The sequence below is a fragment of the Neoarius graeffei genome, chromosome 1, assembly GCF_027579695.1.
Source record: "Neoarius graeffei isolate fNeoGra1 chromosome 1, fNeoGra1.pri, whole genome shotgun sequence".
NCBI classification, from domain to species: Eukaryota; Metazoa; Chordata; class Actinopteri; order Siluriformes; family Ariidae; genus Neoarius; species Neoarius graeffei.
Window position 1 is genome coordinate 86,783,945 of NC_083569.1, and position 576,716 is coordinate 87,360,660.

The 576,716-nt window shown below is 42.2% G+C and overlaps 5 protein-coding genes, 9 long non-coding RNA genes and 2 pseudogenes across 26 annotated transcripts in view; 5 read left to right on the forward strand and 11 right to left on the reverse strand.

The window, feature by feature from the left end:
* Window positions 1-280, forward strand: part of LOC132866029 (uncharacterized) — a 1,466-nt gene extending 1,186 nt beyond the window's left edge. The window contains exon 2 of the long non-coding RNA XR_009650544.1: window positions 126-280. This is a non-coding gene — a long non-coding RNA (uncharacterized LOC132866029). The remainder of the gene's footprint in view (window positions 1-125) is intronic.
* Window positions 281-42,703: 42,423 nt separating this feature from the next.
* On the reverse strand, window positions 42,704-135,037 carry LOC132885414 (splicing factor 3B subunit 2-like). The gene is made up of 18 exons (XM_060920072.1): window positions 134,966-135,037; window positions 134,680-134,706; window positions 134,407-134,528; window positions 132,901-132,916; window positions 97,845-97,907; window positions 97,568-97,697; window positions 84,003-84,103; window positions 83,649-83,757; window positions 83,467-83,563; window positions 78,814-79,000; window positions 78,551-78,661; window positions 78,385-78,465; window positions 75,577-75,804; window positions 71,332-71,481; window positions 68,959-69,048; window positions 58,368-58,475; window positions 42,902-43,027; window positions 42,704-42,797 (listed from the first exon to the last, which is right to left on the reverse strand). Exons 1-17 carry the CDS (start codon window positions 135,035-135,037, stop codon window positions 42,983-42,985), a joined length of 1,737 nt encoding a protein of 578 aa, XP_060776055.1. The 3' UTR covers window positions 42,704-42,797; window positions 42,902-42,982.
* Window positions 48,230-48,384, reverse strand: LOC132896978 (U1 spliceosomal RNA; annotated as a pseudogene).
* Window positions 127,222-128,696, forward strand: LOC132865982 (uncharacterized). The gene is made up of 5 exons (XR_009650535.1): window positions 127,222-127,385; window positions 127,491-127,794; window positions 127,886-127,939; window positions 128,220-128,272; window positions 128,627-128,696. It is a non-coding gene; the product is annotated as an uncharacterized LOC132865982 (long non-coding RNA).
* Window positions 135,038-160,177: 25,140 nt separating the features above from the next.
* On the reverse strand, window positions 160,178-216,390 carry LOC132885420 (butyrophilin subfamily 1 member A1-like). The gene is made up of 8 exons (XM_060920085.1): window positions 216,304-216,390; window positions 210,476-210,529; window positions 179,287-179,637; window positions 171,883-172,161; window positions 171,532-171,633; window positions 167,751-167,777; window positions 163,869-164,109; window positions 160,178-160,214 (listed from the first exon to the last, which is right to left on the reverse strand). Exons 1-8 carry the CDS (start codon window positions 216,305-216,307, stop codon window positions 160,178-160,180), a joined length of 1,095 nt encoding a protein of 364 aa, XP_060776068.1. The 5' UTR covers window positions 216,308-216,390.
* Window positions 168,366-169,167, forward strand: LOC132865940 (uncharacterized). The gene is made up of 3 exons (XR_009650532.1): window positions 168,366-168,729; window positions 168,844-168,971; window positions 169,097-169,167. It is a non-coding gene; the product is annotated as an uncharacterized LOC132865940 (long non-coding RNA).
* Window positions 216,391-246,193: 29,803 nt separating the features above from the next.
* LOC132866966 (uncharacterized) lies at window positions 246,194-247,803 on the reverse strand. The gene is made up of 2 exons (XR_009650666.1): window positions 247,162-247,803; window positions 246,194-247,051 (listed from the first exon to the last, which is right to left on the reverse strand). It is a non-coding gene; the product is annotated as an uncharacterized LOC132866966 (long non-coding RNA).
* An 8-nt stretch (window positions 247,804-247,811) lies between these two features.
* LOC132866213 (splicing factor 3B subunit 2-like) lies at window positions 247,812-324,944 on the reverse strand. Of its 8 annotated transcripts, XR_009650558.1 has the most exons (21): window positions 324,520-324,939; window positions 324,029-324,075; window positions 316,148-316,207; window positions 315,785-315,973; window positions 314,481-314,543; window positions 314,205-314,334; window positions 296,658-296,758; window positions 296,304-296,412; window positions 296,127-296,218; window positions 293,259-293,327; window positions 289,720-289,917; window positions 289,457-289,567; window positions 289,291-289,371; window positions 288,950-289,195; window positions 283,617-283,766; window positions 281,114-281,203; window positions 273,110-273,216; window positions 250,632-250,759; window positions 249,322-249,383; window positions 249,119-249,239; window positions 247,815-249,039 (listed from the first exon to the last, which is right to left on the reverse strand). XR_009650558.1 is itself a non-coding variant. In XM_060898974.1 (18 exons), the coding sequence occupies exons 1-18, from the start codon at window positions 324,623-324,625 to the stop codon at window positions 259,943-259,945; spliced, it is 1,992 nt and encodes a 663-aa protein (XP_060754957.1). In that variant the 5' UTR covers window positions 324,626-324,939; the 3' UTR covers window positions 259,928-259,942. The 8 variants fall into 8 exon arrangements, 5 of the variants coding, with proteins under 5 accessions (XP_060754957.1, XP_060754878.1, XP_060755116.1 ...); XR_009650581.1 differs by lacking the exon at window positions 273,110-273,216 and having other exon boundaries at window positions 247,812-249,039; window positions 324,520-324,944; XR_009650559.1 differs by lacking the exon at window positions 249,322-249,383.
* LOC132896988 (U1 spliceosomal RNA) lies at window positions 258,706-258,860 on the reverse strand (annotated as a pseudogene).
* LOC132866829 (zinc finger BED domain-containing protein 4-like) lies at window positions 305,823-312,010 on the reverse strand. The gene is made up of 3 exons (XM_060899636.1): window positions 310,813-312,010; window positions 308,895-310,405; window positions 305,823-308,685 (listed from the first exon to the last, which is right to left on the reverse strand). The coding sequence occupies exons 2-3, from the start codon at window positions 309,027-309,029 to the stop codon at window positions 308,248-308,250; spliced, it is 573 nt and encodes a 190-aa protein (XP_060755619.1). The 5' UTR covers window positions 309,030-310,405; window positions 310,813-312,010; the 3' UTR covers window positions 305,823-308,247.
* A 12,203-nt stretch (window positions 324,945-337,147) lies between the features above and the next one.
* On the reverse strand, window positions 337,148-501,638 carry LOC132866538 (butyrophilin subfamily 1 member A1-like). Of its 4 annotated transcripts, XM_060899387.1 has the most exons (12): window positions 501,517-501,638; window positions 501,360-501,413; window positions 444,634-444,687; window positions 399,000-399,350; window positions 390,396-390,746; window positions 384,588-384,866; window positions 384,237-384,338; window positions 375,595-375,627; window positions 366,068-366,100; window positions 363,798-363,824; window positions 362,007-362,033; window positions 337,148-338,001 (listed from the first exon to the last, which is right to left on the reverse strand). In XM_060899387.1, the coding sequence occupies exons 1-12, from the start codon at window positions 501,518-501,520 to the stop codon at window positions 337,442-337,444; spliced, it is 1,875 nt and encodes a 624-aa protein (XP_060755370.1). In that variant the 5' UTR covers window positions 501,521-501,638; the 3' UTR covers window positions 337,148-337,441. The 4 variants fall into 4 exon arrangements, with proteins under 4 accessions (XP_060755370.1, XP_060755467.1, XP_060755407.1 ...); XM_060899484.1 differs by lacking the exon at window positions 444,634-444,687; XM_060899424.1 differs by lacking the exon at window positions 375,595-375,627.
* LOC132867020 (uncharacterized) lies at window positions 343,275-350,470 on the forward strand. Its single transcript, XR_009650670.1, has 3 exons — window positions 343,275-343,581; window positions 343,667-343,927; window positions 350,291-350,470. It is a non-coding gene; the product is annotated as an uncharacterized LOC132867020 (long non-coding RNA).
* Window positions 476,217-477,060, reverse strand: LOC132867068 (uncharacterized). The gene is made up of 2 exons (XR_009650683.1): window positions 476,728-477,060; window positions 476,217-476,273 (listed from the first exon to the last, which is right to left on the reverse strand). It is a non-coding gene; the product is annotated as an uncharacterized LOC132867068 (long non-coding RNA).
* Window positions 501,639-501,769: 131 nt separating the features above from the next.
* Window positions 501,770-502,858, forward strand: LOC132867118 (uncharacterized). Its single transcript, XR_009650688.1, has 3 exons — window positions 501,770-501,847; window positions 502,403-502,461; window positions 502,539-502,858. It is a non-coding gene; the product is annotated as an uncharacterized LOC132867118 (long non-coding RNA).
* Window positions 502,859-568,336: 65,478 nt separating this feature from the next.
* LOC132867265 (uncharacterized) lies at window positions 568,337-569,438 on the reverse strand. The gene is made up of 2 exons (XR_009650731.1): window positions 568,802-569,438; window positions 568,337-568,693 (listed from the first exon to the last, which is right to left on the reverse strand). It is a non-coding gene; the product is annotated as an uncharacterized LOC132867265 (long non-coding RNA).
* A 4-nt stretch (window positions 569,439-569,442) lies between these two features.
* LOC132867167 (uncharacterized) lies at window positions 569,443-575,458 on the reverse strand. 3 transcript variants are annotated; one of them, XR_009650701.1, is made up of 5 exons: window positions 574,895-575,458; window positions 572,271-574,782; window positions 570,956-571,017; window positions 570,753-570,873; window positions 569,443-570,673 (listed from the first exon to the last, which is right to left on the reverse strand). It is a non-coding gene; the product is annotated as an uncharacterized LOC132867167 (long non-coding RNA). The 3 variants fall into 3 exon arrangements; XR_009650691.1 differs by having other exon boundaries at window positions 569,445-570,673; window positions 572,271-575,445; XR_009650694.1 differs by lacking the exon at window positions 570,956-571,017 and having other exon boundaries at window positions 569,445-570,673; window positions 572,271-575,437.
* Between the last annotated feature and the right edge of the window lie 1,258 nt (window positions 575,459-576,716).

The following is a 576,716-nucleotide window of genomic DNA, read 5'->3' on the forward strand; positions in this document are numbered from 1 at the left end:
CTCGACATACAATACCTATACTTTTAGATCATGAAAATCTCAGAATTACATTTCTATTATCTTTTAATAATCAACTTTTTAGACACGTGCTTGTAAGTCTCCGTTTTATTGAAAATGTGCACCAGGATTGTAAGTTATCTAAACAGGGGACAAAGTACTTCAGAGTGATGTTTCCCAAATCTAAACCTGGAGAGGAAGTGGTTCGAGAAGTGCCTGTACCACCTATTTATAGTAAGAATCAACTTGTTATCCAATAAACAGATGTGTGTTCAGTAGTAAATCTGTGTAAACATATCACTTATGGTTTGATTTGAACCTGTTGCCAACTCTTGTAATAATCTTTCTGTTCTTGTACAGATTTCATTGGACAAATTAAATACTAGAGGTTAAAAATTATGTGTTTAGACTATGTGGATTGCATAAAGACAACTTTTTAGTCCAGAACAAGCAGAGCTGGAAATGGTGGATCAGAAATATGATCAGATCACACCCCAGCCACTGAACACTCAGTTCCCAGAATGAGTCACAAAGAATGCTGCTGTTCAGAGTGACATGGAGAGATGCCAAAGAAACAATGACAGCAGCTTTCACAACAAGTACGATTACTGCAGAACCTGTTTCACAGGCTGTTACTTTGAACTACTGTGTGGTGCAATTAGTTCCCTTTGTGCAGTCCATGTCATACTTCAACTTCTTTCTCCAACCACAATTCCAAAAAAGTTGGGACACTGTGTAAACTGTAAATAAAAACAGAATCCAATAATTTGCAAATCATGGAAACCTGATACTTCATTGAAAATGGTACAAAGACAACATATCAAATATTGAAACTGAGAAATTTTATTGTTTTTTGAAAACTATATGCTCCTTTTGAATTTGATGTCAGCAACATGTTTCAAAAGAGTTGGGACAGGGGCATGTTTACCACTGTGCAGCATCACTTCTACGTTTAATAACACTCTGTAAACATTTGGGAACTGAGGAGACCGACTGCTTCACAGTAGGGCTGCATGGAAAACAAAAACATGAGTGATAAAAACTGTCAGAGGAAAGAAGCTTTTTCAGACGTTTTCCAAAGACATTTCATGCGAAACTCCTCAATTCAGAGCCCTTCATCCACATCAGGTTTTACTGCAGTGATGACTTTGGTGATTCAGGTCCCTTTTCCATGGAAAGCTGTGAAAGTGAGAGCAAACACTGTTCTGTTATTTATATTCACACTGGAGTAATATCTGGAGGCTTGACACAGGATGTTTGACATCCTCTTGTCGGTTTATTCCATACTTTATTATGCTCCTCCGTGCAACACAATACAAGTCCACAAGGTTCCTACCCAGGTATTTTACCGAATACTACATTCCCCTTTCTAAATACAGGATCTTCCCTGGGAAGATGCATGAGTAGGCCTTAGTAAACAGTATGAAAACTGTAAATGGAGAAATATTCACTTTACAGATGTAACATATATGACAGTGTTTTAACTCAAGTATTAACCGGATCAATATTAATAAGAACACTTATGGCTTACCCTGCCTTTTACCATAATGTTTAGCTGTGAAACACTATTGCTAAGTCAACAACAAAACACTTTTCAGCCTGTGCTGATGTAAACATTTTAACTCCTTTCAGCATAAGTGCTTGGTAAGCAATGAAACATGTTTCAGTGTATACTTCAGTAAACACATCTAGCGTTTCTTTATAGGAGGTTCTTATTATAACAACAAAATAATGAAATAGTCTTTAAAAGGAGTCTTTTCAGCAATCAACTGTTCTTCTCCTATCTACGAGGGATGGGGTGGACGACCCAAACCCTCCACTTGAGTGTGGGAATTATTCTGTCCCATCGCTAACTCAGATTCTAAATCTATGAACAAACAAAGTCTTTCAGGTACACTGGAGACGCCCTGATTCTGGTAGGAAAGCATTGCTCACACACTGGAGTCTGCTGACTGCCATCTTGCTGGACCTCAGGTGTGACATGAGTAGTCACTGCATCAGGGGCAGTATTTTCAGGTGTTGTCTCAGGTAAGTTAGTCAGTGTTTCAGGCCCTCCAGGGGTTGGCGAGAGGTGGTATCTGTTTCTACACAAGGTGCCTCTAGGTGTCTCAATGAAGTAGGACCTTGGAGTGCCTGCTGTAGACAAAACTGTGCCTATTTCGAGCATATCTTTGACCCACACCTGATCTCCAGGTCGCAGGTGCGGCATGTCATGTGCTCGCTGTCTGCAATCTCAGTTTTGTTGCTGTTTTTGTCTGTATCTCTGTTCTGTTGTTTTCAGTTTTCCATGTCTGCACATCTTGGGTTGAGCTAGGATGGAATGACAGGAATAGTTGTTCTTATTCTCCTCCCCATGAGGAGTTCTGTGGGACTATATCCATTCGCCAGAGGTGCAGCACGGTAGGCCATAAGGCCGAGGTAAGGATCGCTGGATTTCTTGAGAAGACTTTTAATTGTCCTTAAAAGCGTGCTCTGCCTCCCCATTGCTCTATGGGAAATGGGGACTGGATGTCATATGTCTGAAGCTCCAATCCTGAGCAAACTTTCTGAAGGGCTCAGAAGCAAACTGTGGCCCGTTGTCCGAGCACACTTCTGGTATCCCGTGATGTGCAAAGATAGACTTGAAGCACTTGATCACTGCTTCTGACATCATGGATGTTAGTCTGGCCACTTCAAAGTATCTTGAGAAATAGTCTACAATGATGCTTGTTTCCTGTCTGAAACAGATCTGCTCCTACAGTGGACCACAGCCTTGATGGGAACTCTGTAGGTAGCATCGTTTCTCTGAGATTTGTTCTCTCGCAGGCACATGTCACAATTCTTGATCATTTTTGTCAGCTCTCTGCTGAGGCCCAGTCACCACACCAAGTGCTTAGTTCTCTCCCTGCATTTGGTTATTCCCAGGTGACCCTCGTGCAGCTTGGACAGCACGTCTGCTCTGAGTCATGCTGGGATTACTATCCTGCTGTCATAGAGTAGCAGACCGTTATGGGCTGTGAGCTCACCTGAGAATGGCAGATAGAGCTGGAACACTCATTCAATAGAGAACTTATCTGGCCATCCCTCCACACAGAACTTCTTTAGTTGCTGGAGAATGGTGTCGTTGTCCTGATGTGTCTGTATTTCTCTGAGTCTCTCTTCTGTCACTGGCAGGCTTGCAATGACAGAATCAACATACAGGTTGAGTTCTTCCTCTTGCAGACGTCGGCCATGTTGCTGACAGGAGCTCTGGATAGCACATCTGCAGTTGCGATGTTTTTGCCAGCCACATGTGAGATGGTATAGGAGAACCTCATTAGTCTCATGCGCAGATGCTGTATGCATGATGGGAGTTCATCTAAGCTCTTGGAGTCCAGCAGGGGAACTAGAGGTTTGTGGTCAGTCTCAATATGGAAGCTTTTCCCTATAAGGAACTCACCAAACCTCTCACAGGCCCATGTTGAGGTGAGTACCTCCTTCTCGATCTGGGCGTATTGCTGTTCGGTGCTGCTGAGGGCTCTCGAAGAATATGCCACTGGTTTCCATCCTGTGTCTACTGCTGGAGAAGTACGGTGCCCAACCCAAATGAGGATGAATCGGCAGAGACGAGTGTTTCAGCATTCGGGTAATACAGTGTCAGCCCTGTAGGTGACGTCAGTTCTGCTTTGATGTGATCAAAAGCCTGCTGCTGCTGTGGCCCCCAGGCCCACATGTTGGACTTTTTCAGTAGGTCTCTGAGGGGACATGTTTTCTCCACCAAGTGAAACAGGAACTTCCCAAGATGGTTTGTCATCCCCAGAAAGCATCTCACCTTGCTGATGTTGTTTGGCTCCTTCATGGCTCTGACAGTGTTCACCTCATCAGAGTCTGCGCTGACCCCGATGCCTTAATGACCTGCCCCAGGAACTTTATCCTGCTCTTTGAGTACTCACTTGCCTTTTAGTGTGACTAAAAAGCCAGACAGACTAAAAAGCTTTGGAAACTCCTTTTTTACAGTCTCTTTAGAGCCCAGGCTGATGTTCTCCACTCTAGCGACCAGCTGCAATGCTGTGGCAGCTATTTGGCCTAGCAGTGGCATGCTCAGCCCTTTCACAACATAGATGTCCTCTGTGGTGCTCTTACTGTTCTTCCTGAGAGTGGCTGTGAACATGTCTTTTACCTTGAGATGCGTGCCTCCTGGCCCCTGCAGAATTTTTGTAGGCTTCACCAGCCTGCTGAATTGGCCCTGGATGGACAGTTTCTGGAACTGCTGTGACATCTGCTCCAGGGTAGATTTTAAACACTGCATTGTGGTTGTCCACCTTTCTGTCTGTCATACATGGACTGGCCTTTGCCTCAGCTGACAGTAAGCCCAGGAATGTGACTTCATCATCATCATCCTCCTCAGTCTCAGTAGCAACACTCACTTCATACAGTTTTTTTTTTGTTCTGCACACTCTCGGGTAATGTCCCTTTTTTCTGCAGCGATTACACACTGCTTCTCTTGCTGGGCATTGTTGCCAGCTGTGCCCTTTTGTAGCTCCACATCTTTTGCATCATGTCTGTCTGTCCTGCAGTGCTTTCTTGCCTGTCTGTCTGTATCGTGGCTTGGTTTGTTTTGGCTGCACATCTCCACATTAGCACACGTGCACATGGTCAAGCTGTGTGTTGGAGATTTCTGCTTTAACTCTTTACCCCTTAAAGCAGTTGCTACAGCCACCCTTGTATATCTTTCTACTGTTCCCCCTTAGAACATAATCCAGCCACTGGGGATGCATAAGCGTACGCTTGGTGCCGGTACCAAGCCAGGATAAATTGGAGAGGGTTGCGTCAGGAAGGGCATCCGGCGTAAAACTGTGCCAAATCTAACATGCAGATTGAAAACAGAAATGCCATACTGGATCGGTCGGGGCCCGGGTTAACAACGACCACCTCTGGTACTGTTGGTCAACAGGGTGCCGGTGGAAAGTGTGCTACTGTTGCCCCAAAACAGAGAAGGAGAAAGAGAGGGGGGAGGCGTGTTAGGAAAGAGCATGAAAGATGGAAGGGAAGGAGCTTAGAATTGAGGGTAGGAACACTGCATGTGGGAACATTGACTGGCAGAGTGAGAGTGTTAGTAGGTATGATGGAAAGAAGGAAGTTGGACGTTTTGTGTGTGCAGGAGATGAGGTGGAAAGGAAGCAAGGTCAAGAACATTGGAGGTGGATGCAAGTTGTTTTATTCTGGAGTTGATGGAAAGAGAAATGGTGTTGGTATTGTTTTGAGGGGGGAGTTGGTCAACAGTGTGATTGATGTGAAGAGGGTGTCAGAGTGATAGGCATGAAGTTGGAGATTCAAGGAGTGTTAGTCAATGTTGTGTGTGCGTACGCCCCACAGGTTAGATGTGAGAATGAAGAGAAAGAGTTGTGGGTGCAATCAGTTAATTATTGAAATTAAGTGATCAATCTCGTTAAATCAGTCTCATTAAATTTGAAGGTTATAATTAAAATGAATCAATCCCATTGAATCGTCTACTTTGACTCATTTGAATTGAATCATACCATAGAATCAGTCTCAATCAGTGAATCGTTCAATGAATCATTTAGTGAATCATTTAGTGAATCGTTCAATGACTCATTTAGTGAATCATACCATTAATCCTGGATAAATTACCAAAAAGCTAGATTATGGTATATTTCCAAATTATTACGATCACTTACCATATTACATAACTTATATGCACCTTTTTGAATTCTTTGAGAAGATTGGGGACTTCAGATATTGTTCACACAAATAAACACAGTTTGTTTAATAAATGAATTTATTATACAAAGATAAAAATAATAAATCAATATATACAAGCAGTGAGGTGTGTGTGTGTGTGTGTGTGTATGGCCTAGCTTGTTGCTAGCTAAAACAAAGGAATGTTATCCAAGTAGAACAAAGGATTAGCTCTGTTGCTAATGTGTGCTTGTGTGTGTGTGTGTGTGTGTGTGTGAAGGACTTGACCATGTGTTTAGCCTCGTGTAGCTAACTACACGTGGTGGAGGCCTAGATTAGCCTTGTGTTGCTAGTGTGTTTGTGAAAGGCCCTATGGCCTAGCTAAAGTGTGTTTGTTAGGCCTGGTGAGGCCTACTGAGCACGTGTTGCTAAAGACAAAGGGAAGCTGTCTAAAGTGTATCAGGCCTGGTCAGGCCTGTTGAGCACGTGTTTTCTCAGTAACAAAAAGATTCCACACTCATAACATTACCAAACTCACTGAAACCTTGATAAGGTCAAAATGTAGGATAAGGAAATTAAAGTGTTAGTCAGAGAGGAATAAGGGAAAGAGAGAAGCATGTACAGCCTATCTATTAAACAATTGAGAGAACATAGAACCAAAATAAATCAACACGCTGCGTGTCTAACAGTGTAACAGATAAACCTGGGTTTAAATTCACACTATTTCAATAAAAGCAAATTCCTAAGACTATCTTAATTATGCCCAAATGCCAAAATCTTACTTAATCCTGCCTTTAGCAAGATATGAAGAACTATTCGCCGGTGTAGTTTCGGGCCTCGCCGTGGGAGCACATGAGCCGCTCATGATGGAGGTGTAGAAAACTTTCGGGTCCAGCAGAGCACTTGGGTGGTTCCCGTGGAAAGCAGAGGATTCTTGGTCCGAACCTCAGCATTCGTGAGGAAAAGTCTCTGATCAGAATGAGATGCACAGCGCTTTTGAGTTAAAAAGGATTCAATCGCTTCTTAACTTTTAACTGCCTGGGCTGCAGTCGTGACGTCACTTCTAATACAAGTAAACTGGTTGTAACTCAGGTTGAGTTTAAAGATCGCGCTATTCTGGACTTTTGCCTTGGCCAGTGGTTAGGCACAGAACGCGCTGGATGGTGAATCTTGCAAGATAGAAGTGTTTTCGGGTTGGAGAGCATCTCTTTATGCGTCTAGATTCATCGGAAGCAAGACGCGAGAGACAAAGATGGAAGCATTGTCCCATTGTTTTATGTGCGCATGGCGGACTGACGTAGATGATCCCGCTCACGTGTGACGTAGGTCACACGGAAGTTGCCTGGGAATTGTAGTTCTGACACAAGATGGCGGCATGATACCTACAGAGTCTTTCTGGGAAAAGATGGATGAAGTTGTAGAAAGTATACCGAGGGAGGAGCGCGTGTTGATAGGAGCAGATTTCAACAGACATGTTGGTGATGGAAACAGAGGAGATGAGGACATGATGGGCAGATATGGTGTAAGAGAGAGAAATTTAGAAGGGCAAATGGTGGTTGATTTTTCAAAGAGGATGAATTTGGCAATAGTCAATACATACTTTGAGAAGAAAGAGCAGCACAGGGTGATGTTTAAGAGTGGAGGAAGATCTACACAGGTGGACTACATACTCTGCAGAAGGGGTAACCTGAAGGAGATTAGAGACTGTAAAGTGATGGCAGGGGAGAGTGTAGCTAGACAACGTTAAGCGGTCGTGTGCAGGATGAGCTTGAAAGTGAAAAAGAGGAAGCGTGAAATAGTGGAGCCAAAGATTGAGTGGTGAAAACTAAGGGGTTGAACATCAGAAGGAGTTTAGGGAAGAAACGAGACAAGCATTGAGTGGTCATGGAATCTGCCAGAAGATTGGAATACTACTGCTGTACTAGTGAGAGAGGCAGCAAGGAAGGTGCTAGGGTGGTCATCGGGAAGGAGGAAGGAAGACAAGGAGACATGGTGGTGGAACAAAGAAGTGCAGGAAATTATAAAAGAAAAGAGGCTAGGAAAGAAGAATTGGGATGATCAGAGAGATGAGGAAAGCAGGCAGTTATACAGAGAGACAAGACAGAAGGCGAATAGAGCAGTAGTGAAGGAGAAAGCAGATGCATACCAGGAGTTGTACGAAAGACTGAAGACCAAAGAAGGAGAGAAAGACCTGTACAGACTAGCTTGGCAGAGAAACAGGGAAGCGAGGTGTAAAGGACCACACTAGTCCTTGTAAGTGTTTTGTTGTTTTCTTGAGTGAAGCTTACATAAATGTGTTTTCATTTGTATTTTATGTTGTTTACGAATGTGAGATTTGATTGAATTTCTGTTGTGCTTTCGGGTGGTTGGGTTGTGAGGTTGAGTGGGTGGTGGGTGTGTGTGTGTGTATTTGTGTGGACTTGGGGTGCTGTTTGTCCTTTAAGTGACACTGTAGCTCCACAAGAGGGAGATTTATAAAGGTAGTAACCAGGTGTGATCAATTAAGAAGCTGCTTTGTTTGAGCTTGAGCTAAGAAGGCTTGACATCCATGCTTCACCACTCAAGCTTCACTGCAAAAGAAAAGGATATTTTGACGCCTGTTTTACAACAGAAGAGAAATGATTATATGTTGCATCCTTGGTGAGCGCAGTGAGGTATGTTTTGTTTGAAGTTTTTGTAACTTTGTATCAAGTGTTGGAACCAAATGTGAATGCCTTTGTTTTAATATTGATGTCTCAATTAAGAAATGTTGTACCTGTGAGAACGGTATGGTGATTTGTTGTTTGTTTGCTGTTTTGTATACCATGATGTAGTTTTCACGGTGCTATGGGTGATGTTGGACTGACTTTGCTGCAAGTAAAATAAAATACACCTTGAGCATCAGTTGAGACTCTCTTTGGGATCCAAGGGTTGCTACAGTGAAAACTCAACGCTACATCTGGGTCGTCTGCTGGGTCGTTCCTGCCGGTTTCGTGGCGGAAGACAAGGCCTCTTGTGTTACCATCTTAAACAGAGACTGCAGATGTGGTGAGAGAACTTTATGAAGAGAGAATTCCAGATGAACTGAACCTTCTTGGCACAGTCCTTCACCCATGGGTACAGTGACTTTGGTTATGAATGAAGTTTTGAGTTAAATGCTTGAGAAGATATGGCTATCTAGAATGCTTAAAATGGAAGAGTAAAGTGAATGTTTAATGGTTTTATTTGAATGTTTTAAGTTTTATTTGAGTGTTTCAAATTACATGGTAAAGAGAAGCCTTGTTTATATTCTGAGGTTAATACAAGCAAGCTCAGGCCCATATTGAATGCAGTTTAAGTAGTAGCCTAATGATTTGTGTTGGGCTTATTGTCTTTTTTCTCTAATGTTTAAAAGGGATTGGTGTAATAGAACACAAATTAATAAGTCCATTTCAGTTTTATCACATAAAAAGATAACTGCAATCACACAGTTTTAAGTTCAGAATGTCAGTGATTGAAGAAAAGGGTAAATCCACTGGTGAGAGAGACCTCTCCGAAGAACCTCCAGCAGGAGAAGAAAATTCAGCTCGCACACAAGTAGTCGTCTCTGGTACTCGTGAAAGGCAACTCACTGATAGAGGCAAACAGATGCGTGAAGATCAAGCTAAAAAGCATGTAAGGGCATTCTTAAAATCTTATGAATCCTGGAAAGGGATAGCAAAAGAATGTAGGAAAAGCCTAAAGCAATTCTGTTCAAAGGAGGATCTTGATAAAATAAATGAGTACATTCAAAGTGGATATGATCGTGTACATCAGAATTATGAGCCACTGCAGCGCAATTCAACTAACACTCAAGACATTGTGCGGAAAATGGATGCTTGTAATACACTGACCACAGAAATATGTGATATAGTGAGTAAACGAATGGAAATGGGCGTTGCCCGTGATACCTTTAAAGCAGAGGTTGAAAAGCAAAGAGTGAGAATGATTTTAAACAGAAATGAATGTAAATCTATCTTTGGTGGAACAAACACTGAAAGTGTCATCTTAGAAGGGACTGAAGGATTGGATGACATGTCTGTAGCCAATTCTAAGGCTTCCAGTAAGCGAGCAGATGCAGAAGCAGATCTTGCAGCCAAATTGGAGCAAGCAAAGTCTATGCAGGAGATACAAGCTCAACAGAGTAAACTCATTAAGTTGGAAAGTGATTGGAAACTTCATGAGTCACAGGTGATGGCACAAATGAGGCAAAAGCAAGCTGAAGTTGAGTTGAAACTAGAGGAGGAGAAATCAAGGCTGAAAATTATGCAAGCAGATATGGATGTCAAGATGGCTGCAGCTCGGGCTCGGATATATGATAAATTTGAAGGTGGAGTGGAAAATGAAGTGAGGGAGTGCCATGAATTAGGCCCTGCTAAAACCACTACACTTATGAATTCAAATCGACACCTGAGTGTAGGAGCCACAGTGTTGCACACACCATCTCATAGTTTAACAACCACATTGGCTGACGCAATTGCAAGTTCATTAAGTTTAAATCGCCTTCCTGTTCCTGAACCAGCTGTCTTCTCTGGTGATCCTCTGAAGTTTGTTGACTTTAAAATGTCTTTTCTAACCTTAATTGGTAGAAAACCTATTCCTGCCAGTGAAAAGATTCTTTACTTAAAAGGCTACCTGACAGGAGATGCACGTAAAGCAGTAGAAGGGTTCTTCTACCAGAGTTCTGAAGATGCATATGAGGGTGCCTGGGCAGTTTTAGAGGAACGCTATGGAAATCCATTTGTTGTACAGAAAGCATTCAGAGACAAACTTATGAAATGGCCTAAGATTAATTCAAATGATTCTTCTGCGTTAAGAGAGTTTGCAGATTTCTTAAAAAGTTGTGTAGAAGCAATGCCCCATGTTAAAGGACTGGCCATTCTGAATGACTGTGAGGAAAATCATAAACTTCTGAAAAAACTGCCAGATTGGATTGTGTGCAAATGGAGCAGAATTACTGTAGAAGAGCTTGATACATCAGGGGAATATCCAGCTTTCAATCACTTCACAGAGTTTGTGTTAAAAGAGGCACGAATAGCCTGTAATCCCACAGCCTCTCCCTTCTTTCTGAATTCTAGAACCCCAGAAGAGAAGCCATCTAAAAGAGCAAAGGCTCTTGGCACAAGTGCCCAATCAAAAGATTATACAAAGGTCTCAGAACGTGTATCATTTTCAAGACCCAGGTTGCCTTGCTTCATCTGCAAAGAAGAATCACATGGCGTAGCCAAGTGTCCAGTCTTTGCTGCAAAGTCCATGGCAGATAAACAGACATTTGTACATCAGAATCATCTTTGCTTTGGATGTTTGCGTAAAGGTCATATCATAAAAGACTGCAGGACAAGACATATCTGTGGGGTGTGTGGCCGCTGCCATCCAACCTGTTTGCATGATGAGAGAAGGAGAAAACCTGGAGAAACTACGGTGAAAGATTCCACTTCAACAGAGGGGCAAGTAACTCAGGATATCCATAAAGTTAACTCCCATGCCGTCATTAGAGAGGCATCTGCTACTTCAAGTATGGTTCCTGTTTACCTGTCATCTGTGAATGAACCTAAAAAAGAAATTCTCACATATGCTCTTCTTGATACACAGAGTGATTCAACCTTTGTCCTGGAAGATCTTGCCAGAGAGCTGAATGTAGTCACTCAACCGTTGCAATTGAAACTCAGCACAATGACTGCTGTAAATACAGTTATTCCCAGTCAAAGTGTGGTTGGCCTGCAAGTTAGAAGCTTCCACAATGACAATCATATTCTGTTACAGCGAGCATATACATGTGACTTTATTCCTGTTGACAAATCTTGTATACCAACTAAATTTACAGCATTGCAATGGTCTCATCTTAAACATCTGGCACACGAGTTGCCATCACTTCAAGACTGTGATGTGGGCCTGTTGATAGGCTATGATTGTCCTTTGGCTCTGGCGCCTTTAGAGGTCATCATTGGGCATGAAAATGAGCCATTCGCGCAGAAGACTGAGCTGGGGTGGAGCATTATAGGTGCAGCAAATCCACATCTGGACAGACAAGGAAGCCAGAGGTTCATGTACAGAGTTCTAGTGAGGGAGATTGCTGTGCCATCTCCTGCAGATATTCTGAGAGTTCTGGAGTTGGACTTCAGTGACAGAAATTCTGAAAGCAAACTTGTTTTACAAGATGATGTGCACTTCATTCAGCACCTTAGTAAAACAATACGACAGAGACCAGATGGTCATTTAGAGATGCCTCTTCTGTTTAAAGGCCAAAGCCCTCCTCTACTGCCAAATAATAAAAAACTGGCCATAATTCGTCTTCAGCATTTGAAAAGGAAATTAAAAGCCAATCAGCAATTCCATGATCATTACAAAGTCTTTATGGAGGAAGTGATTAGCAATGGCGATGCAGAGCCGGTTCCAGAGGCAGTAGTTGAAGAGGTCTGTTGGTTTATACCTCATCATGGGGTATACCATCCTAAGAAACCTGGCAAGCTAAGGGTGGTCTTCGATTGCTCAGCTAAATTTCATGGCATTTCCCTCAATGACACCTTACTGACTGGCCCAGATCTCATTAACTCCTTGGTGGGAGTTCTCTGCCGCTTCAGAAAGGAAGCTGTCGCCATCATCTGCGACATTGAAAGGATGTTCCACCAATTCTTTGTTACACCTGAGAACCGTAGTTATTTGAGGTTTCTATGGTGGGAGCATGGAGACCTTGAACATGAGCCCAAAGAATACCAGATGGCTGTCCATATTTTTGGCGCTGCGTCTTCCCCAGGCTGCGCCAACTTCGGCTTGAAGTATTTGGCGCAACAGTATGAGTCTGACTATCCTTCTGCAGCTGCCTTTGTCACAAATAGTTTTTATGTTGATGATGGGCTGTTGAGTGTTCCCTCAATCAAGGAGGCCTCTGAATTGATCATTGAAGCCCAGCAGTTATGCAAAAAAGGGGGTTTAAGGCTCCACAAATTCAATTCAAATGAGAGAGAAGTTCTCAGCTGTGTGGATCCATCCGAGAGGGCAGCAGGTGTTGAATGCCTGGATCTCAGTCAAGATTCTGCCTTGCTGGAACACGCTTTGGGCCTTCAGTGGTCAGTCCAAAGTGACCACTTCACTTTCAATGTAAATATGAAGGATAAGCCTGACACCCGTCGTGGCATTCTGTCAGTAGCTGCCTCTTTGTATGACCCTATGGGGTTTGTGGCCCCATTTATTCTGAGTGGAAAGTGTATTCTTCAGGAGCTGTGTCGCAGGAGTGTCCAATGGGATGATCCACTTCCTGATGATTTGCGCCCACGGTGGGAGGAATGGAAAACTGGCCTCGAAAGGCTGAGAGAAGTTTCAATCTCTAGATGTTACTATCCACCACACTTTGGTAAGATCGTGAGTGTTGAACTGCACCACTTTTCAGATGCTAGTACTGTGGGATATGGTGCATGCTCTTACCTTTGATATAAAAATGACCACAACAAAGTCCACTGCAGCCTCGTCATGGCCAAGGCTAGGGTTGCTCCTTCAAAGGTCATCAGTATTCTTCGTCTGGAACTTTCAGCTGCCGTGCTTGCAGCTCGACTGAGTGTCTTGCTGAAATCAGAATTGAATATGAACATTGAGTTCTTCTGGACAGATTCTAAAGTCACTTTAGCATATATCAACAATGAGGCATGGAGATTTCATGTGTTTGTTGCAAATCGTGTCCAGTCTATAAGGCAGAATACTAACCCAAACCAATGGCATTATGCTGATACTGCAGAGAACCCAGCGGATCACGCCTCTAGGGGGCTTAGAGCATCGGAGATTCCATTAAATAACTGGCTATCTGGCCCTGAGTTCTTGTGGAAAGAAGAGTTTCAATTTGAACCCTGTGCATCAAACAATCTCATGGTTGGCGACCCAGAGGTGAAGGCTGTCCAAGTGTTTACATTAAAGATGAGCAAGTGCACAGACATGCTCGAGCGCCTGTCTAGAATTTCATCCTGGACAACACTCCTAAAGGTAGTGGGAAGAATTAAAAGACTTACCTCTGTACAAAAGTGTCTCTCAGATGTGGTGACTGTTAAAGAACGTGAAAGTGCAGTCAAAATCTTGATTAGCCTTGTCCAACAGCAGTCATTCAGCCAAGAGATTAAAGCACTTGAAATGGGGCACAGTCTCCCAAGTTCCAGTCCTCTCTTTAGGCTCGACCCAATCTTGAAGGAGGGCATACTCCGTGTTGGCGGGAGACTGAAACATGCAGCTCTCAGTGAAGAGTTTAGTCACCCAATCATCTTGCCCAATAAGGGTCACATTACACAGCTCATTCTGTCACATCACTCTAAAGTATGCCATCAGGGCAGAAATCAAACTCAAATGGAGCTCAGAGCAAATGGATTCTGGATCCTTGGCTGCAGTAAGTTGGTCTCTAAGCTCATTCACAAGTGTGTGCTGTGCAGGAAGCTGAGGCGTCCTGTTGAGGAACAGCGGATGGCTGAGCTGCCCAAAGAACGTGTTGAAAAATCTGCTCCATTTACAAATTGTGGTATGGACTGTTTTGGCCCATTTATCATTAAAATAAGTCGCAAGGAGCATAAGAGGTATGGCTTGATACTTACCTGTCTTTATTCCCGAGCTGTGCACATAGAGATGTTGGAAGACCTGTCCACGGATTCATTCATCAATGCTCTTCGGTGTTTTCATCAGTCTAAGAGGAGCTGTGCGCCAACTCCACAGTGATCAGGGCAGAAATTTCATAGGTGCCAAGAATGAATTAAGAGAATCATTCAAACAGTGCAACAACCAGGCCCTGGAAAATTTCCTGGCTGAGAAGCAGTGTGAATTTGTGTTCAACGCTCCCTCAGCAAGCCATGCTGGTGGGGTTTGGGAGCGTCAAATACGCACCATTTGAAATGTCCTGAATGCTACATTGGCCCAAAGTGCAGGTAGGCTTGATGATGCCTCTCTGAGAACATTGTTCTATGAGGCCATGGCTATTGTCAACAGCCGCCCTCTGAGCACAGATGGAATAAATGACCCTAACTCTCTTGAGCCTTTAACACCTAACCATCTTATTTTAATGAAATCAAAGTTGGCTCTTCCACCTCCTGGGAAATTTGTAAAAGAGGATGTATATGACACCAAAAGATGGCGCAGGATTCAGTATCTGATTGAGCAGTTCTGGAGCCGATGGAAAAGGGAGTACCTGTCTAATATCTCCATAAGGCAGAAGTGGCATGTCCCCCGACGCAATCTGAAAGTGAATGATGTGGTCATTGTCAAAGAGGAAACCCTTCCAAGGAACCAGTGGCAGTTAGGACGAGTGGTGGAAACGACTGTTGATAGTGATGGCTTGGTGCGAAGAGTCAAAGTGCAACTAGGGGCCCAGAGGTCAATTAAAACTAGTTCTCCATCTAGACCCTCCATCATAGAAAGACCAATAAAAAAAAAAAAAAGATTTTACACTTCCTCTTCCTGTTTACGCACTTCCTGTTTCCTGAGTTGTTCGCGCCGAGTCCTTTTTCCCGCGAGTGCCGGCGTTAATTACTAATCCTTTTTTAACTTTTTTTCTATAAATAAATTTCATTTTTGTACTTTTCGCTTTCCTTTTTCCGTTTTTTTTTCCGTTTTTTTCTCTTTCTTTTTTCGGAAGAACGCCGAGACCGGAAGCTTTCTTTTTCTCTCCTCCTGTGTAAAGTCCACAAGCGGAGGCCATCTGATCTGCTTTAATATCAACAGATCTTCATTTAAGGTACGTGAATCTTTTCATCATGGCACACCTTCAGCCTGTTCAGTGTGCTGAGTGCAGGATGTTTAGTCATTCTTCCTCCGTCACTAGCGATAGCTCTATTAGCTTTACTTGTGATAAGTGCAGATTAGTTAGCTCTCTGACGGAGAAGATTACAGTGCTAGAAGCGCGTGTCCAGGCTTTAGAGCAGGTTAGTGAGCGTGAGAACAGTGTAGTTTCTGTTAGGGAAAGTCTGGACGCCCTAGGTGGAGTTAGCAATCCCCCAACTCCGGCATTAGAGCCCTTACAGCGGGGCGAATGGGTGACGGCTCGGCGGCATAAGCGTAGAGCCAAAGCTACCGCTGAGGCTCGCCCACGGGAGCACCACTCCTCTCCGCGTCACGTGTCGAACAGGTTTGCTCTCCTTAGTGATGCACCCACTGAGAAACCTGAAAGAGCTCTGGTTATAGGGGACTCTATCATACGGCACGTGAAATTAGCTCAGCCTTTAGGGGCACCAGCAGCTTTAGTCAGGTGTATACCGGGAGCCAGGGCGCCGGACATAGCAGGTAATCTTAGGGTCCTAGGCAAGCACAGGTTCTCAAAGATAGTTATCCATGCAGGAGCTAATGATATACGCCTTCGTCAGTCTGAGGTTACTAAGAGTAACTTTGTAGAGGTGTTTAAATTGGCGAAGGCGATGTCCGATGCTGTAGTATGCTCTGGCCCCATCCCAATGTGGCGTGGCGATGTAGCTTACAGCAGGTTATGGTCGCTGAACTGCTGGCTGTCCAGGTGGTGCTCTGAAAACAGTGTGGGCTTTATAGATAATTGGGCTAATTTTGAGGGCACTGCTGGCCTGTTAGGGCGGGACGGTATCCATCCCACTCGGGAAGGTGCTGCTCTCATTTCCTGCAGCATAGGTCATAGTCTCAGAACAGGCCTAGTTAATTTCTGACAATCCAGAGCCAAGGCCAGGGAGCAGACGAACAGGCTAAACCGACTGTCTGCTAGCTGCACAGAGTCGTCACTCAGGGCCCACTACATCGAGACTGTGTCTGTTCTCCGAGCTCAACAAAAAGGTAGAAATTTTCAGAGAGTTTGTTCCAGTAACCTAATCAATATAAAATTAGATCAGACTGACTGTACTGCTGCTGCCAGCACCTTTGATCTAAAGGTGGGGCTATTAAATATTAGATCTCTTACATCTAAAGCGCTAATGGTTAATGAACTCATTACTGATCAGGAGTTTAATGTACTGTGTTTAACAGAAACATGGATTAAGCCAAATGAATATATAGCATTAAATGAAGCGAGTCCTCCTGGATACAGTTATATACACCAGCCTCGTCTAACTGGCAGAGGAGGAGGCGTCGCGGTTATTTATAACGATTATCTAGGTGTAACACACAAACCTGGTTATAAATTTAATACATTTGAAGTTCTTCATACTCATATGTATGTAGCCTTGAAAAATAAGTCTACCCAGTTAATTCCATTGCTTATTATTTACAGGCCCCCGGGGCCATATTCTGAGTTTCTTTCTGAATTTGCAGATTTTATCTCAGATTTGGTTATTTCCTTAGACAAAGCTTTAGTTGTTGGAGATTTTAATATTCACTTTGATAACCCAGAAGACCCTTTAAAAACAGCGTTTGTGTCCATCTTAGATTCAGTCGGGATTAAGCAGAATGTCATAGGACCGACCCATAATGGTGGTCACACCCTTGATCTAATACTAACATTCAGATTAAACGTAGACAATATAGTCATACTTCCACAGTCTGAAGTTATCTCAGATCATTGTCTCATCTCATTCAAAATATGTCTGAGTAATAATATATGCACCTCACCACGCTACTGTATTAAACGTACTTTCACGTCAACTACTGCACAGAGCTTTATAAATGATCTCCCAGAGCTGTCAACTTTGATTGGGTCACTGTCAGCCCCTGCAGAACTCGATCAGGCAACTGAATGCTTAGAGTCAACATTCCGCCATACTTTAGATAATGTAGCTCCTCTAAAAAGGAAAATGGTCAGAGACAAAAAATTAGCACCCTGGTATAATGATGACACTCGCACATTAAAACAGACCACTCGAAAATTGGAACGTAAATGGCGTCAAACAAAATTGGTAGTGTTCAAATTGGCGTGGAAGGAGAGCTTCCTGAAGTATAGAAAAGCTCTTAGTGCTGCGAGATCAACATATCTCTCCTCCCTAATAGAAGATAACAAAAATAATCCTAGATTCCTATTTAATACTGTAGCAAAATTAACCAGGAATAAGTCCACTATCAACACATGCACACCTGCAGTATGTAGTAGCAACGACTTCATGAATTTTTTTAATGACAAAATTGAGAATATCCGACAAAAAATTCAAACTACTAATTTAAGGTTGGACAATGAAAGTGACCTTGTAGTTAACAATATAACTGTATCAGATCATCAGTTAGAATGTTTTACTCCCCTAAAAGAAACTGAATTACTTTCATTAATCTCTACATCAAAAGCCTCAACTTGCGTACTAGATCCCTTACCGACACATCTATTCAAACAGATAATGCCTGGAGTAATTGAACCGCTTCTAAAAATAATAAATTCTTCTCTTATGATTGGCTATGTACCCAAATCCTTTAAACTAGCAGTTATCAAACCCCTGATTAAAAAACCTGACCTTGATCCCTGTCAGCTGTCCAATTATCGGCCAATATCAAACCTCCCCTTTATCTCCAAGATCCTTGAAAAAGCTGTGGCACAGCAGTTATGCTCATATTTACATAGGAATAACATCCATGAAATGTATCAGTCAGGATTTAGACCTCATCATAGCACAGAGACAGCACTGGTTAAAGTAGTAAACGACCTACTGTTGGCGTCTGATCAGGGCTGTGTCTCGCTACTTGTGTTGCTTGACCTTAGTGCAGCATTTGATACCATTGATCATTCCATTCTTCTGGATAGACTAGAAAATGTTGTGGGAGTTAAGGGAATGGCCCTCTCCTGGCTCAGGTCTTATCTAACTGATCGTTATCAGTATGTTGATATAAATGGTGATATTTCTAGACGTACCGAGGTAAAGTTTGGTGTTCCACAAGGTTCTGTCTTGGGTCCACTGCTTTTTTCTCTATATATGTTACCTCTGGGCGATATTATTCGTAAACATTGTATTAGTTTCCACTGTTATGCTGATGACACACAGTTGTATGTCTCTGCAAAACCTGATGAGACACACCAGCTTAATAGAATTGAGGAATGTGTTAAGGACATTAGACACTGGATGCTTATAAATTTCCTTCTGCTTAACTCTGACAAGACTGAAGTACTTGTGCTAGGACCACATACAGCTAGAAGTAAGTTTTCTGATTACACAGTAACTCTGGATGGCCTTTCTGTTTCTTCACGTGCAGCAGTAAAAGACCTCGGAGTGATTATTGACCCCAGTCTTTCATTCGAAACTCACATTGATAACATCACCCGGATAGCTTTCTTTCATCTCAGAAATATTGCAAAGATAAGAAATTTAATGTCATTGCATGATGCAGAAAAACTAGTCCATGCTTTCGTTACCTCCAGGTTGGATTATTGTAATGCCTTACTGTCTGGATGTTCCAATAAGTGCATAAACAAGCTCCAGTTAGTTCAAAATGCCGCAGCAAGAGTCCTTACTAGAACTAGAAAATATGACCACATCACGCCTGTCTTATCCACACTGCATTGGCTCCCAATCAAATTTTGTATTGATTATAAAATACTACTATTGACCTTTAAAGCACTAAATGGTCTCGCACCACAGTACCTGAGTGAACTTCTGCTCCTCTATGACCCGCCACGCCTACTTAGATCAAAAGGTGCAGGCTATCTGCTGGTACCTCGTATAGTGAAGGCTACATCAGGGGGCAGAGCCTTTTCTTACAAAGCCCCACTGTTATGGAACAGCCTTCCAAGTAATGTTCGGGAATCAGACACAGTCTCAGCATTTAAGTCTAGGCTGAAAACATATCTGTTTAGTCAAGCCTTTTGTTAATGGTGTTTATGAGGTAAAGGAGTAGGTCTGGAGGGTCCTCAGACATAGTGTTTTGGTAAACTGGGATGTATGGATGCTGTCAGTCCCCACTCGCTTGCTCACTCGAGTTTGTTGACGGTGTAGTGGCTGGCTGCTTTATGTCCCGGGGCTCCCTCATGCCTGTGTTACCTTCTGGCTCTCTCCTTTTAGTTATGCTGTCATAGTTAGTTGCCGGAGTCCCTGCTTGTACTCGGTGCAATATGTATACTGTTCCTACTTATTCAGGTGACATTGGGCATACCTAACCACCTGTGTTTTCTTTCTCTCCCCCCCCCCCCCCACTCCAAATCTGTCCCTCTGAGTTACATGGAGTCAACAGGAAATCTTTTGGTGGAGACGGTGGGGACCTCGACTGGCTATCGTAGCCTGCAGGGAATCGGCCGTCAGACATTCTGTCGCATGTCCCAGACCCGGTGAAATGTAACTGAATTGTCTTGGCCAGGCCTAAGGGTCCCATCTGCATCTCATCATTGCTGAGGAGTGTGCTCCCATCACCCAATCTAGCATCCAGCCAGAGCAGGTCATGATATATTTTTTTACCATATTAACATGCCATTGTGTGTCATGCCTGATGTAAAGACTCTTGTCTCTGCGAGCCTACCACACAGATTTAATACTTGTCATTTTTAGGGCATACCTAACAACATGTTCTCTTTCTCTCTTCCCCCCCCCCCAATCTGTCCCTCTGAGTTACATGTTGATCCTGGGATTGAGATGCTGGCCTCTTCTGCCCCTCGGACCTGCTTGATCCATCCTGGTGCCCTGTGTCTGGTCGGAGTTTTATCGCCCCACTCCTGTGAAGGACGGCCCCATGAGGACAGTTGAGGGTTATACCTGTTAAAACTGTTAATATTATAGTCAGGCTGTCTGTTGTTGCCCAAATGAGGTTGGGTTCCCTTTTGAGTCTGGTTCCTCTCGAGGTTTCTTCCTCATGTCGTCTGAGGGAGTTTTTCCTTGCCACCGTCGCCACAGGCTTGCTCATTGGGGATAGATTAGGGATAAAATTAGCTCATGTTTTAAGTCGTTCAAATTCTGTAAAGCTGCTTTGCGACAATGTTTATTGTTAAAAGCGCTGTACAAATAAACTTGATTGATTGAATACAAAAGCTGGTTCTGTTACTTGAGAATGAATAGTTACAAAGAGTGTACACACATACACATACACAAACATATACCACACAAACGGTTGGAATATACATAGCTTACTGTATTTTGTGAACATGTTTTATACTTATTTGTACATATTGGTGTGGTGATTGGTCCTTTGGAATTTGAGAATCATGTGTGATTTGTGGCAACATGACATGATTGGTGGGAGTGTAAAGGACCACACTAGTCCTTGTAAGTGTTTTGTTTTCTTGAGTGAAGCTTACATAAATGTGTTTTCATTTGTATTTTATGTTGTTTACGAATGTGAGATTTGATTGAATTTCTGTTTGTGCTTTGGGGTGGTTGGGCTGTGAGGTTGAGTGGGTGGTGTGTGTGTGTGGGGGGGGATTTGTGTGGACTTGGGGTGCTGTTTGTCCTTTAAGTGACACCGTAGCTCCACAAGAGGGAGATTTATAAAGGTAGTAACCAGGTGTGATCAATTAAGAAGCTGCTTTGTTTGAGCTTGAGCTAAGAAGGCTTGACGTCCATGCTTCACCACTCAAGCTTCACTGCAAAAGAAAAGGATATTTTGACGCCTGTTTTACAACAGAAGAGAAATGATTATATGTTGCATCCTTGGTGAGCGCAGTGAGGTATGTTTTGTTTGAAGTTTTTGTAACTTTGTATCAAGTGTTGGAACCAAATGTGAATGCCTTTGTTTTAATTTTGATGTCTCAATTAAGAAATGTTGTACCTGTGAGAACGGTATGGTGATTTGTTGTTTGTTTGCTGTTTTGTATACCATGATGTAGTTTTCACGGTGCTATGGGTGATGCTGGACTGACTTTGCTGCAAGTAAAATAAAATACACCTTGAGCATCAGTTGAGACTCTCTTTGGGATCCAAGGGTTGCTACACGAGGGATATACAGCAGGTAAGAGTGATGAAAGATGCAAATGGAAATGTGCTGACAAACAAAGAGAGTGTATTAAGAAGGTGGAAAGAGTACTTTGAGGATTTATTAAATGAGGAGAATCCAAGAGAGGAAAGGTCAGATTCATTGGAGACAGCAAATCAGGAAGCAGAGTTGGTTAGTAAGGATGAGGTGAGGGCAGCCATGAAAAGAATGAAGACTGGGAAAGCAGTCGGACCAGATGGTATCCCGATTGAGACTTGGAGATGTTTGGGTGAGACGGCTGTGGAGTTCCTAACGAGATTGTTTAATAAGATCCTAGAGAATGAGAAAATGTCAAATGAATGGAGAGTGTGCTAGTCCCAATATACAAAAATAAGGGAGATGTACAGAGCTGCAGTAAATACAAAGGAATAAAATCGATGGGCCAAACTATGAAGCTATGGGAAAGGGTATTGGAGGTGAGATTGAGAAGAGAGGTAGCAATCTGTGAACAGCAGTACGGGTTTATGCCAAGGAAGAGCACGTTGGATGCAATTTTTGCTTTAAGAATGTTAATGGAGAAGTACAGAGAAGGCCAGAGAAAGCTACATTGTGTGTTTGTAGTCCTGGAGAAGGCATATGATAGAGTGCCGAGAGATGAGTTATGGTATTGTATGAGAGAGTGGTGTGAATGAGAAGTATATTAGAGTGGTGCAAAACATGTACAACCCCGATTCCAAAAAAGTTGGGACAAAGTACAAATTGTAAGTAAAAACAGAATGCAATAAATTTACAAATCTCAAAAACTGATATTGTATTCACAATAAAACATAGACAACATATCAAATGTCAAAAGTGAGACTTTGAAATTTCATGCCAAATACTGGCTCATTTGAAATTTCATGACAGCAACACATATCAAAAAAGTTGGGTCAGGGGCAATAAGAGGCTGGAAAAGTTAAAGGTACAAAAAAGGAACAGCTGGAGGACCAAATTGCAACTCATTAGGTCAATTGGCAATAGGTCATTAACATGACTGGGTATAAAAAGAGCATCTTGGAGTGGCAGTGGCTCTCAGAAATAAAGATGGGAAGAGGATCACCAATCCCCCTAATTCTGCGCTTACAAATAGTGGAGCAATATCAGAAAGGAGTTCGACAGTGTAAAATTGCAAAGAGCTTGAACATATCATCATCTACAGTGCATAATATCATCAAAAGATTCAGAGAATCTGGAAGAATCTCTGTGTGTAAGGGTCAAGGCCGGAAAACCATACTGGGTGCCCGTGATCTTCGGGCCCTTAGACGGCACTGCATCACATCAAGGGAGTAACTTTGATTTTGACATTGGTGGGGACACAAAAGTGATCCAAGGCAGAGCTTCCGGAAGGTGGTTTTTTTTTCCATTAGCAATCATAATTTCATGTCATGCAGATCTTATAGGTTAACGAGGGCAGCTGTGGCCTAATAGTTAGGGAGTTGGTCTTTGGATCCCAGGGTTGCAGGTTCAAATCCCACCCTTACCTCTCCCTACATCTCCATCCATGGCTGAAGTGCCCTTGAGCAAGGCACCTAACCCAACATTGCTGCAGGGACTGTAACCAATACCCAGTACCAAAATAGTAACATTAAGTCGCTTTGGATAAAAGCGTCAGCTAAATATAATGTCATGTAATGAAAGTCAAAGAGGCAACTTCAGAGTTCTCAGCTTTACTCATGCAGGATGTTAAGGGGTGCAAAAGTGCAACACTGTCAATTAACATACATCAAGAACATTGAAACACATAACTACAACATGTAAGTAAATTTGTTGGTTACTGATACTCAAACATGAAGCTCTAATTTTAAAGCCACATGGGTGAAGCATTGTTATTCAGATCAACATCACACTAACAAACATTTGCCACAGTGGGGCTGAATCTCATGACTGACATATCCATCATTAACCTCACCTGTGAATTTCCAACCTCTCTTTCCACTTCTCCATCTCCTCCAGCTGTGGATTCCCCTCCTCTACATCCTCCCCTTCAGCCTCTGCTCCTCTTTCTCTTCCTGCCTCTCTTCCTCTACCTTCTCTGCAGTCTTTAATCTCCTCCAGCCTCTCTGCTGTCTGTCACCTTACAAAAATGTTGATGCATGACATATGAACAGATTAGGGATAGACTGACTGTAGAGTTTCATGGTAAGGTTGTAGCCTCAGCAAAAAGGGCTAGCCAAAAAGGACAAAATTATTACATAGACTATAATTTATTCCCCACAAAAACATGGATGCATAATATCACATGATCATCTAGAATCTGATGATTTATTACTTTTACACCACACAATTCCTAATTTGTGTTTAAGCAGTCGTTCTGTCTGTTCCACAGAAATACATGAAAATAAGACTTAAAAACTTTAAGCATTTTTAGCATTAAATATTGTTTTTTTTTTTAAATTCAATATCTGTCTTGTTTGACATGGGGGGGGTCTCAAAATTCACTGACTGCCTTATTGAGACACTCATAGGTGCTACTGGTGGCATTTTCTATTCTGTAATTAAGCTCAAATTTAGTTAAAATGATACGTGGATATATAATTTAGTGATTGCCTATTATAGCATGATTATGATTACATTATTATTGCATTTGTAGTATACCCCCCCATTTTTTTCTTTTTGTTGCCCCTCCATTTTCCATATTATGTCTTTTTGTTGCCTGTTTCTGTGTTCGTAACGTGTTATGATTTTCACTGCAGATGTGCTTGTGACTTATGTTCATGCTGCAGTTACCAATATTCGTCTGTAGGTGGCAGTAAAGGACCATGGATTTGTTGTATCTAGACTCGTAGTAGTAGAAAGATGTCTCTGTAAAACGGTGAACGCAGCAGACTCAGCAGCAGACTCAGCAGCTGTCACGCTGTTGATTCTGAAATGCAAGTCGCACGTCTGCATGGCCATGCAGTAGCCTACATCTGACTACTTACATTCTGTAAAACCATTAGATCTATAAATTTAACATTCATTCATCGAGGATATTATCTAACACCAAGTTAAATTGCTCCAGCATTCCTTTTCTCTGCAGCTATGCAGTGGCCTAGCTCTGATGCGTCCTGTCACGTTGCTAAACCTGCCTAAGGAGCCGCAGCAATACTTTTATGAAGGGTTTCCATACATCAAAAGGATTTTGTTGAGTTTTTAAAGCTCGACGGAAACCCTGCACTTACATTCTTGACTTTGAAGAAGAATGAACGAATGTCTCGTTTCTTGGGAGGGGGGCCATCATCCATGATACTCAAGTCAGCATGCGAGTCGTAGGGCAAGCATGCATGGACATCAAAGTCCAGCTCAATTTGTAGGCTGATGGAGAGTGGGGGGTGCGTGGGGTAGGTCAGGTGTGTACATGTGAGATACGGGAGGTTGATGGGCGGGTAGTCACGGCTGCTGTGGGAAGTGTGCTGCTTTTACAGTAGATGGAGTGACAGCTGGGATAGGCAACCATGTAAGTTAGCAAGAAACAGGTAGCTAATCAGAGAATGTATATCTATGTTAGAGGGGGGATTATTAGCAGTGTCATACATTTAACACTTTGTGTGCCATATAATCATTGCTCAGGTTAGGACATCGGTTTTATTGATCGTGATTACACAGTAGCGGCTGAATATTGGTAGGGACACGTCCCTACCCAAAATTACGCCCTAGCATCACATACTACAGGCATGCTTCTGTATTGGAAATCACAAAATGGGTTCAGTAATATTTCCAGAGAACATTATCTGTGAACACAATTCACCGTGCCATCCGCCGTTGCCAGCTAAAACTCTATAGTTCAAAGAAGAAGCCGTATCTAAACATGATCCAGAAGCGCAGACGACTTCTCTGGGCCAAGGCTCATTTAAAATGGACTGTGGCAAAGTGGAAAACTGTTCTGTGGTCAGACGAATCAAAATTTGAAGTTCTTTATGGAAATCAGGGACGCCGTGTCATTCGGACTAAAGAGGAGAAGGACGACCCAAGTTGTTATCAGTGCTCAGTTCAGAAGCCTGCATCTCTGATGGTATGGGGTTGCATTAGTGCGTATGGCATGGGCAGCTTACACATCTGGAAAGACACCATCAGTGGTGAAAGGTATATCCAGGTTCTAGAGCAACATGTGCTCACATCCAGATGACGTCTCTTACAGGGAAGACCTTGCATTTTCCAACATGACAATGCCAAACCACATACTGCATCAATTACAGCATCATGGCTGTGTAGAAGAAGGGTCCGGGTACTGAACTGGCCAGCCTGTAGTCCAGATCTTTCACCCATAGAAAACATTTGGCGCATCATAAAACAGAAGATACGACAAAAAAGACCTAAGACAGTTGAGCAACTAGAATCCTACATTAGACAAGAATGGGTTAACATTCCTATCCCTAAACTTGAGCAACTTGTCTCCTGAGATGTGTTGTCATGAGATTTAAAATCACCTAATTTTTCTCTTTAAATGATACATTTTCTCAGTTTAAACATTTGATATGTCATCTATGTTCTATTCTGAATAAAATATGGAATTTTGAAACTTCCACATCATTGCATTCTGTTTTTATTTACAATTTGTACTTTGTCCCAACTTTTTTGGAATCGGGGTTGTATGAGAACAGTGATACAGCAGTGAGGTGTGCAGTTGGAACAACTGAATGGTTCAAGGTGAAGGTGGGACTCCATCAAGGATCTGCTTTGAGCCCTTTTTTTTGCCATAGTGATGGATAGCTTAACGGATGAAGTGAGGCAAGAGTCACCATGGAATATGATGTTTGCAGATGATATTGTGATATGTGGTGAAAGTAGAAAGGAGGTTGAGTTGGGTTTGGAGAGATGGAGGGATGCATTGGAACAAAGAGGAATGAAGGTCAGCAGTAGCAAAACAGAATGCATGTGCATCAATGAGAATGGGGATGAGAGTGTAGTGAAGATGCAAGGAGTAGACGTAAAGAAAGTTGGTGAATTCAAGTACCTGGGGTCAACTGTGCAGGAAAATGGGGGCTGTGATAGTGAGGTGAGAAAGAGAGTGCAGGCAGGGTGGAGCAGATGGAGAAGGATTTCGGGAGTCATTTGTGATAGGAAAGTCCCAGCAAAAGTAAAAGGTAAGATGTATGAGACAGTAATGAGACCAGCTGTGATGTATAGATTGGAGACCGTACCCTTAATGAAGAGACAGGAGGCAAAGTTGGAAGTGGCGGAGTTGAGGATGTTAAGGTTTGCGATGGGAGTGACAAGGTTGGCCAGGATAAGGAACAAGAACATCAGAGGGACAGCACATGTGGAGAGCTTGGGAATTAAGCTAAGAGAGATGAGACTGAGATGGTATGGGCACATCCTGAGAAGAGATGCAGAGCATGTTGGAAGGAGAATGTTGAGGATGGAGCTGCCAGGCAAATGAAAACTAGGAAGGCCAAAGAGGAGACACATGGATGTGGTGAGAGAGGACATGAAAGTGGCAGGTGTGGTAGAGAAGGATGCGGAAGACAGGGAGCAATGGAGACGAAAGATCCGCTGTGGCGACCCCTAATCGGGAGCAGCCAAAAGAAGAAGACTGCACTCTTTTTGTTACTGTCTGTTCCTGACTCTTTTCTATCTGTGAGCTGCTGGAACATGTCAATTTCCCCACCGAGGGATGGATAAATCTTAAGTTTTGAGACTCTCCACGACACTGTAAGATGAACTTTCTTATCAACACTCCTAAATAACATGAGAGTAAAATGAGTGAATAGTTTTCGGGCCAAGGTCACTCACAGGCGGACCGCGGATCGATAACCGATCAATTAGCTATTGAGAATTATTACATTTTGACGGAGAGTTTTTATTTTAACTGCTGCAGCTTTTCTCGCCTTTACAGCACTGGTTTAGTTGCCCAGGAAACTCATAAACCAATTACATATGTTGATAAATCATCTCACGTGATGCGATTCAGCCAATCAAATCTGTGCAGTTCTCGGGTCAAGGCTGCGAGTCAGTGGCTGAATTCCAAACCGCTATGTGTTGAGCACAAAGTGCACTACATAGGGCATACAAACCTGATCTTCGGAGTGCACTTATCTAGGGAGCATGAAGAAAAAAAGAACCACGGCTCTACTCCTACCCCAATTAAAAAAAAAAAACCTCAACTTTCCAAAAGCATCTCAGGGAACAATATAGATGGGTTACATGTGCTGTATGCACACTAAAAGAGGCGCGTGAAAAAACAAATTCAGTGTTGTTTACATCCGGGTTGTTGAAGTTATTGTTCTGTTGGTGTTTATCATTTATTTTGCCAGACGAGAAGTAAAACTAGAGCAGTCTGAGTAATCTATCAAATCCCTGCAGGATCGCATCCTTTTCAGCAAAACCGGTACCGACTTTGGCTCCGTGCAATAAACCGGGAAAACTGGACCGAGACACAAATTAAAAATGGCCGTGTTTGCAGTATTTTATATCCGGTGAAGTTTTCAGTGTAGTTTAATACAGATCTAATAAGCAACAGTGAAGTTGTTGTGAATGTAGCGATGCCTCAGCTTTCAGTAAGAGAGAGAAATTCCGCCGAACCCCATCTGTTATTACAGCATTAATACAGACCTAAACCTGTGTAGGTGATATTAGAGGAATATTACAGGACCCTGGCTGTTAAAATGCTAAATTCCCTTGACTCCTGCTGGAACACTTCACAGACTGAACATGTCCATAAAGGACATAATTATATGCGTCCAAAGACTGAAGCTTTCTTTAGTAAAAGCGCTGGGTTTGTCAGTGAGCTGTGTGTATATTTGGCCACTTGCTAATATCACTAGAACACTTGGCATTAGCAGCTGTGTGCGGATCTGAAGCTGCTCACCTCAACTTAATGTCTTTAAATAAGCCGCAGTGTCCTCAGGTGAAAGCCTGTTTAAGGACTTTAAACTATTTAAGGTAGGATTCATTTTATTTACTCTTGCGTGAAAAATCAATGCAATGTCCGGTAAGTGCACAAGTAAACATGTCAAAACCGGAAGCTTCTTTTGCCTCCATGCTGCGCGCGCAACTGCGTGATTAAGGCAATGGGAGGCAACTGGTCTTTCCTCAAGAGCAGAAAAAGGAACAGAACGGACAAGGAGGATAACAGGAGCAAACGCAAGAACATTGTCATTCCCTACATTTCTGGTCTATCTGAGAAACTCAGGAGGATCTTCTACAAACACAACATTCCGGTACATTTCAGACCCAGTAACACCCTGAAGCAGAAACTGGTCCACCCTAAGGACAGAATAGCCAGACACAAACAGGACAGCGTAGTGTACGCCATTCAGTGCAGTGAGGAATGCACGGACTCGTATATTGGGGAAACAAAACAACCGCTATACAGGCGCTTGGCTCAACACAGGAGAGCCAGTTCCTCAGGCCAGGACTCTGCTGTCTACCTTCATCTTAACAACAAAGGACACTCATTTCAGGATTGCAACGTATGCATTTTAGCCAGAGAGGATCGTTAGTATGAGCAAGGAGTTAAAGAAGCCATTTTTGTCAACCTGGAACGGCCATCACCGAACAGAGGTGGGGGTCTAAGACATCATTTATCAGCCACCTACAATGCAGTCCTTGGCACACTTCCCAGACAACTGAATGCACACCAAAACCCAGCTGTTTTCAGTGACTCACAGGAGGACAGAGAGAATCAGCATTCCATTGATCACCATAACGAGACTCAAGGCCGTTCACAACCGCAAAACCCTGTGACCCACACCAACAGGATGACTCAATGACACCTTAGATGAGCTTTTCATCCATGAGAGGATAAATACCTGATGCTCCCTACCAGTCAGACAGAACTGAAGCCTTTCGATTGAGAGGTGAAACGTCTTCAAGAATCTTCAAGCAAGTCCAGTTGCTCTCTTTTACCACCCACAGTTTTCAATGGGAGAGTTCGCCAAACTAGAGCGTGACGTAATATTGCGCATGTGCATAAAATTAGTTGGCAAGAACCATTCACAATGGCCGACAAAATTGCATCATCACCTAGTTTTCTTAGCGGTTTATCGCAGTATGCAAGTTCGTTGCCAACTGATGCTAAGCAGAGATATGCAGCAAAGCTTCTGTACAACAGTGGCACCAAAGTTTTGCCTGATCCTTACGCAGTTACGGACAAATGGGACCCAAATCCAAGCACCTGGCCTGACCTTCGGCGATATCTACTGTATGTGATTGACACGCCTTCAATATACACAAAAGAATCAATGAAAGCCTGAAAGTCTCTTGATGCATACAATTGTTAATTATTCAGTTGTTTTATTGAAATACTCATTTATATTTGCTTTTTGTGCCTAATAATAAAAAGACAAAGATTAAATAGGCACAATATAATCTTTGAAACATAAATGTTGTTGCTTCACACGTGCACACCAAAGATATACAGTACAGTACTAAACTTCAGCAAGTTCTACATTTAGAATGCACAAGCAGTGTTTTAAATCCAGGCTACGCTATTTATCTTCAAATACATATCATGAAAAGTTCGACCAATCTTCTAATGTCAAATATTTATACTGCAAAAAGTACATACATTTGCCGCGAGTGCGTTTGCATAAATGGTACTCATGTGTGCTGCATACAAATCAGCTTTTGGTTGATATCTAAGCAATATCATAGCACAACAAATTATTTCTGATGAGGAAATTTTTATCTAATATAATATTAAACTGCAAAACAAAATAATAAAAAATCATGTGTCTTACCAGGTATAAAGTGTCGAAAGCAAACATGATCATTGTCAGTAGGTTCCCACTTGTCACGCTTAATTGCTGCGATCCAAAGCTTTCAGCGAGCTTCAGGTTTCTTTGGTATGCGGTAAAAGTTCTTGGGATCATTCTTATCAAATATGTATATACAGCCAATAACACGACACTACCATAATTAATTAATGACCCAATAACTCCGATCGGCCATTAATAAATAGCTTCTTGCCAACCGAAATGTCACGTGACCATTTGATGTCACGCCGAACTCTCCTATATTTATTAACATTAAAACCGGTCTATAAATTAGTATAAACACGCAGGTGATTATAGAAAATCACATGCACTGATTATCGACAAATTCGGACTATTTCTCGATAATCACCTCGAGCGACTTGGCAAAATGGCGGCCAATCACTTCATCACTGTAAGTGGGGAAGAATTACAAATAATGAAAGAAAATGCTGTTCCTAAAAGCACTAAAGATGCTCCGAATTTGATCTAAAACTATTCAAAGGTAAGGTGGAGTTGTGATTTATCGATTCAAAACAAAGTATTTTATGTGAGTCGGCGTAGATAAGTGACACAAGTCTGCGCTGTGACTTTATTACATTTGCGTAACACTTTTGAAGATTGAAAGAAATTATTTTTAATATGATTTATTTTTTAGAATAATCACCTGTGTATTGATACTAAAACAATTATCTGTCTCAGGTTCAGTGGATATCGTGATTATTATACATATGGGCCACTTTTTCCACAGAATAAAAACATATATTCTATTCCCGTCTAGTGGGTTTATTGATGGCATGCAATATTATCATATCGCTTATCCTCCATGTATTACGCCACTCTACCCAATGGAGAATGAGTGCGTAATATTGTTATAATATTGCACGCTGTCAAGACAACATGATGTCACACATCAGAGCTCATGTGAAGATCCAATTACAAAACTTTCCTGCTGCGCATGCGCACAATCATTTCTTTGTCAGCCGTGAAAAAGACGGGGTTAATTCAGTGCTCGGATTAAGCACTAAATAAATAACGTGAAACTAAAGAACACCTGAGAGGCAACCAAAACTTCATTATATATTTTTTATGCATATTTACAAGAGAAAAACAGACCAACGGACATCAAAAAACTGGGAGAGAGAGCAATAGCGGAAATATTGTCAAAGTCCTACTTGGAGGTGAGGAAAAGTGACGGAGACTTTTTGCAAGAGGACTTCACTCGTGGACTTCACTCAGCAAAGCCCTTTTGTTTTGAACAACTGCAATGTAACAATTAACTACGACCAAAAGTAACTGTGAACTTGAACCGTCAAGCTGTATATTGCTTATATATAAGTTGGGTTGTTGTTTAGGCTTTTTGGACTTGCACCATTTTTATTGTTACAGTAGAACTTTGACTTTGTACAATACATTGGATTGAAAGAATATTGAATTACATTCGATCAGACTCAGCACTCAATATTGGTAAGTTCCCCACCGGTTCTTAACTTTTTGTAAAATCTATAATTGTTCCATCAAATGTGTATGTAGTATAATAATAATAATAATAATAATAATAATAATAATAATATTGGCTGGCTTTTTTCATGGTATGTCAGATATATTCCATTCAGCTACTCATCTTCAACTCGTTCAATATCATGCTAGCTGAATGGAATATATCTGATATACCACGAAAAAGCCAGCCAGTACTATTTAAATGATAACCTCGACTTCATCTTGTTATTATTCACCTCCCCTTCGGTGAGTAATTGTTAAATAATTGAAAGAGAGTGTGTGTCCTTTCACTACATACTGTACATGTCAACCTATACGGAATGTCCGTATTTTATACCGATTTGATTCAATAAACATAGTATACAGGTGTATAAATAAAGTTATACGGATTCTTTAAAAAAACTTAAATATTTATTTAGAGCTTTAATCAATTCCCACGATGATAAAAGAATTCATAACATTTACAAACGTACTGTACACCACAGGCAGCCAGTAAAGAGTCTTATGAAATCGCGCGTTATCTGGTAGCAGCACACCGCATTGCAAGAATCCCGCCAACTGTGAAGTCATTGACATATAAACATAGACGCCGCATTCTGCGTAGAATCATACGTCATCCTCGCCGCCATATTGGATGTGGCAAAGTGGAGATTCTTCAACCGTCTCTGGTATAGCGTCCAGACAGTAGCTGAGAATAAAGATGCCTCATTCATGTGCTGCGTTTAACTGTACCAACAGGTTTACCGTCCAAACGAGATCACATGGGATTACCTTTCACAGGTGAGACTGGAAAAATACTTTTCATTGTATTTGGTCATTATAACGTAATATTACGAACAGATTTTTCTGACTTTGTGGCTAATATGAAGTCTCGCGCATAATAGCCGCTCGGTGAAACCTGTCTCCAAACAACAAAGTATTTCCTTCGTAACTACGCTGATAACACTTTGTGTTTTTGTCAAACATTGGAGCTTTGTATTCATTCTGAAGGTTTATTGTTATTAATATTGAATAAAAAGTAACTGGGATATCTCATCTCATCTCATTATCTCTAGCCGCTTTATCCTTCTACAGGGTCGCAGGCAAGCTGGAGCCTATCCCAGCTGACTACGGGCGAAAGGCGGGGTACACCCTGGAAAAGTAGCCAGGTCATCACAGGGCTGTAACTGGGATATATCATTGTTAATTATCAAATATATTACGTTCATTATGTCTTCTTCTTTAAATCAAAATAATTAGTTTTCTTTTGTTTCAGACATGTAAAAGCTTTTCACCTTTACCTGACATGTTTCGACGGTGTAACTTCCGTCTTCATCAGAGGGTCACCCGGATGTTGGTGTGTGACGTGCCTTTATAATTAGCTGATGTTACGGAGGTGTGACCTCCCTGTCAATATTGACAGGTCGGTCACACCTCCCACTGTCCGTGTTGCCCCCTCAGGACGGTGCTCCAGGTGTGGGAGAGCATGTATGCCCCCTCATCTCTGTTTATTGTTCTTGGGCTACGCTTTCTGATTTCTATTGACTCCTTGATCCAACGGTGGTATTTGTTGTTCTCTTGCTGTATGATCTGAGCATTGTCCCAATCCATTATATGATTTTCCCTTCTGCAGTGGTCCGTAATTGCTGATTTCAGGTTCTCTTGCATAGCTTTTTCTTTTATTGCTCTTGTTTGTCTCTGTTCTGTTCCTTTTTCCATGTACTAAAACTCCTTCCTGTCTCCCCAGTGTAGGTTTTATTGCATGACAGGCATGGTATTTCATATATGACATTACATTTATTGTGTTGGTTGATTTTGTCCTTAGGGTGAACTAGTAGCTGTCGTAGTTTGGTGTGTGGTTTCACGGGTGTTTGTATGTTGTGTTTTTTCCATGGCTCTTTGGATTTGTTCTGTGACTCCTCTGACATACGGTAGAGTCACTACTGCTTTACTTTCTTGTTTTTGGGTTGTCTGTTTTCTTCCTTTTTTCTGTGTCTTTTCTTTTGTTTTCACTTGTTGTGCGCCTTTGTGTATGGCCCATGGTGGATATTGACATGTGATCAGAGCTTGCCGTATGTGTTGTTCTTCTGTTGCGCGTTCTGTGGGGTCGGTTATGATTGATGCACGTTCGTAGAGAGTTCTGACAACTGACAGTTTGTGTGCGATGGGGTGTTCGGACGTCCAGAGCAGATATTGATCAGTGTGTGTCGGTTTTCTGTAGATTGTTATTTTGATGTCTCCGTCGTCTGTATGATGAATTTTTATGTCCAAAAACGCTATTGATTTTTCTGTTTCCTCTTCGTGCGTGAATTTTATGTTGCCGGTGTCGTCTATAGAGTTGAGGTGATCTGTCAATTGTTGGGTGCGTCCGACTTTCACTTTCTCCAGGATGTCATCTACATACGTCCTCCATAATGTGGGCCTGCATTCTTCTGGGGCAGATGTAATAGCCTCTCTTTCAAGGTGTTCCATGAAGAAGCCGCACATTATGGCAGAGAGTGGGTCCCCCATCGCAAACCCCTCCTTCTGCCTGTATATTGTTCCGCGGAACTGGAAGTATGTGGATGTGGCAATGAAATTGAGCAGTTGACTGATGTCTTCTACTGATAACTGTGTGCGTTTCTTGAGAGTCTTGAGGCACTGTCGTACGATTCTCAGTGTAGCTTCCACCGGTGTTTTTGTGAATAGGGAGACGTCATGTGATATTAATATTTAATCCTTTTCCACTTTTATTTTACTGAGTTTTTCTGCTAGTTGTTTTGAATTTTTGCAATGTTGTTCTGTTTGGCCCAGTAGTGGTTTGATTATCTCCGCAAGCGCTTTAGACAGGTTGTAAGTGACTGATCCGATGCTGTCCACAATCGGACGTAACGGTGCTTCTGGTTTATGTATTTTTGGTGTGCCATAGATCTGGGGGGTTATGCTGGCTGTGGGTATTAAATTGTTGTATGTCTGTTTTTCAATTTTGTTGGCTTCCAATAAAGGCTTCGGTAAATCTTTTAGTTTTTTCTTCTTGTCCTCTGTGGGGTCTTTTTTGAGGATCTCATATGTGGTGGTGTCTGCCAACATACTGTTCATTTGGTTTTCATATTGTGCTGTATCCATTATGACTATTGTTCTGCCTTTGTCTGCGGGTAATATCATGATGTTTATATTCTTGGCCAAACTTCTTATTGCTCTTTCTTCTTGCTTTGATATGTTGCTTGGTGGTAGTTTTGCGGATTTCAGTATTCCTGCTATTTTACTGTGTAATTCTGCTTTGTGTCCCTGATCCTGTATTCTTTCGCATGCCAGCTCCTGTCACACAAACTATCAGTTGTCAGAACACTCTACGAACGTGCATCAATCATAACCGATCCCACAGAACGCGCCTGGAGCGCTGTCCTTAGGGGGCAACACGGACAGCGGGAGGTGTGACCGACCTGTCAATATTGACAGGGAGGTCACACCTCCGTAACATCAGCTGATTATAAAGGCACGTCACACACCAACATCCGGGTGACCCTCTGATGAAGACGGAAGTTACACCGTCGAAACATGTCAGGTAAAGGTGAAAAGCTTTTACATGTCTGAAACGAAAGAAAAACTAATTATTTTGATTAATTACCATTCAAATTTTAGGTAAATTATTTTAATTTGCATCTTATATGGATTTTATAAGGGAAATACGGATTTTGGAGGTTGGTTATACAGGTTTGATTGACCAAAGGTTGACATGTATGTCACTAACAAACTAAACCTGTTAAATTCTTAGTGAGCAACCCAACACCACTGGTATGATAGTCAGCTCCTTAGCCAAGATTAGACATAAATCATATTTAGGCTCCTGAGACAACAAAACACAATGTCAAAACAAAAATTCCACACACAACTTAGTGGTGGCGGCACGGTGGTGTAGTGGTTAGCGCTGTCGCCTCACAGCAAGAAGGTCCTGGGTTCGAGCCCCGGGGCCGGCGAGGGCCTTTCTGTGTGGAGTTTGCATGTTCTCCCCGTGTCCGCGTGGGTTTCCTCCGGGTGCTCCGGTTTCCCCCACAGTCCAAAGACATGCAGGTTAGGTTAACTGGTGACTCTAAATTGACCGTAGGTGTGAATGTGAGTGTGAATGGTTGTCTGTGTCTGTGTCAGCCCTGTGATGACCTGGCGACTTGTCCAGGGTGTACCCCGCCTTTCGCCTGTAGTCAGCTGGGATAGGCTCCAGCTTGCATGCGACCCTGTAGAAGGATAAAGCGGCTAGAGATAATGAGATGAGATGAGACAACTTAGTGGTCATTTCTAACAAATTTAAGTCCATAATAAATCTTTAATATTCAGTAGTTTATTTGCCATTTTCTCTGTAATAAATGTTAATGATTTGCAGTATAGTGATCAGTGATGGCTAACTGAGGCTCTGAAGTGTGTATGGAGTATAAAGGGGCGTGGCAGATGAAGATTCATGACTTGAAATCTCACTCGAGTTCACTAGCGATACCTACTGCTCAGAGACGTGTACAGCATGTTTCAATATCTACATCACAGCAGTGTTCTGACATGTCACATTATTTACATGGACTTTACACAATGTTCTGTTTGAAAATAACTTATTACACAAGTGTTTTATGTGCCTTTTATTTGGTCTCTATGCTTTTTATTCTCTCCCTGTCTCACACACACTTTTTGTATGAATTTATGCTCAGTATAATTGTATCTGCACAATAAAAAGGTGTCCATAAATATAAAGAGAGTAATGTTTGTGTTTATTGTGTGTGTGATGGACTGTGAGTGCTCCATGCAGGATACATAGTCATATTTAGGGGAACCTTTATTGATTATGTTCTTTTAAAAAAAAATAATAATAAATAAATAAAAGTAATTGTTTTACTGTATTTGGATTGAGGCGGTTCATTTCTTAGAAATTCCCTCCCCAGCCTCGGAGAACACCCTTTCACATGGTACTGAGGATGCTGGTGAACATAAAAACTGAAGTGCCGGTTGGTAGTGGTGGGGGTAAACATGTTTTTGTGGACTCCAATATACAAGTGGATCTACAATTTTTGGAAGGTTGGCCTCGTCCAAGTAACGTTCCCCTTCTATTGTTGCATCAGCAGTGGCATTTGAGCTTCTTCTGCTCTGATTCACTGTGGGGTCCAGCAGATGCTACAAGACAACTAAGGAAAATTTTATATAAACATTTGAGTGGTTAAAATACTTCATTACATTTTAAAATATCTTTAGCAGAATAATAACACAAATCAACAGAACCATTTTATACTTACTACAGCTGTTTGCATCCCAGCTGTTTCAGAGGAGGCTGGCTGCTGGATAAAGGGCTCACTCGATCTAGCAGATTCAGCAATTGTAATTCTATTGGCCCACTCTACTGTCAGTTGCTTTACTGCTTCATGCATCTTATTTTGGCATAGGAACCCAGTGGCTTTAAACCTCGGGTCGAGCATGGTTGTCGTCGTCATTGCACTAAGTGACTCCATTGTAGACAGGTATTTGAAGCAGATACCCTTTTCTCCTCAGATAGTTCTACAGTAGCCTGATGGATTGGAGCCAGAATATGTAAAGTATCTCCAACAGCCTCATGTTCATGAGCATTAACTGGGGAGATGTTGGTCTTTAAAGATGCCAGGGCTGCTCCCACTGGTTCGGTCTCATTATAAAGGAGTTCCAGCATGTGGAAAGTGCTGTTCCAGCGTGTATCTACCTCTATTCAGAGTCTGCCTCCCCCATTTGCTTCTGTACCTGGCACAGTCTCTCTTTTGCTGTAGGACTTGTCCAGAAAAACAGAGAAGATTTTTCTGGCTTTGGGATGCATATCATTAAAGGTGGGGTACGAGATTTTGGAATAACAGTTCCTGCAAGCCACATTTTGAAAAGAAACACGCCCGCCCTCGCCATGCTCCCCCCCGTGTCTCCACCCCTCTTCCCCCTTACAGCAGAGTGTAGAGAGCTTGGAAAAATAGCTCAAACTTTCTCATTTAAACTGTGTTTTCAGCCCCAATTTTCACTCCACACACAATTTTCTCAAAAGTAGTAGCCACACTTGTCCTGATTCACACAATGTGTCTACCTACACGATAGGACTTGCAGTTTTTGAATGAGAAGCCTGAAAGTGAGGAGAGCACAGCCACCCAGCTCATAGACTTCCATTATAAAACTTGCCAGAAAAGTCACTCGTTTTTAACTCGCTCTAGTGACCTCATTTTTTACACTACAGACAAAGAAATTACATCAGTGTGTTCAGGAAAGCCTTGTGGCGCTCACTGTGAAAGAATTTTGTGAATATCTCCTTCCGTTTTCATGTAAATCCCCGTTGTTTGGAGGAAGCGCACTGAGAGAATCCTGTGCTTTCTGTGTGACACTGCTCGCTGTCTCTCTCTCTCACTCACACACAGAAGGGCCGGGCTGCTCGGGCTTCAGTCTGATTGACGTGTCAGTATCCAATCATTTTGAGGTGGTACCTCGATATGATTGGATGGCATTTTTCCTTTATTTTACACTGTAGACTGGATTAAAATATTTCGTTTTTGGGTCAAACCTTCTATTGTACTGCTTGCAACATGGGTGTGAGGAGCTTTTCAAGCAATATGGTAAAAAATACTCCTGAAAAAACTCTCATACTCCACCTTTAAGGGCTGGGACATGGTCAAATGACTTTTGCACTATTAAATTAAGTGTGTGTGATGCAAACAGCATGTCTCACAGGCAATGCCTTGGCACAAGCTTATCATATTTGGTGCAGCATCAGTGATGAGACACTTCACCTTTTCTTTTATGTCCCACTCCTCCATCAATTTTGCTTTTGCCAGAGCCATATTTTCTGCTGTGTGACGACTTGGAAAATGTTCTGCTCCAAGCAAAATCGTTCCAAGTCTGTCATTGTCATCAATGAAGTGGCAGGTTACTGGAAGGTAAGTCTCCATATTCATGGATGTCCAGATATCAGAGGTGAGGCTGACTGTCACTACATTCTGACATCTTCCTAGTAGGGAGAAGATCAGTGGGTTCCAGTATGTGCATGAGCTCCATCAAACCCACATCTTCCACCACTGACAATGGCTGGGTGTCTGGAATTATCATATTAACCAAGGCCTCATCCATCATTTGTTTTTCTGGAATCTATGACACAAAGATGATATATTTAAGTTAAACATAGTTTGATTTTGATGACACAACTGAAACAGAAAAAGATTCTTACTGTCGCTTGTGTCTGGTCTGTTGGCAGGCTGCTGATTCTCATGAAAAGCTCTATAATGCCTCAGCACTGATGATATATTCTTGTTCTACACTCGCTCCTTCTGGCACAGCAAGCACTTCACCTTAAACCATGAATATGCAATCTGAATATATTTGTGCATGATGGTGATATAATCACAATAATAATAATTTACAGTGACAAACCTCATTGGGAGGAACCATTTCAAAAATGTTCCACATGGGTGAATATTTCCTCTTGTGTGTAAGCTCCATTTTTTGAATAAAGACAAGAAAGGGGGGGGGGAGTGGATATTACCACTATTACAATCAGGAGATAAATATTATTTGACAACACAATCACTACTACTTAATAATACAGATTCCAAATGTTGGAATGATATAAAAACTTTGATCAAAAAAGTTGAGAGAGAGAGGGAGATTCTCTCCAACCAAACAACCCACAAAGTGTCAGCTGTTTTGCTGGCTTTTATCTGGGAATGAACACTCAGGATGAAATGCTGATGCGAACCAAACAAACCGAGGCCTCGCCTGTCATCGGCCACATTTTTTTTTTCTAAACGATACATGCCTCAAAGTGGGGCTTCATCAACCCTTATACTCAATACGCGCTTTGGAGTGTCGGCTTCCGACGGTCCATCACTATCTGTACTCAGGCATGGTGGCCAAGTGGGAAGGTGTCGGTTTCGCAAACCGAAGATCATAGGCTCAATCCACATTCATGCAGTGTAAAAAAAAAAATACAAGGGAGTGAATTGGTGGCAGATGCTGACCAAGATAACGATGTGAGGGCACGCTTTATCTGGAGCTGCACACCTGAGACGTTAGAGAACAAGTGAAACACTACTTTAACATCGTACAATTAGTAAGACAGTGCTATGAGCATTCTGAAGCAGTAACCTCACTTCAGTGGCAGCGTTACCTTTATACACCTGCACCTACCTGAGTGGACTGGCTGTGCTAATAGCATTAGCACTGTTAGCTATGCAGCATAGAGGCACGAAAGAACCCGCTTATGAACAACTTACACGACTACTGTTTGGTAGACCAATTTGTGCTGGTGGTTGTGGATTCAGAGCTTCCTCCCTCACCTGTGACACTGAGCAAAACTCTGGTATCAAAGAAAAGTCAGTCACAACACTCTTTGATATGGACAGCACAGACATTGTGCAGAAGCTCTCACTGGTGTTTAATTGTAGAATTGATACACTTGAGAATAACATAGAGGAGCTGATAAAAGACAAGAGAATGAAGGATTGAAGGACGAAAGAAAACAGTTGACTTTGCTTGAGCTGAGATCCGTGATGTGAAAGGGAAAGTGACACGTGTTGAAGAATGAACCCGCATAGTAGAGAAGAAACTACACCTGATGGAGCAATGGATAGCTGAGCTGGAGAGTTACTCACAGCGTGGGAACCTGTGACTCTATGAAGTAGCCAAACACATGGATCAAAATGTACTTCAAGAGGTGATGCAGATCTGCCAGACAGTCTTACCTGAGTACCAGGCCAAGTTTCCTGAGGTTATCAACACAGTACATCGGCTCGGTCAGCCAATGGAAAGACGACTCCAAACCTCGAGCGATTATCCTCCAGTTCACCTCACACAGCTACCAGGATGCAGTCTGGAAAACAGGAAAAAAAAAATCAACTCCCCTCCAAAACAACAAACTGTTTTGCTGAGGACCTGTCCCAGACTGCCAGAGAGAGAGACGATGGCAGCTCTGGCCCTTGGTGGCCAAGAGACACCAAGAAGGGAAACGGCATACTTCATTGGTGGTTGGGCCTTTGTCAACGGGACTGAACTGACTCCAGCTACCTGAGGCCTGATGAACATCTACCATGACTGTATAAGTTGCACTGACCATGATGCTTTAAATAGTTAATATACTGTTGAGTTTGTTTCTTTCATAGCATGGGTCACCACCCGGTAAGTCTGATCAGCACAAACTGCTCAGGTGAATTTATGTTGATAGAGCTGGAGGTTTTATTTTCTTTTTACACAAAGCCTCAGTTCAATGTCACTGACTTTGGTTAATTGTTTTGAGTGATTAATACCTGATGCAGGTTGGATTTGCAATAGAAAACTTAAGGACCTGTGGTTAATTTATGTTTAACTAAGACACTTCATAAAAATTTGAATGGTGCGGCCCTTGACAGTGGGTTCCCGTATTCTGTTTTCTTCTGAACTTATTCTGTTCTCATTTTATTATTGTTGTTGCTAATACGTTCTTGTCTGATATTACTCTCAATGCCAGGGAGTTAAGAAATATTGCAAAGCATAATGCAATTTTTTTTGTCTCAAAACAGCATAAAACTGACTTGTTTTATTCAAGTCACACTCAGTTTCCAGTGATGCAAGATTACGGAGGGCCCAGTGGGGTAACGATCTCTGGCTGGCTCATGGACCTGAACACACTGCTGGGGTTGACACGCTAAAATATACTTTCTCTGGTAGTATTCTACAGACTGTGACACAGCAGGACATTTTCTTTACCAGGTTATTCGCATTGAAAGGTTTACTTTTTTAATTGTGAATATTTTGGCTAAAACTCAAAATCTAAGAAGAATAAGTTGCTTGAAGTGTGAGAGACTCACACTGAATATACTCTGAATAAGTTTCCAAACACTGGTATCGTAATCAGAGGAGACTTTAACATGATTCTGGATCATAATAATGTATTTGCTCCAAACTGAGAGAGTGTATTTAACTTACAATTTCTGTTGTATGTTAGCTTATGGCAGTCAGAATCTTTCTTTAGTCAAATTCCTATAGAACAGGGAGGAAGTTCAGCCATTTCTAGATGTCTAAGAACAAACTCATTTATACTGATCTCAAATTGAAAGCAACTACAATTAAATTCCCTAGTCAACTATTCAAAATATCCAATCCTTGCAAAGAAACACATTCAGTTAATAACATTGGTAAATTTTCTCAGTGCTCTGTATTACAATGTATTTAATATAATCCAAGCAATATAATGTTATCTGAATGAGTATGCAGTTTACAGACTCTAAAACTATAAGATATGAGCCACCTGTTCTGGTATCAAAGGTCACCTATTGTGCTGTGTTGATATTGATAAGGCTGGCTGTTGACTGGTACACAATAGCTGGTCATTGATTGCTAATGTTACACAGTCTTAGATTAAAATCAATTTACAAATAATACTGAGCATTAATTGAAATTTTATTTAAAATTGAGGAAGAAACATGTCTCCTAACCTACTTGAGCCTTATTGAAGCATTTATTAACCCTCAAATATCAGTTATATGAAAAAATATAAAAAATTCGAATTTGCCTGTATCTCTGAAACCGTTGGAGATAGGAAGCTCAAATTTTGGGGATTAACTTCTTTTAATAGTATCTCTGAGCCCTCCAAATTTCATTGAAATCTGAGATGGTCGAGCATAACCTCTTGTTGATTTGGCATGGAATGACCCTGCTGTGAAGAAAACTTTCATTCAAGCTGTTGAATATAGAAGGTTTTAAGACATGCGAAAATGCCATTCACAAGGTTACATCACATGCTACATCATTGTACTTTTGGATTTCGCTGAGAACTACTCTTTCTTGGTACAGGATGCAGCGCAGGGGTACCACTGGAACAACAGCCAGTGCACCCTTCATCCATTTGCTGTTTACATGAAGAAGAGCAGAGATGATGGGACATATGAAACAACATTCATATCTACGTGTCATAAGTGACTGCCTGAAGCATGATACTATAGTCATTCACACATTCTTAAAAGCAGTGATTCCATACATTCAACAACTCAGTCCCCAAATTTCTAAACTTGTATACTTTAGTGATGGATCAGCTGCCCAGTACAAAAACCACAAAAACTGTACAAATCTGTTGCATCACCAGGAAGACTTGGGTATGACAGCTGAATGGCACTTTTTTGCTACTCCCTATGGAAAATCACCTTGTGACAGGATAGGTGGCACCGTGAAGCGTTCTGCAGCTAGAGCCAGCTTACAGGCAGTTACTTCACAACACATACTGACACCACGAGATCTCTGTGTGGGCAGAAAAAACATCCATTTCATTTGGATTGAAAAGGGGGAAGTAACAAGCAATGGAAAAGTTCTTCAGAAGAGACTTTCAAAGTCCTCAACAATACCAGGAACAAGGGACAACCACTCATTTGTTCCCATCTCAGAGAGCCAGTTGCAGATCAGCAGAGTGTCTGGTGGACCAAGCTTCATTGTGGACATGAGTGGCACTCATCCCCAGGTTGTAGATGATGCTGTGAAAGAAGGTTACACCCTGTCAGACATGATCCCAGGAAAATATGTTGCATGTTTGTATGACCAGCAATGGTGGATTGGTAATATCTGTGCAATATCGGAGGAGGAACAGGTGGGCAAGTATAATTTATGCACCCTCATGGTCCTGCAAAGTCTTACAGTTGGCCCAGAAGAGAAGATATCTGTTGGGTTCCACTGATACACATCATAAAGATCATAGATGCACCAATCACATCAACTGGTAGACAATATGTAGTTCCGTCTGGTGTGGTGAAAGAAATTGACCAGTTATTCAAACGCTTCAAATAGACATGCTAAGTCTACATACATAGAATTAAATTTGTGTAATTGACTTTTGTGAGATTTGTAAATCATTTGTCATATTTACAAATATACTACATATATGTATAGTCAAGAGAATTTGAATTAATAATGATGTAGCATGTGATGTAACCTTGTGAATGGCATTTTCGCATGTCTTAAAACCTAGATTCAACAGCTTGAATGAAATAGTTTTCTTCACAGCACCAACTTCATATTTGGTACATATATCAATTAGACCTTGCTCTTTTGACTGATCCAATTTGTTTTCTGGTAGACCTTGTCAGATTTTTGCTATAAGCATTCAAATTACAGACGCGACAAGCTTTTTTCCATTTTTAGGGGCCTATATATGAGACAAATATAATTTGTCACAGATATAACATGTTTTCCTGATAATACTATAACATGTCTCATATATTAAAAAGAATCAGACATCTGGTGTCATTAAAACTGGAGATACAGAGCCAAAAGTGCTACCATGGACAAATGTGCATTCCAGGAAGCCATATTTGGCACGCCATAAATCTGCAAATATGTCACATACAAAGCTCTCCTTCTGTGTACAGAGCTTTATTATATCAAAGAATCATGTGTGCAAATTTGAGCCATTTAGTGTGAACAGTTCAAAAGTTATTAGCCATCAAACTATGGATGTTTGATTGTAACACTTGTCTCGTCTCGATCTGTTTATCTGGGGCCGGGTCGCGGAGGCAGCAGTCTGAGCATGGAAGCTCAAACGTCCCTTTCCCCAGACACCTCAGCCGGCTCCTCGGGAAGAACACCGAGGCGTTCCCAGGCCAGCCGAGAGACATAGTCCCTCCAGCGTGTCCTGGGTCTTCCCCGGGGCCTCCTCCCGGGGGGACATGCCTGGAACACCTCCCCAGGGAGGCGTTCACCAAAACCCTTATGGAGAATCAATCAAGGACTGTGACGTCGCCCGGTATGGCGCAGCCGGGGCCCCACCCTGGAGCCAGGCCCGGGGTTGGGGCTTGTATGCGAGCGCTTGGGGCCCATGGGGCCCGGCCGGGCTCAGCCCGAAGCGGTGACGTGGGCCCGACCTTCTGTGGGTTCACCATCCACAGAGGTAGCAGTAGGGAGCCGGTGCAGTGTGGATTGGGCGGCAGTCGAAGGCAGGGGCCTCGACGACCTGATCCCTGGACACAGCGGCTAGCTGTAACACTTGTTTTTATGCTAAATATGGGGCCACGCCCCCTTTTTGAAGGCTTAATATCTCCGAAACTAGTGGAGATGTTGGCCTAAAATTTTGCACAGCAGTTATTAGTAACAAGGACATTAAAATAAAATAAAAAAAAAAATGAACAAATTCTGAGATGGTCAGTCGGGAACTTTCTCTAAAATTTGGTGATTTGGCACGGAATTACTCTCACGCGGAAATTAGAGTTTTAGTAGTTATGATCTGTACAAAATTCCTCGAAACAGTTGGAGTGACAATGTAGCTATATGGCCTAGTGTTACCTACATAGATGTTGGAATGTACATTCTCACTGCATTTTCTCTGTTTTAATTTTTTTTAAAAGGTCCCATGGCATGAAATTTTCACTTTGAGGTTTAACGTTAAAATGAGTTCCTCTGACCTTCTTAAGGTCACCCCAGTGGCTAGAAATTTCATAATGTGTAAACCAAACTATGCCCAATATTTGAGAATGGTGCGTCAAAACGGCACGTTGAGAAGCTCTTCCCTTGCTGACGTCAGCAAGGGAGATGATCCCCACGCCCCCCCGGATTCCCACCCACCGTATGGATTGCCCGCCCAGTTGTAGTGAGGAGACCATAGAGGACACAACAACATGGCACCACCTAAGCGAGCGAAACATGGAAGTTGTGCTGTACATGGATGTGACAACACAGAAAGGAGTCTGTTTTTACTGCCGACGGGAGAGCCCCTGAAGACGCAGTGGCTTAATTTTATTTACTTCAATAATACGCCGTTGAGTCTACCCAAGACGGTGCATGTTTGTCGGAAGCATTTTACTGATGAATGTTTCCACAACTTGGGACAGTACAGGGCAGGTTTTGCACATCAACTGTTACTGAAGCCTGGGTCTGTGCCAAGCATCCCTGCCGCATCAGCCTCAAACACCGAACAAGTGTATAACTGGTCGTTTTGCAGTGTTTTAAAATCGGTGCCGCGTTAGCCTAGCAATGGCTACATTAGCTGTGCAGCTAACTGCTTCCTGCAGTTAGCCAGGTAATCTGCGCGACAAAACTAAAGAGCATGCAGCATCGCTCTGTTAAACTGAGTTTAGCAGGGGTGATAGCGTTCCGGCGCCACGCCGGATTTCCGGCGCGCCGTGGCTGGGGAAAAAAAAATAAAAAATCTAGTTCGCCCATTGTCCTGTGTCATTCTGAGATGCGCAGATAGACAGTAAAGGGAATTCGGAATTCCCTTTACTGTCTATCTACGCATCTCAGAATGACACAGGACAATGGGCGAACTAGATTTTTTTTTTTTTTCCCCAGCCACGGCGCGCCGGAAATCCGGCGCGGCGCCGGAACGCTATCACCCCTGGTTTAGTCTGGAAATTGACTAACTTATGAGCTTATGTTTGACTATTGCTCTGCAATGCATGTCTTCTGTTGGATAAGCGATATGTTGCTGTAGTTGCTGCTTCTATCCTCTTTGGTTATGGAGTGTGTGTTCAAGCCTAGGGTATTATACGTTTGTAAACTACCATTCCGAACACTCTCACTCTGTTCTCTGTGTCACGTTGAGTTTACGAAAGGAGTCCGAGGGAGAACGGGGTTTTGTCTTAGCAGCGTGGCTACAGGCGCTGATAGCAGTGAGTATGTGTGTGCACGCAAACACTATACTACTATACTACTAGTGTTGTACACACATTTTCCCACTCCCTTATTTAGACTTGTGAAGCAGTTTGTTCAACTGCTTGCGCTTCTGCTTCGGGGTAGGACTCCGGGTCAAAAGCAAAAGCTTGGACTGTTGCTTAACCTGCCATTGCTACTGTTCACACACAGGCCGCAGCTTGGTCAAGCCCCTCCCCCCATGGCCCGCCCCCACCCTCTACCCTTCCCCGCCTCCTGCTTCTCATTAGCAAAACGACGCACTGGGAAAAGCGCTGAAATGGGGCTTTCTCCCAGGAGGCTATATTAACGTGCCGAGGGTTCATTTCGAGAAAGGCTGCGGATATAACATCCGGAAGCCTCCACAAGCCCGTTTAAAGCATCAACAAACCACCATGCCATGGGACCTTTAAATTGTTGTTTGCTGGAAGAGAAGAGCAGGGACGATTGAGAATCAAGCGGCTGTGGTTTATTTACACTTGATATTAAAACTTGTAGCGTCCTAGCAACCACCACAAAGACACTTACAAAAAGCCCAGAAATTCCTCCTTACCCTGGCATAAACGATACAGGATTTATCTTGGTGTCCTGATCCCCAGATCTTTAACCCAGCCACATATAAAAAGTTGTTCTCCTCCATGCTCTTCCAGGTTTTCATCTATTTGTCCGTGTAGAACGATGTCTGCAGCACCAGGGTGTTTGAGATGTCGGGGAACTCAACGGATGGATAATTTTCCAATTCATAGGAAAAATCCTTCTTTACTAGCGAGTAAGGATCTATCCCATCACAAACAGCAACTTTCTGAAGGTATCCTGACTGTGTATTGGCCTCTAAACTGTGAAAATTGTCAGAGACGGTTTCACTTGCTCTTTACATGACAACAGCCAAAACAGTTTGCCTGAACACCACTTCATTCACTGGAAGTAAACTCACAAGCAAAAGTCATGTGACTGAATACAACCTATATTCTATTCCAGGTTAACCACTCGCAAAGAACGACTGAAAAATCTTCAACTCCGTGGACTGTCAGTGAAGAAATTGGCAGGATGGTGGCTGCACACTGACTGTATGGCAGGCCTCGGAGAGAGCTGTTCTCACACAGCATCGTTATTATGGACTTGAAGCTGGAGTGAAACAAAGGGATTCACTGACAGTGACATAAAAAGGCGGACTGGGTTCTTCCTACTGCTGTGAAAAAAAGTCTCCTACTCCCGGATCAGAGATATTTCCTTTCTAAAGAAATGCCCAAGTCAAGTTCCTCAGCCACAATCAGAAGTTCAAGACAAAGTTCTAGGGAAAGAAAAGAAAGCAAGCACAACTTTATTCATCACACACTTGTGAAATTTCCTCTCTGCATTTAACCCATCTGGGGCAATGAACACACACACACACACACACACGAGCAATGAGAGCACACACATACCCAGAGCAGTGGGCAGCCATGCTAACAGCACCCGGGGAGCAAGGTGCCCCGCTCAAGGCTGTCCCATATTAACCTAACCACATGTCTTTGGATTGTGGGGGAAACCAGAGCACCCAGAGGAAACCCACGCAGACACGGGGAGAACATGAAAACTCCAAACAGAAAGGCCCTTGCCGGCCGCTGGGTTCGAACCCAGAACCTTCTTGTTGTGAGGTGACCGTGCTCACCCCTACACCACCGTGCCGCCATTATGTGAAAGGGGACAGCGCAAACGCAGTCCCCCACTACCAGAAATTCTCTCATCTCATTATCTCTAGCCGCTTTATCCTGTTCTACGGGGTCGCAGGCAAGCTGGAGCCTATCCCAGCTGACTACGGGTGAAAGGCAGGGTACACCCTGGACAAGTCGCCAGGTCATCACAGGGCTGACACGTAGACACAGACAACCATTCACACACACATTCACACCTACAGTCAATTTAGAGTCACCAGTTAACCTAACCTGCATGTCTTTGGACTGTGGGGGAAACCGGAGCACCTGGAGGAAACCCACGCGGACACAGGGAGAACATGCAAACTCCATACAGAAAGGCCCTCGCCAGCCATGGGGCTTGAACCCGGACCTTCTTGGTGTGAGGTGACAGCGCTAACCACTACACCACCGTGCCATCACCAGAAATTATGCAGTTGAGAATTCACAAAGGTCAGCACAGCCTGAGTGCAATGGCTGGGCCTCACCTTGAGCAAACCACCTTCTTGATCATGGTGTTGCCCCTGCCAGGGAGACGGTAATACTGTTTATCTTTTTCTCTGTTTGAACGATTGGAACCACAAACAGCGCAAACATGAACCATATTTAAGACATTTCCTTGCTTACAGGAAAGACGATGTCTGGTTGTCCCCCAGTAGACGCTATCATGTGATGTGTGATGTCATGTGCAAGGAGTCTATAATATCAGCCAAATTCATCCAGATGACAGACAACTGTGTGATCAAAATATGACCATCGAAGAAGTCTCTTATGCAATTGACCATCTAAAGGTGAACAGATCTCCCAGTGCTGATGGTCCCTCTGCTGAATTTGAGGAGACCTTTCCAGAAGAGTTGGCCCCCTTTATAACTGAAGTCATATTAGAAAGTACTGAAGTAGACACTCTCCCCCCTTCAGTGACTCAGGGCTTGATTACTTTAATTCCCAAACCCAAAAACCATCTCATGTCTATTGATAACTGGCGACCTATTTTCATTCCTGAATAATGACAAGATTTCTGCCTCCATAAGTGCTAAACAAATTAAAAATGTATTAGATTCAGTTATTGATGAAGTTCAGTCAGGATTTTTAAGAAAAAAAATACATATTTCTAATAATATCAGGTTTGTCCTTGATTTGATTGATTATTCCTTCTTCTGTCCTGATGACCGCTACATCCTCTTTTTGGACTTCTATAAACAGGGATGTGATTGGCCAAGGACAAAAAAAAAAAAAAATCAGGAAAATATATAGACCCATAATGCGACATGGCAGCAGTGTGGTGTGGTATGGCATGGCGCGGCAAAGACGCGGTGCGGCAACAATGCAGCCACTACACACAGTAACTTCATTTTGATACTTTTAATGACAAGTGCAATACGCAAACATTTAGTGCCAATTTTCATCATTGGAAAACAATTATTTTGAGGGCAAACAACCTCAAACATCAAACAATAGGTGTAGATATTAGAACAGGTGATGAGCACACACACATTTTTTTCAAAATATGCACAATAACAATGTCAGTAAGTGTAGTATAAAGTCAAGAAGTGTAACAAAGTACAAAGTCAGGAAGTGTAACATGGACATAAGTGAAAAAACACTAAACTCCCTCATCAACAGCTTTAATGTCAGGGCTGTTCACTGCAAGTCTGGCCATAAGTCCAAAGTATGCTAGAAAAGATATAATAAAATAAATTGTACAATTATGACACAATCCCTGCATATTTTAGCCAATAAACACAAACTGCAGTACACATGAACTTGGTCTATCACCAGTATACTGACATTGTTATTATGCAGCATGTATGATAATGTGCTATGCAGCCAAGATGGACTATAATAATAGTTCAAGTTTTTCATCAGCATCAACGTTGATGTTATGTTGCCTACACTGTTATGTTATTATGAACCACACTGAACATTCTGTAATTAAGCAATATAACAAGGGTGGGAGTGTGGCTGTTCCTGGATATCCTCACAGGTGTGGTTTAGCTGCAGGTATGAAGTTCAGCTGAGAGTAATCAATGAGTATTGCTATCTTGGCAAGGCATTCCAATCATCTCTACCAACTCAACGACAGAACAGGGTATACTGTACAGCAATCCTTAAATTAAATAACTTTTTTTTTTTTACTACCTTTAGATTTTTACACCATCATGACAGAGTTGCAAGTGTTAATCAGCGACCTTTTGCAATGTGTACACAGATTAACATATATGCGATACATACTAGTGTTTCAAATGACAAACAACCAGTGAATTGCTATGACGTCGGCATCAAACTGTTGAGACCTCAGGTTTGAGACGACAATCTTGATAGGCTAAAGCCCACCATTTAAACGAACTGATGCGAATTGTAGCGGACAGAATTTCAATCAAATTAGGACACCTCATAGTCAAAAAAATAATACCTCTACAACCAAATTTAACACTTAATTGCCTTGTTCACTTAACGTTCACTTAACGCTAACATTCTAAGGCTACGTTTACACTAGACCGTATCTGTCTCGTTTTCTTCGCGGATGCACTGTCCGTTTACATTAACCCCCCTGAAAAAGCGGGGAAACGGGAATCCGCCAGCGTCCACGTATTCAATCTAGATCGTATCAGCTCCGGTGCTGTGTAAACATTGAGAATACGCGAATACGCTGTGCTGAGCTCTAGCTGGCGTCTCATTGGACAACGTCACTGTGACATCCACCTTCCTGATTTGCTGGCGTTGGTCATGTGACGCGACTGCTGAAAAACGGCGCAGACTTCCGCCTTGTATCACCTTTCATTAAAGAGTATAAAAGTATGAAAATACTGCAAATACTGATGCAAATACTGCCCATTGTGTAGTTATGATTGTCTTTAGGCTTGCCATCCTTCCACTTGCAAGTAATAAGTGATATGCGCTGGGATCTCACACACAGCGGCTCAGTCCCGAATCGTGGCTTGTTCACTTCACTCGCGCGCTCTGTGAGCTGCGCAGGGCCGGAGTGCGCACCCTCCAGAGGGCACTCGCTGTTCAGGGCGGAGTGATTTGGAGCGCAGGATGCCTGCGGAGCCGAGCGTATCCGCGTATTGGTGTTGCTGTGTGCACGGCTAACGGTTTTAGTGTAAACGCGAATCATTTTAAGAACATTAATCTGATGATCCGCTGATTCGACGTAATGTAAACGTAGCCTAAAACCTTAGTAACATTAGGAAGCCATCTCATGCGAACGGCTTGGCAATTACTAGGCAAACAATTTTGTTAGCTGTGGCAAATCATGTTGAATGCTGACATACGAAACTTCATCTCATCTCATTATCTCTAGCTGCTTTATCCTTCTACAGGGTCGCAGGCAAGCTGGAGCCTATCCCAGCTGACTACGGGCGAAAGGCGGGGTACACCCCGGACAAGTCGCCAGGTCATCACAGGGCTGACACATAGACACAGACAACCATTCACACTCACATTCACACCTACGGTCAATTTAGAGTCACCAGTTAACCTAACCTGCATGTCTTTGGACTGTGGGGGAAACTGGAGCACCCGGAGGAAACCCACGCGGACACGGGGAGAACATGCAAACTCCACACAGAAAGGCCCTCGTCGGCCCCAGGGCTCGAACCCAGGACCTTCTTGCTGTGAGGCGACAGCGCTAACCACTACACCACCGTGCCGCCCCATACGAAACTTTCCTTTCCTAAAAACAAAAAAAAAATGCCTTTTTCCAACTAGACAAGTAAATCATCTAAACACTTTCAAGAGGAGAAATGTTTACTCACTGATATCTGCCGTTTTCATTTTTTTCAACCTAGCCTGGTAGCTACACACTGACTAACCTGGCTAGTACCATAACTGGCTAACTAAGAAACATTTGACTAACGTTAGCATTAATACCACCGTGGCAAATCTTGGACATTGAGATCAGTGAAAAACTATTAGATAATAGACATGCAAACAAATACATGAAAATATTAGCATGCTACATCACACACGAGAGTAGGGTGACAGCTGCATCCATTCCAACAACAAACTGACTACTAACGCGCGTGCGTCTTACATTACTTGACTCGGGTCACAAAGGTTACTCTCGCGTTCTGCATAATGGACTTTTTTTTTATTATTATTGGCACCGCTTAACCTAGGGTAGGTTATTATGCGCACGCGTGGCTCATTGGAGTTGCCTATGGATAATGTGCTCCTACCCTAGCCTAATAAACTAGACCCACCCGCCTAGCGGCCAAAAATATTTTTGCCTACAAGTGGGTCTAGCCTCGGACCATATCAACAACACACCCCGGGCATCAAATCGTGCCCGCCAATCACAACGCAAGGTTTTTGCTTGGATTCTTTGGGCAGGCTTTTGCAGGAGTGACAAGGCTGCACGACGCTGGAGAAAGCGCTATTGAACAGCGCTCGTTTGACTCCACTTTGGAATCAGTTTTAGAAGAATTAGACTTGGAGTTTTCGTTGAAACATGAGCAGGAAGAGGCTCTCCGCTCATTCCATGATCGCTGAAGCTTCACCAAAACACTCGACCCTCCAATGGTGTCCCTCTCCACATGCTGTTTGTTTACCCCATAGACATATAAACATGGACGCCGCATTGAGCTGGTGGCCCGTTGCTGGGATACGTCAGAGTGTCCGCCGTATTGGATGTGGCAAATCTTCCCTGTAAACCAATGCAAGTAAATGGACTGAACTTCATAAAGCCCCTTTCTACAATAATGTTTACCTCGATGCCTTTTATTCACCCATTAAGACGCACACGTATATATTTGGGAAACAAACAGGCATCAAAACAACATATATAACTTTTAATGTGATGGTTATAAATAGTGTGCAAAATACCCGTCAATATTCTGAATGACCGCCAAACTGAGTTCGGCCAGGTTCTAACGTCATACCAAAACAAAATACATCACTGATTCCTTCACATTCAGAAAGGTTAAAAACATTCATCATACGTTCAAAAACGTTCATCATAGAGTGGCACTGTATTATCTAATTCTCACTGCTTATAACTATACACCTCCCCGGTGGAGATGAGCTGGGAAACTGAAGACTGAAGGAACAGTATTGAAAAGCATTTTTCCAGTCTCACCTGTGAAAGGTAATCCCATGTGATCTCGTTTGGACGGTAAACCTGTTGGTACAGTTAAACGCAGCACATGAATGAGGCATCTTTATTCTCAGCTACTGTCTCGACGCTATACCAGAGACAGTTGAAGAATCTCCACTTTGCCACATCCAATATGGCGGCGAGGATGACGTATGATTCTACGCAGAAGGCGGCGTCTATGTCTATGGTTTACCCTCCCCCACTGCTTTCTGTCGCTCTGACTACGTCACAGTCACTGTTGCGCTGATTGGTCAGAGCGTGGGCCTATACGCACAGAGACAGTTTGAAAGACAACGGGTTGTTCCTACCCACACCCTTCGGAAATGTCTACGACCGAGACCAGACTAAATATTCACATTTAGTCTGGCTTGCCAGGCTAGTCCTACCCCCCCCCCCCCCCCCCCAAAAAAAAACAATTTGCATGATTCACGAGGGTCGCATTTTTATGCCTGAAAATCCGGAATTCCGGAAAAATCCGGAAGAATCACATCCTCGAACAATACTGCATGCCATCAATAAACCCGCTAGAAGGGAATAGAATAGGAAAAAAAAAAAGTGTCCTGTATGCATAATATTTAAATAATATTGGCTGGCATCGAGTGGTCTATCAAATATATTCCATTCAGCGAGCATGACACTGAACGAGTCGAAGACAAGTAGCTGAATGGAACATAGCTGATAGATCATGAAAAAAGCCAGCCAATATTATTATTAATGCACATTCGATGGAACAATTATAGATTTTACAAAAAGTTAAGAACGGGGGCCTTTCAGGTGTTCAGTGCAGCTTTCGCTTTCAAAATTCTCTCAAAATCTTCTGCCTTTAACGAAGCAAACCTGGCAGCCATGTTTGTTTACAAACTGTCCCAGTTGCTCACTTGTGCTGAAGTTTTACACGTAATACGCATCTTATTGCATTTTCAATTCACTGCAACAGGTTACTGCGGGCGCCGCTGGCAGAACAGAGAAATGCCGATACACTTCTCATTGAATATTCGCATCATGTTGTCTTGACAACCATGCAATGTCGTAAACCATATTCAACGCTCATTCTCCATTGGGTAGAGTGACGTGATAGACGTAGGATAAGTGATACGCTAACAATATTGCATGCTATCAAACCAAATGAACGAAACCTGCTAGAAGGGAATAGAACACGTTTTTATTCCATTGAAAAAGTGTCCTGGAAGTAAAATAATTCCCGATATTTCACTCCGATGAGGTCACTCCCAGTGATTTCCTGTTGACTGGATGCATGTTTGTCAACATGGTGAACCGGTTCAAAATTACGATTCTTCTGATTAACTTGAGGATTTTTTTTTTTTTGTGTGTGTGGATGTATCAATATATTATAATCAGGGGTTCCCAAACTTTTCCATGCCAAGGCCCCCCGAACAGCATTAGCTTCTGGCCGGGGACCCCCTTTGCAAAACCACAGACAATGCTACAAAATATGTAAAGAAACATCAACTTTTAGAATCTTTTCTCTTACTTTTATTCTATAGAGATCTTGCAGTCACGTGACCGGAAAGTACACAGCCGCCATCTTGTCGGTCAACAGCACAGCTGAATACTGCTGCACTCGTGTACAGAATGGATCAATTTCAACCGACGGACTACACGTCTCATTTTTCTAATGAACAGATAACTAGATATATGTCTAAAATAAACGATCTACAGATTAGTGACCCTTATGGCTTTCCGGACGGAGTTTTCACGACCGTGTCAGTGGATATGGAACTGCCAGAGGTGGAATACCCAGACATGTATAATTACCTCATCAACTTTCCCTCGCTGTTCCAGTGGTGAAGCACTGCGTGCTTATAAATCTCTGGACAGTTTTCTTTACAGAAATTCAGGATTTGTCAGCGACTCAGATGTGGCATCTTGTAAACAAGAAAATGATCCTCACTGGATGGGTAAGTCACTTAAGTATTGAGTATAGCACTGACCAGCCGATTATAGAATAGAATAAGGTAATTCCAAATCGTCCGTGTTGTTTACCTGGCGTTGGAGTGGTAGAGGCTTGGCAGTGGAGGTTTGAGTAGCTGTTTTCTGAGCTTAGTCAACAGGCCGGCTCTGAAGCCTCGCTTTTGCTTCCGCTCCCGGCGCCGCCTCCTTCGCTTTGCTTCCAATAACAATCCACAGAGACCCCGCTGGTCTCGCTATCTCGTCCGGAATGTTTTTTTTTTTCTCGTCCGGAATGTTGTGCATGCGATGGAAATCGCTACAAACCATCATTTTCTGCTGGAAACCAATGTCCAATAAGTCCATACGGTTGTAGTGGATATTGAAGTCCGGTACAGACGAACAACACGCAAAAATACACACAAAAAACATAAATGTGCACAGGTAGGGAGAGCTTGTAGCCACAGCTGTTGTAGTAGAATTGTATATAGTAGCGTTTTCCAGAAGAAAAGGTAGAAGTAGAACCAGAAGTAGAAGGCGGAAATATGGCGTTTGACCGACAAGATGGCGTCTGTCACAATCTGGATCGACTATGACGTCACATGCAAGTGCTCCATAGTCAATAATTGTTATATTTGTTTAGCATAAGAATATTATTAACTAACATGTTTTCAACACAAATATTTTCACACTGAACAATAAATTGTATAACCTCCTGTAGTACCTGATTCAACTCGTTATCCATCCTTTTTGCGACCAGTGCCTCGCGATGGAGCATGCAGTGTGTGGCCACTACATGCGGGGCCTTCTGCTTAATGAGAGCGGTCACTCCACTGATCTTCCCGGTCATTGCCGCGGCTCCGTCCGAACACACCCCCACACAACGGGTCCAGTCCAATCCGTTAGACTCGATGTAATCGTCCAAAACCTGAAAAATGTCTTTCCCAGTAGTTCTTCTTTCAAGTGCTTTACAAAATAGTATTTCCTCCACAAATCTTTCCTGTGAAATAAATCTGATGTACACAAGCAGTTGGGCCTCATTGGATAAATCTGTGCTCTCATCCAGCTGAAGTGCGAAGTATTCGCTGGCTTTCACCTGCTCCAACAGCTGAGCAGATACGTCTTGAGCCATGTCACCAATCCGTCGGCTCATGGTGTTATCAGAGAGTGGGACAGCATCGATTTTTTTGGCAGCATCCTCACCAAGCAATTCTCGGACAATGTCTTTGGTGGCTGGTAAAATCAAATCTTCTCCAATTGAGTGAGGTTTAGCACGAGCAATGTGGTACGAGGCTAAAAATGATGCCTTCAGGGCCTGCTCAGGGACAGTACGGTAGCTTGCTGGGTGAATGCAGCAGATTGCCTGACCAAATGCTCTTCTTTGCATCTGAAGAAATCTACTGTTTTTTCGGCATCTGTCGGATGTTTTTGTACCAAGTGACGCTGAAGTTTCGAAGGTTTTAAGCACTCGTTTGACAGGGTCTCCAGACAGAGGACGCGTTTCGGGCAATCATGGCCATTTTTCTGTATGGCTGTAAAGTCATACTTAAAGGGATAGTTCGGGATTTTTGACATGAATCTATATGGTATCCCCATCAGCAGTGTTGTGCATCCACACTGACTTACCCCCGACAGTGTTCTGTGAGCCTAGATATTGTACAGTGTTGGTCAGTGCACAAGTAGTTCCGGCAGGTTTCCTGGGGTCTGCAAAGTAACACGTTTTTCTTCTCAAAACAGCTCGTGTTCGAATGAGTGATTTATTAGCATAACAAAACCCTTGTAGTCCAAAAAGTCACACCTTGTAATTGCTTGGGGCTACTTTCTCTCAATAGCGATCAGTGCGCGCTGTCACTGTTAACAGTTGTGTGCGAGCTAGCCAACAACTTTCATTAGTTGTTCGACAGTGTTTAGCAGCAGCAAATTGCTTTCCTCCTCAGTATACAAGTGCGCTTCCATGGCAGGGAAAAAGAAACTACCACTGCTGCCTATGTAGTGCCCTATTTATACAAATAGGAGTCATTCAGGATTCAGCCATGACACGAAGCAAAAACATGGCTGAATCCTGAATGACTCCTATTTGTATAAATAGGGCACTACATAGGCAGCAGTGGTAGTTTCTTTTTCCCTGCCATGGAAGCGCACTTGTATACTGAGGAGGAAAGCAATTTGCTGCTGCTAAACACTGTCGAACAACTAATGAAAGTTGTTGGCTAGCTCGCACACAACTGTTAACAGTGACAGCGCGCACTGATCGCTATTGAGAGAAAGTAGCCCCAAGCAATTACAAGGTGTGACTTTTTGGACTACAAGGGTTTTGTTATGCTAATAAATCACTCATTCGAACACGAGCTGTTTTGAGAAGAAAAACGTGTTACTTTGCAGACCCCAGGAAACCTGCCGGAACTACTTGTGCACTGACCAACACTGTACAATATCTAGGCTCACAGAACACTGTCGGGGGTAAGTCAGTGTGGATGCACGACACTGCTGACGGGGATACCATATAGATTCATGTCAAAAATCCCGAACTATCCCTTTAATGTATGCTGCGTCATATTTTCGGATTTTAGTTGGCCAGGACTTCTTAGTTTTTTTCGCAGCAGTGTCCTCCACAGCAGGGCTGTTGGTTTGTTCCTTCGGTCTCTTCAAAAACCTGTCCATGTTGTGCTAGCAATACGCTAGCTTGAGGAGCAAAGCAGCTTGATAAATGGCGCAAACCGCAACGTCACAGGCAATCGGAGAGATAAGCATGGCAAACAACATTTTGATATGATGTATTATTAATAATGATATTTTATAATAATGATTAAAAAACTAATTACAATATATTTAATAATATTTTTAAAAAGTATATTTTTTTCCGCAATTTGTTATAGTCCCTCCAACTTTCTGAGGCCCCCCTAGCGCCCCCTGGCGGCCCCCACTTTGAAAACCACTGATAAAGAACATTACACAGTGGCACAAAGATATGAAGTTTATCTTCTTGTGAATATGTTCACCACTCAAACGTCATATCTTCGTGCAACTGTATAATATCCTCTCTCTATTTTTTTTATACATTACATATAATTTATAATAAATGTTTTAAACACACTTTGAAGCCTTGTACTCAGATGGGTAAGCTTGACAATGTCTCAAAAGCATTTCCTTGTTCAACGGCCTTCATCTCTGGTTATTTCTGTCTCTAAATTCCCACAGCACTTGACTCAATTATGCATTTACACAAACCTAAAAAATATCTTGTCTACAGCGCAGGTTTCCGAGTCCTACAGTAGGCCATATCCTGCACATCCGAGTGTTAAAAATCACCCAAATCAAGTCAGAACTGGTTGTTGATTAGATAATTCATTTAAGTGTGTGTGTGTGTGTGTGTGTGTGTGGGGGGGGGGGGGGGGGGGTTAAATGTGCAAGTCAGGAAATATTCCATGACGAGGACTGAACCTGTGGTCTCCAGAAACCAGAGCATTTTTCTTTCATGGAGCTGGTGGTGTTTGGATGCATTTGCCACACACTAACCTCAGGAATAGGGGCGTTGAGGCCAGGAATCTTGAGATTGGGGTAGGACGGGGGAGGACCGTATCTCTGCATCGCAATAAGCCATGGAGGAGGAACCTTATGGGAGTTCTACAGAGAGAGAGATCGTTATTCACAACATAGCTGTGTCAGAAATGGAGATCATCAGGGGAATAAACGTATGACAAAAGTCTGCTCACGCATGCGCACGCAGTTTGAAAACAGCAGAACAAGCGGTTCTCCACATCTGCAGCACCCTCTGCTGGATAAAGTGCACCAAGTGTTGAAAAGGGTGGGTACAATGGAGAAAGGTACCATTTGTTTTTCTTCTCCGAACCAAATAACGGCACCAAAAACACAATGTTCAGTAGCGAGTTGGAGCATTTCATCTGAACAACTACACTCAGATTTAACTTAAACCCTTCACTGTCTGCTTAAAATATAAGCGGTTACCTAAAAATCAGGAAAAGCCTTGGTGTACAAAAACACACAAAGTCGTTATTATTGTTCCATTTATTTCCCCAAACAGTGGAAATGATCACGTCCCATCACCTCCACTTATGTGTGACCCTTCACTAGCAGACAACGATTTAAAAAAATAAGACACACAGAACCCAAACAGTGCTGAGAAAGTACAACTTCTTTATTAAAAAATAGGTTTAAAAATATAAAATTTTAATCTATAATATTCTCTTTTTATTATAAAAGCAACGCCAATAATTTGGTTGGCCAACACGAGACACATGCAACTTGGCTTAGAGTACAAGGATAAAGAAAATCACAAAGAAGGGTAGAAGTCTTCACTCACTGGTTACACCAGGGGTCACCAAACTACGGCCCGCGGGCCAGATCCGGCCCGCCACCCCCCTTTGACCGGCCCCCCAGCCCCTCTGCCCCCCATCACTTGAACCGGCCCTATGAGGCAATCCCCAAAAGTGGTCATGGCCTATTTTTTAAAATTGCTTTTTGGCAAATAATAACATGTCTGCATCTTGTATTTTGTTTATTTTATCAATTAAATTGATATTTAGTTATAAAATGAACTATTCATATTTTCCGAATTTTCGTCATATGCTCGCAATCAAGCAGTGACAGGCAGCGCATGCGCAGAGAATTGTCAGTGTTCAGGACAGCAAAATGGCGAGCGGTCAGCAAAAAGCTGACAGAGAGTGCAGAGTTTTTAAACAACAGTGGACCACCGAATATTTTTTCGTTCAGTGTAAGCAGGGTTCGAATTATAAATTTGACCCTATGGGGGTCTCTATTTAAAAAAAAAAAAAAGCAATGCATACTCGCTCTCCTGGACCAGCGCACTTTTGCGCACTGCAGTGCACAGCTTTCACACACAGGCGCGCGCATGCACGCACGCACACACAGTGTTGCGCATATATATATATATATATATATATATATATATATATATATATAGTTAAACAAATTATATATATAATTATATATATTGTTAAACAAAGGAAGATCGTTGTGAGATAGAGGACAAGTCTTCTTCGGACTTAACTTCACATTCGATTTCGCAGGCTGCAAATTTCAGTTTGCGCGCATAGTGGTGTGGTGGTGAAGTACAGCCGTACATGTTGCGGTTTAATAACACGTTCAATACAAAGTTATGGCTGCATGGTGATCGGAAATGAAATGAGTTTTATTTACATTTATATGGTGATATAGGCTATTCAAGCTTATTATGGTGATATATGACGTATTTGAGAGACTTCCACAGAAAATTAAGTTTGCTTCTTTCATGGGAGCCTGAGGGAATGGGAGCTCAGCTCCCACTGACTCCCACGTAATTCGAACTATGAGTGTAAGGACCGTGCAGTTTGTCTTGTATGTAAAGAAAGTGTGCCGGTTTTCAAAGAATATAATCTGCGTCGTCACTACGAAACCCGCCACAAAGAGTATGCTAGTTTGCGAGGGCAAACAAGAGAAGACAGGATTCGGAGGATGAAATGCGGACTGGCTGCACAACAGAATGTATTCCTTCCCCAAACCCAGATCAACCAGGCTGCTGTCCGAGCTAGCTATAAGGTAGCTCACCTACTAGCTACCCATGGAAAGCCGTTTACTGATGGGGACTTTGTTAAAGTATGCATGCTTGCTGTGGCCGAGGAGGTGTGTCCCGACAAGAAGGATGCGCTCGACGCGGTGAGTCTCTCTGCACCTACTATGACCAGGCGAACCGAAGATTTGGGGGACAACGTGTATGACCAGCTGAATGAGAAAGCGTCAGAATTTGAGTTTTTTGCTTTGGCCATGGATGAGAGCAATGATGTGCAGGACACAGCACAACTGCTGTGATCTATTGCTCATATTATTATAATTTCACTGTTTTTTAAAATTTATTTATTTTATAGGCCTATTTATTTGACCTTTATTAAGTGCTGCATACAATTATTATTTATATTATTAATAATATCAACAGGCCTACCTACAATTTATAATTTTCCACTCACCTTTGCCAGTGTCAATCACCTCAACTAGGCAGATGTTTCTTACCTTGACAGCTTTGATGTTATTTTTATTAGAAAACAAATAAATGGAATATCTGTGGTATTTCAAATTAAAACAAAGTGTGAAGACTCAATTACTACTTTTGCAAACCACTAGTAAAGATAAACAAATATGTGCCAGGAATCAAGTGTTGATATAGTAGTGGGGATATAGTAGTGGGGATATAGTAGTGGGGATATAGTAGTGTGGGTATAGTAGTGGGGATATAGTAGTGGGGATATAGTAGTGTGGGTATAGTAGTGGGGATATAGTAGTGGGGATATAGTAGTGGGGATATAGTAGTGGGGATATAGTAGTGGGGATATAGTAGTATGGATATAGTAGTGGGGATGGCCGTGCCAGGCTAGTAATCTCTACTACACAATGAGGCCTGCTGGTGGTCATATTTGTCTGGGTCATACAATTCTATGTGATATAGCTGACCCGACCCCGGCCCCCCATCACAGTCAGGAACGACAATGTGGCCCCCAGAGAAAAAAGTTTGGTGACCCCTGGGTTACACCCTTATTAAATTCACATCAGTCCATTAATTCACAGCAACATGACCCAAAGTCAGATAAAAAACACATACACACTTAAGAGGATTCAAAGCACTGCACACTATATATCACTCTTGTTAAAACACAACAAACCCAGTGAGGATTCTCCCAAAACAAACAAAAAAACAAAGCAAATTCTATGCTCCCTGACCCCAGGGTAGTATATATAGCAGTTACATATGCCAAGGCTAGATGAGCACTCAGTGAAATTCCTAACCAAGGAAACCCGCACTATCCAAAAAAACAACAAAATAATAAAAATATAAAACAAATGAAAGCAAAACAGTGACTATTAACATTCTGCCACCACTGTACACCGTCCTGCGCTATGGTGGCATCGCGCCAATTAGCTTACTCCAGCTCCCGGCCCAACTTCCCCGCTGGTACGGCTTGCATCTGACCACACAAACCACCGAGGGCACACCACATACGTCTTATTGGCTTCTCTCGGATACCAGCTATACCAACAACCATACACGTTGAAGGCTAGTAATTTCGCCTCACTGTTGGAGTAACATTTCGAAGCTTCAAAAGTTTCACTCGTAGTGTAACTACAGACTTCTAGACCTCACCAGCCAACTTTACGATGGTGCCCTGGCGAATGCTACAACTCATGTACTGCAACCCGCTAATGAGACCAAACAATACTTTGGGACCCAACGCGAGATTTCAAAGGCTCTCTGAGCGTCAAAGTAAAAGTCTCCCACTTACAGCTACTCCATTCTGCCGGTTACATATGTATTAATGTACCGTATTTTTTGGACTACAAGTCGCACTTTTTTCATGGTTCGGCTGGCCATGCGACTTGCACTCCGGTGCAATGTATATATGTTTTTTTTTCACCGCGAGAGGGCGCTATGTAGCTTTGCATGCAAGTATGTGCCGTGTTCTCTATTAATACCACTGAAAGAAAAAAAAATACCGTTACAACTATTGGTGGGACATGGCGATTCATTTCCGCCAGTTCGTTCATGTCGGTCAGTTCAGCAAAGAAATTCGTTCGTTCAGTTCCTTCACTCGTTCATTTTGATGACGTCACACCAAAGTGGCACAACAATGGCTGTCGTCCGAAGTTTAGTTCATCTTGAGTGAACGAGAGGCGGCAGAGGTGCCATCCACAATAGATTTTCATACATTACAATGTGCTTGAGAAAAAGATGGAAGAAAAACATTATCCTAGCATTATCTGAAAAAGACTACATAAACAAAGCTCTGAAAGTTAATTAAATGTAGATGAGAATAAAGCTGTTTTTATATTTATTATATTTATTTTAGTAGAGCCATGGTCTGCCGGCTATGCAGTTGTTCTCTCAAACCCATTAAGCAAAAAAAAAAATTGCTTATTGTAGGTATCATGCCGCCATCTTGTGTCAGAACTACAATTCCCAGGCAACTTCCGTGTGACCTACGTCACGCGTGGGCGGGATCACCTACGTCAGTCTGCCATGCACGCATAAATCCAAGCGGAACCTCCACCATCTTTGTCTCTCACGTCTGGCTTCCGATGAATCTGGACGTATAAAGAGGCGCTCTCCATCAAAAAGACGTCTTCTTTCTTGCAAGATCCATCACTCAGCACAATTTTCTTACTTACCCTTGGCAAAGGTAAACTCTAGAGTCGCGCGATCTTTAAACTCAACCTGAGTTACAATCGGTTTACTTGTATTAGAAGTGACGTCACGACTGCAGCCCAGGCAGTTAGAAGTTAAGAAGCGATTGAATCCTTTTTAACTCAAAAGCGCTGTGCATCTTATTCTGATCAGAGACTTTTCCTCACGAACGCTGAGGTTCGGACCAAGAATCCTCTGCTTTCCACGGGAACCACCCAAGTGCTCCGCTGGACCAGAAAGTTTTCTACGCCTCCATCTCGAGCGGCTCACGTGCTCCCACGGCGAGGCCCGAAACTACACCGGCGAATAGTTCTTCATATCTTGCTAAAGGCAGGATTAAGTAAGATTTTGACATTTGGGCATGATAGTCTTAGGAATTTGCTTTTATTGAAATAGTGTGAATTTAAACCCAGGTTTATCTGTTACACTGTTAGACACGCAGCGTGTTGATTTATTTTGTTCTATGTTCTCTCAATTGTTTTTTTTAATAGATAGGCTGTGCATGCTTTTCTTTACTACTAACATATAGTTCTCTTATTATACATCTTGATCTCAAGATTTCAGTGGATTCAGTATAGTTATGAGCTAGTGGGTTAGCTACAGCTTCCCTTTTGTCTGCTTAGCAACACAAAGCTAATCAAGGCCTACCATGTGCTCAGCAGGCCATCAGGCCTGATAAACCACACCTCAGCTAGAAATCCACAAGCTAGCTTTTAGTTAGCTACGGCTAATACCCTTGTCTTTAGCAACACGTGCTCAGTAGGCCTCACCAGGCCTAACAAACACACTTTAGCTAGGCCATAGGGCCTTTAGCAAACTCACACTAGCAACACAAGGCTAAACACCGAGCTAATCCTTTGTTCTGTTTAGATAACATTCTTTTGTTTAGCTACCAACAAGCTAGGCCTCCACCACGTGTAGTTAGCTACACGAGGCTAAACACATGGTCAAGTCCTACACCCACACACACCTCACTGCTTGTATATATTGATTTATTATTTTTATCTTTTTATCTTTATATAATAAATTCATTTATTAAACAAACTTTGTTTATTTGTGTGATCAACAATATCTGAAGTCCCCAATCTTCTCAAAGAATTCAAAAAGGGTGCATATGTTATGTAATATGGTAAGTGATCGTAATAATTTGGAAATGTACCATAATTTAGCTGTTTGGTAATTTATTATTAAGCACCAGGATTAATGGTATGATTCACTAAATGATTCATTGAACGATTCATTGAATGACTCACTTCAAATGAGACTGATTCTATGGTATGATTCAATTCAAACGAGTCAAATTAAACGATTCAATGGGATTGATTCATTTTAATTATTGACCTTCAAAATTTAATGAGACTGATTTAATGAGTGATCACTTAATATCAATAATTAACTGATTGCACCCACGTTATTTAACAGCAACACTCATTTCAGAGAATAAACAGGCTGGCTGTTCGTTCGTTTGCGAACTGCTGAGCTCGTTCGCTGTGAACTGAAATGTATTGCTGAGTGAGAGCTCTAAATTGTAAACTAAAGACCTGGCATGTGTCAATGCTCTGATAATAGGGCTCAGATAGCCCTTAAAGAAGTAAAGTGGCGCTGCTCTGCACAGATCAAAATGCAAGTTGGACGCCCTTCTGCTACTGAACAGATCCTGCTGATTCGCCAATGACCGAGATTCAGCGACCGCCCTGCTGCCAGCGAGCAGAGACTGCTGATTCGCGAACGACCAAGAACGAGAGGCAGCACGAACTAGTTCTAGTCGTTCACTTCGAAGACTTGTTCAAAAAGAACGGTTCGTTCGTGAACGACACACCACTAGTTACAACTGACAACAAAACAAATTAGCATTACAACAACGACTGAACAGAAATATGCCCCCAAAAAGAAAATCATATACTGCTGAATTCAAGCTGCAAGTAATTAAATATGCAGCCGAAAATGGTAATAGGGCAGCTGAACGAAAGTTTGGATGCAGTGAAAAACTTGGTAGGGACTGGAGAAAAGCGTTGGATAATTTGAAGAGAATGAAGAAAACAAAAAAAGCTAACCGAGGGCTAAAGGCTAGATGGCCACGTTTAGAAGAGGAGGTATACAAATGGGTCCTTGAACAATGCGCTGCCGGGAGAGGCCTGTAAACTGTGTAGTTACGGCTCCATGCTCAGGTAATTGCCAAGGCAATGGATATAGCGGACTTTGCAGGGGGTCCGTCTTGGTGTTACCGCTTTATGCAACATAACCGCCTCTCTATCTGAGCACGGACAACCGTGTGTCAAAAACCGCCGGCCGACTTCCAAGTCAAAATCGATAACTTCCGCGAGTTTCTGACAAATGAAGTAGCTGAGCACAACGTGACACCAGACCATATCATCAACATGGATGAAGTCCCCCTTACATTTGACATCCCCATGGGCCGAAGTGTCGCAGAAAAGGGGGTAAAGACTGTGAACATAGGGACAACGGGTCATGAGAAGTCACACTTCACAGTGGTGCTGGCATGCTGTGGAGACGGAACGAAGTTGCCTCCCATGGTCATCTTCAAACGCAAAACGATGCCGAAAATTGAATGCCCCCCCTCAGTTGTCCTGGCCATGAATGAGAAGGGGTGGATGGACCAGGACATGATGAACGTGTGGCTGACAAAGTGCTATGCCAAGCGTCCGGATGGGTTCTTCAAAACACCCAAGGCCCTGCTTGTGATGGACAGTATGCGGGCGCACATCACACCACAGTTTAAAGAAAAATTGAAGGCTTTCAACTCCATCCCTGCCATCATTCCTGGAGGCTTGACAAAAGTGCTCCAGCCACTGGACATCTCGGTGAACCGGAGCTTCAAGGCAGTTCTGCGACAACTGTGGGAGCAGTGGATGACTGATGGGGAACACAGCTTCACGGCAACCGGGAGGATGCGCCATGCAACTTTCCTTGATGTCATCGGGTGGATTGACAAAGCATGGGCTTCAGTGACAACGGAAACCATCCTGTCGGGGTTTCGAAAGGCTGGAATAACTGGAGCTGATGCCGAGTCTGACGACAGCCACGCAGAAGAGGAAACGGCACTTCGTCTGCCGCTGGAGTTGGCAGAGTTGTTCAGAAGCGACACCGAGGATGAGGAATTCAACGGATTTGCTGATTTGGAGTGAAATCGTCAGCTTGATAAACTTGATTGACCTGTGTTTTATTATTAATGATAGGCCTATAGTTATTTAAATAAGTTATGTAATGATTTTAGGCCTATAGGCTATTGAATAACTTGATGTTACGGTACATATTCAGCCAGTTTTTCTCTGGGCTATTGTAAATGATTTTGTTTTGCATTTTTAAAAATAACTCTCCTTCCAAGATGAACTTTATTCTTCGTCTCTGATGTTATGGTGTTAATGGTCTGAATAACGTTTAATGTTTTTATCTGATATGACGTTAACTGGCAGGCGCACTTTCTGCCTGTTTTTTTCTCTGAGCGGTTGTTTGTTTGTTTTTTTTCACTAGACGGTTGTTTTTACTACCGTACCTGTCTTTGGAGATGATATACCTATAGCTTACTTGGCCTCTGATTTGATGAAATAAAATTCGACAAAAATGAAGAATGACACTCCTCGATGATGACTACAGCTTTAATAACAGAGATGAAAGAGCCATGGGGCGATAATAAGCCCTACCGGTAAAAATATTCTAAAAGCAAACTGATTAATGAATCAGTAATAGGCTACTAATATTAGTTATAATAATAATATAGGCTATTAGTAATAACGATAGTGATAGTATTAAAGATAGTAGTAGATATTTAAAATAATCAGACGAGGCTACTTACAGGGCAAAGGGCGCGTTATCACTGCTCAGCTGTTCGTTTATTAAATAAACAATGCAGTCGCGCAGTAACCACGCGCCGCTTATCAGATAGAATCACAGATTCTATGGATAGAATAACCCTTCAAAAAAGTGTGACTTGTAGTCCAGTGCGACGTATGTGTGTTTTTTTTCGTCTTCATAATGCATTTTTTGGCTGATGCGACTTAAACTCCGGAGCGACGTATAGTCCGGAAAATACGGTAATTTAATTTCACAGTAAAGATATTGTTCTTTCAGGATTTACTTAAAGGAGAACTGAAGTCATTTTTAAACTTACTTTATTTCTTAATTAACGTGTTCAATTGTGTTTTCGGTTTTAGTAACCTTATATCGTGACTCGTATTGGCAACTAATTGCAATTAAATATTTATTATAATTTATTATAATTAAATATTTATATACTTATTGGCCTATTCGGTTTTTAGCCATGCTGAATTTAGTTCGTTTGGTCCACGGCAGGTGTCGCTTATCTTCACGAGACTTCAAAATGTGAAGTGTCAACCAGGTGTCAGTGCCGCCATTTTGAAAACTGTTTTCCCAAACGAAGTATTGCACAAAAACGAGTTTAAATGACGATTACTGCCTACTTTTTTCAAACTTTCCTGACTGCTATCAAAACAAACAAAACTTCCAGATTGATTACGTCAGCATTCGAAAGAGGGTGCGCACGTCTTGACAATGTTGGCAGATGTCGGTCACTTTGATTTCCGCTGTACGTTTTACTTCTGTGCTACGATGTCTCGCACAGGTCTCAACGAATCTCGTTTACGCCCATCGCTTGGACATATGGACTGATATTACAGAGCGCATTTCAAAACACCCATAACTTGCTATAGCAGTGACAGAATAGCGATCAGAAATGCATTCTGATATTTAATAAAATGGGAGAAATAGAATTTTGATGATAAAAAAATTTTTTTTTTTGCCTTCAGTTCTCCTTTGATATACACTGTTTGCTCTAGTTACCAGTAAATTTGACATTTGAAACAGCACAGTAATATTTCACAAATTATGAAATTTAGCTTTTTGGGACTGTGATAGTGGAGAGGCGGGGTCTCCTTCGACACCTGTGTGCAAACGGTGCCTCAAGTTGTGTGTGATGGGAGGAGGCAATATCTACCCTGATGAAACATTAGACGCACATACATCCCAATTTATACAGAGAATTCCAGGAACGGAAGCTGCGCATTATGATGGGTACTGAACTTCGTCCATGGTTGGCTTGTTCAGGAAATTTCCTGTCCTGAATCTAGCTAACAGTTTAGCTGCTCTAAAGTTACACAGGGCTAAGCCAGCCACTGTGATGATCGCGCATTAATACGCTTTAATTTTAAAACGCATCACGTTCACTACATTCACACGCAGCGTCTGCATCACTGCGGAGTTTTCAAGCTCCGAAAATGGAGACGGGGGGGGGATGCTCCTGGATATCATTTTAGTGTGGACGGGCAAAAACAGGACGTTTGGAAACAATGACGCAGAGACCCACGTTCGCTTCCTGATTGGGTCTCAGTTATGACACATCTTTCCCCAGATTCGTCAGCCATCACATGACCCTTTCCCAGAAGAAAACAAACGAGATCAGCTGTTTATCCCGGCATGCCCAGTGTACATGAATGGTCATGTGGTGTGCGCGCGTGTTTGTATCAACAGAGATCATTTCTGATACGGAGCTAAACACACTTATCTGGACAAAAACTCTATTTAAAACGCTGTTTTAAAACATTAACGCAGATGGATCCTTAGTCTATTTCGCAGTCTGCTCCTTCCTTAATTAATTCACGAATGAAAGAATAACGATGCTTTGGAAATAACCTTAGGTCAGATATTTGTAAAGTTAACCGACTTATAAATCCTTCTTTCTACACCTGTCACTCCTTTAATGCAGTGTATAAACAACACAAATTTTGAAGTTTATTAATTTATCAGTTTGTATGAATATTTATTACACTGGTAGCAAACTAGTACCGTTACCATTCTACCACGCCAGGTACCGAGCCAACACTAATATGCACATGGGGAACAAAACACACCACGCAAACGAGATCAACATGAAGAAGAACTCACAGGGCCAGTGGGCATGCCCAGAGCGATCCTCAGCTCATCAGACAGATCTCCAGGTTTCTTCTCCTTCAGCCGCGTCTCAAACTCCTTCCCCTGAGAGACGGAGCGCAAAGCAGAACCATGAGGAGGAGTCACACAAAAGGCACGAGAGAGACAGAGAGCATGAATATACGAAATCCTTTTTCTGAAAACACGTTCCAGAGAAAGGTCAGCGCTACTCAAACAGTCGGCATTTTTTCACTCAGGGTAAACATTTGCAGAAATAAGACGTTATGCAGGTGTATTTAAAAAAGAAAAAAAGTCATGTTTCTTGTATTAAACTTATGTTTACATTAGTGTCATCGGATCACCACAGAGAACAATTTTTAAATTTTGTTTCCATGTTGATTCATTTTTTATGCCTTTTTGGTCCATTTTGGCATGTTCTACTGTACACTGAACTATACATCATATAAAACCCCACATCTCTAGTGCATTTTGTGCTACAAGATTGATATGAAATGATAATGTAGCATCTCTGCTTCATTTAATATATGCATATAAAGGAGTCATTTATCACCCGGCAAAAATTTTGCAGTTCTTTAATAATGTGTCCGTCGTTATGCCAAATGACGTTTTTGGTCAGTGTTCTCAAAAAGGAACCCAAAAACTCAATCACGGATTCTTTTAATGCTATCCATTTTGGTAGTTTCAATCTCTATACATGTCGGAATAATGCACAGAAAAAATTGTTGACTGTAAGGCACCGACACCTTTCAGTGTTGATTGAAAAGGTTCACTGGGATAATGGAAAAAGCAACGTAGTCTCCGTAGCCCTCTCTAAACTCGGGGTTTAATCAGGGTTAAAGAATTTCCCGTAATGTTTTTATAATTACCATGAGAAGTAAAGGTATAAAAATGCCTTTAGTCATTACAGACTTGAAGTAATTGCACGGAGTAGTGGTTTAATTGAGAAATGTAGTCTCCGTAGCCTCCAATTCTTCGTTAGGCGTTTCTTCGTTAGAAAAGATATTTGATTCTTTATTCGTACAATTGTTCATTCAATAAAGAACTAGGTAAAATATCCAAATCACTTCTGTTAGCAGTATTTTTGTTTTATTGCATAATAAAATGTGAAAAAAAAATTGCTCTTAGCGATCAAAATTAAGGAGTGTCATTTCATAATATTTCCAATAAAATAAATGTTATTTCCCAGCTGGGAGGTCCACATGGTGAAATACGGTGACAGAGGTCTTGAAAGTACTGACTGAGGCCCTCTGGGCCGGGATCACGGTATTTCACCATACGGCCCGACCTTAAGCTGGTAAATAATATATTTATTTTCTTTACCAAATTCTAACAGAAAACGAGAGCGTCCGAAAGGGAAAACCGAGCCGAGCCGCCATTTTGAATCCTCATTCACGGCTGTAATGCAAATGGCTTCCTCCTCGGTATACAAGTGCACTTCCATGGTAGGAAAAAAACTACATTTTGCCGCCTATGTAGTGCCCTATTTATACAAATAGGAGTCATTCAGGATTCAGCCATGTTTTTGCTCGGCGTTAGCAACAGTTAGAGGTTTTTAGCTTTCTACTGAAATGTTTTCTTTTATTTCTTCTTCCTCAGGGTAGTAAAACTCGCTTTCGCTGTTAACACTGTCATTATCGCTATCCATGCTGTAAAATTAATGCTATTCTCCTGAGAAATGCTGGCAAACATTTATAAGATTTTTAATACTTATAAATAAATCTTATTAAAAAAAAAAATGTTTACAAAAAAAATGCTACCATGTTTGTTGTTGTGAACAAGCGAGTCGACAGAGGTCCGTAACCGGGGTCCGCTCGCCAGCCAATCAAAGCGCAGGATTTGGACCACGAAAAAAATAAATCTAGTTATACCTTTAAAATTTATATATTTATAATGGTCTTGATCAGGGGTGTCAAACCTGATCCATAAAGGGCCTTGTGGCTGCAGGTTTTCATTCCAGCCATGCAGCAGCACACCTGACTTGGCTCATTCAATCAACTGAACTGTCTTCACACAGTCAAATACTTGCAGCCACACCCACCCTTGATTAAAGGGTGGGTGTGTCAGTTGATTGAATAAGCCAAATCAGGGTGCTGCTGCATGGCTGGAATGAAAACCTGCAGCCACACGGCCCTTTATGGATCAGGTTTGACACCCCTGGTCTTGATCAACAGGCCATAGCTTCTGAATCAGATGAGGAGACCTCATGAAATTTTCACACTGTAATATTAAGATATGTGGAAACAAAATGCACCGACTAAAAATCTGAAAACCAAACTTTCAAAAAAAAAATTACCATTTTGGAACAGAAACGTGTACCCTGAGTGAAAAAAAATGCAGAGTTAAACATGAGAAAGGCCAGTGCATTACCTTGTAGTACAGGTCTCCATGGATGGTGAGCTTCGGCTTGATCTGCCACTTGAAGAAGGCGTCATGGAGCTTCTGGTAGTCGATGTCAATCTTTCCCATCTTTGGGCGAACTTTCTCTCGCATTTTGGTCTTCATAGTTTTTGCATCCTCCTGTTGAAAGGACAAACATTGAGCCGGTATAACCTTTCCTTTCCTCACATTTTATTCAAAAGCACAGGGGGAAGGTTACACTGGACTGCAACAGCATGGAATTCCAATGAAAGGAACGGCAAAGCTGATTACATGTGTGGAGCACAAACACCAACCGGTTTTCCTCTTCAGTTAGTGTTTGAATTTCAACAACCTCTCTTACAGCCTTTAAAACCGACAGAAAGATCCTTCAGGATTTTCTAGATCAGTAAATCATTTTGAACTGTTAAGCCAGTATCTCACTGGGCTGCGACAGCCTGCGACTAGCTGGAGACACAATTGCAATAAAATATGCGAATTTCCACTTGGAATCGCACCAAATTGATATTTGCATATTTTACCGCAAGTGTTGTGTCTCCAACTAGTCGCAGGCTGTCGCAGCCCGGCTTTCCCTCAGCAGGCAGGGAAGGAGAGGAAGCCTCATGGAAACTGACTTGAGAAGGGTTCGCGACGGCTTTGCGACACCGGCGACGCGTTTGCGGCTATTTTGAGAGAAATTTTGTCGCACGAATTTTTTGAACATGTTCAAAATTTCAGTGACGAAGGAGCGACACTTTGCGACTCATGCGAGGAAATTGAGAAGCTCTGCCAATGTTTCAAGACACTTTTGAAACTCTCTCGCAAATGACGTTCGCAATTTGTCGCAGCTGAGTGAGATACTAGCCTTAGGGCGTTCCATCTGAGATGAAGATCATGACGAGAGCAGAAAGCATGTAGCAGCTCCACACACACACGGTGAAACTGCAGTATATTTGCACTAACAGGTCACAGGGATTATGGTCTGGCACTAGTGACGAGATACATCAGGCCACAATGTTAACTTTTTGAGGCCATTTGAGGTGTCAAACGTTTTTACCCCCTTGAATTTCCTTTTGCCCTAAAATTTTGCGGTATTTCGGCAAGTTTTCAAGTACACGGTTCAAGGCAATACTGATATGTTTTCTAGCGGTAGAATTGAGTTATCTAGACAAAAGTACATGTTTAAAAACATTTTTTTAAAATTATTTTTAAGAACATTTATTTCTGCAACAGAACAAGACAAGCCCTGAAAACATGACACAATCAATATCATACTGTATGTACAGTACTACTATATAATACGTCTTTTTATATAGGAGTTTAGGACACAAACACACTGTTTTGCCGATAACAATGACGAGCAATCCTGCAAACATGAATTATAAAACAGGAGTCTGTCCTGCAGTGCTGATTTGCCATTGCATTTAGGAGGCAATTAAACCACCCGTCCTCCTCATTTACTGTAGAGGGTGTGGTTTACTATTTGAGACACAAAAGCACGTCTTTCCATTCATTGAATACTTACCACGAGCTTTTTACACACATGCACGACTATTTGCTCTTCAGCCTTTTAGCAGGATATACAGGTTAAAAAATAAACATCAAAATGTAGAATTGAAAACTATATGTTTCAACTGATCCTTCAGTTTCACAGAAACAGCAATAAAAAGATGACTTTTTTTGAGTAGCGATTGCAGAATTGCTTTATATTTATACTCAAGAATCATTCACGCACAGGACAGGCATTTTACAAGGAACTTTGGTATGTCGCAGCCGGGGCCTGAACCTGCGACCTCCTGCTCAGGGGGGCAAACGCTCTACCACTGAACCGCCGCGGAGTTTTAAGAACGGGGAAAATTCTTGCGAATCAACATCTTTAATGTAACTTCTTATTCACGTAACAGGGCTCGACATTAACGGTTGTCCGCGACAAGTGATCCTTTATGTCGGACAAGTTCATCGTCTCAGTTACTTGTCTGATCGGACAAGTGCCAAAATACGCTGATATTCGGGTTACATATCAAATTTATCAGTTTATTCACATGATTTCCGAAGCATCTCACTCGACATATTGTTTTGATGAATCGCCGGATGTTTCTCTTTGGAAAGAGCGATGTGCGCATGCGCAATATTCCACTTGCGAAACCGGCCAATACCGCTTTGTGTATCTGAGCTGAAAAGTAAACGGTCGTTTATCAGACCCTCCAGGATTTCGCGATGTTGCAATTTGCAACTTCAACGCAAATTCAACCAATCCCCGTGAATTCAGGGTGGTGTTGTGATTATATCCAATCACCGCAACTTTCCCACAAATTTGACCAATCGTTGGCGTCGTCTTGAGGTGACGTCGACAAACTACCTTCCGCCTTACTTCCGTGTTTCCGTTCAAGAGAAGCAGCATGTGCGAGTCAGTGTTTATGTAGGCTTAAATTCTGTTACTGAAAGTGTGTTATGTTTACAGTGAAGGACTGTGTGCACTTTACTTTTTTTTTTTTACTTAATACAAGAAGTTAATGGATGCCAACATTTTTGCCAAAATGGTATTTTATTTTCCATTGTTTAGGCAGCTTCAGCATCATACTGTGAGATTCTGTTCAAATTGGGTTTTTTTTTCTTCTATGAAGCCTGAGACATTTATTTTATTAGTTTATAATTATTGTTTAATTTAGTCTTCAGGAGAGACTGCCTGCACACAGTACTAATATTAATAATTTTTTTCTTACATGAAAGCTGAGGCATTTATATTATATTTTAAGGTAACTTCATGTTGTGCTGTGAGGTTCTATGCACTTTAGCTTTTGAACCAACAGGTGCATTTGGATAAGTAAAGCCTATTTTTCTGCATTTTTGTAGTCCTGGTAAAGTTGTTTATAGGACCATTTCTCAGTGTCTTTGTTTTTTTTAATCAATAGTTTTTCAGTAATAACTTAATATTTAACATACTCAATTTTAATCACAAAAAGAGAAAATCGCAACAATTTCTCGCAACTTTCACTTCCTCCCACAATGTAATCGCAACAAAAACCTAAAAAACACCGCAACTTTCATCGCAACCATTAAATACCATACAGGAGCCACACTGAATAATTAGACAACAATTAATCAGTGGAGGATATATATTCAAAGTTAATAATTTAAAAATGAAAATATACTGTATAATTTTAATTTTCTGGTTTTCAATTTCTCATAAATAAATTAATGATTGATGGAGTCCAATTTTTTTAATGCAGTGAATAGATTGTGTTAAAGTAATTCTGGTGAAATTAGTTTATTACAAATAGTTTTTGTGGGGTTTTTTTTCTCAAATTTTTCTTCGGACAAGTCAACTTCACGTTCGGACAAGTAAATTTCCTTTCAACTTGCCCGACAGGACAAGTGGTTTCAAAAGTTAATGTAAAGCCCTGCGTAACATCTACCCCTTTTCCACAAAATCAGTTCCAGGGCTGGTTCGGGGCCAGTGCTGGTGCTGGTTCACAACTCGTTTAACTTGCGAGTCAGCTGAGAACCAGTTTGCTTTTCCATAGCTCACGGTGCTAAGGGAAGCCACGTCATTACGTCGCTGTATACGTCAGTTACGTCGCTACGTTTGCAAAAACCTTGGCGCGAATATCGAAGCAAAAACACCACAGAAGAAGCAGCAGCAGCAACAATAAATGACTTCGCGTTTGTACAGCTGCTGCTTCTCGTCGCTTAAAAATGGCGATCTTTCGCGGTCTTATTGTTGTTGGTCTTAACTCCGCCCCCCGCTGACGTAAGCGGTTCTTTCCTCTGGCCCAGCAGAGAGTTGGTGCTAGCCTGGAACTGGTTTTTCTGGCCCAGAGCCAGTTCTTTGTCAGTGGAAACAGAAAACCCGGTTCCAAACTAAGCACTGGCCCCGAACCAGCCCTGGAACTGCTTTGGTGGAAAAGGGGCAATTGAGACCGACAGAACACTTCCACTCGAGTTTTTTTTTTTTTCAATGCTCAAAGCGAATAACTGAGCGGGTCCACATTAAAAACACAACTAAAGAGGAGGGGGAAAAGGGTTTGGAACATGATTATCCACAGCAATGCTTTTATCCTGGGTATAACTGGACGAGGTGGACATAATTGCTCTCAAAGCTGTTCATGAGTCACACATTAATAGAGAACATCATCTACATCTGAGGTCACTGGTCAAATAAAACATTTGCCCATAGTTTATCAGGACCAGAAGCTACACAATCCAAAGATGATTGTGAATATATAGTAAATGCATGCAAGTAACCAAGTGGTTCACCTTCTCCTGCAGGGCTTCTCTCATCTCCTGGATCCCGGTGCGTTTGATGAACTCAGGCAGCTCGAAGGGTGGTTTCTCGATACCCCTCTTCCCCTGCAGGTACTTCCTCCTGAAGCACCAGTGGCGTGGTACGGGTACAGTGTTCCTCGTGGCCTTCAGGTGCACCAGCAGCTTGGGCTCCTGCGCAGTCACATCATGCATCTCCACCACGTCTGGACGAGCCACCAGCTAGCGAACGAGAGGAAATGGTGATCAAAGATTACACATCGTGTATACATGGATAACTCAGGCTTTATATTTCTACATATACATCTTTGTGTGGGGCAGCACGGTGGTGTAGTGGTTAGCGCTGTCGCCTCACAGCAAGAAGGTCCTGGGTTCGAGCCCCGGGGCCGGCGATTTCTGTGCGGAGTTTGCATGTTCTCCCCGTGTCCGCGTGGGTTTCCTCCGGGTGCTCTGGTTTCCCCCACAGTCCAAAGACATGCAGGTTAGGTTAACTGGTGACTCTAAATCAGGGGTCACCAAACTACGGCCCGCGGGCCAGATCCGGCCCGCCACCCCCCCCTGACCGGCCCCCCAGCCCCTCTGCCCCCCATCACTTGAACCGGCCCTATGAGGCAATCCCCAAAAGTGGTCATGGCCTATTTTTTAAAATTGCTTTTTGGCAAATAATAACATGTCTGCATCTTGTATTTTGTTTATTTTATCAATTAAATTGATATTTAGTTATAAAATGAACTATTCATATTTTCCGAATTTTCGTCATATGCTCGCAATCAAGCAGTGACAGGCAGCGCATGCGCAGAGAATTGTCAGTGTTCAGGACAGCAAAATGGCGAGCGGTCAGCAAAAAGCTGACAGAGAGTGCAGAGTTTTTAAACAACAGTGGACCACCGAATATTTTTTCGTTCAGTGTAAGCAGGGTTCGAATTATAAATTTGACCCTATGGGGGTCTCTATTTAAAAAAAAAAAAAAGCAATGCATACTCGCTCTCCTGGACCAGCGCACTTTTGCGCACTGCAGTGCACAGCTTTCACACACAGGCGCGCGCATGCACGCACGCACACACAGTGTTGCGCATATATATATATATATATATATATATATATATATATATATATATATATATATATAGTTAAACAAATTATATATATAATTATATATATTGTTAAACAAAGGAAGATCGTTGTGAGATAGAGGACAAGTCTTCTTCGGACTTAACTTCACATTCGATTTCGCAGGCTGCAAATTTCAGTTTGCGCGCATAGTGGTGTGGTGGTGAAGTACAGCCGTACATGTTGCGGTTTAATAACACGTTCAATACAAAGTTATGGCTGCATGGTGATCGGAAATGAAATGAGTTTTATTTACATTTATATGGTGATATAGGCTATTCAAGCTTATTATGGTGATATATGACGTATTTGAGAGACTTCCACAGATAATTAAGTTTGCTTCTTTCATGGGAGCCTGAGGGAATGGGAGCTCAGCTCCCATTGGCTCCCACGTAATTCGAACTATGAGTGTAAGGACCGTGCAGTTTGTCTTGTATGTAAAGAAAGTGTGCCGGTTTTCAAAGAATATAATCTGCGTCGTCACTACGAAACCCGCCACAAAGAGTATGCTAGTTTGCGAGGGCAAACAAGAGAAGACAGGATTCGGAGGATGAAATGCGGACTGGCTGCACAACAGAATGTATTCCTTCCCCAAACCCAGATCAACCAGGCTGCTGTCCGAGCTAGCTATAAGGTAGCTCACCTACTAGCTACCCATGGAAAGCCGTTTACTGATGGGGACTTTGTTAAAGTATGCATGCTTGCTGTGGCCGAGGAGGTGTGTCCCGACAAGAAGGATGCGCTCGACGCGGTGAGTCTCTCTGCACCTACTATGACCAGGCGAACCGAAGATTTGGGGGACAACGTGTATGACCAGCTGAATGAGAAAGCGTCAGAATTTGAGTTTTTTGCTTTGGCCATGGATGAGAGCAATGATGTGCAGGACACAGCACAACTGCTGTGATCTATTGCTCATATTATTATAATTTCACTGTTTTTTAAAATTTATTTATTTTATAGGCCTATTTATTTGACCTTTATTAAGTGCTGCATACAATTATTATTTATATTATTAATAATATCAACAGGCCTACCTACAATTTATAATTTTCCACTCACCTTTGCCAGTGTCAATCACCTCAACTAGGCAGATGTTTCTTACCTTGACAGCTTTGATGTTATTTTTATTAGAAAACAAATAAATGGAATATCTGTGGTATTTCAAATTAAAACAAAGTGTGAAGACTCAATTACTACTTTTGCAAACCACTAGTAAAGATAAACAAATATGTGCCAGGAATCAAGTGTTGATATAGTAGTGCTGATATAGTAGTGGGGATATAGTAGTGGGGATATAGTAGTGGGGATATAGTAGTATGGATATAGTAGTGGGGATGGCCGTGCCAGGCTAGTAATCTCTGCTACACAATGAGGCCTGCTGGTGGTCATATTTGTCTGGGTCATACAATTCTATGTGATATAGCTGACCCGACCCTGGCCCCCCATCACAGTCAGGAACGACAATGAGGCCCCCAGAGAAAAAAGTTTGGTGACCCCTGCTCTAAATTGACCGTAGGTGTGAATGTGAGTGTGAATGGTTGTCTGTGTCTATGTGTCAGCCCTGTGATGACCTGGCGACTTGTCCAGGGTGTACCCCGCCTTTCGCCCGTAGTCAGCTGGGATAGGCTCCAGCTTGCCTGTGACCCTGTAGAAGGATAAAGCGGCTAGAGATGACATCTTTGTGTGAGAAACCTGTTTGAGCTCCGCTACAGTCAACCTGTTCATCCTCCTCAGCTTCTTCTTGGAGAGTTTCGGCACATCCTGTTTGGTTTCCTGTGAGAACAAGAAGAAGGGGAGATCTAGTTCAATACAGAACACACGAAATAGAACAGACCCAAACGTTCCAGGGACACGTCACCTTGTCACTGTCTTTCTTTTCCTCTAAAAATTTCTTCTTATATGAGGTGATTTCCTGCCTCTCAGTCTTCTCCGGCTCTTTCTCCTTCTCTTTCTTCACCTCATTGGTCAACTGGGGGACACCACAGAAACCCATAAAAACCACAATAATACGTCTTAGCAATCAGAGCGCTTCTGTGCTGAAACGTGAGAAGCGCGTAACACCCGACTCTTGGTTTTCAGCCTTAGTTTGCACTCTCGACTTGGCAGGACGTAAACGCTCACCTTAAACGCTTCAAAGATCCTCTTGAAGAAAATGTAGTTGGGGTCGTAGCTCTCCGGCTCCTCGGTGACGTACTCGATCTCCACTGCGTGATCTTTCTCTTTGTCCTTCTCAGCCTCGTTCTTTCTCGCCTCCACTTGATCATTCTTCTCCTGACTCCTCTTCTTCTTCCGGTTCCTGCGTCTGCGGCTTTTCTGGAGGTCACATTCAAGTTTTAATGGTCACCATCAATGAAGAAAGTGTTGCATTTTGCTGAACTAAAAGTCCTTAATGGCAGTAAAAGGCATGGGGATGCTGGGAGGTTTTTTTTTTTTTTTTGGGGGGGGGGGGGGGATCAGCATCTCTGCATTGGGACAGGCTGCATCGCTCATCCTGTAGTTAATCAAGTTAAACGAATGGCTGCTAAAAGAAATGTAAGCCGGCTGATTGAATTATTGCCACAAACAGACTTGCAAACTTACTTCGAGCATTAAAAAGAAGAGGAGCTGATTGGAGAAGTAAGGAATAAATCTGTGTTATATTTTCCAAAGAAAGGTTTTATCCTCCTCTCACTTTTTAAATAAACTTGTATCATGACTTTAACGATCAATTAGCAGCACACGTCAATTAGCTATGAACCAGAGATGGGACCAAGTCACACATGTGCAAGTCTCAAGTCTTAACCTTCAAGTCCCAAGTAAGTCCCAAGTCTTTTTTGTCTTGGGCAAGTCAAGTCAAGTCACAGGCTATGTCAAGTCAAGTCAAGTCAAGTCCTATAATAAGTCAAGCCCAAGTCAAGTCACCTTAGGCGTATTGGCGTAATTTTAGCAGCAGAATATGAATTTAATACATTGAAAAGGCAATACATAAGTAAATGTCAGTAAACATCCCTGGCACATGTGCCCAACCTGTTAAATATTTGCATTTTAAATACTCATGTTCTGTAAAATACATCATGGAATAAAACAAAACAGTAATAATGTCACAAAGTTATTTATTGATGGCAAAATTGATTGCAAGATTGAAAGCCAACTAAGTTTCTCACATTGTCATCAGCCAACAAGAAAAATAAACAGAGAATTGGCATTCTGTTATGTGCGTAGTTAAAAGAGGGTAGGACGACACCTTGGGTTAACAGGGGCATGAGCTCCTCCAATCTCTAATCACGTCAGATGAGATGATTATTATTAATAAGATACACGTGGAGAAACCTGAAGTGACTTCGATGCATGTTTGCGCCAGTAAAAAAAAAAAACCCAAAGGATAGAGAAATGTGTCAGACATAATTTAGGTCTCAAAAAGAAGACCTGTTCGCCCGTGCAAAAGTGACATCATCTTACCCCATAGGACAAGCTCCAGAGGTGTGTGCAAAAGCGCTCTCTCTCTCTCTCGCTCTCTCTCTCTCTCTCTCTCCGAGGCGCCTCAGCCTGTGCGGAGCGGGGACAGATAGAACCACTTTGGCGCGGGAGTCTTGGTTCCCGCTATAATAGATTGTTACGAAAATAAACGTTAAATGAAATATGCATCCCGCGCATTCCTTTCCACAGGAACTTTGCTCACAACGTTTCGGTCGTGGCTAACGCACTGTCCTCCTGACCACAAGCGCAACGTTTCGGGAACAATACGGAAAGGACAGCGCGCGGGATTCAGCTTTCCTTCAACAATTACCCAGAGACTTTTTAAATGACCTCACTGGGAAATATCCAATGCACCTGTTCAGTTACAGAGTTGCGCTCTCTAAATTGTAGTCATTCAAACCATTGTTCTGGCGGCCTGGTAGCCTGATATACTAAATGTAAATTCATGGTTTGGATGACTGCACAGTTTATTTTCCTAACACTGTGTTACAGCGGGAACCGAGACTCCCGCGCACAGTCAGCCTGTTTTGCGGAGTTTAGTATCGCTGCTAGCCTGTATTCAAACAGCGAGTGGCATGCCGGGGAATCCAAATCGTGGCGCTTTCTTCAATAGTGCATGATAGGCAGTGGGACGGAGTTTTCTTTTCTTTTTTGATCGGGTAGTGTGACGAAAAAAATGTGCAGGTTGCTGCACTGCTATTTCAAACGGCTATGATAAACTCCCTGCCTCTATGCCCTATGGACAGTCTGGCTAATGTACACGAACACGCTTACACCAATTTGTGCTGCTCATGAACGCGTACATGTTCACAAGCTGACCATCAGCTTAACCCTGAAACAGAACAACAGGGTAGGAAGCTGCTTATGTTATTCAGCATCACGACTGCAAAGTGCACAATCAACTTACTACTACTGATATACAATATCATTAAACTTGACGTAACTACATTGCTTACCAGCATTCACATAAGAATTTCACAATAATAAACTGAATCCCGAGCTCCATCTGCAACAGCTAAAATCCTCCTACCGCTCACTCTCGTGGCTAACATTGGCTAACGAGGAGTTTAGCTGCGATCACCAAATAACAACACATTAATAAACTTACTGGGCAGAATGGATCTTCAAATGCCGGACGAAATTGGAGGTCGTGGTCTGGCTGTCAGAAATCGTCACGTTGCAAATCTTGCACTGCGCCGTTCGTCGTTTACCTTCTCGGCAGTAGCCCTTGAAGCCGAAAGTGATGACTCTTGGGATGGCTGACATGATGATATGATGTGAAATCTGTGAACACATCGTGGCATGGGGCGTGCCGGTATATAGCCCACGCAGAGAGCGTGCCTGATGGACAGGGCGGTGACAACGCAACGGCAGTGCAATCAAAATTACTGAAGTATGTGCATATTACATTTTATTTTCACAATAAAAACACGATGGAAATAACACTCAAGTCACTCAAGTCATCGTGTGTCAAGTCAAGTCAAGTCCCGAGTCTTAAACTTCCAAGTCCGAGTCAAGTCTCAAGTATTTTCATGTTTTGTCAAGTCAAGTCACAAGTCATGAAAACAGTGACTCGAGTCCAAGTCCCCAAGTCTCAAGTCCCCACCTCTGCTATGAACACATACAGTTAGGTCCATAAATATTTGGACAGAGAACATTTTTCTAATTTTGGTTCTGTACATTACCACAATGGATTTTGAACAAAACAATTCAGATGCAGTTGAAGTTCAGACTTTCAGCTTTAATTCAGTGGGTTGAACAAAATGATTGCATAAAAATGTGCGGAACTAAAGCATTTTTTAAACACAATCCCTTCATTTCAGGGGCTCAAAAGTAATTGGACAAATTAAATAATTGTAAATAAAATGCTCATTTCTAATACTTGGTTGAAAACCCTTTGTTGGCAATGACTGCCTGAAGTCTTGAACTCATGGACATCACCAGACGCTGTGTTTCCTCCTTTTTAATGCTCTGCCAGGCCTTTACTGCAGCGGTTTTCAGTTGCTGTTTGTTTGTGGGCCTTTCTGTCTGAAGTTTAGTCTTTAACAAGTGAAATGCATGCTCAATTGGGTTGAGATCAGGTGACTGACTTGGCCATTCAAGAACATTCCACTTCTTTGCTTTAATAAACTCCTGGGTTGCTTTGGCTTTATGTTTTGGGTCATTGTCCATCTGTATTATGAAACACCGACCAATCAGTTTGGCTGGATTTGAGCACACAGTACGTCTCTGAATACCTCAGAATTCATCCGGCTGCTTCTGTCCTGTGTCACATCATCAATAAACACTAGTGACCCAGTGCCACTGGCAGCCATGCATGCCCAAGCCATCACACTGCCTCCGCCGTGTTTTACAGATGATGTCGTATGCTTTGGATCATGAGCTGTACCACGCCTTCGCCATACTTTTTTCTTTCCATCATTCTGGTAGAGGTTGAGCTTGGTTTCATCTGTCCAAAGAATGTTCTTCCAGAACTGTGCTGGCTTTTTTAGATGTTTTTTAGCAAAGTCCAATCTAGCCTTTTTATTCTTGAGGCTTATGAGTGGCTTGCACCGTGCAGTGAACCCTCTGTATTTACTTTCATGCAGTCTTCTCTTTATGGTAGATTTGGATATTGATACGCCTACCTCCTGGAGAGTGTTGTTCACTTGGTTGGCTATTGTGAAGGGGTTTCTCTTCACCATGGAAATTATTCTGCGATCATCCACCACTGTTGTCTTCTGTGGGCATCCAGGTCTTTTTGCATTGATGAGTTCACCAGTGCTTTCTTTCTTTCTCAGGATGTACCAAACTGTAGATTTTGCCACTCCTAATATTGTAGCAATTTCTCGGATGGGTTTTTTCTGTTTTCGCAGCTTAAGGATGGCTTGTTTCACCTGCATGAAGAGCTCCTTTGACCGCATGTTTTCTTCACAGCAAAATCTTCCAAATGCAAGCACCGCACCTCAAATCAACTCCAGGCCTTTTATCTGCTTAATTGAGAATGACATAACAAAGGAATTGCCCACACCTGCCCATGAAATAGCCTTTGAGTCAATTGTCCAATTACTTTTGGTCCCTTTAAAAACAGGGTGGCACATGTTAAGGAGCTGAAACTCCTAAACCCTTCATCCAATTTTAATGTGGATACCCTCAAATGAAAGCTGAAAGTCTGGACTTTAGGTCCATGTCCATTATATAACTATAACTTGAATAGGTTTCAGTAAACAGGTAAAAAAAAAAAAAAATTGTGTCAGTGTCCAAATATATACGGACCTAACTGTACAATAAACCTTTCTACTGACTACAGAGAATGAAACGAAAGACTGCTGGTAAAACTCACCTCTTTTTTTAGAGAGTGCGCTTTCTTCTTCATCATCCGAGTACGGACGAGAGCTGTTCATGTCCACATCGGCCGTGTCGTCGTCTTCCTCTTCTGAGAACACAACACACACGCAGTGTTAACCCTTCAGTTTCCTGGAGCAGTTTGCTCGGCTCAAGGGCGTTCACTGCGTTCTCACCGGTAGGAGCGGCGGTGAGCTGATCCTGTCGGATCTCCTTCAGCTGCAGAATCTTCTCCAGAGCCTGAGGGATCTTCGGCCTGACTCCCACATCATCACTCTGCCACGCCTGATCACGCAACATACAAGAGATAAAATATCTGGATCAGCAAAGAACAAAATAGTTATTTTTACATTAAGACCTGCGACTTTCATGTCATTTCCAAAAGTTAAGACCCAGAACACTCATAAAATCCCATCATGCACTGCACTGGCTCGTGTCAAGCTGCTGTAGTGTCATGCAAGCAGAACAGCCAGAACACACTGGTGCAGCGATGAAACCATTTTCGTGAAGCATAAAAGAGCAGGTCATACCTCTCTCGCATCTTCTCCAGGTGGAGGTGGTACTCTCTGCCTCTGACTGCTCTGCGGTACCATGGAAACGCCTGGAGGGGGTGGGCCACTGGTTATCAAGGCTACAAGAAGTGTTGAGATGGTGAGAGGTGAATGAAATTTATAGCTCAGCTCACTATTTCAAGCAAGTAGCTTTTTTTGTCCCGTTAGAAAAATTTACAAATTGAGAAGATTGTGTTTGCGCCCATACCTAATGTAAAAATAGCCTTTTGTTACTAGCTGTTTTTTGTTTTAATTAGGTAAAGGTGTAGATCTGGAGGGTCCTCAGGCATAGTGTTTTGGTAAACTGGGATGTATGGATGCTGTCACACCCCCCCCCGGCTATCACACATTCACTCGAGTTTGTTGATGGTGTAGTGGCTGCTGCTTTATGTCCTGGGGCTCCCTCATGTCTGTGTTACCTTCTGGCTCTCCCTTTTAGTTATACCGTCATAGTTGTTGGACGCTGTGGCCTGATGGTTAGAGAAGTAGCTTTGGGCCCAAAAGGTCACTGGTTCGATTCCCTGGACCAGCAGGACTGGCTGAAGTGCCCTTGAGTAAGGCACCTAATCCCCCCCCAAGTGCTCTGGCAAGAGTGCTGGCGTACCTCGTGTCCAATTAGCCAAAGAAAAGCTGATGATGTGATCATCAGCTCGGGTGGTTCCCGACTGTCATAATTAGCCTTGCTGGAGTCCTTGCTTACACTCAATGCAAAACGTATACTGTTTTTAACCATTCAGTGACACCGGGCATACCCAACAACTTGTGTTTTCACATCTCGATCTCCTGAGATGGAGATGCTGACCTCTTCGGCTCCTCGGACCTGCCTGATCCATCCTGATGCCCTACTTCTGGTTGGAGTCTCATCACATCGCTCCTGTGGAGGACGGCCCCGCATGGACAGTCGAAAGTCGCACTTGGAAGATGCTCTGGACACTTACAGTTTTGCTATGATGGCTGAGGACTACAACTGACATGAGAACTTTAGGACTGCAGTCGTACTCAAGTCTCCAACAGTTGATAACTTCAAAGAGACTTCATATTTAACACTGAGGCTGCGGTCCCCCCGGGGGGACTTTTTGGACTGTTCCAAACACACGTCTGAAGCTCCGCGGGTTTTTGTGCTAGAAACATTCAAGTAACACCACTAGAAACCTTGAATCTTCTAGTTTTCAAAAAAATTTTTTTTATATATCTCAACAGCCTCTTAACGACACACCCTTCAGCTATTCACATGTTAAGCGCATGGAACATCAGTGTCGTCATTCGCTCATTGTGTAGCAAGGGGAGATGAGAACACGCCCCATTTCACCGGTATAAACAAGCGCACATGTTCACTTGTTTCCATACCAACTGAGAAACTTTGAGGAATGGCCAATGCAAGGAAGATGTCTCACTAGCGGTTGTTGTCATGCTTTTTCGGTTAGCGTATAGGGAGAGCTACATTACATTTAGCAGACGCTTTTATCCAAAGCGACCTTACAATTGAGAAAAACAAAATCAAGCTACAGTAAAACACAGGAAATCAGAGTAAGAAGTGAGTGCATGTTTGATGGTTAGTGGGTTGTTAGGATAGGAGGTGCTCTTTGAAGAGAAAGAACTAGTTGATCGAAACGTGCCGTGTTATTTTCGTCAAGTTTTGAAAACATTTTTCTGTTGCCAAACTATGTTTCACTGATTTACAGTAATTAGTTACCTAAATCAACATGCCCTGCATAGACATAGTTTATCTTCATTGCTAACTTTAGATTTATTATAGTCCATGCATAAGATTATGAAATGCAGCTCTGGCTTTTAGGGATTCTTTTCTTTGCAGTAACTTTCCAAGCAGAGAGGTGTGGGAGGGGGCAGGGAGGTACAGGGGCCAGGGGCTTTGACAAATGGACTATTGACAGTGACGGGGGGGGGGGGGATTACTGGTGAATTACACCTACCTCATGAATATTCATTTGAAAGGCCAACTGGCTTTGAAGAAAACAAGCTGTGTTCACACTTATACCGGTACGAAAGTGGTATAACTGTATCGATACAAAGTATACCGGTACAGTTTAGTGCATCTGTCCACACTAGCGAGAGATATGTTTGCGGTTTTCTTTCACGGAAGTTGAAATGCGCGTGCGCGAAATGTTTCCGTGGTTACCGAGTAACTTCCTTCCGAGAATATGGCGGATGAAACAACGCGTGTGTGCTTTTTGTTGTCAATGTACAGTCTGTATTTCTGGTGGTCATTTATTCAGTCGAACCGTATAAAACGCGCGAGGCAGTTGAGAAAGAAACAAAGAAAACGAATCTCCCTTTCTCCCTCTTCTTCCTTTCTTCCTCCCTCCCTCCCCCCCTTCTCCCTCTTTCCTTCTCTTCCCCTCTTCTTCCTTTCTTCCTCCCTCTTTCCCCCTCCCTTTTCCCCCCTCCCCTCCCTTTTCCCCTCTTCTTCCTTTCTTCCTCCCTCTTTCTCCCTCCCTCCCCTGCTCCCTTTCTCTGCTCCATGTAGCTCCACGGTCGTTTTGTTTTCGCATGCGCATTATATTTGTATTGATACAGAGCCGCTTCATCTGTCCACACTGCAGCGAAGCACTACAGTACCGATACTGTACCGGTACGAAACCCATACATTTGTGGGTTTCGTACCGATACAGTTATACCGCTACAGTACCGGTATGGACCCTTTTCACGTGACGTCACGACAAACGCGGCCGCCATTTTGGACATGTACTACCAGTAGTTTACCACAGCCAACATTGAGGAACGACAGCAAAGAAAGTTTTTACTTTCAGCAAGACTTCCATCATGCCACTATATTGTTGTGCACCTGGATGTAGTAACCATCAACAAACAAGGCAAGGGTTATCGTTTTATCGGATCCCGGTAGATGCTGACTGACAGAGAAGATGGATAGCGGCATACCAACACTTGTGTAGTGACCACTTTGTTGGAGGTAAGACGAATAAAATTAGCCAGAAAAGGCATTACATTGCTGTTAACATTCCATTCTAGTTTACTGTAATTATGATCTGGCAGCTATTTACACCGGATCCAGTGTAAATACCTGCCGGAGCCAACATCCGAGCTAGCGAGCTAGCGCTGGCTCCGGCCGGGCGCGAGCTAGCGCTGGCTCCGGAACCTCGGACGTTGGCTCCGGCAGCTATTTACACTGTATCCGGTGTAAATAGCTGCCAGATCATAATTACAGTAAACTAGAACGTCCGAGCTAGCTCGCTAGCGCTGGCTCCGAGCCTCCGCGAGCCAGCGCTGGCTCGCAGCGGCTCGGAGCCAGCGCTGGCTCGCTAGCTCGGACGTTGGCTCCGGCAGCTATTTACACTGGATCCGGTGTAAATAGCTGCCAGATCATAATTACAGTAAACTAGTAAATACAGTTTTCTGCATCTCGCTCCTTTTTCTTTTATGTTTGTCGCCTTCCTCGCATTCAAACCGATTCGAGCAGAAGTCCACTACATGTCCAAAATGGCGGTCGCTGTTACGAAGGTCACGTGACTGAAAAGGGTCTATAGTTGCTAGTGTGGACAGGTGTTGCGGTACGAAAGTAGTATCGTATCAGTACAAAATCCCTAGTGTGGACAGGGTAATAGATAGTCTGAAGTTTATACAATTAGTATTGAAATTACAGAAAATTTCTGAATGCTGTTCTTACTTTTACGTAGCCAACACCTATGTTTACAAGGTTCAGACTTCAAAAGTCTTGCGTAGATATATATATTTATATAGTTTTTTTTTACAAGGTTTGAAGACTCTGAAAATAGTTTTTTGTAAGGTTGTGTTTGCACTTAATTGAAATAAAGACAAATTTCATTACATTCACTTACTCTCATATTGCTGAGGGCGTCCAGAATATAACCATGTGTGTCACTTTTGCATGGATGTTTTTAGTTGGATGAAACACTTAAAAATGTCAAGGTTTATCAGACTGCCACAGAGCGTCTGACAGGCCCAGGACCTCAGAGTGTTATACTATAATTCATTTCCTGGTTACATAGTAATACTTTGACTATATAGAACACCATTATAGAAGCTTTTTATTTATAAAATCGCACCAGCTTATCACCCAGATGAGGATGGGTTCCCTTTTGAGTCTGGGTCCTCTCGAGGTTTCTTCCTCGTGTCATCTGAGGGAGTTTTTCCTAGCCACCGTCGCCACAGGCTCGCTCATCAGGGATAAACAAATTTATTAGGGACAAAATTAGCTGAGGTGTTTAAAGCCTTTAAATTTTCTGCAAAGCTGTTTTGCGACAATATTGTTAAAAGCGCTATACAAAGAAACTTGTATCTCGCCTCGAGCAGTATGTTGGCATTCGTGGCACTGCTCTCCAATGGTTTAGGTCATACTTGGCAAACAGGAGCTTCGCTGTGATGATTGGCGACCTCTGTTCTTCATATGCATCCCTCTCTTGTGGGGTGCCACAGGGCTCTATTCTCGGCCCGATTCTGTTTTCTTTGTACATGTTACCTCTGGGATCAATTATAAAAAAAAAAAAACACAATCTGTCTTTTCATTTTTATGCTGATGATTTGCAGATATATTTGCCCATGAGACCCAATGAAAATACGGCGCTTACTAAGTTACTGGCTTGTATTACTGACGTAAAGCAGTGTCTGGCACGGAACTTTTTGCATTTGAACGACAGCAAAACAATGTATTTTATTTGGCACGTCACCCACGTCAAATGTTTTTACAACAAATTTTGGTACTCTGGCCCCCTTTTTTAAACAATTTGTACAAAATCTTGGGGCAACGTTTGACAGTGGGCTTAAATTTGAAAAACAGATTAGTTCTGTTGTTAGAACGAGCTTTTTTCAACTTCGTCTCTTGGCCAAAGCGAAGCCGTTTCTTAGTCGGCAGGATCTCGAGAAGGCAATTCATGCATTTATCAGTTCGAGACTGGACTATTGTAATGCCCTGTATGTTGGCCTCAGCCAGTCTTCAATTTTACATCTTCAACTTGTACAGAACGCTGCAGCCCGATTTTTAACAAGCACGCCTAGACGTGAACACATTACTCCTGTGTTGTCGTCACTCCATTGGCTTCCAGTCTGTTTTAGAATTGATTTTAAACTTCTGTTTGTTTTTAATGCCATCAATGGCCTGGCTCCCTCTTACCTGTCTGAGATTTTAACTATTCGTGATCGTGGTAGGGCCCTGCGTTCTTCGGGTCAGCTTCTGTTAGAAGCTCCAAGGTCGAGATATAAACAGTGGGGTGATCGTTCTTTTGCTGTCGCTGCTCCCAGACTGTGGAACAATCTGCCCCCGACATTCGCACCACTATTGATCCCGGCCTTTTTAAATCCAAGTTGAAGACCTACTTTTTTAGATTGGCATACAATCCTGACTAGGGGAGTCTTGTTTTTGAGGGGTGCTTCGTTTCGTCTGTTTTATTTCAAGTACTTCTGAAAGGCTTCTGGTAATCTGCAGCACGGTGGCACCTTCCGCAGTCAAAACCTGTGTGTTTTTATGCGTTTTGGTGTTGTGTTTTATGGCTTTGATGTAAAGCACTTTGGGTACCTTTTGGTTATTGTAAAGGGTTATATAAATAAAATTTGACTGATTGAAAGAAACTGAGTTGACAATTCAAACAGGAAAAATAATAATAATAAAAAAAAAAAAACCTATGCAGCCATCTACAATATAGCTACATTGATTTATGAACCTAGATCTGGTTTGAATTGAAAAGGAAAAGGTTGCTATTAAAGACAATCAGCATACACTCTACTACTTACCAGAGAAAGCAAGTGAGAAATCTGCAATTCATCCCTGAGTCTTAAGCTGAACATTGACAGTTAATAAAAGCTCATCAGGAAATGTCCACAAAAGCACTGCCATGTGCAAAATTTGAGACACTGCAATGAAATACACGCGCAGCACGAAACCTGGTTATGCTAGAAAGGTAGCAGGGGCTAATGCTAACTAAAGAAGAAACCCGTAATGCTCGCGCTTCTGCTCCACTCAGTGCTGTTAAACCCAACATTCAACTGAACTGAACCACATCAGATCAGGAGTGAATTCAAGTTTAGAGAATCATTACTTATTTATTGTTTTGTGGATCATATGTACTAAACATCAGATCACATCTGACATGCTACTGCACGGCTCGAAAGTCGCGGTGGTCCGGTCGCCTGAGGCGACTTAATTTGTCATTTGGCAGTTAATTCCTGTCACGAGCCAGCCCGGCTGGCTAGTTGAAAATAATTTAAAAAAATAAAAATAAAAAAAATAATAATAATAATATGAAGCGAAGATTCAGACACGCCGCCACATATTAAGCGCGTGCCGTGTCTGTGTTCATCGATGTGTTTATCGGCAGGACGGAAAATACCGAAGAATTCCGAATCATATCGTGTACGAGTCAGGCTGTCAGTTTTTTCACTACTGCGCATGCATATAATGCATCTCGTTGAATATCGCGGTAATGACGTTATCAAATTCAATAGATGTGGCCACATTATCGCCCATTTAAACACGCGTTTTTGTTGTTTCATCTACATCGCAATGAAGCTTTGGCAGATGTGGAATTTTCTGAAAGGTGTACAGAAACCGCCAGAGACGGGGACAAAGCGACCTCGGTCTGAAGAGGAGGAAAAGGCCACCGATAAAGCGTACGAGAAGGAGAAACGACAAAGGACTTATAAGCAAACATGGGAGCAGGGTAGGCCTTGGCTGCGATACGATTTTTATGGAATAATTAATTTTTTTCAAGTTGATTCCTAGTCAATATGAAGCTCCTAATGCTTTCTCTCTCAAATGGTTAAATACAGAAAGTAGGGGTGGGACGCGATTAAAAATTTTAATCTAATTAATTAGAGCCTTTGAAATTAATTAATCGAAATTAATCGCGTTTTAATCGCATAGAAATATCTGACTTGAGAACAGGTAGAAAGACATTTTTTCCACATGGATTTTGAATGACAATACATAAGCTTAAATCAACAAAATATTGTTTATTTTTTTTTTCAAAACCAAGATCAACAAGCCAGTGCAAATTCTGCCATAAAGTTCAGCATATTTAGGAAAGTTAATTTCAGAAATTCAGGTAGCTTTATAGGTATAGGTAGATCTTCTGTAAACTATAACTGTTTTTGGGGGGTAAAACGCAATACTTTCAAGTACATTCAGAACAAGGTAAACCCTGTTAGAAAACATCTCTGTTGCCTCTGAGGCTTTAACACACTTTGTTGATTTATCAACAGTTGAAATGATTACAAAAAAAATCAGAGAAATTAAATCAAACTCAGTCCAACTCTGAATAACATTGGCCAAGACAAACAGTTCAACATAAAGTGATCCATTAAAAAAGTGCCATAAAGTTCAGCATATTTAGGAAAGTTAATTTCAGAAATTCAGGTAGCTTTATAGGTATAGGTAGATCTTCTGTAAACTAAAACACTTTTTTTTTTGTAAAACGCAATTCTTTCAAGTACATTCAGAGCAATGTAAATAAACCCTGTTAGAAAACATCTCTCTGTTACCTCTGAGGCTTTAACACACTTGATTTATCAACGGTTGAAATGATTACAAAAAAGAGAAATTAAATGAAACTCAGTCCAACTCTGAATAACACTGGCCAAGACAAACAGTTCAACATAAAGTGATCCATTAAAAAGTGCCAGTGATTGACCTCAATCTCAAGTCTTCCAATATCCTTTTGAAAAATAACTGGCCAACTGGCCTCAGGATACATTTAACTGATTACTGCTCCTTCTCTTTCAGCCAGTTGCTGAGACAAACTAGCCTGTTGACATTTTCGGAGCTCAAGGCTGCCCTCTTCTTTTGAGCTATATTACCTGCCAGGGAGAATAATCTTTCGCAAGGGACAGAAGTGGCAGGGCTGCCCAGATACTTGCGGGCCAGGGCAGAGAGCTGTGGATGGGCTCCCTCATGAGTGGACCACCACTGCAGTGGGCAGTCTCTCTCACTGATGGTAGGCTCTGCCCTGTAACGGGTCAAGGCTCCTTTGGGCCAATCTTCATCCTCCGATTCAGAATCTGAATTATACAGCAGGAGGCTCCTCTTCCTTGCTGGCTCCTCTGTGCGTTCCGGAGTGGCTCTGCCTGGTTGTTTTTGCACCAGTGCCTCAATGCTGGTCCACACCTCTCCTCGCTCTCCTCTTGGTAGACACTTTAGGTCCTTAAAATCAGAGTAAGAATCAGAAACAGGTTTGTTGTCGGTTGTCAGTCAGTCATTTGTTGTCAGTCAGAGATTTACAGTGTAAAAGCTGGGTGAAATTCATTGTCATATATGGTTTCCATCATGTTATTAAATAGAAGGGGGGGGGGCAGAGGAAACGGGTTCATAAGCAAGAAAAGAGAAAAATAAACAAGACATTACAGGTTACCTTAAAACGAGGGTCGAGTGCTGTTGCCACTCTGAGCCATCCATGGTTGAGGGTAGAGGTCGACCGATTTAATCAGCCGATTTTTGCCATTTTTTAATGTATCGGCATCGGCTGATTTTCTTATTTGGTCGCGCCGATTTAAAGTCAGGCACGACAGCTACATAGAACGCGGCGTGCAAAAGACCCAAGCCAACAAATGTTTCAGGAGTCAGCAGAGATAGCCTACAGGTAAGGCTTCAATTCTTACATTTCAATGTCCTAAAGTCGTATATTTGCTCTCATGATAGCTGTAGTCTGTGATGTGTTGCTTCATTTAGCGAAAGGAAAAACGAATAGCATTTCAACTGCATCGGAGTTGTAGAATTCCTCTCGAAACGAAACGTTGCGATGCGTAGCCTTGTGGCCGCGAGTGCGTCGGGAATGCGTCGACTATGTAAGCCCCCTTAACGCTGGTGACCGCTATGTTCCGATCTAAACTGTAGTAACGGACAATCTAAGTGAAAAGTTAACAAAAAGAGGACGCAAAACTAACCTGTGAACGTATTATAACATTGCCATCCCATGTCCATTCGTTTTCGCGATGTATACATGTTTGATTTGATTGTGAACCAGAGACCGATGCTAGACCTCTGCAGTTCCTATTTCCGGTTTCCTGCACAGCATGCTGGGAGACGGAGTTTTATATTGTTGAAACAGAAACGTGTGAAAGTTCAAGGCATGGAAGTTCCACAGTGAAACTGTATAACTTGAACATGTATTTTGCCGTTTTGAAGTAACTATCTGAAGTTGTCACATCATGGAAGTCTTCTTGCACTCTGTTAGTCTATTGATTATTTTAATACGTTTAAGTCATTAATTTGTTAATTCTTATTGTTATGATGAGTACAGTCATTTTTATATAATAATATATAGTATAAATATTATGTATGTTATTTATAATGAAAATAAATGTTATGAATAATAAAATCTAAATGAAATTAATAATTTTTCATTAACATATAGTAACAGTAACATTGAAGGCACTATTAAATGCTAATTGTGTTAAGTTTATAAGTGTTGTGCGTCCTCTTACTAGTATGATATTTTAGCATGCCAATTAAGGACAACACGATAGCATATCGGCCCTAAAAACCGGCCCAAAAAAATTGGCAGCTCATATCGGCTGACTCTGACCTCTAAATATCAGTATTGCCATCGGCTTTAGAAAAACCCATATCGGTCGACCTCTAGTTGAGGGCATCCTCGCGTTGAGACAGTTCCTTTTCAAACGCAGCCTTGAACTTCACCACATAAGCTGGGTCATCATCTGAGGCCTCCATGGTGCGGGTCAGGTGGCGGAGAGCAGGTAACACAACTGAGCACGACACATAATTCTCACCCCCAAGGAGCTCTGTCACATCTCTGCAGAGGATAGTTAATCAATCAATCAAATCAATCAATCAATATTATGTAAATAGCACATCATACATAACTGTCATTCAATGTGCTAAAGAGTAGAGAAAGACAAGAAAGAAGGGTATTGCAATAGTCAACTCTACAGGTAATTAAAGCGTGGATTAATTTCTGCAAATCCTGTTTACATACAACATTTTTAATTTTAGCCATGTTCCTAAGGTGCCAAAAAGCTGATTACAGTGATTAATTATTTTGCCATTTAATAGTGGATTAAAAACAGTATCAACTTTATACTATAGTCATAGTGATATTAACATTCAGTACAATACATTTTGGAAGGGTAATTTAAGTTATACTGGACTCTCAGTCAAATCACAACGTTTTGAATCCCATTAATGAAAGTTGGTGAGTGTTTACCTGCATGGTGAAAGTAGGGTTTCGAGCCTCTGCAGTCTGTCCCACTCAGCAGTAGTCAACATGGTGAGCTTGTGCTTGGCGAGCGTAGCCTTCACAGCATCTTGGTTCTTCAGCAGACGAGAGACCATCAACAGGGTGGAATTCCATCTTGTGGAAACGTCCTGCATCAGTGGCTCGTTGTCTTGGCCTAGTTGTGTTTGCTCCTGGTGCAGTTCCTCTGTGTTTGAGGGGCTGTGTTTAAAATGCCCGACTATCTTACGACATCTCACCAGTGTGGCTGTGAACCCGCTGTCAGCAAGGCAAACTGTGATCGTCCTCTGTAACAGGTGAGCAACACATGGCATGTGCTGGAATGTGAGCTGTCTCATTGCAGCGGTCATGGCATGGGCACTGTCTGTTCCGATTGTGGTGACTTTCTGTGTGATTTCCCAGGCCTCTGCCACAGACTCAAAATCTTCTGCCGCGTTTTCAGCAAAGTGCCTTGTGGTGATCTTCTTGATGGTTAAGGCAAACGAGTGAAGACGCCACTTGTCAATAAAGTGTGCCGTCACACCGAGGTAATTTGCGTTGCTGACCGAGGTCCAGTGATCCCCAGTAATAGCGACGCATTCTGCTTTTTCCAACAAATTCTCTTTCTCTCCCTTTTCACTGTCGTAGAGCTGCTGGACCCTCTTTGTCACTGTTTTTCTGCATGGCAGCTCATACGTGGTGTCAGACAACGCAATCTGAAGTACCTTTTCCAGCCCCTTATCTTCTACCACTGCAATGGGTCTGCAGTCGAGAGCCGCCCAGTAAGCCAGCGCGTTGGTCATTTTCTCTGCCGTGGTCTTGCTGACCTTGCCCTTGAAACTCAGTTGATGTAGTGTGGGTTGGCTGTGTGTCGTCCATGTTGGGTTAGCTTGCGCGCCATCTGCCAAGCTTGCTGCTACATGTTTGGCATTGAGGTGGTATTTCAGGCTTGATGCACTGCGGTGATGCACGAACTCCTTGTTGCACAATTTACATACGACCACGCTCTTATCAACTCTCCCATCCTGTATTTTATAACAGAATTTCCCCTGCATGGGGCCAACTAAAACGTTCTCATCCGCTTCTTGTACTTCTTCCATCTCTCCTTCCAAAAACCAGCGTCCTTTGAAAACCGGCGTTCTTCTTCTCCTGTTCTTTTTCTGTTTCCGTCCGGCTGTATTCCGTCACGCATTAGTGCTGCCCCCACAGGTAAAATCCCAAACGACGACTTCTGAGTTTCCAGAAGGCTGTGTACACCATCAGACGTAATGCCACTCTCCACTGCTCTAATGCAGAAGGACGTGTCTGTTATAGTGTGCGATTAAAATACGTTGTTTTTTTTTAACGCGTTGATATTTGTGATTAATTAATCGAAATTAACGCGCTAATGTCCCAGCCCTAACAGAAAGCATGTTGGACATATTTTGGGTGCTATAGTCATAATAGTAAGTATATTTGTTTTCAATACTCATACACCAAGTTGCCAAGTTTTCCAATATATTATTATTTGTTGATATTCTATTATGGTGCTCTGTGTTGTTCTCATTTATGTATTTAACAACAGTATCAAAATACTCGGGTCTTGAAATAAATGCACATTAGTCATGAACAACGGTAACTACTCTCTTTTGCGTTATTTTTGACAGAAGTAAAATTCACACATGAACAAATTTTGGCGAGTTGATTTTCTGTTTCGCTAGTCACTTTGGAAGGTAACTAGTCCGGCTGGCTGGTGAAAAAAATATATGAATTTCTAGGCCTGTACTGGTACCGATACGCATAACGTTCAATTATTCAGTCGGTTTAAAGGCAATGTGAGGCTCCTGTTTGAAAGCTACAATACCGTTCAAAAGTTTGGGGTCACCCAGACAATTGTGTGTTTTCCATGAAAAGTCACACTTTTATTTACCACCATAAGTTGTAAAATGAATAGAAAATATAGTCAAGACATTTTTCTGGCCATTTTGAGCATTTAATCGACCCCACAAATGTGATGCTCCAGAAACTCAATCTGCTCAAAGGAAGGTCAGTTTTATAGCTTCTCTAAAGAGCTCAACTGTTTTCAGCTGTGCTAACATGATTGTACAAGGGTTTTCTAATCATCCATTAGCCTTCTGAGGCAATGAGCAAACACATTGTACCATTAGAACACTGGAGTGAGAGTTGCTGGAAATGGGCCTCTATACACCTATGGAGATATTGCACCAAAAACCAGACATTTGCAGCTAGAATAGTCATTTACCACATTAGCAATGTATAGATTGGATTTCTGATTAGTTTAAAGTGATCTTCATTGAAAAGAACAGTGCTTTTCTTTCAAAAATAAGGACATTTCAAAGTGACCCCAAACTTTTGAATGGTAGTGTACATCAGACAAATACATATAAACTACTTTGCATAATAAATTCTCTCTAACACACAGTTGAAGACTTGAATAAACACAGGATATGTCTGGCAGCCATCTTGGCTAGGTAATGTACAACAATGCAGTTAAAGGTGCTGACTGCAAAGTCATCTGAAATTTAAAAAAAAAAAAAATTTGGGCGTGACATTTTCCTGTCTCACATGTGGAGGAAACGATCATTTTGCTGTCCTGAGGGTCGCTTTCCTCTGTTCTGGGACTGAGCATCCTGCCTTGAGGTAAACAGTACGGCGCTACGGAAACAGCCGAACACGAGGAGCTTTAACTAATTAGCATAACTATGGAACTGAGTCACACCAAGATGGCAACGTGCGGAAAACATCGTGACTCTGCATCGACCTCGGAGAGTTTTCAGTCACAGGGATATAATTTATGGTTGACATTCGTGAACAAATTTGTGAAACAAAATATGACTCTCTCTTTTCTCTGTTCCTGCTTTTGTGTTCTCGTTTCTTTCTCTGTAAGACCAAAACATTAGGTGTATAACTCCATACTCGCTACTGTGGAGTCGAGCCCACGCATTCTCAGGCTAAGATCGCTAAGCGCTAGCTAGAATGATTTAGTTATCTGTCCAGAAAAATGAGGTCATCTAATCTTGCTCCATCTTGCAGCTGCACTCACTAGTCAGGTTTTCCTTTTCTTTTCCGCTGGAGGGAGAGTCGAGTCCGCCATGTTTGCCCACGCTGACTTGCTTTGGTTAACAGTAGGTCAGACGCCCCACGGTGGTCACATGATATTGTTGCTCACTTACTTCAGCAATCTCCGGAATCGTAAAACGCGGGACGCTTTTTATCTCGGCAAAACATTTACACACAGGATACACGGTGTGTGCAGCAGTGAAACATCTCCAAACTCCAACAGCAACAGAAATAAAACATTTTACCCAGAATTCAACTTTGCAGTCAGAAGCTTAAAAAGCAATTCTGACTCCGCTCTAACTGTGGAGTGGAGGAACAGACAGTCACCTCTGAGTGGAGGAATAGGGGGCAGCAGGTTGGGTGCAGGTCCTGCTTCTGGGGCCCGGGTGCCTGGTGGTCCCACCTGCTGCAGCTTAACCAGCTCCTGCTGCCTCTCGTGCTCCAGCAGCTGTGCAGCCTGGAGACAAACAGGAGAAGCTTAGTGGTGAAATGGAAACAAAACCCACTGAACACGTTCAAATTAATTCATTTTTTTTTTAGCCGAGTCTCAGAGTACCAAACTAAAACCTGTGTACATGAGTACAGTGGTTATAAATGTTCTTACTCTCTTCTGTTGCTCGAGAAGCTCCTGCTCCTTCAGCTGCTCCTCCATCACTCTGGAATCGCCCTGAAACACCACACACACACACACAAATCCATTTCACTTCCATCAGCAGGCACCCAAATTGTTGGTCATAAGAAGGAAACCATCTTAAAACAGACAATATCACATCGACATTGTGATACATTACGCCACTAACTGCATTTCAGAGAGACACAGTTTGTGCCCAACACTGTTCCTTGTAGCAAGCAGCAGCAGTTTAACGACCAGGGCTGTGAAATAGAAATGACAAAATCCGAGGAAACAATTTTAGCAGGGGGTCTGGGAGGAGCAGCCCCCCAGGAGCCAGGGGCCCCAGAAGCTGAACAGATTGTGTGTATATTGATGGATTTGAAGCATCTCCTGAAAGCAAATATTTTCTCAACCATGCCATTTAATTTGAACTGTTTATTATTATTATTATAAATTGAATATATAAAATGTGAACAAGATGGTCTACCTGGTAATCTATAGATCGACAGCTTCAATTTCACCAATTCCGCATGTTTTTTTCCTTTAACATGGTCAACCAAACGCGTTCTTCCACCAGAACCGTACTTCACATCCTGATGGCACAAGATGCAGTAAGCTTTCCCCGGTTCTTTTAACTTCTGTATGTGCTCATACACTACCGACTTTAAACTCCAGCCATCGCCAATTCCATGGATTTTTGATGCCGTTTTCCTTGTCAAATGTTTGACATCGTCGGTCTTCCCGTCCTCCCTCTGAACGATGTCCCTCCGTGACACGGACATACCGCGAAATTCTCCTTTTCAAAACTGTTGATATCGAAAGCGTGTTTAAAGAACACAAGATTCGTGCCATGGTTTGTAAGCATGGCGCAACCTGTAACTGTTACTGTTATAGTCATGTTGTCTGTTGTTGCCCAAATGAGGATGGGTTCCCTTTTGAGTCTGGTTCCTCTCGAGTAGGGCTGCGTACCGGTACTGTACCATGAAAATCGATTCGGTATAGGTCCAAAACACCGGATCATGAAGTACCAGTACTGTACCGAACAGATAAATTTACACCAAGTATCTGCTTATTTTGTGACTGAAGATGCGTAAATCCTACCACAAAGACAAAAATTTAGCACTGGGAAAGACGTAAAATGCCGCGCTGAAACTTGAAATCAGAGCCATCTTTGATTTGAGATCCTCTCGCCACAGTCTCACGAGACATTGCGAGAGCCTGGCTGATCCAGCGTTCTGATTGGTCAAAAAGACTCAAAATCAGGTCAGCCATTTTTCCTTTGCTGGCACTGGCAGTCTTTGCTGCTTTGTGTAATTTTGCCGCGTAAGTTAAAGGCCGCAGACTGCGCGGAGTCTATAGTACTCTAGTGTAGTCACTTCTCACTGTGAGACAACTTATGACTTTGTCCCAAGTTAACTATAGTGTGAGCAGCAGTCTCAAAAGTAGCCGGTTACCGGCGGCAAATCGCCGTCTGTGGCTTGTTATGCCGCTGGCTATTGTCAGTGGAGTCACAAAATTTAATATTCAATATTTCTGACGGCAAAAAAAAAGTTGTGAATGTAAATTACATCCACTATGTCATGTATGTCCGTTGCCACGTCAACTTTGTTTACATCCTCGACATGAGTGCAGCCATTACTACCCCTTGTGCCATATGTAAGCCGTACTCTGATTGGCTTAGAGTGTTCCATGGACTGTGAATGGTTCATACCATCATGTGACTCACAAATGGCGACGAAGAGAGTTGCAAGCGGCTCCATGCCGGATGCATGGCTAAAAAGGTCTAGAGGGAAAGGTAAGTACGTTTTGAACGCAAATTTATTCTGTCATTGTGTTGATATAGAAAAATAAATACGTCCTAGTCCACCGTTTCTCAGCCTTGCTTAAGACATTATAATCGCAGATCGTAAAGTTGACTCTGCGTTTGACAGCTGCTCGAAAAAACAAACTGCGTGCGTAACAACGCTAATCAAGCTTAAGCTAGACGACCCGCCTCAAATACCCGTCCCGGGTAAATGTTATCCCAATTTTAGATGACCTGTTCGTAGGCCCCTACATGTATATAAAAATATTTCTTGAATTTATATATCATATAATCTTACTTTCTTTGATTTATTTTGGTATGAATCTGGAGAAACTTGTCACCTTAGCTTAGTCAAAGTGCACATCAGACTTAAAATTATTATATCATCCATATGTGGATTTCAATCGGACTACTTATGTGTTTGTTTGCAAATATTTCTGAAATTTGATAAAATGACTGAGGTATGGTTTCATATTTCAAGTTTCCAAATAGTATTGATTACCCTTTATTTTCACTGTTAAAAGTTACCAGAGGCCACCATTTCTCAGAGCATTTCATAAAATTTTCCGTGCCAAAAAGGGGGGGGCACACCTCCCCCTTTGAAACCCCCCCCCGCAGGCTTTGCGTGCATTATGTCTGCCGTTGGCAGACATTTTACCATTTTGCACCCTGCTGTAAATTATTTGTACCCTGCTATTCTCCCAAACTTTGAAGCCCCTGTGTGAGACTGAGAGGGTGACTGAGAAGTGAGGTAGGAAACCTAGTTATGTTCGGTTTTCTTTGAATAAACATACTGACAAGTTGTCAACAGTTTATTAATGATTCTGTCATTATTAAAGAAGTTCAGAAGAATTTGTCAAATTGTTCAGGTACAGGTCCGGACCTGTACCGAAACCTCTGTACCGGTACCTGATGTTACGTTTAGGTACGCAGCCCTACTCTCGAGCTTTCTTCCTCATGTCGTCTGAGGGAGTTTTTCCTTGCCACCGTCACCACAGGCTGCTCATTGCGGATAGATTAGGGATAAAATTAGCTCATGTTTCAAAGGAACAGTCCACCGTACTTCCATAATGAAATATGCTCTTATCTGAATTGAGACGAGCTGCTCCGTACCTGTCCGAGCTTTGCGCGACCTCCCAGTCAGTCAGACGCGCTGTCACTCCTGTTAGCAATGTAGCTAGGCTCAGCATGGCCAATGGTATTTTTTGGGGCTGTAGTTAGATGCGACCAAACTCTTCCGCGTTTTTCCTGTTTACATAGGTTTATATGACCAGTGACATGAAACAAGTTCAGTTCCACAAATTGAAATGTAGCGATTTTCTATGCTATGGAAAGTCCGCACTATAATGACAGGCATACTAACACCTTCTGCGCGCATCGACAGCGCATTGATACGAGTAAGGTGGACTGTTCCTTTAAGAATCCATGTTGGAGTTGATGTAGCTTAAAAGAGATATGATCGATGATTTTGTTGTAAACACAGTGTTCCATTACCTTTGAGACAAGCGGTAGTAAGGAAATTGGCCTGTAGTTAGAGACTTCATTAGCTGGGCCATTCTTTAATATCGGGACGATGTTCGAAAGTTTCCATTCGGCTGGTAACTTGCCTAATGTTAGACATTTATTGAAGAGGGAACATAGTGATGTACATATCAGGGTTCTCCACAAGAGGTTTTAGAGGGGAGGGTCGCCCCCCTTTCTGTGATTCCCGCCCCCGTTTAATTTCTGCCGCCCCTTTACAAAAGGTAGAGACGTCCCTTTGTTTTCTTTGTGACAGATAGCCTTTCTCTGTTGGAGTACCGACAACGCGACAACACCCGAGTGTGAAACGCGTTTACCAGCAATTAGTTTAGTCAGTCTGACGATTATAGTCTAAGAAAAGCGTTTCACGCTTCGGCGTTTTTGACACATTGTTCTTGCGCTGGGAGATAACACGCTGTGGCAGCGGGGGCGTGGTCAAGCATCGGTCTGCTACAGGAGGGCGGAGTCAGGGAAGGTAAATGGCAGAATCACTACACCTGTCATTAATTAATGTGTTTGTGTGTCTTCCCAGTGACCGCGCCCTATTTAAGGAGAGAGAGCGAGAGCAGAGGGAGCTCTCTCCCCAACCAGACGGCTGATGTGTGTGCGTGTGTCTGAGCGTGTGAGAGAGTATATATGAACGCTGAAAAGCTGAATAAAAGAGAGTTTTGTGAACTCAGTTCTGGCCTGCCGTCCTTCTGTGCTCTCCCGGGTTTCAGCACCACTGTGACAGTTCATGTAGGTGGGTGGAGCACAGAAGGACGGCAGGCCAGAACTGAGTTCACAAAACTCTCTTTTATTCAGCTTTTCAGCGTTCATATATACTCTCGCACACACATCAGCCGTCTGGTTGGGGAGAGCGCTCCCTCTGCTCTCGCTCTCTCTCCTTAAATAGGGCGCGGTCACTGGGAAGACACACAAACACATTAATTAATGACAGGTGTAGTGATTCTGCCATTTACCTTCCCTGACTCCGCCCTCCTGTAGCAGACCGATGCTTGACCACGCCCCCGCTGCCACACACGCCTTTATAATAACGTGTGAATCGACACCAAGTTCGAGATAACTGATTGTTATTGTCGGCAGAGAAATAAAGGATAAAAACAAAAAGTTTAAAAGTTGGTGCGGAGCAGTGTAAATATAGTTAAAACAACGTCTTTTCAATGTACTTTACTCTCTAAAAAAAAATTATTTTTTTCCAGTGGTGCCTGCAATTACATTTCCATTTCAAACAATGTCAGCTTTTGTGGAGCAGTGTGAATATAGTTAATACAAAAACTTTTCTGTACTTTTTTTGTAGTTTGCTAAATAAAAAAATATTTTTCCAGTTCCATTTCAAACAATGTGTCTGAATATGATGTGTAAGTGTGTAATGTATGATGTGTTTTGTACCAGTCCAATTGATTCCTCTATTCTAAATGATTACTATTTGAGAGTATTTTATGCAAATACTATGCAAATTACATGTAAATTTATGCAAATATGTTTCAAGGTCATCCGATTGACCCCCACCCCCCTATATTTTCAATCCGTGGAGAACCCTGCATATGTATAGTGCACAACTCCTCAACAATCGAGCTGGTATCTTGTCAGGACCAGTAGCTTTTGTTACATTCAGCGATAGTAGCGCGTCTTTTACATCATTTGAAGAAAGTTGTAGATCATCTATAGTGTCAACCAAAGGAGTTTTTACAGCTTCAGATGGTGTATGGCTTTGATAATCTTCAGGATTCAGCGGAGGCTTGAGTGTAGAATAGAAGTAGTTGTTGAACAAATTAGCCACTTCGATAGGATTATTAGCAGCTTCTTTGATTGTTCCGTCGTCGCTTTTCAAGACCATTTTGCAAGGTACGCTTGACTGTTTAGATGTTGATTTAAAGATAGACCAGAACTTATTAGTGCTTGATTTTAACAGAGTTGGTAGAGTTTCAAAGAATTCCTTACGCTTAAGGGTGATAAGTGCCTTAGATTGTCGACGTAGTGTGCAAAATCTTTCACGTAGGTTAGTTGAAGGAGTTTTAGCTTTGGCTTTTCTCCTAGCAGTCTCTTTTTTTCTTTAATAGATGCTTGACTTCACTGTCGATCCACGGGGGAGAGCAGCACCTTTTGATCGTCTTCGATGGAATGTATTCTGAAGCAGCAGCTAAAAAGATATCACTCCAGCATTGCCAATCTGAGTCAATGTCGATATTAGATGTCGGTGATGGCGAAAGATCAGCGAATGTTAAAGAAGCAGAGAGACTGTCCCAGTCAACGTTTTTATAGTCAAAAACAGTTATTGAATCGTGTGAAGAAATAGTTGCGTGTGTTGTGAGGTCAAAGAACAATAGGGAATGATCAGTGAAGATACCCATTGTTCCAGGTTCAATGCATGTTATGTTTGAAACCATCTCTGGGGAGTTGACAAAAATGAGATCTAAAATGTTATCTTGTCTTGTTGGATGCATATTTAATTGCTGTAAAAAAAAGTCAAAAGTCAGTTCATGAAAATCCAAAGAACCAGAAGAGATATTCCTCCCAATAGATGTTGAAATAAAATCAGAGTTTCAAGTTAAGTCAGGAAAATTAAAGTCACCAGTAATCAGTATTTTATTGTACTTTGAAGTGAGTTCGAGTAGCAAAGCAAACAGTGACAGCCATTCATTAAGATCACAATTCGGAGGCCGGTAGCAAACGCAGAGAAGACAGTTTTTAGATTTAAATCATTCAAGTTCAATTGCAACGATCTCCAAATGGTTAGACCAGTCCCCTAAAACGATTCCATTGAAAATTAAGGTATCCTTTAGGGCTAAAAGTACACCTCCTCCTCGCTTATCAGCCGCGTGATCTTTTCGAATTATGTTCTATCCAGTTGGAATGATTTCAATGTCAGAGATACTGTCGTTAAGCCATGATTCAGTGATGGCAATGATGTCCAGCTCTTCTGCATAAACCAGATCTTGAAAGGCTTTCAGATTGCTGATTTGAGTCCCGTCAGATGACTTATTTAGGCTGCGAAGACTCTGAGCGTTAAATGACAAGCAGCGAAAATTTGATGCGACAATAACGTTCCTGGGTGTTGTATCTGAAGCTTGTCTTGGACATGAAACAAATTTGCTAGCCATAAGTAGGAAAATTACGTTAAAAACCATAAAAATATTAGAGACACAAAAGCACACAAACACATCCGGGACATGAATGTGTGCATAACCCGGCGAGGCTCTAGCTTTCTTAGCAGCAGCCTGGAAATTTGACAGAGAAGTTCAGAACATTTCTAGGGACACCATGAGGTGGTCCTTCTTCCATTTCCGCTTGGCTCTACGACAGACCTGCCTGAGGAGGTGGGTAGACTCATCAAGCCACTGTTGGGATTTAAAATTGGGATGTCTGAATTTAAGAGGAGCCACAGTGTCTAAGATGGCAACACAGGAGGTATTGAAAAGGAGCATTAACTCCTCTGGACTGGAGAGGTGCTGATGTGCAGTGGAAATAGAGGTGGTAATGTCATTTATTAAATAACATCGAGAGAACTTCTTTGCAGTGAAAGAGTTAATATGACGGGAGTAGTGACCAGAAGATCTGGTTGTAAACAGGTGGTGAAATAATTTTACGCTGAACACAATAGGCATATGATCGCAGATAGATGCATCCTCGATGCACATGGAATCAATGGAAAACCCACAGGATAAAATGAGATCCAAAGTGTGGCCATGAACATGGGTTGGCTGATTGATGTGTTGGATAAGGCCAAAAGAATCCAATAAGGAACAGAACTCACTAACCATCATTAGCACACTAACTGTGAAAAAAAGTCAAATACAAGTGTTTGCGTGTTAACTGTTCAACGCTGTCAAACCTTAGCATTAATGCTAATTTAAAAATGCTGTCTAAAATGAGCGTCAGCACGCTAACTTAACAAAAACTGTGAAAGACGAGCATTAGTGCGCTAACATTTAACAAAAACGCTCTCAAACTCTAGTGTTAGCACGCTAACTTAACAAAAACCCTGTGAAAAATAAGAGTTAGGATAGTAACTTTTAACAAAAACGCTTTCAAAAACGAGCATCAGCGTGTTAACAAAAATGCTGTCAAACTCTAGCATTAGCATGCTAGTTTAACAAACCTGTCAAAAATGAATGTTAGCACACTAACTTAACAAAAATGCTGTCAAACTCTAACATTAGTGCGCTGTTAACAAAAATGCTGTCAAACACTAGCATTAGTGCGCTAACATTTAACAAAAACGCTCTCAAACTCGTGTTAGCACGCTAACTGTTAACAAAAGCCCTGTGAAAAAAGCGTTAGGACGCTAACTTTCAACAAAAGCGCTTTCAAAAACGAGCATCAGCGTGTTAACAAAAATGCTGTCAAACTCTAGCATCAACGCAGTAACTGTTAAAAAAACGCTGTCAGAAACGAGCGTCAGCACACTAACTTAACAAAAACCACCAAACATGAACAAAAACCATTCACAAACTCTAACATTAGCATGGTAACTATTCATAAAAAACGCTTTCAAAAACGAGCATCAGCGGGCTTAACGTTAACAAAAACCATCAAACATTAGCATTAGTGCGCTAACATTGAACAAAAACATTCACAAACTCTGTTAACGCACTAACTTAACAAAATGCTGTCAAACTCCAGTGTTAGTGCGCTAACTTCACAAAAACACTTTCAAACTCTAGCCTTAGCATGCTAACTTAACAAACTCACTTTCAAAAATGAGCATCAGCGGGCTAACTGTTCACAAAAATGCTGCCAAGCACGAGTGTTAGCGTGCTATTAACAAAAACGCTTTCAAAAACAAGCATCAGCACGCTAACTGTAAATAAAAATGCTGTCAAACTTTAACGTTAATGCACAATCTTAACAAAAACACTGTCAAACTCTAGCGTTAGTCTGCTAAATGTTAAAAAAAAGTCAAATACAAGTGTCAGTGCACTAACTTAACAAAAACTGTCAAACAATAATATTAGTGCACTAATGTTTAACAAAAACGCTGTCAAACTTTAACATTAGAACGCTAACTGTTAAAACGCTGTCAAACTCGACCATTAGCATGCTAACGTTTAACAAAAACACTTTCAAACACTAGCATTAGTGTGCTAACCTAACAAAAATGTTGTCAAACTCTAGCATTAGCGTGCTAACTGTGAATAAAAACACTCAAAAAACGAGCATCAGCATGCTAACTGTAAACAAAAACGCTGTCAAACTAACGTTAGCACGCGGTGAACAAAAATGAGCATCAGTGCGCTAACTGAACAGAAATGAGCATCTTCACAAAAACACTATCAAACTCTCACGTTAGCATGCTTACTGAACAAAAATGTTGTCAATCTCTAGCATTAATGTGCTAGCTTAACAAAAACGCTTTCAAACACGAACATTAGTGCGCTAACTTAACAAAAACGGTTTCAAAAACAATTAGCGCTCTAACTGTGAACAAAAATGCTGTGAAACTTTAACGTGAGTGTGCTAACTTAACAAAAACACCGTCAAACATTATAGTGCGTTAACTGTTAACAAAATGCTGTCAAACTCTAGTGCGAGCACGCTAACTGTTAACAAAAACGCTTTCAAACACTAGCGTTAGCACACCGTTAGAAAAATGCTTTCAATCACTAGCGTTAGCATGCTAACTTAACAAAAACACCGTCAAACTAGTGTTAGCATGCTAACTTAACAAAAACACTGTCAAACATTAGCATGCTAACTGTTAACAGAAACGCTTTCAGACACTAGCATTAGCGTGCTAGCATTTAACAAAAACGGTCTTAAATGCTAATGTGAGTGCGCTAAGTGATCACAAAAATATTTATTCATGTAGTTTATTTATTTATGTAAAGAAGAGAATGCAGTGTGTGTAAATAAAAGCTGAAGTTGATGGTGTTTGTGTGTGATGAAGTGTGAAGGAGAAACACAGTGGTGTTGGGTTTTATCTACACAGACATCAGCAGCTGAACTTCATCCATTTTATTGATCAGATTCAATTCTGCAGTAAATCTCAGTGTGAACTGTAAATCAGCTTTATTCAGATTTGATTCGCAACGACAAACTTCCACAATCATAATGTGTAAAAAACAGACTGGAGGATTCAAATGATTTATTGATGAGAAAACAAACCCCAGGCATTAAAATAAACTGTACAGCACTTTAAAAGGGGAAATGTCTTTCTAACATTCACCAGAAAAAGTAAAATATTTCTTTTGATTCTCACCATTTAATAGATGATTAAATCTGTGAGGTGAAAATTCATTCAGGTTTAAATACAGGAGAGATGATCAGTGGGGCTGCGTTTTTACCTCCATAATTTCCAAAAGTATCGAAGAATGGATAGAGTTTCTGAGTGAAAGACTGAGCAGTGAAAGAGTAGATATGAGATCTGGACTTCACATCGTAAAAGGAGACCAGACCCTCATCATAATCCACAAACACCCCCACCGTCTCCACCTTCTCTCTCAGTGGAAGGGGGACACGGGGACCAGCATTAGCCCAGTACTGATTCTCATCCCTCAGTCCCACAGTCCAGAATCCATTCTGAGGTTCCAGTGTAATCCACCCCTTCCTGTTAATGTTCTCTCTCACAACTCCTAATGTCCACCATGTTTTCCCTCTGACCTGCACTTCATAATAAAATCTCCCTGAGAAACTCTGCTTTCCCACAACACAGCCATACTCAGTAAACCTCTGTGGTGTATCAGTGAGTTTCTGCCGCTCGTCTCCACATCTCGCTTGTTTTCCATCAGCAGACAGGATGAGATATGGATGAGCTGTATCAGGATCCAGAGTCACATCCACTGAGAGAAACACACAGTGTGTGATGTGAGTTTGCAGGTAAAAAAGATTAAATCATCATCCAGTGGCTCAGATTCATTCGGATTTATAAGAGGATTTGTAGAAGATTAAATAATTCAACATTTTTAAATGATCTCTTGTAAAAAGAGAAAACTTGTCCACACTGTTCCAAATGTCTGTCGTTTTCACAGCATTTTTACTGAATAATGAACAAATGCTGACTGTCGAACCTGTAGACAGCATGTTGCTGTAGATGTGAAAAGCATCATGGTCTAAACTCTCTGCTGGGTGAATTCCACACTCAATAGATTTTTCCTGTGAAATACAACACCGTCATTTTGAGAGGGATTTTTTTAGCCGGATCTTTTTCACCTGCTTTTCTCCAGACAGTTTTGTTGTCAGAGTTTACTGATAAGATTCCACAATTTCTTCAGCCTTTGACTTCAGTAAGGTCACTGAGCTCATTATTTTACTATTGTACGGTAATTGATCAGTTTTCAGGTTCCCTGTGTGTGTAAGTTTAAAAGCGCACTGGGAGAGAGAAGGAGAGAGACACACCTTCATTAGCTCGTAGGCGAGTGTGTATAATATTCCCAAAATAAACTATTTACACACAGCATTGTGAGAGATTTTATTATCTGGAGGCATTTAGCTGATGACGTCATCAGTTTGAGGTTCAAGTAACATTACTGGATAAAAGCTAAAGTGGAATCGTGTGTGTGTGTGTGTGTGTGTGTGCGCGCGCCACTGAGCTCTGTGTAAAATCTGGAGGGCTCAGAGCCCATCCCCTGCTGTAGAGACGAGTGAAGCCACCTGGCCGCCATCTTACCGCTCACATCGCGTGTATTTGGTTTATGTGTTAAAGCGTCGTATCCGATCAAATTTGCCCCAAGAAAAGTATCTCCTGACTTTTTCCTCTTTCATTCCCTCCTCTTATTTTCTCCACTTTATCCCCCCATTCCTTACAGATCTTTATCGCACTCCGCTTCACTGTTATTGGTTTTTCCCTTTTCCAGTTCAGTCTCTGATCTTTTTTTTGAACGGCTCTTTTACTCCTATAATTATTTTTATGGAGATTATTTCAGTTTCTCTTAGGCTGCTGGGCCATAGAAGGTTCACGCTGCATGTTGCACGCTGCACGCTACACGTTCACGTGAAGAACCGGACCCTGGGCCATTAAACTTCATGCTTGGATGTTCACGTGTTGCGTCTGTTCTACTTTGACCGAGTAACCAACAATATGGACTCTTCGGATGACGACGATTGCCTCATTCTGCTTTTACTGAGACAGAGGAAGAGAAAAAGGAACAGAATTTGGAGCCGAGAACACTTCCTTCTGAGAGAAACCCGTGGTGAATTTCACCGAACATTCTATAATCTGCTTGACAATCCCGATGAAGAACTATTTTTCAATTATACCATTCAATTATATTTTTTCTGAAGTTTTCCCCTGAAAGCATAGAGTTATCTCCCTAGACCCGTTCTGATTGGCTGGCGCGGCGGTGACCGCATGCATTGACTGGAATTTCCGTCTTCACGCCTAGAAAAAAGTGTGCATGTTCATTTCTCGCTTCACGCGTGAAGTGTGCAGCGTGCAACGTGAACGCCGTTCTATGGCCCAGAGCAAGTCATGCTACGTTTGTCCACTTTTCTTTACACGCGTGTAGCGTGCAGCGTGCAGCATGCAGCGTGCAGCGTGAACCTTCTATGGCCCAGCAGCCTTATACAGTCGATATTTCTCTTTCGTATATTTCTTCTTCCTTTCTATCTATCTAGAGCAGCAGCTACAATTATCGACAGTCCATAATTATCGACACCTTTTCAGATTTACCAATAAAAACAATTTTACAAAAGGTGAGTTTCAGTGATAACAGTTATTATTGGTTAATTAATCAACCGGAAGACCCGCCTCACCCTTTGATCATGTCGTCTGATGACACAGCTCGTTACCTGAGATGGAATTTTTTAGCACGATCAGCAATTTGAGGAAAACCCGGGCGTCATCATCGCAGGTAAGCATGGTGGAAAGATCATGGACATGTTTTTACTGATCAAATTCACCGATATTTCATGATCTCCTTGTCGAAACCTACTTTGTTTCTGACTCTTTCATTTGACAGTCGCCATTTTGTATCTAAACGCGTGTTTGAGAGTCACGTGAGGTGTCGATAATAGTGATCACTTTCGTTTAGTAGATATGTTACGTTCATTATGTCTTCTTATTAAATCAAATCATTAGTTTTCTTTTGTTTCAGACGTGTAAAAGTTTTTTCCTTTACCTGACATGTTTCGACGGTGTGACCTCCCTGTCAATATTGACCCTCTGATGAAGACGGAAGTTACACCGTCGAAACATGTCAGGTAAAGGAAAAAACTTTTACATGTCTGAAACAAAAGAAAACTAATGATTTGAATAGTGATCACTTTCACCGGTGTCCACCATTATCGACACCCTGTGGAATTAAGGGACATTTACAACTGTTATGGATCGATCTTTGTGTAACATTGTTGAAGTAGATGAAGGACTTAAAAATATATGAAAAAGTGCTGTGATTTGTAATAATTTTTTTCTGATTGATAACAGAATGGAATGTTTATCGAGTATTTGGAATCCAATTGCAAGAAATAGAATTAGAGCAGAATTAAATTCCTAACATATAAAAAATTACATGCTTGAAATATTCAGATTTTTCTATTCCATTCAGAATTTTTTTTTGCAGTTTGTTGTAAATATCGACCACATATTACAATATCAGGAGACATTTTATATTTTGGTTTGAGGAATGACATGCGACCTTTGACCCGGATGTCCATGTGGTTACAATGTCAGTTGCCTGTTGAGATTTATTGGTAAACGACAAAACTAGAAATTAATACAAACAACAATGAATGACGAACAAAATGTGATCGATGAGAATACTTAGAAAGTGGAACAAAAAGATTTTCTGACAGGTTCAACATTATCAGTTCATTTGTTTACAAACATTAGAATTACTTCCTCATTTACGTAAACACCCACATCCATATATTTATATAAAAGATATTTTGTACTAAATATAAAAGTCTATGTAAAACTAATTTGAAATAAAAACTGTTTTGTTAACTTAATACCACATACCGACTATTTTTTAATGTAAATAATCATCTGGATGTCGATAATTGTGGAACGGTGTCACGTGATCTGATACGCTCAGTAATCAGGAATCAACTCTTGTTTTTTTTTTCCCCAGTGGAAGTTTGAGTCATTATTCATGCACAATTTACATATTGAAAGTCTTTTATACTTTTGCAACGGCCAAAAGATCGTTAAAGTGCCGATAATTGTAGCCGCTGCTCTATCTATCTATCTATCTATCTATCTATCTATCTATCTATCTATCTATCTATTAATTATTATACAAACACAAAGGCTGTACAATATTTCCTTTCTATTTCGGACAGTTGCTGAAACAGGATTATTTTCTCGTGTTATTTGCCATTTTCACTTCATTCTCACAGTCATGTCTTAACAGTGTTTATTGGTCACATAATTCACCGTCATTTTAGACACAAACAACTCAATTTTGATGCTTTTTCTTTTTAAGACCGCACAGTGTTTAGTAAATGGTGTAACCTTTAATGTGTGAAACAAATGCAATGAGAAATAGAACTTGGCAAATGATGTGACAAACAAATGCGACTTTTATCCGCACAAACGGCGCTGTGCACACACGTGTAAAAATGATCACACTATCAACACTCGCAGGTGAAATGTCCGTCCACAACCTTTGACCTGACGGTTTGTACAGTTCACTGCTGCACATGCAGACGTTTTTCTTGTCATTTTTCTCACCAACTCCAGAAATAACTTGTCCAGTTTTTTCTCGTTGTCAAACCGGCCGAGTCGACAGATTTGTTGATTTTCGAAGGTAAATCTGCCATAATTTTCTGAATATTGTTGCTATTAACATCAGGTTTGAGAAAATCATTAAATGATGAAATCTAAAAGATATTGGTTAATAAGTTAGTTAATGAAATCTTATTTCTTTGACATCACCATTCACTAGTTACTGCTCACAGATTCACTGGGTAAGTCCTTTATCTTTCAAATGAATATGAACATGTATTTATATGGTCATGTGACCTTACTAATGAAGTGTTCATTCGTATTAAAACTATTCTATGATCAATAAAATCAATAAAGAAGCAGCATCAATATCTGCATATCTGTAATGTGTGTACAATGTGCTTAAATTATTCATTTAATCCCTATAATACGCCCTTTAATGTCCCTCGGCCCACATCATTTTAAATGTATAAAGTTATAAATGTGGTATTTTGGGATCATAATGTAGCCCCCTACTAATTTTAGTTCATCCTTTTGTATTTGTTTTGTTGTTATCTGCAATGTAGGGTTGCCCTGGTTTATAAAATATCACCTCATTTATTACTTATGTGATTTATTTTATGCATTAAAAGAGGAAACTGTGTATTTTTGTTAAAGTGTTCAAATACCCCACGTTTAGAGCAGATCTTGAACTTCTCATGTCTGTTTTCTGCGGGGGATAGACAGGTGTCAATCAAACAAGTTGGGATAGACTTTTGCGCTGTCGGATTTTGTGAGGGGCGGGACTTAGTTCAGACACGACGATACGGAGCGAGGAGAGAAAAAGAGGATAATACCTGTTTTAAAGTTCATTTTATTCTTTGGAAATACTTTTTTTTGGAAGAATTAAAAACCCAGTGGGATTGCGACTTTGTGTAATTCTAACCAGCGGAGTGTGGGCTGCGTTGCGAGACGTTTTAGTGCAGACCTGGGCATTTTACGGCCCGCGGGCCGCATCCAGCCCTTTGGTTCATTCTGACCGGCCCGCGTAAGGTTAATTAGAAATTACAAAATAAACGCATTTTCTAATTTTACCTCATGCATGGACTGAATGTGCATTGCTTTTATTTTGAAGGTGTGTTCAACAAAAACGCAATGCGCGCGACATGAACATGACATGAAATCCCACGAAACCTAATCCCGCGATAACTACTTCCGTAATTTGTCCAGACCAACCACAAACTTGTACGTCATCCTTCAAACGGTCCAGCCAATCACATAGTGTGACGTCACCAGCAGGCGCCGGAGCCCGAGCCGATCTGTAGATCTGATTCCTACTTTTTGGTGAATAATCTCATTATTTTTACAAAATATTACATACACAAGTGTCGACATGCCAAATCCCCCCTTCATGGCCTGCTCTTAAGAATGAACTGTCCTTGTTACAAAAATGTCTGAAATATATAAACAATCCCCATGCAGATATACTGCACACATTCAGAGCAGAAGTTATCCTTTCATAAACCCCTCGTTTTTTTCCATTTTACATATATTGTGTATATATATGTATTTGATAAGTTTTCTTTTTAGATTATATTTTCAGAGGAGGTGTGATTTTATGTTGTAATATAAAATAATTGTTTATGTTTAATTTAATAAAAAAAGATCTGATTCCTACACCGAATCGACTGATGATCATCTGCCAGCTGTGCTTCGCATCTCCACCTCAGACATTCAACCTGACTCTGACGCGCTCGTTAAAGACCAACAGAGACTAGATTTCTCTCACTGAACAAATAAAAAACTGAAAAACACCAAATGAGGTGATTAGACTACAAATGTGGGCATCATTATTATAATATGATGTATCTTGCTTGATATTTGGAGTAGAAAGACAATATTGTGATGTCTTTATTGTGTTTTGGGGTGAATGTGACTGAAAAAAATGGTACAAACGTTCACATTTTGTTAACCATTGTTTTGGGAAATTTGATTGAATAAATGACATTTTTTGTAAGGCAACCTCGTTTTTTCCATACTCTTACCAGTCTTAGCAGCTTGTAAAAACAATGTTATTTATTGCTTTATATAAAGAAATACAATTAATATTATGCAGAATTTAGTTCAGTCTTTTGGTCCGGCCCTCCACAAAATTTTCTGTTTCTCATGTGGCCCCATGGAAAAAATAATTGCCCAGCCCTGTTTTAGTGAGTATGGTGACTGAGCTAGTTCTTACCGTTAGTTGCTAAGCTACTACTGTTAGCATGTAAATGGAGTTAGCTGACTAGCGTGCGCCTTCACAGGAGCGAAGGAGACCTGCGTTGGGCTGCATGTAGGAAGCCTGGGATTATTTACAAGTTTGAGTGACTATAGGTATTGTGGATGCTAAAATTATGCACATGGTCGTTCATCAGCGTATTCATTTGAGATTTTGACTTTCAATGTAAGTGTGCTTCAGACATCGCCACTCATGCTGCTGCAATAGAGGTGCTCAGGACTTGCAGCTGCCAGGGACTTTCTGCACGTGGACCGAGTTTTTCTTCTTCCTCCTGCTCGCTGTGTGTGGAAGGTTTGAATGGACTGTTACTACCATCTTTCTGAGTTTCCAAGGGACTGAGAGTACTAACTCTTCTCCAGCTGAGGGTTACATATGAGCTCCAACAGCGCGCCAACGAACATGGTACCATAGACTGAGTTAGAAAATCCCGCGTAATATTATTATTTTCATTTGTTTTTTTTTTTTTTGTTGTTTTTTGGGGGGGGGGGGGGGGGGGGGTTTGAAATAAATACTGTGATATTTTTGCAATCAATGTGTGTGTATGAGAGTGATTCGTGTTAAATAGTGATGGAAGCCATTTCACTGCAAGATCTGATTTATGTGGAACATTAAAGGGCCATATCTGAGTAAGTACGAAGCATGGGAGTTAAAGCTCACACATACAGTATAGCTAAATTATAAGCTAACTGGGCCTCTTTGCACCTTGGTTTGAATCATGTTTTTTTTTTGTACAACCCCGATTCCAAAAAAGTTGGGACAAAGTACAAATTGTAAGTAAAAACGGAATGCAATGATGTGGAAGTTTCAAAATTCTATATTTTATTCAGAATAGAACATAGATGACATATCAAATGTTTAAACTGAGAAAATGTATCATTTAAAGAGAAATTAGGTGATTTTAAATTTCATGACAACAACACATCTCAAAAAAGTTGGGACAAGGCCATGTTTACCACTGTGAGACATCCCCTTTTCTCTTTACAACAGTCTGTAAACGTCTGGGGACTGAGGAGACAAGTTGCTCAAGTTTAGGGATAGGAATGTTAACCCATTCTTGTCTAATATAGGATTCGAGTTGCTCAACTGTCTTAGTTTTTTTTTTTTGTCGTATCTTCCGTTTTATGATGCGCCAAATGTTTTCTATGGGTGAAAGATCTGGACTGCAGGCTGGCCAGTTCAGTACCCGGACCCTTCTTCTACGCAGCCATGATGCTGTAATTGATGCAGTATGTGATTTGGCATTGTCATGTTGGAAAATGCAAGGTCTTCCCTGAAAGAGACGTCGTCTGGATGGGAGCATATGTTGTTCTAGAACCTGGATATACCTTTCAGCATTGATGGTGTCTTTCCAGATGTGCAAGCTGCCCATGCCACACGCACTAATGCAACCCCATACCATCAGAGATGCAGGCTTCTGAACTGAGCGCTGATAACAACTTGGGTCGTCCTTCTCCTCTTTAGTCCGAATGACACGGCGTCCCTGATTTCCATAAAGAACTTCACATTCTGATTTGTCTGACCACAGAATAGTTTTCCACTTTGCCACAGTCCATTTTAAATGAGCCTTGGCCCAGAGAAGACGTCTGCGCTTCTGGATCATGTTTAGATACGGCTTCTTCTTTGAACTATAGAGTTTTAGCTGGCAACGGCGGATGGCGCGGTGAATTGTGTTCACAGATAATGTTCTCTGGAAATATTCCAGAACCCATTTTGTGATTTCCGATACAGAAGCATGCCTGTATGTGATGCAGTGCCGTCTAAGGGCCCGAAGATCATGGGCACCCAGTATGTTTTTCCGGCCTTGACCCTTACGCACAGAGATTCTTCCAGATTCTCTGAATCTTTTGATGACATTATGCACTGTAGATGATATGTTCAAACTCTTTGCAATTTTACACTGTCGAACTCCTTTCTGATATTGCTCCACTATTTGTCGGGGCAGAATTAGGGGGATTGGTGATCCTCTTCCCATCTTTACTTCTGAGAGCCGCTGCCACTCCAAGATGCTCTTTTTATACCCAGTCATGTTAATGACCTATTGCCAATTGACCGAATGAGTTGCAATTTGGTCCTCCAGCTGTTCCTTTTTTTGTACCTTTAACTTTTCCAGCCTCTTATTGCCCCTGTCCCAACTTTTTTGAGATGTGTTGCTGTCATGAAATTTCAAATGAACCAATATTTGGCATGAAATTTCAAAATATCTCACTTTCGACATTTGATATGTTGTCTATGTTCTATTGTGAATACAATATCAGTTTTTGAGATTTGTAAATTATTGCATTCCGTTTTTAATTACAATTTGTACTTTGTCCCAACCTGTTTGCACCGTGGGTCAGAGAGGACTGAAATTTCATCTGTGCTGTATGTCGAGCATGTATAGCATATTTGACAATAAAGTTGACTTGACTCCTGACATTTATTTACTGTAGATCAGGATTTTAAAACATGAATCAGCCTCAGAGATGCGCAGAAACGTCAGCAGTGATTCCATAATATCCATGCAAATTTAAGCTCCAAGATTCATGTCGGGGAAATAATATGGTTTTAAAAAGCGATGACTGAGACAATTCTTTGTATATTTGAGAGGAAACATCAACTTCTTTGAGTGTTTGTGTCACTTGTTGATATTCCACGTGTGCCGGATCCGCCATGTTTCTATCGCAGAGTCGATGTCGGCAGTGAGGAGACTCGAGCTAATAAACTCACGAGGTGCAGGTTCACATCAGATTATTTGAGCTCACGCCAATATATATATATATAAATGCCGCTTTTCCACTACAAACGCGGCTGAGCCGTGCCGTGTCGAGCTGAGCGGGGCTGTTGGAGTTGCATTTCGACTACAACCGCGCTGAACCGTGCTGGCTGGAAGTGGGTGGACACATTGGGTGGAGTTAGCGAAAGTGGGTGGACGTCAGGTGATGTCGTTAAGCAGCGCAAACAGTGACATCAGTGACAGTGGCGGAACAAGTCAGAGCCGGGCCGGGGGCGGGGCAAATGACCGGGCCCTTTATTAAAGCTTATCATAACATCATTTTAGGCTACAAAATGTCCGCAACTGCGGTGTTTACCAATTTCAACACTACCGGGTGCAACTATGTTATTTAGTACATCAAGTCCTTCAAACGAACATGTAACTCAGAAACAAAAAACATTAGGATACTGTACATGGCTCATAATAAAACATCAATAGCGCACATTATTTGAAGGGCATGCGAATGAGCGCTCAGAGGTTGCAACGGTGACAGGAAGAGTCAGAAATAAAAGGAGGGCGGTGCAAACCTCACTGAATGCACTGTGTTTACCAATTTCAACACTCCGGGGTGCAACTATGTTATTTTGTACATTAAGTCCTTCAAACGAACATGTAACTCAGAAACAAAAAAACATTAGGCGACATACTGTACATGGCTCATAATAAAACATCAATAGCCTACTGCGCGCATTATTTGAAGGGCATACGACGAGCCTTGCGCTCCGCGAACTCGTCCACGATGCTCTGTATGTCACTGATTCAGTGAGCTTTTAAGCGGTAGTCTCACGACCCGAATAGTAAACAATAAACATGGAGGACATGGAGTCGTTAGTGTTGCTGGTCTTGGTGCTGTGGCTTGTTGTCACCTACAACGCCAACAGATACTGGCAAGAGCGTATAGATGAGGCGAGGCGCATAAGGCTTCAGAAATTCTCGTAATTCGTAATTATTCTTCTTCCGGGTTTGCGGTGTTTACAGATCCCAGCGCGCTCGCGGGGCGTGTGTGGGCATGTGAGGACACGCCTCCTCACCAATCAGTGCACAGGGGAGTGTCTGCTCACGCCCCCAACCTCAGTCGGCACGGTTTGGCTCGCTTCAGCCCCACTCCAAAACGGTGCGAGTTTTAGGGGCTAAGCAGGGCTGAAACGAGCTGAGTCGTGCTGGTTTTTGGTAGTCGAAACGCGAGCCGTGTCGGGCTGAAGTGAGCTGAAGCGAGCTGAAAAAGGGTAGTGGAAAAGGGCCAATAGAGAGAGAGAGAGAGAGAGAGAGAGAGACCATCTAAGCTTCTGTTTATGTAAAAATTGATGGATTTTACAATTATCGAGCCGTTTTGTAATCAGAACTAAAGGTTGAATTGAACAGTTAAACCACTTACAGTGGGGTGATAGGCTTAATTTTTATCTGAAAATGCGGCTGAAGAGACGATCGATTAGTCTGTCAGTGTTTAAACCTCTGTGGGAAACTGAGCGAGCCGTCAGAAAACAAAAGAAAAGAGGAATCTGTCTTTTCTCTGTTCCTGCTTTTGTGTTCTCGTTTCTTTCTCTGTAAGATCAAAACATTACGTGTATAACTCCATACTCACTACTGTGGAGTCGAGCCCATGCGTTCTCAGGCTAAGATCGCTAAGCGCCAGCTAGAACAATTTGAACAATCTGTCCAGAAAAATGATGTCATCTAATCCTGCTCTCTCTTCCAGCTGCACTCACTCGTCAGGTTTTCCTTTTCTTTTCCGCTGGAGGGAGAGTCGAGTCCGCCATGTTTGCCCACGCCGATGTGTTTTGGTTAAAAGTAGGTCAGACGCCCCACGGTGGTCACGTGATATTGTTGCTCACTTGCTTCAGCAATCTCCAGAATTGTAAAATGCGGGACGCTTTTTATCTCGGCAAAACATTTACACACAGGATACACGGTGTGCAGCAGCGAAACATCTCCAAACTCCAACAGCAACAGAAATAAAACATTTTACCCAGAATTCAACTTTGCAGTCAGAAGCTTTAACTGCATGATTATAAAACTCTTCGACTTCTTCGTCCAGCACAACAACAACATTCACCTCTGAAAGGGAAAGAGTTTTATACTCATCACTTTTCCACACACATGGTGGAACAAATCATTCTTTCAGAATAATCCGTTTTTTCCACACAGTGTTTTACTCACATTTATAATCTTTCATTTTTACAAGTGAAGCTGAATTCAATCAAATCATAAAGCTGAACAGTGAAGGCTAAAGAACAGTGGTTTCCTCAGAGTCTGGGGATTTGGACTCCACCCCTTCCAGTCTGATCTACCAGTGGATAAATAGTTTGTATGATCTATAACGATGTCCAAAGTTGATGCTAAGGCCATTATTAAAAAATGTTCTGTTTCCGGTCCACCGGCCGGGTGAGTGCCGTTTGTGCGGTTGAAAAAGTTTTTTTAATGCCAGTTTTTCGACATTTTTTTCAGGTTCATAAATCTAAAATCGAACTTGACATTTACACATTCCCAGGGCTTTCCACTAAGGTGGTGTTTACATTAGACCGTATCCATCTCGTTTTCATCGCGGATGCACTGTCCGTGCACGTTAAAACGCCGGGAAACGACTCCACAGGCGGAACAACTTGAATCCGCCAGGGCCCACGTATTCAACCCAGTTCGTATCTGATCCGGTGCTGTGTAAACATTGAGGAACGAGGAAACGCTGTGCTGAGCTCTAGCTGACGTCGTCATTGGACAACGTCACTGTGACATCCACCTTCCTGATTCGCTGGCGTTGGGATCACACACACAGCGGCTCAGTCCCGAATCACTGCTCGTGCGCTTCACTCGCGCGCTCTGTGAGCTGCGCAGGGCCGGAGTGCGCACCCTCCAGAGGGCACTCGCTGTTCAGGGCGGAGTGATTTGGAGCGCAGGAGGAAGCGCTGAGCCGCACTGAGGTTTATTTACACATTTCAACTTATTTACCTCCTTCAGGCGCTTCCGTGAGAACATGAACATCACAGCCAGGTGTGTTTATCTGCTGGAGAAGGTGTTCGCTTGCCATCCTTCCACTTGCAAGTGGTGAGTGACTTGCGCATGTCCGATATGCACTGGGATCATGTGACGTGCCGTCTAATTAGTCATGTGATTAGCGTATCCGTGTATTGGCGTTGCTGTGTGCACGCGAATCGTTTTAAAAACGTTAATCTGATGATCCGCTGATACGGTCTAATGTAAACACCACCTAAGGCTCATACTGGGGGGGGGAGTAAACACAAAATAAACTCCTGTGCACGCAGCTCCCAGGATTAAATGTATTTTCCACAGACCATTTATTTATTCACTTTACTCAAATACAAAGTGAAATGGCAGTAAATCTTCTTTCTTTTCTTGCGTATTGCATCATGAGGCGTTCCTGGCTTGTCAATCTCTTATTTTCGGTACATGACACATTCACGCAGCTGAGCATGCTATGAATTAACAACGACAACGGTCTGCAGTGGGGCTACACAATTACACACTCAGCGAACATTTCTCCATTTGTGTATGAAAATACACTCCAACCACTCAGTTTGGCTTCATTTACAACCAACGGTGTCTTTTGATGCCAGCACGTAATTGACCGAGAGAAGACTGGTTTACCGGAGACAAAATAAGCGTTATCTCTGCTTCTGTTCCCTCCGACGGCCCCGACACACTACTGCCTCCGCCGAGTGCACGCGCGCTCTGAACTGAATCAGCTCTGCGCATGCGCCGTGCGGCACAGAAAAATGTCAGCCACCATGAAGGAAGGAGATCCGGAGTTTTCAAACATTTGCTTAAGTGTGAAATCGCAAAATGGTATTCTAGCGAACAAGAAAATAGTAAAGATTCAGAAAAACAAATCATTCAGTGATCATTTTAATAGTGTAATTTCATCCGAACTAGGCCTAACGCTCGATTTAGAACTACAAAAAGTCCGTGTGTCGGACATTTTAAGTGCCTTTGTAAAAGTTTTGCAAATGTTGCAGTCAGCATTTAAAATGCTAACTTAAAGTTTTTGTACAAGTTTCAGTTGATTAAACTGTCATATTTTATTAAATGTGTCTGCTTTTGTAATAAAAAAGTATTGAAAGAAAAAGCAAACACAGCATTGCGATTTCTTATCCATCCATATAAAAAAAAAAAATCCCTCCCTCCTGACTGAAATTTTTTTTGCTCACCCGGTGGACAGGAAACGGATTTTTTTTTTAAGGATGGCCTAATCTGTGTTTCTCTCCTATGAATGAATGAAAAGTACAAACAGGTCTCAGGTGCTCCATTATAACTCACTAACTCCCCCACACTCCTGCTGCAGACTCCGGAGAAAGAAATAACCTGAGAGTTATAAAACACATTTCTTTATGGATCTGATTCAAATCCACGATGACCTTCACCGTGTTCTGTTGCTATAGTGATACAGGGGCGCGCTCGTGAGAGGGGAGACGTTTAATGGCAGGAGATGTGAAACGGTACGACACGCTCCAGACTCGATGGCCTTTGCCTCGCCCAGAGTAACCCGGATGTTCAACTGGAATATTTGTGGTGTTGAATTTTGCAGCCTGAATCTGACTGGTTGAATCCGACACTGAAATTAGCGACCTGAATCCAGATTTCTGAAGATCTGAAAACTCAGTTATTCTGTCTGAATTTGTGAACACTGAAAAAATATATTTGAAAAAAAACATACTTGATTTTTTTAATCTGAATTTTAAAACATGAATCTCTGAACACTGAAAAACGATAACTTGAATTTCAAGGGTGTTAATTCAAAATAAATAAATACAGACATGAGGTTTGCAACTGTATATATTTCACTCCTGGGTGTAAATTCGAGGGGGTTTGGGTTTTAACCCCCCAATAATCAAAAGCAGCCAATACAACGCCCCAAATAATCATATCGTCATGATGAATGAAAAATATCAACTGTTATAAAACATGATAAAGTGGTCGGTTTTCTTGATTCGATGTAATTAGGAAGTAAAGAATCACATTTCTTTCAGCCCCCCGTCCCTGTGTAAGACGTGTTTGTGGAACCCATCCTCCTCTCCCCGCGTCTTCTCACAAGCAGTAGCCGGTGCGAGCGGGAGCGAGCCGTCATACAAAATGAAAAGAGGAGCAACAAAAAACCAACCGACAGCTTTAACTTGTTGGTGTAAGAAAAAGAGAAAAGCGTCTTCCCAACAGGAGGTATGTTACTGTAATGGCGCTGACACTCATGAGTCAAAGAACTGAATGAAAGTCTGATTTTCTGCTGTGGTTTCACTGTGTGAGGTGAACTGTTAGCTAACTAGACTAGCCTTCAGAGAATCACACCGCTTTTATCAGAGATACTCGCTAACTGCGATTATCTCGATTATTTCGAAGATTTATCAAGTGGTTATTTTTAAATAATAATTTAGGAATTACCCGTTGCCAGGGTTTTAACAGCGATTAATGCTGCAATAATTATGAGGCAGGTAATGATTCACTCAATTGACAATTTGATTCACGATATACATTTTTAAAATAGCGAATGATTTCATGTCCATTATTTGCTCGGAAATCCCCTCAAATTATATCACTTCCCAGCCACAGACTGGCCTGTTTGTTTGTTAGTTTGTTTGAGATATTCCAGAAATAAACGTATCACAATCACCAAATTTCAGAGAGAACTAAATTTCACCAGTTTTATGAAATCGAAAGGCCGTCTCGCTTTAACAATGACTGTAACAGGTTGCCACTAAATTAACACTAACAGCAGCATTAACTGCAATGAAACTTTAAAACGAACAGATCATTGTAATGCATCACAGTAATAACAATTAAAAATCTCCTCCACGTTTTTATTCACAACTGCCTCGAGTAATCAAGATGGCACAACATGCACTGCTAAATGTGAACACAAACATTATCCTGGTTCAGTATTTTCAAGTATTTTCTGCACAGGTTACACTATTGTACAAGACTGCTCAGTGAGGTCATTATACAATTTTACATACATTTTTATAATTATAAAAAATTAAAAATACCCCCTTTACAAAATATTTTTAATGATCTTATGCCTGGCCCTTTCCCAGTGGATCTAGTTAGTCTACGTGCTGATTAAACATGTATATTATTAATGTCCTAGCAACGGCTAAAATGGCTAGGATACAAGGTCTGTAATTATTAACACCCCCCCAAACTAAAAACCCAAGGCCTCGCCCTTCCACTACCACAGTGATCAGTGCACACTCACTGACAAATGGCTTAATTTACATTAGGGGGGACCATTAAAATCCCAGGAATATTCTTAAATTAATATTAAATTAATTTAAATATCCCAGGAATGTTTCCTCGGGAATATTCTTTACTCTGCGAACGTCTTTTTTTTTTTCAAGTTTAACATGGAGCAGTATTTTAAATAGAGCAGCAGCTGCAATTATATGTAAATTGTGCCTAATTACTCAAACTTCCACTGGGAAAAAAATGTTGATTCCTGATTACTTAGAGCAGGGGTGTCAAACTCATTTTGGTTCAGGGGCCACATACAGCCCATCTGATCTCAAGTGGGCCGGACCAGTCAAATAATTGCAAAATAACCTTCGTCAACTCCAAATCTTTAGCATTGTTTTTTCAGTAGGCTATGCTTTATGCTTCAGCCTACATTTGTAGCCGACGATCACTGATCACAAGGGATCTAGATTATTACACATTTATTCACAGAGAGGCCAATGGATTTGAAATAAAATGCATTTCACTCTCAAACAACTGGTTTATTTTTATACAGTTGAGTGAATACATTTTTACATCTGACAACCTGAACCAAGGGGCGGCACGGTGGTGTAGTGGTTAGCACTGTCGCCTCACAGCAAGAAGGTCCTGGGTTCGAGCCCCGGGGCCGGCGAGGGCCTTTCTGTGCGGAGTTTGCATGTTCTCCCCGTGTCCGCGTGGGTTTCCTCCGGGTGCTCCGGTTTCCCCCACAGTCCAAAGACATGCAGGTTAGGTTAACTGGTGACTCTAAATTGACCGTAGGTGTGAATGTGAGTGTGAATGGTTGTCTGTGTCTATGTGTCAGCCCTGTGATGACCTGGCGACTTGTCCAGGGTGTACCCCGCCTTTCGCCCGTAGTCAGCTGGGATAGGCTCCAGCTTGCCTGCGACCCTGTAGAAGGATAAAGCGGCTAGAGATAATGTGATGTGTGATGTGAACCTGAACCAACTCCCCACACTAAACTCAAGTGGGAGCTATGAAGAAAGTAGCCTAAACATCCTGCCTAAACGTGCAAATTTATGAAAAATAAAATTAAATTAACAAAAATAAAAGTTATAGCAGTGCATGAGCAATACGATTAGGCTACATCAGATCAAACTATTTTGTAGGCTCGGCCTACTGAAGCTGAGAATGATACACTGCACAATATTCATTGTCTTTTAAAGTGAAACCAGAGTAATCTTATTTTCAAAGAACTGCATTCTTCAGACTGCAAACATTTGTGAACATTACAAGAATTAGGCCCAGGCCTTAATGCTGATTAACCTCCCTCCCCGCTTTCCCTCACCAAGTCTATCGGCTGCTGCTGGCTCCTGACACTTGGCATCTTTTAGCCTTCACGAGGGCATCAATATCAGGTTTCAAATCCTGAGTAGCAGCACATTTCACAATGTCATTCAAGTGTGCGTTTGATAACCTTGAGCGGTGCTTTGTTTTGTTGAGGTTCATAACACAGAACGCCTGTTCACAAAGAGAGGTAGTCCCAAACATGGATAAAACCTTTGCAGCCAGGGATGTTAATTTGGGGTGCCCTGGCAAGAGATATTGATAAAACGTGTCCTAAGCCCACCGACGCAAATTTCTGCTTCATATCAGAATCACACTGCAAGTCAATTATCTCGAGTTGGATGTCAGCGGGCATATCAGAAGCATTGAGCATTTCGGTTAATTCTTTAAAAATTCATAAGTCGTCACAGGAATGGGCTAGAGATTTACTTTTTTTTGACATCCTTAGAAATTTCTTCTCTACAAGTCTGGGGCCGGATTAAACCATCTAGCGGGCCGTATGTTTGACACCCCTGACTTAGAGTATCAGATCACGTGACACCGTTCCACAATTATCGACACCCAGATGATATTTTTTGAAATAAATAAACAACCGGTATGTGGTATTAAGTGAAAACAAAACAGTTTTTTATTCAAAATTAGTTTTACATAGACTTATATTTAGTACAAAATATCTTTTATATACAGTGGGGCAAAAAAGTATTTAGTCAGTCACCAATTGTGCAAGTTCTCCCACTTAAGATGAGAGAGGCCTGTAATTTTCATCATGGGTATACCTCAACTATGAGAGACAGAATGGGGGGAAAGAATCCAGGAAATCACATTGTAGGATTTTTAATGAATTAATTGGTAAATTCCTCGGTAAAATAAGTATTTGGTCACCTACAAACAAGCAAGATTTCTGGCTCTCACAGACCTGTAACTTCTTCTTTAAGAGGCTCCTCTGTCCTCCACTCGTTACCTGTATTAATGGCACCTGTTTGAACTCGTTATCAGTATAAAAGACACCTGTCCACAACCTCAAACAGTCACACTCCAAACTCCACTATGGCCAAGACCAAAGAGCTGTCAAAGGACACCAGAAACAAAATTGTAGACCTGCAGCAGGCTGGGAAGACTGAATCTGCAATAGGTAAGCAGCTTGGTGTGAAGAAATCAACTGTGGGAGCAATTATTAGAAAATGGAAGACATACAAGACCACTGATAATCTCCCTCGATCTGGGGCTCCACACAAGATCTCACCCCGTGGGGTCAAAATGATCACAAGAACGGTGAGCAAAAATCCCAGAACCACACGGGGGGACCTAGTGAATGACCTGCAGAGAGCTGGGCCCAAAGTAATAAAGGCTACCATCAGTAACACACTACGCCGCCAGGGACTCAAATCCTGCAGTGCCAGACGTGTCCCCCTGCTTAAGCCAGTACATGTCCAGGCCCGTCTGAAGTTTGCTAGAGCGCGTTTGGATGATCCAGAAGAGGACTGGGAGAATGTCATATGGTCAGATGAAACCAAAATAGAACTTTTTGGTAAAAACTCAACTTGTTGTGTTTGGAGGAGAAAGAATGCCGAGTTGCATCCAAAGAACACCATACCTACTGTGAAGCATGAGGGTGGAAACATCATGCTTTGGGGCTGTTTTTCTGCAAAGGGACCAGGACGACTGATCCATGTAAAGGAAAGAATGAATGGGGCCATGTATCGTGATTTTGAGTGAAAACCTCCTTCCATCAGCAAGGGCATTGAAGATCCATCCAAAGAACACCATACCTACTGTGAAGCATGAGGGTGGAAACATCATGCTTTGGGGCTGTTTTTCTGCAAAGGGACCAGGACGACTGATCCATGTAAAGGAAAGAATGAATGGGGCCATGTATCGTGATTTTGAGTGAAAACCTCCTTCCATCAGCAAGGGCATTGAAGGGCATTGAAAGACCCGTGGCTGGGTCTTTCAGCATGACAGTGATCCCAAACACACCGCCCGGGCAACGAAGGAGTGGCTTCGTAAGAAGCATTTCAAGGTCCTGGAGTGGCCTAGCCAGTCTCCAGATCTCAACCCCATAGAAAATCTTTGGAGGGAGTTGAAAGTCCGTGTTGCCCAGCGACAGCCCCAAAACATCACTGCTCTAGAGGAGATCTGCATGGAGGAATGGGCCAAAATACCAGCAACAGTGTGTGAAAACCTTGTGAAGACTTACAGAAAACGTTTGACCTCTGTCATTGCCAACAAAGGGTATATAAAGTATTGAGATGCACTTTTGTTATTGACCAAATACTTATTTTCCACCATAATTTGCAAATAAATTCTTTAAAAATCAGACAATGTGATTTTCTGGATTTTTTTTTCTCATTTTGTCTCTCATAGTTGAGGTATACCTATGATGAAAATTACAGGCCTCATCTTTTTAAGTGGGAGAACTTGCACAATTGGTGACTGACTAAATACTTTTTTGCCCCACTGTAAATATATCAATGTCGGTGCTTACGTAAATGAGGAAATAATTCTAATGTACGGTGGCCGGGAAGTGCAAAACAAAATTACAAACTGTAAAACACTTACATTTATTAAAACAAAATTACATTGCCAAAACACTTTTACCAAGGACAAAACAAATTTACATCTTAGAAAATAAACTGACAAAACATCTTAGAAAACATCTTACATCTTAGAAAACAAACTGACAAGATGTGAAACACTTTTACGAGCGCTGAGACAAATCTACAAGTGGCAGAACACTTTTACGAGTCCCGGAACAAATTTACAAACGAAAATCTTGACAGAAGGGTTACGTACCAAATGCCGCAAGCGACTTGGAAGCATGGTGGCCGGGAAGTGATGGAGTGAGCGGTCGATCTGTGTCGTCTTCTATGGAGTTTATGGTGAAAGAACTTCAACTGTGACTGAACGATGTTTTGCCCGTTTTGTGGAAAACACATGAACCACAAAATGGAACTCTGTCCATTCCAGCAGAATAACCGTGTCCATCATATAAACAGTTCCTGGAGTACAGAAGCTCAAAGACAGAAGAACGACAGTCCTGTAACTGTGGGCTGAAAGGAAGATATCGGCCAAAACAAGGAAGGAAACGTGTCCAGGTAAGCTGTATTGGCTGTTCTATACATAGCATTGCAAAACTGTATATCATATTTTATCAGTGCATGATATATGAAATTAATTACATCTTTCTATTATTTTACTAGATAAACATAAAATTGATGGTGCCACATGGAACTGATTTAAAAGCTCTAAGAGGGAAAACACTCCCGTTATTTACAGACCCGGAGGTAGCAGCACCTGATCTACTGAAACAAGCTGTCCAGAAAATGCGAAATTTCAACAAGGACATGCGAGATGGACTGTATATTCTTTTCTCTAGACTGCTCAGAGGTGATCCATGTGCCTGGGTCAGAAAGGCCATTCAAACTGGCAGAATATAAAAATGAAACAGGAAAAGCATATTCCAGGATTACTTTTTCATTTGCATAGAAAGACACTTTAAAGGAGGTTTGTGGAGCTCATGATTCAATATTTTTTACATAATTACTCTACTGTAGGATACATAATAATCTGTTGGATTTTTTTGTTTTTACAACAGTGGATGATACGTCAGACTCTGATTCTGAGATTGTCATCACATCAAGGAGCACAGGTAAATTCAATCGAGCTGACAGTGTGGTACATACATTTATTATGTATTTAATTTTTTAAAAATAAGTATGCATGTATTCATTCATTTGTTGGATCTATGTTTTAAGCATAAAACCTATGTTCTGGTCTATATTTTAGAAGAACAAGGCTTGTTTTGATTATTTTGCAGTTACTATCAGAAACACGGACAACCTTTCACCATCGATATATACTGTATGTGGGAAGGGAACAATAATGGAAGCTGTTAAAAATTGTTGATAATTGTATGCGTTTCCTCTCAGGTTTTTGAACCACAAAACCAAAGTACTCCCCAACACAAACCTGATGATGAAAGGTAAGTGCTCACTTTTATACAATCAGTAATTTATCTTTAAATTGCTGATGTGATTATCCCAGAGCATTTGCTTTGATGAACATGTAGCAGAAAACACTATACATGTAATGTGATTAATAATAAAAAATAATCTCTTATTTATAAATCTTACAGTTCCTCTGACTACTAAATGTTACTCAGAGCTCTACTGTAGCCTGTATCATGAACGTAGTAATTTTCTGAATTTTATCATGTTTCCGAGACGGACCGGGACATTCAGCCACAAATCAGCCTGGACAGGTATTAAGGCAGACTGTGGCAGCCTGATGTTTCTTGCTTTCAGTGTTGTTTCATACATTTTAAACTGTTTTTCAGATAGTAAGATCTGATACTGAGGATCTGGATCCACCTGAAACAAATCCAGACAAGACTTCTTGCTACAGGGAAGTAAAAAAAAAATAAGAACTCAATTTTAATTCATGGATTCCATGGGAAATAAATTTGTGTTTGTAAGATGTTTTAACATGAAAATGGTAATTTCCCAACAGCAAATACACAGACCAGTACGCACCAGATGTTGAGGAAGAGGAGCTGGCTGCAGTCAGTCAGTGTGAAAACATTTACAAAAAACACAGCAATGTAAAGTAACAGCTATTAACTGTAGCATTGCAGTTTTTCACTGTACAACGTACACCACTGTCCAGCTGTGGGTGACAGATTCAGATACTTAGACAGCGATGTTTCACTCCAAATCAGATGACGGGGCTCACCACGGTCTGGTTTCATAGTTTGTCAAGATGCATTTTCACTTTTCCCTGTGATGTTTCCAACTGATTCGGATACCTCTTCACCAAATGTTACATTAATAAACAACAAAAATTCAGATATCGCCTTTTAATCATTTCTGTGATAGACTGGTCATGAGATTTTCTCAATCCATTTTAAAACAACAAAAGTGCATTTTCAAATGTACATGATTCTCAGGCTAGAAAATTTTACTTATAGAGCACCAAATTACAACATGGTCGTCTCTTGGCATACATTTAAAAAAAAATGCAGGAAGAAAACCCAACAACATAACCATCAGCGTGCCACATGTAGTTCGGTTCCACAGAGTGGTAGGTTCTTCTTATAAGAACCTTCTGTGTGCTCTCCTCTCACACCCTCGAGGATTAAGGTCCCAGAGCAAATTCATCACATCTCTCTTCACTTGAAGATTGTACTTTTGGTCAAGTACCTGCCACATCGTGCGGCAGCCAAACAGTTGTCCAGGTCCACAAAGTTCCAATCTGATGGCGTTAATTATCGCGTTTGCAGAGGAATAATCCTTTCTGCGGTACAAACCGGCTTCCTTTACTACTTTTAAAAGTCCTCAAGCTGATGTTTACACTGTGTGAACTTGACATCATATCCATGATTACATCGTACGAGTGGCCCTCATTCAAATATTGTACATCATGGCAAGGCATATCTGGTCCTTCTGTCTGGTCCGTGTCCTTTTAAAACCTCTAGAGACCGTCCACACGAAAAGCAAAGCAGTGTTAAGTAGTTCGTGTGTTTTCCACAAAAGGGGCAAAACATCATTCAGTCATAGTTGAAGTTCTTTCAACATAAACGCCATAGAAGACGACACGAATTGACCGCTCACTCCATCGCTTCCCGGCCACCGTACTTCCAGGTCGCTTGCGGCATTTGGTACATTCCCCTTCCGTCAAGATTTTCGTTTGTAAATTTGTTCCGGGACTCGTAAAAGTGTTCTCCACTTGTAGATTTGTCTCAGCGCTCGTAAAAGTGTTTCGCATCTTGTCAGTTTGTTTTCTAAGATGTAAATTTGTTTTGTCCTTGGTAAAAGTGTTTTGGCAATGTAATTTTGTTTTAATAAATGTAAAAAAGTGTTTTACAGTTTGTAATTTTGTTTTGCACTTCCCGGCCACCGTACTAATGTTTGTAAACAAATGAACTGATAATGTTTAACCTGTCAGAAAATCTTTTTGCTCCACTTTCTAACTGTTTTTCGTAGATCACATTTTGTTAATCATTCATTGTTGTTTGTATTAATTTCTAGTTTTGTAGTTTACCAATAATTCAAACAATGCTCAGGTTGGTGAACCTTCAGTATTTTCAAGCAACTGATTTTTTTTTCATTGAAATTTTAAATTTACATCTAAAAATATAAAGTGTCTACTGATATTGTAATATGTGGTCAATATTTACAACAAACTGCAAAAAAAAAAAATTCTGAATGAAATAAAATCTGACGATTTCAAGCATGTAATTTTCTATATGTTAGGACTTCAATTCTGTTCTAATTCTATTTATTACAATTGGATTCCAAATACTCTATAAACATGCCACTCTGTTATGAATCAGGAAAAAAATGATTATAAATCATAGCACTTATATTTTTTTAAAAGTACTTCATGTACTTCAACAAATGTTACACAAAGATCGATCCATAACAGTTGTAAACGTCCCTTAATTCCACAGGGTGTCGATAATGGTGGACACCAGTGAAAGTGATCACAACACGCGTTTAGATACAAAATGGCGACTGTCAAATGAAAGAGTCAGAAACAAAGTAGGTTTCGACAAGGAGATCATGAAATATCGGTGAATTTGATCAGTAAAAACATGTCCATGATCTTTCCACCATGCTTACCTGCGATGATAACGCCCGGGTTTTCCTCAAATTGCTGATCGTGCTAAAAAAAATTCCATCTCAGGTAATGAGCTCATCATCAGACGACAAGATCAAAGGGCGAGGCGGGTCTTCCGGTTGATTAATTAACCAATAATAACTGTTGGAACTGAAACTCACCTTTGTAAAATTGTTTTTTTTTTTTTAAATTGGTAAATCTGAAAAGGTGTCAATAATTATGGACTGTTGATAATTGTAGCCGCCGCTCTATTTCTTCTTCCAACCACAACCCCGTAAATTTATTTTTTACAGAAGAATCCAACTCTTTAATCGCCCCAATATCACGAGCACCGATGACCGTCTCCATTTTTGTGCAGGCCGCGTAGTTGACAGAATATACATCGCGAACCGGGATTCATCAAAGATATCCCAACTGACCAAAAGTCAACACTTTAAACACTCTGAGCCGGGAACCGCTAAAAATCACAGCCAGTCTCAAAGCATACAGGACTGAACAGTAATACTGAGGACCGAATCGCAGACCTGAACCAACACCCCCAGCTTTTTTCATCGAATTTACACTGATCTCATGAATGACCCGTATAGATGTCTAAAAACCGGAAAAATCTGATGCCTGCAAAGCAATTTAATAAATTAAATAAAAGTAGTGAGAAGTGTGTAGTCTGATGTAATGGAGTATAAATACATTTTTAAATCATAAATGTACTTGAATAAGAGTCTTGATGGTGGCTGGTGGTAAATTATTTGTGGGCCACAGTAAATAACATACATCACTAATATATAATTAGAAAGTTTATATAAAAGCTTTTTTGTCTTTTGAATCTGAACTGTGTTTCATCTGAATAACAAACACGGTACACAGAAAAGTTTTCACCCTTTTGTTAAAAACAAACAAAAACTTACGGTTTTGTCATCTGTCCTTTTGTGTAATTTGTACTTTGTTTAGAAAATGTGTGCTCAGTCCATCAACTTTCAGTTTCTCCTCCAAACATCTTTGAAAGGAAAAATAATGATGGACTGAATAATCCACTTCATTCATGTTCAGGTCACCTGAGACTGAGTCTGGAACACGCCCACTGGTGACGTAATACGGAAACGTCACCAAAATGGGTTAGAATATATTCACCCATTGGAGCGCAAAACTCGGGGGGCGTGTCACACTGTAGTCACATGATGCGGTTGCCGCTGATTGGCTGCATGACCCTACAGCAGAGCGTCTCCCTGACTACAGCACTGGGCTCGTTACAGTTCCCCCACAGACTCGCGCTTTATATCATTCTGTGTGTTTTTCTGTCTGACTGCGAGTTTAAAAATATATATATATCACAAAACATCCATCCATCTTCTACCACTTATCTGGATCCGGGTCATGGGGGTAGCGGCAGAAGCAGAGCAGCCCAGACTTCCCTCTCCCCGGCCACCTCCACCAGCTCTTCCGGGGGAATACCGAGCCATTCCCGGGCCAGCCGAGAGCTGCAATCTCTCCAGAGATTTTACACAAATCTCTTATTGTTTTCTTATTTACACAAAACTATCATCATGATATTGTGTTCATATAAATCTATTATAGAGCTAAAGTGTGAAGCTGTAGTTCAGTATAACGGTGAGTTTAATCCTGTAGGATCAGACTTTACTTTCTCTTTCTTCTAACAGACTCCCAGTAAACTCCCAGTGTAGGGGATGGAAACCACAGCAACCCAATAACAATAACAACTATTGTTACTCCATGATTAATGAACTGTGGATTTAAACACAGGTTACACTGAAGTTTTCCAGACAGAGCATTAAAAATTTTGGAATTCAAAATTAATGTCTTTTTTCCCCTCAGCACTTTTGTTTCAAAACAAAATCATATCCTGTTATTTTCTTAAGGATCTCTCTCTCTCTCTCTCTCTCTCTCTCTCTCTCTCACACACACACACACACACACACACACAGTAGAGTTTGTGATTTAACTGTCCTGAAGATAAAAAGTTCAAATTGTTCTTACCTGCACACAACGATTTCTTTATAAACTCTGAAATACAAAACAATATTATTTTGTATTAATTTATCCAAATACAATTAGAGTCAACAAAAATAACAAAATTAATTAATATGTGAATAATATTTACACTACAGACCAAAAGTACAAAACAATGTACAAAAAAAAAAGTTTATTGCCATCAGTAGATTTTCTCTAAAAACACTGAATGTAAAGAAAGGAGAGAAATATAAATCTCAATCTGTTCCTCTTACTAAATATACACAGTTCCCTCCATAATGTTTGGGACAAAGGCAGATGTTTGATTTGCCCCTGAACTCCACAGTTTTAAATGTGGACTCAAACAATTCACATGTGGGCGGCACGGTGGTGTAGTGGTTAGCGCTGTCGCCTCACAGCAAGAAGGTCCTGGGTTGAGCCGGCCTTTCTGTGTGGAGTTTGCATGTTCTCCCCGTGTCCGCGTGGGTTTCCTCCGGGTGCTCAGGTTTCCCCCACAGTCCAAATCAATGCAGGTTAGGTTAACTGGTGACTCTAAATTGACTGTAGGTGTGAATGTGAGTGTGAATGGTTGTCTGTGTCTATGTGTCAGCCCTGTGATGACCTGGCGACTTGTCCAGGGTGTACCCCGCCTTTCGCCCGTAGTCAGCTGGGATAGGCTCCAGCTTGCCTGCGACCCTGTAGAACAGGATAAAGCGGCTAGAGATAATGAGATGAGATGAGACAATTCACATGTGGTTAAAGTGCACATCCTCAGATTTTAATAAAGCAAATGTTTATCCATTATAGTTTGACCATGTAGAAATTACAGCACTTTTTAATAATATTTGGGACACGGGGCTTCACAGGTGTGAGTGATTATTCAGGTGTGTTTAATTGCTTCATCAGTGCCGTCATCTTTAGAGTCGTCTTTTACTGTTTGTCAGCACGAGGAACAGAGTTGTGCCAGTGAAAGTCAAGGACACGTTAAAAGGTCGAGAGATGAAAATAAAACAGTGAGAGACATTGGCCAAACTTTAGGCTCAGCAAAACCAACTGTTTGGAACGTGATTAAGAAGAAAGAGAGAACGGGTGAGCTTAGTAACCATAAAGGGTCTGGTAGGCCAAGGAAGAGCTCCACAGCTGATAACAGAAGAATTCTCACCATAATGAAGGAAAATCCCCATAAACCTGTCTGACAGATCAGAAACACTCTTCAGGAGGTAGGTGTGGATTTGTCAGTGAAAAATGTCTGCAGAAGACGTCATGAACAGAAATACAGAGGCGACACTGCAAGATGCAAACCATGAGTTCGCCACAGAAACAGGAGGGTCAGGATAGTTTAGTAAAAAGTGATTAAAGGAGCCTGCAGCGTTCTGGAAAAAGGTCTTGTGGACAGATAAGAGCAAGATGAACTTGTATTAGAGTGATGGCAAGAGCAGAGTGTGGAGGTGAAAAGGGACTGTCCAAGATCCGAAGCACACCACCTCATCTGTTAAACATGGGCCTGTATGGCTGCCTCAGGTACTGGCTCACTCATCTTCACTGATGATGGAACTGCTGATGGCAGCAGCACAATGAATTCTGAGTGCTGTAATGTCCACATGGTAAAACTCAGGAGGATAAAAATACCCTTTATGAAAATCTGAGGATGTGCACTTTAACCGCATGACAATGGTTTGAGGACAAATTTAAAATTGTGGAATGCAGAGGCAAATAAAAACAATATGCTGTCCCAAATATTATGTATCTAATTTCTCTACTCACAATTTTTAACAAATTACTTTTCACAAAGTCAGATGTCCTTACCGTCTTCCACTCTCTGTCTCTGCAGCTCTAAAAAGAGAAAAAAGTTCAAATTAGAGATGAGACATACCTGTAGGATCCTGTTTAATACATTGTTATTGCTTCCCAGGGTGTTAGTTGTACGTGTTGAATAAAACCAGAGTCCACTTTACTTAACTTGAGATTTCTACTTCATGATTATACATTTTATAGAGAGTAAACATGTGGTGTTGAACACATGAATGTGTTCACAAGTAAAATATTATATACACTATATGGACAAAAGTATTCAGACACCTGACCATCACACCTCCTGTATATGAGCTTGTTGGACGTCCCATTCCAAAACCATGGGTGTTAATATGGGGTTGGCATTGCGCATAGTGATCTGAAGCCTGTGTGCAGCTGTTGGCCATGGAAACCTATTTCATGAAGCTCCTGATGCACATTTCTTGTGCTGATGTTGCTTCCAGAGGCAGTTTGGATCTCTGTAGTGAGTGATGCAGCAGAGGGTTTTTCTGCACTCCGTGCTTCAGCACTCAGCGGCCCTGCTCTGGGAGTTTGTGTGGACTGTCACTTCGTGGTCGAACTGTTGCTGCTCCTCAATGCTTCAAAATAATAGCACTAGCCCTATGTTCACATTAGCGTGTCACAAGTCACTCATGTCACTTGTAGTTTGTCTCTTGTGTGCATGGAGCGAGCACTCCTGTTGTCGCCGGTGGGTGTGTACCGTCCATTCAGCTCCAATGAAAAGGAGTCCTGAACAAAATGTAGACTACAACACACAATTTACTACAAGATATGATTTACTTGTCTTTAAAATATATTTTTTCAGTTGAAACATTGTATTGAAGTGGAAAAAATGAGGAAAATCTGGTTGTGTGTTGTATGTTACATAACATGCATATTTGTATTAGCTATTAGCAACACACGCTAACTGTAATACCTAGTTACCTCGCCCCCTAGTGGGATGGCAAGGTATTGTGATCACCCTGTGAGTCTGTCTGTGTGAGATTGTGTGTGTGTGTGTGTGTGTGTGTGTGTGTGTGTGTGTGTGTGTCCGTGTCCCCCACCCCAGATTTTCGCTCATAACTCAGCAACGACTGGACGGATTGACATGAAATTTGTTGGGCTGATGTATCATGATCATAGGAACCCATTCAATTAATTACATTGTGGTGCAAAGAAAAAAGAAAAGAAAAAGAGTACTTTCACATGTATATTTTCCAAACAATTCTGCTTTATGAGAAAAGAATGAACTATGATTTGTTTTGATCTGTTTAATAATACTAGCGCCGCACTGCCTGTCTTTAATGATGCCCTTGAAAATTGATAAAGCAATGTATTGTAACCCTACAAAAATTATATTCAACTGGAGAAATGGAAGAAACAAATAAGAAAAAAAAATAGTGCATGAATATAATCTGAATGACCCCCTTCTAGCCAAGAGGAAATCATCGTTATGCTGCGGGGGCGATGTCTGCTATCTCTGATTGCCTTGTTTTCTTTGTAATGTCTCAAAACAGGTTTAATGAGAAATCATATATGACGGTTAAAATTAAACCATTCACAATGGCCGCCAAAGTTGCATCATCACCTAGTTTTCGTAGCGGTTTATCGCAGTATGCAAGTTCGTTGCCAACTGATGCTAAGCAAAGACATGCAGCAAAGCTTCTGTACAACAGTGGCACCAAAGTTATGCCTGATCCTTACGCAGTTACGAACAAATGGGACCCAAATCCAAGCACCTGGCCTGACCTTCGGCGATATCTACTGTATGTGATTGACATGCCTTCAATATACACAAAAGAATCAATGAAAGCCTGAAAGTCTCTTGATGCATACAAGTGTTATTCAGTTGTTTTTATTGAAATACTCATTTATATTTGCTTTTTGTGCCTAATAATAAAAAGACAAAGATTAAACAGGCACAATATAATCTTTGAAATATAAGTTAATGTTGTTGCTTCACACGCGCACACCAAAGATGTACAGTACAGTACTAAACTTCAGCAAGTTCTACATTTAGAATGCACAAGCAGTGTTTTAAATCCAGGCTATGCTATTTATCTTCAAATACATATCATGAAAAGCTCGACCAATCTTCTCATGTCAAATATTTATACTGCAAAAAGTACATAAATGTGCCGCGAGTGCGTTTGCGGAAATGGTACTCATGTGTGCTGCATACAAATCAAATCAAATCAAGTTTATTTGTATAGCGCTTTTAACAATAAACATTGTCGCAAAGCAGCTTTACAGAATTTGAACGACTTAAAACATGAGCTAATTTTATCCCTAATCTATCCCCAATGAGCAAGCCTGCGGCGACAGTGGCAAGGAAAAACTCCCTCAGACGACATGAGGAAGAAACCTCGAGAGGAACCAGACTCAAAAGGGAACCCATCTTCATTTGGGCAACAACAGACAGCCTGACTATAATATTAACAGTTTTAACAGGTATAACCCTCAACTGTCCTCATGGGGCCGTCCTTCACAGGAGCGACCCTTACGAAAATTAACCATGGTTTTACTATGAAAACTAATCATGGTTTTACCATAGTTTATAGTTATTCATGGTTTTCATGGTTTTTTGGGTAACCATGAAAACCATGGTTCATGACTATTATTATTATTTTTTATTATTTCATGACTAGTATTTTTAGAGTGTATTATTATTGTTGTTGTTGTTGTTTAGGATGTACTATATGCGTTTTACCTCAATGTTCACTTACATTTTTAGGTTCTAAGTAATGGGCTGTTAATCGAGATCCTTCTCTATAGCATTGACTGTTGGACAAAAGCATGGTAATACTACAGTTAGTGCATCCTTTTAAAAACCATACTATCCCTTTTTAAACTAATTTCATAGTTACTATGATCTATTACACATACAACTATGATGCTACCACAGCTACTGCAGTACTATGGATAAACCACAGTAATGCTATGGTTGGTTCATAGTACTTAGAATCACCATGAAATACCATAGTAGATCCATGGTTACTACCATGGATGAACCATAGTAATACTATGGTTGGTTCATAGTACTTAGAATCACCATGAGATACCATGGTAGAATCATGGTTACTACATAAAAACCATGGTAAAACCATAGTAAATCATGGTAGATTTTCGTAAGGGGATGCGATAAAACTGCGAAAAATCAGCTGCTCGTGCGTTTTTACTCATCTTTTGGTTGATATCTAAGCAATGTCATAGCACAACAAATTATTTCTGATGAGGAAATTTTATCTAATATCACAATATTAAACTGTAAAACAAAATAATAAAAAATCATGTGTCTTGCCAGATATAAAGTGTCGAAAGCAAACACGGTCGTTGTCAGTAGGTTCCCACTTGTCACGCTTAATTGCTGTGATCCAAAGCTTTCGGTGAGCTGCAGGTTTCTTTGGTATGCGGTAAAAGCTCTTGGGATGATTCTTATCAAATCTGTATGTACAGCCGATAACACGACACTACCATAATTAATTAATGACCCAATAACTCCGATCGGCCATTTATAAATAGCTTCTTGCCAACCAAAACATCACGTGACCATTTCGTGACGTCACGGCGAACGCTCCCAGAGAACATGAATGGCTGCCTGTTGCTTTGTTGCTCGTGAGTGTGAACATATCTTTCCAGCTGACTGAGGCAAATCTAGCAGAGCAGAAATTTCACAAACTGGCTTGTGGTAAAAGCGGCATCCTCTGACAGAGCCGTGTTTAAAGTCACTGAGCTCTTTAGTCCGACCCATTCTACTGCCAGTGTTTGTCTGTGGAGATTGTACAGCTATGGGCTTGAGTTTATTCACCTGTTAGTAATGAGTGCGGCTGAAACAGCTGAATTAGGAGGGGTGTCCACATACTTTTGGCCATGTAGTGTACAGCAGAGCTAATGTATGTTAAAATGATAATTCACATCAGTAATTTGTGTATTTACTGAAATTCCTTTCAGACCACACACACACACACACACACACACACACACACACACACACCATTTCTTTTTATGTGTAGACCTTTTAGAGTGCTTTATTATCTTACAGTTGATTATTCACTATAATTTTAAAGCACAAAATTTATTCTCACCTGCGAATTCCTTCTCCTTTTGAAGCTCTGAGGCTGAAACAGAGAAAATAGTTGAGTATTCTGTGTAAATTCAGTATAAATAGATGAAGCAGTGTAATATAGTGATAATGTAAATGAACAACACATCAGATTGCGGTTATGAAATGTAAGTGTCCTCTGATGTTCTATATTTGTTAAATGATGACGCACACTTCACACAGTGGAACATGATGTTACAGGTCAGTTATGACTCCGTATATATAACAGGTCAGTTATATCAGCAGTTATGCTCATATTTACATCAGAATAATGTCCATGAAATGTATCAGTCAGGATTTAGACCTCATCATAGAACAGAGACAGCTCTGGTTAAAGTAGTTAACAACCTACTGTTGGCGTCTGATCAGGGCTGTGTCTCGCTGCTTGTGTTGCTTGACCTTAGTGCAGCATTTGATACCATTGATCATTCCATTCTTCTGAATAGACTAGAAAATGTTGTGGGAGTTAAGGGAACGGCCCTCTCCTGGCTCAGGTCTTATTTAACTGATCGCCATCAGTATGTTGATATAAATGGTGATATTTCTAGACGTACTGAGGTAAAGTTTGGTGTTCCACAAGGTTCTGTCTTGGGTCCACTGCTTTTTTCTTTATATATGTTACCTCTGGGTGATATGATTTGTAAACATTGTATTAGTGTCCACTGTTATGCTGATGACACACAGTTGTACAACCCCGATTCCAAAAAAGTTGGGACAAAGTACAAATTGTAAATAAAAACGGAATGCAATGATGTGGAAGTTTCAAAATTCCATATTTTATTCAGAATAGAACATCGATGACATATCAAATGTTTAAACTGAGAAAATGTATCATTTAAAGAGAAAAATTAGGTGATTTTAAATTTCATGACAACACCACATCTCAAAAAAGTTGGGACAAGGCCATGTTTCCCACTGTGAGACATTCCCTTTTCTCTTTACAACAGTCTGTAAACGTCTGGGGACTGAGGAGACAAGTTGCTCAAGTTTAGGGATAGGAATGTTAACCCATTCTTGTCTAACGTAGGATTCTAGTTGCTCGTGTCTTAGGTCTTTTTTGTCGTATCTTCCGTTTTATGATGCGCCAAATGTTTTCTATGGGAGAAAGATCTGGACTGCAGGCTGGCCAGTTCAGTACCCGGACCCTTCTTCTACACAGCCATGATGCTGTAATTGATGCAGTATGTGGTTTGGCATTGTCATGTTGGAAAATGCAAGGTCTTCCCTGAAAGAGACGTCGTCTGGATGGGAGCATATGTTGCTCTAGAACCTGGATATACCTTTCAGCATTGATGGTGTCTTTCCAGATGTGTAAGCTGCCCATGCCACACACACTAATGCAACCCCATACCATCAGAGATGCAGGCTTCTGAACTGAGCGCTGATAACAACTTGGGTTGTCCTTCTCCTCTTTAGTCCGAATGACACGGCGTCCCTGATTTCCATAAAGAACTTCAAATTTTGATTTGTCTGACCACAGAACAGTTTTCCACTTTGCCACAGTCCATTTTAAATGAGCCTTGGCCCAGAGAAGATGTCTGTGCTTCTGGATCATGTTTAGATACGGCTTCTTTGAACTATAGAGTTTTAGCTGGCAACGGCGGATGGCACGGTGAATTGTGTTCACAGAAAATGTTCTCTGGAAATATTCCTGAGCCCATTTTGTGATTTCCAATACAGAAGCATGCCTGTATGTGATGCAGTGCCGTCTAAGGGCCCGAAGATCACAGGCACCCAGTATGGTTTTCCGGCCTTGACCCTTACGCACAGAGATTCTTCCAGATTCTCTCAATCTTTTGATATTATTCACTGTAGATGATGATATGTTCAAACTCTTTGCAATTTTACACTGTTGAACTCCTTTCTGATATTGCTCCACTATTTGTCGACGCAGAATTAGGGGGATTGGTGATCCTCTTCCCATCTTTACTTCTGAGAGCCGCTGCCACTCCAAGATGCTCTTTTTATACCCAGTCATGTTAATGACCTATTGCCAATTGACCTAATGAGCTGCAATTTGGTCCTCCAGCTGTTCCTTTTTTGTACCTTTAACTTTTCCAGCCTCTTATTGCCCCTGTCCCAACTTTTTTGAGATGTGTTGCTGTCATGAAATTTCAAATGAGCCAATATTTGGCATGAAATTTCAAAATGGCTCACTTTCGACATTTGATATATTGTCTATGTTCTATTGTGAATACAATATCAGTTTTTGAGATTTGTAAATTATTGCATTCCGTTTTTATTTACAATTTGTACTTTGTCCCAACTTTTTTGGAATCGGGGTTGTATGTTTCTGTAAAATCTGATGAGAGACACCAGCTTCATAGAATTGAGTAATGTGTAAAGGACATTAGACACTGGATGCTTATTAATTTCCTTCTGCTTAACTCTGACAAGACTGAAGTACTTGTACTAGGACCACATGCAGCTAGAAGTAAGTTTTCTGATTACACAGTAACTCTGGATGGCCTTTTTGTTTCTTCATGTGCAGCAGTAAAAGACCTCGGAGTGATTATTGACCCCAGTCTTTCATTCGAAACTCACGTTGATAACATCACCCGGATAGCTTTCTTTCATCTCAGAAATACTGCTAAGATAAGAAATTTAATGTCACTACGTGACGTGGAAAAACTAGTTCATGCTTTTGTTACCTCCAGGTTGGATTACTGTAATGCCTTACTGTCTGGATGTTCCAATAAGTGCATAAACAAGCTCCAGTTAGTTCAAAATGCAGCAGCAAGAGTGTCCCCTGATTTCAAGTCAACACTGTTACTGACACAAAAACACCCCTGTAAAATAATGGCACATTCCAGCAGTGACATCATTCACAGGAAGTTACATCATTTACAAGAAGAGGATTAACAATCTTTGAAACACAAATAAGTTTCTCTCTTCTATAATGTAAAATTTTATTGTTTTATGAGATTGTTGGGGGTGAGGACATCATACAGCATCATTACTGTTACCAATTTTTTACATATTAAAATTATAATTTTCATATATTGATGTGGGGAGGCACGGTGGTGTAGTGGTTAGCGCTGTCGCCTCACAGCAAGAAGGTCCTGGGTTCGAGCTCCACTGCATAATATGATGCCCATATTATGCAGTGTGGCTGCTTATGAGCGCTTATTACAGTCTTGGTAACATTTGCTTGTAGTGCTTAATATTTAATGACTTACTGAGGTTGCTGTCTTATTTGCTAGCTAAAGATAATGTAATATTGTTGTTTTGATTATTTGTTTATATTTATGCTTCGATACACTTTTACAGATGCTATTAGTATGCCATTAAGTGCAGCAGAAAAGCAAAGGCGCTATCGCGCTCGCCGAGACCAAGATCCTGAGAGAAGGGCCAAGTACCTTGAGTGGGAGAGGAAGAAATGGAAGAGAGACAGAGAACAGGGAAAGAAGAAATCCATACATGAGTGCAGTCAGAGAGAGCAGAGGTTACAGCGGAGAAAATGGACACAAGCCCAGGCAAAGAGCAGAGCAGCAAAAAAGGCAGTTTCAGTTGCACTCAGTAGTGTAGCAACTCCTCCAGTGAGCCCAGAACAGGCAAATCAAGAAGAAGCTGGTCCTTCAAGGTCAGAACAATAAAAAAAATAAGTCACTATAAGCCAGGTGCACATGCAGGTATACATATACACAGATAAAGAGTGTTAGAAGCAGTGCAATTCTGCATGGAAGAATGCATTCAAGAACAGACACAGAACAAGTACATTATATATGTGTATTTCTAAAACTGATAGTTCCGGTCCTTGATTGTGATTGGTTGAATCACGTTCTATGCCATTGTAAAATCCACGATGGCTCCGACAGCATTTCATTCTATATTGCTGCACCATAGAAATTATCTATGAAAAATTTATTACATTTCTCTGAGCTCCATTTCTTATTAACATTATAGTATGGTTACATTCTCAGTTTTAAATCTCATTTTCCTATGGTGCTACCTCCCTCAATGGCAGGAAAGTTTTCATTTCTAATACTATGTTTGTACAGCTGTTAGTCTCTAAACTGCTACACAATACAGTTGCCATACATTCTCAGATTTTTATGCATTTACTTTCATTCTACCCTTAAAGTATATGTTTTCAGTTTTGATGTGAAGATGATACACTTTCATATGCGCTGATTGCTATTGCTGTTCTCAGTGTTTCACACATCTTCAATGAGGCATGTAACTTGTGATAAGTGTTAATGGTCTGGTGATGTTGCATGTTCACCATGTTAACCAATTTGGTGGAGTTTTTACCCGACTCAGTGTGAATTTTGATTTGATGGAGTTTTTACCCGACTCAATGTGAATTTTGATACTTCAGAGATTTGTGATGGGTGATCGGTCTTTATGGTCTGGTTTTACTGAAGATCAGTTTCAATTAAAGTAACATTCTTCTAAAACTCTTGTTAATGATGTGTAAATGCAATGACACACAGAACCTCACCCTCTATCTGTTAAAGAAAATGAAACCAAATATCAGCTAAAAGAACTTTGTCTCGAAGTCATAATTCCAACTACAAATCCCTCAAAACATTACATTTCTTAGAATTCAATGTGCTTCACTATTATAAATATTCAAATTCCATGCAAATACTATTTCAAAGATACTGTTACTTATAAAGCATAATAATAACAACAATAATACATGCAGTAATGTTTTTAAAAGATACAAATATGTACAATGTGCTGAAGATTGTGTCTCATCATCCGTGTTACTCTTGTCAGTCCTGTTACTTCATAGGTCAGTCCTGTTGTTGTCATTAATTTGATAAAAATGTAAAAATGACAATTAGAAGGGCCAGCCAGGTATTATCATTCCAATTAAGACTGTAAACCATTTTAGAAAATACATTTGATTCAATACCTCTCTCATAAAAATACTTATATACCTTAATTTATAGGTGGTCTACTTTTTCAATTTAGACTTTCTTGATCATTTGAAAGATAAAATATAATATTTATAATTATATTCATAATCTGCAATAATCCTAGTGAAAAGAGGGACTGATGTGCTGCTCATACACGTGTAAAATATTACACAATTCAAATTCTAAATATTTTATATAGTAACCATTTTGTCCATAACAGGGTTGACAGATAAATCTATCAGGAAGTACATAACATGTCATGAAATGAATAAAATAAATAGCCTGAGATGGCACCATATAATTTATTGTCACTTTAAGATATCTTCTTTCCATAGGTATTTTAAAAATTGAGAAAAAAGAGATTTTATATTTAAATTTTTCAAAGTGGGCGGCACGGTGGTGTAGTGGTTAACGCTGTCGCCTCACAGCAAGAAGGTCCTGGGTTCGAGCCCCGGGGCCGGCGAGGGCCTTTCTGTGTGGAGTTTGCATGTTCTCCCCGTGTCCGCGTGGGTTTCCTCCGGGTGCTCCGGTTTCCCCCACAGTCCAAAGACATGCAGGTTAGGTTAACTGGTGACTCTAAATTGACTGTAGGTGTGAATGTGAGTGCGAATGGTTGTCTGTGTCTATGTGTCAGCCCTGTGATGACCTGGCGACTTGTCCAGGGTGTACCCCGCCTTTCGCCCGTAGTCAGCTGGGATAGGCTCCAGCTTGCCTGCGACCCTGTAGAAGGATAAAGCGGCTAGAGATAATGAGATGAGATGAATTTTTCAAAGTTGAAAAGATACCGATTTTGTGGAATGACCCTTATTCTCACCTGCATTTTGCTTCTCCTTTTGAAGCTCTGAGGCTGAAACAGAGAAAATAGTTTTGAGTATTCTGTGTAAATTCTATATAAAAGTATAAATAGATGAAGGAGTGTAATATAGTGATAAAGTAAATGAACACCACATCAGATTGCGGTTATGAAATGTAAGTGTCCTCTGATGTTCTATATTTGTTAAACGATGAAGCACACTTCACACAGTGGAACATGATGTTACAGGTCAGTTATGACTCCGATAGAAAACAAGTCATTTAATGTATTGTGAGTGATGTGTTTGTGTCTCTGCTCTTCTTACAGAACCCTCGATGGAGTGAAATCAGAGTCAGTAGAAACTCAACCTGAATTTGTAATGCTTGAAAAGAAATGTGTAAATGTGATGATTGAAAACAGAGTGTGAATCTTAAGATATTTGAATATATTTGTCCTAAATTAAACCATCTGAAATTCTGACACTGAAAATTTAGGTTACGAAATTCAAGGTTTCAGAAATTCTGGTTTCAAGAATTCAGGTCGTAATAAAATGATGTCGTATAATATCGGGTTCTGCTAACGCTGATTTCACTCCATAAACCTCCTTCCTGTTTACGTACTTCCTGTTGTCAAAATCTGAATACATGACCTGAGCTGCCCATAATCTGGTAGCATTCATTTCACTAAACATGAAAAGGAGCTGTAATTTCTGCCCTCTGCCCCGATCTGCACCTTCACCATGTTAAACTGTGTCTCTATAAGTCCTGGGTACTGAGGGGAAGGGGTTGATAAAACTACTGAGTCAGTGTTAGTGCGAGTTCAGCACAATCACTACCACATTTAATAATCACACGGTGCCTTACTGCTGCACAATATGATAGAAAATCATCAAATACACTACCAGGACAAAAAAAGTCACAGTTTGGATTTAAATTAGTAAATGCTTAAGAGCCTTTGATTGGATAATTACTGAGGTCATTAATATGTTTCAGCTGGCAGCAATTATTTTCAACAAATACAATTAGATTCAATAACAAAATTGTGTGTAGTGCATCATGTGAATAATATTTACACTACAAACCAAAAGTTCAAATTTGAGACAAGACATACTTGTAGGATCCTGTTTAATACACTTATTATTTCCCCAAACTCTTGCGGTTACCAGAGGACTAGCCCCCCACTGTAACCCTAGCTATGTAACAGGCAAGAGGCCGAGGGTTACAGAAACGGAGATCGGCGCTGCCCTATGCGCCATATGGTGCGGGAAAGGACTTTAGCCTTTATTATTTCCCATGGTGTTAGTTGTACGTGTTGAATAAAACCAGATTTCACTTGACTGAACTTCCGATTTCTACTTCATGATTATACATTTTATAGAGTGTAAAAATGTGGTGTTGAACACATGAATGGGTTCATATGGATAATATTATATACACTATATGGACAAAAGTATGTGGACCCCTGACCATCACACCTCCTGTATCTGAGCTTGTTGGACGTCCCATTCCAAAACCATGGGTGTTAATATGAGGTTGGCATTGCGCATAGTGATCTGAAGCATGTGTGCAGCTGTTGGCCATGGAAACCTATTTCATGAAGCTCCTGATGCACATTTCTTGTGCTGATGTTGCTTCCAGAGGCAGTTTGGATCTCTGTAGTGAGTGATGCAGCAGAGGGTTTTTCTGCACTACGTGCTTCAGCACGGTGGTGTAGTGGTTAGCGCTGTCGCCTCACAGCAAGAAGGTCCTGGGTTCGAGCCCCGGGGCTGGCGAGGGCCTTTCTGTGTGGAGTTTGCATGTTCTCCCCGTGTCCGCGTGGGTTTCCTCCGGGTGCTCCGGTTTCCCCCACAGTCCAAAGACATGCAGGTTAGGTTAACTGGTGACTCTAAATTGACCGTAGGTGTGAATGTGAGTGTGAATGGTTGTCTGTGTCTATGTGTCAGCCCTGTGATGACCTGGCAACTTGTCCAGGGTGTACCCCGCCTTTCGCCCGTAGTCAGCTGGGATGGGCTCCGGCTTGCCTGCGACCCTGTAGAAGGATAAAGCGGCTAGAGATAATGAGATGAGATGAGACGTGCTTCAGCACTCAGCGGCCCTGCTCTGGGAGTTTGTGTGGACTGTCACTTCGTGCTTGAACTGCTGTTGCTCCTTGACGATTCACAATAATAGCACTAACCCTATGGCCCCTGATGTCACAAGTCCCCTCATGTCGCTTGTATTTTGTCTCTTGTGGGCGTGGAGCGAGCACTACTGTTGTCGCCGGTGGGTGTGTACCGTCCATTCAGCTCCAATGAGGAGGAGTCCTGAACAAAATGTCGCCTCCAGCACGCAAGTTACAACAAGATATGATTTACTTGTACTGAAAATATACTTTTAATTGTAACATTTTATCAAAGTGGAAAAAGTGAGAATTGTGTGTTTGTTGTATGCTGTATAACATGCAATTTTGTATTAGCGGAACAGAGCTCCATACTTAAGAGAATATGGGAATGCATCGACCTGATTTTTGATGGCTTTTGACTGTACAATGTCCATCTGTCTGTATGAACATCTCATGAACACTTGACCACCAGATAACGAGATTTGTATCTTTATTTACATAATACTGATTTTTCCTCCCAGTGCTTATTTTTAATTTGATTTTGAAAAAATAACTCTACAATCATATTTTACACTAATCGGGAGCACCGCTGTTGGGCAGTGCCATAAACAGTGTGTGTGTGTGTGTGTGTGTGTGTGTGTGTGTGTGTGTCTGTCTCGATACAGGTTTAATGAGAAATCCTAAAGGACAGGTTAAACTGAATCCACTGTGAAGAGGTCCCCCCCCCATTTTAGTTTAGTTAAGCAGTACATAGGAACTAATTGCAGGTTAGGGTTATAAAATAAAATAAAATGAGGCAGGAAAGAAAAAATATTGTACTACGTGTCCCAAACGATTAGTCTGAGGAATCGTTTGAGCCAGTTGGTTGGATTTACCACTTCATACCTAATTTGCATAACGTTGAGAAAATGTAAACTCGCATGTTGCTTGTCGCGTTGTCACTGTCGCTGAAATCGCAGCTCTGTGTCACGTGTGTATAGAGACATGAATGGCTGCCTGTTGCTTTGTTGCTCGTGAGTGTGAACATATCTTTCCAGCTGACTGAGGCAAATCTAGCAGAGCAGAAATTTCACAAACTGGCTTGTGGTAAAAGCGGCATCCTCTGACAGAGCCATGTTTAAAGTCACTGAGCTCTTTAGTCCAACCTATTCTACTGCCAGTGTTTGTCTGTGGAGATTGTACACCTATGGGCTTGAGTTTATTCACCTGTTAGTAATGAGTGCGGCTGAAACAGCTGAATTAGGAGGGGTGTCCACATACTTTTGGCCATGTAGTGTACAGCAGCGCTAATGTTGTATGTTAAAATGATCATTCATATCAGTAATTCGTGTATTTACTGAAATTCCTTTCAGCCCCCCCCCCCCCCCCCCACAGTTTATTCTCACCTGCATTTTGCTTCTCCTTTTGAAGCTCTGAGGCTGAAACAGAGAAAATAGTTTTGAGTATTCTGTATAAATTCAGTATAAATCGATGAAGCAGTGTAATATAATGATAATGTAAATGAACAACACATCAGATTGCGGTTATGAAATGTAAGTGTCCTCTGATGTTCTATATTTGTTAAATGATGAAGCACACTTCACACAGTGGAACATGATGTTACAGGTCAGTTATGACTCCGATAGAAAACAAGTCTGTGGCAGCGGGGGCGTGGTCTAGCATCGGTCTGTGACAGGAGGGCGGAGTCGGGGAAGTTAAGTGGCAGAATCACTCCACCTGTTGTTAATTAATGTGTTTGTGTGTCTTCCCAGTGACCGCGCCCTATTTAAGGAGAGAGAGCGAGAGCAGAGGGGGCTCTCTCTCCCCAACCAGATGACTTATGTGTGTGTGTGCGTGTGGCTGGGAGAGTGTGGTTTTGCGACTGAAAATTGCAAATAAAAAGAGTTTTTGGAACTCAGTTCTGTCCTGCCGTCCTTCTGTGCTCCACCCACCTACATGGACTGTTACAGTGGTGCCGAAACCCGGGACCCGAGCACAGAAGACAACAGCACCATGGAGTCCTCCACCTTCGCTGACCTGATCCACGCCCTCTCCACGGCCCAACAGAGCCAGCACCAGGCGCTGCTCGCCCTCCGAAAGGAGCAAGAACAACGGTTCGAGGCCCTGGTGCTGGCGCAACAGGAAGATCGTCGGGCATTCCGGCACCTCCTCGCGTCGGTGGGGTCCACCATCTCCACCGCCGCGGGCCCTTCCCCCTCACCCTCACGAAGATGGACCCGCAGGACAACCCCGAGGCATTCTTCACGCTCTTTGAGCAGGTAGCAGAGACCTCGGGGTGGCCGGTGGAACAGCGCGCGGCACGCCTCCTCCCCCTGCTAACGGGAGAGGCACAGCTGGCCGCGCTACAGCTCCCTGCCAACCGCCGGGTGGCCTACGCGGACCTTCGCCCTGCCGTCCTCCAGTGGGTGGGACGCACCCCGGAGCAACATCAGCATTTCCGTGCTCTGCGCTTGGAGGAAGTCGGCCGGCTGTTCGCGTTTGGCCAGCAACTCCGGGACGCCTGCTGGCAGTGGTTGAGGGCCAACAGTTGCGACGCCGAGGGACTCATCGACCAGGTGGTACTGGAACAGTTCGTCACGCGTTTACCAGCGGGAACTGCAGAGTGGGTCCAGTGCCACTGCCCGGCATCGCGGGATCAGGCAATCGAGCTGGCGGAGGATCATCTGGCGGCTGTCCCGGCGGCAGGACAGCAGATGGCATCTTCTCTTCTCTCCTCTTCTCTCTCTCTCCCCCTCCTCCTGTGTCCCATCCTCTCCCCGTTCCCCCACCATGGAGGCGGGGGCTGGCACCACCCCAGCCGGCCCGCCGCACCCGCGGTGCCCTCCCGTTTCTCCCTTCTGTGTCTGTCTCTCCCCCACCTCAGGTGAGTGAGCCCCAGATCACCGGTGCAGAGGGAAAGCCCAGGCCGGTTTGCTGGCGCTGCGGGGAGCCGGGCCACCTTCAACAGCAGTGCATGGCGATGGAGGTGGGTGCGGTGGTTCGGATCCCCGACGCGCCAGAGGCCGCCCTCGATCGGGCTGGAGCGTATCGCATACCGGTGAGTATCCAAGGGGCTACATATCAGGCGTTGGTGGATTCTGGTTGTAATCAGACCTCAATTCGCCAAAGCCTGGTTCAAGACGAGGCATTGGGGGGAGCACAAGGGGTGAAGGTGTTGTGTGTGCACGGGGATGTTCACCGCTACCCTTTGGTGTCAGTCCACATTATTTTCAGAGGGGAAAAATTTATAGTGAAGGCGGCGGTTAATCCTCGCCTTACCCACTCTTTAATTTTGGGGATTGATTGGCCGGGATTTCGGGGTTTAATGACACGCCTAATAGAGAGTGGGTCCTGCCATTTGACAGGGGGAGGTCCCGGTGTCGCTTTGGCGGGAGCAGCTGTCACAGAGCCGTCTACGTCATCTCTGCGTCAGAGTGAGGAGCCGCCGGCTCCTCCTCTCTCTATTGGGGAATCCCTCGTGGATTTCCCATGAGAGCAGTCACGAGACAAGACTCTGTGGCATGCATTTGACCAAGTGAGAGTAATCGATGGTCAAAGGCTCCAGCCGAACGCCACCCCGTCCTTCCCTTACTTCGCGATTATGAAGGATAGATTATACCGAGTGACGCAGGACACTCAAACTAAAGAGCGAGTCACGCAGCTTTTAATTCCGAAGAGCCACCGGGAATTGGTATTCCAGGCGGCTCACTTTAATCCCATGGCTGGACACTTGGGGCAGGATAAAACACTAGCCCGATGTGGCAGCGGGGGCGTGGTCTAGCGCCGGTCTGTGACAGGAGGGTGGAGTCAGGGAAGGTGAGTGGCAGATTCACTACACCTGAGAGCAATTAACCTGTATTTGTGTCTCCCCAGTGACCGCGCCCTACTTAAGGAGGGAGAGCAGGAGCAGAGGGGCGCTTGCTGAACGTGTGTGTGTCTGAAAAGTGCACATAATTATTAGGCTGAAAAGTGTGATAAAATGACCTGTCAAACCTGATCTCTGTCCTGCCGTCCTCTGTGCTCCACCCACGAACACTGAACCGCTACAGTGGTGCTGAAACCCGGGAACTGGAGCACAGCAGCCTCCCAGACCCATGGAGTCCTCCCCGTTCGCGGAATTGATCCACGCCCTCGCCACGGCCCAGCAAAGCCAGCACCAGGCGCTACTCACCCTCCGAAAGGAGCAAGAAGAGCGGTTCGAGGCCCTGGTGTTGGCCCAACAAGAAGATCGCCAGGCGTTCCGGCACCTCCTCGCGTCGGCGGGGCCCACCAGCGCCCCTACCGCGGGCCCGTCTCCCCTCACCATCACCAAGATGGGCCCGCAGGATGACCCCGAGGCGTTCATCACACTCTTTGAGCAAATCGCCGAAGCCTCGGGGTGGCCGATGGAGCAGCGCGTGGCGCGCCTCCTCCCCCTGCTCTCGGGAGAAGCACAGCTGGCCGCACTACAGCTCCCCGCCGACCGCCGGCTGGCCTACGCGGACCTCCGCCGGGCCGTCCTCCAGCGTGTGGGGCGCACTCCAGACCAGCAGCACCAGCGCTTCCGCGCGCTGCGCTTGGAGGAAGTCGGCCGGCTGTTCGCGTTTGGCCAGCAGCTCCGGGACGCCTGCTGGCGGTGGCTGAGGGCCAACAACCGCGACGCCGAAGGAATCCTCGACCAGGTGGCGTTGGAACAGTTCGTCGCGCGCTTGCCAGCAGGAACCGCGGAGTGGGTCCGGTGCCACCGCCCAGCGTCGCTGAATCAAGCAGTCGAGCTGGCGGAGGACCATTTGGCGGCTGTCGCGGCGGCAGGACAGCAGATGACGGCATCTCTTCTCTCCTCTTCTCTCTCTCTCCCCCCCTCCTCCTGTGTCCCGTCCTCGACCCATTCCCCCTCCGCGGAGGCGGGGGCCGGCACCACCCCAGCCGGCCCGCCGCACCCGCGGGGCCCTCCCATTTCTCCCTTCTATGTCTATGTCTGTCTCTCCCCCACCTCAGGTGAGTGAGCCCCAGATCACCGGTGCAGAGGGAAAGCCCGGGCCGGTTTGCTGGCGCTGCGGGGAGCCGGGCCACCTTCAACAGCAGTGCACGGCAATGGAAGTGGGCGCGGTGGTTCGGATCCCCGACGCGGCAGAGGCCGCCCTCGATCGGGCCGGAGCATATCGCATACGGGTGAGTATCCAAGGGGCTACATATCAGGCGTTGGTGGATTCTGGTTGTAATCAGACCTCAATTCGCCAAAGCCTGGTTCAAAACGAGGCATTGGGGGGAGCACAAGGGGTGAAGGTGTTGTGTGTGCACGGGGATGTTCACCGCTACCCTTTGGTGTCAGTCCACATTATTTTCAGAGGGGAAAAATTTATAGTGAAGGCGGCAGTTAATCCCCGCCTTACCCACTCTCTAATTTTGGGGACTGATTGGCCGGGATTTCGGGGTTTAATGACGCGCCTAATAAAGAGTGGGTCCTGCCATTTAACAGGGGGAGGTCCCGGTGCTGCTTTGGCGGGAGCAGCTGTCGCAGAGCCGTCTACATCATCTCCGCGTCAGAGTGAGGAACCGCCGGTTCCTCCTCTCTCTATTGGGGAATCCCTCGTGGATTTCCCATTAGAACAATCGCGAGACGAGACTCTGTGACATGCTTTTGACCAAGTGAGAGTAATCGATGGTCAAACGCTCCAGCCGAACGCCACCCCGTCCTTTCCCTAATTCGCAATTATGAAGGATAGGTTAGACCGAGTGACGCAGGACACTCAAACTAAAGAGCGTGTCACGCAGCTTTTAATTCCGAAGAGCCGCCGGGAATTGGTATTCCAGGCGGCTCACTTTAATCCCATGGCTGGACACTTAGGGCAGGATAAAACACTAGCCCGAATAATGGCCCGATTCTATTGGCTGGGGATTCGCGGCGATGTCCGTAGGTGGTGCACGGCATGCCGCGAATGCCAGTTAGTAAATCCAGCGGCCATTCCAAAAGCGCCTTTGCGCCCTCTTCCATTAATTGAGACCCCATTTGAAAGAATTGGGATGGATCTCGTCGGGCCATCAGATCGGTCAGCACGAGGGTACCGCTTTACATGAGTTCTGGTGGACTATGCAACACGATACCCGGAAGCAGTGCCTCTGCGCAATATCTCAGCATGCAGTATTGCGGAGGCGCTCTTCCGCGTCATCTCCCGAGCTGGAATCCCGAAAGAGATTCTGACTGATCAAGGCACCTCGTTCATGTCACGAACACTGAACGAACTGTATGGGTTATTAGGTTTTAAGCCGATCCGCACCAGCGTGTATCACCCACAAATGGACGGTTTAGTGGAACGGTTTAATTGCACCCTTAAAAACATAATTAAAAAATTTGTGAGGACGCGCGTAACTGGGATAAATGGCTCGAACCCTTGCTCTTTGCAGTGCGAGAGGTCCCCCAAGCCTCCACGGGATTCTGCCCGTTTGAATTATTATATGGGCGTAAGCCGCGCGGCATTTTAGACGTGCTGCGAGAAAATTGGGAGGAGGGACCTTCACCAAGCAAAAATGAAATTCAATACGTTATTGACCTGCGCGCAAAACTCCACACACTCACACACCTAACGCAGGAGAATTTGCGGCAGGCCCAAGAACGGCAAACCCGCCTGTACGACAAGGGTACGCGCCTTAGAGAGTTTGCACCGGGAGAGAAAGTACTCGTACTGTTGCCCACATCCAGCTCCAAATTAGTCGCCAAGTGGCAAGGACCCTTTGAGGTCACACAGCGAGTCGGGGACGTCGACTATGAGGTGAAGCGAACGGACAGGGGTGGGGCGCTACAGATTTACCACCTCAACCTACTCAAACTCTGGAACGAAGAGGTCCCCGTGGTGTTGGTGTCAGTGGTTCCGGAGAAGGCAGAGCTGGGGCCGGAGGTTCAAAAAGGAACATTAGCATCACGTCCCTCTCCGGTCCCCTGTGGAGACCACCTCTCCCCGACCCAACTCACGGAGGTTGCCCAGTTGCAGACCGAGTTTTCGGACGTGTTCTCGCCCCTGCCCGGCCGCACTAACCTCATAGAGCACGACATTGAGATGCCCCCGGGGGTGGTAGTGCGTAGCCGCCCTTACAGGTTACCCGAACACAAGAAAAAGGTGGTTCGGGAAGAACTCGAGGCCATGCTCGAAATGGGCATCATCGAGGAGTCCCACAGTGACTGGAGCAGCCCGGTGGTCTTGGTACCCAAGGCCGACGGGTCGGTCCGGTTCTGTGTGGACTATAGAAAAGTCAACGCGGTGTCTAAATTCGATGCGTACCCAATGCCTCGTATTGATGAGTTGCTCGATCGGCTAGGCACGGCTCGTTTTTACTCGACACTGGATTTAACAAAGGGTTATTGGCAGATCCCCTTGACTCCATTATCCCGGGAAAAAACGGCCTTTTCCACACCGTTCTGCTTACACCAATTTGTCACACTTCCTTTTGGGCTGTTTGGGGCGCCCGCTACGTTTCAGCGGCTGATGGACAGGGTCCTCCGCCCCCACGCCACCTATGCGGCCGCGTACTTAGACGATATCATTATTTATAGTAATGACTGGCCGCGGCACCTACAACACCTGAGGGCCTTCCTTAGGTCGCTGAGGCGGGCGGGTCTCACGGCCAACCCGAAGAAGTGTGCGATTGGGCGGGTGGAAGTACGGTATCTGGGCTTCCACTTGGGCAACGGGCAGGTGCGTCCCCAAATTAACAAGACTGCAGCGATTGCGGCCTGCCCGAGGCCCAAGACCAAAAAGGGGGTGAGACAGTTCCTGGGGCTGGCTGGCTATTATCGTAGGTTTATACCCAATTATTCGGACGTCACCAGCCCGCTGACTGATCTGACTAAAAAGGGGGCACCACATCCGGTCCAGTGGACGGAGCAATGCCAGCGGGCTTTTTCTAAGGTTAAGGCTACACTGTGTGGGGGGCCACTTTTACACTCCCCTGACTTTTCTCTCCCCTTTATGTTGCAGACGGCTGCGTCGGACAGAGGGCTGGGGGCCGTTTTGTCCCAGCAGGTGGAGGGGGAGGATCGCCCCGTCTTGTACATTAGTCGCAAGCTGTCGGTGCGTGAGGGGCGCTACAGTACCATCGAGAAGGAGTGCCTGGCGATCAAGTGGGCGGTCCTTGCCCTCCGGTACTACCTGCTGGGATGCCCTTCCACCCTCTGTTCGGACCACGCGCCCCTCCAGTGGCTCCACCGCATGAAGGATGCCAATGCGCGGATCACCCGTTGGCATGGGTGCCGCCAGGGGGGGAAAGGTTAGAACAATTCTAGGGGCCCAGCACTGCCATGGGGCCCTTTAAGGGGCTGATAATATGCTTTTAATGATTTTAATAAGACTTTTGAAATAACAATGCAATATTCCATCTGGTAAAATGAGCTAATTGAACAAGGTTGTCTATTTCTTGAGTTCTTCAACATATTGTCATTTAACCCTCCCCCTTTTGCGAAATGGTACAGTCCAGTTCTGGTAGAAGCGTGATGCGTTAAATCTGTGTGCTGATCAGTGCAACGCTACTTGCTGCTGTGTCGCGGTGCAGCAGCCAGCCAGCCAGCAGTGGAGTGCGTACAGTCTATGATCGCTAAATATGAAGAGTGGCTGTCAAAAACGTAAAGAAAGGCAGCTGAAAGCTGAGAGGGACTGGAGAGGTAGGCAACTGGTCACTCCGTTTTTCCCAAAGAAAGGTAGCTATCGCTCATGTGTGTTCAAAATATTAGCGAATGGTAAATGAACAGCATGAACGTGGTTGGATTAGCCTATCAAGAGAACACTTTTACAGTTTGTACAGTGACATTTTTTCCATTTTAATAACTGAACTGACTTGTATGATAAACAAGATGAAATATTACGTTATGCTGGTGCTAATAACTAGTGCTAATAACCAGTTTCATAACTAATGGGGTGCCCTAAATATGCACAGATTCAGCCTCAGGGGGACCTCCGCCCTACCAAACCACTGAACCCCCCTTTGGAGAAGGAGGTAAGCAGCAATACAACCCATAAATGCTTTAGGATTGAAGTTTTTAATGAGCGAGCACCATATACAGTTTGCTAGATTAAAGTGTTGCTAATAACGGACACCAGTCAAGTGTTTGACATGGTTATGTGTGTGGAATGTTCACACGTTCTAAACCATTGGTTTCAAATTGAGGAGCTGGAGAAAGCGCAGCACACATAAAAGAGGGATAGAGCAGTCACATCACACATTTCACTACCAATTGTCCTAGCACAAGAAGGCATGTGGCAAAATCTTGAATTTTCATTTGTGATTGTAAATGCACCAAAATTAGTCACTGACCAGTTTTCATCTAGTCCCTGGTAGGTTAATACATAAAATGTAATAACAAAGTCACAAACTCAAGGTCCATGGGCTATCAAAAGTCAAATAATGACAATAGTGCAATTGTGACGAGGGTGGGCAAAGTTGGGGGGCCCAAAATTCTAATCTTTCATGGGGCCCAAAATTTCTGGCGGCACCCCTGCCCGTTGGTATCTGGCACTCCAACCCTTTAACTTCAAGGTGATCCACAGGCCGGGGGCGCAGATGGTCGTGGCGGACTTCCTCTCCCGTCAAGGGGGGGGTCGGCTGCGGGCCGGACAGCTGCCCGGCCTGAGTCAGGCGGTGGGGGTATGTGGCAGCGGGGGTGTGGTCTAGCATCGGTCTGTGACAGGAGGGCGGAGTCGGGGAAGTTAAGTGGCAGAATCACTACACCTGTTGTTAATTAATGTGTTTGTGTGTCTTCCCAGTGACCGCGCCCTATTTAAGGAGAGAGAGCGAGAGCAGAGGGGGCTCTCTCTCCCCAACCAGATGACGTGTGTGTGTGTGTGTGTGTGTGTGTATGCGTGTGGCTGGGAGAGTGTGGTTTTGCGACTGAAAAGTGCAAATAAAAAGAGTTTTTGGAACTCCGTTCTGTCCTGCCGTCCTTCTGTGCTCCACCCACCTACATGGACTGTTACAAAGTCATTTAATGTATTGTGAGTGACGTGTTTGTGTCTCTGCTCTTCTTACAGAACCCTTGATGGAGTGAAATCAGAGTCAGTAGAAACTCAACCTGAATTTGTAATGCTTGAAAAGAAATGTGTAAATGTGATGATTGAAAACTGAGAGTGTGAATCTTAAGATATTTGAATATATTTGTCCTAAATTAAACCATCTGAAATTCTGACACTGAAAATTTAGGTTACGAAATTCAAGGTTTCAGAAATTCTGGTTTCAAGAATTCAGGTCGTAATAAAATGTAGTAGAATATCGGGTTCTGCTGACTCTGATTTCACTCCATAAACCTCCTTCCTGTTTGCTTCCTGTTTACTTCCTGTTGTCCAAATCTGGATAAATGACCTGAGCTGCCCATAATCTGGTAGCATTCATTTCATTAAACATGAGAAGCAGCTGTAATTTCTGCCCTCTGCCCCGATCTGCACCTTCTCATGAACCTTCACCATGTTAAACTGTGTCTCTATAAGTCCTGGGTACTGAGGGGAAGGGGTTGATAAAACACTACTGAGTCAGTGTTAGTGCGAGTTCAGCACAATCACTACCACATTTAATATCACACAGTGCCTTACTGCTGCACAATATGATAGAAAATCATCAAATACACTACCAGGACAAAAAAAAGTCACAGTTTGGATTTAAATTAGTAAATGCTTAAGAGCCTTTGATCGGATAATTACTGAGGTCATTAATATGTTTCAGCTGGCAGCAATTATTTTCAACAAATACAATTAGATTCAATAACAAAATTGTGTGTAGTGCACCATGTGAATAATATTTACACTACAAACCAAAAGTTCAAATTCGAGACAAGACATACTTGTCTTGTTTAATACACTGTTATTATTTCCCCAAACTCTCGCGGTTACCAGAGGACTAGCCCCCCACTGTAACCCTAGCTATGTAACAGGCAAGAGGCCGAGGGCTACAGAAACAGAGATCGGCGCCGCCCTATGCGCCATATGGTGCGGGAAAGGACTTTAGCCTTTATTATTTCCCATGGTGTTCATTGTACGTGTTGAATAAAACCAGATTTCACTTGACTGAACTTGAGATTTCTACTTCATGATTATACATTTTATAGAGAGTAAAAATGTGGTGTTGAACACATGAATGGGTTCATATGTATAATATTATATACACTATATGAACAAAAGTATGTGGACCCCTGACCATCACACCTCCTGTATCTGAGCTTGTTGGACGTCCCATACCAAAACCATGGGTGTTAATATGAGGTTGGCATTGCGCATAGTGATCTGAAGCATGTGTGCAGCTGTTGGCCATGGAAACCTATTTCATGAAGCTCCTGATGCACATTTCTTGTGCTGATGTTGCTTCCAGAGGCAGTTTGGATCTCTGTAGTGAGTGATGCAGCAGAGGGTTTTTCTGCACTACGGGCTTCAGCACTCAGCAGCCCTGCTCTGGGAGTTTGTGTGGACTGTCACTTCGTGCTTGAACTGTTGTTGCTCCTTGACGATTCACAGTAATAACACTAGCCCTATGGCCCCTGATGTCACAAGTCACTCATGTCACTTGTATTTTGTCTCTTGTGGGGATGGAGCAAGCACTACTGTTGTCGCCGGTGGGTGTGTACCGTCCATTCAGCTCCAATGAGGAGTCCTGAACAAAATGTCGCCTCCAGCACACAATTTACTCCAAGATATGATTTACTTGTATTGAAAATATACTTTTAATTGTAACATTTTATCAAAGTGGAAAAAAGTGAGAATTGTGCGAATTGTGTGTTTGTTGTATGCTGTATAACATGCATTTTTGTATTAGCGGAACAGAGCTCCATACTTAAGAGAATATGGGAATGCATCGACCTGATTTTTGATGGCTTTTGACTGTACAATGTCCATCTGTCCGTATGAAATAAATAAATATATATATATATGAGTGATTCCACGCTTATGGGTACTGAAATGGGGACATGAACTTATTTTTAAAAATTCACCTAAAACCATTTCTTTTTTTTACCATCAGGTCACAAAACATGTAATCTTTAATGAATGATATGTTAAAAGATAACTTTAATTTTCTGAGATGTAATAAAAACATATTTATATGCCAAAGTCAGAACGTAACAGAAGTGTTGTGGACATATATATTCTCAATTTTAACAATGTAGAATTACTTTTTGAAACATAGGAAGGTGATGTTTTAGCAAATATAATTAATAAACATGTGTAGTAGAATAAACATACACATTCTTTCAATAAGATTAACATGGTATATAGCTAGATTGTAATTAATTTGTAACAGACGCGAGATGGACAATTGTAACAGAAGTAATGTAACAGACATCATTTTGGAACTCATAGGCTTGACCTTGGCATATAAATATGTTTTTATGACATCTCAGAAAATTAAAGTTATCTTTTAACATTTCATTAAAGATTAAATGTTTTGTGACCTGATGGTAAAAAAAGAAATGGTTTTAGGTGAATAAGTTCATGTCCCCATTTCAGTACCCATAAGCGTGGAATCACTCATATATATATAGGGGCGGCACGGTGCTGTAGTGGTTAGCGCTGTCGCCTCACAGCAAGAAGGTCCTGGGTTCGAGCCCCGGGGCCGGCGAGGGCCTTTCTGTGTGGAGTTTGCATGTTCTCCCCGTGTCCACGTGGGTTTCCTCCGGGTGCTCCGGTTTCCCCCACAGTCCAAAGACATGCAGGTTAGGTTAACTGGTGACTCTAAATTGACCGTAGGTGTGAATGTGAGTGTGAATGGTTGTCTGTGTCTATGTGTCAGCCCTGTGATGACCTGGCGACTTGTCCAGGGTGTACCCCGCCTTTCACCCGTAGTCAGCTGGGATAGGCTCCAGCTTGCCTGCGACCCTGTAGAAGGATAAAGCGGCTAGAGATAATGAGATGATATATATATATATATATTTATATACACACACACACTAGCAACAGAAGCTAACTGTACCAGCTAGTTTTGTTTGTAATGTCTCGATACAGGTTTAATGAGAAATCCTAAAGGACAGGTTAAACTGAATCCACTGTGAAGAGGTCCCCCCCATTTTAGTTTAGTTAAGCAGTACATAGGAACTAATTGCAGGTCGGAAATAAAATGAGGCAGGAAAGAAAAAAAATATTGTACTACGTGTCCCAAACGATTAGTCTGAGGAATCGTTTGAGCCAGTTGTTTGGATTTACCACTGCATACCTAATTTGTATAAAGTTGAGAAAATGTAAACTCGCATGTTGCTTGTTGCATTGTCACTGTCGCTGAAATCGCAGCTCTGTCTCACGTGTGTATAGAGAACATGAATGGCTGCCTGTTGCTTTGTTGCTCGTGAGTGTGAACATATCTTTCCAGCTGACTGAGGCAAATCTAGCAGAGCAGAAATTTCACAAACTGGCTTGTGGTAAAAGCGGCATCCTCTGACAGAGCCGTGTTTAAAGTCACTGAGCTCTTTAGTCCAACCCATTCTACTGCCAGTGTTTGTCTGTGGAGATTGTACACCTATGGGCTTGAGTTTATTCACCTGTTAGTAATGAGTGCGGCTGAAACAGCTGAATTAGGAGGGGTGTCCACATACTTTTGGCCATGTAGTGTACAGCAGAGCTAATGTTCTATGTTAAAATGATCATTCATATCAGTAATTTGTGTATTTACTGAAATTCCTTTCCGGCCCCACACACACACACACACACACACACACACACAGACAGTTTATTCTCACCTGCATTTTGCTTCTCCTTTTGAAGCTCTGAGGCTGAAACAGAGAAAATAGTTTTGAGTATTCTGTATAAATTCAGTATAAATCGATGAAGCAGTGTAATATAATGATAAAGTAAATGAACAACACATCAGATTGCGGTTATGAAATGTAAGTATCCTCTGATGTTCTATATTTGTTAAATGATGAAGCACACTTCACACAGTGGAACATGATGTTACAGGTCAGTTATGACTCCGGTAGAAAACAAGTCATTTAATGTATTGTGAGTGATGTGTTTGTGTCTCTGCTCTTCTTACAGAACCCTCGATGGAGTGAAATCAGAGTCAGTAGAAACTCAACCTGAATTTGTAATGCTTGAAAAGAAATGTGTAAACGTGATGATTGAAAACTGAGTGTGAGAATCTTAAGATATTTGAATATATTTGTCCTAAATTAAACCATCTGAAATTCTGACACTGAAAATTTAGGTTACGAAATTCAAGGTTTCAAAAATTCTGGTTTCAAGAATTCAGGTCGTAATAAAATGTAGTATAATATCGGGTTCTGCTAACACTGATTTCACTCCATAAACCTCCTTCCTGTTTACTTCCTGTTGTCCAAATCTGGATACATGACCTGAGCTGCCCATAATCTGGTAGCATTCATTTCATTAATCATGAGAAGGAGCTGTAATTTCTGCCCTCTGCTCTGATCTGCACCTTCTCATGAACCTTCACCATGTTAAACTGTGTCTCTAAGTCAGAGGCCCAAACAGTGTAACAACCTCCCAGTTACCTTTGTGATTATATTTGATCAGGATAATGTGGTCTGTTCAAGGTTCTGACTACAAAGTTGAATTCTGGCTAAAATGTTTTATTTCTGCTGCTGTTGGAGTTTGGAGATGTTTTGCTGCTGCACACGCCGTGTATCCGGTATGTAAATGTTTTGCCGAGATAAAAATTGTCCCGCATTTTACGATTCCAGAGACTGCCAACACAAGTGAGCAACAATATCACATGACCACTGTGGGGTGTGTCTGACCTACTTTTAACCAAAACAAGTCAGTGTGGGCAAACATGGCGGACTCGACTCTCCCTCCAGCTAAAAGCCAGCGGAAAAGAAAAGGAAATTCTGCCTAGTGAGTGCAACTGCAAGATAGAGCAAGATTAGATGACATCATTTTTCTGGACAGATAACTAAATTATTCTAGCTAGCGCTTAGCGATCTTAGCCTTAGAATGAGTGGGCTCGACTCCATGGTAGCGAGTATGGAGTTATACACCTAATGTTTTGGTTTTACAGAGAAAGAAATGAGGAAAACAGTAACAGAGAAAAGAGAAATTCCTCTTTTGTTTCACGGATCTATAGGTTGCTTGCATCTGACATCACATCCGCCTCATTAGATATGCAAGACATGAAGTGGTGGTCAGCGAAGCTCACTGTTTACAAAGCGGTACTATCACTGGGGCACCTTGCTAGTCGTTAAAATGCCCGACACTTGCATTGTTTTGGGCTGCTCAAATCGAACAAACCATGCAACTGATAAATTTCTTCTGGGTTCCCCGTGAAGTGATAAAGGGTGAAAGAGCAAAGGATTTTATCAAAAGACGATGAGAGAGGTGGCTCTTTAATGTTTCATTGCAATCGATGGGAACAGAGTCGAAGAACACTCCAGTTTGCAGTGATCACTTTGGGAAAGGTTGGTAAATTCCTCTGATTTATTTTGCTTGGATTCGCAAATGACTCTTCTCACCATTTTCTGTTATTTCTTGGTGTTCTGAAGTTGAGGAGATGCTTCAGTCCTCAGGTGTGTTTTTGGTTACTGTTTGATCGTGGTCTCCATATTTTAAACTAATACATACAGTGGTGCTTGAAAGTTTGTGAACCCTTTAGAATTTTCTATATTTCTGCATAAAAATGACCTAAAACATCATCAGATTTTCACACAAGTCCTAAAAGTAGATAAAGAGAACCCAGTTAAACAAATGAGACAAAAATATTATACTTGGTAATTTATTTATTGAGGAAAATGATTCAATATTACATATCTGTGAGTGGCAAAAGTATGTGAACCTTTGCTTTCAGTATCTGGTGTGACCCCCTTGTGCAGCAATAACTGCAACTAAACGTTTCCGGTAACTGTTGATCAGTCCTGCACACCGGCTTGGAGGAATTTTAGCCCATTCCTCAATACAGAACAGCTTCAAATCTGGGATGTTGGTGGGTTTCCTCACATGAACTGCTCGCTTCAGGTCCTTCCACAACATTTCCATTGGATTAAGGTCAGGACTTTGACTTGGCCATTCCAAAACATTAACTGTATTCTTGTTTAATCATTCTTTGGTAGAACGACTTGTGTGCTTAGGGTCGTTGTCTTGCTGCATGACCCACCTTCTCTTGAGATTCAGTTCATGGACAGATGTCCTGACATTTTCCTTTAGAATTCACTGGTATAATTCAGAATTCATTGTTCCATCAATGATGGCAAGCCGTCCTGGCCCAGATGCAACAAAACAGGCCCAAACCATGATACTACCACCACCATGTTTCACAGATGAGATAAGGTTCTTATGCTGGAATGCAGTGTTTTCCTTTCTCCAAACATGAGGCTTCTCATTTCAACCAAAATGTCCTATTTTGGTCTCATCCTTCACAAAACATTTTTCCAATAGCTGTCTGGCTTGTCCACGTGATATTTTGCAAACTGCAGATGAGCAGCAATGTTCTTTTTGGAGAGCAGTGGCTTTCTCCTTGCAAGCCTGCCATGCACACCATTGTTGTTCAGAGTTCTCCTGATGGCGGACTCATGAACATTAATATTAACCAACGTGAGAGAGGCCTTCAGTTGCTTAGAAGTTACCCTGGGGTCCTTTGTGACCTCGCCGACTATTACATGCCTTGCTCTTGGAGTGATCTTTGTTGGTTGACAACTCCTGGGGAGGGTAACAATGTTCTTAAATTTCCTGCATTTGTACACAATCTGGCTGACTGTGGATGGGTGGAGTCCAAACTCTTTAGAGATTTTTTTGTAACCTTTTCCAGCCTGATGAGCATCAACAATGCTGTTTCTGAGGTCCTCAGAAATCTCCTTTGTTCGTACTATTATACACTTCCACAAACATGTGTTGTGAAGATCAGACTTTGATAGATCCCTGTTCTTTAAATAAAACAGGGTGCCCACTCACACCTGATTGTCATCCCATCGATTGAAATCACCTGACTGTAATTTCACCTTCAAATTAACTATTAATCCTAGAGGTTCACATACTTTTGCCACTCACAGATATGTAATATTGGATCATTTTCCTCAATAAATAAATGACCAAGTATAATATTTTTGTCTTATTTGTTTAACTGGGTTCTCTTTACCTACTTTTAGGACTTGTGTGACAATCTGATGATGTTTTAGGTCATATTTATGCAGAAATATAGAAAATTCTAAAGGGTTCACAAACTTTCAAGCACCACTGTATGTCTTCACTTTATTTATCAGGATGTCCTCACAATCTTGACAATATGCAGCATTTATTTATTCTCATTGCACTTTCTCTGTTTTAATAAAAAAAAAATGTATTGTTTGCTGTAAGAGAAGAGCAGGGAGAATTGAGAATCAAGTGGCTGTGGTTTATTTACACCCCATACTAAAACTTGTAGCGTCCTAGCAACCATCGCAAAGATGGGTACAAAAAGCCACAAAATTCCTCCTTACCCGGGCATAAATGATACAGGATTTATACTGTAGTGTCCTGATCCCCAGATCCTTAACCCAACAACATATAAAAAGTTGCTCTCCTCCATGCTCTTCCAGGTTTTCATCTGTTTTTCTGTGTAGAATGATGTCTGCAGCACCAGGGTGTTTGAGATGTTGGGGAACTCAATGGATGGATAATTTTCCAACTCAGAGGAAACCCAACCAATTTCACCACCAGCTGTCAGATGGTGATGGCACACTCAAAAATAGAAGAGATTGGAAGCATGTCAGACTGTGAAGCAATCACATGGAGCAATCCCATTGTAATATGGTTTAATTGAATTTTTTCCATATAGCACTGTATATTGCAAAAATTGTTTTTGGAGACATTTTATAGCCTATCTGCACGGCATTTAATGAAAGTGATGCGGGCACGGCACGGCTTCAGCAGCGTAAGCACAGCACATTATTCTACACGATCCCTGCTGAGCTCCAAAACATGCCTTGATGTGTAGATATCATTAGTAGCCTACGATAGTAGCAGCGGAATTAAAAAAAAAAAAGTTTCCGATAGCTTGATTCCGGTATAGGCCTGCTGCATGTTGAGGAAATTTAGGTCACACCTCCCACGGAATATTGACGGGTATTTCGCACACTATTTATAACCATCACATTAAAAGTTATATATGTTGTTTTGATGCCTGTTTGTTTCCCAAATATATACGTGTGTGTCTTAATGGGTGAATAAAAGGCATCGAGGTAAACATTATTATAGAAAGGGGCTTTATGAAGTTCAGTCCATTTACTTGCATTGGTTTACGGGGAAGATTTGCCACATCCAATATGGCGGACACTCTGACGTATCCCAGCAACGGGCCACCAGGCTCAATGCGGCGTCTGTGTTTATATGTCTATGACGCCGGGTAGAAGAAGGGGTTTATGCGCATGCGCCGTACTTCTTCTATTGTTCTGGTGTCTCCGATGGGACCGTCTTACAGCGCACGTAGAGGTGTGGCATGTGTATTGCATCGTTTTCAGCAAGCGTTGCGTTGCCATATGTACCTGATATTTTACTGATCCGTTGCCCATGTGGACGCAATATTTTTTTTAAATCTCGTTGCCATTATGTGGATGTAGCCTCAGTGTTTTCTGTGTGATCTTGGTGTGACGAAGTTCCATAGTTATGCTAATTAAACAGCTCCTCACATTCGTCTGTTTCCGTGGGGCCGTACTGTTTACCTCAAGAAGTAGGAAAACAGTTCCAAAATGGAGAAAAGTGACTCTTAGGCGCCGTTTACACATACCCGGGTATTTTTAAAAACGCAGACCTTTGCCTTCATTTGTGCCTTTCGTTTATACACAAACGGAGTTTTTTCCTCTGAAAACGATTCTTTCTAAAAACCCCGGCAAAAGTGGAGATTTTTTGAAAACTCCGTTTTGCGTTTGTGTGTAAAGAGACCAAAACGGAGTTTTAGGCAATCTTCGCGCCACAAAAGAGCGACCATTGTACATATGACAAGCATGGAAACACTCAGAGTAGCAGCATTTCTGTTATTAAGCGCTATATTCGCCTGTTTGCTTTTGAGAATAAAGCTCATTGACCAGCAGAGACGCATTAGGGCTCGGAGGGCAGCAATTGCGGAGCTTCTGGTGACCAAAAGAGCCCGACCATACCACCGCCAGCGTCTCACACACACACACCTCTCTCTCTCCCACACACTCACTCTCTCTCTCTCTCCCACACGCACACACACACTCACTCTCTCTCTCCCCCCCACACACTCTCTCTCCCCCCCCCACACTCTCTCTCTCCCCCCCACTCTCTCTCTCCCCCCACACACTCTCTCTCTCCCCCCCACACTCTCTCTCCCCCCCCACAATCTCTCTCCCCCCCCCACTCTCTCCCCCCCCACACTCTCTCCCCCCCACACTCTCTCCCCCCCCACTCTCTCTCTCCCCCCCACTCTCTCTCCCCCCCCACTCTCTCTTTCTCCCCCCCACTCTCTCTCTCTCCCCCACACACTCTCTCTCTCTCCCCCCCCCCACACTCTCTCTCTCTCTCTCCCACACGCGCGCGCGCACACACACGCTCTCTCTCTCTCTCACACACACACAGGGGCGCCGCTAGGGGGGGGAAGTTAGGACGATTCTAAGGGCCTGGCACTGACAGGGGGCCCTGTGAGGGATATTAATATTATTTTAATAGTATTGCCTTGTGTAAGTTTTTGAAATAAAATATTTCATTTCATCTGTTAAAATATGCAAATTATACATGGTTATGATTTGCTATAAAATTTTTCTTGAATTATTTATGATAGTCATTTCACCCCTCCACCCTTTTTACTAATGGTACAGTCTGATTCTGGGCGCGGGACGCGTGAAATGTGTAGCTCCGTGTGTGCGCAGCGCCGCTATTAGCGCAGCTTAGAGCAGCTGGCAGTTTTTCTACGTGTGCAACAGAGGTGTGCATTCTAGAAGTTGCTAAGCAGGAGCAGGTGTGATAAATTATGAAGTCCGGATATCACACTGTGTGAAAAAAAAATCACCTTTTTCCATAGGTATCTTTATTGTATAATTAACTCTAGGTGTTTTGCCATTGTTCATGTGTGGATTTGTTGATATTAAGTATTTAACTTTAATATTTTGCACATTAGCTGTGGTCATAGAGATCATTGCTATTGTTCATGCGTGGATTTATTGATACTGTTGCTAAGTATTTAACTTGAATATTTGAACATTTGCTGTGTTTTCTAATAAATGTGTGATGCCTAAAAGAAACCAAAAACACTTAGTGGATTTCTTGCAGTGCACTCTGTAATTGTATCAAAAAACTAGTGTAGTTATTCATCAAGGCGTACATTTGATCACATACAATAAGTCAATAAATGGAGGAAACAAAGGAATACATTTTGTAATCCTGATTATTGATGATGTTTGCTGGAGGGCTCTGGAGTATCCATAATGTGCATACAGAATGTTATAAATCCATACTGATACAGCGATGCATGCAATTTCTCTCAACACAAACATTTGGATTGAATGAACTCCATAGGCTACTGAGTGGCCTAATAATAGTTGCTCATAAAAGGAAAATATATATATCTTCCATATATATCATGGAATTTTCATTTTAAGGCAACAGTCTATTCAGTCTAATTCTGACAGTTCTGCATTTAAAATGTTCATATGCCAAATAATTGTATCACCTAAACTTGATAGGTAGCTGATCACATGCATAGTAAAGTAGAAGTGCCAGTCAAAAACAGACTTCAAATTCAGTTGCTTGAGCTTGAAAATTTTACCGGGGGGGGGGCCTACATTGTAATCTTTCATAGGGCCCAAGATTTCTAGCGGCGCCCCTGCTCACACACACACACCTCTCACACACACTTCTCTCACACACACACACACACCTCTCACACACACACACACTCACTCACTCTCTCTCTCTCTCTCTCTCTCTCTCTCTCTCCCACACACACACACACACACACACTCTCTCTCTCCCCCCCCCCCACACACACTCTCTCACTCACTCACTCACACACACACACACACACACTCGCGTAGTTTAACAGCTCTTGACAGCGTATTTATGCGGATCAATATAAACGTAATTTAAAAAAAAAAAACGCAGCTGTGTGCACGAAGTTATTTTGGAAAACGGAGTTTAGAAAATATGCGTTTTTAAAAATACCTGGGTATGTGTAAACAGCGCCTTAGCGCATCAGAATGATCACATCTCATCCACGTGATCTTGTTCTCGCAAGACACAGGAAAATGCCATGCACGATTAAAAAAAACCCTGAAAATTTCAGATGACTTTGAAGTCAACACCTTTAAGTTTCCTTCAATTAATTAATCAGTGTGATTTTAAAAGGACAAAAAGCTCATTCTTACCTGCTTTTTGCTTCTGCTTCTGAAGCTCTGAGGAGAAAACAGGTCCATTATTTTAACAAACAAAGAAACAAACATTCGTCAATTAATTCCAGAGTAAATAATATCATATACCGTGAGTGACCTGAAGCCTTGCTGAAATTCTCTGTGAATTCAGTTGTGGATTTACTGATAAATCATCTGTTCTACACTCTTAAAACACGTGTTGAAAATAACACAACTTGCGTTGTTTTTTAACACATCTCTATGTCCAGATTGGGACAACAGAACTTTTGTTCATTTTAACACATTATTTGTTATTTGTGCAATTTTGGTGTTAAACATTTCTGAAATATAACACAACTCTTGTTGAAATTAAACTTGCACAAAAGATGTCTTGATTTCCAACACATTCGTTTTAACCCAGATAGCAAATGATGTTATTTCAATGTTGATATTTGGTCAAGATGGTTGATTTACAGTTATAGTTGAACACTGATGGTGGATCAACCATTAATCAACCACTGATAAAATAAAAAGTTGAAAAAATGTGTTCGAATCAATGTAATGGTTGAAGGAAACATTTGATCAATGTTGAATATATGTTGATTTTGTTGTCATCATACACTGCACCACTGGACGGGAGCCTGGGGTGCACTCTGGGTGAGACCATTTTGTGGGAGGGGGGTTTCCTATATTTCATTGAATTTCATTTATTTAATTTAGAATTTTAATAGAGCACAAGGAACTATGAAGAATAGATTATTATTTATGGTTATGTGCAAATCTTGTGTGTGCAACATGTAAGGAAAAAACGAACAGAAAAACTTCTCCGTTTTCTACCGTACCGGCCGCTATTTGGAATGGTCCAAGTAACCGTCTCTCAGAAGAACTTTCAGAAGAGCTCGAGCTCCGTTGACGACGAGACTTGCGACCATAGACTGTCCGTGCTTGCGACTGAAGAAATTTGCTTCAACAACACTGGCCAGTTCTCCTCTTTGTGGTAAGTGTGGTTAAAAATAGTGGTTAAGTGTATACGCTTTGTAGTAGTGAAATGGTAGCTATAAAAGCCCTCTGTGACAATTAACCTGACCTGTATTATCATGATTTTCATAAGGTGAGGCAGGTCTGCTATGCTAGAAATGGCTAGGACCGGCGGCTTACCCAGCAGGCCTTCAGCGAATTGGTGAAAAATTGGCGTCGGTACGCCCCTTAGCGTGTCGGGGGAAAGAAAAGGAACTAGATGTAAGTGAACTTGATATTCCTAAATTGCTGTTTTGTAAAAGTAAGAGGTGATTTGTAGTATTTGTTGTCTGCAAAACGTTCTATCATGAGCACTGACATAAATGTTGCCTCTGCTTCTCCCACAGCCTCCACTTCAGGATTGAAGTCTTTTTTTTTTCTGTTGTTACTGACACAATAAAACAACAATAACAAACAATCCCTCTTCTGTTATTTCATTCAGTAATTGACAAATATGTATGTATGAATGTATGTGGTTGTATGCAGTGTTTGATCTGTCTGTGTAGGCTGATAGACACCCATGAAGTAACTCTGAATGAATAATAAAAGTAATTATACTCTATTAGCATATGTACCTTTTAGATAATGGTCAAACAGAGATCGATTCAGTGTCATGACATGTCGATTTCCATTTAGATGATGGTTGAATCACCATTGATTCAGTATATTATTTCAACATGAAATCAACAGAAATTTAAATGTAAGTTTCTATTTAGATGATGGTTGAATCACTATTGATTCAATGCTGATAGGGTTGAAAATTCAACGTTGATTCAACCCAAATTCAAGGGGACACTTTCAATATCATTTCAACATTATTTCAATGTTTTCTGCCAAACGCTATTTCAATGTTGATTCAACTGATTTTTGCTATCTGGGAAGAGTGTACTGTTTTGTGTTTATCCGTCAGTTTATGGTTTTTGAAAATCATATTCTCTTTAAATCCTGTTTTCTGGATTTCTCTGTCTGCAGCTCTTTAATAAGTCTGCAGTGCTGCGTCTATAATGCAGTCAGCCACAGAAGCACTGGGCAGCAACACTGTGACTGCTGTGCTGAGAAACTTCAGAGCTGCCCACTGTGGCAGTGGCTCGGCGATGTGGAGGATCAGCAGCAGTAGCATGCAGTGCTGACAGACACAGCAACATGCTCTCGACTTACAGTTCTTCCAGCTCCTACTGCTCCCCAGTGTTGAATTATCACTTTCAGAGTTAATTTGTGACCAGTTGGACATATATAAACACTCTGGGTGTTAATTCAACACTGGGGATTTTGCTGAATGTAAGCTGAAGTTCACTAGTACACTCGTATATTAGCTCATGGACAAACAGTGTGTGTTTGGTGACCCCTGTATATTTTTTTTTAAATCACTGCAGCCACTTTTGGTTGGACACACACACACACACACACACACAGAGTATATTTGACACACACACACACACACACACACACACACACCCCTTATCGGGGTTCCTGGCCTGCCTATATAGAAACTTGAGTTTGGTATTGGCCTTACGTATATTATCAGCTATACGGTTACCACTAAGAGACTGGTCTAAATCAACGCCTGAGTATTTAACACAGGATTTACTGGTAATTTTTTGACCATTACATGTGATGTCCAGAGATTCGTTACTATTAAGTCTATGTTTGGAGCCAAAAAGTACTGTATGGATTCTGTCTTGCCAAGGTGCAGAGACAACTTGTTGAGCCTGTGATCTGTGAGATAATTAATAAGTTGTGCAGATACAGCTTTTTCCAAAACCTTACTTACAATACTGAGGATTGAGACCGAACGATAGTTGCCAGCTTCAGTTTTGCTATGTTTCTTACAGATCGGGGAAATTTTAGCAGACTTAATGTCAGAAGGGATCTTACCAGTAGAAAGGGACAGATTTAGAAGATGAGTGAGTGGAGAGGTTATGAACTCAGCTCCATCTTTTAAAAGATGTGTGGGAATCTGATCCAGTCCAGTTATTTGGATTTAGATTGAGGAGAGTCTTTTGGATGAATTCCTCAGAGATTGGTTCAAATGAGAACTGAGAGCCAGAGAGACGCACCTGTTCATAGCACTTATACACATGATTAGGGCCATATTTTCCACATCCGGATGGTAACTGCAGTTGCAGAGATGATGCAGTGGTTGAAAAGAAGTTATTGAATTTCTCTGCTACCTTGGTCTTATCAAAACAGATCTGGTCATCAGAGAGTTTGAATTTACCTTAGAAGTGCCAAGGTTTTTTTTTTAAATTCACCAAAGTTCAGTTAAACAACACTGATGACATTTTAAATTAAGAGCTTTTGTTTTAACTTCAAACTTTAAGGTATAACTACATAACTTTTTCAAGTGAAATGTGCTGTAAACCTCCTTGTCCTTTTACTTTTCACTTTTGCAGAAAGGGTTTGTGGTAATTGAAGTGAATAGATAAAGAAATAGAGGTGAGAGTTTGAGACAGGACTGAATTAAATCATCCTCTTCACAGAGAGCACGGCCAACTGGACTCCTGTGGACTGCTGACTAAAGCACAGGTTCTTTACCCTGGTCCTGGAGAACCCACTGTCCGACACATATTAGTGTTCTCTGTGCTCTAACACACCTGATCCAGACGATCAGCTCATTAACAGCCCTTCCTGAGTTAAAGTGAGTGTGTTAGAGCAGGAAAAACACTGAAATGTGAAGGACAGGGGCTTCTCCAGGACCAGGGCTGGGAATCTGTGGACTAAAGCTCTGGGATAAACTGATTGAAGCTGGAGACATTACAATGGAAAATGATTGAAATATTACCTTTCTTGTAACAGATAACTGCAGTTACTATCGATCCGACAGCAATAAGACATGCTGAAACTGAAACACCGACAACCCACCTCCAAGCATCAAAGACTTTACCTAAAATGAGAGCAAGAATAGAGATATTTTTAAGAAACCGTGCAAGAATTTGTGAAGAATTTGATAACTACTAAACACACACTTACTGACAGAATTGTAACAAAATATCCAATAGATATACAGGAATAAAAATAATGCAAAAATCGTGTGTTCATCATGCTCATGCTTCATCTTTAATCACCTCATCTGTGATGATGACAGTAGAATCTTACAATATAAATATAAGAGCTTTTAATCATAGACACTTACGATTAATGATGACCTCTGTTTCCATCATGTGATGTTCTTGTAGAAGTCTGCAATAATATCTGTTGGAGTCGCTATAATCATAAACAGTGGTGCGGCTTTTCACACTGAAGCCCTCAGTGTCTCTGTGTCTCTGTGTATCTTCAGCAGGCAGAGCGGCTCCTCCTCTGTCCAGCCACACAACCTCAGGTTCAGGTTTCCAGCCTCTGGACTCGCACACTAGATTAATCCCTCCTGAGTGATCATAACTCTCCATCATGATCACTGGGTGGCTTCCCTGAGCTACAGGCAATCAACAAAGTATTGCTTTAAATATATTGAAATCATGTTCAACTGTTAACCCCCATAGAGGTGATTATTTTATGCTCATTTTCAGTTTAAAGACTGTTCTTAACACGGTCAAAGAGTGTGACACTAATGAAATGTGACACTAAATATAAAGCTTTACTAATTTCACGAATTTCCTCATCAAAATCACCAACTTGCGTACCAGATCCCATACCTACATGTTTTTCAAACCGATAATACCAGGAGCAGTCAAACCTCTTCTAAAAATAATCTGTTCTTCCTTCAGCACTGGCTATGTACTTAAATCCTTTCAACTAGCAGTTATCAAACCCCTGATTTAAAATCCTGACTCAACCCCTGTCTGCTCTTCAACTATATCAAACCTCTCAGTTATCTCCAAGATCCTAGAAAAGGCTGTGACACAGCAGTTATGCTCACAGGAATAAAATTCATGAAACGTATCAGTCAGGATTTAGACCTCATTATGAGGTCTAAGTAATGAGACACTAGTTAAAGTGGTAACTAGAAAATGTTGTTCAGGAAATGGCCCTCTCCTGGCTCAGGTCCTATTTGACTGATTGTTATCAGTTTGTAGATGTAAATGGAAACTTCTCTACACATACTAAGGTAAAATGTGATCTTCCACAAGGTTCTGTTTTAGGCCCAGACTTTTATTATGAAATTATTCATAAACATGGTATTAGTTTCCACTGTTATGCTGATGACACACAGGAAACTACACATGGGAAACTAATACCAAGTTTAACCAAAGCCAGATGAGAGACCCAGTGTTTTTTTCCCCAGAAAAAATTAAAGCCCTAAATTCTGGCATGATAATACACAGACAATTGAGCGCCAACGGCGCGAAATGAAACTAGGGGGGTTTGGGGGCATGCCCCCCGGAAAATATATATATTTTTTAAATAGATGCTCTCAGGTGCATTTTCAGGGTCTCTGACAGGTTTTAGATCCATGATTATAGGATAGATTTTACCAGTGTTTCAGTGATTACTGACCTAAATAGTATTAAATGTATACACATTTGAAATTTCACCTTAAAGTTCAACATGCAAGTTAAACTGTTTTGTTATAGATTACTTAGGTATACGATAGATTTGAAAATCTACGGGGATCCCTTGCACTTAATTATCTATGATCAAGTAGTATCGTAACAAAAATGTGCATGCAAATATGAACAGCGGTTTGCTCCATCTTATGCAATCCAATGAAGAGAATCGATCATCATGACCTCCTGTTGATCACAAAGGGATCTGAACCTAAGAAATGCCACCTTAAAATAAGTTGCTGTATTACTATAACTAATGATTTAGAATATTTCTGATGCAATTACCGTAATATATGTATACTGTAACTAAGATACACTGAAAAGAAAAGTAAGGCAACTGCATCTTATAAAGTTTAAATTTTGGCACTTTATTAAATGGACTAGATTAAGATTAAAACAAATTTAAAGGAAAATAAAACTTAATTCATATATTTAAGTTTGCAGAAAGATTATGTATTTATAAAAACATTCATGAAGAGATTGTGTTTATAAGTGTCAAATGTAGCATAATTTCAAATAATAATGATCAGCATATTTGGCAGTGTGATGTCACTGTGAGCCTTTAACAAAAGAATAATCCAGAGCCTTCTTTGGTTAAATGGATCCCAGTGACCTCACACTGCCAAAAATGCTTATGATGATTATTTGAAATGATGCTATATTTGACACATTTGGACAACTTCACTTCATGAGAGTGTTTATAAGTACATAATCTTTCTGCAAACCCAAACTAATGAATTAAGTTTTCTACTCCTTTAAAGCAGATTAATTCTCTTTGGCTTTTGCTTGGCCTAATGTTGGGCGACCCTCTCATAGTCCATCTCGCTGTCATCCATGCTGATGTGGATCAAATTGTCCAGCGAGTCTTCTCCTAGCTTATTAAAGTCAGTCGGCTTTGTCCGTCTGGTGGGGAAAAACATCGGCAGCCAATGAGATCGCTTATAATGAATTGGAAACTTCCGGGATGTCTGACGTTTTCTTTTGATATTTTTATTGGACGGTTTGAACACGTGATCTTGACGTAGCCAACAGATTACAGTTTGTTTACATCATACCACGCGGACATACTTTGACAGAATCAACACAAACATTGGGAAAAAAGACCGCTTGTTTAACACAAATATCAATCAGTATGTAAATGGATCTGTTATTTGCTCTCCTATGTATTGAGTTACTTGTGGGTAGGAAATTTTAACGTATCGGTATAAATCTAAGCGTATCAGATTTTAACTAAAGCGACTAAGCGTTATCGGTAGGCAGAGCAAGCGTATCAGGCCCGATATGCTAAAACGCTTTGGGGAAAACCATGGAGACCACAGCTTAATGAGGTTGAGGAATATGTAAAGGACATCAGACACTGGATGCTTATTAACTTCCCCGTACTTAAATCTGACAAGATAGAAGTCGTTGTTCTAGAACCACATGCAGCTAGAAGTACGCTTTCTGATTACATCATAACTCTGGATGGCCTTTCTGTTTCATCATGTGCAGCAGTAAAAGACCTTGTTGTGATTATTGACTCCAGACTCTCATTTGAAGCTCATGTAGATAATATTCCAAGGATAGCCTTCGTTCATCTCAGAAATATTGCTAAGATAATAAATACAATGTCCCTACATGATGCAGAAACACTAGTTCATGCTTTTGTTACCTTTAGATTGGATTATAGTAAAGCCTTACTGTCTGGATGTTCCAGTAGGTGCATAAACAAGGTCCAGTTAGTACAGAATGCAGCAGTGAGAGTCTTTACAAGACATGACCAAATCACCCCTGTCTTATCCACACTGCATTGTCTCACAATCAAATTTCTCAGTGATTATCAAATACTACTCTTGACCTACAAAGAACTAAACAGTCGTGCACCACAGTACCTGAGCTACTTCTGGTCTTTTATGTTCTGCCGTAACTACTTCGATCAAAAGGTGCAGGATGTTTGTTGCTGCCTCAAATCATGAAGGCTTCAGCAGGGGGAAGAGCCTCTTTATACAAAATCCCCACATTTATGGAAAAGCCTTCCAATGAGTGTTCAGGACCCAGACACAGTCTCTGTTTTGAAGTCTATGCTAAAAACATTTGTTTAGTCAAGTGTTTTGTTAATAGGTATTTATTAGGAGCAGATCTGGCGGGTTCATGGGCATAAAGTGTTTTGGTAAACTGGGATGGGATTTTGGTAAACTTTGGCTGCTGTCAACTTAATATACTCCTTCTTTTGGACCTTAGCTGTGCTTTGGCATTGTTCGTCATGAATTGCTTCTCTCTTATCTCTTTGCTTTTGGTATTTCTGGTTCTGCCTTTTCCTGGTTAAAATGCTTGTTGGTAAAATCCTGGTTAATTATCCGCTGTCATGGTTTGAATTTTCATTGCTATGCAGATTTACATCAGCTGTAGGCCTTCTACATCTGCCCTGCCCCCTCCCTTTCTGAACGCATCCATGACCTAAAGCTCATCTCATCTCATTATCTCTCGCCGCTTTATCCTTCTACAGGGTCGCAGGCAAGCTGGAGCCTATCCCAGCTGACTACGGGCGAAAGGTGGGGTACACCCTGGACAAGTCGCCAGGTCATCACAGGGCTGACACATAGACACAGACAACCATTCACACTCACATTCACACCTACGGTCAATTTAGAGTCACCAGTTAACCTAACCTGCATGTCTTTGGACTGTGGGGGAAACCGGAGCACCTGGAGGAAACCCACACGGACACGGGGAGAACATGCAAACTCCACACAGAAAGGCCCTCGCCGGCCCCGGGGCTCGAACCCAGGACCTTCTTGCTGTGAGGCGACAGCGCTAACCACTACACCACCGTGCCACCCCTGATCTAAAGCTTTTAAAACTTAATACTGGTAAAACTGATTATCTTTTGATTGGTTCCAAATCAGTAACCTTCTTCAACAGTAGTCTTAATCTGGTCATTGATAGCACTGTCATTAAACCTTCACCCCACTGTACATAACCTTGGTGTTATCTTTGATTATGCCCTCTCTTTTGAAAAATATATAAAGTCCCTGTCTAAAATGGCCTTTTTTCCACCTTCACAACATTGCACGTCTCTGTCCTGCACTTGGCACCAAGGATGCTGAAACACTCATCCGTGCTTTTAATGCACAGTAATGTAGTTGTGGTAATGCTCTGTTCATTGGTCTTCCAGCTAAATCCATTGCTCGGCTTCAATATACAGGTAGTCGTCGACTTACGACCTATGCGACTTACGACCTATGCAACTTACGACCGATCAACTTTATGACCGTCTGGTTATGACTGGCAAGTGTTTCCCAGCTGAGGTAGCTGAACGTACGACAGTTTCCGCCCCAGCTCCCGGCAGCGCCCAGCATCCAGCTTCTCACCGCGTACGACAGTTTCCGCCCCAGCTCCTGGTTTATGAAACGAGCAAATCCGCCCGCCAGCCCGAGCGCTGCAACAGCTGATGATGACATAGATGACCCACAGCCAAGCACCAGTGATGTCAGCAGTCACTAAGTTTTGTATTTTGCTATGTTTTACATTTGTATTTTGGTATGTTTCAAACTAAAATGTTTTCTATTTTTCACACCTGCATTTCATATTTTTTTGTTTTGCACATATTAAACGAATTGTACTGTACGCAGTGTAGTATGCAGTGTTTGACTTAAACCAAATAATGAGCCACGGTAATGAAATAGAAAATGTTGATAAAACAAGACTTTAAGATGATTACAATATCATTACACATCACGGCAGCATGGTGGTGTAGTGGTTAGCGCTGTCACCTCACAGCAAGAAGGTCCGGGTTCGAGCCCCGTGGCCGGCGAGGGCCTTTCTGTGTGGAGTTTGCATGTTCTCCCCGTGTCCACGTGGGTTTCCTCCGGGTGCTCCGGTTTCCCCCACAGTCCAAAGACATGCAGGTTAGGTTAACTGGTGACTCTAAATTGAGCGTAGGTGTGAATGTGAGTGTGCATGGTTGTCTGTGTCTATGTGTCAGCCCTGTGATGACCTGGCGACTCATCCAGGGTGTACCCCGCCTTTCGCCCGTAGTCAGCTGGGATAGGCTCCAGCTTGCCTGCGACCCTGTAGAACAGGATAAAGCGGCTACAGATGATATGAATATACTTATGTTCATTTAACATAGGCCGACTTACGACCAGATCGGTTTACGACTGGTCAGTCATAACCAAACGCAGTCGTAAGTCGACGACTACCTGTATTTAAAACTCTGCAGCCAGAATACACACACACATATACTAAACACTTGGCCCACATCACCCCATCCTCCAGAAGCTCCACTGGCTCTTCTATCTCACATTCAGTACAAAATTCTTCTGTTTACATTTAAATACTCCCTGGCCATGCTCCTCAATATCTTATGGAATTATTTCAACCCGACTCTCCTCTTCACAGTCTCAGGTCTTCATCTTCTGGTCTGTTGTCTGTCCCCTCATTTAAATTATCCACCATGGGTTCCAGGGCATTTAGGGTTGCAGCCCCCAAGCTGCGGAATTCTCTCCCTCAGTGTCTTTGGGATTGTACATCTCTTCCCAAATCTTCTCTCTCTGCTGTTCCTCCTCTCCCGAGCACTAACTGTTCTATCTTTTTCAATGCTTCGAACAAATCTGTTATCTTTATGCTCATGTAAATTGTCATTTTGTGTTTTCCTTTCCTGTGTCTCTTATCTATGTTTTCTTTTGGTTGATTTGTTTCTCTTTCTGTCGTGTCATTACTCTGTAAAGCATCCTTAGATGGGTGAAAGGTGCTATATCAATTAAACTGGTTGTTGTTGACTTTTAACCTGCTGATAGAGAATTACTCTCTGTTTAGACAGTACCACACTCACTCATTTAAACAAACTTGCACATCCTGATGAGGTGCTGCCTGTTTAGACAGTGAAGGAGCTTCCTGACATGTAAATTGAACATTTAAGATTTTACAGGAGGCTCAAGCATCTGGACATTTTCATGGACTTAAATGATCAGTCTTTGAGTGCTCAGAGCTTCACGCAATTCACTGCTTTTCCTGTTCTATAGATGCACCTTCCACAATCTGGGTCACAATCTGGGCCTAATAAAACCTCTGAGTATGAAATCAGTCAAAAGAATTCTGAGAGAGATTACATTTTGGTTCATTTCTTTAAAAGAAGTGATTACGATTCTTAATTCCTGATTGTGCTCAAATTCATGAGAGTTCAAGAAAAGTTCTAATGAGTCAGAAGTTGATAAAACAGCTGTAGTCAGACACAAAGCATGTATTTTTAGGAAAGGTTTCAAACGGCCAAACTGATCATGAGATAATTAAATGAAAATTGTCAAATTTTTGTGATGGAACTGATTTCTTCATCTTAAAAACAGAGAAGATGCAACACAGTGCTGGAGTGATGATTTCGACACATCAAGAGAGAATAAATAGAGAGCAGCGTGTCCAGCACGACCATCTGCAAGGACTTGAAGAGGGAAAGGAACAATACTGTCATCACTAAGAAAGCAGAGCAGAGGATGTACTTTCTCCCCCAGCTGAGGAAACAGGAATATTGAGAAAGTCGTCATAGGCTACTCTTTGATATTGAGATGTACCTCAGTGTATTCTCTGTCAATATTCCTTCTTCCTGTGGCCTGGTTGCTTTACTGTTTGCGAGGCCTGGGACCAAATGACGTGTGTGACGCATTTCCCTCCAGTTAAAAAGACAGATAGTGTGTTCAGACAATCAGTGACGATCCTTATCAATAACACGTCCCTACAATTTCTGGGAGAAGTTAATGTTGTTGTATTTTTGATTTTGCTGTTGTGTTTTGTTATTTGCCGTTGTGATTACCGATTTCTCAATGTGTTTTTTGATTTGTTGTTTTGATTCTTTATTTGTTGTTGTGATTTGCCCTTCAGGGCCACTGTGGTAAATGTGCACTGTAGGATCGTTATAAACTGACAACAAATTCTTTGCATGTTCAGGTTTGGACCCGTCCTGCATGTTTTAGTGTTTCCCCTTCAGCTAATTAACAGCCCTTCCTGAGTTAAATCAGGTGAGTTCGAACAGCAAAAACACATTTCACTGCATAAAGCTTCAGTGCAGAAATGGATCTTACCCTCGACAATGATGTGAACAATGATGTCATCATACCAGGATTTGTCCTCAATGAGACACTTATATTCTCCTTCATCAGAGACTCGGAGAGGTGAGAGTTTGAGTGAAGCGTTGCCTTTCTGTAGCTCCTCTTTAAATAGTGATGTTCTTCCTCTGTAGGGCTGAGCCTGATCTTCATTTCTGTCTTTATGATCCTTATAGAGATGCACTAATGAAGCCACTTCCTCTACTCTCATCCATTCCACTGTCATGTCCACAGCGCTGGTGCTGGGTTTGAGAAAACAGGGCAGAACCAGATCTTCACCAGCTACAGCAACAAGAGAAGCTTCTGGACCAACCATCTGGAATCCCTCTGTGTTAAAAAAACCCAAAAACAACAGTATATCAGTCTGTAGCACTTGCGATATGCAATGTGCTCAGGACCAGTGTGTAGGTTCGATAAGAGCAGTAATTAAGTATGTAATAAAGAGACCACAGACCGTGAGATAAGTTTTAACTGCCGGCATACTTTTATCGAGAAAATTGTATGAAATCGGTACACCAAGATATGTGATTATGCCATGAAATGCAAACATCAATTGCAGATAACATCAAAAATAAAATAAAACTTATCAAATATTTGATATTCTTGTTTTATATTCCCCCTTTTCCCTATAGGTTTTGTTCAAGTATTCAGGTTTCAGTTGTTAGTAATCAAACTAAAGGTTATTTTATCCTCTTTTAGGATTTAAGTTCTATTTTTCTAATTTTAGGCCTATTTTAGTTTAATCCCCCCCGTACTTTTGTCTTAATGATTCACTTTTTACCAGAATATATTCCAGTTAATCATTAAAAAAAAAGAAAAGGAAACTTTATCTTTCCACATTCACAATTCACCTGAGAAAATGAAATACAATTGTTATTAAATTTGTCCACTGCAATTCACAAATCACCATAAACAGTTCCTGCTTATCAGCCTTGAAATGTCCAGATAGCATGCAGGGCAGACCGCAGTGAAAAAATGACAAAATGAATGTCCAGGCTATAGACCAGGGGTGGGCAATTATTTTTTCCATGGGGCCACATGAGAAACAGAAAATTTTGTGGAGGGCCGGACCAAAAGGCTGAACTAAATTCTGCATAATATTAATTGTATTTCTTTATATAAAGCAGTAAATAACATTGTTTTTACAAGCTGCTAAGACTGGTAAGAGTATGGAAAAAAACGAGGTTGCCTTACAAAAAATGTCATTTATTCAATCAAATTTCCCAAAACAATGGTTAACAAAATGTGAACGTTTGTACCATTTTTTTTCAGTCACATTCACCCCAAAACACAATAAAGACATCACAATATTGTCTTTCTACTCCAAATATCAAGCAAGATACATCAGATTATAATAATGATGCCCACATTTGTAGTCTAATCACCTCATTTGGTGTTTTTTGGATCTGCTCTCCGCAAACTAAACACACGGCTTTATCTCTGACTTCAGTAAATAAATACTTAGCAGTCCATGTTTTGTTGAAAGCCCTACATTCGGCATCTACCTTTCTTCTTTTTGCGGACATTTTGGGGGCTAAAGTCTTCTTGAGACCTGCTCGCAACAACATAGATTCAGTGTAGGAATCAGATCTATTGACCCATCCCACGTGACGTCACGACAAATGCGGCTGCCATTTTGGACATGAACTACCAGTAGTCTACCACAGCCAACAACGAGGAACGACGGCGAAGCATCAAAAGGAATATAGCCATCAAAGAAAGGTTTTACTTTCAGCAAGACTTCCATCATGCCATTATATTGTGGTGCACCTGGATGTAGTAACCATCAACACACAAGGCAATATTTATATTTTATCGGATCCTGACAGATGCTGACCGATGGAGAAGATGGATGGTCTCTAAAATATTGGCAAAATGATGTTTATTGACATAGCAATCGTGTGTAACGGGAAGCATTCGCATATCCGAAGTGTTGTGTTTACATCAAAGATAAAATAAACCGATATGACAACGACTGCTGCTGCCAGGTCGGGAACACAAACTACTGTAGTAGAAAGGAAGTGTGCCAACAGTGCCAACAGACTTCCTTTGTGGTCGATTCTGCTTTAAGGTAAGATGCATTTAATTATTCGTCTGCTGTGGGTTTGGAATCGGTAGCCTGACCGATTCGTTCATGTTTGTGGTGCCATTTGTTTGTTGACGCGTGTTGAAATGGAAGATTGGTTGTTGACATGATTTCCAGTGATGCTTTGGTGCTGCTGTGGATCAGATGTGTTGAGTAGCCTGACTGTTTTTTTTTTTCTTGCGTGTGGTATCATTGTTGACGCGAGGTTGTTTTTTGAACATGCCAATGCGGACACGATTTCCCCTGATGAGTTATGACTTCAGATGCGATGCGTGTGTGGAGGTGTGGAGTCCGCGTGATATATGCGTAAGATAGGCTTCTCATGTGTTTGGAGATCCGCACTCTGAGACAAGTGCAAGCACCCCCCCAAGGGAAGAAAAGGGACCCCCCCGAAAATATCGGCATAGTTCAAACACTGGGTTGGAGAAAGTAATGGCAAATAGTGAGTGCACAAACCATAGAAGGTAAACTGTACACAGCGCCAGGGCAGTGTGATGGTATGTCTACTTTTAGATTGTGTTAGCTTATCAATGAACACACTCGTCACTCGACGAGTTTCACGTCTTTACGACGGATACTTAAATATGTGTTAGGTATTATTGTTGCAGTCTAAGCAGTCATTGTAGCAGCTAGATGAGCGAGGACCGAAAGGGTCTGTGCCATAAACCATTATTTCTTCATGTCCAAAATGGCGGTCACGTTTATGAAGGTCACGTGAGTGGGAAGGGTCAATAGATCGGCTCAGGCTCCGGCGCCTGCTGGTAACGTCACACTATGTGATTGGCTGGACCGTTTGAAGGATGACGTACAAGTTTGTGGTTGGTCTGGACAAATTACGGAAGTAGTTATCGTGGGATTAGGTTTCGTGGGATTTGAGCGGGGAGAAAAAGATGGCAAACTGAGCAGGTGTTTCCGTCTGAGCTCCTAAATAAAGTCCCGATGTATTAGTTTTTGTAGTTATATAATCCACTTTCCTGAACAGTAAAAAAGAAAAACTCAATCCAAACATGAAAAAAAACAACAGTACAAAACCTTCAGTGGCTAAAAGCCTCCCATTTACAACCCGTATGAATAGTGAGCATGACTATTCAACGCCGATGGAGACAGCTAATGCTAGCAGCAACAAACGGGACAGAGTGTCGACAACCCCTGCAGATACTCCAGAAAAATCACACATGGAGAAGAAAGCAAAAGGTACGACTCAGGAGAATGACTCTGATACGTCTACTGACACCATACTGAAAGCTATCGACACTCTTGGAAAACGTGTTGATGACCGCATGGCCGAAGTTAGAGAGCAGATGCAACAACACAGCACCATGCTGGCTGCTATCGCCAAATCAGTGCAGCTCAATTCAGAGGAGCTGAAAGAGTGTAAAACAAAAATAAAACACCTGGAGAAACAGATTGAATCACTCACAAAGGAAAATTATGACATTAAGGATCGGCTGTTGAATCAAGAAAGATACAAAAGGCGATGGTGCCTTCGCATTCAAGGAAAAAAGGAGAAGGTGAATGAAAACATTAGAGCAGAGGTGGTGGAGCTTCTGGGCAGAATTGCACCAGACCTGAAGATGAAGATGGACGAAGAGGTCGACGTTGTCCACAGAGTGGGACGAGTGATGGAGAGCAGGCATCGACAAATCATCATTCTGTTTGTGAGATGTACAGTGAGAGATGACATCTGGAGGAGAACAAGGGCTTCCCATGTGTGTAAAGAAGAAAGGATCCGCTTTGCTGAAGACCTGACCCAAGAGGACTGGAGATCCAGACAGGCAATGTGGCCAAAAATCGACCAGGCCAGGAAGGAAGGCAAGGCTGCAGGTTTCAGGGGCCCATTTGGTTTCATAGAAGGCAAGCACATTATGATTGAGACTCCAGGTATGGGTTGACATCTAAATGTGAAATAGATACACAGTGGAACATTCCGGTAATGGAACTTTTACCTCAAAGCTTTTCACTCCACCTCCCTAAACCTTTTCATAAACCTTGTTCATGTGTTCTGTGTTCCAGTTGAAAACTGACATTTCTTTTTTTTTCTTTTAATACAAGGGGACTCAAAGACTCTGTAAAACGCAAAGCTGTTTTTTTTTGTTCTGCAAGGGGCAACAAGCAAATTGCATCTTTCTCCAGGAAACTCATTCTGATGAGTCTGATGTTAAGTTTTGGTCACAACAATGGGGAGATAAAATCTTCTTAAGTCATGGTACAAACCGCTCGGCTGGAGTTGCCATTTGTTTTAACAGATGTCCTGGTAAGATTTTGTGTAACAAGGTGGATAAAGATGGACATTGGATTGCATGTGTTTTGAATATTGATAACATTCTTATCATCTTGATTAACATTTATGGGTATAACATTCATCTCATCTCATTATCTCTAGCCGCTTTATCCTTCTACAGGGTCGCAGGCAAGCTGGAGCCTATCTCAGCTGACTACAGGCGAAAGGTGGGGTACACCCTGGACAAGTCGCCAGGTCATCACAGGGCTGACACATAGACACAGACAACCATTCACACACTCATTCACACCTATGGTCAATTTAGAGTCACCAGTTAACCTAACCTGCATGTCTTTGGACTGTGGGGGAAACCGGAGCACCCGGAGGAAACCCACGCGGACACGGGGAGAACATGCAAACTCCACACAGAAAGGCCCTCGCCGGCCCCGGGGCTCGAAATGGGTATAACAATGATCAAAAAATAGGAATTTGTTGCATCAAATATCAACAGTTATAAGGGAACTTAATACAAAATTTCCCACTGATCATTTGATAGTTGGGGGTGATTTCAATGTAACGCCTGATGAGTGGATGGATAGATGGCCTTCAAAACTCTCAAGGGAACATAGAAACCCTATCATGGAAAGTTTCACTAACGATAACAAATTAATAGATATCTGGAGAACCTTAAACAAAGATGTCAAACAATTTACCTGGCACAAACCCAATGGTCAAATTAGATCTCGTATTGATTACTGGTTGGTCTCAAATTCAATTTCACAATATGTTACAGAGACAACAATCTCTAATTGTCCTTTGAGTGACCATTGTACTATTAATTTAAGACTAAAAAACAGAGTTCAATACAACAAATTTAAAGATTATTGGAAATTTAATGCCCAGCTGCTGAGAAACGTGGAGTACTGTGACTCAATTAAAACACTAATTGCGGACATCAAAAACAACGACTCTATTAGCACACCGATATCCAAATGGGAATATCTAAAATTTTGCATTAGAAAATTATCAATTGCACTTGGTAAAAAACTAAATAAACAAAGGAAAGAAGAAGAAACAATTGTGGCTAAAGAATTTATGAAGCTTTATAGCAAGTTGGATTGGACTGAGGAAGAGAAAGTAAGAATTAATAACCTGCAGTCCCAATTGGATGTGATATATGTGAATAAAGCCAAGGGTGCCTATGTGAGGTCCAGAGCCAGATGGATAGAAGGCGGAGAAAAAAATACAGCCTACTTTTGTAATTTAGAAAAACGCAGACAAGAATATAACTCAGTTTGTAGTCTAATAATCAATGGAGAGGAATGCACAGATCCTAAGTGTATTTCAAAGGAAGTCTTTCATTTCTATAGTAACCTTTATAAATCCTCATATTCAGAACAGAAGGTTACATCCTTCTTTGACAAAATTAATAATTTGATTCCGGTAATTGATGATGACTTTAAAGAAATATGTGACAAAGACTTAACTGTGGATGAATTTGATTATGCTATTAAAAATATGGCATCTGACCGCTCACCAGGGCCAGATGGAATAACAACAAATTTCTATAAACATTTTTGGGAAGATATTAAACTCCTATTGTTCCAAGCTTTAATTGAGTGTATAAGTCAAAAAGAACTCATGGAAACAATGAAACAGGGGGTAATAAAATTGATTCCAAAACCTGGAAAAGATAAGAAAATTTTAAGCAACCTAAGACCTATAACACTTTTAAATACGGACTACAACATTTTTACAAAAGTCTTGGCAACAAGATTAAAAACAGGTATCTCTAAAATAATTAGCCCAATACAATCAGGATTTTCTTAAAGGAAGGATGATCCATAACAATATTCGTTTGGTTCTGGATCTCATTGATTATAATCACCTAATTAAGGACGATGGTTTTATGTTGTTCCTGGACTTCCACAAAGCATTTGACTCAATTGAACATGCCTTCACTATTAACATCTTTAAACATTTTGGATTTGGTAATGCATTTCTTGATATGATTGCTATGTTATACACTGATATTAATAGTTGCGTTTCCCTCTCAGAAGGTACATGCTCCAGATTCAGGGTAGACAGAGGCATCAGGCAGGGCTGCAGTATTTCACCTCTTTTATTTATTGTAGCTACAGAATTACTAGCCATAACTGTTATAAACTCAGATATTAAAAGATTAGACATAAACAACCACAAATTAATTATAAGTCAGCTTGCTGATGATACAACAATTTTTCTAAAAAATAAAGAACAAATTCCTTTGGCCTTAGAAACAATAAGGTTTTTCTCTCAAGCTTCCGGTTTGCACCTGAATCTGGAAAAATGTGAACTCATGAGCATCCGTAGTTGTTCTGATTCTTTATTGTATGATATACCTATCAAAAATGAGATCAAATATCTAGGAATTTGGATAACTAAATGTGCAGACGTTAGTGAAAAAAGAATATTCAAAATACTTTTGATAAATGCAAAAAAAACTTTAAATAATTGGCTGCAAAGGGATTTAACACTGTTTGGTAGAACAATATTAACCAAGGTTGAATCATTATCTAAATTAATCTATCCAGCATACTCCCTAGCTATCCCACCAAGGATTGTAAAAGAAATGAATAGAACACATTTTAATTTCATATGGAAAAATAAACATCACTACATTAGAAATGGAGATTTGATAAAGGACTATGAGGATGGTGGCATAAAAGCAATTGACTTTGAAATGATGAATGGAATGTTAAAGATCAAATGGGTCCGTTCCTTCTTAAGAAATGATGATGAGATATGGTTCACATTGCCTTCTCTTATTTTCAACAAAGTTGGAGGTATTGAGTTTCTATTAGTATGTGATTTTGAAATATCCAAACTGCCCATAAACTTTCTCAATTTCACCAACAGGCTCTGTTATATTGGAAAATGATGTTCAAACATAATTTCAGCCCCCATAATGTGCCATTGTGGAATAATAGGGTGATATTGAGTCAGAGGAGGTCTATGTTTATGGAAGACTGGATGGCAAAACAAATTTGGTCTGTTATGCATATTTTGGATGGAAATGGAAACATACTTGAGCTAAATGATTTTCATGTTAAATATAGTATGAGTTGCTCCAGTGAGACCTATAGGAAAGTCACACAGAATATCCCAAGAGCTTTTATCCATTTCATTAAGAATAATATTTGGAACATACCAACTCCAAATTTACACAAAGTAAAGATAGATGATCTGGATTTAGTCAACGAAAAATGTAACAATAAATTTAAGGCAGTACACTTTATATCCAAGTATAACAAAAAGCTCACTCATTCTGAAAGATTATAACAATTCTGATATATTATCTATTCGAACAAGATACTTAAAATTCCCAATTTCCCCAAAATGTAAAGAAGTTCATTTTAAAACTATAAATAACATTTATCCCTCAAATGAATTTATAAAAAGATTTAAATTTGATGTAGCAAACTGTTATATTTGTAAAACAGATATGGAAATGACAGAGCACCTGTTTTACAAATGTGAAATTGTCCAAAGTCTGTGGAAATCTCTCCATGATTTAATATCATCCAGCTCCAGAAATATTGACTCCTGGTCCTTTCAAAATATTCAAATGGGAGTAATCCTTAAAGATAAGAAAACTGAGTTTTTGGTGAATAATCTCATTATTTTTACAAAATATTACATACACAAATGTCGATATGCTAAATCCCCCCCCTTCATGGCCTGCTCTTAAGAATGAACTGTCCTTGTTACAAAAATGTCTGAAATATATAAACAATCCCCATGCAAATATACTGTACACATTCATAGCAGAAGTTAACCTTTCATAAACACCTCTTTTTTTCCATTTTACATATATTGTATATATGTATTTGATAAGTTTTCTTTTCAGATTATATTTTCAGAGGAGGTGTGATTTTATGTTGTAATATAAAATAATTCTCTTTATGTTTGAATTTAATAAAAAAAAAGAGAGAGAAAAAAAAGTTAATCTAAACTAGTGATTACCTGCATGGTGTAGAATAATAATCAAAAGCAGCTTAAGTTGTTGGATAAACTGCTGTTAGCTTTGGCTAGTAGCACTAGCTGCTAGCTTGCTATGCAGCTAAAGTTTTATTAGATTTGCCCATTAGCTTGCTAGGCAAAACAAATGTGTTTGTGTTTTACAGGCGAGATGTCATTGGACTCCAGTAGTCCTGATTTTGTGCCATCTGTGTTCACATACACAAAACAAAGCCAGAACCCAGGTGGAAAGATGGACAGGTAGGATTAGAGTTGCTCTTCTCAGTCGTTTTTTGTTTTGTTTGTTTTCCTCTGTTGCATTAGCCAAACCTGTCAACCGGTAACGTCACGTTAGATCTAGCTTTGCTGCTCCACCTCGTTAAGTCGGTGCTACATTGTTTTGGTGTCTACGTCTGCTGTTTTGCATTTTTTGATAATGTCCTCATTCCAGTCCACACGTTTAATCGCCTGCAGCCGCTGTCTGTTGCTCTGAAATGGGTGCAATCCTTTAGGAATCCTATAAAACTTTAGTCCGCCGGTGGAATAGTGATTCATACAACCGTATACGCAACAACCAGACATGTTGATGCTGAGAACAGTATATATCCACATTTAAATGATTGATAAGTAGGCTAGTCTGTCCCAGATCAATTGGGAAGCTTACTGCTTCCGTTGCCAGGCTGCGTGCGCAACTGTTTGATCACGTGACGCTGAAAAAGGGTCTATTAAATATGTATATATATCCGGCCACTGAATATTTGGCCACTTTCTAACATCGTCAACCCACTCATTGATAGAACACGGATCCGGGAGTCTAACACCATTTGCCAAAGTTAACTTAAGGTAACTTTCACGGTCTTTTGTTGATAATCCCCTTGCATAGCTTGACAGGCTGTTTAACTCTGCCATACTTCCGCTGCCAAGCTGCGCGCGCAACCCTCTACGTGGCCTCTCGCGCTGAGATCCTGGGCAGTTGTTCCCTTAGAAGACCACGTGGTCGATCCTCATGGTCGGCTCGCCATCTTAGATTCTTCACAGTGGTATGAAAATACCATGCAACCAACCCAACAAAAAACCTGACCTGTTTATGCAACAGGTTATACATAAACATTAATTCACAACATAAAACTGTCAAATTCAGATACATTACAAACTGATAAGGCTGATCGGGTTTCATTACCTAACTGTTCACCATTAGGCCTACAGCTGCTGGAACACTGGTTCATTCTCGTATACAATACTCCAAATGAACAGAAAACAAGAAAATGAAATGACATGAACTGACCAAATCCGTTCAACAAGTTTTCCACGGCAAGTTCGGAAGGTTTGCACATGAAAGTGAGGATAATTGGCAAGATATCGGTTTAACCAGTCTAGCTTAAGTTTGTTTAATAATCTGTTTTTAATTCAAAGGTTTGTCTTATATTCATCCAAGTATTATAAATTTTAAAATTTTAAAACACGATTCGAGCGCCGAAGAACTTTCTTGCATCTCCTGTTTTTAGCTGCTTCATTCAATTGAAAGAAAAAAAACGGACTTCCGGTGTAGCGACTAATGGAGTAGGACGCGTTTCTCCGAGCTCCTGCAGCAAACTTTAAAAAAAACTATTTTAGGTACACCTTTTGTATCTTTTTTCGGTGTGTGTGTTCTCCACCATCATAATTTGAATTTAACGCCGTCTTTTTGCCGATCAAAATGCCTCCAAAGCCTAAAGTATCTGTACAACCACCGCTGCCTGCTTCGCACGTTGCATCCCCGCCTCGTAGTGACTCCCCTTCTGGCTTGGCCGAAGCCGCAGGCGGCGCTGCTTTCCACGATTTTAAGGCCGAGCTGCTCTCGTTACTCCGTGTTGAGATGTCGGCTATTTTTAAAGCTGAGCTTCAGGCTGCCTTGACCGAAAACTTGTCAAATATCAAGGCTGAGCTACAGGCAGTGAAGTCTGAATTATCTAGTAGCATTACAAACATCCAGTCTGATGTGTGCACTCTGAAGACCACCGTAGGTGAAATGGAGACATCGCTGTTCTCCTGCGCCGGCGACATTACTGCCTTACAGGCTAAAGTGGAGCATCTGACAACTGAACTGACGAGATTGGACAATAAATGCGAGGATTTGGAGGTGAGATCACGGCGCAATAACATACGGCTAGTGGGCATTCCCGAAGATTTTTCCACCTCTTTTACTGCTACAGCTGTTTCCTCTCTGCTCAAGGAGGCTTTTAAGCTTGAGAAGGAGCCTCTCGTGGACCGCGCTCATCGTACTCTCCAGCCGAAACCGAAGCCCGGAGAGCGCCCGCGCCCCATAATCGCTCGTCTGCACTACCATACAGACTGTGTGGACATACTGCACCGAGCCAGGGCTCAGCAACGGATCAAGATTGGAGACATGAGTTTTTCTGTCTTCCCCGACCACACTCCACCGTGCCCGAGCCTCCGTTAATGAGGTCCAACGCCGACTCCGCGAAATACCGGGGATTCGCTTTGGTTTGCTGTACCCGGCGCGCCTCCGGGTCGCTCATAACGGTGCAGAGAAGGAGTTTAAATCACCAGAAGAGGCCAGCGCATTCATCAGGTCGCTCAATAGTGAGAGAACCGAGAAATGATACACAACCTTGAGGAAGCAGTGTCAGTTAATATTGCAGGGTTCCCGCGGGGTCTAAAAAAGTCTAAAATTCAGAAAGTTAAATTTTAGGCCTTAAAATGTCTAAAAAACACACACATTTTCATCCCAGGTCTAAAATTTAATTTATCCAAGTCTAAAATTCTTACATCCGCTCAGTCCGTTCCTAGAAGTGCCTGCAAAACATTAATAAAAAATGTGCCGGTTGCGTTGTTGTCTGCCTGCTAAAAAACTTCAATCACCGATGATCGCGGCAAGTATGCAACGCTCCAGTTTGTCCACTCCGCCTACCGTAGTTCTACCTTCTAATAAAGTTCCCGCCGAGTTTATGCAGTCTGTGGCAGTCAGAGAAGGTTAGCGGTTGTGTTGGCAGTGCGATGAAGAGTGTGGATAGCGCGTCGAATAATAGTGAGTAAAGAGGTTCACATACTTTTGCCACTCACAGATATGTAATATTGGATCATTTTCCTCAAATAAATAACCAAGTATAATATTTTTGTCTCATTTGTTTAACTGGGTTCTCTTTATCTACTTTTAGGACTTATGTGAAAATCTGTTGTTTTAGGTCATATTTATGCAGAAATATAGAAAATTCTAAAGGGTTCACAAACTTTCAAGCACCGCTGTAGGTATGAAAAGCGAGAACGTTCTGCGAGCAATAGGCTGAAGCACACTATCGCTAAAAGGAGCTGTGTTGGGCTGGAACGGTGGGTTAAATAGCCGCTCACATTAGCGCGGAGAGCTTTCACACTGTCAGCGGTCTCAAAAGCAGCCGGTCACCGGCGGCAAATCGCCGTCTGTGGCTTGTTATGCCGCCGGCTGTTGTCAGTCGAGTCACAAAATTTAATATTAAATATTTCTGACGGCAAAAAAAGTTGTGAACGTAAATTACATCCACTATGTCATGCATGTCCGTTGCCGCATCAACTTTGTTTACATCCTCGACATGAGTGCAGCCATTAGCTGTGTTGCCAGATTGGGCGGTTTCCCACCCAATTGGGTGGTTTTAAGTGCATTTTGGCGGGTTTTGAACATATTTTGGGCTGTAAAACGTCAGCGGTATCTGGCAACATATATTTTTTTTACTTAATACAGGAAATTAATGGATGCCAACGTTTTTGCCAAAATGGTATTTTATTTTCCATTGTTTAGGCAGCTTCAGCATCATACTGTGAGATTCTGTTCAAATTGTTTTTTTCTTCTATGAAGCCTGAGCCATTTATTTTATTAGTTTATAATTATTGTTTAATTTAGTCTTCAGGAGAGACTGCCTGCACACAGTACTAGTATTAATAGGTTTTTTTTCTTACATGAAAGCTGAGGCATTTATATTATATTTTAAGGTAACTTCATGTTGTGCTGTGAGGTTCTCTGCACTTTAACTTTTGAACCAACAGGTGCATTTGGATAAGTAAAGCCTATTTTTCTGCATTTTTGTAGTCCTGGTAATCTTTTATATTGGTAAAGTTGTTTATAGAACCATTTCTCAGTGTCTTTGTTTTTTTTAATCAATAGTTTTTCAGTAATAACTTAATATTTAACATATCACTCAATTTTAAACGACCCCCCGATGGGCTGCCCCCATAGTCTCCAAAATTTCTGTGGGAAACACTGGCGTGCGTAACAACGCTAATCAAGCTTAAGCTAGACGACCCGCCTCAAATACCCGTCCCGGGTAAATGTTATTCCAATTTTAGATTACCTGTTCCAAACCATCCCGCCCCATGAAAAATTCGTACTTGCATCTCTCTCTCTCTCTTTTATTTATATATATATATATATATATATATATATATATATATATATATCCCTGCACGCTTTGCGTGCATTATGTATGCCGCTGGCAGACATTTTACCATTTTGCACCCTGCTGTAAATTATTTGTACCCTGCTATTCTCCCAAACTTTGAAGCCCCTGCACTGTAGACAATCTTCGTGCACATTACATGTCGTCAACGTTACCATGACAACATGGAGCGCATGAGTCCAGTCAGCGTATTCAGCTTTCTAACAGTGCTCTTTTTTTTTAAATATATTATTCTCTCCCCAATGGTGTGTCTTTCCTGGCTTTATTATTTAGTATTTATTAATTTTGCATTCATATTTTGCAATGATTTTACACCTCTGTCTCAAATGGCCCCTGTTTGCTCCGCTACTGCTTAAAAACCTGCTGTCTCCCTTGTATACCTCTCGCAAGGTATGACTTGATTTCATTGGTAAATCGCTGCCGCCTTGCGTGAGTTTGCTGTTTAACTGGAAGCAAGTGTGCTACGGGGCTACTACATATGTTTTAACTATTAGTTTTAAAAGATGTGTATGCATTTTTACTGTTAATGTGGTTGAAATGGTTGCTACAGCAAGTGGAGGTCTGCGATGCTGTGGTTTGCAGCATGGGGTTCACATGAGCAATCAAGAAAGTCATCATCTGACAACAGTGCATTATATAATAACGCTGTTTTATTACCAGAACACCACTAACCAAAAGTTTAAATGAGTCCTGTTGCAGTTAGGGGAAAAAACCAAACCCTTACAGACTGCATTTACTGCACAAATGCCCTTTATCACTCTATTGTCTTGTACTTTTGTTGCTATGTGACATAATGTACTAATGTTGTACTAATGTTGCCATATGACATAAATAAGCACACAATCAGTTTGTATCCCTGATAGTCAGTTTACCAATACAAATGACTTTGTTTTGAGAATTGAACTCGATTGTCTTTTTTTGGGAAGGGCGGGGGTAGGGCAGGTTGTAATGCTTCATGTTGATCTAAAAAAATTTTCATAATGGTCTTAAAAAGTCTAAAAAAGGTCTAAAATTTAACTTACTGAATCCTGCAAGAACCCTGTATTGACAGTTATTACTTTATTTCATTTGTTTCCTCTTTTCTTTACTATTCTCATATACGCACACTGTGGTTTTCAGTTTTCACTTCAACTTGGACTTGATTGGTTGTACCGTTCTGTCAAATGTTGCTAGGCCTGCAGGAGCTCAATCCGAAGCTCGATAGTCATGCTTAAAGCCGTAAGTTTTTGTTTTGGGGATCTGACTCCTTGTGGAGTTAGCACTGGGTTCTCCATCGTTTGGGGATGGGGTCGTTGTAAGTGCAATGGGGTGGGGTGGGGGGTTCAATCTGTAAGTGTGGTGGGTTTTTTTGCTTTTGTTTTTTTTGTGTTTTTTTGTGTTTTTCCCCCTCTTTTCCTTCCTTCCTTGGGGGTCCGCATTCACTCTATTTCTATCTCTAGGAACTTAACATATGTCCACCAATGCTAGTACTTCTGATATTCCACATATTGGGTCCTCTGTGAGATTTTTGAGCTGGAATATTAAAGGCATGGGGAGTCCAATTAAGAGATCAAGGATATTTGCTCATTTGAAACGTCTTAAAGCTGACCTAGTGTTTCTGCAGGAAACCCACATGCGTGTCAAAGATCAGTTCAGACTTGAATGTTCCTGGGTTTCCAAGGTGTTTCACTCTAATTTCAACTCTAAAGCCAGGGGGGTTGCTATTTTAATTGGTAAGTCAATTCAGTTTTCAGCTTCTAAGGTGATATCAGACAAAAACGGTAGATACTTAATTGTTACAGGCACGCTATTTCATACTCCCGTTTTATTAGTTAACATATATGCCCCCAATTTTGATGATCCACACTTTATGAATAAACTTTTTGAATGTCTTCCCTCATTGAACAACAGCCTTCTTATAATTGGAGGGGACATGAACTGTGTAATTGATCCCAACCTAGACCGCTCTAACCCACGAACTCTGACCCCTTCTTTAATGTCGAGGTCACTTTCATATTTTATGTCCAAGAACAGTTGCATTGATCCTTGGAGATTTTATAACCCTTGTACCAAGGAATATTCTTTTTTTTCTCAGATGCATCAGTCTTTCTCTCGGATTGATTATTATTTTATTGATGCTAAACTAATTCCCAAAGTACTGTCTGTCAATTACCACCCGATTGTTATTTCTGACCATGCTCCTCTTTCTTTAGATGTTCAGTTCTCTTCACAACCCCGCTACTCAACACCTTGGAGGTTCAATACATTACTTCTTTCAGATGATAAGTTCACCGAATTTATTGCAACTAAAATTGATGATTATATCTCTATAAATCAAAATGATGTGGAACCTGTTTCTTGTTCACTACTGTGGGAATCATTAAAAGCATACTTGCGGGGACAAATTATTTCCTACTCTGCCCACTTAAGTCCCGTAAAACCAAATTGCAAGAACTCTCTATCAATATCACCAAATTGGACCAACATCTCTCTACTTGCCCCTCTCCCAGTTTACTTAAACAACGTGTTGATTTACAGACTGAATTTGATCTCATCACCACTAGTGATGTAGAGCGACTTCTCTTACGATCACGCTCCACATATTATGAACATGGCGACAAGGCAAGTCGGCTCCTGGCTCATCAACTACGTCGCCAGGCAGCCTCACGTATGATCCCTCAGATAAAAGATTCATCTGGCTCATTGCATAAGGATCCCACTACCATTAATTCTGTTTTTCACTCATTTTACTCCTCTTTATATACATCTGAATCTCCACCTGACACCACTGAAGTGAATTCATTCCTAGATAGCCTCAGTTTTCCTGTGTTAAGCTTAGATGCTGCTAAAAAACTTGACTCACCATTAACGGTAGAATAAATCACTCTCGCTGTGAGTAGCATGCAAAATAACAAAGCTCCTGGCCCTGATGGATTCCCAGTTGAATTTTTTAAGAGATTTCAGGAAAAACTGTTCCCTTTACTGCATGCTGTTTATAAAGAATCACTGGAACATGGCACTCTCCCTCCCACTTTAAGGCAAGCCTCCATAAGTCTCCTCTTAAAAAACGATAGGGATCCAAATCTCTGCAGCTCATACAGACCTCTCTCATTGATAAATGTAGATGCTAAGATCCTTGCTAAAGCTTTGGCCTGTCACCTGGAAAACATTGTACCAACTATTGTCTCACATGAGCAAACTGGATTTGTTAAGGGGCGGCAGTTATTTTTTAATGTCCGCACACTCCTAAATATTATTTACTCTAAAACTACCACAACACCACCCGAAGTAGTAATCTCGGTTGATGCAGAAAAAGCATTCGACAGGGTTGAATGGGACTATTTATTTACTGTACTAAAGAAATTTGGACTGGGAAATGGGTTCATTTCATGGATACGTCTCCTTTATACATCTCCACAAGCAAGCATCTCCACTAATGGTATCCAATCCAGTTTTTTCACTCTAACCCGTGGTACCAGACAGGGGTGTCCCCCATCTCCTCTATTGTTCACACTAGCTATAGAGCCCTTGTCAATCTTTCTGAGGTCCTCCTCAACTTTTAGAGGGATCTCACAATTGGGCATAGAATTTGTCACTTTATGCTGATGATTTATTGTTGTATGTCTCAGATCCTGTCCTTTCCATTCCCACAATTTTATCTGCTTTCCAGAGATTTGGATCATTCTCAGGCTATAAAGTGAACATCTCTAAAAGTGAATGCTATCCTATTAATGCTTCAGCACCACAGCTTACACAGTCAGATGTCCATTTTAAGATGAACCTGTCTGGCTTTAGGTATCTTGGGATCAGCGTTACTAGAACGTTAAAGTCATTTTTTTTCTGCTAATTTTTTTTTTACCTTTAATGTCTAAAATTAAATCTAACTTCCAAAGATGGAGAAGCTTGCCTCTCTCGTTAATTGGAAGAATTCACGCAGTTAAAATGAACATCTTGCCCAAATTTCTATTTTTGTTCCATTGTCTCCCACTTTTCCTGCCAAAGCAGTTTTTTAAAACAATTGATCAAACTATTTCTGATTTCTTATGGTGTGGAAAGGCTCCCAGGATCCGTAAATCCATACTTCAGAGATGTAAATTCAATGGTGGATTGACACTTCCGAATTTCCAACTGTATTATTGGGCAGCACATATTCATATAATTTAATTTTGGTTCAAATCTACGAATCTGCCATGGTGCAACTTGGAGGCACAGTCATGTGTTTCATCCTCCTTACCTGCTTTACTTACCTCTTCTATTCCATCTAACCTCTCTGGCTTTACAAATAATCAAGTGGTTTACTCCACACTTAAAATTTGGTATCAGTTTAGGAAGCACTTCAAATTTAAGTCAGCATCTACATTAGCTCCTTTACTGAAGAATAATTTATTTCAACCTCCGCTTACAGATTCAGCCTTTCTCGCATGGCATAATAAAGGCCTGAAATGTTTTAAAGACCTTTACAAGGATGGTATTTTTCGCAGCTTTATAGATCTCTCAAGAGAATTTCATCTCCCACCTTCTCATCTCTTTCGATACTTTCAAATTAGACACTGAGCTAAAGCTTTGTTTCCAGTTTTTCCTTCCTCACCGAACAACTCTACACTGGGAGGTGTTTTTAAACCGCGATCCACTTCAAAAATCATTTATTTCTAAAGTTTATAACGAACTTCTTTCTTTTGATTGCTCACCAGTTACTAAAGTTAGGACTGCCTGGGAAGTAGTCTGGTTAACACCAGACCATATCACAAGTGAAATATGGTCTGGAATCCGCCTATTGAATTTCTCGTAGGGGAGGTGTGGTTTACGATTGTCAACGGCCGTTTATTGGACGTTGCGAATGTCTATCATTTGGCGTATACGTAGCCCATGGCCAATCATGGCAGTTGTACCCGGTGACGTAGTTAGAGCGACGAAGAAGAGAAGGAAAGAGAAAGAGAAGGCAAAACAAAAATAGGAAAACAATGGCACCGAACGATTACTGCCGTTTGTGCAAGACAAATATGAGAGAAGCTGGTTTGGTTAGTTTGGTTCGTATCGCTTGCCGCCATGTTAAATGTGATCCATAAACAGTCCCAAATAAACTACAAGCTTCCGTTTGTCGGGTAGTACGCGTCACCGTCTTTCCACCCCTCCCCACTCTCTGATTGGCTCCCTAACTCAGGCGAGCCTTTAGACCAGGGGTGTCCAAACTGATCCATAAAGGGCTGTGTGGCTGCAGGTTTTCATTCCAGCCATGCAGCAGCACACCTGATTTGGCTTATTCAATCAACTGACACACCCACCCTTTTATCAAGGGTGGGTGTGGCTGCAAGTATTTGACTGTGTGAAGACAGTTCAGTTGATTGAATGAGCCAAGTCAGGTGTGCTGCTGCATGGCTGGAATGAAAACCTGCAGCCACATGGCCCTTTATGGATCAGTTTGGACACCCCTGCTTTAGACCATAGTTTCCATGCTGTCTTTTCAGATCGGCACGATTGTGCAAAGCAGCATGGGATTTCCCAGGCTACCTGGGAAGATGAACTGGATCTAAACTTGGAGGATGACTGGTGGGACACTGCTCTTAAGAAAATTCACACAAGCTCATCCTGTGCTCGTCTCACACTTACACAGTTTAAAGTACTGTTTAGAGTCCATTTTTCCAAAGCTCGATTGTCTCAAATCTATCCCAGTATTGCCGACAAATGCGACAAATGTCATGCCTCATCCTGCAATTTAACCCATATGTTCTACTCTTGTCCGCTACTCTCTTGCTTCTGGTTGAATTATTTTGATACCATGTCTAAAGTACTTTCAGTGACCATAAAAGTCTCCCCCCATGTTGCCATATTCGGGCTCCCAGAGGACCATAACCGGTTTACCTCTCATCAATTAGATATTTTAGCTTTTACTTCCTTACTGGCAAGACGCCACCTTCTCCACTGGAAGTCGACTAAAGCTCCCTCGAGTAGTCAGTGGCTCAATGACGTCATGTCTTTTCAAAAGTTGGAAAAGATCAGATATTCAGTGAACGGTAACTCTGCTAAATTTTATAACAAGTGGCTTCCCTTTCTTACATTCTTCCACTCTCTCCAGTCTCTGCCCCCTAACTGACGGACCCTCTCTCTCCCTTTTTATTTATTTATTTATTTTAGGGGTGGGGTTTTTTTGCCTTTTGGTTTTATTTGTACGGTGCAGCTTTAATATTTAATTATTACATAATAGAACTTCGTTATTTATTTATTTTTATTTTCTTTGAATTGTGTAATGTCTTGTTCTTGTTTGTATGAAAAAAAATCCTAGGAGGTAGACTGTATGCCTTTCTCTTAATTCATCGAGATGCACAGTATTTCTGTGGTATTGGTAGGTGAATTTTGTAGATTGTTGTGCAGGGATGGTGTGGTACTTAATGTTGATTTGACATTGATTCCTGTTTTGATGTGCCTTGCCTCCTAATAAAAATATAAAGAAAAAAAACTGCATCTCGTTTGCCTTTCTTTCTCCGGCTTATTAAAGAGACAGTATACAATTTCAATACCAGTAATTACAATGAATTAAATCAAATTATGGATATAGTTCACAATGTGTTATATTTATAATAATGTATTATTGTATAGTTTTAATTAATTATAATATAATGCTAGTTTATATTTATTCATCCTGGTTTCATAAGGGAAATTGGAACCTGTGTTACAAATCTCTCTCTCTCTCTCTCTAATTTAATTAATTAGACACGAGTGATTTACTGGGAAATATGCCACTTGTATTTTTCATATGAACTACATTCGAGACCTGAGTAACATATTTTCCATATCCTGAGGATATCGATGAATTGTTTTGATTCACTTGGGTAGTTTTTATTTCGGAATGTGTCCATATAATAAGAAGAAAATTACACCTTGGTTTGAAGATATGAAGATTTTCTTCTTGGGAGCACAGTGGTGTAGTGGTTAGCACTGTCGCCTCACACAAGAAGGTTCTGGGTGCGAGCCTCGTGGCCGGCGAGGGCCTTTCTGTGTGGAGTTTGCATGTTATCCCCGTGTCTGTGTGGGTTTCCTCTGGGTGCTCCAGTTTCCCCCACAGTCCAAAGACATGCAGGTTAGGTTAACTGGTGACTCTAAATTGACCGTAGGTGTGAGTGTGAATGGTTGTGTCTCTGTGTTAGCCTTGTGATGATATGGTGACTTGTCCAGGGTGTACCCCACCTCTCGCCCATAGTCAGCTGGGATAGGTTCCAGCTTCCTCACGACCCTGCACAGGATAAGCGGTTGCAGATAATGGATGGATGGATTTTCTTCTCATGTTGGAAAAACTCATATTTTTCATCTGAAACACATCCTGGACCTGAGTGACATATTTTCCAATATCTTCACTCTGATGATGTCACTTCCAGTGTTTTCCTCCTGAGTTGACGCACATTGTCAAAATGGCAAACCAGTTAAAAATTAAAATACTTTTAAGTTGCTTTTTTTTGTGGATGTGTCTACAGTTAGGTCCATATATATTTGGACACTGACACAAATTTTCTTTTTTTTACCTGTTTACTGAAACATATTCAAGTTATAGTTATATAATGGACATGGACAAAGTCCAGACTTTCAGCTTTCATTTGAGGGTATCCACATTAAAATTGGATGAAGGGTTTAGGAGTTTCAACTCCTTAACATGTGCCACCCTGTTTTTAAAGAGACCAAAAGTAATTGGACAATTGACTCAAAGGCTATTTCGTGGGCACGTGTGGGCAATTCCTTCGTTATGTCATTCTCAATTAAGCAGATAAAAGGCCTGGAGTTGATTTGAGGTGCGGTGCTTGCATTTGGAAGATTTTGCTGTGAAGAAAACATGCAGTCAAAGGAGCTCTCCATGCAGGTGAAACAAGCCATCCCTAAGCTGCGAAAACAGAAAAACCCATCCGAGAAATTGCTACAATATTAGAAGTGGCAAAATCTACAGTTTGGTACATCCTGAGTTCACTGGTGAACTCATAAATGCAAAAAGACCTGGATGCCCACAGAAGACAACAGTGGTGGATGATCGCAGAATAATTTCCATGGTGAAGAGAAACCCCTTCACAACAGCCAACCAAGTGAAGAAAAAAGTATGGCAAAGGTGTGGTACAGCTCATGATCCAAAGCATACCACATCATCTGTAAAACATGGCGGAGGCAGCATGATAGCTTGGGCATGCATGGCTGCCAGTGGCACTGGGTCACTAGTGTTTAATGATGATGTGAGACAGGACAGAAGCAGCCGGATGAATTCTGAGGCATTCAGAGAGTATTTGTGTGCTCAAATCCAGCCAAATGCAGCCAAACTGATTGGTCGGTGTTTCATAATACAGATGGACAATGACCCAAAACATAAAGCCAAAGCAACCCAGGAGTTTATTAAAGCAAAGAAGTGGAATATTCTTGAATGGCCAAGTCAGTCACCTGATCTCAACCCAATTGAGCATGCATTTCACTTGTTAAAGACTAAACTTCAGACAGAAAGGCCCACAAACAAACAGCAACTGAAAGCCACTGCAGTAAAGGCCTAGCAGAGCATTAAAAAGGAGGAAACACAGCGTCTGGTGATGTCCATGGGTTCAAGACTTCAGGCAGTCATTGCCAACAAAGGGTTTTCAACCAAGTATTAGAAATGAACATTTTATTTACAATTATTTATCTCATCTCATCTCATTATCTCTAGCCGCTTTATCCTTCTACAGGGTCGCAGGCAAGCTGGAGCCTATCCCAGCTGACTACGGGCAAGAGGCGGGGTACACCCTGGACAAGTCGCCAGGTCATCACAGAGCTAACACATAGACACAGACAACCATTCACACTCACATTCACACCTACGGTCAATTTAGAGTCACCAGTTAACCTAACCTGCATGTCTTTGGACTGTGGGGGAAACCGGAGCACCCGGAGGAAACCCACGCGGACACGGGGAGAACATGCAAACTCCACACAGAAAGGCCCTCGCCGGCCACAGGGCTCGAACCCGGACCTTCTTGCTGTGAGACGACAGCGCTAACCACTACACCACCGTGCCGCCCGGACCTAACTGTATATAATAAAAAGAATATTACATGGTGATGTGATGATATGAAGTTTATCTTCTTGTGTTGAAAAATATTTCATTTGTTTGCTGTGCTTACTTGTGAAATATATTCAGCACTCGAAGATAAACTTCATATCTTCACTCTCTCTCATATCTTCTTCTTCCTCCTTGTCCAGCACAATTGCCAAGTCGGGGTCCATGTGGACCCTATTGATCCACATGTCAGATTAATTGGAGCACAGTTTTACACCAGATGTCCTTCCTAACACAACCCTCCAATTTCTGGACTTGGGGAACAACCATTCACACACACAGGCAATTTTGAGCCAGTTAACCTAACTGCATGTCTTTGGACTGTGGGAGGAAACCAGAGCACCTGGAGCAAACCCACACAGACATGGGGAGAACATGCAAACTCCACACAAAAAGGACCCTATCGGCCACTGGGCTCAAACCCACAACCTTCCACTGCACCACCGTGCCGCCTCTCTCTCTCTCACTCACACACACATACATACACACAAAAAAAAAACCCCAAAAAATGGCATTGAGCAGACACTCTTATCCAGAGCGATGTACAACATACCCAGAGCAGCCTTGGGAGCAGTTATGGGTTAGGGGCCTTGCTCAAGGGCACTTCAGCCATTCCTGCTGATCCAGGAAATTGAACCGGCAAACTTTTGGTCTCAGTGCTGCTTCTCTAACCATGAGGCATATGCATCCACACACTAGGGCATCTCAAAAAATTGGAACATTGTGGAAAAAGTTAATTTTTTAAATTCATAATTTAATTAAAAAGGGTAAACATTTTGAATTAAATTATGTAATGAATATTCTATATTCATTACATGTAAAGTGGAATATTTCAAGCCTTTTTTGTTTTAATTTTGATGATTATGGCTCAAAGCTCATGAAAATGAGAAATCCAGTATCTCAAATTATTCGAATACTTCATTTCAAGTTTCAGTAAAACAGTACCATGCATCTCTTGGTCTAGTTCACAACCACAATCATGGGGAAGACTGCTGACTTGACAGTTGTCCAGAAAACAATCATTGGCACCCTCCACAAGGAGGGTGAGCCACAGAAGATCATTGCTGAAAAGGCTGGCTGGAAAAGGTGCACAAGCAACAGGGATGACCGCAGCCTTGAGAGGATTGTCAACAAAAGTCGATTCAGGAACTTGGGAGAGCTTCACAAGGCGTGGACTGAGACTGGTGTCAGTGCATCAAGAGTCACCACACATAGATGTCTTCAAGAAAGGGGCTACAACTGTAACATTCCTGATATCGAGCCACTCCTGAGCCAGAGACAATGTCAGAAGCGTCTTACCTGGGCTAATGAGAGAAAGAACTGGACTGTTGCTCAGTGGTCCAAAGTCCACTTTTCAGATGAAGGTAAATTTTGCATTTCATTTGGAAAGCAAGGTCCTAGAGTCTGGAGGAAGAGTGGAGAGGCACAGAATCCAAGGTGTTTGAAGTCCAGTGTGAAGTGTCCACAGTCTGTGATGATTTGGGGTGCCATGCCATCTGCTAGTGTTGGTCCACTGTGTTTTATCAAGTCCAAAATCAACACAGCCATCTACCAGGAGATTTTAGAGCACTTCATGCTTCCATCTGCTGACAAGCTTTATGGAGATGCAGGTTTCCTTTTCCAGCAGGACTTAGCACCTGCCCACAGTGCCAAAACTACTACCCAGTGGTTTGCTGACCATGACATTACTGTGCTTGGTTGGCCAGCCAACTTGCCTGACCTGAACCTGATAGAGAATCTATGGGGTATTGTCAAGAGGAAGATGAGAAACACCCGACCCAAAAATACAGATGAGCTGAAGGCTGCTATCAAAGCAACCTGGGCTTCAGTAACACCTCAGCAGTGCCACAGACTGATCGCCTCCATGCCATGCCACACTGATGCAGTAATTTGTGGTAAAGGAGCCACAACCAAGTATTGAGTGAATAAATGATCAAACTTTTCAGAAGTTGGACATTTCTGTATTATAAATCCTTTTTTGATTGATCTTAGGAAATATTCTAATAATTTGAGATACTGGATTTCTAATTTTCATGAGCTATAAGCCATAATCATCAAAATTAAAACAAAAAATAGGCTTGAAATAGTTCAGTTTACATGTAATAAATATAGAAGATATGAAAGTTTACCTTTTTGTATTAAATTACAAAAAAAAACTTTTTCACAAGATTCAAATGTTTTGAGATGCACTAGTGTATATTGTTCTGTGTGTAACAAGACAGAGCTTCTTTAATTGTACTTTGTGGAAGCAAGGTCATTTTTTGTTTCTTGTCTTAATCCAACATTAGGTAGGAATAATACCTCAAAATATCTTTCAAAATCATTTTTGATGGAACATTGACATGTAATATGGAGAATGGCTTCTCTTCCATTCTGAGTCCACGCCTGGTTCGCCTATTATAGCGCTATGTAACTCAAAATAAAATGGCTGAACAGATTCTTGTAAGAATAAGCTTTAACAATATTCTCAGTGCAGACATCATGGCAGTCGAGGTGAAAAGACCAAAGATGATGCTGTTGGAGGAAACCAGAAAAAGAGAGAGTGACCGAGCCAGACAGGAGTAAATCTTTGAATGGAGTTTCCTCATTACTGAGAACAAAGAGAGATAAAAGGCTTCAAGACAGACACCAAGCTGGGTTTCTTTCTGTTGTCAAGTCAAAGTTGTCGACTCACTAGCTTTTGATCATGAGCCAAGTCAGTCCCTTTCCACAGAGGTTTAGCAGCTAGCTACATCTTGAGGTGATGTGAGCAAACTTGTGAGATAGCACTCAGCCATCGGTACAGTTAATAAGTGCTCTTGTGTTGGTTGCGGTCTAGCTTTGTTGGTGACCCAAGTTTGCATTATTTTGTGTCAGGGCATCCAAGATTTATCAGGTTAATTTAGTTGACTAACTGTTCTTTGTCTGGGAGCATCCTACAGCATTAGATATATCTCTCTGTGTGTGTGTGTGTGTGTGTGTGTGTGTGTGTTAGCATGGTTCTAGTTAGTGTCGGGAAATTTCACACCAAGGTTTCATGGCATGTGTTGAGCAGGAAGGGGCGTGTCACATGAAACCTCGTTTCAAGGCTTGTATTGTTTTACAGAAAACCATGTGACCGATGACAAATGAGGCCTCGGTTTGTGTGGTACACGTCAACGTGTCACTTTGAGTGTCGGTTCTGGGATAACAGCGCTTGAAACAGCTGGTACTTTGTGGTTTGTTAGATGGTGGTTTAGTTTGTGATGAAGTCAGTGTAGCAGAGCGGAGTATTGATGCCTTGTGGTTGTGAAACTTTTGAATAAAACTATATATTTGATGGTAAGATAATATAGTAGAAGCATAAAATAATAGTTAGTAGTGGTAGTTATTCTAGTAGTAGATTTATTATTTATCTCTAATGTATCCTTTCTTTTCTTTTATCCTTTTATTTTCCTTTCTTCTTCTTCTTCTTCTTCTTCTTCTTCTTCTTCAATTTCTTTCTGAAATTGAGTCTGAAAGGAACAGGAAATCTTCCCTGATATGGGAATATTTTCAAATTGTTATAACCAGTCAGGTTTGTAATGTGTTCAGTAGTATTTTATGTTTGTCATTTTGTCTGTTTAAAATAATCATCATAACACATCATGCACTTTTATGGAATTTTCATGTCGTTCAGGTGAAGTGTTTGCTGTTCCAGAAAGAGCTTGTGTACAGCAATAATACTTCATCAATGCTTCAGCATCACTGAGCTGTTCATGAGAAGGCAAGGCTTTCCAGAAGTCAAGACACAAGCCACCGTAATAAACTAGTAATACTGTAGTATTATCAAAATTTATCTTCAAAAAAAGTCAATAAAAATTTCCCTCCTTCCTCTGTGTGTGTGTGTGTGTGTGTGTGTGTGTGTTCAAGTTCAAAGTGTTTATTGTCATCTGCACAGTAAGGACGTCCTCTTGCACAATGAAATTCTTAGTTTGCTGTCCACCATGAATGCCAATTACAAATAAATAAATAGGCAAAAGAAGTAATACAAAATAAAGGCAATATTGTGCAAAAATAAAAGCAAAGAAAGCAACAACAACAACAACAAAAAAAACACCCAGTATAGTACAAAATAAAGGTAAGTGTAGTGCAAAATCTCATCTCATTATCTGTAGCCGCTTTATCCTGTTCTACAGGGTCACAGGCGAGCTGGAGCCTATCCCAGCTGACTACGGGCGAAAGGAGGGGTACACCCTGGACAAGTCGCCAGGTCATCACAGGGCTGACACATAGACACAGACAACCATTCACACTCACATTCACACCTACGGTCAATTTAGAGTCACCAGTTAACCTAACCTGCATGTCTTTGGACTGTGGGGGAAACCGGAGCACCCGGAGGAAACCCACGTGGGTACGGGGAGAACATGCAAACTCCGCACAGAAAGGCCCTCGCCGGCCACGGGGCTCGAACCTGGACCTTCTTGCTGTGAGGCGACAGCGCTAACCACGACACCACCGTGCCGCCATAGTGCAAAATAGGTAGTGTAATACAAAAATAAGGCAAATCATCAGACATAGCAGCAGAAGGGCAGTAATGTGCGAAAGTGCAAACAATGTAACCAGATGTAAACAGTCAAGGAACAGCTCTGGTCATTAATTTTTGCACCAGAGTATATGGGTGGCACAGTGGTGTAGTGGTTAGCACAGTCACCTCACAGCAAGAAGCTTCTGGGTTCAAGCCCAGTGGCCGGCAGGGGCCTTTCTGTGTGGAGTTTGCATGTTTTCCCTGTGTCTGTGTGGGTTTCCTCCAGGTGCTCCAGTTTCCCTCAAAGACATATGGGACGGCCTTGGGGTGAGGTACCTAACTCCCAACTGCTCTGTGGGCACTATTAGCATGGCTGCCCACTGCTCTGAGTATGTGTGTGTGTTCACTGCTTCAGATGGGTTAAATGTGGAGAGGAATTTCACAAGCATGTGATGAATAAAGTTGTTCTTCTTCTAACCAAGGGCTCATGGCCGTCACTTGATTTGGCTGCTATTCATAAAGTTTAGCAGTAGGTGTCACCAATGAGCACTGGGTTGAATGAAGTCTTGAGTTATGAATCTTTTGGTGAATCAGTGGGCTGGAAAGTCTCATTGCTTCATCAAGCCTCATTTGGTCTTCACTAATTCTGGTTATGATAGCTTAGCATGCTGCTGTTCTGAGTTGAAATACATGTATTTCAGCAAAAAAAAAAAGGTCTGATCATGTATGTTTACTTCAAGACATAAGTAATGATGTCTCACGGCTAACGGGGAAAATACTGACAATCAACAGCAGAGTCTCCATCCCTGTTAATAATATTTATGAAAGATGGTGATGTAGGCTGTAACCTTATCAGTGTTACCCCTGTCTGACACTGATTTGTAGTTTTTCAATGACAAAAGTCATCTAACCTCAGTCCTGTCTCAGGCCAGTATAGAAATAAATAAATCCATCTCACTCCAGAACACTGGGTCAGTCTTTGTCAATCTCACGCCTTGAGTGTTTGCAACTTTGAAAGCCTGTCTCAGCTTGTAATAAATTACAGTGCCCAGCGTAGATTACGTACAATATGGGTCTATGTCATGTCGATTACACACAAACTCCACATTCACCTAGTTAGCAAACAATGTATATGGCCTGAAAATACAGAGTATTTCAGCAAAACTAGAACTTTGTTATTCTTTTTGTTACATTATTATTCATATCTGATGTCACAATAAATAAAACTATGCAGTAATATTTGTGTAAAATTCTGTAATGTTACTCCATCTTGTCAGTCGATGTGTTTCTTTGGCTTCTGCTGTTTTCATATCCTTTAGTTTGTAAACAGATGCATGAGCACAGCTGTCCATGAGGGGAGCTCAAAACATCTCATTCATCTCATTATCTCTAGCCGCTTTATCCTGTTCTACAGGGTCGCAGGCAAGCTGGAGCCTATCCCAGCTGACTATGGGCAAAAGGCGGGGTACGCCCTGGACAAGTCTCCAGGTCATCACAGGGCTGACACATAGACAAAGACAACCATTCACACTCACATTCACACCTACGGTCAATTTAGAGCCACCAGTTAACCTAACCTGCATGTCTTTGGATTGTGGGGGAAACCGGAGCACCCGGAGGAAACCCATGCAGACACGGGGAGAACATGCAAACTCCGCACAGAAAGGCACTCGCCGGCCACGGGGCTCGAACCCAGACCTTCTTGCTGTGAGGCGACAGCGCTAACCACTACACCACCGTGCTGCCCAGCTCAAAACATCAGGGGCATAAAAGTGAATTACACCATGGAACTGTAGGGGGCGCCCAAGAGCATAATGGGGTTTTAATGAATAGATGCAATAGATACAGGGTCAAGACAGTAAGAATAAAACTCATCTCATCTCATCTCATTATCTCTAGCCGCTTTATCCTTCTACAGGGTCGCAGGCAAACTGGAGCCTATCCCAGCTGACTACGGGCGAAAGGCGGGGTACACCCTGGACAAGTCGCCAGGTCATCCCAGGGCTGACACATAGACACAGACAACCATTCACACTCACATTCACACCTACGGTCAATTCAGAGTCACCAGTTAGCCTAACCTGCATGTCTTTGGACTGTGGGGGAAACCGGAGCACCTGGAGGAAACCCATGCAGACACGGGGAGAACATGCCAACTCTGCACAGAAAGGCCCTCGCCGGCCACGGGGCTCGAACCCAGACCTTCTTGCTGTGAGGCGACAGCGCTAACCACTACACCACCGTGCTGCCCAGCTCAAAACATCAGGGGCATAAAAGTGAATTACACCATAGAACTGTAGGGGGCGCCCAAGAGCATAATGGGGTTTTAATGAATAGATGCAATAGATACAGGGTCAAGACAGTAAGAATAAAACTGTCTGAATTAATTTAAAAATTTTAATTTTAAAAACTTTACACTATATATGAACCAAGAAGATGGGGAGGAGCCGTCTAGTTCTTCACTGAATGGTTCATTGGAAAGAAGATGAGATGTGGGAAGAAAGTGCAAGTACCATTCCAGGATGCACAAAATAAAACTGGAGTCTCAATAGCTTTCCAAAGGAATTTAATATACAAAAAATGTGGATGCATTTTATTTTTGGGGTTAGTCCCTGAAAATTTCAGCCACATATTCGTGTTGTGCTCAGTGCATTTCACTGAAGACAATTTTAGCAACTTGGGGTCGGATCAGATGGGCTTTGTTATACAGCTTATATTGAAAGACAGAGCTGTTGGAGTTGACTGCGAGTCCGCAAACAGTAAATAAACCATTCAAAATAAAAAAATTAAATAAAATGTTAAATTCAGTATTAGATATTGTCATAGATTTCTCCTTTTGGAATGAAAATGATGCTAAATTTAGATAAAACACATTGTTTGACAATCATAATTTTCTCGGCTACATTATCTGAATTAACCATAATATTGGGGAAATAATAAACTCCCTCGCTTCAGACAGTTAGCTGTTGTTAGGTCAGTTAGCTTGGTCAGGTATCTTACCCAACTTTATGGATGTGATCGGGCACACAAGCTAAATAAATCCTACATGTATATAGTTTGGGGATATTTGTTTCAGATGTACACAAGCATCTGAATGTCATCATGAAAACAGCAACATGAAGACCGGAGCAAAACAATTCTGTATCAGTGTGATCGAGTGTGATCTTTTTGCTGAACGTTGAGAGGAGACTCCCAGATTAAAGACTTTTTTCTTTTGTGATGCATTTGCACTAAACTTTCAGTAAAGTAGCTGGAATTATAAAATTATCTTAAAAGGGACATGCATACACCTTTCAATTATTTTATATTATTCCCTGAAATTCTTTTGTAAAATTTGTGAGTTGTTTTCATTGGGAAAAAATGCCTTTGATCTTTTCTCATGCTGTTTTAGCATGGTATGAAACCCCAATCATGATGACGGGCTGATTTTGCGGCTGTGCCTTTAGATTTAAATATGTAAATAGCTTTTATCTGATTGGCTAACATCTTTTAATTGTCATCCACACACAGGTTCTGTTAGCCAATCAGAGGGATGTCGAACATGACAACAACAAGAGACACTGACTGCAGGCTGGAGTTCTGTTGACATGAGACATGTGACTTAGGGTTAAGGTGAGGCGGTCACGTGAAGGTCATGTGTTTCCTGTCTAGAGTGGAGCTCCAGTCTGCAGCCAGACCCTCCTCAGACAGCGAGGCATCAAGGACCGTTCAACACTGATCTCGAGAACTCTCGTTTTCGGTCTTCTAAGATGCCTTCAAACTGCTCCTGGTTGAAGGCAACGTTTAATTTAATTTTACCAACTTTATTGGACTGTTACAAAATAAACATAAAAAGAAATAAACATAATAAAGTAAGTCAGCCCAAAGGGGAGAACGCGAACGGGCGACCCATGCAAGGCGTTTCCCCGAAGGTATAAAAGAGAAAAATCATGCAACCACAGTCACGGTACACAGACCAAGTACATGAAAAGTCCGTATTATAGGTGGAGGTCAGTAATTCAAAGTACAGCTCTAACAGGGATGATTTGAAAACAGGGAGGCTACGGAATTTATCTGGGGAAAAATATTTACATACATAGTTCCATGGATGTATCCTCAATGCTCCCCATCACCTATAAATCTGTGCAGCAGCTCTCTCAAGGAGTGGAAAAAATAAAAAAGATGGCAGACCAAACTTAACAGAAAAGTGATTTTGTATACAAAAGTTTTGGGGCTTTTTTCACTTAGATTTTTGAAAAGTAAATGAGTTTAATATGATTTGTGAGGCATCTGTTAGCCAACTAACTAATTTGGTTTAGTTACATGCCGTGCTGATGTCACACGTTACCGTAAATTCTGTCCTAAAATGTCGTTCCAAACAAAAGTCCTGAGATGCCTTTAGTTGAAAGTCCTGCCTTATGAGACACCTGTCTATTACGGCCATGAGGCAACAAGGCAGCAACCTTCTGTTTCGAACGCAGATGATGGTTGACAGGAAAAGAAAGTTCGATCAGTGTCTAATGATCCTTGATTCCTCGCTGTCTTGTTAAACATCCTCCTGAGACAGCATTGTCCCATTTTTTCGAAAACACCTGATGCAAGTCTCGTGTGCTCAGTAAAAGTTCTTCATTAAAACTGTCAGTCTCTTCAGTTAATACACCAACATAATGGGTGTCTTTTCCTCCGTCCTTCACGTCTTTCCTTCAGCTCATGATGTTTTCCATCAAGGTTAACGAAAAGTGGTGAGGAAAGGACAGAGGACGGATTATTGGGATGCAGCCCAGGGTTCAGTTAAAGAGAGTCACACACCAAGAGGAGCTGAAATCAGTTCTCTCAAACAAAATTTATACGCCAATAAACTCCACTAAACTTACTGAATTCCACAAGCTTAGAGTTCACTAATGCACACAGAGAGAGAGAGAGAGAGAGAGAGAGAGTTTTTCCATACCTGATTGAGATTCCACAAAGCTGGAGAGAATCAGGAGAGTCACACAAATAACCCCTGAAAGAAAGGTTCTCATTATTGCTTCAGTCTGTTTCACAAGATAAATAACACTTTACACATTACACTTGTTTTTGTGCAATTTAACACGTCACTTCTCTCAAAAAAAATCTAAATACTCCAAAATACTCATTTTAAGATGAATATTTTCACAAGACACTAAAAGTAAACGCGCTTTGTTCCAAAGTTCATGCTTTCAGTTGGTGTACTTTTGTTTTTGTTCTTTTGAGAGACACCTTTTTTCTGAAGAAACATGAGAAGAGGTCAGGTGGTGTCTTTGAAGCAACTAGTTTAGGTTCAACTTGCACCAGGCCGAAGTTGTGTGATATAAAATTATAGTATGAGGCTGTATGTATGATAAAGTGTGAGTGATCTAGAAATATAAGTCCTCTACCGCCGAGGAGATTCTGTCTCAGGGATATCCGGGAGCAACAGTCACTGACACAGACTCAGCTGCTCAGAGATGTTTCTCAGTTTATTGAAGGATAAACATGAGGATATATCCACATTCAGGAGTGTGGTGGAGTGATATGATTGGAAAATGTAATCTCAGGAAGCAGAGTTGTCGGAGTGTGATGGGGAGCTTCAGTGGGTGATGGAAAATTACTGAGCAGGATCGCTTTATGACAAACAGAGAGCAGATGTGTGAGCAAAGATAAGTTTCAAGGATTGAACTGAAACTCACCAAAACAAGCTACAAGCACAAATCTCTCTATTAATGTATTCATACTAAAATACTCACTCGGGTTTTAAAGGAAAAATCCACCCTGAATGATTTGCATGTTAATCTTTATAATTATCAGCTGAGCTTCAGTGGAGTTCAAGATTTATTTTGGAATGAAATGCAAAGTTGATCTTTTCATCTGCACTCCCCAGCCACTTTATTAGGAACACCCATACTGTTTTACACACTTCTCGAATCAGCCAATCCCTCGACAGCAGCACAATGCATAAACTCATGCAGATACAAATCAAGAGCTTCAGTTTATGTTCACTTCAAACATCAGAATGGGAAAAATTGTGATCTCTGTGACTTTCACTGTGACATGGGTGTTGGTGCCAGATGGACTGGTTTGAGTGTTTCAGAAACTGCTGATCTCCTGGGGTTTTCACACACAACAGTCTCTGGAGTTTACACAGAATGGTGTGAGAAAAAAAACCATTAAGTAAGTGACAGTTCTGTGGGTGGAAATGTCTTGTTGATAAGAGAGGTCAGAGGAAAATGGACAGATTGGTGCGAGCTGCCAGAAAGAATATAGTAACTCATAGCAACTCTTTACAATCATGGTGAGCAGAAAAGCATCTCAGCATGCAACAGCAGAAGACCACACTGGTTTCCAGTCCTGCAGCCAAGAACAGGAATCTTAGAATCAAGAACAAGTTCCTATTAAAGTGGCCGGTGAATGTACATGTTGGTGATTTGAAATCGTATTAATCGTATCCTGCATTACCCACAATGCCATTCAACTGCCTGGTTATAGTGATGTCAGAAAGACTGTAACTCTCACTTAATCTCTGTGTAAATACTGATGCAGCAGAGCTTTAGTCCTTTAGTTTGTCCAGCTCTCTCACCTCCTCCTGTGTTCATGAAGCTCAAACTGAGTTCCTCTTAATCCCATTTTACACCAGACTGCTGTAACACCACATTCAACACGCTCACATGTTCACCAAGTGCACTTTACCCCAGACACTGACAGAGTACAGAGCAGCGATTTAAAATTAAATTAGGACATTTATTAGGAATTATGATATCTTAAAACACTACAAATTAAAATGTTTATGCTGATAATCTAAACAGCACAAGGGCAATATTTCAGTCTGTAGACGACTGTAACAGCGAGTGTTCTGGTATCAGGGAAAAGTTTTAAAACTGCCACAGAGCAAAGAACTGAAAATCTCACGCATTAACACACTTTATGTCAGCTAATCATATACAGTGGGGTAATGCATGTTTATAATATTTAAAGATATTTACAGATTATGTTTTCTTATCCACTGCATAAAAAAACCACAGGAATTAATGCTTTGTTTTAACACAGTGCAGGAAATCCTGCAGTTCCAGTAGGAGATTTTGAGCCATGCAGGTCGGCATGAGACATGACTTTTTTTGTGCTGATCTCAGTGGAGTCTCTCACACCACAAAGCTGAAATAATTAATCACATATAATTTTATATTTTATATTTTAAATGAAGCCATTAACCTGATTTAAAATAATTATATGTGATTAATTATTTCACATTTGTGGTGTGAGAGACTCCACTGAGAGTTAAGTTTTAAATCGAGTTAAGTGAAGCCATTAATCCAGCCACTGGGGGTGCATAAGTGTACTCTTGGTGCCGGTCCCAAACCCGGATAAATTGGAGAGGGTTGCGTCAGGAAGGGCATCCGGCGTAAAACTGTGCCAAATCTAACATGCGGAATGAAAAGAGAAATGCCATACCGGATCGGTCAGAGCCCGGGTTAACAACGACGGCCTCCGGTATTGTTGGTCAACAGGGTACCAGTGGAAAGTATGTTACTGTTGCACCAAAACGGAGAAGGAGAAAGAGAGGGGGGAGGTGTGTTAGTAAGTATGTTGGAAAGAAGGAAGTTGGACAGTTTGTGTGTGCAGGAGACGAGGTGGAAAGGAAGCAAGGCCAAGAACATTGGAGATGGATGCAAGTTGTTTTACTATGGAGTCGATGGAAAGAGAAATGGTGTTGGTATTGTTTTGAGGGGAGAGTTGGTCAACAGTGTGATTGATGTGAAGAGGGTGTCAGAGTGATAGGCATGAAGTTGAAGACTCAAGGAGTGTTAGTCAATGTTGTGTATGCGTACGCCCCACAGGTTGGATGTGAGAACGAAGAGAAAGAGTCTTTCTGGGAAAAGATGGATGAAGTTGTAGAAAGTATACCAAGGGCGGAGCGCGTGCTGATAAGAGCAGATTTCAATGGACATGTTGGCGAGGGAAACCGAGGAGATGAGGACGTGATGGGCAGATATGGTGTAAGAGAGAGAAATGTGGAAGGGCAAATGGTGGTTGATTTTTCAAAGAGGGTGAATTTGGCAATAGTCAATACATACTTCGAGAAGAAAGAGCAGCACAGGGTGACGTTTAAGAGTGGAGGAAGATCTACACAGGTGGACTACATACTCTGCAGAAGGGGTAACCTGAAGGAGTTTAGAGACTGTAAAGTGATGGCAGGGGAGAGTGTAGCTAGACAACATCAAGTGGTTGTGTGCAGGATGAGCTTGAAAGTGAAAAAGAGGAAACGTAAAATAGTGGAGCCGAAGATTAAGTGGTGGAAACTAAAAGAGGTTGAATATCAGAAGCAGTTTAGGGAAGAAATGAGACAAGCATTGAGTGGTCATGGAAGTCTGCCAGAAGATTGGAATACTACTGCTGTACTAGTAAGAGAGGCAGCAAGGAAGGAGCTAGGGTGGAAATCGGGAAGGAGGAAGGAAGACAAGAAGACATGGTGGTGGAACAAAGAAGTGCAGGAAATTATAAAAGAGAAGAGGCTAGCAAAGAAGAATTGGGATGATCAGAGAGACGAGAAAAGCAGGCGATTACACAGAGAGATGAGACAGAAGGCAAAAAGAGCAGTAGCGAAGGCAAAAACAGATGTATACCAGGAGTTGTACGAAAGACTGGAGACCAAAGAAGGAGAAAAAGACCTGTACAGACTAGCTAGGCAGAGAAACAGGGAAGCGAGAGATGTACAGTGGGTAAGAGTGATGAAAGATGTAAATGGAAATGTGCTGACAGAGTGTATTAAGAAGGTGGAAATAGTACTTTGAGGATTTATGAAATGAGGAGAATCCAAGAGAGAAAAGGTCAGATTCGTTGGAGACAGCAAATCAGGAAGCAGAGTTGGTTAGTAAGGATGAAGTGAGGGCAGCCATGAAAAGAATGAAGACTGGGAAAGCAGTCGGACCAGATGGTCTCCCGATTGAGGCTTGGAGATGTTTGGGTGATATGGCTGTGGAGTTCCGAACAAGATTGTTCAATAAGATCCTCAAGAATGAGAAAATGCAAAATGAATGGAGAAAGAGTGTGCTAGTCCCAATATACAAGAATAAGGGAGATGTACAGAGCTGCAGTAATTACAGAGGAATAAAATTGATGAGCCACACCATGAAGCTATGGGAAAAGGTATTGGAGGCGAGATTGAGAAGAGAGGTAGCAATCTGTGAACAGCAGTACGGGTTTATGCCAAGGAAGAGCACATCGGATGCAATTTTTGCTTCAAGAATGTTAATGGAGAAGTACAGAGAAGGCCATAGAAAGCTACATTGTGTGTTTGTAGACCTGGAGAAGGCATATGATAGAGTGCCGAGAGATGAGTTATGGTATTGTATGAGAAAGAGTGGAGTGAATGAGAAGTATATTAGAGTGGTACAAGACATGTATGAGAACAGTGAAACAGCAGTGAGGTGTGCAGTTGGAACGACTGAATGGTTCAAGGTGAAGGTGGGACTCCATCAAGGATCTGCTTTGAGTCCTTTTTTGTTTGACATAGTGATGGATAGCTTGACGGACGAAGTGAGGCAAGAGTCACCATGGAACGTGATGTTTGCGGATGATATTGTGATATGTGGTGAAAGTAGAAAGGAGGTTGAGTTGGGTTTGGAGAGATGGAGGTATGCATTGGAATGAAGAGGAATGAAGGTGAGCAGTAGCAAAACAGAATACATGTGCATCAATGAGAATGGGGATGAGAGTGTAGTAAAGATGCAAGGAGTAGATGTAAAGAAAGTTTGTGAATTCAAGTACCTGGGGTCAACTGTGCAGGAAAATGGGGGCTGCGATAGTGAGGTGAGAAAGAGAGCGCAGGCAGGGTGGAGCAGTTGGAGAAGGATTTCGGGAGTCATTTGTGATAGGAAAGTCACAGCAAAAGTGAAAGGTAAGATGTATAAGACAGTAGTGAGACCAGCTGTGATGTATGGATTGGAGACCGTACCCTTAAGGAAAAGACAGGAGGCAAAGTTGGAGGTGGCGGAGTTGAGGATGTTAAGGTTTGCGATGGGAGTGACAAGGTTGGACAGGATAAGGAACGAGCACATCAGAGGGACAGCACATGTGGAGAGCTTGGGAATTAAGCTAAGAGAGATGAGACTGAGATGGTATGGGCACATACTGAGAAGAGATGCAGAGCATGTGGGAAGGAGAATGTTGAGGATGGAGCTGCCAGGCAAACAAAAACGAGGAAGGCCAAAGAGGAGATACATGGATGTGGTGAGAGAGGACATGGAAGTGGCAGGTGTGGTAGAGAAGGATGCGGAAGACAGGGAGCAATGGAGATGAAAGATCCGCTGTGGCGACCCCTAATCGGGAGCAGCCAAAAGAAGAAGAAGAAGGTTAAGTGAAGCCATTGATTTGAGGTTGCTCACATTTACATTAAAACAGTTACGAGTTTTCATAAGTTTATATGCCCTTTACAATTCCAGAAACCAGTTTTCTCAAAAACAGCTTTTATAACTCAAATGTACACAACTCTGAGGGAAATAAACCCTGAAGTAGTAAAATGAGCTTAGAATTCACTGTATATAGCTAACACACACACACACACACACACACACACACACACACACGCACAGATATCTGATTGAGATTCCATAAAGCTGTAGAGAATCAGGAGAGTCACACAAAAACAGAATGAAAGACAGTTTATCATTATTACTTCAGTCTGTTTCACAAGCCATCAATAACATTTACAACATTTACAAGGAACAACTTTCACTCAGTGAACAATTTTACACATCAGTTCTGTCAAAAACTCAAAATACTCACTCATTTTTAAGGTTTATAAGAAGACGCTAAAAGATAAAGCCTCTTTGTCTCTGTGCACACTTCAGTTTGGTGTGCTTTCATTTCTGTAACCTGTTTTATTAAACACACCCTTTTTCTACAGAAGCACGCTAAGAATTCAGGTTGTATCTCTGAGGTCACTAACTTTGTTGAAAATTGTAATGGTCCAAATTTAAATATTTTTCATTTCTTACTTGTACAAATAAGTACAAAAAATGTCAAACAAGGTTTTACTGTGGCTGAGAAAACCTGTTGAAAAAGCTGTGTTACTGTCCGGAGTGGTTGCTTACATGTGTCTCATGTCAGTCATTTTATCGATGCTTCCCAAAACCCATTCACTTCGACCCCATCTCAGTTTGTACATAAAGGAAAAATGTGTTGAAACTCAAGGAGCACCCAGTTGGTCCACCTTTCATCCACCCCGACACCACGTGCACGTCCATGATGAATGATTTAAAGTGCAGCTTAAAACAGCGCGTTGGTGAAGTCAAAAGCTGAAGTCGTCAGTCAACCACAGCCTTTAATTTATCACAAAACAATTCCTATAAAACTCATTTATCATCATGTTGGGGAAGATATTAAGGTCAACTGAAAAACTACAGGACACTATTCCTGAGAATAATTTGTGGAGATGGAACTAAAAATGGAGGTTTGGCTCAGTCTCCTTTCACTAACATGGGAATGGGCGGGGTTAAAAACTGTACTGTAACCAGCGAACAGACCTCAGACACATTTGGGCTTCACTTTTGACCCCCTGTTGGGACGTTCACTCAAATATACACTCACTGGTCTGGACACTGTGAAAGTGAAAAGTGGTCATGAGTGAGCCATGTGTTGTGGTTTATAGTTGTTCAGTTGCAGAGCATTCTGGGAAGTGTAGTTCATTGGTTCAGTGGTGTTCAGTGGTGCTGAGAGCCTCCTGACTTTGAGTGAACAGCTTACATCATAGCTGCTGTTTATACAAGTTGTGTATTGAACAATCAATCACTGAGCACCATTTTCCCCAACAATCAATCACTGAGCACCACTGTTCCCAACACCGCCCTTATCCAGAGGAACTTTCCTCTCATTTATACAACTGGGGCTATTTCAGAAAGCATATTTAACAAACTCTGAGCCGAACCCTGAACTCTGAGTTGATGAACCCTGAGATGGGAAACTCCATGTTTTTGGTTCCAGAACAGCTGATCTGAGTTCGTTCAGTCAACTCTTGAGTATGTTCAAGTGCATGCATGATGAATATAAAAAGCCATCATCAATGGTGCTTGGATACTATGAGTCACCATGGCAAGTAGTGAGAAAGTTCTTCCTACTTCCAGGTTTCCCAAAGTGTGGTACAGGTACACCAGGGGGAGCACAGACTGCCTCGAGGGGGTGCGCAAGGCAAAAAATAGTAATGGCAGAAGTTCTCATTCTCATCTTCTCATCTCATTATGAGATGAGATGAGAATGGCAGAAGTTAAAAATAATAATTTTAAAAATCCAAAATAAACTTGTTAAAGTGTTTTGTTGTTGTTGTTTATTTTTTTTAGTTTGCAACCATTTATTAATATAAAATTTCAGTATACTGTAGTCTAATCATTCGCATTTGGATTAGCAGTCCAAATGTCTTAACCACTGAGCTCCCACTGCTCAACAACCAATCACTGGCCACCATTGAGCCCACTGACCAATGACTGATCACCATTGTTTTGGCTCTTTGCACACTTTTTTGTACTTCATTTTCAATCACAGGTTCTCAACCTTGTGGTCACCTGAGATGTGGATTGGGTCGCAGAAAACTAGGCGTGTCACCAAACCCTTATTATTAATAAATAATAAATTAGGGGATAAATTAGGGATAAAATTAGCTCATATTTAAAGTCTTTAATTTTCTGTAAAGATGCTTTGTGACAATCTCTGTTGTTAAAAGCACTAGACAAATAAACTTGACTTGACTGAATGTAGTTATACACATCAATTAGATTTTTGGAATATTTAAAAATAATAATTAAACTTTTCTTCATCATTTTCTTCTTCTTCTTCTTCTTCTTCTTCTTATTATTATTATTATTATTATTATTATTATATAGGGAAAACGCACCCTTAAACTGCAAATGAAGCAAAATGTTTGACGTATTTCAATAAAGATAGTATTGAATCATAAAATTGCAATGTTTGAGATGACAACAATAAAAACTGACGTTTATATGAGGCAAAGAAGTTTCATGGGTTTCCTAAAAAATTTTCTGTTCGTGTATCGCGGCCAAACATATTTTACAACACCGCCATAATGTCATGTTGGTTGTGAATTTACCATCACATATCGCATTTCACTATGGTGGACAGTAAACGCCAGAAAGGAGGAGGTCGATATTGTGTCCCTGCAGAGCCGGTTCAGACCTCCATGGGGCCCTAGGCAAAATTCTGCTAAGGGGCCCTCTTAACTGAACCCCAAAATGTTCAATAGTCGCACCTGATACCCAGTGCCTCCACTCATCCCCCCCTTTAAACATATTGCACTAGTGTCGCCACCTATTGGTCTAACTCCAAATAAATACAAACCAAATCAGACCAAATCAAATCGAACTAAATGTGTAACAAATTACTCACCATTAAAAATGTCCCTTTCTGCACTTTCTGGATGCAAAATCATCAATAATGTCATCATATGATATTTGCTTCCCCACATCATGGTTGATGCTCATGATGGCCAAACCACTCAGACGTTCCTGGGACATGGAAGATCTCAGATAGTTTTTGATCATTTTTAACTTGCTGAAGCTCCTCTCAGCTGAGGCAACTGTCACAGGCAGAGTGACAGCAATTCTCAGGGCTCTCCAAAGGTTAGGATAGAGTTCCTCCAGATTTTTCTCACAAAGGAAAGAAAGCAGCTCAAAGGCAGTCATATTAGCTGATGGTAGGTCAGGTAAATTCTTGATTTCGTTTGCCAGATCAACTCCACTGATGTCACAGTCTTGGTTGAAGGTCAGAGTTTTCTCAAGTTCCATACACTGAGCCTTTAAGGAGTCACTGGACATCTGACATGCAGTGCTGAAGTTCAGCACTACTCCATATTTAGTCTTCACCTGGTGCAGATTTTCAATTTGTTCATCAATGGATGCTATTGTGGAATCAACCACAATGTTGAAGAAGCTGACCTCAAGATTCTGCAGTGCATCAGCCACTGGCTCATCAGGTGCTTCGTAGCTAAAATGCTTTTTGCTGGTTCTCAGCCTCTTGTCCTTCAAAACAGCTTCTACATTCATTTCCTCACAAATGCTTCTGGCTGTTGTCTGGGCATCTGAGAATCCAGTGTCCCGGTATTGAGTGAGAGAGGCTTTTGGATTTGAGATTAACTGCACAGCTATGTCAAGCTGCATTGAAGCAGATTGGAGGAGCTTGTTCACTGTATTTGTTCTTGACAGTATCTGTGCCTCCACTTTCGCCACAGGATCATTAATCTTCTGTCTGGCTTCCAGTAAGGCTTCTCGAATCTCAGAGGCCTGATACCTGACTGCATGGACACTTTGAAACCTGCTCTCCCATCTTGTGTCAGTCCATGACTTCACTGTTATGTTCACATGTTGTTTCAAGATATTCCACCTTTGTGTGCCAGCAGAAAAAAAGGTGAACAGCTTTTGTACATAGCCAAAAAAACCAACAGCATCTTTGGAGGATTTGGCAGCATCTGCAATGACGAGGTTTAATGTGTGTGCACCACATGGAACAAACACAGCTCTGGGATTCATTCTCAACAGTCTGGCTTGTACTCCTTGGTGTTTACCTTTCATATTGGCCCCATTGTCATAGGCTTGCCCTCTGCAATTGTCAAATGGAATTTTCAGATCAGTCAGCTTGTCCAAGATGACTGTAGACAGACTTAAGCCAGTTGTAGCCTCAACATTCACAAAGCCGAGGAAGTGCTCCTTTATCTCTGGCTGTCCCTTTAAAGCCACACTTCTGAGGATAATGGACATCTGCTCCTGGTGACTAATGTCAGGTGTACAGTCTAAGATAATGGAGAAGTATTTTGAATCTCTCACTTGAGTCACAATAGTTGTGAGAATCCTGTCACTCACAAGCTGTAGCAGCTCATTCTGTATGTCCTTACTAAGGTAATGAGCATGTGTCTCTCCGTCTTTAATTATGTTGATGTGATTTTCCAAAACGGTCAAATTTAGCTAATAATTCAACCTCTTTTAGAAAGTTTCCATTATCTGGTTGGAAGAGCTTATCTGATGAACCTCTGAATGCTAGGTTTCTTTCAGCTAGAGACTGTGTGATACTTATGAGGCGTGTAAGGACATCTCGCCATCTCTTTCTTTCAGCCTCCAAAGCTGTCATTTCTATGTGGTCAAGTGTTTTTCCATGACTTAAGCGCAGATCAAGTTCTCTCCACTTAATCATATTGCTTGTGTGTTCAGGACTACCCTCATGCTGCTTCAGAATGGCGTTGGTATTTGACCAGTCATTAACACCTTCTCCTATTATTTTGTGTTTTTTTTTTTGTGGAAAAGAGCTTACAGCAAAAACAATACACATCGTTGTTTTTCACTGAGTGTGAAAGCCAGCTCCTGGTAATCTTTTCACCATTTGACAGCCGCCTCTGTAATAATCCTGGATGGAACCCTCTTCTGGACTTGTCTTTAGGGTAAGAAAAATCTACTCCTGGCTTGAATGGACCTCTGCACACTAACTCAGTCCGCATACAGTCCGTTAAGACTGGGGACCAGTCTGCTGGATCATTTGGTGGAGCAGAGACTGTTGCTTTAGGGCCTGAGCTAGCTTCTGATGCTTGCTGTGCACACGTGATTGTGTGAATAGTGGCTGAGGCTGCCTGTTCTTCCCCTGTATCTGTACTGGACAACGGTGGCTGTACTGGACCTGTGCTGCTGCTTGTACTGGCTGAGGCAGCTGCATATGACTCATCTGTGCTGGTTGAAGGTGGCTCATCTGTGCCTATCCTATCTGGTTCTGTCCCTCCACTGGCTGACTGGCTGGACTCTGTGCTGCTTGTTAGACACTTAAGCATAGCACCTGTAAAATATAGATAAAGCTACTATTAATTCAGCTCCATCAAACTGGCTGCACTTGTTTTACCTTCAGATACTGTACTTAAAATGTAGGTGATTTAGATTATTATTTAGCCTATTTAGCACCATTTGTCATAATATTTCACGAGTTTTATTTATTCACTAATATATCTGCATCTATATTTGCCTGTGGGCTATCCAAGCAAACAAAATTCAATCTTAGTAAATATTTATCCATTACCTTCCATTTTGTATAAGTGCAGTTGTAACTACACTCAGAACGACTGATATAACACTTAAATTGTAGAAGCCAGCAAGACGCACACGGAGACCGTCCGGGGTTCACCCAGGGCTCACCGCCCTGTTATGTAGGTCAAACACCGACTAGCCCCGTCCCTCCCACTCTCCCACCCGGAGAGGAGAGTTACCTGACTGCTGTTCCCGCTGTTCATTTTCATGCAGTTTCTTTTTCCTTTTTTCACTCCCCGAGGGATAACTCCGCTTCATCTTGCTTGGTTGATGCACATGCACTGGGAATCTGACATGCCCGAGCAGCGCGACGGATGGTCACGTCATCACATTTTTTTGTTTTTTTTTTTCCCACTGGGCCCCTATGAGTTTGCGGGGCCCTACGCAATGCGCGTATTGGGTGAACTGGTACTGTGTCACTGGAGCACCAAATAATGTTAGTTGTTTGAACACAGCTTTTACCCTGGTATAAGGATACATCAGTTCCTATCTGAGACGAAAATGGGTCAAATCTGTGCAGGGGCATCTCCTGGCCTTTCGTGAACCTTTGAGCAAATATACTTCACTATACTCAGCACATTTCAAAGAGAGCTGATATGAAAGAAGGTATTCTGCCTTGATGGTTGGTGAAAATAAACTACAGGCCATTCTGCGAAATCATTAGTGAACGCCAAAAACGATAAGTTTATACACCAAAATGTTTTATTTTATGTCAATAGTGGGTGAACAATCTGCGTCGCATGATTTATTGCTCTTACTGTTCATTTCACAGATCTTCCTCACAGGTAAGACTATTAAGACCTATTCTTATAGAGCTGGAAGAATGAATAAACATTCAGGCTAGCCCATTTATTATTCATTATGCAAAAAAAAAAAAAAATCTAGGTATTGTTTCGTAAAGAGCTTCATCTGTACCACTAAAAGTAAACTGAAAATGAAGGGCTGGGTTTCATGTTGTAGTTCATGCTGTTATGCCAGTGGTAATATGGCATAAACATTAAAATAAATGTAGCTTAATTTCACCAGAAAGACAAGTGAGAACAAAGCACTTTGTTTGCAATGAAATATAATTTAAAACAATTTCTATGCACTTTTATTTAGCACAAGAGAGATACAGGATCTGGTCTGGTTGGTAACAAAAAGCAAAAATCTACTCAATTGTCAGTGACAGAATGGCCTGAAGATGAAACCAGCAGTAGCATTGACAAGGAAACAACATCAACACCTCCCCAACCATGTCCATCAACTACTCTTCCAGGAGATATCCCCTAAACATCAACACCAACAGAGACCCAAGCAACACCCACTGCCCTTGGAGAAGCCCTGACACCTTTGGGGCAAACACCACTTTCCAGCACAAGTGTTCGCACTCCGAGTCCATGGATGATGAATAAAGTGAAACTGATGGGACAGAGAAGGAAAACTGAACCTGGAGACAACAATGTGAGGTAAGAATTTTGTTGGTTGGAGAAATTATTGTTTTTCTCATGCTCTTTGGCATAATAATAATAATAATAATACAGTGTTTTTCTTTTTAAGGATTGTTCCAACAATTCCAGAATACAGTGAGCCAAAGTTCAATGTACTTTATAGTTTGCTTTTTAGGGTGTTTTCTCTTTTCTGCTTCGATTGTAAAGAGGAAAAGCCCAAGGTGTGGATGAGGGAATGGAACGATGGTCACCGTTACACAACAGTGTACACACGGCACTGTCAGCTTTGTCTGGTAATCTCAGCCATTTGTTTTGGAGCGACATCCAGCTGGTAACATCATGCTAAGTTTTGCTGTGCTGAAGGCTGGAGAATCAATCAGCAAAGTTTTGTGGATATTTCCACATACGGGTCTTGCTGTGTATTCTGCTCGTCCATTCTTTGCTCACCAAAAACAACTTCTATTCCCATCTGTATTTCACTACTGGCGGACAGACAGAAAAAGTCTTGTGGACAAAGTGAAGGGGATGAGTAGAGTGGTATGGTCTGGAGATGGCCATTTCATTTCCATGGGACACTCGGCAAAATATGGTGTTTACACCAGGTATTGTCATCCATCAATGAAACTGTACATTTTGAACTTGTTCAGGTGAGTTTCCTGCTACTTGTGGAGTTAATGTCAACCAGTACAGTGGTGCTTGAAAGTTTGTGAACCCTTTAGAATGTTCTATATTTCTGCATAAATATGGCCTAAAACATCATCAGATTTTCACACAAGTCCTAAAAGTAGATAAAGCGGACCCAGTTAAACAAATGAGACAAAAATATTATACTTAGTCATTTATTTATTGAGGAAAATGATCCAATATTACATATCTGTTAGTGGCAAAAGTATGTGAACCTTTGCTTTCAGTATCTGGTGTGACCCCCTTATGCAGCAATAACTACAACTAAATGTTTCCGGTAACTGTTGATCAGTCCTGCACGCCGGCTTGGAGGAATTTTAGCCCATTCCACCATACAGAACAGCTTCAACTCTGGGAACTGCTCGCTTCAGGTCCTTCCACAACATTTCGATTTGATTAAGGTCAGGACTTTAACTTGGCCATTCCAAAACATTAACTTTATTCTTCTTTAACCATTCTTTGGTAGAACAACTTGCATGCTTAGGGTCGTTGTCTTGCTGCATGACCCACCTTCTCGTGAGATTCAGTTCATGGACAGATGTCCTGACATTTTCCTTTAGAATTCACTGGTATAATTCAGAATTCATTGTTCCATCAATGATGGCAAGCCGTCCTGGCCCAGATGCAGCAAAACAGGCCCAAACCATGATACTACCACCACCATGTTTCACAGATGGGATAAGGTTCTTATGCTGGAATGCAGTGTTTTCCTTTCTCCAAACATAATGCTTCTCATTTAAACCAAGAAGTTCTATTTTGGTCTCATCCATCCACAAAAATTTTTCCAATAGCCTTCTGGCTTGTCCATGTGATCTTTAGCAAGCTGCAGATGAGCAGCAATGTTCTTTTTGGAGAGCAGTGGCTTTCTCCTTGCAACCCTGCCATGCACACCATTGTTGTTCAGTGTTCTCCTGATGGTGGACTCATGAACATTAGCCAATGTGAGAGAGGCCTTCAGTTGCTTAGGAGTTACCCTGGGGTCCTTTGTGACCTCGCCGACTATGACATGCCTTGCTCTTGGAGTGATCTTTGTTGGTCGACCACTCCTGGGGAGGGTAACAATGGTCTTGAATTTCTTCCATTTGTACACAATCTGTCTGACTGTGGATTGGTGGAGTCCAAACTCTTTAGAGATGGTTTTATAACCTTTTCCAGCCTGATGAGCATCAACAACGCTTTTTCTGAGGTCCTCAGAAATCTCCTTTGTTTGTGCCATGATACACTTCCACAAACATGGGTTGTGAAGATCAGACTTTGATAGATCCCTGTTCTTTAAATAAAACAGGGTGCCCACTCACACCTGATTGTCATCCAATAATTGAAAACACCCGACTCGAATTTCACCTTCAAATTTACTGCTAATCCTAGAGGTTCCCATACTTTTGTCACTCACAGACATGTAATATTGGATCATTTTCCTCAATAAATAAATGACCAAGTATAATATTTTTGTCTCATTTGTTTAACTGGATTCTCTTTATCTACTTTTAGGATTTGTGTGAAAATCTGATGATATTTTAGGTCATATTTATGCAGAAATATAGAAAATTCTAAAGGGTTCACAAACTTTCAAGCACCACTGTAGATACCAAAACACACTATTTTTGGTTTATTTGTAACCACAGACCCTGTAATAAAAGCCCATCTCAAAAAAAAAATATTCATTTTTAAATACCCAAATCCCAGCTGACTGCAATATTCAGTTTCATAATATGATTTTAATTGGATCAAATCAGTGCTATAATGCTCCATTTATGTGCCACAACAAATAATTTATCTTCTTGAACATCTCCTCTCATTATCTCTAGCTGCTTTATCCTGTTCCACAGGGTCGCAGGCAAGCTGGAGCCTATCCCAGCTGACTACGGGTGAAAGGCGGGGTACACCCTGGACAAGTCGCCAGGTCATCACAGGGCTGACACATAGACACAGACAACCATTCACACTCACATTCACACCTACGGTCAATTTAGAGTCACCAGTTAACCTAAGCTTCATGTCTTTGGACTGTGGGGGAAACCGGAGCACCTGGAGGAAACCCACGCGGATACGGGGAGAACATGCAAACTCCGCACAGAAAGGCCCTCGCCGGCTACGGGGCTCGAACCCGGACCTTCTTGCTGTGAGGTGACAGCGCTAACCACTACACCACCATGCCGCTCCTTCTTGAACATTTTACAGGCAAATGAAACTGGTGGCAGTCAACAGACAGAACTGGAAGGAGCAAAAAGGTCTTTTGCATCACTAACTAATGATGGGGTGTCCATGAGGACATTTATATCAGACCAGCATCGAGGGCTTGAAAAGTGGATAAGTGAAAAATGTAAGGAGACCAATCATTTTTATGATATCTGGCATGTGGCGAGATCAGTCACCAAGAAGCTCCTACAAACAAGCAAAGAAAAGAGGTGCCAAAACATTAGTGAGTGGATGAAGGGTATTCGCCGGCACATGTACTGGTGTGCAACATCTACAGCACCTGGGTTTGGTGTTCTTATCAGGGCTTTGAACCGGTTCAAGGAACGAAAACGAAAACCGGGAACTTTTTCTATTTCACATGGAACAGAAACAAAACCAGAAACTTTATTATTTTTAATGTTCCAGAACAGAAACGCTTATTAAAAATAATGTTAACCGGTTAATACCGGTTTTTATTTTGTTCCTCAAAGTTTCCGTAGCCTACAAATAAAAAAGTCATTCTTCTCCTGCGCAAGTTTTTATGACCCGCTGGGGTTCACTTCCTGTGTGACGTTCGCTGACTGAATGGAGAGAGTGGGAAGGTGGACTACTATCACGTCTCCACGTGATAATAAGTGAGTAAGTGCATTACTCAGTAAGTGCATTACTGAGTGTCTGAGCAAAGAAGAGCCTGAACGTTGCAACCTCCCTATTGGCTGTTTGTAAAAATGTATCAATTGTTGCCCCTCCCACGGGAATCATCGCGGGCTCGAGAGACGAGACCTGACGAGTTAGTTCGTTGGTAGCAGAACAAAATGTCTGGACACAAATCGGGTTTTCAGAAAAGGAAAGAAAATAAACGGAGGGTTGAAAATACAAAAAAGGAGGCAGAAAATGCAAAACGAGTTAAGGTAGGACAAATGGTTACTTTTCTGAGGCAGCCCGCCGTGGCTGCAGGCTTTCAGTTGTGTCATTGAATGGTTACTTTTCTGAGGCAGCCCGCCGTGGCTGCCTGCAGGCTTATTTATTATAGCCCATTTAGTTAAAATAGTTGATCGAAAATGTTTATAGTTATAGTTATGTGATGGTTGTCCTGATTTAGACTGGTGGGTTTTTTTTTGGGGGGGGGGTTTGCACGATGTTGCACCCGGGTCCAGATTAGGGCAGAACTGGCCCTGGCTACATTTCAGGTGTAGTTTGTTTTATGTATGTATGTACTTGCATAGATGTGTACTTGGTCTTCCAATATGGCGCCTAACAAAATCTCGCGGCGCGGTGACGTCATGCGGTAGCCCTCTATAGGGCCTGACTAGCCTTTGGTAACACACTAAACGAATTATCTTTCATTTTTGGCACTTTTTCTGTTTGTGTAGATGGGAAGACATACTGAGAATCCAAATCGCCAACATTTGAAATAATAATTGTTTTGAATTATTTCTTGTCTTATTTAATGAAGGTTGTAATAGAATTAGCCTACATTTGGCTTAAGCTGGATGAGACAGAGACATAATTTTATAGCCATTTGTTAAACAGCTGACAGGGAACGTAATTAACCGTTCCGGGAACTAAATTTTTTTGTTCTAACCGGTTCGGGAACGTCTATTTAATGGTGGAACCCAAAACTGGAAACGTTAAAATTCCGTTTCTGTTCGGAACGAACCAATAGGAAAAAAATTCTGGTTCAAAGCGCTGGTTCTTATCAAAGCAAAGTGGCTTGCTTTCATGTGACATGTTGCAAGCAAGCACAACAATCCCCCTGATCCCCTGTTTAAGAACTGTAATCATGGAGCTTCAACCAAGGAAATGGATTAAAACTGCTCTGTTTTTATTCTATTTTAACCCTCGTTTCTTCTTGTAAAACCAGTTTCCCATAATTTACAGGGTTCCTTAGCTGTTTTTAGTCCACACCAGGAACCCCTTTTTATTCACGAGCACATTTGAGGAGCTTTTTTCCCTCAGGAACACCTGCTTATGGCAAACTGAAGAGCAAATTAACAAAAACAACTCTCCTCAGTGATATTGAGAAACTTTCACCTGATGCACAGACAAGCTGCATTGAGAGCTTTCATGCCACCCTTAATCACTGGCACCCAAAGATGATTGGCTTTTCATGGTAAGGGACATTTTGCAGGTCCAGTATGTATAGTTTACTGAATTAAGAACTGAGATTGGTATCTCAACATACAATACCTACACTTTCATCATGAAAATCTCAGAATTACATTTCTATTATCTTTTAATAATCAACTTTTTAGACACGTGCTTGTAAGTCTGCGTTTTATTGAAAATGTGCACCAGGATTGTAAGTTATCTAAACAGGGGACAAAGTACTTCAGAGTGAAGTTTCCCAAATCTAAACCTGGAGAGGAAGTGGTTCGAGAAGTGCCTGTACCACTTACTTATGGTAAGATTCAACTTGTTATCCAATAGACAGATGTGTGTTCAGTAGTAAATCTGTGTAAGCGTATCATTTATGGTTTGATTTGAACCTGTTGCCAACTCTTGTAATAATCTTTCTGTTCTTGTACAGATTTCATTGGACAAATTAAATACTTGAGGTTAAAAATTATGTGTTTAGGCTACGTGGATTGCATAAAGACAACTTTTTAGTCCAGAACAAGCAGAGCTGGAAATGGTGTATCAGAAATATGATCAGATCACACCCCAGCCACTGAACACTCAGTTCCCAGAACGAGTCACAAAGAATGCTGCTGTTCAGAGTGACATGGAGAGATGCCAAAGAAACAATGACAGCAGCTTTCACAACAAGTACGATTACTGCAGAACCTGTTTCACAGGCTGTTACTTTGAACTACTGTGTGGTGCAATTAGTTCCCTTTGTGCAGTCCATGTCATACTTCAACTTTTTTCTCCAACCCCACTTCCAAAAAAGTTGGGACACTGTGTAAACTGTAAATAAAAACAGAATGCAATAATTTGCAAATCATGGAAACCTGATACTTCATTGAAAATGGTACAAAGACAACATATCAAATATTGAAACTGAGAAATTTTATTGTTTTTTGAAAACTATATGCTCCTTTTGAATTTGATGTCAGCAACATGTTTCAAAAGAGTCGGGACAGGGGCATGTTTACCACTGTGCAGCATCACTTCTACTTTTAATAACACTCTGTAAACATTTGGGAACTGAGGAGACCGACTGCTTCACAGTAGGGCTGCATGGAAAACAAAAACATGAGTGATAAAAACTGTCAGAGGAAAGAAGCTTTTTCAGACGTTTTCCAAAGACATTTCATGCGAAACTCCTCAATTCAGAGCCCTTCATCCACATCAGGTTTTACTGCAGTGATGACTTTGGTGATTCAGGTCCCTTTTCCATGGAAAGCTGTGAAAGTGAGAGCAAACACTGTTCTGTTATTTATATTCACACTGGAGTAATATCTGGAGGCTTGACACAGGACGTTTGACATCCTCTTGTCGGTTTATTCCATACTTTATTATGCTCCTCCGTGCAACACAATACAAGTCCACAAGGTTCCTACCCAGGTATTTTACCGAATACTACATCCCCCTTTCTAAATACAGGATCTTCCCTGGGAAGATGCATGAGTAGACCTTAGTAAACAGTATAAAAACTGTAAATGGAGAAATATTTACTTTACAGATGTAACATATATGACAGTGTTTTAACTCAAGTATTAACCGGATCAATATTAATAAGAACACTTATGGCTTACCCTGCCTTTTACCATAATGTTTAGCTGTGAAACACTATTGCTAAGTCAACAACAAAACACTTTTCAGCCTGTGCTGATGTAAACATTTTATCTCCTTTCAGCATAAGTGCTTGGTAAGCAATGAAACATGTTTCAGTGTATACTTCAGTAAACACATCTAGCGTTTCTTTATAGGAGGTTCTTATTATAACAACAAAATAATGAAATAGTCTTTAAAAGGAGTCTTTTCAGCAATCAACTGTTCTTCTCCTCCTATCTACGAGGGATGGGGTGGACGACCCAAACCCTCCACTTGAGTGTGGGAATTATTCTGTCCCATTGCTCACTCAGATTCTAAATCTATGAACAAACAAAGTCTTTCAGGTACGCTGGAGACGCCCTGATTCTGGTAGGAAAGCATTGCTCACACACTGGAGTCTGTTGACTGCCATCTTGCTGGACCTCAGGTGTGACATGAGTAGTCACTGCATCAGGGGTAGTATTTTCAGGTGTTGTCTCAGGTAAGTTAGTCGGTGTTTCAGGCCCTCCAGGGGTTGGCGAGAGGTGGTATCTGTTTCTACACAAGGTGCCTCTAGGTGTCTCAATGAAGTAGGACCTTGGCGTGCCTGCTGTAGACAAAACTGTGCCTATTTCGAGCATATCTTTGACCCACACCTGATCTCCAGGTCGCAGGTGCGGCATGTCATGTGCTCGCTGTCTGCAATCTCAGTTTTGTTGCTGTTTTTGTCTGTATCTCTGTTCTGTTGTTTTCAGTTTACATGTCTGCACATCTTGGGTTGAGCTAGGATGGAATGACAGGAATAGTTGTTCTTATTCTCCTCCCCATGAGGAGTTCTGTGGGACTATATCCATTCGCCAGAGGTGCAGCACGGTAGGCCATAAGGCCGAGGTAAGGATCGCTGGATTTCTTGAGAAGACTTTTAATTGTCCTTAAAAGCGTGCTCAGCCTCCCCATTGCTCTATGGGAAATGGGGACTGGATGTCATATGTCTGAAGCTCCAATCCTGAGCAAGCTTTCTGAAGGGCTCAGAAGCAAACTGTGGCCCGTTGTCCGAGCACACTTCTGGTATCCCGTGATGTGCAAAGATAGACTTGAAGCACTTGATCACTGCTTCTGATGTCATGGATGTTAGTCTGGCCACTTCAAAGTATCTTGAGAAATAGTCTACAATGATGCTTGTTTCCTGTCTGAAACAGATCTGCTCCTACAGTGGACCACAGCCTTGATGGGAACTCTGTAGGTAGCATCGTTTCTCTGAGATTTGTTCTCTCGCAGGCACATGTCACAATTCTTGATCATTTTTTGTCAGCTCTCTGCTGAGGCCCAGTCACCACACCAAGTGCTTCGTCTCTCCCTGCATTTGGTTATTCCCAGGTGACCCTCGTGCAGCTTGGACAGCACGTCTGCTCTGAGTCATGCTGGGATTACTATCCTGCTGTCATAGAGTAGCAGACCGTTATGGGCTGTGAGCTCACCTGAGAATGGCAGATAGAGCTGGAACACTCATTCAATAGAGAACTTATCTGGCCATCCCTCCACACAGAACTTCTTTAGCTGCTGGAGAATGGTGTCATTGTCCTGATGTGTCTGTATTTCTCTGAGTCTCTCTTCTGTTGCTGGCAGGCTTGCAATGACAGAATTAACATACAGGATGAGTTCTTCCTCTTGCAGACCGTCTGCCATGTTGCTGACAGGAGCTCTGGATAGCACATCTGCAGTTGCGATGTTTTTGCCAGCCACACGTGAGATGGTATAGGAGAACCTCATTAGTCTCATGCGCAGATGCTGTATGCGTGATGGGAGTTCATCTAAGCTCTTGGAGTCCAGCAGGGGAACTAGAGGTTTGTGGTCAGTCTCAATATGGAAGCTTTTCCCTATAAGGAACTCACCAAACCTCTCACAGGCCCATGTTGAGGTGAGTACCTCCTTCTCGATCTGGGCGTATTGCTGTTCGGTGCTGCTGAGGGCTCTCGAAGCATATGCCACTGGTTTCCATCCTGTGTCTGCCTACTGCTGGAGAAGTACGGTGCCCAACCCAAATGAGGATGAATCGGCAGAGACGAGTGTTTCAGCATTCGGGTCATACAGTGTCAGCCCTGGAGGTGACGCCAGTTCTGCTTTGATGTGATCAAAAGCCTGCTGCTGCTGTGGCCCCCAGGCCCACATGTTGGACTTTTTCAGTAGGTCTCTGAGGGGACATGTTTTCTCCACCAAGTGAAACAGGAACTTCCCAAGATGGTTTGTCATCCCCAGAAAGCATCTCACCTTGCTGATGTTGTTTGGCTCCTTCATGGCTCTGACAGTGTTCACCTCATCAGAGTCTGCGCTGACCCCTGATGCCTTAATGACCTGCCCCAGGAACTTTATCCTGCTCTTTGAGAACTCACTTGCCTTTTAGTGTGACTAAAAAGCCAGACAGACTAAAAAGCTTTGGAAACTCCTTTTTTACAGTCTCTTTAGAGCTCAGGCTGATGGTCTCCACTCTAGCGACCAGCTGCAATGCTGTGGCAGCTATTCGGCCTAGCAGTGGCACGCTCAGCCCTTTCACAACATAGATGTCCTCTGTGGTGCTTTTACTGTTCTTCCTGAGAGTGGCTGTGAACATGTCTTTTACCTTGAGATGCGTGCCTCCTGGCCCCTGCAGAATTTTTGTAGGCTTCACCAGCCTGCTGAATTGGCCCTGGATGGACAGTGTTTCTGGAACTGCTGTGACATCCGCTCCAGGGTAGATTTTAAACACTGCATTGTGGTTGTCCACCTTTCTGTCGGTCATACATGGACTGGCCTTTGCCTCAGCTGACAGTAAGCCCAGTAATGTGACTTCATCATCATCCTCAGTCTCAGTAGCAACACTCACTTCATACAGTTTCTTTTTTGTTCTGCACACTCTCGGGTAATGTCCCTTTTTTCTGCAGTGATTACACACTGCTTCTCTTGCTGGGCATTGTTGCCAGCTGTGCCCTTTTGTAGCTCCACATCTTTTGCATCATGTCTGTCTGTCCTGCAGTGCTTTCTTGCCTGTCTGTCTGTATTGTGGCTTGGTTTGTTTTGGCTGCACATCTCCACATTAGCACACGTGCACATGGTCAAGCTGTGTGTTGGAGATTTCTGCTTTAACTCTTTACCCCTTAAAGTAATTGCTACAGCCACCCTTGTATATGTTTCTACTGTTCCCCCTTAGAACATAATCCAGCCACTGGGGATGCATAAGCGTACGCTTGGCGCCGGTACCAAGCCAGGATAAATTGGAGAGGGTTGCGTCAGGAAGGGCATCCAGCGTAAAACTGTGCCAAATCTAACATGCAGATTAAAAACAGAAATGCCATACTGGATCGGTCGGGGCCCGGGTTAACAATGACCACCTCTGGTACTGTTGGTCAACAGGGTGCCGGTGGAAAGTGTGCTACTGTTGCCCCAAAACAGAGAAGGAGAAAGAGAGGGGGGAGGCGTGTTAGGAAAGAGCATGAAAGATGGAAGGGAAGGAGCTTAGAATTGAGGGTAGGAACACTGCACGTGGGAACATTGACTGGCAGAGCGAGAGAGTTAGTAGGTATGATGGAAAGAAGGAAGTTGGACGTTTTGTGTGTGCAGGAGATGAGGTGGAAAGGAAGCAAGGCCAAGAACATTGGAGGTGGATGCAAGTTGTTTTATTCTGGAGTTGATGGAAAGAGAAATGGTGTTGGTATTGTTTTGAGGGGGGAGTTGGTCAACAGTGTGATTGATGTGAAGAGGGTGTCAGATAGAGTGATAGGCATGAAGTTGGAGATTCAAGGAGTGTTACTCAATGTTGTGTGTGCGTACGCCCCACAGGTTAGATGTGAGAATGAAGAGAGAGTCTTTCTGGGAAAAGCTGGATGAAGTTGTAGAAAGTATACCGAGGGAGGAGCGCGTGTTGATAGGAGCAGATTTCAACAGACATGTTGGCGATGGAAACAGAGGAGATGAGGACATGATGGGCAGATATGGTGTAAGAGAGAGAAATTTAGAAGGGCAAATTGTGGTTGATTTTTCAAAGAGGATGAATTTGGCAATAGTCAATACATACTTTGAGAAGAAAGAGCAGCACAGGGTGACGTTTAAGGGTGGAGGAAGATCTACACAGGTGGACTACATACTCTGCAGAAGGGGTAACCTGAAGGAGATTAGAGACTGTAAAGTGATGGCAGGGGAGAGTGTAGCTAGACAACGTTAAGTGGTCGTGTGCAGGATGAGCTTGAAAGTGAAAAAGAGGAAGCATGAAATAGTGGAGCCAAAGATTGAGTGGTGAAAACTAAGGGGTTGAACATCAGAAGGAGTTTAGGGAAGAAACGAGACAAGCATTGAGTGGTCATGGAATCTGCCAGAAGATTGGAATACTACTGCTGTACTAGTAAGAGAGGCAGCAAGGAAGGTGCTAGGGTGGTCATCGGGAAGGAGGAAGGAAGACAAGGAGACATGGTGGTGGAACAAAGAAGTGCAGGAAATGATAAAAGAGAAGAGGCTAGCAAAGAAGAATTGGGATGATCAGAGAGATGAGGAAAGCAGGCGGTTATACAGAGAGACAAGACAGAAGGCAAAAAGAGCAGTAGTGAAGGCGAAAGCAGATGCATACCAGGAGTTGTACGAAAGACTGGAGACCAAAGAAGGAGAGAAAGACCTGTACAGACTAGCTTGGCAGAGAAACAGGGAAGCGAGGGATGTACAGCAGGTAAGAGTGATGAAAGATGCAAATGGAAATGTGCTGACAAACAAAGAGAGTGTATTAAGAAGGTGGAAAGAGTACTTTGAGGATTTATTAAATGAGGAGAATCCAAGAGAGGAAAGGTCAGATTCATTGGAGACAGCAAATCAGGAAGCAGAGTTGGTTAGTAAGGATGAGGTGAGGGCAGCCATGAAAAGAATGAAGACTGGGAAAGCAGTCAGACCAGATGGTATCCCGATTGAGACTTGGAGATGTTTGGGTGAGACGGCTGTGGAGTTCCTAACGAGATTGTTTAATAAGATCCTAGAGAATGAGAAAATGCCAAATGAATGGAGAAAGAGTGTGCTAGTCCCAATATACAAAAATAAGGGAGATGTACAGAGCTGCAGTAAATACAAAGGAATAAAATCGATGAGCCACACCATGAAGCTATGGGAAAGGGTATTGGAGGCGAGATTGAGAAGAGAGGTAGCAATCTGTGAACAGCAGTATGGGTGTATGCCAAGGAAGAGCAGGTCGGATGCAATTTTTGCTTTAAGAATGTTAATGAAGTACAGAGAAGGCCAGAGAAAGCTACATTGTGTGTTTGTAGTCCTGGAGAAGGCATACGATAGAGTGCCGAGAGATGAGTTATGGTATTGTATGAGAAAGAGTGGCGTGAATGAGAAGTATATGAGAGTGGTGCAAAACATGTACAACCCCGATTCCAAAAAAGTTGGGACAAAGTACAAATTGTAAATAAAAACAGAATGCAATAATTTACAAATCTCAAAAACTGATATTGTATTCACAATAAAACATAGACAACATATCAAATGTCGAAAGTGAGACATTTTGAAATTTCATGCCAAATATTGGCTCATTTGAAATTTCATGACAGCAGCACATCTCAAAAAAGTTGGGACAGGGGCAATAAGAGGCTGGAAAAGTTAAAGGTACAAAAAAGGAACAGCTGGAGGACCAAATTGCAACTCATTAGGTCAATTGGCAATAGGTCATTAACATGACTGGGTATAAAAAGAGCATCTTGGAGTGGCAGTGGCTCTCAGAAGTAAAGATGGGAAGAGGATCACCAATCCCCCTAATTCTGCGCTGACAAATAGTGGAGCAATATCAGAAAGGAGTTCGACAGTGTAAAATTGCAAAGAGCTTGAACATATCATCATCTACAGTGCATAATATCATCAAAAGATTCAGAGAATCTGGAAGAATCTCTGTGCGTAAGGGTCAAGGCCGGAAAACCATACTGGGTGCCCGTGATCTTCGGGCCCTTAGACGGCACTGCATCACGTCAAGGGAGTAACTTTGATTTTGACATTGGTGGGGACACAAAAGCGATCCAAGGCAGAGCTTCCGGAAGGTGGTTTTTTTTCCATTAGCAATCATAATTTCATGTCATGCAGATCTTATAGGTTAACGAGGGCAGCCGTGGCCTAATAGTTAGGGAGTTGGTCTTTGGATCCCAGGGTTGCAGGTTCAAATCCCACCCTTACCTCTCCCTACATCTCCACCCATGGCTGAAGTACCCTTGAGCAAGGCACCTAACTCAACATTGCTCCAGGGACTGTAACCAATACCCAGTACCAAAATAGTAACATTAAGTCGCTTTGGATAAAAGCGTCAGCTAAATGTAATGTAATGAAAGTCAAGGAGGCAACTTCAGAGTTCTCAGCTTTACTCATGCAGGATGTTAAGGGGTGCAAAAGTGCAACATACTGTCAATTAACATACATCAAGAACATTGAAACACATAACTACAACATGCAAGTACACATAAATGTAAATGTGTTGGTTACTGATACTCAAACATGAAGCTCTGATTTTAAAGCCACATGGGTGAAGCATTGTTATTCAGATCAACATCACACTAACAAACATTTGCCACAGTGGGGCTGAATCTCATGACTGACATATCCATCATTAACCTCACCTGTGAATTTTCAACCTCTCTTTCCGCTTCTCCATCTCCTCCAGCTGTGGATTCCCCTCCTCTACCTCCTCCATCCTCCCCTTCAGCCTCTGCTCCTCTTTCTCTTCCTGCCTCTCTTCCTCTACCTTCTCTGCACTGTCTTTAATCTCCTCCAGCCTCTCTGCTGTCTGTCACCTTACAAAAATGTTGATGCATGACATATGAACAGATTAGGGATAGAATGACTGTAGAGTTTCATGGTAAGGTTGTAGCCTCAGCAAAAAGGGCTAGCCAAAAAGGACAAAATTATTACACAGACTATAATTTATTCCCCACAAAAACATGGCTGCATAATATCACATGATCTTCTAGAATCTGATGATTTATTACTTTTACACCACACAATTCCTAATTTGTGTTTAAGCAGTCGTTCTGTCTGTTCCACAGAAATACATGAAAATAAGACTTAAAAACTTGAAGCATTTTTAGCATTAAATATTGTTTTTTTTTTAATTCTGTCTTGTTTGACATGGGGGGGGGGTGTCTCAAAATTCACTGACTGCCTTATTGAGACACTCATAAATAGGTGCTACTGGTGGCATTTTCTATTCTGTAATTAAGCTCAAATTTAGTTAAAATGATATTTGGATATATAATTTAGTGATTGCCTATTATAGCATGATTATGATTACATTAGTATTGCATTTGTAGTATACCCCCCATTTTTTTGTCTTTTTGTTGCCCCTCCATTTTCCATATTATGTCTTTTTGTTGCCTGTTTCTGTGTTCGTAACGTGTGTTATGATTTTCACTGCAGATGTGCTTGTGACTTTTTATGTTCATGCTGCAGTTACCAATATTCGTCTGTAGGTGGCAGTAAAGGATCATGGATTTGTTGTATCTAGCCTAGTAGTAGTAGAAAGATGTCTCTGTAAAACGGTGAACGCAGCAGACTCAGCGGCTGTCAAGCTGTTGATTCTGAAATGCAAGTCGCACGTCTGCATGGCCATGCAGTAGCCTACATCTGACTACTTACATTCTGTAAAACCATTAGGTCTATAAATTTAACATTCATTCATCGAGGATATTATCTAACACCAAGTTACATTGCTCCAGCATTCCTTTTCTCTGCAGCTATGCAGTAGCCTAGCTCTGATGCGTCCTGTCACGTTGCTAAACCTGCCTAAGGAGCCGCAGCAATACTTTTATGAAGGGTTTCCATACATCAAAAGGATTTTGTTGAGTTTTTAAAGCTCGACGGAAACCCTGCACTTACATTCTTGACTTTGAAGAAGAATGAACGAATGTCTCGTTTCTTGGGAGGGGGGCCGTCGTCCATGATACTCAAGTCAGCATGCGAGTCGTAGGGCAAGCATGCATGGACATCAAAGTCCAGCTCAATTTGTAGGCTGATGGAGAGTGGGGGGTGCGTGGGGTAGGTCAGGTGTGTACATGTGAGATACGGGGGGTTGATGGGCGGGTAGTCACGGCTGCTGTGGGAAGTGTGCTGCTTTTACAGTAGATGGAGTGACAGCTGGGATAGCCAACCATGTAAGTTAGCAAGAAACAGGTAGCTAATCAGAGAATGTATATCTATGTTAGAGGGGGGATTATTAGCAGTGTCATACATTTAACCCTTTGTGTGCCATATAATCATTGCTCAGGTTAGGACATCGGTTTTATTGATCGCGATTACATAGTAGCGGCTGAATATTGGTAGTGACACGTCCCTAGCGTCCCTACCCAAAATTACACCCTAGCTTCACATACTACAGGCATGCTTCTGTATTGGAAATCACAAAATGGGTTCAGTAATATTTCCAGAGAACATTATCTGTGAACACAATTCACCGTGGCATCCGCCGTTGCCAGCTAAAACTCTATAGTTTAAAGAAGCCGTATCTAAACATGATCCAGAAGCGCAGATGACTTCTCTGGGCCAAGGCTCATTTAAAATGGACTGTGGCAAAGTGGAAAACTGTTCTGTGGTCAGACGAATCAAAATTTGAAGTTCTTTATGGAAATCAGGGACGCCGTGTCATTCGGACTAAAGAGGAGAAGGACGACCCAAGTTGTTATCAGCGCTCAGTTCAGAAGCCTGCATCTCTGATGGTATGGGGTAGCATTAGTGCATGTGGCATGGGCAGCTTACACATCTGGAAAGACACCATCAATGCTGAAAGGTATATCCAGGTTCTAGAGCAACATGTGCTCACATCCAGATGACGTCTCTTACAGGGAAGACCTTGCATTTTCCAACATGACAATGCCAAACCACATACTTCATCAATTACAGCATCATGGCTGTGTAGAAGAAGGGTCCGGGTACTGAACTGGCAAGCCTGCAGTCCAGATCTTTCACCCATAGAAAACATTTGGCGCATCATAAAACGGAAGATACGACAAAAAAGACCTAAGACAGTTGAGCAACTAGAATCCTACATTAGACAAGAATGGGTTAACATTCCTATCCCTAAACTTGAGCAACTTGTCTCCTCAGTCCCCAGACGTTTACAGACTGTTGTAAAGAGAAAAGGGGATGTCTCACAGTGGTAAACATGGCCTTGTCCCAACTTTTTTGAGATGTGTTCTCATCTCATCTCATTATCTCTAGACGCTTTATCCTGTTCTACAGGGTCGCAGGCAAGCTGGAGCCTATCCCAGCTGACTACGGGCGAAAGGTGGGGTACACCCTGGACAAGTCGCCAGGTCATCACAGGGCTGACACAGAGACACAGACAACCATTCACACTCACATTCACACCTACGGTCAATTTAGAGTCACCAGTTAACCTAACCTGCATGTCTTTGGACTGTGGGGGAAACCGGAGCACCCAGAGGAAACCCACGTGGACACGGGGAGAACATGCAAACTCCGCACAGAAAGGCCCTCGCCAGCCACGGGGCTCGAACCCGGACCTTCTTGCTGTGAGGCGACAGCGCTAACCACTACACCACCGTGCCGCCCCCTGAGATGTGTTGTCATGAAATTTAAAATCACCTAATTTTTCTCTTTAAATGATAAATTTTCTCAGTTTAAACATTTGATATGTCATCTATGTTCTATTCTGAATAAAATATGGAATTTTGAAACTTCCACATCATTACATTCCGTTTTTATTTACAATTTGTACTTTGTCCCAACTTTTTTGGAATCGGGGTTGTATGAGAACAGTGAAACAGCAGTGAGGTGTGCAGTTGGAACAACTGAATGGTTCAAGGTGAAGGTGGGACTCCATCAAGGATCTGCTTTGAGCCCTTTTTTGTTTGCCATAGTGATGGATAGCTTGACAGACGAAGTGAGGCAAGAGTCACCATGGAATATGATGTTTGCAGATGATATTGTGATATGTGGTGAAAGTAGAAAGGAGGTTGAGTTGGGTTTGGAGAGATGGAGGGATGCACTGGAACGAAGAGGAATGAAGGTGAGCAGTAGCAAAACAGAATGCATGTGCATCAATGAGAATGGGGATGAGAGTGTAGTGAAGATGCAAGGAGTAGACGTAAAGAAAGTTGGTGAATTCAAGTACCTGGGGTCAACTGTGCAGGAAAATGGGGGCTGTGATAGTGAGGTGAGAAAGAGAGTCCAGGCAGGGTGGAGCAGTTGGAGAAGGATTTCGGGAGTCATTTGTGATAGGAAAGTCCCAGCAAAAGTAAAAAGTAAGATGTATGAGACGGTAATGAGACCAGCTGTGATGTATAGATTGGAGACCGTACCCTTAATGAAGAGACAGGAGGCAAAGTTGGAAGTGGCGGAGTTGAGGATGTTAAGGTTTGCAATGGGAGTGACAAGGTTGGACAGGATAAGGAACGAGAACATCAGAGGGACAGCACATGTGGAGAGCTTGGGAATTAAGCTAAGAGAGATGAGACTGAGATGGTATGGGCACATCCTGAGAAGAGATGCAGAGCATGTTGGAAGGAGAATGTTGAGGATGGAGCTGCCAGGCAAATGAAAACTAGGAAGGCCAAAGAGGAGATACATGGATGTGGTGAGAGAGGACATGAAAGTGGCAGGTGTGGTAGAGAAGGATGCAGAAGACAGGGAGCAATGGAGACGAAAGATCCGCTGTGGCGACCCCTAATCGGGAACAGCCAAAAGAAGAAGACTGCACTCTTTTTGTTACTGTCTGTTCCTGACTCTTTTCTATCTGTGAGCTGCTGGAACATGTCAATTTTCCCACCGAGGGATGGATAAATCTTAAGTTTTGAGACTCTCCACGACACTGTAAGATGAACTTTCTTATCAACACTCCTAAATAACATGAGAGTAAAATGAGTGAATAGTTTTCGGGCCAAGGTCACTCACAGGCGGACCGCGGATCGATAACCGATCAATTAGCTATTGAGAATTATTACATTTTGACGGAGAGTTTTTATTTTAACTGGTGCAGCTTTTCTCGCCTTTACAGCACTGGTTTAGTTGCCCAGGAAACTCATAAACCAATTACATATGTTGATAAATCATCTCACGTGATGCGATTCAGCCAATCAAATCTGTGCAGTTCTCAGGTCAAGGCTGCGAGTCAGTGGCTGAATTCCAAACCGCTGTGCTGAGCACAAAGTGCACTACATAGGGCATACAAACCTGATCTTCGGAGTGCACTTATCTAGGGAGCATGAAGAAAAAAAAAGAACCACGGCTCTTCTCCTACCCCAATTAAAAAAAAAAAAAAAAACTCAACTTTCCAAAAGCATCTCAGGGAACAATATAGATGGGTTTCATGTGCCGTATGCACACTAAAAGAGGCGCGTGAAAAAAACAAATTCAGTGTTGTTTACATCCGGGTTGTTGAAGTTATTGTTCTGTTGGTGTTTATCATTAATTTTACCAGACGAGAAGTAAAACTAGAGCAGTCTGAGTAATCTATCAAATCCCTGCAGGATCGCATCCTTTTCAGCAAAACCGGTACCGACTTTGGCTCCGTGCAATAAACCGGGAAAACTGGACCGAGACACAAATTAAAAATGGCCGTGTTTGCAGTATTTTATATCCGGTGAAGTTTTCAGTGTAGTTTAATACAGATCTAATAAGTAACAGTGAAGTTGTTGTGAATGTAGCGATGCCTCAGCTTTCAGTAAGAGAGAGAAATTCCGCCGAACCCCATCTGTTATTACAGCATTAATACAGACCCAAACCTGTGTAGGTGATATTAGAGGAATATTACAGGACCCTGGCTGTTAAAATGCTAAATTCCCTTGACTCCTGCTGGAACACTTCACAGACTGAACATGTCCATAAAGGACATAATTATATGCGTCCAAAGACTGAAGCTTTCTTTAGTAAAAGCGCTGGGTTTGTCAGTGAGCTGTGTGTATATTTGGCCACTTGCTAATATCACTAGAACACTTGGCATTAGCAGCTGTGTGCGGATCTGAAGCTGCTCACCTCAACTTAATGTCTTTAAATAAGCCGCAGTGTCCTCAGGTGAAAGCCTGTTTAAGTACTTTAAACTATTTAAGGTACGATTCATTTTATTTACTCTTGCGTGAAAAATCAATGCAATGTCCGGTAAGTGCACAAGTAAACATGTCAAAACCGGAAGCTTCTTTTGCCTCCATGCTGCGCGCGCAACTGCGTGATTAAGGCAATGGGAGGCAACTGGTCTTTCCTCAAGAGCAGAAAAAGGAACAGAACGGACAAGGAGGATAACAGGAACAAACGCAAGAACATTGTCATTCCCTACATTTCTGGTCTATCTGAGAAACTCAGGAGGATCTTCTACAAACGCAGCATTCCGGTACATTTCAGACCCAGTAACACCCTGAAGCAGAAACTGGTCCACCCTAAGGACAGAATAGCCAGACACAAACAGGACAGCGTAGTGTATGCCATTCAGTGCAGTGAGGAATGCACGGACTCGTATATTGGGGAAACAAAACAACCGCTATACAGGCGCTTGGCTCAACACAGGAGAGCCAGTTCCTCAGGCCAGGACTCTGCTGTCTACCTTCATCTTAACAACAAAGGACACTCATTTCAGGATTGCAACGTACGCATTTTAGCCAGAGAGGATCGTTAGTATGAGCGAGGAGTTAAAGAAGCCATTTTTGTCAACCTGGAACGGCCATCACCGAACAGAGGTGGGGGTCTAAGACATCATTTATCAGCCACCTACAATGCAGTCCTTGGCACACTTCCCAGACAACTGAATGCACACCAAAACCCAGCTGTTTTCAGTGACTCACAGGAGGACAGAGAGAATCAGCATTCCATTGATCACCATAACGAGACTCGAGGCCGTTCACAACCGCAAAACCCTGTGACCCACACCAACAGGATGACTCAATGACACCTTAGATGAGCTTTTCATCCATGAGAGGATAAATACCTGATGCTCCCTACCAGTCAGACAGAACTGAAGCCTTTCGATTGAGAGGTGAAACGTCTTCAAGAATATTCAAGCAAGTCCAGTTGCTCTCTTTTACCACCCACAGTTTTCAATGGGAGAGTTCGCCAAACTAGAGCGTGACGTAATATTGCGCATGTGCATAAAATTGGTTGGCAAGAACCATTCACAATGGCTGACAAAATTGCATCATCACCTAGTTTTCGTAGCGGTTTATCGCAGTATGCAAGTTCGTTGCCAACTGATGCTAAGCAGAGATATGCAGCAAAGCTTCTGTACAACAGTGGCACCAAAGTTTTGCCTGATCCTTACGCAGTTACGGACAAATGGGACCCAAATCCAAGCACCTGGCCTGACCTTCGGTGATATCTACTGTATGTGATTGACACGCCTTCAATATACACAAAAGAATCAATGAAAGCCTGAAAGTCTCTTGATGCATACAAGTGTTAATTATTCAGTTGTTTTATTGAAATACTCATTTATATTTGCTTTTTGTGCCTAATAATAAAAAGACAAAGATTAAATAGGCACAATATAATCTTTGAAACATTAGTTAATGTTGTTGCTTCACACGCGCACACCAAAGATGTACAGTACAGTACTAAACTTCAGCAAGTTCTACATTTAGAATGCACAAGCAGTGTTTTAAATCCAGGCTATGCTATTTATCTTCAAATACATATCATGAAAAGCTCGACCAATCTTCTAATGTCAAATATTTATACTGCAAAAAGTACATACATTTGCTGCAAGTGCGTTTGCGTAAATGGTACTCATGTGTGCTGCATACAAATCAGCTTTTGGTTGATATCTAAGCAATATCATAGCACAACAAATTATTTCTGATGAGGAAATTTTTATCTAATATAATATTAAACTGCAAAACAAAATAATAAAAAAATCATGTGTCTTACCAGATATAAAGTGTCGAAAGCAAACATGATCGTTGTCAGCAGGTTCCCACTTGTCACGCTTAATTGCTGCGATCCAAAGCTTTCGGCGAGCTTCAGGTTTCTTTGGTATGCGGTAAAAGTTCTTGGGATCATTCTTATCAAATCTGTATATACAGCCAATAACACGACACTACCATAATTAATTAATGACCCAATAACTCCGATCGGCCATTTATAAATAGCTTCTTGCCAACCGAAATGTCACGTGACCATTTGATGTCACGCCGAACTCTCCTATATTTATTAACATTAAAACCGGTCTATAAATTAGTATAAACACGCAGGTGATTATAGAAAATCACATGCACTGATTATCGACAAATTCGGACTATTTCTCGATAATCACCTCGAGCGACTCGGCAAAATGGCGGCCAATCACTTCATCACTGTAAGTGGGGAAGAATTACAAATAATGAAAGAAAATGCTGTTCCTAAAAGCACTAAAGATGCTCCGAATTTGATCTAAAACTATTCAAAGGTAAGGTGGAGTTGTGATTTATCGATTTCAAAACAAAGTATTTTATGTGAGTCGGCGTAGATAAGTGACACAAGTCTGCGCTGTGACTTTATTACATTTGCGTAACACTTTTGAAGATTGAAAGAAATAATTTTTAATATGATTTATTTTTTAGAATAATCACCTGTGTATTGATACTAAAACAATTATCTGTCTCAGGTTCAGTGGATATCGTGATTATTACACATATGGGCCACTTTTTCCACAGAATAAAAACATATATTCTATTCCCGTCTAGTGGGTTTATTGATGGCATGCAATATTATCATATCGCTTATCCTCCATGTATTACGCCACTCTACCCAATGGAGAATGAGCGTGTAATATTGTTATAATATTGCACGCTGTCAAGACAACATGATGTCTCACATCAGAGCTCATGTGAAGATCCAATTACAAAACTTTCCTGCTGTGCATGCGCACAATCATTTCTTTGTCAGCCATGAAAGAGAGAAGACGGGGTTAATTCAGTGCTCGGATTAAGCACTAAATAAATAAACTGAAACTAAAGACATGCTGAACACCTGAGAGGCAACCAAAACTTCATTATATATTTTTATGCATATTTACAAAAGAAAAACAGACCAACGGACATCAAAAAACTGGGAGAGAGAGCAATAGCGGAAATATTGTCAAAGTCCTACTTGGAGGTGAGGAAAAGTGACGGAGACTTTTGCAAGAGGACTTCACTCGTGGACTTCACTCAGTAAAGCCCTTTTGTTTTGAACAACTGCAATGTAACAATTAACTACGACCAAAAGTAACTGTGAACTTGAACCGTCAAGCTGTATATTGCTTATATATAAGTTGGGTTGTTGTTTAGGCTTTTTGGACTTGCACCATTTTTATTGTTACAGTAGAACTTTGACTTTGTACAATACATTGGATTGAAAGAATATTGAATTACATTCGATCAGACTCAGCACTCAATATTGGTAAGTTCCCCACCGGTTCTTAACTTTTTGTAAAATCTATAATTGTTCCATCAAATGTGTATGTAGTATAATAATAATAATATTGGCTGGCTTTTTTCGTGGTATGTCAGATATATTCCATTCAGCTACTCATCTTCAACTCGTTCAATATCATGCTAGCTGAATGGAATACATCTGATATACCACGAAAAAGCCAGCCAGTACTATTTAAATGATAACCTCGACTTCATCTTATTATTCACCTCCCTATGTCAACCTATACGGAATGTCCGTATTTTATACGGATTTGATTCAATAAACATAGTATACGGGCGTATAAATAAAGTTATACGGATTCTTTAAAAAAACTTCAATATTTATTTAGAGCTATAATCAATTCACACGATGATAAAAGAGCGCATAACATTTACAAACATACTGTACACCACAGACAGCCAGTAAAGAGTCTTATGAAATCCCGCGTTATCTTGTGGTAGCGGCACACCGCATTGCGAGAATCCCGCCAACCGTGAAGTCACAGACATATAAACATAGACGCCGCCGTCTGCGTAGAATCATACGTCATCCTCGCCGCCATATTGGATGTGGCAAAGTGGAGATTCTTCAACCGTCTCTGGTATAGCGTCTAGACAGTAGCTGAGAATAAAGATGCCTCATTCATGTGCTGCGTTTAACTGTACCAACAGGTTTACCGTCCAAACGAGATCACATGGGATTACCTTTCACAGGTGAGACTGGAAAAATACTTTTCATTGTATTTGGTCATTATAACGTAATATTACGAACAGATTTTTCTGACTTTGTGGCTAATATGAAGTCTCGCGCATAATAGCCGCTCGGTGAAACCTGTCTCCAAACAACGAAGTATTTCCTTCGTAACTTCGCTGATAACACTTTGTGTTTTTGTCAAACATTGGAGCTTTGTATTCATTCTGAAGGTTTATTGTTATTAATATTGAATAAAAAGTAACTGGGATACATCATTGTTAATTATCATTCAAATTTTAGGTAAATTATTTTAATTTGCATCTTATACGGATTTTATAAGGGAAATACGGATTTTGGAGGTTGGTTATACAGGTTTGATTGACCAAAGGTTGACATGTATGTCACTAACAAACTAAACCTGTTAAATTCTTCGTGAGCAACCCAACACCACTGGTATGATAGTCAGCTCCTTAGCCAAGATTAGACATAAATCATATTTAGGCTCCTGAGACAACAAAACACAATGTCAAAACAAAAATTCCACACACAACTTAGTGGTCATTTCTAACAAATTTAAGTCCATAATAAATCTTTAATATTCAGTAGTTTATTTGCCATTTTCTCTGTAATAAATGTTAATGATTTGCAGTATAGTGATCAGTGATGGCTAACTGAGGCTCTGAAGTGTGTATGGAGTATAAAGGGGCGTGGCAGATGAAGATTCATGACTTGAAATCTCACTCGAGTTCACTAGCGATACCTACTGCTCAGAGACGTGTACAGCATGTTTCAATATCTACATCACAGCAGTGTTCTGACACGGCCCATTATTATTTACATGGACTTTACACAATGTTCTGTTTGAAAATAACTTATTACATAAGTGTTTTATGTGCCTTTTATTTGGTCTCTATGCTTTTTATTCTCTCTCTGTCTCTCACACACTTTTTGTGTGAATTTATGCTCAGAATAATTGTATCTGCACAATAAAAAGGTGTCCATAAACATTACCCTCTTTATGTTTGTGTTTATTGCGTGTGTGATGGACTGTGAGTGCTCCATGCAGGATACATAGTCATATTTAGGGGAACCTTTATTGATCATGTTCTTAAAATAAATAAATGTAATTGTTTTACTGTATTTGGATTGAGGCGGTTCATTTCTTAGAAATTCCCTCCCCAGCCTCGGAGAACACCCTTTCACATGGTACTGAGGATACTGGTGAACATAAAAACTGAAGTGCCAGCTGGTAGTGGTAAACATGTTTTTGTGGACTCCAATATACAAGTGGATCTACAATTTTTGGAAGGTTGGCCTCGTCCAAGTAACGTTCCCCTTCTATTGTTGCATCAGCAGTGGCATTTGAGCTTCTTCTGCTCTGATTCACTGTGGGGTCCAGCAGATGCTACAAGACAACTAAGGACAATTTTATGTAAACACTTGAGTGGTTAAAATACTTCACATTACATTTTAAAATATCATTAGCAGAATAATAACACAAATCAACAGAACCATTTTATACTTACTACAGCTGTTTGCATCCCAGCTGTTTCAGAGGAGGCTGGCTGCTGGATTAAGGGCTCACTCGATCTAGCAGATTCAGCAATTGTAATTCTATTGGCCCACTCTACTTTCAGTTGCTTTACTGCTTCATGCATCTTATTTTGGCGTAGGAACCCAGTGGCTTTAAACCTCGGGTCGAGCATGGTTGTCGTTGTCATCGCACTAAGTGACTCCATTGTAGACAGGTATTTGAAGCAGATACCCTTTTCTCCTCAGATAGTTCTACAGTAGCCTGATGGATTGGAGCCAGAATATGTAAAGTATCTCCAACAGCCTCATGTTCATGAGCATTAACTGGGGAGATGTTGGTCTTTAAAGATGCCAGGGCTGCTCCCACTGGTTCTGTCTCATTATAAAGGAGTTCCAGCATGTGGAAAGTGCTGTTCCAGCGTGTATCTACCTCTATTCAGAGTCTGCCTCCCCATTTGCTTCTGTACCTGGCACAGTCTCTCTTTTACTGTAGGACTTGTCCAGAAAAACAGAGATTTTTCTGGCTTTGGGATGCATGTCATTAAAGGTGGGGTACGAGAATTTGGAATAACGGTTCCTGCAAGCCATATTTTGAAAAGAAACACGCCCGCCCTCACCATGCTCCCCCCCGCGTCTCCACCCCTCCTCCCCCTTAGAGCAGAGTGTAGAGAGCTTGGAAAAATAGCTCAAACTTTCTCATTTAAACTGTGTTTTCAGCCCCAATTTTCACTCCACACACAATTTTCTCAAAAGTAGCAGCCACACTTGTCCTGATTCACACAATGTGTCTACCTACACGATAGGACGTGCAGTTTTTGAATGAGAAGCCTGAAGGTGAGGAGAGCACAGCCGCCCAGCTCATAGACTTCCATTATAAAACTTGCCAGAAAAGTCACTCGTTTTTAACTCGCTCTCGTGACCTCATTTTTTACACTACAGACAAAAAAAATTACATCAGTGTGTTCAGGGAAGCCTTGTGGCACTCACTGTGAAAGAATTTTGTGAATATCTCCTTCCGTTTTCGTGTAAATCCCCGTTGTTTGGAGGAAGCGCACTGAGAGAATCCTGTGCTTTTTGTGTGACACTGCTCTCTCTCTCTCTCTCTCACACACACACACACACACACACACACACACACACACACACACAGAAGGGCCGGGCTGCTCGGGCTTCAGTCTGATTGACGTGTCAGTATCCAATCATTTTGAGGTGGTACCTCGATATGATTGGATGGCATTTTTCCTTTTACACTGTAGACTGGATTAAAATATTTCGTTTTTGGGTCAAACCTTCTATTGTACTGCTTGCAACATGGGTGTGAGGAGCTTTTCAAGCAATATGGTAAAAAAATACTCCTGAAAAAAATCTCATACTCCACCTTTAAGGGCTGGGACATGGTCAAATGACTTTTGCACTATTAAATTAAGTGTGTGTGATGCAAACAGAATGTCTCACAGGCAATGCCTTGGCACAAGCTTATCATATTTGGTGCAGCATCAGTGATGAGACACTTCACCTTTTCTTTTATGTCCCACTCCTCCATCAATTTTGCTTTTGCCAGAGCCATATTTTCTGCTGTGTGACGACTTGGAAAATGTTCTGCTCCAAGCAAAATTGTTCCAAGTCTGTCATTGTCATCAATGAAGTGGCAGGTTACTGGAAGGTAAGTCTCCATATTCATGGATGTCCAGATATCAGAGGTGAGGCTGACTGTCACTACATTCTGACATCTTCCTAGTAGGGAGAAGATCAGTGGGTTCCAGTATGTGCATGAGCTCCATCAAACCCACATCTTCCACCACTGACAATGGCTGGGTGTCTGGAATTATCATATTAACCAAGGCCTCATCCATCATTTGTTTTTCTGGAATCTATGACACAAAGATGATATATTTAAGTTAAACATAGTTTGATTTTGATGACACAACTGAAACAGAAAAAGATTCTTACTGTCGCTTGTGTCTGGTCTGTTGGCAGGCTGCTGATTCTCATGAAAAGCTCTATAATGCCTCAGCACTGATGATATATTCTTGTTCTACACTCGTTCCTTCTGGCACAGCAAGCACTTCACCTTAAACCATGAATATGCAATCTGAATATATTTGTGCATGATGGTGATATAATCACAATAATAATAATTTACAGTGACAAACCTCATTGGGAGGAACCATTTCAAAATGTTCCACATGGGTGAATATTTCCTCTTATGTGTAAGCTCCATTTTTTGAATAAAGACAAGAAGGGGGGGGGGAGTGGATATTACCACTATTACAATCAGGAGATGAATATTATTTGACAACACAATCACTACTACTTAATAATACAGATTCCCAATGTTGGAATGATATAAAAACTTTGATCAAAAAAATAGAGAGGGGGAGATTCTCTCCAACCAAACAACCCACAAAGTGTCAGCTGTTTTGCTGGCTTTTATCTGGGAATGAACACTCAGGATGAAATGCTGATGCGAACCAAACAAACCGAGGCCTCGCCTGTCATCGGCCACATTGTTTTTTTTTTTCTAAACGATACATGCCTCAAAGTGGGGCTTCATCAACCCTTATACTCAATACGCGCTTTGGAGTGTCGGCTTCCGACGGTCCATCACTATCTGTACTCAGGCATGGTGGCCAAGTGGGAAGGTGTCGGTTTCGCAAACCGAAGATCATAGGCTCAATCCACATTCATGCTGTGTAAAAAAAAAAAAAATACAAGGGAGTGAATTGGTGGCGGATGCTGACCAAGATAACGATGTGAGGGCACGCTTTATCTGGAGCCGCGCACCTGAGACGTTAGAGAACAAGTGAAACACTACTTTAACATCCTACAATTAGTAAGACAGTGCTATGAGCATTCTGAAGCAGTAACCTCCCTTCAGTGGCAGCGTTACCTTTATACACCTGCACCTACCTGAGTGGACTGGCTGTGCTAATAGCATTAGCACTGTTAGCTATGCAGCATAGAGACACGAAAGAACCTGCTTATGAACAACTTACACGACTACTGTTTGGTAGACCAATTTGTGCTGGTGGTTGTGGATTCAGAGCTTCCTCCCTCACCTGTGACACTGAGCAAAACTCTGGTATCAAAGAAAAGTCAGTCACAATACTCTTTGATATGGACAGCACAGACATTGTGCAGAAGCTCTCACTGGTGTTTAATTGTAGAATTGATACACTTGAGAATAACATAGAGGAGCTGATAAAAGACAAGAGAATGAAGATTGAAGGACGAAAGAAAACAGTTGACTTTGCTTGAGCTGAGATCCGTGATGTGAAAGGGAAAGTGACACGTGTTGAAGAATGAACCCGCATAGTAGAGAAGAAACTACACCTGATGGAGCAATGGATAGCTGAGCTGGAGAGTTACTCACAGCGTGGGAACCTGTGACTCTATGAAGTAGCCAAACACATGGATCAAAATGTACTTCAAGAGGTGATGCAGATCTGCCAGACAGTCTTACCCGAGTACCAGGCCAAGTTTCCTGAGGTGATCAACACAGTACATCGGCTCGGTCAGCCAATGGAAAGACGACTCCAAACCTCAAGCGATTATCCTCCAGTTCACCTCACACAGCTACCGGGATGCAGTCTGGAAAACAGGAAAAAAAAAAAATCAACTCTCCTCCAAAACAACAAACTGTTTTGCTGAGGACCTGTCCCAGACTGCCAGAGAGAGAGACGATGGCAGCTCTGGCCCTTGGTGGCCAAGAGACACCAAGAAGGGAAACGGCATACTTCATTGGTGGTTGGGCTTTTGTCAACGGGACTGAACTGACTCCAGCTACCTGAGGCCTGATGAACATCTACCATGACTGTATAAGTCGCACTGACCATGATGCTTTAAATAGTTAATATACTGTTGAGTTTGTTTCTTTCATAGCATGGGTCACCACCCGATAAGTCTGATCAGCACAAACTGCTCAGGTGAATTTATGTTGATTGAGCTGGGGGTTTTATTTTTTATTTTCTTCTTACACAAAGCCTCAGTTCAATGTCACTGACTTTGGTTAATTGTTTTGAGTGATTAATACCTGATGCAGGTTGGATTTGCAATAGAAAACTTAAGGAACTGTGGTTAATTTATGTTTAACTAAGATACTTCATAAAAATTTGAATGGTGCTGCCCTTGACAGTGGGTTCCCGTATTCTGTTTTCTTCTGAACCTATTCTGTTCTCATTTTATTATTGTTGTTGCTAATACGTTCTTGTCTGATATTACTCTCAATGCCAGGGAGTTAAGAAATATTGCAAAGCATAATGCAATTTTTTTTGTCTCAAAACAGCATAAAACTGACTTGTTTTATTCAAGTCACACTCAGTTTCCAGTGATGTAAGATTATGGAGGGCCCAGTGGGGTAACGATCTCTGGCTGGCTCATGGACCTGAACACACTGCTGGGGTTGACACGCTAAAATATACTTTCTCTGGTAGTATTCTACAGACTGTGACACAGCAGGACAGTTTCTTTACCAGGTTATTCGCATTGAAAGGTTTACTTTTTTAATTGTGAATATTTTGGCTAAAACTCAAAATCTGAGAATAATAAGTTGCTTGAAGTGCGAGAGACTCACACTGAATATACTCTGAATAAGTTTCCAAACACTGGTATCGTAATCGGAGGAGACTTGAACATGATTCTGGATCATAATAATGTATTTGCTCCAAACTGAGAGAGTGTATTTAACTTACAATTTCTGTTGTATGTTAGTTTATGGCAGTCAGAATCTTTCTTTAGTCCAACTCCTATAGAACAGGGAGGAAGTTCAGCCATTTCTAGATGTCTAAGAACAAACTCATTTATACTGATCTCAAATTGAAAGCAACTACAATTAAATTCCCTAGTCAACTATTCAAAATATCCAATCCTTGCAAAGAAACACATTCAGTTAACATTGGTAATTTCTCTCAGTGCTCTGTATTACAATGTATTTAATATCATCCAAGCAATATAATGTTATCTGAACAAGTATGCAGTTTACAGACTCTAAAACTAAGATATGAGCCACCTGTTCTGGTATCAAAGGTCACCTATTGTGCTGTGTTGATATTGATAAGGCTGGCTGTTGACTGGTACACAATAGCTGGTCATTGATTGCTAATGTTACACAGTCTTAGATTAAAATCAATTTACAAATAATACTGAGCATTAATTGAAATTTCATTTAAAATTGAGGAAGAAACATGTCTCCTAACCTACTTGAGCCTTACTGAAGCATTTATTAACCCTCAAATATCAGTTATATGAAAAAATATAAAAAATTTGAATTTGCCTGCATCTCTGAAACCGTTGGAGATAGGAAGCTCAAATTTTGGGGATTAACTTCTTTTAATAGTATCTCTGAGCCCTCCAAATTTCATTGAAATCTGAGATGGTCGAGCATAACCTCTTGTTGATTTGGCATGGAATGACCCTGCTGTGAAGAAAACTATTTCATTCAAGCTGTTGAATATAGAAGGTTTTAAGACATGCGAAAATGCCATTCACAAGGTTACATCACATGCTACATCATTGTACTTTTGGATTTCGCTGAGAACTACTCTTTCTTGGTACAGGATGCAGCGCAGGGGTACCACTGGAACAACAGCCAGTGCACCCTTCATCCATTTGCTGTTTACATGAAGAGCAGAGATGATGGGACATATGAAACAACATTCATATCTACGTGTCATAAGTGACTGCCTGAAGCATGATACTGCCATTCACACATTCTTAAAAGCAGCGATTCCATACATTCAACAACTCAGTCCCCAAATTTCTAAACTTGTATATTTTAGTGATGGATCAGCTGCCCAGTACACAACCACAAACTGTACAAATCTGTTGCATCACCAGGACGACTTGGGTATGACAGCTGAATGGCACTTTTTTGCTACTCCCTATGGAAAAATCACCTTGTGACAGGATAGGTAGCACCGTGAAGCGTTCTGCAGCTAGAGCCAGCTTACAGGCAGTTACTTCACAACACATACTGACACCACGAGATCTCTGTGTGGGCAGAAAAAACCATAAAAAACATCCATTTCATTTGGATTGAAAAGGGGGAAGTAACAAGCAATGGAAAAGTTCTTCAGAAGAGACTTTCAAAGTCCTCAACAATACCAGGAACAAGGGACAACCACTCATTTGTTCCCATCTCAGAGAGCCAGTTGCAGATCAGCAGAGTGTCTGGTGGACCAAGCTTCATTGTGGACATGAGTGGCACTCATCCCCAGGTTGTAGATGATGCTGTGAAAGGTTACACCCTGTCAGACATGATCCCAGGAAAATATGTTGCATGTTTGTATGACCAGCAATGGTGGATTGGTAATATCTGTGCAATATCGGAGGAGGAACAGGTGGGCAAGTACAATTTATGCACCCTCATGGTCCTGCAAAGTCTTACAGTTGGCCCAGAAGAGAAGATATCCGTTGGGTTCCACTGATACACATCATAAAGATCATAGATGCACCAATCACATCAACTGGTAGACAATATGTAGTTCCATCTGGTGTGGTGAAAGAAATTGACCAGTTACTCAAACGCTTCAAATAGACATACCAAGTCTACATACATAGAATTAAATTTGTGTAATTGACTTTTGTGAGATTTGTAAATCATTTGTCATATTTACAAATATACTACATATATGTATAGTCAAGAGAATTTGAATTAATAATGATGTAGCATGTGATGTAACCTTGTGAATGGCATTTTCGCATGTCATAAAACCTTCTAGATTCAACAGCTTGAATGAAATAGTTTTCTTCACAGCACCAACTTCATATTTGGTACATATATCAATTAGACCTTGCTCTTTTGACTGATCTAAATTGTTTTCTGGTAGACCTTGTCAGATTTTTGCTATAAGCATTCAAATTACAGACGCGACAAGCTTTTTTCCATTTTTAGGGGCCTGTATATGAGACAAATATAATTTGTCACAGATATAACATGTTTTCCTGATAATACTATAACATGTCTAGTATATTAAAAAGAATCAGACATCTGGTGTCATTAAAACTGGAGATACAGAGAGCCAAAAGTGCTACCATGGACAAATGTACATTCCAGGAAGCCATATTTGGCACGCCATAAATCTGCAAATATGTCACATACAAAGCTCTCCTTCTGTATACAGAGCTTTATTATATCAAAGAATCTCATCTCATCATCTCTAGCTGCTTTATCCTTCTACAGGGTCGCAGGCAAGCTGGAGCCTATCCCAGCTGACTACGGGCGAAAGGCGGGGTACACCCTGGACAAGTCGCCAGGTCATCACAGGGCTGACACAGACACACACAACCATTCACACTCACATTCACACCTACGGTCAATTTAGAGTCACCAGTTAACCTAACCTGCATGTCTTTGGACTGTGGGGGAAACCGGAGCACCCGGAGGAAATCCACGCGGACACGGGGAGAACATGCAAACTCCACACAGAAAGGCCCTCGCCGGCCCCGGGGCTCGAACCCAGGACCTTCTTGCTGTGAGGCGACAGCGCTAACCACTACACCACCGTGCCGCCTATCAAAGAATCATGTGTGCAAATTTGAGCCATTTAGTGTGAACAGTTCAAAAGTTATTAGCCATCAAACTATGGATGTTTGATTGCAACACTTGTCTCGATCTGCTTATCTGGGGCTGGGTCGTGGAGGCAGCAGTCTGAGCATGGAAGCTCAAACTTCCCTTTCCCCAGACACCTCAGCCGGCTCCTCGGGAAGAACACCGAGGCGTTCCCAGGCCAGCCGAGAGACATAGTCCCTCCAGCGTGTCCTGGGTCTTCCCCGGGGCCTCCTCCCGGGGGGACATGCCTGGAACGCCTGGGAGGCATTCACCAAAACCCTTATGGAGAATCAGTCAAGGACTGTGACGTCGCCCGGTATGGCGCAGCCGGGGCCCCACCCTGGAGCCAGGCCCGGGGTTGGGGCTCGTATGCGAGCGCTTGGTGGCCGGGCCTTTGCCCATGGGGCCCAGCCGGGCTCAGCCCGAAGCGGTGACGTGGGCCCGACCTTCTGTGGGTTCACCACCCACAGAGGTAGCCGTAGGGAGCCGGTGCAGTGTGGATTGGGCGGCAGTCGAAGGCAGGGGCCTCGACGACCTGATCCCTGGACACAGCGGCTAGCTGTAACACTTGTTTTTATGCTAAATATGGGGCCACGCCCCCTTTTTGAAGGCTTAATATCTCCGAAACTAGTGGAGATGTTGGCCTAAAATTTTGCACAGCAGTTATTAGTAACAAGGACATTAAAATAAAAAAATGAACAAAATCTGAGATGGTCAGTCGGGAACTTTCTCTAAAATTTGGTGATCTCGCGCGGAAATTAGAGTTTTAGTAGTTATGATCTGTACAAAATTCCTCGAAACAGTTGTTGTGACAATGTAGCTATATGGCCTAGTGTTACCTACATAGATGTTGGAATGTACATTCTCACTGCATTTTCTCTGTTTTAATTTTTTTAAAGGTCCCATGGCATGAAATTTTCACTTTGAGGTTTAACGTTAAAATGGGTTCCTCTGACCTTCTTAAGTCACCCCAGTGGCCAGAAATTTCATAATGTGTAAACCAAACTATGCCCAATATTTGAGAATGGCGCGTCAAAACGGCACGTTGAGAAGCTCTTCCCTTGCCGACGTCAGCAAGGGAGATGATCCCCACGCCCCCCCCGGATTCCCACCCACCGTATGGATTGCCCGCCCAGTTGTGAGGAGACCATAGACTACACAACATGGCACCACCTAAGCGAGCGAAACATGGAAGTTGTGCTGTACATGGATGTGACAACACAGAAAGGAGTCTGTTTTTACTGCCGACGGGAGAGCCCCTGAAGACGCAGTGGCTTAATTTTATTTACTTCAATAATACGCCGTCGAGTCTACCTAAGACGGTGTATGTTTGTCGGAAGCATTTTACTGATTAATGTTTCCACAACTTGGGACAGTACCGGGCAGGTTTTGCACATCAACTGTTACTGAAGCCTGGGTCTGTGCCAAGCATCCCTGCCGCATCAGCCTCAAACACCGAACAAGTAAGTGCATAACTGGTCGTTTTGCCGTGTTTTAAAATCGGTGCCACGTTAGCCTAGCAATGGCTACATTAGCTGTGCAGCTAACCGCTTCCTGCAGTTAGCCAGGTAATCTGCGCTACAAAACTAAAAAGCATGCAGCATCGCTCTGTTAAACGGAGTTTAGTCTGGAAATTGACTGTAACTTATGAGCTTATGTTTGACTATTGCTCCACAATGCATGTCTTCTGTTGGATAAGCGATATGTTGCTGTAGTTGCTGCTTCTATCTTCTTTGGTTATGGAGTGCGTGTTCAAGCCTAGGGTATTATACGTTCGTAAACTACCACTCTGAACACTCTCACTCTTCTCTGTGTCACGTTGAGTTTATGAAAGGAGTCCGAGGGAGAACGGGGTTTTGTCTTAGCAGCGTGGCTACAGGCGCTGATAGCAGCAAGTATGTGTGTGCACGCAAACACTATACTACTATACTACTAGTGTTGTACACACATTTTCCCACTCCCTTATTTAGACTTGTGAAGCAGTTTGCTCAACTGCTTGCGCTTCTGCTTCGGGGTCGGGCTCCGGGTCAAAAGCGAAAGCTTGGACTGTTGCTTGACCTGCCATTGCTACTGTTCACACACAGCTAGCATGGCCGCAGCTTGGTCAAGCCCCTCCCCCCATGGCCCGCCCCCACCCTCTACCCTTCCCCGCCTCCTGCTTCTCATTAGCAAAACGACGCACTGGGAAAAGCGCTGAAATGGGGCTTTCTCCCAGGAGGCTAAATTTACGTGCCGAGGGTTCATTTCGAGAAAGGCTGCGGATATAACATCCGGAAGCCTCCACGAGCCCGTTTAAAGCATCAACAAACCACCATGCCATGGGACCTTTAAATTGTTGTTTGCTGGAAGAGAAGAGCAGGGACTATTGAGAATCGAGCGGCTGTGGTTTATTTACACTTGATATTAAAACTTGTAGCGTCCTAGCAACCACCACAAAGACACTTACAAAAAGCCCAGAAATTCCTCCTTACCCTGGCATAAACGATACAGGATTTATCTTGGTGTCCTGATCACCAGATCTTTAACCCAGCCACATATAAAAAGTTGTTCTCCTCCATGCTCTTCCAGGTTTTCATCTGTTTGTCCGTGTAGAACGATGTCTGCAGCACCAGGGTGTTTGAGATGTCGGGGAACTCAACGGATGGATAATTTTCCAATTCATAGGAAAAATCTTTCTTTACTAGCGAGTAAGGATCTATCCCATCGCAAAGAGCAACTTTCTGAAGGTATCCTGACTGTGTATTGGCCTCTAAACTGTGAAAATTGTCAGAGACGGTTTCACTTGCTCTTTACATGACAACAGCCAAAACAGTTTGACTGAACACCACTTCATTCACCGGAAGTAAACTCACAAGCAAAAGTCATGTGACTGAATACAACCTATATTCTATTCCAGGTTAACCACTCGCAAAGAACGACTGAAAAATCTTCAACTCCGTGGACTGTCAGTGAAGAAAGTGGCAGGATGGTGGCTGCACACTGACTGTATGGCAGGCCTCGGAGAGAGCTGTTCTCACACAGCATCGTTATTGTGGGCTTGAAGCTGGAGTGAAACAAAGGGATTCACTGACAGTGACCAATAAAAAGGCGGACTGGGTTCTTCCTCCTGCTGTGAAAAAAAGTCTCCTACTCCCGGATCAGAGATATTTCCTTTCTAAAGAAATGCCCAAGTCAAGTTCCTCAGCCACAATCAGAAGTTCAAGACAAAGTTCTAGGGAAAGAAAAGAAAAGAAAGCAAGTACAACTTTATTCATCACACACACTTGTGAAATTTCCTCTCTGCATTTAACCCATCTGGGGCAATGAACACACACACACACGTGAGCAATGAGCACACACACATACCCAGAGCAGTGGGCAGCCATGCTAACAGCACCCAGGGAGCAGTTGGGAGTTAGGTGCCTCGCTCAAGGCTGTCCCATATTAACCTAACCACATGTCTTTGGATTGTGGGGGAAACCAGAGCACCCAGAGGAAACCCACGCAGACACGGGGAGAACATGAAAACTCCAAACAGAAAGGCCCTTGCCGGCCGCTGGGTTCGAACCCAGAACCTTCCTGCTGTGAGGCGACCGTGCTCACCCCTACACCACCGTGCTACCATTATGTGAAAGGGGAGAGCGCAAACGCAGTCCCCCACTACCAGAAATTCTCTCATCTCATTATCTCTAGCCGCTTTATCCTGTTCTACAGGGTCACAGGCAAGCTGGAGCCTATCCCAGCTGACTACGGGCGAAAGGCGGGGTACACTCTGGACAAGTCGCTAGGTCATCACAGGGCTGACACATAGACACAGACAACCATTCACACTCACATTCACACCTACGGTCAATTTAGAGTCACCAGTTAACCTAACCTGCATGTCTTTAGACTGTGGGGGAAACCAGAGCACCCGGAGGAAACCCACGCGGACATGGGGAGAACATGCAAACTCCGCACAGAAAGGCCCTCGCCGGCCACGGGGCTCGAACCCGGACCTTCTTGCTGTGAGGTGACAGCGCTAACCACTACACCACCGTGCCGTCACCAGAAATTATGCAGTTGAGAATTCACAAAGGTCAGCACAGCCTGAGTGCAATGGCTGGGCCTCACCTTGAGCAAACCACCTTCTTGATCATGGTGTTGCCCCTGCCAGGGAGACGGTAATACTGTTTATCTTTTTCTCTGTTTGAACGATTGGAACCACAAACAGCGCAAACATGAACCATATTTAAGACAGATTAATCCTTGCTTACAGGAAAGACGATGTCTGGTTGTCCCCCAGTAGACGCTATCATGTGATGTGTGACGTCATGTGCAAGGAGTCTATAATATCAGCCAAATTCATCCAGATGACAGACAACTGTGTGATCAAAATATGACCATCGAAGAAGTCTCTTATGCAATTGACCATCTAAAGGTGAACAGATCTCCCAGTGCTGATGGTCCCTCTGCTGAATTTGAGGAGACCTTTCCAGAAGAGTTGGCCCCCTTTATAACTGAAGTCATATTAGAAAGTACTGAAGTAGACACTCTCCCCCCCAGTGACTCAGGGCTTGATTACTTTCATTCCCAAACCCAAAAACCATCTCATGTCTATTGATAACTAGCGACCTATTTTCATTCCTGAATAATGACAAGATTTCTGCCTCCATAAGTGCTAAACAAATTAAAAATGTATTAGATTCAGTTATTGATGAAGTTCAGTCAGGATTTTTAAGAAAAAAAAAATACATATTTCTAATAATATCAGGTTTGTCCTTGATTTGATTGATTATTCCTTCTTCTGTCCTGATGACCGCTACATCCTCTTTTTGGACTTCTATAAACAGGGATGTGATTGGCCAAGGACAAAAAAAAGCAGGAAAATATAGAGACCCATAATGCGACATGGCAGCAGGGTGGTGTGGTATGGCGCGGCAACGACGTGGTGCGGCAACAATGCAGCCACTACACACAGTAACCTCATTTTGATACTTTTAATGACAAGTGCAATACGCAAACATTTAGTGCCAATTTTCATCATTGGAAAACAATTATTTTTAGGGCAAACAACCTCAAACATCAAACAGTAGGTGCAGATATTAGAACAGGTGATGAGCACACACACTTTTTTCAAAATATGCACAATAACAATGTCAGTAAGTGTAGTATAAAGTCAAGAAGTGTAACAAAGTACAAAGTCAGGAAGTGTAACATGGACATAAGTGAAAAAACACTAAACTCCCTCATCAACAGCTTTAATGTCAGGGCTGTTCACTGCAAGTCTGGCCATAAGTCCAAAGTATGCTAGAAAAGATATAATAAAATAAATTATACAATTATGACACAATCCCTGCATATTTTAGCCAATAAACACAAACTGCAGTACACATGAACTTGGTCTATCACCAGTATACTGACATTGTTATTATGCAGCATGTATGATAATGTGCTATGCAGCCAAGATGGACTATAATAATAGTTCAAGTTTTTCATCAGCATCAATGATGTTGATATTATGTTGCCTACACTTATGTTATTATGAACCACATTGAACATTCTGTAATTAAGCAATATAACAAGGGTGGGAGTGTGGCTGTTCCTGGATATCCTCACAGGTGTGGTTTAGCTGCAGGCATGAAGCCGGGGCTGAGAGTAATCAATGAGTATTGCTATCTTGGCAAGGCATTCCAATAATCTCTACCAACTCAACTACAGAACAGGGTATACTGTACAGCAATCCTTAAATTAAATACCTTTTTTTTTACTACCTTTAGATTTTTACACCATCATGACAGAGTTGCAAGTGTTAATCAGTGACCTTTTGCAATGTGTACACAGATTTTTAACATGTATGCTATACATACTAGTGTTTCAAATGACAAACCACCAGTGAATTGCTATGACGTCGGCATCAAACTGTTGAGACCTCAGGTTTGAGACGATAATCTTGATAGGCTAAAGCCCACCATTTAAACAAACTGATGCGAATTGTAGCAGACAGAATTTCAATCAAATTAGGACACCTCATAGTCAAAAAAATAATACCTCTACAACCAAATTTAACACTTAATTGCTTTGTTCACTTAATGCTAACATTCTAAAACCTTAGTAACATTAGGAAGCCATCTTATGCGAACGGCTAGGCAATTGCTAGGCAAACAATTTTGTTAGCTGTGGCAAATCATGTTGAATGCTGACACACGAAACTTTCCTTTCCCAAAAACAAAAAAATGCCTTTTTCCAACTATACAAGTAAATCATCTAAACACTTTCAAGAGGAGAAATGTTTACTCACTGATACCTGCCGTTTTCATTTTTTTCAACCTAGCCTGATAGCTACACATTGACCAACCTGGCTAGTACCATAACTGGCTAACTAAGAAACATTTGACTAACGTTAGCATTAATACCACCGTGGCAAATCTTGGACATTGAGATCAGTGAAAAACTATTAGATAATAGACATGCAAACAAATACATGAAAACAATATTAGCATGCTACGTCACACACGAGAGTAGGGTGACAGCTGCATCCATTCCAACAACAAACTGACTACTAACGTGCGTGCGTCTTACATTACTTGACTCGGGTCACAAAGGTTACTCTCACGTTATGCATAATGCGCTTTTTTTTTTTATTATTATTGGCACTGCTTAACCTAGGGTAGGTTATTATGCGCACGCGTGGCTCATTGGAGTTGCCTATGGATAATGTGGTCCTACCCTAGCCTAGTAAACTAGACCCACCCGCCTAGCGGCCAAAAATATTTTTGCCTACGAGTGGGTCTAGCCTCGGACCATATCAGCAACACACCCCGGGCATCAAATCGTGCCCGCCAATCACAACGCAAGGTTTTTGTTTGGATTCTTTGGGCGGGCTTTTGCAGGAGTGACAAGGCTGCGCGACGCTGGAGAAAGCGCTATTGAACAGCGCTCGTTTGACTCCGCTTTGGAATCAGTTTTAGAAGAATTAGACTTGGAGTTTTCGTTGAAACATGAGCAGGAAGAGGCTCTCCGCTCATTCCATGATCGCTGAAGCTTCACCAAAACACTCGACGCTCCAATGGTGTCCCTCTTCACATGCTGTTTGTTTACCCCATAGACATATAAACAGACGCCGCATTGAGCTGGTGGCCCGTTGCTGGGATACGTCAGAGTGTCCGCCATATTTGATGTGGCAAATCTTCCCCGTAAACCAATGTAAGTAAATGGACTGAACTTCATAAAGCCCCTTTCTACAATAATATTTAACTCGATGCCTTTTATTCACCCATTAAGACACACACGTATATATTTGGGAAACAAACAGGCATCAAAACAACACCTATAACTTTTAATGTGATGGTTATAAATAGTGTGCAAAATACCCTGTACACTGCAAACTAGCGATAGATAGCTCAGGTAAGCTAATCAGTCAGCATACCGTAGCAAGCTACCAAAACCTGAGGCCACAATAACCAACCTTAATATGATAAATGACTTAACCAGACTGAATATGATAAATGATGGAAATAGTGGAAAAACTGGAAATAGTGAATGAAAATAAAAATTGCCTGTTTTATTTATTGAGTCACCACACAGACCTACTCTCGTTGAATAAAGTGAGCTGAATGAGTGCCAAACTGAGTTCGGCCAGGTTCTAACGTCATACCAAAACAAAATACATCACTGATTCCTTCACATTCAGAAAGGTTAAAAACGTTCATCATAGTGTGGCACTGTATTATCTAATTCTCACTGCTTATAACTATACACCTCCCCAGTGGAGATGAGCTGGGAAACTGAAGACTGAAGGAACAGTATTGAAAAGTATTTTTCCAGTCTCACCTGTGAAAGGTAATCCCATGTGATCTTGTTTGGACGGTAAACCTGTTGGTACAGTTAAACGCAGCACATGAATGAGGCATCTTTATTCTCAGCTACTGTCTAGACGCTATACCAGACGGTTGAAGAATCTCCACTTTGCCACATCCAATATGGCGGCGAGGATGACGTATGATTCTACGCAGAATGCGGCATCTATGTTTATGTGTCTATGGTTTACCCTCCCCCACTGCTTTCTGTCGCTCTGACTACGTCACAGTCACTGTTGCGCCGATTGATCAGAGCATTGGCCTATACGCACAGAGACAGTTTGAAAGACAACGGGTTGTTCCTACCCACACCCTTCGGAAACGTCTACAACCGAGACCAGACTAAATATTCACATTTAGTCTGGCTTGCCAGGCTAGTCCTACCCTACCATACGTATTTGCATGTGTAGCCTGGTGAGGGGTGGCCTCTGGTGGAGAAAGGTGGAATTTTACCTTCTTTATGTGCTGTACCTTTAAGAAATCAAAAACGCGAACGGACTACGGCAACCCCACTAGGCCATTGAAGGGAGGCGTGACTTCCTGATAGGAAGAACCGGGAAGATTCACAGGAAAAGCGAGGTTGGGGGGTTAATGGTTTAAAAACCCTGTTATAACACTTGAGTGAGCAATGTAAGTTCGTACATTTATACTTAAAATAGTTCAAATACAAATGAAGTGTCATTGAAAAATTTGAGTTTGAATGTTCTGGTGCACGTAGCAGATGGAGTTTGATTGGTCTACCGTGTATTGGAGACTGGAGAAACGTGGGTGATAGTTGCTAGTAACGAAAGTGAGTATGATTTATAAGACTGTACCGCTTAATTTTTAATTACCAGTAACAATGATGTTATTTAGAGAATAATCAACTGTATGGTTGTTCCGTTCACAGCCTGTCCACTGCCGTATTTTTGGGGTTTATTGGTACTGTAACGTGTCGAATCCATTGTTTGCACTGTAACGTATGGGATGTGGTTTATTCCCCGCGCATTTTATGTGTACTACTTATACATTTCGTAAGCACTCGGTTAGGTTTTCTGGTGTTTTGTGTTTGGTAAGATTGTTTCAAGAATAAGACACCTGGTTCACAGAGGGGGACCAAATTGTTTTGATTATATAAACAAACTCTTATCCCGGGCTTCAACTAGCCTACTGGGAACTTTGGTTTTCAATAAATCCATTTTATATTCAATTGCATTTGTGCGCTGTGTGTATTTCTCCCGGCTACAAATCTTGGTACCAGGAGTGGGGTTACTTGTACATATAGGCGCCCAGGGGTGGTGAGTTATAGTGCAAACAATCCAAAATACGGCAGTGGTGAAGAACGGCTCGGGTCCAGTGAGGAGGAGCCAACCTGGTGTGGTCAGATCACTGTGCAAGGGAGCGTGCGGATTGCAGACAAGGCCAGGTGTGCGTCGTTGGAGGGGACGGCATCCATCCACTCCCAGGGGACACCGTTGCAGAGACGTTATCCTTTGATTAGCGTGCTTTAAGGACTGAATCTCTCAGGATGGACGTATCGATTAATCTTGAAAGTGAGGACCCTATACAGGTGGACATTCAAGCACAGTTGACTAAACTTAGAGAGGAGCATGAAAGAGCTATGGCTACCATTGCAGGTTTGCGAGGTGAAGACAATAGATCTTATGTCTATATTTCCAGGGAGCGTCACATTGCTCCCTTTAGCGGGGATCTTGAGAAAGATGGGAGGTCAGTGGATAACTTCATTGAAGAGATTGAGAGGGTTCTCCGTACAATGGCAAATCGGTCAGCTCATGATAAGTATGATTTTGTCATGTCATTACTGAAAGGGTCTGCTTTAGAAGAAGTACGACTTTGCACAGATGACAAACCCATTCTGGTGGAAGACTTGTATAAGCACTTGAGGGAAGCGTTCACTGATAAACGTAGTGTGCCCCAGCTCCTGCATGATTTCTATAGCTGCAAACAGAGAGAGGGTGAGGACATACTTGACTATTCCCATGCCGTGCGGAAGGCCTTGCAACAGGTTGTCAAACGCTCACCTACTTCAATTTCCAATGTGCAAGTGGCCTTGCGGGACCAGTTTGTGGAGGGGATTCGTGAGCCTACTCTGAGACGGGAACTTAGAAGATACGTGAGAGGTAAACCCGCTAGCACAATGGTAGAAGTGCGTGAGGAAGCTAGTCTCTGGACAATGGAGGAGCCCTCTGCACATGCCAAATCCACCAAGAGTAAGAGTAGAGCATCTGATCAGGGAGATGAGGCCTACTGTGCAGCAGTTGGCGCCTCGGGACAAAATCCCATGAGCTTGAATGACGTTTTGAAGGTGGTGTCAGAGCAAGGGAAGCAAATTAATGAGCTAACACAAGCAATAAAAGACCTAACAACTCAGACAGCAACCACCTCCAGGGTACAGCCCCGGGCTCCTTTAAGATTTACACAAGATGGTAAGCCAATCTGTCTGAAGTGTCAGAAAGAAGGCCATATCGCCAAAGAATGTCCACAGAAATACAAGGTGAGGGGGGTGGTTAACTCTGGGGCTCAGGGAAACGACCCACCCCAATTGCTGTGAGCCAGGCAATTCGGGGAGAAAATACAGGCTCAAAGATGTTACCCTCTCATGACGTCTTATTGCAACGAGCAGTAGGCACTTGTCCAGTGGTAGAAATTAAGGTGAGGGGTGTACCCATTTCTTGTTTGCTGGATACAGGGAGTCAAGTGAGCACCATTACTGAAAAATTCTTCTATGAGCATTTGGGTGGGCAGGACAAAGATGTCCTGTCTACCACTGGGTGGCTCAAGTTGACAGCAGCTAACGGATTAGACATTCCGTATAAGGGGTATCTCGAGTTGGAAGTGGAGGCTATGGGGATGAATATCCCTCACTGCGGGTTCTTGGTTGTGAAAGACCTACACGATTCGCGGGGCTCAGCTCCAGGCATAATTGGCATGAATGTCATCAGCCGATGTCGTCAGTTGGCCCAAGCTGAATTTGATACCACATCGGGAGGGAAACTACTTTCTGAATGGAGGACTGCATTCCAGAATGTACAGGAATGTAGACCTGACAAAACTGTGATGGTGAGGACAGCGAGTAAAGGGTCATTGTATGTACCGGCAGGGGCAGTCACCGTCGTCCAGACTCGAGTACAGGCTGCAATGTTGAAACGGGAAGGGCCATGGTTGCTAGAGCCTAGTAGAATTTCGCTACCTGGAGGGGTAGTGGTCATGCCTACTTTGGTCAATGTGCATGGTAATTGGGTTCCTGTTCAAATTTGTAATTTGTCAGAGGAGGATGTATGGCTCCATCCAAGAACCCGGCTAGGTGTTCTGATGCCAGTACAGTGCATGGATAATGAACAACAATGCGAAGTCAGGTTTCAACGCATAGCAGCAGACACTGAGCAGATATCTTTGGACATGGGTGAGAAGGACACAGACACTAACATAACAAACCTCTTGGATAATCTGGATGTGGGTGGCACAACAGAACAGCAGACACAGTTGCGATCGGTATTGTCCAACTATGCGCAGGTGTTTGCTGTGGGGGAGGAGGATCTGGGATACACAGATAGAGTAGTTCATGAAATTAAACTGGTCGATGATGTCCCAGTTAACCTACCTTACCGCAGAATCCCGCCCACTCAGTATAAGGAGGTAAAAGAGCATATCTCCCAGTTATTGAGAAAGGGAGTCATACAGGAGAGCTCAAGCGCTTATGCCTCACCGGTAGTGGTGGTTAGGAAATCAGATGGCACCATACGTCTTTGTGTTGATTATAGGAAATTAAACCAGAAAACCATGCGTGATGCATTCCCCTTACCCCGCATCGATGAGAGTTTCGACGCTTTGCGAGGTGCAAAATTCTTCTCCAGTATTGACTTAGCCAGCGGCTATCATCAAGTAGCAGTCGCGGAACATGACCGCCATAAGACGGCCTTTACAACTCCGTTTGGCCTTTATGAACACCTAAGGATGCCGTTTGGAGTCTGTAATGGGCCCGCGACTTTCCAAAGATTAATGCAGGCAACCATGAACGACTTGGTTTTTCAGATTCTGTTAGTATACTTAGATGACATTTGTTTGTTCTCTAACACTTTCAGTGAACACTTGGAGAGATTGGATCTTGTACTAAGGCGATTGCAAGAGACCGGTCTAAAGGTAAAGATTGAGAAGTGTCATTTCTTACAAGAAAGAGTGACATTCTTAGGGCACCAAATCTCTGCTGAAGGAATAGGAACAGATCCTCACAAAATAGCTGCGGTAAGGGAGTGGCCAGTACCCACCACGTTAAAAGGATTGCGTTCGTTCCTGGGGTTCTGTAGCTACTATAGGAGGTTTGTTCAGGGATTTTCAAAGATAGCAGGTCCTCTGCATGATTTAGTGAATGTGTGCCTTGATGTGGGGCCCCCTGCCAAGGTCAATCAGATGCTAAACACCCTATGGAATGCTGAATGCCAGAAGGCCTTCGATGAGTTAAAGGAGAAGTTTACAAGCGCACCTGTGCTGGGTTTTGCAGATTTTACTGCTCCGTTTATTGTTGAAACTGATGCGAGTGGACTTGGGTTAGGAGCTGTACTGTCACAGCGGCAGGATGGCGTTATGAGAGTGATTTCTTATGCAAGTCGGAGATTGCGAAATGCTGAGAAAAATGACAAAAACTACAGTAGCATGAAGCTAGAGCTCTTAGCCCTAAAGTGGGCGATAGTGGAAAAATTTCGTGGTTATTTACTGGGAGCTAAATTTACTGTCATTACAGATAATAATCCACTGTGTCACCTCAACACAGCAAGGCTAGGAGCCATCGAACAAAGATGGGTGGCACAGCTGGCGACATTTGATTTTGACGTACAGTATCGCCCAGGGCGTTGTAATGCAGCTGCAGATGCCCTCTCTAGGCAGCCCTTAGCAGGGGAGCCTCAGGGTGCCCCAGAAGACATTGAGTATGACAATTGTACTGTGATTTGCAACGTGATGAGGAAGGGTACAGCTCTGCATTCTGAATTGGCTGAAATGGGCATGGCAAGATGTGAGGCAAGAAAGATACGAGCCTCTAGTGCAGTCACTCCCCCTATAAACCCGGCTCAGGGATCGACACTTAGCCTCCCGGGATATTCGAGAGATGAATTGTGTATGTTTCAACGTCAGGATCCAGTTCTTAGTGAATTTAAAACACTTTGGGATCAGAAACATAGACCAAGTGGGGGGGACAGAGCAGTTTTGTCGAAGCCTTTAAAATCTTTGCTCAAGCAATGGGTCCACATCAGGGAGTGTGATGGGCTACTGTATCGGGTGGTGCATGATGTAAGATACGGTGAGTGCTTCCAGCTCTTGATCCCTGAGGTTCTGAAAAGACAGGTCCTTGAGAATGTGCATGATGCCATGGGCCACCAAGGCATCGAGAGAACCTTACACCTCTTGCGGCAACGATGTTTCTGGGTTGGGATGTGGGAGGATGTGGACCGATGGATAAAGAGGTGTCAACGTTGCATCTTAACTAAAATGCCACAGCCAAAGATTCACCCGCAAATGAAGTCTTTCATAGCCAGTAGGCCACTGGAAGTAGTGGCTGTAGATTTTACAGTGCTGGAGCCTGCAACAGATGGTAGGGAAAATGTGCTAGTGGTAACAGACGTTTTTACCAAATTCACACAAGCTTACCCTACACGAGACCAGAAGGCAAACACCACAGCCAGGATTCTTCTCAGAGAGTGGTTCATGAAATATGGCGTACCGGAAAGGTTGCATTCAGATCAGGGCCGCAATTTTGAAAGTGAGGTAATTGCGGAGCTGTGCAAGTTGTATGGCGTCAGGAAGAGTCGCACCACACCTCACCATCCCACAGGAAATGCTCAATGTGAGAGGTTCAATCGGACCCTCCATGAGTTGTTGCGCACTCTGCCCCCTGAAAAAAAACGTCGTTGGCCTGAACACTTACCCGAGTTAGTGTATGCCTACAATGTGACTCCTCACTCAACCACTGGGTACTCTCCCCATTACCTACTCTTTGGAGTGGAACCCCGATTACCAGTAGATGCATTGTTGGGACGGGAGGGCCCTGGGGTTACCAATCAAGACTGGTTAGCTGTGCATCAAAAGAGGTTGAAGGAGGCCCACGCCCGAGCCAAGGCGTTTACAGAACAAAAAGCAGCTGAGAGAATGGCCTTACAGAAAGGAAAGGTTTATTGTCCACCGATTGATATTGGGCAGGTTGTATACATCAGAAATCGACCTCAAGGACGTAACAAAATTCAGGACGCTTGGCAGTCTGCCTCATACCGGGTAGTTGGTATTAAGGGGACTACGTACACCCTAGAACCTATTGGGGGGGGGCCGGCTAAGAGGGTGAATAGGGTGGACATCAGGCCATGTGCGGGTGGGGAGTTGGTTGACTCAGACCCTGAAAAGAGCAAGCGCAGACAGCCTCTAGAGTCAGTCAGAAGCGAGGACTCAGAGTCGGGCAGTGAATGCTCAGATGATGAAATGAGGGGAGAACTTGTTCCCATTGATGAAGTGACTGGTAATACAAGAGTGGAAAATGAAATTGGGGTCGGAATGTCCAATGAAGAATATCTAGGGGCTGAAGGGATAGCCCAGCCTCACCCTTATGAGGATGAGGGCACCGACCCTGAAGAAGATACCGGTTCAGAATCAGCCAGTATCCCTGTCTGCATCCCCCGTAGAAGCACAAGGCAGAATGCCGGACAACATTCAAACTTGTACCACCAACCTAGATCAGTGTTAGAGTCTGGTCCAGTTTGTCCCACTCAGGATTCAAATTGATATAGCAGTCCTGTGCAAAGAGGTTAAGGTGACACTGATAGTCATCGAGGACGTTGACTCCTTAGCAGGGGAGAATGTAGCCTGGTGAGGGGTGGCCTCTGGTGGAGAAAGGTGGAATTTTACCTTCTTTATGTGCTGTACCTTTAAGAAATCAAAAACGCGAACGGACTACGGCAACCCCACTAGGCCATTGAAGGGAGGCGTGACTTCCTGATAGGAAGAACCGGGAAGATTCACAGGAAAAGCGAGGTTGGGGGGTTAATGGTTTAAAAACCCTGTTATAACACTTGAGTGAGCAATGTAAGTTCGTACATTTATACTTAAAATAGTTCAAATACAAATGAAGTGTCATTGAAAAATTTGAGTTTGAATGTTCTGGTGCACGTAGCAGATGGAGTTTGATTGGTCTACCGTGTATTGGAGACTGGAGAAACGTGGGTGATAGTTGCTAGTAACGAAAGTGAGTATGATTTATAAGACTGTACCGCTTAATTTTTAATTACCAGTAACAATGATGTTATTTAGAGAATAATCAACTGTATGGTTGTTCCGTTCACAGCCTGTCCACTGCCGTATTTTTGGGGTTTATTGGTACTGTAACGTGTCGAATCCATTGTTTGCACTGTAACGTATGGGATGTGGTTTATTCCCCGCGCATTTTATGTGTACTACTTATACATTTCGTAAGCACTCGGTTAGGTTTTCTGGTGTTTTGTGTTTGGTAAGATTGTTTCAAGAATAAGACACCTGGTTCACAGAGGGGGACCAAATTGTTTTGATTATATAAACAAACTCTTATCCCGGGCTTCAACTAGCCTACTGGGAACTTTGGTTTTCAATAAATCCATTTTATATTCAATTGCATTTGTGCGCTGTGTGTATTTCTCCCGGCTACACATGATTCACGAGGGTCGCATTTTTATGCCTGAAAATCCGGAAGAATCACATCCTCGAACAATACTGCATGTCATCAATAAACCCGCTAGAAGGGAATAGAATACGAAAAAAAAAAAAAAGTGTCCTGTATGCGTAATAGTTAAATAATATTGGCTGGCATCGAATGGTCTATCAAATATATTCCATTCAGCGAGCATGATACTGAACGAGTCGAAGACAAGTAGCTGAATGGAACATAGCTGATAGATCATGAAAAAAGCCAGCCAATATTATTATTAATGCACATTCGATGGAACAATTATAGATTTTACAAAGTGTTAAGAACAGGGGCCTTTCAGGTGTTCAGTGCAGCTTTCGCTTTCAAAATTCTCTCAAAATCTTCTGCCTTTAACGAAGCAAACCTGGCGGCCATGTTTGTTTACAAACTGTCCCAGTTGCTCACTTGTGCGGAAGTTTTACACGCAAGATGCATCTTATTGCATTTTCAATTCACTGCAACAGGTTACTGCGGGCGCCGCTGGCAGAACAGAGAAATGCCGATACACTTCTCATTGAATATTCGCATCATGTTGTCTTGACAACCATGCAATGTCGTAAACCATATTCAACGCTCATTCTCCATTGGGTAGAGTGACGTGATAGACGTAGGATAAGTGATACGCTAACAATATTGCATGCTATCAAACCAAATGAACGAAACCTGCTAGAAGGGAATAGAACACGTTTTTATTCCATTGAAAAAAAGTGTCCTGGAAGTATAATAATTCCCGATATTTCACTCCGATGAGGTCACTCCCAGTGATTTCCTGTTGACTGGATGCATGTTTGTCAACATGGTGAACCGGTTCAAAATTACGATTCTTCTGATTAACTTGAGGATTTTTTTTTTGTGTGGATGTATCGATATATTATAAAGATCAGGGGTTCCCAAACTTTTCCATGCCAAGGCCCCCCGAACAGCATTAGCTTCTGGCCGGGGACCCCTTTGCAAACCCACAGACAATGCTACAAAATATGTAAAGAAACATCAACTTTTAGAATCTTTTCTCTTACTTTTATTCAATAGTCAATAATTGTTACATTTGTTTAGCATAAGAATATTATTAACTAACATGTTTTCAACACAAATATTTTCGCACTGAACAATAAACTGTATAACCTCCTGTAGTACCCGATTCAACTCGTTATCCATCCTTTTTACGACCAGTGCCTCGCGATGGAGCGTGCAGTGTGTGGCCACTACATGCAGGGCCTTCTGCTTAATGAGCGCGGTCACTCCACTGATCTTCCCGGTCATTGCCGCGGCTCCGTCCGAACACACCCCCACACAACAGGTCCAGTCCAATCCGTTAGACTCGATGTAACGTCCAAAACCTGAAAAATGTCTTTCCCAGTAGTTCTTCTTTCAAGTGCTTTACAAAATAGTATTTCCTCCACAAATCTTTCCTGTGAAATAAATCTGATGTACACAAGCAGTTGGGCCTCATTGGATAAATCTGTGCTCTCATCCAGCTGAAGTGCGAAGTATTCGCTGGCTCTCACCTGCTCCAACAGCTGAGCAGATACGTCTTGAGCCATGTCACCAATCCGTCGGCTCACGGTGTTAGAGAGTGGGACAGCATCGATTTTTTTGGCAGCATCCTCACCAAGCAATTCTCGGACAATGTCTTTAGTGGCTGGTAAAATCAAATCTTCTCCAGTTGAGTGAGGTTTAGCACGAGCAATGTGGTACGAGGCTAAAAATGATGCCTTCAGGGCCCGCTCGGGGACAGTACGGTAGCTTGCTGGGTGAATACAGCAGATTGCCTGACCAAATGCTCTTCTTTGCGTCTGAAGAAATCTACTGTTTTTTTGGCATCTGTCGGATGTTTTTGTACCAAGTGGCGCTGAAGTTTCGAAGGTTTTAAGCACTCGTTTGACAGGGTCTCCAGACAGAGGACGCATTTCGGGAAATCATGGCCATTTTTCTGTATGGCTGTAAAGCCATACTTAATGTATGCTGCGTCATATTTTCGGATTTTAGTTGGCCAGGACTTTAGTTTTTTTCGCAGCAGTGTCCTCCACAGCAGGGCTGTTGGTTTGTTCCTTCGGTCTCTTCTTCAAAAACCTGTCCATCTTGCGCTAGCAATACGCTAGCTTGAGGAGCAAAGCAGCTTGATAAATGGCGCAAACCGCAACGCCACAGGCAATCGGAGAGATGAGCATGGCAAACAACGTTTCGATATGTATTAATAATTATATTTTATAATAATGATTAAAAAACTAATTACAATATATTTAATAATAAAGTATTTTTTTTCCGCAATTTGTTATAGTCCCTCCAACTTTCTGAGGCCCCTCCAGCGCCCCCTGGCAGCCCCCACTTTGAAAACCACTGATAAAGAACATTAGACAGTGGCACAAAGATATGAAGTTTATCTTCTTGTGAATATGTTCACCACTCAAACGTCATATCTTCGTGCAACTGTATAATATCCTCTCTTTTTTTTATAAATTACATATAATTTATAATAAATGTTTTAAACACACTTTGAAGCCTTGTACTCAGATGGGTAAGCTTGACAATGTCTCAAAAGCATTTCCTTGTTCAACAGCCTTCATCTCTGTATATTTCCGTCTCTAAATTCCCACAAGCACTCGACTCAATTATGCATTTACACAAACCTAAAAAATATCTGGTCTACAGCACAGGTTTCCGAGTCCTACAGTAGGCCATATCCTGCACATCCGAGTGTTAAAAATCACCCAAATCAAGTCAGAACTGGTTGTTGATTAGATGATTCATTTAAGTGGGGGGGTTAAATGTGCAAGTCAGGAAATATTCCATGACCAGGACTGAACCTGTGGTCTCCAAAAACCGGAGCATTTTTCTTTCATGGAGCTGGTGGTGTTTGGATGCATTTGCCACACACTAACCTCAGGAATAGGGGCGTTGAGGCCAGGAACTTGAGACTGGGGTAGGACGGGGGAGGACCGTATCTCTGCATCGCAATAAGCCATGGAGGAGGAACCTTATGGGAGTTCTACAGAGAGAGAGATCGTTATTCACAACATAGCTGTGTCAGAAATGGAGATCATCAGGGGAAGAAACGTATGACAAAAGTCTGCTCATGCATGCGCACGCAGTTTGAAAACAGCAGAACAAGCAGTTCTCCACATCTGCAGCACCCTCTGCTGGATAAAGTGCACCAAGTGTTGAAAAGGGTGGGTACAATGGAGAAAGGTACCATTTGTTTTTCTTCTCCGAACCAAATAACGGCACCAAAAACACAATGCTCAGTAGCGAGTTGGAGCATTTCATCTGAACAACTACACTCAGATTTAACTTAAACCCTTCACTGTCTGCTTAAAATATAAGCGGTTACCTAAAAATCAGGAAAAGCCTTGGTGTACAAAAACACACAAAGTCGTTATTATTGTTCCATTTATTTCCCCAAACAGTGGAAATGATCACGTCCCATCACCTCCACTTATGTGTGACCCTTCACTAGCAGACAACGATTTAAAAAATAAGACACACAGGACCCAAACAGTGCTGAGAAAGTACAACTTCTTTATTAAAAAATAGGTTTAAAAATATAAAATTTTAATCTATAATCTCTTTTTATTATAAAAGCAACGCCAATAATTTGGTTGGCCAACACGAGACACATGCAACTTGGCTTAGAGTACAAGGATAAAGAAAATCACAAAGAAGGGTAGAAGTCTTCACTCACTGGTTACACCCTTATTAAATTCACATCAGTCCATTAATTCACAGCAACATGACCCAAAGTCAGATAAAAAAAAACATACACACTTAAGAGGATTCAAAGCACTGCACACTATAGATCACTCTTGTTAGAACACAACAAACCCAGTGAGGATTCTCCCAAAACAAACAAAAAAAACCAAAGCAAATTCTATGCTCCCTGACCCCAGGGTAGTATATATAGCAGTTACATATGCCAAGGCTAGATGAGCACTCAGTGAAATTCCTAACCAAGGAAACCCGCACGATCCAAAAAAACAACAAAATAATAAAAATATAAAACAAATGAAAGCAAAACAGTGACTATTAACATTCTGCCACCACTGTACACCGTCCTGCGCTATGGTGGCGTCACGCCAGTTAGCTTACTCCAGCTCCCGGCCCAACTTCCCCGCTGGTACGGCTTGCATCTGACCACACAAACCACCAAGGGCACACCACATACGTCTTATTGGCTTCTCTCGGATACCAGCTATTGAGGTATTTCACCTGACGTCACAGGGTCACGTGACGCCCCGGTGTCCGCCATTTTGGACGGCAAGCTAGCTAATGTCAAAAACAGTAGCTGGTATGTTACTGTAGCAATGTTTACGTTCAGTCATTTGGATGACTGTTAAAACCTTTCAGTCTCAAGTTTTTCCTTTACTGGATTTACTAGTTTACTGAGCCAGCCGGCCCCGGAGCGCTAGCCAGCCAGCCGGCCGGCCCCGGAGCGCTAGCCAGCCAGCCGGCCGGCCCCGGAGCGCTAGCCAGCCAGCCGGCTCCGAAGAGCTAGCTAGCCCCGGAGCGCTAGCCAGCCAGCCGGCCGGCCCCGGAGCGCTAGCCAGCCAGCCGGCCGGCCCCGGAGCGCTAGCCAGCCAGCCGGCCGGCCCCGGAGCGCTAGCCAGCCAGCCGGCCGGCCCCGGAGCGCTAGCCAGCCAGCCGGCCGGCCCCGGAGCGCTAGCCAGCCAGCCGGCCGGCCCCGGAGCGCTAGCCAGCCAGCCGGCCGGCCCCGGAGCGCTAGCCAGCCAGCCGGCCGGCCCCGGAGCGCTAGCCAGCCAGCCGGCCGGCCCCGGAGCGCTAGCCAGCCAGCCGGCCGGCCCCGGAGCGCTAGCCAGCCAGCCGGCCGGCCCCGGAGCGCTAGCCAGCCAGCCGGCCGGCCCCGGAGCGCTAGCCAGCCAGCCGGCCGGCCCCGGAGCGCTAGCCAGCCGGCCGGCTCCGAAGAGCTAGCTAGCCCCGGAGCGCTAGCTAGCCAGCCAGCCAGCCGGCCCCGGAGCGCTAGCCAGCCAGCCGGCCGGCTCCGAAGCGCTAGCCAGCCGGCCGGCTCCGGAGCGCTAGCCAGCCGGCCGGCTCCGGAGCACTAGCCAGCCGGCCGGCTCCGAAGAGCTAGCTAGCCCCGGAGCGCTAGCTAGCCAGCCAGCCGGCCGGCCCCGGAGCGCTAGCCAGCCAGCCGGCCGGCCCCGGAGCGCTAGCCAGCCGGCCGGCTCTGGAGAGCTAGCCAGCCGGCCGGCTCCGAAGAGCTAGCTAGCCCCGAAGAGCTAGCTAGCCCCGAAGAGCTAGCTAGCCCCGGAGCGCTAGCTAGCCAGCCAGCCAGCCGGCCCCGGAGCGCTAGCCAGCCAGCCGGCCGGCCCCGGAGCGCTAGCCAGCCAGCCGGCCGGCTCCGAAGCGCTAGCTAGCCCCGGAGCGCTAGCTAGCCAGCCAGCCAGCCGGCCCCGGAGCGCTAGCTAGCCGGCCGGCCGGCCCCGGAGCGCTAGCTAGCCGGCCGGCCGGCCCCGGAGCGCTAGCTAGCCGGCCGGCCGGCCCCGGAGCGCTAGCTAGCCGGCCGGCTGGCCCCGGAGCGCTAGCCAGCCCCGGAGCGCTAGCTAGCCAGCCAGCCAGCCCGCCCCGGAGCGCTAGCCAGCCAGCCAGCCCGCCCCGGAGCGCGCTCAGTAAACTAGTAAATACAGTAAAGGAAAAACTTATAACGGGCCATGTCTCAACAGACTAAGAAGTTATTTCAATGACATTTAATAACATTTTGTTTATCCTGAGGACCGAAAGTAAATGAAAATGTGAACAAATCTTAGCTGTCAGTGAACAATCCTGGTGGAAGCAGGTAAACGTCGTTCTCCAAGCCTGCTAACCTCAATTTTTGCAAATACCTCTCCCTCTGCTCACCCTGTAAATGCTCTACGTCGCTGGATAGTGAAGGTGTTTTCTGCATCTCGCTCCTTTTTCTTTTATGTTTTTCGTTTGTCGCCTTCCTCGCATTCAAACTGATTCGAGCCGTGCCGTCCAAAATGGCAGCGTCACATGACTTGGTCACGTGAGTGAAATACCTCAATACCAACAACCATACACGTTGAAGGCTAGTGATTTCGCCTCACTGTTGGAGTAACATTTCGAAGCTTCAAAAGTTTCACTCGTAGTGTAACTACAGACTTCTAGACCTCACCAGCCAACTTGACGATGGTGCCCTGGCGAATGCTACAACTCATGTACTGCAACCCGCTAATGAGACCAAACAATACTTTGGGACCCAACGCGAGATTTCAAAGGCTCTCTGAGCGTCAAAGTAAAAGTCTCCCACTTACAGCTACTCCATTCTGCCGGTTACATATGTATTAATGTACCGTATTTTTCGGACTATAAGTCGCACTTTTTTCATGGTTCGGCTGGCCATGCGACTTGTACTCAGGTGCAATGTATATACGTTTTTTTTTCACCGCGAGAGGGCGCTATGTAGCTTTGCGTGCAAGTATGTGCCGTGTACTCTATTAATACCACTGAAAGAAAAAAAAATACCGTTACAACTGACAACAAAACAAATTAGCATTACAACAACAACGACTGAACAGAAATATGCCGCCAAAAAGAAAATCATATACTGCTGAATTCAACCTGCAAGTAATTAAATATGCAGCCGAAAATGGTAATAGGGCAGCTGAACGAAAGTTTGGATGCAGTGAAAAACTTGGTAGGGACTGGAGAAAAGCGGAGGATAATTTGAAGAGAATGAAGAAAACAAAAAAAGCTAACCGAGGGCTAAAGGCTAGATGGCCACGTTTAGAAGAGGAGGTATACAAATGGGTCCTCGAACAACGCGCTGCCGGGAGAGGCCTGTCAACTGTGCAGTTACGGCTCCATGCTCAGGTAATTGCCAAGGCAATGGATATAGCGGACTTTGCAGGGGGTCCGTCTTGGTGTTACCGCTTTATGCAACATAACCGCCTCTCTATCCGAGCACGGACAACCGTGTGTCAAAAATCGCCGGCCAACTTCCAAGTCAAAATTGATAACTTCCACGAGTTTCTGACAAATGAAGTAGCTGAGCACAACGTGACACCAGATCATATCATCAACATGGATGAAGTCCCCCTTACATTTGACATCCCCGAAGTGTCGCAGAAAAGGGGTAAAGACTGAACATAGGGACAACGGGTCATGAGAAGTCACACTTCACAGTGGTGCTGGCATGCTGTGGAGACGGAACGAAGTTGCCTCCCATGGTCATCTTCAAACGCAAAACAATGCCGAAAATTGAATGCCCCCCCTCAGTTGTCCTGGCTATGAATGAGAAGGGGTGGATGGACCAGGACATGATGAACGTGTGACTGACAAAGTGCTATGCCAAGCGTCCGGATGGGTTCTTCAAAACACGCAAGGCCCTGCTTGTGATGGACAGTATGCGGGCGCACATCACACCACAGTTTAAAGAAAAATTGAAGGCTTTCAACTCCATCCCTGCCATCATTCCTGGAGGCTTGACAAAAGTGCTCCAGCCACTGGACATCTCGGTGAACCGGAGCTTCAAGGCAGTTCTGCGACAACTGTGGGAGCAGTGGATGATTGATGGGGAACACAGCTTCATGGCAACCGGGAAGATGCGCCATGCAACTTTCCTTGATGTCATCGGGTGGATTGACAAAGCATGGGCTTCAGTGACAACGGAAACCATCCTGTCGGGGTTTCGAAAGGCTGGAATAACTGGAGCTGATGCTGAGTCTGACGACAGCCACGCAGAAGAGGAAACGGCGCTTCGTCTGCCGCTGGAGTTGGCAGAGTTGTTCAGAAGCGACACCGAGGATGAGGAATTCAATGGATTTGCTGATTTGGAGTGAAATCGTCAGCTTGATAAACTTGATTGACCTGTGTTTTATTATTAATGATAGGCCTATAGTTATTTAAATAAGTTATGTAATGATTTTCGGCCTATAGGCTATTGAATAACTTGATGTTACGGTACATATTCAGCCAGTTTTTCTCTGGGCTATTATAAATGATTTTGTTTTGCATTTTTAAAAATAACTCTCCTTCCAAGATGAACTTTATTCTTCGTCTCTGATGTTATGGTGTTAATGGTCTGAATAATGTTTTTATCTGATATGACGTTAACTGGCAGGCGCACTTTCTGCCTGTTTTTTTCTCTGAGCGTTTTTTTTTTTTTCACTAGACGGTTGTTTTTACTACCGTACCTGTCTTTGGAGATGATATACCTATAGCCTACTTGGCCTCTGATTTGATGAAATAAAATTCGACAAAAATGAAGAATGACACTCCTCGATGATGACTACAGCTTTAATAACAGAGATGAAAGAGCCATGGGGCGATAATAAGCCCTACCGTAAAAATATTCTAAAAGCAAACTGATTAATGCATCAGTAATAGGCTACTAATATTAGTTATAATAATAATAATATAGGCTATTAGTAATAACGATAGTGATAGTATTAAAGATAGTAGTAGATATTTAAAATAATCAGACGAGGCTACTTACAGGGCAAAGGGCGCGTTATCACTGCTCAGCTGTTCGTTTATTAAATAAACAATGCAGTCGCGCAGTAACCACGCGCCGCTTATCAGATAGAATCACAGATTCTATGGATAGAATAACCCTTCAAAAAAGTGCGACTTGTAGTCCGGTGCGACGTATACGTGTTTTTTTCGTCTTCATAATGCATTTTTTGGCTGATGCGACTTAAACTCCGGAGCGACGTATAGTCCGGAAAATACGGTAATTTAATTTCACAGTAAAGATATTGTTCTTTCAGGATTTACTTAAAGGAGAACTGAAGTCATTTTTAAACTTACTTTATTTCTTAATTAACGTGTTCAATTGTGTTTTCGGTTTTAGTAACCTTATATCGTGACTCGTATTGGCAACTAATTGCAATTAAATATTATACTTATTGGCCTATTCGGTTTTTAGCCATGCTGAATTTAGTTCGTTTGGTCCACGGCAGGTGTCGCTTATCTTCACGAGACTTCAAAATGTGAAGTGTCAGCCAGGTGTCAGTGCCGCCATTTTGAAAACTGCTTTCCAAAACGAAGTATTGCACAAAAACGAGTTTAAATGATGATTACTGCCTGCTTTTTTCAAACTTTCCTGATTGCTATCAAAACAAACAAAACTTCCAGCTTGATTACGTCAGCATTCGAAAGAGGGTGCGCACGTCTTTTGATAATGTTGGCAGATGTCGGTCACTTTGATTTCTGCTGTACGTTTTACTTCTGTGCTACGATGTCTCGCACAGGTCTCAACCAATCTCGTTTACACCCATCGCTTGGACATATGGACTGATATTACAGAGCGTATTTCAAAACACCCATAACTTGCTATAGCAGTGACAGAATAGCGATCAGAAATGCATTCTGATATTTCATAAAATGGGAGAAATAGAATTTTGATGATAAAAAAAAAAAAAATTTTTTTTTTGCCTTCAGTTCTCCTTTGGGGGCGGCACGGTGGTGTAGTGGTTAGCGCTGTCGCCTCACAGCAAGAAGGTCCTGGGTTCGAGCCCCGGGGCCGGCGAGGGCCTTTCTGTGTGGAGTTTGCATGTTCTCCCCGTGTCCGCGTGGGTTTCCTCCGGGTGCTCCGGTTTCCCCCACAGTCCAAAGACATGCAGGTTAGGTTAACTGGTGACTCTAAATTGACCGTAGGTGTGAATGTGAGTGTGAATGGTTGTCTGTGTCTATGTGTCAGCCCTGTGATGACCTGGCGACTTGTCCAGGGTGTACCCCGCCTTTCGCCCGTAGTCAGCTGGGATAGGCTCCAGCTTGCCTGCGACCCTGTAGAAGGATAAAGCGGCTAGAGATAATGAGATGAGTTCTCCTTTGATATACACTGTTTGCTCTAGTTACCAGTAAATTTGACATTTGAAATAGCTTTTTGGGACTGTGATAGTGGAGAGGCGGGGTCTCCTTCGACACCTGTGTGCAAACGGTGCCTCAAGTTGTGTGTGATGGGCGGAGGCAATATCTACCCTGATGAAACATTAGACGCACATACATCCCAATTTGTACAGAGAATTCCAGGAACGGAAGCTGCGCATTATGATGGGTACTGAACTTCATCCATGGTTGGCTTGTTCAGGAAATTTCCTGTCCTGAATCTAGCTAACAGTTTAGCTGCTCTAAAGTTACACAGGGCTAACTGGCAGCCAGCCACTGTGATGATCGCGCATTAATACGCTTTAATTTTAAAACGCATCACTTTCACTACATTCACACGCAGCGTCTGCATCACTGCGGAGTTTTCAAGCTCCGAAAATGGAGACGGGGGGAGATGCTCCTAGATATCATTTTAGTGTGGACGGGCAAAAACAGGACGTTTGGAAACAATGACGCAGAGACCCACGTTCGCTTCCTGATTGGGTCTCAGTTATGACACATCTTTCCCCAGATTCGTCAGCCATCACATGACCCTTTCCCAGAAGAAAACAAACGAGATCAGCTGTTTATCCCGGCATGCCCAGTGTACATGAATGGTCATGTGGTGTGTGCGCGTGTTTGTATCAACAGAGATCATTTCTGATACGGAGCTAAACACACTCATCTGAACAAAAACTCTATTTAAAACGCTGTTTTAAAACATTAACGCAGATGGATCCTTAGTCTATTTCGCAGTCTGCTCCTTCCTTAATTAATTCACGAATGAAAGAATAACGATGCTTTGGAAATAACCTTAGGTCAGATATTTGTAAAGTTAACCGACTTATAAATCCTTCTTTCTACACCTGTCACTCATTTAATGCAGTGTTTAAACAATACAAATTTTGAAGTTTATTAATTTATCAGTTTGTATGAATATTTATTACACTGGTAGCAAACTAGTACCGTTACCGTTCTACCACGCCAGGTACCGAGCCAACACTAATATGCACATGGGGAACAAACACACCACGCAAACGAGATCAACAAGAAGAACTCACAGGGCCAGTGGGCATGCCCAGAGCGATCCTCAGCTCATCAGACAGATCTCCAGGTTTCTTCTCCTTCAGCCGCGTCTCAAACTCCTTCCCCTGAGAGACGGAGCGCAAAGCAGAACCATGAGGAGGAGTCACACAAAAGGCACGAGAGAGACACAGAGCATGAATATACGAAATCCTTTTTCTGAAAACACTTTCCAGAGAAAGGTCAGCGCTACTCAAACAGTCGGCATTTTTTCACTCAGGGTACACATTTGCAGAAATAAGACGTTATGCAGGTGTATTAAAAAAAGAAAAAAAAGTCATGTTTCTTGTATTAAACTTATGTTTACATTAGTGTCATCGGATCACCACAGAGAACAATTTTTAAATTTTGTTTCCATGTTGATTCATTTTTTATGCCTTTTTGGTCCATTTTGGCATGTTCTACTGTACACTGAACTATAGATCATACAAAACCCCACATCTCTAGTGCATTTTGTGCTACAAGATTGATATGAAATGATAATGTAGCATCTCTGCTTCATTTAATAAATGCATATAAAGGAGTCCTTTATCACCCGGCAAAAATTTTGCAGTTCTTTAATAATGTGTCCGTCGTTATGCCAAATGACGTTTTTGGTCAGTGTTCTCAAAAAGGAACCCAAAAACTCAATCACGGATTCTTTTAATGCTATCCATTTTGGTAGTTTCAATCTCTATACATGTCGGAATAATGCACAGAAAAATGTGTTGACTGTAAGGCACCGACACCTTTCAGCGTTGATTGAAAATGTTCACTGGGATAATGGAAAAAGCAACGTAGTCTCCGTAGTCCTCTCTAAACTCGGGGTTTAATCAGGGTTAAAGAATTTCCCTTAATGTTTTTATAATTACCATGAGAAGTAAAGGTATAAAAATGCTTTTAGTCATTACAGACTTGAAGTAATTGCACTGAGTACTGGTTTAATTGAGAAATGTAGTCTCCGTAGCCCCCAATTCTTCATTAGGCGTTTCTTCGTTAGAAAAGATATTTGATTCTTTATTCGTACAAATGTTCATTCAATAAAGAACTAGGTAAAATATCCAAATATCCTTCTGTTAGCAGTATTTTTGTTTTATCGCATAATAAAATGTGAAAAAAAAATGCTCTTAGCGATCAAGATTCAGGAGTGTCATTTCATAATATTTCCAATAAAATAAATGTTATTTCCCAGCTGGGAGGTCCGTCTGGTGAAATACCGTGACTGAGGTCTTGAAAGTACTGAACAACGCCCTCTGGGCCGAGGTCACGGTATTTCACCATATGGACCGACCTTACGCTGGTAAATATATTTATTTTTTTCTTTACCAAATTCTAACAGAAAACGAGAGCGCCCGAAAGGGAAAACCGAGCCGAGCCGCCATTTTGAATCCTCATTCACGGCTGTAATGCAAATGGCTTCCTCCTCGGTATACAAGTGCACTTCCATGGCAGGAAAAATACTACATTTTGCCGCCTATGTAGTCCCCTATTTATACAAATAGGAGTCATTCAGGATTCAGCCATGTTTTTGCTCAGCGTTAGCAACAGTTACAGGTTTTTAGCTTTCTCCTGAAATGTTTTCTTTTATTTCTTCTTCCTCAGGGTAGTAAAACTCACTTTCGCTGTGAACACTGTCGTTATCGCTATCCATGCTGTAAAATTAATGCTATTCTCCTGAGAAATGCTGGCAAAAATTTATAAGATTTTTGAGAAAAATCTTATAAATAAATCTTATTAAAAAAAATAAATAAATGTTGACAAAAAAAAAATGCTACCATGTTTGTTGTTGTGAACAAGCGAGTCGACAAAAGGTCCATACCCGGGGTCCGCTCGCCAGCCAATCAAAGCGCAGGATTTGGACTGCGAAAAAAATAAATCTAGTTATACCTTTAAAATTTATATAATTCACCGAAACAGTGGTCTTGAGGCGGCACGGTGGTGTAGAGGTTAGCGCTGTCGCCTCACAGCAAGAAGGTCCTGGGTTCGAGCCCCGGGGCCGGCGAGGGCCTTTCTGTGTGGAGTTTGCATGTTCTCCCCGTGTCCGCGTGGGTTTCCTCCAGGTGCTCCGGTTTCCCCCACAGTCCAAAGACATGCAGGTTAGGTTAACTGGTGACTCTAAATTGACCGTAGGTGTGAATGGTTGTCTGTGTCTATGTGTCAGCCCTGTGATGACCTGGCGACTTGTCCAGGGTGTACCCCGCCTTTCGCCCGTAGTCAGCTGGGATAGGCTCCAGCTTGCCTGCGACCCTGTAGAAGGACAAAGCGGCTAGAGATAATGAGAATGAGATGAGTGGTCTTGATCAACAGGCCATATCTTCTGAATCAGATGAGGAGACCTCATGAAATTTTCACACTGTAATATTAAGATATGTGGAAACAAAATGCACCGACTAAAAATCTGAAAACCAAACTTTCAAAAAAAAAAAAAAGACCATTTTGGAACAGAAACGTGTACCGAGTGAAAAAATGCAGAGTTAAACATGAGAAAGGCCAGTGCATTACCTTGTAGTACAGGTCTCCATGGATGGTGAGCTTCTGCTTGATCTGCCACTTGAAGAAGGCGTCATGGAGCTTCTGGTAGTCGATGTCAATCTTTCCCATCTTTGGGCGAACTTTCTCTCGCATTTTGGTCTTCATAGTTTTTGCATCCTCCTGTTGAAAGGACAGAAACATTGAGCCGGTATAACCTTTCCTTTCCTCACATTTTATTCAAAAGCACGGGGTGAAGGTTACACTGTACTGCAACAGCATGGAATTCCAACGAAAGGAACAGCAAAGTTGATTACATGTGTGGAGCACAAACACCAACCGGTTTTCCTCTTCAGTTTGTGTTTGAATTTCACCAACCTCTCTTACAGCCTTTAAAACCAACAAAGATCCTTCAGGATTTTCTAGATCAGTAAATCATTTTGAACTGTTAAGCCAGTATCTCACTGGGCTGCGACAGCCTGCGACTAGCTGGAGACACAATTGCAATAAAATATGCGAATTTCCACTTGGAATCGCACTGAATTGATATTCGCATATTTTACCGCAATTGTTGCGTCTCCAACTAGTCGCAGGCTGTCGCAGCCCGGCTTTCCCTCGGCAGGCAGGGAAGTAGAGGAAACCTCACGGAAACTGACTTGAGAAGGGTTCGCGACGGCTTTGCGACACCGGCGACGCGTTTGCGGCTATTTTGAGAGAAATTTTGTCGCACGAATTTTTTGAACATGTTCAAAATTTCAGCGACGAAGGAGCGACACTTTGCAACTCATGCGAGGAAATTGAGAATCCCCGCCAATGTTTCAAGACACTTTTGAAACTCTCTCGCGAATGACGTTCGCAATTTGTCGCAGCCCAGTGAGATACTAGCCTTAGGGCGTTCCATCTGAGATGAAGATCATGATGAGAGCAGAAAGCATGTAGCAGCTCCACACACACACGGTGAAACTGCAGTATATTTGCACTAACAGGTCACAGGGATTATGGTCTGGCACTAGTGACGAGATACATCAGGCCATAATGTTAACTTTTTGAGGCCATTTAAGGTGTCAAAAGTTTTTACCCCCCCTTGAATTTCCTTTTGCCCTAAAATTTTGCGGTATTTCGGCAAGTTTTCAAGTACACGGTTCAAGGCAATACTGATATGTTTTCTAGTGGTAGAATTGAGTTATCTAGACAAAAGTACATGTTTAAAAAAATTTGTTTTTATTATTTTTAAGAACATTTATTTCTGCAACAGAACAAGACAAGCCCTGAAAACATGACGCATCAATCAATATCATACTGCATTGTACAGCACTAGGGATGGCGAAAACTAAAAAAAAAAAAAATCTTGAGGGACCACCGAGCCTCATTAGCCGGTTAAAGTCGGTTAACCTACGAGTTTAAAATTCTAGAATTGGAATTATTAGAATCTATTCCAAATCTAACCGCGAGCATCCGCACATTCAGTCCCAGTCGCTGCCCTCCACTCACATTACCTTTTCTACAGCGCCAAACATTTAGTCAAACGCGGCACTGATGTCGAGGGGTTTGTATTGGAGCGGAGGACAAATGGCTGCAGCTTAGAGACAGTTTCAGTTGGCCATGATGGCGCTGAAAATAAAGTCAAGTGCTAGAAGAAGTACATAACATTCAGTGATGGGAATAACGGCGTTAAAATAAAGGCTGTTATAACGCCGGGTAATCTAATTAATTAGCTACAATCGTTATAACGCCGTTACCAATATCAACACGCCATTACTGCATGGTATTGAAGTTGCTCTGAAGCCGTCACCGACTTGGCTCACAGACATAAAAGCTGCGTTTGTCACTCCCCCTCCAGACACCGCTGTCGTTTCATTCTCTCCCCTTCCCTCCAAAAGTCGGCATCTGCGCCTTTAGTTTGTGTGGAGAGATCTGATCTGCAATAACATGCATTGTTGGCTACAGACCGAAACATACTTTCAGAATGCACTGGCCAAGGCAGGACTAAACTCCATGTGCCTTCTAATAATAATTAAAAAAAAAAAAACAGAATAGTAATTTGTAAGCTAAAAAGCCTGTGTCTACACTTTTCTTTTGCTGAGTGGCAGCTGTCTTCAACTGGGGCAGGAGGGCGGGACATGACTGAATGGGTGTTTCTGATTTGTCAGCTGTCTTCAACTGGGGCGGGAGGGCGGGACATGACTGAATGGGTGTTTCTGATTTGTCAGCTGTCGTCCTTACACCGCATGGCATGCCCCAAGCGTTTACAACACAGAATTCCAGGTTCTCCGCTCCAAAATCGGCAGCTTCAAAACGATTGATTTTTTTTTAACCGACGACCAAAAAAAAAAAAAAAATTAACCGGTTGACGTTGATTCGGTCAACCACCGGTCAGTCAGTCATCGGTTAACATCCCTATACAGTACGACTATGTAATACGTCTTTTTATATAGGAGTTTAGGACACAAACACACTGTTTTGCTGATAACAATGACGAGCAATCCTGCAAACATGAATTATAAAACAGGAGTCTGTCCTGCAGTGCTGATTTGCCATTGCATTTAGGAGGCAATTAAACCACCCGTCCTCCTCATTTACTGTAGAGGGTGTGGTTTACTATTTGAGACACAAAAGCACGTCTTTCCGTTCATTGAATACTTACCACTAGCTTTTTACACACACGCACGACGATTTGCTCTTCAGCCTTTTAGCAGGATATACAGGTTAAAAAATAAACATCAAAATGTAGAATTGAAAACTATTTGTTTCAACTGATCCTTCAGTTTCACAGAAACAGCAATAAAAAAACGACTTTTTTTGAGTAGCGATTGCAGAATTGCTTTATATTTATACTCAAGAATCATTCACGCACAGGACAGGCATTTTACAAGGAACTTTGGTATGTCGCAGCCGGGGCCTGAACCTGCGACCTCCTGCTCAGGGGGGCAAACGCTCTACCACTGAACCGCCGCGGAGTTTTAAGAACGGGGAAAATTCTTGCGAATCAACATCTTTAATGTAACTTCTTATTCACGTAACAGGGCTCGACATTAACGTTTGTCCGCTTGTCCGGGACAAGTGATCCTTTATGTCGGACAAGTTCATCGTCTCAGTTACTTGTCTGATCGGACAAGTGCCAAAATACGCCGATATTCGGGTTACATATCAAATTTATCAGTTTATTCACATGATTTCCGAAGCATCTCACTCGACATATTGTTTTGATGAATCGCCGGATGTTTCTCTTCGGAAAGAGCGATGTGCGCATGCGCAATATTCCACTTGCGAAACCGGCCAATACCGCTTTGTGTATTTGAGCTGAAAAGTAAACGGTCGTTTATCAGACCCTCCAGGATTTCGCGATGTTGCAATTTGCAACTTCAACGCAAATTCAACCAATCCCCGTGAATTCAGGGTGGTGTTGCGATTATATCCAATCACCGCAACTTTCCCACAAATTTGACCAATCGTTGGCGTCGTCTTGAGGTGACGTCGACAAACTACCTTCCGCCTTACTTCCGTGTTTCCGTTCAAGAGAAGCAGCATGTGCGAGTCAGTGTTTATGTAGGCTTAAATTCTGTTACTGAAAGTGTGTTATGTTTACAGTGAAGGACTGTGTGCACTTTACATTATTTTTTTTACTTAATACAAGAAGTTAATGGATGCCAACATTTTTGCCAAAATGGTATTTTATTTTCCATTGTTTAGGCAGCTTCAGCATCATACTGTGAGATTCTGTTCAAATTGGGTTTTTTTTTCCTTCTATGAAGCCTGAGCCATTTATTTTATTAGTTTATAATTATTGTTTAATTTAGTCTTCAGGAGAGACTGCCTGCACACAGTACTAGTATTAATAGTTTTTTTCTTACATGAAAGCTGAGGCATTTATATTATATTTTAAGGTAACTTCATGTTGTGCTGTGAGGTTCTATGCACTTTAGCTTTTGAACCAACAGGTGCATTTGGATAAGTAAAGCCTATTTTTCTGCATTTTTGTAGTCCTGGTAAAGTTGTTTATAGGACCATTTCTCAGTGTCTTTGTTTTTTTAATCAATAGTTTTTCAGTAATAACTTAATATTTAACATATCACTCAATTTTAATCACAAAAAGAGAAAACCGCAACAATTTCTCGCAACTTTCACTTCCTCCCGCAATGTAATCGCAACAAAAACCTAAAAAACACCGCAACTTTCATCGCAACCATTAAATACCATACAGGAGCCACAATGAATAATTAGACAACAATTAATCAGTGGAGGATATATATTCAAAGTTAATAATTTAAAAATGAAAATATACTGTATAATTTTAATTTTCTGGTTTTCAATTTCTCATAAATAAATTAATGATTGATGGAGTCCAATTTTTTTCTGCAGTGAATAGATTGTGTTAAAGTAATTCTGGTGAAATTAGTTTATTACAAATAGTTTTTGTGGGTTTTTTTTCTCAAATTTTTCTTTGGACAAGTAAATTTCCTTTCAACTTGCCCGACAGGACAAGTGGTTTCAAAAGTTAATGTAAAGCCCTGCGTAACATCTACCCCTTTTCCACAAAATCAGTTCCAGGGCTGGTTCGGGGCCAGTGCTGGTGCTGGTTCACAACTCGTTTAACTTGCGAGTCAGCTGAGAACCAGTTTGCTTTTCCATAGCTCACGGTGCTAAGGGAAGCCATGTCATTACGTCGCTGTATATGTCAGTTACGTCGCTATGTTTGCATAAACCTTGGCGCGAATATCGAAGTAAAAACACCACAGAAGAAGCAGCAGCAACAATAAATGACTTCGTGTTTGTACAGCTGCTGCTTCTCGTCGCTTAAAAATGGCGATCTTTCGCAGTCTTGTTATTGTTGTTGGTCTTAACAACTCCACCCCCCCGCTGACGTAAGCGGTTCTTTCCTCTGGCCCAGCAGAGAGTTGGTGCTAGCCTGGAACTGGTTTTTCTGGCCCAGAGCCAGTTCTTTGTCAATGGAAACAGAAAACCCGGTTCCAAACTAAGCACTGGCCCCGAAACAGCCCTGGAACTGCTTTGGTGGAAAAGGGGCAATTGAGACCGACAGAACACTTCCACTCGAGTTTTTTTTTTTCAATGCTCAAAGCGAATAACTGAGCGGGTCCACATTAAAAACACAACTAAAGAGGAGGGGGAAAAGGGTTTGGAACATGATTATCCACAGCAATGCTTTTATCCTGGGTATAACTGGACGAGGTGGACATAATTGCTCTCAAAGCTGTTCATGAGTCACACATTAATAGAGAACATCATCTACATCTGAGGTCACTGGTCAAATAAAACATTTGCCCATAGTTTATCAAGACCAGAAGCTACACAATCCAAAGATGATTGTGAATATATAGTAAATGCATGCAAGTAACCGAGTGGTTCACCTTCTCCTGCAGGGCTTCTCTCATCTCCTGGATCCCGGTGCGTTTGATGAACTCGGGCAGCTCGAAGGGTGGTTTCTCGATACCCCTCTTCCCCTGCAGGTACTTCCTCTTGAAGCACCAGTGGCGTGGTACGGGTACGGTGTTCCTTGTGGCCTTCAGGTGCACCAGCAGCTTGGGCTCCTGCGCAGTCACGTCATGCATCTCCACCACGTCATCCATCTCCACCACGTCTGGACGAGCCACCAGCTAGCGAACGAGAGGAAACGGTGATCAAAGATTACACATTGTGTATACATGGATAACTCAGGCTTTATATTTCTACATATCTTTGTGTGAGAAACCTGTTTGAGCTCCGCTACAGTCAACCTGTTCATCCTCCTCAGCTTCTTCTTGGAGAGTTTTGGCACATCCTGTTTGGTTTCCTGTGAGAACAAGAAGAAGGGGAGATCTAGTTCAATACAGAACACACAAAATAGAACAGACCCAAACGTTCCAGGGACACGTCACCTCGTCACTGTCTTTCTTTTCCTCTAAAAATTTCTTCTTATACGAGGTGATTTCCTGCCTCTCAGTCTTCTCCGGCTCTTTCTCCTTCTCTTTCTTCACCTCATCGGTCAACTGGGGGACACCACAGAAACCCATAAAAACCACAATAATACGTCTTAGCAATCAGAGCGCTGCTGTGCTGAAACGTGAGAAGCGCGTAACACCCGACTCTTGGTTTTCAGCCTTAGTTTGCACTCTCGACTCGGCAGGACGTAAACGCTCACCTTAAACGCTTCGAAGATCCTCTTGAAGAAAATGTAGTTGGGGTCATAGATCTCCGGCTCCTCGGTGACGTACTCGATCTCCACTGCGTGATCTTTCTCTTTGTCCTTCTCAGCCTCGTTCTTTCTCACCTCCACTTGATCATTCTTCTCCTGACTCCTCTTCTTCTTCTTCTTCCGGTTCCTGTGTCTGCGGCTTTTCTGGAGGTCACATTCAAGTTTTAATGGTCACCATCAATGAAGAAAGTGTTGCATTTTGCTGAACTAAAAGTCATTAATGGCAGTAAAAGGCGTGGGGATGCTGGGAGGTGGCTTTTTTTTTGGGGGGGGGGAGAGAGAGATCAGCATCTCTGCATTGGGACAGGCTGCATTGCTCATCCTGTAGTTAATCAAGTTAAACGAATGGCTGCTAAAAGAAATGTAAGCCGGCTGATTGAATTATTGCCACAAACAGACTTGCAAACTTACTCCGAGCATTAAAAAGAAGAGGAGCTGATTGGAGAAGTAAGGAATAAATCTGTGTTATATTTTCCAAAGAAAGGTTTTATCCTCCTCTCACTTTTTAAATAAACTTGTATCATGACTTTAACGATCAATTAGCAGCACACGTCAATTAGCTATGAACCAGAGATGGGACCAAGTCACACATGTGCAAGTCTCAAGTAAATCTCAAGTCTTAACCTTCAAGTCCCAAGTAAGTCCCAAGTCTTTTTTGTCTTGGGCAAGTCAAGTCAAGTCAAGTCCTATAATAAGTCAAGTCAAGTCACCTTAGGTGTACTGGCGTAATTTTAGCAGCAGAATATGAATTTAATACATTGAAAAGGCAATACATAAGTAAATGTCAGTAAACATCCCTGGCACATGTGCCCAACCTGTTAAATATTTGCATTTTAAATACTCATGTTCTGTAAAATACATCATGGAATAAAACAAAACAGTAATAATGTCACAAAGTTATTTATTGATGGCAAAATTGATTGCAAGATTGAAAGCCAACTAAGTTTCTCACATTGTCATCAGCCAACAAGAAAAATAAACAGAGAATTGGCATTCTGTTATGTGCGTAGTTAAAAGAGGGTAGGACGACACCTTGGGTTAACAGGGGCATGAGCTCCTCCAATCTCTAATCACGTCAGATGAGATGATTATTATTAATAAGATACACGTGGAGAAACCTGAAGTGACTTCGATGTATGTTTGCGCCAGTAAAAAAAAAACCCCAAAGGATAGAGAAATGTGTCAGACATAATTTAGGTCTCAAAAAGAAGACCTGTTCGCCCGTGCAAAAGTGACATCATGTTACCCCATAGGACAAGCTCCAGAGGTGTGTGCAAAAGCGCTCTCTCTCTCTCTCTCCCTCTCCGAGGCTGCCTCAGCCTGTGCGGAGCGGGGACAGATAGAACGACTTTAGCGCGGGAGTCTTGGTTCCCGCTATAATAGATTGTTACGAAAATAAATGTTAAATGAAATATGCATCCCGCGCATTCCTTTCCACAGGAACTTTGCTCACAACGTTTCGGTCGTGGCTAACGCACTGTCCTCCTTACCACAAGTGCAACGTTTCGGGAACAATACGGAAAGGACAGCGCGCGGGATTCATCTTTCCTTCAACAATTACCCAGAGACTTTTTAAATGACCTCACTGGGAAATATCCAGTGCACCTGTTCAGTTACAGAGTTGCGCTCTCTAAATTGTAGTCATTCAGACCATTGTTTTGGCGGCCTGGTAGCCTGATATACTAAATGTAAATTCATGGTTTGGATGACTGCACAATTTATTTTCCTAACACTGTGTTACAGCGGGAACCGAGACTCCCGCGCACAGTCAGCCTATTTTGCAGAGTTTAGTATCGCTGCTAGCCTGTATTCAAACAGCGAGTGGCATGCCGGGGAATCCAAATCGTGGCGCTTTCTTCAATAGTGCATGATAGGCAGTGGGATGGAGTTTTCTTTTCTTTTTTGATCGGGTAGTGTGACGAAAAAAATGTGCAGGTTGCTGCAGTGCTATTTCAAACGGCTATGATAAACTCCCTGCCTCTCTGCCCTATGGACAGTCTGGCTAATGTACATGAACACACTTACACCAATTTGTGCTGCTCATGAACGCGTACATGTTCACAAGCTGACCATTAGCTTAACCCTGAAACAGAACAACAGGGTAGGAAGCTGCTTATGTTATTCAGCATCACGACTGCAAAGTGCACAATCAACTTACTACTACTGATATACAATATCATTAAACTTGACATAACTACATTGCTTACCAGCATTCACATAAGAATTTCACAATAATAAACTGAATCCCTAGCTACATCTGCAACGGCTAAAATCCTCCTACCGCTCACTCTCGTGGCTAACATTGGCTAACGAGGAGTTTAGCTGCGATCACCAAATAACAACACATTAATAAACTTACTGGGCAGAATGGATCTTCAAATGCCGGACGAAATTGGAGGTCGTGGTCTGGCTGTCAGAAATCGTCACGTTGCAAATCTTGCACTGCGCCGTTCGTCGTTTACCTTCTAGGCAGTAGCCCTTGAAGCCGAAAGTGATGACTCTTGGGATGGCTGACATGATGATATGATGTGAAATCTGTGAACACACCGTGGCATGGGGCGTGCCGGTATATAGCCCACGCAGAGAGCGTGCCTGATGGACAGGGCGGTGACAACGCAACGGCAGTGCAATCAAAATTACTGAAGTATGTGCATATTACATTTTATTTTCACAATAAAAACACGATGGAAATAACACTCAAGTCACTCAAGTCATCGTGTGTCAAGTCAAGTCAAGTCCCGAGTCTTAAACTTCCAAGTCCGAGTCAAGTCTCAAGTATTTTCATGTTTTGTCAAGTCAAGTCACAAGTCATGAAAACAGTGACTCGAGTCCAAGTCCCCAAGTCTCAAGTCCCCACCTCTGCTATGAACACATACAGTTAGGTCCATAAATATTTGGACAGAGAACATTTTTCTAATTTTGGTTCTGTACATTACCACAATGAATTGTGAACAAAATTCAGATGTAGTTGAAGTTCAGACTTTCAGCTTTAATTCAGTGGGTTGAACAAAATGATTGCATAAAAATGTGAGGAACTAAAGCATTTTTTAAACACAATCCCTTCATTTCAGGGGCTCAAAAGTAATTGAACAAATTAAATAATTGTAAATAAAATGTTCATTTCTAATACTTGGTTGAAAACCCTTTGTTGGCAATGACTGCCTGAAGTCTTGAACTCATGGACATCACCAGACGCTGCGTTTCCTCCTTTTTAATGCTCTGCCAGGCCTTTACTGCAGCGGTTTTCAGTTGCTGTTTGTTTGTGGGCCTTTCTGTCTGCAGTTTAGTCTTTAACAAGTGAAATGCATGCTCAATTGGGTTGAGATCAGGTGACTGACTTGGCCATTCAAGAATATTCCACTTCTTTGCTTTAATAAACTCCTGGGTTGCTTTGGCTTTATGTTTTGGGTCATTGTCCATCTGTATTATGAAATGCTGACCAATCAGTTTGGCTGGATTTGAGCACACAGTATGTCTCTGAATACCTCAGAATTCATCCGGCTGCTTCTGTCTTGTGTCACATCATCAATAAACACTAGTGACCCAGTGCCACACTGTAAAAAATAGAATTACGCTTTGTTCAAGTTATTCCATATTCACAATTGAATGGACAAGAAAATATGAATAATTATTAACGAACAGAAAAATCCACATCAAACTGATAGGGTGCACCTCAATGATGTGTAAATATCAGGGCCGGTTCTGCCCTAATCTGGACCCGGGTGCAACATCGCGCAACCCCTAAAAAAAACACACACACACACACACACACACACACACACACACACACACACACACACACACACACACACCAGTCTAAATCAGGACAACCATCACATAACTATAACTATAAACATTCTACATCAACTATTTTAACTAAATGGGCTATAATAAATCAGCCTGCAGCCACGGCGGGCTAAAGTAACCATTCAATGACACAACTGAAAGCCTGCAGGAGATAGTCCCTGTGTCCTCGATTTCTTCTGTTCGTCTACTAAGCCAAGAAGTATATACTCGTTTTGCGTTTTCTGCCTCCTTTTTTGTATTTTCAACCCTGCGTTTATTTTCTTTCCTTTTCTGAAAACCCGATTTGTGTCCAGACATTTTGTTCTGCTACCAACGAACTAACTCGTCAGGTCTCGTCTCTCGAGCCCGCGATGATGCCCGTGGGAAGGGCAACAACTGATACATTTTTACAAACAGCCAATAAACAGCCAATAGGGAGGTTGCAACGTTCAGGCTCTCCTTTGCTCAGAGACACTCAGTAACGCACTTATTCAGGAGCAGAGAGAACTCTTTATTTTTTTATTGGGGCCCCTCTCCACACCAGTCCCGGGTGCAAATGCTATTGTTGCTACCCCTCCAGAACCGGCCCTGGTAAATATACAATAGTGAATAATCTGAATTGAAAATACATGATTGCCACAGGTGTTTATTCAGCGCATGCTCTTAATGACCAAGACACGGGGTTTCCTCTCCCAAATGCAAGGGCTGGGCAATGTGGTTCTCTCTCCAGTTGAAGTTCATGGCTCGGGTGGATAAGGTGCCATACCATAAATCCGGGGACCCGGGTTCGATTCCGACCCGAGGTCATGTCCCGATCCCTCCCTGTCTCTCTCTCCTGCTCATTTCCTGTCTCTACACTGTCCTATCCAAATAAAGGTGAAAAAAGCCCAAAAAAAATATCTAAAAAAAAAAAACTTGTGATAACCTCAATTGCGGCGGCACGGTGGTGTAGTGGTTAGCGCTGTCGCCTCACAGCAAGAAGGTCCTGGGTTCGAGCCCCGGGGCCGGCGAGGGCCTTTCTGTGTGGAGTTTGCATGTTCTCCCCGTGTCCGCGTGGGTTTCCTCCGGGTGCTCCGGTTTCCCCCACAGTCCAAAGACATGCATGTTAGGTTAACTGGTGAATCTAAAATTGACCGTAGGTGTGAATGTGAGTGTGAATGGTTGTCTGTGTCTATGTGTCAGCCCTGTGATGACCTGGCGACTTGTCCAGGGTGTACCCTGCCTTTCGCCCATAGTCAGCTGGGATAGGCTCCAGCTTGCCTGCGACCCTGTAGAAGGATAAAGCGGCTAGAGATAATGAGATGAGATGAACCTCAATTGCCTTTTTGTACTACTGTGAATGCCACCGTTCAGCAAAAAGAGAAATCTATGTTGGCAGAATGAGGAATTGAAAATTCACTTAATTAAGAATTCTTAATAAAGATAACAGTGTTATCATAGTTTGGATTATCATGGGCACATCGTTGGCAAAACATAAAATTCTTAATGCAGACGGTTGCCTTGAAATTTCAAGTATTCTCAACTATTCTTTTTTTACAGTGCACTGGCAGCCATGCATGCCCAAGCCATCACACTGCCTCCGTCGTGTTTTACAGATGATGTGGTATGCTTTGGGTCATGAGCTGTACCACGCCTTCGCCATACTTTTTTCTTTCCATCATTCTGGTAGAGGTTGATCTTGGTTTCATCTGTCCAAAGAATGTTCTTCCAGAACTGTGCTGGCTTTTTTAGATGTTTTTTAGCAAAGTCCAATCTAGCCTTTTTATTCTTGAGGCTTATGAGTGGCTTGCACCGTGCAGTGAACCCTCTGTATTTACTTTCATGCAGTCTTCTCTTTATGGTAGATTTGGATATTGATACGCCTACCTCCTGGAGAGTGTTGTTCACTTGGTTGGCTATTGTGAAGGGGTTTCTCTTCACCATGGAAATTATTCTGCGATCATCCACCACTGTTGTCTTCTGTGGGCGTCCAGGTCTTTTTGCATTGATGAGTTCACCAGTGCTTTCTTTCTTTCTCAGGATGTACCAAACTGTAGATTTTGCCACTCCTAATATTGTAGCAATTTCTCGGATGGGTTTTTTCTGTTTTCGCAGCTTAAGGATGGCTTGTTTCACCTGCATGGAGAGCTCCTTTGACCGCATGTTTTCTTCACAGTAAAATCTTCCAAATGCAAGCACCGCACCTCAAATCAACTCCAGGCCTTTTATCTGCTTAATTGAGAATGACATAACAAAGGAATTGCCCACACCTGCCCATGAAATAGCCTTTGAGTCAATTGTCCAATTACTTTTGGTCCCTTTAAAAACAGGGTAGCACATGTTAAGGAGCTGAAACTCGTAAACCCTTCATCCAATTTTAATGTGGATATCCTCAAATGAAAGCTGAAAGTCTGGACTTTAGGTCCATGTCCATTATATAACTATAACTTGAATAGGTTTCAGTAAACAGGTAAAAAAAAAAAACAACAAAATTTGTGTCAGTGTCCAAATATATACGGACCTAACTGTACAATAAACCTTTCTACTGACTACAGAGAATGAAACGAAAGACTGCTGGTAAAACTCACCTCTTTTTTAGAGAGTGTGCTTTCTTCTTCATAATCCGAGTACGGACGAGAGCTGTTCATGTCCACATCGGCCGTGTCGTCATCTTCCTCTTCTGAGAACACAACACACACACAGTGTTAACCCTTCCGTTTCCTGGAGCAGTTTGCTCGGCTCAAGGCCGTTCACTGCGTTCTCACCTGTAGGAGCGGCGGTGAGCTGCTCCTGTCGGACCTCCTTCAGCTGCAGGATCTTCTCCAGAGCCTGAGGGATCTTCGGCCCGACTCCCACATCATCACTCTGCCACGCCTGATCACGCAACATACAAGAGATAAAATATCTGGATCAGCAAAGAACAAAATAGTTATTTTTACATTAAGACCTGCGACTTTCATGTCATTTCCAAAAGTTAAGACCCAGAACACTCATAAAATCCCATCATGCACTGCACTGGCTCGTGTCAAGCTGCTGTAGTGTCATGCAAGCAGAACAGCCAGAACACACTGGTGCAGCGATGAAACCATTTTCGTGAAGCATAAAAGAGCAGGTCATACCTCTCTCGCATCTTCTCCAGGTGGAGGTGGTACTCTCTGCCTCTGACTGCTCTGCGGTACCATGGAAACGCCTGGAGGGGGTGGGCCACTGGTTATCAAGGCTACAAGAAGTAGTGTTGAGATGGTGAGAGGTGAATGAAATTTATAGCTCAGCTCACTATTTCAAGCAAGTAGCTTTTTTTGTCCCGCTAGAAAAATTTACAAATTGAGAAGATTGTGTTTACGCCCATACCTAATGTAAAAATAGCCTTTTGTTACTAGCTGTTTTTTGTTTTAATTAGGTAAAGGTGTAGATCTGGAGGGTCCTCAGGCATAGTGTTTTGGTAAACTGGGATGTATGGATGCTGTCACCCCCCGGCTATCACACATTCACTCGAGTTTGTTGATGGTGTAGTGGCTGCTGCTTTATGTCCTGGGGCTCCCTCATGTCTGTGTTACCTTCTGGCTCTCCCTTTTAGTTATACCGTCATAGTTGTTGGCCGCTGTGGCCTGATGGTTAGAGAAGTAGCTTTGGGCCCAAAAGGTCACTGGTTCGATTCCCTGGATCAGCAGGACTAGCTGAAGTGCCCTTGAGTAAGGCACCTAATCCCCCCCCCCCAAGTGCTCTGGCAAGAGTGCTGGTGTACCTCGTGTCCAATTAGCCAAAGAAAAGCTGATGATGTGATCATCAGCTCGGGTGGTTCCCGACTGTCATAATTAGCCTTGCCGGAGTCCTTGCTTACACTCAATGCAAAACGTATACTGTTTTTAACCATTCAGTGACACCGGGCATACCCAACAACTTGTGTTTTCACATCTCGATCTCCTGAGATGGAGATGCTGACCTCTTCGGCTCCTCGGACCTGCCTGATCCATCCTGATGCCCTACTTCTGGTTGGAGTCTCATCACATCGCTCCTGTGGAGGACGGCCCCGCATGGACAGTCGAAAGTCGCACTTGGAAGATGCTCTGGACACTTACAGTTTTGCTATGATGGCTGAGGACTACAACTGACATGAGAACTTTAGGACTGCAGTCGTACTCAAGTCTCCAACAGTTGATAACTTCAAACAGACTTCATATTTAACACTGAGGTTGCGATCCCCCCGGGGGGACTTTTTGGACTGTTCCAAACACACGTCTGAAGCTCCGCGAGTTTTTGTGCTAGAAACATTCAAGTAACACCACTAGAAACCTTGAATCTTCTAGTTTTCCAAAAAATTTTTTTTATATATCTCAACAGCCTCTTAACGACACACCCTTCAGCTATTCACATGTTAAGCGCATGGAACATCAGTGTCGTCATTCGCTCATTGTGTAGCAAGGGGAGGTGAGAACACGCCCCATTTCACCGGTATAAACAAGCGCACATGTTCACTTGTTTCCATACCAACTGAGAAACTTTGAGGAATGGCCAATGCAAGGAAGATGTCTCACTAGCGGTTGTTGTCATGCTTTTTCGGTTAGTGTATAGGGAGAGCTACATTACATTTAGCAGACGCTTTTATCCAAAGCGACCTTACAATTGAGAAAAACAAAATCAAGCTACAGTAAAACACAGGAAATCAGAGTAAGAAGTGAGTGCATGTTTGATGGTTAGTGGGTTGTTAGGATAGGAGGTGCTCTTTGAAGAGAAAGAACTAGTTGATCGAAACGTGCCATGTTATTTTCGTCAAGTTTTGAAAACATTTTTCTGTTGCCAAACTATGTTTCACTGATTTACAGTAATTAGTTACCTAAATCAACATGCCCTGCATAGTCATAGTTTATCTTCATTGCTAACTTTAGATTTATTATAGTCCGTGCATAAGATTATGAAATGCAGCTCTGGCTTTTAGGGCTTCTTTTCTTTGCAGTAACTTTCCAAGCAGAGAGGTGTGGGAGGGGGCAGGGAGGTACAGGGGCCAGGGGCTTTGACAAATGGACTATTGACAGTGACGGGGGGGGGGGGGGGGGGGGAGAGAGATTACAGGTGAATTACACCTACCTCATCAATATTCATTTGAAAGGCCAACTGGCTTTGAAGAAAACAAGCTGTGTTCACACTTATACCGGTACGAAAGTGGTATAACTGTATCGATACAAAGTATACCGGTACAGTTTAGTGCATCTGTCCACACTAGCGAGAAATGTTTGTGGTTTTCTTTCACGGAAGTTGAAATGCGCGTGCGCGAAATGTTTCCGTGGTTACCGAGTAACTTCCTTCCGAGAATATGGCGGATGAAACAATGCGTGTGTGCTTTTTGTTGTCAATGTACAGTCTGTATTTCTGGTGGTCATTTATTCAGTCGAACCGTATAAAACGCGCGAGGCAGTTACGAATCTCCCTTTCTCCCCCCTCCCTCCCTCCTCTTCCTTTCTCCCCCCCCTCCTCTTCCTTTCTCCCCCCCCTCCTCTTCCTTTCTCCCCTCCCTCTTCTTCCTTTCTCCCCCCCTCCCTCCCTCCCTCTTCTTCCTTTCTCCCTCCCTCCCTCTTCTTCCTTTCTCCCTCCCTCCCTCCCTCCCTCTTCTTCCTTTCTCCCCCCCTCCCTCCCTCCCTCCCTCCCTCTTCTTCCTTTCTCCCCCCCTCCCTCCCTCTTCTTCCTTTCTCCCCCCCTCCCTCCCTCTTCTTCCTTTCTCCCCCCCTCCCTCTTTCTTTCCTTCTCTTCTCCTCCCTTTCTCCCTCTTCTTCCTTTCTCCCTCCCCCTCCCCTCCCTTTCTCCCTCCCCCTCCCCTCCCTTTCTCCCTCCCCCTCCCCTCCCTTTCTCCCTCCCCCTCCCCTCCCTTTCTCCCTCTTTCCTTCTCTTCCCCTCTTCTTCCTTTCTTCCTCCCTCTTTCCCCCTCCCCTCCCTTTTCCCCTCCCCTCCCTTTTCCCCTCTTCTTCCTTTCTTCCTCCCTCTTTCTCCCTCCCTCCCCCCCGCTCCCTTTCTCTGCTCCATGTAGCTCCACGGTCGTTTTGTTTTCGCATGCGCATTATATTTGTATTGATACAGAGCCGCTTCATCTGTCCACACTACAGCGAAGCACTACAGTACCGATACTGTACCGGTACGAAACCCATACATTTGTGGGTTTCGTACCGATACAGTTATACCGCTACAGTACCGGTATGGACCCTTTTCACGTGACGTCACGACAAACGCGGCCGCCATTTTGGACATGTACTACCAGTAGTTTACCACAGCCAACATTGAGGAACGACAGCAAAGAAAGTTTTTACTTTCAGCAAGACTTCCATCATGCCACTATATTGTTGTGCACCTGGATGTAGTAACCATCAACAAACAAGGCAAGGGTTATCGTTTTATCGGATCCCGGTAGATGCTGACTGACAGAGAAGATGGATAGCGGCATACCAACACTTGTGTAGTGACCACTTTGTTGGAGGTAAGACGAATAAAATTAGCCAGAAAAGGCATTACATTGCTGTTAACATTCCATTCTAGTTTACTGTAATTATGATCTGGCAGCTATTTACACCGGATCCAGTGTAAATAGCTGCCGGAGCCAACGTCCGAGCTAGCGAGCTAGCGCTGGCTCCGGCCGGGCGCGAGCTAGCGTTGGCTCCGGCAGCTATTTACACTGGATCCGGTGTAAATAGCTGCCAGATCATAATTACAGTAAACTAGTAAATACAGTTTTCTGCATCTCGCTCCTATTTCTTTTATGTTTGTCGCTTTCCTCGCATTCAAATCGATTCGAGCAGAAGTCCACTACATGTCCAAAATGGCGGTCGCTGTTACGAAGGTCACGTGACTGAAAAGGGTCTATAGTTGCTAGTGTGGACAGGTGTTGTGGTACGAAAGTAGTATCGTATCAGTACAAAATCCCTAGTGTGGACAGGGTAATAGATAGTCTGAAGTTTCTACAATTAGTATTGAAATTACAGAAAATTTCTGAATGCTGTTCTTACTTTTACGTAGCCAACACCTATGTTTACAAGGTTCAGACTTCAAAAGTCTTGCGTAGATATATTTATAGTGTTTTTTTTTACAAGGTTTGAAGACTCTGAAAATAGTTTTTTGTAAGGTTGTTTGCACTTAATTGAAATAAAAACAAATTTCATTACATTCACTTACTCTCATATTGCTGAGGGCGTCCAGAATATAACCATGTGTGTCACTTTTGCATGGATGTTTTTAGTTGGATGAAATACTTAAAAATGTCAAGGTTTATCAGACTGCCACAGAGCGTCTGACAGGCCCAGGACCTCAGAGTGTTTTACTATAATTCATTTCCTGGTTACATAGTTGTACTTTGACTATATAGAACACCATTATAGAAGCTTTTTATTTATAAAATCGCGCCAGCTTATCACCCAGATGAGGATGGGTTCCCTTTTGAGGTTTCTTCCTCGTGTCATCTGAGGGAGTTTTTCCTAGCCACAGGCTTGCTCATCAGCAGGGGTGTAGTGGTAAAAAAAGAGGTGGGTAAACTATAAATTTTGGGATCGGGGGACCACGACGTTGTAAGGGCCAATTCATAGTTGACGCAAGCATGACGCAAGGATGCTACGATGCGTATTGTATGAAACAACTTTTCTGACACATAGGAGTGTGTGTGTGTGTGTGTGTGTGCATGACAGTGCATGTGTGTGTGTGTGTGTGTATATATATGACAGAGTGTTTGTGAATGTGCATGTGTGTGTACTTGTGTGTGTGAGTGCATGTATGTATGTGTGTGATAAGGGTTCCCTGAGGTCTCTACTCTATATCATTCATAAAACAAGATACACAATAAGTATGTTTGAGGTTTATTAAATCTTAATAAAGAGAAAAATAATGTCAGTGTGAAAGAATGGCAAATTACACATACCAACAGTAGGCCATATGAAATCCATAAGCTGACAGATCACAGCAGTAGACCTTGCACTAGAAGAATGTTAACTTTTGTATGTGTGTGTATGAAAGTGTTTGTGTGTGTGAGTGTGAATGTGCATGTGTGAGTGAGTCCAAGCATTTGTGTATGTGTGTGTGTGACACCAAGTAGAGTGGTGTTTATGAAATCTAAATAATCAATAAAGAGAGAAAAATAAAGACTGTGTGTAAGAATGGCAAATTACACATACTTTCAGTCCAGATGTGTGGATGGCATCTGATGCTTTCTGATACTGTCTCAGTTTCCTCTGCCTCCATTTCGTCTGTCTCTGCATCTTCTCTGTCTGATTCTCCTCCCTCATTTTCTCTTCCTTCTGTTCCGTCTATTTCTGTTTTTCTTCCCTCATTTTCTCCTCTCTCTGTTTCTCCCTCAGTTTCCTCTATCAAAGTTTCTCTTAAAGGCCTATCTGATTCTCCATCCATTTGCCTTCTCTCTTTTCCTCCCTTTTCTCCTCTTGTAGTTGATCCTGTTTCATCCTCTCTTTGCCCTATTTTCCTCCTCTCACTCTCTCCTCCTTCTGTCTCTCCTCCTGCTGTTTCTCCTGGCCCCGCAACACTGTCTGTCTCTCCACCACTATCTGTAAAATTAAATTAAAACGGCTAAGTACACCAATCATGTGGACAAGTATTTCTGCCCAATCTGAATGCTATAGCCTTCTTTAAAAAATAAACACACACACCCACACCGAGAAGGGCGGGGAGGAGTGACTTGCCTAACGTTACTTTAGGCTAAGTTCTCTATGTTATGTCCGTGACATGAAGCTAGCATGCTGTCATCATGACTTCGAGATTAACATGAAATGACAACTATTTGTCTTACAATGCGCTACAAATACTGAATTTATGTTGATATAATAATTACCAAAAACTTTAGACTGCACTAACAACGTCATTTGTCTGCCAGAAAGGTAGGCTAATTTGTTGGCACAAGTTAACAACCTAACGTTAGTTAGTGGCATGGTTCACAAACCAAAACGATGGGGAGTTTATCCTAAAACGTGAAGTTCAGGATTCTTTTTGGACTCACTGTGTCGAGACGTTTTGCTGGTATCAGCTGGAAGGGTGATGCTCCGACGCTTCAGAAATCGCCTAATATCCATTTCTTCACCATTTCTTCACACACGTAATCAGTGACTAATGAATGTCGCAGTCTGCTGGCTCCCGCAAGAGGGCGAGCGGTAGACAGACAATTACTACGCGTAGGCTACGCAGTGTTGATAAAACCCACAAGAACTTGTGCAGGATCTACTAGGTGTAGGCAATTGAAAAATAACGGAAAAGCTGTTTTAATATCTGTATAAAACAAGAGACATACGTGCGTAAACTGTATTTAGAGGTGGGTAAACTATGCTTGGACGTGCGTAAACTATATTTAGAGGTTCATAAACGCTATTTCCTAAAATCTGGAGGTGGGTAAACGGCGTTTATGTGCGTTTACGCACCACTACATCCCAGCTCATCAGGGATAAACAAATTTATTAGGGACAAAATTAGCTGAGGTGTTTAAAGCCTTTAAATTTTCTGCAAAGCTGTTTTGCGACAATATTGTTAAAAGCGCTATACAAAGAAACTTGTATCTCGCCTAGAGCAGTATGTTGGCATTCATGGCACTGCTCTCCAATGGTTTAGGTCATACTTGGCAAATAGGAGCTTCGCTGTGATGATTGGCGACCTCTGTTCTTCATATGCATCCCTCTCTTGTGGGGTGCCACAGGGCTCTATTCTCGGCCCGATTCTGTTTTCTTTGTACATGTAACCTCTGGGATCAATTATAAAAAAAACCCACAATCTGTCTTTTCATTTTTATGCTGATGATTTGCAGATATATTTGCCCATGAGACCCAATGAAAATACGGCGCTTACTAAGTTACTGGCTTGTATTACTGACGTAAAGCAGTGTCTGGCACGGAACTTTTTGCATTTGAACGACAGCAAAACAATGTATTTTATTTGGCACGTCACCCACGTCAAATGTTTTTACAACAAATTTTGGTACTCTGGCCCCCTTTTTTAAACCATTTGTACAAAATCTTGGGGTAACGTTTGACAGTGGGCTTAAATTTGATAAACAGATTAGTTCTGTTGTTAGAACGAGCTTTTTTCAACTTCGTCTCTTGGCCAAAGCGAAGCCGTTTCTTAGTCGGCAGGATCTCGAGAAGGCAATTCATGCATTTATCAGTTCGAGACTGGACTATTGTAATGCCCTGTATGTTGGCCTCAGCCAGTCTTCAATTTTACGTCTTCAACTTGTACAGAACGCTGCGGCCCGATTTTTAACAAGCACGCCTAGACGTGAACACATTACTCCTGTGTTGTCGTCACTCCATTGGCTTCCAGTCTGTTTTAGAATTGATTTTAAACTTCTGTTTGTTTTTAATGCCATCAATGGCCTGGCTCCCTCTTACCTGTCTGAGATTTTAACTATTCGTGATCGTGGTAGGGCCCTGCGTTCTTCGGGTCAGCTTCTGTTAGAAGCTCCAAGGTCGAGATATAAACAGTGGGGTGATCGTTCTTTTGCTGTCGCTGCTCCCAGACTGTGGAACAATCTGCCCCCGACATTCGCACCACTATTGATCCCGGCCTTTTTAAATCCAAGTTGAAGACCTACTTTTTTAGATTGGCATACAATCCTGACTAGGGGAGTCTTGTTTTTGAGGGGTGCTTCGTTTCGTCTGTTTTATTTCATGTACTTCTGAAAGGCTTCTGGTAATCTGCAGCACGGTGGCACCTTCCGCAGTCAAAACCTGTTTTTATGCGTTTTGGTGTTCTGTTTTATGGGTTTGATGTAAAGCACTTTGGGTACCTTTTGGTTATTGTAAAGGGCTATATAAATAAAATTTGATTGATTGAAAGAAACTGACTTGACAATTCAAACAGGAAAAATAATAATAATAAAAAAAATCCTGGCTGTCTTGGTTGACACGCCTCTGCAACATTGCGTGGCGGTCAGGGACAGTGCCTCTGGAGTGGCAGACTGGGGTGGTGGTCCCTCTTTTTAAGAAAGGGGACCGGAGAGTGTGCCCCAATTATAGGGGAATCACAGGCTTCTGGTAATCTGCAGCACGGTGGCACCTTCCGCAGTCAAAACCTGTGTTTTTATGCGTTTTGGTGTTCTGTTTTATGGGTTTGATGTAAAGCACTTTGGGTACCTTTTGGTTATTGTAAAGGGCTATATAAATAAAATTTGATTGATTGAAAGAAACTGACTTGACAATTCAAACAGGAAAAATAATAATAAAAAAAATCCTGGCTGTCTTGGTTGACACGCCTCTGCAACATCGCGTGGCGGTCAGGGACAGTGCCTCTGGAGTGGCAGACTGGGGTGGTGGTCCCTCTTTTTAAGAAAGGGGACCGGAGAGTGTGCCCCAATTATAGGGGAATCACACTTCTCAGCCTCCCAGGGAAGGTTTACTCCAGGGTACTGGAGAGGAGAATTCGACCAATAGTCGAACCTCGGATCCAGGAGGAACAATGCGGTTTTCGTCCTGGTCGCGGAACACTGGACCAGCTCTATACCCTTCATAGGGTGCTCGAGGGTTCATGGGAGTTTGCCCAACCAGTCCACATGTGCTTTGTGGATCTGGAGAAGGCATTCGACCGTGTCCCCCGTAGTATTCTGTGGGGGGTGCTTCGGGAGTATGGGGTTCGGGGCTCTTTGCTAAGGGCTGTCCGGTCCCTGTACGAACGGAGCAGGAGTCTGGTTCGCATTGCCGGCAGTAAGTCAGACCTGTTCCCAGTGCATGTTGGACTCCGGCAGGGCTGCCCTTTGTCACCGGTTCTGTTCATAATTTTTATGGACAGAATTTCTAGGCGCAGCCAGGGGCCAGAAGGAATCCTGTTTGGGAACCACAGGATTTCATCTCTGCTTTTTGCGGATGATGTTGTCCTGTTGGCTTCTTCAAACCAGGACCTTCAGCATGCACTGGGGCGGTTTGCAGTCGAGTGTGAAGCGGCTGGGATGAGAATCAGCACCTCCAAGTCCGAGGCCATGGTTCTCGACCGGAAAAGGGTGGCTTGCCCTCTCCAGGTTGGTGGAGAAGTTCTGCCTCAAGTGGAGGAGTTTAAGTATCTCGGGATCTTGTTCACGAGTGACGGAAGGATGGAGCGTGAGATCGACAGGCGGATCGGTGCAGCCTCCGCAGTGATGCGGTCGCTTTACCGGTCCGTTGTGGTGAAGAAGGAGCTGAGCCAAAAGGCGAAGCTCTCAATTTACCGGTCGATCTACGTTCCGACTCTCACCTATGGTCATGAGCTTTGGGTAATGACCGAAAGGACAAGATCGCGGATACAAGCGGCCGAAATGAGTTTCCTTCGCAGGGTGGCTGGGCGCTCCCTTAGAGATAGGGTGAGAAGCACAGTCACTCGGGAGGAGCTCGGAGTAGAGCCGCTGCTGCTCCACATCGAGAGGAATCAGCTGAGGTGGCTCGGGCATCTTTTTCGGATGCCTCCTGGACGCCTCCCTGGGGAGGTGTTCCAGGCATGTCCCCCCGGGAGGAGGCCCCGGGGAAGACCCAGGACACGCTGGAGGGACTATGTCTCTCGGCTGGCCTGGGAACGCCTCGGTGTTCTTCCCGAGGAGCTGGCCGAGGTGTCTGGGGAAAGGGAAGTTTGGGCTTCCCTGCTTAGACTGCTGCCTCCGCGACCCGGTCCCGGATAAAGCGGAAGAAGACGAGACGAGACGAGACGAGAAAAAAAAACCTATGCAGCCATCTACAATATAGCTACATTGATATATGAACCTAGATCTGGTTTGAATTGAAAAGGAAAAGGTTGCTATTAAAGACAATCAGCATACACTCTACTACTTACCAGAGAAAGCAAGTGAGAAATCTGCAATTCATCCCCGAGTCTTAAGCTGAACATTGACAGTTAATAAAAGCTCATCAGGAAATCTCCACAAAAGCACTGCCATGTGCAAAATTTGAGACACTGCAATGAAATACACGAGCAGCACGAAACCTGGTTATGTTAGAAAGGTAGCAGGGGCTAATGCTAACTAAAGAAGAAACCCGTAATGCTCGCGCTTCTGCTCCACTCAGGGCTGTTAAACCCAACATTTAACTGAACTGAACCACATCAGATCAGGAGTGAATTCAAGTTTAGAGAATCATTACTTATTGTTTTGTGGATCATATGTACTAAACATCAGATCACATCTGACATGCTACTGCACGGCTCGAAATTCGCGGTGGTCCGGTCGCCCGAGGCGACTTAATTTGTCATTTGGCAGTTAATTCCTGTCACTAGCCAGCCCGGCTGGCTAGTTTAAAAAAAAAAAAAAATTATATATGTATGAAGCGAAGATTCAGACACACCGCCAACTAAAGCCGCCACATATTAAGCGTGTGCCGTGTCTGTGTTCATCGATGTGTTTATCGGCGGGACGGAAAATACCGAAGAATTCCGAATCATATCGTGTACGAGTCAGGCTGTCAGTTTTTTCACTACTGCGCATGCATATAACGCATCTCGTTGAATATCGCGGTAATGACGTTATCAAATTCAATAGATGGGGCCACATTATCGTCCATTTAAACACGCGTTTTTGTTGTTTCATCTACATCGCAATGAAGCTTTGGCAGATGTGGAATTTTCTGAAAGGTGTACAGAAACCGCCAGAGACGGGGACAAAGCGACCTCGGTCTGAAGAGGAGGAAAAGGCCGCCGATAAAGCGTACGAGAAGGAGAAACGACAAAGGACTTATAAGCAAACATGGGAGCAGGGTAGGCCTTGGCTGCGATACGATTTTTATGGAATAATTACTTTTCAAGTTGATTCCTAGTCAATATGAAGCTCCTAATGCTTTCTCTCTCAAATGGTTAAATACAGAAAGTAGGGGTGGGACACGATTAAAAATTTTAATCTAATCAGAGCCTTTGAAATTAATTAATCGAAATTAATCGCATAGAAATATCTGACTTGAGAACAGGTAGAAAGACATTTTTTCCACATGGATTTTGAATGACAATACATAAGCTTAAATCAACAAAATATTGTTTTTTTTTTTTTTCAAAACCAAGATCAACAAGCCAGTGCAAATTCTGCCATAAAGTTCAGCATATTTAGGAAAGTTAATTTCAGAAATTCAGGTAGCTTTATAGGTATAGGTAGATCTTCTGTAAACTATAACTGGGTTTTTTTTTGGGTAAAACGCAATACTTTCCAAGTACATTCAGAACAAGGTAAACCCTGTTAGAAAACATCTCTGTTGCCTCTGAGGCTTTAACACACTTTGTTGATTTATCAACAGTTGAAATGATTACAAAAAAAAAATCAGAGAAATTAAATCAAATTCAGTCCAACTCTGAATAACATTGGCCAAGACAAACAGTTCAACATAAAGTGATCCATTAAAAAACGTGCCATAAAGTTCAGCATATTTAGGAAAGTTAATTTCAGAAATTCAGGTAGCTTTATAGGTATAGGTAGATCTTCTGTAAACTATAACACTTTTTTTGTAAAACGCAATTCTTTCAAGTACATTCAGAGCAATGTAAATAAACCCTGTTAGAAAACATCTCTGTTACCTCTGAGGCTTTAACACACTGTTGATTTATCAACGGTTGAAATGATTACAAAAAAATAAGAGAGAAATTAAATCAAACTCAGTCCAACCCTGAATAACATTGGCCAAGACAAACAGTTCAACATAAAGTGATCCATTAAAAAGTGCCAGTGATTGACCTCAATCTCAATTCTTCCAATATCCTTTTGAAAAATAACTGGCCAACTGGCCTCAGGACACATTTAACTGATTACTGCTCCTTCTCTTTCAGCCAGTTGTTGAGACAAACTAGCCTGTTGACATTTTCGGAGCTCAAGGCTGCCCTCTTCTTTTGAGCTATATTACCTGCCAGGGAGAATAATCTTTCGCAAGGGACAGAAGTGGCAGGGCTGCCCAGATACTTGCGGGCCAGGGCAGAGAGCTGTGGATGGGCTCCCTCATGAGTGGACCACCACTGCAGTGGGCAGTCTCTCTCACTGATGGTAGGCTCTGCCCTGTAACGGGTCAGGGCTCCTTTGGGCCAATCTTCATCCTCCGATTCAGAATCTGAATTATACAGCAGGAGGCTCCTCTTCCTTGCTGGCTCCCCTGTGCGTTCCGGAGTGGCTCTGCCTGGTTGTTTTTGCACCAGTGCCTCAATGCTGGTCCACACCTCTCCTCGCTCTCCTCTTGGTAGACACTTTAGGTCCTTAAAATCAGAGTAAGAATCAGAAACAGGTTTGTTGTCGGTTGTCAGTCAGTCATTTGTTGTCAGTCAGAGATTTACAGTGTAAAAGCTGGGTGAAATTCATTGTCATATATGGTTTCCATCATGTTGTTATTCCATAGAAGGGGGGGGGGGGCAGAGGAAACGGGTTCATAAGCAAGAAAAGAGAAAACAAGACCATTACATGTTACCTTAAAACGAGGGTCAAGTGCTGTTGCCACTCTGAGCCATCCATGGTTGAGGGCATCCTCGCGTTGAGACAGTTCCTTTTCAAACGCAGCCTTGAACTTCACCACATAAGCTGGGTCGTCATCTGAGGCCTCCATGGTGCGGGTCAGGTGGCGGAGAGCAGGTAACAACTGAGGGTAGAGGTCGACCGATCTATCGGCTGAATTTTGCCATTTTTTAATGAATCGGCATCGGCTGATTTTCTTATTTGGTCGCGCCGATTTAAAGTCAGGCACGACAGCTACGTAGAACGCGGCGTGCAAAAGACCCAAGCCAACAAATGTTTCAGGAGTCAGCAGAGATAGCCTACAGGTAAGGCTTCAATTCTTACATTTCAATGTCCTAAAGTCGTATATTTGCTCTCATGATAGTTGTAATCTGTGATGTGTTGCTTCATTTAGCGAAAGGAAAAACGAATAGCATTTCAACTGCATCGGAGTTGTAGAATTCCTCTCGAAACGAAACGTTGCGATGCGTAGCCTTGTGGCCGCGAGTGCGTCGGGAATGCGTCGACTATGTAAGCCCCCTTAACGCTGGTGACCGCTATGTTCCGATCTAAACTGTAGTAACGGACAATCTAAGTGAAAAGTTAACAAAAAGAGGACGCAAAACTAACCTGTGAACGTATTATAACATTGCCATCCCATGTCCATTCGTTTTCGCGATGTATACATGTTTGATTTGATTGTGAACCAGAGACCGATGCTAGACCTCTGCAGTTCCTATTTCCGGTTTCCTGCACAGCATGCTGGGAGACGGAGTTTTATATTGTTGAAACAGAAACGTGTGAAAGTTCAAGGCATGGAAGTTCCACAGTGAAACTGTATAACTTGAACATGTATTTTACCATTTTGAAGTAACTATCTGAAGTTGTCACATCATGGAAGTATTCTTGCACTCTGTTAGTCTATTGATTATTTTAATACGTTTAAGTCATTAATTTGTTAATTCTTATGATGAGTACAGTCATTTATATAATATATAGTATAAATATTATGTATGTTATTTATAATGAAAATAAATGTTATGAATAATAAAATCTAAATGAAATTAATAATTTTTCATTAACATATAGTAACAGTAACATTGAAGGCACTATTAAATGCTAATTGTGTTAAGTTTATAAGTGTTGTGCGTCCTCTTACTAGTATGATATTTTAGCATGCCAATTAAGGACAACACGATAGCATATCGGCCCTAAAAACCGGCCCAAAAAAATTGGCAGCTCATATCGGCTGACTCTGACCTCTAAATATCAGTATTGCCATCGGCTTTAGAAAAACCCATATCGGTCGACCTCTAGTTGAGGGCATCCTCGCGTTGAGACAGTTCCTTTTCAAACGCAGCCTTGAACTTCACCACATAAGCTGGGTCATCATCTGAGGCCTCCATGGTGCGGGTCAGGTGGCGGAGAGCAGGTAACACAACTGAGCACGACACATAATTCTCACCCCCAAGGAGCTCTGTCACATCTCTGCAGAGGATAGTTAATCAATCAAATCAATCAATCAATATTATGTAAATAGCACATCATACATAACTGTCATTCAATGTGCTAAAGAGTAGAGAAAGACAAGAAAGAAGGGTATTGCAATAGTCAACTCTACAGGTAATTAAAGCGTGGATTAATTTCTGCAAATCCTGTTTACATACAACATTTTTAATTTTAGCCATGTTCCTAAGGTGCCAAAAAGCTGATTACAGTGATTAATTATTTTGCCATTTAATAGTGGATTAAAAACAGTATCAACTTTATACTATAGTCATAGTGATATTAACATTCAGTACAATACATTTTGGAAGGGTAATTTAAGTTATACTGGACTCTCAGTCAAATCACAACGTTTTGAATCCCATTAATGAAAGTTGGTGAGTGTTTACCTGCATGGTGAAAGTAGGGTTTCGAGCCTCTGCAGTCTGTCCCACTCAGCAGTAGTCAACATGGTGAGCTTGTGCTTCTGTTTGGCGAGCGTAGCCTTCACAGCATCTTGGTTCTTCAGCAGACGAGAGACCATCAACAGGGTGGAATTCCATCTTGTGGAAACGTCCTGCATCAGTGGCTCGTTGTCTTGGCCTAGTTGTGTTTGCTCCTGGTGCAGTTCCTCTGTGTTTGAGGGGCTGTGTTTAAAATGCCCGACTATCTTACGACATCTCACCAGTGTGGCTGTGAACCCGCTGTCAGCAAGGCAAACTGTGATCGTCCTCTGTAACAGGTGAGCAACACATGGCATGTGCTGGAATGTGAGCTGTCTCATTGCAGCGGTCATGGCATGGGCACTGTCTGTTCCGATTGTGGTGACTTTCTGTGTGATTTCCCAGGCCTCTGCCACAGACTCAAAATCTTCTGCCGCGTTTTCAGCAAAGTGCCTTGTGGTGATCTTCTTGATGGTTAAGGCAAACGAGTGAAGACGCCACTTGTCAATAAAGTGTGCCGTCACACCGAGGTAATTTGCGTTGCTGACCGAGGTCCAGTGATCCCCAGTAATAGCGACGCATTCTGCTTTTTCCAACAAATTCTCTTTCTCTCCCTTTTCACTGTCGTAGAGCTGCTGGACCCTCTTTGTCACTGTTTTTCTGCATGGCAGCTCATACGTGGTGTCAGACAACGCAATCTGAAGTACCTTTTCCAGCCCCTTATCTTCTACCACTGCAATGGGTCTGCAGTCGAGAGCCGCCCAGTAAGCCAGCGCGTTGGTCATTTTCTCTGCCGTGGTCTTGCTGACCTTGCCCTTGAAACTCAGTTGATGTAGTGTGGGTTGGCTGTGTGTCGTCCATGTTGGGTTAGCTTGCGCGCCATCTGCCAAGCTTGCTGCTACATGTTTGGCATTGAGGTGGTATTTCAGGCTTGATGCACTGCGGTGATACACGAACTCCTTGTTGCACAATTTACATACGACCACGCTCTTATCAACTCTCCCATCCTGTATTTTATAACAGAATTTCCCCTGCATGGGGCCAACTAAAACGTTCTCATCCGCTTCTTGTACTTCTTCCATCTCTCCTTCCAAAAACCAGCGTCCTTTGAAAACCGGCGTTCTTTTTCTCCTGTTCTTTTTCTGTTTCCGTCCGGCTGTATTCCGTCACGCATTAGTGCTGCCCCCACAGGTAAAATCCCAAACGACGACTTCTGAGTTTCCAGAAGGCTGTGTACACCATCAGACGTAATGCCACTCTCCACTGCTCTAATGCAGAAGGACGTGTCTGTTATAGTGTGCGATTAAAATACGTTGTTTTTTTTTAACGCGTTGATATTTGTGATTAATTAATCGAAATTAACGCGCTAATGTCCCAGCCCTAACAGAAAGCATGTTGGACATATTTTGGGTGCTATAGTCATAATAGTAAGTATATTTGTTTTCAATACTCATACACCAAGTTGCCAAGTTTTCCAATATATTATTATTTGTTGATATTCTATTATGGTGCTCTGTGTTGTTCTCATTTATGTATTTAACAACAGTATCAAAATACTCGGGTCTTGAAATAAATGCACATTAGTCATGAACAACGGTAACTACTCTCTTTTGCGTTATTTTTGACAGAAGTAAAATTCACACATGAACAAATTTTGGCGAGTTGATTTTCTGTTTCGCTAGTCACTTTGGAAGGTAACTAGTCCGGCTGGCTGGTGAAAAAAATATATGAATTTCTAGGCCTGTACTGGTACCGATACGCATAACATTCAATTATTCAGTCGGTTTAAAGGCAATGTGAGGCTCCTGTTTGAAAGCTACAATACCGTTCAAAAGTTTGGGGTCACCCAGACAATTGTGTGTTTTCCATGAAAAGTCACACTTTTATTTACCACCATAAGTTGTAAAATGAATAGAAAATATAGTCAAGACATTTTTCTGGCCATTTTGAGCATTTAATCGACCCCACAAATGTGATGCTCCAGAAACTCAATCTGCTCAAAGGAAGGTCAGTTTTATAGCTTCTCTAAAGAGCTCAACTGTTTTCAGCTGCGCTAACATGATTGTACAAGGGTTTTCTAATCATCCATTAGCCTTCTGAGGCAATGAGCAAACACATTGTACCATTAGAACACTGGAGTGAGAGTTGCTGGAAATGGGCCTCTATACACCTATGGAGATATTGCACCAAAAACCAGACATTTGCAGCTAGAATAGTCATTTACCACATTAGCAATGTATAGATTGGATTTCTGATTAGTTTAAAGTGATCTTCATTGAAAAGAACAGTGCTTTTCTTTCAAAAATAAGGACATTTCAAAGTGACCCCAAACTTTTGAACGGTAGTGTACATCAGACCAATACATATAAACTACTTTAAATAAGTGCTCTCTAACACACAATTGAAGACTTGAATAAACACAGGATATGTCTGGCAGCCATCTTGGCGAGGTAATGTACAACAATGCAGTTAAAGGTGCTGACTGCAAAGTCATCTGAAATATAAAAAAAAAAAAATTTAATTGGGCGTGACATTTTCCTGTCTCACATGTGGAGGAAACGATCATTTTGCTGTCCTGAGGGTCGCTTTCCTCTGTTCTGGGACTGAACATCCTGCCTTGAGGTAAACAGTACGGCGCTACGGAAACAGCCGAACACGAGGAGCTTTAACTAATTAGCATAACTATGGAACTGAGTCACACCAAGATGGCAACATGCGGAAAACATCGTGACTCTGCATCGACCTCGGAGAGTTTTCAGTCACAGGGATATAATTTATGGTTGACATTCGCGAACAAATTTGTGAAACAAAAGATGACTCTTTTCTCTGTTCCTGCTTTTGTGTTCTCGTTTCTTTCTCTGTAAGCCCAAAACATTAGGTGTATAACTCCATGCTCGCTACTGTGGAGTCGAGCCCACGCATTCTCAGGCTAAGATCGCTAAGCGCTAGCTAGAATGATTTAGTTACCTGTCCAGAAAAATGAGGTCATCTAATCTTGCTCCATCTTGCAGCTGCACTTACTAGTCAGGTTTTCCTTTTCTTTTCCGCTGGAGGGAGAGTCGAGTCCGCCATGTTTGCCCACGCTGACTTGTTTTGGTTAACAGTAGGTCAGACGCCCCACGGTGGTCACATGATATTGTTGCTCACTTACTTCAGCAATCTCCGGAATCGTAAAACGCGGGACACTTTTTATCTCGGCAAAACATTTACACACAGGATACACGGTGTGTGCAGCAGCGAAACATCTCCAAACTCCAACAGCAACAAAACATTTTACCCAGAATTCAACTTTGCAGTCAGAAGCTTAAAAAGCAATTCTGACTCCGCTCTAACTGTGGAGTGGCGGAACAGACAGTCACCTCTGAGTGGAGGAATAGGGGGCAGCAGGTTGGGTGCAGGTCCTGCTTCTGGGGCCCGGGTGCCTGGTGGTCCCACCTGCTGCAGCTTAACCAGCTCCTGCTGCCTCTCGTGCTCCAGCAGCTGTGCAGCCTGGAGACAAACAGGAGAAGCTTAGTGGTGAAATGGGAACGAAACCCGCTGAACACGTTCAAATTAACTCTTTTTTTTTTAGCCGAATCTCAGAGTACCAAACTAAAACCTGTGTACATGAGTACAGTGGTTATTAATGTTCTTACTCTCTTCTGTTGCTCGAGAAGCTCCTGCTCCTTCAGCTGCTCCTCCATCACTCTGGAATCGCCCTGAAACACCACACACACACACACACACACACACACACACACTAATCCATTTCACTTCCATCAGCAGGCACCCAAATTGTGGGTCATAAGAAGGAAACCATCTTAAATAGACAATATAACATCGACATTGTGATACATTACGCCACTAACTGCATTTCAGAGAGACACAGTTTGTGCCCAACACTGTTCCTTGTAGCAAGCAGCAGCAGTTTAAAGACCAGGGCTGTGAAATAAAAATGACAAAATCCGAAGAAACAATTTTAGCAGGGGGTCTGGGAGGAGCAGCCCCCCAGGAGCCGGGGGCCCCAGAAGCTGAACAGATTGTGTGTATATTGATAGATTTGAAGCATCTCCTGAAAGCAAATATTTTCTCAACCATGCCATTTAATTTGAACTGTATTATTATTATTATAAATTGAATATATAAAATGTGAACAAGATGGTCTACCTGGTAATCTATAGTTCGACAGCTTCAATTTCACCAATTCCGCATGTTTTTTTCCTTTAACATGGTCAACCAAACGCGTTCTTCAACCAGAACCGTACTTCACATCCTGATGGCACAAGATGCGGTAAGCTTTCCCCGGTTCTTTTATCTTCCGTATGTGCTCATTCACTACCGACTTTAAATTCCAGCCATCGCCAATTCCATGGATTTTTGATGCCGTTTTCCTTGTCAAACGTTTTTGACATCGTCGGTCTTCCCGTCCTCCCTCTGAACGATGTCCCTCCGTGACACGGACATACCGCGAAATTCTCCTTTTCAAAACCGTTGATATCAAAAGCGTGTTTAAAGAGCACAAGATTCATGCCATGGTTTGTAAGCATGGCGCAAATGCCGTAAACCGGTCTGTCATTGTTGCAAAAGAAACCCCCCCCCCAATTTTTATTGCAAAATTAGATGATTTACTAAAATGATAATTTTTGGAGGCCAAATTCACGGAATTCTGCGGATTTTTCACAGCCCTGAAAGACTAAAACATACTTTTAGCTACATTTTGAGGTTTGCTTTGGTTAAACCAAAATACTGATACTTTTCATGCATTGTTGGAATGTTTTATGTACAGGATATTTTTCAGACACTCTGCCCACCAATTAATAAGTTGTCCATTCCTGGTATGATTTGTGGTTGCTGAGAAAAAGGGTGTTTCAAACAGACAGAGGTTTAAAAAAAAAAAAACCAACAGTCTTATCCCCTCCTCAGATTCTTTCAAATCTATTTAAGCACAGCCTTATCATACCTGACCGGCCCTCTGAGCGATCTTCTGCGGGTCGTCCTGTGCCATGCCAGAGGAGATGCCCGGTGGCTCCATGCTCATGCGGATACCAGGTGGAGGTGGTCCTCCCATTATGCCCATGGCCTGCAGCACGCCCATGCCTGGCGGCAGAGGCATAGACGGCATTGGGAGCATGGGAGGCAGACCTGGCATCTGACACAGTGAGAGAATTTGCATGAGACAAAAGGTACTCTTGTTGGACACCATAACTTTAAATCCCCCAAGTGTCCCATCACTCCAACATCATGCTAAGCAAAACAGTGTTTGCTTTTCAACTGTTAGCTACCTTACAATGATCTGAAACAAGAGTCTGCAGAGATCCCTTACCGTCGTCATGGCCTTGTCATCTCCGCCGGGCAAGCTGGGTTTAGTCAACATCACACCGGTCTGAGGAAACAAATCACAATCTACAGCTCGTCATTGATGAAAACAAGACGCACATGGCTTTTACACCGTTCTGTCAGCATCACGCTTTAGACTGTCGCTGTGAACAATAACTCAAGCCACTGTCTGTGGTACAAGTAGCTTAGTAACAACAAGACCCAAAATATATTTCACAAGAAACAATTTCGTCAGAAAATAAGAAAACGGTTCCTCTACACTCAGTCGGAGAGTGCAGACAGAAAGGGAACATCAAAAGACTACGGATTTAAAACCTTCCCGAGAACATACAGGGTGTCCAAAACCAACAGGACCTAAACTACAAGTTGTCGTACTTATTTATTTGCACTTATTTTTCCCCCCCATACAGGTGGCATTAAAATAAACTGGATGACAAGGAAGAGAGCTTGCTTCTTCGTCTTGGTTCCTGACTTTTCAGACACCCTGTACATCGCTTCGATAACTGAATGTTCATCCATCTAGAAAAGAGCGCCTCTGCATTTCATACTTGTCCACCAGATAGGCGCAAGAAACGTTATAAAGTGACCTGAATGCATTTATGAAAAACTGAAAGAACTTTAAATTTGACTTTAAAGCATTGCTGCTGGTGTACAAATCTCTAAATGGTACAGGGCCCAATTACCTCTCTGATATGTTGCAGCGGCCTAACCCAATCAGATCTACCAGATCGCAGCAGCAACATTTACTGGTAAAACCTGTTGTTAAAACAAAGTGTGGTGAAGCAGCTTTTAGCTACTGTGCAGTACAGCTATGGAACCAACTGCCAGAGGACATCAAAAATGCTCCTGCTGTTGGCAGCTTCAAATCTAGACTAAAGACCAAGCTGTTCTCAGATGCTTTCTGCTAACTGATAAATATCATCTTTACATGATTTTAAACTTTACTTTTACAGTCTCTGCATGTTTTAAACTTTACTTAACTTTTATTCTGTTTTATTCTGCTGTTTTTTACTGAACTTTTACTTCATTTTATTATTTTATTTCTACTATTGTTTAATTCTTATTTCTCTCTTCTTCCCCCTTTATTTTATATAATTTTATTTTCTATTGTTTACTGTTTTGCCTTTACCTCTGTAAAGCACATTGAACTGCCACTGTGTATGAAATGTGCTATATAAATAAACTTGCCTTGCCTTTAGTTGTATAGTTTCTGTATAGACTTCAAGTTTAATCTTGAATAATAAAAGATTGTGTTTAAACCTCGAAATGTGAGGTGTGTGAGGATTTCAGAGGATAAACTTCATATGCAAGTCTTCGGCACGTGCAAAGAATTTCTGTAGAGCAAAGAGGAGTTCAAAAATAATGAAACTGAATGCTTAAGATGTCTCATCTCATCTCATTATCTCTAGCCGCTTTATCCTTCTACAGGGTCGCAGGCAAGCTGGAGCCTATCCCAGCTGACTACGGGCGAAAGGCGGGGTACACCCTGGACAAGTCGCCAGGTCATCACAGGGCTGACACATAGACACAGACAACCATTCACACTCACACCTACGGTCAATTTAGAGTCACCAGTTAACCTAACCTGCATGTCTTTGGACTGTGGGGGAAACCGGAGCACCCGGAGGAAACCCACGCGGACACGGGGAGAACATGCAAACTCCACACAGAAAGGCCCTCGCCGGCCCCGGGGCTCGAACCCAGGACCTTCTTGCTGTGAGGCGACAGCGCTAACCACTACACCACCGTGCCGCCCTGCTTAAGATGTAAAAAAAAAAAAAAAAAAACACTATAAAGAGCAGCAAACAGTAATAAATGAAACAAAGTCAGTGTTGGGTGTGATGACCCTTTGCTTTTAAAAAAATAAATAAATAAAAATTATGAGTGCTCTGAGGGCACAATATCCCCCGCTGGCAACTCAGCCATAACTCTGGTAAAACGTGACTGAATTGAATGAAATTGCAATATGTGTATTACCGACATATAACAAAGAAATCTGACAAGTTTCATGAAATTCCTCCAAAAACCGAGAGAGGAGTTGATTTCAGAAGGTGAGTACCGTTCCTGGGGCGGATGGATATCAGACATCGCCATGACATAATCCCCCTTCGGGCCTTTCAGCCAGCAGGACACAATAAAAATTGTGAGGGAAGTTGATTTCAGAAAGCAAGCACACCTTGATGAAATTGCCAAAGTACAAGTTTGTTAATAATCAAGGGCATAACTCTGGTAAAAAATTTGCCCAAATTAAACGAAATTTCAAGACGTGTATAACTGTAATATAAACTTTTACCAAATTGGGTGAAATTCCTCCACAAATTGTGAGAGGAGTTGATTTCAGAAGAAAAACACACCCTCATGACATCGTCAATCAAGCGCTGTAACTCTGGTCAAATGTGACCCAATTTAACAAAATTATAATGTGTGTATTACCGACATCTAACAAAGAATCCTGCCAAGTTTCGTGACATTCCTCCACAAATTGTGAGAGGAGATGATTTCAGAAGGTGAGCACCCTTACCGGGACAGACGGATGTCGCCACGACATCATCCCCTTTCGGGCCTTTCAGCGTCTCTCGGGTACAATTTGTGCAGTTTTAGAACATACTCAAAGCAGCAGCCTTGAGTACGTTCTTTCGATGCAAACATTTTCCTCGAACATTTATTTCCATGCTGGAAAACTAATGCACTAAGGTTTAGAAATCTAATGTTTTTGAGAAGCCACCTTTGTCACATGCACACTCAAGCACAGTGAAATTTATCCTCTGCATTTAACAGTGAGCAATGAGCGCGTGCACACTCGGAGCAGTGGGCGGCCATGCTACAGCGCCCGGGGAGCAGTTAGGTGCCTCGCTCAAGGGCGCTTCAGCCCATGGCTGCCTCATGTTAACCTCACCACATGTCTTTGAACTGACTCGATAATGTAGATATCAGAAAATAAAAAAGTCTATATCCGTAAGCCATAGCCGAATGGATAGAGAAGCAGCTTTGGGATCAAAAGGTTGCTGGTTCGAGTCCCTGGACCAGCAGGATGCTGAACATATCTGTTTAGTCAAGCCATTTGTTAATGGTGTTTATGAGGTAAAGGTGTAGATCTGGAGGGTCCTCAGACATAAAGAGTTTTGGTAAACTGGGATGTATGGATGCTGTCAGTCCCCCACTCGCTTGCTCACTCGAGTTTGTGGACGGTGTAGTGGCTGCTGCTTTATGTCCAGGGGCTCCCTCATGCCTGTGTTACCTTCTGGCTCTCCCCTTTTAGTTAGGAAGTCATAGTTAGTTGCCGGAGTCCCTGCTTGCACTCAGTGCAATATGTATACTGTTCCTACTTATTCAGGTGACATTGGGCATACCTAACAACCTGTGTCCCCCCCCCAATCTGTCCCTCTGAGTTATATGTCGGTCCTGGGATAGAGATGCTGACCTCTTCTGCTCCTCAGACCTGCCATCGCATTGCTCCTGTGGAGGACGGCCCCATGAGGACAGTTGGGGGTCGCACCTGGAGGACGCTCTGGACTCTTGCATACCCCTTTTCCACCAAATCAGTTCCAGGGCTGATTCGGGGCCAGTGTTGGTGCTGGTTCACAACTCGTTCAACCTGCGAGTCAGCTGAGAACCAGTTTGCTTTTCCATAGCTCGGGGTGCTAAGGGGAGCCACGTCATTACGTCGTTGCGTTTGCATAAACCTTGGCGCGAACATCGAAGCAACAACAACACAGAGAAGAAGAAGCAGCAGCAGCAACAACAACAATAATGGATGACTTCGCGTTTGTACAGCTGCTGCTTCTCGTCGCTTAAAAATGGCGACCTTTCGCGGTCTTGCTATTGTTGTTGGTCTTAACAACTCCGCCCCCCCGCTGACATAAGCAGTTCTTTCCTCTGGCCCAGCAAAGAGCTGGTGCTAGCCTGGAACTGGTTTTTCTGGCCCCAGAGCCAGTTCTTTGTCAGTGAAAACAGAAAACCCGGTTCCAAACTAAGCACTGGCCCCGAACCAGCCCTGGAACTGCTTTGGTGGAAAAGGGGAAGCAGTGGTGCTTTTGTGGCTGGGGGCTGCGGTTGACTTTAGGACTGCAGTTGTCGTGAACGGTTTTGCGCTTGGGTTTCTGTCGGTGGGGGGTTTATAGCATCAACGAAGCTGACTTTATGTTAGGACTGTTAATGTTATAGTCATGTTGTCTGTTGTTGCCCAAATGAGGATGGGTTCCCTTTTGAGTCTGGTTCCTCTCGAGTAGGGCTGCGTACCAGTACTGTCCCATGAAAATCGATTCGGTATAGGTCCAAAATACCGGATCATGAAGTACCAGTACTGTACCGAACCGATATAAATTTACACCAAGTATCTGCTTATTTTGTGACTGAAGATGCGTAAATCCTACCACAAAGACAAAAATTTAGCACTGGAAAAGACGTAAAATGCCGCGCTGAAACTTGAAATCAGAGCCATCTTTGATTTGAGATCCTCTCGCCACAGTCTCACGAGACATTGCGAGAGCCTGGCTGATCCAGCGTTCTGATTGGTCAAAAAGACTCAAAATCAGGTCAGCCATTTTTCCTTTGCTGGCATTGGCAGTCTTTGCTGCTTTGTGTAATTTTGCCGCGCAAGTTAAAGGCCGCGGACTGCGCGGAGTCTATAGTACTCTAGTGTAGTCACTTCTCACTGTGAGACAACTTATGACTTTTTGTCCCAAGTTAACTATAGTGTGAGCAACGGTCTCAAAAGTAGCCGGTCACCGGCAGCAAATCGCCGTCTGTGGCTTGTTATGCCGCCGGCTATTGTCAGTCGAGTCACAAAACCTAATATTAAATATTTCTGACGGCAAAAAAGTTGTGAATGTAAATTACATCCACTATGTCATGTATGTCCGTTGCCGTGTCAACTTTGTTTACATCCTCGACATGAGAGCAGCCATTACTGCCCCTTGTGCCATATGTAAGCCGTACTCTGATTGGCTTAGAGTGTTCCATGGACTGTGAATGGTTCATACCATCATGTGACTCACAAATGGCGATGAAGAGAGTTGCAAGCGGCTCCATGCTGGATGCGTGGCTAAAAAGGTCTAGAGGGAAAGGTAAGTACGTTTTGAATGCAAATTTATTCTGTCATTGTGTTGATATAGAAAAATAAATACGTCTTAGTCCACCGTTTCTCAGCCTTGCTTAAGACATTATAATCGCAGATCGTAAAGTTGACTCTGCGTTTGACAGCTGCTCGAAAAAACAAACTGCGTGCGTAACAACGCTAATCAAGCTTAAGCTAGACGACCCGCCTCAAATACCCGTCCCGGGTAAATGTCATCCCAATTTTAGATGACCTGTTCGTAGGCCCCTACATGTATATATAAATTCAAGAAATATTTTTATATCATATAATCTTACTTTCTTTGATTTATTTTGGTATGAATCTGGAAAAACCTGTCACCTTAGCTTAGTCAAAGTGCACATCAGACTTAAAATTATTATATCATCCATATGTGGATTTCAATCGGACTACTTATGTGTTTGTTTGCAAATATTTCTGAAATTTGATAAAATGACTGAGGTATGGTTTCATATTTCAAGTTTCCAAATAGCATTGATTACCCTTTATTTTCACTGTTAAAAGTTACCAGAGGCCACCATTTCTCAGTGCATTTCATAAAATTTTCCGTGCCAAAAAAAGGGGGGCGCACCCCTCCCTTTGAAACCCCCCCCTGCACGCTTTGCGTGCATTATGTCTGCCGCTGGCAGACATTTTACCATTTTGCACCCTGCTGTAAATTATTTGTACCCTGCTATTCTCCCAAACTTTGAAGCCCCTGTGTGAGACTGACGCTACGTTCACACTGCAAGGCTTAATGCTCAATTCCGATTTTTTTGTGAAATCCGATTTTTTTGTGAGGTCGTTCACATTAACAAATATATGCGACTTGTATGTGATCCTCAGTATGAACAAAAAGCGACCTAAAAGTGTTCCGCATGCGCATTGCAGGATACGACGACGTCACACGCAGTGAGCATGGCCAGTGTTTACGGAAGTAAAACCGCCCGGTTGCGGTATGACCCATCCAATCTAGCTTGAATAGCTGTATCCCCCCAAATGGAAATCAGCTCCCTAACCTCTGCGTCCTTCCATTGAGAAGATTCAGAACCTTCACAGCCTGAAGCGTCCCTCGCATTGATGTCATGCGCAGGGGCGCAGATACGTTTTTTGAACTGCAAGGGACAAAAAACTGGGGGGGACAAAGCTGCCAGCAAACCAACCCCAACATGCCTGTCAAACTTGTTGTTAGTAACCATAGCAACCAAGCTCGAGCTCGCAACCTGTGCAGTCTGCGCAGCTCAACCAACTGAATATCAGTCTTTGTTTTGTTTTATGTGAGTTGTTGCAACTATGTATACACTGCTGTGCACCTCAATAAACTGAATGGTAATTAGTCTTTTGATTTTTCCATGAGGTTTGCCTTATGCAAAGAAAGACAGCATAGACGTTTTTTCCTCCCTATAAGTGGGGGGGACCGAACGAGGTGAATTTAAATCTGGGTGGGACGAATCCCCCCCTCTATCTGCACCCGTGATTATGCACCATGTTGTTGTAACTTTTTTGAGAGACCCGCCGCCTACTTCAGCGCAGAATAGTGACGTTTGTGGCTTGTTGATGACGTGTAAGTCGGATGAATGCGACCTGGCGGTTCAGACTGAAGTCGCATATGAAAAGAGCGGATAGGAATCGGAATTAGGACCACATATCCAAACGGCCTGGGTCGGATTTGAAAAAATCGGATCTGTGTCGTTCATATTGTCAATAAAAGATCGGATTTGAGTCACTTCAGCCTGCAGTGTGAACGTAGCCCGAGAGGGTGACTGAGAAGTGAGGTAGGAAACCTAGTTATGTTCGGTTTTCTTTGAATAAACATACTGACAAGTTGTCAACAGTTTATTAATGTTTCTGTCATTATTAAAGAAGTTCAGAAGAATTTGTCAAATTGTTCAGGTACAGGTCCGGACCTGTATCTAAACCTCTGTACCGGTACCTGATGTTACGTTTAGGTACGCAGCCCTACTCTTGAGCTTTCTTCCTCATGTCGTCTGAGGGAGTTTTTCCTTGCCACCGTCGCCACAGGCTGCTCATTGCGGATAGACTAGGGATAAAATTAGCTCATATTTCAAAGGAACAGTCCACCGTACTTCCATAATGAAATATGCTCTTATCGGAATTGAGACGAGCTGCTCCGTACCTGTCCGAGCTTTGCGCGACCTCCCAGTCAGTCAGATGACAGGCGTACTAACACCTTCTGCGTGCTTTGACAGCGCATTGATACGGAGCTCAGATATCAATGCGCTGCCGAAGCACGCAGAAGGTGTTAGTACGCCTGTCATTATAGTGCCGACTTTCCATAGCATAGAAAATCGCCACGTTTCAATTTGTGTAACTGAACTTGTTTCATGTCACTGGTCATATAAACCTATGTAAACAGGAAAAACGCGGAAGAGTTTGGTCGCATCTAACCACAGCCCCAAAAAATACCATTGGCCATACTGAGCCTAGCTACATTGCTAACAGGAGTGACGGCGCGTCTGACTGACTGGGAGGTCGCGCAAAGCTCGGAGAGGTGCGGAGCAGCTCGTCTCAATTCAGAGAAGAGCATATTTCATTATGGAAGTGTGGTGGACTGTTCCTTTAAGTCGTTCAGATTCTGTAAAGCTGCTTTGCGACAGTGTTTATTGTTAAAAGCGCTATACAAATAAACTTGACCCGAACCCCAGGCTGCTCTGTGGATGAGAGCATCTGCTAAATGCCATTAATGTAATATAACAAAGTTTGTACTAAAAAAAAGTGCCCAAGACTTTTGCACAGTCCAAATGGTGGGAAGTGGGCTTTGTGAAATGTTACCTGCATCATGTAGGATTTCAGTCTGTCTATTAACTCTTCTCTCGGGCCTAAAGACAGAACAGAGCACAGCACACTTTCAGCATTTACACACTCAAAGCTTAAAAAGAAGAAAACTCCAGCGGAAATGAATATATTAGAAACGGAAGTGAGTGAAAAAGGGAGGTTGAGGGACTGAGTAAACTGTGCTGGAGCTCACCGTTAGCGCTTTTCCACACAAACATGGCGGACCGCCTCATTCATTTACACCAGGCTCAGCGCCATTAGGAATAAAACACGGCCTTACACTGGCGCACGCAATACAATACAGAGAGAGACAAAACATTCTGCAACAAGGCAAGTTATGAAATCACACCAAGCTATAGCCGGTTTTGTTTTTCTCAAGCTAATGCTAACGCTAACATACAGCGCTGCTTGCCGTTAGCTGAGCTAGCTAACCGGCGCACTCACTCGGGGGTTGTTTGTTTGTTTGTAGATGAGCTCGTTTTTCTCACCCATAACAGGCGCTCCGATCTCCGTCAGTTTGGCCTGTAACTCGGGGCCGCTCCATGAGTTCAGGTCCGGGTTCGGCTCTGTGCCCGGGATTCCATCAGCCGCCATCTTTATTTTCTTATTTGCACACAGCGCGCTGCACACAACACATTCACACAGATCTGGCGCAGAGGATCATGGGAACTTCCGCATACGTCCAGGCAACGCGAACGGGGCGCGCATGCGCATCCACACAACAGTCCTCAGAAATGTGAATGTGTTTGAGCAGATAGATTTCCTCAGAGGATATTCTGTGTAAATTATAGCAATTCTATATAATTTAGTCAGTAAATATACACATACTGAAGTATCAGAAACATATTTTAAAACAAGTGTTGCCAGGCAAAACAAACCTCACCTGGGAGCACTTACTCATCATGAATATGAAGTGAGTAAGTAAAATGTATTTCTAAAGCACATTTAAACACAGTTTACACTGACCAAAGTGCTGTACAGAGTGTAAAAATAAATAGATATAAAATATATAAAGAAACAAAAACAACTGATTTAAACATCAGCAACAAAAGATAAACACTTAATTACTGACATGACAAAAGAAAAACAGTTAAAATGTAGGGAATGCTGATGCTAACTTGGTGTATGAGTATTGAAAACAAATATACTTACTATCATGACTATAGCACCCAAAATATGTCCAACATGCTTTCTGTATTTAACCATTTATGAGAGAGAAAGCATTAGGAGCTTCATATTGACTAGGAATCAACTTGAAAAAAATTAATTATTCCATAAAAATCGTATCGCAGCCGAGGCCTACCCTGCTCCCACGTTTGCTTATAAGTCCTTTGTCGTTTCTCCTTCTCGTACGCTTTATCGGTGGCCTTTTTCTCCTCTTCAGACCGAGGTCGCTTTGTTCCCGTCTCTGGCGGTTTCTGTACACCTTTCAGAAAATTCCACATCGCAACGTAGCTTTGGCAGATGTAGATGTAAACAACAACAAAAACGCGTGTTTAAATGGGCGATAATGTGGCCGCATCTATTGAATTTGATAACGTCATTACCGCGATATTCAACGAGATGCGTTATATGCATGTGCAGTAGTGAAAAAACCGACAGCCTGACTCGTACACGATATGATTCGGAATTCTTCGGTATTTTCCGTCCCATCGATGAACACAGACACGGCACATGCTTAATATGTGGCGGCTTTAGTTAACGGTGTGTCTGAATCTTCGCTTCATATATATTTTTTATTTTCAACTAAGTGACAGGAATTACCCGCCAAATGACAAATTAAGTCGCCTCGGGCGACCGGACCACCGCGAATTTCGAGCCGTGTAAGGCATGGATGACTTTTTCCAGGTCATTGTATGACAGAACAGATTTAAGTTTTGCAATGATCCTTAATTGGTAGAAACTAGTCTTAACAACAGAAGAGATTTGTTTGTCAAGGCTGAGTTGGGAGTCTAGAATAACACCCAGGTTTCTTGCATGGGTTTTGACAAATAGAGAGAGCCAAGGTTGCCAGAGATGGAATTTCTGGATTTTGGGGGGCCGAAGATTATGACCTCAGTTTTGTCTTCATTTAACTGGAGGAAGTTATTGGCCATCCAGTTTTGAATTTCTTTAAGGCAGCCCAGAAGAGGCTACAAGGAATTTCCAGATTTTAGAGGGAGGTACATTTGGGAATCGTCAGCATAAAAGTGGAATGTAATATTACATTTTCTAATGATGTTACCCAGTGGGAGCATATATAGGCAAAAAAGAACAGGACCCAGGATGGACCCCTGGGGGACACCGCAAGACGCAGGGGGTGAGGAATATTGGCCTATGGACACTGAAAAGGTTCTTTGCTGGAGGCATGAGTGGAACCATTTTAGAGCAGAACCCTTAATCCCAACCCACTGTTCAAGCCGGGCCAGCAGTGTTGTGTGGTCTACAGTGTCAAATGCAGCACTAAGGTCCAACGGGATAAGAATGGCAGTATCACTAAAGTCGAGGGTGAGCAGTAGGTCGTTTGTTACCTTTAACAGGGCTGTCTCAGTGCTATGACGGGCCTTAAAGCCAGATTGAAATGGTTCTAGGATTTCTGCTGAATTAAGGAAGGGAAGCAACTGTGTTAACACAACCTTTTCCATAATTTTTGAAATGAATGGGAGTTTAGAGATGGGCCTGACATTTTTTAAACATTTTGGATCAAGGTTATGCTTTTTAAGGAGAGGCTGGACTACCACGTGCTTAAAACAGGTGGGAACACTACCGGTGGCAAGGCAGGAATTTAGAATGATTTGAATGCTTGGACCAATAACATCAAATACATCTTTAATAATCAGGGAAGGGATAGGGTCATGACTCAGGGGCTGTTGAAGTTTTCATGTGTTTTACAGTGTCCCACAGCTCAGTGTATGAAACTGCCTGAAAGTGGTCAAAGGTAGCTGTGGCACTGGGGAGGTATGGGGGGGGGTCAGATACAACAGGAGAAAACTGTGCCCTAATGTGGTCAGTTTTCTCAATGAAAAACTTCAGGAATTTCTCACAGCGGTCGGTGGATGCCTCGACCTCTGGGGACACTTGAGGGTTAATAATTGAGTTGATGCAACTAAATAAAATCTTTGGCCGGTGGGAATGTTCTTCTATGATGTCAGAGTAATGCTTATTTATTTATTTATTTATTTATTTATAAGCTTTGCCACAAAGGCAGGGCGACCCCACAGAGCATAGCTCCACTACGGGGACCCAATCTAAAATAAATAAATAATGATAATAGTAATTGACAACAATGATGATAATAATAATAGAAAATTTACAACAAAAGTAAAAGAAAATAATAATAATTACAACAAGGCAATAGTAATACTAATAATTAACAACAAAAATGATAGTAATAATAGTAATTAACAACAAAGACGATCACTAATTTGACGACACGTGTGACACTTAATACATATAGATTTAAAGGACTGAGGGACGTTTACATTGTAAAATTGTTCAGTGATATTCATATCGTACTCGTATAGTTCCTTCTTGAACTGGCTTAGTTTGATTATAGTTCTAATATGTGCAGGTAAGATGTTCCATACTCTTGCAACTCTGATGTAGTAACTGTTTTGAAACGTTACAGTTCGTGATGTAGGAACCTTTAACAAAAGGTCCTTTGACAGTATTCCTTGTTGTCCTTCTCGAGATGTTAATGGAGATGTTAGGGTCGCTATCAGCTGCTAGACGTTTGAAAAGATGAATTAGATCCAAATACTCGAGCCAATAAGTTATTGGAAGTAGTCCAAGCTTGAGGAGTCGATCTTTATCGCTGACCTCCGTTCTAAAAGGCAGGGATAGGATGTATTTGGTTGCCCATCGTTGAACTCTTTCCATGGTGGTGATGAGCGAGACAGTTTGAGGGGCCCAGACTTGAGAACAATAAGCAAATATGCTCCGGATCAGGGTGGTGTAGAGGATAAAACGAACAAAAGAGTCGTGGATACCAATTGATGATCTTCTTACAAACCCAAGCATTTTATTTGCTTTGGCAGTTACTGTACGTACATGGGTTGTTCACTTGAGGTCAGATGACACAAGGATCCCAAGGTCCTTATGAGCATTTATAGATTTTACCTGATCTTCATTTAGATGATGAGATGAATTGACAGGCTCAGTGTTCCTTGTAATGGAAAGAAGGCAATTCTTAGAGATATTTAAATCCATACGCCACTGTTTGCACCACTCACATATACAATCGAGGTCCCGCTGAAGGATCACTTCATGTTCTAAGGTCTTAATGGCCCGATAGCACTTGGTGTCGTCGGCAAACAATGCAACAGATGTTGAGGAGACAACTTGAGGAAGGTCATTAACGTAGACGAGGAAGAGGAGAGGCCCAAGTATTGAGCCTTGAGGAACTCCAGATGCGACTTTAAGTGGTGGAGATGTAACACCAAGAACTGTAACCCTTTGGTAACGATCTGAGAGAGAGTTCTCAAACCACTTCAGATTACCACAGATCCCAAAACGTTGGAGTTTCCAAAGAAGTAGATGGTGGTCTACCCTGTCGAAGGCCTTGGCAAAGTCAAGCTAGATGGCATCAGTCTGCACTCTTTTGTCATGCAATTTGCCAATTTCATGCAGAACTGAGAGAAGCTGAGTTGTCGTGGATTTCCACTTTAAAGGAACAGTCCGTCGTACTTCCATAATGAAATATGCTCTTATCTGAATTGAGACGAGCTGCTCCGTACCTCTCCGAGCTTTGTGCGACCTCCCAGTCAGTCAGACGCACTGTCACTCCTGTTAGCAATGTAGCTAGGCTCAGCATGGCCAATGGTATTTTTTGGGGCTGTAGTTAGATGCGACCAAACTCTTCCGCGTTTTTCCTGTTTACATAGGTTTATATGACCAGTGACATGAAACAAGTTCAGTTACACAAATTGAAACGTAGCGATTTTCTATGCTATGGAAAGTCCGCACTATAATGACAGGCGTACTAACACCTTCTGCGCGCTTTGACAGCGCATTGATACGGAGCTCAGTATCAATGCGCTGCCGAAGCGCGCAGAAGGTGTTGGTACGCCTGTCATTATAGTGCGCACTTTCCATAGCATAGAAAATCGCTACATTTCAATTTGTGTAACTGAACTTGTTTCATGTCACTGGTCATATAAACCTATGTAAACAGGAAAAACACGGAAGAGTTTGGTCGCATCTAACTACAGCCCCAAAAAATACCATTGGCCATGCTGAGCCTAGCTACATTGCTAACAGGAGTGACAGCACGTCTGACTGACTGGGAGGTCGCGCAAAGCTCGGAGAGATACGGAGCAGCTCGTCTCAATTCAGAGAAGAGCATATTTCATTATGGAAGTAAGGTGGACTGTTCCTTTAAGAATCCATGTTGGAGTTGATGGAGCTTAAAAGAGATATGATCGATGATTTTGTTGTAAACACAGCGTTCCATTACCTTTGAGACAAGCGGTAGTAAGGAAATTGGCCTGTAGTTAGAGACTTCATTAGCTGGGCCATTCTATAATATCGGGACGATGTCCGAAAGTTTCCATTCGGCTGGTAACTTGCCTAATGTTAGACATTTATTGAAGAGGGAACATAGTGATGTACATATCAGGGTTCTCCACGAGAGGTTTTAGAGGGGCGGGTCGCCCCCCTTTCTGTGATTCCCGCCCCCGTTTAATTTCTGCCGCCCCTTTACAAAAGGTAGAGACGTCCCTTTGTTTTCTTTGTGACAGATAGCCTTTCTCTGTTGGAGTACCGACAACGCGACAACACCCGAGTGTGAAACTCATTTACCAGCAATTAGTTTAGTCAGTCTGACGATTATAGTCTAAGAAAAGCGTTTCACGCTTCGGCGTTTTTGACACATTGTTCTTGCGCCGGGAGATAACACGCTGTGGCAGCGGGGGCGTGGTCAAGCATCGGTCTGTGACAGGAGGGCGGAGTCAGGGAAGGTAAGTGGCAGAATCACTACACCTGTTGTTAATTAATGTGTTTGTGTGTCTTCCCAGTGACCGTGCCCTATTTAAGGAGAGAGAGCAAGAGCAGAGGGAGCTCTCTTCTGAACCAGACGGCTGATGTGTGTGCGTGTGTCTGAGCGTGTGTGAGAGTATATATGAACGCTGAAAAGCTGAATAAAAGAGAGTTTTGTGAACTCAGTTCTGGCCTGCCGTCCTTCTGTGCTCTCCCGGGTTTCAGCACCACTGTGACAGTTCATGGAGGTGGGTGGAGCACAGAAGGACGGCAGGCCAGAACTGAGTTCACAAAACTCTCTTTTATTCAGCTTTTCAGCGTTCATATATACTCTCACACACGCACACACATCAGCCGTCTGGTTGGGGAGAGCGCTCCCTCTGCTCTCGCTCTCTCTCCTTAAATAGGGCGCGGTCACTGGGAAGACACACAAACACATTAATTAACGACAGGTGTAGTGATTCTGCCACTTACCTTCCCTGACTCCGCCCTCCTGTCGCAGACCGATGCTTGACCACGCCCCCGCTGCCACACACGCCTTTATAATAACGTGTGAATCGACACCAAGTTCGAGATAACTGATTGTTATTGTCGGCAGAGAAATAAAGGATAAAAACAAAAAGTTTAAAGTTGGTGAGGAGCAGTGTAAATATAGTTAAAACAACATCTTTTCAATGTACTTTACTCTAAAAAAAAAAAAAAAATTTTTTTCCAGTGGTGCCTGTAATACATTTCCATTTCAAACAATGTCAGCTTTTGTGGAGCAGTGTGAATATAGTTAATACAAAAACTTTTCTGTACTTTTCTGTTCTTTTTTTGTAGTTTGCTAAATAAAAAAATATTTTTCCAGTTCCATTTCAAACAATGTGTCTGAATATGATGTGTGTGTAATGTATGATGTGTTTGTACCAGTCCAATTGATTCCTCTATTCTAAATGATTACTATTTGAGAGTATTTTATGCAAATTATATGCAAATGCCATGTAAATGTATGCAAATTTGTTTCAAGGTCATCCGATTGACCCCTACCCCCCTATATTTTCAATCCGTGGAGAACCCTGCATATGTATAGTGCACAACTCCTCAACAATCGAGCTGGTATCTTGTCAGGACCAGTAGCTTTTGTTACATTCAGCGATAGTAGGGCGTCTTTTACATCATTTGAAGAAAGTTGTAGATCATGTACGTAGTGGATGTTCATTACGTCTAACTATTACAAATATTTTAAGTTTGTTTCTTAGACAAGGATATTTTTTAAGCTTGTTACCTCGTTAACAGTTTCGGCGAGAATCTCCCGCCTTCTTCAGAAACAGTCACCAGATGTCGAGTGGTGACGTGCCTTATCAGCTGATGTTGCGTTACGGAGGCGTGAACATCCCGCCCAATTTGACAGGTAGTTTACGCCTCCTGCTGTTAGGTCGCTCCTCCAGGACGGCGCTCCAGGTGTGCGACAGTGCATACGCTCCCTCGTCCCGGTTCATCGTCCTCTGCGCCCGCTTACGTATCTCCACTGCCTCTAAAATCCAACGCTGGAATCTATTTTCTTCAGCGCGAATGACTCTGGCCTCTTCCCAATTCATTATGTGATTTTGCCGTTTGCAGTGGTCTGAAATGGCTGATTTTAGGTTTTCTTGGTTTGCTTTTTCTTTTTCGGATCTTGTGAGTCTTCTTGTTGTTTCTTTTTCACATTCTATTTGGTGTTCTTTCCTTCGAGTATGGAAGCATCTGCCCGTTTCACCAATATAGACTTTATTACATGAACGGCAAGGGATTTCATAGATGACATTGCATTTATTGTCCAGTTGTATTTTGTCTTTGGGGTGAACTAGCAGCTGTCGGAGGTTCTTGTATGGTTTGACCGGGGTGTTGATGTGGTATTTCCTCATGGATCGTTGGATGCGTTCTGTGACTCCTTTTATGTATGGTAGTGTGACAAAGCCCCGGTTTGTTTTTTCGGTGTTTTTTCTTGTTTGTTTATTTTCTTTTATTTGTGTCTGTAATTTCCCTTTCCGAATTGCCATTTCAGACCACTGCAAACGGCAAAATCACATAATGAATTGGGAAGAGGCCAGAGTCATTCGCGCTGAAGAAAATAGATTCCAGCGTTGGATTTTAGAGGCAGTGGAGATACGCAAGCGGGCGCAGAGGACGATGAACCGGGACGAGGGAGCGTATGCGCTGTCGCACACCTGGAGTGCCGTCCTGGAGGAGCGACCTGACAGCAGGAGGCGTGGACTACCTGTCAAATTGGGCGGGACGTTCACGCCTCCGCAACGCAACATCAGCTGATAAGGCACGTCACCACTCGGCATCTGGTGACTGTTTCTGAAGAAGGCGGGAGATTCTCGCCGAAACTGTTAACGAGGTAACAAGCTTAAAAAATATCCTTGTCTAAGAAACGAACTTAAAATATAAGTTGTAGATCATCTATAGTGTCAACCAAAGGAGTTTTTACAGCTTCAGATGGTGTATGGCTTTGATAATCTTCAGGATTCAGCGGAGGCTTGAGTGTAGAATAGAAGTAGTTGTTGAACAAATTAGCCACTTCGATAGGATTATTAGCAGCTTCTTTGATTGTTCCGTCGTCGCTTTTCAAGACCATTTTGCAAGGTACGCTTGACTGTTTAGATGTTGATTTAAAGATAGACCAGAACTTCTTAGTGCTTGATTTTAACAGAGTTGGTAGAGTTTCAAAGAATTCCTTACGCTTAAGGATGATAAGTGCCTTAGATTGTCGACGTAGTGTGCAAAATCTTTCACGTAGGTTAGTTGAAGTAGTTTTAGCTTTGGCTTTTCTCCTAGCAGTCTCTTTTTTCTTTAATAGATGCTTGACTTCACTGTCGATCCACGGGGGAGAGCAGCACCTTTTGATCGTCTTCGATGGAATGTATTCTGAAGCAGCAGCTAAAAAGATATCACTCCAGCATTGCCAATCTGAGTCAATGTCGATATTAGATGTCGGTGATGGCGAAAGATCAGCGAATGTTAAAGAAGCAGAGAGACTGTCCCAGTCAACGTTTTTATAGTCAAAAACAGTTCTTGAATCGCGTGAAGAAATAGTCGCGTGTGTTGTGAGGTCGAAGAACAATAGGGAATGATCAGTGAAGATACCCATTGTTCCAGGTTCAATGCATGTTATGTTTGAAACCATCTCTGGGGAGTTGACAAAAATGAGATCTAAAATGTTATCTTGTCTTGTTGGATGCATATTTAATTGCTGTAAAAAAAAAAGTCAAAAGTCAGTTCATGAAAATCCAAAGAACCAGAAGAGATATTCCTCCCAATAGATGTTGAAATAAAATCAGAGTTCCAAGTTAAGTCAGGAAAATTAAAGTCACCAGTAATCAGTATTTTATCGTACTTTGAAGTGAGTTCGAGTAGCAAAGTAAACAGTGACAGCCATTCATTAAGATCACAATTCGGAGGCCGGTAGCAAACGCAGAGAAGACAGTTTTTAGATTTAAAACATTCAAGTTCAATAGCAACGATCTCCAAATGGTTAGACCAGTCCCCTAAAACGATTCCATTGAAAATTAAGGTATCCTTTAGGGCTAAAAGTACACCTCCTCCTCGCTTATCAGCCGCGTGATCTTTTCGAATTATGTTCTATCCAGTTGGAATGATTTCAGTGTCAGAGATACTGTTGTTAAGCCATGATTCAGTGATGGCAATGATGTCCAGCTCTTCTGCATAAACCAGATCTTGAAAGGCTTTCAGATTGCTAATTTGAGTCCCATCAGATGACTTATTTAGGCTGCGAAGACTCTGAGCATTAAATGACGAGCAGCGAAAATTTGATGCGACAATAACGTTCCTGGGTGTTGTATCTGAAGTTTGACTTGGACATGAAACAAATTTGCTAGCCATAAGTAGGAAAATTACGTTAAAAACCATAAAAATATTAGAGACACAAAAGCACACAAACACATCCGGGACATGAACGTGCGCGTAACCCGGCGAGGAGGTGCGCGTAACCCGGCGAGGCTCTAGCTTTCTTAGCAGCAGCCTGGAAATTTGACAGAGAAGTTCGGAACATTTCTAGGGACACCATGAGGTGGTCCTTCTTCCATTTCCGCTCGGCTCTACGACAGACCTGCCTGAGGAGGCGGGTAGACTCATCAAGCCACTGTTGGGATTTAAAATTGGGACGTCTGAATTTAAGAGGAGCCACAGTGTCTAAGATGGCAACACAGGAGGTATTGAAAAGGAGCATTAACTCCTCTGGACTGGAGAGGTGCTGATGTGCAGTGGAAATAGAGGTGGTAATGTCATTTATTAAATAACATCGAGAGAACTTCTTTGCAGTGAAAGAGTTAATATGACGGGAGTAGTGACCAGAAGATCTGGTTGTAAACAGGTGGTGAAATAATTTTACGCTGAACACAATAGGCATATGATCAGAGATGGATGCATCCTCGATGCACATGGAATCAATGGAAAACCCACAGGATAAAATGAGATCCAAAGTGTGGCCATGAACATGGGTTGGCTGATTGATGTGTTGGATAAGGCCAAAAGAATCCAATAAGGAACAGAACTCACTAACCATCATTAGCACACTAACTGTTAAAGTCAAATACAAGTGTTAGCATGTTAACTGTTAAACACTGTCAAACCTTAGCGTTAGCGCTAATTTAAAAACGCTGTCAAAAATGAGCGTCAGCACGCTAACTTAACAAAAACTGTGAAGGACGAGCATTAGCGTGCTAACATTTAACAAAAATGCTGTCAAACACGAGCATTAGTGCGCTAACATTTAACAAAAACGCTCTCAAAGTCTAGTGTTAGCACGCTAACTGTTAACAAAAACCCTGTGAAAAATTAACATTAGGACGCTAACTTTTAACAAAAATGCTTTCAAAAACGAGCATCAGCGTATTAACAAAAATGCTGTCAAACTCTAGCATTAGCATGCTAGTTTAACAAACCTGTCAAAAATGAGTGTTAGCGCACTAACTTAAGAAAAATGCTGTCAAACTCTAACGTTAGCATGCTAATTTGTCACAAATGAGCATTACCGTGCTAACTTAACAAAAATAGTGTCAAACTCTAACGTTAGCGCGCTAAATTAACCAAAACGCTTTCAAAAATGAGCATTAGTGCATTAACAAAAACGCTGTCAAACTCTAGCATTAGCACACTAACTGTTAAAGTCAAATACAAGTGTTTGCGTGTTAACTGTTAAACGCTGTCAAACTTTAACATTAGCACTAATTTAAAAACGCTGTCAAAAATGAGCATCAGCACGTTAACTTAACAAAAACTGTGAAAGACCAGCATTAGTGTGCTAACATTTAACAAAAACACTCAAACACTAATGTTAGCGCACGAACTGTAAACAAAAGTGCTGTCAAACTCTAGTAATAGTGCGCTGTTAACAAAAATGCTGTCAAACACGAGCATTAGTGCGCTAACATTTAACAAAAACGCTCTCAAACTAGTGTTAGCACGCTAACTGTTCACAAAAACCCTGTGAAAAATAAGTGTTAGGATGGTAACTTTTAATAAAAACGCTTTCAAAAACGAGCATCAGCGTGTTAACAAAAATACTGTCAAACTCTAGCATCAACACAGTAACTGTTAAAAAACGCTGTCAGAAACGAGCGTCAGCACACTAACTTAACAAAAACCACCAAACACGAACAAAAACATTCACAAACTCTAACATTAGCATGGTAACTATTCATAAAAAACGCTTTCAAAAACGAGCGTCAGCGGGCTTAACGTTAACAAAAACACTGTCACACTTTAACGTTTGCTAAAGTGTGCTAACTTAACAAAAACCATCAAACATTAGCATTAGTGCGCTAACGTTGAACAAAAACATTCACAAACTCTGTTAATGCACTAACTTAATAAAATGCTGTCAAACTCCAGTGTTAGTGCGCTAACTTCACAAAAACGCTTTCAAACTCTAGCCTTAGCATGCTAACTTAACAAACTCACTTTCAAAAATGAGCATCAGCGGGCTAACTGTTCACAAAAATGCTGCCAAGCACGAGTGCTAGCGTGCTATTAACAAAAATGCTTTCAAAAACAAGCATCAGCACGCTAACTGTAAATAAAAATGCTGTCAAACTTTAACGTTAATGCACAAACTTAACAAAAACACTGTCAAACTCTAGCGTTAGTCTGCTAAATGTTAAAAAAAGTCAAATACAAGTGTCAGCGCACTAACTTAACAAAAACTGTCAAACAATAATATTAGTGCACTAACGTTTAACAAAAACGCTGTCAAACTTTAACATTAGAATGCTAACTGTTAAAACGCTGTCAAACTCGACCATTAGCATGCTAACGTTTAACAAAAACACTTTCAAACACTAGCATTAGTGTGCTAACTTAACAAAAATGTTGTCAAACTCTAGTATTAGCGTGCTAACTGTGAATAAAAACACCTTTCAAAAAACGAGCATCAGCATGCTAACTGTAAACAAAAACGCTGTCAAACTAACGTTAGCACGCGGTGAACAAAAATGAGCATCAGTGCGCTAACTGAACAGAAATGAGCATCTCCACAAAAACGCTATCAAACTCTCACGTTAGCATGCTTACTGAACAAAAATATTGTCAATCTCTAGCGTTAATGTGCTAGCTTAACAAAAACGCTTTCAAACACGAATGTTAGCGTGCTAACTTAACAAAAACGGTTTCAAAAACAATTAGCGCTCCAACTGTGAACAAAAATGCTGTGAAACTTTAACGTTAGTGTGCTAACTTAACAAAAACACTGTCAAACATGATAGTGCATTAACTGTTAACAAAATGCTGTCAAACTCTAGTGCGAGCACGCTAACTGTTAACAAAAACGCTTTCAAACACTAGCGTTAGCACGCTGTTAGAAAAATGCTTTCAATCACTAGCGTTAGCATGCTAACTTAACAAAAACACTGTCAAACTAGCATTAGTGTGCTAACTGTTAACAGAAACGCTTTCAGACACTAGCATTAGCGTGCTAGCATTTAACAAAAACGGTCTTAAATGCTAACGTGAGTGCGCTAAGTGATCACAAAAATATTTATTCATGTAGTTTATTTATTTATGTAAAGAAGAGAATGCAGTGTTTGTAAATAAAAGCTGAGGTTGATGGTGTTTGTGTGTGATGAAGTGTGAAGGAGAAACACAGTGGTGTTGGGTTTTATCTACACAGACATCAGCAGCTGAACTTCATCCATTTTATTGATCAGATTCAATTCTGCAGTAAATCTCAGTGTGAACTGTAAATCAGCTTTATTCAGATTTGATTCGCAACGACAAACTTCCACAATCATAATGTGTAAAAAACAGACTGTAGGATTCAAATGATTTATTGATGAGAAAACAAACCCCAGGCATTAAAATAAACTGTACAGCACTTTAAAAGGGGAAATGTCTTTCTAACATTCACCAGAAAAAGTAAAATATTTCTTTTGATTCTCAGCATTTAATAGATGATTAAATCTGTGAGGTGAAAATTCATTTAGGTTTAAATACTGGAGAGATGATCAGTGGGGCTGTGTTTATACCTAAATAACTGAACCAAGGATCGAAGTATGGATAGAGTTTCTGAGTGAAAGACTGAGCAGTGAAAGAGTAGATATGAGATCTGGACTTCACATCATAAAAGGAGACCAGACCCTCGTCATAATCCACAAACACCCCCACCGTCTCCAGCTTCTCTCTCAGTGTGAGGGGGACAGGGGGATCAGCATTAGCCCAGTACTGATTCTCATCATCCAGTCCCACAGTCCCACACACAGTCCAGAATCCATTCTGAGGTTTCAGTGTAATCCTCCCCTTCCTGTTAATGTTCTCTCTCACAACTCCTAATCTCCACACAGTTTTCCCTCTGACCTGCACCTCATAATAAAATCTCCCTGAGGAGAAACTCTGCTTTCCCACAACACCGAGATGCCGATCAAACATCTGTAGTATATCAGTGAGATTCTGCCACTTGCCTCCATCTCTCACTTGTTTTCCATCAGCATACAGGATGAGTCTGGGATGAGCTGTATCAGGATCCAGAGTCACATCCACTGAGAGAAACACACAGTGTGTGATGTGAGTTTGCAGGTAAAAAAGATTAAATCATCATCCAGTGGCTCAGATTCATTCGGGTTTATGAGAGGATTTGTAGAAGATTAAATAATTCAACGTTTTTAAATGATCTCTTGTAAAAGGAGAAAACTTGTCCACACTGTTCCAAATGTCTGTCGTTTTCACAGCATTTTTACTGAATAATGAACAAATGCTGACTGTCGAACCTGTAGACAGCATGTTGCTGTAGATGTGAAAAGCATCATGGTCTAAACTCTCTGCTGGGTGAATTCCACACTCAATAGATTTTTCCTGTGAAATACAACACCGTCATTTTGAGAGGGATTTTTTTAGCCGGATCTTTTTCACCTGCTTTTCTCCAGACAGTTTTGTTGTCAGAGTTTACTGATAAGATTCCACAATTTCTTCAGCCTTTGACTTCAGTAAGGTCACTGAGCTCATTATTTTACTATTGTACGGTAATTGATCAGTTTTCAGGTTCCCTGTGTGTGTAAGTTTAAAAGCGCACTGGGAGAGAGAAGGAGAGAGACACACCTTCATTAGCTCGTAGGCGAGTGTGTATAATATTCCCAAAATAAACTATTTACACACAGCATTGTGAGAGATTTTATTATCTGGAGGCATTTAGTTGATGACGTCATCAGTTTGGGGTTCAAGTAACATTATTGGATAAAAGCTAAAGTGGAATCGTGTGTGTGTGTGTGTGTGTGTGTGTGTGTGAGTGAGTGACTGAGCTCTGTGTAAAATCTGGAGGGCTCAGAGCCCATCCCCTGCTGTAGAGACGAGTGAAGCCACCTGGCCGCCATCTTACCGCTCACATCGCGTGTATTTGGTTTATGTGCTAAAGCGTCGTATCCGATCAAATTTGCCCCAAGAAAAGTATCTCCTGACTTTTTCCCCTTTCATTCCCTCCTCTTATTTTCTCCACTTTATTCCCCCATTCCTTACAGATCTTTATCGCACTCCGCTTCACTGTTATTGGTTTTTCCCTTTTCCAGTTCAGTCTCTGATCTTTTTTTTTGAACAGCTCTTTTACTCCTATAATTATTTTTATGGAGATTATTTCAGTTTCTCTTATACAGTCGATATTTCTCTTTCGTATATTTCTTCTTCCTTTCTATCTAGAGCAGCAGCTACAATTATCGACAGTCCATAATTATCGACACCTTTTCAGATTTACCAATAAAAAACAATTTTACAAAGGTGGGTTTCAGTTATAACAGTTATTATTGGTTAAATCAACCGGAAGACCCGCCTCACCCTTTGATCTTATCGTCTGATGACACAGCTCGTTACCTGAGATGGAATTTTTTTTAGCACAATCAGCAATTTGAGGAAAACCCGGGCGTTATCATCGCAGGTAAGCATGGTGGAAAGATCATGGACATGTTTTTACTGATCAAATTCACCGATATTTCATGATCTCCTTGTCGAAACCTACTTTGTTTCTGACTCTTTCATTTGACAGTCGCCATTTTGTATCTAAACGCGTGTTTGAGAGTCACGTGAGGTGTCGATAATAGTGATCACTTTCGTTTAGTAGATATGTTATGTTCATTATGTCTTCTTATTAAATCAAATCATTAGTTTTCTTTTGTTTCAGACATGTAAAAGTTTTTTCCTTTACCTGACATGTTTCGACGGTGTGACCTCCCTGTCAATATTGACCCTCTGATGAAGACGGAAGTTACACCGTTGAAACATGTCAGGTAAAGGAAAAAACTTTTACATGTCTGAAACAAAAGAAAACTAATGATTTGAATAGTGATCACTTTCACCGGTGTCCACCATTATCGACACCCTGTGGAATTAAGGGACATTTACAACTGTTATGGATCGATCTTTGTGTAACATTGTTGAAGTCGATGAAGGACTTAAAAAAATATGAAAGTGCTGTGATTTGTAATAATTTGTTTCTGATTGATAACAGAATGGAATGTTTATCGAGTATTTGGAATCCGATTGGAAGAAATAGAATTAGAGCAGAATTAAATTCCTAACATATAAAAAATTACATGCTTGAAATATTCAGATTTTTCTATTCCATTCAGAATTTTTTTTTGCAGTTTGTTGTAAATATCGACCACATATTACAATATCAGGAGACATTTTATATTTTGGTTTGAGGAATGACATGCGACCTTTGACCCGGATGTCCATGTGGTTACAGTGTCAGTTGCCTGTTGAGATTTATTGGTAAACGACAAAACTAGAAATTAATACAAACAACAATGAATGACGAACAAAATGTGATCGATGAGAATACTTAGAAAGTGGAACAAAAAGATTTTCTGACAGGTTCAACATTATCAGTTCATTTGTTTACAAACATTAGAATTACTTCCTCATTTACGTAAACACCCACATCCATATATTTATATAAAAGATATTTTGTACTAAATATAAAAGTCTATGTAAAACTAATTTGAAATAAACTGTTTTGTTAACTTAATACCACATACCGACTATTTTTTAATGTAAATAATCATCTGGATGTCGATAATTGTGGAACGGTGTCACGTGATCTGATACGCTCAGTAATCAGGAATCAACTCTTGTTTTTTTTTTTCCAGTGGAAGTTTGAGTCATTATTCATGCACAATTAACATATTGAAAGTCTTTCCTACTTTTGCAACGGCCAAAAGATTAAGGTGTCGATAATTGTAGCCGCCGCTCGCGCCATCTATCTATCTATCTATCTATCTATCTATCTATCTATCTATCTATCTATCTATCTATCTATCTATCTATCTATCTATCTATCTATCATTATTATGATTATACAAACACACAGGCTGTACAATATTTCCTTTCTATTTCGGACAGTTGCTGAAACAGGATTATTTTCTCGTGTTATTTGCCATTTTCACTTCATTCTCACAGTCATGTCTTAACAGTGTTTATTGGTCACATAATTCACCGTCATTTTAGACACAAACGACTCAATTTTGATGCTTTTTCTTTTTAAGACCGCACAGTGTTTAGTAAATGGTGTAACCTTTAATGTGTGAAACAAATGCAATGAGAAATAGAACTTGGCAAATGATGCGACAAACAAATGCGACTTTTATCCGCACAAACGGCGCTGTGCACACACGTGTAAAAATGATCACACTATCAACACTCGCAGGTGAAATGTCCGTCCACAACCTTTGACCTGACGGTTTGTACAGTTCACTGCTGCACATGCAGACGTTTTTCTTGTCATTTTTCTCACCAACTCCATAAATAACTTGTCCAGTTTTTTCTCCTTGTCAAACCAGCCGAGTCGACAGATTTGTTGATTTTCGAAGGTAAATCTGCCATAATTTTCTGAATATTGTTGCTATTAACATCAGGTTTGAGAAAATCATTAAATGATGAAATCTAAAAAATATTGGTTAATAAGTTAGTTAATGAAATCTTATTTCTTTGACATCACCATTCACTAGTTACTGCTCACAGATTCAGATTCAAGATTCAGATTCAAGTCCTTTATTTTTCAAATGAATATGAACATGTGTTTATATGGTCATGTGACCTTACTAATGAAGTGTTCATTCGTATTAAAACAATTCTATTATCAATAAAGTCAATAAAGAAGCAGAGTCAATATCTGCATAGATGTAATGTGTGTACAATGTGCTTAAATTATTCATTTAATCCCTATAATACGCCCTTTAATGTCCCTCGGCCCACATCATTTTAAATGTATAAAGTTATAAATGTGGTATTTTGGGATCATAATGTAGCCCCCTACTAATTTTAGTTCATCCTTTTGTATTTTTTTTGTTGTTATCTGCAGTGTAGGGTTGCCCTGGTTTATAAAATATCACCTCATTTATTACTTATGTGATTTATTTTATGCATTAAAAGAGGAAACTGTATTTTTGTTAAAGTGTTCAAATATCCCACGTTTAGAGCAGACCTTGAACTCCTCATGTCTGTTTTCTGCGGGGGATAGACAGGTGTCAATCAAACAAGTTGGGATAGACTTTTGCCCTGTCGGATTTTGTGAGGGGCGGGACTTAGTTCAGACACGACGATACGGAGCGAGGAGAGAAAAAGAGGATAATACCTGTTTTAAGTTCATTTTATTCTTTGGAAATACTTTTTTTTGGAAGAATTAAAAACCCAGTGGGATTGCGACTTTGTGTAACTCTAACCAGCGGAGTGTGGGCTGCGTTGGGAGACGTTTTAGTGCAAACCTGGGCATTTTACGGCCCGCGGGCCGCATCCGGCCCTTTGGTTCATTCTGACCGGCCCGCGTAAGGTTAATTAGAAATTACAAAATAAACGTATTTTCTAATTTTACCTCATGCATGGACTGAATGTGCATTGCTTTTATTTTGAAGTTTTGTTCAACAAAAACGCAATGCGCGCGACATGAACATGACATGAAATCCCACGAAACCTAATCCCGCGATAACTACTGCCGTAATTTGTCCAGACCAACCACAAACTTGTACGTCATCCTTCAAACGGTCCAGCCAATCACATAGTGTGACGTCACCAGCAGGCGCCGGAGCCCGAGCCGATCTGTAGATCTGATTCCTACTTTTTGGTGAATAATCTCATTATTTTTACAAAATATTACATACACAAGTGTCGATATGCCAAATCCCCCCTTCATGGCCTGCTCTTAAGAATGAACTGTCCTTGTTACAAAAATGTCTGAAATATATAAATAATCCCCCATGCAAATATACTGCACACATTCAGAGCACAAGTTAACCTTTCATAAACCCCTCGTTTTTTTCCATTTTACATATATTGTGTATATATATGTATTTGATAAGTTTTCTTTTTAGATTATATTTTCAGAGGAGGTGTGATTTTATGTTGTAATATAAAATAATTTTGTTTAATAAAAAAAGATCTGATTCCTACACCGAATCGACTGATGATCATCTGCCAGCTGTGCTTCGCATCTCCACCTCAGACATTCAACCTGACTCTGATGCACTCGTTAAAGACCAACAGAGACTAGATTTCTCTCACTGAACAAATAAAAAACTGAAAAACAGTTTTTTGAGGTGATTAGACTACAAATGTGGGCATCATTATTATAATCTGATGTATCTTGCTTGATATTTGGAGTAGAAAGACAATATTGTGATGTCTTTATTGTGTTTTGGGGTGAATGTGACTGAAAAAAAATGGTACAAACGTTCACATTTTGTTAACCATTGTTTTGGGAAATTTGATTGAATAAATGACATTCTTTGTAAGGCAACCTCGTTTTTTCCATACTCTTACCAGTCTTAGCAGCTTGTAAAAACAATGTTATTTACTGCTTTATATAAAGAAATACAATTAATATTATGCAGAATTTAGTTCAGCCTTTTGGTCCGGCCCTCCACTAAATTTTCTGTTTCTCATGTGGCCCCATGGAAAAAATAATTGCCCACCCCTGTTTTAGTGAGTATGGTGACTGAGCTCGTTCTTACCGTTAGTTGCTAAGCTACTACTGTTAGCATGTAAATGGAGTTAGCTGACTATCGTGCACCTTCACAGGAGCGAAGGAGACCTGCGTTGGGCTGCATGTAGGAAGCCTGGGATTATTTACAAGTTTCTGAGTGAGTATAGGTATTGTGGATGCTAAAATTATACACATGGTTGTTCATCAGTGTATTCGTTTGAGATTTTGACTTTCAATGTTAGTGTGCTTCAGACATCGCCACTCATGCTGCTGCAATAGAGGTGCTCAGGACTTGCAGCTGCCAGGGACTTTCTGCACGTGGACCGAGTTTTTCTTCTTCCTCCTGCTCGCTGTGTGTGGAAGATTTGAATGGTCTGTTACTACCATCTTTCTGAGTTTCCAAGGGACTGAGAGTACTAACTCTTCTCCAGCTGAGGGTTACATATGAGCTCCAACAGCGCAGCAACGAACATGCTACCATAGACTGAGTTAGAAAATCCCGGGTAATATTATTATTTTCATTTGTTTATTTTATTTTTTTTGGGGGGGGGGGGTTTGAAATAAATACTGTGATATTTTTGCAATCAATGTGTGTGTATGAGAGTGATTCGTGTTAAATAGTGATGTAAGCCATTTCACTGCAAGATCTGATTTATGTGGAACATTAAAGGGCCATATCTGAGTAAGTACGAAGCATGGGAGTTAAAGCTCACACATACAGTATAGCTAAATTATAAGCTAACTGGGCCTCTTTGCACCTTGGTTTGAATCATGTTTTTTTTTTTGTACAACCCCGATTCCAAAAAAGTTGAGACAAAGTACAAATTGTAAATAAAAATGGAATGCAATGATGTGGAAGTTTCAAAATTCTATATTTTATTCAGAATAGAACATAGATGACATATCAAATGTTTAAACTGAGAAAATGTATCATTTAAAGAGAAATTAGGTGATTTTAAATTTCATGACAACAACACATCTCAAAAAAGTTGGGACAAGGCCATGTTTCCCACTGTGAGACATCCCCTTTTCTCTTTACAACAGTCTGTAAACGTCTGGGGACTGAGGAGACAAGTTGCTCAAGTTTAGGGATAGGAATGTTAACCCATTCTTTTTTTTTTAAAGATATTTTTTTGGGCTTTTTGCACCTTTATTGGATAGGACAGTGTAGAGACAGGAAACGAGCGGGAGAGAGAGAGACGGGAAGGGATCGGGAAATGACCTCGGGCCGGAATCGAACCCGGGTCGCCCGCATTCATGGTATGGCGCCTTAACCACCTGAGCCACGACGCCCCCAATGTTAACCTATTCTTGTCTAATATAGGATTCGAGTTGCTCAACTGTCTTAGTTTTTTTTGGTCGTATCTTCCGTTTTATGATGCGCCAGATGTTTTCTATGGGTGAAAGATCTGGTCTGCAGGCTGGCCAGTTCAGTACCCGGACCCTTCTTCTACGCAGCCATGATGCTGTAATTGATGCAGTATGTGGTTTGGCATTGTCATGTTGGAAAATGCAAGGTCTTCCCTGAAAGAGACGTCGTCTGGATGGGAGCATATGTTGCTCTAGAACCTGGATATACCTTTCAGCATTGATGGTGTCTTTCCAGATGTGCAAGCTGCCCATGCCACACGCACTAATGCAACCCCATACCATCAGAGATGCAGGCTTCTGAACTGAGTGCTGATAACAACTTGGGTCGTCCTTCTCCTCTTTAGTCTGAATGACACAGCGTCCCTGATTTCCATAAAGAACTTCACATTCTGATTTGTCTGACCACAGAACAGTTTTCCACTTTGCCACAGTCCATTTTAAATGAGCCTTGGCCCAGAGAGGACGTCTGCGCTTCTGGATCATGTTTAGATACGGCTTCTTCTTTGAACTATAGAGTTTTAGCTGGCAACGGCGGATGGCACGGTGAATTGTGTTCACAGATAATGTTCTCTGGAAATATTCCAGAACCCATTTTGTGATTTCCGATACAGAAGCATGCCTGTATGTGATGTAGTGCCGTCTAAGGGCCCAAAGATCATGGGCACCCAGTATGGTTTTCCGGCCTTGACCCTTACACAGAGATTCTTCCAGATTCTCTGAATCTTTTGATGATATTATGCACTGTAGATGATGATATGTTCAAACTCTTTGCAATTTTACACTGTCGAACTCCTTTCTGATATTGCTCCACTATTTGTCGGCGCAGAATTAGGGGGATTGGTGATCCTCTTCCCATCTTTACTTCTGAGAGCCGCTGCCACTCCAAGGTGCTCTTTTTTATACCCAGTCATGTTAATGACCTATTGCCAGTTGGCCTAACGAGTTGCAATTTGGTCCTCCAGCTGTTCCTTTTTTGTACCTTTAACCTTTCCAGCCTCTTATTGCCCCTGTCCCAACTTTTTTGAGATGTGTTGCTGTCATGAAATTTCAAATGAGCCAATATTTGGCATGAAATTTCAAAATGTCTCACTTTCGACATTTGATATGTTGTCTATGTTCTATTGTGAATACAATATCAGTTTTTGAGATTTGTAAATTATTGCATTCCGTTTTTAATTACAATTTGTATTTTGTCCCAACCTGTTTGCACCGTGGGTCAGAGAGGACTGAAATTTCATCTGTGCTGTATGTCGAGCATGTATAGCATATTTGACAATGAAGTTGACTTGACTTGACTCCTGACATTTATTTACTGTAGATCAGGATTTTAAAACATGAATCAGCCTCAGAGATGCGCAGAAACGTCAGCAGTGATTCCATAATATCCATGCAAATTTAAGCTCCAAGATTCATGTCGGGGAAATAATATGGTTTTAGAAAGCGATGACTGACACAATTCTTTGTATATTTGAGAGGAAACATCAACTTCTTTGAGTGTTTGTGTCACTTGTTGATATTCCACGTGCGCCGGATCCGCCATGTTTCTATCGCAGAGTCGATGTCGGCAGTGAGGAGACTCGAGCTAATAAACTCACGAGGTGCAGGTTCACATCAGATTATTTGAGCTCACACCAATATATACATCTCATCTCATTATCTCTAGCCGCTTTATCCTTCTACAGGGTCGCAGGCAAGCTGGAGCCTATCCCAGCTGACTACGGGCGAAAGGCGGGGTATACCCTGGACAAGTGCGCATATATATGAATATGAGACCATCTAAGCTTCTGTTTATGTAAAAATTGATGGATTTTACAATTATCGAGCCGTTTTGTAATCAGAACTAAAGGTTGAATTGAACAGTTAAACCACTTACAGTGGGGTGATGGGCTTAATTTTTATCTGAAAATGCGGCTGAAGAGACGATCTATTAGTCTGTCAGTGTTTAAACCTCTGTGGGAAACTGAGTGAGCCGTCAGAAAACAAAAGAAAAGAGGAATCTATCTTTTCTCTGTTCCTGCTTTTGTGTTCTCGTTTCTTTCTCTGTAAGATCAAAACATTAGGTGTATAACTCCATACTCACTACTGTGGAGCCGAGCCCATGCATTCTCAGGCTAAGATCGCTAAGCGCCAGCTAGAACAATTTGAACAATCTGTCCAGAAAAATGATGTCATCTAATCCTGCTCTCTCTTCCAGCTGCACTCACTCGTCAGGTTTTCCTTTTCTTTTCCGCTGGAGTCGAGTCCGCCATGTTTGCCCACGCCGATGTGTTTCGGTGAAAAGTAGGTCAGACGCCCCACGGTGGTCACGTGATATTGTTGCTCACTTGCTTCGGCAATCTCCAGAATTGTAAAATGCGGGACGCTTTTTATCTCGGCAAAACATTTACACACAGGATACACGGTGTGTGCAGCAGCGAAACATCTCCAAACTCCAACAGCAACAGAAATAAAACATTTTACCCAGAATTCAACTTTGCAGTCAGAACCTTTAACTGCATGATTATAAAACTCTTCGACTTCTTCGTCCAGCACAACAACAACATTCACCTCTGAAAGGGAAAGAGTTTTATACTCATCACTTTTCCACACACATGGTGGAACAAATCATTCTTTCAGAATAATCCGTTTTTTCCACACAGTGTTTTACTCACATTTATAATCTTTCATTTTTACAAGTGAAGCTGAATTCAATCAAATCATAAAGCTGAACAGTGAAGGCTAAAGAACAGTGGTTTCCTCAGAGTCTGGGGATTTGGACTCAACCCCTTCCAGTCTGATCTACCAGCGGATAAATAGTTTGTATGATCTATAACGATGTCCAAAGTTGATGCTAAGGCCATTATTAAAAAATGTTCTGTTTCCGGTCCACCGGCCGGGTGAGTGCCGTTTGTGCGGTTGAAAATATTTTTTTAACGCCAGTTTTTCGACATTTTTTTCAGGTTCATAAATCTAAAATCAAACTTGACATTTACGCATTCCCAGGGCTTTCCACTAAGGTGGTGTTTACATTAGACCGTATCCGTCTCGTTTTCGTCGCGGATGCACTGTCCGTGCACATTAAAATTCCGGGAAACGACTCCACAGGCGGAACAACTTGAATCCGCCAGGGCCCACGTATTCAACCCAGTTCGTATCTGATCCGGTGCTGTGTAAACATTGAGGGACGAGGAAACGCTGTGCTGAGCTCTAGCTGACGTCGTCATTGGACAACGTCACTGTGACATCCACCTTCCTGATTCGCTGGCGTTGGGATCACACACACAGCGGCTCAGTCCCGAATCACTGCTCGTGCGCTTCACTCGCGCGCTCTGTGAGCTGCGCAGGGCCGGAGTGCGCACCCTCCAGAGGGCACTCGCTGTTCAGGGCGGAGTGATTTGGAGCGCAGGAGGAAGCGCTGAGCCGCACTGAGGTTTATTTACACATTTCAACTTATTTACCTCCTTCAGGCGCTTCAGTGAGAACATGAACATCACAGCCAGGTGTGTTTATTTGCTGCAGAAGGTGTTCGCTTGCCATCCTTCCACTTGCAAGTGGTGAGTGACTTGCGCATGCCCGATATGCACTGGGATCATGTGACGTGCCGTCTAATTAGTCATGTGATTAGCGTATCCGTGTATTGGCGTTGCTGTGTGCACGCGAATCGTTTTAAAAACGTTAATCTGATGATCCGCTGATACGGTCTAATGTAAACACCACCTAAGGCTCATACTAGCCAGCCATGACAAATAAGTAGCCGGGCGGGGGGGGGAGTAAACACAAAATAAACTCCTGTGCACGCAGTTCCCAGGATTAAATGTATTTTCCACAGACCATTTATTTATTCACTTTACTCAAATACAAAGTAAAATGGCAGTAAATCTTCTTTCTTTTCTTGCGTATTGCATCATGAGGCGTTCCTGGCTTGTAAATCTCTTATTTTCGGTGCATGACACATTCACGCAGCTGAGCATGCTATGAATTAACAACGACAACGGTCTGCAGCGGCGGCTACACAATTACACACTCAGCGAACATTTCTCCATTTGTGTATGAAAATACACTCCAACCACTCAGTTTGGTTTCATTTACAACCAACGGTGTCTTTTGATGCCAGCACGTAATTGAACGAGAGAAGACTGGTTTACCGGAGACAAAATAAGCGTTATCTCTGCTTCTGTTCCCTCCGACGGCCCCGACACACTACTGCCTCCGCCGAGTGCGCGCAGAACTGAATCAGCTCTGCGCATGCGCCGTGCGGCACAGAAAAATGTCAGCCACCATGAAGGAAGCAGATCCGGAGTTTTCAAACATTTGCTTAAGTGTGAAATCGCAAAATGGTATTCTAGCGAACAAGAAAATAGTAAAGATTCAGAAAAACAAATCATTCAGTGATCATTTTAATCGTGTAATTTCATCCGAACTAGGCCTAACGCTCGATTTAGAACTACAAAAAGTCCGTGTGTCGGACATTTTAAGTACCTTTGTAAAAGTTTTGCAAATGTTGCAGTCAGCATTTAAAATACTAACTTAAAGTTTTTGTACAAGTTTCAGTTGATTAAACTGTCATTTTATTAAATGTGTCTGCTTTTGTAATAAAAAAGTATTGAAAGAAAAAGCAAACACAGCATTGCGATTTCTTATCCATCCATATAAAACAAAAAATCCCTCCCTCCCGACTGAAATTTTTTTTGCTCACCCGGTGGACAGGAAACGGATTTTTTTTTAAGGATGGCCTAATCTGTGTTTCTCTCCTATGAATGAATGAATAAAAAGTACAAACAGGTCTCAGGTGCTCCATTATAACTCACTAACTCCCCCACACTCCTGCTGCAGACTCCGGAGAAAGAAATAACCTGAGAGTTATAAAACACATTTCTTTATGGATCTGATTCAAATCCACGATGACCTTCACCGTGTTCTGTTGCTATAGTGATACAGGGGCGCGCTCGTGAGAGGGGAGACGTTTAATGGCAGGAGATGTGAAACGGTACGACACGCTCCAGACTCGATGGCCTGTGCCTCGCCCAGAGTAACCCGGATGTTCAACTGGAATATTTGTGGTGTTGAATTTTGCAGCCTGAATCTGACTGGTTGAATCCGACACTGAAATTAGCGACCTGAATCCAGATTTCTGAAGATCTGAAAACTCAGTTATTCTGTCTGAATTTGTGAACACTGAAAAAATATATTTGAAAAAACATACTTGATTTTTTAAATCTGAATTTTAAAACATGAATCTTTGAACACTGAAAAACGATAACTTGAATTTCAAGGATGTTAATTCAAAATAAATAAATACAGACATGAGGTTTGCAACAATATATATTTTACTCCTGGGTGTAAATTTGAGGGGGTTTGGGTTTTAACCCCCCAATAATCAAAAGCAGCCAATACAACGCCCCAAATAATCATATCGTCATGATGAATGAAAAATATTAACTGTTATAAAACATGATAAAGTGGTCGGTTTTCTTGATTCGATGTCATAAGGAAGTAAAGAATGACATTTCTTTCAGCCCCCCGTCCCTGTGCAAGACGTGTTTGTGGAACCCATCCTCCTCTCCCCGCGTCTTCTCACAAGCAGTAGCCGGTGCGAGCGGGAGCGAGCCGTCATACAAAATGAAAAGAGGAGCAACAAAAACCAACTGACAGCTTTAACTTGTTGGTGCAACAAAAAGAGGAAAGCCTCTGCCCAACAGGAGGTATGTTACTGTAATGGCGCTGACACTCATGAGTCAAAGAACTGAATGAAAGTCTGATTTTCTGCTGTGGTTTCACTGTGTGAGGTGAACTGTTAGCTAACTAGACTAGCCTTCAGAGAATCACACCGCTTTTATCAGAGATACTCGCTAACTGCGATTATCTCGATTATTTTGAAGATTTATCAAGTGGTTATTTTTAAATAATAATTTAGGAATTACCCGTTGCCAGGGTTTTAACAGCGATTAATGCTGCAATAATTATGAGGCAGGCAATGATTCACTCAATTGACAATTTGATTCACGATATACATTTTTAAAATAGCGAATGATTTCATGTCCATTATTTGCTCGGAAATCCCCTCAAATTATATCACTTCCCAGCCACAGACTGGCCTGTTTGTTTGTTTGAGATATTCCAGAAATAAACGCATCACAATCACCAAATTTCAGAGGGAACTAAATTTCACCAGCTTTATGAAATCGAAAGGCCGTCTCGCTTTAACAATGACTGTAACAGGTTGCCACTAAATTAACACTAACAGCAGCATTAACTGCAATGAAACTTTAAAACGAACAGATCATTGTAACGTATCACAGTAATAACAATTAAAAACATCTCCTCCACGTTTTTATTCACAACTGCCTCGAGTGATCAAGATGGCACAACATGCACTGCTAAATGTGAACACAAACATTATCCTGGTTCAGTATTTTCAAGTATTTTCTGCACAGGTTACACTATTGTACAAGACTGCTCAGTGAGGTCATTATACAATTTTACATACATTTTTATAATTATAAATTAAAAATACCCCCTTTACAAAATATTTTTAATGATCCTATGCCTGGCTCTTTCCCAGTGGATCTAGTTAGTCTACGTGCTGATTAAACATGTATATTATTAATGTCCTAGCAACGGCTAAAATGGCTAGGATACAAGGTCTGTAATTATTAAACACCCCCCCCCCCCCCAAACTAAAAACCCAAGGCCTCGCCCTTCCACTACCACAGTGATCAGTGCACACTCATTGGCAAATGGCTTAATTTACATTAGAGGGGACCATTAAAATCCCAGGAATATTCTTAAATTAATATTAAATTAATTTAAATATCCCAGGAATGTTTCCTCGGGAATATTCTTTACTCTGCGAACGTCTTTTTTTTTTTTTTTCCCCCAAGTTTAACATGGAGCAGTATTTTAAATAGAGCAGCAGCTGCAATTATAAGTAAATTGTGCCTAATTACTCAAACTTCCACTGGGGAAAAATGTTAATTCCTGATTACTTAGAGCAGGGGTGTCAAACTCATTTTGGTTCAGGGGCCACATACAGCCCATCTGATCTCAAGTGGGCCGGACCAGTCAAATAATTGCAAAATAACCTTCGTCAACTCCAAATCTTTAGCATTGTTTTTTCAGTAGGCTATGCTTTATGCTTCAGCCTACATTTGTAGCCGACATAATCACTGATCACAAGGGATCGAGATTATTACACATTTATTCACAGAGAGGCCAATGGATTTGAAATAAAATGCATTTCACTCTCAAACAACTGGTTTATTTTTATAGAGTTGAGTGAATACATTTTTACATCTGACAACCTGAACCAACTCCCCACACTAAACTCAAGTGGGAGCTATGAAGAAAGTAGCCTAAACATCCTGCCTAAATGTGCAAATTTATGAAAAATAAAATTAAATTAACAAACATAAAAGTGATAGCAGTGCATGAGCAATACGATTAGGCTACATCAGATCAAACTATTTTGTAGGCTAGGCCTACTGAAGCTGAGAATGATACACTGCACAATATTCATTGTCTTTTAAAGTGAAACCAGAGTAATCTTATTTTCAAAGAACTGCATTCTTCAGACTGCAAACATTTGTGAACATTACAAGAATTAGGCCCAGGCCTTAATGCTCATTAACCTCCCTCCCCGCTTTCCCTCACCAAGTCTATCGGCTGCTGCTGGCTCCTGACACTTGGCATCTTTTAGCCTTCATGAGGGCATCAATATCAGGTTTCAAATCCTGAGTAGCAGCACATTTCACAATGTCATTCAAGTGTGCGTTTGATAACCTTGAGCGGTGCTTTGTTTTGTTGAGGTTCATAACAGAGAACGCCTGTTCACAAAAATAGGTAGTCCCAAACATGGATAAAACCTTTGCAGCCAGGGATGTTAATTTGGGGTACCCTGGCAAGAGATATTGATAAAACGTGTCCTAAGCCCACCGACGCAAATTTCTGCTTCATATCAGAATCACACTGCAAGTCAATTATCTCGAGTTGGATGTCAGCGGGCATATCAGAAGCATTGAGCATTGAGTCCCAGTCCCAACGCCACACTCAAATATCCTTCCATAATCGTTAATACTTAGCCATACATATTAGGGAAGGGAGGATGGAAGCTGGAATCTCTTCTCTGTTTGTTTATGTACTTCATTTATTAATTTTTCCCACCACTCCCTCCCTCCCTCTGCTACCATCTTCCCTCCCCCACTTCATCTACTCTTGTTATACCTGGGCTTCTGGGATGGCGTGGTCGGCCCCATCCTGTCTGGCTGTCAGGTGGGACTGGCATTGGTTGGTGCCATTGGGAGGGTTGATGGGTCAGGGTTCCCCTCCGGGTCAGGGTCCCGAGGTTTTCTCGGCGCCCCGCCCACCCCACGCATGCACTCTGATACCTGCCTACTCTTGGTATTGCACAGTGCGCCTTATCCTCTTTTAAATGCTCTACACATTAGGAAGCACACACCATTTGTACACCTGCAATAAGAACAACATGATAGACTAGGGTAAGGGAGGAGTGCATGTGGGAAACCTCTGCAGGTGCTTCGCTGCACTCCTTGCCTCTTTTAATGCAAATACATCTCTTCTTTTAATGCAGTACATTTTAGAGAAGGCACACATTCTTGTCATATACAGTCATATATAGGATAGGTGGGGCGTGTTGTGCGGAGGCTATGGGGGGCTGGTGTCGGTGCATGGGGCGTCAGGGCCCGGAGCCCTGCCTCATGCAGTACCTCCCCCTCCCCTCTGTCGTCCCATCATGAATCAGCTTGGGCAGGGGGGGCTGGCACCATAGCCATGAACAGGTGCTCAGGTAGTCATCATAATTAACTATTAAATAACTATTATTTTTAGAATTTCTATCTATAAAAAATTTACTAACACAAATGATTAGCAAATAAAATAATACTCCCCCTCCCCCTCTCTCCTTCATTATGATCCAGTTTCCTTCTCCCTGGCCCGACACAGACCAGCACTGCTTACATATACACACACACACGTGCTTACTTTCACATATCCCGCTCCCCCCCAACATATACACACTGTCCCTTCACCCATAATTCAAGGCCCAAAACCCCTCCAAATCTCCCCCACCTACCCTCCTCTATCTCATATGCACATTTATTACCCCTAATCAACCCCACCCATCCTCCTCTATACAGCAATATAGCTCTTGTTTATCTTTGTCGAATTTGTCTCCATGTGTTCTGTTACATCTCTTTGTTAACATATTAGTAGTATTGTCCAGCCTTTGAAATTGTTGTTAGTTACGTCAGTGCGTCTGTTGTATGTCATGTGTATGTATTGATTTGTTTCATTCTGTCCTTTTTACTTTGTATTTGTTTGTATTTGTTAGCAAATAAAAAAAATAATAATAATAATAAAATAAATAAAACAGGGTGCCCACTCAAAAAAAAAAAAAAAAAGAAGCATTGAGCATTTCGGTTATTTCTTTAAAAATTCATAAGTCGTCACAGGAATGGGCTAGAGATTTACTTTTTTTTGACATCCTTAGAAATTTTCTCTCTACAAGTCTGGGGCCGGATTAAACCATCTAGCGGGCCGTATGTTTGACACCCCTGACTTAGAGTATCAGATCACGTGACACCGTTCCACAATTATCGACACCCAGATGATCTCATCTCATCTCATCTCATTATCTCTAGCCGCTTTATCCTGTTCTACAGGGTCGCAGGCAAGCTGGAGCCTATCCCAGCTGACTACGGGCGAAAGGCGGGGTACACCCTGGACAAGTCGCCAGGTCATCACAGGGCTGACACATATTTTTTGAAATAAATAAACAACCGGTATGTGGTATTAAGTGAAAACAAAACAGTTTTTTATTCAAAATTAGTTTTACATAGACTTATATTTAGTACAAAATATCTTTTATATAAATATATCAATGTCGGTGCTTACGTAAATGAGGAAATAATTCTAATGTACGGTGGCCGGGAAGTGCAAAACAAAATTACAAACTGTAAAACACTTTTACATTTATTAAAACAAAATTACATTGCCAAAACACTTTTACCAAGGACAAAACAAATTTACATCTTAGAAAATAAACTGACAAAACATCTTAGAAAACATCTTACATCTTAGAAAACAAACTGACAAGATGTGAAACACTTTTACGAGCGCTGAGACAAATCTACAAGTGGCAGAACACTTTTACGAGTCCCGGAACAAATTTACAAACGAAAATCTTGACAGAAGGGGAATGTACCAAATGCCACAAGCGACTTGGAAGTACGGTTGCCGGGAAGTGATGGAGTGAGCGGTCGATCTGTGTCGTCTTCTATGGAGTTTATGGTGAAAGAACTTCAGCTGTGACTGAACGATGTTTTGCCCCTTTTGTGGAAAACACATGAACCACAAAATGGAACTCTGTCCATTCCAGCAGAATAACCGTGTCCATCATATAAACAGTTCCTGGAGTACAGAAGCTCAAAGACAGAAGAACGACAGTCCTGTAACTGTGGGCTGAAAGGAAGATATCGGCCAAAACAAGGAAGGAAACGTGTCCAGGTAAGCTGTATTGGCTGTTCTATACATAGCATTGCAAAACTGTATATCATATTTTATCTGTGCATGATATATGAAATTAATTTTATCTTTCTATTATTTTACTAGATAAACATAAAATTGATGGTGCCACATGGAACTGATTTAAAAGCTCTAAGAGGGAAAACACTCCCGTTATTTACAGACCCGGAGGTAGCAGCACCTGATCTACTGAAACAAGCTGTCCAGAAAATGCGAAATTTCAACAAGGGCATGCGTGATGGACTGTATATTCTTTTCTCTAGACTGCTCAGAGGTGATCCATGTGCCTGGGTCAGAAAGGCCATTCAAACTGCCAGAATATAAAAATGAAACAGGAAAAGCATATTCCAGGATTACTTTTTCATTTACATAGAAAGACACTTTAAAGGAGGTTTGTGGAGCTCATGATTCAATATTTTTTACATAATTACATACTCTACTGCAGGATACATAATAATCTGTTAGATTTTTTTTGTTTTTACAACAGTGGATGATACGTCAGACTCTGATTCTGAGATTGTCATCACATCAAGGAGCACAGGTAAATTCAATCAAGCTGACAGTGTGGTACATACATTTGTTATGTATTTAATTTTTTAAAAATAAGTATGCATGTATTCATTCATTTATTGGATCTACATTTTAAGTGTAAAACCTACGTCCTGGTCTATATTTTAGAAGAACAAGGCTTGTTTTGATTATTTTGCAGTTACTATCAGAAACACGGACAACCTTTCACCATCGATATATACTGTACTGTATGTGGGAAGGGAACAATAATGGAAGCTGTTAAAAATTGTTGATAATTGTATGCGTTTCCTCTCAGGTTTTTGAACCACAAAACCAAAGTACTCCCCAACACAAACCTGATGATGAAAGGTAAGTGCTCACTTTTATACAATCAGTAATTTATCTTTAAATTGTTGATGTGATTATCCCAGAGCATTTGCTTTGATGAACATGTAGCAGAAAACACTATACATGTAATGTGATTAATAACAAAAAATAATCTCTTATTTATAAATCTTACAGTTCCTCTGACTACTAAATGTTACTCAGAGCTCTACTGTAGCCTGTATCATGAACGTAGTAATTTTCTGAATTTTATCATGTTTCCGAGACGGACCGGGACATTCAGCCACAAATCAGCCTGGACAGGTATTAAGGCAGAGTGTGGCAGCCTGATGTTTCTTGCTTTCAGTGTTGTTTCATACATTTTAAATTGTTTTTCAGATAGTAAGATCTGATACTGAGGATCTGGATCCACCTGAAACAAATCCAGACAAGACTTCTTGTTACAGGGAAGTAAAAAAAAAATAAGAACTCAATTTTAATTCATGGATTCCATGGGAAAGAAATTAGTGTTTGTAAGATGTTTTAACATGAAAATGGTAATTTCCCAACAGTAAATACACAGACCTGTACGCACCAGATGTTGAGGAAGAGGAGCTGGCTGCAGTCAGTGTGAAAACATTTACAAAAAACACACAGCAATGTAAAGTAACAGCTATTAACTGTAGCATTCCAGTTTTTCACTGTACAATGTACACCACTGTCCAGCTGTGGGTGACAGATTCAGACACTTAGACAGCAATGTTTCACCCCAAATCAGATGACGGGGCTCACCACGGTCTGGTTTCATAGTTTGTCAAGATGCATTTTCACTTTTCCCTGTGATGTTTCCAACTGATTCGGATACCTCTTCACCAAATGTTACATTAATAAACAACAAAAATTCAGATATCGCCTTTTAATTATTTCTGTGATAGACTGGTCATGAGATTTTCTCAATCCATTTTAAAACAACAAAAGTGCATTTTCAAATGTACATGATTCTCAGGCTAGAAAATTTTACTTATAGAGCACCAAATTACAACATGGTCATCTCTTGGCATACATTAAAAAAATGCAGGAAGAAAACCCAACAACATAACCATCAGCGTGCCACATGTAGTTCGGTTCCACTGAGTGGTAGGTTCTTCTTATAAGAACCTTCTGTGTGCTCTCCTCTCACACCCTCGAGGATTAAGGTCCCAGAGCAAATTCATCACATCTCTCACTCGAAGATTGTACTTTTGCTCGAGTACCTGCCACATCGTGCGGCAGCCAAACAGCTGCCCAGGTCCACAAAGTTCCAATCTGATGGCGTTAATTATCGCGTTTGCAGAGGAATAATCCTTTCTGCGGTACAAACCGGCTTCATTGACTACTTTTAAAAGTCCTCAAGCTGATGTTTGTTTACACTATGTCAGCTTGACATCATACCCATGATTACATCATACAAGTGGCCCTCATTCAAATATTGTACATCATGGCAAGGCATATCTGGCCCGTGTCCTTTTAAAACCTCTAGAGACCGTCCACACGAAAAGCAAAGCAGTGTTAAGTAGTTCGTGTGTTTTCCACAAAAGGGGCAAAACATCATTCAGTCATAGCTGAAGTTCTTTCAACATAAACTCCATAGAAGACGACACGACTTGACCGCTCACTCCATCACTTCCCGGCCACCGTACTTCCAGGTCACTTGCGGCATTTGGTACATTCCCCTTCCGTCAAGATTTTCGTTTGTAAATTTGTTCCGGGACTCGTAAAAGTGTTCTCCACTTGTAGATTTGTCTCAGCGCTCGTAAAAGTGTTTCACATCTTGTCAGTTTGTTTTCTAAGATGTAAATTTGTTTTGTCCTTGGTAAAAGTGTTTTGGCAATGTAATTTTGTTTTAATAAATGTAAAAGTGTTTTACAGTTTGTAATTTTGTTTTGCACTTCCCGGCCACTGTACTAATGTTTGTAAACAAATGAACTGATAATGTTTAACCTGTCAGAAAATCTTTTTGCTCCACTTTCTAGATCACATTTTGTTAATCATTCATTGTTGTTTGTATTAATTTCTAGTTTTGTAGTTTACCAATAGTTCAAACAATGCTCAGGTTGGTGAAGCTTCAGTATTTTCAAGCAACTGATTTTTTTTTCATTGAGATTTTAAATTTAGATCTAAAAATATAAAATGTCTACTGATATTGTAATATGGTCAATATTTACAACAAACTGCAAAAAAAAAAATTCTGAATGAAATAAAATCTGACGATTTCAAGCATGTAATTTTCTATATGTTAGGACTTCAATTCTGTTCTAATTCTATTTATTGCAATTGGATTCCAAATACTCTATAAACATGCCACTCTGTGAATCAGGAAAAAAATTATTATAAATCATAGCACTTATATTTTTTAAAAGTACTTCATGTACTTCAACAAATGTTACACAAAGATCGATCCATAACAGTTGTAAACGTCCCTTAATTCCACAGGGTGTCGATAATGGTGGACACCGGTGAAAGTGATCACTATTATCGACACTTCATGTGACTCTCAAACGCGCGTTTAGATACAAAATGGCGACTGTCAAATGAAAGAGTCAGAAACAAAGTAGGTTTCGACAAGGAGATCATGAAATATCGGTGAATTTGATCAGTAAAAACATGTCCATGATCTTTCCACCATGCTTACCTGTGATGATAACGCCCGGGTTTTCCTCAAATTGCTGATCGTGCTAAAAAAATTCCATCTCGGGTAACGAGCTGCGTCATCAGATGACAAGATCAAAGGGCGAGGCGGGTCTTCCGGTTGATTAATTAACCAATAATAACTGTTGTAACTGAAAGTCACCTTTGTAAAATTGTATTTTTATTGGTAAATCTGAAAAGGTGTCGATAATTATGGACTGCTGATAATTGTAGCCACCGCTCTATTTCTTCTTCTAACCACAACCCCGTAAATTTATTTTTTATGGAAGAATCCAACTCTTTAATCGCCCCAGTATCACGAGCACCGATGACCGTCTCCATTTTTGTGCAGGCCGCGTAGTTGATAGAATATACATCGCGAACCGGGATTCGTCAAAGATATCCCAACTGACCAAACGTCAACACTTTAAACACTCTGTGGGCCGGGAACCGCTAAAAATCACAGCCAGTCTCAAAGCATACAGGACTGAACAGTAATACTGAGGACCAAATCGCAGACCTGAACCAACACCCCCCAGCTTTTTTCATCAAATTTACACTGATCTCATGAATGACCCGTATAGATGTCTAAAAACCGCAAAAATCTGATGCCTGCAAAGCAATTTAATAAATTAAATAAAAGTAGTGAGAAGTGTGTAGTCTGATGTAATGGAGTATAAATACATTTTTAAATCATAAATGTACTTGAATAAGCGTCTTGATGGTGGCTGGTGGTAAATTATTTGGGGGCCACAGTAAATAACATACATCACTAATATATAATTAAAAAGTTTATATAAAAGCTTGTTTGTCTTTTGAATCTGAACTGTGTTTCATCTGAATAACAAACACGGTACACAGAAAAGTTTTCACCCTTTTGTTAAAAACAAACAAAAACTTAGTTTTGTCATCTGTCCTTTTGTGTAATTTGTACTTTGTTTAGAAAATGTGTGCTCAGTCCATCAACTTTCAGTTTCTCCTCCAAACATCTTTGAAAGGAAAAATAATGATGGACTGAATAATCCACTTCATTCATGTTCAGTTCACCTGAGGCCCACTTTACACGGGGACGGTATAAAACAAAAACGCAAAAGTCCGTTTTTGTTCTCACTTTTTTCTGCGTCTACACGACCGTTTTCAAGGAGGAAATCTGCGTCTATACGGTGACGCATAAATGTCTCCGCTATGTCTGCACGCATGCGCAACGTCTTCTGTCTTGTCTGATCTGCACATCTGCGCCGCTGTTCTGTCAAGTTATCCTACCAAGCCTACTACGCATGCGCGAAATCTAGGAGGGTAGGAAAATTCAACAGTAGTTTTGTCCCACGGATCAGCTGGGCTGATAGAAAATCGGTGAGAATTTCATGCATTTGCCGATTTTTATGTTTTGTGCGTATTGGTCGAGTCTTTGGCTGAGTCAAATAATTTGTAATGACTTATTTTGAATAATAAAACGGTCTGTATGAGAACTTGCTAGGATAACTTTACAGAACACCGGTCCGGCTGAGGTACTGTAGCGCTCGAGGGAGGAGCAGGAGCAAACCGAAACTCTTTTAATCTGCCTTTATTAAGTAACACTCACTCTTATTTCGGTGAAGAAGAGAAAAGGCAGTGTCCATCTCAGCAAAATAAACCCGTTCGGCTGCTAGTTTTGTTTTCAGTCTCGGGTTTATGGTTTCACGAGCGGCTTGAATAGGCGGCGCGCGCGTGCACGCACACGCGTGTGCGCGCGTGCGTGTAACTTGGCGACACCAAACTGAGGAGCTCCAGCTGGGCGGGTGAGCAGGAAAACACATCTACTGCATTGAAACACAGAGCAGCTTGAAGGTCTGTTGGATCGGGTGTAATCAGACATGCACTTACTTTTTTTTTTGGATAGGACAGTGTAGAGAGACAGGAAATGAGTGGGAGAAAGAGACGGGGAGGGATCGGGAAATGACCTCGGGTCGGAACCGAACCTGGGTCCCCGGATTTTATGGTATGGTGCCTTAGCCATCTGAGCCACGACACCCCCACTTACTTTCTTACTTCCCGGGCTGGCATGTGCAGTATATGACACATGTATGACGTAAACGCGTACCCGACGTGAGCAGATCCAAGCAGAGTTTCGCGTATTGGGTAGTTTAGACGGATACGCAATGGGGGCCGTTTTTAAACTTATCCACTTTGGAAGGCGTTTTCAATTTTATCCGTTTTTCAGCCTCGGAAACGCCGTCCTCGTGTAAACGAAAGGCACTTCTGATAAAATATTTAGTCGTTTTTACCCGACAGCGTCCTCGTGTAAACGGGCCCTGAGACTGAGTCTGGAACACGCCCACTGGTGACGTAATACGGAAACGTCACCAAAATGGGTTAGAATATATTCACCCATTGGAGCTCAAAACTCGGGGGGCATGTCACACTGTAGTCACATGATGCGGTTGCCGCTGATTGGCTGCATGACCCTACAGCAGAGCGTCTCCCTGACTACAGCACTGGGCTCGTTACAGTTCACCCACAGACTCGCGCTTTATATCATTCTGCGTGTTTTTCTGTCCGACTGCGAGTTTAAAAAAAAAATTCACAAACATCCACCCATCTTCTACCACTTATCTGGATCCGGGTCATGGGGGTAGCAGCAGAAGCAGAGCAGCCCAGACTTCCCTCCCCGGCCACCTCCACCAGCTCTTCCGGGGGAATACCGAGCCATTCCCGGGCCAGCCGAGAGCTGTAATCTCTCCAGAGATTTTACACAAATCTCTTATTGTTTTCTTATTTACAGAAAACTATCATCATGAGGCTGTGTTCATATAAATCTATTATAGAGCTAAAGTGTGAAGCTGTAGTTCAGTGTAATGGTGAGTTTAATCCTGTAGGATCAGACTTTACTTTCTCTTTCTTCTAACAGACTCCCAGTAAACTCCCAGTGTAGGTGATGGAAACCACAGCAACCCAATAACAACTATTGTTACTCCATGATTAATGAACTGTGGATTTAAACACAGGTTACACTGAAGTTTTCCAGACAGAACATTAAAAATTTTGGAATTCAAAATTAATGTCTTTTTTCCCCTCAGCACATTTGTTTCAAAACAAAATCATATCCTGTTATTTTCTTAAGGATCTCTCACACTCACACACTCTCACACACACACACACAGTAGAGTTTGTGATTTAACTGTCCTGAAGATAAAAAGTTCAAATTGTTCTTACCTGCACACAACGATTTCTTTATAAACTCTGAAATACAAAACAATATTATTTTGTATTAATTTATCCAAATACAATTAGATTCAACAAAAATAACAAAATTAATTAATATGTGAATAATATTTACACTACAGACCAAAAGTACAAAACAATGTACAAAAAAAAAAGTTTATTGCCATCAGTAGATTTTCTCTAAAAACACTGAATGTAAAGAAAGGAGAGAAATATAAATCTCAATCTGTTCCTCTTACTAAATATACACAGTTCCCTCCATAATGTTTGGGACAAAGGCAGATGTTTGATTTGCCCCTGAACTCCACAGTTTTAAATTTGGACTCAAACAATTCACATGTGGGCGGCACGGTGGTGTAGTGGTTAGCACTGTCGCCTCACAGCAAGAAGGTCCGGGTTCGAGCCCCGGGGCCGGCGATGGCCTTTCTGTGTGGAGTTTGCATGTTCTCCCCGTGTCCGCGTGGGTTTCCTCCGGGTGCTCCGGTTTCCCCCACAGTCCAAAGACATGCAGGTTAGGTTAACTGGTGACTCTAAATTGACCGTAGGTGTGAATGTGAGTGTGAATGGTTGTCTGTGTCTATGTGTCAGCCCTGTGATGACCTGGCGACTTGTCCAGGGTGTACCCCGCCTTTCGCCCGTAGTCAGCTGGGATAGGCTCCAGCTTGCCTGCGACCCTGTAGAACAGGATAAAGCGGCTAGAGATAATGAGATGAGATGAGACAATTCACGTGGTTAAAGTGCACATCCTCAGATTTTAATAAAGCAAATGTTTATCCATTATAGTTTGACCATGTAGAAATTACAGCACTTTTTAATAATATTTGGGACACGGGGCTTCACAGGTGTTGGTGATTATTCAGGTGTGTTTAATTGCTTCATTAGTGCCGTCATCTTTAGAGTCGTCTTTTACTGTTTGTCAGCACGAGGAACAGAGTTGTGCCAGTGAAAGTCAAGGACACGTTAAAAGGTCGAGAGATGAAAATAAAACAGTGAGAGACATCGGCCAAACTTTCGGCTCAGCAAAACCAACTGTTTGGAACGTTCTTAAGAAGAAAGAGAGAACGGGTGAGCTTAGTAACCATAAAGGGTCTGGTAGGCCAAGGAAGAGCTCCACAGCTGATAACAGAAGAATTCTCACCATAATGAAGGAAAATCCCCATAAACCTGTCTGTCAGATCAGAAACACTCTTCAGGAGGTAGGTGTGGATTTGTCAGTGAAAAATGTCTGCAGAAGACGTCATGAACAGAAATACAGAGGCGACACTGCAAGATGCAAACCACGAGTTCGCCACAGAAACAGGAGGGTCAGGATAGTTTAGTAAAAAGTGATTAAAGGAGCCTGCAGCGTTCTGGAAAAAGGTCTTGTGGACAGATAAGAGCAAGATGAACTTGTATTAGAGTGATGGCAAGAGCAGAGTGTGGAGGTGAAAAGGGACTGTCCAAGATCCGAAGCACACCACCTCATCTGTTAAACATGGGCCTGTATGGCTGCCTCAGGTACTGGCTCACTCATCTTCACTGATGATGGAACTGCTGATGGCAGCAGCACAATGAATTCTGAGTGCTGTAATGTCCACATGGTAAAACTCAGGAGGATAAAAATACCCTTTATGAAAATCTGAGGATGTGCACTTTAACCACGTGACAATGGTTTGAGGACAAATTTAAAATTGTGGAATGCAGAGGCAAATAAAAACAATATGCTGTCCCAAATATTATGTATCTAATTTCTCTACTCACAATTTTTAACAAATTACTTTTCACAAAGTCAGATGTCCTTACCGTCTTCCACTCTCTGTCTCTGCAGCTCTAAAAAGAGAAAAAAGTTCAAATTAAAGACGAGACATACCTGTAGGATCCTGTTTAATACACTGTTATTGCTTCCCATGGTGTTAGTTGTACGTGTTGAATAAAACCAGAGTCCACTTTACTTAACTTGATATTTCTGCTTCATGATTATACATTTTATAGAGAGTAAAAATGTGGTGTTGAACACATGAATGGGTTCATATGGATAATATTATATACACTATATAGACAAAAGTATGTGGGACCCCTGACCATCACACCTCCTGTATCTGAGCTTGTTGGACGTCCCATTCCAAAACCATGGGTGTTAATATGAGGTTGGCATTGCGCATAGTGATCTGAAGCTTGTGTGCAGCTGTTGGCCATGGAAACCTATTTCATGAAGCTCCTGATGCACATTTCTTGTGCTGATGTTGCTTCCAGAGGCAGTTTGGATCTCTGTAGTGAGTGATGCAGCAGAGGGTTTTTCTGCACTCCGTGCTTCAGCACTCAGCGGCCCTGCTCTGGGAGTTTGTGTGGACTGTCACTACGTGATCAAGCTGTTGTTGCTCTTTGATGCTTCACAATAATAGCACTAGCCCTATGTTTACATTAGCGTATGACAAGTCACTCATGTCACTTGTATTTTGTCTCTTGTGGGCGTGGAGCGAGCACTCCTGTTGTCGCCGGTGGGTGTGTACCGTCCATTCAGCTCCAATGAGAAGGAGTGCTGAACAAAATGTCGCCTCCAGCACACAATTTACTCCAAGATATGATTTACTTGTCTTTAAAATATATATTTTCAATTGAAACATTGTATTGAAGTGGAAAAAGTGAGGAAAATCTGGTTGCATGTTGCACGTTACAGAACATGCGTATTTGTATTAGCTATTAGCAACACGCTAACTGTAATACCTAGTTACCTCGCCCCCTAGTGGGATGGCAAGGTATTGTGATCACCGTGTGAGTCTGTGTGTGTGTGTGAGTCTGTGTGTGTGTGAGTCTGTGTGTGTGTGAGTCTGTGTGTGCGTGCGCGCACGTGTATTTGTCCCACCCCAGATTTTCGCTCATAACTCAGCAACGACTGGACGGATTGACATGAAATTTGTTGGGCTGATGTATCGTGATCATAGGAACCCATTCAATTAATTATGTTGTGGTGTGAAGAAAAAAGAAGAGAAAGAGTACTTTCACGTATATTTTCCAAACAAATATGCTTTATGAGAAAAAATGAACTACGATTTGTTTTGATCTGTTTAATAATGCGAGCGCCGCACTGCCTGTCTTTAATGATGCCCTTGAAAATTGATAAAGCAATGTATTGTAACCCGACATAAATTATATTCAACTGGAGAAATGGAAGAAACAAATAAGAAAAAAAATAGTGCATGAATATAATCTGAATGACCCCCTTCTAGCCAAGAGGAAATCATCGTTATGCTGTGGGGGCGAGGTCTGCTATCTCTGATTGCCTTGTTTTCTTTGTAATATCTCAAAACAGGTTTAATGAGAAATCATATATGACAGTTAAAATTAAACCACTTATGAGTTTTTTTCCCCCCATTTTATTTTAGTTAAGCAGTACAGGACCTAATAGCAGGGAATGAAAAAATATTGTACTACGTGTCCCAAACGATTAGTCTGAGGAATCGTTTGAGCCAGTTGGTTGGATTTACCACTTCATACCTAATTTGCATAAAGTTGAGAAAATGTAAACTCGCATGTTGCTTGTCGCGTTGTCACTGTCGCTGAAATCGCAGCTCTGTGTCACGTGTGTATAGAGAACATGAATGGCTGCCTGTTGCTTTGTTGCTCGTGAGTGTGAACATATCTTTCCAGCTGACTGAGGCAAATCTAGCAGAGCAGAAATTTCACAAACTGGCTTGTGGTAAAAGCGGCATCCTCTGACAGAGCCGTGTTTAAAGTCACTGAGCTCTTTAGTCCGACCCATTCTACTGCCAGTGTTTGTCTGTGGAGATTGTACCGCTATGGGCTTGAGTTTATTCGCCTGTTAGTAATGAGTGCAGCTGAAACAGCTGAATTAGGAGGGGTGTCCACATACTTTTGGCCATGTAGTGTACAGCAGAGCTAATGTTGTATGTTAAAATGATCATTCATATCAGTAATTTGTGTATTTACTGAAATTCCTTTCAGGCCCCCCCCCACACACACACACTTCTTTTTATGTGTAGACCTTTTAGAGTGCTTTATTATCTTACAGTTGATTATTCACTATAATTTTAAAGAACAAAATTTATTCTCACCTGCGAATCCCTTCACCTTTTGAAGCTCTGAGGCTGAAACAGAGAAAATAGTTTTGAGTATTCTGTGTAAATTCAGTATAAATCGATGAAGCAGTGTAATATCATGATAAAGTAAATGAACAACACATCAGATTGCGGTTATGAAATGCAAGCGTCCTCTGATGTTCTATATTTGTTAAATGATGAAGCACACTTCACACAGTGGAACATGATGTTACAGGTCAGTTATGACTCCGTATATATAACAGGTCAGTTATATCAGCAGTTACGCTCATATTTACATCAGAATAACATCCATGAAATGTATCAGTCAGGATTTAGACCTCATCATAGCACAGAGACAGCTCTGGTTAAAGTAGTAAACAACCTACTGTTGGCGTCTGATCATGGCTGTGTCTCGCTGCTTGTGTTGCTTGACCTTAGTGCAGCATTTGATACCATTGATCATTCCATTCTTCTGGATAGACTAGAAAATGTTGTGGGAGTTAAGGGAACGGCCCTCTCCTGGCTCAGGTCTTATTTAACTGATCGCCATCAGTATGTTGATATAAATGGTGATATTTCTAGACGTACTGAGGTAAAGTTTGGTGTTCCACAAGGTTCTGTCTTGGGTCCACTGCTTTTTTCTTTATATATGTTACCTCTGGGTGATATGATTTGTAAACATTGTATTAGTGTCCACTGTTATGCTGATGACACACAGTTGTACAACCCCGATTCCAAAAAAGTTGGGACAAAGTCTCATCTCATCTCATTATCTCTAGCAGCTTTATCCTTCTACAGGGTCGCAGGCAAGCTGGAGCCTATCCCAGCTGACTATGGGCGAAAGGCGGGGTACACCCTGGACAAGTCGCCAGGTCATCACAGGGCTTTGGGACAAAGTACAAATTGTAAATAAAAAAAAAAACGGAATGCAATGATGTGGAAGTTTCAAAATTCCATATTTTATTCAGAATAGAACATAGATGACATATCAAATGTTTAAACTGAGAAAATGTATCATTTAAAGAGAAAAATTAGGTGATTTTAAATTTCATGACAAGAACACACCTCAAAAAAGTTGGGACAAGGCCATGTTTACCACTGTGAGACATCCCCTTTTCTCTTTACAACAGTCTGTAAACGTCTGGGGACTGAGGAGACAAGTTGCTCAAGTTTAGGGATAGGAATGTTGACCCATTCTTGTCTAATGTAGGATTCTAGTTGCTCAACTGTCTTAGGTCTTTTTTGTCGTATCTTCCGTTTTATGATGCGCCAAATGTTTTCTATGGGTGAAAGATCTGGACTGCAGGCTGGCCAGCTCAGTACCCGGACCCTTCTTCTACGCAGCCATGATGCTGTAATTGATGCAGTATGTGGTTTGGCATTGTCATGTTGGAAAATGCAAGGTCTTCCCTGAAAGAGACGTCGTCTGGATGGGAGCATATGTTGCTCTAGAACCTGGATATACCTTTCAGTATTGATGGTGTCTTTCCAGATGTGTAAGCTGCCCATGCCACACGCACTAATGCAACCCCATACCATCAGAGATGCAGGCTTCTGAACTGAACACTGACAACAACTTGGGTTGTCCTTCTCCTCTTTAGTCTGAATGACACGACGTCCCTGATTTCCATAAAGAACTTCAAATTTTGATTTGTCTGACCACAGAACAGTTTTCCACTTTGCCTCAGTCCATTTTAAATGAGCCTTGGCCCAGAGAAGACGTCTGCGCTTCTGGATCATGTTTAGATACGGCTTCTTCTTTGAACTATAGAATTTTAGCTGGCAACGGCGGATGGCACGGTGAATTGTGTTCACAGATAATGTCTCATCTCATCTCATTATCTCAAGCCGCTTTATCCTTCTACAGGGTCGCAGGCAAGCTGGAGCCTATCCCAGCTGACTATGGGCGAAAGGCGGGGTACACCCTGGACAAGTCGCCAGGTCATCACAGGGCTGACACATAGACACAGACAACCATTCACACTCACATTCACACCTACGGTCAATTTAGAGTCACCAGTTAACCTAACCTGCATGTCTTTGGGGGAAACCGGAGCACCCGGAGGAAACCCACGCGGACACGGGGAGAACATGCAAACTCCATACAGAAAGGCCCTCGCCAGCCCCGGGGCTCGAACCCAGGACCTTCTTGCTGTGAGGCGACAGCGCTAACCACTACACCACCGTGCCGCCCCGACAGATAATGTTCTCTGGAAATATTCCTGAGCCCATTTTGTGATTTCCAATACAGAAGCATGCCTGTATGTGATGCAGTGTCGTCTAAGGGCCCGAAGATCACGGGCACCCAGTATGGTTTTCCGGCCTTGACCCTTACGCACAGAGATTCTTCCAGATTCTCTCAATCTTTTGATGATATTATGCACTGTAGATGATGATATGTTCAAACTCTTTGCAATTTTACACTATCAAACTCCTTTCTGATATTGCTCCACTATTTGTCGGCGCAGAATTAGGGGGATTGGTGATCCTCTTCCCATCTTTACTTCTGAGAGCCGCTGCCACTTCAAGATGCTCTTTTTATACCCAGTCATGTTAATGACCTATTGCCAGTTGACCTAATGAGTTGCAATTTGGTCCTCCAGCTGTTCCTTTTTTGTACCTTTAACTTTTCCAGCCTCTTATTGCCCCTGTCCCAACTCTTTTGAGATGTGTTGCTGTCATGAAATTTCAAATGAGCCAATATTTGGCATGACATTTCAAAATGCCTCTCTTTTGACATTTGATATGTTGTCTATGTTTTATTGTGAATACAATATCAGTTTTTGAGATTTGTAAATTATTGCATTCCGTTTTTATTTACAATTTGTACTTTGTCCCAACTTTTTTGGAATCGGGGTTGTATGTTTCTGTAAAACCTGATGAGAGACACCAGCTTCATAGAACTGAGGAATGTGTAAAGGACATTAGACACTGGATGCTTATTAATTTCCTTCTGCTTAACTCTGACAAGACTGAAGTACTTGTACTAGGACCACATGCAGCTAGGAGTAAGTTTTCTGTTTACGCAGTTACTCTGGATGGCCTTTTTGTTTCTTCATGTGCAGCAGTAAAAGACCTCGGAGTGATTATTGACCCCAGTCTTTCATTCGAAACTCACATTGATAACATTACCCGGATAGCTTTCTTTCATCTCAGAAATATTGCTAAGATAAGAAATTTAATGTCACTACGTGATGTGGAAAAACTAGGTCATGCTTTCGTTACCTCCAGGTTGGATTATTGTAATGCCTTACTGTCTGGATGTTCCAATAAGTGCATAAACAAGCTCCAGTTAGTTCAAAATGCAGCAGCAAGAGTCCTTACTAGAACTCGAAAATATGACCACCCCTGTCTTATCCACACTGCATTGGCTCCCAATCAAATTTCGTATTGATTATAAAGTACTATTATTGACCTTTAAAGCACTGAATGGTCTCGCACCACAGTACCTGAGTGAACTTCTGCTCCTCTATGACCCGCCACGCCTACTTAGATCAAAAGGTGCAGACTATCTGCTGGTACCTCGTATAGTGAAGGCTACATCAGGGGGCGGAGCCTTTTCTTACAAAGCCCCACAGTTATGGAACAGCCTTCCAAGTAGTGCTCAGGAATCAGACACCATCTCAGCGTTTAAGTCTAGGCTGAAAACATATCTGTTTAGTCAAGCCTTTTATTAATGGTGTTTATGAGGTAAAGGAGTAGATCTGGAGGGTCCTCAGACAGAGTGTTTTGGTAAACTGGGATGTATGGATGCTGTCAGTCCCCAACTCACTTGCTCACTCGAGTTTGTTGACGGTGTAGTGGCTGCTGCTTTATGTCCCGGGGCTCCCTCATGCCTGTGTTACCTTCTGGCTCTCCCCTTTTAGTTATGCTGTCATAGTTAATTGCCGGAGTCCCTGCTTGCACTCAGTGCAATATGTATACTGTTCCTACTTATTCAGGTGACATTGGGCATACCTAACAACCTGTGTTTTCTCCCCCCCCCAATCTGTCCCTCTGAGTTACATGTTGGTCCTGGGCTCGAGATGCTGACCTCTTCTGCTCCTCGGACCTGCCTGATCCATCCTGGTGCCCTGTGTCTGGTTGGAGTCTCATCGCATCGCTCCTGTGGAGGACGGCCCCATGAGGACAGTTGAAAGTCACACTTGGAGGACGCTCTGGACTCTTACAGTAATGCTTTTACGGCTGAGGACTACAGTTGACTTGCTAACTTTAGGACTGCAGTTGTAATGAACAGTTTTCACTCAAGTTTCCATCAATGAAGAGTTTATAACATCAACGAAACTGACTTCATGTTAAAACTGTTAATGTTATAGTCATGTTGTTGCCCAAATAAGGATGGGTTCCCTTTTGAGTCTGGTTCCTCTCGAGGTTTCTTCCTCATGTTGTCTCAGGGAGTTTTTCCTTGCCACCGTCGCCACAGGCTTGCTCATTGGGGATAGATTAGGGATAAAATTAGCTCATGTTTAAAGTCATTCAAATTCTGTAAAGCTGCTTTGCGACAATGTTTATTGTTAAAAGCACTATACAAATAAACCTGACTTGACAAACTGGCTTGTGGTAAAAGCGGCATCCTCTGACAGAGCCATGTTTAAAGTCACTGAGCTCTTTAGTCCGACCCATTCTACTGCCAGTCTTTGTCTGTGGAGATTGTACAGCTATGGGCTTGAGTTTATTCACCTGTTAGTAATGAGTGCGGCTGAAACAGCTGAATTAGGAGGGGTGTCCACATACTTTTGGCCATATAGTGTACAGCAGAGCTAATGTTATATGTCAAAATGATCATTCATATCAGTAATTTGTGTATTTACTGAAATTCCTTTCAGACCACACACACACAGTTTATGGGTCATTCCGTGAAATCGGTATATTTTGCGTCCCAGAGAAATAATCTGTCATGAAATCACTATAATACCAAATACATGCATAATTCGAAAACATAACATTAGTATGTCTTCTCCTATCAACACTACCTCAAAATTAAGTGAATTAAATACAACCCCGAGTCCAAAAAAGTTGGGACAAAGTACAAATTGTAAATAAAAACAGAATGCAATAATTTACACATTTCAAAAACTGATATTGTATTCACAATAGAACATAGACAACATATCAAATGTCGAAAGTGAGACATTTTGAAATTTCATGACAGCAACACATCTCAAAAAAGTTGGGACAGGGGCAATAAGAGGCTGGAAAAGTTAAAGGTACCAAAAAGGAACCGCTGGAGGACCAAATTGCAACTCATTAGGTCAATTGGCAATAGGTCATTAACATGACTGGGGATAAAAAGACTATCTTTTTATAGAAGTAAAGTTGGGAAGAGGATCACCAATCCCCCTAATTCTGCGCCGACAAATAGTGGAGCAATATCAGAAAGGAGTTTGACAGTGTAAAATTGCAAAGAGTTTGAACATATCATCATCTACTGTGCATAATATCATCAAAAGATTCAGAGAATCTGGAAGAATCTCTGTGCGTAAGGGTCAAGGCCGGAAAACCATACTGGGTGCCCGTGATCTTCTGGCCCTTAGACGGCACTGCATCACATACAGGCATGCTTCTGTATTGGAAATCACAAAACGGGCTCAGGAATATTTCCAGAGAACATTATCTGTGAACACAATTCACCGTGCCATCCGCCGTTGCCAGCTAAAACTCTATAGTTCAAAGAAGAAGCCGTATCTAAACATGATCCAGAAGCACAGACGTCTTCTCTGGGCCAAAGCTCATTTAAAATGGACTGTGGCAAAGTGGAAAACTGTTCTGTGGTCAGACGAATCAAAATTTGAAGTTCTTTATGGAAATCAGGGATGCCGTGTCATTCGGACTAAAGAGGAGAAGGACAACCCAAGTTGTTATCAGCGCTCAGTTCAGAAGCCTGCATCTCTGATGGTATGGGGTTGCATTAGTGCGTGTGGCATGGGCAGCTTACACATCTGGAAAGACACCATCAATGCTGAAAGGTATATCCAGGTTCGAGAGCAACATATGTCCCATCCAGACGACGTCTCTTTCAGGGAAGACCTTGCATTTTCCAACATGACAATGCCAAACCACATACTGCATCAATTACAGCATCATGGCTGCGTAGAAGAAGGGTCCGGGTACTGAACTGGCCAGCCTGCAGTCCAGATCTTTCACCCATAGAAAACATTTGGCACATCATAAAATGGAAGATACGACAAAAAAGACCTAAGACAGTTGAGCAACTAGAATCCTACATTAGACAAGAATGGGTTAACATTCCTATCCCTAAACTTGAGCAACTTGTCTCCTCAGTCCCCAGACGTTTACAGACTGTTGTAAAGAGAAAAGAGGATGTCTCACAGTGGGAAACATGGCCTTGTCCCAACTTTTTTGAGATGTGTTGTTGTCATGAAATTTAAAATCACCTAATTTTTCTCTTTAAATGATACATTTTCTCAGTTTAAACATTTGACATGTCATCTATGTTCTATTCTGAATAAAATATGGAATTTTGAAACTTCCACATCATTGCATTCTGTTTTTATTTACAATTTGTACTTTGTCCCAACTTTTTTGGAATCGGGGTTGTATTATTGTCCATGGTTAAATGTGCTATTATGTTGATAAGGCAGGGATTTCAGCTTGTCCCTCACTATGAAAGTTATTTTTCAGCAGGTTGTTTTAATTGTAAATTGTTGTTAAAATGATACAAATTTTGCATTTCTATATTGTTCTACAACTAATCTCATTGTTAAATGATGTTTTCGGCATGAATACTTTTTATCTTTATAAAATATAAATCATTTTATCAGTGTCCCCTGATTTCAAGTCAACACTGTTACTGACACAAAAACACCCCTGTAAAATAATGGCACGTTCCAGCAGTGACATCATTCACAGGAAGTTACATCATTTACAGGAAGAGGATTAACAATCTTTGAAACACAAATAAGTTTCTCTCTTCTATAATGTAAAATTTTATTGTTTTATGAGATTGTTGGGGGTGAGGACATCATACAGCATCATTACTGTTACCAATTTTTTACATTTTAATTAAAATTATAATTTTCATATCTTGATGTTTACCATATCTACAAGTAATCTCCTTTCAAACTGTATGACATCTGCTCTTGTGACCTTGAACATTAGCTAGCTAGGGGCACATTAGCTTAAAATCATCAATCCTGTTACTGTCAGTCCTGTTACTCTCCCCAGAGTAACAGGTTTGACATCTAAGTAACAGGAGTGACATTGATTAGGTTTCACTCTAGTCACACAGTTTTAAAAGTTTATTTAGTTAAATTGTTATCATTTTTAAAAAGTTTCATTGTGTATTTTTTAAAATTTCATTCAAGTATCATTGAGATGATGCTCATATTATGCAGTGTGGCTGCTTATGAGCGCTTATTACAATCTTGGGAACATTTGCTAGTAGTGCCTAACATTTAATGACTTACTGAGGTTGCTGTCTTATTTGCTAGCTAAAGATAATGTAATATTGTTGTTTTGATTATTTGTTTATATTTATGCTTCGATACACTTTTACAGATGCTATTAGTATGCCATTAAGTGCAGCAGAAAAGCAAAGGCGCTATCGCGCTCGCCGAGACCAAGATCCTGAGAGAAGGGCCAAGTACCTTGAGTGGGAGAGGAAGAAATGGAAGAGAGACAGAGAACAGGGAAAGAAGAAATCCATACATGAATGCAGTCAGAGAGAGCAGAGGTTACAGCGGAGAAAATGGAGACAAGCCCAGGCAAAGAGCAGAGCAGCAAAAAAGGCAGTTTCAGTTGCACTCAGTAGTGTAGCAACTCCTCCAGTGAGCCCAGAACAGGCAAATCAAGAAGAAGCTGGTCCTTCAAGGTCAGAACAATAAAAAAATAAGTCACTATAAGCCAGGTGTACATGCAGGTATACATATACACAGATAAAGAGTGTTAGAAGCAGTGCAATTCTGCATGGAAGAATGCATTCAAGAACAGACACAGAACAAGTACATTATATGTGTATTTCTAAAACTGATAGTTCCGGTCCTTGATTGTGATTGGTTGAATCACGTTCTATGCCATTGTAAAATCCACGATGGCTCCGACAGCATTTCATTCTATATTGCTGCACCATAGAAATTATCTATGAATAATTCATTGCATTTCTCTGAGCTCCGTTTCTTATTAACATTATAAGTATGGTTACATTCGGAGTTTTAAATCTCATTTTCCTATGGTGCTACCTCCCTCAATGGCAGGAAAGTTTTCATTTCTAATACTATGTTTGTACAGCTGTTAATCTCTAAACTGCTACACAATACAGTTGCCATACGTTCTCAGATTTTTATGCATTTACTTTCATTCTACCCTTAAAGTCTATGTTTTCAGTTTTGATGTGAAGATGATACACTTTCATATGTGCTGATTGCTATTGCTGTTCTCAGTGTTTCACACATCTTCAATGAGGCATGTAACTTGTGATAAGTGTTAACGGTCTGGTGATGTTGCATGTTCACCATGTTAACCAATTTGGTGGAGTTTTTACCCAACTCAGTGTGAATTTTGATTTGATGGAGTTTTTACCCGACTCAATGTGAATTTTGATACTTCAGAGATTTGTGATGTGTGATCGGTCTTTATGGTCTGGTTTTACTGAAGATCAGTTTCAATTAAAGTAATATTCTTCTAAAACTCTTGTTAATGATGTGTAAATGCAATGACACACAGAACCTCACCCTCTATCTGTTAAAGAAAATGAAACCAAATATCAGCTAAAAGAACTTTGTCTAGAAGTCATGATTCCAACTACAAATCCCTCAAAACATTACATTTCTTAGAATTCAATGTGCTTCACTATTATAAATATTCAAATTCCATGCAAATACTACTTCAAAGATACTGTTACTTATAAAGCATAATAATAACAACAACAATAATACATGCAGTAATGTTTTTAAAAGATACAAATATGTACAATGTGCTGAAGATTGTGTCTCATCATCCCTGTTACTCTTGTCAGTCCTGTTACTTCATAGGTCAGTCCTGTTGTTGTCATTAATTTGATAAAAATGTAAAAATGACAATTCGAAGGGCCAGCCAGGTATTATCATTCCAATTAAGACTGTAAACCATTTTAGAAAATACATTTGATTCAATACCTCTCTCATAAAAATACTTATATATCTTAATTTATATGTGGTCTACTTTTTCAATTTAGACTTTCTTGGTCATTTGAAAGATAAAATATAATATTTAGAATTATATTCATAATCTGCAATAATCCTTGTGAAAAGAGGGACTGATGTGCTGCTCATACACGTGTAAAATATTACACAATTCAAATTCTAAATATTTTATATAGTAACCATTTTGTCCATAACAGGGTTGACAGATAAATCGTATCAGGAAGTACATAACGTCATAAAATGAATAAAATAAATAGCCTGAGATGGCACCATATAATTTATTGTCACTTTAAGATGTCTTCTTTCCATAGGTATTTTAAAAATTGAGAAAAAAGAGATTTTATATTTACATTTTCAAAAGTTGAAAAGATACCGATTTCGTGGAATGACCCTTATTCTCACCTGCATTTTGCTTCTCCTTTTGAAGCTGTGAGGCTGAAACAGAGAAAATAGTTTTGAGTATTCTGTGTAAATTCTATATAAAAATATAAATCGATGAAGCAGTGTAATATAGTGATAAAGTAAATGAACAACACATCAGATTGCGGTTATGAAATGTAAGTGTCCTCTGATGTTCTATATTTGTTAAATGATGAAGCACACTTCACACAGTGGAACATGATGTTACAGGTCAGTTATGACTCCAATAGAAAACAAGTCATTTAATGTATTGTGAGTGATGGGTTTGTGTCTCTGCTCTTCTTACAGAACCCTCAATGGAGTGAAATCAGAGTCAGTAGAAACTCAACCTGAATTTGTAATGCTTGAAAAGAAATGTGTAAATGTGATGATTGAAAACTGAGAGTGTGAATCTTAAGATATTTGAATATATTTGTCCTAAATTAAACCATCTGAAATTCTGACACTGAAAATTTAGGTTACGAAATTCAAGGTTTCAGAAATTCTGGTTTCAAGAATTCAGGTCGTAATAAAATGATGTAGTATAATATCGGGTTCTGCTAACGCTGATTTCACTCCATAAACCTCCTTCCTGTTTGCTTCCTGTTTACTTCCTGTTGTCCAAATCTGGATACATGACCTGAGCTGCCCATAATCTGGTAGCATTCATTTCATTAATCATGAGAAGGAGCTGTAATTTCTGCCCTCTGCTCTGATCTGCACCTTCTCATGAACCTTCACCATGTTAAACTGTGTCTCTAAGTCAGAGGCCCAAACAGTGTAACAACCTCCCAGTTACCTTTGTGATTATATGTGATCAGGATAATGTGGTTTGTTCAAGGTTCTGACTACAAAGTTGAATTCTGGCTAAAATGTTTTATTTCTGCTGCTGCTGGAGTTTGGAGATGTTTCGCTGCTGCGCACGCCGTGTATCCTGTATGTAAATGTTTTGCCGAGATAAAAAGTGTCCCGCATTTTACGATTCCAGAGACTGCCAACGCAAGTGAGCAACAATATCACGTGACCACTGTGGGGTGTGTCTGACCTACTTTTAACCAAAACAAGTCAGTGTGGGCAAACATGGCGGACTCGACTCTCCCTCCAGCTAAAAGCCAGCGGAAAAGAAAAGGAAAGTCTGCCTAGTGAGTGCAACTGCAAGATAGAGCAAGATTAGATGACATCATTTTTCTGGACAGATAACTAAATTATTCTAGCTAGCGCTTAGCGATCTTAGCCTTAGAATGAGTGGGCTCGACTCCATGGTAGCAAGTATGGAGTTATGCACCTAATGTTTTGGTCTTACAGAGAAAGAAATGAGGAAAACAGTAACAGAGAAAAGAGAGATTCCTCTTTTGTTTCACGGATCTATAGGTTGCTTGCATCCGACATGACATCCGCCTCATTAGATATGCAAGACATGAAGTGGTGGTCAGCGAAGCTCACTGTTTACAAAGCGTTACTATCACTGGGGCACCTTGCGAGTTGTTAAAATGCCCGACACTTGCATTGTTTTGGGCTGCTCAAATCGAACAAACCATGCAACTGATAAATTTCTTCTGGGTTCCCCGTGAAGTGATAAAGGGTGAAAGAGCAAAGGATTTTATCAAAAGACGATGAGAGAGGCGGCTCTTTAATGTTTCATTGCAATCGATGGGAACAGAGTCGAAGAACGCTCCAGTTTGCAGTGATCACTTTGGGAAAGGTTGGCAAATTCCTCTGATTTATTTTGTTTGGATTCGCAAATGACTCTTCTCACCATTTTCTGTTATTTCTTGGTGTTCTGAAGTTGAGGAGATGCTTCAGTCCTCAGGTGTGTTTTTGGTTACTGTTTGATCGTGGTCTCCATATTGTAAACTAATACATATGTTTTCACTTTATTTATCAGGATGTCCTCACAATCTTGACAATATGCAGCATTTATTTATTCTCATTGCACTTTCTCTGTTTTAATAAAAAAAAAATGTATTGTTTGCTGGAAGAGAAGAGCAGGGAGGATTGAGAATCAAGTGGCTGTGGTTTGTTTACACCCCATACTAAAACTTGTAGCGTCCTAGCAACCATCGCAAAGATGGGTACAAAAAGCCACAAAATTCCTCCTTACCCAGGCATAAATGATACAGGATACAGCACCAGGGTGTTTGAGATGTTGGGGAACTCAATGGATGGATAATTTTCCAACTCAGAGGAAAAATCCTTCTTTACTAGCGAGTTAGGATCTATCCCATTGCAAACAGCAACTTTCTGAAGGTATCTTGACTGTGTATTGGCCTCTAAACTGCAAAAATAATCAGAGACGGCTTCACTAGCTCTTTACAAAATGGCAGCCAAATTGGTTTGTCTGACCACCACTTCATTCACCCCGAAGTAAACTCACAAGCAAAAGTCATGTGACTGACATTCGCAAATAGCTTCTATTCAACCACAAATTACATCCCTGTGACTCAAAACTCTCTGAGGTCGATGTAGACTGAGGCCCTGTCCACACGGCAATGGATTCAGGTGAATCTGATAAAATTGTTTATCGTTTCGGCCTGGCGTCCACACGGCACCGGCGTTTTGGGTGCCCCAAAACGAAATCTTTTGAGAACGGGTTCCAGAGTGGAAATATCTGGCAACGGCGCCGTTGCGAAGTCGTCTGGATGAGTAGAACGGATTTGTTTACGATGACGTCACAACCACATGACTGTGAGCGCTTCACGCTGGGCATAGACATATAAACATAGACGCCGCCTTCCGCGTAGAATCATACGTCATCCTCGCCGCCATATTGGATGGGGCAAAGCGGAGAATAAAGATGCCTCATTCATGTGCTGCGTTTAACTGTACCAACAGGTTTACCGTCCAAACGAGATCACATGGGATTACCTTTCACAGGTGAGACTGGAAAAATACTTTTCATTGTATTTGGTCATTATAACGTAATTTTACGAACAGATTTTTCTGACTTTGTGGCTAATATGAAGTCTCGCGCATAATAGCCGCTCGGTGAAACCTGTCTCCAAACAATTTCATCTCATCTCATCTCATTATCTCTAGCCGCTTTATCCTTCTACAGGGTCGCAGGCAAGCTGGAGCCTATCCCAGCTGACTACGGGCGAAAGGCGGGGTACACCCTGGACAAGTCGCCAGGTCATCACAGGGCTGACACATAGACATAGACAACCATTCACACTCACATTCACACCTACGGTCAATTTAGAGTCACCAGTTAACCTAACCTGCATGTCTTTGGACTGTGGGGGAAACCGGAGCACCCGGAGGAAACCCACGCGGACACGGGGAGAACATGCAAACTCCACACAGAAAGGCCCTCGCCGGCCCCGGGGCTCGAACCCAGGACCTTCTTGCTGTGAGGCGACAGCGCTAACCACTACACCACCGTGCCGCCCCCAATCCCATTGTAATATGGTTTAATTGAATTTTTTCCATATAGCACTGTATATTGCAAAAATTGTTTTTGGAGACATTTTATAGCCTATCTGCACGGCATTTAATGAAAGTGATGCGGAGACGGCACGGCTTCAGCAGCGTAAGCACAGCACATTATTCTACACGATCCCTGCTGAGCTCCAAAACATGCCTTGATGTGTAGATATCATTAGTAGCCTACGATAGTAGCAGCGGAATTAAAAAAAAAAACAAGCTTCCGATAGCTTGATTCCGGTATAGGCCTGCTGCATGTTGAGGAAATTTAGGTCACACCTCCCACGGAATATTGACGGGTATTTCGCACACCATTTATAACCATCACATTAAAAGTTATATATGTTGTTTTGATGCCTGTTTGTTTCCCAAATATATACGTGTGTGTCTTAATGGGTGAATAAAAGGCATCGAGGTAAACATTATTACAGAAAGGGGCTTTATGAAGTTCAGTCCATTTACTTGCATTGGTTTACGGGGAAGATTTGCCACATCCAATATGGCGGACACTCTGACGTATCCCAGCAACGGGCCACCAGGCTCAATGCGGCGTCTGTGTTTATATGTCTATGACGCCGGGTAGAAGAAGGGGTTTATGCGCATGCGCCGTACTTCTTCTATTGTTCTGGTGTCTCCGATGGGACCGTCTTACAGCGCACGTAGAGGTGTGGCATGTGTATTGCATCGTTTTCAGCAAGCGTTGCGTTGCCATATGTACCTGATATTTTACTGATCCGTTGCCCATGTGGACGCGATATTTTTTTTTAAAAATCTCGTTGCCATTGTCATGTGGATGTAGCCTCAGTGTTTTCTGTGTGATCTTGGTGTGACGCAGTTCCATAGTTATGCTAATTAAACAGCTCCTCACATTCGTCTGTTTCCGTGGGGCCGTACTGTTTACCTCAAGAAGTAGGAAAACAGTTCCAAAATGGAGAAAAGTGACTCTTAGGCGCCGTTTACACATACCCGGGTATTTTTAAAAACGCAGACCTTTGCCTTCGTTTGTGCCTTTCGTTTATACACAAACGGAGTTTTTTCCTCTGAAAACGATTCTTTCTAAAAACCCCGGCAAAAGTGGAGATTTTTTGAAAACTCCGTTTTGCGTTTGTGTGTAAAGAGACCAAAACGGAGTTTTAGGCAATCTTCGCGCCACAAAAGAGCGACCATTGTACATATGACAAGCATGGAAACACTCAGAGTAGCAGCATTTCTGTTATTAAGAGCTATATTCGCCTGTTTGCTTTTGAGAATAAAGCTCATTGACCAGCAGAGACGCATTAGGGCTCGGAGGGCAGCAATTGCGGAGCTTCTGGTGACCAAAAGAGCCCGACCATACCACCGCCAGCGTCTCACACCCACACACACACCTCTCTCTCTCTCCCACACGCACACACACACTCTCTCTCTCTCACACACAGGGGCGCCGCTAGGGGGGGAAAGTTAGGACGATTCTAAGGGCCTGGCACTGACAGGGGGCCCTGTGAGGGATATTAATATTATTTTAATAGTATTGCCTTGTGTAAGTTTTTGAAATAAAATATTTCATTTCATCTGTTAAAATATGCAAATTATACATGGTTATGATTTGCTATAACATTTTTCTTGAATTATTTATGATATTGTCATTTCACCCCTCCACCCTTTTTACTAATGGTACAGTCTGATTCTGGGCGCGGGACGCGTGAAATGTGTAGCTCCGTGTGTGCGCAGCGCCGCTATTAGCGCAACTCACAGCAGCTGGCAGTTTTTCTACGTGCACAACAGAGGTGAACATTCTAGAAGTTGCTAAGCAGGAGCAGGTGTGATAAATTATGAAGTCCGGATATCACACTGTGTGTGAAAAAAATAATCACCTTTTTCCATAGGTATCTTTATTGTATAATTAAGTCTAGGTGTTTTGCCATTGTTCATGTGTGGATTTGTCGATATTGTTAAGTATTTAACTTTAATATTTTGCACATTAGCTGTGGTCATAGAGATAATTGCTATTGTTCATGTGTGGATTTATTGATACTGTTGCTAAGTATTTAACTTGAATATTTGAACATTTGCTGTGTTTTCTAATAAATGTGTGATGCCTAAAAGAAACCAAAAACACTTGGTGGATTTCTTGCAGTGCACTATGTAATTGTATCAAAAAACTAGTGTAGTTATTCATCAAGGCGTACATTTGATCACATACAATAAGTCAATAAATGGAGGAAAGAAAGGAATACATTTTGTAATCCTGATTATTGATGATGTTTGCTGGAGGGCTCTGGAGTATCCATAATGTGCATACAGAATGTTATAAATCCATACTGATACAGTGATGCATGCAATTTCTCTCAACACAAACATTTGGATTGAATGAACTCCATAGGCTACTGAGTGGCCTAATAATAGTTGCTAATAAAAGGAAAATATATATATATCATGGAATTTTCATTTTAAGGCAACAGTCTATTCAGTCTAATTCTGACAGTTCTGCATTTAAAATGTTCATATGCCAAATAATTGTAAAACCTAAACTTGATAGGTAGCTGATCACATGCATAGTAAAGTAGAAGTGCCAGCCAAAAACAGACTTCAAATTCAGTTGCTTGAGCTTGAAAATTTTACCGGGGGGGCCCTAAATTGTAATCTTTCATAGGGCCCAAGATTTCTAGCGGCGCCCCTGCTCACGCACACCTCTCTCTCACACACACACACACACACTCTCTCTCTCTCCCCCCCCACACACACTCTCTCTCACTCACTCACACACACACACACACACTCGCGTAGTTTAACAGCTCTTGACAGCGTATTTATGCGGATCAATATAAACGTAATTAAAAAAAAAAACGCAGCTGTGTGCACGAAGTTATTTTGGAAAACGGAGTTTAGAAAATATGCCTTTTTAAAAATACCCGGGTATGTGTAAACAGCGCCTTAGCGCATCAGAATGATCACATCTCATCCATGTGATCTTGTTCTCGCAAGACACAGGAAAATGCCATGCACGATTAAAAAAACCCCCTGAAAATTTCAGGTGACTTTGCAGTCAACACCTTTAAGTTTCTTTCAATTAATTAATCAGTGTGATTTTAAAAAGACAAAAAGCTCACTCTTCCCTGCTTTTTGCTTCTGCAGCTCTGAGGAGAAAACAGGTCCATTATTTTAACAAACAAAGAAACAAACATTAGTCAATTAATTCCAGAGTAAATAATATCATATACCGTGAGTGACCTGAAGCCTTGCTGAAATTCTCTGTGAATTCAGTTGTGGATTTACTGATAAATCATCTGTTCTACTGTTGTGTGTTTATCCGTCAGTTTATGGTTTTTGAAGATCATATTCTCTTTAAATCCTGTTTTCTGGATTTCTCTGTCTGCAGCTCTTTAATAAGTCTGCAGTGCTGCGTCTATAATGCAGTCAGCCACAGAAGCACTGGGCAGCAGCACTGTGACTGCTGTGCTGAGAAACTTCAGAGCTGCCCACTGTGGCAGTGGCTCGGCGATGTGGAGGATCAGCAGCAGTAGCATGCAGTGCTGACAGACACAGCAACATGCTCTCGACTCACAGTTCTTCCAGCTCCTGATTACTGCTCCCCAGTGTTGAATTATCACTTTCAGAGTTAATTTGTGACCAGTTGGACATATATAAACACTCTGGGTGTTAATTCAACACTGGGGATTTTGCTGAATGTAAGCTGAAGTTCACTAGTACACTCGTATATTAGCTCATGGACAAACAGTGTGTGTTTGGTGACCCCTGTATATTTTTTTTTAAATCACTGCAGCCACTTTTGGTTGGACACACACACAGAGTATATTTGATACACACACACACACACACACACACACACACACACACACACACACACACACACACACACACACACACCCCTTATCGAGGTTCCTGGCCTGCCTATATAGAAACTTGAGTTTGGTGTTGGCCTTGCGTATAACATTTTCAGCTATATGGTTACCACTAAGAGACTGGTCTAAATCAACGCCTGAGTATTTAACACAGGATTTACTGGTAATTTTTTGACCATTACATGTGATGTCCAGAGATTCGTTACTATTAAGTCTGTGTTTGGAGCCAAAAAGTACTGTATGGATTCTGTCTTGCCAAGGTGCAGAGACAACTTGTTGAGCCTGTGATCTGTGAGATAATTAATAAGTTGTACAGATACAGCTTTTTCCAAAACCTTACTTACAATACTGAGGATTGAGACCGGACGATAGTTGCCAGCTTCAGTTTTGCTATGTTTCTTACAGATCGGGGAAATTTTAGCAGACTTAATGTCAGAAGGGATCTTACCAGTAGAAAGGGACAGATTTGGAAGATGAATGAGTGGAGAGGTTATGAACTCAGCTCTATCTTTTAAAAGATGTGTGGGAATCTGATCCAGTCCAGTTATTCGGATTTAGATTGAGGAGAGTCTTTTGGATGAATTCCTCAGAGATTGGTTCAAATGAGAACTGAGAGCCAGAGAGACGCACCTGTTCATAGCACTTATACACATGATTAGGGCCATATTTTCCACATCCGGATGGTAACTGCAGTTGCAGAGATGATGCAGTGGTTGAAAAGAAGTTATTGAATTTCTCTGCTACCTTGGTCTTATCAAAACAGATCTGGTCATCAATGTTTAAAGCAATAATCTGAGAGTTTGACTTTACCTTAGAAGTGCCAAGTTTTTTTTTTTAAATTCACCAAAGTTCAGTTAAAGTTAAACAACACTGATGACATTTTAAATTAAGAGCTTTTGTTTTAACTTCAAAATTTAAGGTATAACTACATAACTTTTTCAAGTGAAATGTGCTGTAAACCTCCTTGTCCTTTTACTTTTCACTTTTGCAGAAAGGGTTTGTGGTAATTGAAGTGAATAGATAAAGAAATAGAGGTGAGAGTTTGAGACAGGACTGAATTAAATCATCCTCTTCACAGAGAGCACGGCCAACTGGACTCCTGTGGACTGCTGACTAAAGCACAGGTTCTTTACCCTGGTCCTGGAGAACCCACTGTCCGACACATATTAGTGTTCTCTGTGCTCTAACACACCTGATCCAGACGATCAGCTCATTAACAGCTCTTCCTGAGTTAAAGTGAGTGTGTTAGAGCAGGAAAAGCACTGAAATGTGTAGGACAGGGGCTTCTCCAGGACCAGGGCTGGGAATCTGTGGACTAAAGCTCCGGGATAAACTGATTGAAGCTGGAGACATTACAATGGAAAATGATTGAAATATTACCTTTCTTGTAACAGATAACTGCAGTTACTATCGATCCGACAGCAATAAGACATGCTGAAACTGAAACACCGACAACCCACCTCCAAGCATCAAAGACTTTACCTAAAATGAGAGCAAGAATAGAGATATTTTTAAGAAACTGTGCAAGAATTTGTGAAGAATTTGATAACTACTAAATACACACTTACTGACAGAATTATAACAAAATATCCAATGGATATACAGGAATAAAAATAATGCAAAAATCGTGTGTTCATCATGCTCATGCTTCATCTTTAATCACCTCATCTGTGATGATGACAGTAGAATCTTACAGTATAAATATAAGAGCTTTTAATCATAGACACTTACGATTAATGATGACCTCTGTCTCCATCATGTGATGTTCTTGTAGAAGTCTGCAATAATATCTGTTGGAGTCGCTATAATCATAAACAGTGGTGCGGCTTTTCACACTGAAGCCCTCAGTGTCTCTGTGTGTCTGTGTATCTTCAGCAGGCAGAGCGACTCCTTCTCTGTCCAGCCACACAACCTCAGGTTCAGGTTTCCAGCCTCTGGACTCACACACTAGATTAATCCCTCCTGAGTGATCATAACTCTCCATCCTGATCACTGGGTGGCTTCCCTGAGCTACAGGCAATCAACAAAGTATTGCTTTAAATATATTGAAATCATGTTCAACTGTTAACCCCCATAGAGGTGATTATTTTATGCTCATTTTCAGTTTAAAGACTGTTCTTAACATGGTCAAAGAGAATACTATGAAATGTAACACTAAATATAAAACTTTACTAATTTCACGAATTTCCTCATCAAAATCACCAACTTGCGTACCAGATCCCATACCTACATGTTTTTCAAACCGATAATACCAGGAGCAGTCAAACCTCTTCTAAAAATAATCTGTTCTTCCTTCAGCACTGGCTATGGACTTAAATCCTTTCAACTAGCAGTTATCAAACCCCTGATTTAAAATCCTGACTCAACCCCTGTCTGCTGTTCAACTATATCAAACCTCTCCGTTATCTCCAAGATCCTAGAAAAGGCTGTGACACAGCAGTTATGCTCACAGGAATAAAATTCATGAAACGTATCAGTCAGGATTTAGACCTCATTATGAGGTCTAAGTAATGAGACACTAGTTAAAATGGTAACTAGAAAATGTTGTTCAGGAAATGGCCCTCTCCTGGCTCAGGTCCTATTTGACTGATTGTTATCAGTTTGTAGATGTAAATGGAAACTTCTCTACACATACTAAGGTAAAATGTGATCTTCCACAAGGTTCTGTTTTAGGCCCAGACTTTTATTATGAAATTATTCATAAACATGGTATTAGTTTCCACTGTTATGCTGATGACACACAGGAAACTACACATGGGAAACTAATACCAAGTTTAACCAAAGCCAGATGAGAGACCCAGTGTTTTTTCCCCAGAAAAAAATTAAAGCCCTAAATTCTGGCATGATAAAACACAGACAATTGAGCGCCAACAGCGCGAAGCGAAACTAGGGGGGCATGCCCCCCCCCCCCGGAAAAGTTTTTAAAAATAGATGCTCTCAGGTGCATTTTCAGGGTCTCTGAGAGGTTTTAGATCCATGATTATAGGATAGATTTTACCAGTGTTTCAATGATTACTGACCTAAATAGTATTAAATGTATACACATTTGAAATTTCACCTTAAAGTTCAACATGCAAGTTAAACTGTTTTGTTATAGATTACTTAGGTATACGATAGATTTGAAAATCTACGGGGATCCCTTGCACTTAATTATCTATGATCAAGTAGTGTCGTAACAAAAATGTGCATGAAAATATGAACAGCGGTTTGCTCCATCTTATGCAATCCAATGAAGAGAATCGATCATCATGACCTCCTGTTGATCACAAAGGGATCTGAAACTCAGAACTGCCACCTTAAAATAAGTTGCTGTATTACTATAACTGTAATGATTTAGAATGTTTCTGATGCAATTATCATAATATATGTGTAACTAAGATACACTGAAAAGAAAAGTAAGGCAGCTGCATATTATAAAGTTTAAATTTTTGCACTTTATTAAATGGACTAGATTAAAGGAAAAAAAACTTAATTCATACATTTAAGTTTGCAGAAAGATTATGTACTTATAAACACATTCATGAATGATAATAGACTAGGTCAAACTTTTGTGATTTAAAATCAGTCGGCTTTGTCCGTCTCGTGGGGGACAACATCGGCAGCCAATGAGATCGCTTATAATGAATCGGAAACTTCCGAGATGTCTGACGTTTTCTTTCAATATTTTTATTGGACGGTTTGAACACGTGATCTTGACATAGCCAACAGGTTAGTTTGTTTACATCATACCACGCAGACATACTACTTTGACAGAATCAACACAAACATTGGGAAAAAAGGCCGCTTGTTTGACACAAATATCAGTCAATACGTAAATGGATCTGTTATTTGCTCTCCTATGTATCTCGTTACTTGTGGGTAGGAAATTTAATGTATCGGTATAAATCTAAGCGTATCGGATTTTAACTAAAGCGACTAAGCGTATCGGCAGGCAGAGCAAGCGTATCGGGCCTGACACACTAAAACACTTTGGGGAAAACCATGTTACAGTGGTGCTTGAAAGTTTGTGAACCCTTTAGAATTTTCTATATTTCTGCATAAATATGACCTAAAACATCATCAGATTTTCACACAAGTCCTAAAAGTAGATAAAGAGAGCCCAGTTAAACAAATGAGACAAAAATATTATACTTGGTCATTTATTTATTGAGGAAAATGATCCAATATTACATATCTGTGAGTGGCAAAAGTATGTGAACCTTTGCTTTCGGTATCTGGTGTGACCCCCTTGTGCGGCAATAACTGCAACTAAACGTTTGCGGTAACTGTTGATCAGTCCTGCACACCGGCTTGGAGGAATTTTAGCCCATTCCTCCATACAGAACAGCTTCAACTCTGGGATGTTGGTGGGTTTCCTCACATGAATTGCTCGCTTCAGGTCCTTCCACAACATTTCGATTGGATTAAGGTGAGGACTTTGACTGGGCCATTCCAAAACATTAACTTTATTCTTCTTTAACCATTCTTTGGTAGAACGACTTGTGTGCTTAGGGTCTTTGTCTTGCTGCATGACCCACCTTCTCTTGAGATTCAGTTCATGGACAGATGTCCTGACAGTTTCCTTTAGAATTTGCTGGTATAATTCAGAATTCATTGTTCCATCAATGATGGCAAGCCGTCCTGGCCCAGATGCAGCAAAACAGGCCCAAACCATGATACTACCACCACCATGTTTCACAGATGGGATAAGGTTCTTATGCTGGAATGCAGTGTTTTCCTTTCTCCAAACATAATGCTTCTGATTTAAACCAAAATGTTCTATTTTGGTCTCATCCGTCCACAAAACATTTTTCCAATAGCCTTCTGGCTTGTCCACATGATCTTTAGCAAACTGCAGATGAGCAGCAATGTTCTTTTTGGAGAGCAGTGGCTTTCTCCTTGCAACCCTGCCATGCACACCATTGTTGTTCAGTGTTTTCCTGATGGTGGACTCATGAGCATTAACATTAGCCAATGTGAGAGAGGCCTTCAGTTGCTTAGAAGTTACCCTGGGGTCCTTTGTGACCTCGCCGACTATTACACGCCTTGCTCTTGGAGTGATCTTTGTTGGTCAACCACTCCTGGGGAGGATAACAATGGTCTTGAATTTCCTCCAATTGTACACAATCTGTCTGACTGTGGATTGGTGGAGTCCAAACTCTTTAGAGATGGTTTTGTAATCTTTTCCAGCCTGATGAGCATCAACAATGCTTTTTCTGAGACCCTCAGAAATCTCCTTTGTTCGTGCCATGAATCACTTCCACAAACATGTGTTGTGAAGATTAGACTTTGACAGATCCCTGTTCTTTAAATAAATCAGGGTGCCCACTCACACCCGATTGTCATCCCATTCATTTAAAACACTTGACTCTAATTTCATCTTCAAATTAACTGCTAATCCTAGAGGTTCACATACTTTTGCCACTCACAGATATGTAATATTGGATCATTTTCCTCAATAAATAAATGACCAAGTATAATATTTTTGTCTCATTTGTTTAACTGGGCTCTCTTTATCTGCTTTTAGGACTTGTGTGAAAATCTGATAATGTTTTAGTTCATATTTATGCAGAAATATAGAAAATTCTAAAGGGTTCACAAACTTTCAAGCACCACTGTATGTTCATTTAACATAGGCCGACTTACGACCAGATCGGTTTATGACCGGTCAGTCGTAAGTCGACGACTACCTGTATTTAAAACTCTGCAGCCAGAGTCCACACACACACTAAACACTTGGCCCACATCACCCCATCCTCCAGAAGCTCCACTGGCTCTTCTATCTCACATTCAGTACAAAATTCTTCTGTTTACATTTAAATACTCCCTGGCCATGCTCATCAATATCTTATGGAATTATTTCAACCCAACTCTCCCCTTCACAGTCTCAGGTCTTCATCTTCTGGTCTGTTGTCTGTCCCCACATTTAAATTATCCACCATGGGTTCCAGGGCATTTAGGGTTGCAGCCCCCAAGCTGTGGAATTCTCTCCCTCAGTGTCTTTGGGATTGTACATCTCTTCCCAAATCTTCTCTCTTCTCTCTCTGCTGTTCCTCCTCTCCTGAGCACTAACTGTTCTATCTTTTTCAATGCTTCGAACAGATCTGTTATCTTTATGCTCATGTAAATTGTCATTTTGTGTTTTCCTTTCCTGTGTCTCCTATCTGTGTTTTCTTTTGGTTGATTTGTTTCTCTTTCTGTCGTGTCATTACTCTGTAAAGCATCCTTAGATGGGTGAAAGGTGCTATATCAATTAAACTAGTTGTTGTTGACTTAACCTGCTGATAGAGAATTACTCTCTGTTTAGACAGTACCACACTCATTCATTTAAACAAACTTGCACATCCTGATGAGGTGCTGCCTGTTTAGACAGTGAAGGAGCTTCCTGACATGTAAACTGAACATTTAAGATTTTACAGGAGGCTCAAGCATCTGGACATTTTCATGGACTTAAATGATCAGTCTTTGAGTGCTCAGAGCTTCACGCAATTCACTGCTTTTCCTGTTCTATAGATGCACCTTCCACAATCTGGGTCACAATCTGGGCCTAATAAAACCTCTGAGTATGAAATCAGTCAAAAGAATTCTGAGAGAGATTACATTTTGGTTCATTTCTTTAAAAGAAGTGATTAAGATTCTTAATTCCTGATTGTGCTCAAATTCATGAGAGTTCAAGAAAAGTTCTAATGAGTCAGAAGTTGATAAAACAGCTGTAGTCAGACACAAAGCATGTATTTTTAGGAAAGGTTTCAAACGGCCAAAATGATCATGAGATAATTAAATGAAAATTGTCAAATTTTTGTGATGGAACTGATTTCATCTTAAAAACAGAGAAGCAGCAACACAGAGCTGGAGTGATGATTTCGACACATCAGGAGAGAATAAATAGAGAGCACCGTGTCCAGCACGACCATCTGCAAGGACTTGAAGAGGGAAAGGAACAATACTGTCATCACTAAGAAAGCAGAGCAGAGGATGTACTTTCTCCCCCAGCTGAGGAAGCAGGAATATTGAGAAAGTCGTCATAGGCTACTCTTTGATATTGAGATGTACCTCAGTGTATTCTCTGTCAATATTCCTTCTTCCTGTGGCCTGGTTGCTTTACTGTTTGCGAGGCCTGGGACCAAATGACATGTGTGACGCATTTCCCTCCAGTTAAAAAGACAGACAGTGCGTTCTGACAATCAGCGACGATCCTTATCAATAACAAGTCCCTACGACTTCTGAGAGAAGTTAATGTTGTTGTATTTTTGATTTTGCTGTTGTGTTTTGTTATTTGCCGTTGTGATTACCGATTTCTCATTGTGTTTTTTGATTTGTTGTTTTGATTCTTTATTTGTTGTTGTGATTTGCCCTTCAGGGCCACTGTGGTAAATGTGCACTGTAGGATCGCTATAAACTGACAACAAATTCTTTGTACGTTCAGGTTTGGACCCGTCCTGCATGTTTTAGTGTTTCCCCTTCAGCTAATTAACAGCCCTTCCTGAGTTAAATCAGGTGAGTTCGAACAGCAAAAACACATTTCACTGCATAAAGCTTCAGTGCAGAAATGGATCTTACCCTCGACAACGATGTGAACAGTGATGTCATCATACCAGGATTTGTCCTGAATGAGACACTTATATCTTCCTTCATCAGAGACTCGGAGAGGTGAGAGTTTGAGTGAAGCGTTGCCTTTCTGTAGCTCCTCTTTAAATAGTGATGTTCTTCCTCTGTAGGGCTGAGCCTGATCTTCATTTCTGTCTTTATGATCCTTATAGAGATGCACTAATGAAGCTCTTTCCTCTAGTCTCAACCATTCCACTGTCATGTCCACAGCGCTGGTGCTGGGTTTGAGAAAACAGGGCAGAACCAGATCTTCACCAGCTACAGCAACAAGAGGAGCTGCTGGACCAACCACCTGGAATCGCTCTGTGTTTAAAAAACAAACAAACAAACAAACAAACAAACAAACAAACACATTACATCAGTCTGTAGCGCCTGCGATATGCAATGTGCTCAGGACCAGTGTGTAGGTTCGATAAGAGTAGTAATTATGTAATAAAGATACCACAGACCGTGAGAAGTTTTAACTGCCGGCGTACTTTTATCGAGAAAATGGGATGAAATCGGTACACCAAGATATGTGATTATGCCATGAAATGCAAACATCAATTGCAGATAACATCAAAAACTAATAAAATAAAACTTATCAAATATTTGATATTCTTGTTTTATATTCCCCCTTTTCCCTATAGGTTTTGTTCAAGTATTCAGGTTTCAGTTGTTAGTAATCAAACTAAAGGTTATTTTATCCTCTTTTAGGATTTAAGTTCTCTTTTTCTAATTTTAGGCCTATTTTAGTTTAATCCCCCATTACTTTTGTCTTAATGATTCACTTTTTACCAGAATATATTCCAGTTAATCATTAAAAAAAGGAAACTTTATCTGTCCACATTCACAATTCACCTGAGAAAATGAAATACAATTGTTATTAAATTTGTCCACTGCAATTCACAAATCACCATAAACAGTTCCTGCTTATCAGCCTTGAAATGTCCAGATAGCATGCAGGGCAGACCGCAGTGAAAAAATGACAACCAGGGGTGGGCAATTATTTTTTTCCATGGGGCCACATGAGAAACAGAAAATTTAGTGGAGGGCCGGACCAAAAGGCTGAACTAAATTCTGCATAATATTAATTGTATTTCTTTATATAAAGCAATAAGTAACATTGTTTTTACAAGCTGCTAAGACTGGTAAGAGTATGGAAAAAACGAGGTTGCCTTACAAAAAATGTCATTTATTCAATCAAATTTCCCAAAACAATGGTTATCAAAATGTGAACGTTTGTACCATTTTTTTTTCAGTCACATTCACCCCAAAACACAATAAAGACATCACAATATTTTCTTTCTACTCCAAATATCAAGCAAGATACATCAGATTATAATAATGATGCCCACATTTGTAGTCTAATCACCTCATTTGGTGTTTTTCAGTTTTTCGGATCTGCTCTCCGCAAACCAAACACACGGCTTTATCTCTGACTTCAGTAAATAAATACTTAGCAGGCCATGTTTTGTTGAAAGCCCTACATTCGGCATCTACCTTTCTTCTTTTTGCGGATATTTTGGGGGCGAAAGTCTTCTTGTGACCTGCTAGCAACAACGTCGATTCGGTGTAGGAATCAGATCTATAGATCGGCTCCGGCGCCTGCTGGTGACGTCACACTATGTGATTGGCTGGACGGTTTGAAGGATGACGTACAAGTTTGTGGTTGGTCTGGACAAATTACAGAAGTAGTTATCGCAGGATTAGGTTTCGTGGGATTTCATGTCATGTTGCGCGCATTGCGTTTTTGTTGAACACAACTTCAAAATAAAAGCAATGCACATTCAGAAAAGAAAAAAAGAAGAAACCGGTTGTACGAATCGCGATTCAGTCCATGCATGAGGTAAAATTAGAAAATACGTTTATTTTGTGCGCACGCAGCCTGGCAACGGAAGCAGTAAGCTTCCCAATTGATTCTGGGACAGACTAGCCTACTTATCAATCATTTAAACGTGGATATATACTGTTCTCAGCATCAACATGTCTGATTGTTGCGTATACGATTGTACGAATCGCTATTCCACCGGCGGACTAAAGTTTTATAGGATTCCTAAAGGATCACACCCATTTCAGATAGGGCTGTGCTCGTTTGCCATCAGTTGCTCACGATATCGTACCATATATATCGCGATATATCGAGTTAAACGATGTCTTTAATGCATTGTAAGCAGAGGGCGCGAATACGTTTGGCGCCAAAATTATTCAATCAATGAGTCTCGAGACGAGGCCATGGAGACATGGGGGACGTAATTAGCGGCTTGCAGCGTCTGTAGCAGAGCGCATTGAAACTTAACAATCTACTGATAACAACATACCGATTGAGCCACTTCCAGTTGATATTATCCAAGCAAACTTCAGATTTGGGTCAGCAAATGTCTAAAGATGTTATCTACTTCGTGATTTGTTGTGTTTCAATCACAAAAGTCGGACAATAAAGGCACAAATGACAGAGATATTGGATACTAATTAGACGACAAACAGCCATTACGGCATGCTGCTGCCTTAAGACACTGATTCTGATTGGCTGGCTTATAATACACCAGCCAATCAGAATGAGGGTTTCAAAAAGTAGTTTGGATGAAAAAAAGGCTCATTTCTAGTGCGCATGCCCTGAGTAACTGGAAGTGCCATTTGTAAATAAAAACCTTTTTGGTTGGAACAGGTTGCAAGCATGAATTTCCATCAATTTCTGGCATGAAACATGCTTTAAATCAAGTGAAAATTGATGACAACCTGCTACAGAACCGGGAGATATGCATGAAATATGTCATATATGGGATTTTCAAGTGAGTAAATGATATCGTATCGTACCCCCGAAATCGTGCATGATTGAGTATCGCGAGCTGTGAGCACAGCCCTAATTTCAGAGCAACAGACGGCGGCTGTGGCTATATCAGGTAAGGTTATTTATCTACTGATTTTACTGGAAGCCTTGTTTACATTGATTACCTGCATGGTGTAGAATAATAATCAAAAGCAGCTTAAGTTGTTGGATAAACTGACGTTAGCTTTGGCTAGTAGCACTAGCTGCTAGCTTGCTATGCAGCTAAAGTTTTATTAGATTTGCCCATTAGCTTGCTAGGCAAAACAAATGTGTTTGTGTTTTACAGGCGAGATGTCATTGGACTCCAGTAGTCCATGGCCCTGTACTACGAACGGAGGTTAACCTACCCAGAAGTAACCCAGGGTTCCCCCGCTAAACCGGGGTTGACAAAACCTGGTTATCTTGTTTGGGGTTAAACGGTACTACGACGCCAGTTATGAAGTTGATTTGTTGAACCTGGTTTAACCTAATCAGGGTTAATGCGCGTTCACGTTAAAGGGGAGGTTATCAGCGCAAATCCCCACTGTTCACAATGGCACGGTCGCCGTACTTCACGGAGGAAGAATGCGCTGTCATAATGCAAAGCTACGAGGAGTTCAAAACAACATTAAGAGCAAAATCTAACACAGCGGCTGCCAATAAGGAGCGGCAAGCATGTTGGCAACGAATTGCCGATCGGGTAAATGCGCAAGTACATTCTCCCTTCTACATGTTCCAGAACAGAAGTATAGGATGAGAGAAAGCTTCATGATCAATCACAAGTCACAGAAAATGGTCCTTCGACGTGGCCCCAGTCATATATAGCTTGTTTAATGTCCGAAAAATCCTGAATAAAATTTGGTATGGTAAATTCATGGAGTAGCCTACTTAAGCTGATATGTGCACAGAGTCACATGAATTAGGATGACTGACTGTTCAGTCCCTTTGACTAAGTTGGTGTACGGTATGTCCTGTGAACATTTCAGAGGCAACAGCAGTGCCAAACGCACCTGGCAACAGGTGAAAATGAAATATAAAAACATCATTCATAATGGTGTGCGCGTGCAAGCAAGCATTCATTTGCCTTTTATTTATTCAAGTTTTATCTGTTTGCCTAATAGTTCAAATTGTTTTGTACATAGTTTATAATGTTGTTGTGTGATATTAATGATAATATTGTGGGAAAACTTACTTTGCACGGACGTTCATTTAATTTATTCTATCGTCATTTTGTTTGTTCTATTTTTGTGTATTTTATTTATTTATCTGTTTGTCTAGTTGTATCTATTTTTCTAATAATAATATATTTTTTGCATTAATAGTTTGTTTTTTCCTATTAAAATAATCTTGTGTTCTTGTTATAACTTTATCTATTTATCTGACTGTTTAGTTGTATCTATTTTTGTTACAATTTCAATATTTTTAATATAGAAAGTTTGTTTTTTTCTATTAAAATGTTCTTGTGTGATAACTAGTTCTTGTGTTATATTTATTGTAGTTGTATCTATTTTGTATCTCAGACTTAAATATTTTTGTAAAACAAGTGTTTTTCTATAAAATATTCTTGCGTTCTTGATAACTATGTTCTTGAGTGGGTTCTTTTTTTTTTTTTACAGAAAAGCCGTTCTGCATGGACATTCATTGAAGCCCTCATTGTTTTTTAATGGTTATTTATGAGCGTTTAGGGGTTACAATAATGTAAGTCTAGGTTGCTTTATATAAAAGGCATGTCCAGAAATATTGATGTCACTGTCTAAGCAGAGGGATCTGGCTTCTTTAGACGCTGTCTTCTTAAAACTGAATAAATATTTTAAAAGAGCCAAATGAGCCAGTCTTTTGAACGGCTCTTTTCAAAGAACGGATCACAAAGATGCGGATCCCATCAAAGAGCCATAAATCCCATCTCTAATCTGCGCTCCGATATCGCACGGGTCATCCAGGTACGCTGGCATTGTCTCTAGAGGAAATGTCGGTGGAGAGGTGGTGTTTAAAAAGGGTGTGGTTAATCGGAAACCTCGGGTTAACCAAGAACATAACCTGAGACGAGCAGGTTTGAGATGCAGCGTAAGTTGCCATGGCAGCATACCTCGGTTTGAACATAGCCAACTTTCGTAGTATGGGTTAATCGGGAAGTTACGCTGCACGTGATCAAGTTACTCTCGAAGTTACCCTGGTAAGCCAGAAAACCCGCTTCGTAGTACAGGGCCCTGATTTTGTGCCATCTGTGTTTACATACACAAAACAAAGCCAGAACCCAGGTGGAAAGATGGACAGGTAAGATTAGAGTGGCTCTTCTCAGTCGTTTTTTGTTTTGTTTGTTTTCCTCTGTTGCATAAGCCAAACCTGTCAACCGGTAATGTAACGTTAGATCTAGCTTTGCCGCTCCACCTCGTTAAGTCGGTGCTACATTGTTTTGGTGTCTACATCTGCTGTTTTGCATTTTTTTGATAATGTTCTCATTCCAGTCCACACGTTTAACCACCTGCAGCCGCCGTCTGTTGCTCTGAAATGGGTGCGATCCTTTAGGAATCCTATAAAACTTTAGTCCGCCGGTGGAATAGCGATTCGTACAACCGTATACGCAACAACCAGACATGTTGATGCTGAGAACAGTATATATCCACGTTTAAATGATTGATAAGGCAAAAAAAAAAAAATAATAGTGTGTTTCCGGTAACATGAAATACTAAAATTAGGTCGGTAGGTAGGAAAAAAAATTTTTTTTTCTTAATTTTTTTTTTATTTTGTTCGAAAAAATTAACACAAGTAAACATCTTACAAAATAGTATTTTGGCACAGAATCCTTTATACCACACATCATAATTGTGGCAGCGGGGGCGTGGTCAAGTGCCGGTCTGTGACAGGAGGGTGGAGTCAGGGAAGGTAAGTGGCAGAATCACTACACCTGAGAGCAATTAACCTGTTTGTGTGTCTTCCCAGTGACCGCGCCCTATATCAGGAGGGAGAGCAGAAGGAGCTCATCCCCTGGACGAGACACTAGTGTGTGTGTCTCAGTGTGTTTGGAATATATATATATTGTTAGACTGAAAAGTGTGGCAATAAAGCCTCTGTTTACACCTGATCTCTGTCCTGTCGTCCTCTGTGCTCCACCCACCAATACTGAACCGCTATAGTGGTGCCGAAACCCGGGATCTGGAGCACAGCAGCCTCACAGCCCCATGGAGTCCTCCCCGTTTGCTGAACTGGTCCACGCCCTCGCCACGGCCCAGCAAAGCCAGCACCAGGCGCTACTGACCCTCCGAAAGGAGCAAGAAGAGCGGTTTGAGGCCCTGGTGTTGGCCCAACAAAAGATTGACAGGCGTTCCGGCACCTCCTCGCGTCGGCGGGGTCCACCAGCGATCCTACCGCGGGCCCGTCTCCCCTCACTGTCACCAAGATGGGCCCGCAGGACGACCCCGAGGCGTTCCTCACGTTATTTGAACAGGTCGCCGAAGCCTTGGGGTGGCCGATGGAGCAGCGCGCGGCACGCCTTCTCCCCCTGCTAAGGGGAGAGGCACAGCTGGCCGCGCTACAGCTCCCCGCCGACCGCCGGCTGGCCTACGCGGACCTCCTCTGGGCCGTCCTCCAGCGCGTGGGGCGCACATCAGAACAACGGCACCAGCGCTTCCGCGCGCTGCGGTTGGAGGAAGTCAGCCGGCCGTTCGCGTTCGGCCAGCAGCTCCGGGATGCCTGCTGGCGGTGGTTGAGGGCCAACGATCGCGACGCCGAGGGAATCGTCGACCAGGTGGTACTGGAACAGTTCATCGCCCGCTTACCAGCGGGAACCGCGGAGTGGGTCCAGTGCCACCGCCCGGCGTCGCTGGATCAGGCAGTCGAGCTGGCGGAGGATCATCTGTCGGCTGTCCCGGCGGCAGGACAGCAGATGGCATCATCTCTTCTCTCCTCCTCTCTCTCTCTCTCTCCCCCTCCTCCTGTGTCCCGTCCTTGCCCCATTCCCCCACCGCGGAGGCGGGGGCCGGCACCACCCCAGCCGGCCCGCCGCACCTGCGGTGCCCTCCCATTTCTCCCTTCTGTGTCTGTTTCTCCCCCACCTCAGATGAGTGAGCCCCAGATCACCGGTGCAGAGGGAAAGCCCGGGCCGGTTTGCTGGCGCTGCGGGGAGCCGGGCCACCTTCAACAGCAGTGCACAGCAATGGAAGTGGGTGCGGTGGTTCGGATCCCTGACGCGCCAGAGGCCGCCCTCGAATTCTCTCCCTCAGTGTCTTTGGGATTGTACATCCCTTCCCAAATCTTCTCTCTTCTCTCTCTGCTGTTCCTCCTCTCCTGAGCACTAACTGTTCTATCTTTTTCAATGCTTCAAACAAATCTGTTATCTTTATGCTCATGTAAATTGTCATTTTGTGTTTTCCTTTCCTGTGTCTCCTATCTGTGTTTTCTTTTGGTTGATTTGTTTCTCTTTCTGTCGTGTCATTACTCTGTAAAGCATCCTTAGATGGGTGAAAGGTGCTATATCAATTAAACTGGTTGTTGTTGACTTTTAACCTGCTGATAGAGAATTACTCTCTGTTTAGACAGTACCACACTCACTCATTTAAACAAACTTGCACATCCTGATGAGGTGCTGCCTGTTTAGACAGTGAAGGAGCTTCCTGACATGTAAATTGAACATTTAAGATTTTTCAGGAGGCTCAAGCATCTGGACATTTTCATGGACTTAAATGATCAGTCTTTGAGTGCTCAGAGCTTCACGCAATTCACTGCTTTTCCTGTTCTATAGATGCACCTTCCACAATCTGGGTCACAATCTGGGCCTAATAAAACCTCTGAGTATGAAATCAGTCAAAAGAATTCTGAGAGAGATTACATTTTGGTTCATTTCTTTAAAAGAAGTGATTAAGGTTCTTAATTCCTGATTGTGCTCAAATTCATGAGAGTTCAAGAAAAGTTCTAATGAGTCAGAAGTTGATAAAACAGCTGTAGTCAGACACAAAGCATGTATTTTTAGGAAAGGTTTCAAACGGCCAAAATGATCATGAGATAATTAAATGAAAATTGTCAAATTTTTGTGATGGAACTGATTTCTTCATCTTAAAAACAGAGAAGATGCAACACAGAGCTGGAGTGATGATTTCGACACATCAGGAGAGAATAAATAGAGAGCACCGTGTCCAGCACGACCATCTGCAAGGACTTGAAGAGGGAAAGGAACAATACTGTCATCACTAAGAAAGCAGAGCAGAGGATGTACTTTCTCCCCCAGCTGAGGAAACAGGGATATTGAGAAAGTCGTCATAGGCTACTCTTTGATATTGAGATGTACCTCAGTGTATTCTCTGTCAATATTCCTTCTTCCTGTGGCCTGGTTGCTTTACTGTTTGCGAGGCCTGGGACCAAATGACGTGTGTGACGCATTTCCCTCCAGTTACAAAGACAGACAGTGTGTTCTGACAATCAGCGACGATCCTTATCAATAACACGTCCCTACAATTTCTGGGAGAAGTTAATGTTGTTGTATTTTTGATTTTGCTGTTGTGTTTTGTTATTTGCCGTTGTGATTACCGATTTCTCATTGTGTTTTTTGATTTGTTGTTGTGATTTGCCCTTCAGGGCCACTGTGGTAAATGTGCACTGTAGGATCACTATAAACTGACAACAAATTCTTTGTACGTTCAGGCTTGGACCCGTCCTGCATGTTTTAGTGTTTCCCCTTCAGCTAATTAACAGCCCTTCCTGAGTTAAATCAGGTGAGTTCGAACAGCAAAAACACATTTCACTGCATAAAGCTTCAGTGCAGAAATGGATCTTACCCTCGACAACGATGTGAACAGTGATGTCATCATACCAGGATTTGTCCTGAATGAGACACTTATATCTTCCTTCATCAGAGACTCGGAGAGCTGAGAGTTTGAGTGAAGCGTTGCCTTTCTGTAGCTCCTCTTTAAATAGTGATGTTCTTCCTCTGTAGGGCTGAGCCTGATCTTCATTTCTGTCTTTATGATCCTTATAGAGATGCACTAATGAAGCTCTTTCCTCTAGTCTCATCCATTCCACTGTCATGTCCACAGCGCTGGTGCTGGGTTTGAGAAAACAGGGCAGAACCAGATCTTCACCAGCTACAGCAACAAGAGCAGCTTCTGGACCAACCACCTGGAATCGCTCTGTGTTAAAAAAAAAAAAAACACAGTATATCAGTCTGTAGCACTTGCGATATGCAATGTGCTCAGGACCAGTGTGTAGGTTCGATAAGAGCAGTAATTAAGTATGTAATAAAGAGACCACAGACCGTGAGATAAGTTTTAACTGCCAGCATACTTTTATCGAGAAAATTGTATGAAATCGGTACACCAAGATATGTGATGATGCCATGAAATGCAAACATCAATTGCAGATAACATCAAAAATAAAATAAAACTTATCAAATATTTGATATTCTTGTTTTATATTCCCCCTTTTCCCTATAGGTTTTGTTCAAGTACTCAGGTTTCAGTTGTTAGTAATCAAACTAAAGGTTATTTTATCCTCTTTTAGGATTTAAGTTCTATTTTTCTAATTTTAGGCTTATTTTAGTTTAATCCCCCCTTACTTTTGTCTTAATGATTCACTTTTTACTAGAATATATTCCAGTTAATCATTAAAAAAAAAGAAAAGGAAACTTTATCTTTCCACATTCACAATTCACCTGAGAAAATGAAATACAATTGTTATTAAATTTGTCCACTGCAATTCACAAATCACCATAAACAGTTCCTACTTATCAGCCTTGAAATGTCCAGATAGCATGCAGTGCAGACCGCAGTGAAAAAAATGACAAAATGAATGTCCAGGCTATAGACCAGGGGTGGGCAATTATTTTTTCCATGGGGCCACATGAGAAACAGAAAATTTAGTGGAGGGCCGGACCAAAAGGCTGAACTAAATTCTGCATAATATTAATTGTATTTCTTTATATAAAGCAGTAAATAACATTGTTTTTACAAGCTGCTAAGACTGGTAAGAGTATGGAAAAAATGAGGTTGCCTTACAAAAAATGTCATTTATTCAATCAAATTTCCCAAAACAATGGTTAACAAAATGTGAACGTTTGTACCATTTTTTTTCAGTCACATTCACCCCAAAACACAATAAAGACATCACAATATTGTCTTTCTACTCCAAATATCAAGCAAGATACATCAGATTATAATAATGATGCCCACATTTGTAGTCTAATCACCTCATTTGGTGTTTTTCAGTTTTTCGGATCTGCTCTCCGCAAACCAAACACACGGCTTTATCTCTGACTTCAGTAAATAAATACTTAGCAGTCCATGTTTTGTTGAAAGCCCTACATTCGGCATCTACCTTTCTTCTTTTTGCGGACATTTTGGGGGCTAAAGTCTTCTTGAGACCTGCTCGCAACAACGTAGATTCAGTGTAGGAATCAGATCTATTGACCCATCCCACGTGACGTCACGACAAATGCGGCTGCCATTTTGGACATGAACTACCAGTAGTCTACCACAGCCAACAACGAGGAACGACGGCGAAGCATCGAAAGGAATATAGCCATCAAAGAAAGTTTTTACTTTCAGCAAGACTTCCATCATGCCATTATATTGTTGTGCACCTGGATGTAGTAACCATCAACACACAAGGCAAGATTTATCATTTTATCGGATCCCGACAGATGCTGACCGATGGAGAAGATGGATGGTCTCTAAAATATTGGCAAAATGATGTTTATTGACATAGCAATCGTGTGTAACAGGAAGCATTTGCATATCCGAAGTGTTGTGTTTACATCAAAGATAAAATAAACCGATATGACAACAACTGCTGCTGCCAGGTTGGGGACACAAACTACTGTAGTAGAAAGGAAGTGTGCCAACAGTGCCAACAGACTTCCTTTGTGGTCGATTCTGCTTTAAGGTAAGATGCATTTAATTATTCGTCTGCTGTGGGTTTGGAATCGGTAGCCTGACCGATTCGTTCATGTTTGTGGTGCCATTTGTTTGTTGAAGCGTGTTGAAATGGAAGATTGGTTGTTGACATGATTTCCAGTGATGCTTTGGTGCTGCTGTGGATCAGATGTGTTGAGTAGCCTGACTGTTTTTTTTTTCTTGCGTGTGGTATCATTGTTGACGCGAGGTTGTTTTTTGAACATGCCAATGCGGACACGATTTCCCCTGATGAGTTATGACTTCAGATGCGATGCGTGTGTGGAGGTGTGGAGTCCGCGTGATATATGCGTAAGATAGGCTTCTCATGTGTTTGGAGATCCGCGCTCTGAGACAAGTGCAAGCACCCCCCCCAGGGAAGAAAAGGGACCCCCCGAAAATATCGGCATAGTTCGAACACTGGGTTGGAAAAAGTAATGGCAAATAGTGAGTGCACAAACCATAGAAGGTAAACTGTACACAGCGCCAGGGCAGTGTGATGGTATGCCTACTTTTAGATTGTGTTAGCTTATCAATGAACACACTTGTCACTCACCGAGTTTCACGTCTTTACGACGGATACTTAAATGTGTGTTAGGTATTATTGTTGCAGTCTAAGCAGTCATTGTAGCAGCTAGATGAGCGAGAACCGAAAGGGTCTGTGCCATAAACCGTTATTTCTTCATGTCCAAAATGGCGGTCGCGTTTACGAAGGTCACGTGAGTGGGAAGGGTCAATAGATCGGCTCAGGCTCCGGTGCCTGCTGGTGACGTCACACTATGTGATTGGCTGGACCGTTTGAAGGATGACGTACAAGTTTGTGGTTGGTCTGGACAAATTACGGAAGTAGTTATCGCGGGATTAGGTTTCGTGGGATTTGAGCGGGGAGAAAAAGATGGCGAACTGAGCAGGTGTTTCCATCTGAGCTCCTAAATAAAGTCCCGATGTATTAGTTTTTGTAGTTATATAATCCACTTTCCTGAACAGTAAAAAAGAAAAACTCAATCCAAACATGGAAAAAAAACAACAGTACGAAACCTTCAGTGGCTAAAAGCCTCCCATTTACAACCCGTATGAATAGTGAGCATGACTATTCAACGCCGATGGAGACAGCTAATGCTAGCAGCAACAAACGGGACAGAGTGTCGACAACCCCTGCAGATACTCCAGAAAAATCACACATGGAGAAGAAAGCAAAAGGTACGACTCAGGAGAATGACTCCGATACGTCTACTGACACCATACTGAAAGCTATCGACACTCTTGGAAAACGTGTTGACGACCGCATGGGCGAAGTTAGAGAGCAGATGCAACAACACAGCACCATGCTGGCTGCTATTGCCAAATCAGTGCAGCTCAACTCAGAGGAGCTGAAAGAGTGTAAAACAAAAATAAAACACCTGGAGAAACAGACTGAATCACTCACAAAGGAAAATTATGACATTAAGGATCGGCTGTTGAATCAAGAAAGATACAAAAGGCGATGGTGCCTTCGCATTCAAGGAAAAAAGGAGAAGGTGAATGAAAACATCAGAGCAGAGGTGGTGGAGCTTCTGGGCAGAATTGCACCAGACCTGAAGATGAAGATGGACGAAGAGGTCGACGTTGTCCACAGAGTGGGACGAGCGATGGAGAGCAGGCATCGACAAATCATCATTCTGTTTGTGAGATGTACAGTGAGAGATGACATCTGGAGGAGAACAAGGGCTTCCCATCTGTGTAAAGAAGAAGGGATCCGCTTTGCTGAAGACCTGACCCAAGAGGACTGGAGATCCAGACAGGCAATGTGGCCAAAAATCGACCAGGCCAGGAAGGAAGGCAAGGCTGCAGGTTTCAGGGGCCCATTTGGTTTCATAGAAGGCAAGCGCATTATGATTGAGACTCCAGGTATGGGTTGACATCTAAATGTGAAATAGATACACAGTGGAACATTCTGGTAATGGGACTTTTACCTCAAAGCTTTTCACTCCACCTCCCTAAACCTTTTCATAAACCTTGTTCATGTGTTCTGTGTTCCAGTTGAAAACTCATCTCATCTCATTATCTCTAGCCGCTTCATCCTTCTACAGGGTCGCAGGCAAGCTGGAGCCTATCCCAGCTGACTACAGGCGAAAGGCGGGGTACACCCTGGACAAGTCGCCAGGTCATCACAGGGCTGACACATAGACACAGACAACCATTCACACTCACATTCATACCTACGGTCAATTTAGAGTCACCAGTTAACCTAACCTGCATGTCTTTGGACTGTGGGGGAAACCGGAGCACCCGGAGGAAACCCACGCGGACACGGGGAGAACATGCAAACTCCACACAGAAAGGCCCTCGCCGGCCACGGGGCTTGAACCCGGACCTTCTTGCTGTGAGGCGACAGCGCTAACCACTACACCACCGTGACGCCCCAGTTGAAAACTGACATTTCTTTTTTTTTCTTTTAATACAAGGGGACTCAAAGACTCTGTAAAACGCAAAGCTGTTTTTTTTTTTTTTGTTCTGCAAGGGGCAACAAGCAAATTGCATCTTTCTCCAGGAAACTCATTCTGATGAGTCTGATGTTAAGTTTTGGTCACAACAATGGGGAGATAAAATCTTCTTAAGTCATGGTACAAACCGCTCGGCTGGAGTTGCCATTTGTTTTAACAGATGTCCTGGTAAGATTTTGTGTAACAAGGTGGATAAAGATGGACATTGGATTGCATGTGTTTTGAATATTGATAACATTCTTATTATCTTGATTAACATTTATGGGTCTAACAATGATAAAAAAAAAATAGGAATTTGTTGCATCAAATATCAACAGTTATAAGGGAACTTAATACAAAATTTCCCACTGATCATTTGATAGTTGGGGGTGATTTCAATGTAACCCCTGATGAGTGGATGGATAGATGGCCTTCAAAACTCTCAAGGGAACATAGAAACCCTATCATGGAAAGTTTCACTAACGATAACAAATTAATAGATATCTGGAGAACCTTAAACAAAGATGTCAAACAATTTACCTGGCACAAACCCAATGGTCAAATTAGACCTCGTATTGATTACTGGTTGGTCTCAAATTCAATTTCACAATATGTTACAGAGACAACAATCTCTAATTGTCCTTTGAGTGACCACTGTACTATTAATTTAAGACTAAAAAACAGAGTTCAAAACAACAAATTTAAAGATTATTGGAAATTTAATACCCAGCTGCTGAGAAACGTGGAGTACTGTGACTCAATTAAAACACTAATTGCGGACATCAAAAACAACGACTCTATTAGCACACCGATATCCAAATGGGAATATCTAAAATTTTGCATTAGAAAATTATCAATTGCACTTGGTAAAAAACTAAATAAACAAAGGAAAGAAGAAGAAACAATTGTGGTTAAAGAACTTATGAAGCTTTATAGCAAGTTGGATTGGACTGAGGAAGAGAAAGTAAGAATTAATAACCTGCAGTCCCAATTGGATGTGATATATGTGAATAAAGCCAAGGGTGCCTATGTGAGGTCCAGAGCCAGATGGATAGAAGGGGGAGAAAAAAAATACAGCCTACTTTTGTAATTTAGAAAAACGCAGACAAGAATATAACTCAGTTTGTAGTCTAATAATCAATGGAGAGGAATGCACAGATCCTAAGTGTATTTCAAAGGAAGTCTTTAATTTCTATAGTAACCTTTATAAATCCTCATATTCAGAACAGAAGGTTACATTCTTCTTTGACAAAATTAATAATTTGATTCCGGTAATTGATGATGACTTTAAAGAAATATGTGACAAAGACTTAACTGTGGATGAATTTGATTATGCTGTTAAAAATATAGCATCTGACCGCTCACCAGGGCCAGATGGAATAACAACAAATTTCTATAAACATTTTTGGGAAGATATTAAACTCCTATTGTTCCAAGCTTTAATTGAGTGTATAAGTCAAAAAGAACTCATGGAAACAATGAAACAGGGGGTAATAAAATTGATTCCAAAACCTGGAAAAGATAAGAAAATTTTAAGCAACCTAAGACCTATAACACTTTTAAATACGGACTACAAAATTTTTACAAAAGTCTTGGCAACAAGATTAAAAACAGGTATCTCTAAAATAATTAGCCCAATACAATCAGGATTTTCTTAAAGGAAGGATGATCCATAACAATATTCGTTTGGTTCTGGATCTCATTGATTATAATCACCTAATTAAGGACGATGGTTTTATGTTGTTCCTGGACTTCCACAAAGCATTTGACTCAATTGAACATGCCTTCATTATTAACACCTTTAAACGTTTTGGATTTGGTAATGCATTTCTTGATATGATTGCTATGTTATACACTGATATTAATAGTTGCGTTTCCCTCTCAGAAGGTACATGCTCCAGATTCAGGGTAGACAGAGGCATCAGGCAGGGCTGCAGTATTTCACCTCTTTTATTTATTGTAGCTACAGAATTACTAGCCATAACTGTTATAAACTCAGATATTAAAAGATTAGACATAAACAACCACAAATTAATTATAAGTCAGCTTGCTGATGATACAACAATTTTTCTAAAAAATAAAGAACAAATTCCCTTGGCCTTAGAAACAATAAGGTTTTTCTCTCAAGCTTCCGGTTTGCGCCTGAATCTGGAAAAATGTGAACTCATGAGTATCCATAGTTGTTCTGATTCTTTATTGTATGATATACCTATCAAAAATTAGATCAAATATCTAGGAATCTGGATAACTAAATGTGCAGACGTTAGTGAAAAAAGAATATTCAAAATACTTTTGATAAATGCAAAAAAACTTTAAATAATTGGCTGCAAAGGGATTTAACACTGTTTGGTAGAACAATATTAGCCAAGGTTGAATCATTATCTAAATTAATCTATCCAGCATACTCCCTAGCTATCCCACCAAGGATTGTAAAAGAAATGAATAGAACACATTTTAATTTCCTATGGAAAAATAAACATCACTACATTAGAAATGGAGATTTGATAAAGGACTATGAGGATGGTGGCATAAAAGCAATTGACTTTGAAATTATGAATGGAATGTTAAAGATCAAATGGATCCGTTCCTTCTTAAGAAATGATGATGAGATATGGTTCTCGTTGCCTTCTCTTGTTTTCAACAAAGTTGGAGGTATTGAGTTTCTATTAGTATGTGATTTTGAAATATCCAAACTGCCCATAAAACTTTCTCAATTTCACCAACAGGCTCTGTTATATTGGAAAATGATGTTCAAACATAATTTCAGCCCCCATAATGTGCCATTGTGGAATAATAGGGTGATATTGAGTCAGAGGAGGTCTATGTTTATGGAAGACTGGATGGCAAAACAAATTTGGTCTGTTATGCATATTTTGGATGGAAATGGAAACATACTTGAGCTAAATTATTTTAATGCTAAATATAGTATGAGTTGCTCCAGTGAGACCTATAGGAAAGTCACACAGAATATCCCAAGAGCTTTTATCCATTTCATTAAGAATAATATTTGGAACATACCAACTCCAAATTTACACAAAGTAAAGATAGATGATCTGGATTTAGTCAACGAAAAATGTAACAATAAATTTAAGGCAGTACACTTTATATCCAAGTATAACAAAAAGCTCACTCATTCTGAAAGATTATAACAATTCTGATATATTATCTATTCGAACAAGATACTTAAAATTCCCAATTTCCCCAAAATGTAAAGTTCATTTTAAAACTATAAATAACATTTATCCCTCAAATGAATTTATAAAAAGATTTAAATTTGATGTAGCAAACTGTTATATTTGTAAAACAGATATGGAAATGACAGAGCACCTGTTTTACAAATGTGAAATTGTCCAAAGTCTGTGGAAATCTCTCCATGATTTAATATCATCCAGCTCCAGAAATATTGACTCCTGGTCCTTTCAAAATATTCAAATGGGAGTAATCCTTAAAGATAAGAAAACTGAGTTTTTGGTGAATAATCTCATTATTTTTACAAAATATTACATACACAAATGTCGATATGCTAAATCTCCCCCTTCATGGCCTGCTCTTAAGAATGAACTGTCCTTGTTACAAAAATGTCTGAAATATATAAACAATCCCCATGCAAATATACTGTACACATTCATAGCAGAAGTTAACCTTTCTGTGGCAGCGGGGGCGTGGTCTAGCATCGGTCTGTGACAGGAGGGCGGGGTCGGGGAAGTTAAGTGGCAGAATCACTACACCTGTTGTTAATTAATGTGTTTGTGTGTCTTCCCAGTGACCGCACCCTATTTAAGGAGAGAGAGCGAGAGCAGAGGGGGCTCTCTCTCCACAACCAGACGGCTGATGTGTGTGCGTGTGTCTTAGGCTACGTTTACATTACGTCGAATCAGCGGATCATCAGATTAACGTTCTTAAAACGATTCGCGTTTACACTAAAACCGTTAGCCGTGCACACAGCAACACCAATACGCGGATACGCTCGGCTCCGCAGGCATCCTGCGCTCCAAATCACTCCGCCCTGAACAGCGAGTGCCCTCTGGAGGGTGCGCACTCCGGCCCTGCGCAGCTCACAGAGCGCGCGAGTGAAGTGAACAAGCCACGATTCGGGACTGAGCCGCTGTGTGTGAGATCCCAGCGCATATCACTTATTACTTGCAAGTGGAAGGATGGCAAGCCTAAAGACAATCATAACTACACAATGGGCAGTATTTGCATCAGTATTTGCAGTATTTTCATACTTTTATACTCTTTAATGAAAGGTGATACAAGGCGGAAGTCTGCGCCGTTTTTCAGCAGTCGCGTCATATGACCAACGCCAGCGAATCAGGAAGGTGGATGTCACAGTGACGTTGTCCAATGAGACGCCAGCTAGAGCTCAGCACAGCGTATTCGCGTATTCTCAATGTTTACACAGCACCGGAGCTGATACGATCTAGATTGAATACGTGGACGCTGGCGGATTCCCGTTTCCCCGCTTTTTCAGGGGGGTTAATGTAAACGGACAGTGCATCCGCGAAGAAAACGAGACAGATACGGTCTAGTGTAAACGTAGCCTGAGTGTGTGGGAACATGTATTTAACGCTGAAAAGCTGAATAAAAGAGTTTGTGAAATCAGTTCTGTCCTGCCGTCCTTCTGTGCTCCACCCACCTACATGGACTGCTACAGTGGTGCCGAAACCCGGGACCCGAGCACAGAAGACAACAGCCCCATGGAGTCCTCCACCTTCGCCGACCTGATCCACACCCTCGCCACGGCCCAACAGAGCCAGCACCAGGTGCTGCTCGCCCTCCGAAAGGAGCAAGAACAACGGTTCGACGCCCTGGTGCTGGCGCAACAGGAAGATCGTCGGGCGTTCCGGCACCTCCTCGCGTCGGCGGGGTCCACCATCTCCACCGCCGCGGGCCCTTCCCCCCTCACCCTCACGAAGATGGGCCCGCAGGACGACCCCGAGGCATTCTTCACGCTTATTGAGCAAGTAGCAGAGACCTCGGGGTGGCCGGTGGAACAGCGCGCGGCGCGCCTCCTCCCCCTGCTAACGGGAGAGGCGCAGCTGGCCGCGATACAGCTCCCCGCCGACTGGCCTACGCGAACCTTCACCAGGCCGTCCTCCAGCGGGTGGGACGCACCCCGGAGCAACAACATCAGCGTTTCCGCGCTCTGCGCTTGGAGGAAGTCGGCCGGCCGTTTGCGTTTGGCCAGCAACTCCAGGACGCCTGCTGGCAGTGGTTGAGGGCCGACAGTTGCGACGCCGAGGGACTCATCGACCAGGTGGTACTGGAACAGTTCGTCGCGCGTTTACCAGCGGGAACCGCAGAGTGGGTCCAGTGCCACCACCTGGCGTCGCTGGATCAGGCAATCGAGCTGGCGGAGGATCATCTGGCGCCTGTCCCGGCGGCAGGACAGCAGATGGCATCTTCTCTTCTCTTCTCTCTCTCTCTCTCCCCCTCCTCCTGTGTCCCGTCCTCTCCCCGTTCCCCCACCGCGGAGGCGGGGGCCGGCGCCACCCCAGCCGGCCCGCCGCACCCGCGGTGACCTCCCGTTTCTCCCTTCTGTGTCTGTCTCTCCCCCACCTCAGGTGAGTGAGCCCCAGATCACCGGTGCAGAGGGAAAGCCCGGGCCGGTTTGCTGGCGCTGCGGGGAGCCGGGCCACCTTCAACAGCAGTGCACAGCGATGGAGGTGGGCGCGGTGGTTCGGATCCCCGACGCGCCAGAGGCCACTCTCGATCGGGCCGGAGCGTATCGCATACCGGTGAGTATCCAAGGGACTACATATCAGGCGTTGGTGGATTCTGGTTGTAATCAGACCTCAATTTGCCAAAGCCTGGTTCAAGACGAGGCATTGGGGGGAGCACAAGGGGTGAAGGTGTTGTGTGTGCGCACGGGGATGTTCACCATTACCCTTTGGTGTCGGTCCACATTATTTTCAGAGGGGAGAAATTTATAGTGAAGGTGGCGGTTAATCCTCGCCTTACCCACTCTTTAATTTTGGGGACTGATTGACCGGGATTTCGGGGTTTAATGACACGCCTAGTAAAGAGTGGGTCCTGCCATTTGACAGGGCGAGGTCTCGGTGTCGCTTTGGCGGGAACAGCTGTCACAGAGCCGTCTACGTCATCTCCGCGTCAGAGTGAGGAGCCGCCGGCTCCTCCTCTCTCTATTGGGGAATCCCTCGCGGATTTCCCATTAGAGCAGTCGCGAGACAAGACTCTGCGGCATGCGTTTGACCAAGTGAGAGTAATTGGTCAAATGCTCCAGCTGAACGCCACCCCGTCCTTCCCCTACTTCGCAATTATGAAGGATAGATTATACCGAGTGACGCAGGACACTCAAACTAAAGAGCGAGTCACGCAGCTTTTAATTCCGAAGAGCCGCCGGGAATTGGTATTCCAGGCGGCTCACTTTAATCCCATGGCTGGACACTTAGGGCAGGATAAAACACTAGCCCGAATAATGGCCCGGTTCTATTGGCCGGGGATTCGCGGCGATGTCCGTAGGTGGTGTACGGCGTGCCGCGAATGCCAGTTAGTAAATCCAGCGGCCATTCCAAAAGTGCCTTTGCGCCCTCTACCGTTAATCGAGACCCCGTTCGAAAGAATTGGGATGGATCTCGTCGGGCCATTAGATCGGTCAGCACGAGGGTACCGCTTTATATTAGTTCTGGTGGACTATGCAACGTGATACCCGGAAGCTGTGCCTCTTCGCAATATCTCAGCACGCAGTATTGCGGAGGCGCTCTTCCGCGTCATCTCCCGAGTTGGAATCCCGAAAGAGATTCTGACTGATCAAGGCACCTCGTTTATGTCACGAACACTGAACGAACCGTATGGGTTATTAGGTATTAAGCCGATCCGCACCAGCGTGTATCGCCCACAAACGGACGGTTTAATGGAACGGTTTAATAGCACCCTTAAAAACATAATTAAAAAATTTGTAAGTGAGGACGCGCGTAACTGGGATAAATGGCTCGAACCCTTGCTCTTTGCAGTGCGAGAGGTCCCCCAAGCCTCCACGGGGTTCTCCCCGTTTGAATTATTATATGGGCGTAAGCTGCGCGGCATTTTAGACGTGCTGCGAGAAAATTGGGAGGAGGGACCTTCACCAAGCAAAAATGAAATTCAATACGTTATTGACCTGCGCGCAAAACTCCACACACTCACACACCTAACCCAGGAGAATTTGCGGCAGGCCCAAGAACGGCAAACCCGCCTGTACGACAAGGGTACGCGCCTTAGAGAGTTTGCACCGGGAGAGAAAGTACTCGTACTGTTGCCCACATCGAGCTCTAAATTAGTCGCCAAGTGGCAAGGACCCTTTGAGGTCACACAGCGAGTCGGGGACATCGACTATGAGGTGAAGCGAATGGACAGGGGTGGGGCGCTACAAATTTACCACCTCAACCTACTCAAACTCTAGAACGAGGAGGTCCCCGTGGCATTGGTGTCGGTGGTTCCAGAGAAGGCGGAGCTTGGGCCGGAGGTTCAAAAAGGAACATTAGCATCACGTCCCTCTCCGGTCCCCTGTGGAGACCACCTCTCCCCGACCCAACTCGCGGAGGTTGCCCAGTTGCAGACCGAGTTTTCGGACGTGTTCTCACCCCTGCCCGGCCGCACTAACCTCATAGAGCACCACATTGAGACGCCCCCGGGGGTGGTAGTGCGTAGCCGCCCTTACAGGTTACCCGAACACAAGAAAAAGGTGGTTCGGGAAGAACTCGAGGCCATGCTCGAAATGGGCATCTTCGAGGAGTCCCACAGTGACTGGAGCAGCCCAGTGGTCTTGGTACCCAAGGCCAATGGGTCGGTCCGGTTCTGTGTGGACTATAGAAAAGTCAACGCGGTGTCTAAATTCGATGCGCACCTAATGCCTCGTATTGATGAGTTGCTCGATCGGCTAGGCACGGCTCATTTTTAATCGACACTGGATTTAACAAAGGGTTATTGGCAGATCCCCTTGACTCCATTATCCCATGAAAAAATGGCCTTTTCCACACCATTCGGCTTACACCAATTCGTCACACTTCCTTTTGGGCTGTTTGGGGCGCCCGCTACGTTTCAGCGGCTGATGGACAGGGTCCTCTGCCCCCACGCCACCTATGCGGCCGCGTACTTAGACGATATCATTATTTATAGTAATGACTGGCCGCGGCACCTACAACACCTGAGGGCCGTCCTTAGGTCGCTGAGGCGGGCGGGTCTCACGGCCAACCCGAAGAAGTGTGCGATTGGGCGGGTGGAAGTACGGTATCTGGGCTTCCACTTGGGCAACGGGCAGGTGCGTCCCAAAATTAACAAGACTGCAGCGATTGCGGCCTGCCCGAGGCCCAAGACCAAAAAGGGGGTGAGACAGTTCCTGGGGCTGGCTGGCTATTATCGTAGGTTTATACCCAATTATTCGGATGTCACCAGCCCGCTGACTGATCTGACCAAAAAGGGGGCACCAGATCCGGTCCAGTGGACGGAGCAATGCCAGCGGGCTTTTTCTAAGGTTAAGGCTGCACTGTGTGGGGGGCCACTTTTACACTCCCCTGACTTTTCTCTCCCCTTTATGTTGCAGACGGATGCGTCGGACAGAGGGCTGGGGGCCGTTTTGTCCCAGCAGGTGGAGGGGGAGGATTGCCCCATCTTGTACATTAGTCGCAAGCTGTCGGTGCGTGAGGGGCACTACAGTACCATCGAGAAGGAGTGCCTGGCGATCAAGTGGGCGGTCCTCGCCCTCCGGTACTACCTGCTGGGACGCCCTTTCACCCTCTGTTCGGACCACGCGCCCCTCCAGTGGCTCCACCGCATGAAGGATGCCAATGCGCGGATCAACCGTTGGTATCTGGCACGCCAACCCTTTAACTTCAAGGTGATCCACAGGCCGGGGGCGCAGATGGTCGTGGCGGACTTCCTCTCCCGTCAAGGGGGGGGGGGGGGGGGGGAGTCGGCTGTGGGCCGGACGGCTGCCCGGCCTGAGTCGGGTGGTGGGGGTATGTGGCAGCGGGGGCATGGTCTAGCATCGGTCTGTGACAGGAGGGCGGAGTCGGGGTTAGTTAAGTGGCAGAATCACTACACCTGTTGTTAATTAATGTGTTTGTGTGTCTTCCCAGTGACCGCGCCCTATTTAAGGAGAGAGAGCGAGAGCAGAGGGGGCTCTCTCTCCACAACCAGATGGCTGATGTGTGTGCATGTGTCTGAGTGTGTGGGAACATATATTTAACACTGAAAAGCTGAATAAAAGAGAGTTTGTGAAATCAGCAGCCGGTTTCACTAAGTTAGACTATGACTTTAACTTAGACAGCGGGTATAGTTGGGCTTAGCATAGACGTCTAACAAATACTGTTGCACAAAGCAGTTAAGACTCCGACTATCTTAAGTCGTACTATGCTGCAAAGGATTGTGGGTATTTTAAGACTCTTTTCAAAACAAAAAAATGGCAGACAGTGGTCGTTCAGTGCCGTTTAGCCACTCGGAAAATCTGGCTATATTAGAGGAATTTAATTCCTACAAAGACGTTTTATTAAGCAAATTCAGCGAAGAATGTAGCAATAAGAAAAAACATGAAGTGTGGGAAAAAATAACGTCGGCTGTGAATAGCGTTAATCCATCTGCGAGAAGAGATGTTGCTGCTGTGCGTAAAAACACCCCCACTGGAGGAGGGGGTTTGAAGAAACTAAAAGTAACCACCGAAATGGTCATCAACATTTATGGTGACGAGTCGCCCTTATTCTGGGGAGTGAAAGGAGGAAAGGAGAGCGGAGTAACCGGCTTCGCCAGACCCAGCAGCAACTCCCTTAGCAACGTTGCTAGCAACGTTGAAGCTGAGGCTCCTTCACCCTCGGAGTTGTCATCACCCAGTACCTGCGCGGATCCGGGAGTCTAACACCATTTGCCAAAGTTAACTTAAGGTAACTTTCACGGTCTTTTGTTGATAATCCCCGTGCATAGCTTGACAGGCTGTTTAACTCCGCCATACTTCCGCTGCCAAGCTGCGCGCGCAACCCTCTACGTGGCCTCTCGCGCTGAGATCCTGGCAGTTGTTCCCTTAGAAGACCACGTGGTCGATCCTCATGGTCGGCTCGCCATCTTAGATTCTTCACAGTGGTATGAAAATACCATGCAACCAACCCAACAAAAAACCTGACATGTTTATGCAACTGGTTATACATAAACATTAATTCGCAACATAAAACTGTCAAATTCAGATACATTACAAACTGATAAGGCTGATCGGGTTTCATTACCTAACTGTTCACCATTAGGCCTACAGCTGCTGGAACACTGGTTCATTCTCGTATACAATACTCCAAATGAACAGAAAACAAGAAAATGAAATGACATGAACTGACCAAATCCATTCAACAACTTTTCCACGGCAAGTTCGGAAGGTTTGCACATGAAAGTGAGGATAATTGGCAAGATATCGGTTTAACCAGTCTAGCTTAAAGGGATAGTTCGGGATTTTTTACATGAATCTGTATGGCATCCCTATCAATAGTGTCGTGCAAACACACTGACTTACCCCTGACAGCATCCTGTGAGTCCAGTTCTTGTCCAGTTTTGGTCCAGACGAAAGTAGTCCGGCAAGTTTGTTGGGGTCACGAAAGTAAAACGTTTTTCGTCTCAAAACAGTATGTGTTCAAAAGAGTGATATATTTGCATCACAAAACCGTTGCCAAATAAAAAGTCAGACCTCGAAATCGCTTGGCACTATTTTCTCTCCCTTCTTATCACTGCACGCTGCCGCCAGGTGACAGCGAAACGCAGACCCACTAAGCTGGTGGGAGACCAAGGCTGCACTCGATCCACAGCTTACACATGTGATGGCACGGAGGATGTGTATAGTGGCAGCATCTGTCCCCCCAGAGAGGATCTTTTCAAAAGCAGGACAGATTATAACTGAGAGGAGAAATAGAATCAGAATTAACTAGTTAATTGCAGCAATTAAAGGAATAGGTAGGAAAAGGAAGGCGCAAAGACACCGCGCAGCGCCTGAAAACGGGTTTTCAGGCGCTGCGCACCCGTTTTCAGGCGCTGCGCGGTGTCTTTGCGCCTGCAGCGGTGCTTTGCCTGTGCTGTGGCTGAAAATAGTTCCAGATATAAATTGGTCTAGTAAATCCCTTCGTGTTAATTTGCATTGATATGTGTACTCGATGTGACTGTACAAGTCATGAGAAATAATTATAAAAAATCTTGAGTTATTTAATTCACTTTTGCAACGACAATGCTAGCTGGACACGCCGGATTACAGCGACTACGCTAAGCTAACCGGGGCATTTATAGATCAGGACAATGGCTGGGTAGGCTACAAAACGCTTTGGCTCACTCATCCAACTCTAGGGACTGCAGGGACTGACTCAATTTCATCTGGGGGTGGCGTATTCCTTTAAATCAAAAATAAAATCTCAGGAGCCGTTTGGGAGCCGAAAGAGCCGGCTCCTTATAGTAAGAAGAGCCAAAAGAGCCGGCTCCCGAAAAAGAGCCGAAATTCCCATCACTAGTAAACAATGACTGAAACAGCCGTGGCTGTCACCTGGCGGCAGCGCGCAGTGATACCGAGGGAGAGAAAATAGTGCCAAGCGATTTCAAGGTCTGACTTTTTATTTGGCAACGGGTTTGTGATGCAAATATATCACTCTTTTGAACACATACTGTTTTGAGACGAAAAACGTTTTACTTTCGTGACCCCAACAAACTTGCCGGACTACTTTCGTCTTGACAAGAACTGGACTCACAGGATGCTGTCAGGGGTAAGTCAGTGTGTTTGCACGACACTATTGATGGGGATGCCATACAGATTCATGTCAAAAATCCCGAACTATCCTTTTAAGTTTGTTTAATAATCTGTTTTTAATTCAAAGGTTTGTCTTATATTCATCCAAGTATTATGCATTTTCAAACACGATTCGAGCGCCGAAGAACTTTCTTGCATCTCCTGTTTTTAGCTGCTTCATTCAATTGAAAGAAAAAAAAAAAGGACTTCCGGTGTAGCGACTAATGGAGTAGGACGCGTTTCTCTGAGCTCCTGCAGCAACCTTTAAAAAAAACTATTTTAGGTACACCTTTTGTATCTTTTTTCGGTGTGTGTGTTCTCCACCATCATAATTTGAATTTAACGCCGTCTTTTTGCCGATCAAAATGCCTCCAAAGCCTAAAGTATCTGTACAACCACCGCTGCCTGCTTCGCACGTTGCATCCCCACCTCGTAGTGATTCCCCTTCTGGCTTGGCCGAAGCCACAGGCGGCGCTGCTTTCCACGATTTTAAGGCCAAGCTGCTCTCGTTACTCCGTGTTGAGATGTCGGCTATTTTTTAAAGCTGAGCTTCAGGCTGCCTTGGCCGAAAACTTGTCAAATATCAAGACTGAGCTACAGGCAGTGAAGTCTGAATTATCTAGTAGCATTACAAACATCCAGTCTGATGTGTGCACTCTGAAGACTACCGTAGGTGAAATGGAGACATCGCTGTCCTCCTGCGCCGGCGACATTACTACCTTACAGGCTAGGGTGACCAGATTCCCCTAGTCTGAAACCGGGACACTTTTGCGCGCGACCATGCTCATGCTCACACACTTTTTTTTTTTTACGTAAAAGTGACACTCAGAGAGGTGCTCTTATCATTTTGTTGAAGCTCACATTTATCAACATTTCACATGAAATAAAACAAACAGGCATTTTGTTATCTAGTAGCATAGTGGTATACAGATCAGTTAAATTATGGTCAGACAACAGATTTTGTAATGGCTGAGAATAGGCCAGGCTATGTCCATAGGCCAAATTTAAACTGATTTATTTCACCTGTTTGTGAGAACACCAAGAAGAATGCATATGCACATGTAGGCTATATCTCTAAAATTGCATGCACTATAGCATGAACTTAAAAAGTAGATATGTGACCTCAACATAGCCTAGGTCAGAATCAACCTTACTAACCATTCCCCACAACTGAATGAATAAAGCAAGATGTGTACAAAAGTGAACACTTTAATGGAAGGTGCAACAAGCTGTTCAACACAGCAATATGGCCAAACTGTCTGAATGGTATGTTAAACAGAAACAAAAAAAAGAGACAAGTGATTTGAGAATATACACTCAAACAAAACAGCAATAAAGGAGGAGAGGGGCGACAGCCCGAGGAAAGCCCCCACAGGAGCGCACAGCATTTGCAACATAGGCTACCCAACTCAGTACAGGAACAAAGCACAGGAACAAAGCTAAGGCGACTGTCAATCCACCCACCCTAAACAAAATGCATTAGCCTATGTATATTTACAAGAAGAGTGAATCTTTTCCAGTTTTAACGTGATCCTGTATACTGGCGTTACCACCGTGGGCTACGGAGAAGGAACACTTACAGTGTGTGCAGATGGCTTCGTGCGCATTGTTCTGCACCTCTCGGAGGAAGGGGTAGGTGCCCTGTAAATCTTTGGAAAAGGTACATTTACTTTTCGGCATAATTGCTGCAGCATTACTGCTGCTAGCTGCTAGACAAAGAACATTCGCACCAGTTAATGTTTATTTTATTGTTGCATGGCAACACGTTCTGTTGTCTGGAATAATGTGGCTAAATAAACACCCATGCCACAGGGCCAGGGGCCAGTAACCAGGAAAGTTTTGCGATTCCTGTCGATTCATCAAAATAGTAAATGCAGGGCCCTATGAAAGATTACAATTTAGGGCCCCCCCAGTAAAATTTTCAAGCTCAAGCAACTGAATTTGAAGTCTGTTTTTGGCTGGCACTTCTACTTTACTATGCATGTGATCAGCTACCTAGCAAGTTTAGGTGATACAATTATTTGGTATATGAACATTTTAAATGCAGAACTGTCAGAATTAGACTGAATAGACTGTTGCCTTAAAATGAAAATTCCATGATATATATTATGGAAGATATAAATTTCTTTTATTAGCAACTATTATTAGGCCACTCAGTAGCCTATGGAGTTCATTCAATCCAAATGTTTGTGTTGAGAGAAATTGCATGCATCACTGTATCAGTATGGATTTATAACATTCTGTATGCACATTATGGATACTCCAGAGCCCTCCAGCAAACATCATCAATAATCAGGATTACAAAATGTATTCCTTTCTTTCCTCCATTTATTGACTTATTGTATGTGATCAAATGTACGCCTTGATGAATAACTACACTAGTTTTTTGATACAATTCCATAGTGCACTGCAAGAAATCCACCAAGTGTTTTTGGTTTCTTTTAGGCATCACACATTTATTAGAAAACACAGCAAATGTTCAAATATTCAAGTTAAATACTTAGCAACAGTATCAATAAATCCACACATGAACAATAGCAATGATATCTATGACCACAGCTAATGTGCAAAATATTAAAGTTAAATACTTAACAATATTAACAAATCCACACATGAACAATGGCAAAACACCTAGACTTAATTATACAATAAAGATACCTATGGAAAAAGGTGATTTTTTTTTTCACACACAGTGTGATATCCGGACTTCATAATTCATCACACCTGCTCCTGCTTAGCATCTTCTAGAATGTTCACCTCTGTTGAGCACATAGAAAAACTGCCAGCTGATCTAAGCTGTGCTAATAGCGGCGCTGCGCACACACGGAGCTACACATTTCACGCGTCCCGCTCCCAGAATCAGACTGTACCATTAGTAAAAAGGGTGGAGGGGTGAAATGACAATATCATAAATAATTCAAGAAAAATGTTACAGCAAATCATAACCATGTATAATTTGCATATTTTAACAGATGAAATGAAATATTTTATTTCAAAAAAACTTACACAAGGCAATACTATTAAAATAATATTAATATCCCTCACAGGGCCCCCTGTCAGTGCCAGGCCCTTAGAATCGTCCTAACTTTTCCCCCCCAGCGGCACCCTTGACGTTGCGAGTGGCGAAAACCGGGGCATATCCGTGTCCCGACAGACTTTTGTCGGGACTCGGGACACACAACCCCAAATCGGGACTGTCCCGGTAAAACCGGGACGTCTGGTCACCCTATTACAGGCTAAAGTGGAGCATCTGACAACTGAACTGACGAGATTGGACAATAAATGCGAGGATTTGGAGGTGAGATCGCAGCGCAACAACATACGGCTAGTGGGCATTCCCGAAGATTTTTCCACCTCTTTTACTGCTACAGCTGTTTCCTCTCTGCTCAAGGAGGCTTTTAAGCTTGAGAAGGAGCCTCTCGTGGACCGCGCTCATCGTACTCTCCAGCCGAAACCGAAGCCCGGAGAGCGCCCGCGCCCCATAATCGCTCGTTTGCACTACTATACAGACTGTGTGGACATACTGCGCCGAGCCAGGGCTCAGCAACGGATCAAGATTGGAGACATGAGTTTTTCTGTCTTCCCCGACCACACTCCGAGGACGGCCCGTGCCCGAGCCTCCTTTAATGAGGTCCGACTCCGCGAAATACCGGGGATTCGCTTTGGTTTGCTGTAGCCGGCGCGCCTCCGGGTCGCTCATAACGGTGCAGAGAAGGAATTTAAATCACCAGAAGAGGCCAGTGCATTCATCAGGTCGCTCAATAGTGAGAGAACCGAGAAATGATACACAACCTTGAGGAAGCAGTGTCAGTTAATATTGCAGGGTTCCCGCGGGGTCTAAAAAAGTCTAAAATTCAGAAAGTTAAATTTTAGGCCTTAAAATGTCTAAAAAAACACACACATTTTCATCCCAGGTCTAAAATTTAATTTATCCAAGTCTAAAATTCTTACATCTGCTCAGTCCGTTCCTAGAAGTGCCTGCAAAACATTAATAAAAAATGTGCCGGTTGCGTTGTTGTCTGCCTGCTAAAAAACTTCAATCACCGATGATCGCGGCAAGTATGCAACGGTCCAGTTTGTCCACTCCGCCTACCGTAGTTCTACCTTCCAAGTTCCCGCCGAGTTTATGCAGTCTGTGGCAGTCAGAGAAGGTTAGCGGTTGTGTTGGCAGTGCGATGAAGAGTGTGGATAGCGCGTCGAATAATAGTGAGTAAAGAGGTTCACATACTTTTGCCACTCACAGATATGTAATATTGGATCATTTTCCTCAATAAATAAATGACCAAGTATAATATTTTTGTCTCATTTGTTTAACTGGGTTCTCTTTATCTACTTTTAGGACTTGTGTGAAAATCTGTTGTTTTAGGTCATATTTATGCAGAAATATAGAACATTCTAAAGGGTTTACAAACTTTGAAGCACCGCTGTAGGTATGAAAAGCGAGAACGTTCTGCGAGCAACAGGCTGAAGCACACTATCGCTAGAAGGAGCTGTGTTGGGCTGGAACGGTGGGTTAAATAGCCGCTCACATTAGCGCGGAGAGCTTTCACACTGTCAGCGGTCTCAAAAGTAGCCGGTCACCGGCGGCAAATCGCCGTCTGTGGCTTGTTATGCCGCCGGCTATTGTTAGTCGAGTCACAAAATTTAATCAATAGTTTTATTGCACCTCTCTCTCTCTCTCTCTCTCTCTCTCTCTCTCTCTCATATATATATATATATATATATATATATATATATATATATATATATATATATATATATATATATAAATCAGTGGCGGCTCCTGAATTTTTCAGGGGGGGCAATTTTCCCCCGTTATGTCTACACGGACCGTAAATGTCCACAGGACTAAAGTAAATTGACCTAGGTAGCAAATCAATTGGCCGAACTTGTTTTTGCCTGGTAAATTCAGATATCAATATAGACAATATCTCTTCTCTCCACTAGGTGGCAACACTGAACAAGTTAAAGGTGGCAAACTAATGCCGCTTTTCCACTACAAACGCGGCTGAGCCGTGCCGTGCCGAGTCGAGCTGAGCTGAGTCGAGCTGAGCGGGGCTGTTGGAGTTGCATTTCGACTACAACCGCGCTGAACCGTGCTGGCTGGAAGTGGGTGGACACATTGGGTGGAGTTAGCGAAAGTGGGTGGACGTCACGTGATGTCGTTAAGCAGCGCAAACTAGACCCCGAAGCCGTTTGTTTTCAGGATAATGGCTGGCTGATGAAATTATTGGCTGGCTAGCTGACTCAGCCAAAACCTTAATGGCTGCTGCAGCCACCAAAATGTTTATGGCTACAAATGGCTGATACTGGACGTCACTGTGTGGCATATATCCGGGCGAACGGATCAAACAAATGGGGGGAATAAATAGCAAATTACCACAGGTCCCCTGGTCTCTTACTTCATTGTAAATATAAATCTAGCAAGATTGTAGTTCAATGCTAATAATAAGCTAATCTGGATTGTTCGAGGAAGGCATCTAGCTATCTACTCTCACTAGCAATGACCAGTGAAGGACTGGCAGCTATCGTACTATGATGAAAGTAGAGTGGTGGAGTACTTTTTTTTTTTATCAATCTCGAAGTATGTGAATAGGGTTGCCACATCTGAGTTGTAAAAAACCGGGACACATCGGTCGGCGGCCGCGCCTGCGCGCACGTACGAGCGCGGGGGTTGAGGGCTGCGGACACGCACATCTACAATGCCTTATGCCCAGGGGCGATTCTAGCATATGATCTTTGGGGGTGCTTAGCCCCCAGAGCTGACAGAGGCACCTGGCTTGAACTATAGTGTTTCCACGTTTATTCCGCGTTTATTTCCACGTTAGTTCCTCATCGGCGTGGAATCCAGTTAAAAAAAACACCATGTCGTAGCAAGCACTCGCGTGGACAGGCAGCCCAATCAGAGGGGACGCAAGGAGGAGAGGGATTTTACTGGTCATAGAACTATCACGTAACGGATGAATTCAAGAACACACACACGCCCGCGCACACATTCATTGCGCAGTGCGCAAGGGCACTTATTTTTGAAAATTACGTCCAAAAGCAGTGTTTTGAGGGTGCTGAGCTAGGGGGTGCTGAGCTCGTTTTTGGGGGTGCTTGAGCACCCCCAAAAATAGGCTAAACACGCCCCTGCTTATGCCTTATGTGAATGTTCACGTTTAAAAATAAAACAGTTCAACTGGTGCAGTTAGGCGTTTAGTTAAAATTCATTTTGTCTTCTTAACCCTTAAATGGGCACTACCACAAATATTATTACAAAAAAATAATTTCATATAGGAATGATCTTATTTGGACGCCAATATTTTTTTTAACAATATTTTTTTTTCTTTTTGACAGGTACCGGATCTTCTACTTCATTCTGTCCGACTCCCTCATCGTCTGTCTCTCCTCCCATTCCGTTTCCAAATCAAAATAATACAAATATAATCAATATAATTTCTCTCAGTCTGCTTCGTTGTTGTTTTAGCCTTTTCTCTGGAGAACTGAACTTTAAAAGTTAGACTACCGTATCATACCAAATAGCCCTAATCCTTTGTTTTAATCACAAGAGAGAGGTGCTATGTTATTGGGACAACTGATTTATTCATTTCTCACGCCAGTGTTCAGGCATTCTTTTTTGATATATTTAATGATTTATTTAATGATTCATTTATTGATGAAATTGGCCCAGGCTTTAGAACCAGCCTTTATCAGAATCAGAACATAGGAAGTAGACAGCCAGCCTACTCGCGCACCGACCAAGGGAACTCTCACCTATTGTTTGGTATTACGGTATTCCAGTATCTTTGATTTCGCGCGGCCGCCGTTGTATTGACCACGATCACCTAGCAACGGCGACTGGCTGCGTGCGCAAACATTCGGTGAGGCCGCACAAGCAGCTGCCTACAATATGCCCGCTTACGTGAAAACTATTAATATGTTAAGTGGCTGCGAGAAACATTAATGATTTGTGTTTATTTCAATGGGGATAATGTGAGGAAGTAAAAAACCAGGACAAAACGTGTCCCGGGAAGGTTATTCCATTTTCCCGGACATTTTCCATTTTCCACAAAAAAACCGGGACAATCCCGGAAAAACCTGGATGTGCAAACAAACAAACAAAAAAAATACCTTTACACTTTCCCTCAGCAGCGGCAAAGAATGCAGCCATCTCGTCGATATCGGAGTCGATTGATGCTCTGGGTGGGTTCCCGGGTTCCCCAGTGTATCGTGGTAACGGTGTGAGGGGCGGGAAGCCAGACAGGTAGTCACAACGGCAAGCTTGTGGTGGCTCTCTGTGCTGTGATATCAGTTCTAAATCTCTACAGTGTATGCCTATACGTCTCTATTGTGTTACTACTAGTGTGTACAGTTGATCATGTTTGTGTCACTTTTCTTGTAGCTCATGATGTGGATAAACCCATTATTTGATGTACACAATTCTTAGTGGCTCAGCCAAATTTTATTAGATAGCGGCTCAAATTGGCTTACAAAATTATTGGCTGGCGGCGGCTCAAATTCTAAATGGCGGTTTTAGCGGCGCCTGGCGGCGGCTTCGGGGTCTAGCGCAAACAGTGACATCAGTGACAGTGGCGGAACAAGTCAGAGCCGGGCCGGGGGCGGGGCAAATGACCGGGCCTTTTATTAAAGCTTATCATAACATCATTTTAGGCTACAAAATGTCCGCAACTGCGGTGTTTACCAATTTCAACACTACCGGGTGCAACTATGTTATTTAGTACATCAAGTCCTTCAAACGAACATGTAACTCAGAAACAAAAAACATTAGGATACTGTACATGGCTCATAATAAAACATCAATAGCCTATACTGCGCACATTATTTGAAGGGCATATGAATGAGCGCTCAGAGGTTGCAACGGTGACAGGAAGAGTCAGAAATAAAAGGAGGGCGGTGCAAACCTCACTGAATGCACTGTGTTTACCAATTTCAACACTATGGGGTGCAACTATGTTATTTTGTACATTAAGTCCTTCAAACGAACATGTAACTCAGAAACAAAAAAACATTAGGTGACATACTGTACATGGCTCATAATAAAACATCAATAGCCTACTGCGCGCATTATTTGAAGGGTATACGACGAGCCTTGCGCTCCGCGAACTCGTGCACGATGCTCTGTATGTCACTGATTCAGTGATCTTTTAAGCGGTAGTCTCACGACCCGGAGAGTAAACAATAAACATGGAGGACATGGAGTCGTTAGTGTTGCTGGTCTTGGTGCTGTGGCTTGTTGTCACCGACAACGCGGACAGATACTGGCAAGAGCGTATAGATGAGGCGAGGATCTGTTTACAGATCCCAGCGCGCTCGCGGGGCGTGTGTGGGCATGTGAGGACACTCCTCCTCACCAATCAGTGCACAGGGGAGTGTCTGCTCACGCCTCCAGCCTCACTCGGCACGGCTTGGCTCGCTTCAGCCCCACTCCAAAACGGTGCGAGTTTTAGGGGCTAAGCAGGGCTGAAACGAGCTGAGTCGTGCTGGTTTTTGGTAGTCGAAACGCGAGCCGTGTCGGGCTGAAGTGAGCTGAAGCGAGCTGAAGTGAGCTGAAAAAGGGTAGTGGAAAAGGGCCATAAGGTAGTCTAGTAAACTAGACCCACCCGCCTAGCGGCCAAAAATATTTTTGCCTACGAGTGGCAAATATTGACATTTAGTCTGGCTTGCCAGGCTAAAACTAAGGGAGATTCATTGTGAAGCCTTCAAAGCAAAACATTTGGCATCACAATCAATTAATATTACATTACTCATTTATTTTATCATATTATTCCAGTATTCTATAATAAGTAGACACAAATTCTTAATTATAAACATATTCTAATTTCTTCAATTCTAAAGAATGCAATTAAAGTGGCAGGATATAAATCCAAAACAAGTGTTTAAGTTTTGAAAAAGATGAAGAAAAGCATAACCATCAAACATGTGCAGCTTAATTATGTGGGTTTTTTTAATATGGAATTGCACCATTTTAACAACAAATAATTCTAAATAAATTCTGCAGTTTTTTTCCCCAAGAATTCCTCCAGAAAGCCATGCCTTAAAAGGAAATTTAAAGTATTACAAGCATGTCAATGAACACAAAAGGCTTTAGTTATTTAGCTATATACACACAAGGTTTTGTAGTCAGTGCAACTTGGCTTAACAAGTTGGAAAAAAGGTAAGGTGCTGCTGGCTCCAATGAACACATACTGTACAATATATAAAAACTGAAAATATGCTTAATTTACACCAAGTCACAGAGAACTTGAGGCTACTGAAATATTCTAAGGATGGCAATGTTAAACTGCCATTGGTAACACACACACACACACACACACACAAAACAACTTTTGCCTAGTAAATTCAAAAATCAGATATCACTGTACCGTCTGCTGTGCTACTTCCAGGGTGGAAGAGAACGCAAGGGTAGCAAAAAAGCGCACTGACTACATCACAGCCAGCTAGCCAAGTTTTCCGGTGGTACCAGTTCTTGTTAAAACCTCTTGAGTAGGTCTTCTCCCCCTTCGTAGACACTTGTTTGATGTTTAAATTCGGTCTAGGAGGTCCTAGCTGTTTGATTGCCGTTTTTTCCTCATTGGTACGACGACTAAAGGGAACTTCTTTCAGAGACGCTATCGTATTGTTGCCCTCAACACTCGCCGCCATCTTCATAGAATGTCCACACATTTCCCGCGCAAGTTGCGTTTTCCAGCCCAAAATTATGTTCAAAACCCGCCAAAATGCACTAAAAACCAATCTGGCAACACTTGCGCGGCGCAACAGGCGTATGACGTAAGCACGCTGCTTGTGCGAGCACATAAAACCTAATAGAAAATGCATTGGGAGCATGATTTTCAAAAAAAACGTACGTACCATTAGTGTCAATGGGAGATTTTGGGGCAAATCTGAACCTGACAGAAATCGCCCCAAAAGGGCGTGGCTACACCAGGCGCGACCTTGACCTGATTGGACAATGACATTACTGTTGGTAGTAGGAGTAGATAAAAAAAAAATCTCCCTCCCTGTTTGGGAGTGCGTCGCCCAAATCGCCCCTATTAACGAGCCGCTAGTGATTATATATATATATCCCTGCACGCTTTGCGTGCATTATGTCTGCCACTGGCAGACATTTTACCATTTTGCACCCTGCTGTAAATTATTTGTACCCTGCTATTCTCCCAAACTTTGAAGCCCCTGCACTGTAGACAGTCTTAGCGTGCACATTACATGTCGTCAATGTTACCATGACAACATGGAGCGCATGAGTCCAGTCAGCGTATTCAGCTTTCTAACAGTGCTCTTTTTTTTTTTTAAATATATTATTCTCTCCCCAATGGTGTGTCTTTCCTGGCTTTATTATTTAGTATTTATTCATTTTGCATTCATATTTTGCAATGATTTTACACCTCTGTCTCAAATGGCCCCTGTTTGCTCCGCTACTGCTTAAAAACCTGCTGTCTCCCTTGTATACCTCTCGCAAGGTATGACTTGATTTCATTGGTAAATCGCTGCCGCCTTACGTGAGTTTGCTGTTTAACTGGAAGCAAGTGTGCTACGGGGCTACTACGTATGTTTTAACTATTAGTTTTAAAAGATGTGTATGCATTTTTACTGTTAATGTGGTTAAATGGTTGCTACAGCAAGTGGAGGTCTGCGATGCTGTGGTTTGCAGCATGGGGTTCACATGAGCAATCAAGAAAGTCATCATCTGACAACAGTGCATTATATAATAATGCTGTTTTATTACCAGAACACCACTAACCAAAAGTTTAAATGAGTTCTGTTGCAGTTAGGGGAAAAAACCAAACCCCTACAGACTACATTTACTGCACAAATGCCCTTTATCACTCTATTGTCTTGTACTTTTGTTGCTATGTGACATAATGTACTAATGTTGTACTAATGTTGCCATATGACATAAATAAGCACACAATCAGTTTGTATCCCTGATAGTCAGTTTACCAATACAAATTACTTTGTTTTGAGAATTGAACTAGATTGTCTTTTTTTGGGAAGGGCGGGGGTAGGGCAGGTTGTAATGCTTCGTGTTGATCTAAAAAAAATTTCATAATGGTCTTAAAAAGTCTAAAAAAGGTCTAAAATTTAACTTACTGAATCCTGCAAGAACCCTGTATTGACAGTTATTACTTTATTTCATTTGTTTCCTCTTCTGTTTTTTCTTTACTATTCTCATATTCACTGTGGTTTTCAGTTTTCACTTCAACTTGGACTTGATTGGTTGTACCGTTCTGTCAAATGTTGCTAGGCCTGCAGGAGCTCAATCCGAAGCTCGATAGTCATGCTTAAAGCCGTAAGTTTTTGTTTTGGGGATCTGACTCCTTGTGGAGTTAGCACTGGGTTCTCCATCGTTTGGGGATGGGGTCGTTGTAAGTGCAATGGGGTGGGGGGTTCAATCTGTAAGTGTGGTGGGTTTTTTTGCTTTTGTTTTTTTGTGTTTTTTTGCGTTTTTCCCCCTCTTTTCCTTCCTTCCTTGGGGGTCCGCATTCACTCTATTTCTATCTCTAGGAACTTAACATATGTCCACCAATGCTAGTACTTCTGATATTCCACATATTGGGTCCTCTGTGAGATTTTTGAGCTGGAATATTAAAGGCATGGGGAGTCCAATTAAGAGATCAAGGATATTTACTCATTTGAAATGTCTTAAAGCTGACCTAGTGTTTCTGCAGGAAACCCACATGCGCGTCAAAGATCAGTTCAGACTTAAATGTTCCTGGGTTTCCGAGGTGTTTCACTCTAATTTCAACTCTAAAGCCAGGGGGGTTGCTATTTTAATTGGTAAGTCAATTCAGTTTTCAGCTTCTAAGGTGATATCAGACAAAAACGGCAGATACTTAATTGTTACAGGCACGCTATTTCATACTCCCGTTTTATTAGTTAACATATATGCCCCCAATTTTGATGATCCACACTTTATGAATAAACTTTTTGAATGTCTTCCCTCATTGAACAACAGCCTTCTTATAATTGGAGGGGACATGAACTGTGTAATCGATCCCAACCTAGACCGCTCTAACCCACGAACTCTGACCCCTTCTTTAATGTCGAGGTCACTTTCATATTTTATGTCCAAGAACAGTTGCATTGATCCTTGGAGATTTTATAACCCTTGTACCAAGGAATATTCATTTTTTTCTCAGATGCATCAGTCTTTCTCTCGGATTGATTATTATTTTATTGATGCTAAACTAATTCCCAAAGTACTGTCTGTCAATTACCACCCGATTGTTATTTCTGACCATGCTCCTCTTTCTTTAGATGTTCAGTTCTCTTCACAACCCTGGTACTCAACACCTTGGAGGTTCAATACATTACTTCTTTCAGATGATAAGTTCACCGAATTTATTGCAACTAAAATTGATGATTATATCTCTATAAATCAAAATGATATGGAACCCGTTTCTTGTTCACTACTGTGGGAATCATTAAAAGCATACTTGCGGGGACAAATTATTTCCTACTCTGCCCACTTAAGTCCCGTAAAACCAAATTGCAAGAACTCTCTATCAATATCACCAAATTGGACCAACAACTCTCTACTTGCCCCTCTCCCAGTTTACTTAAACAACGTGTTGATTTACAGACTGAATTTGATCTCATCACCACTAGTGATGTAGAGCGACTTCTCTTACGATCACGCTCCACATATTATGAACATGGTGACAAGGCAAGTCGGCTCCTGGCTCATCAACTACGTCGCCAGGCAGCCTCACGTATGATCCCTCAGATAAAAGATTCATCTGGCTCATTGCATAAGGATCCCATTACCATTAATTCTGTTTTTCACTCATTTTACTCCTCTTTATATACATCTGAATCTCCACCTGACACCACTGAAGTGAATTCATTCCTAGATAGCCTCAGTTTTCCTGTGTTAAGCTTAGATGCTGCTAAAAAACTTGACTCACCATTAACGGTAGAAGAAATCACTCTCGCTGTGAGTAGCATGCAAAATAACAAAGCTCCTGGCCCTGATGGATTCCCAGTTGAATTTTTTAAGAGATTTCAGGAAAAACTGTTCCCTTTACTGCATGCTGTTTATAAAGAATCACTGGAACATGGCACTCTCCCTCCCACTTTAAGGCAAGCCTCCATAAGTCTCCTCTTAAAAAAAGATAGGGATCCAAATCTCTGCAGCTCATACAGACCTCTCTCATTGATAAATGTAGATGCTAAGATCCTTGCTAAAGCTTTGGCCTGTCACCTGGAAAACATTGTACCAACTATTGTCTCACATGAGCAAACTGGATTTGTTAAGGGGCGGCAGTTATTTTTTAATGTCCGCACACTCCTAAATATTATTTACTCTAAAACTACCACAACACCACCCGAAGTAGTAATCTCGGTTGATGCAGAAAAAGCATTCGACAGGGTTGAATGGGACTATTTATTTACTGTACTAAAGAAATTTGGACTGGGAAATGGGTTCATTTCATGGATACGTCTCCTTTATACATCTCCACAAGCAAGCATCTCCACTAATGGCATCCAATCCAGTTTTTTCACTCTAACCCGTGGTACCAGACAGGGGTGTCCCCCATCTCCTCTATTGTTCACACTAGCTATAGAGCCCTTGTCAATCTTTCTGAGGTCCTCCTCAACTTTTAGAGGGATCTCACAATTGGGCATAGAATTTGTCACTTTATGCTGATGATTTATTGTTGTATGTCTCAGATCCTGTCCTTTCCATTCCCACAATTTTATCTGCTTTCCAGAGATTTGGATCATTCTCAGGCTATAAAGTGAACATCTCTAAAAGTGAATGCTATCCTATTAATGCTTCAGCACCACAGCTTACACAGTCAGATGTCCATTTTAAGATGAACCTGTCTGGCTTTAGGTATCTTGGGATCAGCGTTACTAGAACGTTAGTCACTTTTTTTCTGCTAATTTTTTTTACCTTTAATGTCTAAAATTAAATCTAACTTCCAAAGATGGAGAAGCTTGCCTCTCTCATTAATTGGAAGAATTCACGCAGTTAAAATGAACATCTTGCCCAAATTTCTATTTTTGTTCCATTGTCTCTCACTTTTCCTGCCAAAGCAGTTTTTTAAAACAATTGATCAAACTATTTCTGATTTCTTATGGTGTGGAAAGGCTCCCAGGATCTGTAAATCCATACTTCAGAGATGTAAATTCAATGGTGGATTGACACTTCCGAATTTGCAACTGTATTATTGGGCAGCACATATTCATATAATTTCATTTTGGTTCAAATCTACGAATCTGCCATGGTGCAACTTGGAGGCACAGTCATGTGTTTCATCCTCCTTACCTGCTTTACTTACCTCTTCTATTCCATCTAACCTCTCTGGCTTTACAAATAATCAAGTGGTTCTCTCCACACTTAAAATTTGGTATCAGTTTAGGAAGCACTTCAAATTTAAGTCAGCATCTACATTAGCTCCTTTACTGAAGAATCATTTATTTCAACCTCCGCTTACAGATTCAGCCTTTCTCGCATGGCATAATAAAGGCCTGAAATGTTTTAAAGACCTTTACAAGGATGGTATTTTTCGCAGCTTTATAGATCTCTCAAGAGAATTTCATCTCCCACCTTCTCATCTCTTTCGATACTTTCAAATTAGACACTGAGCTAAAGCTTTGTTTCCAGTTTTTCCTTCCTCACCGAACAACTCTACACTGGGAGGTGTTTTTAAACCGCGATCCACTTCAAAAATCATTTATTTCTAAAGTTTATAACGAACTTCTTTCTTTTGATTGCTCACCAGTTACTAATGTTAGGACTGCCTGGGAAGTAGTCTGGTTAACACCAGACCATATCACAAGTGAAATATGGTCTGGAATCCGCCTATTGAATTTCTCGTAGGGGAGGTGTGGTTTACGATTGTCAACGGCCGTTTATTGGACGTTGCGAATGTCTATCATTTGGCGTATACGTAGCCCATGGCCAATCATGGCAGTTGTACCCGGTGACGTAGTTAGAGCGATGAAGAAGAGAAGGAAAGAGAAAGAGAAGGCAAAACAAAAATAGGAAAACAATGGCACCGAACGATTACTGCCGTTTGTGCAAGACAAATATGAGAGAAGCTGGTTTGGTTAGTTTGGTTCGTATCGCTTGCCACCATGTTAAATGTGATCCATAAACAGTCCCAAATAAACTACAAGCTTCTGTTTGTCGAGTAGTACGCGTCACCGTCTTTCCACCCCTCCCCACTCTCTGATTGGCTCCCTAACTCAGGCGAGCCTTTAGACCAGGGGTGTCCAAACTGATCCATAAAGGGCCGTGTGGCTGCAGGTTTTCATTCCAGCCATGCAGCAGCACCCTGATTTGGCTTATTCAATCAACTGACACACCCACCCTTTTATCAAGGGTGGGTGTGGCTGCAAGTATTTGACTGTGTGAAGACAGTTCAGTTGATTGAATGAGCCAAGTCAGGTGTGCTGCTGCATGGCTGGAATGAAAACCTGCAGCCACATGGCCCTTTATGGATCAGTTTGGACACCCCTGCTTTAGACCATAGTTTCCATGCTGTCTTTTCAGATTGGCACGATTGTGCAAAGCAGCATGGGATTTCCCAGGCTACCTGGGAAGATGAACTGGATCTAAACTTGGAGGATGACTGGTGGGACACTGCTCTTAAGAAAATTCACACAAGCTCATCCTGTGCTCGTCTCACACTTATACAGTTTAAAGTACTGTTTAGAGTCCATTTTTCCAAAGCTCAATTGTCTCAAATCTATCCCAGTATTGCCGACAAATGCGACAAATGTCATGCCTCATCCTGCAATTTAACCCATATGTTCTACTCTTGTCCGCTACTCTCTTGCTTCTGGTTGAATTATTTTGATACCATGTCTAAAATACTTTCAGTGACCATAAAAGTCTCCCCCCATGTTGCCATATTCGGGCTCCCAGAGGACCATAACCGGTTTACCTCTCATCAATTAGATATTTTAGCTTTTACTTCCTTACTGGCAAGACGCCACCTTCTTCTCCACTGGAAGTCGACTAAAGCTCCCTCGAGTAGTCAGTGGCTCAATGACGTCATGTCTTTTCAAAAGTTGGAAAAGATCAGATATTCAGTGAACGGTAACTCTGCTAAATTTTATAACAAGTGGCTTCCCTTTCTTACATTCTTCCACTCTCTCCAGTCTCTGCCCCCTAACTGACGGACCCTCTCTCTCCCTTTTTATTTATTTATTTTAGGGGTGGTTTTTTTTTTTTTTTTTGCCTTTTGGTTTTATTTGTACTGTGCAGCTTTAATATTTAATTATTACATAATATAACTTCGTTATTTATTTATTTTTATTTTCTTTGAATTGTGTAATGTCTTGTTCTTGTTTGTATGAAAAAAAATCCTAGGAGGTAGACTGTATGCCTTTCTCTTAATTCATCGAGATGCACAGTATTTCTGTGGTATTGGTAGGTGAATTTTGTAGATTGTTGTGCAGGGATGGTGTGGTACTTAATGTTGATTTGACATTGATTCCTGTTTTGATGTGCCTTGCCTCCTAATAAAAATATTAATAAAAAAAAGAAAAAAAACTGCATCTCGTTTGCCTTTCTTTCTCCGGCTTATTAAAGAGACAGTATACAATTTCAATACCAGTAATTACAATGAATTAAATCGAATTATGGATATAGTTCACAATGTGTTTTATTTATAATAATGTATTATTGTATAGTTTTAATTAATTATAATATAATGCTAGTTTATATTTATTCATCCTGGTTTCATAAGGGAAATTGGAACCTGTGTTACAAATCTCTCTCTCTCTCTCTCTAATTTAATTAATTCGACACGAGTGATTTACTGGGAAATATGCCACTTGTATTTTTCATATGAACTACATTCGAGACCTGAGTAACATATTTTCCATATCCTGAGGATATCGATGAATTGTTTTGATTCACTTGGGTAGTTTTTATTTAGGAATGTGTCCATATAATAAGAAGAAAATTACACCTTGGTTTGAAGATATGAAGATTTTCTTCTTGGGAGCACAGTGGTGTAGTGGTTAGCACTGTCGCCTCACACAAGAAGGTTCTGGGTTCGAGCCCCGTGGCCAGCAAGGGCCTTTATGTGTGGAGTTTGCATGTTCTCCCCGTGTCTGTGTGGGTTTCCTCCGGGTGCTCCAGTTTCCCCCACAGTCCAAAGACATGCAGGTTAGGTTAACTGGTGACTCTAAATTGACCGTAGGTGTGAGTGTGAATGGTTGTGTCTCTGTGTTAGCCCTGTGATGATATGGTGACTTGTCCAGGGTGTACCCCGCCTTTCGCCCATAGTCAGCTGGGATAGGTTCCAGCTTCCTCACGACCCTGCACAGGATAAGCGGTTGCAGATAATGGATGGATGGATTTTCTTCTCATGTTGGAAAAACTCATATTTTTCATCTGAAACACATCCTGGATCTGAGTGACATATTTTCCAATATCTTCACTCTGATGATGTCACTTCCAATGTTTTCCTCCTGAGTTGACGCACATTGTCAAAATGGCAAACCAGTTAAAAATTAAAATACTTTTAAGTTGCTTTTTTTGTGGATGTGTCTACAGTTAGGTCCATATATATTTGGACACTGACACAAATTTTCTTTTTTTACCTGTTTACTGAAACATATTCAAGTTATAGTTATATAATGGACAAAGTCCAGACTTTCAGCTTTCATTTGAGGGTATCCACATTAAAATTGGATGAAGGGTTTAGGAGTTTCAACTCCTTAACATGTGCCACCCTGTTTTTAAAGGGACCAAAAGTAATTGGACAATTGACTCAAAGGCTATTTCGTGGGCACGTGTGGGAAATTCCTTCGTTATGTCATTCTCAATTAAGCAGATAAAAGGCCTGGAGTTGATTTGAGGTGCGGTGCTTGCATTTGGAAGATTTTGCTGTGAAGAAAACATGCGGTCAAAGGAGCTCTCCATGCAGGTGAAACAAGCCATCCTTAAGCTGCGGAAACAGAAAAACCCATCTGAGAAATTGCTACAATATTAGAAGTGGCAAAATCTACAGTTTAGTACATCCTGAGTTCACTGGTGAACTCATAAATGCAAAAAGACCTGGACGCCCACAGAAGACAACAGTGGTGGATGATCGCAGAATAATTTCCATGGTGAAGAGAAACCCCTTCACAACAGCCAACCAAGTGAACAACACTCTCCAGGAGGTAGGCGTATCAATATCCAAATCTACCATAAAGAGAAGACTGCATGAAAGTAAATACAGAGGGTTCACTGCACGGTGCAAGCCACTCATAAGCCTCAAGAATAAAAAGGCTAGATTGGACTTTGCTTAAAAACATCTAAAAAAGCCAGCACAGTTCTGGAAGAACATTCTTTGGACAGATGAAACCAAGATCAACCTCTACCATAATGATGGGAAGAAAAAAGTATGGCAAAGGCGTGGTACAGCTCATGATCCAAAGCATACCACATCATCTGTAAAACACGGCGGAGGCAGCGTGATGGCTTGGGCATGCATGGCTGCCAGTGGCACTGGGTCACTAGTGTTTAATGATGATGTGACACAGGACAGAAGCAGCCGGATGAATTCTGAGGTATTCAGAGACATACTGTGTGCTCAAATCCAGCCAAATGCAACCAAACTGATTGGTCGGTGTTTCATAATACAGATGGACAATGACCCAAAACATAAAGCCAAAGCAACCCAGGAGTTTATTAAAGCAAAGAAGTGGAATATTCTTGAATGGCCAAGTCAGTCACCTGATCTCAACCCAATTGAGCATGCATTTCACTTGTTAAAGACTAAACTTCAGACAGAAAGGCCCACAAACAAACAGCAACTGAAAACCGCTGCAGTAAAGGCCTAGCAGAGCATTAAAAAGGAGGAAACACAGCGTCTGGTGATGTCCATGAGTTCACGACTTCAGGCAGTCATTGCCAACAAAGGGTTTTCAACCAAGTATTAGAAATGAACATTTTATTTACAATTATTTAATTTGGCCAATTACTTTTGAGCCCCTGAAATGAAGGGATTGTGTTTAAAAAAAAATGCTTTGGTTCCTCACATTTTTATGCAATCATTTTGTTCAACCCACTGAATTAAAGCTGAAAGTCTGAACTTCAACTGCATCTGAATTGTTTTGTTCACAATTCATTGTGGTAATGTCTCATCTCATCTCATTATCTCTAGCCGCTTTATCCTTCTACAGGGTCGCAGGCAAGCTGGAGCCTATCCCAGCTGACTACGGGCGAAAGGTGGGGTACACCCTGGACAAGTCACCAGGTCATCACAGAGCTAACACATAGACACAGACAACCATTCACACTCACATTCACACCTACGGTCAATTTAGAGTCACCAGTTAACCTAACCTGCATGTCTTTGGACTGTGGGGGAAACCGGAGCACCCGGAGGAAACCCACGCGGACACGGGGAGAACATGCAAACTCCACACAGAAAGGCCCTCGCCGGCCCCGGGGCTCGAACCCAGACCTTCTTGCTGTGAGGCGACAGCGCTAACCACTACACCACCGTGCCGCCCGGACCTAACTGTATATAATAAAAAGAATATTACATGGTGATGTGATGATATGAAGTTTATCTTCTTGTGTTGAAAAATATTTCATTTGTTTGCTGTGCTTACTTGTGAAATATATTCAGCACTCGAAGATAAATTTCATATCTTCACTCTCTCTCTCATATCTTCTTCTTCCTCCTTGTCCAGCACAACTGCCAAGTCGGGGTCCATGTGGACCCTATTGATCCACATGTCAGATTAATTGGAGCACTGTTTTACACCAGATGTCCTTCCTAACACAACCCTCCAATTTCTGGACTTGGGGAACAACCATTCACACACACAGGCAATTTTGAGCCAGTTAAACTAACTGCATGTCTTTGGACTGTGGGAGGAAACCAGAGCACCTGGAGCAAACCCACATAGACATGGGGAGAACATGCAAACTCCACACAAAAAGGACCCCATCGGCCACTGGGCTCAAACCCACAACCTTCCACTGCACCACCGTGCCGCCTCTCTCTCTCACTCACACACACACACACGTACACAAAAAAAAAACAACAACAACAAAAATGGCATTGAGCAGACACTCTTATCCAGAGCGATGTACAACATACCCAGAGCAGCCTCGGGAGCAGTTGTGGGTTAGGGGCCTTGCTCAAGGGCACTTCAGCCATTCCTGCTGATCCAGGAAATTGAACCGGCAAACTTTTGGTCTCAATGCTGCTTCTCTAACCATGAGGCATATGCATCCACACACTAGGGCATCTCAAAAAATTGGAACATTGTGGAAAAAGTTAATTTTTTAAATTCATAATTTAATTAAAAAAGGTAAACATTTTGAATTAAATTATGTAATGAATATTCTATATTCATTACATGTAAAGTGGAATATTTCAAGCCTTTTTTGTTTTAATTTTGATGATTATAGCTCAAAGCTCATGAAAATCAGAAATCCAGTATCTCAAATTATTCGAATACTTCATTTCAAGTTTCAGTAAAACAGTACCATGCATCTCTTGGTCTAGTTCACAACCACAATCATGGGGAAGACTGCTGACTTGACAGTTGTCCAGAAAACGATCATTGGCACCCTCCACAAGGAGGGTGAGCCACAGAAGATCATTGCTGAAAAGGCTGGCTGGAAAAGATGCACAAGCAACAGGGATGACCGCAGCAATGAGAGGATGGTCAAGAAAAGTCGATTCAGGAACTTGGGAGAGCTTCACAAGGCGTGGACTGAGACTGGTGTCAGTGCATCAAGAGTCACCACACATAGATGTCTTCAAGAAAGGGGCTACAACTGTAACATTCCTGATATCGAGCCACTCCTGAGCCAGAGACAATGTCAGAAGCGTCTTACCTGGGCTAATGAGAGAAAGAACTGGACTGTTGCTCAGTGGTCCAAAGTCCACTTTTCAGATGAAGGTAAATTTTGCATTTCATTTGGAAATCAAGGTCCTAGAGTCTGGAGGAAGAGTGGAGAGGCTCAGAATCCAAGGTGTTTGAAGTCCAGTGTGAAGTTTCCACAGTCTGTGATGATTTGGGGTGCCATGCCATCTGCTAGTGTTGGTCCACTGTGTTTTATCAAGTCCAAAATCAACACAGCCATCTACCAGGAGATTTTAGAGCACTTCATGCTTCCATCTGCTGACAAGCTTTATGGAGATGCAGGTTTCCTTTTCCAGCAGGACTTAGCACCTGCCCACAGTGCCAAAACTACTACCCAGTGCTTTGCTGACCATGACATTACTGTGCTTGATTGGCCAGCCAACTTGCCTGACCTGAACCTGATAGAGAATCTATGGGGTATTGTCAAGAGGAAGATGAGAAACACCCGACCCAAAAATACAGATGAGCTGAAGGCTGCTATCAAAGCAACCTGGGCTTCAGTAACACCTCAGCAGTGCCACAGACTGATCGCCTCCATGCCATGCCACACTGATGCAGTAATTTGTGGTAAAGGAGCCACAACCAAGTATTGAGTGAATAAATGATCAAACTTTTCAGAAGTTGGACATTTCTGTATTATAAATCCTTTTTTGATTGATCTTAGGAAATATTCTAATAATTTGAGATACTGGATTTCTAATTTTCATGAGCTATAAGCCATAATCATCAAAATTAAAACAAAAAATAGGCTTGAAATAGTTCAGTTTACATGTAATAAATATAGAAGATATGAAAGTTTACCTTTTTGTATTAAATTACAAAAAAAACTTTCACAAGATTCAAATGTTTTGAGATGCACTAGTGTATATTGTTCTGTGTGTAACAAGACAGAGCTTCTTTAATTCTACTTTGTGGAAGCAAGGTCATTTTTTTGTTTCTGGTCTTAATCCAACATTAGGTAGGAATAATACCTCAAAATATCTTTCAAAATCATTTTTGATGGAACATTGACATGTAATATGGAGAATGGCTTCTCTTCCATTCTGAGTCCACGCCTGGTTCGCCTATTATAGCGCTATGTAACTCAAAATAAAATGGCTGAACAGATTCTTGTAAGAATAAGCTTTAACAATATTCTCAGTACAGACATCATGGCAGTCGAGGTGAAAAGACCAAAGATGATGCTGTTGGAGGAAACCAGAAAAAGAGAGAGTGACCGAGCCAGACAGGAGTAAATCTTTGAATGGAGTTTCCTCATTGCTGAGAACAAAGAGAGATAAAAGGCTTCAAGACAGACACCAAGCTGGGTTTCTTTCTGTTGTCAAGTCAAAGTTGTCGACTCACTAGCTTTTGATCATGAGCCAAGTCAGTCCCTTTCCACAGAGGTTTAGCAGCTAGCTACATCTTGAGGTGATGTGAGCAAACTTGTGAGATAGCACTCAGCCATCGGTACAGTTAATAAGTGCTCTTGTGTTGGTTGCGGTCTAGCTTTGTTGGTGACCCAAGTTTGCATTATTTTGTGTCATGGCATCCAAGATTTATCAGGTTAATTTAGTTGACTAACTGTTCTTTGTCTGGGAGCATCCTACAGCATTAGATATATCTCTCTGTGTGTGTGTGTGTGTGTGTGTGTGTGTGTGTGTGTGTGTGTGTTAGCATGGTTCTGGTTAGTGTCGGGAAATTTCACACCAAGCTTTCATGGCATGTGTTGAGCAGGAAGGGGCGTGTCACATGAAACCTCGTTTCAAGGCTTGTATTGTTTTACAGAAAACCATGTGACCGATGACAAATGAGGCCTCGGTTTGTGTGGTACACGTCAGCGTGTCACTTTGAGTGTCGGTTCTGGGATAACAGTGCTTGAAACAGCTGGTACTTTGTGGTTTGTTAGATGGTGGTTTAGTTTGTGATGAAGTCAGTGTAGCAGAGCGGAGTATTGATGCCTTGTGGTTGTGAAACTTTTGAATAAAACTATATATTTGATGGTAGGATAATATAGTAGAAGCATAAAATAATAGTTAGTAGTGGTAGTTATTCTAGTAGTAGATTTATTATTTATCTCTAATGTATCCTTTCTTTTCTTTTATCCTTTTATTTTCCTTTCTTCTTCTTCTTCAATTTCTTTCTGAAATTGAGTCTGAAAGGAACAGGAAATCTTTCCTGATATGGGAATATTTTCAAATTGTTATAACCAGTCAGGTTTGTAATGTGTTCAGTGGTATTTTATGTTTGTCATTTTGTCTGTTTAAAATAATCATCATAACACATCATGCACTTTTATGGAAATTTCATGTCATTCAGGTGAAGTGTTTGCTGTTCCAGAAAGAGCTTGTGTACAGCAATAATACTTCATCAAAGCTTCAGCATCACTGAGCTGTTCATGAGAAGGCAAGGCTTTCCAGAAGTCAAGACACAAACCACCGTAATAAACTAGTAATACTGTAGTATTATCAAAATTATATTCTTCTTCAAAAAAAGTCAATAAAAATTTCCCTCCTTCCTCTTTGTGTGTGTGTGTGTGTGTGTGTGTGTGTGTGTGTGTTCAAGTTCAAAGTGTTTATTGTCATCCGCACAGTAAGGACGTCCTCTTGCACAATGAAATTCTTAGTTTGCTGTCCACCATGAATGCCAATTACAAATAAATAAATAGGCAAAAGAAGTAATACAAAGTAAAGGCAATATAGTGCAAAAATAAAAGCAAAGAAAGCAAAAGCAACAACAACAACAAAAAAACACCCAGTATAGTACAAAATAAAGGTAAGTGTAGTGCAAAATCTCATCTCATCTCATCTCATTATCTCTAGCCGCTTTATCCTGTTCTACAGGGTCACAGGCGAGCTGGAGCCTATCCCAGCTGACTACGGGCGAAAGGCGGGGTACACCCTGGACAAGTCGCCAGGTCATCACAGGGCTGACATATAGACATAGACAACCATTCACACTCACATTCACACCTACGGTCAATTTAGAGTCGCCACACTGTAAAAAAAGAATAGTTGAGAATACTTGAAATTTCAAGGCAACAGTCTGCATTAAGAATTTTATGTTTTGCCAATGATGTGCCCATGATAATCCAAACTATGATAAAACTGTTATCTTTATTAAGAATTCTTAATGAAGTCAATTTTCAATTCCTCATTCTGCCAACATAGATTTCTCTTTTTGCTGAACAGTGGCATTCACAGTAGTACAAAAAGGCAATTGAGGTTATCAGACTTTTTTGGGGGGCTTTTTTCACCTTTATTTGGATAGGACAGTGTAGAGACAGGAAATGAGCAGGACAGGGAGGGATCAGGAAATGACCTTGGGGTCAGAATCGAACCTGGGTCCCCGGATTTATGGTATGGCGCCTTATCCACCTGAGCCACGACACCATACCCACGACATGGGTTTTAAAAATTTTTGTAATTGTGTAGAACAATGAAAAAAGGCATGTATAGTTTAATGATAAATAATGATAAATTATGATAACCTTGGGGGCGTCGTGGCTCAGGTGGATAAGGCGCCATACCATAAATCCAGGGACCCGGGTTCGGTTCCGACCTGAGGTCATTTCCCGATCCCTCCCCGTCTCTCCCGCTCATTTCCTGTCTCTACGCTGTCCTATCCAAATAGAGGTGAAAAAAGCCCCAAAAAAATCTAAAAAAATTGTGATTGCCTTTTTGCACTACTGTGAATGCCACTGTTCAGCAAAAAGAGAAATCTATGTTGGCAGAATGAGGAATTGAAAATTGACTTAATTAAGAATTCTTAATAAAGATAACAGTTTTATCATAGTTTGGATTATCATGGGCACATCGTTGGCAAAACATAAAATTCTTAATGCAGACGGTTGCCTTGAAATTTCAAGTATTCTCAACTATTCTTTTTACAGTGCAGTTAACCTAACCTGCATGTCTTTGGACAAAACCAGAGCACCTGGAGGAAACCCACGTGGAGAACATGCAAGCTCCGCACAGAAAGGCCCTCGCCGGCCACGGGGCTCAAACCTGGACCTTCTTGCTGTGAGGCAACAGCGCTAACCACGACACCACCATGCCGCCATAGTGCAAAATAGGTAGTGTAATACAAAAATAAGGCAATCATCAGACATAGCAGCAGAAGGGCAGTAATGTGCGAAAGTGCAAACAATGTAACCAGATGTAAACAGTCAAGGAACAGCTCTGGTCATTAATTTTTGCACCAGAGTATATGGGTGGCACGGTGGTGTAGTGGTTAGCACAGTCACCTCACAGCAAGAAGCTTCTGGGTTCAAGCCCAGTGGCCGGCGGGGGCCTTTCTGTGTGGAGTTTGCATGTTTTCCCTGTGTCTGTGTGGGTTTCCTCCAGGTGCTCCAGTTTCCCTCAAAGACATATGGGACGGCCTTGGGGTGAGGTACCTAACTCCCAACTGCTCTGTGGGCACTATTAGCATGGCTGCCCACTGCTCTGAGTATATGTGTGTGTTCACTGCTTCAGATGGGTTAAATGTGGAGAGGAATTTCACAAGCATGTGATGAATAAAGTTGTTCTTCTTCTAACCAAGGGCTCATGGCCGTCACTTGATTTGGCTGCTATTCATAAAGTTTAGCAGTAGGTGTCACCAATGAGCACTGGGTTGAATGAAGTCTTGAGTTATGAATCTTTTGGTGAATCAGTGGGCTGGAAAGTCTCATTGCTTCATCAAGCCTCATTTGGTCTTCACTAATTCTGGTTATGATAGCTTAGCATGCTGCTGTTCTGAGTTGTGTGCAATACATGTATTTCAGCAAAAAAAAAGATCTGATCATGTATGTTTACTTCAAGACATAAGTAATGATGTCTCACGGCTAACGGGGAAAATACTGACAATCAACAGCAGAGTCTCCATCCCTGTTAATAATATTTATGAAAGATGGTAATGTAGGCTGTAACCTTATCAGTGTTATCCCTGTCTCACACAGATTTGTAGTTTTTCAATGACAAAAGTCATCTAACCTCAGTCCTGTCTCAGGCCAGCATGGAAATAAATAAATCCATCTCACTCCAAAACATTGGGTCAGTCTTTGTCAATCTCACGCCTTGAGTGTTTAAAACTTTGAAAGCCTGTCTCAGCTTGTAATAAATTACAGTGCCCAGCGTAGGTTATGGACAATATGTGTCTATGTCATGTCGATTACACTCAAACTCCACATTCACCTGGTTAGCAAACAATGTATATGGCCTGAAAATACAGAGTATTTCAGCAAAACTAGAACTTTGTTATTCTTTTTGTTACATTATTATTCATATCTGATGTAACAATAAATAAAACTATGCAGTAATATTTGTGTAAAATTCTGTAATGTTACTCCATCTTGTCAGTCGATGTGTTTCTTTGGCTTCTGCTGTTTTCATATCCTTTAGTTTGTAAACAGATGCATGAGCATAGCTGTCCATGAGGGGAGCTCAAAACATCTCATCTCATCTCATTATCTCTAGCCGCTTTATCCTGTTCTACAGGGTCGCAGGCGAGCTGGAGCCTATCCCAGCTGACTACGGGCGAAAGGCGGGGTACACCCTGGACAAGTCGCCAGGTCATCACAGGGCTGACACATAGACACAGACAACCATTCACACTCACATTCACACCTACGGTCAATTTAGAGCCACCAGTTAACCTAACCTGCATGTCTTTGGACTGTGGGGGAAACCGGAGCACCCGGAGGAAACCCATGCAGACACGGGGAGAACATGCAAACTCCGCACAGAAAGGCCCTCGCCGGCCACAGGGCTCGAACCCAGACCTTCTTGCTGTGAGGCGACAGCGCTAACCACTACACCACCATGCTGCCCAGCTCAAAACATCAGGGGCATAAAAGTGAATTACACCATGGAACTGTAGGGGGCGCCCAAGAGCATAATGGGGTTTTAATGAATAGATGCAATAGATACAGGGTCAAGACAGTAAGAATAAAACTGTCTGAATTAATTTAAAATTTTTAATTTTAAAAACTTTACACTATATATGAACCACGAAGATGGGGAGGAGCCGTCTCGTCCTTCACTGAATGGTTCATTGGAAAGATGATGAGATGTGGGAAGAAAGTGCAAGTACCATTCCAGGATGCACAAAATAAAACTGGAGTCTCAATAGCTTTCCAAAGGAATTTAATATACAAAAAATGTGGATGCATTTTATTTTTGGGGTTAGTCCCTGAAAATTTCAGCCACATATTCGTGTTGTGCTCAGTGCATTTCACTGAAGACAATTTTAGCAACTTGGGGTCGGATCAGATGGGCTTTGTTACACAGCTTGTATTGAAAGACAGAGCTGTTGGAGTTGACCGCGAGTCCGCAAACAGTAAATAAACCATTCAAAATAAAAAAAATTTAATAAAATGTTAAATTCAGTATTAGATATTGTAATAGATTTCTCCTTTTGGAATGAAAATGATGCTAAATTTAGATAAAACACATTGTTTGACAATCATAATTTTCTCGGCTACATTATCTGAATTAACCATAATATTGGGGAAATAATAAACTCCCTCGCATCAGGCAGTTAGCTGTTGTTAGGTCAGTTAGCTTGGTCAGGTATCTTACCCAACTTTATGGATGTGATCGGGCACACAAGCTAAATAAATACTACATGTATATAGTTCGGGGATATTTGTTTCAGATGTACACAAGCATCTGAATGTCATCATGAAAACAGCAACATGAAGACCGGAGCAAAACAATTCTGTATCAGTGTGATCGAGTGTGATCTTTTTGGTGAACGTTGAGAGGAGACTCCCAGATTAAAGACTTTTTTCTTTTGTGATGCATTTGCACTAAACTTTCAGTAAAGTAGCTGGAATTATAAAATTATCTTAAAAGAGACATGCATACACCTTTCAATTATTTTATATTATTCCCTGAAATTCTTTTGTAAAATTTGTGAGTTGTTTTTATTGGGAAAAAATGCCTTTGATCTTTTCTCATGCTGTTTTAGCATGGTATGAAACCCCAATCATGATGACGGGCTGATTTTGCGGCTGTGCCTTTAGATTTAAATATGGAAATAGCTTTTATCTTGTTGGCTAACATCTTTTAATTGTCATCCACACACAGGTTCTCTTAGCCAATCAGAGGGATGTCGAACACGACAACAACAAGAGACACTGACTGCAGGCTGGAGTTCTGTTGACATGAGGCATGTGACTTAGGGTTAAGGTGAGGCGGTCATGTGAAGGTCATGTGTTTCCTGTCTAGAGTGGAGCTCCAGTCTGCAGCCAGACCCTCCTCAGACAGCGAGGCATCAAGGACCGTTCAAGACTGATCTCGAGAACTCTCGTTTTCGGTCTTCTAAGATGCCTTCAAACTGCTCCTGGTTGAAGGCAACGTTTAATTTACCAACTTTATTGGACTGTTACAAAATAAACATAAAAAAAAGAAACAAACATAATAAAGTAAGTCAGCCCAAAGGGGAGAACGCGAATGGGTGACCCATGCAAGGCGTTTCCCCGAAGGTATAAAAGAGAAAAATCATACAATTAAAATTAGACTAAATTGATCTGTGGCAACCACAGTCATGGTACACAGACCAAGTACATGAAAAGTCCGTATTATAGGTGGAGGTCAGTAATTCAAAGTACAGCTCTAACAGGGATGATTTGAAAACAGGGAGGCTACGGAATTTATCTGGGGAAAAATATTTACATACATAGTTCCATGGATGTATCCTCAATGCTCCCCATCACCTATAAATCTGTGCAGCAGCTCTCTCAAGGAGTGGAAAAAATAAAAAAGATGGCAGACCAAACTTAACAGAAAAGTGATTTTGTATACAAAAGTTTTGGGGCTTTTTTTCACTTAGATTTTTGAAAAGTAAATGAGTTTAATATGATTTGTGAGGCATCTGTTATTCAACTAACTAATTTGGTTTAGTTACATGCCATGCTGATGTCACACGTTACCGTAAATTCTGTCCTAAAATGTCGTTCCAAACAAAAGTCCTGAGATGCCTTTAGTTGAAAGTCCTGCCTTATGAGACACCTGTCTATTACGGCCATGAGGCAACAAGGCAGCAACCTTCTGTTTCGAACGCAGATGATGGTTGACAGGAAAAGAAAGTTCGATCAGTGTCGAATGATCCTTGATGCCTCGCTGTCTTGTTAAACATCCTCCTGAGACAGCATCGTCCCCTTTTTTCGAAAACACCTGATGCAATTCTCGTGTGCTCAGTAAAAGTTCTTCATTAAAACTGTCAGTCTCTTCAGTTAATACACCAACATAATGGGTGTCTTTTCCTCCGTCCTTCACGTCTTTCCTTCAGCTCATGATGTTTTCCATCAAGGTTAACGAAAAGTGGTGAGGAAAGGACAGAGGACGGATTATTGGGATGCAGCCCAGGGTTCAGTTAAAGAGAGTCACACACCAAGAGGAGCTGAAATCAGTTCTCTCAAAAACAACTTTTATTCTCCAATAAACTCCACTAAACTTACTGAATTCGACAAGCTTAGAGTTCACTAACGCACACAGAGAGAGAGAGAGATTTTTCATACCTGATTGAGATTCCACAAAGCTGGAGAGAATCAGGAGAGTCACACAAATAACCCCTGAAAGAAAGGTTCTCATTATTGCTTCAGTCTGTTTCACAAGATAAATAACACTTTACACATTACACTTGTTTTAGCGCAATTTAACACATCACTTCTCTCAAAAAATCTAAATACTCCAAAGTACTCATTTTAAGATGAATATTTTCACAATAAGACACAAAGTAAACGCGCTTTGTTCCAAAGTTCATGCTTTCAGTTGGTGTACTTTTGTTTTTGTTCTTTTGAGAGACACCTTTTTTCTAAAGAAACATGAGAAGAGGTCAGGTGGTGTCTTTGAAGCAACTAGTTTAGGTTCAACTTGCACCAGGCCGAAGTTGTGTGATATAAAATTATAGTATGAGGCTGTATGTATGATAAAGTGTGAGTGATCTAGAAATACAAGTCCTCTGCCGCCGAGGAGATTCTGTCTCAGGGATATCCGGGAGCAACAGTCACTGACACAGACCCAGCTGTTCAGAGATGTTTCTCAGTTTATTGAAGGATAAACATGAGGATATATCCACATTCAGGAGTGTGGTGGAGTGATATGATTGGAAAATGTAATCTCAGGAAGCAGAGTTGTCGGAGTGTGATGGGGAGCTTCAGTGGGTGATGGAAAATTACTGAGCAGGATCGCTTTATGACAAACAGAGAGCAGATGTGCGAGCAAAGATAAGTTTCAAGGATTGAACTGAAATTCACCAAAACAAGCTACAAGCACAAATCTCTCTATTAATGTATTCATACTAAAATACTCACTCGGTTTTTAAAGGAAAAATCCACCCTGAATGATTTGCATGTTAATCTTTATAATTATCAGCTGAGCTTCAGTGGAGTTCAAGATTTATTTTGGAATGAAATGCAAAGTTCATCTTTTCATCTGCACTCCCCAGCCACTTTATTAGGAACACCCATACTGTTTTACACACTTCTCGAATCAGCCAATCCCTCGACAGCAGCACAATGCATAAAATCATGCAGATACAAATCAAGAGCTTCAGTTAATGTTCACTTCAGACATCAGAATGGGAAAAATTGTGATCTCTGCAACTTTCACTGTGACATGGGTGTTGGTGCCAGATGGACTGGTTTGAGTGTTTCAGAAACTGCTGATCTCCTGGGGTTTTCACACACAACAGTCTCTGGAGTTTACACAGAATGGTGTGAAAAAAAAAAAAAACATTGAGTGAGTGACAGTTCTGTGGGTGGAAATGTCTTGTTGATAAGAGAGGTCAGAGGAAAATGGACAGATTGGTGCGAGCTGCCAGAAAGAATATAGTAACTCATAGCAACTCTTTACAATCATGGTGAGCAGAAAAGCATCTCAGCATGCAACAGTGAAGACCACACTGGTTTCCAGTCCTGCAGCCAAGAACAGGAATCTTAGAATCAAGAACAAGTTCCGATTAAAGTGGTCGGTGAGTGTACATGTTGGTGATTTGAAATTTTATTAATCGTATCCTGCATTACCCACAATGCCATTCGACTACCTGGTTATAGTGAGGTCAGAAAGACTGTAACTCTCACTTCATCTCTGTATAAATACTGATGCAGCAGAGTTTTAGTCCTTTAGTCTGTCCAGCTCTCTCACCTCCTCCTGTGTTCATGAAGCTCAAACTGAGCTCCTCTTAATCCCATTTTACACCAGACTGCTGTAACACCACATTCAACACACTCACATGTTCACCAAGTGCACTTTACCCCAGACACTGACAGAGTACAGAGCAGCGATTTAAAATTAAATTAGGACATTTATTAGGAATTACGATATCTTGAAACACTACAAATTAAAATGTTGATGCTGATAATCTAAACAGCACAAGGGCAATATTTCAGTCTGTAGATGACTGTAACAGCGAGTGTTCTGGTATCAGGGAAAACTTTTAAACTGCCACAGAGCAAAGAACTGAAAATCTCACGCATTAACACACTATGTCGGCTAATCATATACAGTGGGGTAATGCATGTTTATAGTATTTAAAGATATTTACAGATTGTTTTCTCATCCATTGCATAAAAACACAGGAATTAATGCTTTGTTTTAACACAGTGCAGGAAATCCTGCAGTTCCAGTAGGAGATTTTGAGCCATGCAGGTCGGCATGAGACATGACTTTTTTGTGCTGATCTCAGTGGAGTCTCTCACACCACAAAGGTGAAATAATTAATCACATAATTATTTTAAATCAGATTAAGTGAAGCCATTGGATTGAAGTTGCTTGCATTTACATAAAAACAGTTACGAGTTTTCATAAGTTTGTACACCCTTTACAATTCCAGAGACCAGTTTTCTCAAAAACAGCTTGTATAACTCAAATATACACAACTCTGAGGGAAATAAACACTGAAGGGGTAAAATGAGCTTAGAATTCACTGTATATAGCTATCACACATACACACACACACAGACACACACACACAGATATCTGATTGAGATTCCATAAAGCTGTAGAGAATCAGGAGAGTCACACAAAAACAGAATGAAAGACAGTTTATCATTATTACTTCAGTCTGTTTCACAAGCCATCAATAACATTTACATTTACAAGGAACAACTTTCACTCAGTGAACAATTTTACACATCAGTTCTGTCAAAAACTCAAAATACTCACTCATTTTTACGGTTTATAAGAAGACGCTAAAAGATAAAGCCTCTTTGTCTCTGTGCACACTTCAGTTTGGTGTGCTTTCATTTCCGTAACCTGTTTCTTAGGGCGTATTCACACCTACGTTGTTTGGTCTGGACCAAACGAACCAAATTTCCCTTGGTCCGGACCTTTTGGGTTGGTCTGAATACAAACCACCGAACTCTGGTCCGGACCAAACAAGCGGACCGAGACCGAGCTGCAAGGTCGGACTCGGTCCGGACCAAAGGAACCCTGGTGCGGATCTTTTGGAGGTGTGAAAGCAGACCGGACCTAATCCGACAGTTTTGCTTTTTTGTACCTCGGGAGCTTCCGTCGTTTGTCGAGCATTATGGGAAACAGAGTCTTGACACTCCACCGCAAAGTGCAAACACTGTTTCGGTTGTCAAGGGAACCTTACAACAGTCGTTCAGTCATTCAGACCAGTGGTAGGCTAGACTACAGAGTACAAAAAATGAGTAGGGGGCAAACGTGGGCCGAGGAAGAAACGCGTACCCTTGTGGATATATGGGCAGATGTGCACATATCTGAGCTTTTGGAGAGAACACACAAAAATGCCGACGTGTTTGCTGTATTCAGTGAGAAAATGAAGGAGAAGGGGTTCACGCGCTCCCCAGAACAATGTCGGCTAAAAGTGAAGAAACTCCGTCAGACCTACATTAAAATCAGGGACGTTCTTTCAAAAAGTGGCGGTACTAGCGACGCAAAAAAGAAATTCATCTATTACGATGGATAAGGCGAATATCCCGACACATACCTCCTCCGTCTTGCGTGAAGAGCCAGAACTGTCACAACATGATGTGCGCTCATCAGCGCTATCCTCCGTAGCCGCCTTGCCCTTTGAAGTCGTCGTTGATAAATTACTTGTACAACAGCATAGTAATCACACAATTGTGAAAACAGTAAAAACTGGAAAAAACATATAGCTTTGATTACATTTAAAAGAATAACAGCACGGAAAGCCTCCATGACTACTTTTGAACTTAACGCTTTGTGCGCGTGTCGTCTCTGACCAATAGCTGAACGACCTCAGGGCGCGTAGCTTTGTTGACAGATTTTGGTCCGCTTACTAAAATATACAGTGTGAAAGCGAACCGCACCAAAATGGAAAAAAAACAAAAACCATTTGGTTCGGACCAAAGCAAGTGAACTATCCTGGTCTGAATACACCCTTAAACACACCCTTTTTCTACAGAAGCATGCTAAGAATTCAGGTTGTCTCTCTGAGGTCACTAACTTTGTTGCACATTGCAGTGGTCTCTCTTTAAATATTTTTTATTTCTTACTTGTACAAATAAGTACAAAAAAAAAATGTCGAACAAGGTCTTACTGTGGCTGAGAAAACCTGTTGAAAAAGCTGTGTTACTGTCCGGAGTGATTGTTTACATGTGTCTCATGTCAGTCAATTTATCGATGCTTCCCAAAACCCATTCACTTCGACCCCATCTCAGTTTGTACAGAAAGGAAAAATATGGTGAAAATCAAGAAGCACCCAGTTGGTCCATCTTTCATCCCACCACTTTAATTTGATTGAAAGATGGCTTGCTGGCAAATGCTAATTTGTTTATTTAATAACCTTGCTCCCTGTCATTTCAGATAACTTGTACATCATGTCAAATTTTTCTCAGTGGTTGAACCATTTAGTAAGAGTGTTTGTATGCCTGTGTTGGGGCTTGAAAAAATATTTGCACCGGGGTCAATCACAATTATATTACACTACTGGTCCAAATGTAAAACATTCTTCACTTTAAATTTTCATCTTCCTTTTGAGCATTTTAAATAAATGAGCATTTTTTTTTGTTGTTTAACAAAATGTTTTTTTCCATTTTTTCCATGTTTATTTCTGTTTCATGCTTTGATGTGATCGCGATATTAAGCCATTGAATAAAGCAGTTATGCTCCTGAACTGCTTCCATTATTATGCTGCTAATCTGTATGAACGTATGTGCTATAAGTGTTTTTGTTGTTTTGTATCAGTGACTTCCATTTTATATCCTGCTTATCCAGTGCGGGCTGCAGGTGAGCTGGAGCCAATCCCAGCTGACTTCTGGTGAGAGGTGGGGTTCACCCTGGACAGACTATCACAGGGCTAACACAGAGAGACAGACAGACATTCACACACACACACACACACACACACACACACACACACACCTATGTGTAATTCAGAGTAGCCAGTTGACCTAATCTTGTCTTTGAACTGTAGGAGGAAACCGGAGCACCCGGAATAAACCCATGTAAGCACGAGGAGAACATACAAACTCCATATAGAAAGGACCCTGGTCAGCTGGCAGGTTCGAACCTGGAACCTGTTTAAAGGATAAGCACTCATCTGCTTACACACAGTCATGAATTTTATAAATTAATCAGCTTAATTTTAATAAATGAATTTAAAATTAAATAGGGTTTGTGTGCAGTTTATCCATAGAAAATACAGTCTCTGTGAAAAGCTATGTTTCTGATACTGTCTCCCCCTGTGCAGTTTTTGTGGACTTTAAAGGAATGAAAACTATTAATTAATTAATGGTGTCATATTTGCATATTTAATGTTGGCTCAACTAGCATCGCCTAGATTTATTGAGTGCCTTTACAATTTCCAAAAGTTACATTTCAGAGTGCGATATTGTGATTAATTCAAACTGTCAGACAGGGTGCTGGACTTACTGCTCCTCACTCAAGAAGAAAATCACAGAAGGTAAATGGGCTTACTGTCAGGGACCGAATAACACAACTGAGATATGCAATGCTTTCAGCAAACAATTTAAGTTGCATTTAAGTGCTTTGTGAGGTCTGAGGAGTGAATATCACTGTACACATCTCACTACATGCTCACAACTCTTGCGTTCTACATCTCAGCTGAAAACCTCTCTCTTCCCACAATATTATTCTTATTTTTCTTGGGTGTCGAACAGTGCTAGATAAAGATAAATAAATAAATGTTCTCTTCAGCATATTATGTATTAATGTTACTCTAAACTTAACAGAAACTTCCTGAGTTTGGTGACCAGGTAGAACTCGTATCAGAGGGGAATGCACAATTTTTAAAAAATGAAGGGTGTAATGTTTTACAGTGACTTTAAGAATATAACGCACTGATGTCACATGAGAACATGTATCTTCATGCATCTGTACTTGAGCTGAAGAATCTTACAAAATAAGTCACGTAGTCTGCATCATACAGCAGCTCAGATAGAACTGATCCTGCTGTTAGAGTCATTCCTTATACAAGTCCCTACCTGTCAACATAAAGATAAACATAACTTCTGTCCAAACCTGTCTTGCTTCTCATTATTGTCTTTATTAAAAGTATTGTCAAAAGACAGAACATCAAAACATTCATGTCAAGTCAGACAGAAAAACAAATGAAACTGGTATTTTGATGCAAAACTGATAAATGTAATAGACCTCACTTTGATCTCAGATGTGCAAGAGCACCTTCAATGGTTTTTATATAAATGGTCCATAAATAGTTTCACCCTAAAAGGTGCAGGAAGAGTGTCTCATCTCACTAATCCCCTCATCCAGAAAGTAGACATACAGTGTCTTACAAAAGTATTCATCCCCCTTGGTGTTTGTCCTGTTTTGTCGCATTACAAGCTGGAATTAAAATAGATTTTTGGAGGGTCAGCACCATTTGATTTACACATCATGTCTACCACTTTAAAGGTGAAAATTGCTGTTTTATTATGGCACAAACAATAATTAAGATGAAAAACCAGAAATCTGGAGTATGCAAAGTCAATACTTTGTAGAGCCACCTTTTGCTGCAATTACAGCTACAAGTCTCTTGAGGTATGTCTCTATTAGCTTAGCACATCTAGCCACTGGGATTTTTGCCCATTCCTCAAGGCAAAACTGCTCCAACTCCTTCAAGTTAGATGGGCTTCGTTGGTGTACAGCAATCTTCAAGTTATGCCACGGATTCTCAGGTGGATTGAGGTCTGGGCTTTGACTCAGCCATTCCAAGACATTGAAATGTTTCCCTTTAAGCCAAGGGTCATTGTCCTGCTGGCAAGTGAACCTTCATCCCAGTCTCAAACCTCTGGCCAACTCAAACAGGTTATCCTCCAGAATTGCCCCATATTTAGTGCCATCCATCTTTCCTTCAGTCCTGATCATCTTTTCTGTCCCTGCAGATGAAAAACATCCCCACAGCATGATGCTGCCACCACCATGCTTCACTGTAGGATTGGTGTTCTCAGGGTGCTGGGTTTGCACCACACATGCCATTTCCCATGATGGCTAAAAAGATCAGTTTTAGTCTCATTTGACCAGAGAATCTTCTTCCATGTGTTTAGGGAGTCTGCCACATGCTGTTGAGCAAACTCCAAACATTTTTTCTTAAGCAATTACTTTTTTCTGGCTACTCTTCCATAAAGCCCCACTCTGTGGCATGTACGGCTTAAAGTGGTCCTATAGACAGATACTCCCATCTCCACTGTGGATCTTTGCAGCTCCTTCAGTGTTATCTTTGGAGTCTTTGTTGCGTCTCTGATTAATGCCCTCCTTGCCCGGTCTGTGAGTTTTGGTGGGCGGGGCCTTCTCTTGTCAGGTTTGTAGTGGTGCCATATTCTTTCCATTTTGCTATAATGGATTTAATGGTGCTCCCTGGGATATTCAAAGTTTGGGATATTTTTTATGACCCAACCCTGATCTATACTTCTCCACAAGTTTGCCTCTGACCTGTTTGGAGGCTCCTTGGTTTTCATGGTGCTTGCTTAATAGCATTGCAGAGTCAGGGTTGTTCCAGAACAGGTTGATTTATACAGACGTCATGTGACACTTTGATTGCACACAGGTGAATCTTAATCAGCTAATTATGTGACTTATGAAGTGAATTAGTTGGACCAGCTCTTATTTAGGGGTTTCATATGAAAAGGGGTGAATACCTATGCACACTCCAGATTTCTGGGTGTTTTTTTTCCCCCATCTTAATTATTGTTTGAGTCACAATAAAACAACAATTTGCACTTTTAAAGTGGTAGGCATGTTGTGTAAATCATATGGTGCTATCTCCCCCCCACCCCCCAATAAATAAATAAATAAAATCAATTTTAATTTCAGCTTGTAATGCAACAAAACAAGACAAACACCAATGGGGGATGAATACTTTTATAAGACACTGGAGATATGAACTGCATAGCTGGGCAGTTCCGTTTTACTGCATTTATAGCGGAGCTCCAGACTGAAGAAACTATGGAAACCATCGAGTTGGTTTTTCATGGACACGCAGGGATCCCAGCCTTATCCGTCCCTCGCGATTCTGAGTGGCTGTTTGATTTTGGCCGGAAGCAAAACTAGAAGGAACTGGACGCGCGAGCCCACCTACATAACTTCTTTTTGTCTGCAGATAGTTTCATATTTATCGGGTTTTTCCACCGAGAGCAACTCAAACAGCGCAGCAACATCATCACTTTACACACTTTAATACACAGAGGCCAGAACAAGCTCACCAAGGAGAGAAAGATGGAGTGAAACCCGGGAAGAGAAAGAGTTTTGCCAGAGGAAGAAAAGGAAAGAAGCGGTGAAAGAGTGAGAGAAAGGCGAAGAAATCTTTCACAAGAAAAGCCACAAGCTGAAAGAGAAAGAAAACAGGGGAAATGAATAAATAGAAATGATGAGTTGGAGGAATTTAATTCTAAATAGTGATGTTGATTTTGAAATCACTGAAATCCTTCGGGATCTGACAAGTTGACCTGAATCCACTCAGTGTTTTCATGAATCACTGTGTGGATCCACTCAGTGTTTCTTTTGTTTTCAAAACATTTTGCTATAAATCCCTAAGTCACACTGGAGTTTATAGTAATAAAAAGAATAATATTGAACATGTGAGTTTGGAGAAATTTATCTTCTCGTGATAAAATTGAAATTGAAACACATCAAAGTGCATCATCTGCTGCATGTTTGTTTTCATTTGAATGGAAGCTCCGCTATTCGGTCGGACCTCATTTTATATTGTATTTAACCGACCCCTGTCCGGTGTGTATTCCCTGCGCCTGTTTCGGCCCTTAAATCATCTTCAGTGTTTGAAGAAACGCGCTCAAAAAATAAATGAATAAATAAATCCCCAGTTTAGTCTGCGCCATTGTTTGGTTCACGCAGAGATGATTGTGTCCAGGCTTTAGAGCAGGTTAGTGAGCGTGAGAACAGTGTAGTTTCTGTTAGGGAAAGTCTGGACGCCCTAGGTGGAGTTAGCAATCCCCCAACTCCGGCATTAGAGCCCTTACAGCGGGGCGAATGGGTGACGGCTCAGCGGCATAAGCGTAGAGCCAAAGCTACCGCTGAGGCTCGCCCACGGGAGCACCACTCCTCTCCGCGTCACGTGTCGAACAGGTTTGCTCTCCTTAGTGATGCACCCACTGAGAAACCTGAAAGAGCTCTGGTTATAGGGGACTCTATCATACGGCACGTGAAATTAGCTCAGCCTTCAGGGGCACCAGCAGCTTTAGTCAGGTGTATACTGGGAGCCAGGGCGCCGGACATAGCAGGCAATCTTAGGGTCCTAGGCAAGCACAGGTTCTCAAAGATAGTTATCCATGCAGGAGCTAATGATATATGCCTTCGTCAGTCTGAGGTTACTAAGAGTAACTTTGTAGAGGTGTTTAAATTAGCGAAGGCAATGTCTGATGCTGTAGTATGCTCTGGCCTCATCCCAATGTGGCGTGGCGATGTAGCTTACAGCAGGTTATGGTCGCTGAACTGCTGGCTGTCCAGGTGGTGCTCTGAAAACAGTGTGGGCTTTATAGATAATTGGGCTAATTTTGAGGGCACTGCTGGCCTGTTAGGGCGGGACGGTATCCATCCCACTCGGGAAGGTGCTGCTCTCATTTCCTGCAGCATAGGTCATAGTCTCAGAACAGGCCTAGTTAATTTCTGACAATCCAGAGGCAAGGCCAGGGAGCAGACGAACAGGCTAAACCGACTGTCTGCTAGCTGCACAAAGTCGTCACTCAGGGCCCACTACATCGAGACTGTGTCTGTTCTCCGAGCTCAACAAAAAGGTAGAAATTTTCCAAGAGTTTGTTCCAGTAACCTAATCAATATAAAATTAGATCATACTGACTGTACAGCTGCTGCCAGCACCTTTGATCTAAAGGTGGGGCTATTAAATATTAGATCTCTTACATCTAAAGCGCTAATGGTTAATGAACTCATTACTGATCAGGAGTTTAATGTACTGTGTTTAACAGAAACATGGATTAAGCCAAATGAATATATAGCATTAAATGAAGCGAGTCCTCCTGGATACAGTTCTATACACCAGCCTCGTCTAACTGGCAGAGGAGGAGGCGTCGCGGTTATTTATAACGATTATCTAGGTGTAACACACAAACCTGGTTATAAATTTAATACATTTGAAGTTCTTCATACTCATATAATGTATGTAGCCTCTAAAAATAAGTCTACCCAGTTAATTCCATTGCTTATTATTTACAGGCCCCCGGGGCCATATTCTGAGTTTCTTTCTGAATTTGCAGATTTTATCTCAGATCTGGTTATTTCCTTAGACAAAGCTTTAGTTGTCGGAGATTTTAATATTCACTTCAATAACCCAGAAGACCCTTTAAAAACAGCGTTTGTGTCCATCTTAGATTCAGTCGGGATTAAGCAGAATGTCATAGGACCGACCCATAATGGTGGTCACATCCTCGATCTAATACTAACATTCAGATTAAACGTAGACAATATAGTCATACTTCCACAGTCTGAAGTTATCTCAGATCATTGTCTCATCTCATTCAAAATATGTCTGAGTAATAATATATGCACCTCACCACGCTACTGTATTAAACGTACTTTCACGTCAACTACTGCACAGAGCTTTATAAATGATCTCCCAGAGCTGTCAACTTTGATTGGGTCACTGTCAGCCCCTGCAGAACTTGATCAGGCAACTGAATGCTTAGAGTCAACATTCCGCCATACTTTAGATAATGTAGCTCCTCTAAAAAGGAAAATGGTCAGAGACAAAAAATTAGCACCCTGGTATAATGATGACACTCGCACATTAAAACAGACCACTCGAAAATTGGAACGTAAATGGCGTCAAACAAAATTGGTAGTGTTCAAATTAGCTTGGAAGGAGAGCTTCCTGAAGTATAGAAAAGCTCTTAGTGCTGCGAGATCAACATATTTCTCCTCCCTAATAGAAGATAACAAAATAATCCTAGATTCCTATTTAATACTGTAGCAAAATTAACCAGGAATAAGTCCACTATAGACACATGCACACCTGCAGTATGTAGTAGCAACGACTTCATGAATTTTTTTAATGACAAAATTGAGAATATCCGACAAAAAATTCAAACTACTAATTTAAGGTTAGACAATGAAAGTGACCTTGTAGTTAACAATATAACTGTATCAGCTCATCAGTTAGAATGTTTTACTCCCCTAAAAGAAACTGAATTACTTTCATTAATCTCTACATCAAAAGCCTCAACTTGCGTACTAGATCCCTTACCGACACATCTATTCAAACAGATAATGCCTGGAGTAATTGAACCGCTTCTAAAAATAATAAATTCTTCTCTTATGATTGGCTATGTACCCAAATCCTTTAAACTAGCAGTTATCAAACTCCTGATTAAAAAACCTGACCTTGATCCCTGTCAGCTGTCCAATTATCGGCCAATATCAAACCTCCCCTTTATCTCCAAGATCCTTGAAAAAGCTGTGGCACAGCAGTTATGCTCATATTTACATAGGAATAACATCCATGAAATGTATCAGTCAGGATTTAGACCTCATCATAGCACAGAGACAGCACTGGTTAAAGTAGTAAACGACCTACTGTTGGCGTCTGATTCCATTCTTCTGGATAGACTAGAAAATGTTGTGGGAGTTAAGGGAATGGCCCTCTCCTGGCTCAGGTCTTATCTAACTGATCATTATCAGAATGTTGATATAAATGGTGATATTTCTAGACGTACCGAGGTAAAGTTTGGTGTTCCACAAGGTTCTGTCTTGGGTCCACTGCTTTTTTCTCTATATATGTAACCTCTGGGCAATATTATTCGTAAACATTGTATTAGTTTCCACTGTTATGCTGATGACACACAGTTGTATGTCTCTGCAAAACCTGATGAGAGACACCGGCTTAATAGAATTGAGGAATGTGTTAAGAACATTAGACACTGGATGCTTATTAATTTCCTTCTGCTTAACTCTGACAAGACTGAAGTACTTGTACTAGGACCACATACAGCTAGAAGTAAGTTTTCTGATTACACAGTAACTCTGGATGGCCTTTCTGTTTCTTCACGTGCAGCAGTAAAAGACCTCGGAGTGATTATTGGCCCCAGTCTTTCATTCGAAACTCACATTGATAACATCACCCAGATAGCTTTCTTTCATCTCAGAAATATTGCAAAGATAATAAATTTAATGTCATTGCATGATGCAGAAAAACTAGTCCATGCTTTCGTTACCTCCAGGTTGGATTATTGTAATGCCTTACTGTCTGGATGTTCCAATAAGTGCATAAACAAGCTCCAGTTAATTCAAAATGCAGCAGCAAGAGTCCTTACTAGAACTAGAAAATATGACATCACGCCTGTCTTATCCACACTGCATTGGCTCCCAATCAAATTTCGTATTGACTATAAAATACTACTATTGACCTTTAAAGCACTAAATGGTCTCGCACCACAGTACCTGAGTGAACTTCTGCTCCTCTATGACCCACCACGCCTACTTAGATCAAAAGGTGCAGGCTATCTGCTGGTACCTCGTATAGTGAAGGCTACATCAGGGGGCAGAGCCTTTTCTTACAAAGCCCCACTGTTATGGAACAGGCTTCCAAGTAATGTTCGGGAATCAGACACAGTCTCAGCATTTAAGTCTAGGCTGAAAACATATCTGTTTAGTCAAGCCTTTTGTTAATGGTGTTTATGAGGTAAAGGAGTAGATCTGGAGGGTCCTCAGACAGAGTGTTTTGGTAAACTGGGATGTATGGATGCTGTCAGTCCCCACTCGCTTGCTCACTCGAGTTTGTTGACGGTGTAGTGGCTGCTGCTTTATGTCCCGGGGCTCCCTCATGCCTGTGTTACCTTCTGGCTCTCTCCTTTTAGTTATGCTGTCATAGTTAGTTGCCGGAGTCCCTGCTTGTACTCGGTGCAATATGTATACTGCTCCTACTTATTCAGGTGACATTGGGCATACCTAACAACCTGTGTTTTCTTTCCCTCCCCCCACCCCAAATCTGTCCCTCTGAGTTACATGGAGTCAACAGGAAATCTTTTGGTGGAGAGGGTGGAGACCTCGACTGGCTATCGTAGCCTGCAGGGAATCGTCCGTCAGACATTCTGTCGCATGTCCCAGACCCGGTGAAATGTAACTGAATTGTCTTGGCCAGCCCTAAGGGTCCCATCTGCATCTCATCATTGCTGAGGAATGTGCTCCCATCACCCAATCAAGCATCCAGCCAGAGCAGGTCATGATATATTTTACCATATTAACATGCCATTGTTGTGTGTTATGCCTGATGTAAAGACTCTCGTCTCTGCGAGCCTACCACACAGATTTAATACTTGTCATTTTTAGGGCATACCTAACAACCTGTGTTTTCTTTCTCTCTTCCCCCCCCCCAATCTGTCCCTCTGAGTTACATGTTGATCCTGGGATTGAGATGCTGGCCTCTTCTGCCCCTCGGACCTGCTTGATCCATCCTGGTGCCGCCCTGTGTCTGGTCGGAGTTTTATCACACCGCTCCTGTGAAGGACGGCCCCATGAGGACAGTTGAGGGTTATACCTGTTAAAACTGTTAATATTATAGTCAGGCTGTCTGTTGTTGCCCAAATGAGGATGGGTTCCCTTTTGAGTCTGGTTCCTCTCGAGGTTTCTTCCTCATGTCGTCTGAGGGAGTTTTTCCTTGCCACCGTCGCCACAGGCTTGCTCATTGGGGATAGATTAGGGATAAAATTAGCTCATGTTTTAAGTCGTTCAAATTCTGTAAAGCTGCTTTGCGACAATGTTTATTGTTAAAAGCGCTATACAAATAAACTTGATTTGATTTGATGATTACATCACCACTCCAGGCCGATTAAGATGCATTGTGATTGGTCAAAAGTTTGGCGCTCATGTGGTCATTATGTGTCGTCGATTTTTACTGGTCACAAGCACGTGCTCATTTTTTTTTTTTTAACAACTTTATTCATCACACACTTGTGAAATTTCCTCTCTGCATTTAACCCATCTAAAGCAGTGAACACACAGTGCACACACATACCCAGAGCAGTGGGCAGCCATGAAAAAGGCAAAACCCAAAGAGCACAGCGCCCTCTGTCACCAGCTTATTGAAATCAGCTGTCATTCATTCACAACTCATCAGCCACACTACTTAAGCCTCTCCCTCACACACCTTCAGTGTGAAGTATCGTTCTGTGTTTTCCAGTCCATAATAAGCCTTTCTAGTTCTGCCTGACTGTAGTATTTCTGACCCTCGCTATCCCTCTCTGTTTACGTCACTCGTCTCATCTGTATTGCCCTGTCTGCCGATCGACCAACCATTGCCTGCCTTTTGTCCATGCTTCTCGTTTTGCGATTTGGCTTCATTTCAAGCTTGCTCACAGCCAGGGCCGGATTAACATGGCCAGGGGCCCCGAGGCTACAAGTTGCTGTAGCGCCCCCCCGGCCACCACCATCTTATCTCATCTACCTGTAAAGAACTGTCTATTTTCTACATTTTAAAGTTTTTTATCTGGCTGATAATTTCTGTAAGAACCCTCTCTCCCATCAGTTTGATAAACTCCAGACACGTTGTTGACGAAAGGTAAGAGGGTACTCCCTTGCCAGCATTGCCATATTTCTCAATATGCATTTTCAGAAAGGGGTCGAATTCGCTTATTACTTCCAGCGTTCCCATAAAGTTGCCATTATCCAATCTGCCAAAGATTTCACTATTCCCCCTGAAAGGCAGCCCTCGCTCCGCTAGATGTCTGACCACCACAACCACTCTCCTCAAAACCTCTCTCCAGTATGCACACTCACTATCAAACTGGCTTCTCAGCTCATGGTCAATGCATCCAACATTAGCACATTGTTTAAGGTAAACCATCATCGCATCTCTGTGGCACTTTGATCCTTCGTGCTCAGACAAGCGCAAGTATGCATTTTTCCAATCACTGTACCCACACGTCAACGGACAGTTTGAACCAAATAATTTGCATGCAAAACAGAAGATTGTACCCTTTGAAGGAGAGTAGAGGAGCCACTCTCTCTGCACAAGTTCGCCATTGCCAAGTTTCCTCATGAATAAAGACTTCGAAAAATACCTCTTCTGCTGCTTGTGGATCCTTTCGGATGCTGCATTATCAGTGTCTTTGTTACGGCACTTATCAGGTCCCATTTTTATCCAGCATTTCCTAGTAGGTTCATCTATTTCGCCCCAAAACCCTGGATCCGAATTTAAGTTAGCATCGACATGGCTAGAATATCCCAGAGACACGTCACAGGCAGCCGCCTGGTCAGAGAAGCTAACATTGCATGAGCTTGCGGTCCCAGAAACAGAGGGTGGATCTAGATGTGAAATGTTTGATGTTGATGCTTGCATGTCAATGTCATCGGAGTGAGTGTGTGTGTGTGTTTGTGAAACTAGTGGCAGTGGCACATTCATCCACAAATGGGATGGGGTCTGAAAGGGATGGTCCTTCACCCTCACCAGAGCTAATAGTACTACTGGCTGCAGCTGCAGCTAACATAACGTTTGCTACGCTAGTGTCATGATGACTTGCACTTGCCAGTTGGGTTTCATTAGGTTTAAAAAACGCTGTTCGTTTTGGTATATTGCTCAATAGAGCTTTGTAACGTTGGGCTTTTTGCCATTGCGCCTTGCGCTTTTGAGCACCGCTCTCGTATTTTCTGTCACACATGTTCACTGTTCAACTGTGGAGTGACGTCGTGCGTGACGTCTAATGTTTATATATGGAAGGCGGATTTGCCTCACCCAATCAGCGTCCGTTTATTTAAATATTCATTTTGAGCCAATGAATATGAAGTTTTTTTTTTTCTTTTGACCAATTGGGGGCCCCCCTGCGAGGCGTGGGGCATGGGGGCCCCTAGACTGAAGCCATATGAAGCCTGTGCGGTGATCCGGGCGTGCTCACAGCCCTCCCCTGCACATACATCCATAAATGCCTGCACTCTGACAGGATACTTCGCCTACCATGGATGCAGCAGAGGAGGCAAAGCAAACTGCAACTGAATGCTCAGGGACGTCTTTTAGGAGATCAACAGATGCTCGCTCCTCCTACTCAAGCGAGTAGGATGCTTTTTGCTTTGCTCCTGCTTGAACTTCTCTTTTCTGCTTTTTTCACCATTTCTCTATTTTTTCTTATTTGCTTTCTTTTTACTTACATTCAACAAGATAACCTAGAAGTTAGACAAAGCAACTGACACAGAAGACTGGATTATAGCAAAATGGGGAAACCAAGGAACTCTAGTAACAAATGGACTGAGCTTGAAAAAAGAATTTCTAGCCTGGAATCTATGATTAATGCCCGTCTATTAAGGATTGAAGGGAGTCCAGCAGCCGATACCGCTAAAGGGAATGCAGGGAATGTTCAGCATCTGAATGATGGGAACTTGGATGAATCGGTTGACTTCACAAAGCAAAATGTGAGTACTGATTGCTGGAAAAGACAAGGTGCTAGACCCAAAAACAAAAGGGCATTAACTTCAACTCCATTGCGGTCTGATGCCGTCAAACCTACAGTCTATGAATACCACCGGGCTGAAAACTACAGATATGCACAGCCCATTACACTCCAGAACAGATTTCAGTGCCTTACAGACATGGAACCAGTAGTTCCTAGAAAGTGGCAGAATTTGAATAACAAAAATAAAGCTCACAGTAGAGGTAGAAAGCAGCTGCCAACACTTGTTAATCCTACAACCCTTGTTGTGGGTGATTTCACTGTGGAAAATATTGGAGGAGAGTCCATGGTTGTGTGCTGTTTTTCTTACGCTTCCATCTCAGAGACTACAGACAACATTTCAAAAATGCTGTCAAACTACAAATCAATTAAACGCATTATTGTGCATGTTGGAGCAAATGATGTTTTCAGGGAACAGCTCACTGTGAGGAAATCTTTCAAAGACCTTTTTTCTGCCCTAAGCGGACTTGGAATGCCTTTTTTTTTAATCAGTGGTCCATTACCAGGATCCGTGATCGGCAATTACGGGTTTTCTCGACTGCTCAGTCTCAACACCTGGCTTGCAAAGACATGTTTTTCCTCTGGCATTAATTTTATTGACAACTTTAACCTTTTCTGGAAACGCAAAGCCTTTTTCAGCCCAAATAGCACAGAACTCAGCTGGACTGGTGCCAAAGTCTTGGCAGACCATTATCAACACTCTGTCCACCATTCCATGCCGACCTTGGGTACACTCTCTGATAAGCGCTCTGTAGCTGCACTGAAAGGAGCTAACAACACTGATACGAACTCTGTTTGGGTACAAACTGAACCTCCCAGGGACATCAACAAAGGCTCAAAAACAGTACAGAAACACACTGTTGATGTTCAAACTCAAGCAGTGAATCTGCAGGCAGAAAGAAGCGGGACTAACGCTCACTCTGATGGATTCAAGCAAAACTCCTTGTCACCAACGAAGGCAACTAAGCCCCCAGCAACTACAGAGGATCACGCTGACTCATCTGCCCCCAATACAGTTCAGGAAAATGATCAGAGGGTGGAGCTATCACCACACACATCCCCGTCACTTTCCAAGGCTAGCAACATGATATCTGAGCTAACGGGTAAGCTGGCAGAACTATCAGAAAGACAATCAGATAAACAAGCATCACCACAACCTCCTGAGACTGGCAATAGGCAATCACCAACAACAGCAGTGGATGTAACCCCAAGCCCCTCTGTATCTCCTTCACCCCCCAGACTGCGTTTTCCTGAGAAAATGGAGAGACTATTGTCTTTAAGCAGAGTGTCTTTGGCAAGCCCAAGAGGACACTCAAATCAAGTACCATACACAGAGCTGTCTCATGGTCAGGCCTTGTGTACCCCAAAATCTCTAATGATATATCCAACTGCCACAGCACCCAAGAAACAGAGGGCACCACCTCCCCCTGTGATTACAGGTAAGACTCAAGGACCATGTGCACAGCTACAGTTCACCAGCAGCAGTGAAGACCTTCATGTTGGAACGAACTGATATAATCTGGGTCCAGATGGTAGTTTTGAAAATAAGCTGGGACCCACGATGTACTTTTCTATTCCTGTGCTAACACGAAGGAGAGGTGTTCTTATTCATCCTATCAATGGGGTAAACTCGTCAAATCTCCTTCCAGTTCCAAAACAACCACAGAACGCTTCTGTGGAAATTAGCCCCACATTCACTGTAAAACTAGCTCTTCAGAATGTGAGATCACTTAATAAGCCTTTTTTAATTAATGACTTCATCAGTACACACAAACTGGATTTTATGCTTCTTACTGAAACTTGGCTTGAACAGTCAAGTAGCTCTATTACTTTTATTGAAGCAACTCCCCCACTCTTTGATTTCATGAGTGTTGGAAGAGCCAATAAACGGGGAGGAGGAATAGCAAATATATACAAGGCATGTTTTCAGTACAAACAGACAACTCTTGGTGATATTACATCTTTTGAATACCTAAGTGCAATCCTAAAATGTTCTTCTAACATATTAGTGTTGACTATTTACAGACCACCAAGACTTTCTGCACCACTGTTCCGAGAGGAGTTTGGGGAACTGTTGTCAAATATTTGTTTAGAGTTTGACAATCTTATTATTTCTGGGGATTTTAATTTCCATGTTGATAATTCAGATAACACATATGCAAATGAATTTCTTACACTGATTGATGCCTTCAACCTAACATGTACAAGGGCCAACACACTCCCATGGCCACACCCTCGACCTTGTCATCACTAAGGGTCTTAATGTATCTACTAGTGTCATGGACCTGGGTATATCTGATCATTTCTGTGTTTTCTTTGATGTTTCCATTTCCCCTCACTTTCAAAACAAGTCTGTGACTGTAAAAAAGAGGGTAATTACCAATGGCACAGCAGCTCTTTTTGAGCAGGCACTCTCAGAACTCCCATGTCAATCTTCAGATTGTGCAGATGATCTAATGGAAATTTTTAATTCAAGAATGAATCATATTATGGATGCTATTGCTCCTTTTAAAACCAAAAGAGTCATAGACAAAGGAAAAGCACCCTGGAAACTAAATCCAACAGTTAAAATGTTAAAGAGGGAATGTAGAAAGTCTGAAAGAAAATGGCGTAAATCTAAACTCCAGATTCATTATCAAATCTACAAAGGGATGTTATGTAAATACAACTTAGAAATTTCTAAAGCAAGACAGTCTTTTTTTGCTGACATTATTAATAGGAATATCAACAATGCCCATGTGCTATTTTCTACAGTTGAAAAGCTAACAAACCCATCAAAACAAATGCCTTCTGAATTTCTCTCAGTTAATACATGCAATGACTTTGCATCTTTTTTCAAAGGAAAGATTGATAAAATACGTATGAATATAGCCACACAGGTGCAAACACTTCAAAATCTGGAACCATTGGATAACGAGAGAGGGGGTCGTAATACAATGTCAACATTTAGTTTAATTGATGTTGAGACTCTGAGAAAAACAGTACAAAGTCTCAGCTCCTCCACATCTGAACTGGACATTTTACCTACAGTCTTTTTCAAATCTGTTCTTCACCTAATATCAGACGAGGTACTTCAGATTATCAACACCTCCTTACGAACTGGCATGTTTCCCTCATCTCTGAAAAAAAGCGGTTGTAAAACCCCTACTGAAAAAGAATAACCTGGATGTCTCAGTACTCAACAACTACAGGCCCATATCCAATTTGCCATTCGTTGGTAAAATAATTGAAAAAATTGTTTTTAATCAATTAACTGCCTTCCTGACATTAAACGGATGTTTTGATAAGTTTCAGTCAGGTTTTCGTGCTAATCATAGCACTGAAACAGCTCTTACTAAAGTCATGAATGACCTACGTCTTAATTCTGATGCTGGTAAAACATCAGTCTTGGTGCTTTTAGACTTAAGTGTTGCATTTGACACGGTAGATCATTCCATACTGTTACATCAACTGGAGCATTGGGTTGGATTTACTGGTATAGTAATCAACTGGTTAAAATCTTACCTACAACAAAGATTTTTTTATGTGGCCATTGGAGGCCACAGTTCATCACCCGTGTCCTTGAACTGTGGGGTTCCCCAGGGCTCAATCCTGGGACCATTACTATTCAATCTTTATATGCTCCCACTTGGACAAATTATTAAGAATAACTCAATAAACTTCCATAGCTATGCAGATGACACTCAGCTTTACTTAGCTATGTCACCTAATGACTATGCCCCTCTTGAGTCTCTTCATAGATGCATTGACCAAATTAACAAATGGATGTCTCACAATTTTCTTCAGCTGAACGCAGATAAAACTGAAGCAATTATATTTGGCAAAAAGGAGGAAAGGCTTAGGATTGCCACTGTTCTTGAAACTAAGGGGCTTAAAGCAAAGGATACTGTCAAAAACCTTGGTGTCCTTATTGACAGTGAACTTAACTTCAACAGTCATATGAAAGTGGTAAAAAAGTCTGCATTCTATCACCTAAAAAACATTTCTAAACTCAGGAGTCTCATGTCAAAACATGATCTAGAAAAACGTATTCATGCTTTCATCTCCAGTAGGGTTGATTACTGCAATAGCCTTTTCACAGGTCTTCCAAAAAAGACCATCAAAGAGCTTCAACTAATCCAAAATGCAGCAGCAAGGGTTCTTACAAGAACAAAAAGGGTAGTTCATACCACTCCAATCCTAAAGGTCTCTGCACTGGCTTCCAGTGAGCTATAGAATTGACTTTAAAGCACTACTTCTATTTAAAACATTAAATGGGATGGGACCCAGCTACCTACTGGATATGTTTCAATTATATGCACCAACTAGGTCTCTAAGATCACAAAAGAAAAACTTGCTAGTAATACCAGCTGTCAAAACGAAGTGTGGTGAAGCAGCCTTTAGTTACTATGCTGCTAAGCTTTGGAACCAACTTCCAGATGATATCAAAAATGCTCCTACTGTTGTTAGTTTTAAATCCAGGCTCAAGACAAAGCTGTTTTCAGATGCTTTCACTTGATTAAATTTTTACCCAAGTAATTAATTTCCTTTAACATAATTTCTTTTAATTTTGATTTTAATGATTTTACTTTATTTTAATTTCTTTTTAATCTTGGATTTTAATGATTTTACTTTAATTCTGTGTTACTGTGATCCTCGTAGATTTTGTCTGCGGGACGATTTTATTTGGTGATCCTCATAGATTGTGTCTGTGGGACGATTTTTGGTGATCCTCGTGGAAGAGCCACGGGAAGAGCGCGCTTTATCCTCGTAGATTTTGTCTGCGGGACGATTTTTGGTGATCCTTGTGGAAGAGCCACGGGAAGAGCGCGCTTTATGAGTTAAACCCATAATTAATCTCGAGGCTGATTAACTTTATTTCATTTTATTAATTTAATTTCTACTATTGTTTAATTCTTATTTTTCTTCCCCAATTATTTTATGTAATTTTATTTTCTATTGTTTACTGTTCTGCTTTTACTTCTGTAAAGCACATTGAACTGCCACTGTGTATGAAATGTGCTATATAAATAAACTTGCCTTGTAGACCTCAACACCTGGATGGTGCAGCTTGCAGCTGTGATGTCGCAGGCCCTCCTAATGCATCCTGAGGCTTCTCCTAGTCCTGCACTACAGCTCCCCATTCCAAAGAAATATGCCAGGAATGCTCTTGCTCGCAAGGGATTCTTACTTCAGTGCTCCATGTACTTCTCTACCATGCCTAACATCTCTAATGAATACAAAATCACTAAATTTCTTTCATTTCTCACTGGCAAAGCGCTACAGTGGTTGAGCACCATATGAAAGAATGGAGGTGAGCACACAACTTCATATGAATGTTTCCTCAAGTTGTTTAAAAGAGAGTGTTTGATCACGAACCCGAGGGAATTGAAGTTGGCGAGAGTCTGCTCACCATCTCGCAGGGTTCAAGAGGAGTCGCTGAATATGCCCTGGACTTCAGAACTCTAGCAGCAGCCAGTGGATGGAATGACCTGGCTCTAAAAGTGGTGTTTTGCCAAGGTCTTTGTCTGGAAATTCTCAGTGAACTGGCGTGTAGAGATGAGCAACTAACACTGGACTCCATCATTGACCTAGCAATATGGGTGGATCATTTATTGACCAACTGGCCCTCGCTCAAGGAGAATTCCAAACCAGTCCAGCCCACTGAGCATGCCACACCTATGGAGGTTTCTCACACCTGTCTGAAACGTTCTGAACATGAAAGGAGGAGGAAAGAGGGTCTCTGCTTCTACTGGGGGAGTTCAGAGCATCATATCAACCAGTGTCCCATCCGTCCATTTTGCACCAGCCCAGGTGAAAGCCCAGCTCATGCGGTGAGTCCAGTGAGAAGATTTAATGCACAGTTATTTAAAGTACCTGTGTTGTTAAAATTGGTATCCTCCACACACATTGTCTGCTTTTGTCGACTCGGGGGCAGAAGGGAATTTCGTCAACGGCACAATCGTCCAGAAGTTCAACCTGCCCACAACCCCTCTGCAGAGTCCACTCAGCATCAGGACCATCAATGGAGGACCAATAGGTGATGGTCTCATCACCGCTCCCATTCACATTCAGATGGGAGCACTCCACTCTGATTCATTTCCCTCTATGTGACCACCACTGTCAATCATGACATCATTCTTGATTACCCCTGGTTATAGCTTTATGATCCACTAATCTCATGGCAGAACAAGGAAATTCTCCACTGGTCACCCACCTATTTTCAGAACTGTCTTTCACGTCCCCAACTCAGTCTCTGTTCCACCTCTTAAGATTCCACAGCCTGATTCCATCGAAAATGTTCCCAAGTGTTACCTGGACCTGGGAGAGGTCTTTAGCAAGGGGAAAGCCTGCGGGCTACCACCGCATTGGCCTTATGATTGTGCCATCAATCTTTTACTAGGCACATTACCTCCATGTGGTTTTAAGACCAATGGACCGTTTTAACTACTGCATTGATATTGCCAATTATTGTATTTAACTTTATTGTATTGTCATTGGTTGATTATAGGTGTGTGTATTTAAGATTTATGGTAACACCGATGTATGAGTACACTGAGGAAGGCACATGCCAAAACATGTCTGTGCGAATAAATATCTGTATGCATAGTGTGGCCTCTTTCCCTTTCTTTTGAACTGACTATATGTTAGGCCAGCACTCTCAGAATTAATAAAAACATATTGAGTGAAGCCTGCTCCTACTCTTATGCACTTTGGTGACTAATTGAGCAGAGCTCCTCCAATCATGTCTTACGAGGAAGCGGAGTGCCTCAGACATGAGAGCCAGCACTTTTGCCTACACCAAGCAGGATTCTGGAAATGCCGACTGATACTTGGGAGATGCAGTATGATCTGCTGGAAAATCTTTGCAAGAAAGAGACAAGAATGCTGCTACACGGAAGCGTACTCTCCCATTATTGGCAGAATAAACGCATACCGAGAGGATTACGCATCATGAAGGAACCCACATTGGGCCAAGATGACCCCGAGTTTCACAAGAGGTGGTGTGATATACTCAACAAGTGTTCCCTTGACCTGATGTTGCTGGTTATTGACAACCAAAATAAGAGACTGGCCATGATTCGACAAGAGATTGCCGACCTTGAGGCACAATTTAAGAGTAAATTCTCCTCAGTGCAGCTTAAAGAGCTGTTGGAGAAGTGTGATGTGCAGATAAATACATACAAGGCTGAGATGCAGTGCAAGAAAATGGACAAGTATGGTACCAGATAAAAACGATGGATTACCGAAATAATGTGTACCCTTAGCTTCAAGAAACACAAGGCTTTGCTGGTAGGTTGGGACAAAGGCAGCGGAAAGCTGTAAGCAGCACCTTGTCTGGAGACCTGAGCACCGACACTGATTCATTCATGACTGCTCGTTTTTTACGATCCAATCATGTACCTTCTCCAAAGCCTGCCCTAGCAACACAACGTGGAACCACAAGATGCGGAGGGGGAAAAAGCACAAAAGGCCGGAGATAAAGGACCGATCCAGCGTCATCAATATCTCATCTAAACAGTTAAGTGAAGATCAGCTTTCTGTATTGTCCAAAGGCCTCTCTTTTGTCCCTGTTAAAGGGAATGACCCCTTCATTACAAAAATAGAAATGTTCAGGGTTTTTTTTAATCTATTCGCCTTAAGGCATTTTATTCAAAAGGGACTGAAAGACGATATATCCAACAAGAAACTGATGCACAACATTAATAATTCTTCAGTAGAGACATTCTGCTAGTTGGTGGAGCAAGACACTTTTACCTGTCTGAAGAGTGGGGATTATGCAATTAGACCCAACCTTTCAACCTCTGAAAAGGAGGCTTTGAATGCATGAATCTTTGACAGTGATATTGTGATAAAAACCTGTGGACATTGGGGGTTCAATTGTTATACAAGACAAGTCTGTTTATGTACAAGAAAGAGAGACAATTTGGTGACAAAAGCGCTTATATGCGTCTACATGTTGATCCTACTATGAAATTTAGTGATGAGATAAAATCTATATTAAAAAGAGCATTATCTGATTCAATTATTGATGACAAGGAGTATAGATACTTATTGCAAACCAACCCCTTAAGACCAGTAATTTATACTCTTCCAAAAATCCATAAGAGGATGGATAATCCACTCGGTAGTCCAATTGCGTCTGGTAATGAATCTGTGACTGAAACTCTCTCAATTTGTCAACCATCACATTAAGTAATTGGTGTATAATTTGCCCTCTTTTCTGAAAGATACAATGTATTTTCTGAATAAATTGTTGCATATTGGAGAAGTGAATGCATCGGATGTGTTATGTACTATGGATGTGACTAGTTTGTACACCAATATCCCGCCCACTGCGGGCTTAGAACATTACCTACTGTTATGATCACCTGGCTCAAGGGCAATGTAACATAAAAGGAAACCACACACAGACGAAAAAACGTTTAGAATATTTATTAAATAAAAGAATAAAGTAACGTATGCAAGATCAGTTGTGTGTATGTGTTGCAAAGAATGTCTAGGGGTGTTCAAACTAACGCAGAATCGGCCAAAGGAGGAAGGGGAGGCCCCGCCAGAATGGATCACTGGTCTTTTTATACCCTGTCCAATTATAGACGCGCACCTGCGCTAGATCACCTAGTTGGACAGGGAGATAGGTTAACCAGGTAGGCGGAGCTACCAACAATAAGCAGAGCGTCACACTACGGATAAACTCAGTGCTACACATTGAGTTTCTGATGTCATTAGCCCATCAGGTTTTAACAAAGAATTATTTCATGTTTCAGAATAAATTTTTCCTGCAGACCCAGGGTACCGCAATGGGGTCGCCTATGGCACAGAATTATGTCAACGTTTTTATGGGTAAATTTGAGCACGGTTTTATTTACTCTAATAATCCTTTCAAGCAACATCGAAAGTTGTGGTATAGGTACATAGATGATACATTTTTTATATGGCTAGGTTCAAAGGAAGAACTGGTCACTTTCAGTAATTATGTGAATACCCGATTGCCTTCTATTAAATTCACATTGAATTGTGATGACAAGGTTATGCCATACTTGGATGTTCTAATGAAAAAGTTGGATAACTCCTTGCACACAAAGATCTATAGGAAAAAAACTGATCGTAACGCTTATTTAGATTATCAAAGCTTCCATCCACCTTCACTTAAATACAGCTTGCCTTATAGCCAGCTTTTAAGGGTACATCGTATCTGCAATAGTGAAGAAGCGTTTCAGAGGCAAGCAGGAGAGTTATGCCAAAGATTTCTTGATAGGGGGTATGCCCCAACCTTATTGCAGGGTTGCCTGGAGCAGGTGCATGCTATTCAATGCTCTGATTTAATGACTGATATCACACACACACACACACACACTCAAAACTAACACTCCAGTCACCTTCGTGCCCACCTATGAGCAGATATCAAATACACTAAAAAATATTGTCCATCACCGTTGGCACATTTTAAGTAGTGATCCAAACATTGGCCATGCTTTTCAAGATCTCCCGTGCGCTTGCTATAAAAGAGCACCCAACTTGAGAGATCAATTGGCACGATCATATCTTCCTGCATTAACTCCTTTATCATTTCCCTTTAAGATTCCATATGGTAATTTTAAGTGTATTAATTGTGTAGTATGTGACATGCTCACAGAAAAATTCTTTACACATCCAAAAACAGATAGAACATATAAAGTAAAAGGCAGAATCACTTGTTTATGTATGTTGTGTATTTATTGACATGCTCTTGTGGGCTATTTTATGTGGGCAAAACAAAACAGCAAATAAAAACCAGAATTTGTGAACATAAATGTGCAATCAGAAAAAAATGAAGTCATCAGTTGCAAGACACTTTAATGTTGCAGACCCTGACGCCAAAGCACTCAGGTGGAGACCGTGAGAATCGCTTCCTATAAAAAGGGAGGCTTGGTATATTTTTAACCTGAATACTTGCATTCTTCATGGAATGAAGAAAGATTTGTGTTTGACCTGTTTCTTGTAAAAATGTGAATTGATGCTTGTGCTGACATATTTCCATATTTTCATCTGTATTTCTATTTATTTATTTTTACAAGAGGTTTTAAGACCAATGGACTGTTTTAACTACTGCATTGATATTGCCAATTACTGTATTTAACTTTATTATATTGTCATTGATTATGGTGGTGTGTACACGAGTGTGGGTATTTAAGATTTGTAGTAACATTGATGTATTTGAGCACACTGAGGAAGGCACATACCGAAACATGTCTGTGCAAATAAATATCTATATGCATAGTGCAGCCTCTTTCACCAGCGGGTTTCTTCTTTGTGGAGAAATGAGGTGGTGGCCTCCGACCCTGCCTAGACTATAGAGGACTTTACCAAGTCTCTGTTAAATATCCATATCCTCTTGTTCCTTCTGCCCTAGGACAATTTCGATCCACCAAGATCTTCTCCAAGCTCGACCTATGCAGTGCCTACAACCTAATCAGAATCAAGAAGGGCGATGAATGGAAGACTGCCTTCAGCATGACTGCCAGCCATTTTGAGAACAGGGTAATGCCCTATGGCCTTTCTTCAGCGCCAAGCATGTTCCAGTGCTTTATTACCGACATGCTATGGGACATGCTAGGCAAGTTTGTGATCGCATATATCGATGAGATCCTGATTTAGTCTCCTGATGAGAAAAGTCATCTGGAACATCAGAGCCATCCTCCAATGTCTACTAGTCAATCATCTCTACATGAAAGCAGAGAAGTGTGAATTTCATCAGAATCAAATTTCCTTTTTGGGCTATGTCATCAGTGCAGGAGGAGTCAGCATGGATTCCTCCAAGGTATCTGCAGTCACGTCCTGGCCAGTACCCACATCCATAAAGAAGATTCAACGTTTCTTAGGCTTTGCCAACTTCTACCGTTGCTTTATTAGAGGCTTCAGTACAATTGCTGCTCCCCTAACGGCCCTACTCAAGAAGGGACTCAAGCATCTCCACTGGAACCCTTCGGCAGAAGAAGCCTTTAGTTGGCTCAAGAACACCTTCACCTCAGCCCTGGTCCTACAGCACCCTGACCTGACCAAGCCATTCACGGTCGAAGTTGATGCTTCTGACACAGGAGTAGGAGTATTGTCCCAACACTTTGGCGAGAAACACAAGCTTTACCCAGTGGCTTTTTTCTCTAAGAAACTCACTTCTGCAGAAAGGAATTATGATGTCAGGAACAGATAACTGCTCGCCATCAAACTCACTCTCAAAGAGTGGAGACACTGGCTGGAGGGAGCCACGCACCCCTTTGTGATACTGACCAATCATAAGAATCTCGAATATCTCAAGAAGACCAAAAGATTGAACCCATGCCAAACCAGATGTGCACTCTTCTTCACACATTTTAATTTCATGTTCTTGTTCCACCCAGGGTCAAAAAATACCAAGGTAGACGCCCTATCTCATACCTTCGACTCATCACATCCGGACCCCGTAACTCACCCCATTCTCTTGCCCAACTGCTTTGTCCAATCCATCACTTGGGACCTGGATCAGGAGATAAAGAACTCCCAACCACGGACAAGCCTAATCAGTCTTCCGCCTGGCCTCTTTTACATCCTGAAGCACTTCCGAGGGTGACTCATCACCTGGGCTCACACATCTCCTGCCACAGGACATCTTGGCAGCCGAACAAACTCATCAAATGCTTAGGAACAAATACTGGTGGGAGAACATGCTCACTGAAATAAACCAGTTCATCACCTCCAGGACACAGTCAGCAACCAGGGTCCCCAGTTCATCTCACACTTATGGACCTTTTTTATGGAATGGTTAGGAGTTTCAGTGAGTCTCACATCCGGTTATCATCCCCAATCTAATGGACAAATGGAACAGACCAACCAAGAAATCGGATGCTTTCTAAGAATCTTTTGTATGAGGAACCAGGGGGACTGGTCTTGATTCCTTCCATGGGCCAAGTATGCACAGAACTCACTCAAACACTCCGCTATGTAACTAACACCCTTTCAGTGCATGCTCAGCTACCAACTGCCCCTGTTCCCCTGGGACGACGCACCGGCAAAGGTACAAGCAGTGGAGGACTGGTTCTCTTGTAGCCAAGCCATATGGGAGGAAGTACATCAATGCATAGAGACCATTAACACCAAACAAGGAATACACAGATAAACACAGAAGCAACAACCCAGATATCTCCAGGTGACAGAGTATGGGTCTCCACTAGGAACCTCAGGGAGCCCAATACTTGTCGGAAGCTACAGGCACACTACATTGGCCCATTTAAAGTACTTCAGCATATCAACAATGTCTCATACAGGTTAGAACTTCCCCCTCACAGCTGGATATCCCCCATGTTTTATGTTTCCTGTCTGAAATCTGCAATTTTGAGCCCTCTTGCTGAGAACGCTCCACCCACCGCTATGCCTTGAAGGTGAGCCCATCTACCAGATAAACAGAATACTTGATCCCAGATCCAGAAGAGGTCAAGTAGAATATCTGATAGACTGGGAGGGCTATGGACTTGAGGAACAAAGCTGGGTGGGAGCCAAAGACATTCTGGACCCTCTGCTAAAGCAAGAGTTTCATGCACAACACACTGATAAACCTGCACCTAGGGGAAGAGGGCACCCCAGGAAGAATTTAGCTCCCAGAGGGAGCTCCTCAGGGGGACACCCAAAGAGCACAGCACCCTCCGTCACTGGCTTATTGAAATCAGCTGTCATTCATTCACAACTCATCAGCCACACTTAAGCCTCTCCCTCACACACCTGATACTTGTGTAGTGTGAAGTATCATTCTGTTTTCCAGTCCATACCAAGCCTTTCCATCTCTGCCTGACTCTAGTATTTCTAACCCTCACTATCTCTCTCTGTTTACGTTACTTGTCTCTTCTGTATTGCCCTGTTTGCTGATCAACTGACCATTGCCTGCCTTTTGTCTACGCTTCTCGTTTTACAATTTGGCTTCATTTCAAGTTTGCTCCCCACTCTCTCCTGCACATACATCAGTAAGTGCCTGCACTCTAACACACTGATAGGCAAAACAGCATGGCACGTGAGGTTCATGAACTCCATTTGAGCTTTGGCAAATCAACATGCAGGAATGCAGTCACTTGATTTTCGATCATGGCGGCGCTGGTGGAGTAGATCAACTTTTCGGCTCAATTCAGAAAATCAGCAGCAGGGGACACTAATGTTGATTTGAAGTTGCTGACATATTGATTCGGTAAACCTTTATTGTTTTGTGATCAAACTGAGACCAACAGATTGTATGTGGAGTGGACCATTCATGAATTACAGCTTTGGGGATTTTTCCCTGTCATAACTTGTAGAAAAAGAAGACCGAGGAGGATTGTGTATTGTGATATGTAGTGACTGAGATGAGATGGGGGCTGCAAAGATGGCACTTCTTGGATCAATTCTCTTCCTAATGGCCTGAAACCAGACATCTTCTGTTGGCTTGGACAGGGACCCAATTTCAATAGTTATGGAGTAAAATGTAATGATTTTCATGGACACTTTTCTGCTTCTGACACCCAACAGCATAGCATGACATTTTAGAAAAAAATTTTGGCTTCCTCTCAGAATTCAGTAAAATACTTTTTTGCAATCAAAAGTCAAAGTCCTGCAAAGTATGGAAAGATTAGGGGTATCAGTAAGCCTCATGTCTGGCTATCATCCACAGTCAAACAGTCAAGTAGAACGAGCCAACCAAGAAATTGGCTGTTTCCTGAGGCTCTTCTGTATGCGTAACCAGGGGGACTGAGCCTGATTCTTCCCATGGGCCGAGTATGCACAAAACTCCCTTAAACATTCTGCAACCCAAATAACACCCTTTCAGTGCATACTCGGCTACCAGCTGCCCCTGTTCCCCTGGGACAACACACCAAGCCAAGTACAAGCAGTGGATGACTGGTTCTCTCACAGTCAAGCAATCTGGAAGGAGGTACACCAATGTCTAGAGAGAGTCAACGCCAAGTATAAGGAATATGCGGAGAAACACAGTGGTAACAATCCAGCCTTCTCCCCAGTTGACAGAGTATGGGTTGCCACAGAGAACTCAACACCTGTCAAAAACTTCAGCCATGTTACGTTGGGCCATTCAAGGTACTGCGTTGCATCAACAAGGTCTCATACTGATTAGAACTTCCCCCTCACAGCAGAATATCTCCCACATTCCATATCTCCAACCTGAAACCTGCCATCCCGGGCCCTCTCGCCAAGAGCACCCAGCACTTAACCTAGAAGGTGAACCCATCTACCAAGTAAATAGAATCCTTGATTCCAGATGTAGAAGAGGTCAAATTGAATACCTGGTAGATTGAGAAGGGTATGGACCTGAAGAACAAAGCTGGGTTGCTACTAAAGACATTCCAGACCCTCAAACAAGAACTCCATGCTCAACATCCTGACAAACCAGCACTGAGAGGAAGAGGTTACCCAAGAAAGAATGTAGCTTCTTTGGGGGGGGGGGGGGGGGGGTTTCTTGTCAGCAAACCCATTGAGAACAACCAAACTACAAACATGGATTCTTTGAACTACAACTCCCAAGAACCACAGCGCCCGTCACCGGCCTATTGATTACAGTTGCCACTCATTCCACTAATTACTTGTCACACTATAAGCTCCTCACTCACTCTACTCCAATGCAAAGTATCGTTCTGTGTTTCTCCAGTTCATACTAAGCCTTGCATTCTCTGTCTGCCTCTCGTTATTCTGACCTCTGCTTATGCCCTACATTCACGTGATCTGTCTTGCCTCTACTACTCTGTTTGCTGCTCAACCGACCCTTGCTAGTTTCCTGACCATGCTTCCTGTCTTACGATTTGGCTTTGTATACAGTTTGCATCTCGCTGTCCTCTGCACATACATCTATAAGTGCCTGCACTCTGACACCACCATGTAATATCCTCTAACACACACACATACACTATATGAAAAGAGATCCCCAGGGGTTTTAACTGGGCCCTCAGCCATCCCCTTCAGTATACAACCCCGATTCCAAAAAAGTTGGGACAAAGTACAAATTGTAAATAAAAAGGGAATGCAATAATTTACAAATCTCAAACTGATATTGTATTCACAATAGAACATAGACAACATATCAAATGTTGAAAGTGAGACGTTTTGAAATTTCATGCCAAATATTGGTTCATTTTAAAATTTCATGACAGCAACACATCTCAAAAAAGTTGGGACAGGGGCAATAAGAGGCTGGAAAAGTTAAAGGTACTATTCTGTCCTGGATAATACTTCTGGGGTATTGTAGACAGATAGCGAACAACAATGAAGACCAGTAGGCTTGATTCCAGGTTAACTGATGAATTTACTGAAATCTTCTGGTACTTTGATTATTTGTAAAACTGAAACACAAATGAAATATACAAGATACAAAATGTTACAAAAGGAATAAAATACATGCAACACACTGGTTACAATCTACTTTTCCTTCACAGGTACTGAATCAGGTAAGTAATTTCTTTACAGGTTGTAGATTAGGTAGGTAAATCATAAGTATAACAAAATTTAACATTTAACATCTTTTTCTTACAGGAAACTATTTACACAGGTAAGTAAACAGGTAAAGTGAAAATATACTAACTAGCAACGTTTCACACAAAACAATGTATAACATGTTGTAAATGAGGCTTAACAATAAACTAAATGACTCAGCAGTGTGGCTAACTAGCATTGCTAACAATGATTAGCATAATTAACAACAATCTCGTTTTAACTTAACTTAAGCGTTTTGATCATCACTTTCAACACCACAATAATCTTAAACGACTACAACAACAATTTGCAGCAATAACTCACTGTTGGTTCCACTCCAAGGTTAAAACAGCTGAATCTCTGGAGGAGCACATTTGTATATGGCTTGTAACAGGCATGGTTGAAACAGGAAGTGCCTCGTGCAAATAACAGGAAGTGACTACAAATTAAAGCTGCAGTACCTAAAACTACCACTAGGGAAACCTAACCCCACCCAGTAACTGACAGAGTCAGCACAGGTACAAAAAAGGAACAGCTGGAGGACCAAATTGCAACTCATTAGGTCAATTGGCAATAGGTCATTAACATGACTGGGTATAAAAAGAGCATCTTGGAGTGGCAGCAGCTCTCAGAAGTAAAGATGGGAAGAGGATCACCAATCCTCCTAATTCTGCTCTGACAAATAGTGGAGCAATATCAGAAAGGAGTTCAACAGTGTAAAATTGCAAAGAGTTTGAACATATCATCTACAGTGCATAATATCATCAAAAGATTCAGAGAATCTGGAAGAATCTCTGTGCGTAAGGGTCAAGGCCGGAAAACCATACTGGGTGCCTGTGATCTTCGGGCCCTTAGAAGGCACTGCATCACATACAGGCATGCTTCTGTATTGGAAATCACAAAATAGGCTCAGGAATATTTCCAGAGAACATTATCTGTGAACACAATTCACCGTGCCATCCGCCGTTGCCAGCTAAAACTCTACTGTATAGTTCAAAGAAGAAGCCGTATCTAAACGTGATCCAGAAGCGCAGACGTCTTCTCTGGGCCAAGGCTCATTTAAAATGGACTGTGGCAAAGTGGAAAACTGTTCTGTGGTCAGACGAATCAAAATTTGAAGTTCTTTATGGAAATCAGGGACGCCGTGTCATTCGGACTAAAGAGGAGAAGGACGACCCAAGTCGTTATCAGCGCTCAGTTCAGAAGCCTGCATCTCTGATGGTATGGGGTTGCATTAGTGCGTGTGGCATGGGCAGCTTACATATCTGGAAAGACACCATCAATGCTGAAAGGTATATCCACGTTCTAGAGCAACATATGCTCCCATCCAGACGACGTCTCTTTCAGGGAAGACCTTGCATTTTCCAACATGACAATGCCAAACCACATACTGCATCAATTACAGCATCATGGCTGCGTAAAAGAAGGGTCCGGGTACTGAACCGGCCAGCCTGCACTCCAGATCTTTCACCCATAGAAAACATTTGGCGCATCATAAAACGGAAGATACGACAAAAAAACCTAAGACAGTTGAGCAGCTAGAATCCTACATTAGACAAGAATGGGTCAACATTCCTATCCCTAAACTTGAGCAACTTGTCTCCTCAGTCCCCAGACGTTTACAGACTGTTGTAAAGAGAAAAGGGGATGTCTCACAGTGGTAAACATGGCCTTGTCCCAACTTTTTTGAGATGTGGTGTTGTCATGAAATTTAAAATCACCTAATTTTTCTCTTTAAATGATACATTTTCTCAGTTTAAACATTTGATATGTCATCTATGTTCTATTCCGAATAAAATATGGAATTTTGAAACTTCCTCATCATTGCATTCCATTTTTATTTACAATTTGTACTTTGTCCCAACTTTTTTTGGAATCGGGGTTGTATTACTGTATTGCTAAGTGTCTGAAATCGCTCCCTGCCGACTATATCGGGCACTATAGAGTGAGGACACCATTTTGTAGTGCTGTCTAAAACCTTAGTGAAGATTATTTACACCCTATAAAAATGTGCACTAGATCTGGATATTATATAGTCAGCTTGTTTTGGGGATTTTTTAATATTTTTTTCATGTTTAGTGCAGAAAATTCTAAAGGGTTCACAAACTTTCAAGCACCACTGTGTGATGCTTCAGGTCATTTTATTCTCCAAGTGTTAACCACTGACAACTTCACACTGGTAATTGTTAATATATATGGCTATAACTTGCACAATGAGAGTGATATACTACTTGAAACATTAGAGAAGCATAGCTGAAATACCTTTTAATAACATTCCAATCTCAGGTATTGTAATAGGGGGAGATTTCAACATGATATTAAATCACAATTTGGACTGTTGGCCTCTGCGTAGCCCTACTGCTGTTCATGAAAACTTGAAACTCTTTATGCAAAAATTTAACTTGGTTGATGTGTGGAGGAATAAATATCCAAACACTAAGGCTTTTACATGGAGTAATAGAAATGCTGGTTTCTGATAATTTGAACATTGATAAGATATCAGTTAATATTATCATAACACCATTAACAGATCATAATGCAGTCTCCATTTTTATTCCCTTGCATTCTGCTTCTACTGAAGCATGTAGGAGTGCTTACTGGCAACTAAACAGCTTGCTACTACAACATGAGAAAGTAAAATCAGGCATAAAGAGGATAATAATGGAATTTTGGAACAAAGCAAAGTCTGAGGATGCTTTTGGTAGCAATTGGGAACTTTTTAAATTTAAAGCTGGTCAGTACTTGAGAAATTATGGCAGTACCTTAACCAAAAGTCGTAGATTGGAAGAAGAGAGGTTGGTCTCTAAAATAATTGTATTGTCTCAGAAGAATCCTGCTGATATGTCAGAAGAGGAAAGACTAGATTTGATTTCGAAACAAATTAAAGAAAATTTACTTAAACAAGGCTAAAGGTGCCTTTGCAAGGTCAAGGAAGAAATGGATTGAAGAAGGTGAACAGAATTCAGCATAGGCGGTTTTAAACGGGGGCCGGGGGGGCAGTGCCCCTGTAAAATTGCTCCTGGCCCCTGTTGTGGCCCCTGTGCTGAACAGATAATAAGCTTTATTAATTTCGATGTGCGCTGGCTCGAAGATCGGAACTGACATGACGGAGTGTTCTACACGGACTCCTTAAAGCGCTGCACACACACTGTTACCTGCAGCAGAAAGATCAGCAGCAGCGCGAATTGTAAACTTCGGATGTGAGAGATAACAGCTGCAGCCCTGCAAGGACTAGGCTACTGCAAAGAAGCGAAGGTAAGGAAAGTTATTCAATTTCGTAACGTCAGTGTTTGCACATATCCGTGTTTTACTGTTGTTGTTCACTACAATAATAAATCCGTTTTATTGCGCTTTCTTAAACGTGCATTGCACAGCAATAAGTAGCCTAACTTAATATTTTTGGGAAATGGGTAAAATAACTGACAGTGTTTAACCTTCTTGTAAAACTTGAATGGCCTTGTGATATGTAGAGGCTACATTCCTCTCCATTTACTTTTTAGTATAGGCCGACTGTAGGCTATCATCATGAAAAGGAGCAAGGACATTATGTCCTTTTTTGCCCCTGTTGGCAAAAAGCAACATAGAGAGAGTAAGGAAGATGAAGATTATGAAAGAGGAGAGAGAGCCAGAGGTGGAGAGAGAGCCAGAGGTGGTGGTTGGAGAGGTGGAAAGTGAGGCATCTGAAAGGCAGTCTGAGAGTGAGGATGAAGACATTCAGGATCAGATTGAGGGACAGAATGAGGGACAACTCAACGAGTCATTGGGACAACCAGATTCACCATGCATATCAAGTACAGCACCATCAGGTTTGTGATGTTGAATAAATGTGTGTGTGTGTGTGTGAGCAGTGTCGGCCTACAATTCAAATAGCCTACCCTGAAAGTGTGAAGTCTGAATAATAATTAATAAATATAAAATAAAAATAATAGATATAATAATAAATTAATAAATGAATAATGATAAATAAATGAATAATGATAAATAAATGTTTTTCTCAGTCGCACTCTCATATTTACTGTATTCATCTTTCTCCAGATATCAGCAAGTGCTTGGATTACACTCCAGTGCAGCCACATCTGAAGAAAAGGTTCATTGTGTGCAAAAATAGAAATCTTATTTTACAAAAAAGAGAAACATGGTTTTAAGATTTATTGAGCACAATTTATTTTATGTTTAGGCTATTGAGACAGAATGTTTATCTCATTGTATTTATGCTCAATGTATTTTGTTTTGGTTTTAAATAAACTAAACAAACTTTGAACGCTTAAATATTGCCATGTTTTGTCCATATGTGCCCCCCTGAAAAAACACTGGCCCCACCTTGGCCCCCCTAGTAATTTTGGTCTAGAACCGCCACTGCCATCAGCCTATTTTTTTCAACCTAGAAAGACATCACAGGAAGCTCAATTTAATCCAGCGACTCAGTATTAACGGCACTGTTACTGATGATCCAAGTAGAATAGCAGAATTCTGCTCCAATTTCTATAGCAATTTGTACAAAACCAAACATTGTCATCGTTCAACAACTATATTCTTAAACTCTTTAAACGACGTCGCTCAAATCACTGAAGATGACAGAGAAATGTGCAATGAAACTACAACCCCGATTCCAAAAAATTTGGGACAAAGTACAAATTGTAAATAAAAACAGAATGAAATAATTTACAAATCTCAAAAACTGATATTGTATTCACAATAGAACATAGACAACATGTCAAATGTCGAAAGTGAGACATTTTGAAATTTCATGCCAAATATTGGCTCATTTGAAATTTCATGACAGCAACACATCTCAAAAAAGTTGGGACAGGGGCAATAAGAGGCTGGAAAAGTTAAAGGTACAAAAAAGGAACAGCTGGAGGACCAAATTGCAACTCATTAGGTCAATTGGCAATAGGTCATTAACATGACTGGGTATAAAAAGAGCATCTTGGAGTGGCAGCGGCTCTCAGAAGTAAAGATGGGAAGAGGATCACCAATCCCCCTAATTCTGCTCTGACAAATAGTGGAGCAATATCAGAAAGGAGTTCGACAGTGTAAAATTGCAGAGTTTGAACATATCATCATCTACAGTGCATAATATCATCAAAAGATTCAGAGAATCTGGAAGAATCTCTGTGCGTAAGGGTCAAGGCCGGAAAACCATACTGGGTGCCCGTGATCTTCGGGCCCTTAGACGGCACTGCATCACATACAGGCATGCTTCTGTATTGGAAATCACAAAATGGGCTCAGGAATATTTCCAGAGAACATTATCTGTGAACACAATTCGCCGTGCCATCCGCTGTTGCCAGCTAAAACTCTATAGTTCAAAGAAGAAGCCGTATCTAAACATGATCCAGAAGCGCAGACGTCTTCTCTGGGCCAAGGCTCATTTAAAATGGACTGTGGCAAAGTGGAAAACTGTTCTGTGGTCAGACGAATCAAAATTTGAAGCTCTTTATGGAAATCAGGGACGCCGTGTCATTCGGACTAAAGAGGAGAAGGACGACCCAAGTTGTTATCAGCGCTCAGTTCAGAAGCCTGCATCTCTGATGGTATGGGGTTGCATTAGTGCGTGTGGCATGGGCAGCTTACACATCTGGAAAGACACCATCAATGCTGAAAGGTATATCCACGTTCTAGAGCAACATATGCTCCCATCCAGACGACGTCTCTTTCAGGGAAGACCTTGCATTTTCCAACATGACAATGCCAAACCACATACTGCATCAATTACAGCATCATGGCTGCGTAGAAGAAGGGTCCGGGTACTGAACTGGCCAGCCTGCAGTCCAGATCTTTCACCCATAGAAAACATTTGGCGCATCATAAAACGGAAGATACGAGAAAAAAGACCTAAGGCAGTTGAGCAACTAGAAGCCTACATTAGACAAGAATGGGTTAACATTCCTATCCCTAAACTTGAGCAACTTGTCTCCTCAGTCCCCAGACGTTTACAGACTGTTGTAAAGAGAAAAGGGGATGTCTCACAGTGGTAAACATGGCCTTGTCCCAACTTTTTTGAGATGTGTTGTTGTCATGAAATTTAAAATCACCTAATTTTTCTCTTTAGTAGAGTAGAGTAGAGTAGAGTAGAGTAACTTTATTGATCCCTAGAGGGAAATTAAAGTGTCAAGTAGCTTATACAAAAATACAAAAAAAAAAAAAAAAACATATTATTAAGATACAGAGAGGGAAGAAATTACACTAGATCAACATTACACTAAATTACACTAAATCAACACTAAATTACTCTAATTCAACAAAGAGCAAAAACTTCTAGTATGGTGCAAAGAGAGATATTAAAGTAAAACATTAAGTGAACAAATAACAAGTAAGCAAATAGCAAGTGTCAGCCATGATAGAGGGGATGCTTCTCAATTGTAACAGTAAAAAGTCCAGTGAAGAAAGTATTGCACAGTCAAAAAACCCACCCACACACACACACACACACACACACACACACACACACACACACACACACAGGGATTACAGTGAACAAGAACAGACTTATCAGTTTTCACAGTGAGAAATCCAGTGAAAAGTGTATTGCACAGTATACACACACACACACACACACACACACACACACACACACACACACACACACACACGCCAGCTCAGGCCCACACACACACACACACACACACACACACACACACACACACACACACAAGCATAGAAGCCTGGAATAAATGGAGGACATGAGTGTTAGGCAGTCCAGTCCCTAATGATAATGTCCTTGTTGTCCTTCTGTGTGCTGTTGAACAGTTGAATGGCCCGTGGGACAAAGGACCTCCGTAGCCTATCTGTCCTGCATGAGGGGGCACGGAATCTGTGGCTAAAAAGACTCATTTGGTTGGTGAAAATGGTGTGAAGGGGGTGGTTTGGATTGTCCATTACAGAATCCAGTCTGTTCAGAGTTCTGTTCTCTGCTGTTGAGGTGAGGGTCTCTAGCTCCATGCCCACCACCGAACCTGCCTTCCTCACCAATCTATCCAGGCGTCCAGCGTCCCTCCTCCTAATGCTACCACCCCAGCATGCCACAGCGTAGAAGAGCACGCTGGCCATGACAGACTGGTAAAACATCAGCAGAAGTCGGTTGCAGACATTGAAGGACCTCAGCCTCCTGAGGAAGTAGAGTCTGCTTTGGCCCTTCTTATAGAGTGCCTCGGAGTTTGTAGACCAGTCCAGCTTATTGTCTAGGTGCACCCCCAAGTACTTGTAAGTGGAGACAATCTCCACATTCTCTCCCTCAATAGAGACCGGCACCACAGGCGGGGTGGATCTCCTGAAATCCACCACCATTTCCTTGGTTTTGGTGGTGTTCAGGTGCAGCTGATTGGTCCGGCACCATCCCACAAAGTCCTCCACCAGACCCCTGTACTCCTCTTCCTGACCCTCCTTGATACAACCAACAATTGCAGTGTCGTCTGAAAACTTCTGCATGTGGCATATCGCAGAGTTGTAGCTAAAATCAGTTGTGTACAGAGTGAAGAGCACCGGGGAGAGCACTGTTCCTTGTGGTGCTCCTATGCTGCTGACCACCGTCTCAGATGTAAGGCCTCCCAGTCTAACAAACTGGGGCCGCTCGGTGAGGTAGTCTGTAATCCAGGTTACCAGGCCAGGCTCCACTCCCATCTGCACCAGTTTATCTCTCAGCAGCAGTGGTTGGATGGTATTGAAAGCACTGGAGAAGTCAAAAAACATGATTCTCACAGCACATCCACCCTTGTCCAAGTGAGAGTGCACCCTGTGAAGAAGATACAGAATAGCATCCTCAACTCCTACGTTCTCTTGGTAGGCAAACTGCAGAGGATCCAGTGCATGTTGTACCTGGGGTTTGAGATGGTTGCGCAGCAGCACACGTTCTAATGTTTTCATTAGGTGAGAGGTGAGAGCAACCGGTCTGTAATCATTGAGTTCTTTGGGATGTGCTTTCTTTGGGATCGGTATAAGACACGAAGTTTTCCACAGTGTAGGTACCTTGCCTTCCTGCAGACTCCTATTGAACAGATGATGAAGTGGTTCGGCTAGTGACTCTGCACATGACTTTAGCAGTCTTGCACAGATGCCATCAGGCCCAGCCGCCTTGGACTTCAGTCCTTTCAGTGACCCCCTCACTTGGCCTCTAGTGACTGTAGGTGGTGGGTGTGCTGGGTTTGGGTGTGGGGAAGTGGGTGTTGGGTAGGTTGTTTCTGATAGCAGAGATGAGGGGACAGGGTGGAAAATGGAGTCACTGGCTGAGCAGCCGATGTCCGGGTCGTTGTCTGAGTCGTTATCACATGGGGGTAGCGGGGGTGGGGGGGCTATAGGGGTGACAATAGAATTGGCTGCCCCCATCACAGAGTTGCCAAACCGGTTGTAGAAGTGGTTTAGGTCATTGGCCATAGACAGGTCGCCATCAGCCATGCCTCTCTTCTTCCCACAACCAGTAATGTTTTTGATCCCCTGCCATGCCTCTTTAGCGCTGTTTTTCATTTTCAATTCCACCTTCCTCCCATATGCCACCTTGGCCTCCCTCAGACTGCTTTTGAGATCCCGCTGTACATCCCTCAGCTCCGTCAGATTGCCCTCCTTGAAGAGTTTCTTTTTCTTGTTGAGGAGTTGTTTGACATCCCTGGTTATCCAGGGTTTATTATTGGGGTAGCAGCGCACAGTCTTAGTTGGTGCAACAATGTCCATGCAGAAGTTTATGTAATCCGTTGTACATGCTGTGGCCTCCTCCAGGTCATCAGTGCCCTGTAGTAAACTCCAGTCAGTGGTGTCGAAGCAGTCTCTCAGCGCCTCCTCTGCTTCTGGTGTCCATTCCCTGAAGGTGCGTGTGGTAGCTGGTAGCCTTTGTACTTTTGGAACATACACTGGCTGAAGGTGGATCAGATTGTGATCAGATAAACCCAGTGGGGGAAGGGGAGTCGCACTGTATGCGTCCCTCACGTTTGCATAAAGGAGGTCAATTGTTCTATTTTTCCTTGTAGCACAGTTGACAACCTGATGGAAATTTGTTAGGGTGGAGTCGAGGGTAACATGGTTGAAATCTCCAGTTATTGCGAAGAAAGCATCTGTGTGTTGTGTTTGTAGCCTCGCAACAGTCGTATGAATGACATCACAGGCATTGTCGGGTACGGCTCGTGGTGGTATGTAAACACAGATAATGACGGCATGTGAAAACTCTCTTGGGATGTAGTAAGGACGCAAACTCACTGCCAATAGCTCCACATCTTTGCTGCACACTGTCTCCTTCACCGTAACATGTCCCGGATGGCACCACTTGTTATTGATGTACATGATCAGTCCACCGCCTTTCTTTTTCCCCGAGAGTAAAATATCTCTGTCCAGTCTAACCACACTGAAGCCCGGCAAGTCAACATTAGCAGTAGGCGTGAGGCTAGTTAGCCACGTTTCCGTCAGGCAAATCAGACTCGACTCTCTAACAACTTTTGATTTCTTACCAGAGCAGCCAACTCGTCGGTTTTGTTGGTCAGTGAATTAACGTTTCCCATCACGATTGCTGGAACAGAGGGCTTAAATCTCCACTTCTTCTCACGTCGCCTAGCTTTAACTGCGACTCCAGCTCTGCATCCACGAAAACAAAACAGTTCCTTAGGGATATCCCCGTGGGCTGCTCTGCTGGCAAACTTACGTAACGCAAACAGCTGATTCCTTGTGTAAACAAGTTTGCTGTTGCTGGAATGTTGCATAGTATTATCCATATCCATGGGATAGAAAAAAAAAAAAAAAACTTCTTGCAGCAAGCAGAAGTTAGAAAGAAAAGAAACGGAATTATAAAATTATAAAAAAAACGACACAGAAATGAGCTAAAAAGACAAACAAAACACGGAGCTACTGAGACCTGCTGCCACTCTCGTCGGCGCCGGAAGTAAGTGATTTAAATGATACATTTTCTCAGTTTAAACATTTGATATGTCATCTATGTTCTATTCTGAATAAAATATGGAATTTTGAAACTTCCACATCATTGCATTCCGTTTTTATTTACAATTTGTACTTTGTCCCAACTTTTTTGGAATCGGGGTTGTATAAATTTATAGGAAGTCATCAGTGCGATCGAACATCTCAACTAACAAATCTCCTGGAGTTGATGGTGCCTTTGCAGAATTTTATCAGACCTTTACAGAAGATCTAGCTCCCTTTCTACTTAAGAAGAAGAAGAAGAAGAAGAAGAAGAAGCCTTTGTCACATGCACACTTCAAGCACAGTGAGATTCGTCCTCTGCATTTACCACATCCAGAGCAGCGGGCAGCCATACTCATGGCCGTAGCCAGCTATGAGGCCACTGAGGTCCAGACCTCAGTCATTTTTAAGAGCTGAAAATACATTTGTACGCTAAATATTCAACTGGATAAAAAAAATAAAGAATAACATTAAAAAGTCTCCATAAAAAGTGCATTGTTAATTATGTTAAACGTTGATTCTGTCTTCTGTGTCTGTTTCGTGCGCGTGGCTCTGAGACCAAGAACACAAAAACGAATGAGCGCGCGACTTGGGGGAGGAATGCAGTGCAGTAAACACAGGTTTTTCATGGTAACCATCAGCGCACTTTCATCTCTAGCTGCTTTATCCTGTTCTACAGGGTCGCAGGCAAGCTGGAGCCTATCCCAGCTGACTACGGGCGAAAGGTGGGGTACACCCTGGACAAGTCACCAGGTCACTACAGGGCTGACACATAGACACAGACAACCATTCACACCTACGGTCAATTTAGAGCCACCAGTTAACCTAACCTGCATGTCTTTGGACTGTGGGGGAAACTGGAGCACCCGGAGGAAACCCACTCAGACAACATGCAAACTCCACACAGAAAGGCCCTCGCCAGCCACGGGGCTCGAACCCGGACCTTCTTGCTGTGAGGCGACAGCACTAACCACTACACCACCGTGCCGCCCCTGCACTTTCATGAAGCTGTTAAATTTACACTTTCGAAGCAGTGCAGTTGTAGCCTACCTTGTTTCTGATTTTAAAAATAAATCATTCGATAAGCCATTCCGCTAGCCTTTGATGAAAGAGGTTGTTGTTGAGATTTGTAAACCAATTTTCTGTGGTGCCATTTGCACTAAAAATCACTTATTTCTGCCTAAATATTCTTTTTATTTTGTCATTTCAGTATGCTGAGCTGAAGAAACCAGGAATCTGGGAATCTGACACACACAGTTGATAAGGCAAACTGTTCAACAAGTTTAAAGTTACCCCTACTCTTTATTCAAACATGGTGGTGTATACTGAGTTTTTTTCCCAGAATTTTTTTTTGTGTCGGTGTAACGGATGCCAGATTGTTAATGTATCTTAGTTACATAGGCTACATGGTTAGGGTATCTTTTTTCCTCATTGCTTGGGCCAGATCAAACCATTAAACAAGCTTAAATTATTCTTACTCTTGCCACATACATGATTTTTTTTTTTTTTCAAAACTGATGATATTCAGTTCAAACACCATTAAAAGTAATTTCAGGAATAGATCTCTTATGTGACGTGTAATTCACCCCTCTCATTTAAATATGTTGAAAATATTCATCACGGACCTCGGCGATTTTAAAATGCTGGCTATGGCCCTGGCCATAATACAGTGCCCGGAGAGCAGTCAGGGGTTAGGTCAAGGGCACTTCAGCCCAAGGCTGCCCCACATTAACCCGGGCCGCATTAACCCTTGCCGAGGCCCTGGGCAGACACACCCCGAGGCCCCACCCCCGCCAAGGGCGCAGATAGCACGGGGGACGGGGGGACATGTCCCCCCCAGATTTATAGTGACCCCTATCTGTCCCCCCACCCACCGTCCCTACGTAAGGCGCCACACATAGGTAGAAAAAGTGAGGATTAATGTTCCGTTAGTTAGACTAACTTACACTGCAGCACAAAGTTGAAATGGCAACAGCAGCAGCCTTGTCAGTGATCAATCCACATTTTCCCCTTCTTGAATCGGTGTAGGCTGGAGCAGATCCTTGCAGAGTTGGGAAAGCAAGGTGTTCATTTTCCACGTAATTCTCGGTTAATAACACTGCACAGCTCATCCATTTGATAGCAGCGGTGTTTCTGCTGCGACTAATGGTGCGTTCAGTTGTACTCGTAAGTTGGAAGTTTGAAGTCGGAAAAGCATTGAAATCCAGCATCTCCCAGCATAAACATTGGGGTTTTCGTTTCATTTCATTAACTGGCCATTTTTTTCGAATTCCATGTTCCATGATGTCCCAGTTTTTAAACTGGGAAGCGCTCAGTTCTGAGGTTATGTTGCTCGGAGCTCCAAGTTCCGACTTCCAATGTAAATGTAATGCACCATCTCGACCCCGGGGTCCTAAGGGGAGCTGGGGACTTTGCCTGTCACGGTAACCATAGTGATCATAAACAACTGTCTAATGACCGAGCTGGTGATCTTTCTGCCACATTAAGCCAGAGAAGAGGGGAAAAAAAAACTCACAGCGTTTATTTCAAGAACCAAAAGATGTAAATATCCTATGCCTGTTGCCTTTCCCAGATGTGACAAATACTTGTTTTGTAATGTTGAGTAGCTAGTCTGATAATAATAAGAAGGAATTTGGACTTACCTGAAGTAGGCTAAATGTAAAATAACAGCATTCTAGGCTGTAGGTGAATATCTTTTAATGTTGTTATTTTTATGTATAATGTTATTTTAGTAAGCAGCAACTGTTAACTGAAATTATGAGATTCAAGATGTTAACATTGTCCTCCTGGCCTGCAGGCAATCCCTGGTGGGGTCAACAATGAAAATACAAAAAACAATTAGCTACAGCGTTTTTTCAAAAACCAAGCAATGTTGACCAGGTAGGCCTTTGTCTACCAATGTTCATTCAGTTAGAAAACTCACAATTCGAATGTATATTGAAGCTTCAGTACACACACACACACACACACACACACATACATATATATATATATATATATATATATATATATATATATATATATATATATATATATATATATATACACACAAAATGGAATCATTTGCTGATAGCTCAGTCCCCCCCAGTTCAAAAATCCTATCTGTGCCCCTGACCCCCGCCTGTTGTCAACTGCGCTCAGCAAATTCACCCCCTCAGACGTGCCTGTCTAACTTGACACAGAAACTTAAATAACGACAGTGGCACAATTAGAAATACTATTGAACGATAAAACTTTATATCCATCAACATCTATTTAATCGAGAAAAAGCAATGGTGAAATAGGCAATTGCATGGTGAAAAAATCCATCAGTCATCACGGTTAACAAGTCTGGTTAACTAAAGTTTAGCCTCAAGAAGCCTTTGAATGAGTGAGTCAATGAACAACATGTCAAGAACATAACCTAGGCCTACAACAGTTTCTTTAGTATTCAGAACAAGAACATTCATTTGGTATATAACCGTTCATTTTCATTTTGGAATCCAGGTGACTTTTAACTTGTGAAAACAAAGAGCGATAACAAAGAAAGAAAAATATCTTGCTTCTCAGAAATAAATCTCAAAATGTAAGGCTATGTGAAACATTTCATCCTTTCACAGACATAATGTCCCAAACAGCAGTGGCACACAGCTTTGCGCATTCAGTTTGACAGCCATGGGTCAACTTACAAGGGCACTTTCCTACTTTTCTGGAAAGCGAAGTCATTAATTAAATCATTGAACTCAAGCTGGCGTAGCGTGTGAAGACATGGTGGACAGTGATCATATTGACAATGACGGGTGATTTATGCGACGGGACAAGGTGGGCTTCTTTACGGGTGGCGAAATGCATCAAAAATTTTATCAATTTGATCAAAACTTCTGAAAATATCGTTTTATATTTTCCGATCTTGCTACCTCCGAGGCCGCCTAGTGGCCGAGGCCCTGGGCAGCTGCCCATGAAGCCCATTAGGATAACGCGTCCTTGCATTAACCTAACTGCATATCTTTGAACATTACCTTACCTGCTTAAAGACCCACTGACACCACTTTTTACACCACGTAATATGTGTATTTATTGTTTTATTGCTGTATTGTGAAACAAAATATCCAAAACTCAACTTGAATAAAGGGTCGTCTTTGTAGAAAATCAAGAATTTCAGAGCCGATTTTGTGTTTTTTGCCCCGGCTTCTACTAGCGCCATGAGCCATTTACCCGTTTTTGCCGCTAGGGCAAGTGACGTCACATCAGTGTATGTCGTTCTGGATTGCATGAAAACAAATCACAAGTAATCTAAATCACAAAGTAATTCTTTTTAGAAATATTTTTGGTATGACATCACAACCATACAATTTAGATTCATGAATTTAAATTTACATTTTGATTTTCCAGATAGATGGACTCTGGTCTTCTTATTTCTTCGCCCAATTTTGGGGTCTGTTTGGCTTGCAGTTTCTGTGAAAAAGTCTATACAATTCTGAAATATAACAGCCAATATATCAAAATAATTCACAAGCTACATGCATGTGAAATAATTCAAAAGTATTTTGATGAGGCAATAGAGATGCCACAAAACAACAATTCAATTCAATTTTATTTAACACTTTCATGTACAACATACATGTTAACAACAAAATATTAATACAAAAATAAGAATAACATAAAGAGACAAAAGAACATTTGAACAATTTCATGGCATGTAGAAGTTGAAAACAATGTCTGCATGGTCTGTGACAAACCTCAGATTCAATATTTGGAATAACCTCCTCTGCATGATCTGGCACATGTACATTGGGTTCCGAGTCATCTATTTCTTGGAGCGATTAATTTGAAGAAAGTTGCATTATATTATAGTCTGTCAGTATTTCGATTTCTATAATAAGACACGGAGGGGGTGATGAAAGGAATTTGTTGTATTTTTTTTTCTTTTATGGTATAGGAAAAAACATGCCGGATGACATCTTATATCTATCACTCCACACATATATCATGTATATTATCCTAACTAAATATATGAAACAAGGTAATGGCCTTTCAGTTGTTGTACATTACTAGCTGCTTTGGCCTATTGATAAGTAATATGCAATGGTATAAGACGCATTTGTGACGTTACAACAAATTTTAAACAACATACATGTATTGAATAACAACACATAGCCACGTACCCTGGCTCGTTCTCTTTTGGCAAAGGCACCACCGGACTTTCGCTTTTTGACCGCCCCTTCGGGGGGTCTGCTGTCATCTGTTTCTCTTTTGACAGATTGATTCGGCCCGGGCCTGTCAAACAACGTCGGCACAGCTGACTCCTCCAACACCAGTGGATAAGTTGGATCAAACATTCTTCGCGTTCTGGATGACAAAGTGAAACAGTGCTCCTCGAAATGTGCTGAACAGAGACGTGACCATTTTGTTGACTTCCAGTTCGCACGCGTTTTGGAAACGTTTCTTTCCCACTCTTTTGCTATTTCTGGGTGTTTTTTCCAAGGAAAGGAATGGAGTTTCACTCCTTCCGACGTGGTGTTAGAACACCCGTAAGCCACACATACAATCCCTTTTCGGTTAGACGCCATTTAACTTTTTCACGCAAGGAAATCACAACACCACAGCTCAATATCACAAAAACGACACACTGATGTGACGTCACTTCCGGCATCTCTGAATGAGCCCGTTCTTATCCAGGTCAATCTCCCAGCGCGAAATTTAAAATTACTTCTGAGGTTTAAAACAGACAGTTAAACCAAGAATTAAAACCAGAATTCATCTTTGGAGTCATATATTGTTTGTTTAGCAATTAATACGATATGCCTGTCAGTGGGTCTTTAAGGTAATGTTAGAAAGTGTGGAACAGGGAACTCTACCTCCTACACTGACACAAGGCCTGATTACTTTAATCCCCAAACCCAAAAAGGATCCCCTACTTATTGATAATTGGTGACCAATTTTGTTACTGAACAATGACTACAAAGTCTTTGCTTCAATATTTGCTAAACGACTTAAAATGTCTTGGATCCAATTATGCTCTGAAAACTTTAAATTAATCATTGATAAGACAAGGAAAAAACTTAATGGCTTCAGAGAGATTTATCCTTGAAAGGATGAATATTACTGACAAAGGCAGAAGGATTATCCCGTCTTTCCATGTACAGCTACCCCCCTGTCTGTCAATAAGCAGCTCTGTAATGCCATTGATAAGTTACTGTTCAATTTAATTTGGGAAAACAAGCTACAGTGGTGCTTGAAAGTTTGTGAACCCTTTAGAATTTTCTATATTTCTGCATAAATATGAACTAAAACATCATCAGATTTTCACACAAGTCCTAAAAGTAGATAAAGAGAACCCAGTTAAACAAATGAGACAAAAATATTATACTTGGTCATTTATTTATTGAGGAAAATGATCCAATATTACATATCTGTGAGTGGCAAAAGTATGTGAACCTTTGCTTTCAGTATCTGGTGTGACCCTCTTGTGCAGCAATAATTGCAACTAAACGTTTCCGGTAACTGTTGATCAGTCCTACACACCGGCTTGGAGGAATTTTAGCCCATTCCTCTGTACAGAACAGCTTCAACTCTGGGATGTTGGTGGGTTTCCTCACATAAGCTGCTCGCTTCAGGTCCTTCCACAACATTTCAATTGGATTAAGGTCAGGACTTTGACTTGGCCATTCCAAAACATTAACTTTATTCTTCTTTAATCATTCTTTGGTAGAATGACTTGTGTGCTTAGGGTCGTTGTCTTGCTGCATGACCCACCTTCTCTTGAGATTCAGTTCATGGACAGATGTCCTGACATCTTCCTTTAGAATTCACTGGTATAATTCAGAATTCATTGTTCCATCAATGATGGCAAGTCGTCCTGGCCCAGATGCAGCAAAACAGGCCCAAACCGTGATACTACCACCACCATGTTTAACAGATGGGATAAGGTGGTTATGCTGGAATGCAGTGTTTTCCTTTCTCCAAACATAACGCTTCTCATTTAAACCAAAAAGTTCTATTTTGGTCTCATCCATCCACAAAACATTTTTCCAATAGCCTTCTGGCTTGTCCACGTGATCTTTAGCAAACTGCAGACAAGCAGCAATGTTCTTTTTGGAGAGCAGTGGCTTTCTCCTTACAACCCTGCCATGCACACCATTGCTGTTCAGTGTTCTCCTGATGATGGACTCATGAACATTAACATTAGCCAATGTGAGAGAGGCCTTCAGTTGCTTAGAAGTTACCCTGTAGTCCTTTGTGACCTCGCCGACTATTACATGCCTTGCTTTTGGAGTGATCTTTGTTGGTCGACCACTCCTGGGGACGGTAACAATGATCTTGAATTTCCTCCATTTGTACACAATCTGTCTGACTGTGGATTGGTGGAGTCCAAACTCTTTAGAGATCGTTTTGTAACCTTTTCCAGCCTGATGAGCATCAACAACGCTTTTTCTGAGGTCCTCAGAAATCTTCTTTGTTTGTGCCATGATACACTTCCACAAACATGTGTTGTGAAGATCAGACTTTGATAGATCCCTGTTCTTGAAATAAAACAGGGTGCCCACTCACACCTGACTGTCATCCCATTGATTGAAAACACCTGACTCTAATTTCACCTTCAAATTAACTGCTAATCCTAGAGGTTCACATACTTTTGCCACTCACAGATATGTAAGATTGGATCATTTTCCTCAATAAACAAATGACCAAGTATAATATTTTCATCTCATTTGTTTAACTGGGTTCTCTTTATCTACTTTTAAGACTTGTGTGAAAATCTGATGATGTTTTAGGTTATATTTATGCAGAAATATAGAAAATTCTAAAGGGTTCACAAACTTTCAAGCACCACTGTACATCATGTGAAAAAGTCTGTTGTTATGAACACATAATTCTGGTGGTCTAAACTTTCTTGATTTTACTACCCTTAATAATACCTTTAAAATTAATTGAATAAAACAGTTTCTACATAATCCCACATCCACATGGAACTTTATACTCAGGTACATTTTCATTACGATTGGATGCCTTGAATATGTACTTTTACACAGAGGTGGAAAGTAACGAATTACATTACTCGCGTTACTGTACTTGAGTAGCTTTTTTGTGTACTTATAATTTTTCAAGTAATTTTTAAAGAGTGTACTTTTACTTTTACTTAAGTATGTTTTCTTTTAAGTCGTGTACTTCGGTACATTTTACATCACAACCGTTACTGAGTAAAATAAATAAATAAAAAATAAATAAAAAGGCTAAAACGGAGAAGGGGAAATGCGCTCTGGAAATGAATCACGGGAAGGACAGTTGGCGCGCGCGCGAGTCTCACACAGACGATGGCGGACATGCACCGGCGCTTTAAGGGGGGAGGGCTCACGCCCCTGGGCCACAGCCAATCAGGGGCCTTGTAATATTAATCATATAATAAACTGTCGGAATCGTGGGCCTACATTAATGTACGGATAGAAATAAGGTTAGAAATAAATGAGCGCACAGTAGCCTGCTGTAAGAGACATGGTGGATGTGGTTCGCGAAACGAACACCCACAACTGGACCAGAATAAAATGTAACAAAATGTAACGTCACGCACGAAAGCGCGCCAAAGACTGCAGACTATTGAGACACATATTTTAGAGGCTTTGAAAGATGAAGCGTTCACATGTTAGCAGGGCGCATAAAAGGAAAAAAAAGAGAGAGATGCAGGTAATGATAGAATCGTAGTTCACCCAGCGCCGTTTCTATTACTTCGTGAAAGAATCCATTCCACTTGATCGATAAGAGAAAACACAGAGCACTGAAAATCCACTCCGGCTTTTCCGGGCGCTCCCTACAACAGCTCACCGCGCGCGAGTGAAGTGAATCTCAGCGCGAGCACAGAAATGTTGGTGCAGTTGCTGGAAAGTGGAGGAGGTGACGTCATCCCCATTGCCACCTCACAATGTCTAGCTTTTGCTAAAACCTTATTCTTTTATCATCTGCCCTCAAAATTAACCCTAGGACACGTTAAATTAATATTCAACTAAACAGTGAAATAAGCTTAGCCTAATGGGGTATTCTTGGTTGATGATGAATTGTTTGCAGTATTTGCTCCTCCTCAGACACAATGGACATAAGGCCATTCTTTACAAAGAAGTGGAAAGTCAGTCAAAATTTCCCCACAGGACAGGGTTTTTTTGTCCTAATGGAAATGTTGGTGCAGTTAGCTGGCTAGTCAATGTTAGATGTATCAGCTAGCTTAATGTTGGCTGTCATTTAATTCAAACCCAGTAGGCCTGCCTTACTGTAATGCCAAGAATGAGGTCAAGTCTGCTCTGATATTTATTGATTCCTTGTTTTGTCTGGTCTTTGGCAGTTTTCTGGAAAGTAACATGGGAAATCAGTGTATGGGGAAGGAATAGTAGAGAGGAAAGCGATGGAGAGATGGATGTTATTCCAGGTGGATTGTGAAGGAAAGGGGGATAAAAGTTATGAAGTGGTAGAAATTGTGGTGGCACCAATATAAGGAGTTATATCTATAAATCTGTTATACTAATCTGTAAATGCTACTGTAGTACCACCATTGCATGTAGGTTGACGAAACTGCACTTGTTCATTGTGTGAAGTTATTTTTTTGTGTCACCGTTGCTTGACAGTGTGATTGTTATGAAGTTTGCATGATGCCATGCCTGTTCATTGTGTGAGATTATGAATATTTTTTAAACATACAGTTGAGTGTCACTATTGCTTGGCCCAGTGGCATGTTGTTACATCTAAAACTAAATAGAAAACACAAAATAAAAAGTAAAATGCACCCATAAAGTCATTGTTGGTGATAAATTGTCACATTCATCTCATTATCTTAGGCAGAGTGGTGGGTTTAAAAACAGGCTGATGAATATATGGACTAGTTGAATGAGGACTTATTGTTGAAAATTAATTAAATTTTCTGGCGGAGGACCCCCCGCCAGTGTGTCCCCCCCCCACATTAAAAATGCTTCTGACGCCCCTGTCTAAAACGGCATCTACTTAAGAAATTGATGAAAAGATTATAGCCTATAATGTTCACAGTTCGGGCAGCAGACAGAGTAAGCATACTGAGGGGAATAGCAATACAAAGCTAGCGCATATCCACATTTCTCGCTAGCTGTGTTGGGTGTGTTGTTAACCCGTGTGGATTTAAGTGAAATACTTGACAAGTTCTGTGGTCAAGACAACGTTTTAAGGTAAGGACACTTGATTATTAATGTTTGCCCGCCGTGGCTTGTTGACGAAAGGCCCACATGATTTTGCCTTATGCAGCTACTGCTAGCGTCATGCTTTGAACTAGGTTAAGCTCATTTGCGCTAAAGGATGGGTTTATTGAAGGACTTTGATGTAGCTAGTTTCTTTTTAAAAAATCGTATGCTCAAAACAGTATGCCCGTGTTCATCATGTTTAACTTTTTTCTTGAGTGCGTGAAATATTGTTGCAAGTGGTATTTCTATGCAGTCGTGTCAAGAAGGCAGTTGAATGCACGGTCTCCTTCAAGGAGAAGGAAGACTTGCATGATGCTTGAACATAGATCAGTAAAATAGACCCTAGTAGGACTTGGTTTCGTGTATTTCGGTCTGTAGAGTTATGAATTTGGCCACTGTCCATGGTGTTTACATTTCATGTGGCCGCCGAACCAAGTACCTTCATCATGTTCCCCTGTCAAAAGTTAAACTCTCTAGGGGTGCTTCTGCTGTAGCAGTTGCAGCAGTTGCTCAAAGTTTGATTTGTCCATCATGCGTCTTATCTGTTGGGTGTCTATGCCCAGCAGATTTTCCCATTTCGTCCATTTGTAACCATTTTTGTCAAACAGGAGCTGCTTTTGCACTTGGTTATTGCCCATCCGGCAAACGTGAGCAATATATTTTAGTTGTACGTAGCAGGATGGTTTTATATCCTGGCTTCCTGTCAGTTTCCGGAGGTCAGCATTGGACATCTTGTAGCTCCAGTCTATATCTTCATTTGTAGTGTTCTTTTGGTCAGGGGCATTCTTTTGTTTATATCCACCTTTAATCATTTTCCTTAGGAAGCTGTGCCACACTACCTCAATTTTGTGAATTTCACTGGATGATAGTTGCCATGCCTGTGTGCTGTACAGGAGACGAGATCGAACACATGCCACTAGGAACTTTTATATGGGTATTAGTAGTATTCGGTGGTCGGTTAGAACGTGTTTCAGTTCATTCCATTTCATGAATGCAGCACTTATCCTAGCATGCAGGAAGTGTGAGGATTCATCAGTTGCTGACATTATAACCAAGATATTTAAAGGTGCGGACGTTTTTAATATTAGTGCCACCAAGGGAAATGATACTTGGTTTACATTTGATATCCTCATTGACGTTAAAAGCCATTGTTTCTGTTTTGACATGATTATTTGTAAACCAAAGCGGGTGTAGGTCTTATCATACAACTGAAGAATATTCTGAAGCTCCTCGATGGATCCAGCGAGTATGGCCTGATCATCTGCGTATAGAATCTCTGTTATGCAACCCTCTCCTGATGCTCGTGCTTTCATACACATTTCTCTTGTGGATACCTCATTTGGAATGCAATATCTGAACTTGAAGCCTGTATCTGGGTACAGTTTTGATCTCTCATGCTGTGCAATCCTGACAACAAAGTCCATATAGATATTTAAAAACTGATGGTGATTCTAGGGCACCTTGTCTTGCAGTAAATGTTTTTCATGCCGCCGAGCTATTTTTATGTATTTTCCTTTTTAAAAGGACTTGTCTGTAGGTGTGTTTTGTTTACAACACAGGTCTACATTAGCGCACGCACGCTTGTGTGGTTATCTCTGGCCATGCCCCTGCGTGAAAGTTACGCAGTATCACTGTCCTGTCCGTGGTAATCAGAACCGGCTCTGTAATGTGCGTGTTCTTCTCTCCCTCTGTGGTCGGATGTGTTGAGCGACGTGAGCATGGGCCTTGCGCAGCTACGCTGAGCCAAACATAACCTATCGTAGGCTTCTAGGCTAATTACACGCTTACACTGTAAATGCACTGTATTGCAAATAAAATAAGTGTTTTCCTGGCCAACGGTAAGGGTAGGGTTGACAGGTAGCCTATGAGGAGCCTAGCCCCTGGGCCACGGGTGTTGATAAAGCGCCACTGCGGACATGGAGGAGACTGAGGAACCTGTGGTGGACGACCCTGCAGAAAACGCAATTTCTTCCAGTAATGAAGTGCACCCCTGGCCCTACACACGTGATCACTTCAGCTTCGTAGAGAAAAGGGGTGACAGTTTCATTATGCAATGAAGATTGTGTGCCCAAGAAGACAACCATTGCAGCATACAGAAATTTGACGTCTAATCTGCGCAAGCATGTTGAGGTAAGTATTGTCATTGGCATCATAATCACGGGCGCAGATAGAGGGTGGGACGGGTGGGATTCGTCCCACCCAGATTTAAATTCACCTCGTTCGGTCCCCCCCACTTATAGGGAGGAAAAAACGTCTATGCTGTTTGCCTTATGCAAAGAAAGACCTCATGGAAAAATCAAAAGACTAATTACCATTCGGTTTATTGAGGTGCACAGCAGTGTATACATAGTTGCAACAACTCACATAAAACAAAACAAAGACTGATATTCGGTTGGTTGAGCTGCGCAGACTGCACAGGTTGCGAGCTCGAGCTTGGTTGCTATGGTTATCCACAAGTTTGACAGGCATATCAGGATTGGGGTTGGTTTGCTGGCAGCTTTGTCCCCCCCAGTTCAAAAAACGTATCTGCGCCCCTGATCATAATGTTTCCTTTCCATAGTAAAACCGACAATGGGCTGGTTATATTCCAGAAATAGTGGATGGCATTGCTAATGTTGAAGTAGCAACCTGTTGGTACTGTAACATAACGGTAACTAGTCTGTTATTCAGTTGGCTAATCATGCAAGCAAGTTAGCTCGCCAACCTGATGTGATCAGTCCTCCTACCATTCTACATCCAACAGGCCAGAAAGGAATACTAAGCAAAACAAATAATGATTGAATTGTTCAATAACGCACAGTGCACACAGGCAAGCTACGAGATTTCGGTGCAACATTTCACTTTCATATTTCGTGTACAATGCTTTGTGTGTGGTCAGGGCGATGTAAACGACATGACTGTGTATTGACCTTTTTTGTTTGTCTGTTTAATGCAGCATTATCCTAAGCATTCAATTTGATACACTTCCTTTTAAATAAAACATCTGGGTTGAGATGTACATATATCCTTGTTTCCTCTTTTTCATTTTTGCACAAGACAATGGAGGCAGAAAACACCCATTGTTAAAAGTAAAGTTGTACTTTTACTCAAAGTACATTTTAAATGATCTACTTTTTACTTGTTTTTTTTTTTTTTTGTCTGGTAACTTTTACTTAAGTAAAATTTCATCAGAGTAACAGTACTTGTACTTGAGTATAATATTTTAGTACTCTTTCCACCTCTGCTTTTACAGTCTGTGATTATGAAATAGAGAAACTTCCCCTAATCCTGTCCAATTTCCATAAACAAATGCTCTTGGCATGGTCATTAATTTATAAACGCAACTTCTCCCCACATAGATACTTCATCTGGAATAATCAGCACATTAAATATAAATCCTTATTTTTTTCAATCTTGGTTCAGTAACATAATTCTAGTAACTCAATGATAATGGAAGTCTGCGAAATTATTCTGAGTTCCTCCAAACATTTGGTATTCCTGTTACCCCATGAGTTTGCCATTGTAATGGATGCCATTTCCTCTGGTATCCTAACTCTTCTAAGAGGGGCTGAAAAACCAGTTTGTTTACCACCTCTAGACCCCATATTGACCTCAGTGGGTCATGTATGCTTCTCTGTCACATCCAAGAACAATAATCGCAATATTCGCACATTATTCCAGACAGAGATCACCACTATCCCCTCTGTGGTTCAGTACTGGACTGGTCTTGTTGGTGACCTGAACTGGAGCAGCATGTGGAACCTCCCATACAGATACTTCCTTACAAAGTAAGGGAGGTGTCTTTCAAACTGATTCATAGATACTATCCTGTCAAGCATTATCTGCTTAAGTTTAAGAGAGACATTTGTGTGGACTGTTCATTGTGTGAGACAGACCCGGATACAATAATGCACCTGTTCTGGCAATGTCCCTTTACCATCACATTCTGGACAGAAATAACCTTGATATAACATTACAATGAAATATCGAAATAACATTACAGCCAACCTTGACTCTGATTTTTCTCTGTGTTGGAAATATGTACTGTTTGGTTTCCATAACAAAAGCAAAAAACAGTTAAATATAAAGTTGTTGATAATTTTAGGAAAATACCATATTCATAAAGCCAAGTTTAGTCATTCAAAACCTTCACTTTTAGCCATGTGTGTATGAGGGCGAGAGCTCAGTGCTCGAACTCCGCTAGACAGGAAACACATGACCTCCACGCTCAGAATAATGAAGTAACTGTTGGGGTCTATTCCACTGCAATATAGTCAGTAGGGAGGAGTGAACGAGTGAGTGATTTCAGACACGGACAGAGTTGCTTGGTAAATTTGCTGACCGTTAAGATGTTTCTGTGCTGTATGAGATATAAACGACACTTCTGCTTTCTTTCAATAATTTTTTTTTAATCAAATTAAAAGGAATAACCAATAGGATATACAGGAAACACATGACCTCCACTCTTGACAGGAGACATGTGACCTAGGGTTAAGGTTAGGAGGTCACATGTTTCCTGTCTTGAGTGGAGCTCCAGTCTGCAGCCAGACCCTCCTCAGACAGCGAGGCATCAAGGACCATTCGATACTGATCTCGAGGACTCTCATTTCCTGTCTAAGATGCTTTCAAACTGCTCCTGGTTGAAGGCAACATCGATGTATCCTCAATGCTCCCTATTACCCATCAATCTGTGCCACAGCTCCCTCAAGCAGAGGGGGAACAAGATAGTGAACCAAATTTAACAGAAAGGTGATTTTGGAAACAAATACAAAAATTGTTGATGCCTCGCTGTCTTGTTAAATATGAATTCTCCTTCACATCTTTCCTTCAGCTTATGGCATTTTCCATCGAGGTCAAAGTGGTTAGGAAAGGACATAGAACCTCAGAACACACTTTTTTTTTCCATACCTGACTGAGATTCCACAATGCTGGAGAGAATCAGGAGAGTCACACAAATAACCCCTGAAAGAAAGGTTCTTATTATTGCTTCAGTCTGTTTCACAAGATAAATAACACTTGTTTCAGGGCAATTTAACACAGCACTTCTCTCAATCTAAATACTCACTCATTTTAAGACGAATATTTTCTCAATAAGAAGACGCTAAAAGGAAAAGCGCTTTGTTCCAATGTTCAAGCTTTCAGTTTGTGTACTTTTCGTTTTTGTGATTTGATAAGCCACACCCTTTGTTCTGACATGAGGCTGTTATTTATGCAAGCCTCTAGGTTTTGTGTGTGTGTGTGAGAGATTTCGTCTGTAATAGCCTCCCATATTTTTCCACGAGCATCTAGAGCACCATCGTTAAACACACCCTGGTGAAAAATAAATGTGCCAAGTGTACTAAAATTTAGCATACTTTTGTGTACTTGAAGCCACACTAATCATCAATATACTTCAGGTGTGTTTGATTAGTTAACTTGAGGCATGCTATTTTGGAACAACTAATTTTGTACTAAATATATTTTAATTGTAATTAAATTGTAGAAAAGTGCAGCTTGAAGCATATTTAGTGTACTTTTATGTGCTAAAGTGGAACAACTTAAAGTATATTTTGTATACTTTAAGTATATGACTTTATATGTACTAATGTATGCTTAATTAGTCAAATTAAAGTGCACTGTTTGTATTATAATATATGTGTACTTTTAAAATATGCTTTCAGTGTATGTTACAATGATTTTTGAGCATACATTTTACAATATATCAAAAATGTGTAAAAACAAATTTCAAATGAGTACACTTTAGAAATTACACAACTTTCACTTAGTGTATTTTGGTATAATATATTTCTATAAAGTGTAATAGTATTATTTAAGTGTTAGCGTGAAAGCATGATGTTGGTATACTTCTATATTTACAAAAAGTACAATTTGTGTAAGTACACTTTCAATATACTACTGAAAATATGAATATACTTTAAATACAATAAAGTTTTTTTTTTTTTTTCCACCAGGGCAAGAACTTTCCTTTAAGCCTGAAAACAATTGGGGAATACAAAATGAGGACTGACTGGTAAATAGTGCTTTTTCTGTTCTCTCAAATGTTATATCCATCTGTCAATCCATCCATTTTCTATCCTGCTTATCCAGTGCAGGTTGTAGGTGAGCTGGAGCCACACCCGGCTGACTTCTGGTGAGAGGTGGGGTTCACCCTGGACAGGTCACCAGACTATCACGGGGCAAACACAGGGAGACAGCCATTCACACTCACACCTATGCCAAACCAGAGCACCCAGAGGACACCCACATCAACACAAAGTGAACATACAAACTCTACATTGAAAGGCCTTTGGTCAACTGCCAGGTTTGAACCTGGAACCTGTTTGCTGTGAAGCCCCACTTAAAAGGAGAAGCACTCATCTGCTTTCACACAGCAATGAATTTTATAAATTAATAAACTTAAATTTAATACATTGTATAAATATTTAACTTGATTGTTAAATTTAAGTTTTGTTTGCAGTTTTCTATAGAGAAAATAGTCTGTGGTAAGTGATGTTTCTGATGCCATCTCCCCTGTGTAGTTTTTCTTGACTTCAAAGGGACTTTGATTATTAATTAATGGTGTCGTCTTTGCATACCTAATGTTTGCTCAACTGCCATCACCTAGGTTTATTGAGTGTCTTTATAATTTCTGAAATGTAAATTTCAGAGAGATATGTTGTGATTAATTCAAACTGTCAGACAGGGTGCTGGACTCGCTGCTCCTCACTCGAGATGAAATCACAGAAGGAAAATGGGTTTGTCAGGGTCACAATAACACATCACTAAGATCTGCCATGTAGAAAGTATTTGCACATGCACAACTCCTGAGCAACTATCTGAGTAAGTGCTTAGTGAGGTCTGAGGAGTGAATATCACTGTACACAAATCCTCACTACATGTTCACAAGTCAGTTCTCTGTCTCAGCTGAAAACCTTTCTCTTCCCACAATAGTCTTATTTTTCTTGGGTATCAGAAAACTGAGATAGTGAACAAATAAATAAAATGCTCTCTTCAGCATATTATGTATTAATGTTATTATAAAATCACCAGGAACTTCCTGAGTTTGGTGACCAGGTAGAACTCATACCAGAGGGGAATTCACAATTCAAAGAAAATGAAGGGTGTAATGTTTTACTGTGACTTTAAGAATATAACGCACTGATGCCACATGAGAACATGTATCTTCATGCATCTGTACTTGAGCTGAAGAATCTTATAAAATAAGTCATAGTCTGTATCACACAGCAGCTCAGATAGAACTGATCCTGCTGTTAGTCATTCCTTATACAAGTCCTTACCTGTCAACATAAAGATAAACATAACTTCTGTCCAAACCTGTCTCGCTTCTCATTATTGTCTTTTATTAAAAGTATTGTCAAAAGGCAGAATATCAAAACATTCATGTCAACTTAGACAGAAAAACAAATTAATTGGTATTTTGATGCAAACATGATGATAAACCTCATTCTGATCTCAGATGTACAAGAGCACCTTCAATGGTTTTTATATAAATGGTCCATAAACAGTTTGACTCTGAAAGGTGCAGGAAGAGAGAAGAGACTATCTCCCCTCACGCATCCCCTCAGCTGAAAAGTAGACATACAGTGTCTTGCAAAAGTATCCCCCCGGTGTTTGTCTGGTTTTGTCACATTAGAAACTGGAATTAAAATGGATTTTTGGAGGGTTAGCACCATTTGATTTACCCAACATGATTACCACTTAAAAAGGTGCAAATTGTTTTATTGTGACACAAACAATAATTAAGATGAAAAAACACAAATCTGGAGTGTGCATAGGTATTCACCCCTTTTCATATGAAACCCCTAAAATGAGAGCTGGTCCAAACAATTCACTTCATAAATCACATAATTAATTGATTAAGATCCACCTGTGTGTAATCAAAGTATCACATGATATCTGTATAAATCAACCTGTTCTGGAAGGACCCTGACTCTGCAACACTACTAAGCAAGCAACATGAAAACCAAGGAGCTTCCAAACATGTCAGAGACAAAGTTGTCGAGAAGTATACATCAAGGTTGGGTTATAAAAAATATCCCAAACTTTGAATATCCCACAGAGCACCATTAAATCCATTATAGCAAAATGGAAAGAATATGGCACCACTACAAACCTGACAAGAGGCGGCCACCCACCAAAACTCAGAGCGGGTGAGGAGGGCATTAATCAGAGATGCAACAAAGACACAAAAGATAACACTGAAGGAGCTGCAAAGAGCCACAGTGGAGATGGGAGTATTTGTCCATAGGACCACTTTAAGCCGTACACTCCACAGAGTGGGGCTTTATGGAAGTGTAGCCAGAAAAAAAGTAATTGCTTAAGAAAAAATGTTTGGAGTTTGCTCAACATGGACTACAGTTCAGCCTTCAACACCGTCATCCCCAGCAGACTGACTGAGAAGCTCTCCACCCTTGGACTGATATCCTCCCTCTGCTGCTGGGTCCTGGACTTTCTCACAAACAGACCCCAGGCTGTCAAGAGTCGGTACCAGAACATCCAGCACCAAGACAGTGAGCACAGGGACCCCCCAAGGCTGTGTGCTCAGTTCACTCCTGTACACCCTCTTCACCTACGACTGCACCCCTACCCAGAGTAACACTTCCATCATCAAGTTCGCTGATGACACCACTGTCATTGGGCTGATCACCAGCGGAGATGAGAGAGCCTACAGGGAGGAGGTAGTTCAGCTGGTCTCCTGGTGCCGGGAAAATAACCTCTCCTTGAATGCTGAGAAGACCAAGGAGATGATTATTGACCCGAGGAAGAGGAGGAGAGACCAGCACGCCTCGCTGCACATCAATGGGACACAGGTGGAGAGGGTGAAAACATTTAAATTCCTTGGAACTCACATCAGTGAGGATCTCACCTGGACACACAGCAGACCATCAAGAAGGCTCAACAGAGACTCTTCTTCCTGAGGAAATTTGGACTGTCCACCAAACTCCTCAGCAACTTCTACAGGTGCACAGTGGAGAGTGTCCTGACAAATTCCATCACTGTGTGGTATGGGAACTGCACAACTCAAGACAGAAAGGCTCTCCAGCGTGTCATTAAAATGGCATAGTTCATCTGTGTAGCTGTCCTCCCCCCACTACAGGACATTTACAACACCCGGGTCACAAAAAGGACACAGAGCATCATCAGGGACCAAACACACCCACAACACAGACTATTCACACTCCTACTATCTGGCAGATGCTACAGGTGTGTGAAAGCAAGGACTACTAGACTGACAAATAGTTTTTACCCCCAGGCCATCAGGCTTTTGAACCACGGATTATGATCACCATCTACCTCTATATTAGCAATTTTGCACAAGACATTGCACAGTATATCTACCTCTATGTTTGCACATTGTTTGATTGCCTCTTTTTTTAAATATCTTCGTTTTTCATTCTACTTTTATATTTTGTATTCCATATGCACGTTATATTTTATATTTCGTATTTATATATATATATATATATATATATATATATATATATATATATATATATATATATATATATATATTTCTTTTTATATTGGTAAGCATAGTTTGGTCAGGCAGTTGCAAAATAAGAATTTCATTACCCAATAATAAACCGCTGTGTCTCTGTTATTGTGTATATGACAAATAAACATCTTGAATTCTTGAACAGCATGTGGCAGACTCCCCAAACACATGGAAGAAGATTCTCTGGTCAACTGAGACTAAAACTGATCTTTTTAGCCATCATGGGAAATGGCATGTGTGGCGCAAACCCAGCACCCTGAGAACACCAATCCTACAGTGAAGCATGGTGATGGCAGCATCATGCTGTGGGGATGTTTTTCATCTGCAGGGATAGGAAAGATGTTCAGGACTGAAGGAAAGATGGATGGCACTAAATACAGGGCAATTCTGGAGGAAAACCTGTTTGAGTTGGCCAGAGGTTTGAGACTGGGATGAAGGTTCACGTGTCAGCAGGACAATGACCCTAAACATACTGCTAAAGCTACACTGGAGTGGTTTAAAGGGAAACATTTAAATGTCTTGGAATGGCCTAGTCAAGGCCCAGACCTCAATCCAATTGAGAATCTGTGGCATAAATTGAAGATTGCTGTACATCAACACAACCCATCTAACTTGAAGGAGTTGGAGCAGTTTTGCCTTGAGGAATGGGTAAAAATCCCAGGGGCGAGATGTGCTAAACTAATAGAGACATACCCCAAGAGACTTGCAACTGCAATTCCAACAAAAGGTGGCTCTACAAAGTATTGACTTTAGGGGTGAATATCTATGCACACTCCAGATTTGTGTTTTTTCATCTTAATTATTGTTTGTGTCACAATAAAAAACAATTTGCACCTTTAGAGTGGTAGGCATGTTGTGTAAATCAAATGGTACTAACCCCCCCCCCCCCCCCCCCCCAAATCCATATTAATTCCAGCTTGTAATGTGACAAAACAGGACAAACGTTTGTGGCACAAGGGATTTTTACCCATTCCTCAAGGCAAAAGTGGGATGTTTTTCCCCATCCCAAACACCAAGTGGGACTTTTGCAAGACACTGTAGATGTGTACTGCATAGTCAGGCAGTTACTTTTTACTACATTTACATCTACCTTTAAAATATGATGCCTTGACTAAATTTTGTTGTAGGACCAGGGGCGCTGAAAGTTGGGATCTCGGCACTGTCAACCTCTTTCTCCCCCACGATCTCTTCCACATGCTCTTGCATGTCCCACTCCATGCTGCGGATTTACTTGCGTAACTTGCACCTCCAAGACCATTGTAAACATGGCCTTGTGCAGAGTGTTGTCTCTTTCCCTCTGTCTTTGCTGCATCTTCTCTTTCCGAGGCTTACAAGTTATTTGTGTGATGTCCATCTGGACTGGAAACCTTGTTCTGACAGCATTCTGCAATCCAGTAACGAACTCTCGGTAGGTCCCGTTACTGGTGTGCATCCAATCTGGGTGGTTTGCATGCTTCTCTTCTGCAGGAAACTTGTCCTGAATCTTGCTGAAGTCCAAACCTAGTTCCTTTGCAAACACTCAGCGTAGTTCATGGCTGGTGGGGAGGTATGTTTTACAGAAGCTGTCAAGTTCCTTGGCACACTTAAGTCCATGCTGCCTAGGATCCTTTATTTCTGCAGCCATTTGCATAATCTCCTCTGAACTCCAGGCACAGGAGACCATAGTTGGGCCTTCTGGCCTGGCCACAGCAACTACTGGCATAGGTGCCATTTCTGGAGGCTGAGAAGAAGATGGAGGAAGAGGGGGAGGAAAGGAATCCTGCATCGGGCTGAGTTTTGGATGAATGGCAGCATTCCTCTGCGAGGCTCCAGGCACATGGGAGAGTGGAGCTAAAGCTGTAAAAGCACTAGAATTCTGATTAGTTCCCTGCCATTCTACCTGACCCTGGTGTGTATGTGAATTTGCCCATTTATCTCTTACCACAGCTTCCGTTTGCCACATTCTAAATGCACCCCAATCAACCTGCATTCTTTCTTCTTCTTCTTCCATTATCTTCCTTTACTCATTTCAACCTCTCCTCAAGATTCTGTATCTGTAATAGACTTAAACTACCTCCTTCTGGAAATCTGCATCATTCTATCCACATCTTAAGTTGCTTACACAAGTCCAGTCCATAATTGGTTATCATAAATTTGATTTTGGACAAAAGGGATAGGTTTCAGGAGTTTTTTCAGTTTCTGACTGCTTTATTCCTTTCTGTCCCATTTTACCATGCAAAGACCATGTTTTACGCTCACGTTTTACCCCAAAAATGTGTTGTGATCACGATTACTTACTGCTATTCGTCAATAGACAGGTAGGTTTCTCATCCACCCAAAACCTTACTTAAACAAAGAGTAAAAATGGTTTTTCCTTTCAATTCTCTCAACTTCTTATACTTTTTAACAGGGGAAATTAAATCATATTCAAATCAAACTTAACATGATACACAACAATCTGGCCACATCATACTAAGCTTAACATTTTTTTTCTTCTTGTGCTTAACTGAACATGCTACAGTACACCAGACATGTTACACTGATCTATGAAGTTGTGCAATGTCATGAATGAAACAGCCTAGGGGTCCATTTCGGTGGTCTTTTGGCAGCTGTCCATGCCACTCAATCACTGCAAGGTGGTCCACCAGTAGTTCCTCTGTCCGGTTACCCCTGAGCCTCCACACAGTCTCTTTATAAGTTCTCAATGTGACAACGTTGTCAACGTGATGCCATATGCTGCCACGGCAGCACTTAAAGGCGCAGGAGCACCACTACAGTCTATCCCCCCCATCATTTATCGTCGGCCCGACGATACAACTCATGCTACCTGGAACCCCAAAAGTGAAGCCCCATCACCGATTAGTGGTCCTTACCCCACAAGGCAACCGATGGGGGTTAGAATGTTGTCCCGCCATGGCTCGAGTGGTGCGACGCTGAGGCTGCTCGCTACTACCAAGGCTGGGTACAGGCGGCTGAGTGACCAACGGGCCTGCAGGCCAGGCTGTTGGAAGGGGCGTCCCGAGTACTCTCACCTCCTCCATGAACATCACCCTGCGGTGCATCAAGCCCGGCAAGAACATACAAGCCGGAGCCACTCGCCTGCTCCCCGAGGAGGACATCATCTTTGCTAGACAGCTCCCCTGAGTCAGCGAGAATTGGGGCTCCTGGTTGAACCAAACCTGAAGGACTGGCGGGGTCATACGGCCCCACCAATCCTTTCAGCATGTTCCGATGCACGTGCTTCACCTTCGTCGGGTCCCCGACAGGGGCAATTGTGTACACAGCCCCAGCTTCCGAAGGAGCCCGCACTACCGTGTGCACCAAGGGACTCCACTGGTCCTGGATTTTGTTTCGACCCCGCACCCCAAGATTGGGTACATACACCAGCTGTCCCACTTTTAAAGCAGGACCCCGCACCCGTGCATCATGCCTGTTTTTGCGATATTCTGCCGCCGCGGCCAGACGTTCCCTAGCCCCATCGAACGCCACTTGGAGCCGGGTCTGGTGTTCCTGTATCCAGTCACACACCTGTCCCTGGACCGGCAGCTGAACTCTACCAAGAAGAAAATCCACTGGCAGCTGTGGTTCCTGCCCAAACATCAAGAAGTGAGGAGATTCCCCTGTAGCCTGATACGGGGTGGTGTTATAACAGAAGAGCACATGTGGCAAACAGGTGGCCCAGTCGCGCTTGCGGGAGGCCGGCAGAGTGTGCAGCAGATTGTGCAATGTACGGTTAAACTGCTCACATTGGCCGTTACCGGCCGGATGATACGGAGTCGTTCGTGATTTCTGGATACCATACATGCTACAAAGTTGTTGGATTAGAATGCCCTCAAAACAACGCCCCTGATCAGAATGAAGCCTACTGGGAATACCGAACCAATAGAACCACTCAGTTATCAAGGCCTGGGCCACAGTTGGGGCCCGCTGATCCCGTGTAGGAACGGCAATGGAATACTTGCTGAAAACGTCCGTAATTACTAGGACATTCTCTATCCCCCCAGACATGGGCTCCAGGACAGTAAAGTCCACAGCCACCATCTCGTTGGGCCGAGAGGCCAGCAGATGGCCCATGAACGTGGAGGCAGAGGGAGCAGTTTCCTTAGCCACCTGGCATCGTGGGCACTCCTCACACCACTGGCGGACCTCCGCGAACATTCGTGGCCAATAGCACCGTTGCCGGACCAACACCAGGGTCCGATTGACCCCTTGGCGGCCATGCTGTTGATGGAGTTATTGCAAGACCTCTGACTGTAAAGCGGCTGGCAAAATCAGCTGACAACACTCTTCATGACCACTGGGATGCAAGACACGATGGTAAAGTACCCCCTCAATTTCAATTAACCGGTCCCACTGCCGCAGCAAGACCAGGGGCGGGAGGGCTTCCCTTTCGGCACGAGTCGGCCACCTATGGTCCTTCCAAAAGACCAAGAATGACTGAATAATAGGGTCACTCGCATGTAAAGCACGCAGGTCAGGAGGGGCATGGGACGGCAACACAGAAACTACCAATTGAGTGGCTTTAATGCTGCCTCCATGAACTGCTACCTGCTGCAGCAGTCTGGGGACTGCAGTTCCTGAAGCCAAATCACACGCACCCTCATCGTCCAGTGAGTACTGCCGCGAAAGAGCGTCGGCATTACGGTTGGACTTTCCTGAGCGGTACTTAAGTTCGAAATCAAAAGACGCCAACTGTGCTGCCCATCGATGCTCTACAGCCCCCAGCTTCGCGGAGGTGAGGTGGCTCAAAGGGTTGTTATCGGTGTAAACTACGCACTTCTGCCCCAATAGATACTCCCTGAATTTCTCTGTAATGGCCCATTTTAGGGCGAGAAACTCAAGTTTCATGGAGCTATAATTGCTCATATTTCGCTCAGTTGGTTTCAAGGACCTACTGGCGTACGCTACCGGCTGAACCCTACCATCCATTTCCTGGGAAAGCACCGCACCTAAGCCACTATAGCTTGCGTCTACTTCCAGGATGAAGGGCCAGCTAAAATCTGCATAGGCCAGCACCGGCGCAGAAACAAGCTTGTTTTTGAGCCCTTCGAAACTCGCCTCACACTCCCCCGACCAGGCGTCCTGGAGCCTCTGCCCTGATGCCCGTCTGGATCTGCTGCCCAATTCGGCTACCAGTCGATGTAATGGAGCTGCCAACTTTGCAAAGCCCTCGACAAACCGCCGATAATAGCTGGCAAAACCAAGAAACGAGCGAAGCTCAGACACGTTGGTAGGTCGCCGCCATTTTAAGACTGCTTCCACCTTATCAGGGTCGGTAGAAACTCCCTGCTGGGAGATGACGTGTCCCAAGTAACGAACCTCTGGTTTAAAGAATGCACACTTCCCTAACTTGGCCTTCAGCCCCTCCGCCTGCAACCGTGTCAAGACCAACTCCAACCGCTGCAGATGTTGCGCTACAGTGGATGAAAAGATGACGATGTCGTCAAGATACAGCAGTACGGAATGGCACTGTTGGTCACCAAACATGCGTTGCATTAATCTCTGGAAAGTGCTTGGCGCATTGCAAAGACCAAACGGCATTCTTGGTGTACAAAATGCCGTTTTGGCCCGGTCACCCTCTGACACAGGGACTTGATTATACCCACTGGCTAGGTCCATCGTAGAGAACCAGCGAGCACTGGCCAACATGTCCAACGTCTCCTCAATTCGAGGAAGAGGGAAGGCGTCCTTCCGAATCTTCGCATTTAGCAGATGATAGTCCATGCAAAGCCTTAAGCTTCCATCCTTTTTTTTCACTAGAACCAAAGGTGAGGCAAATGGACTGCTGCTTTCTCTGATGACCTTTGCCTGAAGAAGCTGGTTAATGTGGGTTTTTACAGCCTCGTAATCGGAGGGGGCAATGCGCCTATAGTGCTGCCTAACCGGGGCCGGATCCAACAGTGGGATGTCATGGGAAATGAGGGTGGTACAACCTAAGTCGCCCTTGTGGGCAGAAAACACAGAGGAATATCTCAATAGCAGCGCACGAACCTGGGACTGCTCCTCCTCAGCTAAAGGGGACAAGTCTACCGCCCTAATCTGCTCCTCCACTGACAACGGGGCAGGCGAAGGGGGACCAGTCATGGCGGCAACCGAATGGACTTCTACAACGTCCCGTGGTAAGCTAACAATAAACACGGGGCTCAGCTGCCCAAGTCTGGTACGAGGGTAAAGTAGAATGTCAGTACAACCCACATTAACTACCGGGACCTGCACTGAGCCACGCACCACCTGCACAAGAGCTGGGGACACCAGCAACCCTCCTGGCAACCCCCAGTCTGTCGGCTCAAACAGCGTGCCAAGTCCTGATTGCTGCTCTGAACAGGTGGCAGTGACCATCTTCATAGTTCCCCCCGGAACCCGCCATGGCCTTCGACCCCCAACGTTCATGACACCACTGGTCGTGATTGAGGACTGAACTTCGGCCCAATAGCAATGCTGCAGCGCTTCCACCACCAGCTGTGGGGCTGTAGACATGGACGGGAGATCGAAAAGCATGGGGCCATGCTGCCCAAATAATTCCTGGTAACACCTGCTAATCACATTCATGCCAAGAACCCCCGGAACCTTGGCGACCATGCCCCCCGGGGGGTCGCAAACAACCAAAACACCGCAGTCATGCATACTCTTACCACAGAGCTCGACGTCCAGCTCCAAATAGCCCAAGTATGGAATCTCTAGGCCATTAGCGGCTCGAAGTTGCAGCCAGTGGCATGATTGTAAATGCTCCAGCCCCAAAGATTCGAAGTAGGCCAAGAAGAAACTTTCAGTTATAGTCGACACCATAGACCCGGTATCGATAAGACATGGAACCTGAACCCCGCCCATTACGACAAGCAAATGTGGACAATTGGACAATAAAGCATTGGCAACGGTGAGAGACGCAAGCTGAATGCCCGAGCCCTGAGAAGCCCCATCCGGACTGTGGCTCTTCAGTGCGGCGGGCACTAGTTTTCCGATGACTGGTTCAAGTGGGAAGGCCGACCCTCTAGGGGCCTAGGGCCTCGGTATGGAAGGACTTGTGAAGGCCCCACCACTCGCTCCCCGTCGCAGTCACTGGCATAATGGCCTGGTTGACGGCAGCGTCTGCAGATGATAGGCCCCTCCCGAGAAGACCGGCCACACTGCCGCAGCTCCTCCCGTGCAGCCGCACCTTGGGAAAGAGTTTTCAGCTGAAGCTGCTGTTGTTGCACCAATTCCATTAACTTCGCCATGTCAGCCTTCAATTGCTTCATGTCAGACCTAGTCAGGGGCCCCCCATGAGGACCACTGGTCACAACACAAGATGTACCGGGGACCCCAAAGACTCGATCACCGGAGGGTAAAGAGAAACTACGTGGCCGTGAGGGTACAGAAGAGCCCTCCCATTCCCAGTGAATGGCTTCCTTACGGACCTCGATTAACGTAGCCATTGGTTTAGACCTAATGAAACTCAAGTCATGATGCAATGCACCCTCACTAACATGTTCCACAAACTGGCCACGCAGCAGAACATCTGCATTAAAAATGCCCTCAGGCGCGCTCCGTTTGACCTTATCCATCAAGGTCATCAGGTCGATCGAGAACTCCAGCAGTGACTCTCCCTCTTGCTGTTTTCTAGAAAAGAAAGCTTCCTGCAAAGCAACATATGATTGTGGGCAACCGTACAGCTCCTGCAAGATTTCAAGAATCTTCTCCAGGTTTTCCTTTTCCTCCTTCGACCTATACCGAATCTCTTCCTGTGCTTCGCCCTCCAAATGATTGAAGAGGAAGTAGGCTTTATCGATTGTAGAAAGGTGACGGACCCGCATACAGGCCTCCGCTTCCTCCTTCCACGCCTCGATACTTATACCTACACTTCCCCTAAAATATGGGCACTTCTTTTCCCGAGGGACAAAGACTAGTCGTTCGGTAGTGGATACTGTAGACGCACTAGAACTGGCTGCACTCGCAGTCGAAGCGTGCGCGGCTTGAGCAGCTCTTAAGCGCTCTTTCTCGGCTCTCATCTGAGCCAATTGGTCCCTAAGCTCGCGATCCTCCTCAGACATGCCGTACAAAAGCACCGAACAAATTTAGAATGTTTAGACTTACAGAAATAGCCAACAGGAACTCCAAAGGGCTGCAGTCTCCTGAAGCCGGCTGCTGCTCCGCTCCTAGACAAAGGGAAAAGAACTCACGCCACACACTCAGCAATACTCATTCACTCAGACACCCATACAACATACACCCTTGCATATAATGACCATACAACCGACTTATATCACTAGAATAATAAACCGATCTACCCAATAGAACACCCGTCTCTGTTTTCATGCATATCCTGCCGGCTACGCCAAAATGTAGCGTGGCAGCAGCAGTGCCGAGAGAATATATTTTTGACTACGCCACCAGGGGAAGACAAATCCCCCCTGGAACTAAAGTAGATTCACAGTTTACCCACCAAAGGCACTCAGATTCATGCAAAGTGAACAGAGACAAGGTTCTATTTCAAATCGTACAAATGTTTATTTTCCTTTAAATATTCTCATTAATAAAATCTTTAAACAGTCGGTAGTGCACGGTCCACGCACACACATACACCCACCGTGGTGGGGGTGGGGGTTAATTGGCCCACCAATTAAGAGTAAAAAGAAAAGGACAAAAACAAAAAATATAAAAACACACTATACACAGATTCGTGGTGCCGGCCAAGCCCACAGAGCCGGTAATTGGCAATTCACAACTCAAGTGATAGCACACACACAGAGCACGCTATACACCAGTCACAGCAAATATCAAATCCCCAAGGGCACAGCAAATATTGCATCCCCCCCCAAAAGGGCACAGCAAGGCACCTTAACCAGCACAGCATTCGTGAGGACCAACATGAAGCCCACCCAAACCCTGTAGCACAACCAATGCCCCACAAGATAAGTACAAAAGAAATACAAACAAAATACACAAAAACAAACCAAAATAAATACAAAAACCAAAGCAGTCAAACACAAAACACTGTACCCACTAGTGGGCAACTAACACCCGCTTCACACCCAACTCTCACTCGCACTCTCTCACCTCCACATAAACACACAACCACACACACCAACATACAACCACACACACTCGTTACAATGGGCCCTCATTCACTCGCGGCGGCTACTACTATGGGGTGCGGCCCCTCAATCGAGTGCGGCCGCACAACAACGTTCCTATACCACAGCGTGAGGGCCGTAGCCCAATGAATCAAAAGCAGAACAGCAGCCGAAAGCAGAAGAGGTGGATACGAAGATCCGTAGGGCAGGCCCAGTCGTAGCGCAGCGCCCGGCAGCCTAAAGGCAAACAATAGTTGCCAGATTAGCTAAGCTAGTTATTAAATGTTACTAGTCGCAATACACATCAGTCTTAAAAATAACATTACTTACCCGAAGCCCGATGATATAGATACCAATATACGCAGAAACCGAGTGAGCCAAATGCTCAGAGACACACAACACCACAAACGGTTACCCTGCCTGGAAGGAGAAAGCGTTAGCCATGGGACAATGCAAAAACATAAAGCTGAACCCCATGTTAGCGAGAGCTACGTACCAGAAGCAGATCCCAGGACGGGCACAACAGCATACCAGATGCTGATACGAGTGTACGGACAAGCAGGCTACGGTGGTTAGCCTCCCAATAAAGACGCTTCCGTTGAGAGCGTGAGCCCACCACACGCTGCCTACACAGCTGAAGCAGCTCCCAGACCGAACACAACGCGAATCAAATGCTGGTACGAGTACAACCAACAAAGCTTACGCACTGGTAGCGGTGGCTGTACGCTTTTAAGGGTTCCCAGCCGTACTAAGGCTACTGGCGCATGTAATGATGTCAACGTGACGCCATATGCTGTGACGGCAGCACTTAAAGGCACAGGAGCACCACTACAGAGGCATTGTCTGCTGGGTTGTACTTGCTTTCAATGAACTTCCACTGCTGAATGCTGGTGTTCTGTCTGATAAAGGAAACTCTATTTGCAACAAAGGTGTGGAACCTAGCACTGTCACTGGCTATATACTTCAGCACAGCTTGACTGTCAACCCAAAACGTGGAGCTTTGTAAGGGGAGATGTAATTCAGCCCTCAACAGCCTGTCCACCTTAACAGACAGCACCACCGCTGCTAATTCTAGTCTCAGGATTGTGAGTTGCTTTAAGGGGGCAACCCTCACTTTTCCCATCAGGAAACACACGTGGATCCCACCCAGGTCATCAGTCATCCTCAAATAACTCACCACCCCATACCAAAGCTCGCTGGCGTCAGCAAAATGGTGCAGTTGGATGATTGCTGGATTTACAAAGTTAGGAGGTTTGATACAGAGTGGAACATTAAAGTTGACCAGTTTTAGAAGATCTTTGATCCAATTAGCCCACTGTTTAGATTGTCCCAGGGGAATTGGCTCATCCCATCCATAGCCCTGCTTACAAAACTGTTGTAACAGTTGCTTGGGTGGGAGAGTGAGAGGTGCCAGGATACCCAATGGGTCATACACAGAGCTTACCATTGACAAAATTCCTCTCCATGTATGTGGCTTTTCAGGAACTACAATATTGAACCTGAAGTCATCATTTTCCACACTCCACTAAAGTCCAAGAGCTCGGTCAACTGGCAATTGGTCTTTGTCAAGATCCAATGATCTGATGTCCTTTCCTCTTCCTTTATGTTTGACAGCACAGCTCTGTTGTTGCTTACCCACTTTGTAAGCTGGAATCCTCCTTTACTACACAATTCCACCAGTTCTGATGTTAACTGTACTGCATCCTGTACTGTGGGCAAAGATGTTAAACAGTCATCCACATAAAAATGATGCATTATTGTGTCTGTCACCTGTGGTCCCATGTGGGGATTATTTTCCACCGTTCTTCGCAGGGCAAAGCTGGCACAGCTTGGGGAGGAAGCGGCTCCAAACAAGTGTACCAGCATGCGATGGTCTGTTGGCTCTTGTTCAACATTCTCCTCTGTCCACCATAAAAAGCGCAGAAAGTCTATGTCTGTCTTGGACACCCTGACTTGATGGAACATAGATCTAATATCAGCCATGAGAGCTATGGGTTCTCGTCTGAATCTGAGCAGAACGCCAATTAGTGAGTTGGTAAGGTCAGGACCCTGCAAAAGTTCTAAGTTCAGGGACCTATCCTGGTACACCGCACCATAGTCAAACACCACCCTGAGCGTGTTCTTCTTAGGGTGGTATACTCCATGATGTGGAATATACCAGACTCTTCCTTCAGTTCCTTCCATTTCTTCTTGTGGGACCACTTCAGCATATCCTTGTACTATGACATCACTCAGAAAAGCTGTATACTCGTTATGAAAAGACTCGTATCTCTTTAGCTTCCTCTTTAGGCTTTGGAGACACTGCATGGCAATATGATGGTTATTAAGCAACTGCACGTCATCTCTCCTAAAGGGCAGGTTTAGAGTATAGTGACCATCGATAAGTGAAATGGAATTGTTTGCAATTTCAAGGAACCTTTTATCCTCAATGGAGAGCTCATGCTTTTCCTCTGTAGTCTTTTCATTAAAGTCATGATTGTACTGGCTGATCAACAACTTTTCTAGATTTACAACAGAGATCCTATTCGCTGCTGTAGATTGACAGTCATTACTGACAGTAGCCTTGCCATGGCCTAAGGGCCCATTGACAACCCATCCCACTAGGGTCTTTACTGCATAGGGGCCCTCACCCTGACTGTTTATAATTTTGGGGTGGTGGGGCAGATGCCAGAACAGAGTCCATCTGAAATTTCAAACACTGAGAAGAGGGTGAGAGCCCTGCCTGTTGTTTGCCAAAGAATCCTTGCCATATGAGGTTTTCATAAACTGGATGTTTGGGCTGTCATAGGAACACCCAATTCTTATTATAGCACATGTAGCCTCAAGCTTACTTGCTTTTTTATTTTCTTTCCCTAACTTACTGTTTCTGTTCCCCATTTTACACTGTTATATCAATAGGTTATGACAACAATGGCTGAGTTTCTTAACTAGGGTCATAAGAAGAATAGGTTGGACTATGTCCAAAAATGCGACACAATAATCCTTTAGGTATGTTCTTATTAGTAACAATTTATCTGACATTTATCTCAAGCTAAAAGTAGGTATCATTTAGCACAACAACCTCAAAGACAACTCACGCATGTGTACAAGATTTATTTCTCTGTTTCAGAATTTGGAGGAGGACAGTACTCTGTTAATTCATCAGTATTTTGCATGCACACCGGTGTGTCTTGGTGAGTGCATGATCGAATCTCTCTATCCCGTTCCTATGACGGGCCAGTTGTTCACACAGAACAAAGGGAGCAAGATTCAATTCTTTCCCAGTTATGAGTCACTGAACGTGAATCCGTCGAAACACGCCCTCTTACTTCACTCTCTCAAGTAGGTGAGCCGTTACCCAGTCGTCACTTAGGCGGATTTTTCTCTTACACAACCCAATAGACTACTCGCGGTTTATTGTCTCAAAATTGTGTTCTATCCGTTTCTGCAAACATATTGATGGTACCACAGCTTAGCAGTCCTCCTTGACTAGGACAAATTTCTGTCCGTCTCTTATATCAGTCCTCCTTGACTAGGACAGATTTCTGTCCATCTCTTACATCAGTCTTTAAATACTGTTTCCACTAATTTCTTTACACAAGAATGCAAAGTTATCACTTACTGGTTCGGTGAGCCCTGACGGTCTGGTCTCTCGTCCGAGTTCTCAACTCCGCACTGTGGCCTTGGGAGTGTCCCGTCATCCAAGGTTCAGACGCGTAGGGCCCACCCAGGGACGCTAAATTGTAATGAAAACTTCTAATAAACACTTCAGAATGCTTAGCAGTTGTCTTTTCAGTTATTTATTATTGTAGATCACATAAAACAGAGATATAACAGGAAAGGAAAGAGAAGAAGAAGACACCACTTCAGTGATGCCGAGAGTACGCACTCTGAGTTGTGTCTTAGTGGCTGTTATCTATTATACTCTAAAGACATTTGCTTATTGCTCGCATCTTCACGTGATTGGCTCAATATTTTCTATGAAGCTTTGTTAAAGCGTGCACCTGGCATGCTCTGGGATGTGCAGGCGGATGTATGGTTAGGGAGAACCCAGACACCCTGCTTATCACCAGCCAAGGACACAGAAAGGCAATTACAGCATGTGGGAAAAACAACTTTTCTCAGTACACTAGGCCAGGGGTTCCCAAACTTTTCCATGCCAAGGCCCCCCAAACAGCATTAGCTTCTGGCCGGGGACCCCCTTTGCAAATCCATAGACAATGCTACAAAATATGTAAAGAAACATCAACTTTTAGAATGTTTTCTCTTACTTTTATTCAATATTCAATAATTGTTACATTTGTTTAGCATAAGAATATTATTAACTAACATTTTCAACACAGATATTTTTGCACTGAACAATAAACTTTTCAACAAACTGTTGATAAGAAGAGCACAAAAGAACTCAAACCACTCTCAATTGTGTGTGTGTGTGTCTGGGAGTGACAGATGGTTTACACTAGTGGGGGGGATGGGCTTGGTGGCTCCTACATAGTTTGTCAACCCTGGGCTTAATCTCCATCAGTGCCATACGCATGTCCACATGTAGACGTGCTCTATGTTTGGTTTTGAGTACCTTTAAAGTTGAAAAGCCAGACTCACACAAGTACCGGTAGGTTGTTGCAAAAGGGAGAAGGCATTTCAATGCCCTGTCAGCCAAGCTGGGATAGTCCTTTCTTACATGTAGCCAGTAGTTAGACAGGGGAAGAGCCTCAAAGTCCATTTTTAAATCCCCTGAGTTTGTCATCTCAATCAGCTCCTCCTGTGACTTTAAGTCCAGACTAGAACCGACACCGGGGGCAAAGGGGTTCCTAACCCAGTTTAAATGTGTGTTTTCGAGGTCAGGGAAATAGTCTTTGAAATATCTTTGGAGGTGCTCCAGGTGCGACTGGATCAATGGAGAGACGGAGCCCAAATCATCACATGACAGCAGCTCCTGGTGAAATAGTGGGAACATTTCTGTAACTTCCTCCTGGAGCTTGTTTGACCACAGCATGATCTTTTTGGAAAAAGCACGCACTTTGTCTTGCACCTGGAGTATGTGTGTGTCACGTCCTCGCATGCTTTGATTCAGTACATTTAGATGCTGGAAAATGTCTGACATGTATCCAAGTTTGCGGATCCAGGTTGCATCGGTGAACCGATCTGCCAGCTGATGCTTTTCAGATGAGAGGAACTCTGCAACCTCCCTCCGCAGCTCATAGACACGGTTCAAAACTGCGCCCCGTGACAGCCAGCGCACGTTCGAGTGAAGCAGCAGCCCCTCAAAACGAGCGCCCATCTCATTACAAAGCAGGGTAAACAGTCTGTGTTTCATGGGACGGGCTTTAATAAAATTCACGACTTGTATAACCTCCTGTAGTACCTGATTCAACTCGTTATCCATCCTTTTTGTGGCCAGTGTTCCTCAAACTAGCAATACGCTAGTTTGAGGAGCAAAGCAGCTTGATAAATGGCGCAAACCGCAACGTCACAGGCAATCGGAGAGATGAGCATGGCAAACAATGTTTCGATATGATGTATTATTATCAGGGCTTTGAACCGGAATTTTTTTCCTATTGGTTCGTTCCGAACAGAAACGGAATTTTAACGTTTCCGGTTTTGGGTTCCACCATCAAATAGACGTTCCCGAACCGGTTAGAAAAAAAAATTTCTTTCCCGGAACGGTTAATTACGTTCCCTGTCAGCTGTTTAACAAATGGCTATAAAATTATGTCTCTGTCTCATCCAGCTTAAGCCAAATGTAGGCTAATTCTATTACAACCTTCATTAAATAAGACAAGAAATAATTCAAAACAATTATTATTTCAAATGTTGGTGATTTGGATTCTCAGTATGTCTTCCCATCTACACAAACAGAAAAAGTGCCAAAAATGAAAGAGAATTTGTTTAGTGTGTTACCAAAGGCGAGTCAGGCCCTATAGAGGGCTACCGCATGACGTCACCGCGCTGCGAGATTTTGTTAGGCGCCATATTGGAAGTACACATCTATGCAAGTACATACATTCATAAACTACAGCTGAAATGTAGCCAGGGCCGGTTCTGCCCTAATCTGGACCCGGGTGCAACATCGCGCAACCCCCCCCCCCAAAAAAAAAAAAAAAAAAACACCAGTCTAAATCAGGACAACCATCACATAACTATAAACATTTTATATCAACTATTTTAACTAAATGGGCTATAATAAATAAGCCTGCAGGCAGCCACAGCGGGCTGCCTCAGAAAAGTAACCATTTAAAACTCGTTTTGCATTTTCTGCCTCCTTTTTGGTATTTTCAGCCCTCCGTTTATTTTCTTTCCTTTTCTGAAAACCCGATTTGTGTCCAGACATTTTGTTCTGCTACCAACGAACTAACTCGTCAGGTCTCGTCTCTCGAGCCCGCGATGATTCCCGTGGGAAGGGCAACAACTGATACATTTTTACACACAGCCAATAAACAGCCAATAGGGAGGTTACATCGTTCAGGCTCTTCTTTGCTCAGAGACACTCAGTAATGCATTTACTCACTAGTAGTCCACCTTCCCGCTCTCTCCATTCAATCAGCGAACGTCACACAGGAAGTGAACCCCAGCGGGTCATAGAAACTTGCGCAGGAGAAGAATGACTATTTGTAGGCTACAGAAACTTTGAGGAACGAAATAAAAACCGGTATTAACCGGTTACCATTATTTTTAATAAGCGTTTCTGTTCTGGAACATAAAAAATAATAAAGTTTCTGGTTTCGTTTCTGTTCCATGTGAAATAGAAAAAGTTCCCAGTTTTCGTTTTCGTTCCTTGAACCGGTTCAAAGCCCTGATTATTATTAATAATTATATTTTATAATAATGATTAAAAAACTAATTACAATATATTTAATAATAATTATTTTAAAATATTTTTTTTCGCAATTTTTTGTTATCGTCCCTCCAACTTTCTGAGGCCCCCTAGCGCCCCCTGGCGACCCCCACTTTGAAAACCACTGCACGAGGCCACTTGAGCTGAACACACAGAAATACAGAGAATAGGAATGTTCATTCACTAAATTTCCTTCACAGTGGCTGCTCAGAAACAGAATCGTGCACTGAGTCCCTGGGTCAGTGATATTGCAAACCATTTTTGGCATTGCTGCAAAACTTAGTGGCCTGTAACTGTCATATATGTAACTAAAAAAATGGTGGGTCAGATCTATTTCAGTGTAAGGTCACAGAGCCATGGCAAATTTGTCACCCATTCTAAATATGTTCGATATATATTATCTAGGGGCGGCACGGTGGTGTAGTGGTTAGCGCTGTCACCTCACAGCAAGAAGGTCCGGGTTCGAGCCCCGTGGCCGGCGAGGGCCTTTCTGTGTGGAATTTGCATGTTCTCCCCGTGTCCGCGTGGGTTTCCTCCGGGTGCTCCGGTTTCCCCCACAGTCCAAAGACATGCAGGTTAGGCTAACTGGTGACTCTAAATTGACCGTAGGTGTGAATGTGAGTGTGAATGGTTGTCTGTGTCTATGTGTCAGCCCTGTGATGACCTGGCGACTTGTCCAGGGTGTACCCCGCCTTTCGCCCATAGTCAGCTGGGATAGGCTCCAGCTTGCCTGCGACCCTGTAGAACAGGGGTCACCAAACTTTTTTCTCTGGGGGCCACATTGTCGTTCCTGACTGTGATGGGGGGCCGGGGTCGGGTCAGCTATATCACATAGAATTGTATGACCCAGACAAATATGACCACCAGCAGGCCTCATTGTGTAGTAGAGATTACTAGCCTGGCACGGCCATCCCCACTACTATATCCCCACTACTATACCCACACTACTATATCCCCACTACTATATCCCCACTACTATACCCACACTACTATATCCCCACTACTATATCAACACTTGATTCCTGGCACATATTTGTTTATCTTTACTAGTGGTTTGCAAAAGTAGTAAATGAGTCTTCACACTTTGTTTTAATTTGAAATACCACAGATATTCCATTTATTTATTTTCTAATAAAAATAACATCAAAGCTGTCAAGGTAAGAAACATCTGCCTAGTTGAGGTGATTGACACTGGCAAAGGTGAGTGGAAAATTATAAATTGTAGGTAGGCCTGTTGATATTATTAATAATATAAATAATAATTGTATGCAGCACTTAATAAAGGTCAAATAAATAGGCCTATAAAATAAATAATTTAAAAAAACAGTGAAATTATAATAATATGAGCAATAGATCACAGCAGTTGTGCTGTGTCCTGCACATCATTGCTCTCATCCATGGCCAAAGCAAAAAACTCGAATTCTGACGCTTTCTCATCCAGCTGGTCATACACGTTGTCCCCCAAATCTTCGGTTCGCCTGGTCATAGTAGGTGCGGAGAGACTCACCGCGTCGAGCGCATCCTTCTTGTCGGGACACACCTCCTCGGCCACAGCAAGCATGCATACTTTAACAAAGTCCCCATCAGTAAATGGCTTTCCATGGGTAGCTAGTAGGTGAGCTACCTTATAGCGAGCTCGGACAGCAGCCTGGTTGATCTGGGTTTGGTGAAGGAATACATTCTGTTGTGCAGCCAGTCCGCATTTCATCCTCCGAATCCTGTCTTCTCTTGTTTGCCCTCGCAAACTAGCATACTCTTTGTGGCGGGTTTCGTAGTGACGACGCAGATTATATTCTTTGAAAACCGGCACACTTTCTTTACATACAAGATAAACTGCACGGTCCTTACACTCATAGTTCGAATTACGTGGGAGCCAATGGGAGCTGAGCTCCCATTCCCTCAGGCTCCCATGAAAGAAGCAAACTTAATTTTCTGTGGAAGTCTCTCAAATACATCATATATCACCATAATAAGCTTGAATAGCCTATATCACCATATAAATATAAATAAAACTCATTTCATTTCCGATCACCATGCAGCCATAACTTTGTATTGAACGTGTTATTAAACCGCAACATGTACGGCTGTACTTCACCACCACACCACTATGTGCGCAAACTGAAATTTGCAGCCTGCGAAATCGAATTTGAAGTTAAGTCCGAAGAAGACTTGTCCTCTATCTCACAATGATCTTCCTTTGTTTAACAATATATATAATTATATATATAATTTGTTTAACTATATATATGCGCAACACTGTGTGTGCGTGCGTGCATGCGCGCGCCTGTGTGTAAAAGCTGTGCACTGCATTGCGCAAAAGTGCGCTGGTCCAGGAGAGCGAGTATGCATTGCTTTTTTTTTTTTTTTTAAATAGAGACCCCCATAGGGTCAAATTTATAATTCGAACCCTGCTTACACTGAACGAAAAAATATTCGGTGGTCCACTGTTCTTTAAAAACTCTGCACTCTCTGTCAGCTTTTTGCTGACCGCTCGCCATTTTGCTGTCCTGAACACTGACAGTTCTCTGCGCATGCGCTGCCGGTCACTGCTTGATTGCGAGCATATGACGAAAATTCGGAAAATATGAATAGTTCATTTTATAACTAAATATCAATTTAATTGATAAAATCAACAAAATACAAGATGCAGACATGTTATTATTTGCCAAAAAGCAATTTTAAAAAATAGGCCATGACCACTTTTGGGGATTGCCTCATAGGGCCGGTTCAAGTGATGGGGGGCAGAGGGGCTGGGGGCCGGTCAAAGGGGGGTGGCGGGCCGGATCTGGCCCGCGGGCCGTAGTTTGGTGACCCCTACTGTAGAAGGATAAAGCAGCTAGAGATAATGAGATGAGATAAGATGAGATATATTATCTAAGCTTCTAAACTTCAGTATTGTTTGGCCTTAGCCTAATTTTGTGGTCTCTGATATATATACAGTATATGTAGTGGAAGTCAACTTGTGACCGAGTAAGACCATTTCTTGTACTTGTCTGTGAAGATTCTCAATCATCCAGGTCATAGTAAACTGTGGGTGGTAGAAATGGGCAACTGGACTTGCTTGAAGATTCTTGAAAACGTTTCACCTCTCGTCCAAAAGGCTTCCTCAGTTCTGTCTGACTAATAGGGAGTATCAGATATTTATCCTCTCCTGGATCAGAATCAGAATTCTGATGACCAGCTCATCTAAGGTGTCATTGAGGCATCATGTTGGTGTGGGTCACTGGAGGCTGGGTGTGAACGGCAAGTCATTAGGGTGATCAAAGGATTGCCCTTTAGGGTGATCAATGGCAATCTGACTCTCTCTGTCCTCCTGTGAGTCACCGAAAACAGCTGGGTCCTGGCGTACACCCAGCCGTCTGGGAAGAGTGTCCAAGACCGCCTTGTAGATGTTTGACAAATGATGTCTTAAGGCCTCTGCATGCTCTTGCGACAAGGCTTTCGCAGATAGCGTTTCGCAGACAGTTGTAATTTATCGTTGAGCGGGGAGTAATAGGCGTGCGCGATGTTATTCACTGCCACAACGCAAGGGGGCGTGAAGTCGCGAAATCGCTAGGAGTTGTTGGTGGGTGTGGTTAGTGGAGTGTTTATCCTCCGGTTACTTATAATGACTAGAACTGGAGTCATATAGATGTACGTACTTCCTCACTTCCTCGATCAATCGCTCTTCGTGCTGCTCCATCTTCGCTCGTGTTTGTAAAAATGGCGGTCGTGAAAACAAAACAAACCAGGAAAGTAGGGAAGCGGAAGTGCGTGTACAGCGGATGTAGAGTGGACCAATCAGAGCCCTCTTGTCTGTGACGCTGTCTGCGAGGCTTCTGCGGTGGTCACAATTTTTGGGAGGTGTGCACAGAGCGTCTGCGAAGGTGGGGTGTTAGGCCCCCACCTCTGTTCAGTGATGGCCGTTCCAGGTTGTCAAAAATGGCTTCTTTTAACAATAACCCAATAACACCCTGAAGCAGAAACTGGTCCACCCTAAGGACAGAATACCCAGACACAAACAGGACAACATAGTGTATGCAATTCAGTGCAGTGAGAATTGCATGGATTCGTATATTGGGGAGACAAAACAACCACTATACAGGCGCTTGGCCCAACACAGAGGAGCCAGCTCCTCAGGCCAGGACTTGGCTGTCTACATTCATCTTAACAACAAAGGACACTCATTTCAGGATTGTAACGTACGCATTTTAGCCAGAGAGGATCGTTGGTATGAGCGAGGAGTTAAAGAAGCCATTTTTGTCAACCTGGAACGGCCATCACTGAACAGAGGTGGGGGTCTAAGACATCATTTGTCAAACATCTACAAGGCGGTCTTGGACACTCTTCCCAGACGGCTGGGTGTACGCTAGGACCCAGCTGTTTTCGGTGACTCACAGGAGGACAGAGAGAGTCAGATTGCCATTGATCACCCTAACGGGCAATCCTTTGATCACCCTAATGACTCGTCGTTCACACCCAGCCTCCAGTGACCCACACCAACATGATGCCTCAATGACACCTTAGATGAGCTGGTCATCAGAATTCTGATTCTGATCCAGGAGAGGATAAATATCTGATACTCCCTATTAGTCAGACAGAACTGAGGAAGCCTTTTGGACGAGACGTGAAACGTTTTCAAGAATCCTCAAGCAAGTTCAGTTGCCCATTTCTACCACCCACATTTCTTGTACTCATAAACTTTTGGAGCATCTTAAAGATTATTTTCTTGTCATTGATGATATCTCTGATGGCTTTTGAGACCTGCAAGAGTCTTGCAGTTCTTTCCACATTGCTGATATGTCAATCTTCCTGTAGCAGCTTGCCTTTCCAGATGTTGACTTTGATGATGGCGCTTGAGTCCGCTGACTGATCGACACACTTTATGGCAGATCGTGCATGTATGATCATCGGGGATGTCATATTGGTAATTGACCTTCTGATGACTCTGTTTGTGGCTGAGAAGACCTGCTTTTGAGAAGCAGATGCAGCCACATTGATCACACATAAGAGACTCCTTTGAGCCTCGCTCTGGGAGAAGGTTGACATCTCTCATATATCTGCCTGCACGTTTTTGTTGTGCATACTCTACTCTGTTGTTCTCAAAATCTTTGACGCCAGTAGCAATCAGATTTCTCCACACCTGCCGATCTGATGCAAGGTCTTCCCAGGTGTCTACATTGATATGTGCCTTATTGAGTGTGTCTTTGAGATTGTCTTTAAAGTGCTTGTGGGGCTTGCACTGTGGTCATTTTCCTTGTGCTAACTCACCAAACATAACCTGCTTAGGCATGCGAGTGTCTTCTAGGCGGACAAGGTGACCAGACCATCTAAGTTGATGTTTCATAACCATGGACTCAATACTTGTTGTATTCGCCAACTGCAGCACTCTTGTATCAGGCATATGAGATCGCCATGAGATCTTTAGAATATTACACAGACAACGCTGATGAAAACGCTCAAGACATTTATATATGCCTGCGGTAAGTTGTCCATGTCTCACAGCCGTACAGCATGGTTGTTAACACACATGCATGATAAACATCAGCTTTTGTTGCTACTTTGATGTCTGATTGTGACCAGAGCCTTGATTCCAGTTTACCAAATGCATCGCATGCCTTCAAGAGTCTATAAGAGATCTCTTCATCAAGTGTGTTGGATCTAGATAATGTGCTACCAAGGTACGCAAACATGTCTACGACTTCTAGTCATTTACCCTTGACGTATATCGATGGCGGGGTGTATGGCTTGCCTGGTGCTGGTTGCAGCATGACGACTGTTTTTTTGAGACTGATAGTAAGTCTGACTTCATCACAGGTGGTTGAAAAGCAGTCCATAAGGAGCTGCAAATCTCTCTCACTGTGGGTAATAAGGTCACAGTCGTCAGCATAAAGGAGATCACGAATCAGAGCCATGGACACCTTATTTACAACAGCGAATCGATGGATGTTGAAAAGCCTTCCTGTTGTGCGTTATCGAATGTATATGCCAGCATCGCTTTGTGAAAAAGCCTGCATAATCACGATGGCAAAAAAGATAGCAAATAGCGTAGGTGCCAGAATATCACCTTGTTTCACTCCAGATTCGACTGGGATAGGTTCTAAGAGCTCACCATTGACACAGACCCACGCTTTTATATTGTCATGAAGAGAGTGAATGAGCCCCGTGAACTTCTCTAGACACCCAAGCTTAAGAAGAATACCCCAAAGATTTGGCCTATGCACAGTGTCAAAAGCCTTCGTGAGGTTGATGAAACACTGATACAAATCCAGTTGTTGCTCTCTACACTTCTCTTGAACCCGTCAGGCTGTGAAGATCACGTCAGTTGTTCCTCGATTCGGTCTGAAGCCACATTGCAACTCAGGCAGAATGTTTGGTGCAAAATGATCCAGCAACCGATGCAGCAGTACCCTGGCAAACACTTTTCCAACAACTGACAATAGAGAGATCCCATGATAGTTGTCACATACATCTTTGGGTCCCTTCTTATAAAGTGAAATGAGAATGGCGTCTCTCCATAGCTGTGGAGTTGCACCTCTCACCCACACATCATGAAATACTGTATACAAATGACTAGAGATTATGTCGCCTCCTTGCTGAAGTAGTTCAGCAGGTATTCCATCATTCCCAGGTGCTTTTCCGGAATTCATCAACTTTACAGCGGCCATTATTTCATCATTCATGGGTGGCTCATCAAGCTGGTGGATGATAGGTGCTTGTGCAAGTTTCTCAACGACAACAGGATTGACTACAGACTCACGATTTAAGACATCACTGAAGTGCTGTCTCCATCTTGCCTTGATTTCATCTGGCTCACACAGCAGATGAAATCATATATAAAATATTACATAGGCTTTCCAAAAAAAATCACGAAGACATTGTACTGTCAAAGAACTCACTTTGTGCTCACTTCATATTTATTTTGTGTCAGAAAAAGTGGATTGGATTGGTACCTCACATTACCAATCAACACAGTTGGGCTCTTGGAGAATGTGAACATGGCTTGCTTGAGGATAAACAGCGAGATAGAGCGGTGAGAACTTGGATCTGCACTGCACAGGGCAGTGGCAAGCATTGTTTATGACAACAGATTCATGAAATCCCTCCCCTACTTTGCAAATTTCAGGTATGTATACCTACAAACATGGACCTGTGACCATTCTGAAAATAAGCTTCTGAGAAGAATATGAGAGAATGATAATAAGATGGTTATTTTGTACTGATTATGATATGGTGCAGTGGCGGCTGGCCCATAGGGGGCGCTCGGGCGCCGCCCTCCCAGATGTGGAGGGGAAACAAATCTATCTATCTATCTATCTATCTATCTATCTATCTATCTATCTATCTATCTATCTATATTTACAAATTTTATCAATGTCAGTTTTACTTAATAGTGTGTGCCTACATGCAATCTGAATTATTTAAACACCATTTCCACCAACTGACTCTCATTCAACAGTGAATTTCCATCAACAGACTTGTATCATTTCTCTTCTTGGGCGTTCAGCAAAGCGCCCCAGAAGTGCAGCGAAATAATCGCGTATGGTTGCTAGGGAAAAATAATAAATATTTGGCCAATCATCATTGCCGAATTTAATGGTTTTGGGGCGCTGGAAATTTCGCCCCTGCTACAGAAAATCTCTCTCTCTCTCTCTCTCTCTCTGGTTAGAGGTGATGTTCAAAACTCGACTTTTGGTTCATACTGGACAATAATCACACATCTTTCTTGTCATAGTGTGTATTCACAACAAGAGTGTCAACACTGTTTCACTTCCCCTCTCTCTATCGTTTCACAGAAATACACCTAGCTCAGAACACACACACACACCTCATTTCATAGTCACTCTCTCACACACAAATCTTACACTCACTTTAGAATCAGACACACACACACCACCTCTCTCTCTCTCTCTCTCTCTCTATTTCTTTTCATACAATCACTCAGTCCCACACTCACCTTAGAAACCTTCCCCACCCTTCTCTCTCTCTCTCTCTCTCTCTCTCTCTCTCTCACACACACACACACACACACACACACACACACACACACACACACACACTGTTGATTTGTATAGATTCAGCTGAAATCATACCCTTGCTGTAAACTCCAATCAAGAACTTAAGTATTGTATTGTATTTGATACCGTTCCTTTCCAAAGCATAAATGGAGCCTAATATAGCTGTAAATTGTTAATTTACTTGATCTGTGAAACTGCTGATTTTAAGTGGAATTGTTGTCATTTTCTGACTGTTTATTTGAATTCTTATACTGGACTAGGCAGGGAAATCTATTGGCACACCAGCCCCACCAAGAATTTTTTTCACCAGCTGCCACTGGTTGACAGTTTATTATCAGCAGTTACAGTGGTGCTTGAAAGTTTGTGAACCCTTTAGAATTTTGTATACTTCTGCGTAAATATGACCTAATACATCATCAGATTTTCACACAAGTCCTAAAAGTAGATAAAGAGAACCCAGTTAAACAAATGAGACAAAAATATTATACTTGGTCATTTATTTATTGAGGAAAATGATCCAATATTACATATCTGTGAGTGGCAAAAGTATGTGAACCTCTAGGATTAGCAGTTAATTTGAAGGTGAAATTAAAGTCAGGTGTCTTCAATCAGTGGGATGACAATCAGGTGTGAGTGGGCACCCTGTTTTATTTAAAGAACAGGGATCTATCAAAGTCTGATCTTCACAACACATGTTTGTGGAAGTGTATCATGGCATGAACAAAGGAGATTTCTGAGGACCTCAGAAAAAGTGTTGTTGATGCTCTTCAGGCTGGAAAAGGTTACAAAACCATCTCTAAAGAGTTTGGACTCCACCAATCCACAGTCAGACAGATTGTCTACAAATGGAGGAAATTCAAGACTATTGTTACCCTCCCCAGGAGTGGTCGACCAACAAAGATCACTCCAAAAGCAAGGCATGTAACAGTCGGCGAGGTCACAAAGGATCCCAGGGTAACTTCTAAGCAACTGAAGGCCTCTCTCACATTGGCTGATGTTAATGTTCATGAGTCTACCATCAGGAGAATACTGAACAACAATGGTGTGCATGGCAGGGTTGCAAGGAGAAAGCCACTGCTCTCCAAAAAGAACATTGCTACTCGTCTGCAGTTTGCTAAAGATCACGTGGGCAAGCCAGAAGGCTATTGGAAAAATGTTTTGTGGATGGATGAGACCAAAATAGAACTTTTTGGTTTAAATGAGAAGCGTTATGTTTGGAGAAAGGAAAACACTGCATTCCAGCAGAAGAACCTTATCCCATCTGTGAAACACAGTGGTGGTAGTATCATGGTTTGGGCCTGTTTTGCTGCATCTGGGCCAAGACAGCTTGCCATCATTGATGGAACAATGAATTCTGAATTATACCAGCGAATTCCAAAGGAAAATGTCAGGACATCTGTCCATGCACTGAATCTCAAGAGAAGGTGGGTCATGCAGCAAGACAATGACCCTAAGCACACAGGTTGTTCTCCCAAAGAATGGTTTAAGAAGAATAAAGTTAATGTTTTGCAATGGCCAAGTCAAAGTCCTGACCTTAATCCAATCGAAATGTTGTGGAAGGACCTGAAGCGAGCAGTTCATGTGAGGAAACCCACCAACATCCCAGAGTTGAAGCTGTTCTGTACGAAGGAATGGGCTAAAATTCCTCCAAGCCGGTGTGCAGAACTGATCAACAGTTACCGGAAACGTTTAGTTGCAGTTATTGCTGCACAAGGGGGTCACACCAGATACTGAAAGCAAAGATTCACATACTTTTGCCCCTCACAGATATGTAATATTGGATCATTTTCCTCAATAAATAAATGACCAAGTATAATATTTTTGTCTCATTTGTTTAACTGGGTTCTCTTTATCTACTTTTAGGACTTGTGTGAAAATCTGATGATGTTTTAGGTCATATTTATGCAGAAATATAGAAAATTCTAAAGGGTTCACAAACTTTCAAGCACCACTATATGTTAGTCAGGCTGAATTTTACAATAAATGCCTTGTGATAGACTAAAACCTGCACAGTGGTCTTGTTCCAGTGGTACAATATTTTCTTTCTGTAAGCTTTCATGACCAAGCTTATATTATTAGTAGTATTAGCTTTGACTGTTCTTTCATCTGTTTGTCAATTATTGTACTGTACTGTGTTATACTCAATATGAATTTTTGCAGGATGACTTCAGAACTGGAAACTTTCCACAACTATTCGTTGATGTATACATCTAAGCAGTTTGCATATGGGTATGCTTTGTGTCTCCATTTTTATTTTTTTCTTTTCAAGTTAACTCATAATTGTCATTTTAGAATAAAGGCTGGCAATTCAGCAAAATATCATCAGAATTATGCTTTCTGTAATGAGTGTTACATATGTCAAACTGAAAATTATTTAAATCTAACACAAGTAAGATTTAGATATTCTTGTACTTGTATCATCTCATCTCATTATCTCTAGCCGCTTTATCCTGTTCTACAGGGTTGCAGGCAAGCTGGAGCCTATCCCAGCTGACTACGGGCGAAAGGCGGGGTACACCCTGGACAAGTCGCCAGGTCATCACAGGGAATGATCATATCAAACAATTTTTATCTGCTGTATTTGTTTATTCTTTTCATATACTATAATTTGACTTTGTGTACAGATATCCAGGCTACAAGGTAAGATGTCTTCTTGCAGCCATAGACTACAACGCTCACCTCAATAGACCACTCATGCACAACAAAAAGGGAGAAGTTGTGTAAGCATTCCATTAATATGTTCAGTAAGGTCAAATTTGTCAGCAGTACCAAGGCACTGTGAGAATTTATCTTTTGAAACAAAATGGAGGTGCTCATTTCTCAGCTTTTCCAGAATTCAGATCTTCCAAAAATACAGGAAAATTCCTGGTCTTGCTTGTTTTTTTTTTTTCAAGGATGCACAGCTTTCAAGATTTTTTACCAAGGCAAACTGGCACCTCTGCCACTGCTAAGTTTATGCTTTCAGTTGGTTTCTGTCCCCACCATGATGGCTGCTGTGAATGCATGTATGCAACTGTTGGTCCAGTTGTGTTCAAATTTGGCATCCAGGTTGCAGACTAACTTGTGGTAGCAATCAATAAAAAAAAACTGGGTTCTGGCAGTCATCTTTTTTTTTTCTTTTTTCCCTTGGCCCTTCAGGTCAGAGGAGTGTTGTCATTCCATGTGGCATCCTTACCCTGCCACACTTTCTAATGGTGACCATTCAAAAACATTGAGGGGGGATCTACTTCAAAATTGTAATGACTTGCACCTGTGACAATTTTTAATGACTCTTTGTGGCTATGTGTCAAGGGCACAACGCTATGGAGCAAACTATAAGTTCACTGCTGAAATAACTCTGGAAACACTTGTCCAGTTACTTTCAATTTGGTGCAAGAGTTGCACAATCCTTGAAAAAGTAATTGGGTCACAGTGACCATCTTGCATTTTCTTTTCTTTCTTGCATTTCTCACATTCTGACTGTTCTAACGAACTTGAAACCTCATGATTATAATTACAATATTTCAAGGAATTGCACTCAAGCAATCAGGCTGAAACCAGTTTTATATAGTTTTCGGAGTGTGTGAATTTGTTTTCATGTAGGACTAAAAAGGTCATGGCAGCCATCTTGAATTTCAAGATCTTCTGAAATCACTCTTGTGCTCACTCGATCAGGCTGAAACTTGGTAAATTTAGGCACACGAATGAACCTTGGAACTATATATCTCCTCCAGTCTTGGTGGTATCTTGGAGAGCTCTTGATGGAAGCAGTGTGTTCTTGGGCAAATCTGAAGATGGGGACAGCACATGAAACATGTATAATTTTATTTCCACTTTCTGCAAACATAAACAATTTTGGAAGAATCCACAAAGAAAGCTCCCAAAGTACATGAATTTCTGGAATGTCAATGATCACTTGAACAAATCTGACCATTTAATTTTTTTGCTGTAAACAAAATGATTTATCTAATATCATTTCACAATCTTGGATAAATCATTTTGTTTACAGCAAAAAAAAAAATTAAATGGTCAGATTTGTTCAAGTGATCATTGACTTTCCAGAAGTCAATGATCACTTGAACAAATCTGACCATTTAATTTTTTAAACAAAATTATTTATCCAATATCATTTCACAATCTCTCCTGTGGGTTCACCACCCACAGAGGAAGCAGTAGGGGATTGGTGCAGTGTGGATTGGGTGGCAGTCGAAGGCAGGGGCCTCGACGACCTGATCCCCGGACACAGCGGCTGGCTGTTGGGACATGGAATGTCACTTCGCTGGGGGGGAAAGAGCCTGAGCTTGTGCGGGAGGTTGAGAGGTACCGGCTAGAGATAGTCGGGCTCACCTCCATGCACAGCTTGGGCTCTGGAACCCAGCTCCTCGAGAGGGGCTGGACTTTCCACTTCTCTCGAGTCGCCCATGGTGAGCGGCGGCGGGCTGGTGTGGGCTTGCTTATAGCTCCCCAGCTCAGCCGCCATGTGTTGGAGTTTACCCCAGTGAACGAGAGGGTCGCCTCTCTGCGCCTTCGGATTGGGGAGAGGGCTCTTGCTGTTACGTAGTGGATGTTCATTATGTCTAACTATTACAAATATTAAGTTCGTTTCTTAGACAAGGATATTTTTTAAGCTTGTTACCTTGCTAACAGTTTCGGCGAGAATCTCCCGCCTTCTTCAGAAACAGTCACCAGATGTCGAGTGGTGACGTGCCTTATCAGCTGATGTTGCGTGCAGGAGGCGTGAACGTCCCGCCCAATTTGACAGGTAGTCCACGCCTCCTGCTGTCAGGTCGCTCCTCCAGGACGGCGCTCCAGGTGTGCGACAGTGCATACGCTCCCTCGTCCCGGTTCATCGTCCTCTGCGCCCACTTGCGTATCTCCACTGCCTCTAAAATCCAACGCTGGAATCTATTTTCTTCAGCGCGAATGACTCTGGCCTCTTCCCAATTCATTATGTGATTTTGCCGTTTGCAGTGGTCTGAAATGGCTGATTTTAGGTTTTCTTGGTGTGCTTTTTCTTTTTCGGATCTTGTGAGTCTTCTTCTTGTTTCTTTTTCACATTCTAATTGGTGTTCTTTCCTTCGAGTATGGAAGCATCTGCCCGTTTCACCAATATAGACTTTATTACATGAACGGCAAGGGATTTCATATATGACGTTGCATTTATTGTCCAGTTGTATTTTGTCTTTGGGGTGAACTAGCAGCTGTCGGAGGTTCTTGTATGGTTTGACCGGGGTGTTGATGTGGTATTTCCTCATGGATTGTTGGATGCATTCTGTGACTCCTTTTATGTATGGTAGTGTGACAAAGCCCCGGTTTGTTTTTTCGGTGTTTGTTCTTGTTTGTTTATTTTCTTTTATTTGTGTCTGTAATTTCCCTTTCCGAATTGCCCACGGTGGATATTGGCAGTTTTTTAATGCCTGTTGGATGTGTTGTTCCTCCTCCTGTCTGTCTTTCTCCTCCGTGATGTTCTGTGCTCGGTCGTATAGTGTTCTGATTACTGACATTTTGTGTGCGATGGGATGTTCAGATGTCCAGAGAAGATATTGGTCGGTGTGTGTAGGTTTTCTGTATGTTGTAATTCTAATGTTCCCTTCTTCTGTGTGGTGTATTTTTAAGTCCAAAAAAGCTATTGTCTTGTCCGTTTCCTCTTCGTGTGTGAATTTGATGTTGCCTGTCTTGTCTATGGAGTTTAAATGATCCGTGAGTTGTTGTGTGTGGCCTGTTTTGGTTATTTCAAGAATGTCATCAACATATCTTTTCCAGAAGATAGGTTTGCAGTCATCCGGTGCTGTTTCTATGGCTCGGGTTTCCAGATCCTCCATAAAAAAGTTACATAGAGTGGCAGATAGCGGGTCCCCCATTGCAAATCCCTCTTTTTGTCTATAGATTATGCCTCTAAAGTGGAAAAATTGGTGAAACGGGCAGATGCTTCCATACTCGAAGGAAAGAACACCAATTAGAACGTGAAAAAGAAACAAGAAGAAGACTCACAAGATCCGAAAAAGAAAAAGCACACCAAGAAAACCTAAAATCAGCCATTTCAGACCACTGCAAACGGCAAAATCACATAATGAATTGGGAAGAGGCCAGAGTCATTCGCGCTGAAGAAAATAGATTCCAGCGTTGGATTTTAGAGGCAGTGGAGATACGCAAGCGGGCGCAGAGGACGATGAACCGGGACGAGGGAGCGTATGCACTGTCGCACACCTGGAGCGCCGTCCTGGAGGAGCGACCTGACAGCAGGAGGCATGGACTACCTGTCAAATTGGGCGGGACGTTCACGCCTCCTGCACGCAACATCAGCTGATAAGGCACGTCACCACTCGACATCTGGTGACTGTTTCTGAAGAAGGCGGGAGATTCTCGCCGAAACTGTTAACAAGGTAACAAGCTTAAAAAATATCCTTGTCTAAGAAACGAACTTAATATTTGGCTCTTGCTGTTGTTTGTGCCTACGGGCCAAATAGCAGTATAGAGTATCCGGCCTTCTTGGAGTCCCTGGGAGAGGTACTGAGGGGTGCTCAGACTGGGGACTCCATTGTGTTACTGGGGGACTTCAATGCTCACGTGGGCGACGACAGTGACACCTGGAGGGGCGTGGTTGGGAGGAACGGCCTCCCCGATCTGAACCCGAGTGGTGTTTTGTTATTGGACTTCTGTGCTTGTCACGGTTTGTCCATAACGAACACCATGTTTGAGCATAGGGGTGTCCATAAGTGCACGTGGCACCAGGACACCTTAGGTCGGAGGTCGATGATCGACTTTGTAGTCGTTTCATCTGATCTCCGGCCCTATGTCTTGGACACTCGGGTGAAGAGAGGGGCTGAGCTGTCAACTGATCACCACCTGGTGGTGAGTTGGATCCGCTGGCGGAGGAGGAAGCTGGACAGACCTGGCAGGCCCAAACGTATGGTGAGGGTCTGCTGGGAACGTCTGGCCGAGCACTCTGTTGGGGAGGTCTTTAACTCCCACTTCCAGGAGAGCTTTTCCCAGCTTCCGAGGGAGGCGGGGGACATTGAGTCTGAGTGGACCATGTTCTCTACCTCCATTGTGGATGCAGCTGTTCGGAGCTGTGGCCGCAAGGTCTCCGGTGCCTGTCGTGGCGGCAATCCCCGAACCCGGTGGTGGACACCGGAAGTAAGGGATGCCGTCAAGCTGAAGAAGGAGTCCTATCGGGCCATGTTGACCTCTGGGACTCCTGAGGCAGCTGACGGGTATCGGCAGGCCAGGCGTGCTGCAGCTCGGGCAGTTGCGGAGGCAAAAACTCGGAACTGGGAGGAGTTCGGGGAGGCCATGGAGAAGGACTATCGGTCGGCCTCGAAGAAATTCTGGCAAACCGTCCGGCGCCTCAGGAGGGGGAAGCAGTACTCTGCCAACACTGTTTACAGTGCGGGTGGGGAGCTGTTGACCTCGACTGGGGACATTGTCGGGCGGTGGAAGGAATACTTTGAGGATCTCCTCAATCCCACCGTCATGTCTTCCACTGAGGAGACTGAGGCTGATGACTCAGAGGTGGACTCGTCCATTACCCAAGCCAAAGTCACTGAGGTGGTTTGCAAGCTCCTCGGTGGCAAGGCACCGGGGGTGGATGAGATACGCCCTGAGTATCTCAAGTCTCTGGATGTTGTGGGGCTGTCTTGGTTGACACGCCTCTGCAATATCGCGTGGCGGTCGGGGACAGTGCCTCTGGAGTGGCAGACTGGGGTGGTGGTCCCTCTTTTTAAGAAAGGGGACTGGAGAGTGTGCTCCAATCACACTTCTCAGCCTCCCAGGGAAGGTTTACTCCAGGGTACTGGAGAGGAGAATTCGACCAATAGTCGAACCTCGGATCCAGGAGGAACAATGCAGTTTTCGTCCTGGTCGCGGAACACTGGACCAGCTCTATACCCTTCATAGGGTGCTCGAGGGTTCATGGGAGTTTGTCCAACCAGTCCACATGTGCTTTGTGGATCTGGAGAAGGCATTCGACCATGTCCCCCATGGTATTCTGTGGGGGGTGCTTCGGGAGTATGGGGTTCGGGGCTCTTTGCTAAGGGCTGTCCGGTCCCTGTACAAACGGAGCAGGAGTCTGGTTCGCATTGCCGGCAGTAAGTCAGACCTGTTCCCAGTGCATGTTGGACTCCGGCAGGGCTGCCCTTTGTCACCGGTTCTGTTCATAATTTTTATGGACAGAATTTCTAGGCGCAGCCAGGGGCTGGAAGGAATCCTGTTTGGGAACCACAGGATTTCATCTCTGCTTTTTGCGGATGATGTTGTCCTGTTGGCTTCTTCAAACCAGGACCTTCAGCATGCACTGGGGCGGTTTGCAGTCGAGTGTGAAGTGGCTGGGATGAGAATCAGCACCTCCAAGTCCGAGGCCATGGTTCTCGACCGGAAAAGGGTGGCTTGCCCTCTCCAGGTTGGTGGAGAAGTCCTGCCTCAAGTGGAGGAGTTTAAGTATCTCGGGATCTTGTTCACGAGTGAGGGAAGGATGGAGCGTGAGATTGACAGGCGGATCGGTGCAGCCTCCGCAGTGATGCGGTCACTTTACCGGTCCGTCGTGGTGAAGAAGGAGCTGAGCCAAAAGGCGAAGCTCTCAATTTACCGGTCGATCTACATTCCGACTCTCACCTATGGTCATGAGCTTTGGGTAATGACCGAAAGAACAAGATCACGGATACAAGCGGCCGAAATGAGTTTCCTTCGCAGGGTGGCTGGGCACTCCCTTAGAGATAGGGTGAGAAGCACAGTCACTCGGGAGGAGCTCGGAGTAGAGCTGCTGCTCCTCCACATCGAGAGGAATCAGCTGAGGTGGCTTGGGCATCTTTTTCGGATGCCTCCTGGACGCCTCCCTGGGGAGGTGTTCCAGGCATGTCCCCCTGGGAAGAGGCCCCGGGAGAGACCCAGGACACGCTGGAGGGACTATGTCTCGGCTGGCCTGGGAACGCCTCGGTGTTCTTCCCGAGGAGCTCGCCGAGGTGTCTGGGGAAAGGGAAGTTTGGGCTTCCATGCTTAGACTGCTGCCTCCGCGACCCGGTCCCGGATAAGCGGAAGAAGACGAGATGAGACGAGACATTTCACAATCTATTTAGCATGCAGCATATAATAAAAAAACAGGTCAGCAATTACATGAAACATTCTAATGTGATTATTTCCTGCTAACTGTTCTTTTTTTTCCCAGGATGAACAGAATGTATTCAAAGAGTGCTCAGCATTGGCATTGCTATGCCATGCAAGACACCAAAAAAAAAAAATATTTATATACCAGAAATGATAAAGGGTATGTGAAAACTGCTCATGGCATCAGAACTATCTTCAAAAGTGACAATAAGTGAAGATGACCCAAGATGTATAAAGGACACCATAGCTCCATCGACACTTCCACCAACCCAAGAACTCGTCCAGCAAAGGAGAAGTCGCTTCAAGCTACATAATCCAGAAGCATCATAAAAAGAAATCACATCAGGAGATAAACAGACATTTATTTGTATAATATGGACTGGTTTACCATTTATTGTAAGTAAACAACTCAAATGATAGAATAACAAGGTAATAAGCATGTCAAATATTACAGTATATGAAACTAAGAATCCATCCATCCATCATCCAAGTAATTGAACTGCTTCTAAAAATAATAAATTCTTCTCTTAGGATTGGCTATCTACCCAAATCCTTTAAACTAGCAGTTATCAAACCCGATTAAAAAACCTGACCTTGATCCCTGTCAGCTATCCAATTATCGGCCAATATCAAACCTCCCCTTTATCTCCAAGATCCTTGAAAAAGCTGTGGCACAGCAGTTATGCTCATATTTACATCAGAATAACATCCATGAAATGTATCAGTCAGGATTTAGACCTCATCATAGCACAGAGACAGCTCTGGTTAAAGTAGTAAATGACCTACTGTTGGCGTCTGATCAGGGCTGTGTCTCGCTGCTTGTGTTCCTTGATCTTAGTGCAGCATTTGATACCATTGATCATTCCATTCTTCTGGATAGACTAGAAAATGTTGTGGGAGTTAAGGGAACGGCCCTCTCCTGACTCAGGTCTTATTTAACTGATCGCTATCAGTATGTTGTTGTAAATGGTGATATTTCTAGACAGGGGCGCCGCCAGAAATTTAGGGCCCCATGAAAGATTAGAATTTTGGGCCCCCCAACTTTGCCCACCCTCGTCACAATTGCACTATTGTCATTATTTGACTTTTGATAGCCCATGGACCTTGAGTTTGTGACTTTGTTATTAAATTTCTTGTATTAACCTACCAGGGACTAGATGAAAACTGGTCAGTGACTAATTCTGGTGCATTTACAATCACAAATGAAAATTCAAGATTTTGCCACATGCCTTCTTGTGCTAGGACAATTGGTAGTGAAATGTGTGATGTGACTGCTAATAAATCATAGAAAAAGTTTTCTACCCAGCATCAAAATACCTATGGAAATCCCATGGATTGTTATGTATTGGGTAGAAAGCTGTGTGTACTGTTCTGCAAAAAGGGAATATGTTTGATCAATTACGTACGTATTTCTTCATATGCTGTAACCTCTATCCCTCTTTTATGTGTGCTGTGCTTTCTCCAGCTCCTCAATTTGAAACCAATGGTTTAGAACGTGTGAACATTCCACACACGTAACCATGTCAAACACTTGACTGGTGTCCGTTATTAGCAACACTTTAATCTAGCAAACTGTATATGGCGCTCGCTCATTAAAAACTTAAATCCTAAAGCATTTATGGGTTGTATTGCTGCTTACCTCCTTCTCCAAAAGGGGGTTCAGTGGTTTGGTAGGGCGGAGGTCCCCCTGACAGGGCCGTAACTACCATTGAGGACACCGAGGTCATATCCTCGGCATTTTTTTCCCACGGTATCTATTTTTTTTTTCACTCAGAAATGTGAAATTAATATATGATGAAAATCGTTCTGACTTTGATCGGTGGAAAATTCTAAATTCAGCTTGCATCCCCCTGTTCTCATTTGTTTGTCTAAAAATAAAGTCCACATAATCATTTTTAAACAAAGCTGAAATATCCGACATTGGAAACATTTCATATTAGGCAGCCTCGCGATAGTCAGCTAAGCACCACGGGATATACAAGGGTTGAGAAGTGTTCTCATCAAGGTCCGACTCTGCAGCCAGTCAGTTTGTCAATTAGTCATGGAATCTGAAAATTGACATAAGATGAAGAAGTCTACTACACTAAAACAAACCAAACTCAGCTTTGGAAAGTCAACAAGTGAGAGAAAAAGAAAGAGGGAAGAAGGTGAGTTAATTTTGCCACTCACTGACAGTTATGTGCCGGAATGCTTATGATCATTCAAAGTCCTTCCCCGCGCCATGTGGCGCATCGGGCGGCGCCGATCTCCGTTTCTGTAGCCCTCGGCCTCTCGCCTATTACATAGCTAGGGTTACAGTGGGGGGCCAGTCCTCTGGTAACCACGAGAGTTTAAGAGTTTATGATCATTAACAGTGCAATTTTAATTAGCATTTCAAGCAACAACAGTCGAAGCCACTTAGCTAGATAGGATTTTCGTTTTCCAGGTGGCACAAACTCTTTTATTCTCTCCCTCGATTTGATTTGGTGCATTTCAGATCAGAAAAGGCTGGACAGCCGTGACCTGTTGTTTATGAAGGTATTGGATACTGACGAGACTTGAGCTATTTTGCTAACTTACCAGACTATAGGCTAACGTGAACCCAAGACACTATTGTTTTGATCATTGGTTGTATTTTCGAATGGAAATGAAAACAGGTAGCAAACTTATTATGTTCACATTTTATTTACAACATGATGTACCACCTCTGACTGCTTTCTGTCAATCATGAACAGCCCAGCCGCGTTCACAGCTCCTCCTCCGATCACCAACTGGAGATAAGCCTCCTCTCGGGAAGTCTTGTCCCGCCCCTCTTATTGACTCCCATCTCCAGTGAGGCTGTCTCCGAATGTGGCGTTTTAGTCAGTTTTGTCCAATAACCGTCTAGTATTTTGCTATTGAAAAGGGCATATATTTTTTAAAAAGCAATTGAAGTCCATTCAGGCTCGGCTAGATTGCGTTGTCACTCTCACTCACTCACTCACTCACTCACTCACTCACTCACTCACTCACTCACTCACTCACTCACTCACTCACACACACACACACTCCATCACTCACTCACTCACTCACTCACTCACTCACTCACTCACTCACACTCCATCACTCACTCACTCTCACTCACTCACTCACTCACTCTCACACACACTCTCTCTCTCTCACTCACACACACACACACACACACACACACACACACACACACACACACACACACACACAAAATACTTTTGTGATCGTGCAGTTTTGAAATTGTTAAAATAAACATGTTCACCTACAGTGGTGCTTGAAAGTTTGTGAACCCTTTAGAATGTTCTATATTTCTGCATAAATATGAACTAAAACATCATCAGATTTTCATACAAGTTCTAAAAGTAGATAAAGAGAACCCAGTTAAACAAATGAGACAAAAATATTATACTTGGTCATTTATTTATTGAGGAAAATGATCCAATATTACATATCTGTGAGTGGCAAAAGTATGTGAACCTTTGCTTTCAGTATCTGGTGTGACCCCCTTGTGCAGCAATAACTGCAACTAAACGTTTGCGGTAACTGTTGATCAGTCCTGCACACCAGCTTGGAGGAATTTTAGCCCATTCCTCCGTACAGAACAGCTTCAACTCTGGGATGTTGGTGGGTTTCCTCACATGAACTGCTCGCTTCAGGTCCTTCCACAACATTTCCATTGGATTAAGGTCAGGACTTTGACTTGGCCATTCCAAAACATTCACTTTATTCTTCTTTAACCATTCTTTGGGAGAACAACCTGTGTGCTTAGGGTCGTTGTGTTGCTGCATGACCCACCTTCTCTTGAGATTCAGTTCATGGACAGATGTCCTGACATTTTCCTTTAGAATTCTCTGGTATAATTCAGAATTCATTGCTCCATCAATGATGGCAAGCCGTCCTGGCCCAGATGCAGCAAAACAGGCCCAAATCATGATACTACCACCACCATGTTTCACAGATGGGATAAGGTTCTTATGCTGGAATGTAGTGTTTTCCTTTCTCCAAACATAACGCTTCTCATTTAAACCAAAAAGTTCTATTCTGGTCTTATCCATCCACAAAACATTTTTCCAATAGCCTTCTGGCTTGTCCACGTGATCTTTAGCAAACTGCAGATGAGCAGCAGTGTTCTTTTTGGAGAGCAGTGGCTTTCTCCTTGCAACCCTGTGATGCACACCATTGTTGTTCAGTGTTCTCCTGATGGTGGACTCATGAACATTAACATTAGCCAATGTGAGAGAGGCCTTCAGTTGCTTAGAAGTTACCCTGGGGTCCTTTGTGACCTCACCGACTATTACACACCTTGCTCTTGGAGTGATCTTTGTTGGTTGACCACTCCTGGGGAGGGTAACAATGGTCTTGAATTTCCTCCATTTGTACACAATCTGTCTGACTGTGGATTGGTGGAGTCCAAACTCTTTAGAGATGGTTTTGTAACCTTTTCCAGCCTGATGAGCATCAACAACACTTTTTCTGAGGTCCTCAGAAATCTCCTTTGTTTGTGCCATGATACACTTCCACAAACATGTGTTGTGAAGATCAGACTTTGATAGATCCCTGTTCTTTAAATAAAACAGGGTGCCCACTCACACCTGATTGTCATCCCATTGATTGAAAACACCTGACTCTAATTTCACCTTCAAATTAACTGCTAATCCGAGAGGTTCACATACTTTTGCCATTCACAGATATGTAATATTGGATCATTTTCCTCAATAAATAAATGACCAAGTATAATATTTTTGTGTCATTTGTTTAACTGGGTTCTCTTTATCTACTTTTAGGACTTGTGTGAAAATCTGATGATGTTTTAGGTCATATTTATGCAGAAATATAGAAAATTCTAAAGGGTTCACAAACTTTCAAGCACCACTGTACATGTTCATCTTGTTGGGCTTGTGATTTTGACTCGCTTCCAAAATGTATGAAAAGTCACCATATTAGGACATTTTTTTTTTGGCAAATAAGATGTGTCGCAATGTTTGACCTCGGTATTTGAAAAATCCTGGTTACGGCCCTGCCCCCTGAGGCTGAATCTGTGCATATTTAGGGCACCCCATTAGTTATGAAACTGGTTATTAGCACTAGTTATTAGCACCAGCATAACATAATATTTCATCTTGTTTATCACACAAGTCAGTTCAGTTATTAAAATGGAAAAAAATGTCACTGTACAAATTGTAAAAGTGTTCTCTTGATAGGCTAATCCAACCACGTTCATACTGTTCATTTACCATTCGCTAATATTTTGAACACACGTGAGTGATAGCTACCTTTCTTTGGGAAAAACTGAGTGACCAGTTGCCTGCCTCTCCGGTCCCTCTCAGCTTTCAGCTGCCTTTCTTTACGTTTTTGACAGCCACTCTTCATATTTAGCGATCATAGACTGTACGCACTCCACTGCTGGCTGGCTAGCTGCTGCACCGCGACTCAGCAGCAAGTAGCGTTGCACTGATCAGCATACAGATTTAACGCATTGCACTTCTACCAGAACTGGACCGTACCATTTCGCAAAAGGGGGAGGGTTAAATGACAATATGTTGAAGAACTCAAGAAATAGACAACCTTGTTCAATTAGCTCATTTTACCAGATTGAATATTGCATTGTTGTTATTTCAAAAGTCTTATTAAAATCATTAAAAGCATATGATCAGCCCCTTAAAGGGCCCCATGGCAGTGCTGGGCCCCTAGAATTGTTCTAACCTTTCCCCCCCGGCGGCACCCATGTTTCTAGATGTACTGAGGTAAAGTTTGGTGTTCCACAAGGTTGTCTTGGGTCCACTGCTTTTTTCTTTATACATGTTACCTCTGGGTGATATTATTCATAAACATTGTATTAGTTTCCACTGTTATGCTGATGACATATGTTTCTGCAAAACCTGATGAGAGACACCAGCTTAATAGAATTGAGGAATGTGTAAAGGACATTAGACACTGGATGCTTATTAATTTCCTTCTGCTTAACTCTGACAAGACTGAAGTACTTGTACTAGGACCACATGCAGCTAGAAGTACGTTTTCTGATTACACAGTAACTCTGGATGGCCTTTCTGTTTCTTCACGTGCAGCAGTAAAAGACCTCGGAGTGATTATTGAACCCAGTCTTTCATTTGAAACTCACATTGATAACATCACCCGGATAGCTTTCTTTCATCTCAGAAATATTGCTAAGATAAGAAATTTAATGTTACTACATAATGTGGAAAAACTAGTTCATGTTTTCTTTACCTCCAGGTTGGATTATTGTAATGCTTTACTGCCTGAATGTTCCAATAAGTGCATAAACAAGCTCCAGTTCGTTCAAAATGCAGCAGCAACAGTTGTTACTAGAACTAGAAAATATGACCACATCACCCCTATCTTATCCATACTGCATTGGCTCCCAATCAAATTTCGTATTGATTATAAAATACTACTATTGACATTTAAAGCACTGAATGGTCTCGCACCACAGTACCTGAGTGAACTTCTGGTCCTCTATGACCTGCCATGCCTACTTGGATCAAAAGGTGCAGGCTATCTGCTGGTACCTCATACAGTGAAGGCTACATCAGGGGGCAGTGGCTAGACCCAGCTTGGAGCTGGTCTAGAATGGAGAAGTAAGTGTGGGTGCAATCAGTTAATTATTGAAATTAAGTGATCAATCTTGTTAAATCAGTCTCATTAAATTTTGAAGGTCAATAATTAAAATGAATCAATCCCATTGAATCGTTTAATTTGACTCGTTTGAATTGAATCATACCATAGAATCAGTCTCATTCAGTGAATCATTTAGTGAATCGTTCAGTGAATCATTTAGGGAATCATTTAGTGAATCGTTCAATGAATCATTTAGTGAATCATTTAGTGAATCATACCATTAATCCTGGATAAATTACCAGACAGCTAGATTATGGTATATTTCCAAATTATTAAGATCACTTACCATATTATATAACATTTACACCCTTTTGAATTCTTTGAGAAGATTGGGGACTTCAGATATTGTTGTTCACACAAATAAACAGTTTGTTTAATAAATGAATTTATTATACAAAGATAAAAATAATAAATCAATATATACAAGCAGTGAGGTGTGTGTGTGTGTGTGTGTGTGTGTGTGTGTGTGTGTAGGACTTGACCATGTGTTTAGCCTCGTGTAGCTAACTACACGTGGTGGAGGCCTAGATTAGCCTTGTGTTGCTAGTATGTGTTTGTGAAAGGCCCTATGACCTAGCTAAAGTGTGTTTGTTAGGCCTGGTGAGGCCTACTGAGCACGTGTGGCTAAAGACAAAAGGGAAGCTATCTAAAGTGTATGAGGCCTGGTCAGGCCTGTTGAGCACGTGTTCTCAGTAACAAAAAGATTCCACACTCATAGCATTACCAAACTCACTGAAACCTTGATAAAGGTCAAAATGTATGATAAGGAAATGAAGGTGTTAGTCAGAATAAGAGAGAGAGAGAGAGAGAGAAAATGCACAACCTATCAAACAACTGAGAGATCCAACGTCGTTGGGATCCAACGACTGTGGGGTTTTGTTTTGTGTGAAGCTGAATACGTTTATGTTGCAGGGCTTGGTTGGGATTGGGTCGCCTTGTGAGAGCCGTGTGTCTGAGAAATGGTGGTGAAGACTTTAGCGCACGTGAGAGGTGCGTTTTGTGTGTTTGCCTTCGCCACCAGGGGGGGCCCTACATCCTGACCCTCGCCTGCTGTTTCAGAGGAATCTTCTTCCCCCTTTTACGAGATATACCCGTGGTTCCTGGCCTAGTCATGCCAGCGAATAGCTTTTTGTCATTTTTCTTGGGCTCTTTTGTTTTATCTGTTGAGGGGTCTGACGTCTCCTGTAACAGTTCTTTAATCTCAGCCAACTGGGCTTTTAAAGAGTCCAGCTCTGAGGGGAACTCATCAGGTTGGTCTGAGTCACTGTGTTGGTCGTCTCTACCCTTACGTTTAGAGCTACAGTCGGAACGCTTCTGCCATTTCTGGTCAGAGCGGGGATGACGGTTCTGCTGCCAACCGTTTTGTTCCCTACGACCCTTTTCATGTGATGGGCGATTGCCATAGTCACTGTGGACTCGCCCTCGGTCCCTCCTGGCCTTACCTTGTCGATTTTTCCACTCACCCTTGTGATGGTTCGGCAAGGATCGGGCTGGACCGGAATTTCTCCAGGTGGGTCCCCCTTTTGGAGCTTCACCTCCTTCTAAGGTTAGTGGGGGCTTGTCCTCACCCTGGAGGCTAAGGACTCTGGGGTCATCATCGTTTCCGTTTGCGGTTTTGACGATGGTCTCCCAGGTCATTTGGGCTAGTCGCCTAATTTCCCTCATCGAATAGCGACCTTGTCGACACGTCAGTGTGACATGGGTCCGCACGCTTGGGTGGAGGTTATGTAAGAAGAGAGATATGAAACCTCTATCTTCTTCCAACCCTGGTGCGCTACTACCTTGGAAATAGGCAGTACGTAGCCGTCTGTAATATTCACGAGGCGCCTCAGACCGTTTTTGTTTGACTTGTAATGCACACAATATCGTGGAGGTTTCGTCCGTGTATGGCGCATATTCTTCCCTCATGTAATTGCGAAGTTTCGAATAACTATCGCGAATGTTTGGGGGTAGTGTCTCTAAAAAGGCACGAACGCTACTACTGGAGGTCTTCCAGATTAGTCTAAGTTTTTCACGTGTTGTGGCGTTCGGCAGGTCCATCAGGCATCGGTCAATTCCTCGTAAATAATAATTTACGTTAGTTCTTTGATTGTCAGGATCGAATTGTTCGATATCTTGGGCAAGTAGGTCAATTTGCCGTAGGCGGAGGGCTTGGTGCGCGTCCTTACGCGACGACTTTTGCTCTCCTGAGTACTCACTATCTAAGCTACTCTGGTGTTGTTCCCGTTTCGCACTAGATTCGTGGTCTGATTCATCTGAAGATGGATCAGGGAGACTGAAGCGCACTGACCTAGGTGTGCTACGGGCCTGGGCTCCGGATGAGCGCAGGATGGCTCCATCTTGGCTACACAACGACGGGGTCGTGTAGCGAGTTGATGGAGTTTGGCGGGGTGTCTGGTTCTCGACCAGATCATTTACGGTGTCCGGTTTGGACGCCTCTTCCCGCTCTGAGCTTTGGCGCATTGTTGGGGGTCTTTCACGCCCCTTGCGCTGCTCTTGGGGGGTCTGCTCCTGGGCAGCCCTCTTAGCAACCATTTCGGCTTTCTCTAGCCGTTCGGTGCAATCATCAAGGGAGGTCTTCAAGAGCTCAAGCTCCCTATGTAAATCATTATTATCGGCTGTCAGCTTGGCATTGCTGGTGGTCAGCCTTTCAACCTCTCCGCGAAGGCATCTGATTTCTGAATCAGCATCTTGGAAGTATGATAGGAATAGCTTACCTAGTGCCGCTTGGACACTAAAAGTTGTTCTTTTTGGATCTCTCATATGTTTGTTTGAGTTATCTAAGTTGTTTTGGCATTCACTCTCACTCGTGTACTTAATGTTTGCCTTTCCGGAGGCAGAGCAGTGAAGGAGGTCTGCGATGACCTCAAGGAGAGACACGTCTTGAGCGTTGTCTTCCATTTTTGAGACACGAGGGGATGCCAATTTACTTAGGCTGGATACTAAATAATTAATCAAGTTAATTATTAATTTAATCATTATTAATTAACTATGTAATTAATTAATAAGGTTTATTTGGAAATGCTCTCTTATCCTAAGTTGAATAGGTTATGAGTATTTGTGATATGGTTATCACACTACTGTTAACCGTTTTAACACACCTGGGGATATACCTTAGCAGTTGCTGAATCAACTGAGTTTATTTGTTGTTGAACAATATTCCAGAAGTCAGCAAACCAATCTCGCCTCACACGGGGCACCAATTTAACTGTGGGTGCAATCAGTTAATTATTGAAATTAAGTGATCAATCTCGTTAAATCAGTCTCATTAAATTTTGAAGGTCAATAATTAAAATGAATCAATCCCATTGAATCATTTAATTTGACTCGTTTGAATTGAATCATACCATAGAATCAGTCTCATTCAGTGAATCATTTAGTGAATCGTTCAGTGAATCATTTAGGGAATCATTTAGTGAATCGTTCAATGAATCATTTAGTGAATCATTTAGTGAATCATACCATTAATCCTGGATAAATTACCAGACAGCTAGATTATGGTATATTTCCAAATTATTAAGATCACTTACCATATTATATAACATTTACACCCTTTTGAATTCTTTGAGAAGATTGGGGACTTCAGATATTGTTGTTCACACAAATAAACAGTTTGTTTAATAAATGAATTTATTATACAAAGATAAAAATAATAAATCAATATATGCAAGCAGTGAGGTGTGTGTGTGTGTGTGTAGGACTTGACCATGTGTTTAGCCTCGTGTAGCTAACTACACGTGGTGGAGGCCTAGATTAGCCTTGTGTTGCTAGTATGTGTTTGTGAAAGGCCCTATGACCTAGCTAAAGTGTGTTTGTTAGGCCTGGTGAGGCCTACTGAGCACGTGTGGCTAAAGACAAAAGGGAAGCTATCTAAAGTGTATGAGGCCTGGTCAGGCCTGTTGAGCACGTGTTCTCAGTAACAAAAAGATTCCACACTCATAGCATTACCAAACTCACTGAAACCTTGATAAAGGTCAAAATGTATGATAAGGAAATGAAGGTGTTAGTCAGAATAAGAGAGAGAGAGAGAGAGAGAGAGAGAGAGAGAGAGAAAATGCACAACCTATCAAACAACTGAGAGAACATAGAACCAAAAATAAATCAACACGCTGCGTGTCTAACAGTGTAACATAAACCTGGGTTTAAATTCACACTATTTCAAATAAAAGCAAATTCCTAAGACTATCCTAATTATGCCCAAATGCCAAAATCTTACTTAATCCTGCCTTTAGCAAGATATGAAGAACTATTCGCCGGTGTAGTTTCGGGCCTCGCCGTGGGAGCACGTGAGCCGCTCGTGATGGAGGCGCAGAAAACTTTCGGGTCCAGCGGAACACTTGGGAGGTTCCCGTGGAAAGCAGAGGATTCTTGGTCCGAACCTCAGCGTTCGTGAGGAAAAGTCTCTGATCAGAATGAGATGCACAGCGCTTTTGAGTTAAAAAGGATTCAATCGCTTCTTAACTTTTAACTGCCTGGGCTGCAGTCGTGACGTCACTTCTAATGCAAGTAAACCGGTTGTAACTCAGGTTGAGTTTAAAGATCGCACGACTCTAGAGTTTACCTTTGCCAAGGGTAAGAAAGAAAATCGCGCTGAGTGATGGATCTTGCAAGAAAGAAGATGTCTTTCTGGGTGGAGAGCGCCTCTTTATACGTCCAGATTCATCGGAAGCCAGACGTGAGAGACAAAGATGGTGGAGCTTCCGCTTGGATTTATGCGTGCATGGCAGACTGACGTAGGTGATCCCGCCCACGCGTGACGTAGGTCACACGGAAGTGGACTGGGAATTGTAGTTCTGACACAAGATGGCGGCATGATACCTACATAAGGCACCTCCTTCCCTCCACTAGCCTGGGTGTACACCTTGGGCAAGCGTTAGCACACCCTAATGCCTCCCCTGTCAGGGATATGATGTCTCACGGACAGATGGGGTTCGATAGCTTTGGCAGGCAGCTCATCTAGGAGAGGGAAAACTCCAATCTCAAACCTCTGCTGCCTTGCAGGCATACCCTTTTGCGGGAAAGGCTTCGGGAGTAAACCCCGAGGATAAATCTGGAGCCGGAGTCCCATTGGCAGTTGGTTTCTGTGCACAGGATCCCTCTGACAACTCCTGCGACGTTGCTGGACCCATAACGTACTGGTGTACTCCTTTCCTTTGGACCACCCATCAACGTGGAGAGGGGAGTCTTTCTGCCTGGGTAACAGTCAGTCTCCCGAATTTCCTATCCAGGTCCTGCACACTGGAGAGGACACTCCATCTTCGCTATAACAGCGTAGGCACAACACAGGAAGCAGCAGTCTACCGGTTATAAGTCACGGCTCGATTGACGTAGAGCTAGGCGCCAGGGGCTTCTTCCGATGGTGGGGGAGGCTGTTGAGCCTCATTAGACAGCTACCGCCCACCTCAAGCTGGGCAGCCCCCAGTCAATTAGGTGCTGTCTCATCATGATCTGCCTGCCTCATAAGGTGGACGAGGTCTAGGATAATACCGAACAGCGGATCATAAAACTATCACCAGGCACAAACAAAGGAAAACATAAATCACGCACTCTTAAACTGGGCACTTGGAATGTCAGGACAATGACACCGGGCCTGAGGCCATCCTTAAAAAAAAAATCCGTTTCCTGTCCACCGGGTGGGCAAAAAAAATTTCAGTCAGGAGGGAGGGATTTTTTTTTATTATATATGGATGGATAAGAAATCGCAATGCTGTGTTTGCTTTTTCTTTCAGTACTTTTTTTATTACAAAAAGCAGACACATATAATAAAATATGACAATTTAATCAACTGAAACTTGTACAAAAACTTTAAGTTAGCATTTTAAATGCTGACTGCAACATTTGCAAAACTTTTACAAAAGGTACTTAAAATGTCCGACACACGGACTTTTTGTTGTTCTAAATCGACCGTTAGGCCTAGTTCGGATGAAATTACACTATTAAAATGATCACTGAATGATTTGTTTTTCTGAATCTTTACTATTTTGTTGTTCGCTAGAATACCATTTTGCGATTTCACACTTAAGCAAATGTTTGAAAACTCCGGATCTCCTTCCTTCATGGTGGCTGCCATTTTTTTGTGCTGCACGGCGCATGCGCAGAGCTGATTCGACAGGGCTTTCCACAAGCACCGGCTGCCGGCCACACAATTAAGTCCAGCCGGCTACTTTAATGACTATTATTTTTGTAGCCCACAGGCTCTAAATATTAATTTTCGATTTTAATAAAATTAAATGTTTATCTAACGGACTGACAATAATGTCAAACTGAACCGTTGATCAAGGGAGAGTAACTCATCCGCGCCCCAACATGCGGAGGCAGTAGTGTGCCAAGTTGGCTAAGCCCCACTGCAGACCATTGTCGCTGTTAATTCATAGCATGCTCAGCTGCGTGAATGTGTCATGCACCGAAAATAAGAGATTTACAAGCCAGGAACGCCTCGTGATGCAATACGCAAGAAAAGAAAGAAGATTTACTGCCATTTTACTTTGTATTTGAGTAAAGTGAATAAATAAATGGTCTGTGGAAAATACACTTAACCCTGGGAACTGCGTGCACAGGAGTTTGTGTTTACTCCCCCCGGCTGGCTACTTATTTGTCATGGCTGGCTAGTATGAGCCTTAGTGGAAAACCCTGGGAATGCGGAAATGTCAAGTTCGATTTTAGATTTACGAACCTGAAAAAAAATGTCGAAAAACCGGTGTTAAAAAAAAATTTCACCCGTACAAACGGCACTCACCCGGCCGGTGGACCGGAAACAGAACATTTTTTAATAATGGCCTGACTGAAGACCTAAATGCAATATGTGATGCTCGAAAGACTGCCGTGATAGATCTGGAACTATGCAAACTACAGTTGGATATTGTTGCCCTTCAGGAAACTAGACTACTTAACTCAGGCTCTGTCAGGGAAAAAGAGTATACTTTTTTCTGGCAAGGTCGTCCATCAGGGAGCACGAGAGAATATGGTGTTGGTTTTGCAGTCAGAAACAACTTGTTAGAGTCCATTATTCCTCCACAAGAAGGTAGCGAACGTATCTTGTCCCTGCAGCTACAGACATCTGTTGGGTTAGTGACAATCATCAACTCTTATGCTCCAACAATGTCTTCTACTGATGATGCTAAAGACCAGTTTTTTGATGAACTCAGTGTAGCCATCAAAGAGATCTCCAGCACTAATAAAATCTTCATTCTAGGTGACTTTAACGCTAGAGTTGGTAAAGATCAACACTTGTGGCCAAACTGTCTGGGTCACTTTGGCATAGGAAGGCTAAATGAAAATGGTCAACGGCTGCTTGAACTATGCTGCCTGCATAATCTCTGTGTTACCAACACCTATTTCAACACTAAACCACATCACAGGGTCTCGTGGAGGCATCCCCGTTCTAAACATTGGCATCAACTCGATTTGATTCTGACTCGGAGGAAGGACTTACAATGCGTCAAGCTCACTCGCTCATACCACAGCGCTGATTGCGATACTGACCATTCTTTAGTTTGCAGCAAAGTGAAGCTAATCTCTAAAAAGCTTCATCATGCAAAAAAGAAGTGTCTATCTCACATTAATACAACTAACACACGTGATCCATAAAAGGTCCAGAAATTTAGTCTGGCTAACACAACTTCAAAGCTCTGCGAGCATTGGTCTGGCAAAGATATTAAGCCCAACCGTTTCCCAAAGCGCGTGGTTGACCCGCCTCACTGAAATGCCTCAGTTTGCTACTGGTCGAAGCCAGAAAAGGCTGTGACGAAGCTTAAACCAATCACATCACTCTTTCCTCTGACGTATGTGACACGACGGAAACTGCTTGAGTAACAGGAAGAAGATAAATACCTCCAGAGCTGCTCTTTGCTCCGTTTTCAATGAGAACTTCCCGTTGAATGCTTTCAATACAGCATCTACCGCTGTGTCAAAGGCTTGCCGCTGCTCCATGTTTGTAATGTTTCTAGTGAATGAAGCGCTTCCGGCATAGATTCTGTAAACAATCTATGGCTTCCGGTCGCAGTTCTACTACGTCACTGCCTTGAACACGCCTCTACCCAGGGCCGTTGGAGATGCTCAAAGTTGATTGGCTCCCGATTTTTTGGGAGCTTGGAAGAGCTGGAGATAGCTTGCCTTGCCAGACTAAGTTCGCAACATGCCCCCGTGTTGCATCACACTTAGGATGGGCGGGCCCAGGCTACCAGAAATTCACATCGTTATTGGAAAGTGCTCTACCCAGCACAGCTACCAACTCTGCCTGCAAGCGTTGGGAGCATTTTAGGAACGTTCTCTACAACTCTGCCTTAGAAGCCTTTGGTAAAAAACAAAATAAATATCCTGATTGGTTCGAAGCTTACTCAGAGGAGATACTACCACTCATAGAAGAGAAGAGACAAGCACTATTATCTTACAAAAACACCCCTAGCAAGGAAAATCTTCAAGTTTTACGATCAGCACGCAGCAGAGTAAAACAGCAAAGCACTACATTTTAAACTGTAAAATATAATTTAAAACTACAAACATTACGTGAAGCATACAAAGACGGTGTAATTCATCATACACATTATCTGTAAAAACCATGCACAATGTTCACTTCATACATACTAGATTTTCATTAAAAATTTGTATGAGGAAAATGCAAAATGGGCCACTTTCAGGAGTAAATCATACATGGCATATTTATTTATAAATCCTTATAAGGATTTACTACTAAGACAGTGGTAAACTCTTATAAGTTCTTTACTGTTCTTTTTCGTATGGGTTGTTCTGGTGTCTCCGAAGGGACCGTCTTACAGCGCCCCTAGAGGTGTGGCATGTGTATTGCATCGTTTTCAGCAAGCGTTGCGTTGCCATATGGACCTGATATTTTACTGATCGTTGCCCATTTGGACGCGATATATTTTTAAATAACATCTCGTTGCCGTTGTCGTGTGGATGTAGCCTTAGACAACTTCAAGAGAAATGTAGAGAACAGCGTAGACTGCTCTTTATTGCATTCATTGATCTAACTAAAGCATTTGATCTTGTCAGTCGTGCTGGCTTGTTTGAGATCTTGGATAAGATTGGTTGCCCTCCCCTACTTCTCAATATCATCAAGTCTTTCCACGACAATACCCATGGCACAATTGTCTTTGATGGTTCAACGTCTGACCCCTTTGTCATTCGAAATGGAGTCAAACAGGGATGCGTACTTGCCCCCGCATTATTTGGGATTTTCTTTTCTGTACTGCTGAAACAGGCATTTGAATCGTTTACTGAAGGCATTTATCTATACACTAGATCAGATGGAAAGCTTTTTAATCTCTCCCATCTGAAAGCTCTAACCAAAGTTCAAATGAGATGTCTCAGAGAATTTCTCTTTGCTGATGATGCTGCTATCACCACTCATTCAGAAGAACTGCAAAAACTAATTGATTCCTTCAGTTCCATGTGCCAAGATTTTGGCCTCGTCATCAGCCTGAAAAAAACCCAAGTCATGGGCCAAGATGTAGATTGCCCACCCTCAATCAAAATTGCTGGCTATGAACTAGAAGTTGTTCATGACTTTGTGTATCTAGGCTCTTCAATATCTGATACTTTATCACTAGATGCAGAGATAAGCAAGCGTATTGGCAAAGCATCTACAACAATGTCAAGGCTTACAAAGAGAGTGTGGGAAAACAAATACCTGTCCGATTACACCAAGATGCAAGTCTACAGAGCTTGTGTTGTGAGTACCTTACTATACGGTTGCAAGTCATGGACCTTACATGTATACCAAGAAAGACGATTGAATAGCTTCCATATGAGATGTCTTCGTAGCATCTTGGGTATCACCTGGAAAGACAAAGTACCAAACAACATCGTACTTGAGAGAGCTGGGACCATCAGCATGTATGCCACCATCAAACAAAGACACTTGCGCTGGCTGGGGCACGTTGTACGCATGAACGATGGTAGAATACCAAAAGATCTTCTCTATGGCGAGCTTGCTGAAGGAAAGCGCCCGACTGGCAGGCCAAAGCTACGGTTTAAGGATGTTTGTAAACGTGATCTGAAGGCCGTCAACATCAACACCAACACTTGGGAAAAGCAAGCCGCTGACAGAGCCTCATGGAAGCAAGCAGTGAAGACTGGTATTGACTATTTTGAGTCTTCCTCTAGACCAGGGGTGGGCAATTATTTTTTCCATGGGGCCACATGAGAAACAGAAAATTTTGTGGAGGGCCGGACCAAAAGGCTGAACTAAATTCTGCATAATATTAATTGTATTTCTTTATATAAAGCAATAAATAACATTGTTTTTACAAGCTGCTAAGACTGGTAAGAGTATGGAAAAAACGAGGTTGCCTTACAAAAAATGTCATTTATTCAATCAAATTTCCCAAAACAATGGTTAACAAAATGTGAACGTTTGTACCATTTTTTTCAGTCACATTCACCCCAAAACACAATAAAGACATCACAATATTGTCTTTCTACTCCAAATATCAAGCAAGATACATCATATTATAATAATGATGCCCACATTTGTAGTTTAATTACCTCATTTGGTGCTTTTCGCCGGAGATCGGCTCCGGCGCCTGCTGGTGACGTCACACAATGTGATTGGCTGGACCGTTTGAAGGATGACGTACAAGTTTGTGGTTGGTCTGGACAAATTACGGAAGTAGTTATCACGGGATTAGGTTTCGTGGGATTTCATGTCATTTTTATGTCGCGCGCATTGCGTTTTTGTTGAACACAACTTCAAAATAAAAGCAATGCACATTCAGTCCATGCATGAGGTAAAATTAGAAAATACGTTTATTTTATAATTTCTCATTAACCTTACGCGGTCCGGTCAGAATGAACCAAATGGCCGGATGCGGCCCGCGGGCCGTAAAATGCCCAGGTCTGCTCTAGACAAAGAGTTGATGAGAAAAGACAGCTGAGAAAGAAGCGCACCCAGCTACCTTTGCCTTCAACACAGTTTCTATGCCCTAACTGTGGCAGAGACTGTCATGCCAAAATCGGCTTAATAAGCCACTCAAAAGCGTGTAGTCCATAGTCTTCGAGACTAAAGGAGGCCAATAACATCAGGGGGTAGAGCCTTTTCTTACAAAGCCCCACAGTTATGGAACATCCTTCCAAGTAGTGTTCGGGAATCAGACACAGTCTCAGCGTTTAAGTCTAGGCTGAAAACATATCTGTTTAGTCAAGCCTTTTGTTAATGGTGTTTATGAGGTAAAGGTGCAGATCTGGAGGGTCCTCAGACATAGAGTGTTTTGGTAAACTTGGATGTATGGATGCTGTCAGTCCCCCACTCGCTTGCTCACTCGAGTTTGTTGACGGTGTAGTGGCTGGCAGAGGTGGGACCAAGTCATTGCTTTGCAAGTCACAAGTAAGTCTCAAGTCTTTGCCCTCAAGTCCCGAGTCAAGACAGGCAAGTCCCGAGTCAAGTCCAAAGTCAAGACTGACAAGTCTCAAGTCAAGTCCTAAGTCCTGCAGTTTGAGTTTCGAGTCCTTTTAACCACAGAGTAATAATATATTTACACAGCTCATGTATGCTTTTAAAATCTGCATTTATTTATTAAAACAAGTGCAATTGAAATTGCAGAAAAAATTAGTGCTGACATTGCACTATTAACCAGTCATTTTTAACATTTAACTCATATTTTGTAAGAATATTCTTCATTTTAAACCACTCGTTTACAGAATAAACACATTTGAAAAAACAAGTGCAACTGTAATTATTTGTAGAAAAGTGCTAACATTGTATTTCCATGGCATATTGCATTTCAACTAGTTCCACAGCAGTTTGTCCTGTCCTGTACTTCTCATCTCATATTGTCTGTGTGTTTATGTGTGTGTGCGCGCGCGTGTGCGTGTGTACGTACATGTGAGAAACATAAATACATGAACATAACAATGAACAGGGTTGTGCTTTTTATATGTCAGAGCCCTATGCTGCATTACATTTGCAAAAGACCAAATTGGCCAAAAGTCTGTCAGTCATTTGTGCACGATGGGGACATAGTATGATGCCACAATGGCTGAAAACTCGCTCCACTGGAGCACTGGAGGCAGGCACTGCCAAGACTCTGATGGCCACTCGGAACAGTGAAGGAAGAGTATTCATGTTCAATGCCCAGAACAAAAGGGCGTTCTGTCCTTCGGCTATGTCAAGGTAGTGACTTAGCTGTAGTGATGGAGTAGTCCCAACATCCTTCTTCTTCCTCTTATGGTATGCAGCAAACAGCCCTTCTCCTTCTCTGAGGTCCTCTTGCTCTTCTTCATCAACAAAAGGCACAGGTTGCTCAGTCTCTGCAGCATCTTGCAGGATCAATTCTGGCAAAACATGTAAAAACAATAGCAGTAACTATAGAGTCCTTATTACCATTTGTGTTGGTGATGCAGTGTGTTAGACAGAAATACTACAGAACACTTAATCATTATTGTAGTCAATTATGGGGCTTTTCCACTACCAACGCGGCTGAGTTGGGCTGAGCCGTGCGGTGCTGAGTTGGGCTGAGTTGAGCTGAGTGGGGCTGTTGGGGTTGCATTTCAACTACAACCACGCTGGCTGGAAGTGGGTGGACACATTGGGTGGAGTTAGCGAAAGTGGGTGGATGTCACGTGATGTCGTTAGGCGGTGCAAACAGTGACATCAGTGACCTTTTAAGCGGTAGTCTCATGACCCGGATAGTAAACAATAAACATGGAGGACATGGAGTCGTTAGTGTTGCTGGTCTTGGTGCTGTGGCTAGTTTTCTTGCTGATCATCTTCTTCTTTGTCATCTTCTAATTCTTCTTCTTCCGGGTTTACACCCCTATAGCAGAGGGACGTTGAAACGGCGCCGATTCTTGGTCAGAATGGTCGGTTTCCGTCGTAAGTCAGAAAATCAACGCTGAAACGGCGCCGTGAAACGTCGATTTCTCCGCCGTCGGAGAAGGTCGATTTATCACTGTTGAATCACTGTGGGTAAAGGTTGATCTGTCGACCGTCAGAGAAGGTCGAATATACGATGTTGAACCGTCACTTTTGCCGGCCAGTTTTCAACATTGGTAGGATGAGCAACTAATTGTTCAGAATATAAATTCTGGCCCGTAGCCAGGGGGGATCGGAGGGTTCGTTCGATTCCCCCCCCGGACACACACACGCCCCTCAAGATTACTCAAGATTTATTCATTTGTTCATGTCCGATGAATATACATTGATTCACATTTAAATTTACAATATCAAATCCAGACTAATCAAAAAAGAAAAGTAGACTAAGTGAGGACGAGTTAGAAAAACGGGTTCATTTCTCCTATGTTTATGTTTACACGTTTTGTTCAGACTGCTTTACACCCCAATCCAGTGGGTGGCGGTAATGCCCCCATTAGACCCCTTTCACTGACGTCACCCGAAACCGGAAGTAAACAAACCCTGCGCCATATTGGAAGACCAACAAACTCGTGATTAGGGGGAAATAACGGCAGCGCGCGGTATGTGAACCCACGAGGCACTTGGTTCATCAAAAACCTACAATGGTAAACTTTTGTGCTGTGTTAGGGTTCTAACAAAGCTGATGGGAAAGGTGAAAAGAAGTCTTTCTACAGAATACCAGCTGTGATTGAGACACAAGCAAACCAAGGAGCTTTCTGCCAGGAGACAGAGAGAGTATTTAGCTGCTTTATGCAGAGCGGATCTGAATACTTCAAGTCTATTTTGTTACTGGTAAGTCACTAGGCTAGAGTGTTGTAGAACATTTTTTTTAAATGTCTAAATTAGAAGATTTGAAGTGTGCTCGTGTATTTGGGGGGTACGGGAGTAGGGGGCCAGATGAAGTCCACCTTTGGGGAAAAAAGATCCCCCCCCCCCCCCCCACAATGCTGGCTACGGGCCTGAAATTGCCACTGTTTGTCTTATCCTGCTTACACATAGATACAAGTAAATGATATAAGTATAAGTGATAATGATAAGTAAATGATAAAAAAAAGAACAAAAACCAGTTTACTTTCTTAACTCAGCAATGGATTTGACCTTCTATCTTTGAAAGTTTTTTTGCAAATAACTTAACATTTCCAAGATGATCATAAATTAATTCTAAGAAGATTGAAAGTGTTACAAAACCTGCGTCTTATACCTAACTGGTGGGCATGGTGGTGTTACAACTTATCCTGGTGTTACTTTCATACCCGGTGTCTCTCATCTCTGTTGTATTGACTTTCATTATTAATTTCATATCTAGGGAGCATGAAGAAAAAAGAACCACGGCTCTTCTCCTACCCCAATTAAAAAAAAAACCTCCTCAACTTTCCAAAAGCATCTCAGGGAACAATATAGATGGGTTTCATGTGCCGTATGCACACTAAAAGAGGCGCGTGAAAAAACATTCAGTGTTGTTTACATCCGGGTTGTTGAAGTTATCGTTCTGTTGGTGTTTATCATTGATTTTACCAGATGAGAAGTAAAACTAGAGCAGTCTGAGTAATCTATCGAATCCCTGCAGGATCGCATCCTTTTCAGCAAAACCGGTACCGACTTTGGCTCCGTGCAATAAACCGGGAAAACTGGACCGAGACACAAATTAAAAATGCCCGTGTTTGCAGTATTTTATATCCGGTGAAGTTTTCAGTGTAGTTTAATACAGATCTAATAAGTAACAGTGAAGTTGTTGTGAATGTAGCGATGCCTCAGCTTTCAGTAAGAGAGAGAAATTCCGCCGAACCCCATCTGTTATTACAGCATTAATACAGACCCAAACCTGTGTAGGTGATATTAGAGGAATATTACAGGACCCTGGCTGTTAAAATGCTAAATTCCCTTGACTCCTGCTGGAACACTTCACAGACTGAACATGTCCATAAAGGACATAATTATATGCGTCCAAAGACTGAAGCTTTCTTTAGTAAAAGCGCTGGGTTTGTCAGTGAGCTGTGTGTATATTTGGCCACTTGCTAATATCACTAGAACACTTGGCATTAGCAGCTGTGTGCGGATCTGAAGCTGCTCACCTCAACTTAATGTCTTTAAATAAGCCGCAGTGTCCTCAGGTGAAAGCCTGTTTAAGTACTTTAAACTATTTAAGGTACGATTCATTTTATTTACTCTTGCGTGAAAAATCAATGCAATGTCCGGTAAGTGCACAAGTAAACATGTCAAAACCGGAAGCTTCTTTTGCCTCCATGCTGCGCGTGCAACTTGGTGATTAAGGCAATGGGAGGCAACTGGTCTTTCCTCAAGAGCAGAAAAAGGAACAGAACGGACAAGGAGGATAACAGGAACAAACGCAAGAACATTGTCATTCCCTACATTTCTGGCCTATCTGAGAAACTCAGGAGGATCTTCTACAAACACAACATTCCGGTACATTTCAGACCCAGTAACACCCTGAAGCAGAAACTGGTCCACCCTAAGGACAGAATAGCCAGACACAAACAGGACAGCGTAGTGTACGCCATTCAGTGCAGTGAGGAATGCACGGACTCGTATATTGGGGAAACAAAACAACCGCTATACAGGCGCTTGGCTCAACACAGGAGAGCCAGTTCCTCAGGCCAGGACTCTGCTGTCTACCTTCATCTTAACAACAAAGGACACTCATTTCAGGATTGCAACGTATGCATTTTAGCCAGAGAGGATCGTTAGTATGAGCGAGGAGTTAAAGAAGCCATTTTTGTCAACCTGGAATGGCCATCACTGAACAGAGGTGGGGGTCTAAGACATCATTTATCAGCCACCTACAATGCAGTCCTTGGCACACTTCCCAGACAACTGAATGCACACCAAAACCCAGCTGTTTTCAGTGACTCACAGGAGGACAGAGAGAATCAGCATTCCATTGATCACCATAACGAGACTCGAGGCCGTTCACAACCGCAAAACCCTGTGACCCACACCAACAGGATGACTCAATGACACCTTAGATGAGCTTTTCATCCATGAGAGGATAAATACCTGATGCTCCCTACCAGTCAGACAGAACTGAAGCCTTTCGATTGAGAGGTGAAACGTCTTCAAGAATCTTCAAGCATTGCTTTTTGTGCCTAATAATAAAAAGACAAAGATTAAATAGGCACAATATAATCTTTGAAACATAAGTTAATGTTGTTGCTTCACACGCGCACACCAAAGATATACAGTACAGTACTAAACTTCAGCAAGTTCTACATTTAGAATGCACAAGCAGTGTTTTAAATCCAGGCTATGCTATTTATCTTCAAATGCATATCATGAAAAGTTCGACCAATCTTCTAATGTCAAATATTTATATTGCAAAAAGTACATACATTTGCCGCGAGTGCGTTTGCGTAAATGGTACTCATGTGTGCTGCATACAAATCAGCTTTTGGTTGATATCTAAGCAATATCATAGCACAACAAATTATTTCTGATGAGGAAATTTTTATCTAATATAATATTAAACTGCAAAACAAAATAATAAAAAATCATGTGTCTTACCAGGTATAAAGTGTCGAAAGCAAACATGATCGTTGTCAGTAGGTTCCCACTTGTCACGCTTAATTGCTGCAATCCAAAGCTTTCGGCGAGCTTCAGGTTTCTTTGGTATGCGGTAAAAGTTCTTGGGATCATTCTTATCAAATCTGTATATACAGCCAATAACACGACACTACCATAATTAATTAATGACCCAATAACTCCGATCGGCCATTTATAAATAGCTTCTTGCCAACCGAAATGTCACGTGACCATTTGATGTCATGCCGAACTCTCCTATATTTATTAACATTAAAACCGGTCTATAAATTAGTATAAACACGCAGGTGATTATAGAAAATCACATGCACTGATTATCGACAAATTCGGACTATTTCTCGATAATCACCTCGAGCGACTCGGCAAAATGGCGGCCAATCACTTCATCACTAAGTGGGGAAGAATTACAAATAATGAAAGAAAATGCTGTTCCTAAAAGCACTAAAGATGCTCCGAATTTGATCTAAAACTATTCAAAGGTAAGGTGGAGTTGTGATTTATCGATTTCAAAACAAAGTATTTTATGTGAGTCGGCGTAGATAAGTGACAAGTCTGCGCTGTGACTTTATTACATTTGCGTAACACTTTTGAAGATTGAAAGAAATAATTTTTAATATGATTTATTTTTTAGAATAATCACCTGTGTATTGATACTAAAACAATTATCTGTCTCAGGTTCAGTGGATGGCGGCACGGTGGTGTAGTGGTTAGCGCTGTCGCCTCACAGCAAGAAGGTCCTGGGTTCGAGCCCCGGGGCCGGCGAGGGCCTTTCTGTGTGGAGTTTGCATGTTCTCCCCGTGTCCACGTGGGTTTCCTCCGGGTGCTCTGGTTTCCCCCACAGTCCAAAGACATGCAGGTTAGGTTAACTGGTGACTCTAAATTGACCGTAGGTGTGAATGGTTGTCTGTGTCTATGTGTCAGCCCTGTGATGACCTGGCGACTTGTCCAGGGTGTACCCCGCCTTTCGCCCGTAGTCAGCTGGGATAGGCTCCAGCTTGCCTGCGACCCTGTAGAAGGATAAAGCGGCTAATGAGGTTCAGTGGATATCATGATTATTACACATATGGGCCACTTTTTCCACAGAATAAAAACATATATTCTATTCCCGTCTAGTGGGTTTATTGATGGCATGCAATATTATCATATCGCTTATCCTCCATGTATTACGCCGCTCTACCCAATGGAGAATGAGCGTGTAATATTGTTATAATATTGCACACTGTCAAGACAACATGATGTCACACATCAGAGCTCATGTGAAGATCCAATTACAAAACTTTCCTGCTGCGCATGCGCACAATCATTTCTTTGTCAGCCGTGAAAGAGAGAAGACGGGGTTAATTCAGTGCTCGGATTAAGCACTAAATAAATAAACTGAAACTAAAGACATGCTGAACACCTGAGAGGCAACCAAAACTTCATTATATATTTTTTATGCATATTTACAAAAGAAAAACAGACCAACGGACATCAAAAAACTGGGAGAGGGAGCAATAGCAGAAATATTGTCAAAGTCCTACTTGGAGGTGAGGAAAAGTGATGGAGACTTTTGCAAGAGGACTTCACTCGTGGACTTCACTCAGTAAAGCCCTTTTGTTTTGAACAACTGCAATGTAACAATTAACTACGACCAAAAGTAACTGTGAACTTGAACCGTCAAGCTGTATATTGCTTATATATAAGTTGGGTTGTTGTTTAGGCTTTTTGGACTTGCACCATTTTTATTGTTACAGTAGAACTTTGACTTTGTACAATACATTGGATTGAAAGAATATTGAATTACATTCGATCAGGCTCAGCACTCAATATTGGTAAGTTCCCCACCGGTTCTTAACTTTTTGTAAAATCTATAATTGTTCCATCAAATGTGTATGTAGTATAATAATAATAATAATAATAATAATAATAATATTGGCTGGCTTTTTTCGTGGTATGTCAGATATATTCCATTCAGCTACTCATCTTCAACTCGTTCAATATCATGCTAGCTGAATGGAATATATCTGATATACCACGAAAAAGCCAGCCAGTACTATTTAAATGATAACCTCGACTTCATCTTGTTATTATTCACCTCCCCATGTCAACCTATACGGAATGTCCGTATTTTATACGGATTTGATTCAATAAACATAGTATATGGGCGTATAAATAAAGTTATACGGATTCTTAAAAAAAAACTTCAATATTTATTTAGAGCTATAATCAATTCCCACGATGATAAAAGAGCGCATAACATTTACAAACGTACTGTACACCACAGACAGCCAGTAAAGAGTCTTATGAAATCGCGCGTTATCTTGTGGTAGCGGCACACCGCATTGCGAGAATCCCGCCAACCGTGAAGTCACAGACATATAAACATAGACGCCGCCGTCTGCGTAGAATCATACGTCATCCTCGCCGCCATATTGGATGTGGCAAAGTGGAGATTCTTCAACCGTCTCTGGTATAGCGTCTAGACCATAGGTGGCCAACCCGCGGCTCGCGAGCCGCATGCGGCTCTTTGCCTGGTGTCATGCGGCTCTCACCTTCACGTCCAAGTTGGTGTTCGTTTGTGGTTTTATGTGCGTTTTCGCTTCACTGCAGTTAATTACGGTTATTTTATTTAAGGTGCTTCGCTTGGTTTCATTACGGTATTTTCACATCATGACAAATGCGCAGGTGCGTGAGATGATATGCTAAACTCCCCTACAAGTAGCACTTCTGCTGCTGTGTGTGTATATGTGTGTACATTTGAGTATGTGAATGTGTGCTGATGTGAATTCAGATACACTACAGGCCAAAAGTTTGAACATACCTTCTCATTGAAGTAGCGGGTGACCGTTTGTGATGCTAACTGCGTGTGTGAGTATTGTACTATCCCTGCTGCTGAGGCTTGGGATACGCGCTGGGCGCGCAAGCCTGGGTAGTGGGTGAGTGCTCATTCAGTTTTGATGCCTTGAGTGAGAGTAGAGTATACTGTAAGTGTAAATAGTCATGAGAACACAGAACACATTGAATGAGAAGGTGTGTCCAAACTTTTGTCATGTAGTGTATATACATTATGTATTTGTTCATTTGTTTTCCAGTTATCAATTTGTGTGTGCGCGCGTGTGTTCTTCTTTCAAAAATTTGAGCATTGTATTATATTTTATCTATATTTGCACTTGCACTGATCACTGTTCCCAGTGCCTATGGAGCTTGTACTGTTTGAGGAAATTAAATTAGCACTTTAATTTCCATTTTCCGACTGACTGTATTTATTTGAATACTTATTTATTTGAATGCAGGTCTTGTGCAGGTCATGCAATTGAGAATTCAAGCTGAATCAAAATGGCTTTTGCATTTTCGATGTTAAACAGGTAACTCCAAAATGCACTAGAATACAGGAAATTGCATCTAAGAAATCCAAAATTTTTCGGGGGAGGCCCCCCCGGAACCCCCCCAATGGGGGGGAATCCCCACATGTAAACAATGTCTGCCTTTGTGCCCCACCTACAATTTTCTTCACCAGTCGCCACTCTTGAAAATGACTGGCCTGTGGTCTTGATACTGCAGTAAATGTATCATCATGTTGGTGTGGGGCATTGGTTAAGTTGGAGTGTGACATCAATGTGGCTGTGTGTGTGTGTGTCCACGTGCGCAGAAGGAAGGGTAATTGTGTGCCCATGTTCATGTGCCGATGTGGCTCTTTGCCCTAACACGGTAAGAATTGTGGCTCTTGGGCTCTGACTGGTTGGCCACCCCTGGTCTAGACAGTAGCCGAGAATAAAGATGCCTCATTCATGTGCTGCGTTTAACTGTACCAACAGGTTTACCGTCCAAACGAGATCACATGGGATTACCTTTCACAGGTGAGACTGGAAAAATACTTTTCATTGTATTTGGTCATTATAACGTAATATTACGAACAGATTTTTCTGACTTTGTGGCTAATATGAAGTCTCGCGCATAATAGCCGCTCGGTGAAACCTGTCTCCAAACAACGAAGTATTTCCTTCGTAACTACGCTGATAACACTTTGTGTTTTTGTCAAACATTGGAGCTTTGTATTCATTCTGAAGGTTTATTGTTATTAATATTGAATACAAAGTAACTGGGATATAGCATTGTTAATTATCATTCAAATTTTAGGTAAATTATTTTAATTTGCATCTTATCCGGATTTTATAAGGGAAATACGGATTTTGGAGCTTGGTTATACAGGTTTGATTGACCAAAGGTTGACATGTATGTCACTAACAAACTAAACCTGTTAAATTCTTCGTGAGCAACCCAACACCACTGGTATGATAGTCAGCTCCTTAGCCAAGATTAGACATAAATCATATTTAGGCTCCTGAGACAACAAAACACAATGTCAAAACAAAAATTCCACACACAACTTAGTGGTCATTTCTAACAAATTTAAGTCCATAATAAATCTTTAATATTCAGTAGTTTATTTGCCATTTTCTCTGTAATAAATGTTAATGATTTGCAGTATAGTGATCAGTGATGACTAACTGAGGCTCTGAAGTGTGTATGGAGTATAAAGGGGCGTGGCAGATGAAGATTCATGACTTGAAATCTCACTCGAGTTCACTAGCGATACCTACTGCTCAGAGACGTGCACAGCATGTTTCAATATCTACATCACAGCAGTGTTCTGACATCACATTATTATTTACATGGACTTTACACAATGTTCTGTTTGAAAATAACTTATGTAATAAGTGTTTTATGTGCCTTTTATTTGGTCTCTATGCTTTTTATTCTCCCTGTCTCTCACACACTTTTTGTATGAATTTATGCTCAGAATAATTGTATCTGCACAATAAAAAGGTGTCCATAAACATAAAGAGGGTAATGTTTGTGTTTATTGTGTGTGTGATGGACTGTGAGTGCTCCATGCAGGATATATACAGGTCCTTCTCAAAAAACTAGCATATTGTGATAAAGTTCATTATTTTCTGTAATGTACTCAAACATTAGACTTTAATATATTTTAGATTCATTACACACAACTGAAGTAGTTCAAGCCTTTTATTGTTTTAATATTGATTTTGGCAAAAAAGTAAAGGAAAACCAAAAATCCCTATCTCAAAAAATTAGCATATTTCATCTGACCAATAAAAAAGTGTTTTTAATACAAAAAAAGTCAACCTTCAAATAATTATGTTCAGTTATGCACTCAATACTTGGTCGGGAATCCTTTGGCAGAAATGACTGCTTCAATGCGACGTGGCATGGAGGCGATCAGCCTGTGGCACTGCTGAGGTGTTATGGAGGCCCAGGATGCTTCGATAGCGGCCTTAAGCTCATCCACAGTGTTGGGTCTGGTGTCTCTCAACTTCCTCTTCACAATACCCCACAGATTCTCTATGGGGTTGAGGTCAGGAGAGTTGGCAGGCCAATTGAGCACAGTAATACCATGGTCAGTAAACCATTTACCAGTGGTTTTGGCACTGTGAGCAGGTGCCAGGTCGTGCTGAAAAATGAAATCTTCATCTCCATAAAGCTTTTCAGCAGATGGAAGCATGAAGTGCTCCAAAATCTCCTGATAGCTAGCTGCATTGACCCTGCCTTTGATAAAACACAGTGGACCAACACCAGCAGCTGACATGGCACCCCAGACCATCACTGACTGTGGGTACTTGACATTGGACTTCAGGCATTTTGGCATTTCCTTTTCCCCAGTCTTCCTCCAGACTCTGGCACCTTGATTTCCGAATGACATGCAAAATTTGCTTTCATCCGAAAAAAGTACTTTGGACCACTAAGCAACAGTCCAGTGCTGCTTCTCTGTAGCCCATTTCCTGCACACGCCTGTGCACGGTGGCTCTGGATGTTTCTACTCCAGACTCAGTCCACTGCTTCCACAGGTCCCCCAAGGTCTGGAATCGGCCATTCTCCACAATCTTCCTCAGGGTCCGGTCACCTCTTCTGGTTGTGCAGCGTTTTCTGCCACACTTTTTCCTTCCCACAGACGTCCCACTGAGGTGCCTTGATACAGCACTCTGGGAACAGCCTATTCGCTCAGAGATTTCTTTCTGTGTCTTACCCTCTTGCTTGAGGGTGTCAATGATGACCTTCTGGACAGCAGTCAGGTTGGAAGTCTTACCCATGATTGCGGTTTTGAGTAATGAACCAGACTGGGAGTTTTTAAAAGCCTCAGGAATCTTTTGCAGGTGTTTAGAGTTAAGTCACTGATTCAGATGATTAGGTTAATAGCTCATTTAGAGTACCTTTTCATGATATGCTAATTTTTTGAGATAGGAATTTTGGGTTTTCATAAGCTGTATGCCAAAATAATCAGTATTAAAACAATAAAAGACCTGAAATATTTCAGTTAGTGTGCAATGAATCTAAAATATATGAAAGTTTAATTTTTATCATTACATTATGGAAAATAATGAACTTTATCACAATATGCTAATTTTTTGAGAAGGACCTGTAGTCATATTTAGGGGAACCTTTATTGATTATGTTCTTTAAAAAATAAATAAATAAATAAAGTAATTGTTTTACTGTATTTGGATTGAGGCGGTTCATTTCTTAGAAATTCCCTCCCCAGCCTCGGAGAACACCCTTTCACATGGTACTGAGGATGCTGGTGAACATAAAAACTGAAGTGCCAGCTGGTAGTGGTGGGGGTAAACATGTTTTTGTGGACTCCAATATACAAGTGGATCTACAATTTTTGGAAGGTTGGCCTCGCCCAAGTAACGTTCCCCTTCTATTGTTGCATCAGCAGTGGCATTTGAGCTTCTTCTGCTCTGATTCACTGTGGGGTCCAGCAGATGCTACAAGACAACTAAGGAAAATTTTATATAAAAACAGGAGTGGTTAAAATACTTCACATTACATTTTAAAATATCTTTAGCAGAATAATAACAAATCAACAGAACCATTTTATACTTACTACAGCTGTTTGCATCCCAGCTGTTTCAGAGGAGGCTGGCTGCTGGATTAAGGGCTCACTCGATCTAGCAGATTCAGCAATTGTAATTCTATTGGCCCACTCTACTTTCAGTTGCTTTACTGCTTCATGCATCTTATTTTGGCATAGGAACCCAGTGGCTTTAAACCTCGGATCGAGCATGGTTGTCGTCGTCATCGCACTAAGTGACTCCATTGTAGACAGATTATTTGAAGCAGATACCCTTTTCTCCTCAGATAGTTCTACAGTAGCCTGATGGATTGGAGCCAGAATATGTAAAGTATCTCCAACAGCCTCATGCTCATGAGCATTAACTGGGGAGATGTTAGTCTTTAAAGATGCCAGGGCTGCTCCCACTGGTTCTGTCTCATTATAAAGGAGTTCCAGCATGTGGAAAGTGCTGTTCCAGCGTGTATCTACCTCTATTCAGAGTCTGCCTCCCCATTTGCTTCTGTACCTGGCACAGTCTCTCTTTTGCTGTAGGACTTGTCCAGAAAAACAGAGAAGATTTTTCTGGCTTTGGGATGCATGTCATTAAAGGTGGGGTACGAGAATTTGGAATAACGGTTCCTGCAAGCCATATTTTGAAAAGAAACACGCCCGCCCTCGCCATGCTCCCCCCCCGCGTCTCCACCCCTCCTCCCCCTTAGAGCAGAGTGTAGAGAGCTTGGAAAAATAGCCCAAACTTTCTCATTTAAACTGTGTTTTCAGCCCCAATTTTCACTCCACACACAATTTTCTCAAAAGTAGTAGCCACACTTGTCCTGATTCACACAATGTGTCTACCTACACGATAGGACTTGCAGTTTTTGAATGAGAAGCCTGAAAGTGAGGAGAGCACAGCCCCAGCTCATAGACTTCCATTATAAAACTTGCCGGAAAAGTCACTCGTTTTTAACTCGCTCTAGTGACCTCATTTTTTACACTACAGACAAAAAAAATTACATCAGTGTGTTCAGGAAAGCCTTGTGGCACTCACTGTGAAAGAATTTTGTGAATATCTCCTTCCGTTTTCGTGTAAATCCCCGTTGTTTGGAGGAAGCGCACTGAGAGAATCCTGTGCTTTTTGTGGGACACTGCTCGCTCTCTCTCTCACACACACACACACACACACACACACACACACACAGAAGGGCCGGGCTGCTCGGGCTTCAGTCTGATTTACGTGTCAGTATCCAATCATTTTGAGGTGGTACCTCGATATGATTGGATGGCATTTTTCCTTTATTTTACACTGTAGACTGGATTAAAATATTTCGTTTTTGGGTCAAACCTTCTATTGTACTGCTTGCAACATGGGTGTGAGGAGCTTTTCAAGCAATATGGTAAAAAAAATACTCCTGAAAAAAATCTCATACTCCACCTTTAAGGGCTGGGACATGGTCAAATGACTTTTGCACTATTATTAAGTGTGTGTGATGCAAACAGAATGTCTCACAGACAATGCCTTGGCACAAGCTTGTCATATTTGGTGCAGCATCAGTGAGGAGACACTTCACCTTTTCTTTTATGTCCCACTCCTCCATCAATTTTGCTTTTGCCAGAGCCATATTTTCTGCTGTGTGACGACTTGGAAAATGTTCTGCTCCAAGCAAAATTGTTCCAAGTCTGTCATTGTCATCAATGAAGTGGCAGGTTACTGGAAGGTAAGTCTCCATATTCATGGATGTCCAGATATCAGAGGTGAGGCTGACTGTCACTACATTCTGACATCCTCCTAGTAGGGAGAAGATCAGTGGGTTCCAGTATGTGCATGAGCTCCATCAAACCCACATCTTCCACCACTGACAATGGCTGGGTGTCTGGAATTATCATATTAACCAAGGCCTCATCCATCATTTGTTTTTCTGGAATCTATGACACAAAGATGATATATTTAAGTTAAACATAGTTTGATTTTGATGACACAACTGAAACAGAAAAAGATTCTTACTGTCGCTTGTGTCTGGTCTGTTGGCAGGCTGCTGATTCTCATGAAAAGCTCTATAATGCCTCAGCACTGATGATATATTCTTGTTCTCCACTCGTTCCTTCTGGCACAGCAAGCACTTCACCTTAAACCATGAATATGCAATCTGAATATATTTGTGCATGATGGTGATATAATCACAATAATAATAATTTACAGTGACAAACCTCATTGGGAGGAACCATTTCAAAATGTTCCACATAGGTGAATATTTCCTCTTGTGTGTAAGCTCCATTTTTTGAATAAAGACAAGAAAAGGAGGGGGGGGGGGGGGGGGAGTGGATATTACCACTATTACAATCAGGAGATGAATATTACTTGACAGCACAATCACTACTTAATAATACAGATTCCAAATGTTGGAATGATATAAAAACTTTGATCAAAAAAGTTGAGAGAGAGGGAGATTCTCTCCAACCAAACAACCCACAAAGTGTCAGCTGTTTTGCTGGCTTTTATCTGGGAATGAACACTCAGGATGAAATGCTGATGTGAACCAAACAAACCGAGGCCTCGCCTGTCATCGGCCATTGTTTTTTTTTTCTAAACGATACACGCCTCAAAGTGGGGCTTCATCAACCCTTATACTCAATACGCGCTTTGGAGTGTCGGCTTCCGACGGTCCATCACTATCTGCACTCAGGCATGGTGGCCAAGTGGGAAGGTGTCGGTTTCGCAAACCGAAGATCATAGGCTCAATCCACATTCATGCCGTGTAAAAAAAAAAAAATACAAGGGAGTGAATTGGTGGCGGATGCTGACCAAGATAACGATGTGAGGGCACGCTTTATCTGGAGCCGCGCACCTGAGACGTTAGAGAACAAGTGAAACACTACTTTAACATCGTACAATTAGTAAGACAGTGCTATAAGCATTCTGAAGCAGTAACCTCCCTTCAGTGGCAGCGTTACCTTTATACACCTGCACCTACCTGAGTGGACTGGCTGTGCTAATAGCATTAGCACTGTTAGCTATGCAGCATAGAGGCACGAAAGAACCCGCTTATGAACAATTTACACAACTACTGTTTGGTAGACCAATTTGTGCTGGTGGTTGTGGATTCAGAGCTTCCTCCCTCACCTGTGACACTGAGCAAAACTCTGGTATCAAAGAAAAGTCAGCCACAACACTCTTTGATATGGACAGCACAGACATTGTGCAGAAGCTCTCACTGGTGTTTAATTGTAGAATTGATACACTTGAGAATAACAGAGGAGCTGATAAAAGACAAGAGAATGAAGATTGAAGGACGAAAGAAAACAGTTGACTTTGCTTGAGCCGAGATCCGTGATGTGAAAGGGAAAGTGACACGTGTTGAAGAATGAACCCGCATAGTAGAGAAGAAACTACACCTGATGGAGCAATGGATAGCTGAGCTGGAGAGTTACTCACAGCGTGGGAACCTGTGACTCTATGAAGTAGCCAAACACATGGATCAAAATGTACTTCAAGAGGTGATGCAGATCTGCCAGACAGTCTTACCTGAGTACCAGGCCAAGTTTCCTGAGGTTATCAACACAGTACATCGGCTCGGTCAGCCAATGGAAAGACGACTCCAAACCTCGAGCGATTATCCTCCAGTTCACCTCACACATGCAGTCTGGAAAACAGGAAAAAAAAAATCTCTCCTCCAAAACAACAAACTGTTTTGCTGAGGACCTGTCCCAGACTGCCAGAGAGAGAGACGATGGCAGCTCTGGCCCTTGGTGGCCAAGAGACACCAAGAAGGGAAACGGCATACTTCATTGGTGGTTGGGCCTTTGTCAACGGGACTGAACTGACTCCAGCTACCTGAGGCCTGATGAACATCTACCATGACTGTATAAGTCTCACTGACCATGATGCTTTAAATAGTTAATATACTGTTGAGTTTGTTTCTTTCATAGCATGGGTCACCACCCGGTAAGTCTGATCAGCACAAACTGCTCAGGTGAATTTATGTTGATAGAGCTGGGGGTTTTATTTTTTATTTTCTTCTTACACAAAGCCTCAGTTCAATGTCACTGACTTTGGTTAATTGTTTTGAGTGATTAATACCTGATGCAGGTTGGATTTGCAATAGAAAACTTAAGGAACTGTGGTTAATTTATGTTTAACAAAGATACTTCATAAAAATTTGAATGGTGCAGCCCTTGACAGTGGGTTCCCGTATTCTGTTTTCTTCTGAACTTATTCTATTCTCATTTTATTATTGTTGTTGTTAATACGTTCTTGTCTGATATTACTCTCAATGCCAGGGAGTTAAGAAATATTGCAAAGCATAATGCAATTTTTTTTTGTCTCAAAACAGCATAAAACTGACTTGTTTTATTCAAGTCACACTCAGTTTCCAGTGATGTAAGATTATGGAGGGCCCAGTGGGGTAACGATCTCTGGCTGGCTCATGGACCTGAACACACTGCTGGGGTTGACACGCTAAAATATACTTTCTCTGGTAGTATTCTACAGACTGTGACACAGCAGGACATTTTCTTTACCAGGTTATTCGCATTGAAAGGTTTACTTTTTTAATTGTGAATATTTTGGCTAAAACTCAAAATCTGAGAATAATAAGTTGCTTGAAGTGCGAGAGACTCACACTGAATATACTCTGAATAAGTTTCCAAACACTGGTATCGTAATCGGAGGAGACTTTAACACAATTCTGGATCATAATAATGTATTTGCTCCAAACTGAGAGAGTGTATTTAAGAATTTCTGTTGTATGTTAGTTTATGGCAGTCAGAATCTTTCTTTAGTCCAATTCCTATAGAACAGGGAGGAAGTTCAGCCATTTCTAGATGTCTAAGAACAAACTCATTTATACTGACCTCAAATTGAAAGCAACTACAATTAATTTCCCTAGTCAACTATTCAAAATATCCAATCCTTGCAAAGAAACACATTCAGTTATCATTGGTAATTTTTCTCAGTGCTCTGTATTACAATGTATTTAATATAATCCAAGCAATATAATGTTATCTGAACAAGTATGCAGTTTACAGACTCTAAAACTATAAGATATGAGCCACCTGTTCTGGTATCAAAGGTCACCTATTGTGCTGTGTTGATATTGATAAGGCTGGCTGTTGACTGGTACACAATAGCTGGTCATTGATTGCTAATGTTACAAAGTCTTAGATTAAAATCAATTTACAAATAATACTGAGCATTAATTGAAATTTTATTTAAAATTGAGGAAGAAACATGTCTCCTAACCTACTTGAGCCTTATTGAAGCATTTATTAACCCTCAAATATCAGTTATATGAAAAAATATAAAAAATTCGAATTTGCCTGTATCTCTGAAACCGTTGGAGATAGGAAGCTCAAGTTTTGGGGATTAACTTCTTTTAATAGCATCTCTGAGCCCTCCAAATTTCATTGAAATCTGAGATGGTTGAGCATAACCTCTTGTTGATTTGGCATGGAATGACCCTGCTGTGAAGAAAACTTTCATTCAAGCTGTTGAATATAGAAGGTTTTACGACATGCGAAAATGCCATTCACAAGGTTACATCACATGCTACATCATTGTACTTTTGGATTTCGCTGAGAACTACTCTTTCTTGGTACAGGATGCAGCGCAGGGGTACCACTGGAACAACAGCCAGTGCACCCTTCATCCATTTGCTGTTTACATGAAGAGCAGAGATGATGGGACATATGAAACAACATTCATATCTACGTGTCATAAGTGACTGCCTGAAGCATGATACTGTAGCCATTCACACATTCCTAAAAGCAGTGATTCCATACATTCAACAACTCAGTCCCCAAATTTCTAAACTTGTATACTTTAGTGATGGATCAGCTGCCCAGTACAAAAACCACAAAAACTGTACAAATCTGTTGCATCACCAGGAAGACTTGGGTATGACAGCTGAATGGCACTTTTTTGTTACTCCCTATGGAAAATCACCTTGTGACAGGATAGGTGGCACCGTGAAGCGTTCTGCAGCTAGAGCCAGCTTACAGGCAGTTACTTCACAACACATACTGACACCACGAGATCTCTGTGTGGGCAGAAAAAAAACATAAACATCCATTTCATTTGGATTGAAAAGGGGGAAGTAACAAGCAATGGAAAAGTTCTTCAGAAGAGACTTTCAAAGTCCTCAACAATACCAGGAACAAGGGACAACCACTCATTTGTTCCTATCTCAGAGAGCCAGTTGCAGATCAGCAGAGTGTCTGGTGGACCAAGCTTCATTGTGGACATGAGTGGCACTCATCCCCAGGTTGTAGATGATGCTGTGAAAGGAGGTTACACCCTGTCAGACATGATCCCAGGAAAATATGTTGCATGTTTGTATGACCAGCAATGGTGGATTGGTAATATCTGTGCAATATCGGAGGAGGAACAGGTGGGCAAGTACAATTTATGCACCCTCATGGTCCTGCAAAGTCTTACAGTTGGCCCAGAAGAGAAGATATCTGTTGGGTTCCACTGATACACATCATAAAGATCATAGATGCACCAATCACATCAACTGGTAGACAATATGTAGTTCCGTCTGGTGCGGTGAAAGAAATTGACCAGTTATTCAAACGCTTCAAATAGACATGCTAAGTCTACATACATAGAATTAAATTTGTGTAACTGACTTTTGTGAGATTTGTAAATCATTTGTCATATTTACAAATATACTACATATATGTATAGTCAAGAGAATTTGAATTAATAATGATGTAGCATGTGATGTAACCTTGTGAATGGCATTTTCACATGTCTTAAAACCTTCTAGATTCAACTGCTTGAATGAAATAGTTTTCTTCACAGCACCAACTTCATATTTGGTACATATATCAATTAGACCTTGCTCTTTTGACTGATCCAATTTGTTTTCTGGTAGACCTTGTCAAATTTTTGCTATAAGCATTCAAATTACAGACGCGACAAGCTTTTTTCCATTTTTAGGGGCCTATATATGAGACAAATATAATTTGTCACAGATATAACATGTTTTCCTGATAATACTATAACATGTCTCATATATTAAAAAGAATCAGACATCTGGTGTCATTAAAACTGGAGATACAGAGAGCCAAAAGTGCCATAAATCTGCAAATATGTCACATACAAAGCTCTCCTTCTGTGTACAGAGCTTTATTACAGTATATCAAAGAATCATGTGTGCAAATTTGAGCCATTTAGTGTGAACAGTTCAAAAGTTATTAGCCATCAAACTATGGATGTTTGATTGTAACACTTGTCTCGTCTCGATCTGCTTATCTGGGGCCGGGTCGCGGAGGCAGCAGTCTGAGCATGGAAGCTCAAACTTCCCTTTCCCCAGAAACCTCGGCCGGCTCCTCGGGAAGAACACCGAGGCGTTCCCAGGCCAGCCGAGAGACATAGTCCCTCCAGCGTGTCCTGGGTCTTCCCCGGGGCCTCCTCCCGGGGGGACATGCCTGGAACACCTCCCCAGGGAGGCGTTCACCAAAACCCTTATGGAGAATCAATCAAGGACTGCAACGTCGCCCGGTATGGCGCAGCCAGGGCCCCACCCTGGAGCCAGGCCCGGGGTTGGGGCTCGTATGCGAGCGCTTGGTGGCCGGGCCTTTGCCCATGGGGCCCGGCCGGGCTCAGCCCGAAGCGGTGACGTGGGCCCGACCTTCTGTGGGTTCACCACCCACAGAGGTAGCCGTAGGGAGCCGGTGCAGTGTGGATTGGGCGGCAGTCGAAGGCAGGGGCCTCGACGACCTGATCCCTGGACACAGCGGCTAGCTGTAACACTTGTTTTTATGCTAAATATGGGGCCACGCCCCCTTTTTGAAGGCTTAATATCTCCGAAACTAGTGGAGATGTTGGCCTAAAATTTTGCACAGCAGTTATTAGTAACAAGGACATTAAAATAAAAAAAAAAAAAAGAACAAAATCTGAGATGGTCAGTCGGGAACTTTCTCTAAAATTTGGTGATTTGGCACAGAATTACTCTCGCGCGGAAAT

What these genes read in the sequence shown, in the direction of transcription:
- LOC132885414 (XM_060920072.1), bottom strand. Translation starts at nt 135,037, where the DNA reads ATGCGCAATGCCAACCCCATATTAACACCCATGGTTTTGGAATGGGAC. An exon ending in TTCTCGAGCAACAGAAGAGA is followed by an intron (nt 97,698 to 97,844) that starts GTAAGAACATTT and finishes GTTTGTCTCCAG; the next exon opens with GCTGCACAGCTGCTGGAGCA. An exon ending in GAGAAGCCCTGCAGGAGAAG is followed by an intron (nt 71,482 to 75,576) that starts GTGAACCACTTG and finishes TCCTTTCAACAG; the next exon opens with GAGGATGCAAAAACTATGAA.
- LOC132885420 (XM_060920085.1), bottom strand. An exon ending in CTTTGTGGAATCTCAATCAG is followed by an intron (nt 179,638 to 210,475) that starts GTATGGAAAAAC and finishes TTTTTAACACAG; the next exon opens with AGGGATTCCAGATGGTTGGT. An exon ending in GAAGCAGAAGCAAAAAGCAG is followed by an intron (nt 164,110 to 167,750) that starts GTAAGAATGAGC and finishes TCTATTTTTGAG; the next exon opens with TGTGCCATCACCATCTGACA.
- LOC132866829 (XM_060899636.1), bottom strand. Translation starts at nt 309,029, where the DNA reads ATGGAGGCCTCAGATGACGACCCAGCTTATGTGGTGAAGTTCAAGGCT. An exon ending in CACTTGACCCTCGTTTTAAG is followed by an intron (nt 308,686 to 308,894) that starts GTAACATGTAAT and finishes TCTGATTTTAAG; the next exon opens with GACCTAAAGTGTCTACCAAG.
- LOC132866213 (XM_060898895.1), bottom strand. Translation starts at nt 324,625, where the DNA reads ATGGCGGCTGATGGAATCCCGGGCACAGAGCCGAACCCGGACCTGAAC. An exon ending in GCTCACCGCCGCTCCTACAG is followed by an intron (nt 296,219 to 296,303) that starts GTGAGAACGCAG and finishes TTGTGTTCTCAG; the next exon opens with AAGAGGAAGATGACGACACG. An exon ending in GCACACTCTCTAAAAAAGAG is followed by an intron (nt 293,328 to 296,126) that starts GTGAGTTTTACC and finishes TATTTTTTACAG; the next exon opens with TGTGGCACTGGGTCACTAGT.
- LOC132866538 (XM_060899387.1), bottom strand. An exon ending in CATTGTGGAATCTCAGTCAG is followed by an intron (nt 444,688 to 501,359) that starts GTATGGAAAAAA and finishes CCTTTCTTTCAG; the next exon opens with GGGTTATTTGTGTGACTCTC. An exon ending in TGTTCACATCGTTGTCGAGG is followed by an intron (nt 384,867 to 390,395) that starts GTAAGATCCATT and finishes GATTGCCTGTAG; the next exon opens with CTCAGGGAAGCCACCCAGTG.